At 36.1% G+C, this 576,716-nt stretch overlaps 16 protein-coding genes and 1 long non-coding RNA gene across 35 annotated transcripts; 11 read left to right on the top strand and 6 right to left on the bottom strand.

Moving 5' to 3' along the window:
* Nucleotides 1-2,656: 2,656 nt before the first annotated feature.
* Nucleotides 2,657-33,397, top strand: brinp3a.1 (bone morphogenetic protein/retinoic acid inducible neural-specific 3a, tandem duplicate 1). Of its 2 annotated transcripts, none has more exons than XM_026265590.1 (8): nucleotides 2,657-3,185; nucleotides 3,867-4,138; nucleotides 14,589-14,776; nucleotides 15,483-15,667; nucleotides 22,574-22,679; nucleotides 23,420-23,656; nucleotides 25,258-25,480; nucleotides 31,518-33,397. In XM_026265590.1, the coding sequence occupies exons 2-8, from the start codon at nucleotides 3,909-3,911 to the stop codon at nucleotides 32,632-32,634; spliced, it is 2,286 nt and encodes a 761-aa protein (XP_026121375.1). In that variant the 5' UTR covers nucleotides 2,657-3,185; nucleotides 3,867-3,908; the 3' UTR covers nucleotides 32,635-33,397. The 2 variants fall into 2 exon arrangements, with proteins under 2 accessions (XP_026121375.1, XP_026121374.1); XM_026265589.1 differs by having other exon boundaries at nucleotides 3,864-4,138.
* A 78,687-nt stretch (nucleotides 33,398-112,084) lies between these two features.
* rgs8 (regulator of G protein signaling 8) lies at nucleotides 112,085-129,556 on the top strand. Of its 2 annotated transcripts, XM_026265587.1 has the most exons (6): nucleotides 112,085-112,335; nucleotides 118,040-118,103; nucleotides 118,573-118,677; nucleotides 118,760-118,821; nucleotides 127,784-127,950; nucleotides 128,823-129,556. In XM_026265587.1, the coding sequence occupies exons 3-6, from the start codon at nucleotides 118,577-118,579 to the stop codon at nucleotides 129,015-129,017; spliced, it is 525 nt and encodes a 174-aa protein (XP_026121372.1). In that variant the 5' UTR covers nucleotides 112,085-112,335; nucleotides 118,040-118,103; nucleotides 118,573-118,576; the 3' UTR covers nucleotides 129,018-129,556. The 2 variants fall into 2 exon arrangements, with proteins under 2 accessions (XP_026121372.1, XP_026121373.1); XM_026265588.1 differs by lacking the exons at nucleotides 112,085-112,335; nucleotides 118,040-118,103; nucleotides 118,573-118,677; nucleotides 118,760-118,821 and adding an exon at nucleotides 121,562-121,605.
* Nucleotides 129,557-136,973: 7,417 nt separating this feature from the next.
* Nucleotides 136,974-142,629, bottom strand: LOC113101116 (uncharacterized). The gene is made up of 3 exons (XR_003289930.1): nucleotides 142,594-142,629; nucleotides 137,922-138,004; nucleotides 136,974-137,128 (listed from the first exon to the last, which is right to left on the bottom strand). It is a non-coding gene; the product is annotated as an uncharacterized LOC113101116 (long non-coding RNA).
* Nucleotides 137,149-139,551, top strand: rgs16 (regulator of G protein signaling 16). Its single transcript, XM_026265580.1, has 5 exons — nucleotides 137,149-137,537; nucleotides 137,734-137,814; nucleotides 137,932-137,993; nucleotides 138,567-138,733; nucleotides 138,818-139,551. Exons 1-5 carry the CDS (start codon nucleotides 137,464-137,466, stop codon nucleotides 139,058-139,060), a joined length of 627 nt encoding a protein of 208 aa, XP_026121365.1. The 5' UTR covers nucleotides 137,149-137,463; the 3' UTR covers nucleotides 139,061-139,551.
* Nucleotides 142,630-151,715: 9,086 nt separating the features above from the next.
* Nucleotides 151,716-160,138, top strand: rgs5a (regulator of G protein signaling 5a). Its single transcript, XM_026265572.1, has 5 exons — nucleotides 151,716-151,851; nucleotides 153,060-153,173; nucleotides 154,713-154,774; nucleotides 156,988-157,154; nucleotides 158,355-160,138. Exons 1-5 carry the CDS (start codon nucleotides 151,808-151,810, stop codon nucleotides 158,514-158,516), a joined length of 549 nt encoding a protein of 182 aa, XP_026121357.1. The 5' UTR covers nucleotides 151,716-151,807; the 3' UTR covers nucleotides 158,517-160,138.
* Nucleotides 160,139-168,221: 8,083 nt separating this feature from the next.
* Nucleotides 168,222-171,416, bottom strand: LOC113101090 (regulator of G-protein signaling 4-like). The gene is made up of 5 exons (XM_026265560.1): nucleotides 171,264-171,416; nucleotides 170,843-170,959; nucleotides 170,513-170,574; nucleotides 169,382-169,545; nucleotides 168,222-169,282 (listed from the first exon to the last, which is right to left on the bottom strand). The coding sequence occupies exons 1-5, from the start codon at nucleotides 171,305-171,307 to the stop codon at nucleotides 169,034-169,036; spliced, it is 636 nt and encodes a 211-aa protein (XP_026121345.1). The 5' UTR covers nucleotides 171,308-171,416; the 3' UTR covers nucleotides 168,222-169,033.
* Nucleotides 171,417-187,329: 15,913 nt separating this feature from the next.
* On the top strand, nucleotides 187,330-281,447 carry LOC113101079 (carboxyl-terminal PDZ ligand of neuronal nitric oxide synthase protein-like). Of its 2 annotated transcripts, XM_026265545.1 has the most exons (12): nucleotides 187,335-187,922; nucleotides 188,147-188,218; nucleotides 223,382-223,474; nucleotides 224,941-224,999; nucleotides 243,087-243,195; nucleotides 246,221-246,362; nucleotides 248,708-248,865; nucleotides 261,635-261,796; nucleotides 266,578-266,743; nucleotides 268,486-268,635; nucleotides 277,507-277,798; nucleotides 280,226-281,447. In XM_026265545.1, exons 1-12 carry the CDS (start codon nucleotides 187,818-187,820, stop codon nucleotides 280,785-280,787), a joined length of 2,070 nt encoding a protein of 689 aa, XP_026121330.1. In that variant the 5' UTR covers nucleotides 187,335-187,817; the 3' UTR covers nucleotides 280,788-281,447. The 2 variants fall into 2 exon arrangements, with proteins under 2 accessions (XP_026121336.1, XP_026121330.1); XM_026265551.1 differs by lacking the exons at nucleotides 277,507-277,798; nucleotides 280,226-281,447 and having other exon boundaries at nucleotides 187,330-187,922; nucleotides 268,486-270,111.
* A 10,820-nt stretch (nucleotides 281,448-292,267) lies between these two features.
* LOC113101048 (serine/threonine-protein kinase Kist-like) lies at nucleotides 292,268-302,001 on the bottom strand. Of its 4 annotated transcripts, none has more exons than XM_026265523.1 (9): nucleotides 301,316-302,001; nucleotides 300,409-300,701; nucleotides 299,839-300,030; nucleotides 299,565-299,659; nucleotides 299,408-299,484; nucleotides 299,220-299,318; nucleotides 299,040-299,128; nucleotides 296,706-296,778; nucleotides 292,268-295,886 (listed from the first exon to the last, which is right to left on the bottom strand). In XM_026265523.1, exons 1-9 carry the CDS (start codon nucleotides 301,614-301,616, stop codon nucleotides 295,789-295,791), a joined length of 1,317 nt encoding a protein of 438 aa, XP_026121308.1. In that variant the 5' UTR covers nucleotides 301,617-302,001; the 3' UTR covers nucleotides 292,268-295,788. The 4 variants fall into 4 exon arrangements, with proteins under 4 accessions (XP_026121308.1, XP_026121319.1, XP_026121313.1 ...); XM_026265534.1 differs by having other exon boundaries at nucleotides 299,051-299,128; XM_026265528.1 differs by having other exon boundaries at nucleotides 292,268-296,778; nucleotides 299,051-299,128.
* A 491-nt stretch (nucleotides 302,002-302,492) lies between these two features.
* LOC113101026 (UDP-N-acetylhexosamine pyrophosphorylase-like) lies at nucleotides 302,493-313,209 on the top strand. 3 transcript variants are annotated; one of them, XM_026265520.1, is made up of 11 exons: nucleotides 302,493-302,629; nucleotides 303,267-303,559; nucleotides 304,528-304,732; nucleotides 305,629-305,804; nucleotides 306,072-306,244; nucleotides 309,290-309,483; nucleotides 309,966-310,106; nucleotides 311,084-311,272; nucleotides 311,668-311,709; nucleotides 312,281-312,347; nucleotides 312,494-313,209. In XM_026265520.1, the coding sequence occupies exons 2-11, from the start codon at nucleotides 303,283-303,285 to the stop codon at nucleotides 312,584-312,586; spliced, it is 1,557 nt and encodes a 518-aa protein (XP_026121305.1). In that variant the 5' UTR covers nucleotides 302,493-302,629; nucleotides 303,267-303,282; the 3' UTR covers nucleotides 312,587-313,209. The 3 variants fall into 3 exon arrangements, 2 of the variants coding, with proteins under 2 accessions (XP_026121305.1, XP_026121307.1); XR_003289893.1 differs by lacking the exon at nucleotides 312,494-313,209 and having other exon boundaries at nucleotides 311,668-311,950; nucleotides 312,281-312,319; XM_026265522.1 differs by lacking the exon at nucleotides 311,668-311,709.
* Nucleotides 313,210-314,239: 1,030 nt separating this feature from the next.
* On the top strand, nucleotides 314,240-345,387 carry ddr2a (discoidin domain receptor tyrosine kinase 2a). 3 transcript variants are annotated; one of them, XM_026265514.1, is made up of 17 exons: nucleotides 314,240-315,117; nucleotides 327,417-327,524; nucleotides 333,029-333,131; nucleotides 333,682-333,913; nucleotides 335,419-335,566; nucleotides 336,196-336,298; nucleotides 337,673-337,856; nucleotides 338,079-338,319; nucleotides 338,416-338,481; nucleotides 338,649-338,761; nucleotides 339,608-339,773; nucleotides 339,860-340,086; nucleotides 340,922-341,049; nucleotides 341,182-341,379; nucleotides 341,560-341,794; nucleotides 342,284-342,433; nucleotides 342,719-345,387. In XM_026265514.1, the coding sequence occupies exons 2-17, from the start codon at nucleotides 327,419-327,421 to the stop codon at nucleotides 342,848-342,850; spliced, it is 2,532 nt and encodes an 843-aa protein (XP_026121299.1). In that variant the 5' UTR covers nucleotides 314,240-315,117; nucleotides 327,417-327,418; the 3' UTR covers nucleotides 342,851-345,387. The 3 variants fall into 3 exon arrangements, with proteins under 3 accessions (XP_026121299.1, XP_026121292.1, XP_026121285.1); XM_026265507.1 differs by having other exon boundaries at nucleotides 314,241-315,117; nucleotides 338,625-338,761; XM_026265500.1 differs by having other exon boundaries at nucleotides 314,242-315,117; nucleotides 338,625-338,761; nucleotides 339,557-339,773.
* Nucleotides 345,388-345,533: 146 nt separating this feature from the next.
* Nucleotides 345,534-355,247, top strand: hsd17b7 (hydroxysteroid (17-beta) dehydrogenase 7). Of its 2 annotated transcripts, XM_026265491.1 has the most exons (10): nucleotides 345,534-345,671; nucleotides 346,165-346,368; nucleotides 347,826-347,918; nucleotides 349,589-349,703; nucleotides 352,114-352,308; nucleotides 352,423-352,527; nucleotides 352,611-352,667; nucleotides 352,937-352,983; nucleotides 354,355-354,406; nucleotides 354,623-355,247. In XM_026265491.1, exons 1-10 carry the CDS (start codon nucleotides 345,592-345,594, stop codon nucleotides 354,734-354,736), a joined length of 1,062 nt encoding a protein of 353 aa, XP_026121276.1. In that variant the 5' UTR covers nucleotides 345,534-345,591; the 3' UTR covers nucleotides 354,737-355,247. The 2 variants fall into 2 exon arrangements, with proteins under 2 accessions (XP_026121276.1, XP_026121268.1); XM_026265483.1 differs by lacking the exons at nucleotides 354,355-354,406; nucleotides 354,623-355,247 and adding an exon at nucleotides 353,252-354,124 and having other exon boundaries at nucleotides 352,937-353,035.
* A 2,510-nt stretch (nucleotides 355,248-357,757) lies between these two features.
* Nucleotides 357,758-365,051, top strand: serbp1a (SERPINE1 mRNA binding protein 1a). Of its 2 annotated transcripts, none has more exons than XM_026265477.1 (8): nucleotides 357,758-358,124; nucleotides 359,424-359,607; nucleotides 360,016-360,156; nucleotides 360,245-360,313; nucleotides 360,423-360,497; nucleotides 361,897-362,068; nucleotides 363,491-363,685; nucleotides 363,980-365,051. In XM_026265477.1, exons 1-8 carry the CDS (start codon nucleotides 357,872-357,874, stop codon nucleotides 364,037-364,039), a joined length of 1,149 nt encoding a protein of 382 aa, XP_026121262.1. In that variant the 5' UTR covers nucleotides 357,758-357,871; the 3' UTR covers nucleotides 364,040-365,051. The 2 variants fall into 2 exon arrangements, with proteins under 2 accessions (XP_026121262.1, XP_026121254.1); XM_026265469.1 differs by having other exon boundaries at nucleotides 360,242-360,313.
* Nucleotides 365,052-366,155: 1,104 nt separating this feature from the next.
* Nucleotides 366,156-378,823, bottom strand: LOC113100961 (interleukin-12 receptor subunit beta-2-like). 2 transcript variants are annotated; one of them, XM_026265450.1, is made up of 16 exons: nucleotides 378,684-378,823; nucleotides 378,314-378,423; nucleotides 376,961-377,212; nucleotides 376,458-376,572; nucleotides 376,170-376,342; nucleotides 375,114-375,247; nucleotides 373,889-374,030; nucleotides 373,293-373,378; nucleotides 372,689-372,890; nucleotides 372,396-372,566; nucleotides 372,206-372,304; nucleotides 371,755-371,910; nucleotides 371,440-371,577; nucleotides 371,220-371,319; nucleotides 371,044-371,128; nucleotides 366,156-366,917 (listed from the first exon to the last, which is right to left on the bottom strand). In XM_026265450.1, exons 2-16 carry the CDS (start codon nucleotides 378,381-378,383, stop codon nucleotides 366,558-366,560), a joined length of 2,283 nt encoding a protein of 760 aa, XP_026121235.1. In that variant the 5' UTR covers nucleotides 378,384-378,423; nucleotides 378,684-378,823; the 3' UTR covers nucleotides 366,156-366,557. The 2 variants fall into 2 exon arrangements, with proteins under 2 accessions (XP_026121235.1, XP_026121243.1); XM_026265458.1 differs by lacking the exons at nucleotides 378,314-378,423; nucleotides 378,684-378,823 and having other exon boundaries at nucleotides 376,961-377,240.
* Nucleotides 378,824-381,475: 2,652 nt separating this feature from the next.
* il23r (interleukin 23 receptor) lies at nucleotides 381,476-393,846 on the bottom strand. The gene is made up of 17 exons (XM_026265437.1): nucleotides 393,825-393,846; nucleotides 393,510-393,609; nucleotides 392,806-393,002; nucleotides 392,456-392,728; nucleotides 392,004-392,121; nucleotides 391,694-391,857; nucleotides 391,362-391,498; nucleotides 390,121-390,277; nucleotides 389,955-390,037; nucleotides 388,527-388,725; nucleotides 388,214-388,402; nucleotides 387,939-388,037; nucleotides 387,331-387,486; nucleotides 385,086-385,262; nucleotides 384,371-384,458; nucleotides 384,084-384,174; nucleotides 381,476-382,494 (listed from the first exon to the last, which is right to left on the bottom strand). The coding sequence occupies exons 3-17, from the start codon at nucleotides 392,867-392,869 to the stop codon at nucleotides 381,901-381,903; spliced, it is 2,589 nt and encodes an 862-aa protein (XP_026121222.1). The 5' UTR covers nucleotides 392,870-393,002; nucleotides 393,510-393,609; nucleotides 393,825-393,846; the 3' UTR covers nucleotides 381,476-381,900.
* A 2,463-nt stretch (nucleotides 393,847-396,309) lies between these two features.
* On the top strand, nucleotides 396,310-403,371 carry slc35d1a (solute carrier family 35 member D1a). Of its 2 annotated transcripts, XR_003289859.1 has the most exons (13): nucleotides 396,373-396,518; nucleotides 397,262-397,295; nucleotides 397,407-397,493; nucleotides 397,693-397,760; nucleotides 397,863-397,934; nucleotides 398,034-398,102; nucleotides 398,351-398,453; nucleotides 399,317-399,409; nucleotides 400,611-400,678; nucleotides 401,502-401,580; nucleotides 401,658-401,740; nucleotides 401,833-402,129; nucleotides 402,208-403,371. XR_003289859.1 is itself a non-coding variant. In XM_026265429.1 (12 exons), exons 1-12 carry the CDS (start codon nucleotides 396,373-396,375, stop codon nucleotides 401,939-401,941), a joined length of 1,011 nt encoding a protein of 336 aa, XP_026121214.1. In that variant the 5' UTR covers nucleotides 396,310-396,372; the 3' UTR covers nucleotides 401,942-403,371. The 2 variants fall into 2 exon arrangements, 1 of the variants encoding a protein (XP_026121214.1); XM_026265429.1 differs by having other exon boundaries at nucleotides 396,310-396,518; nucleotides 401,833-403,371.
* A 537-nt stretch (nucleotides 403,372-403,908) lies between these two features.
* On the top strand, nucleotides 403,909-410,931 carry mier1a (mesoderm induction early response 1a, transcriptional regulator). 2 transcript variants are annotated; one of them, XM_026265418.1, is made up of 13 exons: nucleotides 403,909-404,083; nucleotides 404,547-404,574; nucleotides 404,783-404,934; nucleotides 405,038-405,172; nucleotides 405,260-405,383; nucleotides 406,764-406,819; nucleotides 406,897-406,969; nucleotides 407,076-407,227; nucleotides 407,310-407,391; nucleotides 408,721-408,815; nucleotides 408,967-409,094; nucleotides 409,218-409,339; nucleotides 409,546-410,931. In XM_026265418.1, the coding sequence occupies exons 1-13, from the start codon at nucleotides 404,075-404,077 to the stop codon at nucleotides 409,812-409,814; spliced, it is 1,425 nt and encodes a 474-aa protein (XP_026121203.1). In that variant the 5' UTR covers nucleotides 403,909-404,074; the 3' UTR covers nucleotides 409,815-410,931. The 2 variants fall into 2 exon arrangements, with proteins under 2 accessions (XP_026121203.1, XP_026121209.1); XM_026265424.1 differs by having other exon boundaries at nucleotides 403,910-404,083; nucleotides 409,048-409,094.
* A 5,317-nt stretch (nucleotides 410,932-416,248) lies between these two features.
* LOC113100892 (low-density lipoprotein receptor-related protein 8-like) lies at nucleotides 416,249-562,801 on the bottom strand. Of its 4 annotated transcripts, none has more exons than XM_026265405.1 (19): nucleotides 562,632-562,801; nucleotides 561,722-561,841; nucleotides 494,550-494,672; nucleotides 473,616-473,744; nucleotides 458,744-459,127; nucleotides 455,087-455,212; nucleotides 453,584-453,706; nucleotides 450,140-450,259; nucleotides 449,764-449,889; nucleotides 440,782-440,953; nucleotides 437,832-438,059; nucleotides 436,530-436,648; nucleotides 435,556-435,695; nucleotides 431,993-432,134; nucleotides 429,962-430,114; nucleotides 429,418-429,798; nucleotides 425,708-425,782; nucleotides 422,786-422,973; nucleotides 416,249-420,909 (listed from the first exon to the last, which is right to left on the bottom strand). In XM_026265405.1, exons 1-19 carry the CDS (start codon nucleotides 562,696-562,698, stop codon nucleotides 420,871-420,873), a joined length of 2,955 nt encoding a protein of 984 aa, XP_026121190.1. In that variant the 5' UTR covers nucleotides 562,699-562,801; the 3' UTR covers nucleotides 416,249-420,870. The 4 variants fall into 4 exon arrangements, with proteins under 4 accessions (XP_026121190.1, XP_026121195.1, XP_026121188.1 ...); XM_026265410.1 differs by having other exon boundaries at nucleotides 422,786-422,955; XM_026265403.1 differs by having other exon boundaries at nucleotides 416,249-422,973.
* Nucleotides 562,802-576,716: the final 13,915 nt, after the last annotated feature.

Genomic DNA, 576,716 nt, shown 5'->3' with positions numbered 1-576,716 from the left:
ATATCATCTTAATTATGAATTAATATATATATATATATATATATATATATATATGGATTAAATTAAGCATTTTGCTCTTTGACCTCATTTGGATAAAAGCGTCTGCCAAATGACTAAATGTAAATGTAATTATGAGAGAGATTTTTGGGGTTCTTATTCTGACGGCACCCATTCACTTCAAATGATCCATTGGTGAGCAAGTGATGCACTGTTAAATTACTCCAAATCTGTTCCAATGAAGAAACAAACTCTTCTACATCTTTGATAGCCTGGGGGTGAATACATTTCATGTTCATGTGTGGATGAACTGTTCCTTTAACACAAAGAACAGAAAAAAAGTTGAAAATATTAGAATAATAACTCATATGTTTGGCTTTTATTGTGTGCAATGTTTTGCACAAGGAGCAAGGAAAATGAAGCTTTTATGATTTTCACCCATTTTTTTGAGCCATATTGGCAGTTAAATACTCATTGTATCTTTATAGGAATGGGATGTTGCAAGGAAGCTTTTAAACAAAGCCACTTACAAACCCGATGCATTCTAGATTGATTTATGGGCCTACACATTGACCACGTAGCATCGAGAAGGGAGGGTTAATGTTTTTTTCAGACATCATCATTAGACATTTCTAGCTGTAGCAATAGTGCTTGTTACTGTGGAACAAAGCTCATATGTCAGAGTCATTAGGAAAGGAGAGCATGACACTGGCTTGGCCTCATCACTATTCGGGTGATTCATACAGCCAGAAGAGAGTCTGACACTTCAGCTACACATGGCTGAGACTAAAGAATCCCACACTGCTTATGACAATTAATAGCCAGTGAAACCTCTGGTGTCAACATGCTACATTGATAAACATCACATTTACCTGGTTGCACACAGTTAGTTAATATGTGATGGGCGTCTTCGAGCTAATTATGCAAGCAAGTGCCGAACTGTTTGCAGGAGTGAATTTCTCTAGCCTGCAATTATATTGTCCAAAGACTTCTTATGTTTTCACAGTCTAACCTATTTGCAGAAGCCATTGTAGGGAGAGTGAGGGAAGGAGAGAGAAATGAGGAAAAAAGCGAATAAGCATAATGCATCCAATGAGATATGCAAAAATACCTTGCCTCAGCTGTCAAGATGGTAGCTAATTAAAATATTATCTTTACTTTGCTTTCTTGATTACTCTTCATCGAGACAACACATCACTGACTCCATCAAGGCTGCATTTTAAGTGAATATTTACCTGTTTTAATGACTTCCTGTCTTTGCATTGATAAATGTTCCTGCTTTGGGATCTCGCTCACTACAATGATCTAGATCTCAACTCCGCCTTCAGCAGTCGACTGGCTTTAAAGAGTGCTGTCTCAGCTTTGTCAAACAGCTGTTTTCTGCACTATCCACCGATCTGCCGCCGGTCCTGTGGATGTCTTTTCACTATCTGCATCATCTGAAAACATCTCGGCAAAAAATGGTGCTAATATTTCTCTCACCCGCTCACTGTGAGGACTTGATTTGATTTTGTCTTTGATTTCTTTCCCTTCCTTTCCTCCCAAGATTGCTCATTTCCTCTCACGGTCGATCACTGTGAATCAATTGGAAGCCAATGGCTGACTGTTTCTGCACATTCTTGTGTTTAAAACAACTGTTAGCATGTACAGTCCAGTGCACTCCTTTGATTTTTTATTTTTTATTTATTTATTTATTTATTTATTTTTTATGGTAAACATCTTATTAAGAACATAATCATGTACACTGTTTGAGATAATATAATATGGCAGCCTTATTCATCTGTCTGGGTAGAGGTTATTTTATTTTATTTTAAATAACAAGTGCAACCTTAATTCATAATTAAGTATGAAGTTTTGAAGAAAAACAAACTGTAAAAATTGCAATTAATTATGTTAGAAATGTTGATTTCTGTACAAAAATCCAATAGAGTCATTTTATGATTCCTGTTATGCAGTACATTTTCCCTTGAAATGTGTTTCAGATAAAATATTCAGATAAAATATGAAACCCACACATCTTACGGAAATCATGTTGCTTATTATTATTATCATTATTTGCAATATCACAATAAAGTGAACATATAATCAAAACAAATAGAAATAAAAGCAATATGTGATCAATATTTAGATGACGCAGATTTTTCCATGTTCCTATAACATGAAATTTCATAATCAATGTTCTTATTTTCCATCCTGCCAAACATCCTGTTTTATTATTATTATAATTATTATTATTAGGCTATTATTATTATTTATTTTATTTTATTTTTTTTGCAATCCTTTTAAATTATATAAAAAATTGAAAGTATATATTAAATATGTTTGTATTTTTGAGCTCAGAAGGCATAAGGCATAACAGAAATGCAACAATAAGGCCAATACATCTCAATTTAAACCTATTAAGCCATGTTCTAATGTAGTTTTGAGCCTGTTAACGACTTGACTGAATATAATGTCAATCCTGCAGCCAGAACAGTCAATTATATTGTATCATAAATATCCCATTCATAAATAAGTATAATATTATTTTCATAACAAGCACATAATGTTCAAACTCTTTGTGACCCTGATAAAGTACATTCTCTCGGCGCCGAAACCCCGCCCCTCTCGCCCGCTCGCAGCCAATGAGGAGTAGAGGAGGCTTGTCTCTGAAATAAATTGGATATTTTCATGGTGTGTACGGGAAGCGTCGGGTTTGAGCATCCGACATACGCGCAGCTCCATAGAGTGGACCTCCGGAGTCTACATTTCTTTAGTGCTTCTCGGACACCGGGTAAAGTTAATGTGTTGACCGAGGGAAACAGTAGACTTTAATCGCGTCAGTCGTTAATGGTTATGGGATTGCTTCACCGTAACTTCCAATTCATAAGAGACCTGTCAACCTGGAGAGAGAAGAGTGAAGACAGAGCGACCGCTTCTCCTCGCGATAGTTTTTCTTCTCTTCACCCGGATTATACGACACAAGACGTTGGAAATATACTCGATTTCGGAAGCAGAGAGTGGGATGCTGGGTTTCCAGGACTCTTCTCGCTTCGCGATGATATTTAAAACAAGTTGAACTGAGCCAGATTTTCAAAGGTCACCCTCAGCAATCTCCCTATGCTTTGCTTTTACAATCACTTGCTTTTAACTGTAGAACTGTAGAGGTTTTTGACTTCAGTGGTTGAAACATCGGACACCTGGAGAAGGTAAACTTATAATAAATATGATTCAATTAACGTAAACTGTTAAAATGTTAAATTTTAATACAATATTTAAAATTAGATTTCATTTTAAACCTAATTATAACCACCAGCATGATCTTTACATAATCCTTTTTATTTGAGTTAGAGAAATGCATGTTACTTATTTTTACTGTATTGATGAGAAGAATGTTTCTGAAACACAGTAGCCTATGACATGAAAAGGACAATAATATATATTATGCTTATGTATGGAAATATATTTAATAGCTTAAGTTTATTTTTATACTTTGTATTGAGAGATTTTAATTTTTAAAGACCCTGGGACCATCAGCCAAACTCTCAGACGACCCAGCTATCTCCATATAAAAGATGCTAGCAATTTTTTTTTTCTCCCCCTCTGTAACATGTTATAATAACTTTCATTAAGACCAAAAATTATTAATGCTACATTATATAGTCCTTAACAAAAATTAGTTAAGAATTAGAAATTATCAAGTATATAATTATATGTCGTCTCCACTCCTAGCCCTTAGGAACCCCAGATTGAAAACCTTTGAAAAAATGCCATTAGCCTGGAAAAAAAAAAAATTTGAAAATATCTTTACAGCTGCATTAGAAAAAAGGAGGTGTCAGTAAAACTTATACACACTTGAATTTACTGTACTGTCTTTGTTGTTTCAGAAGGCGAGGAAAGTTTGGAGAGAATGTCGAGTCGCAGGGTGAAGCATGAGCTGCCAGTGTACTGATTTTAGACTGGCGTATCTGATGAGTCTATGGGTGTGTGTTGTACTAAGCCTTCACTGCTGGGTTCTAGCCCCTGTGGCAGCCTCCCATGATGCCGCTGGTCCATTTGGGTGGCTCCTTTCAGATAAAGGGCCTTTTCATCACTCACAGGAATTTGCTGAATTTGTGGAGCGTTATCAGCAGGGCTTCACAACCAAATATAAGATTTACAGGTGAGTTGGATAATTACTTCTGTCATTTATTGCCACTGGAGTGTAGAATGTGTTGGAATTATTCATGGTATGCAGAATTATATGGTGCTTTTCATTTATTTGTACACATATTACCATATAACAAAGTTAACAAGAGACTTTGATAGAGGCAGGCTTGTTTTGTTTACCTGGTGTGTAGAAATAGAATAGAAAAGAAACTTCCATATGCAAATTGCAGATTACTGATGAAAAATGTTGGGGTATTTTTGGTTATTAAATAAGACTATATATATATATATATATATATATATATATATATATATATGTATGTATGTATGTATGTATGTATGTGTGTGTTATTTTGGTATACATATATACGGTAAACATGTATGGATGATATGGCCTGGGGGAAAGTAGTGATTAGGTAGTAATTAAATATTTCCAAAAATGCTAAAATGTTACTGACGAATGTTAAAATATTTACGGATAATATGAAAATGATAAAAAATTATGTTTCTGATATGCTGGGTGAACAATGTGTTTCATGAGGAGACACTTTAAGAGTTTTTTTTTTTTTTTTTAAGTTTAAGTGTCAAAGTGTGGTTCGAAACTTTTAATACCAGATTATTACTTGCAACTGATGTGAGGTGAGGCGTTGCGGGAACTTGTGCTGAGTTAGAGCTGAGGATTAGATGAAGTGATAAACAGCCCAAAAGGGGAGGAGAAAAAGAGCGGGAAAAGTGTTGGCTGAACTGAACCTGACTGACACGCTCATTTGGCAGAGCTGTTGGACCACACTGCCAGGCGCAGATGGAGATGGCAACATTGGGGTTATTCAGACGTTCTCTCCTCAACATACGTGTGTATCTGTGGATGCTCCACTGACTATTTTTTCATTTATTTTTTTGGTGGAGGCATGCTATAGGAGTCAACAAAAGTACAGTTGTGCTTTCTCAATGTCAGATCTCCCCCTGCTGGTGGAAACCTGCAGCTCGCGTGTGCATGTGTGTGTGTATGCTGGTGTGCGCGAGTCTACCTGATTTTACTTTGCATGCTAGACAGGGCTCCTGTCCCAACATCCCTTGTGCCTGAATGACTTTTAAGTACCTTGCTTTCACACTGGCAGTACAGAGAGGTACAGGTTTGCATCTGCCACAGATCTGAATTGAGAGAGAATCAATTCAGCTTCCTGGCCTCTTAACACTCTTTGTCTTCTATGAGACATTTGAGAAAAGATGATGTGTGACACTGGAACAGTTTTATAAGCGTATATACGTGTGTGCACGTGTCAGGCATTCTATCATCTCTTCTTTGGTCTATTTAGAGTACTTTGAATTCAGTGTTGTATTGGTTTGTACACTGAGAAAAATGCAGAAGCAAGTTTCACTCAGAAATTGCTAGTAATTTTCGCAAATAATTACAAAGAAATGGTAACACACTGAATTAAGTGTGAACTTTAGAATTGGAATGATTGAAATAATGTTTTTTTTATATATTCTTCAATAACTTATTTATAACTTTGAAAACTCTCTCTCTCTCTTTTACGGTCTAGCGCTGCTTTCATATTCAAAACTCGAACCTGTGTGTTCATTACACGATCACAATAAATCTTGAGCAGCTGTCCCACCTGCTTGGTTGTAAAATCTGAAGTCTGGATAATAAATTCTTAAATCCTCGCCTCAAAATTGTACATCAGCATCTGTAGCTTGTTTGTGTTTGCGGTAACACACCTACTGTATTTTGTAAGGGACTTGTGGTAACATAGCTAAGTGTGTGGTGACATAGATTGAAGGTAAATTTGTGTCAAGATGTTATATTCTCATTCTCCCCATTTCCCTTATGCCAAAGGTTGAACAGAGCCCAAGGGTACAGTAAAGAGTCAGTAGTGTCTATCCTTCCTGTCAGATGCATGAAAGGGATCTCATAAAACACCAGACATATGCTTCCTGACAAGTGTGTGATGGGAGGGTTCTGCACGGGAGGATGGGTGGGTGAGGCGGACAACAAGCCAAAGGCAGTGCTAAAGGTTGCCGGAGCAGAAACGTGCTCACTTGTTCCTCCCAAAGATGCTAGCGAAGCTCCATGAGCACAAGGTGACAGCAATTGTCGGCTTAGCCAGAGCTGTGTGAGCAACAATGAGGATAAGCAGTAATTCTCCCACGCAAACACTGTCTTGCTGAAGTTTTCTTGCACTCTGAAATGGGACTTGATGAGTAAAGTCGACAGAGTCTTTTTACATCCGAATTAGACAGGACATGTGTACTTTTGATCTTTTACTGGAATTAAAAGTATTAGGAAGATTTAAATGCGTCTTATTTTTAAAAAAATGTGGTTGTGTTTAAAATATAAATGCTGGTGTTTTCGGATGCGGCAGTAAATGGCCACAGATTTAAATATCTTGAACTATGTATGCAGAGCAGGAGAGCTGAGCTATATGGCTTTAATGTCTGCTTTTATGTGCTTGTGTTGATGATGGTGCTACAGTTTTATTACCTTTTTATTAATTAGTAAGTCATCACTTCAGTATACATGTCTGTATATATAAAATTGTAAACAATAGAAGATATTAAGGGATTTGAAAGGAATTTTGGAAACATGTTGTATGGCTCACATTTTTTTAAAGATTAATGTAATCAATCTTAAAGTAAAATTGTAAAATGCTTAATTAAAAACATTTATAACCATAGCACATACAGTAGCCAGACCTCTGCTTAGATTTGAATAAGGACCGTGTTCAATAAATCAAGATTTCCAATTAGGAAAGCATCTGAAAGGGATTAAGAGGAATAAATATAATTGAATTATTATGCATCCTAAAAAATTTACAAGTCATAAGTGTAATTAATGGCTGAAGAATTAGAGGTCTATTAGCCTCCAGCCATTTCGGCATTCAAATAGATTCGGATGGAAAATGTTTAGCCTAATGACAATAATGTCTGAAGATTTTCCATAAAAGCCTCAGATCATTGATTGCTCAATTAGTGACTCTACTTTGTGCTATTTAAGGGATATTTAACTTAATGCAGTCGTGTGTGTACTGTGTACAGGACATTACTGACAGCTAGGTTCTGTAGAAATTCTTTGAACTGCTCTTATCAAACGGATATATCTTGATGTTGTCCTAGAAATCAAACCGGAGCAAAGACTGTGATGTTCTCCGGTGTGCAATTTCATATTAAACACATGAAGGGCTTCTGGTATGGCATATTTGACAAGTAATTTTTCCATTCATGGAATGAAATGGTTGCATTGCACTCCTCTTCTTTACTGTTGGATTTATTTGTCCTTATTATATTATTTTTCCTGCACCAGTTATATTTTATTCAAGTCAAGGGGAATTTAATTGAAATCCAACAGCACAATATTGCTTTTACAAAGGTTATCTGAACAAGAAGTTAATTTAGAATAACTCACGTTTTACACAAAATATGGTCAGTTATTTTGTTTGTTTTTGCATCGCTAAGGGAAGTAGTTCCAAAAGCAATCAAATATGCTAGCAACTTGGGTGAATTATGGCAATATTGTGCATTCTTTGCATTTTTAACCTTTATACCAACAATTAGGACTTTAACATACAACAACCCAAACAGAATATACAGTAACATTTTATTTGAAGCCTTTAAATGGATTATAAAGGTATTTATGATGCATGCTATAATACATTATATATTTTCATAAATAATTGTGATACCATTTAAAATGCACTGCAATATTTGCAGATTCCGTTTAACATCTGAATTGGTTGTTTGGCATGTGCTTTACTGCTTTACACTTTCTAAAAGTGTAACAATGCATAGATTATGCATTATAACTGTGGTCATAAGTATTCATGAAATCACACAATGCATTATGAGGTGAGTTACAGGACATAATCCATGCAAAAAATGCAAATGTGCATTTATGCTGGCCACATATTATTAAAGCACAGTTTGTGCTGAATATAGTGTAATCAGACTGTAGTCATTAATATTTTATAAGCAGCTTAAATAAATACAAACATCAGGGCATGTCAAAACATCTCCAGCCCCCCAAAAAACACAAAGATGGCTAAAATACTTTTGATGAAAATACTATATGAAAAATGTCAGTAAAGAATTACTAAATTTACTAAAGCTTTACTAAAGCCAGAATACCCTAATTCACACTACAGTATATAAGAGAACAAGAGAAGGTGGGTGGGAGTGTGTGTGAGAGAGAGAAAGAGAGAGAGAGAGATCGACAGAAGGAGAGGGAGAGAGAGATATCAGGCTAGTAGCGTCAGGCCCTAGCTAATCGTCTCATTATTTATGTTTCAAGACATGTATATCCCCTGAGTATGCTTGCACTTGCATTGGAAACACAATCAAGGACAAAACACCTACTGGCTGCTCGGTCATTGCTATGGTAGATTGTTTTCCTAGTTCAGTTTATCAGGGCCAGAGCGAGACTGAGAGAGATGAGCTGTTGGACTTCCCTTATGGGAATTGAATGATGGAAGCTCACAGAGGTGCATATGTTAAGTCATATCTCACCACTGACAGGAGCGATGATGACTGGGGCTTCGATGACTCAATATTTCAGTATGAAGAAATACTCTTTGAATAAATAGCGAATGTCCTTTGTTGACCAATTAGCTCTAAATTTAGGTCCAAAAAAGTTTCTAATGACTTATGGCGTGGAATGAGTGAGGCCTTAATGAGCATGTTTACATCAGATTAATGTTAGCATGAAGAAGTGTTTGATAAACACAACTAATGAGGTGTAGCCTGAGCTCTCAATTTGCCTCAGGTTAGTCTTGAAATAAAAATCAAGTTAAGAGCACAATATAAACACAGCTGGTAGTTGACAGAATAAACCAACCACTATAATAATTTTATATGACTTGAAATTATAGCTGTGAAAAAGGTTTTGTTAGTATTCTCAACATTTTGTGTTAAAACAAGTATATTTTGTTCATAATGGAAGACTATGACACAATATATACATTTTTTAAGGTGAGACACTGCAGGCAAAAACACAGTTTTTTCAAGCACCTGTCAATTTTGAGATTTCGGGCTTTTTGGTTTTTCATAAAGTGCTTTTTCAAATAAGTGGAAGGAAAACATCTAAAAGACACTGTTAAGTGTTTCTTTTATAGCACTTTATCTGTTTGTGTCAATAGATTTCAATTACAAAACATATTTTTAAAGGCCGTTTTCTCAAAATGAGTTTTTTCTTCAACACTGAGCCATAAATCTCCACTTCAGTAGCACTTACACACACCAAACATGACATTTTTATTCCTGTCTATATTCTGAAGGTTTTTACAGAGGGATTTGTTCACATATATTTTCCATGATTATATACAACATGTTATTCCCCCCAAAATTGTGAAAATATATTGTTTTCTGGCTGTTCAAAGTATTTTCTGAATTATTTAGTGACAAAAAAAGATAACCAGAATTCCCTCTGTAAAAACATTTGACTCTAATATGTCAAAAAAATTAAACCAAAAATGTGAAACTGACTTCATCTAGTGTTCAGATTTTTGCACTAGAAATTTATGCAAATAAGCACATATTTCATTAAATAATGCCTAATTTGCATATTTAAACATATCATTTTTGAAAACTTATAATACAAAAAATGTTTGCAATAATCAAGGTAATCAATCAACTGGGTAAGTAAGGTGATAACTATTAGTTTTTTTTTTTTTTTCCTATTCACCTGCAGTGTCTCGCAGGAAAGTTACAAAATATTTCTATTTCAAATAAATGGTGTGCTTTTGAACTTTCTATTCATCGAAAAATACTGAAAAATAAAAATAAAAGGATCACATGACTAGAGATCGACCGATATGGTTTCTTTTTATAGCCGATGCCGATGTTTAGAGGTCAGGGTCAGCAGATGGCCGATATGTGCTGCCGATTTTTAGGGCCGATATCTTGAAGTTTTCCCCTTCATTTGCATGCTAAAATGTCACACTAATAATAAGTGGATGCACAACGTTTCTAAACTTATCATCATTTATTGAGCACAGACAGAAGTCAATCAGAAAGTCAATCAATTACAAAAAAGTTTTAGAGCATTTATCAAGCAGAATTTGTCCTAGCGGAACGCAAAAATTCTAAACTGAATATTTTGCAGAACAGGATCAAACTAAAAAAAGTACTGGTCATAACACTTGCAAAAAATGTTTTATGTGAAAAAGCGGTTCACTGACTGCGCAGCACAACCACAAGCGCCATAGTTACGTTTGAGATCATTTTTATTTTTAATACTATAGTGTCATTTGAAAACATTGCAATTGCATTTTAAAATACAACAATGAGCACCACGAAACCATTTATAGAGATGCATTCAGCAGTCTCCTTGACGGGAAACAGTAAAAAAAAAAGTAACATGATATAAAACGTATGGTGCACTCTCTTAATTTTATCAAATGATCATAATCACATCTATTCATTTTACAGTCCTGCTACTAGCATTTTATTGAGACTAAAACCCCTTTAATTCAGTTGAGAAAGCTTTTTTTTTCAAGTGGCTTTGCACATAATAATAATAATACCACTGCAGACGCATTTTGCAGTATTAAGATTATTAATTGATCGTTAATTTAAATGTTGATCGATCATGGAAATGATCGAATATGATCGAATATCCCTAAATGCAAATGAGTTGGATGGAAACCTTGCTATTGTCTGCATCAAACCATGCTTCCGAACAAGTGTGATTCACGGTTCTGGGCAGCTCCAGGACAGCTGTCTATCCGAGCGCGGTGCTGTCTGTGAGCGGGGCGGAGTAACGGAGCCTTCAATCACGCTGCAGTGTTTGTAAGAGTTGCCAACTTCTCCACCCCATTTACAGAGTGAAATTCTCTGACTACCTTTATCTCCCAGGACTGTTGTTGAATCTTCCAAAAGTTTTCCACCGCACCAATAACATGGGGCTGCCCGCCGACGTGCCTGACTTTAAATTGGCGCTATTAAACACAGATATCGGCCGATGCCGATATATAAAAATGTTTAAATATATTTTGAAAGAATCTTTAAAGGAACAGTTCACTCAAAAATAAACATTTGCAAATATAAACAAATAAAAATAACTACCTCAGGCCATCCAAGGTGTAGATGAGTTCGTTTCTTCATAAGAACAGATTTAGAGAAATGAAACATCCTCTGTAGTGAATGGGTGCCGTCAGAATGAACGTTAAAAAAAAAAAAAAAACATCACATTTATCCACAAGTAAATTATTGCATGTGTGTGTAATGTTGCAGTGTTATGCGTCTACCGTACATGGCTTTCTCCGTGAATGCTGACAGACTAACAGGCTCTCAATCAGTGACTGACACCTTCTGACATGTTTCCGTGCAGCAAGCATTTATTACATGAGAGTTTCTAGATTTATGGACTGTTTGTGGTGCAGCCTGACACAAATGCCATCCATTCTTGCTGTGAGTGCGTTAACCGATTTGTAGGTCAAAATAGTGAAATAACAGCCTCAAATGTTATTAAAAATGCAAAAGAACATGCACATATGTTTTCAATGCAGAGTGCAAATTCAGATCAATTGGCTTTCGCAGATACAAATGATCTATATAATGTATTGCAAGCTTACATAATAAGTGTCACTGCAAAGTTTGAGGTCTGTAAGATTTTTTTATTATTATTATTATAAAATGCTCTTATTCTTACCAAGACTGCACTTATTTGATAAAAAATACAATGAAACTGTAATAATGTGAAATTTTATTAAAAAGTAGGCTATATTCCTGTGCTAAAGCTGAATTTTCAGCAGACAGTCTTTGTCTTTTTTTTATTTCTAAAAAGGTTGGAAACAGTTGTGCTGTTAATAGTTTTGTGGAAACCATGAAACTTCTTTTTTTCAGGATTCTTTGATAATTAGAAAGTTTAAAAGAACAGTCTTTATTTAAAACAGAATCTTTTAACATTATAAAGGTCCTTGCAGAATAAAAATATCACTGACCCCAAACTTTTAAACAGCATTTATTTGCATACAACTGAATCTTGTTGGATGCAGTTATGAATTCTCTCTTTCCACTTTTCTTCCACTTGTATAAAAAATTATAAAACTGGTGAGATGTCATGTTTTAAAAGGATCCAACTTTTAAAGTGGGTCTTGAGACCCTTTGATTTCTGTTCCATTCCATTGCACTTATAGGTCAACTGTTTTTGAACGTGAAAATGTGTTCTGTGTGAACAGCTTTTTACTCATTTTGTACTGTACTTCTTGCTTTCAGTAAATGTGGTTTGGTGAGGCGTGATACCTACAGTAGCATCTGTCTGTGAACTCGCAAAAACATTAATATCATAGTTCGAACTAGATGGATGGAAAATCCTGTATTACTGAAATTACACATGGAACTGAGCATGATTGATAGTTACAATTAAATTTTTTATGTTAATGTTTTAATAATTAATCACATTACATTTTTAGCCAACTTGAAACTAATTACTTTAATTATCGAATGCAATTTAACTTAACACAAAACCTTTTTTCCCTATCCACAAATCTCATTTAGAGCGTGTTGCATAATATTGAAAAAATGTTGCATAAATCCGACTCATTCCTCTTAATGAAGACCGAATGTAAGAGTCATCTGGATGTTTCAAACACAGCACTGCCTCCGACATTATAACAAGCTGGTCTCATTTGCTTGTATTGTGACATTCACAGTCTCCCTTTGGCTTCAGACTGCTTCCTCTGGAGCATGTTCTCACCGTTGACTCCGTGTAGCCGTGGGTCTCTGTGGGGAAGTCTGGCAGGTAGTTCTTCAAAATGCCTTCTCCTGCTGTGAGGCTGCAGCGTGGGCTCCTTGCTGGATTAGCCTCCAGCTCAATCCATAACTGTCCATCAAGAACGTTTGTTCTGACACAGTGTCGATCATACTTTCTCTCTCAATTTCGTCTCTTTCTGTCCCTCTTCCCTTCCATTTGTCTTTCTCTGTCTCATTCTCTTTGCCGCTTTGATTTTCCACTGTCAATAAGTGCCATCTGTTATTATTTAGATACTCACTTAGCAAGCCATATTCTGTAGTATTATATATAGGGTATAATGAGGCAAAATGACCCCTAGGGCATGCAAAATTTTGCCATTTGAGGTTTATTCATCAGATCAGTTTTCAGGTTAGAGATCTGCATAAAATATTTTCAATTTGAGTAAACAAATGCAATTCATTTTAACTTAAATTATTTTGCATTTTAAATTAATACAAATTTAAATGATTGTTAAATGCACATTGTTGTTAAAATGTCTTTCCCCAGCTTCTGTAATCTTGTTAGGGTACAATTTTATATTACAGTCCTGTTCTGCATATACTGTACTTCTTATAGTAATTACCATAGCTAGGTAATAACTAGTACTAACACTGAACCTACCCCTAAACCTAGCCTTAAGGCACGTAGTTACCATATATAACAGTACTTTCTTAGTTAAGTAAACTGCAAGTAATTGCATTTACTGTGGAAAATGAAGTATATTAAATAATAGCTTTATTTTAAAAAGTTGTATTACCTAGAGTATTACCTTTATATCTCCCCAATTTGTGCCAGACCTGAAAAAAAAAAAAGAATGTATAACCAAACAGATGGCGGTAGCTATGGAAGTCAATTTTGAAACAACTTGACACTGAGTAAATTATGAAAAAATTTCATTTTGGGGTGAACTCTCCCTGTAATTCACTAAAATATGAAGGCCAGCACTGACACGTTGTGTTTTGCATTCTGCATTTCTTAGCTAGTATTTTCTTTTATCGTACCAAATTAATAGTAACATAGTGGAAGCAATTCAATATAGTGATGATCATTCTTTTAAAGTTGCAGTGCTAAAAGTTATTTAAGAAACATTTCACTGTGATGTGCTAAGCATCTTTTGCTGTAAATGAAAGACAGAAAAAGGATAGTGGCAGCTGATTTGCTCAAACAAAATTCCAGCTGTTCTCATCAAAAAAGACTCCTCTTACCTTTTATCCGTGAAAGAAAGAAGCTTGCCATTGTTACAGATTAGTCCCAGTGAGCCCATCTTCAGTGCAAAAGTCACAGGGAAAAAAAGTAAATTAAATAAATTGCACCATTATATAGAGGACAACAGCTTTTAAAGTAGTCCAGAGCAATTCCTAAATTTGAAGTTGGAAAAAAAATAAAGAGAATGCATAATGTGATTTGAATTGCAGGCACAGGGGTCATGCAGTCAATGCATTTTCTCCTCAGCAGGTCTTAACTGAATATGCGTTGTACTCAAGCTGCGTGAAGGTTTCTCAGACCTCTCTTTAAACATTTTTTTTTTTTTTTTTTTTGGGGGGAATATACAGGATGGCAATTTCAAGAATGCTTAAACTGTGTGGCTTACACTGAACCAGACATTAAAACAAACTCTCCCAGCTGTTGAAATGTTGATGTTCAGGATTTCTCCCTCCTGTGCCTATTGTGGCTCAAATGAAGGACATTTCCAAATAGGGTGTATGTGTGTGTGTGTTTTTGCGTGACCTTGCAGAGAGTTTGGGCGCTGGAAGGTGAACAGCCTGGCTCTGGAGAGAGAGGACAATGGCGTGGCTCTACCCCTCGATCCAGAGTTCATGCAGACCATCAGACAGTTGGGCCGCAGACCCACCCTCGGTGCCATTACCGAGAACATTATCAGGAAATATGGCACACACTTTCTGCTTTCAGCTACACTCGGAGGTACTTGAACAAAGATGAACGTTAATTTACATTTATGCATTTTGGCAGAGACTTTTATCTGCCTTTTTTATATTTTATTCTTACTTCCTACTTTAACCACACATCCCTTCTTCAAAACCCCCACGATTCAAAAACATTTTAGCCGAATGCAAACACATAAATGCCACAGTTGTAACACATGGTCATTTGCACAAACATTAATTACAAAGTATAAATCTACAGTATGTTCAGTATGTTTTGCTGTCTTAAATATATCAATATTTTCATCTATGTGCATGATCCACACATTCTGCTGAACTCAATACTCCTAAGTGTTATTTGCAATTAAATCCTTCATTAGTTTGACAGCCGTATAAATGAGATTTGATTAAGGACTTTAACATGAAACTTTATCTTTAATTGCTACATTTTCATATACAGTATATAATCATATGCATGAACTATGCATCTGTAGAGCATTATGTAAAGTTTTAACAAGATTTAATGAAATTATTCATTATTCATTATTTATAAGTGCTCTTTATCTTATAAGTGATTTAATCTTTTATTTAATAAAATTACCATTTTCTATTCCCTTCATCTTAGACATTCACTGTATAGATAATTCCCTTGCTTCGCTTTTCCTCACATAAAATTTTTTTTTTTCTTTATGAAGCCATTTTCCTCAGCGTTCCTCACTCTTTTATGTTGCTTTGCCCTGTTGCAGGTGAGGAGGCGTTGACTATATTTGTGGACAAGAGGAGGCTAAGCCGGACGGCGGACCTGACTGACTCAAATGGCACGGCTGTGACTCTGGAGGCCCTGCACCAGCTGGCTGCCTCCTACTTCATAGACAGAGAGAGCACGCTGCGCAAACTGCATCACCTCCAGATTGCTTCTACTGCCATCAAGGTAACCCTGTGGCCTAGATGCGCACAGACCTTGGGACCTGACCCCCTGTTTGAGTGTTTATTTTTGGATAAGAGTTTAACTTGAGCTTGGTTGTTTCTATTGTTTTGCAGCTGCATATATTCGGAGATCAAAAGAAGTGGGTTAAATTAAAGAGAAGCACAGCAGTTTTTCCTTATTTTTGCTCTTGGTTGGAGAAATTAAGAGGTATTAATGAATCACAGGTTTGAACAAAGTGATGTATGTGAGCACAGATTTGAGTAATTTAAACTGTGAAAGGCACTGTTTTTTAAACATATATTCAGGTTTAAGCTCTTTGACACATCATATATCAGTTACTCCAAAACAAGTTACCCGTAACAAGCAATATGTGTCAGGTCAGTGATTGTGCTTGAAACAGCAGTCCACATACTCTGCACTAAATGAGTGAAATGCCTTCTGCACGCTGCATTGATTCTATGCACTCCTAAATACATGTTGGAAAGGTAACGTTAGAATGGTGGTTTGATAAGTCTGTCATATGTTCTTCTTTGTTGACAGAATCCCCTTAATGAATCCATTTTCTTAATGCCTCCATTAAATATTATTTTAATACTATTAAACAAGTGATATTTGGGGGGAACAATTGCACTAATGTTCCAGAGTATTTCTAAAACATTTTGTGTGTGTGTGTGTTTTTTTTCTCCGATTCTCACCGATGCTGCATTTATTTGATCAGTAAAAACTGTAATATTGTGAAACATTACAATGTAAATTCACAATTCAAAAATTAGTCTTTTTAAATAGATTTTCAAATGTATTCCTGTTATCCTATTACATCACTGTCATTTATATCTGTGATCTAATTGTGAAGCCGCCGTTGCACTAGTCTTGTGAAATACTTCTAATATGCTGATTTGGTGCTCAAGAAACATTTGTTCTTATTTTTTATGTTGAAAGCATTTTTGCTGCTTAATATTTTGGTTTAAACTTACTTTATATGACTAACGTTGTACTGTTAGTCACAAGCTCTGTTTGTGTTTGATCTACTAAGAAGAACCGGTTCGTAAGAGTCATTCGTTCAAGAATCAGACTGCACTGGTTGCACTGAGAATGAGAATCATTTATGAGAATGAGTCCTGTTACTGGACTAGCCGTGTTGTGATAGAGCTATTAGTAGTGAGGTAAACACTGTTAGTATGGTATTCAATCAGCATCGGAAGAAGAACGGACAGCATCAGTCGGTTCCGGTATTAAAAAAAAAATGCAACTCTGTTCCCAACCCTACTTTATTGTAGTTGATTTGTATTTACTGGGAGCAAGACACATTGCCTCCTGACAGCAAGTGTCTTAGCTTAAGAGCTTATAAGCTATCTTGATGGAAGTGAGCAGATGGAGATCCTTTTAGATGCCTTTATTTGCCTGGCATTTCAGGTGATTGATGTGAAATATTCTCAGGATCAGCAGTCTTTAATTTAGCCCATGGATTTTTGCCCCACGTGGATGAAGACGGATGTGAATACAAAGGCTCTCTACACCAAACTGGCCATTCTTTCTGTGGCAAACATACAACGTCTGAGCGAGAGTGGTCTGCTCAAATGGAAGAGCTGTTTTCTTGATGGGAGGGTATAGAGGGGATATAGCAAATAAATAAATAAATATGAAGGTGCTGGTGGAATTATGCATCAGTGTGACAAATGAGCTGTTCCATTTCAATAATTTCTTTGAGAGCCCAGCCCATTCGTCAGCCATTTTGAATATAAGCGAGGTGTCAGGCTCTAATGAATAAGAGACTTATGAGGAGGATTTTCTGCACCACCAATAATAAATGAATCTTTAACCTCCACAGTCAGAGACGACGGTGGACAGAAAATGCGGTGAGTGCCAGTTGACATCCATCACAGCGTTTCATTTTGATTTACAGGAAGGAGGAGTGTTAGTTGAGGTTTATAACAATCAGAGCATGTTTAGATACTTAAGGATGGCTGGAGTATTCAGGTCTGTGCATTTTAATGTCCGTTTGCATGATGTCACCTGACATGCCTTCACATGATATACGTGCAAGCCATCATGCCAAGTGGCCAGAATTTATAGGCGTGGATGAACACTAAGAAATGGGTCAAGGACTCATAAGAACTTTGATTTTCTAATGAATGGAGATCAGTAAAAATATACATTTTCTGATTAATCAACTCATTTGAACAATCCAATATTGATTATATAAAGCAGATCTAACAGAGACACTGCGCAGACACACACTCTATTTTTATATTACTCATAAATTCTGTGACTTGTTTGTCGCTCTTATTAGAATTAAATTATGTCCTACTGAGCTCCCTGTGCAATACATTTCACAGTCACCCACTGTATTTATTAATTAATTTTTTTTTTTTGTAATCTGTCCAGAGATATTTGTCAGGTTAATTAAGACTAAACTGTGACCTAATGCTACTCTATAATGATTTGAAATAAATAAAGTAGATTTTCACCGTAGACATTTGGTTTATTTAACATATTAGGATAATAATATAGTATACCCTGATGTGTTAAAGGTGATATATCATGAAAATGTATACTCCTTCCAGGTTTAAGTGCTTTAATCAGATCCCCGATGCAGCTATCAACCCAAAACACGTGAAAAAGAAAGGGCATCTTAATATGATATAACTGCCCCTTAATCTGCAGGCCTCCACCCACGGCGCCACCATTTTTTCGCAAGCAACAACGTTGTACCAGTTCTAACACCATGTCGAATGTTCGAGCAAAGCATGTTAACTGTTCAGTCTTTGGCTGCACCGACGAGCACAGAACAATGTTTAGAGCCACAGACTCGGAGAAAAGAGAGCACTGGATTTATTGATTTATTTACTATATATTACACTGCTGCCACACAGATCTAATATAAAAAAAGAATCTTTCCTAACTGTTTACTTTCACAGACATAACTGATTGTTTTTGTGTTTTTAACAGCACAATAAGATATGAAAGATAACTTAGTTTAGTTCTTGAATGCCATGTGGCAGCCACCTTCTGTGCATGTGCTTCGTATGCGTGTGCTTTAGAAAAACATATATCAGAAGTTTAAACTAATATGGTTTATGATTTCAGCACTATAGACATGATAGTCATAACCAAAAAGGTGTTTTTATTGTATCTGAGGTATGGACTGTAAAGGCAAAGCCCTATTATGGAAAAGTGCATGGGAGCAGAATCTCATTGGATTTAGAAGAGACATGCATGAAAACAGCATGTTTCTGCTTCCACTCAAAATATGCATTTTCAAAATGATCTGTGGGGTATTATGAGCTAAAACTTCACAGACACAATCTGGGGACACCTGAGACTTAAATTACATCTTGTAAAAACAGGCATAACAGAGCATCTGTAAAGGTATAGTCCGTCCAGAAATAAAAATTCTGTCCTCTTCTACTCATCTTCGTGTCATTCCAAACCTGCCAAACACAAAACAGGTTATAAAAAAAAGAAAATTGACAACCAAACAGTTATGTTCCCATTGACTTTCTTTGTATTTTTGTCCAAAGGACATCCCGGTAGGAACCTAAACTGTTTCAAAATCCATAATTTTTTTTACAAAAATGAGTCATAAAGGTTTGGAACAACATAATGGTGAGTATGTGATGACAGAAGTTGTATTTAATACTACTACACATTATTTTTAATACTTCTCAATAATACAGATACAATACAATAAATACATTATTTATTTTTTACTCGTACTTACACTCGTACCACATTTTTCTCTGTTAAGCAATACATTTTTGCATGATATGAATTCTCCCACCAACTCAGTGGCAGAGTATATGAACTGTAGAAAACTTTATGAAAGATTTAAGATTCAGAGAAAGAGCTGGGCATTTTGCCACTGGTAGTGCTTTGACGTTTGCCTGGGTCATCAGTCAAGCATCCCGAGCACAAGCTGGGAGGCATGAAAACTCTGCCAGCACCTCTACACCTCCCCCAGTCTCTCCCTCTTAACTGCCATAAACCAAAGCGAGAACTTCCGAATCCGGCTGCGAGGAAAGAACGCTTGAAAAATCAAAAAGAATTTCCAGCTAATGCACGCAGATGAAGCTCTCTTGTAGAGCATGCCTTTGTGTTTCATTCTAAGATTTCACAAGCTGAAGCTGAGAGCATTAACCACTTCTAGCCTCGCCGAGGATTCCCTGCTGCTTTCAATAAAGTCCTATTTTCTGTAGAGATTGCATTCTAATGCACACTTTCCTCCAATGATAAGCTTCCCCATTGCGCCTACTGAAACGAAGGGTGCGCTAACCCACCGGAAAGGGCCTTTTTATGAAAACAGCTGCTCGAATATCTCAAAGATTGTTTCAATGCAGTGTAAAAACATGCCTGATGCAAATTGGAAAATGCCTATTGACTAATTCTCTCTGATTAAATACAGACCGCATTCTAGCTGGAACTTTGTATAAAGCATTTGTTTAATAAGCTCCAGTGCTTACGAAACATTAATGACATTTCTAGCGTATCAAAAAAGCTGGTATCGGCATCTTAAAATCCATTATTATTCAAATATGTGGCTACGCAGTGATATTTTCCGCAGTCTTTGTTGGATTAATCACAGGTGGGAATTACAGAACTGTCTGGTTTTCCTCATTTACTGTTTGAGAAATGCAATGGATGGCTAATATTTATTTAGCAAATCATTTTAGTCAGTTTTAAAGGATTTTTACCATCTTATTGTCATGTTTTTCTGTGGAACATTTTTCTTTATTTACACACCAGGGTATGCATATATATATATATATATATATATATATATATATATATATATATATATATATATATATATATATATATATATATATATATATATATATATATATATATATATATATGGTGTGTGTATATATGTATATATATATATGGTGTGTATATATGTATATATAATTTTTTTTTTTTCAAGTGAGCTTTAAAAGTTATGTGTATGAGCTGTGATTATTATCCTAAGTTCTATTTACAGTGCAGTGTTTTAATCTCTGAGCATGGCAGCAAGAGACAAAAGAGTGGCACAGTAACTATGTATAGAATGACACGTCTAGGAGCGTGGGTGCCAGGTCTTCTTTAATAAAGACGGAGGGAACAGTCTTATGAACTTCAGAGTGATTGAGAGTGAATATTACAAGTCACAACTGACCCATTTCCTTGAAAACATCCCTTCATTCGCAGCCACACTAAAAAGTGACCCTTATGCCAGTTACTAATCTCATTAAAGCCTGCTGCTAGGAGTTCTGATGTAGTCAGCACAAATAAAACACTGCAGATAATTTGAAAAGAATACACAATTTTCAGTCCACATGGTTTGTACTCAGGATCTAATGAATGGCACATAGTGCACACTCAGGAAAATACAGAATTTCCAATTCAGATGCACTAGCCACAGCAACAGTTCTCCATTTTTCTCTGTTTCATTATAGAAAGCCCAAGTTCTGCACATGCTCCGCTCCATCGGGCCCTTGTTGCGGCCCAGCTCATTGCTATGCATAGAAAAACCCATCTTTATACTTGCAATTGGTCATTTTTCCCTTTAAGTCGGACATCTGTCTTTGTTAGAAATTAATCTGCTGATCCCTGTAGAGGCTCTTTGGATTTTAATTAATTGCGTGAACGCGTCAATAAGAGGAATGGAAATGCCAGCGGTAGGCTTGCTGAACTTGTGCTTTTCCTCCTGATTCGGCTTTCACCACTCTCACTGGCTTGAAAGTTATTTCAACACACTGAATGGAAATTAAATAAAGCTGCTCTCGATAATGGGGATTTGCTGCTTGTGTAACACATTAGAAATGCTTCCTTGGCTTTTCCAGGTCCTCAGTCATTTTCAGTGGTTCACTTGCATGACAACAACTGCGTTCAGCTTGGAGGGTTCGCTATGGTGTTTACTTTGTCTCATTTTATCCTCTTCACCGTTTATCCAGTGACCCTCGAGTAGATGTCGGACAAAGGCAACTTTTCTTCCAACACAAAAGAAGAAAAGTTAGTTTTGCCTGATGGAAATCTCGGGTCACCATTAATCTACAAACACGACATGGAGACTTTTATTCACTCACCGGGGGAAATATTAAAGAAGACAATGTAGAACAGAGAACAATTTGAAAGTGACAGTGAGGGAGGTATATTTGCCCACAGGCAGGGTTTTCTTCCCATGTGTCAGCCGAGCCTTGATATACAGTGACTTATGTCAGGGGAAAAAATGAAGCTTTTGTCAGGAATGATTGAGCTGTGATTGTGCACCATTTTAACACAAATCTTGGATGGGAACGAAGATACCGTGTCGATAGTTTTGTCAGTGAGATGTCAGTGACATGGATATTCTACTCTTACATAAACCTGTTTGTCTGCTCTGGAACATTAATTCGTTTGACTTACAACCATTTCTTCTTACAGTAGCATTTCTTTTCAGTATATACTCTGCTTTTCAATATAATAGATAGTTCCACAACGGCAGCTCTTTTTGACCTGAAATATCTATGTTGATATGTACCAAAGTCAAATTCAGCCACGGGTCCATTAACCTTCACTATTTACGTACACTGAAAGTGCATTACGTTCACTGTGAAATATTGCCCTTTCAATACATTAGTGAATCTGGTCCAAATAATACTATATAGCTTTCTCAATAACATTAATGTCTTTGATGTATCGGTGCAGATGTAACAGGGTTCTGGACAGCTCCTTTACAATATAGTTATTACATAGCAATTCTGTGTAGTTGTATCTAAAACAATATGCCTTTTTTTTTTTTTAGCTTGTAGAAGCGCTGGAGAAATCTATGTTACTTTGATTTCACAGGACCGTCATCTGCCTGCTCTGCATATTTAATGGCCTGAGTGTCATTTCTGTGTCTGTTTTGCACAGAGTATTGTCATGCGCTTTCTCTTGTCTTCCCTTAAGGTGACCGAAACAAGGACAGGCCCTCTTGGATGCAGTAACTATGACAACCTCGATTCTGTCAGTTCCGTTTTGGTTCAGAGTCCTGAAAACAAGATTCATCTACAAGGTAGCGCATGTATTATTTAACTACATCCCAGACTTTCCAGTGATATTATCACTTGTTTAATAGAATTCGTCTATGCTGATAATAAAAAGAGGCAGCAGCGTGTCCACAGAAATATAATTTTGATGTAAAAGCACACTTAAGATTTCAAGGGAATGTAGCTTATGAAAAGATGTTTTGAAAGACAATTATAGATACTTATTAAAAATAGTTTGTAGTATTTTAGCATACAATTCAATAGCTGTAATGTTGATAAGATTATTCATGTTTTTTAAGCAAGTCTCTTATGCTTACCAATGCTGAATTATTTTGTCAAAAATACAGTAAAACTGTAATATTATGACAACATAATTACAATAAAAGAATTAATGATTTGTATTTTATTATATTGTAATTTAATCCTGTGATGGCAAAGCAGAATTTTCAGCAGCCAGTCTTAAATTTCACATGATCCTTCAGAAATTATTCTAATATGCTCATTTAATGCTCATAAAAATTTATTCTTATTATCAATGTTGATTAGAACAATTGTTCTGCTTAATATTTTTGAGAACACTGTGATACTTTTTTATTGTTTTTTGATGATTATAATTAGAAGTCTTCTGTAAGATATATTTTCTCTCTTTTTATTTATTGTAAAAAAAAAAAACAGATTCCAAACTTTTACAAGGTAGAGTGTATACTGGATTCATTTTTTAATGCATATTATGTATTTTTATACCATCAATTGTGTCTTCTTCTAGGGCTTCAGGCCATTCTGCCAGAATACCTAAGGAGCAGATTCGTGGAGGCGGCTCTCAGTTATATTGGCTGCCACTCCGAGGGCGAGTTTGTGTGCCGGGATAATGACTGCTGGTGCAAATGCAGTGTTGATTATCCCCAGTGCAACTGTCCCAGGGAAGACCTGACGGCTATGCAGGACAGTCTGAAACTCATCAGAGAATCATGGATGCAAGCCAACCAAGAGTTTGAAGAGTCTGGTGAGATTCCGCAATATTACATTTTTTAAATGTATTAGTAACTTTTTGAAGGAAAATGGTGAATGATTAAAATCAATTAAAACATTTCTTAATTTCTTCTGTAAACACAAAAGGACACAAGCACGCATGTTCTGTCATGCTCATGGGGGAAGTACAGTAGCAGTATATGAACATATTATTTATTTGATTCAGAACTTAGAATGAATTGATTAAAAAAAATAAAAACGACTGAAAGTTTTTTTGATTCATAACTGATATGGTTCTTGGCAGTTCTCACTAACTTAGTGAATAATGACTTAAATTTCAGTCTTTTGTAACTTAATAACACAGATGGAACATTTTTATGAATCTTTTATTCCTTTTTGAGTTAAATCTCTTAGTCCCCGTGGAGAATAATTGCATGGAAAATTTTCTTTTTATGGATACAATCATATGGGGATAGGCGAATGAGAATCATTTAGGGGTGAAAAACTTTGCATAATTGTCTTGCATGAGATTTTATGGTTAGTGTTTTTTTGGGGGGGGAAATTAGTCGTAAAGCCTGAGGCATGCCAGCATCAAGTTAATTCCACCGTGCCGCTTAGATCTGTGAATATCCCTGACACATAGTGGGGTGACATTACACAGTGATTGTTGTCACCTTGTAACATTTGATGGCTGACAAGGAAGTAGTGGGAAGTGCTTCCTGGGATCTAGTGTCATTGTCATTGTGGTAAAGCAGCGTTTTGGACTTGGCAGGCTTACTCGTCCCTAAGCTAGGCACTGAGCCAGCACAGAGCAGATTTTTGAGTGCATCACAGCCATGCTGGAGCTCTACCTCCTGCGGCAACAGCAGGGAGTGAAAAACCACTGCCTAATGACTGCAAACCAAATAAATAAACAACAATCATCTGCTGGAGCAAGATCATCTAGCAGTCCACCTCTCTGTTCAATCGCTCTATCACAGAGATTTTGTTTTTGTAATGAAATTCCTCATCAAAACAAAACTTGGTGACTGGTACCGATCAATGGATACCTAAAAATGGAACTAGTAATATTTTCAATTACCTAATGTTTGATTGCATGAAAAATCCAATTCTGCACAGACTGGAATTGTCAGGCTATGATGAGGATCTGTGCTGTTAATTATAGCCACTGAGATCATTTCTTGTTAGATGTTAGGTAGCATTGATTGGGGCATTGAGCATCATAACACGGCTATCGATTTTTCTTGCCGCGAATGAAAATGAAGACATTCGTGTGGCCGAGACGATTCTGTTTTGCTTTAACGACTTGCTATACTGTCAGAACTTAATGTTTTTGTTGTTGTTGAAGTCGAACCGCACGTGCTCCTTCAAAATCAGCCAGTCCCTCTCAGAAAAGGCTTAGCGTTTCTTAGCAATTCATTGAAAATACCCTGCTGTCCCCGCCTATCAGTGTTCAATCACACAGGACAATTTTCAATTTTCATCAAAGGAATGAAAATAACGTTCCACCTGCTCCCCTTCCACCCCCAGTTTCACTGTTGACTCATTTTTATCAAACATGACTGATTTCTTTTTCCCCGACATGAGGCAAAGTCATTCCAGTAATTTATTCTCAACACTTGTCTGCCTTTCTAGAGGACTTCCAAAATTTTGTGAGGAGATTACCAACGTTTTATGCTCTGAACACATCTGCTGTGCAGTACTTTTGGAAGATGGACCCTGGCGTTCAGCAACGCTTTCAACTGCTGGAGACTAGCACTCAACAGCTGCTCAGCAAAGCACACCGGATCGTCGGCAAACTCTTCAAACTCTGCAAAAGGTGTCGGACTCAGCCCAAAATATCTGTGCCCAGAGAGAGGTAAGAGATGAGCCATGTTCCTAATGGGTTATAAATGGAAATGTCCCTATTTATAATTGATTGTAAAGTGATGAATGGTGAAAAAAAATAGTTTGTCATTGCTTCCTGAAGGATTCAGGGTTGAACAGACAGTTTTGGGTAACATTTTACAGCACGATTCCATTGTTTAACGTCAGTTAATTAGGTATCATAAACAAACAATTAACAACAGGTTTTACAGCATTATTATTCTGTTGATCCCATTGAAAAAGTTTTTAATCAAATTAAGTTTCAGGAAATCTTTCTTATGCTTATTTTTAGAAAGATGGATCTGTAAAAAGATTGTAAAGTAGTTATCCCAATTTAGTTTAAGAGTTTTTAGGAAAAATTGGCCTGTAAAGGGACTAAAATGTAACAATATTGTCTTCCTGAAGGATTCAGTGACTTTTCTAGTAACATTTTACAATAAAGTTCTGTTTGTTAACAGTAATTAGGTATCATGAACAATCAACTATATATAGATATTTTAGCTTTTTTTTTTTTTAAACTACAGTTCTAGTATAAGATTTGTTTTATTCTGTTGATTTTAAATGTTAATTACTGAAGTTTCTTTTTCACCTTGAAAACAGCAAAGCTGGTATGGCATTAATAAAACAAAACACACATTAAGGCAGTTTATTATTATTGATAAAAATAATATTAATAACATTATTTAATAAATGTTTGTTCATATAACCAATGCTTGCTTATGAGACACCCCATTTTGGTGTCTGCATCAAAAAAAAAATAAAAAATAATAATAATAATAAATAATAATAATAATTTTAAATACATATAAAACATTTTAAATACAAGTAAAGTGTCTACTTTAATGTTCCAAATAACTTTTATGAAAATAAAATATACAAATTTGGGTGAAATAATATACCATCGTCATTCAGCGTAACGGATTTATGTAAAAATGAAACGATGTACATATCCTGACCTCTACTTCATGTAAGAAAAAGTGATCATACTAAATTGTATTACATTTTAAATGATTAAAAAACGTTTTGGTTTAAAGTTGTATTTGTGGAATAGTGGCAAAGATTGGAAAATATTTCAAATGACAATGGATTCGTTTTTGGTGGCTGATTTAACAGTACACTTTCTAATATAAAAATAATACATTATAATAAATGTTTTAAACTTTATTTAAACTTTTACAATTTTGATGCTTGAAAATCCCTTTTTTGACCCTTATAAAACTTTGAATATTAAAAATATATCAATATATGAAAGAATTTACATTACCCAAGGCAGTAAATGTATTGTTTATTATTAGTTCATGATACCTGATGCATTAACTGATTTTAGCAGACCTTACTGTAAAATATTATTATTATTATTTTTTTTTTTTTTTTTTCAAAGATTCACTTAATGTTAGGAAAACCCGAAGGCCAAACCCTGAGTTCTCCTATAACATCTTTATTCATCATGATGTCACATGCATATATTGTGCAGTTGCACTGAATCTTTCTTCTTGATCTTTTTCCAAATGGATGAACTTCTAGGAGATTTAAAATGCATGTCCTCCGAACTAATTAATTAAGAAATGCCTTTAACACACTACTCAGTCCATATCTGAGGGCAATAGTGGCAAACATAATTGTGTTAAGTCTAGTACCTTGGCTGAAGTCCCAGCCTCTCTGAAATGATACAGACTGTCCCATCTAATCATTTCAGGAGTTAGCGGGTGAATAGGTTTTATCTTCCCATCTTTAGGCTAAAGTGCAGGTTGTGTTTTAATGGAAGACACAGGAAACAGGTAATTTATGGGCTCTGCACTGGCATGATAATGCAGTGCCTTTGGTAAGGGCTGGGGAAGGAGAAAGTTCACGACTGAGGTCTGAAACTGAATGTTCAAAAATGGTAGAGGGTCAGGGCTGAAAAAAATGAGAATTATGCAAACCACGCAGCTAGCCAAGTCAAGTGGAAACTGCTTGAGTCAGATGAGGTGAACACAAAGCCTAAAGCGATGATCAGCTTCACAGTTGAAAGTTCTTGGTTCATTAATATTCATATTGACATCTCAAAGACATACTATTCAGATATCCCCATATTATCACTTAGACTGACTGGGTGCTCTGGGACAACATGTAATGCAGGTGCTGCAGATCCAGCAACGTATAGAAATCCTCTGATATATACTTTATTCCATGGAAGAGACTATAAGATTTTCAATTTTGCACAAGAAACATCTAAGATATTGGAAAATGTGTGTTATATTTTCTTGATGCATGGTAATAGTTATATAAATGAAAAATCTAACTAATTGATAACATTTTTGGTCAGCATAAAAAAATTTAATATACATTGGGTTTTTAAAAGTTTTTTTAAGGTTTTTTTTATGACTGCATGCAGTAATATTATGAAATATTGTTTACTTCTATGTTCAATTTTACTGATATGAAAAAAGGAAATCTTAGTTTTTATTACTGAAGTTTATAGAGTATCTCACAATTCTGACTTAATTTCCCAACATTTTGAGATTATATTCAATTCTGACTTACTAAATCACAACTGCAAGTTTATATCAAAAGTTGAGATTTATTTGTATTTTTTTATTTGTTTTAGTATACAAGAAGATTTGTGTAATATTTTCTTAGTGTGTGGCAACAGTACACTTTTATAGATCATATTAGTTGGTAAAAATACTAGAATTAAAAAAAAAAAAAAAATGTACCTTTAAATACCTGAAATATCTTTGTACGTTTTTTAGCATAATATTCTGGAAAATTTGTGTTACATTTTCTTGGAATACAGCACCAGTTTGATATAGATTTTATTCAGCATTAAAATAACAATGGACATTTTTAAATGGCAATAAATAAATAATGATATAGTCTAACTCTAATATTGCTTTTGTCAATGTACAATGTTACGCTTTTGAAAAAAAAAAAATGCTGTTTTAATTACACCAATTGAGTGAATTATAGAGTGAACATTTGAACTTTATTTTAGTGTCTTCATAGAATTAACACATTGCACAAACAATAACAATTTGCAAGTTGCTTCAGGAAATAATTACATGCTTAATTAGTGTATAGGCATGCATAATTAATGATTATTTTAATATTATTCTATCTTATAAACCTGTTAGTTAAAACGTGAAGTAAACAAAGGAAAAGTGATGCACTTGACTTTATCTTGCAGCACTGGTGAAAACAAACATTTCCATATATGAGAATAACATCAGCTCTCAAGTCCAAATGTACAGTACAGTATACTCATACTTTCCAAAGTTTCCTATCTTGGGACTGAGCAGTCTAGGGCATGAGAACAATAACAGCATGCGTTTGAAATGTTTCTACAATCTGCCTTGATCTATCTTCAAGAGCATCCTTCTTCTTTGATAACATATGATTCAAGTTGCAGCAAGAAGAATAAAGCAGACAAATAGAAAAGACATTTTATTAGACTGCTTTTGAGTTTCTGATTTACTGTTTTGTTTTCTCTGTCAGTTCATCATTCACACTTGATTTATTTGATTTTCACACTTCCTTAAAATGACTTTTTTTTTCATTCCTTTTGTCAGGCAGAATTTATCAACAACTTGATAAATTTGTTCATAAAATGCATTCCTATTTATCTGATGGTTTGTTTGGCTTTATGTTTGCAAATTACTTTGTCTTTCACTATTCCTTTAAACCGGATTGGTGCTTTAAATACATCAAATCAAATACATTACCTTGTGAATATGATTGTTGGTTTTAAGTGATTATACTGCCTGACAAATGCATATTCCTTCATGGCTGTAATTTCCGTAAGAAGAGCAAAAATGCTTATTTAAGCTATTGTTGTTCTTCCATCAGATGATTTTAGGGTCTAAAAATATGGAAATTTTGGAGAAATTGTTTTCTCATGGAATGAATGTGCATGCGCATGTTTTGTCTCTGGTGTGAATTTCCGTTTCGCTGTCAGTGAAATATGCTGACAGGCTGCTGAGATTTCCTCCATTGCCAACCACCTGCATACTGACTGTCTCTTAGGCAGCCTGGTGCCATGAATATTTATACATTCTGTTGCCATCACTTATGTTTTAATCCAGAGTAAACTGTTTTTCTCTGCGCAAGTAGAAATTCCATGCAATGAAAATCTTCAGCTATCTCGCAGGATAGCATAACAAAAAGGACTCTGCAATTGCTGAAATAGATTTTCGAACTGTGAAAAGAAGAGCTGCTGCATAAGTCAAGCCTCGAAAATAATGAGTTGTTTATCTAAAAGCCAGTTCAGAGGAGAATTAAAAATATTTTGGGCCTTAAAGGAACACTCCACTATTTTTGAGAGTGGGATCATTTTCCAACTCCCCTTGAGTTAAACAGTTGAGTTTTACCTTTTTAGAATCTATTCAGCCAATCTCCAGTCTGGTGGTAGCACTTTTAGCTTAGCTTACCATAGATCATTGAATCTGATTAGACCGTTAGCATCTCGCTCCAATACGACCAAACAGTTTCTACATTTTTCCTATTTAGAACTTGACTCTTCCGTAGTTACACTGTCTGCTAACTTTTAATTTTCCATTGGTTTTAGTACACAATGTAACTACAAAAAAGTCAAGTTTTAAATAGGAAAAATATCGAAACTCTCTGGTGCTAATGGTCTAATCAGATTCAATGATCTATGCTAAGCTACAGCTAAAGTGCTACTGCTATTCCCAGAGATCAGCTAAATGGATTCGAAAATGGTAAAACTCAACTGTTTAACTCTAGGGGAGTTGGAAAATGAGCCTATTTACAAAAATAGTGGAGTGTTCCTTTAAATATGCAGAAGTGTCATCCTCTTAAGCTTATGATTTATCTTTCAATTAAGATGTTTAACTAGTGACATTAATATGTGTCAAAAATTGCATTCAGTATGGCTTAATTTCATAGAGTTGGTGCAATGACACAGACGTCATTTACTTTTTTAACTTAGACTTTATAAATGCTGCACCAGTTGAATTTGTACTGTTATTGTGCTTGGAAAACAAAGTGAAATGGAAAATGGGAGATTTTAGCTGATGTTTACAATTTGACTCCATGTGACAGATCGTGCTGATCCACTCCACTGAGTTCATTTGCCAGTGGCTTCAGAGAAAATCATTACAGTGTCTGAATATGCATGTTATGTTAATTTTTGGAGGATGGCATTTTTTCATGCTTATAAAATGGATGAAATTATTTGGAAATAATGTAGTGTAAGTATTGAATTTTCCAAATTTTCCTCTAAAACTATCTATTATGAGAGAGAGAAAAAACAAGCTGTATTTTTCAAAGAATAAAGTAATTTCATGTCTCAAGCTTAGGGCATTTTATACAGTATATACTTTACTTTAGTGTTCAGCTGCTTTCCACTTACACACACACACACACACACACACACACACACAGTAACTCCAATCTGGTAAATAATTATCTTTTTGATTTAACTTTTGAAGTGCAAAGAACAAATGCCACACTGGACCACAAAACCAGTCATAGGGGTATTTTTTTTTTTTTTTTTGAAACTGCATTAAAGCATCTGAAAGTTGAATAAATAAGCTTCCAATTGATGTATGGTTTATTAGAATAGGACAATATTTGGCGGAAATACAACTGTTTGAAAATCTATTTGGAATCTAAGTGTGCAAAAAAAATCTAAATATTGAGAAAATCGCCTTTAAAGTTGTCCAAATGAAATTCTTAGCTATCCATATTACTAATCAAAAATTATGTTTTGATATATTTCTTAATGGAACATGATCTTCACTTAATATCCTAATAATCTAAAAGAAAAGAAAATTTTGACCCATACAATGTTTTTTTGGCTATTGCTACAAATATATCTCAGGTACTATTTCATTAGGCTCTAAGGTTCTTGGAGATAGAGCAAAATAAAACATGTTCCCATGAGCTTCAAGTACCCTGATTAATTTTTGTGACATCTTTAATGTTGCTACTTTCAGTACTTAATCTTTACACTTTACCTATGATGAAACTAAGCATAATTTACAAATTTGGAGACAATCTGACTTATCACATTCATTCCTTCACCATAGGCCTCTCAGCTACTGGCTGAGGTATATCCTCTCCATCATGTACTGCAGTGAGAACAATCAGATAGGCTCCTACATGGAGGAAACGCGGACCTGCTCCTGTCATTACGAGCACCCATCCTGCCAGGGTGTTATCCCATGCTCTGTAGGCGACGGCCCTCACTGCGCCTCCTGCTCCTACGAGAACCGCTCTCGCTGTGCCAGCTGCAATCCCGGCTACATGCTGAGCCAAGGGACCTGTAGGAATACCATCCCGGATTCTACCGACAACTACATTGGGTTCGAGACGGACCTTCAGGACATGGAGCTGCGCTATCTGCTGCAAAAGAAGGACGGGCGGATCAGTATTCACGCCATGTTCATAAGCAATGACGTCAGACTCAACAACTGGTTTGATCCCAGCTGGAGGAAGAGGATGCTGTTGACGCTGAAGAGCAACAAGTTCAAATCTAGCCACGTCCACATGCTCCTAGGGATCTCCCTGCAGATATGCCTTACTAAAAACAGCACCCTGGAACCTGTGCTGTCCGTCTACATCAATCCATTCGGAGGTAGTCATTCTGAGAGCTGGATCATGCCAATTGACCAGAACAATTACCCTGACTGGGAAAGGACCAAGTTAGACATCCCGCTTGACTGTTATAACTGGACCCTGACTCTGGGAAACAAGTGGAAGACCTTTTTTGAGACGGTACACATTTACCTTAGGAGCCGCGTCAAAACGGGATCGGCTCAAGGGAACGGCAGCGTCCATTTCGAGCCCTTGGAATACATGGACTCGTCCCGTAATCTAGGCTACATGAAAATCAACAGTATGCAGGTGTTCGGATACAGTATGCACTTTGATCCGGATGCCATTCAGGACTTGATCCTGCAGCTGGACTACCCATACACGCAGGGCTCGCAGGACTCGGCCTTGCTCCAGCTGCTGGAGATCCGAGACCGGGTCAACCGACTCTCTCCACCGGGCCAGCAACCTCTGGATCTGTTCGCCTGCTTATTACGCCACCGTCTCAAACTCTCTACCACTGATGTGGTCCGAATCCAGACTGCTCTTCAGGCCTTCAGTGCCAAGCAGCCCAACTCAAAGGAGTATGAAACTACCAAACTATGTAGCTAAAAAGGCACTACAAGGTAGCAGTATATTTGTAGCTATTTCAGTAACTGTAGTTAAGCGGCCTGATATACAGTACATTCAGAAAAAAAACATTGGACATCTGCTGGGATACAGTGTTGATGGTGATGCCACAGTTCTGGTTTGAAGCACTGATGTAATGGGCCACTTAAGAAGAATGGCCAAACCCTTTGCCTTTTCTTTTCTTAACTGCAATGATGATTTACACTAACTCATAGCGTGATGACCTCATGTCTGTTTCTGCAGAATTTAGCATCAGCCCCTGTCCTGATAAACAATGTGTGCGGTAGGACTCATCCGGGAACAGTCTCTTGACTTTTATTTTCACCTCTTTATTCTCTGCAAGCATAACAGAGAACGTAAACACATGGTGAGCCAAACCTTGTTAGTGTAATCAGGGGTTCCTGCTGTGTCTGGGCAGAATTCCGACTTTATTTTAGTTTTTAGTTTTTTTTTTCGTCTTTTCTATGCTGTCTGTCAACACTGTAACTCTCAAAAATATCAGTATCCTAATCAACAATAGATGGTTTTGTTGATGCTTAAAGTATTTTTATGGTATTGGTTGGAATATGAATGTAGGAGGAAAGCGGTTTAAAAATCTCAACACCGTCAGCAAGGTACTTATTATATATGCTGTTTCATGTACATTTATTTTTATAAAATCTATTATTTGTGACAAGTTACAAAGGTAATGTCCATACAATGTATAGAACATGAAATTGTTAATACTCTAAATAAAAGTCATTTTTATGTGCCGTCTGTAAATGCTTTAATTGTTTGAATTGCACATTGAATTTATGAAATATTTTTAATTAGAGGTATTGTTTAGAATCTGTTAGTCTTAAATTATACACACATGTAACAGTCTTGAGAGTTTAAATAAATAAGTATATATTTATATATATTTAAAATATATTCAAAAATATTTCAGACTCTCTCTTTATAGATGGTTTTTAGTAAATAGAAATAAATCTCCTCACCTATCCATATGCTTTTTAAAAAAGCTGGCAGGCAATTCTTTCTGAGAAGTGATTCATTGAGAGAGCCAATTCATCTATGAGAAAAGCTTTGACAACTTGCATGTCTGGAGAGAAAAAAAACACATTAAAAGCAAAGCCCTTGTAGAAGCAGTTTCGACTGCTTTTTGGCATAAACACCTGATGACTAGTCCCTCAACTTATTTTCTTTAGATCACCTTGAGATGAAGTAAGACACATCATTAAGGAACAAATGATGGAACTGGCGCAAAAGAAAAAAAAGTTAAACTACTTTTTTTCCTTCAGAGATAACCAAAAGTTAAATGAGTTATTGATAAGTCAGCCGTGATATGTCTCAAGAAAAGGCCCGGCAAAAACATCCATTTAAAGGGACGACAGAAGGGGCCAAGTAATTGAGCATTACAGAAAGCAGTTATCAGGAACGCAGTTCACAGATATGATGACGGAAACTTTGTGATGAACAACTGGGACATATTGCACATCAGACACATCTGGAGGGACTTGTTTTCTGCATATCTACAATGACAGGAGAATGATTTCTGCCTAGCCAAATACAAAAATTTTGCATTTACAGTAAACAAATGCATGTTAGCCAGGAGACAGCAGAGATAATTTTCTTTGAGGTTTCTCTTGCAGTCTTCTGCCTTCCTGGAAATGTATGGATTTTACTTGCTCAGGATTCATAAATGCTACTTCCAGCATCCACACTGAAGTGTACCTAAATAATTGAGTCTCATTTTAAAAAGGTCTGGTTTGTATGTTTTACTAACTATGGCTGGCATTACCAGTTCTTGTGGCTTTCTTAAATTAATTTCAATGGGAATCTAATCAATGGCATTCGTGATTTCTTAGAATGATGTTCATAAACAGCAATGACTCGCGATTCTGTAATTTAATTCATTCTTAAAGGATTAGCTCACCCACAGATGAAAATTATGTCACTATTTAACCACTGGTGCAATGTCATTGAAAACATATTGTTTTTTTTTTTTACTTTTTTGTTTATGTTGCACAAAAGGAGAACGTTTGAATAATGTTCTGGTGCAATTGCGGTGAATGAGAACTAAAGCTTAGTGATCCAATCACAATGGTTAACAGCTCACCAGGGTGGAAGATTATCTATGAATAATGACTTACATTTTGGTCTTTTTCTCACTTGGAAAATTTGGAGACAATGACCAATTTTATTTAACTTTTGTGGTAATTTATTTTTTGTTAATATATATATATATATTTTATTTTAGAGCTTGAAAATTCTATATTTGTTCACCATTGTTAAATAGCTAAAACCAGCAAGGACATTTTTTTTTTTTTTTATTTACCTTTTGTGCAGTGGTGTAATGTAACGAAGTAAAAATACTTGGTTAAAGTACTAAAGTATTTTTTGGGAATATCTGTACTTTACTTGAGTTTTTATATTTCAGCCAACTTTTACTCCACTACATTTCCTGATTAAAATGTATACTGTTACTCCAATACATTTCCCGAAGTATATTCGCTACTTACTACGAAACAGTCAGAAGAACACAGACTGCAGGAAAGCAGGTTTGACGATTCAGTGGTCTGGCAATTGCAAGTTAGACTCATAAAAACAAATTTGCTCACGTGAAAACAAGTGCGTGGCTGCGCGCCTCGCACAATTGCAAATTATTTATTTTTTCCACTCAAGTCGAGCCTGGGGTGTGCGACGTACAGCATCGTCTGCAATAATGTGTTAAGTGTTATTGTAATGATGTGCAATATTGACGTTATCAATTAGGCTGTATCACCAAATCACAGCACACACATTAATTTATTAGTCTATTAAATTTAATTTAATGTAGGCATAGTTAACTTAATCTATATCACACAAAGAGTACCGTTTTTTTTCCGCAGATGCATGAACACATAAAATAATGAATTTATACAAGTTCAATAAAGCAATACATTACTTTTAGACATAGTATTGCTTGTTTTTGCTCAATTTTGCCAACAAAAGTAGTTTACTTATTGGATGAATCATCTTTTTGAATGAATCAGCTGAATAAATGATTCAGTGATTCACTCATTGACAAAGTCAAATGCTTCGTTTCTGAATGAATCAGCTGTTTGAATGAATCGGTTAAATCTCAATGACTCATTCGTTAAAGGGTTAGTTCAAACAATTGACTCGTTCCCGAGTCAAGAACCGTTTCTGTCGGACACGTCCGATTCGAGAAGCGAGGAGCTGGTGATACTGCACATGTGTGATTCAGTGTGAAGCAGACTGACACACAGCCGTCTGAACCGAACTGGTTATTTTGGTGATTGATTCTGAACTGATTCTGTGCTAATGTTATGAGCATGGGTAAACCGAAGGCTTGAATCAAGGGCAATCATCACCAATGCTTTGCAAAAGAACCGGTGAACCGTTTTCTTCAACCAGTTTATTGAATCGAAATGTCCGAAAGAACTGGTTCGCAGAAAAGAACCAAACTTCCCATCATTACTGGTGATCCGAAAACTGATGCAACCAGATATTGACTCGAAAACAAGTCAATCTTTCGTTCATTATCTGGCTCGGATCGTGTTCAACTTCAGTTCTCTCTTCACAGCAGTCAGTGTACTGTTTGAGTAAATGAATTACTCCGGGATATTGGTTTATTTTAACTCAGAGGGAGTGTCAGCCACATTAAAAAGTTAACAGCTTAAGTAATTTGTGGATTAATGCTTAATGGAGATTCGTTTCAAACGATTCAGTTCGATTTGGTGAACTGGTTCAAGAAGATCCACTTACATCGAGTGATTTGTTCACGAACCGGATATCACTACACTGCAGTGAATGCGCTCACAACAGACCCGGATGAGAAAACAATGCTGAATAAAGTCGTCGTTTTTGTTATTTTTGGACCAAAATGTATTTTCGATGCTTCAACAAATTCTAACTGACCCTCTGATGTCACATGGACTACTTTGATAATGTTTTTATTACCTTTCTGGACATGGACAGTATACCGTAAACACACTTTCAATGGAGGGACTGAGAGCTCTCGGACTTAATCTAAAATATCTTAAATTGTGTTCCGAAGATGAACGGAGGTCTTACGGGTTTGGAGTTTTTAATTGCATAATTTTTTTTATGGGTGAACTACTTTTTGGGTGAACTAACCCTCTAACATTCACTTGTTGTCACCTACTGGCAGTTTTAATTTAACTTTTCAACTTTTTTTCATGCTTTAAATTACTTCAAACATCAGTATTCACTGTTTTATGTTAAAAACAAAACATTACGCTTATTTATACATATGTAACTGAAGTTTAAATGATCCATGTCCCCTCTGAGATACATAAACTGTGTAAATACATTTCAGATGCAGATTCCAGAAATGTTGTTTTATGTTGGAATGAAATATACTAAGTACCGATTTAAAGATTTAAAAAATACTTTTTGTACTTTGTTCAATAAATATCTCATACTTTAAGACTTTTACTCAAGTAATATTCTAAACGACGACTTCAACTTCTACCAAAGTCATTTTCTGGTAAGATATCTGTACTTTTACTTGAGTATGACTTTCAGGTACTTTATACAACTCTGCTTTTGTGTTCCACACAGGAAAATAATTTTGGTTTGAAATGACATGAGGGTGAACAAATAATGACAGAATTTTTGTTTTGGAGTGAACTAGCCTTTTATTATTCATCCTTGTGTGCACTTTATACAACAAACTGTAATTTTATTTGCAACTATTACTATTTCAACTTTCATTAGAGCTGTTTATTCGAGCACATTTATAAAGGGGTCAGAACAAAGGGTCAGTCTTTCTACATCACTTCTACAGCAAATTGGTGTTAAATTCACAGTTACGAAGTAAGAAAAGCTGCCCTCACAATGGCACAATAATCACCACCTACAATTACTACTCAAGCACGTACAGCTGCAATTAAGGAGACTAAAGTTAGCTAATAGAAGGTTTAATATTTTATAGGTTTTATTAAAATGTATAATATATTTATGGTCTCCTCAGATCTAGCATTTAGTGTATATATACAAAAATAGCACATTTAAAAAGAATACCACATTCATTTCACATTTATGTTAATTTATAAGGTCTCATAATGTTACGTTTTTGCAACAGTCCATTACTGCATACCAAAAAATAAAGCCAATTTTATTTGAAAAGAAACCCCCAAATACAACTTCTCTAAAACATCTATGATCCGTGGACTGTCTATACTGTTTGTTTTTACTCCTTCTATTGAAAACTCAATGTTCCCCAGAAGAGCAATTTTTGCAACCTCATTCTGTGTTCTTCATAGTTCATCACACAAGCACAATCAAGAAAAACTCCCAAAGTGACACCATCTCCTTACTGAACCCCAGCCTATTGGAAAGGAATATGTTCTCCCATATAAATGTAATGGTTGCACTAAAAGATAATATGAAAGTGCAATAGCGTAGGAACAATTTTTTTTTTTTTTTTTTTTTTTTAGGTGAAGGTGACACTGTAACACAAAAAATAAAATCTCCACGAAAATCATTTCCTGTGTAACTTTATCTTATCTCGCACAAGGTGCCCTAGCAGTGTGGGGTCATTTCTAACGTGAATAACTCTCGCCTAACTTGAAATGGTCTAAAGTGCATCCATTTTATATGAGAGCGCTTGCTGCACATGGCAGGTAATTGACATTTGTGTGAGCCGCATATTTGTAGTGCAAATGTTTAGGGGCATAAATTATATTTATGCACATTACATTTTGCTGCCTGAGGGGGTAAGTGAAACTAATTTAGTGGCAATAAAACTAAATTAATGGACTACAAGCATCTGAGCACATAAAGAAGCAATTCTGTTTGAAAGTTATATTAACATCGAGTGTATGTAATTGTGGAAAGGGCCTCATAAAAAGTAATGATTTTATACGCCAAAAATAAATGCGTGTCTCGCTGGAATTATCCAAGTTTCAATCAAAGCTCATCAGCTCCATTTGGATCAAGAAAGACACAGATTTGGCCCAGTATTGAAACCGTTTCAGCATATTTAATGAACTGGAAGCAGGGCATTCAGATGTGGCTAATGATGGTGATACAGGCTCTAGAGAAAAATCGCTCAGGCATGTCGAAAATTAAGAGTGTTCTCATTGATCTGTAGCCCTCCAATATATATATATATATATATATATATATATATATATATATATATATATATATATCAATAAACACTTTCTGACAATTACGTTCTGTACTGTAACTAATTAATCTAAATGAAGTCTGCCTATATACTCTGTTTAACATGCTGAAGATTCCAAGCCTAGAGTTCTAATCTATGAGACAGAGTCATAATAATAGAGAACATAGGGTGTTTGTTTACACTTTGTGCATTTTTGCTATTCTGGTAGCTATCCGTTGATGAAAAGACCAGGTGTAAATGTCTTCCAAGACAAATTCAACAAGAATAAGTGATGGATTGAAACACAAACAAGATGTGAATGCAGTATGTAATACATAAGGCACATGGATGGAGCAACTGGGTCAAAGGGTCCATGAAAGATGACCTTTTCACTGAAGAAAGCAATATTATGGATAAAGAACTAAAAACAAATTTAATGATGAATTAGTTTGTTACAAACACACAGGTTTGTTTTTTTTTTTTTTTTTATGAGCTATTTGGACTGGTCATTCTGACGGCACCCATTCACTGCACTGACTGCAGAGGATCCATTGGTGAGCAAGTGATGTAATAATAACTTTCTCCAAATCCTTTCTTACTGGACACACTGGATGACCTAAGGGTAAATACATTTTAGGCTAATTAACTGTTTGGATGAACAATGTTCCTCTTAGGTAGACAACCTGAATTTTTCAAATAAAAAAAGTGTTATTTTTTTGCCTACACATTCAGATTTAGAGTCTAAAAGTGCTTCATAAGTAATTAGTGCAACTCTCATTTTCCTGTCAGATTGGTGCCTTTCTGTACAACATGCACCAGTTTGCACAGAAGGCAATTAAGACAATCCCCATTAACTTTTTTTAGGAGTGTGAAGAATTATGCACAGACCTCATTTGTATCCAGACGCTTCCCTGCGACATTTTTAACTTTGCGGCTTTAAGGTTTATGTGTACTGCAATAATAAAGCTTATATATTGTGTATCACATTCTGAAGGTAGTAATAATTGGAAAATGTCCTAGTATCTAATTCATTTCAGCGCAGCAGTCTGCACTTTGCAGTCTTTTTTAAATGCCACTTTTATGGATGTCATCCGGAGCCAAGAAACATTTAATTTGAGAGGGGGAAAAAAAGAGTTTGATGTACTTTGTAATTTGCTTTTAAGCTTCATTGCACTAAGTTAGTCAAAGCCTTGAATCCATAATGCATACATAGTATAGCTGCACATCAGTTAAGCAGCTGTACATACCACCTGCGATAACTGCAGTGATTTTACGCACAATCGTCCAACAGAGACACCCTGATGCCATGCAGAGACATCCTTGAAGATACAGAAAATTGCCTTTTTCCCTCCCTAGAGAATGTGTCAGATGAAATCAACAGGGTGGAAAAATAATTGTTTGTATTGCATGTCATCGTTTCTCCATACAGTAAACAAAATGAAAGGGAATTCTGAGGATGAGCGGTGAACGTTATTGACACAAACCGTTCTCCAGTCTTTTGTCCCCAATCTAATTCTGATCATCGACGAGAGTGGCATTATACGCTGATTGGCACATTGCGCTGAAAGGAAAGTCAGCACCGTTTCCAGAGAAAATGAAGGCGCGTGGCTTGTCACTGTGCTCCCCTGCAGTTAGTGCATGTAGGAGTGCTCTCCTGGGCATTTTCTCATTTATGATTGCTTTTCACTCTTGGCACTTCTTGGACTCCCAATCCCCTTCTTTTGCTCTCTTATATATGTAGTTTGACTGGCGGGCAGTTCCTCATTATTTGCATTCTGATACCTGCCAGCACTAATGAGAGAAGGGACCGGTGCTGCCATGACAGAGCTGGTGGATTAATGCCCAAGAAACAGCGAGGGAAGTCGGGGAATAGTTCATTATGGCACATATACGACATATTAACACTGTGGTGCTCTTTCTAGTAATATGGCATAATAACAAACACCCAAGACCACTGAGACCCCACCTGAGGGACCGTTCTGCCTGTGGGGACCACGTTGTTTTTTTTTTAGAGCAATGTGCATTTAAATGTGTTCGGCTTCTGGCTCTTTATTAATAGGTAAAGGAGTGTGTTTGTGGCATCTTCTACTGGAGAATAAAAGATTTAGAGAATGTTTTTTATGGAATACCTGCGACTTTTTTCTTGACTTTAAGATTTGATTTTTACTTCGGGTTTATTGATTTTGCAATGCAAACACGTGGGTTAGTTATGAGGACCTGTTTGAATTGCATTGATCATCGTTGGCCAGCACTATAATTTGGAATAATATTGGACTGTAGGGAGAGGTTATATTTTAGCACAATTGAGTTTCTACCTCAAGAAAGAAAGAAAGAAAGAAAGAAAGAAAGAAAGAAAGAAAGAAAGAAAGAAAGAAAGAAAGAAAGAAAGAAAGAAAGAAGGAAAGAAAGAAAGAGAGGAAAGACATCATCTGGAAATGTATTTGTAAAAGCAAAATATGTTAAATTAAAAAATATATACAATATATATATATATATATATATATATATATATATATATATATATATATATATATATATATATATATATATATACACACACACACACACACACACACACACACATTTTAATTGAATTTACATTTACATTACATTTAGTCATTTAGCAGATTCTTTTATCCACATAGACTTTCTTCCAAGAAAACCATGCCTAAGTAAACAGTAAAATTTGCTAATATAGTGAAAGACTGTATAAATTACTATAAAATTCTGGTTGCACTTTATTTTACAGTACGTGTACGTAATTACTATAGTATGTACATGAGCAACAGGACTGTAACATAAAGTGCTACCAAAATTCTTATTCATATACATAATTTGTCAAAGATTTACAAATATTTCAAGTATCATTCATGTAAAATACTAAATTAAATATTATTAATTGTGTACTGAGAAAAAAAAAGCCATTGTGTTAGTTATGAGAACCTGTTTGAATCAGTTAGCTGGACCAAAATTGGACTGCAGGGAGAAGTTATCACTATTGAGTCTTAAAAAAAGGGAAAAACGAGCAGTCAGCAAAAATCCCTCAACGCTACAAAATGACTTGTGTATTTGGGGATAAAATATACAGCTATTCCACAGAAATATTTATTAAACGTCAAATTGATGATGTCAAGGGTGCCAGCCAGCCTCCCAGTGCCACCGGTGCTGACGACGCATAGCCATCCCTCAAAAAGGGCCCAGTGGTTCTGCACGAAGACAAATGATCCTTTCATTTCAAACGGAGTGTTTCCTTAAATACCTGCTGTGCTAACGAGGCCCTCATGTTGTGTTTGAGTCTCACTCGTCGCTCTATTAGCATCCGGGGCCCGAGCGCAGGGCTGATCTCACTGAGTGATTAACTAAACCTCGAGGCTGACAGGCCTGCGAGCCTCTACGGAGGGAGAAGCCGGACTAATGTGGGGCTCTGTTTAACAAGCCTGGTGCAGATAGGAAAGATAGCAAGGAGAGGACGGAGGTGGGAGGATGGTGATGGTGTGATGGCTGCTCAACCACACAAGAGAGACTCCCGGGCTGACAGGAGTCAGGGAAGCCCCCTAATGAGCGGCTCCTGATGGATGCCTGAAAGCTGGAGGAATGCAGTAGCGCGCTAAAGGTTTGAATGTTCCTGTAACCGGCTCTAAAAGCAAATGGCAGAACATGTCAACACTCTTCACAATCACACTGCCATGACAGCACTGCCTTCTGTCACAAATCTTAATCAATTAGTTAAACGGATTATAGTGGAGTGTGCTGGAATTTAATCCAGAGTTTATATTCTTGTGCACAGTAACACCATTTATCAGTAGGCTATTGTAATTTTTTTTATTTAGTGAATATTTTTACATTGTTACCAAAAATAGCTGTTTTGACCTTTTGATTATCAAAGAATCTTGAAAAATAAAAAAAAAAATATATATAATAATAGTTTCCTGATTTATTTTCAACATTGACAATAATAATAAATATTTATTAAGCAACAAAACAGCATATTAGAATGATTTATCAGGGAAAATTGTGTCATCAAAATTCAGATTTGCCATCTTTGAAAAAAATTACATTATAAAAATTAGATCTTTTTTTATATATATATATATATTTAGTACTATTGATCAAGTAAATTAACATTGTAAAATCTCATTGTAGATTGTAAAAACTTACAAATTAAAACATGTATGTGTGTGTATTTAAACTTTAGGTAAACTTTATATGTGTGTACTATTATTGTAATATATTGTCACTGTTGGAGGCTGTTACTATAAAACAAATAGTGGTTTATGCTATATTTGAACTATTAGCTTATCTATTAACCTCAACCAAAACCAATTTTACTTCATTTGAGTTTTGGAAATTAAACAAGCAAACCTAATAAGAAAAGTGTCGTAAAACAGTCAGAAAGTCAAGTTTTGCTGGAGAAGGAAGTTTCTGGCATCAAATCAAAGCAATATTCCTAACTTCTAGTAAAAAGGCAATTTATCAACTTTCTTTTTGAAAATGGTGGAAGGAGACAGAAAGAAAGATCCTCAAAGAGAGGTTCTGAACAATAGCTACACATGGCGTGATTATAGTCATTATGGTGGACGTAAACTGACAGCTGTGCTGATGTCCTGGAGGTATTGCAAATGTATAGTTGACAGTCTCTCCCGAGGATATCAAATTGTTTGAAAACAGCTTAATTAGCAGCTAGATCCGTTTATCGTTACAGACGAAAGCTCTCTGGTGTGCACTTCATCACAGGTTTCAAAGCATTATGGTCAGGAGAGAAAATGAGTGACACTTTAAATAAAATTTCAATTAGCACACTAAACATAGCATCTAAATAAACACAGTTACAACCTGCAAGTGTAAAAGTCACCATTGTTTACTTCAACTTTCAATGACAAAACTTCATTTGTTTCGGTTTCAAGAAAGCGGGAATAAGGCCAAGGTAGGTTCAGCCTGCTGCTCATTATCTCTCAGAAACATAAAAATACGGCAGAGAAACATATCAGGTGATAAAACCTGTGACAGAGACCAGTTTCCATCAGTCAGCCTAGCACTGCGAAACCACCGCAGCTTCTTTGTGTGCTCAAGTCAGCATTTTATCAGCCTATTAAAACGACTCTGAGCTGTCACTGCAGAGCGCGCCGAGTGCCCATTCCTCCTTTTCTGTGTGACATGTTCTGGAGCTTGCTGGGTATAGTGTTTGTAGGTATGAAGCTATGTCAGGATACTGTAACAATAAGAGAACACTTTGCTCTTAAACATGCCCCAAATCCTCATTATCTGTTGCCAAATTCTGAATTAATCATTTATGGCCAATACCTTCTCTGACACTCTACTGTGAACAGGAGATCTTTTATTTATTTTTACCCTGTCTGAATTCAGTTTCAGGGCTACACTTTCTATTTCTAACACATTAGTTGAAGTTGAGTTGGCTAGATTATATAATTTTCCCTATATTTTTTATTCAATAAAATAAAAAATAAACATGTATTCAGTAGGCAATGCATAGTCGACAGAAGTGTATACAAAGAATATTATTTATTTGATCATTTGGAGATTTTAAGATACATTTAATATCAGATACATTGGATTGATGATTAATGGAAATTTTGCAAGAAAATACTATTTCTGAACACCAAATTTTGTAAGCCGAGTATACAGTATTTGTGTGTGTGTGTGTGTGTGTGTGTGTGTGTGTGTGTGTGTGTGTCATATAATCCCCTCTCTTTATATAGTGAATAAATAAATATCACGCAAAGGTAAAGACAGAATACATGTTTAATTTTCATCATTTACTTTTTAAAAATAAATCTTGACTAAAAAACAAAAATATCAAGTTGCCATGACTGTGAGAAAGGCAGATTTTTATTTCATTTATTTTTATTCAGCCCTGTCTGAATTTTGTTTCAGGGCTACACTTTCTATTTCTAAATCATTAGTTCAACATGAGTTGGCCAGATTATATAATTTTTATAATCATATTTTGACTTTAGTAAAAAATGTGTCAGATCGTTTTAACAAATTAATCCATTTTTTGACATACAAAAAGATTAATTATTTAAAAATTATAGGATTTTTAAGTGACAGTACTACTCTAAACAATTATCACCAAGAGTTAAAGGCAGAATGTGTTTAATTTGCTTCATTTAACAATAAATCTTTACTCAAAAAAACTAAAATATCAAGTTGTCATGGCAATTATCTGTTCTTGATAAATAAGAGACATGTACAAGTCAATTCTAATCCTTTTTTCATGTTGCAGGATGTCACTAACTCTTACAAAAATGTTTTGTTGTCACACTAACATCTCTCCTATTAAACAGAAAAATAAAGTGTTTGTCAGAAAAAAAAAAAGAATTTAAAAAAAAAAAAGAAAAAAAAGTAGCCAGTAGGGATTAAAAATATTGCAACCTGCCACTTTCTTTTGTCAGAACTTTCCGTACCTTGAGCTTTGAAGTCTCTTTAGAAGTGTTAAACCACAGTTAATTAGCATAATAGAAACGTTAACAGAGGAAAGCACACAAATCACATCTCGCAAACAGGGACAGCCACCAGGGGAAAAAGTTGCAGGTGTAGGCGTCTGAAAAAACTAGATTTTTCACCCACATTTCTGCAATATCGCATATCAAGACATTAAATATGGATGCATATTTTATCAACACATTGAAGGTTCAAAAGAGAGTCTTCTTCAATGTCTCTTTCATGTCTTCATGTACATCATCGCCGTATCGCTTATCAGACCTGACACATATACCTTGCACAATGCAGCCAATTATTTCTTCTCCCTTGGAGAAACATGCTGGAATGTTGACGCTAAAGCAGACAAAGACTTTCAGGCTGGCTTTGAAGAGCGCTTACTTTTTCCTGTGAGGAGGACCTAAATTAGCAGTTGCATCCCCAACTTTAGATGAGCGTTTCTAGCGGCAAGAGATATCCCTCTTCCGCTTCTTTTTGATTTTACTTTCTGTGTTCTTTGATAGTGTTTCACCAGAGACCATAGTGCTACTACATTCACTTTGGGAAAAAAATAAAATGACACAATCGATGAGGCCCTCCTAATTTTTCCTTAATCTATCAGCATTCGAAAGGCATAAAGGATAGAATATACATTAATAGACGTTCAAAGATCACTTGAAATCCATGGAATGATAAACGACACTGACAATAATTTGGGTAGGCAAACAGTTCTTGCATAATATTCCTCCATAGGCCTGCACATTGGTTTCTAAAGCAAATGCCTTCTATTACTGAAGTTTTCATCCCCCGCACACCATGTGAAAACATTGCTTTTTGCTTGGTGGAAGAGGTTGTTTGAGAGTTTATTTTTTATTTAATTTCCTGAAAGAAGCTGTATCTTTCAAAAGCTGTCTTCATTAGGTGATTTGCACAAGTTAAGAGACGTCGGTGACACCTCAGGTGGTCTACGCACATCTAAAGGCACTCTTTCTCCTCTCATCTCCTTTGTTGCCCTGCTAGCTTTTGATGAAAATGAGATCATACACAAGGTTGTTTTCACTCAAGGAGCTTTCAGCGACAAACAGATGCCTTGAAATTTATCTTCTATTATACCACTTGCTATATAAATACATATTGGTTTCGGACGTGATGGTACTAGGCTATATATCCATTTGGTGTGGAGGGTGCAATTTAAGAGTCTTGTTTCATTGCATTATACGTTAAAAGGCAACATTCAGCACACTCGTTGTGTGTGTGACTCTAAGCTTGAAGTACCGTAAAGCATAACAGGCAGAATAATTAGAGGGTAAAAATACTTGATAATATCGCTTTGTGTTTTGCCTCACACAGCGTGAATCCTGTAGTAACCGGTTTAGACAGAGGAAATGTAAAATTTATGAGCTCTTAAATGAGCACTTTGGGGAGTGTGGATTTATGCCCTGCTGAGGTGTTTATGAACAAGCAAGCCTTAATCATGACAATGTCCGGGATTTCTTTTTCTCAAAGGAAGTCCTTGAATATTTATGATTTTGTAGGAAAATATAGAAACTCAAATGCACATATGAGTAAATCTCATAAATCCAGTCAAGAACACGTCTAGGTCATATTTGCATCCAAAATAAATCGTTATATGTATACCTATACTGTACATTACAGTGCAGTATATATTTTTTTAATAATGTAAACATAATTTATTCATGTTTACATACATTTATTTATTTATGTGTGTGTGTGTATATATATATATATATATATATATATATATATATATATATATATATATATATATATAATTTTTGTAAAAATGTAAACCACACAATTAAAAAATAAAGTGGTTGCACTTTGTTTTACAGTACGTGCACTTACATGTACGTATAGTGTACTTACAGTGTATTTATCTAATAGAGTTCTGGTAATACAAGGTAACTACATGGGGTAGGGTTAGGTTTAGGGGTAGGTTCAGGTTTAGTACCTAGTAAATACATAGTTATTGTAATTACTATAATAAGTACATAGTATGTACATGGGGAAGAATATTGGGGAATAATAAAATGCATCTGAGTAGGGTGAAAAAAAAGTTTTATTTTCCTTTTGTTTTTGAGGTCAAATGTGACATATTTTTGTAAGATTTGCCCATCCTTGTTTTTAGGTTTTAATTCTTAATCCGTCTCATTTGTCATATAAATAGTTAATCGGCAGTCAGAGGAATTAAAACAGCTAACAAAATCATGTCTGTGTGTAAATAACTAAGTTAGAGACTCAAAATTCTGATTTCTGGAGATTCACAAGGACCCTCATGACAGAACAGTGGGCATGAAAAATTAATTTTGTGCATGTACAAAGTGCAATAACAAAGACTTGGGCTCATACTTATATTATCCTCATGCACTTTCATGTTTCTTTGTGCATGTCAGAGGGTTCTTCTCTCTGATGTAAGGAAGTACAGTGTGACGCTGGCCAGATTGAAAATTCTTGTTTCAAATTTACCATTAATCCAGATGCAATATGCGCTTTCAACTTAAAATGATGTAAAACATCAGCCAAATTAGCCAAAATTGGAAAGCTGCTATTTTTGATAGAGATGTGACTGAATACCCATCTCACCCTGATAGCACACTAGCAATCATATGGCGCAGAGCGTGCCAGCACTATCAGAGGAAGATTTTCGGAGTCTCTGGAGAGTTGGCTACAGACTGTATCACACACCTACTCTCCTGTGACCCGTCACCAGCATAGCCAGAATATCAAGAGAAATAGCACAGATGATTGCAGGAGATTGCAGCGTGCCTACTTTAATGGCTTGGAAGCAATGGCTCTAAACCATTTCTATTTTTCACTTGCAAGTACTTTCCATTGCTTTTGTCATGCGAAAACTTCACTCAGCCTAAGGGAATGGGGGTCTGTATTTATACATATTTATGTGTGTCTGTGTGTGTACTGTGTATACTGTGGTCAAAAAAAAATAAAAATAAAAAAATAAATTATATATAAATATATAATAAATATATATATATGTGTGTGTATATGGAGACTTTTCAACAAACTTAAAAATCTCTGAATATTAATAGTTAACTTTTGATTTTCTTGTTCTTTAAAATACATGCTACTTGGTATAATATTCTCATATAAAATGAAGAAAAAAAAAAATAATAATAATAAATCAATCCATACATTTGTAAATTGTTTCGCTTAAGTGTCCAAGTACTTTGATGATACATAAACATCGACCCAAATGACAAAACTAATTTCATAAACAACAAACATTTCAAATATTCACAAAGTTCCAATTTGACATCCAAGATGGTAAACAAGGGGACAAAATAAATACCAATGTACCATTTACACGCCAGTGCAATTAATTCAGTATTCAGCAGTTGCCATCCAAACTAATTTATTAAATGATCCCCATAGGCTCAGTATATGTTTCGTTTCGCATGAATTTATTTAGCACTAATGTCTAACCAGATTAAATTTTTGTGGAAATTCCCAAATGTCCATTTACTAAATCCTGTTTCTGCAAAGAATGCCTCCAGAGAGTTAACAATGCACATGTACAGTAAAAACGTGATGATATTGATGCGTATCTTTGAGGTGAAGGAATTCAGTGGGCTAATTGCTACACATTCAAAGTTAGGCTTTCATTGAAGCATAAATATGGTATAGCACTCCTAAACAAAGGTACCAAAGGCCATTGTGCTGACGGGTATAAAACACAGTCATCAAACTAATTGCTTTCTTTAAGCTTCTCTGAAAAGGCTGCATTGGAACAAACATATGTCAAAATCCCAGCTATGTGCGAAGTGAAGCTTAATGGCATTTACACCCAAACATGAAAATTCTATAATTTACTCACCCTTATTTAATTCCAGACCTGTCAACAACTTAAAAACATATCTCTCTCTCTCTCTCTCTACAATGAACATCACTGAAATGGAGTGGAGTGTGTTCTTTTGGACCCTACTGATTTTCATTGTGTGATCAAAACAATAACATGAGGGTGGAATAAATGACATAAACAGGTCCCCATATTCTCAAGTTTCCAAGGACAAGTTAAATAAGATATTTGAGGAATCTAATGATGTAAATAGCAATCATTTCATAATGTCCTATTCAAATGTCAACCATTTTGCATTTGATTAATGCAGCTTACCTTTCTTTAAAGACAGATCAATAGAAAGAATCACGTGACCAAAATAAATATAGATTTTCTCTCCTCAGAACTGTTTCTGTCAGCTTGAGGATGTTGACTTTTTATACCTAGTATAGACAGCCAATCTGTCAATTATCCACCGGGGACGAGCACCAGTCTTCGAGAGAGTTCTATTGTTTCAAAGATGGATGAGACGTCTGGATGAGGTGCATATAAGCTTGTAAGCAGAGAGAGGATATTGAATATTTTTCCTGTGCACATGGTGATTTTCTTCCTAAAGTAGCTTGATTTATGTGTACAAACCTTGCATGTGTTTACGTATCTAAGATACTCTCTCCTGGTCGATGAATCTATAGCTGAATGAAAAGGTATGACATGTAAAAACAGGGGGGGTGATGAACTTTGATGAATAAACACGCTGATCAATATAGGCAGCAGAAATGAAATGTTAAACAGTTCAGTCAATCCTAGACCGCCAAAGTCCAAGATGTCGCCATCATTTTCAATGTTCTCTTTTCCTCCATGTGAGGTAATTGATACAGTGCTGTATGAGATTAGTACCACAGGGAAGAGTTGACAGTCAAATAAAATATCTGACAGCTTGTCTCATTTCATTTTTCTTTTTGTTCCATTTGAGTGTAATGAGAATCCCAAAATTCAGGTTAGATTGAAGGAATCAATTTTTTGCCACTGGTGGTGGATGCTGCTACATGGTTACATTGCAACACTGTTAGGCTGAAAACAAGCACGCACCTCAGAATCAGTTAAGCAGACAAAGCTGAGGTAAAACGAAACATTCTCCTTAGTCTCAGATTGCTGTCACTGCCAGTCATATAAAAACGATTTGAACAGTTCATCTATCAATCTTAGAATCAGCTCAGGGATGCATTTACATAGACAACAAACAAAATATGAAAATTCTGCTCAACTCAATAGTGAGAAAAACATTGTTTTGGGGCTTTTCCCTTAGTTTTTGACAACAATACAAGGTCACAAAATACAGAAGCCAAGCTGAATTCTTTAAGACATTTAAAATACATAGGTGTGTGTGTGTGTGTGTGTGTTTCACCAAAAAAAAATACATATAAACAAATAATCATAAATAATAACTATACATTTACATATATTGTGATGTATCATGTGACACTGAAGGCTGGAGTAATGGCTGCTGAAAATCCAGCTTCGCTATTACAGGATTAAATAATGTTTTAAATATTAAAGTAGAAACCAGTTTCTTTAAATAACCAAATATTTCATAATATTACTGTTTTTACTGTTTTTGATCAAATAACTGCAGTCTTGTTAAGTATGAGAGTTCTTTCAAAAACATAAGAAATCTTTTGTCCAGTATGCAGCGTTTTCGAATAACCTTTCAATATTCACAAAAGTTAATTTGCATTTAAATGACTATTTTGTTTTAATGTATTTAAGACAGCTGACTGTTGAGTTAACAAATAAATACACAATTACTGAAAAAAAAGAAACAGGCATAAATTTCTACCCCTCTGAAAGTCAGTTAATTATATTCAAGGTGTCTACTTCTCTATAGCTCCCTTTGCTTTTTTTAAGGAAATATTTTAATAAAGGTGAAATAATGTGAGAGTTTCTGCTTAGAATAGCGGGTGCATGTGTTAGATGAGTTGGAGATGCGTATTGCATGAGTTTGTTTTCAGTGCAGTACTTGTATGTGTGTAATTAGCAGATGTAAGGGCAGTTTTTCAGGGGAAGGTGAAGCTGATGAGGAGGACAGCCAGCAGACACGGCTACAGCACATATCTGGCCACACTGTGAAATCAGGAGGTGACTGCAAAGAGACAAACTCACAAGTCACTAATTTGCTGCAGCCACAGAAGACATACATTGTTGGGAGAAGGTGTGTAAAGCACTGATAAAGTGGAGTCTAGGTAACAATATTCCTATATATTATATATATTCTATTCCATTCTATGTATAAAAAACTAGCTATGTGTACTGTGGTAGATTAACTGAGACTTGTCACAGCACTTGTATACTGCTGCTCTCTCATTGGTCTGATTGGGTTGGTGTAGGGCCATAGAATATACAGCCACACTTAAATGCATGAGTTATTTCCTCAAGGGTTAGCGTAATAACAGGCAAATAGTCTTTTCAGAGCATACACAGTAGTCCAAATGCACTATAATTTAAGGTCAAGGAAGGTCCGACCATAACTAGCCATTAAGATCGTCTGTTCAGAAATGAACTATTTTTTCTACTTTTCTCTAAAAACAAGAGCAATCTAAGATCAGGATATCCATTCCTATGTTGAGGCTTATATTTGTGTTATAATTTTTCTTGCTGCATTTTAAGAACAGTGGTAGTTCGGACAAAGGCAGCTTGTTTTGTTTGAGGCCTACTTATTCCATACATTCTGTTCTCAGTTTGTAACATACGACCACTCACAAGTGCGTTTGGAAACCAGGGCATTGTGCATATTTCCATCTTTTTATGCAATGAAAAAGTGTGGATGAGGCAAAGTGATATTTGCCTGCGCTGGAATCCCAGGAGATCCGTGCTTGGTTGTAATGCCTGTAAAACATTCCCTTCAAGAGAACGAGGTCCCAAGAGGTGTAAGATATAAACTCTGTCTGCTTTTGGAAACTTCCCACTGTTCCAGTAAATGATTCCTTTTGGTTAGCTGAATACATTTATATCTTTTTATATCAAACGGCTTGGCAAACTCACTATAGATTTACTGTTAACTTCTTAGCCTGCTGATACGCTTCATATAAAGAGCAAAAACTCATGATCTGCTTCAAAGGTAAAGAATAACAGCTTTTTTTGAAGGCATACAGGAGCTTTTCCCTCATCCTCTTGCCAATTCATTTTACATACATTTTATGAAGATATATTCCTCACTTCTATATTGTCACTGCCACTTTTGCCCTTTACAGGTAATCTGACAACCACAGTGATTGAAATTCCCTGTCAATTCACCATTTTTTTCAGTGACATGAATGCGATTATTGAATGCTAATGTTAGGAGTGTATTTTGAGGACTATCTTGTTGCCCAGATGGTGACATTGAATTTTAAAGCAATCAAATAACCAATCACAAACATCTGAAGTACATCAGGTGACACTGCAGTCAAACTTATATTTCATTCATCATCATTTAATTAAAGAACCCAATCTTTTGAGTCATGGGAATCATTTTATGGCTACTTCTAACCTTCTTTCTATTCTTCACATATATCTCTCTCTCATCAGAGATCTGCAACTTATTTTCTTGCTTCTCTGGGAATCATATCATAGATTATGGTTCACTAATTTAAATGCATTCAGTTATATGTAACCAGTCTCACTGAAGATGAATGATTTTGTTTAATATTCAATGACTGCATTCATCAAACTTTACACTGACATATAGCTGAGTGCCACTGTCAATTTTTTTTTTTTTTTTTAATGAATTTTTTTTGAGAGGCGGGGCTATCTGTTAACTGAACAATGATTGACGGAGAGCATTCAAGAAACCGGATTAAAAACAGTCATCATGTTTTCAATTCAGTTTGGTAACGCTAGTGGTGCAGAAATGTCATCTTCAGCTTTAAATCTCTCTATCCCCCTTCTCCTCCTACCACATGCACATTTTTCCCTCCTCAGGATGCCAATCAATCATTTCACCATTATACCAATCTATCTCAGAGTTGTCAATATTCCAGCAGACCACGTAGAAGCAGCCAAGTCTCTCATTGTCACGCTGGCTCGTGTCCTCACATGTCCGCACATGCCTTGAGTGCTCTGATACAAGGGCAGAATCTTGCTCTCAGTATTGGAAAAAGCATTCAAAACTAAAGGACGAACATAAATGTGTGTTCTATTTTCAGACAAGGTCTTCAAGCTACAACTGCTTTTTTTTTTGTTTTTTTTTTAACATTGACTGATTTTTCTGCATGTAGGCAGCTTGGTGAGTATATTTCAAGAAATTTATCAAATGGTTTAAATTAGCTGTCTTTTTAATTGCAGTCTTTAAAATGAATGCCCTTATACAGTACTCTGTTGAAAGATGGGTTCACCTAAATGAAGAAGCTCCACTGAAAATATTTGGTCTCTGAGCTATTTATCACATCTGTGCATTTCGGGACTGGTCGAAAAAGTTACCCCCCTCTTACAAGATCAATGTTTGTTTTAATTTAAGCACAAACCCCTGAATACCTGATGAACCGGAGATTAATTTTTGCAGCATATGTTGCTTGTAAACGTTGTGGTTGATGATGTACGCCGATGGCTAATCACCCTGCTGGCTGAAGTACTTATCCACAGGCCTCCCAGCTCTGTGACTCTTTCAGCAGAATTAAAGGAACTTTATGTCCACAAAACAAATGGTGGCTTCACATGGTGACTCCCATGAAAGATGGCAGCTCCAAAGGCATATTTCTTCCGGACTGAATGTGGTGGATGATGAATGTTAGGAGACGGCAGCTTCTGAGCACGCTATTTCCTCGACCGGAGAGATTTTCAGCTGATACTTATCTCAGCCAGCGGGGTGCTACGGCCATCCTCACAGGATGAAGATTCTCACCCTTATGTCACCTTTACATGTCACCTCCGGGCTCAGCGTAATCCATGGACAAAGACGGCGCGCTGCTAACGGCATCTTCGGCTGTGTTGTGCAAATAGAGCAGGATATCAAAACGTGACGCCAGCGGAGCCTTTTCAGCTTCTTCCAATATATTTCAGATGACCTTTTCCTGTTTTGTGACTAGATCAACGGCAAATTATGAAAATGAAAATTGACAGCAGACTTTTAAACCATACCAGATTTATTCTCAATTCTCAATTTTTTTAATTAACTACATGGTTACAGATAATTGCAGTGCTCTGCAAGCAAACCGTGTCGCCAGAGATACATTGACATTTATAACTCGTTTGTATTAATAATAATTTTAAAGTTAACTATCTTCTGCAGTCCAGAGGAACTTTACTTGAGGAGAAAATAATTTGATTTATTTTTTTGCTCATTGACATGTAAGAGTTTTTTTTTTTTTTTTTTTTTTTTGCTCAGTGACATTTGAGAGTATTTTTTTTTTCTTATTGTTATTATTGTATTGTATGTTGGTTGGACCACATGACTTCCCAATATTAATAAGATGTATAGCAGTTTTGTCAAAAAAATGTTTATAAATAAAGTACTGTATATACATATACTCTGCCATTCAAATGTTTGGGATCAGTGTGATTTTTTATGTTTTTTTTTAGTTTTTTTTAAAGAAGTTTATTATGCTCATCAAAGCTGCTGATCAGCAAGGATGTATTACATGGATAAAAAGTGACATAAATACTTTTATTTTGAATAAATGCTGCTCTTTTTAACTTTTTATTCATCAAAGAATCAAAGAAAAAAGTATCACAGGTTCTAAAAATGATAATAAATCTGGATATTAGAATGATTTCTGAAGGATCTTATCACGTGAGTAATGGCTAATAAAAATCCAGCACTGTATTTTCCAGAAATAAATTATATTTTAAAGTATATTAAAGTATATTAAAACCAATATCAGAAATTGCAATAATATTTCAAAATATTACTTTTTTTTTATTTTGATCAAATAAATACAGCCTTGATGAGCCAAACAGTTTCCATTAAAAACACAATACATTTTATAGTGTGTGTGTGTGTGTGTGTGTTTGCGTGCGTGCTCTTGTTTTTGTGACATATCATGACACAACTCTGTATAATGACATGGGAATGACACAGGTATTACAAGGAGAGGGCGACTTATGAGGACATAACCCATGCATGTCCACATTTTTCAAAACGCTTATAAATCATACAGAATGAGTTTTTGTGGAATTTTATTTTATATACACACATAAAAAATACTGGTTTTCCTTCCAATTATGTCATTTTCGTAATGCCCTTTTTTTTATTATGATATCTGACAGTTATATCACCCTGACATTTTTGACTCTCAATAAATAAATACATAAAAATCTTCATTATAGAATAGGAATTTCTTTAAAATAAATACTGCAGTAAAGAAAAAAATATATACCCAATGATCAATTTCATAATAATTCCAATATGTAGAAGGACACTATATTAAAATAAGTCTTATTAAAACAGTGTGGGGCAAGGAAAGGTTTTCTTTCATTCTTTTTTCATATAATGATGAGAAATAATGCCAAAAAAAAAAAATTAAGTAGATCTTTAAGTAATTAATTTTAATTAGTAATTTGATACAGACACAAACATCTTTGGTTTTGAGGTCTGCAGATGAATAAATTGTATTGTAATAGCAGAACCCAGTGGACCTTGGTGCCGAGCTTAATTCTAAAGGGATCTGCAGGCAATGACATGGAAGCAGAGGTCCCCTGCTCATGTTGTCATGACAACTCGACAAAGGTCGATGGGAGAATGGGAGAGTGCTTTTCATGCTGTACTTGTGAAAGCAAGGAAAATAGATTTAAGATCTTGAACTGATAAACTTCTGCTAACAATGTACACCATCTGCACGATACTATAGTTTGCCCCGTGACAAGCTTTCTCAGAACGCCTGGTCATTCACAAAGAAACTTCAATTACTTGACAAGCAGAATGTCAAGCGCTATCTTTTCTACAACTTAGAAATGTAGATGAAATCCCCAGATGAGTACTAAACTCAATTCGTAGAACTCATCTAACATTTCAGCACCAAGTGACGTGTTACAAAAATTTTCCTCATGAAATTTTGACCAGCTTATTTTCACTCGTTTTGTTCTCTTCCGAAACACGTGCGTTGTAGCACATCTCTCATGCAAAGATCAGGTCAAAACGCCTGTCCCCAGTGTTAGAGACAAACACCAGGGACACGCTTCCAGATGGTGGGTTTCACGGCAAACTGGGTTATCCCCATGTTCTTTACACAACACATTAGTCAAGTTACTGCACGCTGAGGCAATGACGGACCAGTTATGTATGTATGCGTTTTTATTCCAAATCTTCAGATTCCAACGTTTTTGTGCTGGCAAGAACTTCATTATGGACTCGTCTTTGCACGGCTTCACATAAATCAAACATCGCAGGGAAGAGGGCCGGAGCACAAACAGCACGTCTAAGGATAGCTTTGGCTTTTAGATTTGGCGACAACGAGAGAAAACTCATCCACGGGTCAAACCCTTAGAGTCTTTTGGGACAATCAGGAAAGCAAAAACCTGCCATTTGATCAGCCAACCCCAGCCTCACTCCCTATTACCGACTGGAAATGGGCCGTTCCCGAGAGGACCAAGGCTCATTGAGCAGCAGAGGTGGATGCAGTAATTATATCTCAGGCTAACCCCCAAATCACTCCTCATTAGTCTGGGCTAGACCTGTGCCTCAAACTCTCGATATGTCACTATTCGCTTGGAAAGGCCTTAATCCTCCTCCTCTTACTCTTATGAGGCCGTATTTTGTCCCTAGCTAATTTATTAATTGCATGTTTTGGTGTTGGCTGGTGTTTAGATGAACGTCAACCTGCCTATTTACAAAAATAGAAGGGTCCACTGGGATTTGCTTTCATTTTCCATCTCAAGTTGTTGTCGACGGCATTGGCAGGCGCTTTATATTCAGTCATCTGCTATGATAGGAAACCAAACTCAAAACCACCCACCAATAGAGCATTAATTGAAAAATACAAATCTTTTTACAGCTCACCAGAACCACACCACCCAAGTTATGTGTAATTATTTGATGAATGCAGCTTAATAGCTATCCCAATTGCACTGGCAAAGAGGAAACGGATAGGGATCCAACATAAATGAGGTTAGAACTGGGTCACAGGAACAGGAGAGGATGGAAGGGTCAGGTGCTTTCTTACATGTAGCGCTGCGGTGCCGGCGTGGCACAGACCTTTTAATCACATCTGCTCTGCGGATGCTACACACCTGCAGACCTCAGGACCGAAGGCCTGAGCTGAACAGGGAAAAAGGGAACTGTAAAACTTGCTAACAAGAAACTTTTGCACAAACCAACCAGGAGCACCCTGCACATCGCCATATGTCACGATTTTACAATGCAGTCTAGTATTAATGTTACCTAATTACAAAAGACCCAAATAAAACAGTCATGGCAAGTTCGGGAATCAGAATGTGCCTGACTACTGTACCTACCAATAGATGAATAGATGGATGGATGGTACAGTATGTATGTCATACAATCTGGGTGCCATTGTGACAGTGAAAAGACAGTATAAATGTAGAACTTCTCTCTCTCGGTAACAGTGAATGGACGCACATCTTAGACTGATGGGTGGTTCTTTGACGAAGCAGTTGTCACACTGCCGTGATGAAAATCAGGAGTATCCTGACAACACATCAGAAATAAAGAGCTTTCCACCTGGTCTAGCACTCTAGAACGGTCTAAAATAATCAGCTGAGAGCTTCCTCCCATGACAACTCCTTCTCAGAGATAACATCTCAGTTTGACATAAAGATATTCATACATCTGCATAGTTTCACATACGCAGTCAATCCGATAAAGTCTGAGCTACACTGCTGAGCTATACTTAAGGCTGAACAATTAGTTCTGCTGAAGGAATGAAAAAAGCCATTTGTTAATTAGAATGACTAATGTAAACGAAAGTTTGTTTGCAGCTTTTAGAACATCAATGCTTGAAAGTAATGTCAAATGCTATCATGTGAGTGTATTTCTTCTGACTTAACACAATACAAATCTGTTTAAAAAGAGAGAAGATCGAGTCAAGGTCATGCTTGTTTGACTTCCATTCTTTTTGCAAGCACAAATAAATCATACATGGCCTATGGGTTCTCCTGATCTCCGAACTGCGTCAGTCCAGAAGAAGAGGACCTGATTAATTGATTCAGCTACTCAGATCAATACAAAGCAAGTCCCGCTCTACGGCAACGCAGTGGGAATCGTCCCTCAGAGATTATTTTGAGATGTAGAATGCCTATTACTCCCTCACTTCATCTTTCTCACTGTCTATCTATCTTCTTCTTTGAGCTTTGTGGAGAATAAACCACTTTCTTGCCCCAAACTGCAATTAGTGCAGACATGTGTCTGGGCAGCTGTGGAGAGCAGTCAGGGCCCCAGCTGTGCTGATGGGACAGCAGGTGTCCTCCTGGCCTGACTGAATTATTCAGAGCTCCGGCACAGTGAGGGCAACCCTACACGGCGTCTCAAAGGAGCACAGTTTTTCAAAGGAAGTGATAATATTGAGCCGCGGTACAGGACGACATACTGTACTCTCTCGTGGAGAAATGAGGCGATCTCCATTTCCGAGCAGATGAACATGGGAAATCTATTGGACAAGAATGTTATTGATGTTTTATTCATGGCAGAACAGTCTGGTGTCACTTGCTAATCTCAGTCCAAGCGTAATGAAGTAGCCGGGAAGTGGGAATTGTGATGAGCAGATGGCAGGCAGAAGCAGTACTAGCACTGTTTTGGGGAAATAGATGACCAAACTAACAACAGCATAAATGAATTGTTGTGTTTACCTTGAAACAAAGGGTTTGCGCAAATGCCTTTTGACAGTCCATGTGTCATTACATCAGACTCAAAATTAGGTAAACAAAGTTAAATATGCAAGCAGATAGTTGTCAGATGACAAACTGCATTTATTTATTTATTTATTTATTTATTATAACTGTGGTACCTTACTCTGAGTCATCTTCCACTTTAATGTACAGAATGTGAGATGTTAAACAGCAAGGTGATAACAGGTTAAAGTGTTAGAATGAAGAGCTGAACAGTTACTCTCAAATGAATTAAAGTAGCCAACTCAAGCCTGAAACAGACTTTTAAAGCCAATTGTATTTTTAACATTTTGTTCTCATTGCTGATGGCATTGGTGCATTTTATTCTCCAGTTTATATTTAAAACGTAATTCAATTGCATGCACACACACAGCTGTTCAAAAGTTTGGGGTCATAAGATTTTCGTCTCTTATAATACTCACCGATTTTAATCAACAAATGCAATAAAAACATTCACTGTAAATAAATAATAATAATAATAGTAATGGTAATAATAATAAATAAAAAAACAAAATGCAACTGCATATTTTCCAATTTTTGAATTATTATTTTCTTGAAACTACTTAAAAACACTTGTCAGGCCAACAAAATTACCCCAAATACTGTTTAAATAAATTCAATACATGCCCCAAATATTGACTAAATAACTAGTGAAACACAGTTATCTGAACAAAGAATTTCATACTGTTGAAATTGTATGGCTTTTTGACTTCCCAGCATGCATTGCAGCATGTATAAATTATGCAGTTACTGATTATTGTTTTGCTGTTTTCTGACTTAACTTAATCTTTTTTGTTGTTGGTTTGTAATTATTGTTAGTTAGTAAGATTTTTCTGCAAACTTTTTCAGCATTCTTCAGTTCTCTTTTCATTGACTCTTTCTGTAGGTTACATCATCAAACCCGGTGGTGGCAACAAGTGTGGCCTATGAGCCAGTATTCAAATAACTCATTCAACCAATTTGTTCAAAAACGTTGATTCATTTAAGAATGAATTGAGCTACTGTCATTATGAGTGAGTCACTGAATCATTCATTCAACTGACTTATTCAACAATGCTGATTCAATAAGGAACAAAACACCATCTACTTTGTGTTGATATGCAACAGTTCAATATAAAGACAAAATATGGATGAGAAACACATTTAAAAAAAAAAAAAACATTTGCACTAACATAAAATCATTTAAACACAACTGATGCTTCTTGAAGTTGAAAGACTGCTCAAAGAAGTCTCATAACTATTCCCTCCATGTTTATGCAAACATTACAAGTTCCATAGAATTTTGTATAAATGTGAGGGTTATGTTTCCCGTTGCCCTTCATTTTAAGTGGCAAGAATGAATGATTTTGAAATGAGACAACTGTGCTGAGGTCAGGTGCTTACAGCTATTTCCTTTAATATGTTGCCTCGTCTTCACATAATTGAAATTCTATTGAAGTGTCATTAACATTGCTCGTTATTTATAAACCTGAAAATTAAATACAGGTCCACAAGTTTATATGATCTTTGTTACTATGGTAACAGAGAGACTAACCAGAGAGTATGTAGGTGGGTGAGTGAGAGACTAAAAACAAAATACTACATATACTGTACATGCAAGATTGTCTCCTTGTCAGAAAAGTAATTAAACAAACATTATAATGGTGTTATGATATGACATCCTATTTAAAAGAAGCACATAAAAGAGGCATCATCAATAGACACTTTCAGAATTTTTTTTTTTTTAATGCTTCATATGGAAGCCCATTTATGCCACTGAATAGAAAATAAAAAAGGTAATTGAACACAAATCATTCACAATTCGGACTTTTTTCTTGCAATTCTGACTTTTTTTCCCGGAATTGTGTGGTATAAACTCGCAGTTGCATGTGTGCAACTCACAATTGAAACAAAAAAAACAAAAAAAACTCAGAATTAAGAGATATAAATTTGCAAATACAAGAAAAAGAAAACTTTTTTTTTCCTTCAGAATTTCAAGTTTATATCTCGCAATTGCAAGTTCAGTTAAGTCAAAATTGTGAGATATAAACATATCAGTCTGCAAGTTTACATCTTATAATACTGATAAAAGAAAAACAAATCAGAATTGCAAGGAAAAATAGACAGAATTGTGAGATACATAATCACTTTTGCAAAGAAAAAAGTCTGAATCTCGCAATTGAGGTTTACTGTACTGTAATATCACACAATTCTGAGAAAAAAGTCAGAACTTTAAGTTTAAATCTCACAATTTTGAGAAAATAAGTCACAAATCTGAGTTTGTATTATGCAGTTTGGAAGAGAAAAACATCAGATTTCTAAGATGTAAACTCGTAATTACCAGCTTTGTGCTGTTTAACTAAGACAAATGAAAAGCTTAGACAGGTCGTTCAAAGCAAATGTCCAATTACGAAATAAAATATTTTTATGCACTATTTAATGCATTTCCCCCCATTCAGCTTCTTCATTATACTATAACTTAAATTTACAGTGTAATAGCACTTAACAAAAATCTGTTTTCTGGAAATGTTTTAAAAAGTTCATAATAGACTTTTCTAAAGCAAGTGCAAGCAAGGGATTTCACAACATTTAGTTTACAGAAGCAGATCACGTTTGTATGCAGGTGCAGATGGTTTAATTTACACTACGCTTGGCAAACTTTGAGCAGATTTCAGATCAGTTCAGAGTGAGATGTCCTGTACCACAAAGAATCTTGTCTTGAGAGCAAAGTGCCCAATAGTTGAACTCTAAGAAAACCTTTTGAAGTACTTTTTTAGCACTTATAATACTTTAATAGCACTTATACAATACGTCTGGCAGTAGTGTTCTCCCTTTGAAGTCCCGTGCGTGGGCATCAATTATGCTGTTTGGAAAGCCCTCCGAATTTTAAACCTCTTGATATAAATACAACAAAAAATAAATACAAAATAAAAAGTTCAGGAAGAAGCATGTCTGTTTTCTAAGTCTACTTGTTTTAGGATTTCATTCACCACCCAACCAGTATTATGCTGTACCTCCGAATACCTCCCTGTACCCACTTTCAAAACTATTCTGTGTTGCAAAATCTAGTTTAAGTATTACATAATCAAAAGGTCATGGATATTTATTTGTAAGGTTAATTTAACAATTAGTATTTCTTCAATCAAGGAGAAATAATCAAAGAAAACACTTTTTAATTTTTTTTTGTTTTCCTGCATAAGCTGACAATAATGAAACGTGAAAGGCAATTTTATCTGAGGCAGCATTTAATAATGTTTCTTATTGCAAGTAAACTACTTCTCTTGGGGAAAGATTAAGCAAAATAAATGAATGAACGAATGCCAGCATGCAAGCATAAATGTACAAGTGTAACTTTTGTGAGAGAACTTTTCTAAATATGTAATAAATGCATAAGACTCTTTGTGTATCTCTCATCAAGAACAGCTGTCAAGATCAAAACAATCCAGGAGATTAATATACATTTCTATTTAATAAAGATGAAAAGCAATATGTTACAACCATCCCATATATGCATTGTAGATTATAGTATTCTAATGCATTTTGTGCAGATGTAAAATAGCTGCAAGGACAATTGGAAAGCACGATAAATGAAATTGAGAACTGTGATGAATGAACCTCACAGGCATATGCCTGGAAAAATCTAAAACAAAACAATTGTGACTGTTGTAGCTCATTCGTTCCACTGCATGAGTGAACACATCGTCTTTCTATTTATATCACCCTATACTATTGTTTCTGGAGGTTTGGAAGAAGAAATTAATTTGTCACAGCAATGTCAACAGTATTTCTAAGTGACAAAATGGTGTCAGAGGTCTCCAATCTGACAACTGACATAAAGTTCAGCAGGGTGTCGACTTGTAATCGTGACCTGTGATGTTGTGCCCTTTCTGCTAGTCTAGCCAGTCAAAGGTTGGACATGATTTATTTGGTTCTAGGGGGACAAAAATCAGCCTGCATAACTGTCACTGTCTCACTGAGAATAAATGCCTGTAGACGAACCAAAGTTATGACGGCTGATGGACTCTTCAGACTGGGTTCACCAGTCACCTAGTCAGCCTGAAAAGCCCATAGCCTTGCCGTTACAACTGTTGGTTTTGACAAAGTGGAGGATGACAAGGAGAGGTAAGGATGCTGATCAAATGCTCAAGGCTCAGGTTCATGCCCCTTCTAGGGTGGAGGAAAAAAGGGGGAGGGGGGCTCTATTTGACTTTGATGGACTGCTTGTTTACGAGTTCCTAGAATATATCTAACAGATGTTTGACCTTTTACTCTGTAAAGGTTTGTGCATTCGTATCTGGATTACATATTCTCTTAATATTAAAATCTGTATTCTGCTTTATTAATATATAGCCTGTTGGGAATAAGAAGAATGGTGAGTTAGCAGGCTTGCAGCATTGTTATATTTAATGAGGAATCATTGGTTTATATTTCTTTATAAGAACAATATATAGATAGACGTGTTAAAGAAGCATTGCATCATTTAAGATGGAAGAAAAAGTCAGTGACAAAAAAGGTAACTAGATTCAGTCTCATCTCTCACGAGGTTCATTTCACTTTTGGCACCTCACTGTGCTGGAGAATTGTAGTAGATGTGTGATTGGTTCCACTATTCTGACAACCTCTACTTTTCTCTGTGGAACACAAAATTTTGACCTTTGGCCCAATACAATCTGAATTTCTTATGAAAATTTCAAGCTGTAATTTTACAATATGATTATATACAGTTCAGTGAAAAGGCCAAACATTTTAAAGTGTATGGACCTTCGTGAAATACAGTAATCGCCTACTAAACTACATCATTTTACAATACATGAGATAAAATTTCAGATGCTAGTTCTGACATCAAAAAACACCTAATGTTTCCTTTCTTTTTTTTCTTTTTTCTTTTTTTTCTGGCTCAAATGAAAATAATAAAAGGTAAAATGTACTTTACTTGAAAATGTGATCTGTTAAGCATCATATCTAACAGACAAGCAGAATACAACAAGCCATCTTTTATCATGCCAGCTGAAGGTTCAATTTTGCTCGTGTGAAATAACAATGTGCTCGTGAGCATGTCTTACACGCTCGTAACTTTTGACTAAAAAATAACGCCATACTAATTGTTTCAGATAGTTACAAACAAAACCAAGTGAATGTTAGCAGTACACGTTAAAATTACAGTTACTTATTGACTGCTCTAAAATGTGAGATACAGATTGAAACCATTATTAAATTATAAAAATATTAATTCAGGGACATTTTGAAAATCTGAAAGCCAGCCTGTTTTAAATGTTTGAAAATGATTAACAGTTGATAACATTCACTAGAAATGTAGAAAAGTAATCCAATGTAATTAGTTACATTAGTAAAGTAACTGAAATTTTAAATAAAGTAACTTGCAATTTGTACCCTATTACATTAACCTTCCCAACACTAATTATTTCTACTAATCTTTACATAATTACAGTACATTGGTTGAACCAGCCAGTTCCATCCTATGTAGCTTCGTCTAAATTTTTTAATCTCAAAAATATACAATGCACTACAAATCATTTGTTAAATGGCAAACTAAAATTTCACCAATAAAATGTTACCTTTTAAACCTGCTCATTGGAGAAATGTCTGTCTGCAAAGGGCTGCACGCTGTTGAATTTAGTTTGTACTCTTTTTCCAGAACAAAATTTTGCATCTCAAGAAATGTGTCAAAGTAGGGTCTGGAAGGCCCTAATTTTTCAGGTTTTCTATAAACGACAAATACGTAGTCAAATATGTTGTTTTGCATACATATGAGCATCTAACCAGCACCGGTGTGTGTGAAGCTTTATTCTGAGTCAGCACTCCTAAACACACTTTGAAGGAGCTTTAACGGAAATCGGATGCCGTCTTCTAAAATGGAGTTTAGGAGGTTTGCAAGCATCTAGTACATTCAAACTGCATGATGGGAGGTTTTCAAGAGGCGGGTCAATGGTTTACCATGCTAAATGTCAAGCATGACTGCTCTTCTAGTGCGGCCTCCACTTTCAGTCAGCAGTCGGCTTTAGGCAGAAAATTAATTCTTGGCAAGCCTTTTTCCGGGGATGAAAAAGGATCTATCTGAGACTGCCAAGTCAGGCTGACTGCAGTCTTCCGCTCAACACAATAAGTGTTTAAGCTGACATAAGCCATTACTTCTCTCAACCACTCAACTGTGCACCAGGCCATGAGGGATTGTGTCACGCACTGTTTTGACAACTGGCACCGGAACTGTCCTGTTTTCTAATGATACTTTATGTTGCTCATTGGATCGGCATAGCCTTGGCTCCATCGTTTTGTCAAAATGAATGTTTACAGTAAGCCGGTGGGATTTCACCCCTGGTAGAAGTGAGACTCATTAAGCACACGACTCCGCTAAAACGACGTGTTTATTAGTCACTCTGTTTCTCCATCAGCTGTACAAAAAAAAGGACTATGCGGGAAAAATTGGTACTTGACTTCTGCTATGACCCTCTTATACTAATAGCTCTGGTTTCAGTTAGCATCTGGAACAGTTAGCAGGAGAGTTATTAAATCAGTTGTTTTCACTCCGTTCATGAAGAAATGCATTGATCCTCAGCTGGGATGGACTCAATACTTTCCTCTCATCATGACCTCAGAAAAAGCCCTGAAGTCATTATCAGATGGTCTAGATAAAAAGTGCTATATTGGTGTAGGCCTGCCATGTATTGATTTTCAGTGTCTAGCATACTGCAAGACTGTAGGACTATAAAGCGATAGCCAATGTAAACGGTGTGCATAATAACTAGCTACATTTGTGCATTTGACCTTTCAATGTATACCAGGTTAAAAATAAGATTTCTCCGCCTCATGTCGATTACTCCAAAGCACAACATTTCTAGAAGAGAGTTTCACACAATTCCAAAGGTCATTGATGTGTTTTACCTTGGGGTATCAGTCAACTTATAGTATATATTTAATAGGACCTATGATTTCCACAATTAATTAATATTTTACAGTAGAATGTACTGTACTGCTACTTCTACTAATATATTTACATTTATTTGTTAAAGAATAAATCACACAATGTTTCTTTCAGGTTTTAGGTTTTTAACAATACATCTCTGTTGCAGGATTTTGCCAACACATAATTGATTACATTTTAAAATATAGATAATAAATTACATTGCTAAAGGTTGTATTGAATTACCCCAGTTTTTGCTAATGAATTTGTATTAAGTCACAAATCCAGACAAAATGAAAACACATGACACAGAATGTCATAAGACCCTACTATAATAAAAAAAACAATAAATTGTTAAGTTGTTACAGTTGTATAAATTCAGTTGAACAGAAATGTTTTTTTTTTTTTTTTTTTTTATGTAATTAAACTTTCAAAATGGAATCCAGAAAAACTCAAATGGAACACAAATAATTTTACATCAATTTAAATATACAGTACATTTAAACGAAATTAATTATTTAGGAATTTGGGAAAATAAAACTGATCTTGATAAAATAAGTATTATACTGTCGACTGGCTTGCATCACTTCAGATTTCCTTCTGGCATTGTGAATCCAACCAGGCAATGACCCCAGGGGTAGATTCATTTTTCAGGGGGACCATCTTGGTGGCTAGTTCCTATAACTAGTCGATGTGAAAGTCCTTATTGGACCCTACTTTTAGTTCTAGTCAATGTACGCTTTTTCCCTTGGACCTTTCAGTCCATAAGAGAAAGACTCTGCTATATATGCTCATAAACTCCTGTTGGGGTTATTGTTAATGTGTTGTCCCCTGGGGCAAGTTTTATGATTCTGCACTTTTTAAATGGTTCAGCCCTTCCACCCTTGCAGTCCTGCCACTGTTCACTTCATGCATATTCTCCCCAAACTAAAATCCAATGGACTATGTCAGTGAGGTAAATCAAGCGGCAGTTTTTATCTCGCTGTCATTACAGATGTGGCAGATGTATAACGAGCCATTCGAATGATAAATTTGATACAATGTCTCAACACCATTACACAAGCATTATCTTACTGGGGAGAAGGTGCTGGTGCAGAAAGCTTTTCCAAAACAATGAAACTGTGGGCGACAGCAAGGAACCGGGGGTGTAATAAAGAATAGATGGCACGGTGTCAGAAGAAAAGAAGATCCATTTGATGTTATGATTCCACTCTCTCATATAAAAAAATTAAATTTTAAAGAGCTTATTGATGTCTTTGACATTTTTAATAAGGTGTAGTTGTGTAAGTAATTCATTTTTACAAGTCTTGTGGATTATGAATGTTTAGCATTCAGTGTACAGTTATATACAGACACACACAAACATATATACTGTAGTGTATTTTAGAAAGTTATTTATTTATTTGACGACAAAGCTGAATTTACCCCAGTCTTTAGTGTCAAATGGTTTTATTATAATTATTCTAATTATTAAGGTTGAAAACAGTTATTTAATATTTTTTTAAGATTGTTTGGTTAATAGAATAGATGTTTATGTGAGATTATTATTTATCTTTACTGTTACTTTTGTTCAAATTAATAAAAGATGCATACAAATGTAATATATATATATATATATATATATATATATATATATATATATATATATATATATATATATATATATATATATATATATATATATGTAATTATTATTATTATTAAACTATTATTTATATTATTATTATTATGAATGCCTTAAGTCTTTTTTTAAATTTCCTTTATGTGTCACTTTTTGATCTGCATTACAGTTAATAATCATACATATTCTTGAATAAGCTTAGTGTCAAAGAAATCGTCTGGCCGTGCAGTGTATGCTAAACATGAATAATCCATAAAATGCAGCGAAATAAACTACATGCATTAATCACAAAGCCAAGGGACATTTAGTTATTCAGAATTTTCAAAGACACAGAGACAAGCTCTTTAGAATCAAAGCCATTTCATGTTACCATTATGTTTCTACTGGCAATATTCATTTCCTTCATGTATAATTTGGTCTCAAACTCTAATCTCTCAGTCTAATCTCAGATTACAGGCCTGGATGATTTGTAGCAGAGATAAACCACATAATCAGATGCTAAAAATGATTTTGCTATGATTCATTCTCATAGGGGTCACTTCTGTCACCTTCAGAGATATTTATAAAATGGCTTCTCTTATCACAGTGACAGATTTATTAGCAGAAGCCATAAAAATGCGAAGCACCGTCACTGGCAACGCCATCAAGTTAAAAATAAAGCAATTTTCTCAACCCAAAAGAGAACGTGTGCATGTATTGGTATTTGCATGAACTGATGCAATTCTGTTAATTAGCATTCAACAATTCAGATTCAAAAATACAGATTCAAACACTAATTGGCAAACAGTGTGTTCAGAACACACTTGTACCAGATGGGCCGCCCATGTCAGCCAATTTCAGGAAACAGGAATTACACATTCATTAGCATTCACATTTTGACCAGCCCCCACTCACCAATACCATCTTGAATGAGGCATATTTTATCTTCATACCACTGGCATCTAAGGACGGTCAAGTCCTTGCTCGTAATTTCAAGCTATTTCCCCCAGGGCAAAAAATGAAATATCCCCAGTGCGGTTCATATAGCAAATTTTAACTGTTTTTTTTATGTAATCGAACTACAAATATTGATAATATCCTCTATGTGTGCCTCAGGGTTTATAGTTATATGTCGTCCGCTCGAGTTTTAATAAAAATCTTGCTCCCTCAGTCACCAGTGATCTTCAATACTAAACACATTTGCCTTTGAGCAATATGTGTACATCTTCAGTAAATGTCATCAGTTCACAAATGTATTCATCATCAAACAATTCATTTGAGCGCTGTAATATATCTCATATCTCTTTAGGCGATGTGGGCACTGGATTCAGGAATTGTCATCATTTCAGTCTGTAAAAATAGATTTTTTACAGATATGTCTTCGTACGAAGGCCAAAATAATATGCTGTTTTTTTTTTTTTTTTGCCATATTGAACAAAGAATAAATCATAACACATTCGTCTCTATCTCAGAATGCAATCCATCCAAAGCACAGAAATTTAAAGGGGACATAACACACACACTTTCACCCTATCTCATGTTGATCTTGAGTACCTATAGAGTAGTATAGCCTCATTCATAGCTCCAAAAAGTCTTTAGTTGTATCATATTTATAAAAGAAAAATACAACTTTCCAGTTCTTTCCAAAAACAGCCGAGGTCCTGGAGGCATGTCATGGGCGGAGCTAAAAAGTGATGAGCACTTGCCCGATTGCCAACAAAACACAGACATTTTATGCCGTTTCACTTACCATCTGCAGTTCTGAATCATGACGGGGATCTTTTATAATCTGGGACCGCTCCATCTTTCAGTATCAATCGATGTGCAAATCCAGCGTCAAGCTGGGCCTATAAAACTTTTGTCAACAAATACATTTGCAAAACTCTGTTGCTCCCCCGGAAAAACAAACTACATCCACTGTTCACGTAATGCTGGGTTCTTTGGAAAGCTGCACAAGGTTATCTTTCCCTTACAGCCAAAAACACACTTCTTTGGAGACATTCTTCTCGAGCAAATCCTGTTCGGTGCAGCCGAATGAAGCATGTTGATGGGCACGTTCTCGCTCTGGGGTGCGTTTACCGTATAACGATATAACTCACTGCTTAACCACCATGTTACGATGCATTGTTGTGGAAACTAACTAGCCAGCAGAGTCGCATCCGTTGTTTGAGCCACATTAGTTCAACAATTTATGGGTTTTGTTAATGATGTCACAAGCATGTGGTGGAGTAATAACTTCTGCTAATTAACTTATTTGAAAATCCTGAGATCCTGATGTTTTGAACATGGCACCTGATGACTAATTTACTGTTTTGTTTCCTGTCAATTTGCTTTAAAATGTGATTCATTGCAGGTTTCCTCTTACATCATACTCCAGGGTTCCCTTAGGCTTTTATGCACATGTGCACTCTTCAAAAACAGCACTTATTGAGGACACGTTCAAATGTATTGATTAAAATGTATATACATTTAAACTGAATGGGAAAAAAAGCATAATTTATTTAAGTATATATGTCTTACTAACAAGAAACTATTGTTCAAGGGACATGGACAAACTCTTCTTTTTTCTTATAAACATTTTATATAAAACATAAATGCTTCTACACTACCAAGAAAGTTTTGAGTTCTGAAACTTTTTATGGCACAATCCCCTCTTATACTGTATGTCAAAAGATCAAGGGAATTTGGAGTTACTTTCAGCTTTTAATGCAGTTGATTAGTGCAGTCAAACAATTAATCACAATTAATCACATCCAAAATAAAAGTTTTTGTTTACATAATATGTGTGTACTGTGTATATTTATTATTTAGAAATACACACACATGCATGTAAATTCTGACAATATTTACATGTATTTACATGTATATATTTAAATTCATATAATTTATATTATATACAAATTAGGGGTGTCCATGGTTAACCGGTTAACCGATTAACCGTTAAAAATTGCGTAACCGAGTGAAACATTTTGCTCGGTTAAGTGACGTCCATGGCGTGCATTGAATTTAGTTGTAATACATTTTTGCACCACCAGAGACCGCCAGAGCGCTCCCAGACATTTGTAATGTCCACAAGAAGAAGTCATTTTTCTAATATGAAGCGGGCAAAAAAAAGTACAGCGTTGGAGCACTTTAAAATTGAGAGTGACAGGGCAAAATGCAAGTATTGCAATACAGTGCTTAGACATACTTCAAGTACAACCTCGTTGTTGTAATCTCAACAGCCAACACCCGGGCATCATTAGGCCGGTCAGGACTCACTGGATGCGTGGCGATGAGCGAAAGCATCTCAGCTGCGTGGCGTGTCTGTTTTTAATTCGGCTCCCATGTTAACAGGTTAGAGCCTGCCGACTGCCTGCGTGAGACGCGCGGCTCAGGCGCAGCTCGACGCGTGCATGCTAGAAATAGAACTGACGCCTTGTTGGAAGCGTTTCCAGGCAAAATATAATAGGAAAATATGTTTATATGTCATTTTGTACACAAATACATATTAATTCATGACATTTTGATATTTGAAAGTCTATAGGTTGACATAAATTCAGATATAAATGTAATTAAAAAAAATAATTATCGATTTTCAAATATTGTACCTGTCAAACATATCATAGTCATAGGCATAGCCTTAGCGAGGCGGCCGCGGAGCCTGCTTGTTACCTTCGCCGAAACACGGAAAGTTACATAACCATTACTAGAGCCTGTTCCTTTATAACATAGCCAAAGGTCGGTGTATATTTGCTTTATACATTTTAGGCTTATTCTCAAATACAGATTGTGTTAGTGGGCGGGATTATTAGGTAGTTTTAATAGGACAGTTTGACCGGTGAGATTAAATTTTGTCGGACATTTTTTTTTTTTTTTGGCCAATGTCTGGAAATTACCGGACAACGGAAACCCTGGCGCACACTATGGTTAACCGATTATTAACCGCTAAGGGCCTCGGTTAACGGTTAATGAAAAACTTGAAAACGTGCAGCCCTAATACAAATATATATATATATATATATATATATATATATATATATATATATATATATATATATATATATATATACATGCATGTGTGTGCATTTAAATATACATGATAAATATAAACAGTAAACAACAAGATGTTATGTTTACAATAACTTTTATTTTGGATGTGATTAATCATTTGCCATCACTACAGCTAATCTATTTAAAATAAAATATATATAATATATAATGCATATGGCTCAATATCACCATATTGGCACATATTGGCCTTTCAACCCTCACAATACTCAAAAATTTTGGTTTTAATTTCCCATTCACTTAATGTCATATCATAAATAAGACACTCAAGTATTATAGAAACATATTAGCTGAGCTCCCACACATTTTAGATAATTATGGGCAATTATTCAAAGCATAAACCATTAGGTATGTCCACCCTTTCATATATTTCTGTTACATACGTTTTCATTGCGAAATTAAGATGCAAAATATATTTTGAAAGGTATGATGTCCCTCTCTTAAACAGGGTTATTTAAAAAATAAAATAATAATATAATTACATCCTCAATCACATTCCTGATGTCATTAAAGTGGATGGCCTTTTCTTAAAGGGGCAGATTTTGCAACACGACAGGGTGGTCAACCGTTCAAGGGACATGGACAAACTTTTCTTTTTTTATTAAATAAAAATATAGTGTTAATTACCAAATGATCAATGCACTAACAAATTAAATTGGAGAGCCAAGTAATAATTTTGTTATGAAAATAAAAACTTAATATTACACAACCATTCATAGTCATTTTGATGTTAAGTTGTCATGGCAAATTAGGTTTTAGTTATATACAAGACACCAAAAGGCACCCTATATACGGACCCATATATAATCATTTTTATCAAATAATTCCTGTTCAAAAGCAATGCATAGTAGAAGTAATTTCTCTGTCAAAACTGACATAATATGTGGAATTTTCGGCCAATCAGATTTCATGGCTCGAGGAGCTTTCATTGTGTGATGCAGCATAAATAAATCCAAGCAAAATATCATTTGTCATGGCTGGACAAATACTCTTATGTACATGAAAGACAATGTCCCTTGTAAGGACTCTGTTTTATGTAGGCTAATAAGTCATGAATAGAGTTGGACTGAGACTTTGGAATTTAAAAATTCCCAGTGAACACAACAATTTCACAGATCACTACACCCTTCAGCCAATTATAACAGTGGAAAAAATAGCTCACAAAGACATCTCATTATTGGACCAAACTAAAGTAAATGAAACTCATGATGTGTATTCACTACTGCAATTGACTGGATGTGAATATCCTCATAAGATCACATGACTGCGTTACAATAGAGTTCTACAGTAAATACTGTATCTTAAACATACTGTATACCATTACTGATCAGGAGTTCTGATATCTGTATATAATTGCTAGTCTGTTCAAGCAAACCATCAAAACATAGGGGTTTATCTAGAGTACATAAACTAGAGTTTACATTCACCGACAACACTTGAACTTAGTCCAACTCCCAGCACTACTTTCCTTTAAAGTTTATTATATAAAGAGTATGTTGTTGGTCGCTGATTTTGGTGACCTGACACTGAATTAGGGTTGTCACGATATTAGATTTTTTTGTATTACGGTTATTGTGGCCATAAGAATTCATGATATTGATATATCGTGATATCTATAGAAGCCTTGGGGGGGGGGGGGGGGGGATATCAGTCAAATTATGTTTTACTTTGTTTATTGAGTTTTTCTTTTTCTCCCAACGAACTTAAAGGGTTAGTTCGCCCAAAAATGAAAATTATGTCATTAATAACTCACCCTTATGCTGTTCCAAACATGTAAGACCTCCTTTTATCTTCGGAACACAGTTAAAGATATTTTAGATTTAGTCCGAGAGCTCTCAGTCCCTCCATTGAAGCTGTGTGTACGGTATACTGTCCATGTCCAGAAAGGTAAGAAAAACATCATCAAAGTAGTCCATGTGACATCAGAGGGTCCATTGGAATTTTTTGAAGCATCGAAAATACATTTTGGTCCAAAAATAGCAAAAACGACGACTTTATTCAGCATTGTCTTCTCTTCCGTGTCTGTGTGAGACAGAGTTCAAATCAAAGCAGCTGGATTTCTGGTTCGCGAACGAATCATTCAGTTCACCAAATCGAACTGAATCGTTTTAAATGGTTTGCATCTCTAATACGCATTAATCCACAAATTACTTAAGCTGTTAACTTTTTTAATGTGGCTGACACTACCTCTGAGTTCAAACAAACCAATATCCCGGAGTAATTCATGTACTCTAAATGCTGTGGAAATATTGTTCATTATTATTTACTTTATTTATATATGTTATCTAATGTAATCAACTAATGTTAACTAATGAACCTTATTGAAGAATGACCACAGATGAGGCATTAAGTGCATGGCACTGTGACCAACTTAACATTTTACAGAGATTAATGTAGTAATGTGGTCGCTCAGTTTTTCAAAATCAGTTTTAAAAGTGTCAGCGTTAAGGCACAATACTGCCACTTGTGAGCTCAACCAGGTACTGGCTCTGGAGTATTTCCATGTGGTGCTATCATAAGAAAACTGTTTTAATTTTAAATATTGCGGTTATCGCTAAGACCAGTATATCATCACACACTAAATTAACACAATATTGATAATTGTTGCTTTGAATATCACAGTTATTGTCAATACCAGTATATCGCAACACCCGGACACTGAATAATTAGCTTTTTTGAGTTTTGTCTATGAAATTCAAACTTTATACAACCCCAATTCATCAATATTAATCCTCACAGAACTTATTACCTGGTATTTTCAGAAAAGTGCTCTTACTTCACCATGACTCTGGCAGAACAACTGTGAACAATTCGCCGTGCTCAGATTTGTGATAGACGTGCAGTAAAATCGATGGGGACATACATTAGGCACCCAAATTAAATTATCTAGAGCAGTTGTTTTTCAACAGTAATGGTTCTTCAAGCTTGAGCCCAATTAATTTCCGAGCGACTATTTACCCAATTCACGCATAATTTCAGTTTCCTTGGGTTACAACCGACTGTAGTGGTCCCAGTTTGTAGGACAACCTTGAGGTAAACATCAGTAGACTTTCTGTACGCGGCACTGACGTAAGGCCAATTACTTCCTTTAACCTTGTTTTTTACTCCCACCACGTCCCGATAATACGTAGCCACAGAGACTGCATGTAGGCGATAGGCACCTGCAGACATGTGAAAGCCAACATCTTTTCATGTGCGCAGTGGCGTGCAGAGGAATGGCATGAGTGCCGGATAGGATCAAAGGCAGTTGAGTGATTGGCAGAGTTTCCACAGGGCAGCGGCTGATTGAGTCTGCTGTACAGCATGCCGGCATGGCGCACAACCCCAGCTGGAGCCTAGGTAAAATAAGCAATCAACAGTACGGGCCCCTTGAGAGCCTCCGGGCTCCGTGCGAGAGAGTTTTTTGTGCGGGTGGAGGGTGAACAAAGGATTGATTTGGTGTTGCTCTCCTAATGAGGAGACATACACAAGCCAACGCCCGTCGTGTCCTTGCCTTTAACCTTTACTCTAAATAGATTATCTGCGGCGTGACAGAGTGGAGCCGAGTGTGAGGTCCCCACCTGGATGTTCGCTCATGTCAAAAGCTCAAGGGTTTGGGTGTTCTGTAAGGACAGCGGGTCCGGCAGGTGCTCAGCGGTGCGTTCAAGAAATGGACCCTGATGCACAAATAGGAATCCTGCGGACAGCTTGCCGCTTCACCATTATTGAGCAGAATTGGTATGCGAGGGACATAGTTCATTACAGTCCTGTCGTTTCTGCGAGGCCCTCTGATAAGAGTGGAGTGCCACCTCTTGGCTGTATGTTTTCAAGCAGCAGGACCCCACGAAGGTTGAGAGAGCACAAACGGGACAAACTAAATAAAGACTGCCTGTATAGTTTTGATCTTTCTGTGAATTCGAGTGTGACTTAAAATCAGCATGCCACATGCTGATGAAGTATATACCACTGGCAGGAAGTTAAAAGTGGTGCCATTCCTTCATGGTGCAGTATATCCTAATTTCTCCAGTGAGAATAAGATATTAAACCTCTCTCATTTCGGCATGCCGCACCACATGAGACACTTCAGTGCACTAATGCCCGCGGGATCCATTCATTCAACCAATGAGAGATTCTGTCATCCCACCCTCATTTGAATAATATTAGAGGATAAATTACTACTATTATGAGGCGAAAGCCTTAATAACATTCTACAATCCAATCACAACTTTGCAGCAGTCATGTTGGCCGAAGGATGGAAGGCTCATTAAAGAGGTTTAAGTTGGGAGCGTTTCCAAGACGCACCGTAACCTCGTAAGCCGGTCTTCCATGTAAATCCCTAAACAAATGGAATCAGGACATTCTGCACCAATTAGAGAAGTCAAACATGTTGTAGCTTTCTCTCCTTCCAACACCCTTAAGGGTTCACAAAACTTCATCAAAGTGCACGAATACACAAGTATAAGCACAGATGGTGTTAAACATGCTGATGATGAGCCAGCTAAATTTCACACTTGTGCTTTTAAAGATGAAGGGGGTAAGTGAGAACTTAACATAGTTTAGCAAAGTTTACAGAAAAGACAGCAGGTCATTAAGCATCTGATGAATTGGGTGAATTGCAAATGGCATTTTGGAGCTCCTGAAGGGAACTGCGGGGAAAGGAATGCTACGCGTAGTGTCATGTAAAAGTTAAAAATGTCAAGGTGATTCAACCGTACTGATAACAAATAAAGAAAAGACCTGATAAAAACAATTATTTGTTTGACATAATATAATTATTTCTTAGGAAAAAAAGCAATGATTCACTGCTAATTAATATTTGAAAGATTATTTCCAAAAATAGGTGGGGCAACCAAAAAGCATGAAGAAATAAGTCGGTTCCGGGCCGCTCCCTTTAAAGTGCTTACTTTGAGTGATCTTCCTTTCAGTGTGGTAGGACACAGCACTGCAAACTTCTGTGTGGAATTTGCCCATCGATTTGTGTATTACATACTATAAAAACAGGTGGAACACTTACTGTTGTTCATCCATTTGAGGAGGAACTCAGCCCTAGAGAGATTTGCAATGCTGCCCTAGCAAGCACTGTCAGATTGCCTGGATATGTAGAGGACCACCACTGCCAAATACTTCAGCCGTGTTAGGAAAATTTAAGACGCCATTAAAAACTTTTACCTATTGAAAACCTATTTATGTTACCACACAATTGTTTTTAAATCTCCTCGATGCTGTGGACAAGTGAAACAGACTGTTCCTCTCATGCCAAGCATAGCAAGGCAATGATTCTCTGGCATTTAAGAGGAGTAAATAAGAAGAGGGAGGGGGAGGTATCAGGCAGGAATGCATGGCCTGCTGGAAATTGGTGTCAGTTCCCCAAATTAGCGACTACGCAGTGAATCCGAATGGAGTCATTTGAGCTTGATCATTCGTGCCACATGATTTTGTCCTTGCATAATTTTCTCTATTCTGAGCATACGGTATAGAGAAGTAATTTGACATTTCTGGGTCAAAGCCTACTGCCAAAGCAAGATTTTCTTCATTTTCCTTTTTTTTCTCTCTCTTCTCCCTAAAATTGGTACAAGGGGGCAGTATGGCTCCTGGAACACAGTGATTTGCTCGCAGTGTGCACATGTGTACGTACAAGCATAGATAAAATACAGAATGGATGCCTCTGTGACTTCCTGTAGTGCCTTCAAATGGCCTAAGTGGATTTCATCCACTAAATCTGGCCGTAACCCAGTGTAAGGGAAACAGGTCAATTTAGCTCAAAGGGAATCATTTAAGATTTTAAAGGGAATTTGAACAGAATCACTGTTTCACGGCTGTTCACGGAGACGCGCCTGCGGTTCAGTGAACGAGCCGTTTAACATCAAATCTGCGCTGGATACTAATATCCAAACTATAGTGAAAACACTATCAATTAGCACAGTAACAAGATCGGCAGTTTAAGACATTAACTTGTAAGCACAAAACACAAGATACTTCTCTTTTCAAAATGAATAAGGCTTTATTAGATAAATCTAAGACATATAAACTAATCTAACATATAAACGCACGCACGCACACATTCACACAAGTTGCAGGAAGGTCGAAAGTTAGGGAAAGATGAGTTTAAGAGAATGGAAATATGGAATCCCAAGTTAACAGCAATACGTTAAATTGCATAAACATGAACAACCATCAATCACGTAATTAGCGCTCGCATTGAGTTCCTCAATGAGGTTAAAATTATATTAGATACACCAGTAAAGGTCACAGTCTGGAGGTAAAGTTACTTGCATCTCCTGTGAAGAAGGAGCCTCGGTGAAAGGGCTATCCCGAGGTCGTTGATTGGCTGGAAGTTCAGTCTCTGAAGTGACGTCTTGGGAAGCCCGTGGTTGTTGGGCGTTGGCTGAAAGTGCAGAGTCGTGTTCGCTGGTTGAAGTTGAATGGACGTTACAAAACTTAACTCAGAACACGAAACTCTCAAACGGAAAAGAAAGGAAATAAAGTTTGACGAGACTAGGTTGTGTTCCTTCTCATAGTAGCAGCAGGCAGGCACGCTGGAACCGCGCTCAAAGAACAATGATGACTACCGCATGGCTAGATGCTACAAGCTAAAGCTAGGTAGCAAAGCTACAAGCTAAAAGCTAAGAGCAGGCATGACTGATAGCAAGAGCAAGGCTGGAACTAAAAGCAGACTAAAAGCCGACATGGCTAATAGCAGCAGGCAGACTAGAACTAAAAGCAGACTAAAAGCAAGGCATGACTAAAAGCATTACATCGTGTCCAAAGTATTTAAAACTTCCTGTTGGCCACCCCTCAAATGTTGCCTTGACCAATCAGATATGTTCTTGAGTCTTGGGTATCATAAATCATTTGTTTATCTTACCAAGCATGTGGTTCTTGCCTCACAGGGTCTAATTTTGGACATGATTCCTATAACATGATTATGATATATTTTACAAATAAATGATTGTCAGGGCAATATCAAGCAAGAAAATGCGATTATTTCAATACTAGACATGACTAGGTATCCTATAGTTATCAAAAGACATACACAATAAGTGATTATACATGATAGTCAAATGTGTGGGTTACACGTAAATGAATATGGAGTTAAGCAATGGAATGATTCATTCATAAGTCTTTTTTTTTGAGTTCATTCTGGTCCATATATAATGGATAAAAAGGGTTTCTTTGCCATTCTCTGGCAAAGGACTTTTCTGTGAGGACAAAGGTTTAAAGCCCTTCCCCCTTAGGAATTTCAGTCTGGTTTCAGTGGCTGGGGGGGGGAAGTCAATGCAAGTATTTAACTTGATCTCCTGGGTTTACATGTGATGTCCAGCGTTGCATTCCAATCACGAACAATAAATTTGACAATCTCTTCTTCGAATTAAAATTGTCAATAATTGTTCTATTGGTGTTAATGTTGAAAGCTGTTGTGTGAACAAGTTGGTTGGTTGGTTGGTTATCTTGCCTGGTTCTTGTGGCACTAGAACTGATTTATGACTTCCTGAGGAATTCAGCTCATGTTTCAATGCACACAGCTCTGATAGACTCTTTGATTTGTCTGATTTGACTCATTTCTGCTACATATATCCCCCTTTCGATCGGCGAGGTGTTTAGGTGAAGACATCGTCGATCGCTGGAGAAACAAAGGCAGAAGAAGCAGACAAACACAGCAAACAGCAAGACAACACCTCCATGACAGTTACTGTACTGGTGCAGGCATCAGGTTATTTAGGTACACGTGGTTAAGTTCAATTAGTCAATGTAGTTTAGCACATTGAGGATAGTTTAGATCGTCTTGGAAATTGTTTTTATTTTGATTCATCAATCAAATTTGTGGTTAACTTTGTTTGGTTCTTCTAGGTCGTCTTACTTTACATGTTTACCATTAGTTTTCTAGTAATTTCATTTTCAATTCAATGAATTGACCTATCATGCATGGAGCTCTCTGGCTTCCATTCAGTTTAGAGTGGCTGGCGGATATTAGGTGTTGCGAGTCAATCCTAATATCAGACCTTCGACCCTCGCAGGGTGTCTAGGCGTTTCACCTACTCAGGAAAGAGGGGAAGGAGAAGGATAGGTAGAAGAAGAACAAAACAAAACAAGGCTGCTGTGGGTTTTCCTAGCATGGGTTACAACTACTATTGAGCTAGGATGTCAGGTGCAGCTAGTGTGTCATGAACCTTAACTTAGTGTCAGGTGTTCTACCTATTGTGAGGATGGCTGCACGTTTCTTCATGGTGGGTATGTGTAACTTTGTTACACTAAAAGTTGGATATTCTACCTGTGGGAAGAATATGTTTGTTGACTGTGTTATCAGTAGATGTGTTTACCTCTGGGTGTAGGTAATGTTGTGTGTTACTGGTGTAGTGCATGTGTGGTCAGATCTGTTCAAGTCTGTGTTGTCTCCCCCTTTTTCTAGCATGTCACTGAAGACTGGCTCTCAGCATCCTTGGCTTTGATGAGGGCGTGTCCATGGTCTAATGAGGGGTCAGTCCAGCAAGGCAGGAGGTTCTTTGGCAGACAGTCGGAGGCAGTTTGGCATGGCTGTGTGAAGCTGAGTTGCAAAACTTGTCTCCTATGTTGCATTCTTCTTGTGATGCCTTCTGGCTGTAGCAGACTTTCTGACCTTCTGTGCTCTGGTGGTTGCTGTTGCACAGACAGGGAATTTGGAACTTGGAGTTGGAGTTCATTTGACAGTTTGTTAGTGACTGAGGTGATGTCCTTTAGTAACTCAGATTTTTCATCAACAGTTGGCCGTGAAAGACTTGTTCGTTCTGGGTCGTTGTTGAACAGGTGCTTGTCATCTCTGATGTGGTGCACCAGGTGATCACCGGCCTTCCGTTCTGTCGCTGGTCACAGCGAGCACGACTCAACTTTGTGGTCATATGCATGTAAATTGTCTTGAAGGAACTCTCTTAGTTGTTCCATGACTTGTTCCGTGTCTTCTAATGGTAAGCGGTTATGTTCTTGTGCATACTCAGCACTGTGCATGTCTGAGTGGTGCTGAGGTGGGTTTTGTTGTCGCTTACCCACACGAGTTGCTTTTGGATGAGTCAGGTGATTACCTTTGGATCTCTGGTTAGGTTTCCAGATGTTATCCTTTTGGTTTCTTGAGAAGCGTGGCTGGTCCCATGGATTTTTCCAGCAGTTGGGCTGAAAGCGGTCGTGGATATGGGCGTCACGTTCTCTGTGCTCTTGATGGAAGACTCTGGTGTTGTGATGCCACTGGGTGTCGTCCAGTGCAAGGCTTGAGTCTTTGTTGACAGAGTTCAAGAGTGTGGAGGTTTTGCTACCTTTCTTTGAGGCCACCTTCTGCTTGTTATAGGCCTTCTGTGTTAGGTCACGCAACTGTTGGATGGTCATGGAGTTCGGACAGGCCATGACACCTAGATGGTGACTGACTCCAGGGTGCAGATTTCTTAGGAAGAGGCTTTTGAAGTTCACATCCTCTTCAAGGTCAGGGCTGTTGTGTGCACCAAAGTAGGCTTGTCGGAGTCGGTTGTAATAAGCTTGTGGAGTCTCTTGACGACCTTGTTTGGTTTCCAAGGCAGTTAACAGTCCATGTTCAGACTCTGGGTCTGTAAACTCTTTAATCAGGACCTCACGAAGTCGCTGGTAGTTTGACTTGGTTTGACTGGGCTGTCGATCTAGAAAGTTTCGTACCTCGGAACTGGACGTGGCTCTAAGGAGGTATAACCAGTCTCTGTCAGTCACATGAGGTCTCACTTCCAGGTGAAATTCGATATCTCGCAGGTAAGCTTGGATGTCGGGGCTCTCTGTGGAGTCTGGGTTGAACCTGCTGATGTTTTCAGACAGCTTGTTGAGGTCTTTGATTGTCATCCCGTGTGCAGCTTCAAGGTCTTGGACGGGAGGTTTTCTTTCGTTGGCAGGAAAGGGTTGTGTGGCGAAGGCAGGTGAGGTTTTGGGTTGTGGCCCTTCGCTCCTTTCGTCATATGCCAGTTCTTGGACGTGGGACTCTGCTCTGCTCAGCAGTGATGAGGCTAAGAGAGGTTTCTCTTTCCTTAGCTCTTGTTTGTGCTTGTAAGCATTTTGGAGTTCTTTTCTGACCATGTAGAGCTCATCGTTGGTATCGTCTAGTTGTTGGGTCAGATTGTCCATTTCAGTTCTGTACCTTTCAAGGTGGTCTTTCAAAGCACTATTTTCAGAATTCTTGTTTCTGATGTCTATCTTGGCTTTCTCTAGTAGCTGTTCGGCATACTGGAGTCTGTTTACCAGGTCTTTCTGAGCAGCCGTTGCATGTTGCTGGTCGAGCTGAGCTGCTGCCAGGGCTGCTTGGAGCTTCATAACTTGTTCTGTTGTATCCTGCTCCCTCTCGCTGGGTGCTTTGAGTTGATCTTGAACTTTCACTTCCAGCTTGTCTATGCGACGTTCAGCACGTGTCAGCTCCTCTTGAAGGTGGGTGATGTGCTTGTCGCTCAGTTTCAGCTGGGTTGTGAAGGCATAGCTTAGTGAGCTCGTGATCTTGACTAGCTCCTCGTGGTTGTTGTTCTGGCTTGAATCTTGTGTCAGGAATCTTCTCAGGATTAGGATTATTATTAAAAATAATAACAGTTCAAATGTCTTTGGAGTGAGGCTGTCTGTTATGCCTGTCAGCCAAATGTTCACATCTTCCCCATGGGAAATGGGGTCTGCAGTCTGCGGCATGTTGGCACGCTGGGAAGAAGAGAGACTGACACAGATCTGTGTGGAGTAAAAGCCTATGTGTGGTGGGACAACTAAGTGTTGTATCAGTGATTGTGAACCACTAGTGAAATGTGGTGATGACTGTGTTGGTCTCAGGGTGTCTAAGTAGACTAGAGATGCGAAGACTTTGTCACTCTAATGAGGAAGAGGAAAAGAGAGACAGAGGTGAAAAACAAATTCAAATGACAAGCAAAATTTCTGTTTTTCAAATGAGGAAAATTATTTTTTCCAATTAAATGTTATCAAAAACGTAAACAATATTATTATATTTCTTGCTTTGGACAAAAGAATACAATAATAATTCTGATATCTCTTTTCTTAGTCTGACAGGATTGACACCGTACACCTTTCAGTTGGACCGCTCACCAGGGAGTCAGCGAGGGCGACAGTTGCTCAACACGTATCTCTATTAAATTGATCTCAACGTTGGATGAGATGCTAAAACTTGGATTGCGTTTCCAAATGTAGGGAGGTTAGGAAGAACAAATGAGAGGATGATTACAATCAAATTCATAAGAATGATTCGTCGTCTTTGGCACGATTGTGTATTTACTTCACTTAGAATTGATTGATGGTTCTTACATGTCCTACAAATGTAAAAAGAGAAGAGGAAAGTAAAGGAGAGAGAGGACGGAGATGGTAAGTCTCAGTAGCGGTTACCTCAACTACAAGGAGAGCGTTGTGTTAGTTGCTGCACAACTAATCAAACAAAATAAACTTTAAGTGAAAGAGAGTTGTCTTTCTAATTTATTTGAACTCGTAGTGAGGGATAACAATGTCTCCTTTTAGGGCTCAGGTTTGTCGTTCCCAGGCTAGGATACACAAAAGAAATGGTAAGAAATAGGAAAATTTAAAAAATTAATAAATGGGCAAAATATGCAAAAATGAAATTAAAAAGAGGAAATCAATACGTAAAACAATAGTGGTTAAGTGTATAACCAAAATAGGAAGAGGGGTAAAACGCATTCAAATAAGTAAAGGTCTGAATAGCATATATTCAGATGGGTAATAAATAAATTAGGAAGAATAAGTTTACTTAACTTCCAAAGTTCAAGGCTTATTCATTCCTAAAATAATTAAGACCAAAAGAGAATACTAGAAATAAAAGATCATATGAAATGATCTGAGAGGGAAATTTTAAATGATTCAAAATAAATTTAATGTTTCAATTAAATTTCAATTTGACAATTAATAATTGTGAGTCAGTATTTCCCTTTCTAGTAAAATGAAAATAAGTGGTCTAGTGAGAAAACAGAGCGATAAAAAGAAAGAGACTAACAAGTGTTAGTTAAGATGTTTAAAATGGTTAAATCACGTCAGCGTTGCCCAAACACACATTATTCTACCACTGGATGGTAATGCTAACGGCTAACCTTTGAGGCTAGTGGCTTTAGTATAGACTTCAATGTAAATGCAATGGTTTCGTTAGCTTAGCGACACCGCAGAGTTTGTGCGCTGCGCGTGCACAGTTCAGAGTTGCTCCGGAAGTACGTTAGTCTTCCTGGTCACGGTCGTCACTATGGCAACCAAAACACATTCTAGTGGATTAGCACATGAATCGTTGCATTGTTGCAAATACAGTTAAGCATGTTACATGAAATGTCGGCTCATTTCAACACTGTACAAATAACAACACCGCCTTTCAGTTGGTTTTGCGATGTGGCACTTAAACTCTCAGTTTGTATAGAGTTAAATTTATCTTAATTCAAATAGCAGCTTCCTGCTGTAGTTATTATATCAATCTCAGCAATTTGATTCTCCGTGCCAGTTTTTCTGGACACAAACATAAAAGTTTTCCTTCGCTGTTGGTACACAGTTAAAATTTACTTGATCAAGCTTTTAAAACACTCCCATTCAAATTACTCTCGGACACACGCAGTGTTACGCGAGATTGCATTCACTTTGTGAACGGATACAAATGGGCAAACATTGTTCTCTAATGTTTAACGTTAACTTAGGGGAGTCGAATATCAAATTTGATTCGGCAGTGGAACACGCACTGGCAATCAAACTATATGAAATATGAATACGGGGACTTTGATAAATAGATTGAGGAACCCGCTCAAAACTATTCTTTATTCACCGATTTATATCCCTTTTTAAACACTAACAGTTTAGCTCCGTTCAGCAAACAGTGACTGAGATAGCGTTTGAGACACTGGAACACGCAGTGAAATCAAATCAGCTATAAAACAAGGCATTACACAAATGAGGAACACGCTCAATTTCTACCTTATTGTACGATCTCAGATGTTTACTTTTAAGTTCACTTACTGCTGATAATAAAGGGGAGACGGACTCGAGTTAAAGTCTCCTCTAGCTCCTTTCATTCAAGCGGGAGGGCGCGCGCTGCTTACGTCACACAAACACAAACACACACTCCAGTCTCGCAAGCTTCTCACCTTTCATTCCTTTAGCAAAATCAAAGATTAAATAACTTGGTTTATGCTCACAATTTAGATTAAACTGCCCGCATTTTCTCCACCATTATAAATGTAAGGGAAACAGGTCAATTTAGCTCAAAGGGAATCATTTAAGATTTTAAAGGGAATTTGAACAGAATCACTGTTTCACGGCTGTTCACGGAGACGCGCCTGCGGTTCAGTGAACGAGCCGTTTAACATCAAATCTGCGCTGGATACTAATATCCAAACTATAGTGAAAACACTATCAATTAGCACAGTAACAAGATCGGCAGTTTAAGACATTAACTTGTAAGCACAAAACACAAGATACTTCTCTTTTCAAAATGAATAAGGCTTTATTAGATAAATCTAAGACATATAAACTAATCTAACATATAAACGCACGCACGCACACATTCACACAAGTTGCAGGAAGGTCGAAAGTTAGGGAAAGATGAGTTTAAGAGAATGGAAATATGGAATCCCAAGTTAACAGCAATACGTTAAATTGCATAAACATGAACAACCATCAATCACGTAATTAGCGCTCGCATTGAGTTCCTCAATGAGGTTAAAATTATATTAGATACACCAGTAAAGGTCACAGTCTGGAGGTAAAGTTACTTGCATCTCCTGTGAAGAAGGAGCCTCGGTGAAAGGGCTATCCCGAGGTCGTTGATTGGCTGGAAGTTCAGTCTCTGAAGTGACGTCTTGGGAAGCCCGTGGTTGTTGGGCGTTGGCTGAAAGTGCAGAGTCGTGTTCGCTGGTTGAAGTTGAATGGACGTTACAAAACTTAACTCAGAACACGAAACTCTCAAACGGAAAAGAAAGGAAATAAAGTTTGACGAGACTAGGTTGTGTTCCTTCTCATAGTAGCAGCAGGCAGGCACGCTGGAACCGCGCTCAAAGAACAATGATGACTACCGCATGGCTAGATGCTACAAGCTAAAGCTAGGTAGCAAAGCTACAAGCTAAAAGCTAAGAGCAGGCATGACTGATAGCAAGAGCAAGGCTGGAACTAAAAGCAGACTAAAAGCCGACATGGCTAATAGCAGCAGGCAGACTAGAACTAAAAGCAGACTAAAAGCAAGGCATGACTAAAAGCATTACATCGTGTCCAAAGTATTTAAAACTTCCTGTTGGCCACCCCTCAAATGTTGCCTTGACCAATCAGATATGTTCTTGAGTCTTGGGTATCATAAATCATTTGTTTATCTTACCAAGCATGTGGTTCTTGCCTCACAGGGTCTAATTTTGGACATGATTCCTATAACATGATTATGATATATTTTACAAATAAATGATTGTCAGGGCAATATCAAGCAAGAAAATGCGATTATTTCAATACTAGACATGACTAGGTATCCTATAGTTATCAAAAGACATACACAATAAGTGATTATACATGATAGTCAAATGTGTGGGTTACACGTAAATGAATATGGAGTTAAGCAATGGAATGATTCATTCATAAGTCTTTTTTTTTGAGTTCATTCTGGTCCATATATAATGGATAAAAAGGGTTTCTTTGCCATTCTCTGGCAAAGGACTTTTCTGTGAGGACAAAGGTTTAAAGCCCTTCCCCCTTAGGAATTTCAGTCTGGTTTCAGTGGCTGGGGGGGGGAAGTCAATGCAAGTATTTAACTTGATCTCCTGGGTTTACATGTGATGTCCAGCGTTGCATTCCAATCACGAACAATAAATTTGACAATCTCTTCTTCGAATTAAAATTGTCAATAATTGTTCTATTGGTGTTAATGTTGAAAGCTGTTGTGTGAACAAGTTGGTTGGTTGGTTGGTTATCTTGCCTGGTTCTTGTGGCACTAGAACTGATTTATGACTTCCTGAGGAATTCAGCTCATGTTTCAATGCACACAGCTCTGATAGACTCTTTGATTTGTCTGATTTGACTCATTTCTGCTACACCAGGATTCACAGAAAAGCCCACTCAGGGCTGAAAGCCCAGCCTGACCTCTGGAGACACACAGAACTGTGTTTCTGCTGCTCTGAGAGTTGAGGAGGGGCTTCCAGCCAGATTTACAGGGGTAGCATGACTAGTCCACAACTGTCAAAGGAGGCTAGGAACCGAGGAAAACAAAGAGAAGAAAAAACTACATTTTCTATTTAATTTCTGCACTGATTTTGAGAAATGCTTAACAAATATAAACGCTGCAATATAAAATTCATCAATGTTTCCATTTTTCTATAAAATTTTAATTTAAACATCAGTCATGTCAGGTTCTATTAGATATTTATAAACCCTGGGTTACTGTAGGTAAATCTGAACTTTTTAAGAATATTTTAGGATGAATAAAAAAAAATATATATATATATCACAATACGACCAAAAAATAGCTTAACTATGGAAATAACTTTTCCTGTACCTTCTGATCACACTGCAAAAACATGATGTTCTTCATTATTTTGTCGTTTTGCAGTAAGATATTTCACTCAAGACACTAAACACAAAATCAGATATCAGTTCTTGTTTTAAGCATAAACTGATTTCTTGGTTCAGTTTTCTCAGAAAACAAGACTTTGGTTACCTTTAGAAATGTATTTTGATTTAAGAATAAATAGATTTTTAAACTGGACAAAAATGCTGAAGAAGACTTTCTATTTATTTCATAATTATTATTGTTATTATTATGAAATGCATGCAATATTTAATGCCAAGTCTTGATGAACGTATGACTTTCTGATACAAATTAAGATCTCTTAGGTCTTCATTTGTAGAAACTGTAAATGATACATAAAAACACTCACTTTAAAGGGATAGTTCAGCCAAAAATGAAAATTCTGACAATAATTACCCACACTTACTGTATGTCGTTCAAAACCCGATGGACATCGTTAAAATGTGACATGTGGTTCAAAAATAACTTTGTGAAACTACAAGAATATTAAATGTGTACAAAGCAAAACAAAAATAATAACTTTTCATTTCAATTTTCATTTTTGGGTGAACTATCCATTTGACCCAATAGTTAAATGGCTAGAGATGAGAAGTATTCAAATCTGCCACAGGTCTTTTACATTTAGCTTATAATCATTCAGAAACAAGATGCTCTCATGTTTATTACAAGAGCTGGAAGTTTTAACCCCAATCTGATCAGATGACCTTCCCTTCACTGCAGTTCAAAAGTTTGGTGATTTTCTGCAGCAGGTCAGTCTAAAGACCTTTCTCCAGCCCTTCTGTTGGGCCTCTGATTCAATGGCAAATAAAAGTACGTCGCCAGCCATTCTAAATCTGTCACTTACAATCACTTTATCAGTGGATGCAGACTGCACCGTTCTCTTCATACAAAGAGGATGAAGGCATTACGCACTTCTATAGAAGTTACTACCTTTTCTATCTACTTTAGATCTATAAAAAAGTATCTCCTGACAAAATTCAGGTTTCTCTTATCAGAAAATTGAGGCTGTATTGCTGGGAGCAGATGCAATTGAAGGAAAAGTGGTACGTTAAAAAGGCTGAGGCAGCACGGGATACAGTGCATCTCTAGTAAAGACAGTCAATGTATGTGCATGAAGCTTGAATGACGGACTGGCACCTATCTCAAAAAAGAGATATGAGAAAATGGGGCAAAGGGCTGCAATTCTTAGAAAAAACACTCACTAGCTTGTACAATAGTAAGTTAGAAGTTCAACTGCATCCATTTAAGAGGAAAAGATATAAAGCAGGACTATTTTATTGAATCAAAAAAAAATAAAATCATTTCTGTTAATTGAAATAAAACATTTTCAGGTTACACCGAAGCACTAAAACTACTAGCTGGAAATAAGAATATGTAATCTAATTCAAAATATGAAACTATAAACTCTAATAAAAATAACTATAATAGTAGCCTAAATCTAAATAAAACTAAATTAACACTTTTATTGTGTGGAAATTTCACTAACATTATCGAAGACATTATTATTGAAGAATAAAATATTAATTACAATTACCTGATCAACGTAAACATACAAGATTTCAATTACTGGAACTTACAACATCAAAAGAGGAGGACAAATTTAAGGCTACATCATTTTACTGCACCAGAAACATTAAATGGCAGAAATTCTGCACATTTGCTGCTCTCTCACGGAGCCTTCTTTGTAGGTTTCCTACAGAGATCAGTGCAAGGTTATTTTGTAGAATCTGCAAGTTACGAATACCGACTGAGTCACAGTCAGAAATAGGCTGATATCTTTAATACACCTGTGTTCATGTGTCAACCATAATATGTTCATGTGTATATATATTAGGGCTGGGCAAGTTATGGCGTTATCACCAACGCATTAATTGATTAATGCCGATAGTTATTTTATTGCGCGCTAAAGCAGTTTTTTTTATTATTGTTATCATTGAAGTCCATTGCTCACTGGCTCTGAATACACATACAGACAAATCATGGGTCACAGAAAGGGATGCTCCCAATCAAATTATTTAGGCTAAGCATCAACATTCACATACAACTGTCCACTGTTATTTTTAACAGAAGAGAATGCAACGAGCTCTTAATCATGACTTCATAAATGAGAAATAAGAAGTTTCCGATAGCACGTGAAGACAGCAGAGAAGCGCTTGCTCAGCACAGTGGAGTGAATCGTTTTGTTAACTTTGTGGTTTATTATTTTGATTCGTATGGGACGCAGAAACAAACGACCCTCTCAAAAAATATTGCTTTACACATCTATCACTTTTGCCGCTCAGAAATATTCATGCAATCATGCACCATGTATCAGAAGATCTGTGCTCACACTCACTGATCTATATCTAACTGAACCGAGCTCTGGCCCACCTCTTCCAACCAAGCCAGGGACTGCTAAATGGAGCATAAATTGTTTTTGTATAACAAACTTTAAAATATTTTATATAAAAACGTAAATGTCCTGGCAGTGAAAAATAGCCTGTTTTATATAAAATTGTATTAAAGTAATGTTATAAGTTAAGATTTAACATAAATATTTTAACTGCTACTATGTAAAAGTAATACTGCTGTAAAAAAGTGCCTTATTTGTTTAAAGTGTATATATACACACACACACACACTCACAAATTTAAGTGCACTTCCTTTTTTGGTGTTGTTTTATGGTAAATAATGGCAAATGGGTTTAGAACAACAGGTGGGTGAATTTGTGCATAAGCAATAAATGAGCAACTGCTCTTTTTTCAAATTTTTCCTTATTTATAGTTCTCTTAAAGTTCTCAACTAACTTACTATTCACAAAATTTGCTACAAATATCTGCAGCTTTCAGATTTGTTAGCATTGAAAAATAAAGTAGTCCACTCCTGATTCTGCAACTTCAAAGTTTTAGTAGAACAAAACTTCCTTACAGTTACTATTTTTATTATGACTTTGAGAAGCACCTCAAGAATAATCTTTCCAGTAGAGATTGGTCTTTGGCTTGTATGCATAGCTATCTATTGCACCCTTGGCTAGCTGTGATAAGGCCTCACATGTGCCTGTTCTATCTCATGTGTCTTTTATTCACAGTGGACAGCAGCACCTGCAGTAGATACGGCAGAAATCACAAGCTCCATCTCTCCTCGATTGGACTGTGCTAGCCAGACCATAACCTCCATTAAAAATAACAAGAGCTGAATAGTAATAGAGCAGAGCATGTTGGTTAGAAATGTTGGAAAACAAATCTTTGCATGATGGCTCAGACTGTTCTTACCTCAACCAACCAAATCATTTATCTTCAGGACCAGACCAGTGATTATGTTCCACAGCATGATGAAATCACAACTTAGATTACAGAAATGGGATGAATATTTTTGAATATATATATATATATATATATATATATATATATATATATATATATATATATATATAAACTTGTAAAACAACTTCTCAGGCTGTACAACACAAATACAGCTAGGTCTGATATTTCTTTTAGATCTATCCATGTCTGTGCTGCTATAGAAGCAATTAAATTCCATCCAGTTCAGAGGCATCAGAAAAAAAAAATCAATAGTGAAATATTCACCATTGAGTTAAGTACCATTAAAAAAAGCAATAAATACTCCACCACTAGATCAATTAGATTCCTCCGACCAAAAATCCCTTTGACTTAGACTTATAAAATGGCAGATAATTGAATTTTGTCATTATTATTTTGTTTTGTGTCAAGTTAATGTTTATCTACACTAAACTTCACTTAAATGTAAGGTAAGTATTATTACAATTTTATACATCGTACAGGTGTTGTTTATTCTTATTAATATCAATGTTTAAAACAGTTGTGTTGTTTAATATTTTGTGAAAACGAAAATAGTTTTTCCAATTTTTTTTTTTTTCAGAATTCGGTGAGGAATATAAAAGTTTCAAAAGAAAAGCATTTTATTTTAAATAAAAAAAATATTTTGTAACTATATAAATGTCTTTGCCATCAGAATCTTTGCAGAATACAAGTATACTTTTTGAAAATCTTCCTGCACCTTAACTTTTGAATGGTAGTGCACATACTTTCATGCATCAATTCACTGGCTTCAGAATGAATTTGGACACATTAGACATACTTTAAATTACATAAACAAACACATTAATTAAACAATTTGAGCACTTTTTAGTTGTCAAACATTACCAAAACAAATCTGTATTATTGTGATGAACTACAGCTTACTTTATACATCCAGAATATGAAAATATTTTAAGTGTGGCATTATTTTCCAAATACATTTTGGGCCCTCTGTAAGATACTGTTGATTTGTGACTTGAAATCTTTTGGTTAAGACATAACTTGTACATTCACATTCTAAAAAATCATGCACCATATGTTTAACCATAGTGTTGTACTCAAGGTATCAGAGGAAATATACTGTATATGAGTGAAAATGATCTGGAAGTTACTGTATACAAGAGATCTCACAAGCATTCTCTAAATGTGTTGTGATTGTGTTAAGCTGTGCAATGTTTTTGAAGAAAGAAAAAAATAGCCTACCAAAATCGTTTAGTACTTGTTAATGCCACAATAGTCTTGTCCTTTTGCGTTTATTGAGTACATTTCTCTCATGAGGATCGCCCTTCATAAGAACAGAAATGCTTTCGTTTTCATTCTTCTTTCTCCTCATTAAACAATAACCTGTTTATTACTCAATTCAATCTCCTCTCCGATGCTTATGATAATTTTGCTGGATTTTATGCGGCCTTGAGAAGTTATATATCAGAGTCGTTGTAACACACCCCTTCATTAGCGTTTACAGCTGTGCTACTATAAATGTGTGGCCCTATTCATCATTGTTATGATGGCATGTCAGCAAGAGAGCTCTGCGGCTGCTGAAAGGCTCTTGTAAAAGAACGTTTGCATTGAATGGCTACCGGTTATGGAACTTTAATTGCCTGATTGTCCATGGTGTGTATAGGCTGCTGTCTTGTGAATGGATGACCAATAAGGCAAAGACGGTTCCCTGGGGCATGAGCCTACCTATTAGCGCCTGTTTTATACCTCAATGCCAGGTCTCGTTGTCCCCTGCCTCTTGAACTCAAACTCAAATAAAAGTTTGGTCACTGCTCAGTGAAAGTAAATGCCATATGGCAGTGATTAAATCATATCAGAACTCTAATTAGTCCCACAATCCCTCACCCTTCCTATGACTGATTTTCCGGCTGAAAGCAAACCAGAGATGTTTACTGAACGGAATCTCTATAGAGGGATTGTGATAAATAGAGATTGGTGGATATAAAGACAACAAGACGTGAAGACTTTTGCATATTTTTTTAGGTCATTGTGGACTAACCATGCCTGACTGGGTGATTCACAAAATTGACTGATTGGCTGATTACAAAATTCACCAGCAGCCTTGTTAACAGATAATGCGCGTTTCCTGTGAAACATTTTAAGCGACTAAATATTGTGCAAAATCATCAGTTGCTTGGAATTAAAATATTTTATTTTATTTTATCTTATTTTTTTAGGCTGGCCACTAATGATAAATACAAAGAAACATTTAAAAATAAATGTACAACTGGAAATTACATAGAAGGTCAAATAATTACTCAATTATAATTACAATAAGAAATCTCTCCTTCAAAAGGTCTGGATGTATAGAAAATATTGCAGCAATAGCAACACAATATTTCTCAACATATTCTTTTAATCTTATAAAGCCCACACAGTCTAAAAGTGAAGTATGACAATGAACTTTGATCCAAAGTGTGATTATGGCATTATGAAGAGGAACTCCCCACCTTCCTCAGTAATTAACTGAGTAATTGCCCTAATGATAAAATCGGTAGGGGGTTAATGTTGGATTATACCTCTGGTCAGCAAATTTGAACTCATCACATTTCCCGAGGGAAACAAAGGACAGACAAGAAAAGGGGGTCTGCTCCAGACAACTTATGTATGCTTCATTCCAAAAATAATGAGACTTCAGCTTGTGGACATTTACAAAAGTCATTGAAAGAGAAAAGCATCTGCATAAAATGATTCTTTAGGGAGAAGGTCAGGCTAAGTTAATATAATTAGCTCTAATTAGCGTGCTGTGCTTTAGCTGTTCGGCAGTTCGCTCCCTCTGAAAGTTGTGTCATTAAATTCCTCCTATTTAAAGCAGCAGTGCAACAGTTAATGACATTCAGACAGACGTCTTTAGCCGTCGTGTTTAGTGTCGAGCGTGACGTGAATGATACAATCATATGATCTCAACATGTCAGCCACTGCAGGGCGACCCACTTCATGGAAAATAAATCAACATTTGTTGGGCTACTATGTGTGACGAGAGTGTATTTTATTATACATTATTTTACACATATCTTTCAAAACAGATGATACAATATTATTAAATAATAGTCTTAAAGGGATAGTTCACCCAAAAATCTAAATTATGTCATTAATAACTCACCCTGGTGTTGTTCCAAACCCATGAGACCTCCGTTTATCTTTGGAACACAGTTTAAGATATTTTAGATTTAGTCTGAGAGCTCTCAGTCCCTCCACTGAAAGTGTATGTACGGTATACTGTCCCATAAGAAAAACATCATCAAAGTAGTCACTGTGACATCAGAGGGTCAGTTATAATTTTTTGAAGCATTGAAAATACATTTTGGTGTAAAAATAGCAAAAACTATGACTTTATTCAGCATTGTCTTCTCTTCCGTGTCTGTTGTGAGAGAGTTCAAAACAAAGCAGTTTGTGATATCCAGTTCGCGAACGAATCATTCGATGTAACCGGATCTTTTTGAACCAGTTCACCAAATCGAACTGAATCATCATTTTAAATGGTTCGCGTCACCAATACGCATTAATGGAGTTCAAACAAACCAATATCCCAGAGTAATTCATGTACTCAAACAGTACACTGACTGAACTGCTATGAAGAGAGAACTGAAGATTAACATCAAGCCGAGCCAGATAACAAACAAAAGATTGACATGTTGCATACTTACTATTATAATAACAACAAGTTATGCATAATTACATGCAAGTAACCTTACACCAAACCCTAATCTTAGTACATATAGTTAATTAATATTAATCAGTACTTAATGTATAATTACACTGTAACAAGGATACCTTAAAATAAAGTGTTACCAAATGTACTAATTAAAAAATAAATTATGTTTTTTATTTACTATACATTCAGAAGTGCAATTTAACCATATTATAAACACAGCAGAAGTAATTATAAAATTACATAAGGCTCAACTTGAGTACAACTATAAAAAGTTAAATTAAGAAAATATAATAAGAAAATAACTAATTGCATTTAATATAAATTTAAACTATAATACATTTTCATTTAACTGTAATTAATATATATATATATATATATATATATATATATATATATATATATATATATATATATATATATATATATATATATATATATTATTTTATGCTAAAGTGCACTTTGTTTTCACAAGAGATACACTATTCATGATGCAGACAATGTTGCAAAATAGACCAAGTGGCACTTTTAAAAAAGATGAATCTTTCAGATGACCCACCCACTTGAAAATATGCCGTTTTAAACATCTCTCCGATTAATCATGTCTAAATAATATCTTAAAATTTCACCCATGACCCACGATATTACAAAAACAATCAGTAATCATCCAAATCACGATTATGTAAGCTCACAATCACGGTGCTCTCTATTCAGTACCATGCATTGCAGGAGATAAAGAGAGACGTGAGCAGTATTCAATGAGGGAAGCAGGCACTGAGACATCGCCCTGTCTCGGAAACGGCTTTGCAGTATTAGGACTGGCATACCAACTGATAGTGTGTGATGTCCCTCAGTCATCATTACAGAAGACAAACGACTACACAGGCTCTCAGGAAGTATCAAGAGAGAAGAGATGTACTAGTATGCACCATCATTTCTGACAATGAAATCAAAGGCACAGAGATGGTATAATTCTATGAAAGTGTGCAGTGGAACCTAAGGGAGATGCATTTGCAATGATTCAATAAATGGTACCACACCTCTTTTTTTTCTTCTTTTTTTAAGCGTGTTATCGCACCCATAGCTCTACATTTTTGAATGGGATTCTGGGATACGGCTCATGATTAATGTTGTCTTCTGCTCTGGGTAAAAGAAAAGCCATGCTCCCCTCTTTCCCCTTCTTACATCAGATTGTGCTCACCCTCCCAAGTTGTTGCCACCCTTACATGCCAATTACAAGGGCCAAAATGATGCCGAAGAACATGTAAATCATGAAGAAGTCTCTTCTTAGTGGTGCTGGCTTTTTGATTTGTTTCACTTCTACAAACTTAGAGCAAAATTATTGACATAAGATGAATACAGGTCTCCACAAGCAGCAGGGATAATAAGGCCCCTTAGGAAAATACACAATGTCCGATGTCTGACTGTGTAGACGAACAAACAAGGGGTACAGCATGATTAAATCACCACACTTTCACTGGAACAGAGACCGAGATAATCACACACTCGCTAAGGGGGAGAAAAAAAAATTAGCACCAACACTTGCCAAAGCATGCAATTATAGAAGATACTCAACATTGTCAGACTGTATCCATCTGGGTTCAGCCAAACCATCCTGATGCCCAATATGGTGCAAGGCTGTAATTAATGAGAGCATCGCTACATGTTTAATGAAATCGACAGTTCTAAAAAAAAAAGATCGAGAACAGAGTGGGTTGATCGAAGAGATTAGCTGCCTGCCTTCGGGAGAGCGTTAGAAAAGAAAGACACGCTTGGACTTCTGATCTAACGAGGTGAGGACACAACAGCTATCGATAGGAATGCTATCGGTGACCTAGCTTTGAAATGTCTCTGATGTAGCGAGAGGTGAGGGAATAGTTTGGAGCGGAGGCAGAGGGGAACAGATGAGGAGGGGGGGAGATAAGGGATAGAGACTGCAATGCAATAAAAGGAGAAAAAGAGGGTCGAGAGAGAGAGAGTAATAGAATAATGGCCAGATAGAGCTAAGTGATAGAGAGGCAGCGATTGACGAATGGAAGAAAAGATGAAGGGCGAAAAGAAAAAGGGGTGTCTGAATGAGGGAAAGCGAACAAGCAAAGGAGCTACTAAAAAGGAGGGATGAAGAGGGCACAGCCGGAAGCTCTGAAGGAAGAGGAGCAAATGGTTTTGGCTAAAGAGAACATACATCAAAGGGGAGAGGAGCAGCCAAGGAGTCAAGCAGGCTCTGAAAGTTAGTTAGATTGTAGGGCGACATGGCAGAGATGGAAGCTGGCAGCTTCGGCTGATGCCTGCCAATGGAGAGTCCTCTGTCCCCCCCACCCCACCCCCCCAGACACCGCTGAGGACAGCAGTTAGAGCCTTGGATTTAATCAGTACATTATGCACTTTCATAAGTCCATAAAATTTTATGCACGCTCCAAGGATTTATGGTCTGGCGCAACATTTTTTCTACATTTTTGCCATCACTTATCCTGGTGTCAAAAGTAACATGGGTCATTTATTAAGAAGAAAATATTTCATCAAAACTTTAAACGTCTGATAATATAGTTCCATAGATTTATTTGATTTAGCAGATGCACTGCTTAATTGTTTACTCGTAAAAAAAAATTCTATATTATCATCATCACTGTATTAATCCATAAAAAGTACATAATGTAATAATATATCATTTAGATATATACAGTATATTAATCATCAATATTGTAAAATAATGTTATCTTACTATCTACAATCTATATGCATCTTTTACACACACACACACACACACACACACACATGTATGTGTATATATATATATATATACACAACATTTTAATCTATATGTAAATATATGTAATTTATTCATATGATGGTGAAGTTGAATTTTCCATATCCATATAATATTCCAGTCTTCAGTGTCATATGGTCCTTCAGAAGTCATTCTAATATGCTGATTTGGTCCTCAAAAAATATTTATTTCCATTAATGTTGAAAATTGTACTGTTTAATATTTTAGTGGAATCCAATATATTATACATGCATGTGTGCATATTCCATATCCGTCGGCGTAACACAAAAAAATTACTTGGAGTACCTGAGTTTTATGCACAAATCAGTGGGAATGACAATGAGCAATGAAAGAACACAGCAATTTTATGAATAAGATGCGATTCCTACGCGATGCTGGTTTCAGTGAATTTATTTTTTGAAACATCTGAAGCCGTAACATGCTCTTCCTTTATTGCTACAAACGCAAATGCATTAAATGGATTGCTGCAGTCATCTCTCCTGAAAAACAGTGCCAAAACAATTTAAAGCCTGAGGTCAAATCTATTGTTGCACAAATAATGCTTTCCACGTCGGTAATGAAGTATTACCAAGCTATTATTCCACGCAGAGTTAGCTCTTGAGGTTGTTTTCGTCCATTGTCAAAATTAACATAATCATATTTTTCAGATCCATAGTTCACATAATGGCAATTATGCTAAGCAAGGAAGACACAACATTATGTCGGTTACTTTTGACAGCCTAAAACAAATAATTCATTGTAAAACACTTTCTAGTCCTCCCCCGCAGCGATGTCCCAATTCAGTGAACATGTGTGATATATTACAGTGTACGCTCAAAACTCTCACATGAAAACCGTTTCAGAACATTTTCACCAGAAATTAGCATGAATGAATCAGCTACATTTTGAATTCTGTATTCTTATTTTAAAATGTAACCACAGAAGCACACTAGGATAATTTGATTTTTATTTTGTAAGATTATCTGCCTTTCCCTCTGATGGTCAGAAACAAAGGATGTGTGCATCTTTTCTTATTACAAGGATTGTAGACCACCGTTCCTATGCAAGGAGACGTATACGCCATCACAGTGTCCTGAGCTAATTTCGGTGTCATATCAACAACAACCTCCTGTGAATTCAAAAGGCTCCTTATGCAGTAAGGTCTTAAAATGCATTATATATGCTCTCGTAGACTTAATTGAAACTGAAAATGTTATGTTCCACTCCAGTACCCTCTTAATAAGCAGGCAATCACCTACCAATGTTGTGGCACTATTACAAGCCCCCTCTGCCCCCCGGCCTCGGTTGGTCGGACAGATAAGACAGCGAGGGGAGGCTCTCATCTCTACCTGGCTGAACCTACATAAGGAGGCTGAAGTCCAGCACTAATTATTGCTGCTTTACCCTCATCCGGCAGGGCAATTCATCAATACACACACAGCCAATCTGGTGTGCACTGTATACAGCCACCGCATTAGGATTCCCTGGCTTTTCTAACCACCAAACAGAGGGCAAGCCGAATGAGGCGAAAAACTGTGTAGTCATCACGAAATGGGATTGTATGATTTTCAGCAGCCGCAAACAGAGAAGCACATCAGTAATTGTCAGATATTTATAAGAGCTGCACCGCCACAAGCAGTGATGTAAAATGCATGAACGCTGGACTCGTTGGAATGTGAATGGTTACAAGAAACCAGCGGACGAGTCGAGCAGACCTGAGAGAGGAAGTGATTTGTGTCATTTAGTCAGCTAATCTAAAATCCTACACCGCTCTGACAGAAAGTATAACAGAGGGGCAAAAGAGTCAATGCAGCGGCAAGGTCAGGAAAGCACGAGTTTCAAATTTAAACCCCTCAAAGAGAGAAATATGATTAATAAATGAATTCCAATTCAAAATTTATCCGCCCTGAGCTTAGTTTGACCTTATGCTATTCACAGAAAGGTCTATTTTAATTACGATAATAAATTTGGCATTCCAAAGCCAATTGGATGTCTCTGAGGATTCTCATGGTCTCTTTGATTGTTTCTCCCCTGTCTCTACTTTCAATTATTGTTTAGTGTAATAATTTCATGTTATGCAGCTGTATTGCCTGGAGCGGCAAATAAATTTTGCTTTCCGGATTGGATTATCACTATTTTCTTTTTTTGCAGTTACTGAAGTCCACCAGGGAATAGTGCCTGTGGAAACAGGAGAACATTTTACAAGTGCTTCTTTAGTAAAAATCCCCAGTTTCTGTGCATGAAAAGCAACTCAAATGTTGTGGAGTTCAAATTAGGTCTTCCCTGGTAGTTAGTGCCCAAGGATTTCTGTGATATTGAAAACGCAGATGGAATAGAGGTGTACTGAAGGAATAGTTCACCTAAGAATGAAAATTTGCTTAAAATGTACTCACCCTCAAGCCATCCAAATTGTAGTTGAGATTGTTTCCTCATAAAAACAAATTTGGAGACATTTAGCATAACATTACTTCCTCAATGATTCCTTTACGGTTAATGGGTGCCAAATAGCTCATAAAAACATGAAAAATATGACTCCAGTCCATCAATTAACAGCTTGTATGTGTTTAAGACAGAGTTTCCATCTTTAAGACTGTCTGATTTAACTTCAAACCGACACTATATAAAAATTAACAAAAGTCAAGAACACTTAGTATGGAAAACAGAGACAACTTGGTTGACAATACTGATTTGAGAGAGATTTGCAAAACTGTACATTTCAGAGTCAGTTTCGCATTTCCACACGAACCTAGATGATTATGAAATGGTGGCTATCTATTCCAACATCGCTCTGAGTAAGGACATCATAACTGTGACCTTGATTGATTAGGCCTGGCTGTTTGCTGCATATTAATGATCCATAATGAGGCTCAATGCGCAACTTTTAATTGATTTTTTTTTTTAAACTGGCAGAAACATCACCATGCAAAATTTATTTTATGATTCATTTGGTGATTAATAAACTTCTAATATCTGGGAACTGTGGCAAATCATGATGATTGTCCATTTGCTTTGAGTAAACAGGACTTCGATGCCGCCTGAGACTGACAGCTTGAAAGAATCATGAGAACTACTAAATTCAAGTGATTTCCATTCAAGCGGGTTAGTGAGACTCTCGCAGCATCTAGACTTGATGTAGTATGAAGCATCTGAAAATCACGTGGAAAAATTTAATCTGAAAAAAAAGAAGAAAATAAAACAGACTAATGTGTGATAAAAAATAATAAAGCACTGAGATCTAGAATGAGATTACCAGGCACTTTGTTGTCTCCAAGGCACTGTATTTTTCTCATTTTATTATTAACGATAGTTTTCGAGCGAGCAAAGCAAAACGAAAAAGCCACGGTGTCTTGAATATTGAATAACTTGTCAATAGCAACAATCCTCTCAAGGTTTACGCCTGGTTGTTTGTACGACATTAGTCAGCGCCTGCCCCTATCCTGCTGTTATTGACGACGATGAAGTCAAGGTTCCAGAGGGAGTCATATCCTTCATGTCCTCCGAATAGTGCACTCGCAGTCGACAAATACCCTGAATAAACCAAAGCTTTGGATATCCAGGTGTTTGTCGGTAAGTGCCACTTACGGCAAATGTTAAGTGACCCAGTGGTACATCAAACAAAATGTCAAAGGAGCTTTGAGGGAATCCCTGGCTGGTGTTGCTTATATGTGTTATTTGCACACATCCCTCGCTTTGCTTTAGGTTGTGGACACTCTAAGCTGCCTTTCATACTTGAAGATTTAGTCAGTATAATAAGATCTGTGTCACTCTGGCACAGGACCACCGACAGAGTAACTTAAAACCAAATTGTTTTTACTCTTCTAATTTAAACACAGATCAGCGGAGCATTTCTGCCACTGAAGTGAAATTAGTCGGCAGATGGCACTAGCAATCTTTGAAGATGCATTGGATTCTAAACAAACGTTTGCAAATGAATCATTTGTTAAGCTATTTTCTAGCATATTGCTAGGTGATCGACAAGTTTCATCTCTCAAATGGAAGCAACGCTAATGTGTCAACAGTGCCCCCTTGTGAACGTGATAGGGAATTGTTAAAGACTGTACCAAAGAAAACAGAACGTGATTTAAGGAAAATTATATCAGAATACTGTATATACAGTCAAATAAGAAGCTAAAATTTTGATTTTAGAATATTGATTTAAGAATTTTAACAAGATGAAAATGCACCATTGAATATATTATATGGATAAATCTATAGAAATATTTGCTAATTAAGTTATTGTACAAAACAAAACAAAAAACAAAAAAAATCAAATGCATGTCTCATTTTTTCTTTTTTTTTTCATTGATATTAAATCAAATATTTGTGTAAACTGAAGTGTTTTGGTAACTCAGTTGAATAAGAGTAAAATAGGCCTAACATGTACGTACATGCATAAACAGAATATTTTGTAGACTTTTTTTCAAACAGATATTTTCAACAGGTTTCTGTAAGTGCTATATATGCCTTTAGGAAACAGCTGCTATATTTACTTCTACTCACTTATAGCTGTTCATTTGTTTCTCAAGTCTGTCTCTAACCAGCTGACAAATGTTTTTGTTCATGTGTTGTTTGCGTGCTCATGTGAGAGACTCTCGAAGTTGCAAGCAGGCTGTCTTCACACAATCTAACACCTGTGCAAAGCCACCTGTCTACTCTGACAGGACTGTGCTAACAGGCTTTTGTAGTGACATATCATCAATTCAAGAAGGGCAACGCAGACTTTCAACGACAACAGGAGCTGACAAAAGCAAGCCGGAGAAGGACAATGTCCTCGCGTGAATTACAAAAGCTAGCACTCACAGTGGGAAGCCTTATTTTCGCTTTTCCAGGATCGAGAAGTGCTGCTCACCTTCTCACCTTCCTGTCACAGTTTGTACCTCAGGCTCCAGAATGTGCGTGAGGACTGGCATATGTCAGAGCCTGACGAAGGTGTCACAGGTCATATATAGCATGGTGTGTAGGATGACATAGTTCCACTGTCGGACAGCTCCTACTGCTGAGAGAAGCATGATATAGATGAGATGTTGTCACAATGCCGCTACTTTATTGATTACTGAATCTAACAAGGGCAAAGGTGCCTGGCACGTCCTGAGGAGATGTAGCCGGGCAATGATTTAAAGTGTTTGAAAATTGAATTTGGAGTATTGCCTCCTGTCTCTAAATGTTGTGGACTGTTTGATATTGTCGTAGAGCTGCAAGACAAATGACTGTTAGTTTGTTCGGCAGCATAAGAAAATCCTTATTCCTATACAATTAATCAAAAATCAAGTAAGACCAAAAATGTTATTAATGGGGTCATATGATGCAATGTAACTTTTTCCTGACTCTGCCACGCCCCCTAAAAATGGCTCTTCAAACCCGCCCCCAACATGTCTACATCACTATGTGGAAATATTTTTGTAATGCCGCCCAAATGTTCATGCGAAGAAAGAAGGCATGGTTTCAGTAACCGCAGGGAGATGCTGTGTGTATCTAGGCAAAAGCACTTTATTTGGCCTTCCGAAAGTAGATGCATTTAGGAATCTTTGAGATTACTTACAACAGAACAGCAATGCATTTTATGGACAACCGTTTCGTGAACCTAGGAGAGGAGGTAATTCTGACTTTGCTACGACAATCTGGTGCTTCTGAATCAGCTACAGTAATTATGTTTTGTTATTAGTTTAAGCATTTGCTATTGAATGCTCAAATGAGGAGTTTTGCGAGACACACACACACACGTGTATATATATATATATATATATATATATATATATATATATATATATATATATATATATATATATATATATATATATATATATATAGCCTTTTTTAATCAAAAATAAGGCTTTGGTCAAATTTTACAATCTGAGGACATGAAATAAGAGCCATAAAATTACAATTCTCGATTCATAGGGTCATTAATTTTTACTCCAGTACAATGACACATTGTATATTTATAGGCAGAGAAAACACTTACTTGGTACCATCTAATTCACAGATTCCCATCCCGCCTCAGTTATAGAGTTATACGATTGCAAGCCCTGGGCAACAATAATTGTCTGGTCATAGGGACAAGAGTGGTGGATGAGCTAAGAATATCTGTAACCCATCAGTTATATTCGAAGGACAGAACAAAATATGTGGCTGCATTTCAATAAAGGGAGTTTTGACTCTCAAACACGACTGATTTTCCTCTCTGGAAGGAAGGGAGAAATCTGGGACGCCAGTTTGCACCACACAGCTGCACCTGAAGTCACGATAACCCTGACACTTCCCAGCACAACAACACCTAACTTTCCTTTCCAGCAGCGGACACCCTTACTTTACTCTCTTGAACAAAATAAACACCCCTCCAGGGATTTTCACTTAAACTTGTGCCTGCCTTCATCAGTCTGCCACAGCAGTGGGAAAAGTTTCAGTAAACAACAAATCATGTCACACAGATTTCTTAAGCCTGATGTTGGACAAGGACAACTTTGCAAATAATTTAGTTTATTGTACCCATATCGTTTGTATTTTTAAACGGAAATTTCCAGAAAACAGAATTTTCTGCATGTTACTTTTAACTGTTCTTGGGAAATGTGCTTTCTCACAGTGATTCGTAACGACAGAGCGATGGGAAGGTTATTTTTGATGATATACATGAATACGTCCATATATGGTCATTATCAAAGCTGAGAAAAGTTTGACTTTATGCAAATGACTCAGTATGCAAATGTCTCAACTCAAATTGGCAACTACCAATAGGAGAGACACAGCGCTCATGAGATCCATATCCTGTGAGATACTGCTGTAGCTGGGTGTAGGCAAGAGGGTTAAAGCCATGATATGTTGTCACATATATCCAAATGGAAAAAAGACAAAAAAGTGACTGTGGGGACATGGTTCAATTCATCTCTTGTTGATTGGATGGATGCAGATTTAAATTCAAGCTTTCCGTTGAAAGAATAAGGGACAAGGTTTAAGTGGATTAAACGGCTGCAGAAATTTCAGTATTTGTCACCAGAGAGAAGTTACATTATTTCACCAGTAGTTATATTATTAGAAATTACAAGGTCAAAAAATACATAAATAAATAAATACTACTTGCAAAGATGTATCGTTCACAATAAGATCATTAAAATGAAAAAGACTGGCAGAAAATAGATAGGGGGGATTTATATTTCATGCTAACTGCAATGTTACTCTGAGTGATTTCATCTATCTCTGCCCACAAACTGTGAATTACTAATCAAAATTATGCATGAAAACTGTATCAGATGTTGTTGCCATTCAGAGTTTGATTTTATGATGTATAATCCACGTCTGCAGTTTATTGTCCCTTACAAAATCTTTCCCCTGTTTTTACTGGCAAGGAAGAACTAGCCTACTTTATTGTAATACAACTGTAAGTTTCTGCTAAATAATACACACAAACAACGATATGCTTTCAAAAGGCCAGTTACATAGTCAATAATAACTTGAGATTGGCAGAGAACTGTACAGTATGAACATCTATTAAAGACCAGCAGCACATTAATTTAATCACTGTGTGGTCAAAATCCCTTCAAGGCAAGTCAGTTCAGTCTGCAGCCATATTCATAACGCCCACAGGCAGCTATTTCTAGAAATGCATTATGCAAGTACAGCTCTCATGTAGGCTACTGGAATGGGGTAAGAGTGAAATCTAAATAACTGTGTTGAAATAACATTTCGATAAGATATTACAAATAAGAAATAAACAATGAAGTGCTTAGATCGCTCTTTTAAAGTAAAAAACGTACTCACCATTATTTCATTCCAAACCTCTTCTTGTGGAACATAATAGAATATATTTTGACAAATGTCACAGTGATTATTGATACAAGGACCTGAATGGTACCCAAAAGTGTTCAGTAACATACATTCTTCAAAATATCTTATATGGTATGAAAATATCTTACTAGAGGGCATGATTAATTGTGTTTCAGAATGAAGTTTTCTTTATAATTAGTTCCCCTGAATTAATGCTTTAAGTTGTCCACCTTAAATCAATTTAATTTTAAAAAGTTTACTTGTTGCTGAGTTTCTGTTTGTCATACATTAGCATATAAATCCTGCACCACACCCCGCAAGGCCTGTCATAATTAATAACCACAAATGTGTCTGTGCTGACTCATTTATTTCATTATCATATTCTCATGAAGATATTAAATCCACTGAAAGATCATTAGCAGCTCAGTCCTCTGACCTACTTCCTGCTTCACCTCTGGTGCTGAATGAGATCATCTCTATTATAGCTCATTATTTTCATCTAGGGCATAAGGATTGATTAAGCGCATACCTCATACAGTGTGTGGTCAGTATTACTTACCGCATGCAATTAGTATTGATCCAGTGGGGTAGGATGAGACCATGAAGGATATGCCTTGCTCCGGACCAATAGCTATATTCCATTAGCTGCATAGACAGCATGGAGGAAATACTATATGGCTTGAGTTTCTTTGCTAATGGGAGCCTTTTTCACTTCCAGCATCGTGGTTCACAGATTGATATTTCACACTGGATGGAGATACAGGAACGATCCGGACTTTAGGGATTGATGACCTGTTGGCCTTTCTGAAACGCTACAGATAGGTCAACCATTGAAGATAAACAGTTGTCAAGAGAGACCCCTGGCGGTTAAGAGTAGAAGCGCTCACTTCAGTAATTCTAGTTGTGTTATTCACAATAATTATTCTAGTTGTGTAACGGACGTAAATACTGCACAATCAAAGTGGGTTTTTTTTACGTTTTTGTGATCATTACATCATAAATATTACATAAACAGAACATAAGCCTATTCATAAATGCAGACAGAACATCTATTGAGACAAAAAAAAAAAAAAAAAGAATGGCATTGCCTCCTGGCTCAAGTATGTAATGAAAGAAGTCAACCCTTTATGGGTTAACAAAATGTATTTTTTATATCAGAATGGGATATATTGGAGCACCTAAAGTGACATCTGCAAATTATTTTAGGGATCTTGTACATTTTCAACATCAAATAATATAATATAATATAATATAATATAATATAATATAATATAATATAATATAATATAATATAATATAATATAATATAATATAATATACATGTAAAACACAGCCTATCATTAGAAAGGGAACAGAACAAAGTTTTAAGTTCCCACCAAGAGTCCTTGTGCCACAAAATAAAATATGCGTGGCAACTTAGACGATAACAGTTGTATATCATAAATGCTCTGGTTTCACCTTAGTTCAAGGATGGTTCAATAAAACAGAAAGAACAAAAATACACTCTGTTATAGAAAGATATTCCTGACTAGTTTCTTAAAGCAATATTTCACCCAAAAATGTAGACTTGTTTAAAGTTAAAACACTTTCAAAGATTTGTTTCTCACAAAACACACAGCTTTTCACTTCACAAAACTGATAGACTGGAGACTGGATTGGAAGTTGTGGGTAACTGTGACACTTTTATCAGCTGTTTGTATTCTCATTCTGACGGCACCCATTCACTGCAGAGGATACCTTGTATATATCCTGTATTTTCATCATATTACAATTTTTGGGGTGAACTATGACTTTAAAATCCTGGACATGGGTGTTACCTCTTGTGTAGGCAAATTATTAAAATGAAATGTACTTAAAAAATTTCCCCAGTCTGGTGCTTTTGACGTCACAGGTCATGCACCAAAAAATGCTCAAGAACCAAGTTGGCAACATGAAGGTCACGTACTGCACATCCAGCGACATGCTAACAGATATCTAACAGATATTTCCAGGTATGTATGGTAAACTTGACTATAAGTTAACCATATACTGTCATTAGGAGGTTGTGCAGTAATATTCCTCTTTGCACACTAGAGGGCAGAGCAACTTCACTAATAAATGTGTAAGTTGATTTTGTGCTGTGGAATCTGTCATGCATAACCTGGTTTTCTAAAGAAACAACTGCAGACGGTTTTCTGTACACCCTTTCAACAATTTATTTAAAAGTCACAAAACTTATAAAAAGATCCCCCGAAATAAAGACTCTTTTGTTTAAGGTTTATGTAACAAGCCATTAATCATTTGCCAACCCATGCTAACAATAGCTGAAATGTCTGCATCAAAGGCTACATTTGTGTTACAAAAATAGTCTCAGCTTCCAGTCTTATGAGTGATAATTTACTTCCAGCCGTAACCACAAGACTACTGATCTTGTTTTTCACTTTGCTGTTTAGGGCAAAAAAAAAAAACACTCAAGACTGAGTTGAACACTTTTTCATAAGAGAATGATGACCCATGACGTATACAGTACAAAAAGATGAAAATCCAGAGCTGGAAAATAATGCTAATTTGTTATTACACTAGTGCTGTTGTTGTCATCCTGTTTCTTAATAGAGCCTAATAGTTTCAAAGACAACATTGCCACAGTTTTATTCAATGGAAAATTCTCTGTACATGATTGAATGGTAAATCCGTAATGGCAAGTGGAGGGAGATTTATGAAAAGTCATGTCTTACATATAATCCTCTATTAACAGCTATGCTAGTTAAGTTGTCTGTGGGTGTGCAAGTAGCTCAATTCATTACAGCAAGAGGCCCTTAGAGACATTTGGATCAGGTGAAAAGCTTTGGGTCGTCATTCACCTCATGCTCTCATTCTCCCCATAAGCCTCAACACACTCCCTCCAAATCAGCTTCTTTTAGATCTGATGCAAGCATGAAATATATCAGTTTATTAATTTAAAATTGTTTATCTATCTATTTATCGGAACAACATTAAACAAGTAGCTTGGAAGCCTGTTATCAGATGAGTCAAGTATGGAGTTGGTACACTGCCTCATTTGATGCTACGTCATGCTGTCATCTCTATTTCCAGTTTCCACTGTGATAAAGACATAAGCCTCTTATGTCATCTACATGCAAATATAACCCAGTTGTCTTGTGTTTACTTACTGCTGAACGGTTATAGTCACTTTGTTTGTACTAACTAAGCGTAATAACCATTACATAAGGACTGTTTGCAGTAGAATGCACACTTCCACGTCTACAAATTAGGACCCTTAAAAAAAAAAAAAAAAACCTACCTTACTACCTGTCAGACAATGCTGTTTGACCACATCAGGAAGTCAGACTAAATATTATTACGTTTTTTATTTTATTTTATATGTTGGAGTTGATTTTTGAAATGCCATTATTTTATGACAATTTCATACTTTTTTTTCTGAACGTGTTCCTGTTATGCGTTTTAATGTCACATTCTGTGTCACCATTATATTGATTGTTCGAAACAATTCATGAAGTAACAGGGTTGTGCATGTGGGGCACAGCTGAAAATAATTTAAAAATAAGTTTAATATAAATTCAGTTTTTAATATAAATTCAAGTTTGACCATATAAAGTCAAACTTGTGACACTTTATGATTTTAATTGCTTAATTTACAGCGCTGGGACATGATCGGTAAGTTGAGACAGGCCAAAAACACCTTCTGAATGAGCTGTATAAAACGAGATCATTGGCATCTGAGATTCTTCATTGCTTTTTATTCTCTTTTATGTTCATTTTATGTTAAATAATAGTTAGAAAATAGTTAATAGTTGGCCTATCACTGCAAAGATTATTGGAGTTGTGCATTAAATGTTTTCCAGAAAGTAATTTGACACCAAATGAACCCTGTTATTCATGGAAAGTGTTACTTTGAAACCATGTACACAGAAAATACTTACACTGTATTTGAGAGAAATGCACATTAATAATTATACTATAGTGTTTTTCTATTGCCATTGTTCAGCATGTTTTAATATCAATTTATATATTTATATATATATATATATAGAGAGAGAGAGAGAGAGAGAGAGAGAGTTTTTTTATCTCACTCTTTGATGTGCAGGTGCAACTTCAGACAAATGATTGACATCTTTTTCCAATTTGGACATCAATAGTGTTAAAAATCAATGTATAGTCTGACAGATAAGGTCACACAAAGCAGAGGCATCTGAAAAGCCTTCTTTTATCTTCTTCTTCTCTCCACCTACAGTGTGTGGGTGTAGAACTGTCTCTTTTCTCCTGTCATCACGTTACAATGAACAAGCCTCCCTGAATGCTGTGCATTCACTAGTGATCTTGTGGGATTTCTGCCAACGTGTCATCAGTGAATGCATGGAAAGCGACACAAGAGGGGAATCTAATGACTGGAAGAGTGGGCTAATTACAGGGGGAGTACATGCTTGCCGCAGGGGGGCAAAAAAGACAGTAGGAGGCATTTAAACTGTCTGATAACTGGAAAGGAACAGTGGAGCAGAGTGAACAGGAGAGCATACTGTATAATAACACAACTGCTGATCTTTTATTGTCTGAGGGCAGCAGGGTTAAGCAGCCCATTGAGTAGACATACCTTTTGTATCTCACCTCCAACAACATGAGTGTCATTGTTGTACTCGCTCTTGATAAAATAATAATGAATTTCATCAAGAGCACATCTGTTTTGGATGCATCACCCCTGAAATAACATTGGCAGGTTGAGTGTGCTTGGCTCTCAATGCTCAACAACTCTCCATTTATATTATTCCCAAACAATATGCTAATTTCTGCATTCTCAGTCATCCTGTTTATAGTATATGTTGCAAAAAAATATATTCCATCAAAATACATGGTTATTTTTAAATAGCCATCAATAGAGAAATGCTCAGGTAAGATAGTAATTACAGCATCTAGGTAAACAGACAACCTGTGACCCTTTGTTACAAAAATCTTTTTTTTTTTATCAACCTTATTTATTTTGTAACACAGATGTGAGCTATTTTCTTTAAATGTGTGAGACTTTCAATTCATTAGCCGCTGCTGTCTGGTTCCCATTGATTTATAACTGATAATTGTTGTTGTCAAGTAGTGGCTTATGCTTTTGTTGAAGTCATTAATTCCCTTATATATTAACTCACCTAAAGGATTATTAGGAACACCTGTTCAGTTTCTCATTAATGCAATTATCTGATCAACCAATCACATGGCAGTTGCTTCAATGCATTTAGGGGTGTGGTCCTGGTCAAGACAATCTCCTGAACTCCAAACTGAATGTCAGAATGGGAAAGAAATGTGATTTTGAGCGTGGCCTGGTTGTCTGTGCCAGACGGCCCAGTCTGGGTATTTCACAATCTGCTCAGTTACTGGGATTTTCAAGCACAACCATTTCTAGGGTTTACAAGAATAGTGTGAAAAGGGAAAAACATCCAGTATGCGGCAGTCCTGTGGGCGAAAATGCCTTGTTGATGCTAGAGGTCAGAGGAGAATGGGTCGATTGATTCAAGCTGATAGAAGAGCAACTTTGACTGAAAAAAACACTCGTTACAACCGAGGTATGCAGCAAAGCATTTTTGTCACAACACGCACAACCTTGAGGCGGATGGGCTACAACAGCAGAAGACCCCACCGGGTACCACTCATCTCCACTACAAATAGGAAAAAGAGGTCACCAAAATTGGTCAGTTGAAGACTGAAAAAATGCTGCCTGGTCTGATGAGTCTTGATTTCTGTTGAGACATTCAGATGGTAGAGTCAGAATTTGGCGTAAACAGAATGAGAACATGGATCCATCATGCCTTGTTACCACTTGGCACACTTTAGGCCCCTTAGTGCCAATTGGGCATCATTTAAATGCCACGGCCTACCTGAGCATTGTTTCTGACCATGTCCATCCTTTTATGACCACCATGTACCCATCCTCTGATGGCTACTTTCAGCAGGATAATGCACCATGTCACAAAGCTCGAATCATTTCAAATTGGTTTCTTGAACATGACAATGAGTTCACTGTACTTAAATGGACCCCACAGTCACCAGATCTCAACCCAATAGATCGTCTTTGGGATGTGGTGGAACGGGAGCTTCGTGCCCTGGATGTGCATCCCACAAATCTTCATCAACTGCAAGATGCTATCCTATCAATATTGGCCAACATTTCAAAAGAATTCTTTCAGCACCTTGTTGAATCAATGCTATGTAGAATTAAGGCAGTTCTGAAGGCGAATGGGGGTCAAGCATATATATATATATAAAATCATGTTAAATTGCACAATTATTGGTGAAACATCATTTTTAATTTGATTATGTCATTCAAAATGTCTCATGGGATTGTAGTACATTCCATAATTTAAGCCATTAAATACATAGTCTTGTACCATTTATTTTTGTTTGATTTTCATATACTTTTTACTTTAAATAAAAGTTTTTAATGCTATGATTCACTTCATAGTTAGTTGGCTTGGTTTAAGGCTTAAAACTTTTTTTTTTTTTTATCCCTATGTAAAAAATTACTGGAAAAAATACTTTCAAAACCTATGCCATTGAAAAGTCAGGCACTAAGGCAATTTATATGTTAATAATAAGAACAAAATGCAGTAAACTGTACAGTAAATATATACATTTTTTATCATAAATTAAAAGAATATGATAGCAAATACAAGTTTGCAATATAAAGCAGTATAAAAGGCTGTTTTTGTACAGGTAAAATAACTGACAAATGGTAAAGTTGCTTCAACACACAGAATACAATGAAATCTCAACATGCAGTTTGATGCTAATGGTAGTAAGACAGAATGAAAAATGAAAAAACAGTAAAAATTAATTACTAGTCAGTCCATTATCTATTGTCATGGACATTTTCTTGACAGTCATCAAGTGAGCATATCTCCTCAGCCCCACAGAATGAGACTAATTCTAACATGCATGAAGAGTTTATCAAACAGCTGCTACACAAAAGGCCCATCGTCCTTGAGAACCCACAGAGTGGATTTCAACACCATGCCCTTTGTGGGGCTATTAATATAGATATTATTAAGTGGAGCATGCTCAGCCTTATGGTGAAAATGCCAGGATGTAGAAGCTTAGTTAGCAGTCTGTATTGGCTTGATGCGACAAAGGCAACTAAAACAGTGATTTGAATATTGTAATCTTTTTTCAGTGGCAGTGCATTCTTTCTTCAGTGAAGGAGCTCTAATGAAGGCTTTGAATAGTTCGACCTCCAATTCATTCAGCATGGCCGCTGTGCATTATACACGTGTGCACAGCGGCTAAGATGATACGACACTATTTTGAGGGCATAATATGCCTCCAGTGGAGAGCTGAGAAGGTTGAGTACTCAAGGAGTTAGTCTTCAGCCCATACTCAGATAAAGAGCTATCAAATGAGGCCAGCATGTCCCCATTTTAAACCCAGCAAGGATTTGCCACGGTGAGCGCGGGATGAAAAGGGGGCTTTGAAGTCTACGCCGGCTTGATTTAGTCTCCTTGTTCCTCTCCTCAAAGAACCCTTTACCTTGGCCAAAACCTGCGTACAAGACCTGAAATTTCCCTCTGGTCTATGACACATCCATGCAGAATAACAATTTGACAGCATGAGAGCTCGCAACACAAACATGACTCTGAAAAGCCTCGATGGGGCAAAACAAGGTGCTATAGTATTGCCCTTTGAATCTCCAGAGAGACCAGTGTGTTGACAAAGCCTCTCCCTCTGCCTAGCTTTCTCCCCTCTCGTCTCATCTCTCTCCCTCCTTTCTCTCTCTCTCTCTCTCTCTCTCTCTCTCTCTCTCTCTCTCTCCCGTTCCTCGCTCCCTCACGCTTTCACACTGATGAACACGCTGTGTGATGATTGCTACATGTGGGCAACAGTAGATATCTCTACACAAGAACAGAGCCACGCTAAACCCGTCGGATAAAGCAGCTTCTCCAGCCTAAATCAAAGAGCTGTCATCTACAACGGCAGTGAACTGTTAAGGTAAAGGCTCCATATTCATATCCCTGATCGATTGTTGCATAAGTTGCTCACACTGGCTTTGTGTGTCTAGGATATTTGCCATAGTGTACAGCTCTCACCATCTGTCCTCCTGTCATGTCTTCTCTTGAGTAGGGAATTGAGTCGCACAAAGCAAAACAGATCATCTATTTGGCTTTTACATTGTAACATTTATGAATGATGGGAAGTGTGCAGTTGTTTATGATATTTTGTTGCTTTGTGAATGCTACTCATCTGTGTTTGCATAAATGCTAGATTCTTTTCCATTATAAAGTGCAGGAAATGAATAAAGAGTTACATTGTTTCAAGCTACAAATAGCATCCCGTTTACATACTGATACTAGGTTGCTTTGTAATCTTAAATTACACATTGTTTTTAATTTTCTGACATGCACAATGAAAACTGTAAAGGGATTTGTTGAAGGGATTTGACAGCTAATCCATCTCTCCAGCAGTAACTAGGGCTTTGTAGGTTTGTAAATGTCAGCGAGGGGAAGTGACAGAGATGAGGAGAGACTTTGAAACACCCACACTCACCACCCACTGCTCTTTTTGAGACACACTGAAGATATGTTTTATTCTGTTGTACAGACTCAGCAACACAATCCTTAGTTAAAGGCACTTTTGCATGGATGTTAAGATTATAACTTTGAAATGGAGAAGAATGCACAGCATCTTAACATTAGTTCAAATGAAATTAGAAGTACAATGCTCATTAAATTCTAAGGGACTCATAATTTTATGCATGATGTGTGATTTAGTAATTCCGATGGGAGTTTTATTAGCAAAAACATTTACATTGTAATAATATGCATCATTAAAATTTTGGCACTGATAGAATAACATTGTTAAATGCTAAACAAAATGCTAAAATATATATTACCATATAAAAACTAATCATTTTTATTATTTTTGATCAGATCGTTCATAATTAATTGTGCATGAGTTACAGATCTGTACACCCACACTGAATCTGCATGCAGAAAAAGCTCTGCAGATTTCCACAGAATTTGAACACCTGTCTCTGACAACTTTTCATTCATGTTGACCGTTTGTTTACATGAAAACAGCATTTTGGAGGCCTGGAAACACAGACTTTTGAAAATGGGTTTCAAAGTTTTCGAAAATGATGCCATCATCTCTGTATACACTACAAACTAAACTAAAACCAAAACACATTTTTTACCTTTGAAAAAATATATATTTATTAGAAAAATAAAAACATATTTTATTTCAGCTTGTTGCAACATTAGGTTGACTCAAACTAAAAATAAAATAATACAAATCAATTGAAAAATCTATAAAGAAATTAAATCTAATCCATTTCACCATTGTGATGTGTTTTAATGTCATTATTGTTAAAGATAGCATGATCTTTGAATAGTACTGACCATTAAAGGCAAGATATTTAAAGTACCCGAAATTTACTTGCAATAGCTCCAATTTAGCACAATCTAATAAGGCCTTCAAAATAACTGCATTAAAAGCAGATCATATACAGTAATGTTATATATAAGGCTTTTTAATAACGACAGACGTAGTCTCATTTAATTATAAAGTGTTACCCATTTATATTTGACTAAACTTTTTCTTTACCCTGAACTAAATTTGGTATCAATTTATTTGGCTTGTTAGCAGCAAGAGTGTAAATATATTAAAACTTCACAGTGGTATTTAGGCCCGTAGCTAGCTATGAGGTCAAAGATGACCAGAACTCTGTACATTTTTCATGTTCAAAAATAAAATTTGTCCTCTGAATGACTCATTTGCTATTAAGCTCCTCATATTAATGTCTGCATGTATAATTCAGTTTAATTCAGAATGCTTAGCGTCCGTGGTAAAAATTATCTCTGCGAGATGCTCGGGAAGTGATCAAGGCTTAAGAGAAATCAAGTTGAGGGCACGGGCGCAGCCTGTGTTTCCAGATCCAGCTAGTATACATGTTTTTTTACTTGTCTTTTTCCACTTAATTTGACACTTTAGAAATTTTAAAAAGTAGAAAGTTTCAGTTTAGGGTCAGCGATATATTTATATTATCTAATTTAAAAAAAAAAAAAATTGCATTAATTTTTGTTTATTTTTATTTATTTATAGGTTTTTGTTTATTTTATTTTTTTATTTAATATTTGGCAACATTGCATAACTGGAATTTAAACTGATCAAAAAAAGTCAATGGACAAGTTATTGGTAACAAGATACTGTACGACATTTAGTAAGAGAAACGCAAAATAATAATTATCATGATATTATCTGTCATAAATATTATCAACACTGTCAGAGATCTGTAAAACAAGTAGATTACAGAATGAAATGAAATACTAAGCACTAGCCATGAAGAAGGCTATGCTTAGTCATTCAGTATAGTTACATTTTCACAAATCATGCTATATACAGTAAACATTCATAAGAGCACTAGACAAATATATCAGCTAGCCTATATAATGGTTATGAATACAAACTAAATCAGCAATATGTATGGTTGCATGAATAATTCACGACTGATCAAATTATCCACCCCATAAATATAGTTTTGATGCAAATTTTGATGCAATAAATGATTTAAAAATGATCATCCCTCCGAAACATCTTTCACAAATAAACATTTAAAGTGTTAATAGTGTATATAATTAGTTGTATTTATAGGGGTTATTATAGCACAATTCTATAATAAGGGGGTTATTATAGAAACCCCCTGTCCTCGCTAACCATGGTGGTATTTGAGAATAAGTGTTCCTCATATAACCAAGCTAATGGCTACTGTTCCTACCATATTCACACAATCGCAGTTCTATCCAATTTGTCTGAATTATGGCCCATTTGGAGGAACAGCCACTATGTGCTAACCTTTTTCAAACAGATGTCTCTCTGTCCCAGATTTAATGAGACCTCACACAGATAAGGAACACTTATTCTCATTTTTCAGCATAATTCACATAATTCACAGCTACTGAAAAGTAAAACCGGGCTTGCTGATTTGCAGATATCTAAATAAAGCAACAGTGACCTTAACTTAACTAGAGTTTTGTTGGACTGAATGTGATTTGACTAGACAGCAGCCATCATGTTACATAGGTGAGGACCTCAAAGAGGACAAAAATAGAAGAGAAAGAAGCGTAGGTGGGCTGCAGCCTGGTGTTACCCTGCAACTGTCAAAAGCAAAGTGTGAAACAGGGTGTAAATGAAGGTAATGTCTCTGGGGGCAAGAAGCACCTTGCTAAAACAGCAGCTAAACCCCTAAGAGATGTGCTTTTGGTGGATTGTACCACACTGAAAAACAGCTTAATTCAACCCACACTCTTTAAAATAAAGCTTCCAAAAGAAGGTTTCACAGTCATGCCACAGAACTATTTTTGGCTTCCCCAAAGAACCTTTCAGTCAACAGTTCTTAAAATATATATATTGTTTACACTTAAAAAAAAAGGTTGCAAAAGCAGGTGTTCACACTGATGCCAATTTAGAACCATCAAACTATGAACAATTTCCACAATAGAAGGATATTTTAATAACCTGAAGAACCTTTATCTTAGAATAAAAGGTTCCAAACATTGATTTAGCAATGATTCGTTAGAAGAAACATTTGAGTTCCCCAAAGAACCTTTTGTTGAGCTTTTCTTAAAAGAACATTTTTCCACTATAAAGAACCTTTTGCACAAAGAAAATGCTGAAGGTTCTTCATGAAGCCATCAATTTCAATAAAGAACCCATATTTGTAAGAATGTAAGGTGGTTAAGAGGACTCCTAGTCTGGCCAGATGATCTGTTTTGATGTTTTTTAATGAATTTTGAGCACTTTTAAAATATTCTGTCTTAGAAATCTACTTGGCCAAGTCAGAAGACCAGTTTATACCAAGACCAGCAAACCGACTCAGACTGGTATACACTGGTGGGATTTCCCACCAACATTTACATTTAATCATTCAGCAGATGTCTTCATCCAAAGTGACTTGACAAATAAGGAACATCACGAGCAATTTATTATACATGAGTCAACATACTGTCTGTAAGCGTTGCTGGAGAACTTTGATGGTTAAGTATTTCAGGCTCTCTCAAGATGAAATATTTAACTTGTCTATTCCAAAACTAATTTAAGGCTGGTAAAAGCAGCTGCATACTTTTTTCAACATGGACAAGTCAAAGAGCCTGATATTCAAAAATAGCGAGAGCGAGGGTAGAAGATCAGATGGCAGAGCACATTGAATGTGGGTAGAGGAGTCTCAGCGGGAAACCTGACATCTCACTGAGCTCCATCAGACCTTCACGTGTTCTACTGAGCACGAGGATGGGCTGCACTAGGAGTTATCTGTATAGGAACCCTCAAATCAATGTACCAGTTTTCACAGTACTGATTTATCATTGAATTATACTATAATTATTTCAATTAAAATATGTATATGTACAGATGATTTTTATTTTATTTTATTTTATTTTTAGTTTAACATTGTGATTACGCTGTCCTGCTATGAACTGTATTTCCAACAATGTACTTACCTAACCAAACTAAAAGTCAGCACTTGAGAGTTTTATTCCAGCCCATTAGCATCGCATTTAAACGTGAGACAGGACCCACAACTATGAAATTATTCTGAGCACAGAAACTCAAATCCCAACATCAAAGACAAATTGTGAATATTAAATCGCCGAACCCTCACAAAAAGGGAAGGAGAAAGTTGGCCATGTTGTTATTTCACTTGGCATCTCATGATGATTTTATGAGGATGAGACATCAGAGTATCTTTCAGTTAGCCAACTCCCTGTAGCTCCATTTGTGCTGCATGGCTGCATAGAACAGGCTTCTCCCTGCCGAGATAGATTTGTCAGTGCATTTTATAAATAGCACGGCACATGTTCTCATCCAGTGAAAGGAAATGAAGAATAAGCTTCAAGCATCCAGTGCATCACCATCTTGAGAGAATTTGGATTGTTTAGACAGTCTGCAATCAGAATACGTTTCAGAATTTCAGAACATTTACTCTATTTTAGTGCATCCTATTAGCAACATGCAGCTTCTAAATAACATAAAGGACCTCCGATATAAAACAATATTTGATTGGTTTATGGAAAAGTGACCCCTTCTTAACAATTTCGAGAACCTTTAACCCTTCATTAGTAATTAGTCACATTATCAAACCACCTTTTATAATAAGAACTTCAAAACCAGTGCTGACTTTAATAAGCAAGCGCACAGATTAAACTGGAATATACCTTCTCTTTAATATCTGTGGTTGACGAAGTTTTTCTGATTCCCATCAAAGTGTACAATAAAACAACGTCCTGTTTTTTATACATTACTTATACATTACTCATGCCTATTCGAGTCTGTGAAGCACTTTACGATCCTTCAGAAAAAGAACAAATGGTCAATTCCATGCAGTGTTCCCCATTAAAAATATCTAAATGTGAAAGCAATAGGTTGCATCAGCCTCATAGGTTGAAATGGTAAGAGAGTGATGTTATTTGGATTGAAATGTTCCTTTAGAAGAACTGAACGTGCCCAGAACTGCAAGTGCAATAACAAGCAAAATAACGTGAGTCTTATGTTGGTCCAAATGTTTTATATCGCATCAAGGGAAAAGGTGGCATCTGGCACGCTAGTAATTGTGAACCATGGGAATTGTGATTAACAAAATATGCTCACTGAGGAGTGGTATATATGTATGTGTGTGTGTAAATCTTTTTCATTTTCACAGGCAAATCAGCTCTTCACTTGTTCCTACAGTGCAACCGACTGAAAGAAACCGCATTGGACATTCAGTGAGTATCCACTTAACTTAATGTGTGTTAATGTGTGTATCTCTGTGTGTATCTCTGTGTCTGTTGCCGTCTCACTCTCGGACCTGATTGATTCTTCTATAATGTAAATATGAGCAGAATCCATAATAATGCCTTATTTGAGGGCCAGGTGCACTGCTGCATTTCAATGATTCACATTTTGAGGGAATATTCATGTTTACAATAGTGAATCCACATCTCCTGATAATTACTGAACATTGCAATGGTGTGATGCATAATGCAGGCTCATGGTAACGTCTGCAAGCATCACTACAATCTCATTACACAGGCTATTATGCACACCTGAGCTGTTATCATTATCAGTAATTTGGTACGTTCTAAAAATAACTCAACGCCGGTCTCTTATGAATACACTAATGTCATTGACGGCTGCTAATCTCTTGTTGTTTAAGATTGCTTTTGTCTTTGTTTTTCTTTTCCTTTTTGTCAGGGCCATGAAAACTAGACTTGGGTGCCTGTCTAACAAATCAGACTCATGCAGCGATTTTTCAGAATTCCTGCCTCCTGCTCAGGAGAGATCTACAAGATACTTGAAGTTAGTGAGATGTTGTTTTTGTAATAAATAAATAAGGATATGTGTTTATTGGCTGTATTATAATCATGTTTGGCTTTCTTAGGTTATCTGCTGATGAAGTGACCAGATGGGCAGATTCATTTGACGCTCTGCTGTCCAATAAATGTAAGTAATTTGACATGATTATGTGTTTGCGTCTGAATTATTGTGCACATTTGGGTGATTGTCAAGTTAAAGACAATTTCGAATTTAAATCCCCCCCAAGTTATTATAAATGCGAGCAGCAGAAGATTAATCTTGCAGCTGCATTTTGGATTAATTGTAGAGGTTTGATCGAACTGGCTGGAAGACCTGCCAAGCGAGCATTGCAATAGTCCAGCCTGGACAGAACAAGAGCTTGAACAAGGACTTATGAAGCATGTTCCAAAAGAAAGGGCTTGATCTTTCTGATGTGGGATAAAGCAAATCTACAGGAACGTTTTAGCAGTGGTTTGAGAAATTCAGCTGATCATCAATCACAACTGCAGGGTTTCTGGCGGTTTTTGTAGGAGTTATGGTTGCCAGGGTGTTGCGTGACTGCAGCAACTGTTGAATGTACTTAAGTGGCCTTTATTTATTATCCCCTTATATTCACCCTAAGGTAAAAGTGAACAGTTTACCTATTTCAAAAACCACTGATTTACAATACAATTCACCAACCACACTCCGATACATTCTTACAGCAGTTTACATTAAAATATTATGAAATGTAGTATTATTATGCTAAATGTTGTCCCAGTACTAATAGACTTGCTTAAAACTTTTGTTCTTGGCTAGTCAGTCAGTTGCATGTCTACAGAGATGTACTGTTGTTCTGCCATGATATGGTTCTCCAGCAACTTATGTAAGAAGCTTTCCATATTAATAAGAAGGACGCCATTTCCATGTGAGTCACGCGTTTGGCTGTGACTTCTCTTGTCGATTGCTCACAAAATGACAGGACTTATTTCCTCAGGCTTAATTCCAGCTTTAATTTATACTGTGTGTGTGTGTGTGTGTTTGTGTGTGTGTCTTTTACTGAATCTAACAGCACTGACACCCCAGACGTGCCACAAATAGTCTCTCTCTGTGCTGTTAACAGGTTCATGCTAAAGACTTCTGAAATCTGTCAAAGTAGTACTCGGAGATGACAGACAACTAATCAATCAGATGTAATTTATTAGCAGAGCTAGCTAAAGCTTAGAGAAACCCCTAATGCTAGGAACTCATCCTACCTGGTTATACCATGAACATGATTGATACCTCAAACCATGCAACTTGTTGAGAAGAGTGTGATGGATAAAAACAAGGAAACAACACACTTACAACTATTCAGTGCATCTAAGCACTTTAATTTTATAAAATGTACTTAAAGTCTTAAGAGTATATTTTCAACAACAACAAAAAATATATATATATGTGCTGATGATATTTAGTACAATATTAGATACATTTAATATTTATAAAGTTTCTTAAAAAAGTATTCTTTAAAGTATGCTAAAGTGTACTACTTTTTCACAAGAAGCCAAAAACTTTCTATTTGTTGAGTATGTTTGACATTGAATGCAGCACAACCTATCAGACACATCTTATCTCATAATGTAGCTAACAAAGCACAAAAACTCATTGTCCTACTGAATAACAAAACTGTTGATATAATGATGATGATATAATGGTAATAAGAGATGTTATGTCTTTTACTGACTGTTATGGCTGTCTTTCTCAGACAGTCAATTGATTACCATTGTATGCTGGGTAAAATCTTCTCTTCAGGTAGCACAATCTGTAAAAGGAATGTCAGATATAAATGAGCCAGATGCATGCTTCATGCAGAAAATCAGTTTTCAAAGAGAGAGAGAAAATCAAGCAATGGCCACGCTAAAGGAGAACAATTTGTTCTCTTGCCAGCAGGAGAACATTTTGCCTCTGTACTGCCTCTTGATTGTCCTTTCATTGGATTTCCAGAGAAGCACTATTGTCTCATTTACCCACACTGCTGTTTATATGGACTTGAACTGTATCCAAGAGGAGTCTACCTTACAGAAAATGGATGTAGGGTAAAAAAATAAAATAAAATTGTGTTGCACTGTGCCTTACAGCGTAAAAGACCATATAATGATCATAAAATATATTTAATAGAACCCAGGCTCACTGGAAAAACATGCCTGTGGCAAAATGTATGCATAATGCATTATATATGCTGCTTCTTGCACATTTCGTGACACGTTCAAAGTGAAATGTGCAGTGAGTCACGCTAAAAGCTTGTTCAGTTTTATCTGGAACCGATTAATGTGAATCTGTCAATGTTTTATTATCACGCCAGTTCAGAAATAAAATGTCCGGTGAGTAGAGCTTAAAGGCTAAGACTCTATTGTGTATAAAAAAATAATGTAGCAACCACTTTAACCCTACCCTAACCTAACCGAGATAAAAAAAAACAAACATCTATTATATATAAATAATTAGATGAATGTGCATTTGCTGAAGCAACCATACCACTTTAGTTTGCTTCTTCCTGTTTTTGAGTTCTTTTATTATGAGTGCAATTCTTTACCATGTGAACTTCAGAGCAAGTTTACTACATCAGAAAAGCCATGCATATGGTAAGAAGCTGGCTGTGTGATGCAAATGTCAAAATGTATTCGTTTTTGATTATCATGCACTATGTTAAAATATTTTAAAATCATAACAGTGTGTGTGCAAGGAACCACATGAAAATAAATGCTGTTTTATAACAAAGTTCGGGAGGAACAGTCGCAGTTCATTAACCTGATTAACACAAGTGGAGACCAATCAGTAATCAACTCATGACAAGGTATAAATAACAGCAGAACCTATCTCTGTTCATTGACAGTTTTCAGCATCCCGGTTCGCGCTGTCTGTCATCTTATCACAGACGAAATCTTCCTTCCAACAAGGAGATCCATACCGGTGATTTTTCAGATATGCTACTTTGCTGACCATGATCATCAAACACGGCCGTTGAGCACCATCAAACGTCATCGCGACAGCTGCTCTTCGTGCCAAGCCACACGTCGTGGCCAATAGACTCCGATCAAGACCGGGCTCTCTTTGAGCGCTGGAATCGCAGCACCAGCAGGCATTCAACCAGCCCGCTCCTCAGTTCTTACTGCAGCAAGCCTCTTTCACTTCCCGCAGCGGCTCAGCCTTTCACCGCGGCTTTTTCCGGCCGAGGCGAAGTTTGAGGCCGCCTCCTGCGTCATAAATCAATACATTTTCAGATGAAGACGCTAAATACAGGTTTGCGGCCAGAAGTAGTGCGAGAGCCGCGTGGAGTTCCGATCACATATGTATGTGGAAATTCAGATCCAAATTGAGCCTCGGATGCGTTCAAATATTTAAACTTCTGCGACCAGGCCGTGTGCAAACGCCCGACCGGATGTGATCTTTCGGTGCGAGGGCAGAATTACCTATATTTTGTTAACCTTGACATTATTCTTCAACATCATTTATGTAAAATGGTGGTTCATAATAATTATGGCAGAAATAATTATTAAACCATTATTTACGTGATTAGCCCCATAAAACCTACTGTTTTTATTTAGGGGGTAATCTGATTTGTGACGATGTATTCATACATTATACATTATATTCATTCAAATTATTAACTTTACCATGGTGAACATGTCAAGGTAACAGTTAGGGCTACTGCACGACCAGTTTGAAAGTTAAGCACGCCTGCCGCGAGAGGGAGAAATGCGACAATCGTGTACAAATGTCGCGTGCTGTGGAAAGGAGGCTTAAAGTTTGTTAAATCAGGCCATGAGGTAGTCATCATCCACACTGAAATGTTCAAAGATATCATCTGCCTTACCGTGCATGTTTAAACCTCACTGAGGTTTTACAGACAAGTTTCATGCAATTATTCTGGCAGGACCAATTTTCTTGGGGACATATTTCACCATCTACTGGCGTGATCATTATACCCTTGTTTTGCCGCAGGACAGCAGTGTGAGTAAATTCTGAGTTTTTCTAGGACCGTAATATGAAAGCATGCAAGTAAATATCGTTAGAACTGCTTGTAAGTGAATAGCACATAACTGCAATTAACGTTATTGCCATAATCATGTCTGTTGGTATGTTTTACAGACATAATGATTTTCATTGCATAATGATTCCCATAGTTTTCAGAAGCCTCTGTTTCCACAGTCTATACTACAACGTGAAACCAGTGTTCCAGATGTATCCATTAGTGCTAGTGATGTGTCGTTCGTAAACGAATCGTTCTTTTGAACGAATCTTTTAGGTGAACGAATCTTTTAGGCGAACAAATCGTTCATGTTATCCACGGACTCATATTTCTCGTTCAGTAAAGTTCCTCCCTTCATAGCAGCGCGGCGCTTTAAGCAGCGCATGCGCAGCTCAGTGAACCGGGTAACAACCGTTTCATCCTGTCAAAGAATTACTCAACATCGAGCCGATAGCCTTCGAGTATGAGATGTGACAGAGTATGTGATTTGTTGAATGTAGTAACGAATACGCCCTTCAATGAACGAGTTTCATATGAGTCTGAACTAGATCTAGAGATCTTATCGTTCGTGAGTGAAATGACTGAACTGGCACACTTGTCATTCGTGAACGAACTGAATGAACGGATACATGTCGTTTGTGAATTAAATGAACTGGCACATAGCTTATCTTGTTCGCGAACAAAATGAATTAGAGTAAACTGGGTTAATCTGCTATTTTAGCATGTCAATCTCGAAAATGCAAAGCGCAGTTATTGGTACAGTACTGTGCACATACGCTCGTTTTGATATTTAGCAACTCCACGTTTAATCCATAGACCGTAAAAGAAAGGTTAATCCCCGATTTATGGATGTGAATATGTAATATACAAACTGTCTGACCAAACAATTAAAATGCTAAATAGGCAAGAAACCCTGTGCTTTGTTCATCTGAACAACTCAATTAGACTTCATATATTGAACGCGATTATACACACATTTTAATAAAGCCAGATCAGTTTTTGTAACAAGTGAATGCGTTCGTTGACGTAAGACATAACACATAATACACTCTTTTGCCACCTGCTGGCATATTCTGTGTAAAACGAAGAAATTATCTCTGAACTAATCATTTTGTTGAATGAACCGAAAATGAACGAATCTCTAGAAAGAATCATCATTTCCACCACTAATTAGTGCTGCAACGACGCGTTGACATCATCGCTTACGTGAAAAAAAAAAAAAAAAAAAAAAAAAAAAAAAAAAAACCGTCGACGCGCGTGCAATGCGTGGACGCGTCACACTGTTTACATCTCGCATAATGGCATACAGTGAATGAAGAAGTTGCATTCTATCACAAACCGAGACCACTGTTATTAAAAGTATGAGAATACTTTAAACAGAGGACAAATAAAACGTCTCTTTGTTCCCTTTGCAAAACCGATATGGTGTACCACGGCAGCACAACTGCGATGAGCGAGCACCTCAGAGGAACATCTAGGCGCTCTCCGGTGTCTCCATGCAATTTAACTGGTTACCCTGTGATCTGGTGACCAACTTCCTGGTTCAGGTCTGATATTCTTGCGCTGCGGCATCCTGAAAGTTGAGATGTTTTCAACTCGATGCGGTGCAGACGCGCCTGAGAAGGAGAAGAGAAAAAAAAAAAAAAGAAAAAAAAAAAAAAAAAAAAAAAAAAAAAAAAAAGACGTGATGGGTGAACGGCCGCTTAAAAGACAGCGCGCCACGAGACAACAGTCACAAACCACCGAGCTACCCAGAATCAGCTCCAGATCTCTGGAAACCATGCTAAACCTTGCAGAGCCATAACTACATTCTATGGTCATGATGCTAAAGAACATTTCACGACGTCTCAGACAACGGTAAATTTATGGCTACCGTGGTTTAATTATAAATGCTGTCATAAACTCATATTTACAATAGTAAAATAATTTTTTGCCTCTTATTTTATACTGTAAAAAACTTCCTCCACATTGGTTGAAAATGAACAAAGGTTGAAAATGTTACTAACCTGCCTACTCTTCCCACAGTCAAGGAGGGGGAACTCAGGGCCCAGTGGTTAGAGAGTGGACTCCTAACCCTAGGAGCAGGGCACCGAACCCCCAGCTGCACCCTGGGCACCGCAGCATAAATGGTTGCCCACTGCTCCGGGCGTGCGTTCACGGTGTGTGCGCGTTCACTGCCGTATGTGCACTTGGATGGGTTAAATGCAGAGCTGCTTCCACAGGAGCCTTTTCCATATCTCCCCATTGCCGCAGCAGTGTCTGCTCCCGCAGGAGCCCCTTTCGTATCTCCTCACTGCCGCAGCAGTGTCTGCTCCCGCAGGAGCCCCTTTTGTATCTCCTCACTGCCACAGCAGTGTCTGCTCCCGCAGGAGCCTTTTCTGTACCTCCCCCAGATATATAAAAAAAAAAAAAAAAAAAAAAAAAAAAAAGTCATCATGTTAAGCCATTTCACTGAAATAAGCTGTTCAGTTTTCACAATAAGCGACGTGAATTTCAACAAGGGTTTATGATCAGCTTTGATGCCCCACATTCCCAGTCGCATTAGCCTCTGCACAATACGCCGTTTTCAAACATAATAAAAATTTTTAATTTAAAAGTCTCTCAGCGGACGCAGTAAATATTTATCCGTTTCCACTGTCCGTCCAGCGAGAACGAGTCTCTCAGCGGACGCAGTAAATATTTATTTGTTTCCACTGCCCGTCCAGCGAGCACCAGTCTCTCAGCGGACGCAGTAAATATTTATCCGTTTCCACTGTCCGTCCAGCGAGCACCAGTCTCTCAGCGGACGCAGTAAATATTTATTCGTTTCCACTGCCCGTCCAGCGAGCACCAGTCTCTCAGCGGACGCAGTAAATATTTATCCGTTTCCACTGTCCGTCCAGCGAGCACCAGTCTCTCAGCGGACGCAGTAAATATTTATTCGTTTCCACTGCCCGTCCAGCGAGCACCAGTCTCTCAGCGGACGCAGTAAATATTTATCCGTTTCCACTGTCCGTCCAGCGAGCACCAGTCTCTCAGCGGACGCAGTAAATATTTATCCGTTTCCACTGTCCGTCCAGCGAGCACCAGTCTCTCAGCGGACGCAGTAAATATTTATTCGTTTCCACTGCCCGTCCAGCGAGCACCAGTCTCTCAGCGGACGCAGTAAATATTTATCCGTTTCCACTGTCCGTCCAGCGAGCACCAGTCTCTCAGCGGACGCAGTAAATATTTATTCGTTTCCACTGCCCGTCCAGCGAGCACCAGTCTCTCAGCGGACGCAGTAAATATTTATCCGTTTCCACTGTCCGTCCAGCGAGCACCAGTCTCTCAGCGGACGCAGTAAATATTTATTCGTTTCCACTGCCCGTCCAGCGAGCACCAGTCTCTCAGCGGACGCAGTAAATATTTATCCGTTTCCACTGCCCGTCCAACGAGCACCAGTCTCTCAGCGGACGCAGTAAATATTTATCCGTTCCACTGTCCGTCCAGCGAGCACTAGTATATTTATCCGTTTCCACTGTCCGTCCAGCGAGCAACAGTCTCTCAGAGGACGCAGTAAATATTTATCCGTTTCCACTGTCCGTCCAGCGAGCACTAGTCTCTCAGCGGACGCAGTAAATATTCATCCGTTTCCACTTTCCGTCCAGTGAGCATGAGTCTCTCAGCGGACGCAGTAAATATTTATTCGTTTCCACTGTCTGTCCAGTGAGCACGAGTCTCTCAGCGGACGCAGTAAATATTTATTTGTTTCCACTGTCCGTCCAGCGAGCACCAGTCTCTCAACGGACGCAGTAAATATTTATTCATTCCACTGTCCGTCCAGCGAGCACGAGTCTCTCAGCGGACGCAGTAAATATTTATTCGTTTCCACTGTCCGTCCAGCGAGCATGAGTCTCTCAGCGGACGCAGTAAATATTTGTTCGTTTCCACTGTCCGTCCAGCGAGCATGAGTCTCTCAGCGGACGCAGTAAATATTTATTCGTTTCCACTGTCCATCCAGCGAGCACCAGTGTCTCAGCGGACGCAGTAAATATTTATTCGTTTCCACTGTCCGTCCAGCGAGCACCAGTGTCTCAGCGGACGCAGTAAATATTTATTCATTCCACTGTCCGTCCAGCGAGCCTCAGCCTCCCAGCGGATACATTACGCATCTAGTCAATATATCATTACACCTCGCAGGCAGACGGTGGAGCCCGTCTTCCCGACATCGTAACCGCTTCTTCCTCAACTATTAACCAACAGGACCTGCCTGCTCCTCTACTTCTGCCAGAGGCAATGCGAGATCTCCTGGTCAAACGACCATACTTCTAAAAACGTCAGCCCGCCAAATCTCTGCGTTTTGGGGGGTTCGTAGTCTGGCGGCTGTCCTTTTGCTCTCTTGTTTTTGGGGGGAGTACTCTGGGTTCGGGCCACATCCCGAGCTCGGAGCCCTCCACCCGGACAGCACGCCAAATACGCATAAACTTACGGTATTAATATACGTAGATGTGAACTCGTGAAATGCTGTTTTATAACAAAGTTCGGGAGGAACAGTCGCAGTTCATTAACCTGATTAACACAAGTGGAGACCAATCAGTAATCAACTCATGACAAGGTATAAATAACAGCAGAACCTATCTCTGTTCATTGACAGTTTTCAGCATCCCTCCTCCACCCCATTTCTCCTCACTTATAGATCCATCTACTCTTACCACAACCGGGGGGAGTACTCTGGGTTCGGGCCACATCCCGAGCTCGGAGCCCTCCACCCGGACAGCACGCCAAATACGCATAAACTTACGGTATTAATATACGTAGATGTGAACTCGTGAAGTCTTTATTTATCAGTAATCATGCCCTTCTAAATCAATATTTGTGTGAAAAATGTATCAAAATTGTTGCTGCCACTGGCTGTAGTTTTGTCACAATGTCGGTAAAGGTACATTTTCCAGTGTTCCTGCGATCTCTCATTTGAAATACGTCACAAATGTGACAAAGAAATGATTTTGATGAATGAAAGCAACTAGCTTGGTGTCCTTGGGAGGCATTTCCTTTATCCAGTGTGGCTTAGATATGGCATATTAGACATGACAAAGATATATTGGTTTTAATATAGTAAGATGCTTATCCATTTTCTTATTCATCTGTATTTCATAGACGGTTTGGCAGCCTTCAGAACCTTCCTCAAAACAGAGTTCAGTGATGAAAACATCGAGTTCTGGTTGGCTTGTGAGGACTATAAAAAGATCAAATCCCCTGCTAAGATGATGTCTAAGGCCAATAAGATCTACAAGGAATTTATTGAAGTCCATTCGCCAAGAGAGGTATGTCGACTCCTTCTATAAAACCATAGCAACTATACCTGAACATATAGTACTCTTGTGGTGTGAGTTAAGAGGAATTCATCACCAGTGCTATACATAATGCTGCTAATAATTACAGAGTGTATTAAAAACACTTCAGTCTTTATATATGCAGCGTTTCCAGACACTACAGCCAAAAATAACTTTAAAGATTGTGCTGTGTTTCCTAGCATTTTTTATTTTAATCAAATCATGTTGATAAGGTGGCAGCTGAACATTTTCTAAAAGTATTAAATAGAAAACAGTTATTTTAAATTGTTTAGTTTTTTACCTAAGGTGTGTGTGTATACAATATTAACATTGACATTTATTAAAACTTTACAGTTTTATAATATAAACTAAACATTTTATAAAACTGTATTGTTTTTAATTGCACATATAATGCACTTCCGAGTTTGAGACCTGTGCTATAAAGACTTTTCCTCCCTCGGAGTTTGTACTGTACTTTAGCATCGCCTACGCTCACTTCAGTTCTTCCCTGGCTTTAAACCTGAAGATCATCTTCTTGTTCAGCATGACCTTCAAATACATTGTGATTCACTGCTGGTTATTTGGGAAGCACAGCCCTGTCCTTAAGCATCCTGACTGTGTGGGTCACAGAAAACACAAATAGCTCCTTTAAGATGGGACGTACCTACCAAATGTAATAATCCTGGTTTCTGTGCTCAGACAATCCACGAACTGAATAAAATTTGTTACAGTTCAGAAGCGTGAAACCTGATCACCAGAGATAATGGTTGTTTTGTGTGAACTGGCTTGGCCAAATCCTATTTTTATTCTAAGAAATGATAAGGAGCCGAATTTAATATTCTCTAACTCTTATATCTCTGAAGGTTAACATAGACCACAGGACCAGAGAGGAAACCAAACAGAGGCTCCTGGAACCAACTCCCAACAGTCTCAATGAAGTCCAAGCTAAAGTGCACAGCCTCATGGAGAAAGACTCCTATCCTCGGTTTATAAGATCCAAGATCTATCAGGACTTACTGAACAGGACACAGATATACTGCCAGAGGAAATCTGTTTAAAACGGAATCTTTATTTGCCTGCCTGGTTAGATTATATTGAGATATTGAGCAGACTTTAAATGCCATATATAGCATAGTCTGTGTGTTTACAAAATAATTAGATAAGGATAATCAAATAAAAAAGGTCAAAAGACGAACTAGTTCCTTGCTAGTTTGTGCATTTAAACTTAAACATGACCCTGTACTGTGCTTCTTTGCCCAGTTATATTTGTAACATGTGGCTATAATCTCTCCCTTCAATTGTGATAGAATGGTCGATGTTTCTTCGGAATGCTGGCAAGCATGTAAATGTAAATCAGTCTCTAAATGGGTAATATGTAAGAGTAGAGTATGGTCATTTATTTTTCGTATCTTCAGTGTAACTTGTGTACACATTAAAACTAATATCTTTCGATAAACAACTTTAGACATGCCTGCTGTTACTGCATGCAGCCTCGGCCTTTGAACATCTCTCATTGATTCCCTTAAAATCTATATTTAAAAATACTTAAATCCCACACACATACGCACACTGAATATATATATATATATATATATATATATATATATATTCATTCTCTGGAGGGGTGATATTTTTAATGTAACAATTATGTTAGTTTATTTTGTTGTTTATTAATTTATTTAAGCTTATTTCACGTGTTGGTGTTCTGATGGTTTACAACGACATGTTGTTGTGATGAAACTAGATCAAGTAAAGCATGTCTCTTCGAACAGTGTCGCTTTGTGGTTTATTTTGGCCTGAAAATGTGTTGTCTGTTTGAATGTGTGTCAAGATTTATTCCTTGAGTCATCTGGGAAATTAAATAATACAAATGAAATATACAAACTGATTTTAAGTCACGCCACCCTAACAAATATTTTCTTCTGCTAAGTTTAATTTGATTTTTATTCTACTAGCAGTGCTTTAAAAAGTGCAATGTTAAACAAATAGTTCACCCCAAAATAAATAAGAATAAAAATGTTCATTGATAGACAGGAGGAAACCTGTGGATTATTATGACTATTTTATCAGCTGTTTGGACTCTCATTCTGACGGCACCCATTCACTGCAGAGGATCCATTGTTAATCAAGTGATATTATGCTAAATTTCTCCAAATCTGTTTTTATAAAAATATAAAATAAAACACACACACTCACACACATCTACACAGTGTAATTTTCAGCAATATTTTTATTTTTGGGGTGAAAGTTCAATTTGATTATCCTACTTAAAAATTTGGCAATTTGTGAATTGGTAAAATGCTCGAGAATTAAATCCATTCCGAAATAAAATCTGCATGCTCCTTCAATCTACAGTGTGGCACAATAGAATACTCTACAAATGCCCACAGACAGACTTCGAATAGCACACAGATGTGATGCCCTTGGCTCATTTGGTTTTTTTCCAAGGACTATAGGCCAGATGCAATAATTAGATTTTCCACCCCTTCAGATCAGTGCTCCCTGAACACAGTTTAAGACAGAGAGAACATCTGCTGGCCTGGGGCAAAGTCCTCCCTGGAGGCATCACAAATAGATTCACGAGTCACCGACACATGCCTCCCTATCCAATCTGTCCTACCTTGAGAGAATGAGGGGAACCATTCTGGTGGGAGCTTGTGTTAATTACATTCTTTTCTCTGTTTAAGAATTCCAGTATTCAAAGTTCCAAAATGAACTTTCTTAATATTACCAATGTCGCATTTTCTCCCTGTATATTAATTTTACACTCGTTTGTCTGAATATGAAAACATAAAAACATAAATTGGATATTCTTTCCAGATTTGAAAATAGGTTGACATTTATATTAAGAAAACTGCATTAATTAGTTAGAATGTTGCATGCATATTTATTTGACTGGTGACAGAAACGGAGCAAAAGAACATCTAGAGTTACTTCTGATATACAAAGGCAGTGCTAAATGAATTACTGTGAGATATTTCTGTCACGATCGCTACTGTGAGGGAGCGTGGAGGGAGGAGAAAACTTCCAATGAACAGACTTTATTAGACATCCAAGGAACACTCAGCAGGGGGAATAGATGTATAAAACAGCAGGTATGATTCAGGAAACACAGGGCTTAAATACACATGGAAGGTAATCTGGGAAAACTGAAACCAGTGGAGTAACAAATCAAAAACAATGGAAACTAATGAGGGAACACCTGGAATCAATAAACAATTGAACACGAGGGAAAACTGAGTCATTGAATGCACGTGGGGGAGGAAAACACGGAACATTAATGTCAAGTGGTTAATTAAATGAATGTAAATTCCCAAATTAAATCAATGTAAATATCTGTTAGTATCAATATGAAATTCAGACTAATAAATTAAAGATAACCTGCATTTTTTATAAGAAATAAAACTGGCGTAAATGATGTGGAGTTTGTACAATAAATTCTTCTCTCAGGTGATGTACAGGTGCATCCCAATAAATTAGAATGTCGTGGAAAAGTTCATTCATTTCAGTAATTCATCTCAAATTGTGAAACTTGTGTATGAAATAAATTCATTGCACACAGACTGAAGTAGTTTAAGTCTTTGGTTATTTTAATTGTGATGATTTTGGCTCACATTTAAAAACGAAAAAAAAAAATACAATTCACAACAAATCTCAACAAATTAGAATAAGGTGACATGCCAATCTGCTAATTAGCTCAAAACACCTGCAAAGATTTCCCGAGCCTTCAAAATGGTCTCTCAGTTTGGTTCACTTGGCTACACAATCATGGGGAAGACTGATGATCTGACAGTTGTCCAGAGGACAATCATTGACACCCTTCACAAGGAGGGTAAGCCATAAACATGCATTGCCAAATAAGCTGGCTGTTCCCAGAGTGCTGTATCCAAGCATGTTAACAAGAATTTGAGTGGAAAGAAAAAGTGTGGAAGAAAAAGATTCACAACCAACCGAGAGAACCGCAGCCTTATGAGGATTGTCAAACAAAATTGATTCAAGAATTTGAGTGAACTTCACAAGGAATGCACTGAGGCTGGGGTCAGGGCATCAAGAGCCACCACACACAGACGTGTGAAGGAATTTGTTGAACCACAGACAATGTCAGAGGCATCTTACCTTGGCTAAGGAAAAGAAGAACTGGACTGTTGCCCAGTGGTCCAAAGTCCTTTTTTCAGATGAGAGCCAGTTTTGTATTTTATTTGGAAACCAAGGTCCAAGAGTCTGGAGGAAGGGTGGAGAAGCTCATAGCCCAATTCGCTTGAAGTCCAGTGTAAAGTTTCCACAGACTGTGATGATTTGTGTTGGAATGTCATCTGCTGGTGTTAGTCCATTTTGTTTTTTGAAAACCAAAGTCACTGCACCCATTTAACAAGAAATTTTGGAGCATTTCATGCTTCCTTCTGCTGACCAGCTTTTTGAAGATGCTGATTTCATTTTCCAGCAGGATTTGGCACCTGCCCATACTGCCAAAAGCACCAAAAGTTGGTTAAAGGACCATGGTGTTGTTGTGCTTGACTGGCCAGCAAACTCCCCAGACCTGAACCCATTGAGAATCTAAGGGGTATTGTCAAGAGGAAAATGAGAAATAAGAGAACAGAAAATGCAGATGAGCTGAAGGCCACTGTCAAAGAAACCTGGGCTTCCATACCACCTCAGCAGTTCCACAAACTGATCACATCCATGCCACGCTGAATTAAACGTAGTTAAAGTAGTAATTAAAGCAAATGGAGCCCTACCAGTATTGAGTGCAGTAAATGAACATAATTTCCAGGAGGCCAGCAATTCACTAAAACATTTATTATTATTATTATTGGTCTTATGAAGTATTTTAATTTGAGATAGTGAATTGGTGGGTTTTTGTTAAAAGTGAGCCAAAATCATTACAATTAAAAGAAAAGACTTAAACTACTTCAGACTGTGTGCATTGAATTTAATACATGACTTTCACAATTTGAGTTGAATTACTGCAATGTATATCTATATATACGAAGACCAACAGCTGACAATTTCTGATAACATATATACTACAAAAAATGAGAATCGACAGAGTATAACAGTTCCACTATTAAACTTTCCTAATACTACTAAGTGTACTATAAGAATTTTGTGAATGATAGCCAATATTCAGGGTTTTCAAAACAGTAATGCCAGGAATTATCACAGGCCTAGTCTTTACCAACAATAACCTGACGTAGGTAGATTCCCAGTCAAAATCCCCACTCATTGAGTCTCAGGGCTAATTCACAGCACTTCAGGATCATTAGAGCTGACAGCAACCTTGAGCGAGAGATTTGCACATCACTGTGAGAGTGTGTTGTTTTTTTCCCCTGTACTGCCAGGAAACTAATTGTATAACAAGCAAGCGGAATATTAGTGGCCTTTCATTCAAGGTTCTGGGTGATCATAATATCCATCAATGGCTATTTTTACAAATTTGACTGCATCGATGTCTGTCATATAAAATTTCACTTAACATTTACTTCAAAAACATTAAGCACATATTCTTATTTTTTTTCATCAGAAGTAGTTTGATAGACTTACTGTAATTTAATCATTTAAACGTTTTAACGGTTTTGTTTTCAAGTTGTTCCAAAGAGCTTTGTGTCTGATTTGAGCTAAGGATTGAAGATCCCTTTTACACTTTTCCAATAGAATGCTCTAATTTAAATGATTACATTAATAATACATGATTGATATATCTCATAAATGAGAATTTACATTACATTTTTATGTTTGAAAGAGTATCAGAATATCCAAAGCAACTTACAATGCATTCAAAAAAGTAAATTTAGTCAGTTGTCTGGGAACCCCTTAACCTTAGATATGTATATACAGTATATGCATTATGGTCTACATGTTGACCTTTTGGAATATTTAAAGCATTCACCTTTCTAATAATACTAAAAATAATAATAATTAAAACATCAAATAATATATACAAAATCTGATTCCAAAACTATAAAAGTATATAAATATCTCAATGATTGTAAAATAACACTCATATTCCCTTGCTCATTAAAAAAAAAAAAAAAAAAAAAAAAAACCTGTTTGGACTTTAATTCATCTCCATTTTAGTATATTATAACACCATTGTAATAACCTCTGGTTAAAATGATGAGCAATGTCTTGCCATCTTTACAAAATGTCTAAAAATAGCAAAACATTGCTCATCATTTAAACCAGAGGTATGCAATATTCTCATCATATTTTACCACTGTTTTGTATTTAAAGATAGGTGAATAATGAACAGGAAGAATTTGTGTGTAAAAATCATTGTTCTGTAATTGTCATGCAAAATTCAGTGCAACAATTGACATCAGCACAATTTTTTGAAGGATTTACCTAATTTGTGTTCCAGTTTAAAACAGCATATTAACAGATGGAAAATTTAAAACTAGGACTAAAAATATGCAACATTCCAGAAAACAAGTATCCTTTGTATAAGGATGAATCATTCTTATCATGATAATTCTGTCATTTGGAGGACACCGACGTCATGGTCTGAAAAAGGAGGCTTACATATGTGAAAAAGTTGGTTACAGCTGCCAGTATGGCCTACTTTACCAATGTCTTTAACTCTTATCATGTTAAAACCAACAGGATTGTGTTGTCCATCCTGGAATCCTGAAATAGTTTCAGAATCAAACAGCAATATTCATGTGATGAATGTACTTTGATCATTGTGTCGTGTGAAGACTTATCTTTTCATTAACATAAAAAAATGTTAGCGGTGCCCTGAGGTAAGACATCCTCTGGATTGCACCTTTTCTATTTCCCGTCCTCATGGTGCAGCAGTGGGACACCCACTATCATCTCTATGAAGAGACCCAGTAAAAGGGTTTCATCCTGCTGGGACATCTCTGGTGGTATAATTACCCTTATGCAAGGCATATTATCTATACAAAGGAAAAAGAAGCTGTCAACAACAAGCTTATTTTCCCCTCTGCATGTCTTCCACATCTCTGAGAAATTGCTTCCAGGCAGTGGGGTGAAAGTGAATGTCATCTATCCAAGCAGACACAGAGATCTCAAGGTCGACTGATGCGGAAGATCCCTTGTCCTCATACAACCATATTTTTGGTCTTTTATATCCAGAGTGTCATGTTGAGTGAGATAAAGACCTTTGTGTCTGCTGACATCATAACTTATTGATCTGAGGTGGGATTCCCTCAGGTACTATATCTTTCTGGGATATTAAACCTAATCAAATGTCCCTTGTTCTGTGCACAGCTTGAACAAGGTACAAGTTGGTAAAGTTAGGCACAGCTGTCCTGATTCGACGTTTAGATCAATGTGGACCTATGATGAAAGTCATAAACATAAAATATTTTCTGTAACGGTGCACCGAATTCTGTCATTAATTACGCACCCTTGTGTCATCCCAAACCCGCTATCTGACCCTCCGTAGACAGCAATCAACTTATGTTCCCAGGTCAATAAACATAACAAGGATATTGGTAAAACAGTCCATGTGACATCAGTGGCTCAACTTCAGTTTTGCTAAAACTACGAGAATACTTTCAGAGCACTATGTAAACAAAAATAACATTTTATTCATTTTATTCAAGGCCAAAGGGAAGTACTCGATATTTGTACGCTTCGCCCCCGAAAGCAAACCTCAGAAACTTCCTGTGTAGGGGAAGGATGGAGATATGGAAATATCGAGCACCAACCTCCCGCTCTCTCTCATGATGCCAATAAGGAAGTGACTAAAACTGCAATTCATCGACTGGCGGCTTGAGGCTGGATGCAAAAGGGAGTCAGTCACATAGACTCCCCATGTTAAAATGGCCAACTTTACAGCAGAAAAAAAATGTTTACAGCCTGGTGCAAAAGATGATTTTGGTCTACATAGCTAATTTTGCCCTTCATGACAACTGTGAGGAGGGTGATTGTTTTATAGCTCATCCATTTAAATTATATTAAGACTTAAAGTTCTGCATAATTAAGGGCATGGCCACTTGAGTGACAGGTGGATTGCCGCTGCTGACACTGGCGTCGCGCTAGGTGGGCGTGGCTTCAGCAAGTAGCTCCCACCTTTTTGCCCATTTTTCAGAGTCATAAGGTGATGCGCTGCCAAGATGGCGACGGCCCGCTCTGCACACTTTAGGCTTCAAAAACACACTTCAGGAGTCTACAGGTTACGTCATGGACACTACGTACATGTTTTTAAACAGTTTATGGGAAATATGCATCTTTTAAATCTATCGTGACAAACCAGTCCTCGGACCTGATCTGAGACATGACCTGTTTGAGTGTGAGCATCCTGAACTTCAGTCGCTTGACTGATCGGTTCACTAGACGCAGATCTAAAATAGGACCCCCCATTCTTCTTTGGAACAATGAAGTACCGGCTGTAGAACCCGGACTCTCTGTCATGAGGAGGGACCACCCTGATGGCCTCCTTCCTCAGGAGAGCGTGCACTTCCTATTCCATAACCAGAGCCTTAATTATTATTATTATTATTATTTAATTATATATATATATATATATATATCATACCTTTAGCTAACTGCTAGTTTAATATAATATTAGAATTAATTAATTATATTTCTTGATCGAGTACGGTACATTGGCTCACAACTCCTAGTTTAATCAGTAAGTATACCCACCTGTAGAGTAACAAACATTACAATGCCCAAAGAAAAATTCCATGTATTTTGAGAACATTTGTGAGCAAATGACTGTCATGCCCATGTTCAGTGAAGTTGACGCCGGAGGCAGTGAAATATTTTTGATTCACAGATAATACTGGAAATGACTTTTAGACATTCTTGTAAGTTGTTTGTTGTTCAAAGTTTGAAACTCATGTTTATATTATATATAGAGAGATAGAGAGCGAGAGAGCGAGAGAGAGAATCTTAAATTGATCCTCTACATGTTGCCATAGTTTTTAGTTAAGCACTCATTTAAAACTGTATCAATAAATAAATTAATTATTTTCTGTGTTTTTGGCAAAACGAGACAGAATTGAATAAATATGCAACTCCAAGTTGGCATACGTATTGTTGCATATTGCTTGCATTTATTTATTTACAATATGAAGGCTTTCAGAACAAGTTACAGAAACTGTGAAAATCATGATCAGTGACCACCAAGATCATCCACAGGAAAATAATTTTCTGGTAAGTCACGAACTGTGCTTCTCCTGACATTTGACCAGCAGCCCTGCAAAGATTCAGAGTTGCGGAGGTTGTTTTCATTTATGCTTTTAAAATAATCATATATCTGGAACAGTGTGTCAGCAGTGTAAAAGAACATTAAAATGACCCGAATTAGGGCACTTACAATAACCACACTTGTGAGCATTACCAGCACTGTGGACTCTCCTGCCTTTTCACATACACATGAATGCACAGTACACAGTACATGAGCAGAGAGTGAACTGGATGGCGATTGGCCGAGAGGAGAGATGATGCTCTGCTTCCTGCTCTATATAAACTCCCTGTTCTCTCACTGCAGACACACTGCCGATAAATTTCACCTGGAGATCACACTGCGCAATGGATATTTATTTCCCTTCTGGCTTTCCGGTGTGTAGAGGAATAACAGGGCTCTCAAACAATTGCCTAGAAAGGTACGATCCTCATATTGACATTTTTAAGGGTTTTATGTGTTTTTTTATATTTTCTATAGATCATCCGAAGGCTTAAATGTAAACCTCTAGTCTTTTGTATAACATCAGTAATCAGGGCTTTTAATCTTATAAGAACTGTGTATATTTCAAAAGTGTACATATGTTGTGTAATAAATAAATGCTTTTCTAACATCAGGGCCAAAAGATTAAAGGCGTGCGTGGGTGGATTTCTGCAGAGACAAGACTTGAGCAGCCTATGTAAATATAGAAAACCAAGGTAAGTACAGTACTGAATACACTGGTTTTTGCCTTTTTCATAACATGTTTCTTTTTGCATGATAAAGCATGTTTAGTTTTATATGGTTTCTTCTCTGACTGGCTTACATCTTTGCAGGTTGACCTTGGAGGAATGTCTGTTGTGGAAACAGTCTCTTGAGAAGCTTCTGTCCAGCAAACGTAAGTCCACGCTGAAGAAAAACACAGAAATAGCTAATAATTTCACAAATATGTACAAAGATTTAACAAGTAATATATTGTAATTATGACATTTTGAAGCAGAAAGACTGTAATAGTTTTTTTCCAACAATCAACGTAGAAATATATGTTGTTGTTTTTTTGTTTTTGTTTTTTTGTAATAAAGATATGCCTCAGTAATGATGTACATTAAAAAATAAAACATTTGGAGTACAATTTAATTTGAAAAAATTCCCTTCCACTGCTAGCAAATTTCAAATTCAAATAACTATAAAAAAATGGCAATTAATGTGAAATATTGAGGTAGAAAGATTTAAATAGTTTTCTTATAAAACATACTCCAATACATTTTACTGACAACTTTGAAAAAACATTTTTTACAGCGTATGATAATACAAATCCATGAGACTATGGTTTAAATTTTGATGCTAGAAATAGGACTGCAGTGCACAGATGTGTCTGTCCTGCTGTCTGATCTGTGTGGGGGGCTTTAATCTGATGAGACACGTTACACAACTAATCTCTTCTCTAACCCCATTTTTCTCTCTCTATCAGATGGACTATATGCCTTCAGATCTTTTCTGGTATCTGAGTTTAGTGAAGAAAACATTGCTTTCTACCTGGCCTGTGAGGACTACAAAAATACAAAGTCTGCAGCTAAGATGCCATCCAAAGCCAAGAGGATCTACGAGGAGTTTATTGGAAGTGAAGCTCCTAGAGAGGTAAATATACATAATAAATCACCATTTCCTGTGGTATCTTTCCTAGATTGCAGATGTTTGAACTCACTTCCTGTTTGTCTACAGGTTAACATCGATTATGAGACCCGAGACATTACTCAAGCCAACCTGAAAAGCCCTACTGCATCCTGCTTCGATATGGCCCAGTACCGCATCTATATTCTCATGGAAAAGGACTGTTACCCACGATTCCTCCGCTCCACTGCCTACCGAAATCTAGTCAACCAGCTCACAGTGAAGAGCGCTAAGGCAAGAAGCAAAAAGGCCATTGCGGCCAGACCACCAATTGAAGTTGAAGAACCAAAATGAAACACATAGGTGCATTTTGGTTCTGCAAAAGATGAAAGCTCGGGCAAGAAGTGGGAAGGACCGGTGCAGGCCCTAAAAAGGCTGCTTGAGGTGGTCGGAGTGCCATGAAGAGATGAAGAGAACTGCATAACGGAATCAGTCACTGCATTCCCAGATCCCCTTAATAGTGTCCATGAGAGGGAACATCAGAGCTGCTGGTGGAGAGAGATGCATCTGCACACCTGTACACCTGTACTCAACACAAAGGAGATACAGACTTTACTGAGGCACGCATAGACTTAAAAGCACATAGCATGCTTTCAAAAAGCAAGTCATGTTTTTTGTAAAGTTTATAAAATGGAGACAAGTGTTTTATGTATGCAAGTGTTTTATGCATTAATTTATTTATCTTTCTTATTTTTAAATAACCCCTTAGAACAAATTGTGTGATGGTACCATGGTAAAGTGGTGGGATCTTATTTTTAAAAAAAGAAAAAAACAAAAAAAAACAATATAATATTAGCAAACTCATCATGAAAAAGAATGGTTAAAAAAATAAAAATAATTATATATTATTATTTATATATTTAACCATTCTTTTTCATGATGATTTTGCTAATTTTAAACCATTATTTTTCATGATGATTTTGCTAATATTATATTGTTTATTTTTTTATTATTATTATTATTTTTTTTAAATAAGATCATATTTAAATGATAAACATATTTATATATAAATAAAAGACACTGACAATCTGTCTGGACTGCTATAAGGCTTAAGAATGTAAAAAGTTGGTGAACTAGTATTTATTTTAAATAATATTTATAAATAATTGTATTAACTCAATTTTAAATTAAAGTGAATACAATTTTGTATTAAAGTGATAATGTGCTTTCATATCTTGTGTGTGTGTGTGTTTTTTTTTTTTTTTTTTTTTTTTTTTTTTTTGACTTACAGGTCAAACTAAAAGAAAAAAAACTGATATAGGTTATATATATTAGTTTAGATTTTAGTTATAATGTTAAAATACATTTTCACATTTTATTTAAATGATATGATAAGTTTCAGTTGTAGTAAAATATGAGGCAACCAGCTGAAATAAAAAGGCTTCTTTTTTTAGATTTTATTTTCAATTTTACTTTAGTTACTTTCTTAATAACCCTGGATTGTTCCTATTTTTATTTAATGTGAACAGAATGAAAATGTAAAGGCCAGATTTACATTTGCACAGATGCTTCACTATGAGATAAACAGGCTTGTTATGCACATGACTGGCCAGGCCGAGCTTGTGTTTCATATTTAACCATCAATGCCCACAAGCAACGAACAGCTTCAAGTGTAGGTTTACACAGTTGCCAAGGCAACGGTTTGGAGCCAGTTGCCGAAGCTGTCCACATGATTCTGTCAGCTCAAGATTAACCACATCATTCCTGCTGACAGTAATGAGAAAGTTCATCACCCAGTTTGAAAATCAAATACTGGAGTTCAGAAAGAGGAAATACGTTTCATAACGTCTTTGCACGAGCAGCCATAAAGATTTGTTAGCTTTTGTATTAGTTTACACATGTAATGACATAAAGGGCCGTTGTTTAGTTTGTAAAATATGCCATTGATCGCTTTCACACTAGACTGTGCAATTAAACTATATTGCACTGCCTAGACAATAATCGCATGAATATTCTCATTAATCCACAAAAGCAATCACAATTTGTCCACGGAGTATGATGCTACAAGGATACACTGGCAATGGCTGAATATGTTCATTTCATCAGCCAAATGGGGGCTAAAAGATGGTCCAGCAGATATACAGCATATAGTCAACACAACATTAGAAGCGAGTATCTCATGCTTCTTGTCAGATGAAGGTCCCGTTGATTAAAGAGGGGCTGCATGGACTTGAGTGATCTAGTAGTAATTTGATCTCAGACTTTGATTATAAAAAGATTAATGGACTAAAATGTTATGCAAGAGTGGAGCAACAGTGGGGTTTACATTCCCAAAAAAAAAAAAAAAAAAAAAAAAAACCATGGAAATCAATTTCAACATGGTAATCATATTAAATTCATCACTTTATAATGAATAAATCACCTCATCATTATTTTGATTTATTATTTTAATAATTATTTTATATTTAATTGAACATATTTTGTATAAGGGTTATTTTAATTAACTAAAACTATGTACAAACACTTTATAACTGGAATTAAAATGAACATTAACTTAAATTAAATAAGATTATTTCAGTTAGTGGCAAAGGAAATTTCGCTAAAAATAAAAATAAAAAATAAAATTTAAAATGTATATAGACATTTTTTTTTATAAAAATTTACTAAACTTAGTAAAACTTAAGATAAACTTGAAATGAAAACAAACCAATTTTACCAAATAAAGTTAGAAATATTAACAAAAATTATAGGATAGTGCATACATTATATTAAAATGATTGTGTGTGTCAATGTATTGCTTTAGGTAAAAGTATTTGTCAAATGAGAAAAGTAAATACACGCACACTTAACTGTTTTAGTTTTAATGTACATATATATATATATATATATATATATATATATATATATATATATATATATATATATATATATATATATATATATATATACATATATAAATATATATACATATACATACAGTATACACAAATAAAACAATTAAGCATATGTGTGTATATTGATATGTGCATACATAACCTATACATATAAATAAAAGTATTTACTCAATTATATATATTAATGATTTTTTTAAGTATGTATTTTTATAAATGTGTGTGCATATCTACGCATATATTTATACAAAAAAAACATAATAAAGCTTATATTATAATGAATGAAACTTATCAGAGGTTTGCATTCAATGTTTATATTAAACCCTCACATAATCTTTATGATTGCTAGACAAGTCTGTAAAAATAACACATTTCACAGCTGAATCCCTTCACTTTAATCTTGAAGTTAATGCCAAATGCATAAATGTAAAATGCATTCATGAGGTTAAAGCATTCAGATATGGCAATTTCCTCCTTTGATTTTTCCAGCTGCACTTCATCATATTTGTCCTTTATAAGCATTGCTGAAGGTGTGATAGTCCGATCTACAAACGTAAGAGCCAAGAATTCACTCTAAATGACTGTACTTAATTCAATCCATAAACCTACCACTTCATTCGTCAGAAGTGAGAGCCAGCGTTAGCAAGTCCATTCACAGACTTACAGTTCATCTGACCTCAAAGCAAATTTTATCATGTTTGTTGGCCCACGTCTTCAGAAATCTTCAATAAAACAGTGCGCATGATGAGTCAGACAGCAGCATCAAGGTCAGTGCATGCATCCCCCACAACCATCACATAAACAGGCTGATGCAGCGAGGCCTCAATGCTAGGCCCTCGTGAACACTGACACACTAGCAGCAGCTAGTGACTAGATATTTCACCCTGAAGAAACCTTTCCCACGTATTTCTCAATAAATGGATTGCATGTCAATATTGCACACTCCAAAGTAAGCATTTGGATTAAATATCTACATTTGTATGCATTTGTACTTACCGGAAGTATAGAGGAATTTGAATCCGCTTTATTTCCTGTTTGTAATTATTTATGAAACATTGCCTCCTAGTGGGAGATAAGCATCAAGACACCAACAGAATTGTTGGGTCAATTCCTGCAGTTTTGGATAAAATACATAATTATGTTTAAAACAGTATATATGAAACAGAGCATTCACATTATCATCATCATCATCATCATTAATATTTATTAGTGTTACTAAAAATCTGGCATTTATTTAATTATTAGGGTTCGTACTGTTTTTGTTGTTGTTTGTTTGTTTGTTTGTTTGTTTTTTCTTTGGTTCAATAACTTACCAGTGCATAAATAAACATTTTTAGATAAATTATGTTTGAGATAAACAATTTTATCTGAAAGCTACAAAAATCACATCATACTATAATTATTATTAGTTATTGCACTTAAAAGTGTGAAATTTACTTATATTATAGTTATATTCATATTATATTCATTGATCTTATTTAATTTAATTTAATTTAATTTAATTTAATTTAATTTAATTTAATTTAATTTAATTTAATTTAATTTAATTTAATTTAATTTAATTTATCCATCTATCTTATCTTTCTATCTGTCTATCTATCTATCTATCTATCTATCTATCTATCTATCTATCTATCTATCTATCTATCTTTATTTTATTAATGTATTTATTCGTTTGTGCTTTCTCTTTTTATCTATCTTTATTTTATTCATGTATTTATTCGTTCGTGCTTTCTCTTTTTATCTATCTATCTATCTTTATTTTATTTATGTATTTATTCATTTTTGCTAGCACTTTCATTATAGTTATAATAATAGCTACATATAATTAAACACACACACAATGAGGGAATTTTCCATATTGATTCTCTGAGGTGTTTTACCTGCATTTTCAATTCCCTTTCTCATTTTATTTTAGATAACTTTTATTTTGCATGTCCTGCATCTCATTCTAAGGAATCGTTTTTTAAATGTGTGTCAGCAGAGGGCAGCATCTTCCAAAGAAAGACCACAGGATCACAGCACGACGGTTAATTTCATTATAATTAGGGGGCACTCGTGAGCCAACATACCATGAACACAAAATGCTGTAAGCATATTCAAAAGCTGCTGAAGATCTGCAACCCTTTATTGATATTTGATCAGAATTTTTCTCTTTTGTTCTTTTTTTTTATAACCTTTACTTGTCTCTGCTCCATAATCACATCTGAAATATAAACTGACAGCATGAAAGAATTGATTGAACATGCCTATGACACTCGCTATGAATCTTGTCAAAGGAATGCAATCACTCTTTTGATACATCCTCAGATGACCCTTTGAGAGCAGGATATAGAGGGACACTGTGAACACACGCTGAGAAACACATTCCCTTGGTGCTGATAAAAATGAGAAGCTATTCCAGGAAGATGTTACATATCAGGCACTGTTCGTCCCATCATGACACTTGTGTTTATGGCAGAGACGTTCAGCCACTGGATCTGAGTCATTTGTTCCTTCTATCCTGTCTGCATCATCTAAAATATTCAGGCTGGTTGAGAATAAACTGAGCATTTTATTGCAGGCTAAATCTAAACTCTATATTTATTACCAGCTCACTTTTTTAATTCATTCACAGTTAATTTATATTTTAATCAAACTAATATTTAAGGGTCGTCCCTCATGCTTTGCACTCCAAGCGTGGGAAAAGGCTCGCTGCTGTTCCCTTGTGAAAAGGAAAAAGGGTTCTGTCCACTGACCTTGTTCCTCAGGGCTTTGGAGCGTCTGTCTCCTGCGAATTGGAGCTTTCACAGTCAGCCCTGTGCATCAGCTGCCATTTCTCATTTCTGTTGTGTCATCATCAGGTCCTCACTGTTGTCATGGGAATTTTAAATATCTGAAATAATATTTTTAATATATATATATATGTATAAATATAAATTTGTGGATTCTTATGTGTTTTATTTGGGCTGGGATTTCTTTATTTCCAAAAATAGTTCAGCATGGGTATTCCCTCTTTACCCTGCTGGACTTCCCAGCATGGGACAGTACTGTCCTGATGCCCCAAACAGGCCTTTTGGTCCACCATCAATAAGAAGCACATGGAAATGCATCCTGATCAGTAAGATTTTCAATAGTGATGGCAGGGGGAATTAAATGGAACATTACTTTTGTACCCATCCACTTGTGAAATAACAGATTTCATGCTGCGCTTGGGAATTGTGCCCAAAAGTGGAAAAAAGGCCTAAAATTTGAAACGGTATACAGATGCATTCAAGATGTTGGTAGCCTTTCAAACCCTGAGGGGTGCAGTTCTGTCTCCATTACTAAATGCAACTTAAATAATGTCATTCTAGGCTGCCATTTCCACCCTTAAGCATAGCACGTAGTATTTATTACATCACCTTAGTTCTTACCTAAAAAAACAACACTCAGATGACCACACAGTACAACACACAACACACCATATTTGAACTAAAAGAGCATGCCGATCTGTTCATCAGAGCTTATCCATAAACTTTTGACAACAAGGAATGTTCAACCTGTTTTGGCCTCAGGCAGCATAATTGAGAACATATGCTGTTTGAAAAACAACGGCTTAAAAGACCTGCTTCATCATTATAATGGTAGCATGAAACACTTTGTTTTTTGAAGTGGAGCTTTACGAGTAGAGGGTGAGATCTCACGTATGCGAGAGAAATCACATCTTAAACTCATCATTAGGCTTTAGACTGCATGATTATAATCGGGAAAAAAAGTCATCAAAGCATAGTATTTCTCTAGCATTAACAGCGGTAGCTTTGTCATTTAAAGGAATAGTTCACCCAAAATTAAACTGATGGAAGTTTACTCTTAGGCCAAACGAGATGTAGATGGGTTGGTTTCTTCAACAGACTGGATTTGGAGAAGTTTAGCTTTACATCACTTGCTCATCAATGGATCCTCTGAAGTGAATGGGTCAGAATGTTAGTTCAAAACGCTGGTAAGAATTCAGAATCTACACTTCAGACCATTGCTTCCAGCTAAAATAAGTCCTCTATCCATAATATTACTTCCTCCAGTGAAATAGTTGTCTCATCAGAAATATGCACAGACCAAGCACTGTTTACAAGCCAGAACAGTCCAAAACAGTTCTAAACAAGGATTTCTGTGGCTTTTGGTGTGATAGGACAACAGTGGATAAACGGGGTTAAGTTAGAATGCCTAAATTAAGTTATATATATTTTTTGAAACAGCTTTTCACTTTTTTTTACTGTAGATGATACATTGGTGAGCAAGTGATGGAATGATAAATTTCCCCATATCTGTACTGATGAAGAAACCGACTCCTTTACATCTTGGATGGCTTAAGAGTAAGGACATTTTAAGCAAATGTTAATTTCTTTGGGTGAAAAATTCCATTAAAATTGGACATTGCACAAATCACTTTTAAATTATTCATTAAATTTCTCTGATGGTCGTGTAATTAATGCACAAATTCCTGGATGTACTTATGTGCATATTCTTCTCTTGATATTAATAATAAGGTCATATGTGATCGCCACAATGCCATTATACAAATAAAAATGTCTGGCTAAATTAGTCTATTCCCCATTTCCTTCCCATTTCAGCCAAAGATCGTAGATTAGGAAGGCCCATAGGGTGGGATATATTTATGGTTCCCACAGTGAGGTTCTTGCGCAAACATAAGCCTTCCGTTTGCTGGCTATCATTTGATGATCTAAGAAGTGCTAAACCAGACAGCACAGATTTTCCATGATGGATTAGCTTCAGCATCAAGTTTGATTTGGCATCTCTTTATCATGCAAATTTAAGACTTATCTGGCATTTAGTCACCTTATCAAAAAAACATGCACTGTGAGTCTTTCATTTAAAAAGCGTTTCTTTTTATCTTCATATACTCTACATCAGACTTATTCAAATCTTGTCCTGGAGGGCCAATGCACTGCAGAGTTTAGCTCCAACCCTGATCGAACTCACCTGCCTGTGATTTTCTAATGATGCTGAAGACACTGATTAGCATGCTCAGGTGTGTGTGAAACTCTGCAACGCATTGGCCCTCCAGGACAAGATTTGAATAACCCTTCTCTACATGCATACATAAATTAGAGCTTTGAAATGTTTAAAACATACATATTTGCAAATGTATACTAGCAATATTAAAATAAAAGTAAAGAGTTCATTATAAGCACTACACTAAATAAATGAGCCTGTTTCATGCAGACCTTTTTTGTCTTTTTTACCAAAAGTTATATAAACGATTAGTTTCCAGGCCATCTTTACACAATTCTTCTCAGTTGTAAGTGATTTGTTTCTCTAAGGAGGGGATTGGGTTTAAGGCCATGTTATTTGTCCTTTTTCCACTCAATCTGCCATTATGTAATGTCTCATATTAATTCAAAGCAAATAATTTATGCACAGAACTCTTCCCTTGTTAAGCCAGGGTCCTCCGGAAAAGCCTTCGCAAATAAACGATTCAATGTAATCAATTTATGCTGCTGTGGGAACATTATTTTAATTTCCTCTCGAGTGCTTGTGCGCTGTGTGAAGGCAAACTCTCCGCCTGTGCCCTGCACCATGTCAAGTTTATGATGATGGAAGCTGCCATAAAGATGACAGCAAATCTGTTTGGATGGTGTGCATGTGACGGCCCTTATAGCTATCTGTCGAAGCATGTTCTGTTTTCCATGCTGAATACAAACCAGAACATGCTTTTCAAAAGGACTCGTTTGATTCTTTTTCAGAAGGTTTTCCATTGATTTTCAGTCTGATGTGGCCCATCACTACAGAGCATGAAAGAGTCGGTCGTATCAGCCATGCAATATCTGACACCATGCCTCTGAAATGTTTTCGACCCTGATGCTTTCCAGGCACAATCAGCACCAATGATCTTGGCTGACCAAGTGCACTCAGTGCACTTGCACAGCATGACAGATGTGGCTTCATTACTTGTCCTTGTTCTGCAGCATCTGTATCACAGAGAATGAGCTTACATGCTTTGTGAGACAGGATAATGGATGTGGACCTTTGTAAAATACAGCACCCACTAACCTAGTTTACATTCACTGTGTGTTACAGTGGACATGATAATACTTTCAAAGTTATGAATTCACTCAACAGATTTACCACTTTTAATATGACATCATTCTTTTTATATGAAAATTGTACTGAGAGATTGCACCTTATGTTTGCAGTAGTGTGTCTTATTATGCTGGCTGTAACCCAAATTAAATCAAATGATAATCAAATAACAAACGAGCATTATAACCAGCAAATATCTGCAACAATGAGGTTATTGCGCAAACATTTACCGGCTATCACTTGATTGAAGAAGATCTAAACTAGATAAGATGGATTAACTTCAACGTCACATTGGGTTTGGCAACATTGTGAAATATTATTACAATTTCAAATAACGTTTGAATATATTTTAAAAAGTCAATTATTTCTTTGATTGCGAAGGTGCATTTTCAGCAGCCGTTACTCCAGTTTTCAGTGTCACGTGATCCTTCAGAAATCATTCTAATATGCTGATCTGATACTCAAGAAACATTTGTGACTATTATTATATGCTGAAAAACATATTTTATAATTGCGAAGCTTAATATTTTTGTAGAAATCGTGATGCATTTTTTCCCAGGAACCTGTGATAAACAGAAAATTTTAAAGGACAGCTTTTTCACTGATACAGAAATCTTTTGTAACATTATAAATATTTCCATAGATAGATAGATAGATAGATAGATAGATAGATAGATAGATAGATAGATAGATAGACAGACAGACAGACAGACAGACAGACAGACAGATAGATAGATAGATAGACAGATAGACAGATAGATAGATACAAACCACACAATGTTGAGAAAACTTCCACATATATTATTACTAGTACTTTTGGTGTTATATAGTATCTTATATTATGTCCTTTTGTGACTTTATTTGCAATAAAGTGGCTTAAAATGGCTCTTTCTCATATTCATGAATTAATAATGAATTCACTGGCAATTTGGAGTACCATGGTACTAATGAGTCCTCAAAAAGGCAATTTTATGGAGATTATGTAACAGGGTTTGTGGCTTTATTAAAACAGTAGTGTAAAGTGGTTCAACCATAATCATAAAATCATCGAACACCAGGCCCTAGAACAATGATATGAATTAATCAGTTCCTTCCGTGGTGTGATTTTGAAGGAAATGACTTGCCAAAACATTGGCTGCAAGTCTGAACAAACCGTTTGGTCTGTGAAAAAAAAAAAAAAAGAAAAAACCCTGCGATTAGATGATAATAGGGTTTGCAGAAATTCCTGCTGGCACATCAGAGAAAGTTTTGCTTGCTTTCCTGTCTGGAAAGGATGTCTATTAGATTAAAATTGTTTTATTTAGCTGAAAACAAGAGCAATTGTTGTACACATGCCCAATCATTGGACATAAATGGTATCCAAACATGATGCAAGTTGAGTTTTTGATATGAGCTTTGCACGGGGAGAGAGCCGTATATGGAGTTTTGATCAGTATAATGATTACCCAATATAGACACATTAGACGTGTATTCTAGAAGTTATCTCTATACTTAATGCATATAATATGAGAGCATGTTTCTGCCATGTAACATAAGTAACTCTAATAAAATAAAAAGGTAATTGTAACATTTTCTCTGACAATTTGGCAATTTTTCGAGTTTATATCTTACAATTCATACTTTTTTTTTTCAAAATTCCGATATAAACTCGGTATAGAATTGCAACTTTTCCGCCTCAGAATTTTGGGTTTGCATAATTCTGACTTTTTCCTCTGAGTTCTGAGTTTACTTTTGCAATTCTGTTTGTTAAGAAATTGTATTTGCCGTGTTCTTTTTCATCTCACAATTTAGTTCTATAAGTTGCGAGTTAATATCTCACAATATTGAACACGTAGATTGTTTAATATGCACCCTTTTTTTTAAATGCTTAATTCTGATTGGTCAGCCTCGGAGGTGCGATATTTCCTAGTTGTTCTCTGTTGTCAATGGTAACACTGTATGTCCACTCATCCAGATAAACAGACGGTGCTGATGTCTCTATTGTGTGGAAACTAAAGGATAATATAAAGGTTATATTATACAATTCAAATCATTATTCATGTCCACTGCGACAATAAAGTCATCAGCTCAGCGTTGGTGGGTTTATTTTATACATGTTTCTAACACGTCTGGCTCTCCAAACTGACATTTTTATATTACCTTGTATTCCATGACGATCCTATTTGATTGCAGTGCTTGGAAGAAAGACAACACTATTTTCTGCTTGTAGTGATGAGAATGCCTGTGATGAACAACAGACATACATACAATAGACCAGAAGTTCAATCTTTAACTAACTATACAAGCATGTCGCCTACCAACTGCTCCATGTTTGTCCAATCCATGAATATTGCCACAGGCCACATTTGCATTATTTAGCATAGACTATTTTAATAATGACATCAATTTCACACTAAATATGTCTGGAAATAAAGAGAAAACGTTTAAACGTTGCTGTAGCGTGATGCTCCTATTCTCACACTTTGTTTATATTTTGTAAAAATAGATTGTGTGGGTTGTTATGCAAGTCATATGCAGACCATATGCTACCCAGATTAAAAAAAAAATGCTTCAATGCATAGCCTGCTTTAGTAATAACCCATGTATTGTAGCATGGCAACTTGCTGTATGCTTTCATTCTGATGAAAACTGCATTCTTGAGTTGACAGTAAATTACACCAAGTCAGGTGGATGGGTTGATGTAAAAAAAATAAAATAAAAATAAAAACATGCATTGCATTACAATGAGTGTTTAAACAAGTGCAATGCCCTTCTGGTCAAATGTCATTATGTCATTTTAGTTAAACACTAACTCAAATTATAGTTGGATGCAGTTGATTTATGATAAGGGTGGTGTTTATGAAAAACAACAAAACTCCTTTATAAATCTTACCTAAAACTTTTTGTAAAAGCAACTGATCATATTGTACCTCCATTATAAAAAGTACTCAGATTATTTTTTATTGGGATTGGTTTTCTTTTTTCAGCACCCTTAATTTCATTTCCTTCTTTTTTTTTTAACTGCGCAAAGAATGTTCTAGCAGATCCGTGTAAATGAAAGTTTGTTTAGTTGTCCAAAGAAAAGACAATACTGTGTCCATGTTTACCATTATCATTGAATGTGAATGTGAATAACACAGAATGTGAAAAGAAATAAGTTAAATGCAAATAATGAGAATTTTGCATTTCATGCATGATCTTTCTAAATATGACAATGACCATTATTTATATATATATATATATATATATATATATATATATATATATATATATGCACAAAAATGCACAAAGTTTCCTGTGAGGGTTAGGTTTAGTTGTAGGGTTGGGGTAGGGCAAAAGAAAATACAGTTTGTACAGAATAAAACCCATTACGCCTATGGAGAGTCCCAATAAACCACATATACCAACATGTGTGTGTGTGTGTGTTTATACTTCTGCTATTCATCTGTTTAATAGATAACCAGTATTAGTTATTATGGTTAGATTGACTTTGTTAGAAGAAGATCATAGTTCATCTTTAAAAATAAAATATAACAAATCAAAGTGTCAGTGTGTCAACCTTGGTTACAATGAAAGTTGTTTAATGTAACTACTATTCAACATTTGTTTTATAAGTGTATGGTAACACATCAGTTTAAGGTGTCCTTGTTAAACATTACAAGTAATTACCATTATAATAACAATTAATGATACATAATTACATGCAAGTAACCCAAAACCAAACCCTAATCCTAACCCTAACCACATAGTAAATATAGTAATTAATTAATATTACTCAGTACTTAAATGTTTAATTTCATTGTAACAATGACACCTTAAAATAAAGTGTTACTAAATATACTTTTTACTTCTATAGTACTTCTATAGTAATAACTGGTTGAATTGTCTGTAACTAGGCATAGATATAGATCTAAAGTGCTATCTACTTATGTTTCAGTGTTTTGGCAAGTTTAAAATTTCCTCTCTTGTGTTGATTATCTCCAGAGCTCTCTCAGCTCCGACTGTAATTGCAAGACACGACTTGATTGGCTCTTCGGTTGTTGGCTTTGGGCCAGCAGACTTTCTCCATATAATAGAGGGAAGCAGGACGACAGCTTCTAAAAGAGAGAGAGCAGACAACAACTCATGGTGGTGGACTAACTGTTCAAACCTAAAGTGAACAGCTCAGAAAATGTGTAAGGGATTAGCTGCCCTGCCCCAGACATGTCTGGAAAGGTAAGATCTTCAAAGCATCTTAGCATCATGGATCGCCTTAAAATTTACCCCATGATATGTTATCTAGATAAGTCCGTTGGCAGCCTCCTTTGGGAATCAGTGCTTTGTTCTGGAGCAGCTGGGAATTCTCAAAATATTGTTTCGAGAAAGTCTGTATGGTGTTTTGTATGAGGTTTAGGTGTGAGTATTGATCACTGTAGATGGGAAGACTTTATTCATTATATGGCGATTAAAAGTTGTTAAACATTTTCATTTATCCGATGTCAGTTTTATAGAACCTAAATGATTGTATCTGCTTTATTGTTTTGTATTGTAGATTTCACGTTTATATTATTTTTTTAAATCTAGTTTTTCCTCTGAAAACTTCAAGATTCTTTAATATTACCAAAAGAATAATATTACCAGAACACCCTTAACATTGTTTAGTCCTCTGTTCTTAACAAGATTTTGGAGCAGAATTCCTGAGAGTAGACATTAAGTATAGTAATGAGGACATTCATTGTCACTATTGAGCCATTTTCTGATTAAACAATTGGATCATATGCAAACATAATGTTTATTGCTGTTCTTTGGTCTTAATGTTTGACCCAGGGCCTGGAGTACTTCTGGAAAGTATATTTGAATATCAGAAAGACAGTTTTAAGATGGCAACATGAGGTGGTTTATAATGTAGCATTATATTTTTGAACAATAAAACCATAATTTTAATAAATGGGATAAATGTGTGCAGTGACGTCAGTATTTTTGGACCAGTTGATCTGTCTGTGGCAGCAAGATGTTCAAATTGTCAAATTGTGAACTTCACTTCATCCATAGTCATCTGGAAGCAATATTTTGATTTATTTTTTGTCAACCTTCAACGTGTTGTTTAATTGTATCGTCTGGACAAATGTGGTTATTACTGTACTGATGACAGCTGTACAGGTCAATAATAAACGCTTTTTATAGCTGACGTGCAAAAGGATAAAAAAAGATTGCTAAAAAAAAAAATCGAAATTCTCTGAAAAACAACATGTGTACTTTGAGAGAAGAAAATAAATGACACTAGGCTGATATTATGTAATCTGTTGACAGGTATGTTGTATACTTTGGAAATATCCTCGGCATTTATTTTGAAATTCAATTCCTACATAACATGAATCATTTATTGGTGCATGTTAAAAGTGCTAATGGACATCTGTATGGATTTGTGTTTGTGCTGTCTTCAGGGCTAAGGAGATCAAGACTAAATTGGGAACTCTGCTTCAGAAGCCAGAGAATTCCATCGACCTTATTATCCCCTACCAAGAAAAGCCTGAGAAGAAACCAGAGAAGCTTCAGAAGTGAGTTCCTGTTGGCTCCGTCAACGTTTCCTCTGATGTTATACTTCCTCTCTCTTTTTCTTTTCCTCACTGATGAGGGCTTCAGCTCTGCATGTGTCTGATTTAGACCAGAAAGTCTAAGTATACAAAATGCTCCCTTAAATGCATGTCTCCATTCATAAGTTTCACGAGCTAAACTGACCTTTTTAGAAATTGTTCTGTTTGCACTTAAAGGTGGAAATCTCCGGATTATTGCCTTATGTTTTCAGGTGGAAACTGTCCACCTAAAACGGTGGAAATCATCAACCATGATGTTTAAAGGTGGAAATCACTTCAGGATGTTTGTCTGGTGTTTTCAGGTGGAAATCATTCACCTGAAATGGTGGAAATCATCCAGCATGATGTTTAAAGTAGGATGGTTTGATGCTTTTAAATAGTCATCCTAAGATGCTTTCCACCTTTAAGGGCAAACAGAACATTTCGGAAGCTCAGTTGAGCTCTATTTTGAAGTGTCTCAAGGGTTTACAAATTGGTAGCCTCTGGTCCTTACTGGACAAAGCGGTAAATCCAAGTAACTCATGTTGTCGGGATAAAAAAAAGTCTTTATTCCACAGGCCACTGAGTACCTAATGTCATTTTCCAAGCACATTTCAACTAACAAACCTTCTTCAGGGTGCATTACTAAAATCCCTGTAATTTATTTTATGTTTTTGTAGTCAAGTGCAAACAGCAGTTCACCATGTTTTAACAAATAAAACATCTCTTAGCATAAGATGTCACTAATTACCCCCATCAATTAGAAGCTTGTATTGTAGCTATCTATTTTTATGTATTCTGTTCTATTCAAGTATTCTAACTTCTTCTTACTTGGGAAGCTTCAGTAAAGAAGCAAAGTTCAATGTGATGTGCATGAGAATAGAGCACATTAACTACCTATTCATCTATTAATGCCCATAATTACACAGATTTATCAGACATCGCGAAAAGGTGGACGTGTAGGGAAAAGGGCTGAAGAGTAGAGAGCAAGGGAGTCAGAGAGAAAAAATTGAGGAAGGCCATGTTAGTACATCCTGTAATGGAAAACTGCAAGAGTCTGTTTATAATGAAAATTGTGTACAAATTGACCGTAAAAACATTTGCAGACCACTTCTGCTCCTTTTTTCCTTACATAATGCCTTATGCAAGTGTGTTAATTGGGTTGTATTTTTTCCGGCAGAATAAAAAAAACTAAATGAAATATCCCAATCATGAGATGAGACATGTGCATAGAAAACACAGGTACATTAGTAATCAAGTTAGGATGAAAGACTTGGATAATACCTGTTTATACAAGAGATGTGGAAATAAAATAAAATTAGAATAATTTCTTTAGCAGATCATTAACTTTTTTGGCTATAATGAACAGTAAAATGCCCCTAAAAATGCCCTTATTTCATATATCATATTTCTGGACCACATTGCATGCAAAATGTTATACCAGTCATTGTGTATGGATACAGCTTGTTGGCCATATACAAAGGATAATACAACTCAGTGAAGAAATCTGCTTGTTTTGTTCAGACCCACACCTGAAGAAGCTGCCCAATGGCGCGAGTCCCTTGATAAGGTCCTTTCCAACAGCTGTAAGTATGATGTTTATCTTAAAGGCCATTCGGTTGCAGTTTGCATCTCGAAAGTTCTTCCAGACATGAAGGTTTAGTTTATCAGTTGAGTAAAACACATTTTAAAACTTTGTTTATATTTGTAAGTTTAGAACCTCTGGAAGTCTATTAGTTGCACTGATGCACTTGATTCGGTATGCGTAAACAGTTTGTGCTTGAACAGACACATTAACCTTTCCAAGCTACACATCTACGAGAATGTTCCTAACAGTAGTTTATATCTATATAAAAAAAGATTCTTTCTGACACACATACATAAACATTTTCTGACTTATAGACTTCTAAAGTTTTCATGTAGAGCTAATAATAGCTACTAGAACACTTATTTTAGCTTATTCTAAGTATAGAAATGTGCAAAGCTAATTCTGTGAAATTAAAGCTGCACTACATAACTTTGGCCTCTCTATCATCACCTGTGGTTGAAACTAAAATTGCAAGTTCGATCTTCTCCATGGATGAATCTAATGCAAGACTGCAAAAGAAAAGAAAAAAAAATCCTATAAGAGGAATATATATATATATATATATATATTAGGGATGCACGATAATATCGGCACAACATCGGTATCGGCCGATAAAAGCTTAAAATGACAATTATCGGTATCGGCCGATATTAATATTTCTGCCGATGAGCCAAACCGATATTCTCCAAGTGAAATAATTGACCTGTTTTTCAGATGTGGATGTCTGTCTACATTTGTAAAATAATAAATTGATGGTAGAATCAGTACAGAAGAGATACATGGATTTCTCTTCAGTAAAATTAAAGTTTAAATATATCAGTATATATTTGTATATATATCGATATCGGTATCGGCATCGGCCAAAATTATTTAGAAAATATCGGCATATCGAATATCGGCCAAAATCCAATATCGTGCATCCCTAATATATATATATATATATATATATATATATATATATATATATTATAACAGAAGAATAACTTTAAAGAGTTTGAGCATTCAAAGCAGCAGTCAGCAAAACAAGAATGTTATCATCTGTTGCTGTGAACACTAACATATTTATTATTATAGTGATCATTATTGGATTAAATGGGCCTTTGATTTGTGAATCTGCATAAGTACAGAAGAGTACAGTCGTTACAATGTTTATTTCTGTAGTCCGGCTTTAAAGGAACACTCCACTTTTTTTGAAAATGGGCTAATTTTCCAACTCCCGTAGAGTTAAAGAGTTGAGTTTTACTGTTTTACAATCCATTCAGCTGATCTCTGGGTTTGGCGGTAGCACTTTTAGCTTAGCTTAACATAGATCATTGGTTATGATTAGACTGTAAGCATTTTGCTTAAAAATGACCAAAGGAAAAATATTGAAACTCTTCGGTCATTTATGAGCGAGATGGTCAACTCAGTTGTTTAACTCTAGCGGAGGTGAAAAAAAGAGCCTATATATTTATTTATTTATTTATTCTTTAAGTGGATTGTTCCTTTAAAGTGCATTCAGTAAATGATCGAACTCTTCTTTATCATTGTAAAACCCATTTTCTGATTCGTTGTTGGTTCTTTACAAAAAAACAAGCAACCCTATAAATAAATAAATAAAATGTCAAAAGATCCTTTGTCTGCACAGAAGGGCGAATTAGTAGTGAAGAAAAAAAAATCTTTTTTATCAGTTCCATTATTTATTTCAAGGCCAGTTTGTTATGTTTAATTATAACGATTTGCCTTGGAAAATTAGTCCATATTTGCGCTAATCAGTCCATACTGCATTTTATATATATTTATTTATTTACTTATTCAAATATAATAGCATTTATTTTGTTGACACTAAAACACCTCTATTATGTGCTTTGAAATGAATTTAGCCTTTGTGCTAAATTCTTTTTACCACTGTTTGTTAAAATCACTCCCACAGAAACAATTGCAGTTGCAATTTAACTCTGCACTGAATAGTGAATAATTCCACTGAATGATCCACAGAGGTGAATCATGTAGCACTTGAATACCACATGCTGTTATACAACATGAACTGGTGAGGGATTGCATTAAGGGCTGTGTGCCCTAGGCGTGCACAGCGGTAATGTTTGGATAAGGATGTTAAGAGTGGGTGAGACGGGGGTCTCCGGTGGCAGCGTGTCGCCAACGCATTAGCACAAAAAGAACACACAGAGCTGTACTCACTCTAATAGCTTTTCCACATTTTTAATTCCACAGATGGTCTGGCCACCTTCAAGAGCTTCCTCAGATCTGAGTTCAGCGAGGAGAATATTGAATTCTGGGAGGCTTGTGAGGACTTCAAGAAGACCAAGTCCCCCCTGAAAATGGCCATCAAAGCTAAGAAGATTTATGAGGACTTCATTCAGACCGGTGGGCCCAAAGAGGTTTGTTTGTTTTGCCATTGAATTTTTTTTTTTCGTGGTAATCACACTTAGATTTACAGTTCAGATAAAAGGCACAGTGCTTCAGAGGTAGAAGGAAGCAGTTCTCCAACAGACCCGTTATTCATCTCCTGTGAAAATGTTTCATATCAGCTGTTTAGATTACTGTATAAACGCTGAGACCAATGTTCACCCCCCTAAATTGTCCCCAAGGAGATATAAAAAACTCGAAAAATGATGGAGTATCTGTGAGTTTTTTGTTTGTTTGTTTGTTTTTTAGTTAAATTAACTTTGATTAAAATAAACTGAACTTTAGGACATTTAGAAAGGTTATCAAAGCTCCACATTACAATACATTTCCACTGAGGGATCGGTCCTTCAATTTATCTTTAGATCAACACAAGCTTGTGTATATTTCATTTTAGGCATATTGTTTTAACTACATGATTGCCGGTTATTTATATTTGGTATTTCAACACCATAGGCTAGATATAACCTAATGAAGAGTATTTGCCAGGTCAGTTCATAGAATTTTTCTAATAGCCAAAAGGTTGCAGGTTCTAACCCTGTGCAAATAAACCCCCTTTTAAACCAAAGTTAAAAAAAAAAAAAAGTATCTTGTATTTTATATTTAAAAAAAAAATCTAATTCTGAGATTGTTTCTAATTCTGAGATCCGCATCAATAATTGTAGTTTTGTAATTTTTTTTTTGCTCTCTTCATTCAATAGTATGATCAAACACTTTGATTGCACATACTATATTACAATAAAACAAACCAAAATCTAAATCGTATTGTGGCTACATTTAAACATAAAACAGTAATAATAAAAACAAATATTCAAAACAAATGAAAAAAGTTCAAATGTAATTAATTACACAACTCAAAGACTTCTAGGGCATTTTTCTATATCAGGTAATGTAAGGAAATTCATATGGTCATGAGGATATTTTGGGGAAAAAAAGAAAAAAGAAAAAAGAATACAATTCTCTAGATCAGGCCTGTATTTGTAAAAACTGCAGGGAATCAGTAAAATTGGATGACTTCGTTCCGGAAGACTGTCTGCTCCTCAGCCCCCCTAGAGTGCTGAGAAACTGTCAGAGTTGAAATAATGTGTTTCTTACTCATTATTTTTGGCCGATTTGAAGCATTTTGTCACTGACTTTTACACACTTCCTCCTTATCACCGATATCATGCTTTTAGGTGAACATCGACCACTTCACCAAAGATGTGACTCTGAGGAACCTGGTGGATCTTTCTGCCTCCACCTTCGAGCTGGCTCAGAGCCGGATCTACACCCTGATGGAGAAAGACTCCTTCGGTCGGTTCCTGCGGTCAGAGCAGTACCAGGAACTCCTCAAGTAAACTGACTTGTCCAGCTGCAGGGAGACTCATCACTTTGGTCACAAATTTTTGTCACAGAAATCCTTTTTACTCAAAGTCTTTAATGTACTCTTTTTAACAAATCTCTAAAGCGATTAAACGATACCACAGTTGGTGGAAGTGGAAAAGATCGGGAACGGTTGCAGTGTCTCCCTGCAGCTGACTGAACTGGCCCACTGCTAACAAGAACATCTTAACAATGTGATTCCTGCCCAGTGCTCTGAATGTCAAAGCTAAGAACTTCAAGAAAAGAAGTTGATTAGGGTTTAAGACACAGTATTGCTCCTTATAAAAGTCTGATTTGTCATTAGCAAACATTTAATTTGTACAAGAGCAAAATGGCAAGGATTTGAAGTGCCTCTTAAAATCTTGTATGTCCTATTAATTGGAGTCACACTCTTTTCTGACCCCTGTAGACTAAATAAAGACTCAAACTGATCCCCACTTGTAATTTATGGCTTTTCGGATAAGGGCAGAAGTGTTTCATGCACTTTTTAATGAGAACGTTCTGACCTGTGCATCTAAGCAACATGTTCATCAAGGGGAAGAAGAGGCTTGGGGAATGGGAACGGGAGAGTGTGGGCTTTTTCTTGGAGATGTCTGTGTTAACATTAAAATGCCCAAATGGTAAACCAATGGAAATCATGGGGAAACAACCAACTTGGTATTGAAACGTTCGCTATAAATCAAAGAAAAAAAAAGTGACATGTTGAGATGCACTCCAGTCTCTGGGAACTTGTTGTTTGGGTTACCGCTATTGAAAGTTGCTAAGATGGAAACATCAAGTAGGAGGGAATCTCTATAAAGCACTGGGCATATTGTTTTTTATTCTAAAGGCAATGTTTATTCCCATGCCACTTTAAAAGCAGAACACATTTAGATTAAGTCATGGAAACCCAAAACATCCAAGTGTGTTTTCCGACTTTCTACAGCAACCATTCATCACTATACCATAAATATATACACACTGTAAGACCTATAAACTATTATACTCTAAACAAGAATGATTGCTGCAAAATGTTATTGTAAGTTAACATCTATTATTTGCTCTAAGCATGTGCAGCCAGTTGTGAGACGTAAGGAAAGTTATTGCAGACAGAAAGGTGTATCAAATATATGTAACCCACATGTGTGATATTCAGTGGGATTTTCTTTTTTTTTTTTTGCATGTTTTTATTTAAAGTGTGTTTCACAGACACATATACTCTTGCATGTTTCTTTATTATACTGTGTATAGCTATGTCACTAAATCTTATAACATTCATTCATAAATGAGCAGTGGTAGGTGCTTCCAGAAGTCCTTTCTGATGTTCCAAAAGCAAATATTTAGTTCTCTGCAGGACAGGTTTAGTTAAATATTGTTATTAATTACCAGGCATCACCAACATATGATAAATTAAAGAGAAATTGAATGATTTCAAGGATTAGTATTTAGTTACTTTTTTAAAATAATCTTTAAAAATTATTACATTGGCTTAAAAAAATTCAATCATTTTGTCAAAATTGTCAGTAAGGACTGATGGAGTACCTTGCATATACAAGAAATCTGCATAAAACTATATGCATGTATGTTTGTAGTTGATTATATAAAATCCATAATCACATTCAAGTTCTGAAGATGTATTTATTTATTTATTAGATGTACATATCAGCCATTTATGAATTATTTTATTTTTTTATCTTTAAAATTGCTTTTCTGTATGTTTTATCTTCAAGGTAAAAAGTACTAAGATAAGAGTGTGTCCTTTCTTTTATTTCTATAATATATAATTTGTTTCCTGACTTCCTACGGCAAGCTCTCTCGTCTATTTCATTTAGCCTCTCGGCCAAAGTGTTTTATTTACACAACCATGATATGGTGAGTGGAACAGTGTGAAGAATTGAAAGATATAAGAAGAAAGACAGAGGAAGATGGAAAATTGAGATGAAGCAGATGGGCGATGAGAGGTTGCCAAAATAAACAATGTCAGACGCAAACACGTTCACATTCATTACCACTCACATTCCTAGAAATAGACGTATGACTCATGACTGGGGGTTAAACCCCCCGTGTACTGACGGAACGGAAAAGACATTTCTTCAACCATTATTGAGTTGCATCAAAAAGGCACCCTTTTGATAAATGCCAAACAAAAGAGCATCTCCATTTTGCTTTGTCCAGACGATAGGTCAGGACCAGCAAAACTGTTCTTAATTAAATTGTTTTTGTTGTGCTGCTCCTATCAAAGACATACAAGAACAGAACTCATTTCATTTAAACAGCAAATGCGTGCATCCAATTAATCTCCACTTAAACAAGGTTAAACCCTTTCGAACATTCTGTTATGACAAGGCGGCGAATCAGAATATTAAATTAAGCCAGTGAAAAAGTACAAAATCACATACAGTGGACCAAAATAGTATTTGGACACTCTGAGCCACATTTAAAATGCATTTATATTTACAAGACAAAAGCACTAAAAACAGAAATGTTCCCTTTGCATTTTTGTTTCACTTATAGATGGCAATGTTGTCTAAACAATCGACAAAACACAGATCCACGAAAACAGCTAAAACACTGTATTATGCATGAAAGGTCGGTAATTGGTCTCTTTGAAAATAAATATCATGCACATACTGTTACGCTGTGTCGAAGGAAGGCAGACGAAGGCAAAAGGCGCTATTCCAAAAATCTTGATTTAATAAATACAAGCAGGAAAATAGCAAGAAAACACAAACTAAACTTAACTTTTACTTTTAAACTAAACTTAAGTAGAATTAAAAAAAAAAAAAAAAAAAAGTCTAATGGAGAACTGAAGGTTTAAGTAGGGGAGCAAACAAACAAACTGATTAGTTAATTTATCAGACACAGGTTAAAAGAATGACAGTTAGGAGACTAGGTCACAGAGGACAGACTAACTGAAAACACAAGGAAAACTGGGACAAAAGCTAAACATAACCCCAACATCCCGGAAGGTGTGTCCCGTGCCATAACAGTATTATCGGGGTGGGTTGGGGGGCTTGGCACCCTGGAGGCTGGTGCAGGACTTGAACTGGGCAGAGTCAAGGAGAGCACTCTAGGGCAGATCAGGGAGTTCAGAGGGCCATGGCAGAGCAGGCTGTTCAGGGCGCCATGGCAGAACAGGCAGTTTGGGGCACCATGGAAGATTAGGCAGACCAGGAGGCCATGGCGGAGCAGGGGTCTCAGAAGACCTTTACAGATCAGAGGACTCAGAAGACCATGGTGGATCAGGGAACTCAGGAATCCTTCGTGATTTTAGCTGGCCTGGTTGACACAGGCACATGGCCCCCCTCAAACATTTTCTTGGGTAAAAATTCGGAATTCTGGGGGGTGCTCTGGAGAAACGGGTACTTTAGGACGCTCTGGAGGAGCTGGCTAGCACGGGGGCTCAGGTGACGAAGGAAGGCTGAAGGAGGTAGTGGATGCGAAGGAGGACCAGCGGATGCGAAGGAGGCTCAGGAAATGAAGGAGAGCTGGACTGGACCAGTGGAGACAAAGGAGACTCAGGAGAGCATTGCAGAGCAGATTCTGGGGTGAGGATAAGAGCTGAGAACTCTGGGGGTAGCTCCATGTCCAGAAGCACTTAGAGGCATGCTGGAGCGGAATCAAGAGCAGGAGCTTTGGATAACTGCCTTCTTCTCTTCAGCCTCTTCCCTTGGGATTAGGTTTGAAAGAGTGAAGTGGCCAGCGGGCTTGAGTGAGGGGCGACCGGCAGGCTTGACGAAGGAGCAGCCGGTGGGCTTGCGAAGCCACATGTGACAACCATGGGCTGGACTCTGCTTCGTACAAGGTGAGAGCTGATCAGGCGATCCACAGTGTGAAGTTGATGTAGTTCTTCAGGGACCAGCACGGATCAGATCTAGGCATTATGAAGCGGATGTCTTCCTCCAGCCCGCACCAGAATTAAGGTGAGGTCATCACATGTGGCGAGATGGCAATAGTCCACAAACTCCAAAACAAATCCTCCAGGTCTCTTTTGTCCTGGAAGATGAAAATTGTGGCCCCTAAAGGGCTATGAACACCGCCTTTCAGGGCCCCATTAATAGATGACAGCTTGAGCCTCATCCTGTGTTACGTCCGTTCTTCTGTTACACTGTGTCGAAGGAAGGCAGATGAAGGCAAAAGGCACTATTCCAATAATCTTGATTTAATAAATACAAACAGGAAAACAGCAAGAAAACGCACAACTAAACTTAAGTATAAAGGACAGAGGCTAAGGGAAAACTGCAAAAATGGAGCAAACAAAGGAACTGATTAGTTAATCAAACACAGGTGAACAGAATGACAATTAGGAGACTTTTAGGAAAACTAGGTCACAGGGGAACAGACTAACTGAAAACACAATGAAAACTAAGACAAAAACTGAATATAACCCTAACATATACCTTGGGACTGAACACAAATTCATGTTTTGTAGTTAACACAGAAATCATTATGGTATTGTTTACAAAAAAATGACACTTTGAAACATTTTCTGAAGTTTGCATTTTCAGACCCCTCCAATGCTGTTGTTATGTAAATGAATGGCCAAAACACAATTTCGTTAAATATGGTGCCCCATAAAAATAAATACAATAAAATCACACCAACAAAAAATATCACATTTACAAACAAATTATGCTTTTCCCTCTGCTAAATTTACTTTTCTGCAATATCTTTGCAATTATGTTTAATTTATTGACTGATGTGATAATGGATGTAATCTATTAAAAAGTTGTTGTTGTTGTTGTCTCTTATGCAGATCAAAGCAGCAATTATTTCTGTAAAAACAGTATAAAAGTAATATTGTGAAATATAATTACAGTAAAAAATTATTTTTATGTAATTTTTTTTTTAATACATTTGATTTACATTTACTATTTTTATGATGGCAAATCTGAATGTTTGGCAGTCATCACTCCATCACTATCACTTCAGTAAGGAATAAAACTATTAATACAATTTTGTTTAGTTTAAAAAGTAATCATTTTTTAAAAACAATTAAAAGTGCTTAATGATTTCAAAGATTTGCACAGCTGGAGTGTCAAATAGTCAAATTAACTAAGAACATTTTCTTCAGAAAAAGTGCAAATACTTTCATCTTCATTTTTAACAATATATTGTTTATAATTTCAAATAACTTGCTAATGTGAAATGTTTAGTTTGAGTGTTTGTGCTACTGTATGTCTCTTTAAAATAAATTCAACAGGGTTTGAAATGTTTGCAATAACATGCAAACATATTCATACATTATGTGTTCAAAAACTTTTTATGGCCACTGTATATCTGTATATGCGTTCACAAATAGTCTATCCATTCACATGCCAAATTTCTTTTTATGGCAGTGTTCATTCGACACAACTGCTGTGTGTTACCTCAGTGCTGAAACTATGTACAGTCACGTTTCTTTCCATACCATTGCCAAACAGTTTTAAATCTTATCCAGGTGTAAACACCAGTCTTATGACTGCTTGAGCTGCAGCTATGACAAGGCACAAGTGTGTGTGTGTATGTGTGTGTGTGTGTGTGTGGGTGTGTGTGTGCGCGCGTGTGTGTGTGTGTGGATCAGGATGCTAATCATGCCCTTATGGCACAATAATGCTGTTCCTGATATTTGGCATACTCACAAATGGAAACAAATGTGGCTCATACGCAAAAACAAAACAAAACCAGAAAGCAAATAATGACTGCGCAGGGTTCAGATGGAAGGAGAGATAATGGTCTCTAAATACTCACTTCATATGGTCATTTGTGTAGTAAAACCAGACCGCTCTCGTTACAGAGACAGCTGTGAATTTGCAGTGTTTTGAAGGCTACCAAGATTTACAATAGGTGAATGCAAATTCTAGGAAATCTAAATACTGAACTGGTAAGTTTGGGTTCTAAAACAGTTGTATTTTCTTTCAGCAAACACCCAAAAATCAAAAACAATGTTATTATATTTATGCAGCTATTTCCTTTATGCATTTCAGATGCTCTCAGAGAAAAAGTACAAAGCTGTCCATACAGTGCCCCAAGGTAAATAGCTACATCTTTTCACTTTATTTACCCCTAAATGGTACTTCTCAGTACTATAAAGCAACTGTATGTAAGTTTTTTCCTTGAAATATCAGTTTCAGAATAATTATGTTGGTACACTGACTTCTGTTTTGTGAGTGTGTAAGGTAAGCATGTACGAATTTCCGCATAATATTGCAGATTGCTTTACAGTAGCAACAAAAACGTGTGTACAGCAGTCCACTGTAATTACCACAGATCTTTATGACGGTGAGTTCCAATGACTTATCTGTAGGGGGCTTCAAAGTCACGTAAATATATGCAACTACATACAGTTGTTTTAAAAGTACATTAAGGTTAACAACTATTAAAGAGATGTTTTGACAAAGTTACATTAAAGTGTTGCAGCGCTGTCATAAAAAGCGTGCTACATGTAATGTCAAAACCGGAAATACTAAAAGTACATATTAGTACCTAAAGTAGGCTATTCTTTTGAAATGGTATTGCCCAATTGAAGTTTTAGATTTTTATTCTGACATTGTATGTCTATAATTTGATATAGTTTCATGCACCAGAAATTTCTATGAAGCAATCATGAATCACAAAATGACAATGGTTGTGTCTGTATTCTGATTCCCTGTGTAGTAGATGGCAACATGGGTTGCACACTGCTTAGTGGTGCACTATGGGATTTGGTTTTGGGCACTACTACATACATGCATAAACATTACTGTGACTTTATCTCACAGTTTAGACTTTTTTCCCTCGCAGTTCAGTTTTTTTTATCTCAGATATTCTCAGATCTTGCATTCTTTCTTTCTTTCTCTATTTCTTACACAGCTTATAACTTAATTTAAATATCCTTGGAAAGCACTATTCCAGCACCAATAGCGCCTGGGTAAACTGGTCTGGAGTTGTTTAGTCAGTGCACTGAAAATGAACTCGGTTAATTCGGCCTCTAGTGTTATCTGATAAATGCTTTTTCAGATGCAGAATACATATGTCTTATTCTTTTTTGGTTCAAGCAGGTTCGTTGCTGTTCTGTGTGTATGTGTCTGCCATTTCAAAAGGTGCCCACTTCAATAACAATGATCAAACAGGCTCTGCAGCACCTGAAGCGCCAGAGCAGAGTGTAATTACATCAAGCCCTGCGCTGAGCCATAATGAGCAGCCTGCTGTCCTGCAGCAAGATCCTGCCTCGAAACAGAGAGCACAGAACAGAGAACACAGAGAGAAAGAGATAAATTGGTCAAAAACAGCCTGTTCTCTGCTCTAGCAGGCGCTCATTTGCTCCTCTGTAACTGCAGGCAAAGACAAAACATGTCAAGTGTAGACGAGGGGCGCTGAGAAGTCTCACATTTCTTGAATGTAAAACAGCTATGTGGATGGTTGTTGAATTGTTTTTTTTTAGCAAATGTGAGCACATAATACGATTTTAGTAACTTGTGAAATGTTGGTAATGGCAACCTCCATAATGACCTTCACGCAAAGTCATTAGCAACATTTACATTTTACTAGTATTTTCCTTTGTGCTGAGTTTAATTGAACAGAAAGCACAGGGTCCAAAGGGGATGAAAGCTCCTTAGGGCACAAAGGCCCTTTTGAATTTTTTTTTTCTCTCCAAAACACCAAATTAAAACAAGCACCACCACAACATTTTCCTAAACAACAGTTTTTTGCTATGCTATGCAAAACATGACTTATCCATGTGGTCACTAAATTTTCCTTTTTAACATTTTATAATAATAATGTACCTCAAAATCGATGCAATTGTAATAAAAAAAAATGAATTGTAAACGTTTATGTAAACGGAATTATTGTGTGTGTGTGTGTGTGAGTGTGTGTGCGTGAGTGCATGCGTGTGTGTGTGTGTGTTATATTATTGTTATAAATCGAGGCTTGTTGTTTTCATCGTTGATCAAAAGAAAAAAAAAATCTTTGGTTTTTCAATAATCAATCAAATATTTTGAAGTGGGACACTGATTCAACACAAGATCCAATCTGCTTAAAAGTGCCACTAGGAATTCTATATAGTTGACAGGGGAGGAAGATGGAGGATGCCGGTTCTAAAACAAATTGTTTTCCATAAGTGAGATAAAACAGATTTGTTTTAAAGCATATGCAAAGTGAGCTCAGTGACTGTGACAAACACAATCAAGAGTCATTTCGGAAACATGCCTTCAGCATTGTAGCTGTTGAATACACATTGTTTGGTTACTAAAAGCAGGAAAATGTTTTTTTGTTCAGAGAAAGAATGTTCAGAATGCACTGTGCATGGTTTATCATTTGCTGAAGTTGTTATTTCCCATATATCTTTTATTAATTTATTCAGAAATCTTGTCCTGTGTTAATTTTGTCTCTGTAATAACATTTATACCACTCTTTCCCTGGGGTCCAGATTTTTTTTTAATATCTTGAATATGGGGGTAAAAGCCCCCTTCATTGTCTTTATTTTGAAATGATTTTTAAAGCTTCTTTGATCATTTCTTTTCACAGTTGCTTCATAAATCATGTTTTCAATCATCATACACTTCAAAAACTTTTCCTTTGTACCCAGCTCTGCGTGAGATATACGTAATAATTTTTCACTCATTACTCATCACTCATTAGTGATTTCATTTGAATGTAATACGCTTTTGAAGTGGCACATCATTTGTTTACATCTCTAGATTTTCTCTGTTTCCTACTTCAAAAGAGTTGAATGTTCCCATCCTGTCTTCATATTGCACTGAATCCACTCCAGCTCAGCCTCTTTGTGCACTTTTTACAAAATCTTTCTGCATTGTTTTAAACATGATGAGAAATGAGATGAGACTGAATAATATATTCCATATATTCAAAAAGAGTATTGACTGTTCTCTCGCAATATTTCAAACATCTTAAAAGCACTCCTAATTAAAACCGTGTGCTTGCATGTGTGCTAGGTCATATCGACTTTGCCATTGTAATCATTTCCTCTACTGTGCCTCTGTTTTTAAATCATTCTTTATCAGTGGAGAAATATTGAACCAACTGTTTCTGGTGTAGCTTCGAATAGGATACTTGATGAATGTGTCAATATAAAGAGTTAATAAGTAATCTTAGTGAAGTGGAGAGTCTAGCTACATGATTTCTAATGGTCTCTGTCATTTTAGGAATCTTTGAGAAATACCCATGAGAGAACTTATAGTTTTGAGATAACTGAACTTCCTGTATTCTTTCACTCAGTGTTCTAAACATCCACATACAACGTTCTGCAATCCTCCTTTACGTCACACTCAAGCTACATGGCTGCTCATTATCGTGCTTTGAGATAATGGTTATTGACATGAAGCTTAAAAAAAAAACGTAAAAAAAAAACTACGATTCTGCAATCAGTAACTCAGAATAAAGAGAGTTACCAAATGCACTTCTTCATTTAAATACAAAACAAACAAAAAAAAGTATTTAATGGTTTTAAGAAATCATTTTATTTATTTACTTTAATAATTAATTATTTTCTGAAGATATATGAATGGTTGACTTCCCAGTTTTGAATTTAGGTTTTGAATAGTATCATAAATAACTCTTTTTGTTCTCTCTCTATATATGAATATATAGGCTTTTATATATAAACTCTTCACATATATATAAATGGGTATTTAAAAAAAAATCTTAAGAATAAATCTTCAAATGCATTTTGTTTTAAAAAGTAAAATTAGCAGTTGGATCTACTATTATAAGACCATTTGGATTTTATGATGTCATTTTATTCATAAATACGACAAAAAATACACATGGAACCAGTAAACAAATATGTAAACAACTCACATTTGGCCGTTTATTCAAACAGGAGCATTTGTGGTTTGATATGTAATGTCTGCCTTAAAGCCAAGACACGGTTTCACTGTGGAACGCACTGTAAATCGTTGGCAGTGACAGGTAGCATATTGCACATGCACATTTATCACATTCACTTGTCATTTTGTGGATTATGAAGAGTGGCCAATACAAAAAGAAAATCGTGGAAATTTCACATTTTAAGTAGAAAGAACATACAGCACCTATGAAGATAAGAGAGCTTATACATAAACAGATATAAATATATACGGATTACATAACATTACAAGTGTGAAGAGAATACAGTTGGTTATTAGTGGTGTTATTAATGGGCCTATTCTCATAAGAGCTCAAATAAAAATCCAAGCAAAAATCTGTTTCTGTCTGTAACAGTCATTTAGTTAGTAGTAAACTACATCACAGGTGTATTGTTTTCCCAAAGCCAATTCAATGGAATTTCAAAGCTGAAGAGTAGATGCAGGATATTTCTGTTGATGGTAAAAACATTGCCTGCACAAAACCCGTTCAGAACATGACCGTCGTGCTCAAGCAGTGATTAACTACCCACTTGCGATGCTGCTGCAAAGCTAAAAGTGTTACAATCACAATGACTGAACCATCTAATGAACGCCACCTTTTTACTCTTAATCGTGAACAAGCTTTACAAAGCCAAATGAGTGGAAGTTCCTCATATTCTTTGTTCATCTAGGAGGAGATGGTTTGGTTAGGCACAACTAGGCAAGCACTGACTTAGGTCACAAACATGACGTTTTCCTTTCTTCTCTAAACTGCAGGGCTTGTTGTCCAACAGAGGTGGAGACAGGTCCAGGAACAGTTTGGATTTCAGGAAGCGTCTGTACGAGTCCTTTTCCATAAGCGTGAAGATTTTACTCTGAGCTTCCTCAAAACAGGATGCGTCGCACCTTTCCAGATTCTTTCTAGTGAGCTCTCTGGTGGCCGAATCCAAATTCACCTAAAAAATACATAAATAAATAATAATAATGGAGATTTATGAGGATATTTTAGATATGGATAAAGCAATACATTCGCTCCAATCAAGCAGTGCTCTCACCTCACTAGGGGAATCGGCTTCAACATATCGCTCAAATATCTTTTTAGCTTTCACGTTCATCTTGTCCACTGATGTCTGCTTGAAATCCTCACAGGCTTCCCAGAATTCAATGTTCTCTTGACTGTACTCAGACTGTAAAAAGGAAGTGAAAGCCTTCCGACCATCTGAAAGGAAAGAATTTCAGTGAGACTCAATATACTGGGAAAAAAATATATATATAATATAATATAATATAATATAATATAATATAATATAATATAATATAATATAATATAATATAATATAATATAATATAATATAATGTCTGATTTACTATCAGAAACAGTGTCATTTTAGTACCATTGAGATACTACAATAGTTCTTGAATTAAATTTATATATATTCTGTTTTCGATGTTAATTTTGGTTGATTTGAGTGATTTTGTCGTGTTTTTGTCATTTTTATATTAGTTTTAGTTTTGTTGTTGCCTATTTTTTTTTTCTGTTTAATTTTACATTTTTTTAGTGCTTCAAGTTAAACTAAATGAATATGAGAAATGGAGACTAGCTGAAATAAGTTTAAATTTGCAATATTTTATTTCCGTTAACATTTATTGTGAATTTTTTTGGTGACTATAATAACTCCGGTCCGAAGGCAGTCAAATCTCCATTTGAATTTAATATTCCTAGGGAGCGGATGCTGAGGAGGTTTTGGAATGAAGAGGCCAGGACTTTGAGTCTGGAGGGATTCTCTTATGACTGTCCTAGTGGTTGATGACCCTTGTAGCCCACCAGAGCAGAACACTCAAGCTCTTCAGGGGCCACCAGTGCAGTCTGCGGACACGTAGCATACACTCTGGGGCGTGAGAAAAATACGGTCTTGGCCTATCAGACTGACTGAATCATAGTCTCTTTTAACAGAGACGTTAATGAGGCCAAGGGCTCTTTGACAGCAAATACAAGGCCGAATAAACAAGGGTCTGTGCAGAAGTCTCCGGCTTTCTCATTAAATCATTACAATGCTGCAGCCTGCTGATCATCAACACATGCTGGTTTCTGAGATTTGATCAGAATGGTTGATATTTTTTTTATTGATTTATTATTTCTTTTCTTTTTTTTATTTTTTATTTTTTTTAAATAGATTTTTTCTTACCTTCATTTTTGATCAGGTCGTTAAAAGATGTTTTCCATTTCTCAATTTCAGCAAGAGGGACTCTAAAATCAGAGGAAAGAATTAATAAACAAAAAAATATAAATGCTACTGTAAATGTAAATAATATCAGATTAGCTTTGATAATGTTTAAATACAGTAATATCTAAATATGAAAAAAATGAAATAAAAATTGTGTATTAATATAAATTATAAAAATAAATATAATATAATATAATATAATATAATATAATATAATATAATATAATATAATATAATATAATATAATATAATATAATATAATATAATAAGCTTTGTTTGGTCCAAGCTTACCTGTTCACCGCAGTGACCTTTGGTTTCTCCTTCTCTTTCTCCTTCAGAGTCTTCTGCTCTTGAGGTGGATCTGGCTTTTGAAGCAGGAAGCCGATCTTATGTTTTATGTCTTTGGCGCTGTTGGAGAAAACATAAAATTGAATGAATCTTTTGGCTTTAGAGAATCAGTTATGTAACCAATTATGAAAAACAAAAGCTGGTTTTGAGGAACTTTCATTCTTATTTTCTGTTAAACAACTAAACCAATATGTCACAGGCATTAAAAAACGTACTCAAAGCAAATTGTAATATCTTGATACTCAAACAACTTCTTTGCTCTCAGTCTACTTCAGATTATACAGAGTATGAAAACATATATCATCTTGAACCCTGAACTAAAAATAAGAATATCACCAATAATTTCTAGTAAGGAAGTTCATACCTTTTTAAGCATGTTGCTGGGAGGGCAGCAAGCCCTTTACACATGGTGCTGGTGCGTAATACAAATCCAACGCTAGAGAAAAGAGTATTGAGTGTCGCAACACTGGTCCTCACAATCTCAATGCAGTCTCCTCCTACAACTGTGCTTTTATGCAGCCCCAGCCCTCACAACACAACAGCTAGCCAATCACAGCAGAGGCACAAACAAAGCAGATGCCAAACCAAGGTAACTTCCAAAGTTATTAAAGGAAAGAAGTTTGTTGAACCTACAGTAGATCAATTAGGGATGTATACTAAACATGTGATGGCGTTTTTGTGGTGTACTATACTTTTCCTGCACGTCTTACATGCTTTATTTGCTTTTGGACTTTTTATATTCGTGTGAGCAATAAAATAAATTATTAAATTAAATTAAATTAAATTAAATTAAATTAAATTAAATTAAATTAAATTAAATTAAATTAAATTAAATTAAATTAAATTAAATTAAATTAAATTAAAAATTTTAAAGGGACTTGAAAGGTATGATTTGCCAAAATTCATACAATTTTAAATGTAGTAGAATTTCTAGCGGTTAACAGTAATTTATGTAGCTATAAATGTAAATGTGTGTGTTTTTTACCCATGTAGTTACACAAGCCTGAATATATATTTCCACTTTATTTTTGTAGTTTTTATTTTTCAATGCAAATCATTTGATCTTCAAATGTCATGTTTTTCATGTCTGACTGAAACTGTCATAATATTGTCTTCATTCAGCGAAGCGTTCTGAACAAACAATGAAACCATGCTGCCCCTAAGGTCACAAAAGCAACATCCTCTAAGTTGTCAAATATTTGTGGTCTCCATGCCAAGATTAATTTGTTCGTACCCCCCAGTGTCCCAAAGAAAGGAATCTGTTGCAAGAAATAAATGTTACACATTAAAACTGCTACAAATGAAATAAGCTCTGCTCAAACCAACTGAACATTTAGTTCTGTCCAAGTTAGAAATCTCAATAAAACCTTAAAGAAATACTTCCTTCATGTCAAGGACACTTTGTTATTTTTAACTGATCAAATAAATCAAGGTAAATCTCCTAAAAAAACAAAGAATTTACTACAGTCTAAAAGGAAAAGGCAAAAGGCCAAATTCTGTAATGCTTTGGAGACAGGAACAGACTCATAATCCCCGGCTGTAATATAATAGCTGTCATTACCCTGATTTACATATCAGATCATGTCAGGTCTATATTTAACAGAGTGTAAGATCATAAATTATCCTCTTCCAAAGGAAATGCACTTCGTGTTGAATTTATGGGGCATCGAAATCCTGCTAGCAATGATTTCATGAAAGAAACACTGCAATGCAGTAATATAAGTAACATTTCACAATTACATTTGGAATAAGTTAAACACTGCATATTACAAAACATATCTTCATGAAAAATGCAGAAAGATCACAATAAACTCCACCAGTTTGCATCATTTTCATCTCACTCCTCACATACTACTAACTTCAACCACAAAACTTGTTCAAAAACACATCTCTTCTCACCCTATCCATTTCAATCTGTTGAAACATGCAAAGAATTGAACCAATCCTATCAATAGTTCAGGTTAGTCAGATGACTGTAGAGATCTAAATACAAACTTCTGATATCAGAATTAAAAAAACTAAACCAAAAACAGAGCAGTAAGTCTATCAGTTCCAGTTCATTCACCTGCAGCAGCTATAGGTCATGTAAGGTGCGTATGAATGAACTATGGTTTAATCCAGGCCAAAGTCAGAATGTGATAACTAAGCTCATATGAGGTCACATTCAGGGGAAAAGTCACCTCCACCTTATATTAGCCCACATTTTTCTTCTTATCATAAGTTACCTGGTCCCAGATGTGAGGCTGTGACTCAAAGCATGTGTGTCTTTCAGCTCCACTAAACTTTAACTAGATATTGGAAACTTCAGAGGTTTTGCTGATTGCACATTCAGTGCAGATTCCGGCAGATAAATGATTACTAGATTGCTAGATTAATCTGCAAACAGAAACAGAAACCATCTGACCACAAAATAAGTAAAATACTACTACTAGCACTACTAAATAATCAGCTGTTTGTTTGTTTGTTTAATCCTTTATGTATGTATATAAAATAACAATTATTATTATTATTATTATGATCAAATAATTCTAATAATAATTAAGCAAGAAAACAAAACAATAATTAAGCAATATAACTGCATGTATATTAGTAGTAGTAGTAGTAGTAGTAGTAGTAGTATTCCCACAGAATTATATATTTTTTTGTTTTTTTCATTTCAAAGCATATTACCATTATTTGGAGTTTTGACATCTCCCGTCCTATACCTGCCAAAAAAAGTCCGACTGAATTGCTGTTTTTGATTAGCATGCTGGAAAATATCTAATGTTACATACCTTTGACTATGTCTTGAGGCTGCATGTGTAGATGTTTAAAACCTGGACATGTGCCTAGTACAGAATGTGCAAGAGCAATGCTACAAAATAGGGCAATTTCTGAAAATTGTCATTTGATGTTACCATTGCGTTTATGCCTCAAAGTGGAAGTTCAGGCCAATTACAAGCAGACTTTCTAAGATTGTAGCCCTGACTTCTATTGATTTTGTTCTCTGCCAATTAATTTGTCCAGGTCTGACCAGTTCTTGTTGTGACTGTCACCTCAATATTCCAGGTTCAATAGAAGGTTCAGTAAATAAGGTGAATAGTCAAAGAGGGCAAGTTTTGGGATTAACAAAAGGCAGAAATGTGACAATTATACATTTTTAAAAAGCACTTATTAATTTGTATGTAAAAATGTGTGTATTGCTTAAGCTTTTAAATCTTTACAGTGTTGTGATAGTCATTTTTGGGTTTATGGTGCCCTCTTGTCTAATTAGATATAATTTTATACAGAAAAGTTTAGTAAATTATTCTTTTCTCACACTAAAATTTAGTCAATATGCTTTTTCTGGGGCTATACTTTTGAAACATTGAATATTTTAGTGTTTTCAAATTGTCCTTATTCACTTAAATTGTAACAGCCTTATGTAACCTAGACTTATTTTTTTTTTCAAGAATTATTTTAATCTAATCAAGATAACCAACACTATGCCCACAAGTGCTGGCAACTGACCTTATCACGTACTGAAGGCAGAAAATTAATTTAAAAAGTGAACCACTGAACACTTATTGTGTGCAGTGTTTACACTCAATTTGAAATGCTGCAGGTTCAGTTCATAGCGAGTGGTTTGACCGTGGCTCATTTCACATGAAGGAACTAGAATCCTTCAAGCTCGATATGTTAACTTATACATCACCTCACAACCCTTCTGAGTTCATGCTTCAGTTGATGCAGACCGGGCGCATTGATCAAAGATCCAGACTCCAGATGAGAAACAAGCCTGTGAGGTGAGATCACCCCTCTTGGCTTCACAGTGTTTAATGTCGCTCTATATCTCAGTCCTTCAAATCATGGGTAAAAAAACAGAATGGTTCAACTTAGAGTAATCTCATATCCAATCAGTTCCAGCTGCTATGTTTACACAGGAAATTGAGTCATGGTGGCCTTAGATTGTCCAGGTTATTTTTCACCATAAAACATAAAAAGAGGAAACGGGATTGTGGTTCATCAGGGCCAATGAGGCAAACCACACACACAAAAATTCTATTCTATTCTATATAGTTGGTAAAGTAACAAAAAAAAGAAGAAGAAGAATTGTTCACTTGCTCCACTTCGAAAAATAGTGAACTACCCTTGGATGATTTAGAGTGTATGAAGACATCCAGAAAGTTAACTATCTTATTCAAGTCACAATCGAATATAACTAATTAGAAAAAAATTGCAACATATTGTGCGATAAGATTCCAGACACAAGCAATTTGTCTGTGCACATGAGACTTGACACGACTGCAAGAACTGACACAATCTATCAAATATCCCAGCCAATCAGAAGAGCTAGTGGGCGAGGCTCTTTCTGCAATCATACTGTACTCACAATTCAAGCATTCATTTCTGTTTCTTTATTTGAAGAATCTGACGTCTTTTCTTAATTGTAGCTTTCAATTTGACTGTAAAGGTCAGGCAAAATTATATTCAAATTCATACCGGACCCTTTTAACATGAAACGAAGCATCTAATCACTACTTGAGATCATCAGGGTCTTAGTTTGCATGCTGTTGTTCCAGTCGTGACATCCCAGAATTAGAAACTGTTTCCTCTGACGCTTGTCACGTATCATGGCTGATTAGGCCAAAAACTAATTAACATGTTTTTTTTTATTTGTGGATTGGGGCTGGTTAGGACAAGTCAGCATCACATGGACAGCATCATGCAGAAGGCAATAGCAGTGGGAAAAAAAATACATTTAAACTGGTAGATATAATTTTGTGTAGACAATATAATATAAACAATATAAATAAAACAGCTCTGTAAAATTTCACTTAAACGTGAAATTAGTTTTTGTGTGGAATAATATGTATTTACTCTTACAGTATCATGTCACTAGCTTAGCAACATGCTAACAGCAATGTTTCTGCCTGTGTAGAGTGTTCTAGATTCTTACTTCCATGATGATGGCTTAAAGGTGCAGTCACAATTATCATTGTGCATACATTTTCACAAGCAAAATTGAGTCGTTTCAGTAAGTTGAATACTCAATTCATTTTGAGTATTTGATTTATTAACTTGTATAGCGAATGCTCTGAAAGTGACTTCTGTGTAAGCTATGCTTCATACATCGCTATATTAACAATAGACAATGGATCCTTTTGCCCACAAAATATACTCCACCTTTACAAGGCACCTGCCTTTGTATGAAGTGTACTTTCTAGCTTTTAAAAGGAGTTTAACAGTGCAACACACTGAGTTCTTGCCTTCACTTGAATCACAGCCTCCTTTTTTACGCTAGTCCATCAGCACTGCTTTTATGCACTACCTTCAGTACACATTTCTGCTTGAATGAGAGACAGGTGCTATTCGGGAGTTTAGTATTATCGGCCCCAGATAAACTGTGAGAGAAAAAAACACAGCGCCCAACACTCAATCAAAGTCCGACTGAAAACGCTCAATAAAACGCTGCCATGGCCAGACAGACATCTTAATAACAGTCTTGTCAGTCCAGAAATTTAATTGAGCAGTCAATGAAGAGCTACAGTGAAGCAACATGTGTAGCAAATGTTCAGACTTTTCAGATTGTTCTGTATTTGTCCAAACCACAGTTTTGATCACGTCTGTAGTAGTTCAGAGATTTTTGTTGCAAAAGTAACTTTATAAAAACTTTATAAAGCTCATTCATTCTTCTTCTTCTTCATTCTTCATTCATTCATTCATTCATTCATTCATTCATTCATTCTTCATTCTTTAGAACTATTTCCAGTAATACAGAAAACTGTATTCATTTTTCCTATCACTTATCAGATGTTAATACCATATTACATTACACACACACTCATACGAAAACACAAAAACCAGCAAAGTCATTCTATTCTTACGCTAAGAGCTTATTTTTATATGACTCATTGTTTTATGAAAACAGACATTGTTAATAGTACAACATTCAGTCATTGTTGTCCTAAACCCACATGACAGACTTTCTTCTTGGAACACTAAAGGTGGGTTTTTAAAGAATATCTTGGACACTCTTTTAATACTACAAAAATAAATGAGGCCTGGGACTGTCAGGCTCAAGTGTATCAGATAAGCACCGTAAAAATGACTCATATGAATTTTGCAAGTTATACGATAGCTTCATGGGAGAAAAAGACTGAGATTTAAGTACTACTTGAACTGAGTGTTCATGACAGAATTAGTAATATCCAGTTCACTCACAAACCTTTATTTTCAGTGAATCAGTTCATTGAATTTATAAAATCAATGTTAATGATTCAATCGTGAATCTGAGTGATTTGATTCTCACGTGATTCACTGATCCGATTGCGTAACAATATTCCATAATTGGAGTGGAAGATTGTCAGCGAATAACGACTTGGACATGAGTCATAGAGACTCATTTTATTATATTCATGATGCGTAGTGATTTGGTGTGCTTTTTATAACTTGACAGCCTCATTCACCTAAATAAATAAATAAATATCATTATTCAAAATGCATTTTTTGTTCCATGCAAGAAAGGTTTAAATGACATGAGGATGAGTAAATGACAATTTATTTTGCAATGCACTATCCTTTTAAAGACAGCCACATCTTAAGCATATAACTGATAAGACACATCCCATATGAGCGTATACGAGTCTAAAGTTCAGCTGCTGGTTATCTATTGCATTTCAAAGACTGATGCCGTAACTCAAGACAGAAGATAAATGTATTATAAAACTGGTGCCATTAAGCTTTCTCTATATCACTCCCAGGACGAGTGATGTTTATGGCTATGTACAACCCTGTTTCTGAATGGAAAATGGATTGTAATGTGAAGGGTGACAGGAAGGTGACCTCTATTCATTTTCTTTTTCTTTTCAAATCTTGACTTGATATTGATGTAAAGGCGTTTTCAGACTGAAATTCTGAGTCAAACTGTTACTGTAAGTTGTTTAATACTGTTAATGTGAATGGACTGTGTAGTGTACTATTCCAGTAAGCATTTTGTCAGATGCTTCATGAAACACTTAAATAATGACAAACAAACAAACCTCTTTGTCCCCCACCCGTCTGAGAGAGTGGGAAAGTGTTTGACCCATGCAAAGGGAGCATGTGTGAGGAATTAATGTGGCCGTGTCTGTTAGCGCTAACATAAATAAACGTGGGAGCTACGTGCCAGGCAGCACAAAGAGAGCTGGATATTTGGCCAGATGGTGTTTAAGGGCTCATTGGTCCTTTCATCACAGACCTGGACTGTTTATGCATGTGTGTTTGGAAACATTTGCACTGAAGAGATTGTTCCCTTAAATCAGTACATCTTCAGCACACTTTAAAGCACTGAGAGAGAGTGAGGTTACGACAGCTTCAGTTTTCATCACGGCGTGATGCTGATTAGGCCCGTTAACAGACTGAACTTCAACCCCAGAGTTACGAAATCATAGGATGCAAGGTTTCTCCACACTTTGTCTCATCAACGGACTGAAAAGTTAAATTTGGTGTAAACGTCTCTGATTAATGTTCTCGCTGAACAAGCATCTGTTGTGAAATCAAGACTGACAAGATAATGGAATTGTTTTTGCACAATGAGATGGTCCATTTGATGAAACAGTCCATTTCTAGAGGTTACAGAGGTGTGAATACATTTATTGGTTCGAAATGATCAGAGGCTCCCTGTTTTGTGGCATGTATTTTAGAGCGTCATTTTTCTGGCCCCTGGCAGTCATTCCCTCCATTTCAGGTCACGTCTCGTCTGCGCTATTAGCCGAGTGAATTGAAATGGCAGTAATGCATCAGATAGTGAATAATATCGAGACTGGAATGACTCCCTTTTATACTTGTCCATTATTTTCACTGGTGTCATCCTGAAATTTCTATAGGACATACATTAGAGTGACAATAATCTAAAAGTTTATTTTAGCTAGTAAGTCATTAGCCATCTGTTAAGTGTTAAGTAATGTGCAGTTGTATAATATAATGCCTTTACTGATCCAATCAGCCTTCAAATTGGTAAACAGAAGTGTTGGAGAAACTGTGGGTTTTAGTTAATCTGGTTATAGTTGATATTTTAACATTCTATTGCATTATGTAACTGTCAGCATCAATATATTTAAGAAATCTATTCTACTTACACATAAGTTATTTCATAGCACAAAGAGTGTATTTTAAATGTGTAAACAGGTATTCAGGAACTGTATCTAAGATTAATCAGGATAATCATCATGCCTATTATGATAAACTATGCAGTTATGAAAACTGAGCTGTAAAGCAGCTCTGAAAGATAATAGTGTCGTTATTTACCTCAAGTCAGTTCAGATCAATAATGGTGTGAAGGTAATCAAATCAACTCAGGCAGTTCTACAATAGGCAGTAATGTTGTTATTCAACTTGAGTCAATGTTGATTCAGTTCAATTCAAAGCCAGTGTTGCCAATGTTACAAGGCGCAATTCGGTTGTAAAGCATCTCTACGGATTGCAATGCTGCCATCATCAAGCTTAATTCAGTATAAATTATGTTCTCATCTGATGGGGTCAGTCAATATGGTCCACTGATAAATTGTGGTCATATCAATAAAGTTAAGTGTGTTTCAGACCTCAGCTAAGCAAGCCAGAAGGCAACAGTAGCAAGGAACACAAACTCCATCAGTTGGCAGAAATGGAGAAGAAGAAAAAAGTACCGGGAGAAACTAGACTTAGTTGGGGGACCAGTTCTCCTCTGGCTTAAATTAACACACGCAGTGAGATATTGATCAAGGTTATTCAAACTAGTGTTAGGTTGGAAAAGGATGAGTTGAGGTCTGTCCAGCAGACAGGAAAAACACAACCTTGAACTCAAAAAGGATAAAACCAATGGTTTAGATGGGTTCTGTGCTCAACAGCTGCTAAAGGTTGACATTATACAAATATGAACAAATTTTAAAATGCTAGGCATCATACACTTACCAAGTTTGTAAAATTAGAAAAACTGGCCAACATACACTTAACAGCTAAGGATCACACACTACCAGATTTTCTAGTTGATCATATGTCGACAATCTAATGCAGAAACAGGAGATGCATGAAAAATGAAAAAAAAAAAAAAAACCGTGTTTTAAAATCAAATCTGTGACAATCAAGCACATGATTTTCTATGAAATCTGACAACTTAAATCTGCAGACTGCCTCTGACTTTCGGCAACTAGCATCAACTTCTCCAACAAGGGAAAAAAATCTGGGCAAACATTCTGTAGCATATTCCAAGTTCTTTATTCTTACAGTGTGTTCTCTTTATGTAAATGAGCTTAAATGTCAAAACCATTGTATAAAGTATTGTAAAAGACTAAAGAAAAGTCACACGAAACACGAGCTCAGTGATGTAATCCAGTCAGTCTGCCATTTTATTCCAAATGTTACTTCTGGTTGGAGGCTCCTGTAAATATTTAGTTTAAATGTAACTATGTATAATGGAAACGCTCAAATATTTAGTGGATCTACTGTAAATCGGCTGCAACTTACAACTGGTGAAAATAAATCAGAAATATGAAATTTGTGCTGAAAGTATTTCAGGCTCTCACACTAAATGCCTTTTCCACTCATTAACCGCCAATCTTTCACAGTCAATGGATTCTTCAAGCATGCGTATTCTTTAAGCAATTTAACCCAGTTATATAACAAGAGCATTGCAGCTACTGTACATGTCACGTTCCATATGGAACGGAGTTATTTGACACAGGGAGCACTAGATTCCTGACCCTCAGTGGAGGTCTTTGGGGGATCTGCAGTCCAAAAAATCAAGCCTCGGCTGTGGGAGAGGAGACTGGGAAAGCTCTCTGGATACAAAGAGGAACATCAGGCCGGAGCATGCACATTTACATCATGCAACCTTCGGATGACGCCACGGCTACTATCATTCTGTAAATGGCAAAAAGACATTTGTAGCCTCAGGTCATCAGCCAGGTTATTTTAAGCAAACAAGGTTGTATGGCAAAGATGTGTCATGGTTTACGTAAAAATTGCGAGATTGATGTGCATCAGGGAACCAAAGATGAGCTCCATTACCTAAAACACTGCCTTATTTACAGCCTGGTGAACACCTGAGAAGAGATGATGCCAACCCCTCAGAGGACCTCAGATGATGCGAACCCTGAAACAACATACAGAACTAACAAATATTGTTATAATTGTGATTGCATCATATAATAATTGCTATTAATCATCGTCTGGTTGACTACGTCTTGTCTTAATTTTTCGGAAAATTCCTGTCATATGCTTATAAACCGACAGTCACCACTTATAAGCTACTTCTAAATATTGTAGAAACTTAATTTTCGGTAAAGTTGCTTTGCAAAGATTTGTATAGTAAGAAGCGCTATACAAATAAACTTGAATTGAATTGGTGGCTAAGCTTTCTGAGACAGAACAAAGGAATAGAGTAAAGATTAATAAAGATTTGTCACGTGGATACATTCATAGGCTTTAAAGGCAATGAATGCACTCAATGAATGAACAATTTTTTTTTTCTTTTTACATAAATATTTACCTCAGCCAGTACTGCTGGTAATTTAGGTGAACCATGAGAGAATTTGTCACGAATCCAACCTTGTCAAACAGCCAGTGTTTGTTCCTGCACGCTTAGTGTTCATGTAAACAGAGACACTAACGTGCACAGTTTAACAACATTACACTCGTTTATACCAGTAAGGCTGTTATTCCAGGTAATGCTGATGTGTTGTAGAAACAGTCATTACATCACTGTAAATATGTTTTCGTCATTTTATTCATTTAACTTTAATCCCTTTACATTTGTAACTTCTACTCAATTTTGGGCGATTTCAAGGTTTCGTTCAATTCTCTTCAATTTAGCAATTTAAACCACTTTAAATAGAATAACTGGTGAGGAAAATTGAATGAAACCTTGAAAACGCCTAAGATTTAGTAGAAATTACAAATCTATCCAATTGTGGGATATTAAAGTATGTATTTATGGAACTGTTTAGCCTTCAAAAAGACTCTTTCAGAACGTAAATTAAATTAAACAACAAGACAACAGTGACACTTAGTGGCTAAACAGACAGAAACAGCCTTTCTGTTCAGCTCGAGATTACCTAACCAAAACACCCCAGTAAATCTTGAAGACTGTTTAGACATTTGTGTCCTTGGCTACAATAAAGCATCTGGTTTATTAAGTTCAAGTTGATAAAGCATGTCATTGCAATGAATACTGCTCTGCTCCAATGAAACCAAGCTATCAGCGCAATGAAATTTGATATCAAGGTCAATGTGTCAAAATCTGACAGCTGAATATGGTTTATAGGCCAAATTAGCCTTGATATGTCCAGCCACAGATTAATGATAGTTATTGTGGTGTTTGACAGCTTTCTTATAAAACAAAAATCTGTTTAACCACATTTGCCTTGAGCTTGACCTTTTACCAATTCACAGAGAAGCCTTCAGCACACAGAACGAACACAGAAAGCTTAATAGCCAGAAAGTGACTTCAAAGCTGACTATTATCAGTGATGAGTTGCATCACATATTTTGACATAACCTTGGCAGCTGATCCAATTGATTACCATCTGACATACTTATTGTAGTGTAGGTAAAGGGCACACAAAAAAACAAAGAACTGTTTATGTTTTTATGGTCTTCACTAACAGGTTATCACTAACAGACTCATTATTTCCAGACAGGATTGATAAAAATAAATAAAATGTATGTAAGTGTTCATTGTTGATGTCTAAGCACTTACAATACAATCAACGATATTTCAAGAAATAATTATTTTCTATAGAGGGGAAGTTATTTATATAGAGGGGAATGTTAACAAAGATTAAAAGTCATTTACAGATATTCTAAACATTCCCATGTTGACTGACTAGAGAGTTCAAATCTAAATTCTTTTAAGAATTGTGCGATAACACAGCATTACTGTTTGAAAAGTTTATCTGAAACTGAATGTTTAAACAAGACTGTTAATGTTGTCCCACATTTTACCTCTATAGTTGCTTACATCTTGCACTGCAGTGCCCCTCTGTGGATTTCTGTTGTATTGGCATTACTTTAGAAGTACTATACTTAAAATTTCGTAATATAAGTTTTTTCCATTTTCATTTATTTCAGCATCAGTAGGATTTTTTTATTATTATTATTTGTTTAATTTATATGCAGAATGAATGCAGCATTGTGTTTCCTGCTGCAGAATACCGTCACCAGAGCACATAATTAATCAATGGCCTACATAAAATGTTATTCTAGCCTTGTAAAAGCAACATTGTGAACAACCAAAAGACATGAAGAAACAATTATGTTCTTAGCCGCTTTGTTGTTTGTACAAGAGTGAGTTTATAGTCATTATGTGTAGAATCCTCACATCCTGTTTCAGCTGTTCCTGTGCCCCATATTTTGGGCGAATCTGCATTGTTAATTCAGGTTGAGCAGATTGTCTTTTGATGAATGGGGTTATGCTCAATTCTTTTAAGATTTCAACACCCGGGTAAGAGCCAACTTACCTTACCCCCTTGACAGCTAGTGACTTGGCCACAGATTTCCACTGACTTTATAAAGCGGCACCGTTGTTTTGGGATTACACAGTAGCATATCAAATCTTTGGATCATCTACAATCACATTGTATATATTTTCTAGTATCAGTTAGGGCAATTTTGTTTAGCTGAACAAATGAATTGCCTTCTGCTGCAAATGCCTCAAGCTCCCCTCCATGAATTCACACCCCATCTTTTAACTCTAAATCAGATTCAAGGTGTTCAGGTATTAAAAGTCCAGACTCAACAGCAACCATTCATTCACTCTGACATTTCTTAAACATCTCTGTAAGTAATGACTGAAAAAGTGACACTTAGTAAGGTGCTTCTTTATGACACCTTTCTAATTGTTCAAAAGTGGGTGTCTCCAACACAGACAGCAGCTTGAATGGAGCTAAATATATTCCTTCCTTTGGTCTCCCTTTTTGCCTTTATCACTCTCAGCACCTTCCCACCTTTTCTCCCTTACATAAATCACTCTCCCAAAACTCAGACTTTTTCGATCAACATGCACCAACATTGCACACAAAAACTCTTAAAATCACTTAAAATCAACTGACAAAAATAAATATTTGCATTTGCATGAGCTGGGAGATCAAATGCATGAGAACATCGCTTCCTAGAGCTCCTCACAATCTAAATTGTCAGTCTCTTTTATTAAACAAACATATCATACTCGGGAAGTGTATGAGTCAGTAGTTTCTGCCTACACATCTCCCCAGTGGTTACTTCCAACTTATTCCCTCTACCCTAAGCAATCAAACATTTTAAAAATAGAAAGATTCTTCCTTTATAAACTTCATGGTCATGTACAGAGTTTGATATAGTTGAAATGTTACATTTATTGCTGAATTTGAAAAAAAGCATACTGTGAATTATGTTCATGTGCATAATATGCATTTAGCAGTGATATTAAATGTGGGAAATATCCCTGGCAGAAAGTGTATCTTATCTAAATAGCAAAAAATAATGATTTGGCCTGAAGCACTACCAAATTTTCCTTAGAGTTTTCCTCATTCAGCGTTGGAGAGGCATGTATCCAGATATTAGCACTGCAATGCTTATATTGGCCGAAGGAAACCAAGTAAACTCAAGTAGAGTTAAACAAATATCACAATGATTCCCATAAGAGATCAATCATATTAAGAAAGAATAAGTATTATTAAACAACATAATAAAAACATATTAAACAAAGATTCACCAGCTTCATATTGTCCCATTTATGTTCTGTGTTTCTGTCTCCCTGCCTTGACCTGTTTTTCCTTTGTTGCTTGATTAGTTCATAGTTTCCACCTGTGTTCATTAATTATCTTATTAATCCATTGTTTGGTTAAGTACTTATAGCCCTGCCTTTCCTCAGTTTCTTTGTCTTGTCTGCTGTTGAAAGTGGTGGTTTTTTCCATTTCTTCAACGTGGATTTATTAAAGACTGTTCATTTGATTACCTGCCTCCTTTGATCTCCTTTCCCCCAAACTGCCTCCTTTCTCCTTTTCCCCCAACTTTTACTGTGACGCATGTCAGTAGACCAATATTAATAAATGTGTTGTTCTCATGTATTATGTCTGTTTAGTGTCAATCTATGCACATAAAAAGGAAGATTTTTTTTAAACTAGACTGTATGCATTCAGTTTTACCCTGAACAATCTGTGAATGCAGTCCATTAAAACTAAACGTCAATAAAAGCAGAACTACAGTGTGGGCTATTCAGAACAAAGAGGAGACATTTCAACAGCAGCCTCTTCAAGGTTACTGGATTGGGCTTCATAAAATTGATGGATTGAGTTGGAACATTAACATTATTTACAGTTTCTTTCGCAATGTCTACCCATTTGTTTGCAGTTCAGTTTTCAGAGCTGACAGGACCAATAGGGCACATAATCTGAAGGGCAACTTCTCCTACCAATCCACCTGTGAGGGCCTTAATGGGCTGAATGACACTGGACTTTTATTTATTTATTAATTTATTTAGCCAATGGTAGGTGGGCCTATATATTTTATTCTAATACATTTCTAATATATTTATAAATCGATTTGCTCTGATGTATCCTATAGTATATACACAAACACACACAGTCATTTTGGAGGTGATCAGGATGGAAAAAGTGAAAATGTGTTTATGTCAAAAAAGTTGTTACAGGCAGAGAAGACTTGAATAAAAGCAGAATAAAAAGAGACTGGACTTACTGGTATATATATACAGTATAGTCTACTATTTCCAGCTAACATGCTGTCACACCCTCGTGGTAAGGAAATAAAAGTACATTTGCCTGTGTGGCCTAATTCAACATTAACCAAACACAGGTCCTGGTAATGACTACTTTATATCGATCTGGGGAGCATTTTCGAAAAGCACTTTAGCTAATAGTCTCAAATAGGCCTACCGCAGAACATGGTTCACCGAAAAATGAAAATCATGTCATCAATAACTCACCCTCATGTCATTCCAAACCCGTAAGACCTCTGTTCATCTTCGGGACACAGTTAAGATATTTTAGATTTAGTCCGAGAGCTTTCAGTCCCTCCATTGAAACTGTGTGCACGGTAAACTGTCCATGTAAGAAAAACATCATCAAAGTAGTCCATGTGACATCAGAGGGTCAGTTAGAATTTTTTGAAGCATCGAACGAGTCAATCTTTTGTTCGTTATCTGGCCTCGGCTCTGGTTCAAAAAGATCCGGTTACATCGAATGATTCGTTCGCGAACCGGTTATCACTACACTGCAGGGTTTTGAACCCTCTCTCACAACAGACCCGGAAGAGAAGACAATGATGAATAAAGTCATAGTTTTTGCTATTTTTGGACCAAAATGTATTTTCAATGCTTCAAAAAAATTTTTACTGACCCTCTGATGTCACAGGGACTACTTTGATGATGTTTTTCTTACCTTTCTGGACATGGACAGTATACCGTACACACAGTTTCAATGGAGAGACTGCGAGCTCTCGAACTAAATCTAAAATATCTTAAACTGTGTCCCTAAGATGAACGGAGGTCTCACGGGTTTGGAACGACATGAGGGTGAGTTATTAATGACATAATTTTCATTTTTCGGTGAACTAACCATTTAACACTGAATCATTTGATCTGTTGAGCAGCTGCATTGTTCACCCCACATACCAATTAAAACCTCAAGGTAGGCTATATATATGTATGTATGTATGTATATATATATATATATATATATATATATATATATATATATACACACACACACACACACACACACATCTATATAAAAAAGTACAACAAGGTCAAATGAGTTGGTGTGAAATGAGAAATTAGAGTGAATAGAAGTTTAATATATTTTTACACAATGTGGTTGTCAGATTGATGACACCAATAGGAACGAGCAAACTTGACGATGAAGGAAGTACGCTGTATTTTACGCAAACTGGCAACTCGGGTGCCGAAATAAAATTGGGTAAACTGTCAATGTTTCACAACTGGCACCGGCCAGAACGCAGTGCACATTTTCAAAGTAGAATGACTGAAAATCATTATTTTTCTGATAAACAAGTATATTAGCATGTTTCTTAAATATCTTCAAACATATTATGGTATTTATATGCTTTAGTAGAGTCAAAAACTTACATGCAGCGTATTTAACTTGATTTAATATATATATATATATATATATATATATATATATATATATATATATATATATATATATATATATATATATATATATATATATATATATGTGTATATGTATATGTATATGTATAATATATATAGGCTGATTACATCATGGTTAACTAGTCTATTAGTTGGTCAAACTAATAATGTCTTAACATAGTGTCTATGTTTATGCAGCTAGCTACTTTAGTAGCCTTTGTTTTCTAATTTCCTTAGGGAATCAGCATCTGATAGAAATAAAATGAGTTGCTAACTCGCCTCGACTCAATCCACGGTGTACCGAAGTCTGCCACTAGGTGCCATTCTCCGCTCTCCTTGAACACCATTGTTGAGTGTTGAATGTGAAGTGAGGTGTTTTTCTCCTCCTCCAAACCTGTGATGAAGCCGTGTTCCAATGAAAGCAGGTGGAATTCCCCACTTCAACCAATGGCGCTCTGCCCTCGCAACAATCCTTTCGAAAAAGATGTGTGGGCTCGGTTATGGCGCTGGCGTGAAGTTGTTGGAAACGGACAGGAAGCAGGATTTTGGAACTACTACGCCAGCTAAAGCTTAGGGCTGCCCGCTTGAATGGGAACAAATGAGCAGACCATTCATATTTGCTCAAACGTACTCATTGGAAGCCACTTACTAGGCGACGTCGGATTGAAGATAGTAATTTCTACAAAAGTTGCTCTGTCAAAAGCGAGCACGCAAGAGAATTAAGAGTAACCTCGGGGTAAAAAAAAAGGCATGGATCGCAAGAGTTAGACCGAGTTCTGACTCCCCTCGAGCTGTTTGTGTTTTTAACTGAAGAGAAGGACTTAAACAGTCACCATGCCTGCAAAAACAAAGTACAATTTAGTCGATGATGGACACGATTTGCGGATTCCTTTACATAACGAGGAAGCATTTCAACATGGGATAAATTTCGAAGCAAAGGTAAGTTTCTTTTGACATGAAGTTATGTTTTTAAGCTGCATGTTTTGTTTACACCCTGCTGTGAATCCTGTCTCCAGTCCCAGGAAACATTTAAAGTTGTTGTGGCCACTTGTTTACATTCCGTATTGCCAATTTAATTGAGCACGTCAATTCTGATACCACACTAAGCCCAACTTGTCGACAGGAGATCTAATACATTTCATCTCGTTGGCTTTGATTTCCAGTATATCGGTAGTCTGGATGTGGCTCGACCCAACAGCCGTGTGGAGATTGTTGCGGCCATGCGGCGCATAAGGGTGAGTTTTTATGGAACCAGTTTACTTTTACTGCTTCCTAAGGTCGAGTTAGCTTACAAAGTTTACAAATGGCAGTATTTAGTCCTGTATTAATTGGTATGCTAATAAAACGCCACGACGTGACTATTCCACACGGGGGGTCTCTTCATGCCTCGAGCAACAATCAAAATACAAAAGGAGGAGAGATCAATGAGCAAATTGCTTACAAAATAAAAGGGTTGGATATTGATAGCCCTGTCAAAGCAGCTTTGATACACATACACCGGTTCTGTACGTTATGTCGCCTTTGGCAACCGCAGTGTTTGTGGATTTTCATGTGTGTAAACAGAAGAGCTCTTTGAAGAGGGGGTCTTCTGTGTAAAGCACTTAAAGGGCCAGTTTTGGCGCCCACCATTTGTACTGCTGAGAATGCACTGGCTTCCTGTGTGGCTAGCTAGACCCCCTTGATAAAGATATCCTACATTGCTATCATGTTTTGTTTAAAGACACTTCCCTGTTGGAGAAAAAAATCCTAATTTGTAGAAAGCTGGTGTTTACTGCTCCCTACTATAAAAGTTCACTTTTGCAGGTACATTTTGTACATCACATTTGAAAGCCCAAAACGCAGTGCTTCTTTCCTTCATAGTTTTCCTATTTCACTTAATGACACTAATGCCCTCAGTACCCTTACATAAATGTAGTAACCATGGTTTTTTGGTGTATTGATTACCATTTGTATAACCACAGTTTTACCACAAATGCCATGGTTAAACTATGGTTAGTGTAGCAAAAACCATGGTCCGTTTCTGGCTGTTGGAATTTACAGTGAAACCTATTTCAGGGAAGTGTGATTTAAGAGGTGGTTAACTTTGAATGTAACAATTGAAAGGCTTTTTTTTTTCTCCCAACATCCTGGATTCCTGCATGGCAGCAGACACCAGGTGCAAATGATCCTTTTAACCTTTCCAGTGTACTGGACCCCCAGCTATGGTCAGTTGGCTAGCGGGCAACTATACATGCCTTTAAAGCAGGGAATTAGTGTGTGGTAAAGCTCAAACACAAAAGCTACATAAAACCAATAGTGCAGTTAAGCAGGTTTAAGTTTGAGCAGTGACGGCACAGTTTGAAGTGAACTTGTTTGAGCTTGCAGTATACTGCCCTACTAGATACATCCAATAACTATGACAACACCGAAACTGAGGATTTGTTTTTTGTTTTTATTTTTGGATTGATTTCGTATATATCTTTATATTCTCTACAAATGTAAGAATAGTTAAGCCAAACCTATCCTTTAAAGGACAGATTTTGTCATACTATTGATTTATATCTTTGTTTTTGCACAGAACATTGTGAGTAATAATTGCTTAAATATTACCTAAAAACCATAAATATACATATTTTTCTATTTAGAAAATGAGTAATGTTTAACCGTTGCATTTTGATGGTCAATTTTATGCAACTATGTTGACAAAAGAGATCCTACTTGTTTGGTCTCAAGTCCCATTCACTGTAGTTTATTTGGCAAGCAGTTTGGCAAGCATCTTCTCTGTATTGTTACTATCTATTGTTTATTGCTCACTGTTTGTTGCTTTTGTGTACTACTTCTAAAAATGTACATCATGGCATATGATAATTTGTTCCAACATGGGACATTTCCATCAGTCTGACGAGTCATGTAACATCTCTAGAATGCAGTTTGCAACTTTAGACTGGCAATGTCGATGTGAAGGCTTCATGCAAAGAGTGAAGTGCATAAAGTATAGTGTTAAATATAATTCTGGTATCAGTGCTTTCTGTTCTCAGGTATTTGACTTTGTAGGATCATGTGATGTGATATCTGTAAATGAAAGTAGAACCTTTCAGTGGCTGTCAGAAATCATTTCTGCCTTTGATCTTAATTGCTATCAACCGAGAAAGCAACGTGGGATGAAGAGATCCGATGATATGTAATGTAGAAGTGAAAATATTGAGGTGAAATCGGGTGCCTCAGACATTTTGGTCAATAGTTATGTTAAGCACACACACGCACACACAGACAATCTATTTGTGCAGGAAGGGGTGATTTAGAGTCCATGGGGAATTAAAAGCTTGAAGCCTACAATCACTGGCAATTTTCACCACACCCAGGTTCCATTTACAGAGTATAATAAGCTGGAGTTTTAAATGTTTATATCCTGTTTTCATGTTTTATTTGGTGCAAAGAATGTTTGTTATTTTAATCATCTAATAATAACTATTCCTGTAGCTCAACTGGTTGAGCACTGAGCTAGCAAGCAAGCAAGCGCTAGGTTGGGGGTTCGATTCCCCGGGAACACATGATATGTAAAAACTGATAGCCTGAATACACTGTAAGTCACTTTGGATAAAAGCGTCTGCTAAATGCATACATTTAATTTTTAATTTAAATTTAAATTTAATAATAGAGATATAGGTGTAAACATGTGTAGATTACTTATATCAGCTTCCCTTATGTCCTGAACAACAATTTAGTTTTATAGTGGTTTGTCATTACAATGCCAGTTTCTTAGCTTTTTATCTTTATTTCCACATGAAGCTTTCTTGATTTGCTGTCTTTTTTATTCTTGAGCATCACAATGAATGGCTTTAAAATCAACCTGGGGCCCCAAGCCTTCCTTGACTTTTTAAGCCTTTGTAGCATCAAAGATGGAGATTCACTTATGCAGCATTTGCAGTTTGTTTTACACCAATGTGCCTTCAAGTGCCTTCATTGAAGACTAAATTATAGGCCTACTTGAATGTTTACTCTAGCTTCATTGATTTACGAGAAACCTAACAGACACCTCGTAAGAAAGAGCCTGATCGTGGCGTTATCTCTGTGGAGATGATTAGCATTGAGTTGATGTTGCTGTCAGATTTGGAAAGGGGAATATTTACGGTTTTGCAGTCCTCCTGTAAAAGCTTTCAGACTCGTAGCCCAGCACACTTTGCTCTTATTGCTGTGCCTCAAATTTATTGCATTATATATTGTTAGCTTCAAGGTGGTCAAGCCTCACTGCAAAAATTGATGACCTGCACTTTAAAACGGCACCTTAATTAACTGACTGATTAAGTGATGTTATGAATGAGTTCTTTTGGGCTGAGATCCTTCCTCCAACTTTGTGAAAGTGGAAACGTTGACTTCTAATATATAGTTATGAATGGCGTTTTTTATTTTTAAGGCTTTTTCTTCATTGATACAAGCTAAAATTAAGTGATCTTGCCTTGCTGTGATTTACTGCTGTTATATCTGGTGGATACCAGTCCCAGCTGAACCCTGTCTGCAAAATGAATTGCCTTATGTTTATATGGCAGCATAATTTTAAAGACATTCCCTGAATCTGAACATGACCATTGTCTCATTTCCCCCGGTTGTGCAGTTTTACCAAAGCCATATTCTCTTTAAAATAAAGGTAACATGCAATTGGAGAATCATTCTGGCTTCCCCAAAGAACCTTTTTCAGTGAATAGTTCTTACAATAACCATTTTTTTGGTGTGTGTGAGAAATGTTTTAATAATCTGAAGAACCTACAAAGAACCTTTTGTGCAGTGGAAAGGTTCCATGGATGTTAAAGGTTCTTAAAGGCCAATAAAGAAATGCTGTTTTTATTTAAAGTGTACTGTTAGTGGTTTCACAACGGATTTTTTACTCTAGAGGGTTAGGTAGAGGTCTAAGGGTAACATTTGGGACAGGGCCAGTAACTCTGAAGTTGTCACTGAATAGATGTTTTTCTGTTCTCCTTCAGTTATCTCTGTTGAAGCAGAAAGGTCACAAAGAGTGTTCCAGTGACCATTATTGATTCTCCCTTTCTGTTACCCTCCATCAAACACCTTTTGGAGGGAAGCTTGGAGTTTTATTTTAACTGTGGCTGCTGGTTAATGTGTAACTTTGTTGTTTGAATTCAAATTCACAATAAAACCAAAGTAACAGAGTCCTGCATTCATCACCGGAAAGGGGCCGGTTATGATATTTCGATTAATCATTACATGCTTAATTGATAGTGGGGAAAAATGCATGAATAAATCATTCTCAATAAGATCTATAACATTTATAAAATAGGGTGAATTTAAAATTTATGGCAACTTTTAAAAATGACATTGTAACAATAGCTACAGTAAGTATTTGCCAATTTTCCTTGCTTTTGTATTCACCGTTTTTGTCCATCTGACTTAAACTGGATGACATTTTGACTGCACCGTACAGGATCCAGCCATAAGAGAGGCTGTTGGCCAGGATCCATTCGGTTGACGTGCCTCATTTTGTCTTCAAAGGGCCTCTTTGGATTTAGAAAAGCTCTCTATCCTCTCAAGAACTGAACATCCTCTGTGTAACATTGACTAGCATCAAAACAACAAAGCCATAGGATACTCAAGCCCGTCCCCTTCTTAACCATAGAAACGGAGAACAGTAAATTGACTCATAACTCTCTTCCTTTCTCCTTGGAGTGTCTTTGCCTTGCAGTCTCTTAGACGGATTGTGTTCACCCCTATCAGCCGCACAGACAAAATTCATCTTAAAAACATGTTTTGTTTTTTTCCTTCTTAAATGCATCTCCCTTACTGAGATCTTTCATTGTAACAAATTAATATTCTGGTCTAATTTGATTCTCCTTTTTAATTAACGTCTCCAGTGGCTCAGAAGTATAACTCATTCCTTGTGATTTTCTTTTTCTTTTTTTTCTTACTGTGAGGGTCAAAAGTCATTAAGCATTTCTGAGTTTTTTTTTTTTTTTTTTTTTAGTTTTTTAGCCGAGGTCAGCTTGATTAATAATGTCCTTGATGCTAAGAAATCACTTGATAAATTAAAAAGCTTCAAGAAAACACCTTCACTTGATGTGGTTTATTCAAGTTTAATGGCTACGGCGCAGCGCCTGCTGTAAATTAATCAATAAACTCCACAGCTATTGATCTTTTTAGTTTAATAGTAAAATTAGTTTTTGTTTGTTTGTTTTTACATTTTGTGTGAAAAATCGTTCTTCAGCATAATGTATGCCCCACATTAAGACAGCTCTCTGGAGTGGTTCAGTCACTACGAATGTCTTTGAATTATTAAGTGCTTTGATACAACTTGCTTCTTTCTTTCTTTCTTTCTTTCTTTCTGAATTTGAATTTAGATTAGATTTTGATGATTAAAGTAATATTTTATTAACTTAAATGCTCAAAAATCATCCTGTTGAGGAGCACTGGCCTGTACTATTTTGTATATTAATTTAAGCAAGGATTACATCAGATCTATAAGTTGGTGCTGAACCCAATCATTAATGTAATGGACAATGAATATTCTACTGCATAACTGTATTAATCATTGCTTAATTAACTAGGAATGTTATTGGAGTCAGTTTGCTGTTGTTGAATTAGGTTGGCTGCATGCTCTAGAATTTCAAAGTGGAAAAGATATCTCATGTTACAATCATTTTGCCAAGAAGTTTTGCCATGTGAATTATTGACCAAATGGACAATTGTGGCATAAAGCGTTCATGCCAGTTAACGGTCAGTGGACCAGTGGTAACAAATCAGTGCTCACAATGATGTGAATTTTCTCAGCCTATTGGTTGGTGCTGCTTCTCAAAAATAGAAAACTAAAAAAGCTGTTTAGAGGCCAATTTTGGTTACCTTCATAGGAAAAACCAACATAGTGTTGGCTATGGGAATACTGCATTAATATGCATATTACAAAAAGGCAAATAAACTGCCTTACTTGACTTGATGGATGAAGATTAATTAAACATAATCAGAAATTTTCCATATATATATTTGCCAAGTGTTCATTGGAATCATTACACTTTATTCTGAATGAATGAAGTGCTGACAATGTCATTTAAATCAGGGGAAAGCCTTCTTTATTCTGCCACAGTAATGAGCTGATAGTGAATATGTGAACGCAATCATACCAGTGCACATTGACTTCTGTCTAAAGACTTTCCAGGCCGGTTATGTCATAGTCTCTGGAGATTCAAATTAGATGCACTTGCTTTTACAATAGTGAAGCATTAATTGTCTGCATTGCTAGAAATCTAACGGTTTTAATAATTAGCCTGTATATATTTTTGTTTTTCCAATTCTTTGAGTCCTTCTTTCACATTCACAACTTGAGTCATTACTTTGTTCCACATACCTTTGATTATTCTCCTAACAAACCTCCATCTCCACTATTGATTTACAGACGCTATCATCAACAAATCTAAAATCGTTGTCTTTTCTTTTGGTCTGCAGACTCAATGCCTTCTTTCTAAGGGGGTGGTTTGCTCTAATATCTTTCAGTACCTACAAGTCAGACTTTCTCACTTTTTCAGACATTTCTCACTATCTTTCTTGGCAGCATGATATTTTTTATTTATGTGCTGGTTTTATTTGAGGAAATCATAGCTTTTGTGCAATGTTTAACTGTTAAACTAAGACAATTGATTTGATGGTTGTTCATCATCTGAATAATGTTGCATATTATTGTTAACAGGGCAATTGTGGAGTTATGCAGTGCTGAGATTGTGTGCAGTTTATGCTAGAGTAGAGTTATGGAGTGGAGTGGGTTTTCTGCATTCAGGCCAGTTGGTGAAATTAGCTTTTTGACTTATTTCAACTTAATTTCAACAATCTGTTATACTAAATGATATTCTCTTATGATCAAACAGCAAACAGTTGAATTTTTGATGCACCTACTCATTTTGTTTCCCAGACTTTACAAAAACGGTAAGTCATCAAAAATAAAAATAGCATGCATAAAACAATGTCACTTTTTAAATCTCGAGAATTATTTATTCTTGCTTGTTTTAAGATAATGAAAGAAACATTGAAGCGGACCTCCCATCCAATAAATCACAATACGCTTTGTTACTTTGTTGCTGGACAAACCAAGTAATTGCTCAATTTCAAGCATTTTATCTGCATTATATGTTCTGTAAAAAAAAATTATAATAATTCCATATATCGGTGAAAGGCTCATATCGACCGATAATATCGGCAAAAAGATGTGAATTCAAACAGTAAATGCCCTTTTGGTGCTGTTTAATGTGGAGTGACCGATCACTATGGTGCCTCAGTTCAAGAGAAGAGGCAGAGCGAAGCATGTTCAAACTGATCATCTCCTCCACATTAATACCAGTTTCATCATGAAATAAACATGAACGAACATCAAATTTATGTTAAAAATGTTAAAAGAGTATACTTACACAAATCCCATATCCTTTCTCATGTAATCACACAATCATTGTAGGGATGTCAAAAGGGCCACAAGAGAGCGCAACGAGCAAAATATTACTAATGCACATTTATTCAAAGCATAAGAAAACATGACTGAAAAAAAAGTGCATAATATTTAAAATATAATGTTTATAAACCAATTGTAATTTAATGAAGTTGCTTATTAACAAAACAGCATCATGTATGCATGCATAGTTTATTACAAAGGTCGGAAAGCCAATTACACAGAGTAAATTTTTTCATTTAAAAACATGATATAGAGTGGGATGGTGAAAAAAATCCACCATAAAAGTCTCAAGATGTGTTTTTAAAAAGTTGAACTTTCATTCATTTTACATGGCTTTCTAAACGTGGCTCTCGTGCCATTGCGAGTGCAACGGAGATGGAAGATGTCCCTCTAGAAACTGCGCAAAATATGCATTATGTGTGAACAGCTTGTTTTCAGTTTTGATGTAAACAAGATCTTTTCCACATTGACGTTCTCTTTTTCCACAATATTTTGAATTAACAACGCAGCAGCACTGCATATAGTGGCTTCAACTGGATAGGCTAACAAAAACATAATGCAGTGACACAACGGCATCGCATCTAGTGCACCAATGATAAAGAAGTACTTCGGTTGTCACCATCCGCATTGTAATTTTCATCATCAAGAGGGCTCGCAAACAGCCTACAACAGGTGAATGATGAGACAGAAGTGGTGCTGTGTGTCAAGCTCGTCCACCTTTGAAAGCTGCACGGATGCGGCTGTGCATGGAACGGAATGTGGAATGTGAAGTAGGCGTATACCAGTCATAGCGTATATAATTTTAGCATACAAATGTGTATTTTTATCTTAAATTCAAAGAATATTTAAAAAAAAAATTTTTTTGACCGCCCTAAATCATTGTAAATTTACGCAAAGACCCCAATATAACAGCTTGTAAACGTCATGTTGCGTTACATTTACCACAGAAGAAAAAACCTATTCAGTGGCCAAAAAATAATTTTTTGGGGGTGAAATGCTATTTCATGCATACTGAGTTTTTTACACTGTTAAAGAGTTGCATTCCCATGCTAAACATGGACAAAGTTAAAAAAATTAAGTTGTACGTTTGAAGGAGTATTTTTGGAAAGGTTTGTCACAAGTTTTGGAAAGTTTTTTTCGAGTATGGCTCTGTGTGACGTTAGATGGAGCGGAATTTCCTTATATGGGTCCTAAGGGCATTTCTGCCGGAAGAGCGTGCGCTCCCGTATAGCAGAGCACTGAGAGCACAGACATTCACTGATCAGAGCTAAAGCGTCGCGAAATGTCACAAAAGAAGTGTGTTTTTGGTTGCCAGGGCGCGTAAGCACATCAATTAAACAACATGTGATGTTGTCATCAAACTGCACTTTCCACATGTACAGCTTAAAAAAAAAAAAAAAGACGACATAAAGTGGAACTTAGTCATTTTCCAAAACCGCTAAGCAAATATATACAGTTTCAGTACATACCACATAGAGACGTCGTTGCTGATGCTGCTCTTGTTAAATTTCAGCCTCTGGATCTGATTCTGGATCATAAATATACGCTGAATCTGACTGTTAGCCATGGTTTGTTTTTTGATGTTTTTTTCCTCACGGTAATGTCACCGCTTCCAAACGCTCTCAACACAAAAGCCTACTCGTGCTGGTGATTCTATAGCTCCGCCAACATGTTACGCCTCCAGTCGGTCGTGTTTTTCTGGGAAAAATCGGTACAGACTATCTTTCTCTTATGAATATAATAAAACTAAAGACTTTTTGGAGTTATGAAGGATGCATTACTACTCCATAGGTACTCAAGATTAACAGGATATTGAGTGAAAATGAGCATTTCACCCCCCCTTTAAGGTAGACTCTTGATAGGAACGTTTTGCTAAAAATATGTACCATCTAACATCCATTATCATTTTAGTTTCATTTAATCAGTTTAATTTATGTATAAACAGCCACCATAAATGTTTATATTCATAAAAAGATTTGGAGTAGACACACAATTGTTACTGTAACTTTGTTATTAAACTTAATTGAGTGTAATTCAAGTGTTCGTACAAATCAGTTAATTTTAACGTTCAATATTGTAGTAATGTAGTCCCAATTGACTCCTATGTATATATTTCCTTTTTTTTTTTTTTGAGAAAATTTGGCATGCACTCTACCTAATATATATCCAAAATATATTCTATATTGAATTGAATCGGAAATCAAATCAAATCGGAAGCTTGTGAATCAGAATCGAATTGTGAAATTTGTGTCAAATCCCAGCCCTACTTATTAGTACTTAAATCCACTTTTCAGATATGGTAACTTGTCATACGTATGTTGAGGTATTTGTTATTTATTAATTCATTATTCCATTTTAGTAGTTGTCCGAGCCTTCAGTTCAACCTAAAATTAACATTTTCATTTTTACTCACCGTCATGTTGTTCCAAACCTGCATGACTTCTCCACAACTAAAAAAAGATATTTTTAGGCAGTGTATAGCCATTGCATTTCTCAAAATATATTTTATTTTAAGTAAAAAAAAGTGAAGATGAGAAAATGTACATTTTGGGGTAAACTTTGAAGAAGAAAAATGTCAATTCCTCCCAGTCTAGTTTGTAATTTTTATTGTTATTTTTAATTTCTTCCCTGTCTAGCTTGTACTAATTCTGAACAATGTCTAAAACTTTACATTACAAGCACTACTTATGTTTACTTTCCTCTATGATGAATTGCTTGTTGTATTCCTCCAATTGTAAGTCATTTTGGATGAAAGTGTCTGCTAAATGAATAAATGTAAGAACTGTCCCTTTAAAAAATGTCTCATTATTATAACACTTTTATTAAGCTTAAGTAATACACTTTGATGTCCACTGAAGCCAGAACAGTAGCATAAACGGCCTTTGTGTTTTAACAGGTAATGACATTGGCAGATGCTCTGTGATTTATCACATACTGGTGTGGCATGAAACTGTGACCACCCTCCATTCACATAGCCCAGCCCCCAAACCATATGCTCCTATAGCTCTTGTATAGGCCTGGGGTATATAAGCCATGACGGGAAAGCTTGACAGGAGAAAGGAAGTTAAAGAACAATGAGACAAATTACCCTGAGATGAGGGATGGGGTGTACATGTATGCACAACAGTGGCCTGGGATGGTTATCAGTGCTTCAGCCAAAAAATCAGGCTTGTCAGGAAGGAAGGAAGGAAGGAAGGGGATCCACAGTTGGTCAATGCTTTGCTTGTGTGGATACAACAACAATAGCAACGTTTGTTGCATTTACGGGACCAAGCACCACACCTATGACAAATACCAGGCATTAGAAAGTGGTTTGGATGGTATACATAAGATTATAATGTTGATCCTTACCATATGCAATTATTGAGGTATATCACTTCTTGTATAACCTTTTATATGTGTCCATAATGTACATTCCAGAAATGTCTAAAGGCTGTGTCTTTTCCTCCAGTAATGTACTATAACTCGGTGCTCACTGAAGTTGAAATAATTTGCCCTCTCAGAGTAATTGGTTGAAATGAGGGATTACTGTCCTGCCAGAACTTATTGCACGTCATCTGGAAAGGTAGACAGCCTTGCTGACCCTTCAGGGCATGTGTCCACATTTAGGCGGCTCAGTAGGCAGGGAAATCACAGGCAGCTCTGCCAGTTCAGGAAATAACGCGACCTATACATTTTAATGATGGGAAGCTCCTCAGTTTTGTGACACTCTGAGGGCCACTGGTTAGCCAGTAATTGGTGTCATTTGCATAGCTTTAAATAAAAAAATGTAAAAAAAAAATAAAATAAAAAAAAAGATTTTACCCTCATGCAATTCCAACATATTTTTACTTGAAACATCAAGTGTTTCAGCTGCTAGTTTCAGTATGATAGATGGTAGTATCACTACACATATTTTATACACCAACGTTAAGGTTATATATATATATATATATATATATATATATATATATATATATATATATAATATTTCTCCAAAGCTGAATATTATTAGTTTTACATTTTAAAATGTAATTTATTCCTGTCATGGCAAAGCTGAATTTTATTAGCCATTATTCCAGTCTTCAGTGTCAGATAGTCTTTAAGAAATCATTCTGATATGCTGATTTGCCACTCAAAATTTTTTATTTTATTTCATTTGATTAGAACGTTCAATAGTGTGACATTTCGTTGCCTCGGAATTATATAATATCTGACATTTTTGTCAAAATGGAGTTATTCACATTCTTATTCTGTTACAGCTTACATTTGTGATGTTTCTTTTGTAAGCGGAGTACATTTTGGGACTTTTTTTAGAAAACAAAATGGGTTCTATCTACAGAAGTCTATGGAATGCTAATCGTTGAAGCTCAATATCACAAAACTGCTCACAATGCAGATAGAAGCTTATAATTCCAAGGCGGCGATTTATTGTTTTAAAACAGATTTTCTTTTTGTAACAATGTAAACAATGTTTATTCACTTTTTTGGGTGGATTAATTTAATGCATTCTGGCTTAAGAAAAGTTAATTTCTTAAAAAAAATGACACCACTGGATTATGTTGTATAAGGTTCCAGAAAAGACCAAAAGCTTATGACTAATATTCCTCACAAAAAGATATTGTCAGAAGACATTGACTATTGCACATTTTATTGTAAAAGAGCAGCTTGGTTATTCTGCCTTACATCTCCGTTCGTGTTTAAAAATGAAAAAGTAATAGGCCTATGTGGATGGAGTGAATTGAGGATAAGTAAATGTTAACAGCTTTGTGAGCACTGCAGTTCCTTTGGTAATCTGAAATAATGGCCCTATCTCATTCCTGTCATTCCAGAGTTTTTTGTGATATAGCACTGCCCTTAATATTTTCACATAATGTAAGCGAACAGAGGAGGCCATTTTTACAAGCAATGTTACTAAACGAGCACAAGTCACATAGGCTCTTTTATTGCCATGGCAGATGCAGCCCTACACGCTCCTGGTGGCCCTCCAATACTTATTGATTATATGCACCAATGAAAGTCTCTAAGCCACAATAACTTCCAGTGTAATCCCTTACTGAAGCCACAGTTATTGTAATGATGAGGGCTAGGTGTTTAACATTGATCATATGTTAATTGGGAGAATGACTATAGCTAATGCCTATGGCTTTGAACTATCGATACGATTAATGGCACCATATTCTCCAGCGTACACTTTCTGCACCAAAGCCTCTCATTTACGTATAATTATGTACACTTACCTCATGCTTGATTAACTTATAATCAGATCAGTGAACCACATCTTGACACAGTTTTAAAAATGACACTGATGTCGTATATGTTTCTTGTTTCTTTATACTTGTTTCAGAGCTCGAAGGTCTCTAACTAGATTTCAGAGCTACACAATTAAGGTTAATAAAAATAATGTGCAAATGATTCCTGCTCTGAGAAGAGACAAACCTTTTGCATCTGGTAGAAATAAGTTTTTTTTTTTTCTCTTCACATGTTGGCATAAATTAGTTTTGGAGAGACTTTGAGGGGACCATTTGTTTTTTGGTTAACAAATATGCGTAACAAAGCCAAACTTGCAAAAAAAAAAAAAAAAAAAAAAAAGTCAAGATCAGAACTTGATTTTTTTTTAATTGGATTTAGCAGTTTGTTTTTTCATTACAAACTTCATACACATCGAACTACAATCTAAAACGTCATTTTGTCTCTCGTGACTATGTAACACATTTACCCAGCCACTGTTTTGGTTATCAGTCTCTCTCTCTTTGCCTAAAGTACTTTAACAGTGTATTTGAAAAGTTGCAGAAAAGAGAAGCATGTTTTTGAACTTGGGCCACTATATCAGTTTATTTCCAGCTCATGCTGAGCCTCTGTAGGATCTGCAACCAAATGTTTGCAGTCCAAAGGGTTGCAATTGGATGGTCACTTAGCCTTTGCTGAGTTCAAAGCATTGACAGGACAGTGTGTCTAACAAACTAGCCTGGAACACAACATTGACTTTTTTTTATTTTTTTATTGATCTGTCAAATTTGTGGTACGAATCTGTGACCGTGTGAGGCATATTAAAACTTATTTGTTTTTTAATTTATTATTGCGGAATGTTTTAATTAATTGATTTTTTTGTGTGTTTTATTTATCATCTTGCCAATATTATTATAATTTTTTGTTGTTGCAATTTCATTATTAATTGGTCCATTTTACTTGGTAGAAGAAGAGAATTGCAGTAGTCCTGTTATTTCTCTTTTAAAAACAATTATTTCATATCATTGTTATTTTAGTGTCATTGATGTACTATTTTTAGTTTTATTAATATTTTTACGTTTTATTTATTATTTATTTAAAGGGTTAGTTCATCCATAAAATTATGTCATTAATGGCTCACCCTCATGTCTTTCCAAACCCGCGAGACCTCTGTTCATCTTCAAAACACATTTTAAGATATTTTAGATTTAGTCCGAGAGCTTTCTGTCCCTCCATTGAAAATGTATGTACGGTAACCTGTCCATGTCCAGAAAGGTAATAAAAACATCATTGAAGAAGTCCATGTGACATCAGAGGGTCAGTTAGAATTTGTTGAAGCATCAAAAATAAATTTTGGTCCAAAAATAACAAAAATTACTCAACAGACCCGGAAGAGAAGATTTTGTCAACAAAATAAACAAATCTTAAGCAAAATAACATAAGTGGACTTTGAGCCAATAATTGTCGCTTTGAACGATTATGTAATTGTGGCATCCATAATTGTAATCGCGATTAGAAATTGTGCATCTATGTACAGATTAATTTTGCACCCCTAGTAAGTCCTGAGTAAGATATTGTACATAAAAGATGTTTACATTTAGTCCACAACAAAAAAAATTGCTGAGATTATTCAAATAACCCCACTCAAAAGTTTGGGAACCCTTTGGTTCTTAGTACTGTTTTCTGTTACCTGATGATCCACGACTGTCTTTCTGTTTTGTGATGGCTGTGCTTGAATCCCTTGTTTGTTCTGAACAGTTAAACTGAGAACTGTTCTTCAGAAAAATCTTTAGGGTCCTGCAGATTCTTCAGTTTTCCAGCATCTTTGCATATTTGAACCCTTTCCAGCAGGGACTTTATGATTTTGAGATGCACATTATCACACTGAGGACAATTGAGTCACTCAAACACAACTATTTAAAAAGATTAAAACATTCACTGATGCTCCAGAAGGAAACCAGATGCATTAAGAGTTGGGGGTGAAAACTTTTGGAATATGATGATCAAGGTAAATTGTACTTAAATTGTGTTCCGGGAAACATACAAGTATCTTCTGTTGCTTAGGAAGGGACAGAACTAAATGAAAAAATATATATATATTTCAACAAAAAAAAAATTGGCCATTTTCATTGTGTTCAAAAGTCTTGATGCATCTTGTTTTCTTCTGGAGCATCAGTGAATTGTTGTGGACTAAATGTATTAAACATATTTTATGTACAATATCTTACTCAGGACAGCACTAAATAAAAAATAACATGCATTTAGTAGGATCTCTCTTATTTTTTGAAAAATTATTCACATTTTCACAGATTCTGCAAGGGGTGCCCAACTTTCGAGCCCCACTGTTAATACAAATTTCTCTGGTTTCTCGGTTTGATATTTTCAGACTACAAGGTTCAGTAGGTACTGAAATCTAGATGATTATAATGGTAAATGGGTAGTAACCATGGAAACCTCACAGTAGTCTGTAGAATAACAGTAGTTCTAGAGAACAGTGTGGAACAGCTCAAACCTCTTTTGATTAACTTTCAAGGCAGAAACATCATGCCCCTTGAGTAGAGCATTTATTCAGCAAATCTGTATGGTTTCCTCTGAAAAGGACCTCTATTCAGCCGCACATAAAATACTCTCTCATTCCAGAGTCACGGCGAAGTCTCTTGAACTTGAATTACATTTAGCAAAATTAGGTTTTCAATTAATGCTTCTCACATGTTACAGATGCAAGTTTAGTATCTGTATCACTGAAACTTATCTTGGTGACTTTTACTCATTTCATATAATGGCTTTGCTTGTGTTTTTGTAATTGACTGTTTCAGTGCCTTTTGAAGGAAACCGAGCTGAACGCTTAGCCTTACAGAAAATGTGTGTATATTGTACATTGAGATAGCGGTGGCTTTTAACACTGCTGAGTGTCAAGAGAGCTGCTTCATCCGTTTGCAGCAGGGTAAATCCTGCCTGCTGACTTCTTTGATACATTACTCACTCACAGCAACGGGGGCTTTGAAAACGCTCCAATTACATGGATTCCGTTCAAAGGCTTGCATATCTTAATGCTTCGTCTGTTGTGCACTGTCAGGGCTCCGTTTAGGGGAGAAGTAGGACGAGGGAGATGAGGATGACTGGATGATAGTCTAACACCATTTTGTCAATAAAAGTTTGTCCCTTTTAAAATCAATATAATAAAGTCCAGTTAAGTGAAATAGTGTGAGCCAATGTTCACATTAAATACATTTGTTTAATTAAGCTAGGGTTGCAAAGTAGTAGAACATTTCTGGAAATTTTTCACCTTTTTGCAAACCATAAATTAAGCTAAGATTTAGAAATCTTACACACACACACACACACATGTATTTGACCCTATAAGTCTTAATACTTTCTTTTTTGTTGTCTGAAGTAAAAATGGTACTTAAATATCATAAGAACAAAACATCAAAGTAGGCACACCACATCTCCAGAGATAGAGATGTATTTAATTATGTTCTCACCACAAGTGAGGTTTCGAGCTTAAACGCTCTTTATCAGACTTATAAATCATTAGAATAATGTATTATAATAAATCATCTTTTGTATTATCTTATAATATCTTATCTTATCAAACACATCATATTTAAATATTTTTGCTTTACCCAAATAGTACAATTTTGTCATTTATGCATTTTCATGACAAAACCCACAAGACATTGATTCATCTTTGGAAAACCGAAAATGTATAAAATGTATTCTATCCAGTGAAAGTCCAAATATCCATATAAATAGTACAAAAATAGATAAAGCTATAAATTCATGTACATATTCACCTTACCGTACATCCTTGTCTGTTTGCACACAAGATGCATACACAAATTGGAATCTCTGTGAATGAGGTTCTTATCTATTACGTTCTTTCTTCTCTCTTAACTCCGTATCGGCAGCTTTATTCAAGTAGAGTGAAGGAGGCCAGTCTCCAATCACTCCTTCTCAATTACAAAGCAATAAAATTATCTTGACAGTGTGTTTTTGATGAGGTTTTCAATCTGCTATTACTGGCCTGCGAGAAGAGCTTTAATTGAGTGATACTTGAAAATTAAGTGCGCCAAGATAGAGTGATTAAATTGTTTATTTGGAGAGAATTATTATCATTTTAGCTTTTTTTCCAAGTCAATAAAATTAAACAACAGCTGGTTACTACAATTAATGACACTGCTTTAAGTTCAGATGTTTTTTAGAATTGGTATATAGCATTCATATAGCATTCAAAGCATTTGCACCAACCGCACAATCTGTTCGCAATGTGAAATGAAGTTTTATATGCAAAGCATCACCTTGTGTCATCCAAATATTTGTAGTCCGCAAACCACATGATGATGACACCTGAATGTTAGATGCTCTTCATACAAATCTGTTTATATTCCATACAGAAATGAACCCTCTGGTTTTTCCTCTTTGACAGATGTTTGTTGCTGACACTTTACTAAAATATTTAACAAGGCACTTATAAGAGATCACTCTCCATCCATTCTAAATGACACCATTTTGATGTTGGTTCACATATCCAGGAGTGCTCTGTGGAGAAAAAAAAAAGTTGCTTTTTTCAAAAAAACAACCTGGTATCTGGAGATTTTTTACATGAAGAAAAGTTATTTGATTTGACTTAGACTTTTTTCCTCTTTTCTATGTTTTGGCTTCATTCCATTATTGATTTTGAAATGATGTATAATTAACTTATTTTCCGGTTACTCTTCATCCTTTCAGCCCCAATTTGCACAGATTTTGTCAGTTTTTTTAGTCGTTTTACATAATTCAGTTGTTAAATGAAGAATTCTATTAACAAAATATGCGTTATGTGATTCATTCACACAATGATGGCTGGCACATAATGGATAAGACTGTCTGCCTGTAGCTTTTGCACATTATTGACAGCTCAAAGGAAATCTAAAAAATAAATTTGTACACAAACCAAAGTATTTCTCGGTTTCCATTGTCAGTTTGTATTTTAATAGCCAAACCCTTAACATGAGAAAGAAAGATTTCTTTCAAGATTTTGTCCTGCCTTTGTGTTTCCTATGAGACCCTTTTTCTATATCTCTCTTAAAAACAGATAAGCTTGCAAGTTAGGTCAGTCAGCTTCAATAATAAAAACGCCAGTTTCTCTGAACCTAGAGGGACGGGGAATGCTGTGGTCATCAGTTTCATCCCCACAGCAGATCCCACTGGTTTTCGTGGTTTTAAGTGTTAGATTTGATTTCTCAGCAGAAATGTGGAGCTGTGGCGTTGACGGGCCCTTGCTAACTTTATGAATTGCAGTAAGCAGATTGCCAATAGCCATCTGGACTCCAAACTAAAAATGGCTGTGGAGACACTCACAGCCTTTCTGCTGAAGGCCAGATTTATTTATTCTGCCTTATACCACTTAGTGATCATACAGCTGTTGTCACCAATACCAATATTTCAGTATTTGACACAAAAACATTGAATTGGAAAACATACTAGGAATAATAGACAGCTGCATGTCTATTTTGAGACATAATATATGTTGTTCTGTCTATATGGGACTGCTGTTATTGTTTAATTAAAATAATAATGGTAATAAAGAACATATATATAATTTTATATATATGATAGAGCATTATCATAACAAGAAGACAATTACATTTAGGAAGGAATATGCCACTAGATTATTGGTTGCACAATATAAAGCCGAAAGTGGGCACTTTCCTGAAGTGATCTCATCTGCTTTATTACATAGCAATTTTAAAATGCATAACAAAAGAATCATATGTGTTTCGTCTCCCAAATAACACTCCCTTTCAGTGAAAATTGAAGGCACTATATATTCATGGATGCTCAAATTGAGAACTCATTCAGCTGAGGAGGCTATCTGAAGGAAGGATGATGGCCATTCTGTTTATATAGATAGCAGATGTGAGAGCAAGGTCAGCGGGAAAAAAATGGTAAGATTTCATAATTTTTAAGGCAGAGAGCATTTAAGAGATTATGCCTAGAGCGAGACTGTTTGTTCTGCACAACCATGGTCAGAATCTGTTGTGCATTACGACTCCCACACAAGGAGAAATCCCTCCGGCTCTCAAGCAGCTTTTGATTGGCTATGCAATGAAGGGCTGTTATGCTGATCTAGGGCCCATTTAAACAATAAAAGGTCGGGTTTTGTTCATAAGAGGGATTTCATTCATATGGGTCTCATTTAAAAATCTGCTAAATTATCAGGAGCGGCAAGCCACTTATGAATTTATGTTTAGCCTGTTATGAATGTGAGATGTAAGCGGAAGTCGTGCACTCAATTTTGTTGCATTGCACATTGAACAGAAAAGTTAATTATCATTGGCGTATTGTCATGATTAGGGTTGGAGCGATGTCTTCAAATTTGGCATCGGATGATGTCTACAGAGAAACATCAGGGAGGACAATGACATCTGTGCGAGCAGGTAGGGGCGGTATTGTGGGAGTTGTGCCCAAATTGTGAATCCTTATAAAGGAAAACGACTAATGATTCTGAACACGGTCTCTTAACCAGATGCGAGCGGTGCAGCGCGAAAAAATACTATAGAACCAATGCTCTATAATAGGGTGTCATTATATATAGATCAGTCAATAGAACTCTGTATAATCAGTGATGCTGTCTACACTGAATACGGCGTGACACCACAAATCCCTGACCGTATCCACTGCAGTGTTCTATTAATGACGTGCTGACACAAATGTCAAGTGATTCTTCAAGTCCCTTTGTCGAGTCCAGTGTAGACAGCCTTTGGCTGATGTGGCGCAATGCCACTTGATAACTTTCGCATCCGTTGTAATTTTGTAAAATGTGTGGTAAGTACTGCGGCTTCATAGTATAACAGAGTACATGTGATCACGAATTTCAAAAGTGATCGTGAAACTAAAAAGTGAGTGCATTCAAAAAGGGGCAATGGGGTTGGGGTCATCACGATGCCGGCGCAACATCGTGATGTCTATCAGCCATCGGCGATGGATGGTGGCATTGTCTGTTGGCTCAACCCTAGTCATGATATGCCTTTTTGTATGCTGTTGTCCTAGTTGTTTTGTTGCTGATTCCGAACTGAGTTTATTTGGTCTTTTGTTATTCTCTATTTCTGAAATTCTGAAAACTGAAATTAAGGTTATATTTGACTTGTTTTCTGATGCATTGACAAATCTGAATTTATAATACAGATAAACTGGAAATTATTTTCATGTTCTGTCCATTAACTGTAAACAAACCGTTATTAAAGGTAAAGCTTATACGTTTGAGCTTCTGTTTACTATTTTTACATTGATATATGTTTATATGTGAATAAAATAGGGGTGTCACGATTTCGATTTTAAATCGAAATCGATCGAAATTAAGTCGCAGTCTCAAACTTCGAATTAAAAAATGGAATCGTCGATGCTGCCACGCCCCCATGTTGTATGATGGCAAATCAATGACAAAAATAATCGAGCATACAACTGATGCTGGCGCGCGTGCTATATGGCTTCCGCGAGAGGAAAACTGAATCGGATGCGAAGAAACGGGAGCCCGCGAGCTCATTTCAAACATTTCAAAACGCGACATGTACTCTGCGCGCAATAGAAGCCCGCGCGCGCATGCTCATTCCCCACATCCTCGCGCTCGATCATCTCACCTCTGCTTGCGCGAACAATTTTTTTTCAGTCAGTCGTGGGGCGGGGCTTGCTGTTTTAGTTGTTATCTCAAATGTCATTGGTCATTCCCCTTTTCCTAAAGTCAGTATTCGACGCCTGTTAGAAAATGATTAATAATTCACTTGACTTGACCCATGACTTCATCAGTGGACCAGATACATTTGAGTAATCATTTCTTTTGCTTGTTTAATTTATTTTTGTCTTTAATGTAATTTAATGCATTGTTTATAGAGTAGATCTTTTGTAGATACTTGATTAACTGGAATTCTTCTGATTACTAGTGATTGCAGTCTTGTAATAAGAGATACACATATTTTACAGACTGTAATGATATGCACACACACACACACACACACACACATATATATATATATATATATATATATATATATATATATATAGTATCTCTATATATATAGTGTTTAACAAGTGTTTTATCTTTAATCTTTTAAATAGATACATCGTAATATTTGAAGGTTAGTTTAATCATTTTTTATTGTTTTTGTTTGTTTTGTTGTGAACTTGAATGTCATCTTTTGTGAAGAAGACTGCACTTACAAAAGAGAAACTGGATGGCAGTTTATTTTAAGTTTTCAATTGACTAAAGATATAAGTTATTGTTACATTATGTTGTTAATAAAAGTTTTAAATTTGACAATGTAGTGTGGTACATTGCAAACAAAGGTCAGATATTATATTGCATAAAAGTCTAGTTTGAAAAATGACAATCTGTGCTTTAAAAATAATAAATGTAAAAATCGAGAATCGAATCGAACCGTGAGCTTAGAATCGAAAATGCAATCGAATCAAGGATTTGGAGAATCGTGACACCCCTAGAATAAAAGTGTCAAAGTTTTGGTGGAATGGACTTTCACTTTTGGTGGAGGGACAGAAGTCTTAAGATAAAGTTCAAAATTAGATATTTGTTTTATAAAAGAATAAAAATTAAAATGAGCCTTTTTAAATGCTATGAGTTTATGCATTGCAGCTTTATGTATAATTATTAGTGGTGGGCATAGATTAAATTTTTAAATCAAGATTAATCTCACTGTAATATTGGAATTAATCTAGATTAAAATGGCTCATTTGAATTATGCCAAAGGCATTCAGAATATATGTGCTACTCAAATAAAATGATGACTAAAAGTAAGTCTTTGAAGCGGGTTTCTCAAGCCAGGTGGTGCATTAGACCAGGGGCTCATCTCATGTTTCCAAGATGCAAGACAAAGTGCTTGAGAAAGCTGTAAATTAATTCCACCATGCACAAGGTGCAAACAACCTTAATCCTGTTTCACACATACTCCGTCTGCAGTGCGTATTTTTTTCTTTTTTTTTTTTTTTTACGCACCCATGTTAACGTATTCCAGCGTTCACGCGCTTGCGGTCCGTCAGTGCTTTCTAGGAGCGTTGCATCTGCAGCAATGCAGCGATCGTTTACGTACCGAGTAGCAGACTGCAAATGCATCCTGTGTGAAAGCACAATGATTATGAGTCCGTGCTGCTTCAGCACCACATACGAAACACACATGGACTGCATACGCACTGAAGTATGTGTGAAACAGGTGTGCGTCTTGTCGAGGTTTCCATTGGGAAGGGTCTTAAATTTTTTAAAATTCCCTGAAGCAAACCCGGCGGCTTCAGTTGCATCCATGTTAGCACGTCACGTTTGATGGGGTAATTTCACAGTAGGCATACACACAGGTTCGAAGACTCGTTCTCGCCCCCTACAGTGCAATTCGGTTAGGCATACATCCGCGCTAAAATATCAAGGTGAAAGTCATCATAGCACGCCTAGTATAGACCCAGCTCCCAACCCAACTTTGAGAATAGATTAACGGTGATTTATTTATTTATTTTTTTTATCGCCCGATAAGAGTCTCCCGTTAATGCAGCACGTTAACACCAATAACGGCCCACCACTAATAATTATAAAAAAATAAAAATAAAATATAAAATAAAGGAAATCTATATGCACAATTAAATATTCATTATTAGCCTATATGATTTAAAAGAAAAAAAATCAATAAACACAAATAACCCTGCACACCTGCAGGATGATCGATGGGTGCATGGGTCTAGGAAAAAACTAAAATTAACATGAAAAAAAAAAAAACTAAAAATCTTGCACACCATCCCCATAAAAAGTATGAAAAATTAATTATTTTTTAAGCCAGGAAAGGGCCAATATCTCTTATAGTGCAGAGTATATTGTGCAGTCCTACTAATTTTGCTTTCTGCTTTGTAACATTTATTGGTCTTGCTGTTTGTTTTGAGACCCTTGCTTGTGCGTCATTATTTCTTATTCAGAATCAAGAAATAGTGGGGAACTTGATTCACTCATAGCTCATTATACAGTCATTTCAGTTTCCTGTGGTCTTAGAAGATTCATCTTGTTTTTCTCACAGAAGTAGTGAATCACAGCACTGCGGCTAAATCTCATCTCTGCCTACCTGTCAGAGACTGTTTCTCTGATTTTCCTTACAGGAAGGCATGTGAGGGCTGCGGTACTTCCTCTTGCCACGTATATTCAACTTTCCACAGGTTTATTCAAGGCTTTGCCAGCCCTTTGTTTTCAGCAGTGACAGCAATCAATTTTTCCAGCACAAAATGATGCACAAAGGTGCCCTTAAATTACTGCATTCTGTTTAGTTTATTTGTACACAATGCTTCTCTGCATTTTTGGCTTGTTTCACTAAAGACAGAACCCTCATGATGCCAAAATATTTGTGTGCCTGTGTAACAGACTGGCAGTTAGTGTTTGCTTTCAACCAATGTTCATTATGAGAATTGTTTACTCAATAATAACATCCCCACCACGCAAATACACATTTACTCTGTTCTTTATTTTTCTGTTAATTACCACAGTTGACTCACTGCTATATTGAAAGAAATGGTAGCAAATGCTTCCTTCAAAGAGTATGGAAAGCATTGGTGCTTTTAAAGGAGATACAGTAAATTAAGAGACAAAACTTGAACTCTGAAATCTGAACTCTCTGAGAAGCTGCTTCTCAAAAACATATTTGACTTACCAGCCTGTGTAATTGGCTAGTCAGTTACTGTGCCTGCCGTAAAATGGCCACAGCAGGCGCAGTGATATTACCCAGTCCCTGAAAATAGTCCCCAGCAACTCTGCTATTGCTGCAACTACAAACTAGCTGGGGACTATTTTCAGGAGCTGCTTGATATAACTGCGCCTGCTGCGGCCATGTTATGGCAGCCAGTTCCTTAAATATTACGCCAGGATTAAAGCATAGTTCCTAATCATATCGGAACTTGAAATGTTTTCTGTTGGTCTTAGTACATGATATAACTACAGAAGAGTCAAGTTTTAAATTGGAAGAATATTGAAACTCTTTGGTCATGTTTAAATGCGGTGCTTCTAGTCTAATAGGATTCAATGATGTATGCTAAGCTATGCTAAAAGTGCTATCCCCAGACCCGGAGATCAGAAGAATGGTAAAACTCAATTTATTAACTCTGAGTTGTAGAATGAGCCTATTTCCAAAAAAGTTATAGTGTATATGTATAAATAGTATTTTCTTGTAAAATAGACTCGAATAAGTTTTTATTTACAAATTAATAAAAGTATTTTTTATGGTGTTGACTATGCTGACCCAATCCTAGTTTATATAACCACTGAGATAAAATTTAATTAGAGCTTAAAAAAAAAAAATAGAAAATATAAATGTTTAAAAAAAAAAAATAACTGATGCACTAAAATTAATTACTAATGAAAAATTCCAAAGCAAAAGGAAAAATTAATTAATTAAATTTCAGCCATACAAAAACTGATTTGGCCAAAATCTAATTCGTTTCTCTTTTCCTTGCGGTTTTGATCAAATATTTCCCATTGCCAAATTCTATTGCATCATTGTATTCCAACTACCAATAATACATTTTATTAAATGTAAATAGGATGTGGCTCTCTGGTGCTTTGAGAACATTATTTGTTTGAGCATCTCAGTGCAGCAATGTTGGCTTGACCAATGGTGAGCTCGGCTTGCTTGGCCAATGGCAGACAATGAGTAGTGCTGGTAAGCTGAATATAACTTGCATGATTTCATTAATGCTAGTATTGCAGAATTACTCACTTTGAGCTTTAAATTGAAGTCCTGCTTTGTAAATTCCAGAATGTGTGCATGAGGATAATTTTAATACGTAAAAAACCCTCTGTAGTTTAGTAGTGCAGTTTCTTAATAGTAAGGCCAAACTGATTTGTTTGATTATGTTTGGATCTTAGCTCTCAAGCACAGATTCATCTTAGATGTTTTGGATTGCTTCTTAAATGCCATTTGTCTACAGTGATGAAATGGGCAAAATGAAATGAGAGTGAGGTGTTTTCCGCCCGTTAAGCTTTGAGAAATGGGCTTTTGTTTGTTGGTCAGCCTGTCATTGCTCCTGTAATGAAACAAGCATTTACCTGTAAGTTCCAGCTGTGGAGCAAGCCTGTTCTTGATTTTATCTCCGTGTCATCTCCGTGAGTCTCTGACAGTGGTGAGAGGGAGAGAAAGAGAAAAGTATGGATGTGAAGAGGCTGTATTCCCCAGTGGGTTTTTATACTGAGAGCCTCTTCACAGTCGGTCTAATTATAATGTTCAGACTCATTGTGTCATTGTGCCCCATTCCGCTCGCTTTCAGAGCCAGAAGCCCTCAAATCCAAAAATATTTTTTTGGTAGCATAGAAAGTTAAATTTAGTATCATGTAATTTATTTTTGAAGTGTTTCAGTGTATCAATTTCTGCTTTTCATTTTACTTAGATGTTATTGTCTCTTCATTTCAGAATGAAATGAAATCAGATCTTTTGTGACGTTCAGAACTGAATCTTTTCAAATCCATGAAACTTGGTTTACTCCAGATGAAATAAACTGATTTTGTTTCCCATATCTCACTGGAAGTTAATGCTAGAGTAAAGGTTGGTTACTCTGGGATAATATTTCAAGATCAGTTTGTCAGAACACATCAATTTATTTTAAACGATTTACTGTCCTTCTGGACGCCTTGAGGATATCTTTATCGGTTGCTATGGGAACGCCATCCTTGATAGTATCTTGTGTAGCCATGGACACAGAATGAATCTAAATGTTGATTCGAAGCATATCCGTGTCTTTTGATATCATGGAAAAAATGCTTGTTGATAAAGTCAAAGTTTTTCCTCAGCACTGGCAGTGAAGTGTAGGTGTCGTTTATCATCTGGATATTGATTCAAGATTAGATTTGTGACAGATTTATTTTTTTTGTCTGCGTAAACTTCCAAGATGGATGTGCTTCTCTCCAGCAGGGTCTGTCTGTTCCGAGACTTTTTTTTTTTACTTCTCTCTTGAGCCTCTACTTTTTGATAAGCTGCAGAAATTGTCACCAAGATCCACCATGTCTGATGATTAATGCTGACACATTGTCTGTCCCATTGTGCTGCTGGAGGATTGTAGATACGGACGGCCCTGTGACTCACTCGCTCTCTAGAATGCAAAACTCTATCAAAAGAGGTGTGGTAAAGAGCCTCGAGATAGAACGTTGTGACTTTTGTAACCCTGGAAAGTACAGAGTACATTGATTTCTCTTCTTTCCTTCCAGGAACTGCAAGAGTGACATTGGTGGAAATGTTGTTATAATGTAGCCTGTCTGAATTAGCCTTTACATCACACAATAGCACACATTTTTTTAGGCATCTGTAACATCCTTGACCATCTGTTATAATGAATAGATTGAAGCCCTTAATACAAAGTATTCTCATTGACATTCGCATATTTCTTTCTGCATTTTTTTGGATAATACACACATTATTTACCTAATATAATATTCTGGACTTAATTTATATTTACAGTGTTGTATAATTTTATGGTTTTGTTCATTTATTACAAAATTGGAAGTTTCAATGGTTTTTAGGGAATTTAAAATTACTTGGCACACCTTAAATTAGTAAATATTAATAAGTGTAGTTACTAATAATATTACATGTTCATTTCTTGTTTGTTTCATGTTTATACTCATTTGACAGTAAAGCACTAAGCTTTAGTTGGGATAGCTTACAAAATATATTTTATTAAAGGCCCCATGGCATGAAAATTTCACTTTGAGGTTTTTTAACATTAATATGAGTTCCCCTAGCCTGTATATGGTCCCCCAGTGGCTAGAAATTTCGATAGGTGTAAACCGAGCCCTGGGTGTCCTGCTCTGCCTTTGAGAAAACGAGAGCTCAAACGGGCTGATCTGGAATCTTCCCCATATGTTGTCATATGGGGAAAGGTTACCTGAAAGCATTTTGTGAGATAAAACATGTTGCAATGGCGAGATCACTGCATTTATGCGTAAACAGACTCCGTATACTCAGTGCTCATCACTTCAGCCTTTCATGTGATGAGAAAAGATCTAAAAAATAATGCTATAATCAACACTTCCACGATTTGTTAATCTCGACAGCTGTAATAGTAAAAAAAATAATAATTTGAGAGGGGTTCCACATGTAATACGCATTTTGAATGCAAAGACGTCAGCCAATCACAACAGTTAGTGTTTACTATGAGTCTCACAGCAGACACGCCCCTTCAAACAGAGCATTCAAGCCAGAGGGCTAAAATCAGGATATAAAAATGCCTTTTATTTTTACATTTTAAATGTAAAAATCATACTAACAATATAAGTACACCTCAGGAAACATTTAAAAAAGCATTTATAAAAAAGAAAATAATCCACGTCATGGGACCTTTATCAACAGTAATGTGCAAAATCATTTATTTTCATTCTTTTGTAGAAGATGTATATATTGTACTATTATAAATGTACTATTACTCTCCTAGTCTTATGAAATTTACCAACAAGTGATTCTCAGTGACAAGTAAAAACAAGTGACCATTTTGTTGCAGTCTGTAGCCCTTAAAGGGGGGGTGAAATGCTATTTCATGCATACTGAGTTTTTTACACTGTTAAAGAGTTGGATTCCCATGCTAAACATGGACAAAGTTTCAAAAATTAAGTTGTACGTTTGAAGGAGTATTTTTGTTCCCAAAATACTCCTTCCGGTTTGTCACAAGTTTCGGAAAGTTTTTTTTCGAGTATGGCTCTGTGTGACGTCAGATGGAGCGGAATTTCCTTATTTGGGTCCTAAGGGCATTTCTGCCGGAAGAGCGCGCGCTCCCGTATAGCAGAGCACTGAGAGGCTGAGCACAGACAATTACTGATCAGAGCGAGAGCGTCGCGAAATGTCACAAAAGGAGTGTGTTTTTGGTTGCCACGGCAAGACAACCCTGCACAGATTACCAAAAAAAAAACAGCATTAAGGGACCAGTGGATAGAGTTTATTTTTACAGAGCATCAGCGGAGTTGTGCAAGTGTTTTTGTTTGTTCCCTGCATTTCGAAGATGCTTGTTCACAAGGCCCAGTTTGACGACGGATTTGCGTATCGTTTATTTCTTAAGGATGATACAATCCCAACGAAAAAGGGTCACGATCGTGTGTTGGAACCGCAGGCGGTGAGTAAAACTGCTTAAAATATCTCTGCCTCCTTGTTAGTGCGTCCCCTCCCATGCCGGAGACCCTGGTTCGAGCCCCGCTCGGAGCGAGTCATTGCTGCTGCTGCTCTCGTTCAGTTTCAGCCTCGGGATCTGATTCTGGATCATAAATAAACGGCTGAATCTGACTGTAAGCCATGGTTTGTTTTGGATGATGGTTTTTTCCTCACGGTAATGTCACAGCTTCCACATGCTCTCAACGCAAAAACGTACTGGTGCTCGTGATTCTTTAGCTCCGCCCACACGTCACGCCTCCAGCCGGTCGTGTTTTCTGGGAAAAATCGGTACAGACTATCTTTCTCTTATGAATATAATAAAACTAAAGACTTTTTGGAGTTATGAAGGATGCAGTACTACTCTATAGGTACTCAAGATTAACAGGATATTGAGTGAAAACGAGCATTTCACCCCCCCCCCCCTTTAAACTGATCAAACTTACAGTAAAGACCAGAGTTTTCTATTCACAACCTTGAAAAAGATATATCATGGTTTCCACAAAAAAAAAAAAAAATTATGCAGCTGTTGACATTGATAGAAATTGTACTTGAGCACCAAATCATCATATTAGAATGATTTCTGTAAAGTGATGTGAAACTGTTTTTAAATTTTAGACACGTCATTTCATAACAGACGTAACTGGAAGTATTGACAACCTGTGAGTCAGATGTTGTTTCACAAGATGCTCTAAAGGATTCAATGAATTCAGTGAAGGATTCGTCAGACTGGTTTAAACCAGTAACAATTGAGTTTGTGAGTCATTTTGAATTGTTTATTAAAAGAATCAACTCCTAAAAGTAATTTCCTTTGAAAATTAGATCAAACTGATCATGCTGTAAAATATGATTCTTCCTGCTGTAGATTTTTGCAGTTTTATGAACTAGAGCAAAACTTTTCTTTGTAAATAGTATTTAAAAAATAATTTCTACGGAAATTGATTCGACTGCAGCAATTTATGCACATTGATTGATGAAGGAGGAGTTGTGCGCCTGCTGATCAACTGCCATTGAGATGAACCGAAATGTCAAAGATTGGCCTTCACCAGATGTGATTCCCATGCATGGTGCAAAAACGAATAGTTTATCAAATTCATTATTGACTTGAAGTTCAAATTTTAGTGATTAGTTGATGATGCATTGTCTGGCCGCAAGACAGAAATAAAGTGCCGCCTATGATGAAGGGTGTCATTTATGATGGATCACCCTACCTCTCAGGGTGGCTCAATAATCAACCCATAATCTTACATGTTAAGACAGAAAGAAAGAATGAATGAATGTGTCAGATTTAGTAGTGTAATAAAGGAAGTCTTTGCCCCAGCCTGTGTACGTTCATGTAGCTGTCACAAGTAACCCAGGATTTGTAGATTGCTGCCAGTGTATCCCACTGAATCCCCTGATCCCAGGAGGGTTACTAAAATCCTAATCTAGCCTCAACAGCGCGTGAATGTCTTTCTGTTGAAAGATGCCATTTCTCAAAGGCGACCAACATAGGATATTGTGAATGCTGTTGCATTGAGCAAAACGAGCCTGACATTTTAAAGGTGCGTTGTAGATCAAATGAATGGCTTCTGAACTGTAAGTTGTGCATTATTTTCATCACCCCATAGCTGAAGAATCGCGTCCTTGGTGTCTGTGAAGTATATAATAGATAATAGCAACTATGATCCCTTACTTTTTATAGCAGAATCAGCTTAACTTCAGGGATACAGGCCTAATGGGATCTGTAGTGTGCTTGGCATATCATTTAGTCAATCTGTAAGTGTAAGCCATAATAAACATCAACGTTTTTGTCTGAGGAGCAATTCTTTATTCTAAAGATAAGATTTTTTTGTGAAGCCCATTTCACAAGTCAGACTTTTGCAGTGCGATGAGTAATTAGAGATGGCTCATTAAAGAATTTAGTCCTCAGACCTATTCATTCTGTGATTAACACTAGTGTTTCCCAGAAAAATCCTGAGAAAAATGTGTCATGGGATCCACAGCTGTTGATGATGATAAGGGATGATTCTGACTAAATTTGCATATTAGAGTGATTTCTGAAGGATCGTGTGACACTGAAGACTGAAGTGGCTGCAAATGTACACACCTCAAAGTAATAAACAGATTTTTTTTAAATACTAAACTCACAGTAATAATACACGACAATTACCATTTTACTGCAATTTTGATTAAATTAATGCAAAAATGGTGAGCTTGAGATTCCTTTCAAAAACCAAAAAAAAGTCGTGTACAATATATCAGTTCACACAATCACTGAAATACATATTATGAAATGTTAATTTATTTTACCAGGCCTAAAAGTCACGTAAAGTCTTTCTGGTTTCACAAAAATTCACAAAAATTATCAATCTAATACCAGTTGCAAACAGGCTGTCGTTATGTCCAATTTATTTTACAAATGTGTCTAATAATCCCTCAGTGAACAATCTTTAAAAAATAATAACAAGTGTCTAGGAAGGTGTATCTGTATATGTGGGACTGTGTATCTTTTAAACTTCATGTTGTCATATCAACAAACTGCTTCATTTTGTAAAGTCGCAGAGGTTACTCTGGTTATATCAGGTCAATTCAGTTCTTTTAGTGAAGGATTCGTTGTTTGTGCATTTGAACAATTTATTAAAAGTATATGTTCATAAATCATACTACTGGTGGTGCTGTGCTTATATTTAATCTCAAATGATTTAGGATTCGTGTTCTTGCCTGTTGCATTTTTGGTTCATTGATGGTTCAGTACAGGGATCACTGGCATATTTGATTAAATTTTGTATGATATAGATTTTTTTTGTCTCAGTTCTCCTAGTAAAACATTCGGGTTTGGCTCTGAAGGCCTTCTGTAAGCATGGTTCGATTTTCTCATTTGGTTGTTTGAACTTTTCTGTGACCTTGTAGGTTCCGCTTAGAAAGGAATTCAAGACAAGCTCAATGCTCCTCATTGTTTGACTTTGAGTATGCACATTTTTTTAACTTCATTCTGTTTTCAACACCGGTGTAAAGTTTTTGCCATGCCTAATATGCACATCTAGAGCAAATTTAGTTCTTTCATCGGTATTTAGGCTTAGTACACAAGATTATTTTCAAATAAACACTAAACACCAGTCATATTTTTTTTTTTGCTCTGTTTGTTTGTATGGTCAGAACTTGAAACGGAAAGTAGAATCACAAAAGTTGTTTTAGGCAGGGTCTAGTGAAATGGTTTTATCTTTTGGTTTAATCTTTAATCCATACATCTCTTACAGACAGCAGTGTCTGTATCTTCTTTGACCTCGGTGTGTATCAAGATAAAATTTCACTCAGCACCTGCTGAGAGACGAGAAATGGGCTCCAGGTGGCTGAAAGAAACTCAATTAAAATGAGACAAACAGGAAGGCATTACTGCAGAGTGGGAGTAAAAATGGAAAAGAGCGATAAATGTGCCGTCACCTGCTTAGTATTAACACCTAGGTGCATGTGGCAGGCTTTACAGCTTGTTTTATTTTAGTTTTATTTTTGTATTATGTTGTGCTGAGCATTAAATTATCGAATAACAATAATTAAGTAAGGGTGGGGAATTCTACCTACATCATGACATTGCAGCTTTTGCTTGTTTACTGCTAATAATCATCCTCGCTCTTGTACATATTTTTAACTGGGCAGGATGCTCTCGATTTACACAGTGGTAAAAGTTCAACAGGATGGCTGAAGACAGCTGGTTTGTCTTCAGTGTCCTGTAGAAGAAGGGGCGCTGGTGAGCCTTCTAGAACAGGCTGGATGTGTTTGTGGTCCAGGACAGGTCCTCCATGATGGTGGTTCCCAGGAACTTGAAGCTGGAGACATGTTCAACAACCGTCCCGTTTAAAATTTAACATTTATGTGTCATTTAGCTGACGCTTTTATCCAAAGCGACTTACAATTGTCAAACTTACAAATATATATGTCAGAGGTCGCACGCCACTAGGTGTTAAGTGTCTTGCTCAGGGACACATTGGTGTCTCATAGTGGATTCGAACCCAGGTCTCTCACACCAAAGGCATGTGTCTTATCCACTGCGCCAACACCACCTCGTTAACCCTTTCGAGTCGATTAACGCATATATGCGTTTTGAGTCATTTTCACCTGATAACCCCGAAAAGAACTTAAATTACACTCTCAGTTTTAATCGTACAGATAAGAGCAATACATCAATCGAATCTGTAAAGGGTCTAGTTTTTTTTGGATACAAACATAATAACAAAAAACCTTTGTGCACTTATAAAATAAAGATAACAAACAAGGTGCGCTGTCTACAGTCTTTGTCTCCGCTGATCGTCATGTACAAACATTTCATTAAAATGAACTATAACTCCGTGAATACTCAACGAAGAGACATGAGAGATATATCTATAGAAAGCCTGGAATGTCTACTTTTAAACTAAACAAGTGCTGCCGAAAACAGATATTCTGAGATAAAGTAATCCATATGAAAACAACGCGATGTCTATTTTTCATATCTCCGCTCATTATATTTAATGTGACCACGCCCCCGCGCTGAACACGCTATTCAGATTCAAACTGAAGCGCGCGGCTTGAATACGCCCACACAGAAGAAAAAGCAGCCAGACTATTCTTCAAGTTTTTATTTTATTTTACTGTTTGCTTCGCGATGAGAGGACTAAGACATAATTCACCCCAAAAAGATGTGATGTGGTTGAGGATTTGAGAAATGGATTTCCTCAGAAAAAAGAATGAAGCACTTTATTCAGCAGAGATCATAAACAGAGTAAGTCTCTCTTTATTTATTTGTACTAGTTTTCACATAACGTGTAAACATTTTACTAGTTAGACTTTTTCCAAATACTTTTTCCAAACTATAATTCCTGACTAAATGTATAATCAAGTGAAACATTATGAAGTTTCAATAACAATATACAATACTATACCATTCAAAAGCTTGATGTAAATAATATAAATGTGACAAATAGAGATAACTCTAACAAATGTAAAAACAATGCAGTTCTTTCGATTTATTCCCCCTAAAAAAAACCTGAAAAATATTATCAGCTCTTTTCAACATTAATAATAATAATAATAATAATAATGATGATGATAATAAATGGGGTTTATTTGGTAGAAAATAAGATTGTTAAAAGGATTTCTGAAGGATTGTGTGACTAGAGAAAGGATGCCAAAAAATTTGAAAGTCAGCTTTGATTGTTCCTAATAAACTGTTTAACTGCTCCCCCAAGTGGATATTAAATTATGTTGTGGGATAATTAAATATATTCTTAATAAACTACAAACATAAAATTATATACTTTTATTTTGTTCTCTTTCTTGTAAGTCCTCACTCACAGTAGCACAGTTGAATGAGAGGCTCATTATGCAGCTCATTATGCAGGCCTTTGTCTTCTCAGGTGTAAATCACAATGATATTCATGATAGTTGACGCCTACTCGCATATGACTTTTACCAACAAAAAGTGTTTTAGAAAATTTAAATCAATATATTGTTTTCTGTGAGTGAGTAAACAAGATGATTTTCACATCATTCAGAAAGAAAAATTCTAGGCTACAAGCTCCAGTTCTCAACTTTTCCGGCAACCAATTTTATGTATGTGTTTTATTCCCTTATTCAAGTGATTTAACATTTTTAGTTTTTCACTAACCATGCATAACATTTTTTTTCTCAAAAATACAATCATGTACATGCATGGGTTTCACATATTATTATAGCCCAGTTTGTGCTGATTACAGTGATATTAGACTTTACCCATTTAGATATTTATAAGAAACTGAAAAAAGCACAAATGTCAGAGCATGACAAAACTTCTCAAGGCCCCAAAAATACCCTTAGACTCCAGAGGGTTAATGTCAAAGGGGTCATGCGTGCTTCCTATGTTCTTCCTGAAATCCACAATGAGCTCCTTTGTCTCGCTAATGTTAAGGAGCAAGTTGATGTCTGCACACCATGCGGCCAGGTGCTGTACCTCCTCCCTGTAGGCAGTATCATCATTGTCTCTGATGAGGCCAATCACTGTGGTGTCATCTGCAAACTTAATGATGGAGTTGGATCCATGCACAGGCTTGCAGTCGTGGGTGTAGAGGGAGTAGAGGAATGGGCTCAGCACACAGCCCTGTGGTACGCTGGTGTTGAGTATGATGGTGGTGGAGCAGGTGTGGCCTGGCCTAACATGCTGAGGTCTGTTGGTCAGAAAGTCCATAATCCAGTTGCAGAGGGAGGTATTAATATCCATGTCTTCAAGTTTTGTGGTCAGCTTGGAGGGAATGACCATGTTAAATGCTGAGCTGAAGTCAACAAACAACATCTGTACATATGTGTTGTTATTTTCCAAGTGTGTGGGTACAGAGTGTAGTACTGTGCATACTGCATTCTCTGTGTTCCTCTTGCTATGGTAGGAAAATTGGTGTGGGTGGGAGGCATTTCTTGAGGTGTGCTAGGACCAGTCGCTCAAAGCACTTCATAACGATGGGTGTGAGTGCTACGGGGCAGTAGTCTTTCAGGCACATCAGGGAGGAGTGTTTTGGCACTGGCACAATGGATGTGGACTTAAAGCATGTTAGCACAGTTGCTTGGGTGAGGGACAGGTTGAAAATGTCTGTGAAGACCCCTGCAAGCTGTGCTGCACATGCCCTAAGCACACAACCAGGAATGCCATCCGGGCAGCAGCCCTGGGTGCATTGATCCGGCTCAATCCAGTGTGGACATCTGTGTAGGTGATATTGTATTTGATCTAATTTAATACTGAATCTTGCATCTTGGTTTAAACATTTTGCATCTTTGTGTCAACAGTGGCTGGTCTGAATTGTGGTTTGCCAAAACATCCCAAAATGGGTCATAGAATCCACTTTTTCCTTATGTCTTTAGGCATGGAGATGCATAAAAAGAAAACTTTCTCCTTATTTTTCAACATAAGCTAGTGAACAAACAAGATGCAGAGCAGCTAGAAGGACTATGCTGTGGTGGTATTAATGGTGTAATGGTGTAAAGATTTCAGCATGTTGTTTTGATGGATGTTCGGCTCGAATTTGACGTTATGTGTATTAATTAAGGCCCAATGGCAACTTGGTGTACTTTTTACCGATATTGTGTGTCCCTATGAATTTGTATACTGTTCATGAGTAGGAATGAAAAATGAGAAGGCTCTGCTCTGGAGACTCTTGTTTACTTGTATAAGAGTGTTTGCTCACAGTTGTTTGTACTGAAACCCTCATCCATACATCTCTAAGCAGGCTGATGCCTCTCTGAATAGCGCAAGAGCGCTGCATACATCACAAAGTTAACTCAGAGCTGGGAGAAAGCCATTTACTAGAGAACTCGATTCTATCCAAATGCACTTCAAAGGCTTTGGTGTTCCCTTTCCGATTTCCACACTGTTGATAAGCGCTTGGCTCATTTTAAAGTTCCAATCTTGCATTTCATTTGTCGAAATGTTAATGGCATTTGAGCTCGTTCTCTGCAAGGGCATATACGCCAATTTAAAAAAGGGTGAAGTTATTGATGTTTGCAGAGGTTGGACCACATGATTTCTATTTAAATGAGGTCTTGGACTGAATTTAATTAATAGAAGTATCCTTGGGTGTCTTGGAAGGGTGGAAAAATAATTACTCTGATATTTCCTCCCATAATGATCTCTATCTTTTCTCCTCTCTTTACAGTATGAATTTAAAGTGAAGAATATCAAAAAGAAGAAAGTCAACATCATTGTGTCTGTGGACGGGGTGAAAGTAGCGATGCGGAAGAAGAAAAAGGTAAACGAAAATGTTCTAGTTTAAAGCTGACATATCATGAAAATTGGACTTTTCCAGGTTTTAAGTGCTATAATCAGGTCCCCTGGAAAGCCTTTTTCTGAGAGATTTGTCGTCTGAAAATTTTTTTTCGTGACATTCCAAAGGGATCTCATTATAATATTACTGCCCCTTAATCCTCTGGGGTCGATTAACGTGTATGTGTGCATTATGAGGCATTTTCTCCTGATAACCCCGAAAAGAACTTAAATTACACTTTCAGTTTTGATCGTACAGATAAGAGCAATACATCAATCGAATCTGTAAAGGGTCTCCTTTTTTTATACAGAAATAATAAAAACCAAAACTTTGTGCATTTATAAAACAATGATAACAAACAAGGTGTGCTGTCTGCAGCCTTTGTCTGCGCTGATCTTCATTTAGACACGCGTCATTAAAATGAACTGTAACTGTAACAGCAAATTTAGACCTGTTAAACTGGCAAATGGAGGTTTCAAAAAGTAATGAATAAAAGGGGGCAATAAATTGTGGCCAATGTGTATTAGAGAAAAATATATTTATTTCATAATGATATTTCCCCCCATTTTGAATTCTTATCTAATTAATAAATCTTATTTATTAATTATTTTTTATTTATTAATTAATGTATTCATTAATTTTATTTCTTTATTACTTCAACACAAATGTTCCCATTTAAAAGCACAAAAATGCTACAAAATTCAGTTATTACAGGCAGAAACATTTTCTGTATGAAGTATATTGTTTGCAATAGTTTGCAAAACTGAAAGTTTGTGTTATGCTGCATTAAGCTTTATGCAATAAAATACTTTATTAATGCACAAACGTTTTGCACATAAAATGCACTATGAAATTTATATCAGTATTTTCTTGTGTTTGAGACTATAGAGAAATTTTTTGTGATCTATAATTGGCTTTTATGAATGAAAATACTGTCATAAATTGTTTTATTGGGCCGTAGTAGAAATTGATTCATTTTAAGTGTTAACTTCCAGTATGAGCATATTACATAACGTATCTAGAGGCATGTTGATTCAGTGTCCGTTTTCCATGGTTGGTCTGCTAGATTCTAGCTTGTTTTTAGTAACAAAAACTGCAGGTCATAGTTCAGATAAGAATTGTAAAAAATCACAGCACTGCTCTGTTGTGTTCACCCTTTGGCAAGACACTTTGACTTAAGGTGGTTTACAGGATGGTTTGTCCTTTAGCAAGATGCTTAGTTCAAAGTTAATGGATACAGTAAGTCCCTGCAATTTCTGCATCTTAAGTTGCCTCGTGCTGTTCATTTAAACATAAATTATTGATTTACACAGGTGCTTTATCTCTTGGTTTAATTTGGAGCTGGAACTTACATGAGAAAATTGATAGAGCAAGCTTCTGCCTCGGATATATTATCATATATTAAAGCCTGGCTTGTGGTGGACTGAAGTGATCACTTTTATTTCCTGCAGAAAAAAGAATGGACCTGGGATGAAAGCAAGATGATGGTAATGCAAGACCCAATATACAGGTGAGGAGCTTCATAAAACACCTCTTTTATTTTAACTGCATTCAGCACTTGACCAATGTAGCTGTCAGTCCTGAAAGTAAGTGAGTAATGCTCTGAGTCAGCTCTCAATGGGAGGCTTTCAGTGGGAAAGGAGAACAAAATGATCGTGTCATGTTTGCCCCTAAACTGTGTACCTAAATATATCACCTTCACACTCAGCGTTCACAGACAGCGTTTAAGGCTGACAACCATTTTAGTAGCGAATATGTGTCTCAGATTGTCTGTACAACAGCCTGTTATGATCAAATTATGTCTGAATGGATGGGTAACTGAAGTCAATCCCCTCTAACTTGAAAGTAATGACCATAATAATAGTAGGGATGGGTATTTTGATTCTTTTAGTGTTGGTGTTTTTTCCCCTATTTTGAGTTTTTATGTACATACAGATTCATGTCAGACAGAGTTGTTGCACCTAATCTTAGTTTTTTTCCCCCTGCATTTTACACCATAATCACACTGTAAAAATCTGTGAATATTTAAATAGTCATGAGTAATTTCATATTTAGTTTAGATTGCATCTATAAAATATCTGTATCTAAAATATCTATTTGTAAAATTAAGATCTCTTTTCTTGTGTAGCACCCCAAAACAAGGTAGAAACCCCTATTTTCAATTTAAACATGGCCATGTGTAATTCCTTAAACTTAAAATATCTATCATAAATATCTGTATCTAAAATATCTGTAAAATAAAGATCTCAAATTGTGACCTTTACATAACAAAAGTTGTTTTCTCCACCTTTCGTCTTGTTTTTGCTATTTTGCTTGGATTCCCTTCTCAGCCCAAGCAAAATTTTGTCTTGCTCTACAAACCCATAAAAATCCTATTCTCTTTCATCTCATAACATAAGAGAGATGGCTTCCTTAAAAGGATAGATCACCCAGCAGTGAAAATTGTCATAATTGTCAATTTCATCTTCAAAACTGAAATTACGGTATTGTTTATATTGTTTCTGTCCCTCCAGTTTAAATCCAGGTTACCAAAATATTCAAGCTTATAAAGCCACTGTAAAACAAATGTAAATTATTTGAGTGGTTGAGTTCAAGTCTCAGGAAGAGATATTATTATTTTTTTAATGGTGCACTTTATAAGATGAACAAATTGAATGATTTTATTTACATCTCAATAATGATGAAAATAAATGACATCTTTAACTCTGAACATAGACCACAAGAAAACAACCCACAAAGCAAACAAAACTCTCTCACGAAATTTGATTGTGACCGCTGAGTCATTTGAGTTACAAAAAATGTGGTTTCATAACTGAGCTCTATATGAACATAATTAGTTTAGCGCTCCAAACGGTACAGAAAAAACATATTTTGCTGCTGTGTGAATGTGGCCAATGTGATTTTGTGGTTACTAATGTTTTGTTTTCAGGCTATAATTCTCCATTGAACTCAGACTAGTTTGCAGCAACCTATGTCACCCCGCACAGCTGAGTCCTTCTTGAAGTCTGTGATTATCTTCGGTATTTCTCTACAATATGAGACATGCAATGACTGGCTCTCAAATGCCACACATGCCTAACCACTGTCCATGTGCAACATTTCATATAATAATACGAGAAGTCAAACAAACACCCAAACGACATGCAAAGTCAGATCAACATACAGTATGTGACTTCAAATTGTAAAAAGGCTTCAGTTGCTGACCAGAACAATTTAATAAATGAGACCGAGAGATTTAATTGCACTCTATTTCATTTAACTAATTACACAGTGGGAGGCTCAATTAACACTGGGATTAGTCTTGTCATTATGCAAATTAGGACATGCAGTGTTTTGCAGTTTGGAAAAAATCTATGAACATTGCACAAACTACTCATTGTAATGCAGCGCATTGAATGCAATCTTATAGTAATGCATTCAGGAGTCTCTCAAGGAGAATCTAAGTGATTTTTGCAGCGCAGATCAGTGTGCGTGCTGTTTGCCAACTATGACTGTCAAAGCCTGGATCATGAGATGTTGTGGTTAGAGTTCAAATCTTTGGATTAGTCAAAAGAAAGCAATGGTCTGAGACTGCAGACAAGGTCACTGTTACCTTACAGCCATTTCATAAATATCCATTGACTCTGTTCCTCTAAGTCTAGATGAGGAGGATACGGGACCCAATTTACCAGTCGCTGACAGACTTAATGAAAAATGTCATCAGTATTAATCTTCGCTTGCACTTACGCCCCGGTACTAAGCATCCGGCTGATTCAAAGCTGGTGGGAACAACTGCATTGTCACAAAAACTACACCCAATGCTAACCACAGGACCTTAGATTTGAAGTGAAAAGATGATGCGGAGCATGTTATATATCTCTAAACTGCTTTGAACATGACTGGTCCACAACCCATGACCTGATGGCTGAGATACAATCTTTTTTTTTTTTGTATCCACAATACTGCAGCCACCTGCCCTACAAGTATTTTATCTAGGATTTTTACTTTTGACTTTTTTGGTAATTACTTTTCTGCATTTGGCAGATGAGCAACTTTATAATGCTTATTCATTCCCTGGGAATCAAGCCCATGTCTTTAGTGTTGCTATCACAAGTCTCTACTTCTTGAGCTACAAGAATGCCTGTTGGTTTTGCATCACAAAGTCTGCTTAATGAGCAGATGTAAAAAATCAGTCTGGAATATTAAGACATGCAATATTTTTGTTCATCAACGCTTCATCTTTCCTGGATCACAGTGTTGGGTTTGGTCCAGTACAATAGCCAACATCTACATCAGCACTGCTGCAAAAGCCCCAGAATGCTTCATCTCCCAGGCAACATGGGAGCACATCGTCTCCATTAGAATATGAAAAGCTTTCTCCATCGTCCTTGCTCAAGGGTAAGCGTGTGAGCACATGTGCAATGTGTTTGTGTTTGTTTGTGTGTTGAGGGCACACAAACCATTAGTGGTGTTTTATGAATACACTCCCATTAGTGCCAGAGTATCCACACAAGCAGCCGGTAATACATGATGCCGTGATTAAAACTAACTCGATCATGATGGATACCTCACATACTGGCATCTTCAAGGTTTCCAGAATTGGCAGGCATGCATTACTCCCAAGTGCATCTCTCTTACTGCTGATTGCTTTCAGGCTCTCTTATTGTGTAGAAATATGGTTTTAGGAGATGTTTGGCAAGATAGATATGATTGTTCGTCCAGATCCTCACATTCTCTTTACAAATATCATTGGTGGAATACTTTGCACAGAGTCCCCATAAGATGCGAAATACATTACTGAATGTACTAGACTGAAAGCACATAATCTCAAGATAATAAATAATGAGTGGCTGCTTTTTGTACCTACAGGCTCTGATCAATGTGTTTATGAGTCTACCGCTTTGAAATATTCACCTAATCCATATAGTGTGTGTGTGTGTGTGTGTTGCTAATTGCTGGCTGAAAGAATAGACCAGCATATGAATCAGGTCACCCATCTTAATCATACATAAGAATCTGGCTGATCAGAACAAAAAGGACTACATTCACTGTTTTTATAGCAAACACTGAGGACTGAATGGAGAGTGCAGCAGGATTTTATGTGATGTCAAGGTTTTTGTCAAGTTTGCATTCCTTTGGAGTTGCAGATGGAAATTTCATATCTTGCTCCATGTACAATTTAACCAACCCTCAATATAATTCAGGTCTCAACATAGCAAAAATGTTAAACCATTGTTTGCCTTTATACTATACTATATACTATTCTATACACAGCTATCACTCTCATTTACTTATTAAATAGTACAATAAACCATGATTTTGTTTTTATAACTATTCAAAGAAGTTGAATTGTTAATTTATTACTTGACTGTCACTCAAGATCAATTTAATATATACTTGCTGAATAAAAGTATTAATCACATCTCATTTATATAAATTGTTATTATTAGTAATATTTTGAAAATATTATGCCATGGTAAGGGAAAATAGTCTTAACAATAAGTATGTTTTTTTGAATAGCCTTACCACCAAAGTAGTGATCAGTAAAAAAAAGAAAATCTGATTTATGCTGTAGAATTTGGGAATAATCCAGTTTTCTTAGCACACACTTTGACAAACAGCCCTGTGGAACAACCTTTGTGGTCCTAAAACACACACTTGGCCACATAACCTGTCTGTATATTCACCCTTTGAGGCCTGAATTGGCCTAGCAGTTTCAGAATGTACAGTAGACCACCAAAGTAGCTGATTCCTCAGATCCTCCCACTGTAGCATCAGCTAAAATAGCCTATGAAAATACAAAAGAACTAATTCTAAATGCCATCTCATGCCTTCTTCATAATACCTTTTTTATTAGCTTCTCATTCTCATGCTGTAGCCATGGACCATAATTGGGTGGGTGTTGGAGAAAATCTTATCATGTAAGCCATACCTCTACTTCTTGACTTCCTTTGTTACAAAGCAGAGACTATTAATTGCATTCCTTTAATGAGTGTTGCTGTGGAGATGCAGTTTCACTTTATTATTTGTTTAATTTAATGTCCCTCACACATTAACCTGATTAAGCAGTGTTTTAGTGTTTATGCTCTGTTCCAAGTTCGCGTGTGTTAATAACATCCGTTATAGATCATCTGATGACGGTTGTTTACACCTGGTACTGACATGCATCTCAAAAGTGGTTGCTTGTGATTGGGTTTTAATGCAAGGGCCCATGGACAAAATGCATACCAGGTGTAAACCGTGATATCTGACAGTATCCGACCATTTTGTGTTTAGTTTGAGTCACTGGGGAAAGGATGTGAAGAACAGGTTATGGGTGGTGGCAGTTTTATGTTAGTGAAAATGCAGTTAGGCAGTCACACTCTTCTGTGTGTACTAGTGCATTTCATGTTATTTCTTTTTGAGCGCCCATGGGATTGCTGTCAAATGTTGTTCTTAGCACACCCTGATAACTGTTATGTTATCCAAATTGTTTCCTATGCTGTACAACCAGTGAAAGCTTTGATCACTATTAGTCGATGCTACTGCAACTTCAGTTCAAAGAGAGAAAATTTCCTTTGTTTTCCCCTTTATTTGCATTTTTCGACTGCTGAAATGGGAGCTTGTGAATTTTTTGTTTAATGTTATTTAATGTGTTTTCCACTTTTTAGTAAGTAACTACCGTTCAAAAGCTTGGGGTCATTTATTTACTAAGGAAGCACATTTCTTCCACTGAATAAAATGTAAAAAAAAAAAAAAAAAAAAAAAGGAAGCTAGTTGTGACTTTTTATCTTGCAATTCTGACTTTTCTTCTTGCAATTGCAAGTTATAAAGTCAGATTTGTGAAAAACTCGTAATTCAGAATTTTCTCTGAATGCATGATATTAGCTCGCATTTCAAACTTTATTTTCTCAGAATTAAAAGATATAAAATCGCCATTGTGACTTTTTTTTTCTCACAATTGCTGGATATAAATGCAATATAGTGTTGGTAAAGACATGTATACAAAATTTAGATATTATTATACAATATTTCTATAAAAAAAAAGTTTATATTTATTTAAAGAATACATTTGTAAAAATTCTTGAGCACTAAATCAGTTTCTGAAGGATTGTTACGTTATTTTATTGTTAGAATTAGCGATTATTTACTTTTTATGTAGTTGATAAAAAAAAATCGTATATAATTATTTTATGAAGCACATGGTTACAAGTCTGATTGGATGAGCCATGTCTGAATTTGTTGTACAAAAAGTGATGTTTGCATACCGATGAATGTACATCTTAAATTGAATTCTGTAGTAGTGTGCCAAGTTGCTATATTGCTTGGCAACAATACAAAGCTAATGAACTGAATTACTTTGCAGAGGAATTGTTTTTAAGAATAATTATTTTTTATTAATTTACATATTAACTTTATATTGGTTAATTATTTGAAATATAAGCCAGTCAAGGCTGTGCATTACAGTGCTTCTTCCATGTTGTGCTACCTTAACCATGGTAAAATGTACTGCACAGTCTCAAGTGGGTGAGGTTGTTTTTTCTTTTTTCCTCTGTTGATGAACATCTCTGTCTAGACTGACATCCAGTTTCCCGTTTTGATAGTAAGATGTACCGATGTGAATGTGTACTCACAGTAAGTGTACACATTTGCAAAGAACAAAGCGTCTGCATACTGTCAGGAACGGTGGGAAGCATTGTGTTTGTATTCTGTACAGTGATGCATAACCCAGCATGAGCTGTTGAAGAGTCAGCAGTGTAGCATTTCCCAAAAGCTTCCTTTTATTTAGTTTAGTTTCCCCATTTTTCCCCCTGCTATACTGCTACCCTTTATCAGTTAAGTGTGCAGGAAAGATTGAGAGGCCTTCTGGGAAATCTTTTCCATACTGACACAAGTGTCTAGTTGTCTGTGTCTTATTAAAGTTCTGACTTGTTTCCATCTAGAAGTTGATCATTTAATCATTTCCTTCGGTGATTTCTGCCTCTTCTCAAACTTTCGCTAACTAGAAAAGTGTAGACCCCCCTCCCTTCCCCACCCCAAAGTAACTTTCTGTAGCTAGGTCTTTCCTATACTTTTAATTATTTTTTAATTACATATTTCACATGTACGAATAAATATTTGATTGCTGCAATGATGTGCATTCAGGTTTATCAAAGCGTTCATTGGATTGCAGTTTTAGTAGTTTAGTACATGAATGTCAGATGAGTTCAGTTATCTTCCTGCGTGTTTTCACAAAGTCGAAGACCGCATTGCAAAGCTTTTATTTGATGGTTTGCAAATGTATTTGATTAATTTATGATAAAAATAATTAGGGGTGTAACGATACGCGTATTCGTATTGAACCGTTCGGTACGACGCTTTCGGTTCGGTACGCGGTACGCATTATGTATACCGAACGGTTCGTTGGACTAATTCATTATATAAAAAAAAAAAAAAAAAAGAGAAATATAATGATATGCGTTCAACAAGGTAGCCCAATAACCCAAAACAACGTAACAGGCAACGCCCCTGACACTCCCGAAGAAGAAAAAAACACCATCTTATATGTTTATGTTAGGCTACTCAGCAGGCGCTCGCTCACTCAGTACGCGCTGAAGGCTCGTTGCAAAATGGCCAATGTGTTTAACAGACTAGAAATGAGAAGGTCTGTTAAATGCATTAGACATTTTGCAACGAGCCTTCAGCGCGTACTGAGTGAGCGAGCGCCTTAGGGGCCGTTCACATATCACGCCTAAAAACGCGTGGAAAACGCTAAGCACGTCTTTCGCTCATGAGGCGTCTGTCTTTGCTAAGCAACAATGACGTGCTCTCTCCATGAGACGCGGAAATTTCAGCGAATGATAAATGGATTTGCAAGCTCTAAAAATCGCTTGCAGTAGCTCTGCTACTAAATTTATTTCAAAATTGCAATCCATATACAACTGTGAACAGCTGATCCTTCATCTTGGCTGAGCTCTCAACGTTGTTACGGGAAAGGATGAAGCTGATTGGTTAGTTCTTGTCACATGACCCACGGTGCGCTTGCAGCATTCTGAAAAGTTGAGATGTTTTTACATTTTGCTGTATCTAAAACGTACCGAACCGAACCGAACCGTGACATCAGTGTATCGTATCGAACCGAACCGTGAATTTTGTGAACCGTTACACCCCTAAAAATAATAGTGGTTGTGAATAATACAGAAGTAAATATTTAAATTTCTCCACTATAACTAGTTAAACCAGAAAATATTTTTAATTGACTTACAAATGAGGACAATAGAAGCAATCAAAACCAAAAAAAGAGCAATATGTGAGTGCTGTGACAAGTCTCTGTTAGCTTAACGCAGTATACTTAGCAGGGTTTTTTAATATAATAAAAATAAAACAAGTAGATAAAATAGAAAAAATAGAGTGTTAGAGGGTCATTATTTGTAATAAAAAGAAAATAAGTAGATTGAGTAGACAAATATTGGAGAATCGAAGACATTTTAGCATTAATTATTATTTTTATCTACCAGATGGCAGCATTTATTAGCAAGCCCGTTATATGAACTGATTTAGTGTAAGAGTGTGGATATCTACAAAAATATGACTAATATTAGTTTCTAATTATGAATATAATGAACACAATAATCAAATAATAAACTGCACAGATAATTTTGTATGTTTTCTCTAAAAGACAGAGAATGACTGTAATGAAAGTTACAGTAGATCTGAATTGCAGATTTCTCTTGTGGAATGACCTTGGTGCTCTTTAAAACTCTGAACTTATTCAGCAGACATTTTCATCAGCAGAGTAGACAAGGGAAGGCCAGCAGGAAAACTGCTGACACATTGGCTGATTGGAATTGATACTGGATGGCATACTTTTTGCCATGCGGCCTTTCTTATACCACTGATGAAAATAATATGGCTTTAAGAATGCAACATATTTAGGACTGTTATTGTTATTAAGCTTTCAGGTTTATTCGTAGAGTAGACTATGCTATCCTTTCCATAATGATTATTTTGGGTTTACCTATTCCTTTCTAAAAAAAACTTGCTTTTTGGAAATCGTGCGTGAGATTAGTCCTGAACGGCTCTTGTTATTGCATGTGTTCCTTGAAGAAAGTCACAGATGAATGCCATCAATTTATGTGCCAGACGGATACGTAATTTCCCTAGCTCTGCACCCGAACTTCCATTTGCGTAAAGCTCATCGCACAGCACATTTAGCTTGTAGCGCTGCATCCGGTATTCCATGAATACATAAAAGGTCCAGCACATTGGTCTTCTAAATGAGCCTCCGGAGGCCATGCGAGGTGTGAGGTGTGTGGCTAATGAAATGTGCCGAGCACGTCTTCTGTTTGTGTGTGATTACTGTCAGAATGCTCTGAATGGCTGTTGATAAAGCAGAAGCGGAGGCAGATTTGCCCTCGGCAAGGCTTACTGCATAGACAGAGGGTTGTCTATTTTCCTCTGTTTAGTGTTAAACTCAATTACAAGAGACTTGGAAAGTCATAAGCTATAACTTTAGTGGAGATGGTCTGTGAGAACCCAGCATACACCTCCAGAACATCCGTATTTGAGACTTTGCTGGTTTAAGCCTAACCTGGAGGGATGCACATAAAACTTCCACATATCCCACACAGTTTGATCCTTAGCCAACCCTGAAGAAGTTTAACTGAGCAGCTCGTACAGTACATGGCATTGGCTGCATCGTCTTCGCTTCGGGGGAATTTAGTAATGTGAGCAATGAACTTTGGGAAGGCACCTTAAGCACAATGTAGTTAAGTCTTGAGGCTCTCATTTTTATTTGCATAGTTATTTTTTTTTTTCCTGAAGCATGTTTTGATGGACTGAAGTGTTGAACTCTTCTTCTTGCAGCTAAATGTATTTATTTATTTAACCCAAATTGTTCTGGTGATTTAATTTTCTTTCTTTCTATTAGAATTTGAAGCATTCTTAGATTTTTAAACTCCACAGCATTTCTTTATATGATCCAAACTTCAGATTGGCACAGCTGTTGGAGTCCCTTTTTATTGTGCTTTATGCATATCTCTGTTTTTCTTTGTTTTTGCGGTGAGATGTTTGAAGTGGGTGACACCATTTGTCTTTGGAAGGAGACAGTTGTGTGTGCTTGCAGATTTCCAAGAGTAGAGAGAGGTCTCATTAGATGTGTCAGTGGGAGCTCAGAGGAATGGACGGATGGCTCTTAATTATTGACCCGCTTGGCAGCTTACGACGCTGAGATTGAGATTCCTCTCGCCTTCCTCTCTCTTTACTGCCCTGTCACTGCGTACCAGACACATCCATTCAGAGTCCGTCAAAGCTGCTGAAGGAAATACAAAATTGATTACTGTACAAACTCATCTATTCCTCTTAAAGAATGGACATTTAAAGGTGATCTGTTTATACAGTGAAAAGATATCCTGATAAAATCGGGTTCCATTTTTTTTGTTTGTTTGTTTTAAAGACCATATCCCATGCCCAACAGGGTTTCAGCTTCATTTCCATTAGTTATTTGTCTTAGTTTGATTGATTAGTGTAGTTGTGTTATTTTCATCAATGAAGTTAAATGTCTGTTGTCTTATTATTATTATTATTATTATTATTATTTTATTAATTTTTTTGCACTTTTGCATTTTTGGTAATCAAAGGAATTCCATTTTCTTATTTAAAATTAAAATATTATTATTTTTATTTTTTTTATTGATACATTTTTTTGTGTGTATACAGGTATATAGTACATGTATAGATTCAATAAATTCACCCAGTTTTTTCACCAATAACAGATGCTATACAAGATGAAAATAAAGTATTATAATTCAAAATTTGTGATGAAAATATGATTGTTGTTAACTGTTGTACAGTTTACATGCACTTATTAAATGGTGACTAAACTTGATGCAATTTTGTTGAATTATGAGCTTAAGAATTTACAATCTTATACTTATTTGGACCATGGAATGGAATTATAATGGAAGTATACTATACTAATGGAAGTATAATGTGTAATGTGTTCTGTTGCTTCGTTAATATTAAGAAGAAAGTTGAAAATATCTACTGTTCATGCCAAGTTACCACTGTTTGTCTAAGAAATACATGCTGATGTTTTAATGCTTATCAAAATAAATGATCTAATATGTTAAAACCTAGACTAACGCATTACATTTTAAATTGACACGTTCAAGATTTCAGTATTAAGTAACAGTTTAGATTTAACTTTAGTTTAGTCTGGTGTGACTGAAGTAAATGTTTTTATTCACAACAGATTCGAACTCATGTCGCCCATCGCGTTGGGGCAAACGCATTTCACGTCTCTGACCTGTCCTTTTGTTATATTGTGGCCATCTGCTCACCCTCTTCTCTCCTGTTTCTTGTGCATGCGTGTGTGTGTGTGTGTGTGCACGCCAGGGACAGCGCAGTTTTATTGGATGCAGGAGGGCTATAAGTGAATGTCAGTCAATAGAATTTTCATTTCTTATCTTTCATTGTACCTGCATTAATGTTTGCAATATTTTGAATATGTAAATCATGCAATAAAAGGCCTTTTCTTTTTTTCATTTTATAGTTCTACTGATGGCAGAGAGAGAATAGGAAATGTTGACAAGAATTGAAGGGAACGGGATCAGGAAATGACGCAAGTCGAATCTGAACTCCCAATGGAACTTGTGCTAACTGCTAAGACCTCCGCAAAATTTAACGAAAACATTTTCTAAGTCAGCTAGAGAGTTTAAAGCAGTGTGCTGGAAAGGCTTGTGATGTTGTTATGCTTTCCTAATGAAAAGTTGAAATGGCTGCGTCAGCGCAAGACCTCTTTTCCTCCTCCACTGTCAGGAACGTCTCTCTCCCTTTCATTGTTTTACTTTCTTCCACATTTCTGTAGAAGAGCCAAGTCAGGAAAGTCAGTCTAAGTTTAAATTCTCTCATCTGTTTAATAGCACTTGTAAAAAGCACAGTTAGAAAATAAAAGAATAAGTGATGGTTTTTGGAAGTAATGAAGTGGTGAGCTACTGTTTTTATGTTAATGAACAATTGTGTATTTAAATACTGCGTTTGTTAGTTCTTCAGTTGATTGAAATTCAGGAGAGAAGGTGTATTCCTCAGCTTTTCAAATGTAACATGTCAGCGGTATGCTGATATTCAACATAAACCCTCCTTTTGCTTTCAGCCTCTTCCATTTCTACATTTCTTGTCATTTTTTTTCCTCCCTGTCACTGCTATTTTATCTCCTCATTCATCTTTTTCATCTACAAATGTATAACAGAGGTCTGCTATGTGATCCAAGTCTGAAGGGACCCAACAGTTCAGGATTTTCTTAGATTTGTTTTGAGAATGCTCTTGTTTTTTTTTTATGGAAGTCTCTTATGCTCTATGAGCAACAAATCAGCATATTAGAATATTTTCTGAAGGATTATGTGACACTGGCTGAAAGTTCAGCTGTAATCACAGCAATCAATTACATTTTAATCCCATAATACTCACTATAGGGCTGAATTTATTTGATAAAAAAAATGCAGTAAAACACTGTTGAAAATATGAATACAATTTAAAACTTTTTTTCTGTTTTATATATTTTAAACAGTAATTTATTCCTGCGATGGTAAAGCTTTAAGAGGTCAATGTGTTGAATTATCAGTCTTTTGTAGCACTATAACTTTATTGTTTGATCAATCTACCCTTGCTGATTAAAAGCTCATTTATTAATAAAAATTACTACATCAGTTTTAGTCTTAAAATTGCCAGTGCCTAACATTTTGCATTTCAGGATCTTACATGTTTGAGCTTTTTTTGAACTTTTAATGTGTGTGTAGACCTTTGTCTCAAAACACTCCTGTGGTAAGCTTTTGTGGTGAAGATTGGATTTTTAAACTTTTTTTTAAAATGATGGAATGTCTCAAGTAGACACAAAATACATTTAGACTAATTCATTTCAGAAGTACTTAAGACCAATAATCATATATTCTTACCACATAGTAGAGAAATGACTCATTCAAGAAGCTGTTATGTGCTGCTCGATAAACCATAACTTCTAATCAACTACAATCATGCCAATGTGTGCAATTTTATATTCATGAGCTCATTTTGTGCAATCATAGGAATTAGGCAGTAGACCCAACATTCACTTTGTATTTGCAAGAACATGGTGACATTTCATGTAGAGATACTCTAATAGCAATTGTGTGCCTTCACCTATTAACTAGAGAAAATTAATCAGCTTGGATGCCGTGTAATTTAGGCTTTTTTAAAGTCACAGTGCAAAATGAGTTCAGTCAGCATGTGGCCAAGGGACACGATGCTTGTTGTTGTGAAAATGAAAAGAAGCGCCTAACACGTTCTTCTGTGCTTTTCATTTCTGTAGCTCTGCAGAAAATGCAAATATTGTATGATAATCAGAGTGGCAGCAAATAAGCTAGAGGAGAAAGTGCTTCGAAGTGTTTGTTCTTTACAAAGCCTTTTAGCAACGCAGTTGTCCCTTATGTAACCACTGCTGATGGTAACAGTATAAATGTGCAGTTTAAAATCCTGTTTGGCTGTGTGTCCGCTGCAAATGCAGAATCGCATTAAAGCCTAATCAAAACACATAAATCATCTTCAGCAAAATTTGCTGCTTGAACTTGACAACATGCCCATGCAATCCCCTGACTCACTGGATGAGGCAGCTGACATGTCACAACAATATTTATTCTTTTTATCTGGCAGACCTGAAACCAGTAAGAGACTGGGGTCTGTTGGCCCTCTTGAATGGAGGCATTTAGTTTTAAAACATTTTGAGTTGTTTTAAGCACAATGAATGAATAAACGGTCACATCCTAAATCATTTCCATGAAAATAACACTTGAGTTTGAGTTTAATTTGTGCCTAGTTAAGTGATTACAATGATTTTTGCTATCAAACAGCTTGATAAATCAGGAGCAGCAACCCCAGGAGGCATTTGAGAGTCTGTTTGATTGCAGGCTGAAGAGACTGAATCGTGTGTATTGGGACTCTCTTCGGATGATGGGATTGGGGCCATGTCAGCTCTGAAGGTGTGAGAATGCCTGCTGTTGCCCCCCTTCTGAAGAGCAATGGTGGCATTTGTGCGTCTTTATTGTCACCCAGAGCATAAACTTCGCACCAGGAACAGGGAGAACTGGCCTTCTGTTATTAACAGAGATATAATACGAGGCATCAATAATTCAGATCTCTCATTTGCAGTAAAGTGCAGAGAAATCATGGCTCTGTCTATACAGTCCTCATGACTGCAGTTGCCCGTGTAGAAAAATATATTGAAAAGTTCTTAATGGGGAAGTTTGGAAGTGATGTAGGTATAGGGCAGATTTGTTACTTCAAAACATGCTGAATGGAGTAACATTATGAAGAATTGGTCCAGTTTATTTGTTTTATGACCTTATTTTACATTTCGTTGCAAAACTTGCAAAATTAGAGTGTTGAAGGTGGTTGTTACTTGTTAGGTTATTCTGGGTGGTTTTTAGGTGGTTGCCATGCCACGTTGTGATATTTGGATGTTATTGCTCGCGTCTCATTCAGCACAGATCCAAATGTTTCCTTATTCGCAATGTATTTAAATGTTAAATTATTATTTATAATGTAAACTACTAGGCTTGTACTTTACATGCATTCGCATATATACTGTAGCCTATGGAAAAGATCATCCTCTTCACATGATCAAAAACGTGGATAAAAAAAATAGTGTATCGCTATACTAAGGTCTATCTAAACTGACCAGTGTAACGTTTTATATGTTTGGTGGACTATTTTATTTTGATAGTGAACCGACTGCGATGTATGTTTGAATTGCTAGAATATGAGGGGTGTGCGCGCACAAGGCACCAGCGCAATCGAACATCTTAGACATTAAAAAAAAGATTTAAAAAAATATTTTTTTTTTGGAGTAAGATAGATTTTGCAAAAGTCTTTAATTTTATTTGTGCACACTCAAAATAAAAACAAGATTTTTGCTCTTGTAAAATAAAGCAAACAAACAGAATGAACTTTTTCATCCTTTCCATGAACTTGTTCATGGAGCGCCGTAACACACTTCTGTTTTAAATCCGTTATCTTAAGTGAGATATATTTAACATAAATGTATGTATTTATTTATTTATGAAAACAATTTATTTTTATTTTAGACCTATTACTTTTTCCTTAAAGCATCCCATTTTTTCATGAATTCCTTAAAGCATTTTTTTTTTTTTTTATGAATTAAGAATTATTTCGATGTATCAGTTTGTTCCCTCAATTCAGTTAAATCATGGGTTAAAGAGCAAAACTAATTAAACATGAACAGTTGCCACAAATTAATAAATCATAGGAACGAATTAACAAGGTGTATGAATGAATAGCTGATGTGTCCTGCAGACCTGCAAAGCACACGATATGAAACAATTATCTGGGGAAATGTTTTATAATAAAAATCATTTAGTTCCGTCACTAGAACAGAACAGACACTACAATAAAAACTGAATGTGGCGGCAGATTGAACGTTTTCATTCATTCCAGACAAATTACAAATCATGCAAATCATTTTCTCAAAACAACGTGCAATGGGAATCTGCTTTCCAAGATATCTGCATCGGCTGTCAAAAAAAAACAATATCAGTCGACCACTAGTAAGTATGAGTAATACCTGAAAAAAAATAATAATAATTGTTCAATGTCCTGTAAAGGACTTATTTTAGGGATTTTAGCTAAGCCTGGCATCCCTAAAAGTCATCACTATTGATTTTTCCATTAAATCAGGATGAATGCTTTGAAATCTTAATGCTAATCTATCATCACTTTAGCCTATTCTGTTTGTGTTAAATGGGCATGCTTGCTTAGGATATAGAAATAGCATTATTTAGTCATTGGCATCTTATATATCTCAGAATGAGCAAAGCAACACTTTGCCTTCTAGTAGATATGCTCATTATATTCTTAATCAGACATTTCTCAAGCAGAGCAACCCGTTAAATAAGGCTATGTAATGGTTGTGGAGTAAAATTACTCTTTCTATGATGATGGGCGGAGTGGTGTGCATTACATATACTCAGCAGATATTTCAGCTCCTCATTTTGCTTTCAGACTTGATGAATTAAAGTGACGGGGTGGGGGGGAGCTCTTAAACAGCATGTGTCATCTGTGCAAATCGCTGATGCGGCATGGCTCCCTGAAGTGTCAAAAGCAGCGAAGAAAATTCAATTAATGAGTGGGGTTTCTCTTTACCCGTCTGTCCAGCACTGTGTGTCAGAATGTACCCCTGAGAGGACTGGTGTTTAGGTACGTCTTCCTAACAGGGTGTATTCGATCCCTTTAGCATCACTGCAATCTTGAATCGGCAAGCTCTGACATGTAACATGCTGACATTCTACGTAGTCACAAGTCTGCACTGGTCCAACTGAAGACTGTAGTGATCGTAAATAAATAGTTCCCAGGCTAAAACAACAATAGCTCAGGATGTTTGTGAGCTTTAGATAAAGATTTCCTCACTGTCAGTCCTAATCCCAAAAGGTCAACTTGCTCTTGCTCTTCAGTGGCAAGATTAATATAGTAATTGATTTCTAATGTCTCAGATAATTAGAGGGATGTGTTGTATATCATGACTGATATATTTACAGATAGTTGGGAGAAGTATAATGATATCAATGATGGTGATGAAATTACAACCTATAATTGTTATCAGTAATATAATATACATTGGCCTTACCTTTTCTTCTGTCTGACCCTGCAATATAGTGAAAGTGAAGTGACATTCAGCCAAGTATGGTGAATTCGTGCTCAGTATTTAACCCATCCAAAGTGCACACACACACACACACACACCGTGAAAACACCCGGAGCAGTGGGCAGCCATTTTTGCTGCTGTACCCTGGGAACAGTTGGGGGTTCAGTGCCTTGCTCAAGGGCACCTCAGTCGTGGTATTGTCGCCCAAGACTCGAACCCACAACCCTAGGGTTAGGAGTCAAGCTCTCTAACCACTAGGGCACGACAGAGACGATGTTACCCTTAATTATTACTTTTCTGTACCTAAATACTGCCCTTATTTTATTTGTAACTGTCATATTGTATTTAATCTGTGCTTGTCATTTGTGTATTCATTCTTATTTACTGACTGTTCACTTGCACATGCTTGAACTTTCTTAAGATAGTAGTTTTTGCTGTGGAATTAAAGAAGTTCTTAAATTGTACTTTAAAAAATAAACAGAAAACAACGTTACATTGATATAAAATAAGTGGCATTTTAGGTATCGCATACTGTATTTTTCTTTAATATTGCACATTCCTACCCTGTATTATATTTGGGGTCATTTTAACTTGGATCATCTACTATGAAAACAATGTAATTTTCAAGTTACCAGTAAAAAAGCTAGATGGAAAAAAAAACTTGGGGACCATTTTCCACTTTGTTGATCTATCTGCAGAACTGTGTACACACACGCACAAGCTTCTGGTGAGTGTTTTTGGACACTGTCACACATCTGTGATTTTTATTGTTTCAATGAGAATTATTTTTTTAAGATGCAGCGTCAAGTTTTAGAAACACATCTATTGAGCTGTTGGTTATGTGATGGCTATGTAAATTTCAGCCTGATGATCAGTTTTTGTATGATTTTTGTTGTGTGTAAGTTTCAAATTACCACACGTCCATTTAAGAAGTGTATTATATATACACAGAAGGATGCACTCTGTTTTCATATGCAACATCATTTTATGATACACGTCACATGATCTTCCAATCTGTTAGATGACTTTGTCACGTTCTCCGCTCTTAATTGTTCGAGTGCACAAATGAATCTTTGTAATTAGAGCAAATAAAGAGTCTCTGGGTACTATTATGTTTTTCATATCCGTAGTGTGGTGATTTGAATATCTCTGCTTCCTGCTGCCAGTTATTCACTCTCTGACAAACCCACTGAAACTGATTTTTCTTTCCTTTTTTTCTGTCTATCAAGGTTTAGTGAATAGCAAAAATACAAAGTACCCCCGCCGAGCTAGCAGGCACCAAACCAGCTTGATTTTTCTAAGTGAATGTGTCATGTTGTCTAGCAATCTAGCTATTTGTCTATCATTTCTTTGGCAGTTTAAGGTTATCTGTGAGGTCTGATGAAAGTTGTTGCAATTGACAAAGATGCATTTTATTCATCTTATTCAACAAGGTTTCTGCTCAGGATTTTCCTCAGTGCCTTGCGATTTTATTAAGCTCAGAAGAATTTCCACTACTCTGTTTTGGAGGAAATTTATTTGGATTTGCATGGTGTCAGTTATATATCTTTTGGTTTATGTAGTGTTTTACACTTTTATCTGCATTGCTACTTGTTCCTTGCTACAAGTGTTCTCTGCTGTGGGTTAAATGCGCTCACACAGTGTCACAATAGAGCTGAATGTGCTTCATTGACTCATGTTGCTTTGTTTGCTACACTTCAAGCACAGTTTTTGTTCAGATGCCCAACAAAACAACTCAACCAATGGTCATTTCTAAACACAACATTAATAAATTCCTGAAAAAAGGGTGCACTGTGGTGGTTTGGACCAAAATATATCAAGAAAAATAGCACAAATGCAGGAATAAAAGCTTTCACCAGTAACCAGAAATGTTCTTGTAAATACTTTTCTCCTTTTTACTCCAACTCAATCTACTGTCCATGACAGTACTGCACGTTAGATTACATTGAATTTTTTTTTTTTTTTTTACAGGATATTCTACGTATCACACGACTCTCAAGATCTGAAGATCTTCAGTTACATAGCAAGAGATGGACAGAGCAACGTGTTTCGATGTAACGTCTTCAAATCAAAGAAAAAGGTAGGCATCCCTTGAGCGTGTCTTCTAGTCAGGACATTGAGTGCTGATGGTTTCCTTGGACAATAGAATCGTTTCATCGACGCGCCAAGAGAATGAAGGCTACTGACAGTTCTTTCCCTCTTCAGTACACTTGTTTCATTTTACTTCAGGGCATATTTAAAAAAACGCCATCAAAAAAAAAAAAAGGGAACAGCAGCCGTTGGGCATGAAGCTCAAGTGCACTTTTCAGAATGGCTATATTTTTCTTCTCTGTCGGTCTAGCATGCAGAGCAGTACAGTGATCCAGCAGTGGTGCATGTAGATGATATACTGACAGGGCATGCTTTTAGTTCTTAAAGCTGTCGAATTCTGATCCCTTTCATGCTTTTGCAGTGGATTTGAATCAGAGGCAAATATGAAAGCTAAATAGCTGTTTAAAGACGCCCACCACCTCTAGAAAAGAAAGATTTGACATCTGAATGGGTTTTTCTCTGCTTGACTGGTTTAAATATTTATTTTTAATATTGCCAATTAATCTACAATGACACAAGAATAAAAATAAGATTTTTCAGAGGGAAAATAATTATTTTTTTCTCTCCAGAGCTGGTGCCACTGCCTACACAGTCTATAAATATATAGAGGAATTCATGCTAGGCAATAGTTGTCACTATGACACATCACATCGCATTATCACAGAAGTTTGAATACATACACAAGGATCTCAGAGTGCTAAGAACTTGAGAACAGACTGTACAAGAAGTCTATTTGAAAATACAAGATGTCAAATATAATAGGCGTAGGCTATTGGACAAATACAGTATGACTGCAGCCCAGTTTGTGCTGATTACAGTGTTATTAGAATTTAGCCATTAATATGTTTATAAGCAACTGAAAAAAAGCCCAAATGTTGGGGCATGTTAAGTCACCACATCATTTCTGTCAATGTAAAAAAAAAAAAAAAAATTCATGTAAAACTTACATTAAAGGAAAAAACGGCAGCTCCTCGAGAAATTCATTGTAAAGTAGTGACAATGTTTCAAGTATTACAGGTGATGGCAGAAATGTTGTTTTACTTGAAAATGTACTGATAATCACCCTAATAATACAAGTGGATGCATATGGGAAATCCTACCAAAACAAAATATCATCAGGGTAATGTGCAATATACTAAACAGTTTTGTTTATTCTTATTTTTTATTTTTGTGATGTATTACACTTTTTTGTTAACGCTTTAAAGTGGTCATATAATGTGATTTGTTTCAAGCTCTTGGTGAATAAAGAAGATGTGTAAAGCTGCAAAGACTAAAGTTTCAAGAGATTCTTTTTAAAAGTTAAGACTCAACCACGCCTACCTACAACGGCTCAATCTGACATGCCCCCACATGTTGTGGAGACACTGTTTGTTTCCTTGTGAAAGCAAAACTTCTTTGTTTGGCCTTCCAAAAGAGGACCCAACTAGAACTCAAATATTCAGATGTGTGCAAGTGCATTTTATAGAGGACTGTTTCCTGATCCTGGGAGAGTAGACTACAATTCTGGCTGTTCTGACCCACAGTCTGTAAGTACGTTTAAATATTTAAAGGATTTGCCACTGATGATTCAAACTTGAGTTTTCCGCAGTGTAGAGTAGCGCTTGTTTGAATTATGTGCCCACTGGATGCATCAAATGCATCGGTTATAATGAGTTTTAATATATTTGGCCAATCACAATGCACTGGATAGCTGGCCAATCAGAGTACACCTCACTTTTCAAACTGATGAGATTTGTAAAAATCGATGCGTTTCAGAAAGGCAGGGCATAGAGGAGAAACAACAATGTACAGTTTGTGGAAAATTATTTTTATTTTTTTTATTAAACCACCTAAACACATTTTATTATACCAAATACACAAAATAATGTTCTTTGTAGCATAATCATATGACCCCTTTAAAATAATGTGCCCTTAATTAACTGTATTTAATGCATTGACTAACATTAACTAACAATGAGCAATACATTGTTACAGTATTAATTTTGCTTTGTTAACATTAGTTAATATCAGTCAGTTCATGTTAGCTCTGATGCTATGAATAACATTAATAGATACAACTTTTTCTAATATTAGTAAATGTTGGATTCAATTTTGGTTAATAAATTCTTTAGAAGTATTTTGGTATATGTTAACTTATTTAGTTAACAAATGAAACCTTATTATTACAGTTATTAAATGCAGCTTGAATTTTATTTTAACACTTAATGGATTGTCACAACTAACAATTACATAATACATAATACACTCAATGCTTTAGAGCATTATTAAGTTTGAATATAAGATTTAAACTTTGAAGTTCCTAGAGTCTTTTGATTTCTTACATGGTTGGCTGCATTCCTGTTTTCCACATTTGCTGGCTAACAGCATACCATCTGAAATTAAAAGTGTGGGAAGGAACTCAAAAGCTGACATGATTAATCAAATTAACAGGTATGAGTCATATCAAAGAATTTCTCTTTTGTTTGAGTCGCTTTTGTTTTTGTTCCCTGGCTGAACTGAGACTTCAGAGCCCTGTTAATGACCTCCGTTATTGTCAGATTTTGACTTTAACTTTAACTTTCAGTTGCTAAAAAGATCAACACACCGCTGAGAAGCAGTGCTTTGCTCTTGAAACCTATTGAATATTTACCATTTCAGCAACATGTTTTTTTATTTACTTGATGAATGTCTGTCTATCTATCTGTATATACACTTTGTATCCTATATATACACAATCTGTCCGCCTGTCTTTCATTCATTAATTTGCTTAGTTATTTGTTTATTCATTATTTGCTTATACACTGTCTTTCTGTCTGTAGCATATACACTATATATTATATACACAAACTGTCCATATATCCAACTATAACATATATATGCAATATATGAAGAGTTCATTTGCAAAAACATAATTTTTTTCATTGTGCATTCCAATTAATCTACATCAAACTGCAGTCAGGTTATTTTGACTAGATTATAAGGTGCTTTGATTTCAGTGCATTAATAATACTAAGCTCTCTTTCATTTCTCTGTAGAGCCAAGCCATGCGGATAGTGCGGACGGTGGGCCAGGCATTTGAGGTCTGTCATAAACTTAGCCTGCAACACACCCAGCAAAACGCAGATGGCCAGGAAGATGGTGACGCTGACAAGACATGCACAGATTCTGGACTAGCAGGTACTTTAATGAACTGTATCCTCTTTTCTTTCCACTTCTTTGTCATACTTGAAGTCAGTGTAGTCATCTTTCAGAACAAGACTCCCTTTAATTGATTGTCTCTTTTTGCCCCTTGAACTTGGTGTGATGGGATTACAGATGAGTGATGTTCTTGCTGATTCCTGACACACTTTGAGTTAGCAAAGGGAAAATCCATGCGGTTGTTTGAGGTATTTTAGTGCGATCCAGCGCAGTGCGTTAGAGTAATTCTTTGTGAGCTGGGAGCTTTGATAGGCAGCATGGAACAGCACCTATGATTGCTTGTGTCTGAGGGGCAGATCTTATTGTGCATGGGCCAGGGGTTCAGGCTGATCATCCTCCCACAGCTCCCTCTGGACAGGTTTTCTTTTCAAATGCAAATGAGCTCTCATTCACCCACGCGCTGCATCTAATCCGCACAGGATTCCCCAGCACCAACACGCTGCAGTGTCACATGGATGGGGCTCACTGTGTTTAACAGCTCCACTGCTGTCCCACTGATAGGACCGGGAGACCTTAATAACCCCTTTCCATAGGGAAACCGCAAACCGGTCTGAGAGCTGACACTTCAGAGCCAAACAACTGCGTAACTGCTTAAATTACTGCAAAAGCTGCCAACAAATAAGTATAGTGCTTTATAGCCTTTATGAAGTAAAAAAAAATGTCATTCCCACTTTATATAAGGTAGTTTTGAATACTGTGTACTTGCATAAAAAAAATAAGTGCAATGCACCTATTGTTTTCTTTTTGTATTGCAAAGCACTTTTCCTGCTGTTGAGTGGGATACAGGTAAGGTTAGGGACCGGTTTGGTGGTACAGTATGTGTAGGTTTAAGGCTGGGTTAAATTGTAAGGGATGGGTCAACATTGTAATTATAAATGTAGTTACAGAAACTAATTACAGATGTAGATACATGCCGTAATGTACAATGTAAAAACAAGTACAGTATATACTCAATAAGCACTAACAAACTATTAATTTGAATGTAAGTACATGGTAGTCCACTTAATATAAAGTTGCTTGAGTGTATTTATGCCAGCATGAGATGTTTTTGATGCAGCTAAGATACAAAAAAGAAATTCAAAGTAAACAAGTTTTCTATTGATTTTAACTTTATTGTAGATGTGCAAGAGAAAAATAAAGTGGTTGGAGATTTAAACACATTTTAGCAACTTTTTGCCATGTCAAGTTACCTAATGATCAAGTATATTCTGTAATTGAATATACTATAAACTAACTTAAATATTCACATGACATTGTTAGTTAAAATTTGATATTAGACAAATGGGGAAAAATAAAACGTCTAGGTCAATTTGCAATATACTCTACATAGGAATATGAATTGTTTTTTTTTTTTGTTGTTGTTTTATTTATTTTTTGCATCTTGCCAGATGCGAACAATTCATCGTCCTTTTAGCCAGTAGATCTGTGAAGGTTTGTGTGAACTCTTTACTGTACATGTGTTTTAAGTGTAGAGTAAATTCCTCTGACCTCAGTCTATTTCCTTTTTTAACTCTGTAACACAATACAGAGTTTATGATCTGGATCAAACTGTCAGACTAAAATAAATATAGTTCCTCCAAATTGTATTTGAATTTAATGACAATAAAGTTATTGATTTGATTTTAATTATCTAATTTATATATATATATATATATATATATATATATATATATATATATATATATATATATATATATATATATATATATATATATATATATATATATATATATATATAAAATTTGTTTATCTTTATTTATTTTATATATATTTTTTGCAATTTATTACTGTGAGACATTCATTTTTCTAAATATAAATATTCCATTAAGTCGCTGAATTATTTAATAAATCCGATGCATGATCTCTAATTACAGTACAAGAATGTTGTTCAGAATAGTTTTACATGTAGTATAGCATGTCGCACCACAGGACACGGCTGTCGCTGCTTTCCATGTCATGTCAACTATCCATTTCCAGAAATACAGAACTGCTGTACAGACCAAGTGAAGGTGTGGTCAAAACATACATGGGGCCCCATATCAGTAGCACCACTGTCCCACACGGGATCCACAGTTAACACAGTCAACGTCAGTGTTTGGTCAGAATAAATCCATTTGTGTATATACCTGTGTGTGAATAAAGGCAACACTAACAAAAAGTTAGTCCCTTTACACTCTAGTTTCCATGTTCATGCATGATGGCATAAACCTATAAAAAGGCTCATGCTTAATTTTTTATTTGTATAAATTTTTCCTTTAATCCTTATATCATGCTTTCCATCTCTAAAATAAATATTTAGCGAGATGAATTGTTTCTCTTCAAAGGGCGGGAGCTCACAGGGGCCGAAAAGCCGGCTGCAGATGAGACAGACATTGATGCAGAGGAGCTTCCCCTCCCCGACAGCACAATGGACGAGTTCAACCGCGGAGTCACTGACCTGGATGCAGCCAAGAAAGAGGAAGATGTCACCAAGGACAAAAAGGTATCCAGCTGCAGCTCGCTTGCCCACCACTTAATTATTCAATCCATATCAATAATTAACCACAATCTTCTATAATGTCGAGCTCTTGAATTGGTTTGCTAAAATGCTGTGTATCAGCTTTTACACACACATATTTGCGCTCTATCTTCTAATTATCTTGAGTAATCAAGGGTTATTCAGCATGTATTTATTGTTTTTGCAGATTAGGTTTGTTTTATGCTCGCGGCTGTGTTCAGCCCGGGGTCCAGATGTAGCTGTAAGACCATTAGCATAATCTTGCAGTGTGAAATCCGCTGTGCTGCAAAGGATTAGGTAACGATACTGTGACCCTGACTAGATGAGACATTCTTCAAGAGAATCATCATGGTAATGACAGTTTAGTGCTGAGGAGAGGAAAGTAACAAACAAGGTACTGGAGTATCGGTTGCATTGCATCGGATTCATTTCTATGGATAAGTTTCACCATCTGGATCATCCAAATGACATGCATTCTAATAGAGTTGGCCTTAGGATTTGAGTCATCCTAAAATAGCAATACGAGTATTCATTCCATTGAATGCAGGCTTTCTGTTGTCCATATAGCTTATTTGTTCTACCTCACTGATGCCTGTTTATCTTTCCGCTCTGGCATAATTTTGTGGGTTTGTTGCATCAGTGTCTGGGGCGATGAGCCTGGAATCATGTCTGAGACTGATAAGACAGTCCTGTCCTCAGGAAATTACAATGTCAGAAATGTTTGGGTTGTCTCAGATGATTGTTCCATGATTTATATGCCAGTCAGAAACTTTTAGTCTGTGCCAGAGAAAAGCGTCCATGCCAGCCTCAGAGGTACCGTGTCCTTATTTAATTTGGTTTCAAAGTTTTTGACCCAAATGGAAATTTTGCAATGAGGTTTGGTGGTAGTGTGGTTAACAAAAGTGTGGCTCCTAGATAAACTCGGATCTCATTGTTTCCATGAGCGTCAGCTGCTACTCATATTTTTAAAAGAGTCCCATAATGATTTCTTCCTTTTTAAGACTATATTCCAGATACTGAAATCTTAAGGTTTTCTTCGGTTTGGGCTTTATATTTGAGAAATTCATACCCGTCTTGATTCCATATAAAAAGACTATGGCTAAAAGTGAAAGTGAAAAAAGTGAAAGTTGTGACATTTGCCAAGTATGGTAACCCAAATTCGGAATTGGTGCTCTGCATTTAACCCATCCAAGTGCACACACACAGCAGTGAGAAGTGAACACACCGTGAACACACACCCGGAGCAGTGGGCAGCTATAGATCCAGCATCCGGGGAGCCATGGGTGTTGAGGGAGGAAGAGAGTGCTGTTTTAGACCGAGACTCGAACCTGCGACCTTCGGGTTACAGGTCCAACTCTCTAACCATTAGACCACGCTTGTCTTGTTTGTTTAATATATTCAGTTGAACACTGTATGTTTTTTTAAAATCATTATTATATTTTATTTATTTAAATTGATATTTTTTTTTGTTGATCGATTGATTGTTTTTTTTTTTTTCATTTATACATTTACCTTTGCTGTCATGTAGCACTTCAGTTTTTTTTATTTATATAAATTAACTATTTCGTAAAATTGTTCAGTTCCATCTCTAGCAAATCTCAATGCATGTTAATTTTTCATTCTGTAGCCTACATTTTATAATGCTATGATGCCTCAAAAACATTTATTGATTTGTATTTTCAGTATTTTTATTTGTAGGCAAAATAGTATAAATGTAGAATTGTATTCTTTTATGTAAAATAGTTATTTGCCAGCTTTTTTACAACTATTTCTGACTAGCTTAAATTGACCGGAGTCACAAACAAACTTTATTCACAAGTTTAGGTGATATGTGTGGTATGACACCCACTGACATTTTCTGTTGACATCTGTTACTGCTACCATGGTAACAGACATTATTCAAGTCACTGACTTTGGTTTCTTGATCATACAGGCAGTATTTTATCCTTTTCTGCCTGTTGTTGCGTGAATGGGACAGTATAATATTACCAGTAAATACGGTTGCCAGTTCCAGACGCCAACGTTGTGAATGTAATCGAAGAGGTTGTTTGATCTTAAAAAAAAAAAAAATTCTTGTCTCACTCTGGTTTTCAAAGAAATGTCATTTGTATAACTGAATCATACATGTGTACATTTAGCACTTTTGGCAGGAGATTTAAATTTATCATTTCAGCAAATGTCTTCCTGAAAAAAGCCTCTGAGAGCATGCTGTCATACTCCTACATAAGCAGATCATTTTAGATTCTTGTACTCTGCAGAACAGGGATACCCATGCCATCCTCAAGGACTTGTGGAGCGGAAATTGACTGATTGTGTAGGAGCTCATGCTGTTTTTGTAGGGCTGGTACAAGTGTCAGAGCTGTTTGGTAGGCCTGCAGTCAATTGTGCTTGTGCTCTGTCAACTCCATGTGCCTTTCGAGTCCACCGATAAACCGACATCAGCTTATAATGGAATAACATTTTTTTTAACCTAGCTAATTATTAGATTATGTTCATTTCTTTTCAGTAGTTGAATTGTTTTAAAATCCCAGTGCATGCTTTCAAGAGAAACCTTACCTGATTCATGGTTGGAGATCTATTTGTAGAATTGATAAGTCAGTCAAATATGAGGGAATGTTTGTAATGGCTTTCTGAAAGGCTCTTGGTCTATATTGAGGTCATGCGCCCCAAGTCTGAGTCAATGGATATTAGTTAGTGAGCAGAATACTAATCTTTTTGTCCCTTCTAAAATTATATTCATCCACGTACAGATTTTATTTTGGCTGGTGTTTTCACTTAGGAATGTGACCTTATCATTTTAAAGTGCATTTTTAATCCACATTTTGAACATGACCTTGTCACTTTATTATAACTGCTAATACAAATTGGAAGACGGAGAAATTAGTTTTTTTATTTATTTATTTATATATTAATGTTTTTTATTTTATTTTGTTAATATCATTATCTAATTGTATTTAATTGATTCATTTTAGAACCATTTTGAAAATCATATTTTCCCCCCTCTTTTTCTTTTGCCATAATCAACCTAACTAATTAATATAATAGCTTGATCTTTTATGTATTATACCCATTAAATGTGGGATGGTTGGCTTTACATCAGTTTAAACTAACATTTACAAATAGGAATTCTGTTGTATGTTTGTGTGCTTGCTTGTTTAATATGCAGAGTAGAACAAATTACCATGTTTATTGTGTTTCCTATCCTGCAGGCAGTTAATTAGAGCAGCAAATCTCGGTCTCACCCCACCATATTGTTTTTGGAAATTGGCAGATGCTTTCTAATAAAATTAGAAGTTTGGAGTTTCTGTGGCTGTTTGAGTGGTGTTCCTCTCTGAGCTTTAGTAATGAATGGTTCACGGACTCTTGGTGTGCACAAGTGGTTGCATCCCGTTTTATAAGAGACTGCAGTGTGCTTTAGAGGATTTCTGCACAAAACGGTCACTGAATAACTAATGAAAGCAATTAGTCCTCCTCAACTTCTGAACTTTACCCAATGTCAGACCTCAGTACCACAGTCTGGAAACTCTGTGGCAGCCTACTGCTGTGGGAATTTCATAGCAGAGGCTGAAATATAGAGAAATGAGGTGCTGTGTAGCTCTGACCATATCAGACAATCTGCCAGGCAAACAGCCAAGTTTCTACTACAAATTAGTTCCCTTTAGTTACAGGGCCCATATATCTCCAGGATGCAGGTAGAATAACTCTAAAACCAGCCAGACCCCCGAGGAGCTGGACAACTCGGACTAAAAGTGCGAAGACTGTGTGTAAATATAGCCCTGTTTCTTCATTTTTGGGGAAGTAGTGTCTATCCAGAGTAGACAGTTCATGTGAAAAGTGTTTGGAGATGGGATTTTGGGGAATGGTGGTATGGAGACGCGCTCTCAATAGCCCTCAGGCCTGAAATGCTAGCCCAAAATGTGTTTCAAAGCAATGTCAGTTTCTCTGGATAATTCACGATGAACTGAGTTCAGCCCATGTATCCGTGTAAGAGGCAGCTTTACTTTTGCCCTAGTGCTTAATTTTAGAAAATCCTCCCCAATGTATAGCTGTTTGCACCAGGTTGGTGGTTAGGCACTTTAGAGCAGCCAGAGCGATGTTTGATGTGCTTCTTCATGTCTGTGCTCGTTGGGACTAGAGATTGGAGGATTTGCAGAGTACATGATATGAAAACAGTTCTCTATTTAGGTTTGTGTATTAGCAGGGACTCACTAACACTTACAAACTATTGTTAGCTAGTTTTAGCCAGAGATACCTTGCTGAAGCTCAAGATGACATTAACATTCTGCTTGAGCAGATGAAAAGAGTAACTTAATGAGAGTATGACAACCAGAAAATTAAAGACTTTGTCTTCATTGTGATTTGGGTTGAAAGCTTAGGGACATTTTGCTCTATTTTGCTCTGGTTGTATTTAGGAAATGGAATAAAATAAATTACATTGCCTCTTCCATTTTTGTAGCATAAACACCATTAAACCAGTGAAAGCTTCGGCTCTTCCAGTGTTTCTCTATGGCGCTGAAACCTAAACATGAGAGAGTTCTGCTCCCTGTGAAACTGATACTCAACTGTCATTGGCTCATTTCGAGGGGAGGGGCTTACCGATAGGTCAGCTGGATTCAGGCCCTGTTTACACTAGTGCATTTTTGTTTTAAAACGCTTCACTTTTGCTACGGTTACGCCAATCGTTTACACTATTCCGGCATTTTCAACCCTCAAAAACGGACATTTTAGGTTGTGTAGTGTAAATGGAGATAGTTTCTGAAACACAGCGGAAACGCCAGTGTAGACTAGGATCGTTTTCATTCTAAAACGCTGTTTTAAAATCAAAACACACTATTGTAAACGGGGCCTCAGCTAATGTCTAGACACTTGGTCAGAAAGCAGAATCTTTGTACAAAGTCAATCAGATAATGCAGATTTATAAGAAGCTTTTTCTAAAAACAGCCATGCTGGACTGTAAGAAGGGTTAAACTCGGTACAACATACATTTTATATTAGAAGCCTAATAGTATTGTTGAAAATTTGGGAGAGACAGTCCACCTCGTGAATCATGTCTTTGCAGTATATATTTACGCATCCAAGGTGTTTTCCTATTCCAGATAAAATCTGAAAATAAGGGTCTGTTCATAAAAAAAGATTTTGTTAAAAAAAGGGGAGAAATTGTTATACTTTTTAACTGCAAATACTTGTCTTGCACTCTTTTTACTCGTCTTTTTTTCTGTTTTTGTTATTAATAACTTTTGTTTAGTAACTGAATAAGTAACTTTTATTTAGGGTTTTATGCTCAATGTTGCTACCAGTCTTCCTCTTCCATCATATTTGAATCAGACAGCAAGTTCACAGCTCTTAGACACAATTTATTTTGCCGTGGTGCTGTAGATTGTAGATTTGCCTTACTTTGCCTTAATTAGCATCATTTTCCTTTGTTTTCCCTCTAAACACATTCATGTCATCGCAGATGAGAGGAGACATAAAAGAACAGACTCGGAAAAGGAAAAGCTTTCTGCGTCAAGAGCCTTTGCAGCCAGTTTAGTTTTATCACTTTGATGTTTGCAATGCATGAGTTCTTGGGAGATGAACTCATATACCTAGAAAAGTTAGTTCCTTTTTAAGTGTTTAAACACAAATCTTATAGAATAATATTTATTTGTCCAGTTTGTGTTTATTATTTTTAAATGTCATCTTTGAAATGATTGTATTCTGGCACGCCATAAAATGCTTTTTCTCCAGCAAACAATGAATGAAATAGAAAAGAAGAGATGGACAGTTAGAAAGAAAATAAACACCTTTCTTACTGTTGATTTAGTCTTCATACAGAAAACAGCCTTTGCACTTTCTGTGCCAACACTGTTAACCGTATGGAACCAAACAGATATTAAATCGTCTCTGCTAGTTAACAATGGATGCCTAAAAAACTACAAATGAATTTCAACTGAGCAACTTCGATTATGCTGAGATGTGTAGTCTAAATGCTGATAAAGCTTTGACATTTCACTCTCAGTGAACTTTCAGAGATCATAACAAAGCCCTTTTGTCTTTATAATTCATTCAGTCATAAATTTAGGTCGTGTTTCCAAAGGATGCACAATTATTCAATGCATGATTAGTTCATTCACTTCTATCCATATGCTAATGTGTTACAGTGACATTTAACATTAGTTTGAATGCGTGGAAGACAATAAAAGCCAACAGCTTTATGGTGGCACTTAATCATCTTTAGTGTTAGTTAGCTATTTAACAGCTTGGACCTCTTTTGATTCTCCTTCAGACTGTGTATGACAGCCATCCCAGCCCATGATATTTAATGCCATTCTGTATTTCTCAAGGTGCTGAATAAACCTTCACAGTGGGAATAGGATCCTTTATAAACTTGCTGTAAAAAGTGGTTATTTGAGATTGTTTGATGTTTAAGGTCATTGTTCTATACTCTTTAAATCCTGACATCTCAATGGAGGAAATCCATGTGGACTGTGTTTTAATAGACACACACTAGTTTTGTCTGATCTTTTTGAAGCTGTATTATTGTCTAGGGTGTGCCTGTACCTTCAGGCAACTTTTAGTGTTATAACTATAACAATGCAAACGGTTTTCTCTTCTGACTTTTCAGACATTATTGTCTCAAGACTGTCATGTTAGTGAGAAAGGTATCCGTGCTCACTTACATCCTCACTGTGTTTGTTAAAATCCTTCAGCATTGTATTCTAGTCCCCAATGTCATGTTCCTGTCCTCAGGGCTACTCAACTTTGAAAAGCTTGAGGGAAACAAATCCTCAAGAAAGATTAAAGAGCTGCACTTTTGATTTTTCTTATTAATAAGGCGGGTAGACTACAAGTGAAATCTACTTTAATTTTATATCATAGTAAGGGTGTTTTATCACATTTTAAGCATTTCTTAAGAGTAGGCTATGGTGTCATGTATTTATTTATTTTTTCCTTCATATTGAGAAGCACTGACTCTGGTTGTTAAGTGTTTAATGTTTAATTCAACAAGAGCTGTCCAAGCCTCTCTATGTATTATATGCGTGTTGTTTTGTAAACCTCCCATTTTTATCCTTCTGGTTCACTGAGTTTAAGAAGAAGAGAGTTGTTGTGAGTTTGGTGAACAATGGCAGGTTCCAGTAAATGAAAAAATGTGGTATAATCCAAGCAGAGATAAAACAAAATTATTATTAAATCTTTCTTTATTTCTTTTCCTTATTAAGAGTGAGGCACCCATTTTATCAAACAAAATTAATAATGAATAGATTAATTCTAATTATTTAATGCGTTCCTGTAGCTCAATTGGTAGAGCATTGCGTTATCAAGTGCAAGGTTGGGGGTTCGATTCCCTGTGAACACATGATAGGTAAAAATTGATAGCCTCAATGCACTGTAAATCACTTTGGATTAAAGCATCTGCTAAATGCATAAATTTAATTTTTAATTGTGGAATTATCTTTCGAATTCTATTTGGGCGATGAAATGAGAAATGAGTGATAGCTCATCTGTTAAGTTATTAACTTCTGACTTAATGATACACTTCTAATCTTTGAATATTTCTTAAATCCCTCCGTTCTAGCTTGTAGTATTCTAGACTATTTTTGAAATTAGTTCTTGCGAGCACTTCTTGAGTTATTGCCTTGTTATTCATCATTTGTAAGCTGCTTTGCATAAAAGTAGCTGCTGAATAAATGTAAATGATTCTTAGTTTTAAACCTTAGTTTTATTTGTCTGTTTTTAAAGGGTGAGACCTTTTTATCAAACAAAATTAATAAATTGTTCTTACATTTAGACTTTTGTTTTATTTTAATTTCAGATTATTTGTTTAATTAAAATTCAGAGGTAGCCAATATGTGCCACCTCTTTTGTTTGTAAAATATATATGAAATAAAAATGTTTTTGCATTTGCTGTGAAAGTACCGTAGTTACTTTTGCAATCCAATTATCATTTTTACATTTCATAATGTGCTTCTCGATGCTGTCACAAAAAAGTTCTTGTCTGAGAAACCCAGCAGCAAGAAAGCAAATTTGTAACATTGCAATGACTCCCTCTATACGTCTCTAACACTGTCAAGGACGTCTCCGAAAAAAGAAAAAAAAAAGTCAATAAACAGGAGGCAGCAATCTGCCTTGCAGAAAGCCCTGAGCAGAAAAGCAATGAGGGCATTTGTGTGGCCGCTAGCAAATCTCAGTCAGCCCAGCTGTGAGCTGAACATTGCTCTTTTACCTTCGTTTACCCTCAAGGGCTCAGTGCTCTCACTAGAATACAACTGACACTTCTCATATTCAGAAAGCTGGACATACTGCACAGGTTCGGGAGAGGCAATGTGTCTAGTCTACAGACATGAGTTACAGCATTTTGCTCCCGAGCTGCTTGTATTTCACATGCTGCTGAGTGTGTTTTGATGTGTGTCGTTCTGTGTCTGACTGGAATATCAAACAAACAATCCTTATTTACATTCAGGTCTTTACGTTTGTTCCTTGTGTAATGAATATGCAGCGCTGTTAGACTCCTGAATTGTTTCACCAATTATCAAAAAGACCAGCATAGTAACCGTGTGCTTGAAAGAAAGACTTGCATTGTACTATTCAGCATATTTAATTTTTTATGCAAGATGTGCAGACTTTCTCAGGCCGAGGTGGATTAGTTTGTTGTTAGATGTAATCCACTTTCAAATGCATTGCTTTCAAGTGTAGAACATCCATCCTGGACTATCAGACACCTCAGACCTCAGCACATTTTCATCTTCGCTTGACGTTCCAGATAAGAAGTTTTTGGATGTTTAGAAAGGATACATGTAGGAATCAACTTTTCTCAAAGTTTCTGCTCAGGATGACAGTCAGCTTATCTGCTTTGTAAAGTCGATGCACACTTTGAGACTATGCAAACTTTCTGGTGATGTGTTTCTTGACTAGTAGGCGTCTTGATCATCTCAGCCTCAGATTTCCAACTCGCCTTGTTCATTGACTGTCTGATGCGTTTTGTACATGAAAATAGTAAGAGCTGGCTGTTCCAGTTTGATTGGCTCACTTTTTCACAATTTGTTGCCTTGAAACTACTTTTGAGTATAAACTAATTACTGGGTTTGAAATACATTCAGTCATACATTCATTTGTGAGCATGAGAGATTTCTTTCAAAAACAAAGCAAAGAAACCCCAAACTTGAACAGTTGTGGGGAAAAAAGGTGTACTTTTATATGTGGATGGACAGAAAAGTCTAGGTTGGAAGTTTGCATGTGCAGAGGAAGCTGTAAAGTGGAAAAGGCTTTCTACTGGTTGTCAAAAGTCTGGCAATGCAACACAAATCTGTGTGACACATAAATCTCATAGAATCATTTCTCATAGAAGTTTCTTACAGTTAGTGTTATATACCTACCCTCTGTATGAACTCTCAGATGAAAAACATTTGGCAGCCACCATAACAATGGATTAACACTGGCATAGAGAAAGAGAATAAGAGCAAAACCTTTTCTGATATTGTTATTCCCCACAATGAAGTAGGAAAAAAATCTGAACTGAAGACAGCTGTTGTATAAAATCCAAGGCATCTGCTGTGACATTTCAGAAAATATGGAGATCTGTATTTTAGCTGTAGCACCTGTATAATTATAAGGTTATTTAATAACCATCCTCCACCAGTAGTCTTATATTCCACAGGCATGCTGTAATCCAATGAAATATAATAAGGTTATCTGTACTATAATAGCAGTGTACGTTATAGATTGCTGTATTATTTGTTCACATATAGACTCTGCTTCTTAGTCTCTCAATTTCTTCCCATTTTTGCCTATTTAGAAAATTTGTGGTACTATTTTATTTTTTCCCCATTGCGATGTTATTCTTTGACATTAGAGATCGTTGTCATTGGATTGGATTGAAAGTCTTCATAAAGAATCTCCTGGGGAACATCAACCCCTAACCACCACATGAGAACTGCCAACTACAGAAACAAAGGAACATGTGTGGAGATTTTACCCATCCCGTGTGAGTTGAGTGTGTGAAGCATGACAGACGTTTCCATGTTCTTCCTTACTGACCTTTTTCTGCCCACGGTAGGTTTATATTTGACCCAGTCCGAATCCTCAGGTGTTCATGGGTCCTGGAGGTGACCGCTAAAGCAGCGCTACAGGCTTTTAGTAGCGGCTGTTGATTACACATACATCACATTATCACAGATGAACTCATTGGGTTTTTCTCCAGCGGTTAATTGAAAGCACTCAAATGAACGCTATTTCCCTCGATACTTTTTAACAGATGTGTTTTCTTCAACCATTTACCAAAGACGGATCTGCATTATATTTCTTGTGACACAGCGAAAAAAAGAAAGCATACAGATTTCAGAACAGATGATAGTGTAATTATTCCCTGTGGGGGGATGGAAATATTCCAATAACCATCATAGATGAACTATATTTGGTGCTTGCTTAGCAGCAAAAGCTTTAGCTCTGCATAAATGGAATATCAAATTAAAGCAGTCATAAACTTTGTCGCTGTCATAATGGCTCTTGTCTTGTTTTCTGTCGGCTGTGCATGATAATCCATTTTTGCAGTGTAAACCGTTTTAGATGAATAACATGGATAGACAACAGATCTCAATTTAGTATGGAAATAAATGCAATAAAGACCAGTTGTACTGTAAATATGATATCTTTGCTTTTGGTTAGGTTCTAAATAGCAAACTTAATATTGTATATACTTGTGCCTATGCTAACTCCATTACCCATAATGTAAAGAAATTGAATGGTTTCATTTAATAAACTGTAGCTAATTTGCCTCATTTGAAGTATATCTCCAGTAAAATGGTTATTGCATTTAATTTGAATGTTTGTTTCTGACACCATAAGCTAAAACCATAAGATTTGTTTTGTATCTATCAGTGGTGGTTTGTTTCGGCAGCATTTACATGTACAATTTGAAGTCTGTCAAATATATTCAGCAATGAATAATTGATTAAGAGTGTGCTAATTCATTAAGAAAATATTCATTAAGCTCGTCAGAACTTCTTCCCGTGCTTGTTTTCAGACAGTTGCAGTGTGCTCAGTCCAGACACTCTGTTCATAACATGATTTTGTTCGTTTATGCTTCATGATAAGATGACTTCAAACTTGCACAGCACAAAGTAGCAAATATTTTATCAGCAGAGTCACGGTTATCTTCAGTTTTTCCGTTTGTATCATTATCATAAGATGGGCAGTAATATAATTCGCAGAATATTTTCCCCAGACGCACCATGCAGATTTTTCAAGCTATGAATTCAGTGGATGTCTCCGGCTGAGGTGGATTCACTGTGAGGCGTCTGTGAGAGCAGGTGTTGTTTACAGCACGCCATTCTGCAGCACTGCTCACATAAACAGCTGTCAGTAGACACACACAGAAGGAAGTCCTCATCAGGCGACCTGAACCACCACTCCAAGCCAATATGTGAGAAATGAAAAACACCTCTTCCCCAATATACTGCCTGGAGTGTTATTTGACATCAGTCTTAAATAAAAGCCTCCTTCGCTGGATGCATGGTTTTCTGGGAATATAAAAAAAAAAGTAATTTTTGCTATTTGATCAAATACAGGAAAGTCACAAATATGATGAACTATTACTTCAATTCAACTATTATAAATGTTAATTTATTTTAAAGTGTCATTTATTTCTGTGATGGCAAAGCTGAATTTTCCAAAGCCATTACTTAACTATTCAGTGTCTCATTCTGATTTGGTGCTCAAGAAACATTTATATTTATTATTATTATTAATGTTGAAAATGTGATGGCTACATTTTTATTTGTGGAAACTGTGATTCATTTTTTTTTTTGTTTTCTTTAATGAATGGAAAGTTCACAAGAACAGTTTATTTTTGTGTAACAATGTAAAAGTATAGACCACTCCAAAAGCAGTGCTTTGAAGCACAACCAAATCAGGTTCCGAACAGCATTCTTGTCACATTAAATTGCGGGAACATTTTAAGTTTGGTGTGGGAAAAGAAAGAAAGAAAATATAATGACCCTTGAAATGCTTTAGGAGGTTCATATCAGTTTTATGTCTACTAGATGCTCATGTTAGATTTTTCAAAAGACTGAGGTCTGGTTTGGTGTGTCTAGCCATCCGTTTAGTGATTCAGCACCAGGCAATGCCTGAATATTTCAAAGGGCTCTTTGCGGCGCATCAATCTCAGCCCAAATCAGTCTTATCTCTGGCCGCTGCTGCTGCGGCTTTCATACTCCGTCCCTCATTCTGAACGTGGGAGGTCAATATCTGACAACTGGCATTACCATACTTTCATCCCGACTGGGGTATAAATAAGTTGGCCGTATAGGGTAAAACTAATAATTTGTCACAGTTGACTGCCTCCCATCCTTCTGAGCTCTGTTTGTTTGCGCAGCTACACAAGCTGCAAGTGCTACTGTAATTAATATCTGAGCCTCAGTAGGGGCCGACCACAGAGCTGGTCAGAGCACTGCCTTGTATCCTAATGGCAAGCATGCAGTTGTTTTTAAGATGAAGACATTGGCATAAAGCACAGGGGATGAAAATAAGTTTTTTGTTCTCTAATGACTGCTAAACTGGTTTGTATTGTGATTTTCCTGATTATTAATGGCTCTTGCTAATTCTGCATTGTCGGTTTTAATGCCTTTTAAACTTATTCTGCTTGTACATGTCATTCCTTATCCTCACACAAAGTTATCAAATGGCTTCAGAAGAATTTTTTATACTCTAATAATAATGATGAACATGTAGATTAATTACAGATCTTGACAAAAGGACTGTTCTCTCTCTTTTTCTCCAGCCCTCAGAAGAGCCCAGCATCCTGCTGGCTTCCCCGAAGTTGCTGCTTCCTTCAGGCAGTCAGCTGCCGGCCAGCACTCCTCTGTCTGTGCACCACCAGCTCCAGCTGCTCCAGCAGCAGCTCACCCAGCAGCAGCAGCAGACACAGGTGGCCGTGGCCCAGGTGAGACGGAGGAAATGCAATACTGCACTTTAAATGGACATTAAATAGACCTGTAGAAGCTGTGGATTTAGGATTTTGGTTGTTGTGTGCATTTTGAACTTGGTATAAATATTCACACCAAAAGTTTGACTGCATTTAATTGATCAAAAATGGTAATAGTGTGAATTATTCTTACAAATTAAAGCAGCTTTTCTATTTTAATTATTTTTTTCCTGTGATGGCAAAGCTGAGTTTTTTTTAGTAGTCAATTCAGTGTATAATAGCAGGGGGGTGTATAATTAAAAAGAGCAGCTAGCTCATCTAATTAGCCTCTGTAATTACATGTATTATTCTTTTGAAGAGGGTTTTTGTAATGTGCTTTGTGCATTATGCTAATTATGTTTTTTATGGGTAAGGTGAGTTAGTGATTCATTTATTTATTTATTTTCCCTCGAACAAATAAACATGAAACAAACAATAAGTGTTCCTCCAGAAATTTGAGCAGGAAAATTGGGTAAAATGTTTCTGGATTGACAATCTTGCCATTTTTATCAGGTCTTAACTAGTGCCTTGTAAAGTAATTGAGCAGTTTTGTCTCAATATATTAATGAAATCCGAAATATTTTTTCTTAATTGTGAATTGAGATGTGGGTGTTCACCAAACATTGTTATTCTGTAAAGAAAATCTGTTTCTGGTCTCAATGTGAACCCCAACATTAGAACTGGCTGTGAATGGCTTGGAGTGCTAAAACAGCTGTAGTCTTGTGTGTCTGAAGCATTTTCGTTCTTTCCGGCACTAGACTGGTTTGTGTATTCAGCCTTTGAGAGCATGCGGTTAGCTTGTTTAGCCACAGTTCTACACCAAGTGTTTGGCAGGAGGAGAAAGCCATGTTTTTTAGAGATATTTTGCTGCTACTCTCTAGAAAGTGCTTTTTTTATTTTGTTTTGTTTTGTTTATGTGTGTGTGTGAAAGACACTTGAACACTTCACAGATCTGAGAATGGTGTTACAGAGGGTGGAATTTAGTTCCACGCTCCTTTGAACCACATCTTTGTGTCTGCCTGTCGCTTTGAGGTGTGTTGAGGATAGTCAGGGATGTCCATCCTGTCATAACTCTGATAAGCAAAGCCAGCCAGTTGAAAACGTTCCCAGATTCGCTTCACAACACACTCAAAGAGAAACAAGCTGTTGCTTTGCTCTTGGCTGCTGTGACGTCTTCAGTCACTGAAGAAGAGTAGACGCTTTGAAGCACGCTATCAAAGCGGCACACACAAGTCAATCGTTGCTTATTAATTTATTTCTCCATTTGTTTTGCAGTGGCTCTCATCCTTAGGGAAAATGATCGGCAGATGAAACGATATTTGCTTTTCTGAAGTCTGGATTAGTGGTGGAGTGGGTTATTTGTGGAGGAAGGTTTTTGTGTGTTTTGTTTCTTTTAATCATATTCTGGTGGAAGATACAGATAAAATTAGTCAAACACATCTGGCTTCTATCGAAAACGATACCCCCGTCAAGTCTCCCAAAAATCAGTTTTCCATGTTTGTATGAGAGCAATTCAGGCAAAATTTCTTGTGGATCAAGAAATGGGGTTTCTCTTAAATGAAAGCCTTGTTACAGTTGCTTTTTAGTAAAAAAAAAAAAAAAAAAAATATATATATATATATATATATATATATATATATATATATATATATAATATAAATGTGTATATGTATGTATATATGTATACAAAGGGTTCATAGAAAATAGCCTTTCTAAATGCTTCGCATTTCAGATCGGCTTGTTTTCCACTTATTTTTTTCATGCCCTATTGCAGCTTTCAGTGTGCTGTTTAAAGGAAAATCAGTCCTGAAATATTTGATGTAATTTCTTTGCGCCATTTGAGGGCAGCAACAATGGAATAAACAGCACCATAAAAACCTTGTAATGACTACAGTGCAGTGGAAGAAAAAACAAGATTACATCTGTGCTTTGAAATTACTATGGTCATGAAAGCCTCCACTTTAAATATATGTGATTTAAATAGATTGTTAGAATATGAATCACACAAATTACATTTTTTAGAGCTTTCTAGTTTATGTCAGTGTAATTGAATCATTTGTTGGCATGCTAGTGCCATTAAATCAGTTATCTTAAGAAAACATGGAAAAGGGTTTAGAAAACTGTAAATGTGAGGTTTAGGGGTGTTTTACATAAGACTAGTGCATGCAGACTGAGCATTGATCATTCCTTACCAATGAACTTTTCTATTCTGTTCTGTTTTGTGGTTTGTGGTTTGGTTTAGTTTTTAAAAGGATGGTTCTCCCAGAAATGAAAATACTGTTATTAATTACTCACCCTCATGTCACAAGACCTTCATTCATCTTCAGAACACAAATACATTTTTTTTATGAAATCCGAGAGCTTTCTGACACTGCATAGACAGCATCACAGTGACATATTCAAGGCTACACTTGTTTTCTTTTTGCACATAAAGTATTTCTCGTATCTTCTTAACATTATGGTTGAACCACTGATGGCACAGGGACTATTTTAACAATGTCCTTACTAATTTTCTGGACCTGAACGTGTCAGTTTTCCTGTCCCTTTATGGCACATTTTGTTTTTAAAGGCCAATTTGGGATTTAAAACGTAACTGCAACTTGCCAATAAAGAAAAATTAAGTTAATTTCAAACTGTTCTGCAATAAATTCAATACAATACCATGATAATACCATAACATAAGATAAGGAGGAGTAATCAGGATAAAAACAGTTGATACCTGCACTTGCCTACTTGGACTTCACCTTAGAGACTTTAAACCTGCTAATGTTGTTGAAATTCATGTTCTTCATGTTGAAACAGACTCTGCTCTATTTACTTTTTAAACGCCTTGTTTTTTACAACAGCACTATAAATTATATTCCTCATGATATATGCTAACATTACTGCCAGAAAATATTGTTAATCTTTTCTGCCATACAGTCAATATAACTGTTCTCCTTTCATTTTGTCGCCATAATTGGACAGTGAACTTTTAATCGCTTAATTAGTAGATGTGAAAATGAAACGAAGAATAACTGATTGCGATGGCGATGTGTTGATGTTAAACAGTTCTTCATTTCTGCTTTGGTTGTTTACTTTTTTAAAGACAAGGAAACGAAATACTGCTTCTGTATGTGATCAGAGAAAATGATGGACTCCAACATTTACCCTGACTTGCCTTGCTGATGAATGTACCCCACTAAGATTGAGATATAAAATCATGACAGCATGAAATATGAGGCTTGTATACATTTACATCCAATACCCTTTTGAAAACAACATCTTTTGTCATGGTAGGCAGCTCTTCTCCCAAAAACAATCGCTCTTTGTCAGAAAACACACACGTATATACATACGCACTACACTCGAGAACTGATGGCAAGCGGCTCAACCTGATCAGTCTACATTTACAGTATGGTCGTTTTTTTTTTTTTTTCTCAAATTTTTGCTCTACTCCCTGCTGGCCTGATCTTGATGACTCATTGGCTTTGTCTGGAGAATGTATTGTTCTTAAGGGCAGGCAGCACGAACAGGCACGCTGTTTAAGCTGGGTCATAAATCACCCCGGACCCCTTGGAGGGTGGCCACGGTGGCTTTAGAAGCAAACAGACACTTAGACTGTGCCCAGGATAAGCCACTGGTGGAAATGGATTCACCCGTCTATCGCTAGATAGAATCGTAGTACTTATGAAGGACACTCAAGTGCATCATAATCGCTTTGGAAATCTTTATAGCTGGCCATTTGTCTTTAGCCGGACAAACCAAGCAGTAATTCATAACAATATGTGTGGAGGACCTTTTCTGATACTTCTGGAAATGGAGGCTTGTTAGAGTATTCCAGATAATTCCTTTATCTAGAATTATGTTAATTAATACTTGACTAAAGCTGTGTAAATTGAATACTCCTAAGTATTCAGTGATAATATTTATCTGTAATATTTAATGGCTTATTTGTTCATTATTTTTAATATATTTATGTATACTTTTTTGCTATACTACATATATAATTTTTTACAGATAAAACAAAAAAGGCATTTGTCCTTCCACTGTTGCTCTTCATATTTCATCATTACTCATTACATCATTAAAATACAGCTGATATCAGAAACCTAAAATATATATTTTTTAAAGTTATTTTATGATGTGGTGTTAAAGAAGCTTTTCATTTGAAAGCACTCTTTACTTTTGAATGAATGCCACTACCTACACAGTAATTGAGATGACCTTCATAGTAAGACTTTATAAAGTTTGCCATTCATTTTTTCATATTCAATATAAATGCATTCAAAATAAATTCAATAGAACCGCATACCAAATTGTATAATGAGGTGATTGTAGTTAAAAATCTTTTAAAGATGTTTAACCTTAAATAAACACATAAATTCAAGTAGGACTTTGAAATTCTCAGAATAACAATAAAATATTTATTTTCATTTCCTTGAACTCTTGAAACCTAGACAGGATCCCAGTGTGTTCAGACATATTCTTCCGAAGCTGAACAAAGGCAAATTCTGGTATTAATTATGAAATAATGGCCTAAAAGTTTAATCAAATGAAACACTAAAACTTTTTCTTCTTTAATTTTTTTAAAGCATCACTTTAAATTTTGCATAATGCTTTTGAGTTGGAGTTGAAAAGTACACTGAGCCGGTTGGAGTTCTTGTTCTTAGTAGAGGCGACTCTAGGATAATACAGCATATTAACTGCTGGAGGTCTCTGTGTTGGCTGGTAGAAAATTCTGCTGTAGTTAAGCATGCATACTTTGGTTTGTTCCTCAGGTTCATCTGCTGAAGGATCAGCTCTCTGCAGAAGCTGCAGCGAGGATTGAGGCCCAGGCTCGAGTTCACCAGCTGCTGCTGCAGAATAAGGACCTACTGCAGCATATTTCTCTCCTGGTCAAACAGATTCAGGAGCTGGAGCTCAAGCTGGCTGGGAATGGCTCTAGTGAGTATGATTTCCTGTATTCATCACTGTTAGGGAGTAACTTTAAAAACCTCCATTGTTTTTGTAGCAGATTTTCACTCACACTAGGAATGGTTGCCTTGAACCAAGCTTCTCACTCCCTTAGTGACCTGGACTCACATTGCACTTTAAATTTCGGGCCGGACTTTTCATGCAATCATGCTGCATGTATCAGAAATTCCTGTGTCTGTGTTTCAGTAAAGCATTTTTTGTTGACCTTCTGCATCCATTAAAATATTTTTTACAAGGTGACTTAAATGTGGCTGTTGGGACAGTCATGGATGAAAACGCTTTATCATACGGGCTAATGTGAAAAACAGCTCATCTCCAGGTGCTGCTGGTCTAAATGAAAGTGTACTTTAAACTAAGCATGAAATTAACCCCTGTGGAGTGCCACGATGGTTGAGAAGTTAAAAGGCAAAGAGAAATTGTATGTGATGGGGAGAGAGGTGGAACAGATGGGAGGGTCTGAGTGAAAAGGCAAGAGTGAAAGAAAGCTGCTGAAACACATCAGATCTATTCAGAGAGGGCAGGTGAGGATATGTTGCAGAGGTAGGAGCACTGTTATAAACCCACTGGAGCAGAAGAAAAGGGAAAAAAGTGGAGCAGGAGTGACATTATGAAGCGTTATATAATATGAAGGAAGGCAGATGACATCCACGGAGAAAAGAGAGTGAAAAGACTGAACCCCAGTTTTTTTTTTTATAGAGTACTAAGGTACTTTGAAAAAGTAGTTTAGAAAAGAATTAAAAAGTTTTAACACTGAGAATGCATGATGGTTGATTATTTCAGTAGTTATCTAGTGGTCAGCCAACAGCTTGCTGTTGATGGTTCAATTCTGTTGCACTGTTTTTGAATGTAAGAGGCTGTGACGTCATTTCAGGGTTTACTTATTATTCATACTTATTAATACCGAGATTCTTTAGGCAGCCCCCCACCTAGTTGATTTTGAAAAAATGTAGTATTATATGTAATGCCTTTTTTTAAATCTCTTAAGCTCATCAAGGGTGTATTCATATGATCAAAAATACAGATTTTTTTCCCTAATAATTGGCCATTATTACACTCTACAGTGTCAAATGATTCTTGGGAAATCATTCCAATATTCTTATTTATTATAACTGTTTAAACTGTTGTGCTGCTTAATATTTTTTGGAACCTGTGGTTAAGTTTTTTATTTGTTTGTTTGTTTTACTTTTTATCAAATAATCCAGTAAAAAGTATCACAGTTCCCAAAAATATGACGCAGCACATCAGTGTCCAACACTGTTTATAAATCAACATATTAGAATGATTTCTGGAGGATCATGTGACACTGAATGCAGGAATAAATAATATTTTTAAGTATATATTAAGTGTGGGGGTGTGTGTGTGTGTATATATATATTTTTATTATTATTATTATTATTATTATTATTATTATATATATATTTAATTTTTTATTTTTTTTTAATTTTCATTTATTTAGTTTTTATTATTATTATTATATTTTTTTTTTAATAAATAAATGCAGCCTTGATGAACATAAGAAACTTTCATTTTCATTTTCCTGCATTCATTAAAATATATTTTTTGTCCATAGATGAAAAGAGAATATAGATGCATTGAAACATTGAAATATGTTGTGATATGAATTTTTTTTTTTTATATATAGGCAGTTTTGTTAGATTAGTATAATTAGAAAAAGTTGAATCAATTTTCGGTCTCCTCCTTTCTCTTAACAGTGGGATCCCAAGACAGTCTCCTGGAAATCACCTTCCGTGCGAACGTTCCCCCCGTCCTATGCGACCCCACCACCCCCAGCCCAGAGGACGCCATCCTTCCTCCACTCAACGATGGGACACAGCTATCCTTGCCGCTGGGCAGTCCAATAGGTAGGGACCAGTGCTTGATCAAGTTTGAGTGTTTCCGCTTTCTTCCGGGACCACCCCAACAGGAGGAGAGTCCCGACACACCATCCCAAGGTGTCTCGCCCTCATCACGGGATGAGCTTCTGGGTAGCCTCGAGCTGCTAAAATTCCGCGAGTCGGGAATCGCATCCGAGTATGAATCAAACACAGATGAGAGTGATGAAAGCTGGGGACAGCAGGACGAGAGCACCCTGCGTCTGCTCAATGTGCTCAACAAACACGGCCCCTCTGACTGCTTGGAGGATGAAATTGCTGTTTAATGTGATTTTGCGCTCTTAGAAAAACACTGCTTGATGCTTTGCTTAGAAGATTCAAGTCAATCAGTGTCAATATTGTCAAACCGTCTACTGCTGTTTGTACTGCTGATGAATCTGGGAGACCAAGGTAACATTAACGTTTGGTGGCCGTTTAGTTTGTCACATTTAATTAAAGCATAGTAAATACTATTGTCTCCATTCTAAAGTTTATGGACACACATCAAATGCCAGAATCCTGTATCTCTAATGGAACGTTCACACACAGTGATGGAGGTCGCCAGGTGTCTTATATAGTTGGTCTTAATGGCCATCCCTTCTTCTGAATGATTGATAGAATTGTTTTTAACAGATTGAAAAATATTGTAAAACCATAATATTTCATATCCTTGCATGTGGACAGGGACTGATAGAAAAAAACACAAAAAAGACAAATATAGAAAAATTCATTCACAGTAGGCAGATCACGTGTTCACCAGCATCTTCTCTCCTATTGGTAGCTGCCACATCGCATAAATACTCATTTGCATAAACTCTGTTGCATCCCTGGACACTCCCACTTTCTAATGCCACCATTGGCTTTGACGTCGGAAACCGCTGTATGTGTTAACGCTCTTTAAGAGTCTACAAACAAATGCTGGTTATTCACAAGCAAGTATTTGTTTTAAACTGCAAGGTATACAAGTGAAAAAAAAAGAAAAAAATGTATACATGAGCCTGTGATGTTGTATCTATGACATCAGTTGTACAAGTCGCGGGTTTGTTCCTGGGCGGTATTAGGCATGTTTGCACTGATATGCTCTGCCACTTAGATCACCTTTCATCAGAAGTGCTCAGAAGGAAGACAATTACGCAGCTACATCTGTTTTAGCATGCACGACAGAACAGACTCTTAATTGAATGACTGTGGACTGAGGACGCTACGCTAATTATACCCTAAGGGTAACGAGGCGTCTAAACCGGTCAGATCTTTACCAACAGGAACCCCAATTAGAGTGTCAGAGTTTTCACAACCCACGTCCCTTATTCATTATTTTCATACTCAGAAGAGCTTGTCGTGTCTGACTGCTTCACAAATTAACTTTTGTACACGTTTTGCTTTCTTGTGTTTAGTTTTTCTGTGCTTCTAAAAAGTGCTATTTCGTTGTCTTACCTGTATCTCTCTGATAAACTGCTGACTCTTTAACCTCTCTGTTTATATTTTCCAGTTTTTCCCCCTCTCGCTCTCTCTGTTTCTCTCTGTGTGTCATTTAAAGAGGCAGACAAGTGCACACAATTAGACTGGTAATAATAGAGTGGTGAGCAATTCTTCCCACACATAAAGCACATTGAAAGCACTTTCTGTTGTTGGTTTAGTCTTAAATGTCTGTATTTTCCTCCATTTATGCACTAATATCTTTTTTTATTTCTTTCCACCAAGAAAACTAAATTTAAGAATTTTTCTTCTTTAAATTTCCTTTAGGCTTGTAACAATCTTCCCACAGATTCTTCGCTACGTCTATAATGAGGGTCCTGATCAATCTGATCAGTCCTGATCTGGAGGCCAAGACCCTGCTGTGAGCTGGGGTCTAAATTGTCATTGTCATATTTTTTTTTTTTTTATAAGAAAAGTAATTTGCTTAGAACCGCCCTGGCAAATGCATGGCAATGGCATGAAAACCAGGCAAAACACTAGTACTTTGGCAGTGAATTTATTTTCATATGATACTGATGCCCGTGGAAGCATCATTGATCTTGTCCTTGAATCCTGGCCACCGTTAGTTTTCGAGAAATAAATAATTCAATAATTATTCCACAGAAAACAGCCTTTGGTGTCACGAATAATAAACCTCGAATTGCCCCTCCTGAAGGTAACTGCAAGTTTTCAAAGTATATGACTCATTTTAAAGCCATTTTAATTGAGTTGTGTAATTTTCAAGAGATTTGCAATGACACTGTTAGACTGTGTTCATTCATTGTGAGAGTCATTCTCAATGAATGTTGGGTAACATGCATTGTGCTGAATTAACAGATCAAGGAGTTATTTGAACTAGCTTTTTAAAGTGCCTACACAATCTGGCATTTCTTTAGCAGTGCACACTAGTTAAGTTACACATATATCTATATGAATACATTTGATTGACTTTCCTACTTAAACTGTAGTTCAGGTGGTTCTGCAATTCCAAGAATCGCTGGCAGGCGAATGGAAACGCTTCAGACGCCATATGCACGCACAGCTGCTTCAAGAAATAGAAATAACCACTAAAACGTGTATGCGCTCACTAAACCAGCAAGTGCAGAGAACACCATCTGAATCGCTGTGTAATTTAAAGGATGTTCTGGAGCGTCCCGGTCTCATCTTTGCTCGCTCAGGGAAATGAGCGGCTGTCGGATTGATCCTTCTCCCTGCGGCGTAATTGAAATTGCATAATAATATCACATCTCATTTTAGTACAGCTCCCGCTTCTGAGAGAAGCTTTTGGAAACTCGGATGCCTCTGAATTAGAGGCTCATGCCCGTGCCCACCTGCTTGCTCTGAAGGCTTTTGAGAACATTCTTTCTCCTGAAGTTGCCACGGTACTTTAGTTTGAAGTGTTGAGCTCCAACTATTGTAGAGACTATAAACCTTTATTTACAGTGGCCCAGTATATTGTGCACAACACAATGGAAAAAAGCCACAACCCATGAAATTAGCAAAACACAAGTGGAACAAACCCCCACACAACAGAAATAAGCCATAACACAACGAAATTAGCACAATGCAACAGAAATAAGCCGCAACACGACAAAATTAGCACAACACAATGGAAACAAGCTCCAACACAAATGCAAACTATGAAAACACAATGGAAACAAGCCACAATATAGAAGTTAGCACAAAACAACAGAAACAAGCTGCAACAATTAAATTAGCACAACACACCAGGAATAAGCCACAACACAATTAAATTAGCACAAAGTAACGTAAACAAGCCACTACACAAAGAAATTAGCGCAACACGAGAAACAAGCTGCAACACAAATGCAAACATCACAACACAACGGAAAACAAGCCGCAATGCAATGAAATTAGCACAACACAACAAACAAGCTGAAACACAACAAAATTAGCACAACACAACAAACAAGCGGTAACACAACAAGATTAACAAAACACAATGGAAACAAGCCGCAAACCAATGGAATTAGCTCAACACAACTGAAATCAGCACAATACAACAGAAAATTAGCACAGCACAACAAAATTAGTCCTGTGCATTGTGTTGTGATTTTGTGTGCGTGCGTGCGTGCGTGTGAGTGTTGTGCACTACTGGGCCACCATATTTATTCTATTTCCTGTCAGGATTACAAAATTTGACATTACTATCTACAAGGATGCCCAAGGAGATCTAGGGCACTTCGCTGTACTTGGGTGGAAAAAATCCTTCATGTTAAAAAGGGAACTCCAACATAATTCAATTGATTTCGACTCCTTTATGTCCCACAAGGGTGACACATCAGCTATATTCGTAGAATGCACCGTTACGAGCCGTTAGTCCAATCGGGTTCTAATGAATTCTTCAAAGACACATGACCGTCAATCAAGTAAAAAAGCTGTCATTATCTGGCATCACCGTCTACTTGCTCCATATTCCTTTATTTCATCAGTGCTTAACTTGCAGATAGTTGCATTGCATGCATGTTACTGCTTGACATTGATGTGTCGGAACCTTTGATTAATTATTGATCTGAGATTTGAAGTCGAATGAAAATGGGGGCATTGTCTCCTGTTATGTTCATGGTTATTTTTTCTCTCCAGTAGCAGAACATTGCCATAATAACATTTCAAAAGTAGATGTGGAGGTGTTTTGTGCTGCTGTTTGGTCTCACCTTAATTGTAAGACTGTTCTGACATTTTTTGAGATTTATGGTCTTTCAAAATCCATTTCTTAACAATGCATTTTCCAAAGTGCTTCTGTAGTTTTCAGCACGCTGCTTAACATACAAATAGCTATTGACCAGAAAAGTTTCCATGCCATCTACGGTTTTGGGTGGGGTTGTTTTTGTTGCTCTTTTGGGGATTTTTATTCATTTACTTCCTTTCTACCCCTATATGTGCTACAGTATATCTACAGTACCAAGGAGACTAGTCAGCCAGCAGTGCTGTTCAACAGAGATAAAACTAATGGATAGTCCTAACAGTGCAGGTCACTTGTGAAGTTCTCTGCCCTTTTCATTTAGGAGTCCTGAAATTGATGCTTATATTCTGGGCCGCTGTGACAGTGCCATTATGGTGCTCCACCTAATTTGTGTTAATGATTGAGTTTATAATAGGGAGTCAGTTAGTGCAAGTGCATTTTGAGTTAGTCCACCTTAACCCTCTCATCATGATTTATCCAGGGTTCCAGAACTCTATTTTCCCATCCCCCTGCCCTTGTATTTAAAGATTCATGCTAGAAAGGGTGTTCAAATGAAATATTGATGTTTGACCCATCTTCTGCTGACCTGAACATCTAGGTCATCTAACTTGGAGATAATGGGTTAAATTGCTTTATTTATTCATTGTTATTCTCCAGTTTGTCCATGTAGAGGTAATAGGCTTTTGACTTATCTTCATCAATTCATTTTTGATTCTTATTATATGATGGAGCGCATCATTACATACAAAAATAATCATACCTAAAAGTGACCAGGTTTTATATGGTTTATAAATATAGAAATATGTCTTCATATATTTCCATTTATTTATACATCAATATGATGTCTTTTCTAAGACTTAAAAATATAAAACTAAATATTTAGAAATATTTGAGATGTATGTATATTTATTTATATATACATTTCTGAAATTATGATTTGTATATATTTGAATTTTATATTTTTATGTAATTTTATATTATATTATATAACACTAAAATAATTAATCAGTAAAAAATTTAAATGCATGCTATTATAATTTCTAAAACAATTATATTTTCGAAGATTTTATATAAACGCTAAAATATTTAATAATAAAAAAAAAATGTAAGTGCATGTTGTAAAATGATTTTTAATGTCTTCATGCACTAAACTCAAACAGCTGGAAATGTCATGGAAATTCTTGGTCAAAAAGAGCCGCAGCCCTGTACCATGTGGCCCCGTGGATGTGTGTGCTGGACAGCGTTTGGTCCAGAGGTTTCCTGCTGGGACACATCAGGAGCTCATAAACCAGCCCAGAATAGCAGCGTGTCAGATGCCCTCCTAACATTAGCTACTGTGGCGGAGTCTCAGTGAGGTATTTTAAACTGCAGCCTAGAGCTACACAATAATGGCCAGCCCTGTGGAGAAGGATCAAAACCAATGATCACTGTGTCACGCTCAAAATTGCAAGCTGATGATTTGCTATATATCCTCCTTTCGGTCTTCCTCACTCAAAATTTTGTCTCACTAAACCATACTTGAGATTTTCAGCATAAAGACTGGTCCTGTTTCCATGTATTCTGACTGAAAACTACCCTCTTGGACAGGATGAGGTTAAATAACATATAACCCAACCAACCACTCTTTGTTTTAGTTGCATTTTTGGGACAGATAAATCTGAAATGGATTATACTGAAATGGAATAATAGACTGTACAAAAATACTCTTTAGGAGTTCAAGAGCATATTGCTGAAACCCTATTGTAAAGTTAGAATGCCCAAGGATCAGCATTCTCCAGCTAAAGCAGACCGGGACACCAAACCATTAGTCGATGAGACTTGAAAATTGGAGGGACAATAGGACTCTTGCCGTCTAAAACATTACCAAGGCTCAACCCAATCAGCCTGATAAGGGCGCTACAGTGATCAAAAGTATGACATTTCTCATAACTAAACAGGCTCAAGTTTGTTGGAATATTTGGCTAATGACCCACAAAACCCATAGATCATGAAATGTTGGGTATTTTGAACTTTTTAAAAGCCAGCTTTTTGTGAGCTTATCCTAGTTTTTTGCCCAATTGGAATGCCTATAACTCTTGAAAGGAAAGAGATGTATAGGAGGGTAAAAGCCAGGGTAACACTAATTTTACATACAGAACTCAGTGAAAATGACATGAATATGACAGTGGGCAAATGCATAAAGCACAGCATAATTTGAAATCACGAGGTGAAAGTTTAAAACATTAAATTAACATGGACTGACCATCACGCAGAGAACACGCAATCATGCTGGATACACATGCACACTTCACAAGATCTCACAGCTGGATTCGACCAAGTTTGCAAGGTTTGTGAAATTAAATGTCCATTAGCCATTCAAAGATTTGTTTAAATTATATAAATGCGTATTTGCTTAATGCTGATGGAAAATGAGAAAGTTTTTTAATGTTTGCCTTTCTATTACTAATAATTTAAAAGCAACCATTATAAAACTTGTAGTATCTGATTATTAGACTGGCTTTTATCCATGTTAGACAGAACCGTTAACAACGAAGCCAACAAGAGAGAGAATGTGAGCTGTGCGCACTCAGGCACTGCCATTCCAGTAACGAATACATCTGACAAGCAGAAAAACGTATCGGCTGATAACGATATTTGGAAAATTCCAAATATCGGCTGATATATCAGGAGATATATCGGTCAGCCACTAGTAAAAACCATGCTGTTACTCTCAAAATTGTGTGTGTGTGTGTGTGTTTGTGTGTGATATGCATCAGGCGGTCAGTGAAGGAAATGTGGGTGGGCTGTGGGTGGCCTGTCTGAGGCTGATACTTCTCACAAACATAGCTGAACTAGTCTGAGTATTGTATCATTAGCAGATGAAATATCATGTCAGTCAGTGAAGTGCTTAGTAGCATGGGCATCAATTATTTCATTCAGACGTCAGATGGCCCTATTGGTGTGCTACCACTGATAAATATATGCAATGATACAATCACAAAAAAACACAGATGAGAATGTTCTTTTCTCCTGCTCATTTCTCTCTAGTCCTTAATATACAGAAGCAGCATGTTGTGCTAGTTTCAGCTTCATAGTCGAATTAATTCAGTGTGATGACTCGCATTTTGAAGATCAATCCTGTGAATGATTTTAGCTGGTCTTGTTACCCAGTGGCATATCTGGAAAAGAAAAGCAGACCCGTCGCAAATGGTAAGTTGTGGGGTTTTTTTGTTGTCATTTTCTTCCCCTGATTACCATGACAACAACATGCTGTTTTTGGCACACAAATTTCCCTCATTTATCTGTTTGCCTTGCCTGCAGAGCCAAGACATTGTCAGCATCAAAATAACTTCTCTTTGTCAAATATTTGTGTGGAAAAGCCTCTCTAGTCTCGTATGTGGCCCGGGCTTGTTGTCGCTGAGAGACTGTCAGAAGCTAATGAAAATTCGTACTCTTCCATGAGCAAGTGTTGAAACTGTTTGAGTTTAACAAGCTGAAAATAAATATGCCACATCAAATGCCTTCAAGCGTTTCTTAAAATCACATTTGGTTAGAGCCAGACTAATATACAGCTTTTATTGTGAACCGATTTGAATGGCCTAAATTGAAGCTGAAGTTGAAGTGTCAGGGCTGCCTTTGTTGGCAAATTGCAAATATTTCCATCTTTGTCATTGTCAGTCTCCCTATCTTCAGTCACCTTTTAAAAGGTAAAAGCTCGGTGTTATTTTTTTTATTTTTTAACATTTGTGATGTCCACTGGCCTATGAATACTATTCTAGTTGCATGTATGAGCATTAATATACTGTTTTGTTGGCTGTAAACAATAAATTATGTTCTCTTTGCACTCAAATGCCAACCATGAAATAATGGTTCTGAGGTAAGAAACATGAATTTTTGTGACCTGACAAATGCTGTTTTTAATTTCATTTTATATTGATGGCCATTTTCTGCCAATGTTGGTGTCATTGGGTTTTTGTTGTTGTTGTTGTTGTTTTGTTTGTTTTTTGCATGAACTTGTCTATTGTTCAACTTCTTTTCTTTCTTTTTTTTATTAAAATGAGTATCCAGTTGTCATGTATTTCAGATGGTTGTGATGCTTAAACCCACTTGTAGCATTTAGAATGATTATTATGACTTTATTGGTTGCACTTTACAATGAGGTTCCATTTGTTTACTATATCTAATGCATTAATTAACATTAAGCAATGTATTTGTTACAGTATTCATTTTTGTTAACATTAGTTAAAAAAAGATACACTTGTTCTTTGTTACTCCATGTTAGCTTAAATCTATTCATAGATAAAACTTTTCATTTTAAAAATGAATGAATAAATGTTGGAATCAACATTAAGATTAATAAATGCTTTAGAAGTATTTTTCATTGTTAGTTTGTTAACTAATGGAAGCTTATTGTAAAGTGTTACCAATGTATTTTTATTTAAAAAGTTAATCAGCTATCAGCCAAAAGATGAAAATGCATCCCTACATTTAATCTTACAGATCTGAGAAAACATAAAGCATAAAAAAAAAATGAGTCAGTTGAACATATTGGTTAAATGAAAACTCTTCAGTTTTCAGTTTGAAACAATCATGTATTTAAGTCTGTACAAAAGCTTCTGAAGTCTCAGCTCACCTTTAAATGTTAATGTGATGTGTATGTTTTCATTAAAAGTTCCCCAGTGCCTCCCTTTGTCTGAAAACCGTTTTGTTATTTTGTTTCTTAGTGGACCAAAGCATGTTTGAGAACTGCAACGCTGCGGAGCAGCCGAAGCTGAGCTTTCGTCTGGCCAGCAGCAGCACCTCCACAGACACATCTGCAGGATCAAAGACAGGAGGCAGCCAGCACCTAAAAAATGCCCTGAACTTGGGCAAAGCCATGGGAGCCAAGGTAAACGACCTGCTCCGCCGAAAAGATCCCAGCAGCCTCGGAGACATCGGGGTCACAGAGGTGAATAAGAACGTGGAGCCAGTGTGGTCCAGCCTGGCTGAGATGGGCCACAGTACAGCAAGAAACAGGTAAAGATTTCATCCTCACAGCTGCAAACACCAGTGACCTCAATACAGTCACTATATTCAATTGACTTCACGCTTAGAATAAAATTGCTAGGAAGTTGTCAGCCGTGGTACTTGCTCTTGACATTTAAGGCCCGTAGTGCCTCTTCAGAGAAGTATTCGGGATTGGACTGTGTCATGTCCCAATCCGATACCCTCTTCACTGTCCTGTCTAATAAATGTCAAAAAACAAGGAAGATATTCCAACACCATATTCCTCTAAACGTGGGCTGATCTGGTTCTAGTACACTTTCACTAATGCTGAAGGAATGCATTTCATCCAAAGAAACAAAATGTATTATTGTAATTTAAAAGAATTGTTTTCTATTTAAATATATGTAATATTTATATTTTATTTATTTCTGTATGGCTCTTTACATGATCCTTCTGGAAGTGTTTTTTGGGTTAATGAAATGAATACTTTTTTTCAGCAAGGATGCATAAATTGATCAAAAGTGACTAAAAATATTTGTTACTTTGTTATAAGATTTCTATTGCAAATTATTCATCAAAGAATACCATAAAAGTATCACTGTTTCCACAAAACTATTAAGCAGCAGCAAATCAGCATATTGATTTCTGAAGGATTGTGTGATGCTGAAGACTAATTTTGCAGAAAATTCAGCTTTGCCATCACAGGAAATATTTAAATAGAAAACGTTTTTTTTTTCCTGTTATAATGTTATTTTTCAGTTATAATCTTTTGTAGAATAATGTAGAAAATTTTAATGTTTTTAATGCCATTGTATTTTTGATCAAACAAATGCTGACTTGCTGAGCATGAGAGACTTTCTTTTTAAAACAAAACATTTGTTATTACAAGATACATCATGGTATTTGTTGATCAATTCATTCAGCCCTTTACAGACTGTCATTCATCATGGCAGATGGCCATGGTTCATATTTCTCTATGGCAGTTCATATCTCTTTCAGCAGTGAATGTGAAAACAGGACAAATGTGCTCTATTATATGTGAACTCCATGCATTACAGCAGAGATCTGACTGACATCTCTTTGAGGGGGGGGGGTGCATCTGCCATCATTATCAGCAGACTTCAAGAGAATGTACTGTACATGTGTCTGTTTGTGTGAGTCCATGTGCATGTGTTGCATCAGGCAAACTCTGACTCAAGGGCTTTGCCTTAATTGGCTGGATTCTTACCAGTTGTGTAACATCTAGTATATGCATTCTTTTTTTATTATAGCTGCTCATAAATTGTATAGGATACAAGAGATTGAACCTTTGTTCATAATTATAAAGCTTGCTGAGACAATCATTGAAAGACTTACTACTTACAAACGTTAGGTAGTGAACTTGTTACCCACTCTTCACGATTTGTGGAAAAGCACCCAAAATTCAGGGGCCTGATGAGGAGAGATTTTTTTTTATAATATTAGACTTTATGGCTTTTATCAACATTCTTACCTTCACAAGACCAAGTGCAAATTCCACGGTCATAAAATGATAAATGATGCATTTACAAGAAACCAACTTCTTATCATTTCCAGTAAGGCTATTATTGTACAGATACAGTGTGTGGCATTACTGAGGGAACTGGGTTGTCATCATGGGATATTTATGGAAAGTTCAGTACAGGAATGTGTCACTAAAGGACTGTGGACTTGAGACAGCAATGATATCATTTAATTTACTATTGTCCACTGACCTTTTTCAATATGTTTTAACATATTTATTTTACACTTCTGCTCAAAATTTTGTTTTTTTAAAAGAAGTCTCTTATTTTCACTGAGGCTGTATTTATTTGATCGAAAATACAGTAAAAACTGTAATATTTTTACCATTTTAAAATAGCTTTTAATACAGAGTTCTGGCATGAAACTCTAGATGGCGCAGTCCAATAGGTCTAACTCAAACTGACCTAATGACATCATTATCACATGGTACAGCTGATTGGTTTTCTCCTATATCAGTAGCCAATGAGCTCGCATTCTAAGCGCACTTTCATCAATCCAAAGTTCAATCAAATTTCTTTTAACTTTCCTCCATTGGAAATACGGCGAAGCTGTCCAGCTGTTTTTTTTTTTTTTCTTTTTTTAATCCTGCCCAAAAATGGTCCTCTGCATTCAACCGAAAGCCCGTTCTGCTGTTTACTTTCCCCCTTTCCCTCTAGGCTCAATCGGTTCATTAAAATGTACCTTTAATAAGATTTATTCAAATGAAGTGTGATCTTGTATTACAGAGGGAAATATCTGGAATATCAGAACGAGTTGCTGGTAGTCTTTGAAATCTTTACTTTTTAAAAGTATCATTTCGGGTCACCGTGTTAGAGAATAAAGAAATTCAGGCCACATATTTGCTCTGATCTTTTGTGGTCCATTCTTATCTTGCATGATCACTTTGTGTCTTTGCTTTTTCTTTCTCTCACACAGTCATATCTCCCTGGATTCCTTCCCTCGGCTAGATCCCCCACCTCCCACCGGCAAAAAGCGTCTCCCACGAGCCCTGAAGACCACCCAGGACATGATGATATCCTCTGACCCCGTGGTAGCCTCCCCAGAATCCTCCTTCGTCTCGTCACCTGATAAGATCCCCAAAGATAAAGCTGAGCTTCAGCCTGAATCAAGGCCTGAAGAGTCCAGCCTTGAGAAACCTTCAGAACCTGGCAACCGTGTCGAGAGCCAGATGGAGAAGGCGACGGGTTTAGAACTGAAAAACGAGCCCACAGCTGTGGTGACGGATCAGAAAGATTCGGAGGGGGTTGATCAGTCACAGCTGCTGCTCTCGGTTCCAGATCTCATTCACAAAGACAATCTGGACCCAAAGAAACTGGCCAGCTCAGAAACTAGAATGGCTTCCACCCCGTGTCCAGGGAAAGGGGGCTGCCGCATCAGCGTCACTGAGGGGGAATTGTTGGGGAATGGCACAGCGGATTACCGGACCCTCAGCTTGGAGAACGAAGAATCCCACCCTGACCTGCTTTCATTTGAATAACAGGCTTGAGACCCTTAAGATCATTTATTCTTTCATTTAAACTGCTTTCATTCTACATTTCATAGTTTGCCTTTAAGTACCACTGACTGTACTTAGTTATTTCGTAGATATAATTATTAAAAAAATCGCTATTGTTTTCTGTTTAATCGTAGCACCATAATCAATTTAAAAGATTGTATTTTAAAGTATTTGTGGACCTGTATTCAAAAAACCATGATGAATCAATTAACAAAAAACCAAAGTGTATACTACACTGCAAAAAAGAGTTTTGAATTAGTATTTCTTGGCTTTTTTCCAGTCAAATATTCCAGTAGAACTTCCAGATAAATGTACTTGAAGCAACACTACTGCATAAGAATGCAGTTCTCATATCATAAATATTAGTGAATTTTGTATTTCTTACTGCATTGGAAGATTGTTTCGCTTGTTTTAACTAGATAAAAGACTAATAATGATACAAAAGATTTCAAATTCATAAAAATGCTGTTCTTACGAACTTCAAATCAACAAATCCTGAAACAAATGTATTCGGAATCAGCTTATTAGAATGATTTCTGAAGGATCATGAAAAATAAGCTTTGTCATCCTAGGAATAAATTACAGTTTAAAATATATAAAAATAGAAAAGAGTTATTACAAATTTGAACGACATTTCACAATATTGCAGTCTTTAACTATTTGTTAAAAAAAAATTTACAATTAAATGCAGCATTGGTGAGCATAAGAGGCTTCTTTAAAAGAAAATGTAAGAACATCTTACAGACCCCAAATTTATATTATTGAAAACAATTCTTTATGTAGTTTTAAATTGTATATGTACTGTACGTGTATTTTGTTTGAAGGATTTTTAGACTATTTTACTGGAAAATTAGACAAAAATACTCGTCAAGAACAGAAGTTTTGCAGCGTTACTGTTATACCTCCAAAGCTGTCTTTGCAGTTTCTTAAGTGGGCAGCATTGCATGTCTTATGTATGTATGTTTTGTTGTTGTTGTTGGTTTCATATCAATTCTTCATCAGTGGCTAGCTGACCACATTTCTGAGCTTGTGCTCAGTGTAATATTTAGTGGCAATATGAGCAGACGCACATGAATATAAAGCCTTATGCACCTAACGGCAGCAGTATGTGCTGCTTCCATGCTGTTTTTGACACTATGTGACCTCTAGATCAACTCTCCCAGTCTCATGGAGAAAGTCTAGGATCCTACCTTTTTAGCAGTGTCATAGTAATAATAGCCAAGGTGATGATGGCTCGAGGAATGTCAGTAATGAGGCTCAGTCAACATGAAGGTATGCAGAAGGGTTCTGAAATTCCCTGGAATGCTATAATTCAACACTAATCTCGATTCTCGTCCTCTTGTTTGTGTAGACAGCCTGACTCCCATGACATTCTCTCAGGCCTGTTCTTTATCCCACACAGTGGCTCCTCTGGAGAGATTTTGGGCTATTCCGATGCTAACAATGCAGCTATGTACGCTCCTGAGATGGTCAGAGATATACTGTAATTCTGCATATGTAAAGTTGTACTGACATGTTGATGGTCAAGTCAAAGCTGGGATGAAATTGCTGATATGCATTAATGAAAGATGGCTTAAAGGTTTTGAGTTGTCTAGATGTATTGGCAATGTAGCATTAATTAATATATGTGAGCTTTCGTACCAAGGTTTGGTTACACTACCTTTGTGATACCAATTGTGCAATGATGCATAATAATTCATAATAGTGTAAACACTACAATGAGAGCAGAGAGTAAAGCAAATTCATGCAGATACGTTTGCAGTTGATTAATTAATATGGACCACTGATACTGTTACTGGACCGTCAGATATGAAGTGTTTTATGAAATGCCTGTGTACATGGGCTGGTGAGACTACAGCTGAATGAATGAATGAATGAAAGAAAAGCATATTTATCTTATTGTTTTAGACACTGTTTAGAGTTCAGAAGATTCTTGGAGGGGACTTAAAGGAATAGTAGACCTAAAAATGAAAATCGGATGAAATTCCACTCACCCTCAGGCCATTCAAGATTTAAAGGAGTTTCATCAGAACAGTCCAAAGAGCTGATTAAAAACAAGAAAATATTTGTTAAGAAGTGCTTTATTAAACAGTGCTTGATCTGTGCATATTTCTCCTCTGAGTCAGACCGGTTGACTTTTTTTAATGGAGCAAGCAATAATATATGGATAGAGGACTCTGTCAGGTGGGATCCTCTATTAGAGTATTTTAGCCAAAAGAAACCGTTTGAAGTTAGTTTTTGAACTATAGTTGTGTGGATTATTAATGTTTTTATCAGCTGTTTGGACTCTCCTTCAGACGGCACCCATTCACTGCAGAGCAAATGATGTAATGCTGAATTTCTTTCAATCTGTTTCAATATAGAAACATACTCCTCTTCATCTTAGATGACCTGGGGGTGAGTACTTTTTCAGCACATTTTCATTTTTGGGTGAACGATTCCTTTAACATGACTGGAATGTTATTATTTTATTTCTGTGATTCATGTATATTAATTTCGATCAAAGTGGTCCCATCATTGTCACAGTTAGTTTGAATGAAGAAAAAAGAATGTTGAAGGAGAAACGCATGTATATGAAGGTTTTATGAGTGCACTGAAATGTATTTTGAGAAGCTAGGTATATTAAAGTGATTTCCCATTAAGCTAAATGTCTATTAATGATGAAGTTTGGGTCTGGGTGCCTTTATTTTCAGTAAATGGATTTTATGCAACTTCGTTTTCATTCAAGGCAGTTCATAAAGCAGAATTTTCAGGTTCTGCGCCAGTGGAATTAAACGGGCTGCTTTATGACATAGCAACAGTAAAGTAGGTCTTGCTGAGTTCTACATGAGATTGAACCTGCAGGTTTTGGTTTACCAGAACTGATTCCTAACCATGAGGTTACCATCACCCCAAAGATTCATGCATGGACACTTCATAGCATTTTCTGATCACCACAATATCATGTGATTTTAAAGCTGCTCTATTCGTTGTACTACTTTTTATTAGCTGCAAAGTTAACAGTTATGACCTACCTTTTGATTTTTTGGATCTGATTAGTCTACTACTTTACAAGCAATGCACCTTTTTATTTTCAAACACCTAAATGTTTCATTTCATTCATGAATCCAAAAGCCTCAAAATATGATATATTGAGAATTAAGTTAACCTGTTAACTGTCACTCACGTTTTTGAAGATAGACATGAATGTGCATGATACAAACCTAAATTTTTATAATTCTTGACTGAAAACATTTTGTAACATGATTTTGATGTACCATTTACATGGTAATGCAATGTCTGATTTTAAAATGGGTTTTGAAGGATGAATTTTGAGATTTTATGTTTTCAAGTGATATATAACTTCTGATGATTTCTAAAAAGTGATAGGGAAAAAGGCAACGAGGAAGTCTTTTTTTTTTTAAACAAAGGTAAAAGCTCCTTTTGTAATGTAGATTTCTGAGGGTGCACTCTTGTCATAAATTCATCTATTACTTTTCCTACATAATTTTTAACAAAAAATATTGGTAAAATATATATTTGGGAGTCTTAGACCTTTCCAACGATATATAGTTTGTCAAGATTAGATTAGATTTGATTGTAATATAGTATAGTCAATGTAGGCGTCCCGTATACGGGACAGGGTGACATTTAACAGGTTAAGACCGTATTCTGGTGCTCTACACAGTTTTATCTTCAATTCAGCCTTTGCTGAACTCAGTAAATGAGTTAGAAGTAAATTCTGAAAAGTGAATTGGGGCAGTGGGTGTGATCTTCATCCTCTATCACGTTTCAGTGTTTATTGTAGTCATATCCTTTTTTACAGTTTCCTAAAATATAACTTTGTGTCCTATTTATCACCGCCAGCCAGACATTTTGTTTAGACTACTTTAAGCACAAGGGTAGCTTTTAATCCGAAGAAAAGATTTTGTCATATGGGTAGAATAATGGATGACAATGGAATACTGAAATGAGTTTTGGAGTTAAATTCTGTCAGTCAGTATAATATATGGGGTGTGAAATTGAACTCATGATCATTGTTACATCAGCCCACTTTGCTCGGAACATTTCTCACCTGTTCCTGTGCAATTCAATCTGTTTTTCATTGCAATTGTGACTGGTGTTTTACATCCAAATGTACTTGTGATTCAGTACATTATTGAAATAAATTGTGATAAAGGCAAAAGCCATTCTGTTGCATTTGATTCATTTGGACTACATTGTCTACTGTTCAATATTTTTTGAGATTTTATAGTATGTATATACAAGATATTTTTGTAGTGTATTTATATATAGTAAATTACATTTCTAAATATATTAAAACCGAAAACAGTTTTTTAAATTGTATATTTCACAATATTACTGATTTCACTGTTTAAAATCAAATAAATATAGCCTTGGTCATACTGGTACTTGCTCATATTTTTATATAAAAAGTCCTTTTGGATAAAATCTCACTACAAAGGATTGCTGGTGTTAAGAGTTAATGAGACATTTTTTTAGACTGGACGGATCTGCTGCAACAAGAAGTCTTGGGGAAGCGAGAGATACTCTAATTTAGTGCTGATTTCCTGCAGGACATGAAGAATGCATTGTCAGAATTCATTTGTTGTCCTTGTATGTCTCTCTGCAAGGTTTGAACTATTTGTCTGATCTTTTTTTTTTTCATCTCTTTTTCACTCCTTTATTTACCCTTGAATATTTAACCTTGTGTAAGACTCCAATGTTTATGAGTTAGACTTATATAATTGAATACTATTGTTAAAGATTGTGTTAAATAATACTGAAATCTATAGTCACTTGTTTCACTTTTCTCATTTAAATATTAAGGTGGTTGAGGCATTAGGAAATAATTATTAGCTGCACGTTAAAATAAAGGTTCCTATAAACGATGACTTTTTGTTGTTGTTCTCAAGCACATTTTATTCGGTGGGAAAGTGTTTTGTATTTGGATGTTGTTATTGTGCTGTAAAATACACAAACGAGAGCTGGAACTTCAAGTCCCCCAGTATAGTCACTCAGCAGGGTCCCAGGAGATGAGAAAGGGAGCGGAAATCCCACAGTTGCCATATTGGCTAAAAGAGCCAATTTTGCAAGGTGAGAGAAACTTTCCAACGGCAAGATTCATTATGAGAACAATACAGATGAGGAGCTACTACGTCACCCACCTGGAGCTTCTGGCAGTTCTGCAGGCATTGTTCCACTTCAAGTGCTTCCTGTTGCACACAGACAACATATTTTTGTCAATACAGAGAGCAGACTCTATTTGATGTGATATGGTGATGAACCACATTCATTTTATATGTAGCTTACAACTTACAGGTCAGCAGCAGTTAAAAACTGCAAGCGCAGGAGGTTGGTCTGAAAAAGTGAAAAAAGAACAATTCTAAAATGATGCTTTGTAGTCTGTATGCTAATGTGATCATTTTGAATTTACATGACAATGAATATCCGAATAACAGAGGCTCATGTAGCCATCTAACTGCAATAAATTGATTATTTATTCTTAACAGTGTTGAATATTAATTCAAAAATAAATCTTTGAACCACAATCGTTTATACAGTTGAATGCATACATGCATGAATAAATCAGTGAATCAATGAATATAGTTAACAAAGGACATTGCATTTGTGCCTCGTCTTCTGTCATGTATTGTTTTATATTTAAGATGTTAATGAACCGTGGTGGTATTTGTGGACTGGCACTAACCTGGTTTATAGATTCTACTTGACAGATTTCTAATATCTTGTTTGTGCACATCTGAGCTAACAATGGCAAAATACAGTGTGCCATCTTTGTTGTTCTTTCTGGGTGATATTATTAGCAAGCATGGCATTAGCATTTGAAGGCCTCTTTTGTCTCTCATTCACAACGGCGTTTTTCGACCTCATAAATTTACGTTTCAAAATCTCTATTCAAGATGCAGAAAAGCTCAAGACTTGATTATTGTAATGCACTTTTGGCTGGATGCCCCAGCGTTTCCATAAATAAGCTGTGGCTTGTTCGAAATGCAGCAGCAGCGATCAACCAAATCCAGAAAATATGATCATATCAGTCCAATATTCACACACAGACTCTTAGTTTAGTCTAAACTGAACACTTATGTATTTAGTCAGTTAAATTCCTATAGTCTGTTTTTAACCTGCTGAACTCGCTGCCTAGAAGCTATTGTTTCTTCCACTATTACTTTTAAACATTCTTTCCTTGTTAGAAGTATTAAAGCATAGATTTAGAGGTCGTGAATTAGAGGCTAATATACAACAGACATAGATAGTGGCTCCTCTTTTAGCCCAAAGGACACTACTAGTTTTTAAATAATATAATATTAACTGTTAAAACAGGATCCAGTTACACGGGAAACATAAACGTATTTTAGTACGTAAGCACTTGCACCAAAGATAAAACCATTTCTAGTACTTCCTTCCTGATCTAACAGTTGGTGAATTAAGAGGATTTCCTTGTTATAGCAGTAGAGGCAGGATTTGAGTAATTTGGCATTTGTGCAGAAAAAACGGCTCGCATCAACTTCCCCTAGAAGAAACAAATAAAGTAATTTGGCTTCTTGGGTATTATTATTATATATTTGCTCCGATGATTCATATCAACCTTTGGCAATAGTAAGTGCTGTATGCATTTGATTAAAAGGCCCTTCCATTATGAGTGTTTATCTGTTTCCATTATTAACATAAGTCTCTTTTATGCATCATAGGCATATAAAATAAGAACATTATTACATGATTATACAATAGATCATTGAAATAAATAAAAACATTCTTTATACATATACGTTTTTATAACTAGAAACTCTAAAACACGTCCAGTGTATTTTTGCTGTACCATAATTTATTTCCCTAGATGTCCAAGAGAGTCTTCAGCTTGCACGACTCTTTATTTAATAATAATACTCAGCTAGAAGTCCAGTTTGAACCTGGAGGGTTATATAGTGAAAAGTGGAAAAATAATCATGTCACCGGCAGGGTGCTAAAGAAAGATGACATGCTGCGTGTTCACAAATCTGCCTGCAGTTTACATTCCAGCTCCCGTTCATCTGTCTGCCAAGAGAAGACCCAGAATGCTGTTTGTGTAAAGAGACTCTGCAGGCACAACACTGAGAACAGAGTTGGGATTGTTATTGTGTTACTATGGTGACAGAAGGTCACGGCTGTGCCTTTGTACAGCCATGCTGAGCCGTAACCCATGCATTTTTGGCATGCAAGAATTACCACTTGCCTAAAAAGCAATGTGAAAATAACTGCAATGTTTATGACAAGAATCGTCCAGTGAAGAATAAGATTGAACAACCATGCACTCTTGTGATGGAGCACAAAAGAAGAAATATTAAATCGCACTAGTAATGTTTTTTTCCCTCCATATAATTGAATGGGGAATAAAGCTTTCAAGCTTTAAAAAGGACACACAATTATTATAAAGTGTTCCATGTGATTCATGCACTATATTACAAATAGTCTGAACTCATATAAACTTTATACGGAGAAACTTAAGAAATATGATAACTATAATATACATTTAAAATTATTTAACCAAATTGTCATTTACTCACCTGCATGTCATTCCAGACCAATGTGATTTTCTTTTAAGAGAAAAGATTGTCCTAGTGGCTCTTTTGCATGCAGTTACATTGAACAAACACTAAACCTTTCAATTTCAAACATCAAAAAGGACTCAAAAGCACCACAAAGTATCATAAAAGTGGTCTATTGACATCTGCACTATATATCTGAAATCTTCTAAAAGCCATACTGTATATAGCTTTGTGTAAGGAACAGGCTGAAATTCAACTGAGTCATTGAATTAAATTCAAAGCATTAAATCAATAATCCAATTGCAGTAGTAGAAACATCAGGGAATAATGACTTAAATTTGTTATGTTTCAAACAACAAAGATGGCTTTGAGAAATATGGACCACTTTATGACACTTGGAGAGTGCTTTTGCATCCTTTCTGGAGCTTAAATCTTCAGTAACTGTATATAAAAACCGATAGTGCCATTTCTGTGTTTATGCTCCACTGCAGAAAGAAAGTCCTTTGGGAATAAGATGAGGCTGACAGAATGACAGAGCATTGATCGGTGGCTACCATATCCCTTTAAACTACAGACGCACTGTTCAGACCACTTACTGGCTCTTCAGCAGAATGTCAAGCCTGGAACCTGACGGACAGTTAGATAAATGTTCCTGAGATCTGGAGACAGCGACGCTGATAACAATCAGCCATCAACTGAAGGCGGTGTGCTAAACCGCATAAGACTCCAGGCCACGAGGATATGGTCATCTTCACCGCTGGCCTCCAGTCACACCAATCATTGATGTTTGGGTCTCACACAGATCCCCATCAGTGATATCCTGGCCTCCGAGGCTAGAAGAGAACACAATGAGACTGTATGAGTCAGTTTTTAACCCACTGGGTTATCATTTATCTGTCTTACCGATCGTCACAGTACAGCACACGTGTGAGTATGCTTGTTTCAGATAAGGAGCAATGTTTAGTGAAGAGCTTTTCCTCCAGTAGGTTCCTGATTTATCTCCAGGTTTATAGTCAGGCTATGTCTGAGTGACAGGGTGGGAGAGTTGAACGAAGAGAGAGAGGGTCTCTGTTCTATTTTTAACGTGTTTGAAATCAGCAGCACAATGAATAATGGCTGGCATTAGTAAAGAATGGGCAGTACAGCGGCAAAGTAAAAACGCTCTTCTGGCTGTCACAGACCTGTGCTCTGTGGTCCACACTGCTTACGATACCATCCACTGTAACTGAAGGCAATGTTTTACATTTTTGCTGTTCAGTCAAGTGTGGTAAGGCATGAAGCATCACTATTTCATTCTGCTCTGGGTCCAGTTCTGAGTTTTAAGAGCAGATCTCTGAAGGACGGCATTAACAAAAAAAGCACCAAAACATACTATATAGATGTTTGTTCTGTAAAGGTTTTAAACATAATGTATAATAACATTGTAAACATTTCTTTCTGCAGTTTCTTTATTCGTATAGTTGTAATATAAAAAATCAAGTGTTTAGTTAGTCAGAAGAAAATGCCAAACTCTGATTCAGAAGTTCGAAAGGACACAAAACCACCAGTATTATATTATTGTATATTAAGTATTTTTCAAACATCATATAATACAACATAAATCTATGCAAAACTAAAAGTTTACTTTCTAAAAAGATTATACTTTGTTTACATGTGTATATATAAGTAATGCTTGCACATGCAGATCTCACTATTCAGATGTTTAAACGCAAAGCACAGTACAATATAATGAAAGGGATCCATATGACTCCTAAATATATTTATAAAAATATAAATATCTAGAAATTTTAGAAAAATTATTCATTTTACAACAATAACTTAATATAAAAAGTGGAGTATATGACTATGACGACAAATTTGTATATAAATATATACTTCAGTGTATAATAATATAATATAATATAAAAACAAAAATATAAAAACATATAAAAACCTCGTCTCAAAAAGCTCCATATGTTGAGGTGCCACGCTATGGCATAAGTGTTTTGCGATATGAATGTGCTGAAAATTATTCATGGGGTTAGGGGTTAAATGAAATCCCTAACTATAAGAACTATAGGAATACTGATGGTTGCCTTAACAAACCGTACTAAAATGTACGGGCTTGGACTCCATGAGCACGGTGAAGAAAGACTTTATGGTATGAATTTTAAATTGGATAGTCCTTCTCTCAAACACATAATTCATTTAACAAAAACATAGCCAAGTGCTGTACAGCTTTAATTCCTGAGTGGAAAAAAAGTAAGGGAAGCATGCTTTCTTGTGTGTTCTGATGCAGAACTCAGGGAAACACACTAACTGTGCAATAAGCCACATGTGCTGTGTGGGTGCATGTGCATATCATCAGTACGGAGATAAGCTCTTGGGTACCCAGAAGGCAGTGATCCTGAACCATAACATCCCCTGGATTCCTCTGTCATTCTGCCATACATATGCTGAAACAAGATTGTGCATCCGTGCATGGGTATTCCGCAAATTCAAGCGGCAAAGGCTGGAATGCAGGTTAACATTCACTCTCACAACATATTTGTCACTTTGCCTGATTGTGAACAAGCCCTGTTATTTCAGAGAATCCTGCACTAATTAATACCCCCTCATTAAAGCGGTTCCTCTTTTGTAATTCATTGAGTTGACAATGTTGGGAAACTACCCACCTCAATGAGAGCCCTATACAAGGCCTCTTTAATTAGATTGCAGTAAATTGCTGAACCTTTAAACTGGCAGGGATGTGGAGCTATAGAGGACCGCAGGAAACTGAAGATACAGACGTGCCATGGGGGTCTTAGGAATGTAGCTGCCAGGAGGGGATAGCTATTTGCTGTCCCAAATCCTAAAAGATAAAGACAACAAAACCTGAAAGACTGAAATGTTTTTCCTACATTGTTTTATGAATTCTTAGTACAAGACAGAACCTGTGGACGTTTTTACAATTTTATTTATTTATTGTCGATTTTATTTAAAGAATTGAATGTATTTTTTACGACTTTAGAGCCCCCTACAGTTGAGCTCGTGTAATTGCATTTGTTGCTACCGTAAAGCAATCCGCCCTTTTCGCAGAATTTCTTTCGCTTATAATGGGAGTGTGGGAAAGAAACAGAAGCCATTTAACTTAAGTCACCATCAGAATGATTTTGATTCTTATATTACAGGGTTAAAAATATCTTACATACAACCGCTTTAAACATGGTAAATAATATATCTGTGGTAGCCGATGACAAATAAATGAGCTAAAATATTTAATAAACATGCAAAGGGTGAGGAACCTGTAGAGCTTTTGGTTGAGTTCTTATTGGACAGATATTTACACTAATAAATTATTAGGTAACACTTTGCTAAAAGCCTTTATGTATAATGCATTTTAAAAGTATAGGCTAGTTTTAATATATTAATTATGCCTTATAATGCATTGTACAATCTCGTGAATAATTGTCACCACAGTTAATACATTATAACAACTATATATTCATTGTTACACAATGCATTTTACATTCGGATATAATTGTTTACGACAAGATAAAATGTATCATAACGCACATTGTGAATAATTCTAATGCATTATACCCTGTAATAACCCTTTAGTATGCATTATACACAAAGGCTTTAAGTGTTACCTGTTGTTCTTACATGTCTTTACAGCCGTGCATAAATTTAGTGGCAAATTTGCTTAACTTTCATTAATGATATCCGTTTCCACAATAACCTTGCTCATTTTTAAGGCAGTTGCAATACACTAGAACAGTCTGAAAGGCAGAGCTGCCATCTAGTGGTCTGTAGCCTGTGTGTATGTTGTTTCCTATAGTCACTTTCATTATAACATTATTTCTCATTTGAATTTAAATACAACTATTCTGTCATGAAGCAGCTCTGCTTCATATGTTGAAATCCAATCAGAGAAAGAGAGAGAGGGGGGGAAAAAAAACATGAAATAAAGCCACAAGGTCGTGATACAGACATGAACATTTTATTGTGAGAAGCATGAATATTATTCATTCCATCCAGAGCTCTTAATGTCACAGTCATTTTACAAATGGCATCTACCAGCATCTTTTTACTCTAATACGGAAAACACTCAATCCTCACATTGAATATTAGATCATTTTATATATTTTGTAGCATGTTCAAATTCAAGTTTAGGTTTGTTTTCCCTGCCACATATATTGTGGACTTTAAGGCTGAGCTTCACAAAGAATGATCTTTCGCCCAATCACATCTCAGCCACAGGGATAATGAAACAGAAACTAGGAACGTTTAACAAGAACACAGGATAGTCTGAATATGGAGCAACATAATGGTAATGCAAGCCACCAGCACCACACCTCCGATGTATAATTCAATTATTATTTATTGACCTTAACTATTAAATGTTCTCCTTTTAATATCCTGTTACCAAAGTCATAGTGAGGTTTAGTCTTTAAACTCTACACTAACAGATTAGCTAAATATATATTTAAATATCAGACTGTAAGACTTCTTTAATGCTTTGAAGGGAATTCTCACTGCTGAAAATCCATAGTTTCAGTAACAATAAAATCACTGGCAAAGATGAAAACACACAAACATATTTTAAAGGGAAGAATCATAAATAGAATCTACATACAAAACATTTCATCAGAATTTTCATCATTATCCAAACTGCTTTGATCCTATAAACCCTGCACTTCAACCACTGTAATGCACTTATGTACCACAAATGTACTGTAAACACTATTTCTACAAACCTTTTGATCATATTACTATATGCATTGTGACGTCAGCATGTTACCATGACTTCACTGCAAACAGCAGATCACGCATAAACTTGCTTCTGTTGCGTTTACTCAGCTTTCCAATTAACAAGTGATTTGAAGAAACATCTAAACATCTGATCCTTTAATGCATTGCCAGAAAAAAACGCTGATTCCTATTATACAAGACTTTCTTGATTGTTTTTCACCTTAGCAAAGCCACATATTTAGTCTGTGACCTATACCCTTATATTTTATTATCTGATTCTACACGATTCATGTCACCTTGTCACCTTACTTGCCTTAAACGTTCACACTTCCCCATTAAATGACTGTACTGTCAGGTGAGCTCTTGCCCTTTTCATTCAAAGGTCATATGCATGACAGAAGATGTATGTGATATGACTTTACTTTCTTGCAATATTGAAAGCAATATAGCAGCCAATAAATTTTTAAAGAGGGTTACAAAAGAAATTGTGATCATAAATAACATGGTAGAAGACAAGGACGTTCACGTACATTTTCTCTATTCCCTATTAGAACTTTAATATGTCTGTTCTATTAGTCACAAACTCAAAATCTTTCTCACCGTTCAAGCTGCCATTTAGTTCTCCGACCTTTCTTGAGTTATTAAGGCCCAAAGAGCTCTCATGTCTATCTGTGGTTACACCCTGCAATGTTTTCTCTTGGGAAGGTTCATTATTCACTACACAAACACAAAGGCCAGCCTAACTCCAGCACTGTGCTTTACTGTTCAAATGATCTCTGGCATCCAACTGGAACACATTTTCATGTTTCTGGACACATCTAAAAGTCATTTAAATGCAATTCAAGATAAAGGTATATATATGGTTTCCCTGCAGTCTTGGGGATTTCTCCAGGGTTGCTGGTGGCAGGGAAAAAAAGGAAGGCTTTGAAACAATTTTGGCACTTTTCTCACGGTCTACCATTTACTGACTGTGATATTATTACAGCATACAAAAAAATTAAGGCAGCATGAAATGATCCCTGACAGACACCCATCTCAGGTTCTATGCAGTAGTTAATTATGGAAAGAAATCTTCTTTTCAGAAGTGCTTTTTGAAAGTGTTAGAAGGGGCTTCAGGGCTCTATTTGCTTGAACAAAAAGTAATTGATCAGTTTTGAACATTTTTATATTAATAACAGGCTGGATTAAAGTAATGATGGCTCACAGGAACAATATGCACTTAAACTGACTATTGCTTTTGTCACATTTATGTCAAATCCACTAATATTTACTTCTATGAATTTGAATCTTTTCATCATCCATTTAAGAAGACTTCACTTCAACATCACGCTAAACTGTCAAACTGGAATCTTCCCATTTGTTAAAACGACAGAAAATCCCTTTCTCTTTAATGTTCTGTTGCATGTAAGAAATTTCCCTCGATTAACACTAGACCTACACAGTATGTGCATAATAATAATAACAAAAAGAACAAAAAAACGGTTTCATCATAATACATTTTGTAATTAATATGAGAAGTTCTTGTTTATATAAATATATATATATTCTAAAATCCGATTATTTGTTCACTGCATGTTTTCTCTGGCTCAAACAGGAAGAGAAATAAAACAAGACAGCCTAGGATACTTCATTCATTCATTTGAACTCATACAGGTTCTCTCTTTGTACTAAGGACGTTTATCCAAACATCTCACACCACAATTAGTAGCGAAACCCAACGCCTAGTGCATTTAAAGACAGACAAGTGCAAATGTTTTAGCAACTGAATCTTTCTTTCCAAGAGTCACATTTACCAATGGCAGCAGTCCAGATTCATATGGGCAGGATACTAAAAGATCTCTTGCTCACCATTCCCAAAATGTCTTTCGAATGTCATCACCATTAACATGCAAGTGTGAAAGAGAGAGAGATATGAGTGTATAAAATCTAGATCAATCACAATTTCTTTAGTTAATAGCCCAGATCTGGAATGACTCACACTCTGAACAACATACATTACCAAAGTGCCCTTTTCCTACAATAACACTCCTAAACACTCCCAACAAAAAGAATGTGAATAAAAATAATAACTATTGGCCATAATGCCATCTAATCCACAAAAAAGTCGAAACCTTCTTTTAAAATCTAAATCTAGAAAACCAGCATTGCACACTTATCATATTGGAGCTCACTGCCCTGGAAGTCAATGTCATATTTCTAGACTGCAGGACAGAGAAAACTGACTTTATGGCATTTGTTGGACGATAGAAAGAAAAACAATCAACCTGGGTGACTGAAAAAACCATCAGGCGATATTCATGAAGTAACTTCTTACACTTACGAAGAAATGCTTGTGTCAGAAAGCTCTGTATCAATGATACCAGGAACACTATACCTATCACAACTGGAAAAGCTTTTAAATAATGTTACGATTTTAAAATTACTCATCATTATGGTACAGATAGCAAAATCCATTCAAACAGCAGATACAATTGACTTGAACTTGTGTTACTGTATCTTTGATAGTAATATGAGTTTTACAACAGCATTATTTATCAATGTGCTAATGAAGATACGGAGTAGATTATTTGCTCCTGAATCTTCACATACAGTATGTGTGCCATGAAGGTACGAGTTGCGTTGCTTTGCACAACATACCACACATTTTAATACTCGAGTATTTCCCAAAGAAGTCCACTTGAAATGTTTTTGATGAGTTTTCAGACACAATTTATACTTCAACTAATATTATACTTTGGAATTCTAGTTCAAAATGTTATAACGTTCAATAAACATATCCAGAGAGGTTTTGGATGAGACGGATTGTGGCTTTTGTGTTGGACATGGAGTCTCATTCCAGTCAACCCTGAATAAAAAAAAAAAAAACAGTCACTTAAGAATGATCTATAGCATAAGGCTACCCGCTCTTTCGTATTTGTGCTCTCTCTGCAGATTTCCATCTTCAGTTTCAATGCGGTTAAACAGCTTTCACGGTCTAGTTGAACATAAATGTTAACCACGCCACAGTGCATGCAGGCCAGTGTATTTTGCCAGTAGTTTATAGATAATGTGCATAATTACTGGAAATGCCTACATACCTTCACTAAAATTAACAACGAGAAAAAAAAAAAAAACGGTAGAAAACAGACCACATAAAATACACATTTTTGGAATAGTAGACATTTAGAAAGCATGTAAACCTAGTCTCTGAAGTGATCTGTTGTTTAAAAGGCAGTGTAAACCAAAGCAGTGCAACAACCCCACTGCAAAAAAACATACATACATATATATATATATACAATAAGCAAAATGAAAAAGTATGGAAGCATACTTATTGAATGTCTGGCAACCAGCTATCCCACGGTAAAAATAATAGTCTTATTATGGTGTGATCATTTAGTAAAAAAGGGAAGTAGCAAGCAGGCACTAAAACTGTTCTCCTTGTTCCACCCAAGTTAAATTGCATGTGTGCCTATATTCACAACAATGTTGATCTTAGTGACACAAGTAGGTATTAAAGGTCGTACAACAGAATAATACACAGATCAAGGTTTTAAAAGCAGTCACATGATTGTGATTTACATGTTTTGTATGGAGGTGTGTGTGCAGCTTTACTGCACAGTTTGGTATAAGTAACCTCTCTTATAGGCACTCAGTGGATAAAACGTAGTGACCACGAACTTGCCATCAAAAGTTCGGCCTGTCAGCAATCTCTGGGCTTCTTTGGAGTCTCCAGCATTTGCATACTCCACAAACACCTGCCAAGACAAGATATATAATAAATCTTCCAAACTGAATAAAGTATCTTGCACACTCCAATCTGAATCAGAATGGCAAAACAAACTGTATTTTGTGAGCTTCCAAACAGAAATAAATGTGAAGTTGATAAGTTGATGGTCATGGTATGATAGTATATAAAACAGATAATTACAGATAATTTTCATTTGTAAATATGATAAATGTATAATAAATTACAGTAATAAAATAATTGTAATATTTTTAATTTAATTATATTAACAATTATGTAATGTAGTTAAAACTGCAAATAATAAAATACAAAAACAAATAGATAAGTATTTCTATTGCATTGTTGTGTCCATACAGTGTAAACAGTGTTGTCTAATTAAAAGAATAAACTCTTATAAATGAATGAATGTGTCAAGTCAAGTCAAAGTCTGCTTTATTGTCAATTCATCCACATGTACAGCCCATACATACAGATAATTAAAACTGCCTTACTCTCAGACCCTTGGTGCTTACAAATAACAGTAGACCAACAGTAGAGCATAAAATACAGATACACACATATACATACATTATATATATATATATATATATATATATATATATATATATATATATATATATATATACACAACTATACAAATAGGGGCATGTAAAAAATAAACAAAGTTAAATAAAGCAGTACACGACAGATAGAGTGCAAACCAGTGAAGTAATCAAACAGATAAAGTGATTGTAGTGCAAAAGAGCTTATTCGGTCTGATTAAATTGACAGACAAGTTCTTTTTTTTTTTGTAGTGAGTAGACCAATAATGCACAAACTGTCTGGTGCAGGTCACAGTTTGTTAGTGGGAGGGGGAAGTGGAAGGACCTGGGCATGTAGGAGCTGGGGTGGGGTTCAGAGTTCAATGGTGCCTGGGGCAAAAGAAGAGAAGGGGGGCAAGGTCTGAGGGAGTTCAGATTCCTGACAGCCTGATGAATGAAGCTGTCCTTCACTCTGATGGCAGAAGACTGAAGAAGCTGTATGACAGGTGGGTGGGATCACCTGCAATGCAGAGGGCTTTGCGTTTGAGACTGGTTCCGTAAATGTCGCGGAAGGAGGGGAGAGAGACACCAACGATCTTCTCAGCTACTCTCACTATGCGTTGAAGTGTTTTGCGGTAGGACGCGTTTCAGGTGCCATACCACACTGTGATGCAGCTAGTCAGGGTCCTCTCTATAGTGCCTCTGTAGAAGGTGCACATGATGGGGGCCAGGGCTCTGGCTCCTCTCACTTTGCGGAGGAAGTAGAGATGCGGCTGTGATTTCTTGCCCAGTGCTGCTGTGTTTTCAGTCTAGGAGAGGTCCTCTGTGATGTGCACATCCAGTTGTGTCATCCAAAAACTTAATGAAGAGGTTGGAGTTGTGTGATGGTGTGCAGTCATGGGTCAGCAGAGTGAAAAGGAGGGGGCTCAGCACACATCCTTGTGGGGCCCCAGTGTTCAGTGTGATGGTACTGGATGTGTTGTTGCCGACTCGTACTGCCTGAGGTCTTCCAGTCAGACAGTCTAACAGCCAGTTGCACAGTTAAGTGTTGAGCCCCAGCTGGAACAGTTTGTGAATGAGCTGTTGAGGGATGATTGTGTTGAATGCTGAACTAAACTCTATGAAAAGCATTATGACTTATGAGTCTTTTTTGTCAAGATGTGTGAGTGCTGAGTGGAGCGCAGTGACGATGGTTTCATCGGTCGAGCAGTTGGACCGATATGCAAACTGGAAGGGGTCAAGGGAGAGGGGGGGAGGGCAGACTTGATATGGTGCATGACTAGCCGTTCAAAGCAGTTCATGAGAATAGGAGTAAGTGCAATAGGACGGTAGTCATTGAACTAGGATGGAGATGGCTTCTTCGGGGCTGGAATGATGGTGGTAGCTTTGAAGCATATGGGGACAACAGCCTGTAAGACATCAGTGAGTTCAACTGCACAGTCTCTAAGTAAGCGCCCAGGAAGGTTGTCAGGACCCAGAGTTTTGCGTGCATTAATCCAAAATACGCATGTCAAAACGACTCACAAGTTATCGGTCTGAATCAATTTAATGAATCTTTCTCAGAGTCTGAACTGTTGTCGAATGTACATCAGACTCACTAACGGAACTGCAAGGTATCATTACTTTTCAATCGTGTCAGTCTTTCAAATAATGAACACTTTCTATATATTGAAATTATTAGGTGAAAATTCATGTTAAAATTTATTCTGAAATATGATATATATTGATACTGAAATTCCATTTTGCTCACCTGTCCCTTACCGGGATTCTCTTTTGGGATCAATAAGGATACAACTGTGCCATACTTCTGACATTCTTCTTTCATATCTTCTATTATATCTAAGAAAACCAAGAAATAAATGTCACTGTGGGATGGAAAGCATGGAGAAAATATATTTATTATAAAGAAAACACAAAGACAAAGACCCACCCTCATACTCATCCTCGTTATACAGGTGGCTGTCGTCTATTACGTTTAGTAGTCTCAAGACAGGTGTAGGCAAAAGAACCAAATCTTCAATATGAGGTGCTAAAACCCAAAGCAGTTCCTCACTCACAAAGTGTTAACACCAAATACTGGGCAATGTAGCATTGTTTCAGATGTGGATTAATACAAACCAAAGGGAATGCTGAAGAAAGGGTTGATTAATGCTGCCTCAGCTGTGCTTCTCAGTTTAGGGTCATTGTGAAGCATACTGGGAATATAAAGACACATATAACTTATTTTAATCATGTTTAAAGAACACACTGGTACACTGCTTAGGTTACTTGCTACCTTTTGATCAGATCCCTCAAATGAAAAACAGGGATAGCCGGGTAAACCACAGCATTGCTTGAAAAGATATGGTCTACTACTGCAGAACTGTTATCCTGGAGAGACACAACACAATGTTGTCTTAGCAAGCATAAGAGGTCGAAACAGCATGAACAAAAGTAGACTCTAGAGAAAACTGACACAAATTCAAGATTTACAGTTCACATAACATTAAAGATTTAAGGTCATATTCATGGTGGAGTACTGCTTCACAGCTGCTTGGGTATCACCTGACCTTCCATCCCTGAGACTTCACAGTTCCTTTCAGTTTGATTCCTGAGAACATCTCTAGAAGAATGATTCCCAGACTCCACAGGTCCACAGCAGTTGTGCAGCCAGAGCCGCTCTCCAGACCTGCCTGGGCCAGTGAGTTCTGCAACTCAGCTTCAGGTGCCCGGTAGCCATCCGTCTGGATGTACTTCACATCCTGTAAGAGACAGACAAGAACCCTCAGGCTCACTGCCAACCTGTTTCTAAATACTGAGGCACATTAATACTACACTACCATTTAAAAGTTTGAGGTCAGCATATTGTAATGATTTATATATAACAGCCATATTAATGGTTTATAAGGATCATAGTTTATAATGAAAAGGCTGAAAATTCAGATTTGACTTCACAGGAATTAAATACATTTTAATATTACTGTTCAACTATTTTTGATCAAATAAACGAACACTTGGTGAACTTAGGAGAGTTCATTTTTTTATTATACAGAACCCAAATTTTTTGAATGGTAGTGTATGTCAATAAATTCAGACAGCTAATGATTGGGTGTCTGAGGCAAAACATATCAAGTCCTCACCTGGTGTCCCTCTTTAAAGCTAAGGCCGAAGTCAATGAGCTTAAAGCACTCGTCATCAGCACTCCAGAGAATGTTGCGGGGTTTGAGGTCAGCATGTACATAACCTTCCCTGTGCAGGAAGTTAAGGGCCTCCAAAACATCACGGGCACAGTGCTGAATCAACCACATGGAATGCCCCTGATTACTCACCCTGGCCAGCAATTCTGACACACTCACATCCAAAAGCTCCAACAACAGGCAATGAGTGGCCACACCAAATGGGTTGTGATTGGTGAACATTCCAAACAGTGTCACTAGAGAGAAAATGCCAACGTTTACGTTATAATACTGAAACAGCATTTGGATCTCCAGGACTCATGAGCACTATGGCAAACAAATGAAATAACACAAATGGAACCGGGAAATTTGAAAATCTAGATTACAGCTCTGTGTCAAAGAATAGAGTAAAAACTGAAAACATGCACTACTAATTTCGGTCGCAGTGTAGAAAGGACCCAAATAATGTTAGTCCAGAATTTTTTGAAAGTTGTTTCTGTGTCATGCAGTAATTGACTACAATGAAATGAACATCAGTTTAAAAGAAATTTACTTTTGGGCATGATTTTAAAAAAGCAAAACAAAAAAGGGCAGAGTTATTTAAATCAGTGGTTCTCTACTTTTCTGACTCCATTTATCCCCATATCTAAGCTGATATGTACCTTTGATACTAATGTTGTAAATAAAATCAACTATATGATGTCAGTTTTATGTCGTACGTTTCTATTTTTATGGAATTTAATTGAGATTATGCTAATATAAATAAATAATTTTAAGACATAATGGGCCCCTCAAGAAAGTCTGCAGTGGTTCTTGGCCACCTGGTTTAATTCTGTATTTGTCAGCTTGTCTTGATCCCTGTGTGGTTTACCGATATTTTTATGCCCCTGAATCTTCTCCAGCACAGAGCTTTCCTTGAGGTACCCGTAATCTCCGCACTGTGCGTCCAGCTGGAACTCCTTGACTGCAGAGCTCGCCTGGCCGGAGTTCACCCGGTACACCGAGGCCGAGACGCCCTGGCCCAAACGAGCCTGCACGTTCCAGATCTTTCCGTAAATCTCAAAAACCAGCGGACACGTCTTCTGATCCACGGTGTCTGCTGTCACCGCCATCGACGGTGTGCTGACATTTATACTGGACATGTTTGCACTGGAGCCAGAACTACAAGCCATGAGTAATATCAGTAATAATCGGAGCTAAATACTATCAGGTTTATAATAAGTAGTGTTCGTTCCATTAGTTGCCCTTTGCAGAAACGTTTTTTTTTCTTTCTTTTTTTTTTTTTTTTGCTAAACTTATCTTTGCATAGTGATTTTCTAAATGCCAAACTTTACAGCTAACTACCAACTGCTGACAAACATGGATTCAAATGCCATATTTCAAAGCAAAAGCTCAAGTTGGTGAGAAGTACGGCACCATAGTTGCATCTTAAAGATCCGAAAAGCCGAGATGGGGCCTCAAAGATACAGCGGATCCATAAAACCCAATTTTGGACCGACTTGACAAATTCCTATCACTGTTTTGGTGGCCATGGTACCGGAAATGACGACATAGTTAGTCAAAGTCGTGTTTTTTTTTTTTTTTTTTTTTTTTTTTTACCGTAAAGCAAATTAAGTATGTAGATGGAATGTATAATATGCTTATCCCATGTTTAGTTTTGTTTTAAATACTCTATTAAATTAAGTACATATTACTTAATTAATTATTACTTTTCGTTTCATTTGGCTCTCAAGGAGCCCCTTAAAATAAAAACCCCAACAAGAAAAACGTAGGTTAATTCATCCCAGGTTCTGTTGGAAAAGGCTGAATGAATAAAAACTGAAGAAGAAAAAAATAGTATTTTGCCGTTGCCTTTTTCCTTCTTGTTCAGCAAGTCCCGCGCTCGGCCTGATCTCTGTTTCACAATTGGCTACGACTATATGAATGACAGCTCGACTGTCTATTCACGGACTGCAGGGAGCCAGTTTGGACCCGCCCATTGTCCGATGGAGGTGGAGCTTGCTGGAAAATGGGTGTGGAAAGAAGCGCGTTTCCGTGTGTCTTGCCACGTCAGTTTGTGACGGATGTCGGAGGAGGATCCTGGGCACAGTGGGCAGTGAAGGCGGTGCTCTCAATAGATTGAGCCGTGTCTTTAGTCCTACTGATGTAAGAGGGAAGTACTAAGTGGTCAGCACTTGCTCGAAAGGTAAGAATGTTATGATGTTGTAAAATTTTCCATCAGAAAACATTTCGCTGTACGTTACTGTTGTCAAGGATGGGGTTCATGCGACAGTCCCGCCACGCAATTCGAATCAAAGACAGTTTTATCAGACAGTCGATTTGTGTTTGAAGGCAAATGTGGGCTAGATATGGGTAATTCTTACGGGCTTTTACATCTAAAGACAGTATGATTATTTTGATGAATGGCTATGATAAACATTGATTCCTTGTTGTCAATATACCAGGTGTTTTCATTGATTAGTGTTGAACAAGTAGGCACGAGATGAAGCGTATAAGAATTTTTGCAGCAGTTGTGATCTTTCGTCAGGAATGGGGGGAGTGTAAGACTTTTATCAAACTTGATTACGGTCCAGTAGGCCTTCGATTGATTAGAAATGGTTTATGTTGTCTTCCAGCCAATTAAAAATTATATTGATCTTTGTAGAGAGGTAAAGATCACACCTGACCTTAGACTTAGCCAACCTCGTGTTTATTCGACTGAGCACGTACACAGAGTAGTTATCAATTTATGGGTGGGGTAAGACAGGTAGATCTGTTTGCGAGACTCATGGATAATCAGTGTCACTTTGCTTCTGCCTCTCGTCCATCTCTGACTGATCCAGATCTAAAGGAAAGAGCATGGACACCAGCAAACTGGCTGAGAGACTCGCTGAAGCCGGCCAGTCTCATGTTCTCCAATATTGGGACCAGCTAAGCCCTGAGGAACAAGCTGAAATGATTGTTGATTTGGAGAGCCTGAACTTCATGGAGATCAATAACTTCTTTAAAACTGCCATGAAGACATCTGGGCAGAACTCACAGGAGAAGGTGGATGCCAGAATGGAGCCGGTGCCCCGAGAAGTTTTGGGAAGCGTAACACGTGACCGGGAACGTCTCAAAGAATGGGAAGAAGAGGGTGAGTTGGGATATTTTAATGTTTCACAGCACTCCTAGTCCATCTCATGCATTATTTTGTGTTCTGTGCCATCCCAAGCTGGAGTTTAGCTGGTCAGTCAGTTGGTTTCCCAGTCTGACCAAGCGGACAGGCAGAGGAATTTATATAAAAGGCTGTTTTAAACAACTTCAAATACTTAACAGCATATGTTTAATTTAGGATTATAACTTACATGTGATCTAGTAATTCTTTTAAGTCTTTAAGCAGACAAAAAAGTTGGTAAGAAAATATTGCACAACAAAACATGAGTGATGCAATGTCTTCTCCACCCAAATGGACCCCAGAAAACCATTCTTAGACAAATCATGATCCCCAAGACATAAGAAATCAACAGCCTAGGATTTCTACCCAGAGTCTGTCTGAAAAGGCGCTTGGTTATTGAAATAACAATAGGTTTCAGATTTGAACAAACATTGTTTTGTCCCAGAACTCCAGTTTTTGGGTGAGGATGCTTCAAAACAGAATAAAAACATCTGGTCCTGGTTAGATTTGACGTAATTGCTTTGCTAAAGTCATGCTGAGCTCATTTAGAGCCACATCATCTTTAATCAGACCACATGAAAAAAAATTTGGTGTGTGTGTGTGTGTGTATATATATATATATATATCACATAAAAGTCATATTTTAGCATGTTCAGTTCATCAACATTTAGCATAACAGTAATTTATCGTAGATAAACCAGGCCCCTTGTTCTCTGCAAATAATTAAACACAAGATTCCTGAATTCTTAAGAATTCAGACATTTTAAACCTACAGCATCCGTCTGTTTTCTCACCATAGTTAATTTTCATTTGTACATTAATGTAGCATATTTTACTTTAAGGATGTTATGGGATTAATGACCGATGTTTGTTTATTCCCTGAATTGTATGACATGGTTTTAACACCTGTTTGCTAAAGAGACCTAACCTCCCATCATTCCACACAGGCCTTCGCTGTATATCAGAGAACAAAGTGGGGGTTCTTCTATTGGCTGGAGGGCAAGGGACTCGGCTGGGTGTATCATATCCAAAAGGCATGTATGACGTGTACCTCCCCTCTCACAAAACCCTCTTTCAGATCCAGGCGGAGCGCATCAGAAGACTGGAACAGCTCGCTGAAAAACAGCACTCAAGGAAGTGTTGTATTCCATGGTAAGATGATCATTAAGCACAATTCAAATGTATTCTGTTACTGTGCACTTAACTCGACTTTTGAAGCCATAGACAACCATTTCAAATTCCCAAGGAAGTAGTTTGAGTCAATGATTGTTCAGTCTAATTGCTTGGATTACCAGATTTGTTTTGATCTAAAGGAAGTTTCTCCCCACTTACCGTAATGCAAGTGACCTCCCCGCTATGAATGTCATTACATGGTTTAGTCAGTGTGAAATCAGGCTGACATAACAGCATGATTTCCTGAGGAACTAGGTCAGACCTCAAGAGAAAGAGAATTTTAGAGCCAATCTCTGCCCAGCAGAATTGACCTTTGACTCATGACACATGATGCCCCAATGATCAGCTCTAATCATAGCTCATTATTCAAAGACAGATAATAACTGTGTCCATGTATGATCGCCATGTTCATATGACAATATACTTTAAAGAACACCATAATTTTACCATTATCTTAGCATCCAGAAAAAAAACATGCTAATACTGTCATTTTTGTTTTTTGAGGAAAAAAAAATTATGCATTAATTTAATTGTTGCAGTAGAAACTTTATAAATTTGTATTTCATCTTGATAAATGATGTATCATGGTTTTACAAAAATAATAAGCATGTGATAATGTTAAGAAATTAAATTACGAATAAAAATATTGAGCACCCATATCAGCATTTTAGAATGATTTCTGATCATGTGACACTTAAGACTGGAGTAATGGCTGTCGGAAATTCAGATCACAGGAGTAAATTACATTTGAAAATAGATCAAATAAATCGGCAGCCTTGGTGAGCAAGACTCCTTTCAAAAACATTAGACTTTAAGCTAAGATTCTGTCAAGAGATTGGTCTTGCAATGACATGATCAATGTTTTGATTCATCAGGTACATTATGACAAGTGGCAGGACAATGGACATGACCAAAGATTTTTTCATGCAACACAAATACTTCGGCCTGAAGGAAGAGAATGTGTTTTTCTTTCAGCAAGGCATGCTTCCAGCTGTGGACTTTAATGGGAAAATTATTCTAGAGGGCAAAGGCAAACTGTCCATGGCACCAGGTATGTTTTTAGCGCAAGGTTAGTATCTCTAGTTGTATAGACAACTTTAAGTAACTTCACATATGAGGAATGCCTATAAATAATGCGTGTTGCTGAACAAAACATCAAAGCCTCTTCAAGTCATCTGAACCACTGACCTTATTTAATCAAAAAACACTTTTCTAAAACCCATTAAAAATATCCCAAAGAAAGCCTTAAAGTTAGCTTGCTAAGATACATAATTAGAAATTCATAACTAGTATATTTTCTGTGAATCTTCATATTCAGATGGAAACGGGGGCCTGTACAGAGCTCTGGGGACACAGAATATTGTGCAGGACATGGAGACGAGAGGAATCTCCTACATCCACGTCTACTGTGTAGACAACATTCTTGTGAAAGTGGCCGACCCTGCTTTCATTGGCTTCTGTACACTGAAAAAAGCTGATTGCGGTGCAAAGGTCAGTCCTTAACATGCCCAGCCCTAAACCTTGCAAGTATTTCCTCTTCTATACATAATGCAAAACGCTTTATGCAAATATAGTTCTATTTTGAATTTGTTCATAAATCCACAAACTTAGTTATGTTTCATCAGTGCCATCATTAAGCTTGTGCACCTTATCTAAACACATTTATTTTACATATATATATATTTGTGGTAGATTCCCTGGCTCGGCTATTTTCTTGTGTATTTCTATTTGAATTTATTATATTATGTAATTTATTATTATTATTATTAATATATAATTATTAATTCAGAAGTGCTTTGTCACATATTTAAAACAAAGCCTTTTGTGTTAGTCCACTAGATGGAGCAGCTGCTCAGGATAACAACAGTATATGCAGGAATTTACACTATGGGGGTTTTTCGCAACAGCCTTCCATATTCTGTAAAACAGGTCTCGTCAAGTGTTTTGCATATACTTTGTTAAATATGGAGCTGTTTTACTCAATATGTTCGATGAGACCTTTTTCAGGGTTTAGTCAGGTGACTTTCGACGTATACCCCATTCAAAGAATGGAATCAAGAAATTAGATTACATTTTATTTGGCAAGGACACATTCAGTTGATCAAAAGTGACAGTAATGACCTAATGTCACAAAAGATTCCTGTATGAAATGAATGCTGTTCTTTTGAACATTATATTCATCAAAAAATCCTGTGGGGAAGAAAAAACTGAATTTAACATTGATGATAATAAGGAACATTTCTTGGGCACCACATCACTAGAGACTGAAATGGCTGATGAAAATTCAAGATTTACTTATTGCAGGAATAAATGATTTTTTACATAAAGTAAAATAGTTGTAAATGGTTTTAGTATTTCACACTATTACTGTTTTAACTGTATTTTTAATCAATTAAATTAAAAATTTAGACCACAAGCTTTTTTTTTTCTTTCTTTTTTTTTTTTTTTTAAGAGAATGGTTTTTGTTTAATGATGTTTACTTTAGGAATGTTTTGATGGGACCCTGCACTTAGCCGCACATCCTACAGCAGTTCATTGGGGTTTCTTTTAGTGTGAATTCAGGTAACTTGTTCACATGTACTTTTGCAGTCTGCGTACACAACAGCAAGAAAATAGGAAAAATACTTTTACAAGGAACAGTGGTTATTCTGGACCTTTTAAATGGTCTCCAGTCAGGAGCTAAATTGCCTTTAAAACTCTTATATAAGCAGCCTGGTGATGCAGGATCCCAATTAATTTAGCCATGTGTAGCCTCAGTTTTGACGTATCATAGTGGTTATTATGATGCTATGGAAAGCAGATTACCAGGTCGAACCTACTCGCATACATTCCTGTTTACATTTTCAGGAATGAAGAGGTTCGTAACAATGCAGATATCCAATGCAATATGCTAAAAATGTATCTGACTATAATTATGAAATGATGCACACAAGAGTGAAACTCAACATGTTTTTCTTGTGTGACCGTTAGTGATGTCATGACAATAGTATTTAATGAAATCTGGAAGTGCTTGTTTTATGTCTGGACCAATATTTCCCATTTATCTCATTTTTGAGAGTAATCTCATGTTCTGCTTTTGATTCTGATTCTTTCTCGCTGTTCTTTCTACTTTTGTTTTGTTTTTAAAGCGAGGTCTTGGTCTTCTAATTCACAGTGTAAACAGAAAGCTTCCTCTCAAACTGAATCGTTAGCAAACAAAAAAGTGATTCACGAAAGTGTTTGCATGTGACTTTTGGTTCAGACAGAAATACTCAACAGCTGCTTTTGAATACTGAGCTCTCTGAAGCTGCTAGCAATTAAACAGTTCCTGCGTGACAGGGGAACGATGGTAAGAATATTTGGACCCACCCACCCCTCATAATTTCTGAAGCATGCACTTCAAGTGGCTTGAGCTCGATGCCTCCCTCCAGTGCTAACCCGTCATCAACCCAGAAGTTTATAATTTGTTACTCAGATGAATGGAAAGGGTTTTCTGCTTTTGCCTCTGCTGTAATTTAGCACAGACCTCAGGCAAACACAGCAGCTAGTTTAGTACTTGCACAGAAATGACATTTCAGTATCGATTTGTCTTTCCAACATAAATTCCTTTAAATGTTAAAAAGACTTCTTTATCAAATGGTTTTAGACTTGGGCTTAGTAGTTGATGTGCTTGCAAATTGTTATCAGTTGATGTGATACAATTTTTATGACATCTGATAAACTCAGCACAAATTAAATCATTAACGAGTTTACAGGGTTTGTTTCAGTAAATTGTTTTTTTTAAGATATCTTGTAATGCTAACTGATTTAACTACCATCATTCATATATATATATATATATATATATACATACATAGACACACACACATACACATAAGGTTTATACTTTATTCATATTACAACCATAAATGATAAATGTCTATAAAAGTAAATCGCAATAAATGAGAAAAGTGAATTTAAACATCAAAACACTCACTAAGGCTGATTTAAATGTATAATAAATGCAGTAGAAACAGTAACATTTGGAAATATTATTGCATTTAAAAAAAAATGTATGTATTACATTTTAAAATGTAATTTATTCCTGTAATGGCGAAGCTATATTTTCAGCAGCCATTACTCCAGTCTTCAGTGTCATTGCAAATTGATTATTTAAAAAATGATTCTTTAGAAATAAAACTAATATAGTGATTTGGTGTCAAAAAAAAATCCTGTTATTATTATCTATGGTTGTACTTCTTAATATTTTTGTGAAAACTGTTTTTCTTTTTTTTTTCTCCATTATTCTTTGATGAATATTAAGTGCTTTTAGATTACATTTAGATTATATTTAACTGTAATGTTATTATTATTGTAAGTAAAGTGATCATTACTACAGATTTTACAGTGAGCAGCACTAGATGATCTAAAAAGAAGTTCTCAAAAATAAAATGAGGGAAATGACCTAAGTGAATCTGCATGGTATTGCCTGTGCAGGAAAGTTTTGAATGCATTGATACTGACAAAAATGAATGTTGTGCTGTTTTCAATCATTCATCCACTGATTCTGATTGGCAGGTTGTGGAGAAGACCAATCCAACAGAGGCAGTGGGTGTGGTCTGTAAGGTGGATGGGCGTTATCAAGTAGTGGAGTACAGCGAGATCACCTTGGCAACAGCAGAGAAGCGAAGCGCTGATGGACGACTACTGTTCAACGCCGGCAACATAGCTAATCACTTCTTCACCCTCACGTTCCTCAAAGAGATCGTGAGGTTAGTCCATCTTCAGAGAGGGCTTCATGCATTGTACGAGTCCGCTTTTAATGACACCGTAGTTTTCAAAAAATATTTTTAATTAGTTTTTGGCGAAGTATGTAGGTTAGTTTTTGGTGAATCATCTCTGAATCACAGCTTTAGGAGCTGTTTAATGATATTTAGTCGCTAGGCAGGGATCTCCGTTACATATTAAACAGTACAGCTATTTCTATGAGCTATTTCCAATGAGGTTTGCCATCTTGTAAATACTAGACAGGATGGAGCTGACTTTAATGTGCGCTGAGAATGAGGTAAAGTCAGAAGAGGAACATCTGCAGTTTTTGAGTGTCTGGTATTTTAAACACAGATGACTTTGCCAGACGTGTTCCCTTATTGTCATTTTTATGAAATTTTAACTGAAAGAACATGCTTCACTTTTCTGTCTGTTACTGTCTGCCTGTCCATCGCTCTGTTTTTATACCTCTATATCTTACTTTTAGGACTCACGAGCCACAGTTGCAACACCATGTGGCACAGAAAAAAATCCCCTTTGTGAACACACAAGGACAGCTAATCAAACCTGACAAACCCAACGGGATTAAGATGGAAAAATTTGTCTTCGACATATTCCAGTTTGCCAAGTTAGTCTCCAGACTTTTTTTCCATTCCTGTTTTTAGTATGTGTGCCTTTGGCAGGAAGGGTCCTCATTTACACCTGTTTCATAGGTGTTTTAGGTATTTTACAAGTTTTATACAATATGCACAGTGTGTAGACAGTGCTGTGTACTCATGTCACTCTAAAATTCCTCTTAAAATGAAAAAAGCCTCCAAATGTCAAAGCTTTTGAATGACACCCTTGCTAATCCTATACAAAACAAGAATATAATTCATAACATCTGTTCTGTATGCTGAATAGTTTAAAATGATATTGCGTAAACTGGCTTAAAGGGATAGTTCACCCAAAAATGACATTTCTGTCATTAATTACTAACCCTCATGACGTTCCAAACCTGTAAGAGCTTCGTTCATCTTCGGAACACAAATTAAGATATTTTTGATGAAATCCGAGAGCTTTCTGACCCTGTATAGACAGTAATGCAGCTGAGACGTTAAAGGCCTAGAACACTAGTAAGGACATCATTAAAATAGTCCGTGTGACATCAGTGGTTCAACCTTGTGTGGAGCTACGTTGACTGACACAGAAGAGAAGGAATTGATGAATAAACTCATTATTTTGGTTTTCTTTGCACACAAAAAGTATTCTCATAGCTTCCTAAAATGAAGATTGGATCGCTGTTTTCACATGGACCATTTTAACAATGCTCTTACAACATTTCGTTGCCGTTTATGCAGGGTCAGAAAGTTCTTGGATTTCATCAAAAATATCTTCATTTGTTTTTTGAAGATGAACTAAGGTCTTGACAGGTTTCATTGTTGGGTGAGCTGTCCCTTTAAAATTATCCAAAGCAAATCAAAATTTCAAGCACTTCCATCTTTTATTTATTTTTTTGGATACAAATGAAACTATTATTGGAAAACCTAAATATTTGTTTCAAACTTTGCTTCAGTCCTGTTCTAGAAGCTATAACTTATTGAAAAAATTTTTTGTGTATGGCAGAACATTTGTGGTGTATGAAGTTCTGAGAGAAGACGAGTTTTCTCCATTGAAAAATGCAGACAGTCAGGATGGGAAGGACAACCCCACTACAGCCCGTCAGGCCCTCATGTCCCTGCATCACCGCTGGATCTTAAATGCAGGAGGACATTTCGTTGATGAGAATGGAACCCCTATACCTGCTATACCCAGGTAAGACATGTACACAAAAAAGAAAATTCTGTCATCAGTTACTCACCCTGGTGCCTTGCCAAAACTGTAGGATGTTATCTTTGCAGTATAACACAAATACAAAAATTCTATAGAATCATCACACAGCTCTTTATTTGATAATTTTTGCATCTTAACAGTAATCACCTCATGTATGGAAAAGAGCTCTGTGAAGATTCTCATTTTGTGTTCTGCTGCAAAAATAATAGCATACAGGTGTGGAACAACACAAAGGTATGTAAATGACAACAGAATTTTCATTTCCAGATGAAGTCTCTCTTTAATCCCAAATTTCCTTCCCACCTGTGTTCAGTTCAACTCCCCTTTATCTTCAGTTATAGTGTAACCACACTATATTTCCTGTGTAACATTTCTAGACCTGGACCAGCAGGGACAGTCACTCCTGAAGTCAGCCAGAAGTAACTATTCTCACTGTCGTATGTAGTGCATGGTGATGGGGCTTTGCTCTTAGTAGATTCCGTGTAGCTGTTAGAGCTCAGTTGGAGGAGGTGTCCAATCCCAGATGGCCGTGGTAAAGGTTGGCGACTGACCCAAACAGCAGCTACTAATGGGCAGAATAATATGCATGATGGGAAATGGGAATCAGGCATGCTAAATGGAACAAGGCTTCTCATCATTATAACACATAATCTGGTTTAGGTGCTTATAATCAAGTTTTCCTCATCTACAAAATGACAGAATTTTGTAGCATGAATATTTAAATGGATAGTTTAATAGTTTGCATTGTGCTTGCATTGATTGTGGTGATCTAAACAGCAACTAAAGGGTGAATCATTTGTAGTTGAATTAGTTTGATTTTCTGAAGCAAAAATATCTTATTATTATTATTATTATTATTTGTAAGTTTAAACTAAAGTTTTATGTTTACTTGATTTGATCTCTAAAGTAATTTAATATCATATGTCATGATTAATGCTTGATCTGGCAACGCAATGCATATAAAATCTATAACTCTTTTTGGTGCCACAGCCTGAAGGATGGAACAGACCTGCCAATCAAATGTGAGATCTCTCCTCTTGTGTCTTATGGTGGTGAGGTAAGAGTCACAAATGCCTCTTTTAATTTAAAATATTTTGATCTAATATATTGTTCAGGTGCAAGGAGAAAAGAAAACATTTTAAGCCTCATATTATACTTGCTAGTTCCTGTTTCATAAAATGAATAGCCTGTCTTATTTCCAAGGGGTTGGAGCATCTTGTAAATGGAAAAGCTTTCCAGCCCACTCTGGTCATCGATGAGAACGGCGTCCGCGAGCTTGTGAAGAACGGCCTGTGAACCTCGAGCCAGTTGCTGCACTTGAAACCAAAATGAAGGCTCTTTATCTCTTCATCTTCATCTCACTTCCTGCCAGGGTGGAGGAAACCGTGCCATTCTTGTGCAATAAAATGAATGAAGGGTGCCAGTAGGCTAATCACAATCAAATCATTTTAAAAATCTATTTATTTTGCAAAGACTTATTTTTATATCAGTGTGCAGAGCTTTTTTTTTTTTGGAATTTGAACTTATGAGTTCAACCATTCAGTTTCTATATGGATGTATTAAATGATAAACAGAGATTTTAGCCATTTCTGCTTAATCTGTTCCACTCTGAAAATGTAGATACATGTAAAATCAAAGTTTGGTCTACTCTCTGGATGTCTGTTTTTGACAGGTATGTTTTCGACGAGAAAAAGTGAGTGGGAATGTGACATTGCATCAGATTTTCCAGCACAGGGTTTATGAGAGATTCTGATTGGCTGGAATCTGTTGCTGCCAATAACAGTGCTTCAGAAAGTGTGCACTTTGAGTCACCTTCTCTCTTTCACAGTCTACCATTCCACTTTTCTGATTAGCCTTTGTCTGCACCATCTATGTTTGATTGTGCACATCCATGTATAAAACAATTTATCACAACGGATAATTCATTGTTTGTTTACTTTAATTTCTGTATACTTACTTTCCTCAGTTACCATTTATAGGAATGTCTTGACTTACATTTGCACAAGATGCATGGAAATTGGAAAATTGCATTACATATAATTTGGCATTTGAGAAAATTGCTGCAATTTTCGCATTCACATTAAAGCAGAGACAAATGCTTCCTGGTTTCAAGCATGTGATTACTATAAACAGACATATTTCAAAATCTTTTTTTAAGCGTGGTATTTTTTGCCTTTTGGATACATTGAAAACATTTTCTCGGAATTCTTGGATACGTGTTGCCTTCAACTGCCAATAAAAGTATCAGTTCCTGCCACCTAATTTGGTTCTCAAGGAATTCTGAAATGGTTTCATTGTACCCTAATACAAAAATAAGCTGAATAGAGAAAGGTTTTAAAACATTTTGAAGTGTATCTGTTTACACTAATCACATGGTTGAATTTGGACAGCCTTTGTCTCATTGCTGTAGTGAAGAAATGAATAGAAATATGCCTTGACCTACTGTAGGCCCATCAATCTCAATCCCTGTATAAACAAAGCTCAGAAATTAGAGAATAATTTCTTGGAAAAGTAATGTGCAGTGTTGCAATCATGAGGATATATTTAATGGAAGGCCTCTAAGATTTAAAACTAGGTTGCCTGCACAAAAGTTCATTGTTCAAATATAGACGATCCACATTCTGGATCTCTTTGTATCTGTCACTTTTCTGTACTTGAGGAAGGTAAATAATCCCAGGCCGAGGGTTAGTGCAAATAATGTACTGTTGGTGGTTTTGGATAATGACAAGCTGCTCAGGAGCCGTTCTTTAGGCTTTTAATTTTGGGAAACTGTTTGATTTTTAGTGGTAATCAAATTAGGCCGTGTTTCTTCAGATCAGTGGAGAAGTTTTGAATTTGTATTGCTTTTTCTTCACTATAACAATAGTTCTGTATCAGTTTTCCATCTATAAATTATAATTGAATATCCTGCCTCTAGCCAAAGCTAATGGTGAAAGAAAAGGAGAGAAAAGGCTGGGACTGCTTTTCTCATTATCTTGCAGAATGATTTTCCTGTATAGAGATGGAGGAGGGATTTAAAGGGAAAGCAAACTAAATTCACACAAGTCTTTGAAAACTACCTAACAATCACTTAAATCACTTTTTGAAGGTAAAAAATGGGTATTTTAATCACACTTTGTATGGATGAACAGTTACAGCTACAACAGTTACGACAACCGTTACAACTAGATCTAGCTGTGGTTACAGCTCCCACCCTATCCATACTTTTCCAAGAATTAATTAATACTTTTTATAAGCAAAATACAGGACAATAAATGCAAAGAAACGTACACAGGGGAAGAAAAATTCACTGCGCCTTCAATAAATGTTAAATCACTACCAGTAGTGAGGGCCAACACATGGCAAAAGAAAATAACTAAGATCATATGCACATAAAATATTCAGGACATTCTGAAAACATTAAAGTTAATACTTGCTGTCCTGGATTTAGAATTTTTTTTATGATGTTGGACTGTAAAAAATAAATAAATAAATAGAAAGAAAGAATATTCCAAATCTTCTCCGATTGGCCACAGGAGTCTGACTTAATTGAAACCTTCTGTATGGCACGAAGAATTCTGGGACTTTTGGCATTTTCCCCAAGAATCCTCAGAATGTTAGTTTTTTTCGTCTCTCTCTCTCTCTGTCTCCGTCTCTCTCCCCCGCTCTTGCTCTTTTTTTCCCCTCATCCAGCGGTGTCTTACATCAGCTTACTGTGCCTGAATGTGAGATCTGAAAGAGAGGTTCGGAGTGAAAGAAAAAGCCTTGTTTTTATCCTCCTGATTGCCACACATTACTTGGAATTAAGAAATCCTTGGACAAATGGTTTGAAAACAGCAGCCCAAGCAGTAAGTTTGCATAATGTCTCTTTTCTTTCTTTTCTTATCTTCTTTTTTTTTCTCTTTCGATCATTTCCTTTGTTTGATTCAAGCGAATATGTATATGACTGATTATAATGGCGTTAGAACTACGTGTATTAGTGCTGTTCCGTTGTCTTTTTGTTAAAAACTTGCATAGGACAGCCACTGTTTGCATGGCAGACTAAAATAGCGGATAGCAGAGCGACTTGATCCAGAGAACCAGCTGTTCTGAATTGACTTTTTTTAACAAGGTAGTTATCGTATGTTCTAGCTTGTTAAATTTCAAGAAGGTGTAATCAAAATACTGGATTTTGCTCGGAAATTATGCATTACTGTAACCTATTTGTTCCTCCTGTTGTCCCTCAGGACTGTATCCCTCTTGTTTCCTTTTCCTTTTCTAACCAGCTTTGTAAAATAAAAAAATGAGCCCCTTTCATAGTTGTCAGATTAAGAATAACATTTTGCATTAAAAAACCTTCTGTAAGTTAACTTGAGGTACGCTAATAACTATTAATTCTAATTAAGTTTGAATGGTGGCTGTGATACACACACGCACACAAATAGATGTACAATGACTTAAATATCTGTAAAAAGTATTTGGAAAGTTAAAAAGATTTTTTTTTTTTTGTCAATATTTTGATAAACACACATTTTAAGCAAAATGTGAATTGTTTATGAAACACACTGTTCCAAATTATGACGCCAATTATTTAGACTTTTTTTCAAACTTAGTATAATCATCATAAATTATGAATTTACACCTGTTGTTGGTTGATAGGACCACCTGTGTGAACTTGAGGTGAACTGACTTCATACATCTTCTAAAAATCACCTCGATAAGATTGGTTTATGAGAAAACCTGATTTGTTTGTTACTTGTTATGACATTTTTAAATGTAACGTAAGTAATTTTGAGGTATTGTATATCCTTCCACTGTACGACTGAACCTGGTGTGTGTAGGTGTCATTGCCGGTGTTACACAGTGATGACCTTTACAAGACATCAACATATGGTTCATCTGAACTGCGTATGGGCAGTTTATATATCCTTAATTTATGTAAGCATTTAAGAATCCAAAGCTTTAATTTAAGCCCAAGCTGTTTTTAATGTTTTTTGATTTCAGCGAACGGCTGATCAGTGTAATCAGGATACTGAATACAATGAACATTTGAAGTAATATTGCTTTAAAACGTTTGCTTCGTATTCACAGTATGTAATTCAACTATTGATGTCAATGAAGAATTTTAAGCCTGAATGAGGGATAAATGATGTGTAATTCAGCTTAGTGCTCACATATATTTTGGGTGCAAGCACGGTAAGGAGTAATAGAAATCCTGTATGCCGATATCTTCAATGTCTTTCAGACCACTTACTGGATAGAGAGACGGCACAGAGACTCCTGATACATAATGAATAACTCTGAATAGTTCATTTTAAGACAGGCCTTTAGTACTAATATGTATAGTACTGCATTCATGCATTTACATATTTTTGTGATGCTTAAATTGCAAAGCTATTAATAATTAGTATTGAGTCATTGTACATTACATCATAATTTTACTTGGAGTTTAATATGGGACTGTGAAACCATTCATCCATTCAACCATTCGTTTTAACTTTAGATTTGGTTGCAGGTAATTTAGTTCTCTATTTCTTACTAAAAAAGATTAAAAAAGACTTCACTTTTCTCACTTGTAACACTAATGTAAGAATTTGAATAGGTAACAGAATATGTTTGTATAACTTATCATTTTTTCGTGGTTTCTCCTTAACCTGAGTCTGAATATACAAAGAGATGCATTTGCTTTTTTGTATGTAATGAAAATGTTTGTGAAAACGATCTGTATTACATGGCATATTACATTTTTATCGCATAATATAAAAGCATCGCTCTTAATCATAAAATATATATAAGCATTCAACTATATGAGTATTACACTTTTTAACCTTAAATCTGCACTTTTGGAAATATGTTTCATTGAGTTTCAGGAAGAAAGCACCCACTGCTTGTTTTGAGACTTGTATGATTCATGCAACGCTTCGTAAACAAACTGTTGCTTTCAGAAAGGAAATGGAAAAGGTTTTTTCCACTAGTGTAATTTAAGTCAGAAAGCTCAGGAGAGAATATATGTTACATTCCAGTGTGTTTTGCGCAGGTGCACACTCCAATGAAGTTCACCGTAAATTTTGTTCATACAATTTTGCTCACTTTTGTTTAAAAATACAAAATGATGTTTTTCGGTCACCTGTGCTACCCCAAATGGGTTAGGAGAAAAGTAGAAAACATCTACTCATCACAAAACCTCATGACACTGTAACATGTGTCGTTGCACTTGCATCTGTTTTTGCGATCACCTGGCTCTAATTTAGCTGGAACTGCCATTTGATTTGGATTTATGCATTTCCATGAAAGTAAAATATCTGCAGTGCTATATGACCATTGCTTTAGGGAGGAATGAAAGAGGTTTCAAATGAAAAACACATGTTTTCTTCATACCTAAATTTACAGGTGTGTGAATATCTGCCTGGCAAATAAGATCCATTCACTCCAGTGGTACATAGTATGCCAAATAAAGTGCACTATTGTAGTTGTGCTCATTTCAGATCTGTATTACACTTAGATGCACTCTCATTCTGAATTATATTAAGCTTTGAAAAAAAAAAAACGTGTAGAAATTGCTAGTAAATTTCAGGAAAAAATGGCTAACAAAACAGTGAAGTAAACATGAAATTTAGAAGTAGAAAAACTGAAATGGTATTTAGTTTCAAAACATACTCCAATAATCTTTTCTTTTTTTTTTTTTCTTTTTTTTTACATTTTGTAGAAATGTTTTGAGAAAGTTAGTGTCATCTTATCCTGAAGTAAATCATCTAAAAACTGTGAAGGATTTTGAAATGCATGATTGTGAAGTTCTCACTGCCATCATTTTTAAAGCCTATGATAAAACCCCGACAGTTAATTGCAGTGAGCAGTGGAGGGAGGCTCTACAGCATAACCAAAAGTGCATATAGTTGTCTTGAAAGGTGGCGTTTGAAGAGACCGTCACTGTCATTTTTGGGTTATTTGGTTGGTTAAGTGACGATCTCAGATCTTGGAACGCTCTCACGTACAGGGCCACAAATTGAAACCAGATTTTGACACTGATGTGCAATGAGGTTTAATTGAGGCCTTTAGATAAAGTATGACCTATCTGTCTTCCAATCCATATGAAACTTTCATTAGATTATGTCCTCTATTCTAGAATGAGAGTCTGGTTAGAGTTAGGATTTGTTTATGTTCAGAACAAAGTTTATAGGAAAGCTATTAATTATTTTATAACCTGCATATACGCTTACTGTAAATTGTTAATCTTTGGAATATAAGCATAATATAGAATAACATTTATCTCTGTCCATCCTAAAACAAAACAAAAAAGCTGACCCCTTTAAATATTAAAACGTGGCTCAATTATCCTTGATGTGGCACAGGAAAAAGTGCAGGACAATAAAAGCTTTGCATATAAAGTGCCATTTCTCTTTATTGCTGTGGTTTTCACAGCACATTAAGAAAACACTTACCTGTAAAATCCAGCATTTATCCCAAATGTTAATTTAACAGTAAAAATGGGGTAGCTTTTGCAGACATACCTAGCTATGCGCTCCTCTATTTAAATTCAAAGAGCACACTGTGTCCCCATTGCAAAATCACTGACACTATTTTTGACTTTCATTTCCTTTTTCCTGATATGGGCCTCATGCTGTTTATGAGGTAGACAGGCTCTGTGCGAGGCCGAGCTTTTACTTTTAAAGCGATCTTCACCTATTGCATGTGAATGATGTTGACTAAAGCACCTAGAAGACGTCGTGTAATGTGTTACACTGAAGAGCCAGTATTGTGCTGTGGGATCAGTTAAATCCTACTATATTTATTCTTCCAGGTCTCACCAGGGCCACGGCCTTCGTGTGCACTATTGGCCCTCTGTACTTTGGGGTGTTGTGTTTAATAAGGTCCTTCAATCCACTAATGGTTTCTCTTTAAATACTGTTATCAGATAAAAAATGTTTTAGTGTGATTTTCTCAAATGATATTTTCTCAATAATATTATTTTAGCTTGTTACTGAGAGTCTGTTTATGGTTAGAATCTTGGGGATATTTGGAAAACTGATTTCCCACCACCAAACTATACTATTAAACAGACAAAATTATTTTTTCCTCCTTTCTTATTTTAAATTTTTTTTCTAACTAGTATACTAATTGCCCCAATGGGAATTATACCTTTTTATATACTTGCTAAATATTATTAACATGAAAAAATATATATATATTAATAATCAAACTGGCTTCTAAGATGTTTAAAAGCTTTACTATTCACAGTACAATTTTTTTCTGAAAAAAAAAAAAAAAAAACGCTTGTTGTGCACATTAATCTGTATAATTAATTTAAATAAATATTTATAATGACAGTTGTTGGTTTTTCTAAATCCCACCAAATTAGTTCATACATTTTTTTGTATTTGTTTTCGCTTGATTAATTAACTATCTTTTAAAAAATTAAGTTTTCTTGTGAGATTATTTATTCATATTACTTTTGATATATCGCACTGCATATTTTTCCCATTCAACCATTATGAGTGAAATTTCAAGAAACTATTATTAATACACGTATTATTATACACTCATGCATATGTCAGACACTTTTACCAGACACTAGTATATGAAGAGTTAATTAGCAAAAACAGATAACTTTCAGATAATTTGCAAAAATCATGATTTTTCATTTTTCATTTCAATTAATCTCAATCAAACTGCAGTTGGTTATTTTGATTAGGTTAAAAAAATAACAAAAAATACAGCTAACTAACACAATTAAAACATGATAACAACAAAAAAAAAAACATGATTTTTTTTATTTTTAAAAAGGATTTATGTTTTTTTTTATGCAGATAAACTTTTCATATGTATACGTAAATTAAACTAGTCCATGCATTTCCTGGGAATTTACCTTTTGACCTTTAAAAGGCGCCATTCTGTTCCAGGTATGCTTTTGTAATATGCATACTAATGTATCAAATATAAGATTAGAGAATTATTTTGTTTAGTCTGCATCTTAAAGTCAAGAGAACTTAAAGGTTCTAGTAACACTTTTCTTTCCCTCATTAGTGTTAATGCATTAACTACCCTAAACTAACAACGAGTAATTCAAAGCTTTTTATTTTATTTATCAAATTACAACATTTGTAATTTGAAATTAATATGAGTACATTTGTTCATTGTTTGTTTTAGTTCTGAGTTTATTCATTAATATTAAGTGATGCATCTTTTGATTTAAAAATGACTGATTATTTTAAAATTAACATAAAAGAGGTAAATGCTGTAGAAGTATGGTTCATTGTGAGTTCATGTCAACAAATTAAATCCTTAAAGGTAATGTGTTAAAAAGTTTCCATTAATAAACACTGTGTGCAACACTTCACCTTTTTTTCAGAATTCCATGTGGAATATTCCTCGCATTAAGCCATTAAAACAAATATACTTGGAAAAAATCATGATGGATCTTCTTTGCGTTGATGTGGCAAACGCACTTTTTTCAGTGAAACAGAGACTAGATCATGCGGCAGATCTGAATGTGTCCTGATTTCATTCCACTTTTCTAAGGCTTATGTTTTTAAGTATTAACTGAATCTCAGGTAACCGGTCCAAACCCCTTCAGGAAAACTCTCAAAAAAAAGTATCATTAAAAGAAGTTTCTAAATGATAATAAAGACAAATATTAAATTAATAAGATAATAATATTAAATAAGATTAAAAATACTGAAAGACATTTTATACAATTTATACAACATTTTAAATGTAATTTATTCCTTTGACCTGTGGTTCTGTGTCCCATGATCCATCAGAAATCATTTTAATATGCTGATTTGGCACGCAAGAAAAATTTCTTATGGTCAGCGTTGAAAACATTTGGACTGCTTAATATTTACTGACCCCATTTTTTTTTTTATTGTTGTATGTTCCTTATACTAATTGACTACTTTTAATGCAGACTATTTAAGCTCTAATGTCTTCTTTGAAGTGTATGAAGCATGGCCGAGGATTTAGCAAGCTGCTGCATGAGCTTTCCTTTGTAATTCCTTCGAGTCGCTGGGAAAATGATTTTAAACATTCCAAAGTACTTGGGTGACACAAATGAGAAACTTTAACAGCTGCTAAATATAACGTGCCAGTCTTGAAATGGTCCTGTCTGAAAGTCTGAAGTGTCTGAAATGTAAAAAAACCATCCATATTCTGAAATGTTTGCCTACTTTGTCTTCTCAAGTTATGTGTTAAAGTTACAACGACAGCTTCATAATGCAGTATGCTCCTAGCATACTGGCTGGTTTTAGAGACAAATCTTTTATTACTTGCCCCGTCTGCCCATGTCCCCTTAAGTTATTCTCATCTGCCTCCTTGCAGGATCACTCAATGTGAACACCATGATTGGTGACATTTGAGGAATGGCCTTGTAGGGCTGGTACAAATTTCAAACACAGAAGGCTGTGTAATCATATATCATGCTGTAAATGTGTAGAGCACATATGAATGCTTCAGAGGCAACCGTCCAGTGATTCCATATGTTGACTACAGTCTCTGTGTGACCTAGATCATCTGCTCCATTCACACTCCGCCTGAAATGTTATGTTTTAGCATAAACTGAGGGACCTAAACTACCACGTTTCAGTGCAGTTACTTGAAACTCCCAACATACACTGAGAGAAGGGCTGAGAGAATTAAAAATGATTATTTTTGTTGTTATTGTATTTGTTGTTTTGTTCATTTTTACATAGACCATTAAGTTATTGTACTCTAGAATTTTTTATTTTTTATAAAAGTTTGATAATTAAGAGGGGTTTTTTCTGTTTTTGAAAGTCTTGTATGCCCACCAAGGCTGTATTTATTTCATAATAAATACAGTAAAAACAGTAATATTATTATTTATTCCTAGGATGGCAAAATTATCTGAATTTTCAGAAGCTATTACTCAATACTTCAGTGTCACATGATCTTTCAGAAATAATTTCATTTTGCTGATTTGGTGCTCAAAAAACATAACTAAATATTTTTGTGGAAATCATGATACACTAAAATGATGTGATGCACAAAACTTTGGGGTTAATGAGATTCATAAACAAACAAATAAATAATTTTATTCAGCAAAAAGTGTGTTAAAATGATTGAAAGTGATGTGAATAATATTACAAAGGATTTTTTGTAAAGAGTAAAAATAACTTTGCATTTCAATAGCAAATACTTAAACTATTATGAAAACATACTTACCTGTAAAGTAGCATATTCGGAATAAGGGCCAGATTGTAGCAAAGTCGGAATTTACCCTTTTTTTTTTTTTTTTTTGCTTTTTTTTTTTTAAATAGCCTTTGCACAGAAAGCTTTGTATTTGCTAGTCTCCTAGGTTCACAAAAATGTTGCCCATAAAATACGTTGCATAAATTTGAACATCTGAGTTGTGCTGTTCGGTTGTAAATAAAGCTTAACCAATGATTCCTCAGTGCATCTACTTCCAGAAGGCCTAAAAAAGTGCTTTTGCTTTCGTGTCTCCCTGACATGGGACCGCATCAATACTACTGCGGTTCCTGAAACCATGCCTACTCTCTTTGCACGAACATTTGGGTGGCCTTACACAAATATTTCCACATCGTGATGTAAACATGTGGGGGCGTGTTTGGATGAGGCGTTTTAGCCCGGTCTGGATCAGCCTTCTCTTTTAGATAGAATAATTCTGCAGATCTCATACATGCACAAATAGCCACATAGCACACTAAAGAAAAGAAAAAACTGAAATCGCATCATATGACCCCTTTAAAGACAATACACAATAAACTTAATAATAAATACAATAATGCTATACAATATAATATTGTATTTGCAGTGGCATTAACCGACAATCTTCTGATATGTCTAAGTGTTTGACTCTTGGGAATGTGACTTTGGGAAATGCTGGCAAAATAACACACCAAAGAATCCCTCCCCTCTGAGCTGTAACCCCTGTATGCACTGTAGCAAATAATTGAGGGTCCTTGTAACCCAGCTCTTTCCCGTGTGTGTGGTATCCCCTCTGCTTGGAAGTTCACACAGAGGTTTGCAGAGTCACACGTGTTAACCAAACAGGGTTGTCCCTGGGGAGACAAAGCACATTTGTAAGAGCCACCGTAAAAATGGAAGAACTGAGTTGTTTATCATTATTGAGCTCTTAGAGCCCTGCCGCTTTCAAAATCACTTTGCAGTGAACTGTTCTTTTGTTTTGTTTTTGTTTTGTTTCATTTGTTTCATTTGTTTAGTGTTTTGTTTTTATTTTGTTTGTTTTGTTGAGTTTTGTTTTATTTTTTTTATTTGTTAAATGTTTTGTTTAATTGAATTGGTGTTGTTTGTTTCATTTCTTGGTTATTGTTTATATTTAATTGAAGTTTTGTTTAGTTTATTTTGTTTTGTTTCAAAAGGGCCCAATAAGCTGTCTGGCCATAATGTGAAGCCTGCATATACATACACCGCAATGATTTTAACAATTATTCAATAATTCTGCTAAGCAATGTGGTTGTTCAGGCAAAATGGCTTTGAACGCATCTCAGCCAATCATAATCAAAGATCGAAACTATCTATTAAACGAAATACAATGAAATCCATGCATTCTTAGTGTGTCAGAAATGTCCAAATACTTTATAATATACATGAAGTACAAATGCTGGTGGTCGACCAAAGTCACATTAAACTTTATTATCATACACTTCAGTTCCTTTGATTAGTGTGCATTATTATTATAGTGAATGTTCAAAGATGTGTTGTATGTTGAGTCTATAAGGCTTTTGTTGTTGTTTTAAAACCTCTTTGAAATGCTCAAACTTAAATGAGGCAGAAGAGGCAGAAATCTGCCTGATGATCACACACGTTCTTGTTATATAGGGCACTCCTACTTCAGTCCTGTGAGCAGGGTTTTGTTTGGCTCATGATGAAGACTTTTCTTGGCTTCTTAAGGTCTCCAGCAGAGATCCAAAGTCACTTTTTTCCCAACCTTAAAGACTTTAAACTGAACTTGAAGAACTTTGATAAATGTGCATGCTGCTGTTTCAATTATAAAATGAAATGCATGTTTAGTTTCTAGTGATATAACAAAGATTGATTACTGAAGACATCATTATTAGAAGTGATGGTTTTACAGGATTGGTTGTGTGTAGTAATAGACATTGTGTATCGTAATAAAAAATCACTCGTTTCCATTCAATTATACAATGACTTTGCTCCAAGGATATAGTACACATGTAATATGGACCAACTTTTATATATAGTGTATATAAGGTTTTTATATATAGTTATTCAGCATATAGACTGTCTAATAATCTAATTGACTAATAAATCTGGCATTGTGTAATACATTGTGTGTAATGTTGCTGACTAATTGGACAAATTACATTGTCCTTTTTTGGATAAAAGCGTTTACTACATGCATAAATGTAAATTTAGAAAATAACAGATGGGTTTTGAATGAAATGACAGTGAGTTCATATGATGATTTTTTTTTATGTTACATAACTCGTCATGAATCATGTGTTGAGAAATTTTCAATAGTCCAGGACAGTCATGCACAGTCAAAAGCAGTGAGTAATCCTGCGCTTGTTTACGGTCCAGCATGTGCGTTTCATTTTCTCCATTATAATTAAAGCAAAGCCTGCAGCATCTGTCTTTATAAGACTAAGTATAGTTTACTGAATGAAATTGGCATGTAAAATTGGAGTTTTGTGCAATATATCCTGACATTATAGCTCCCCTAATTATGTGTCATAAGCAATTCTGTTGTTCATTGGTTCTTGAGAACATACATGTTGTGTAATAATAATGTAGTAAGCCAGTACTATTTCATATTATGATCAGTAAAGGTGGGAGTGATATTTTGACTGAACTGGTCATCCGTATTGGCTCTAACACACTCTCTGAGGTAACGTCTGACCCACAGGCAGACACTCCACATCCCCTGGTCAGTTTCTTTTTATAATTTTTTTTTTTTTTTTATGTTAAGGCCAGAAACATCTCTATGCAAGAAGACAAATGCAGACATGAATGCTCGGCCAATGCACTGCAATTGTGCATTTCATGAAAATATTATTAAATATAAGTAAGGGCTCTTGTGTTCCTCTGGCGGTCACAAAAAAACGCTTTTCAAGAGGCGATGGTTACATTCAGATATTTGCGACATTTAATCGATTGCTATCATTCAGGTTTTTGTTTAATGCTAAGAACGTCCCACATATACTGTATGGTGATGAGTTGCTGTCTGAGTGATTTACAAAAGAAAACAAGCATGAAATCATTTAATTTAAATTTAATTGAATTAAAATTGTTTAAAATGCATTTACATTATTTTGTGTGTTTTAACGTTAAATCAGTTTACTTGTTAATAGCTCTCACTGTTGCTGTGTTTTGTTCAAATTTTACAAAACCGTATCTTTTCTTGATGCTCCAGTTAAAATGAAAATGACACTTTCTTAAAACTTTGCCAATAGAACAAAATACACATACATCCTATATAAGATATATTCACACATTGCAGTCATGTACTGTATAGTGTTTGGCAAGACTGTGTAGTTAACTAAATTACTAACTACTCTAGAGAGGAATTAGCTAAGCTAAGCTGAATGCTACTCTTACATAAAGAAGCTCGTAATGGTAGAAGACAAGACCTCAGATGATGCTCTGAAACAACATACAAAACTACCAAACTTTGCTATAAGTTTGATCACAACATATTATCATGATTGCTGTTAATAATGTTAATAGTAAAATAGAAACTTACATTATGTTTTGAAATGATTTGTATTGAGAAAAACGCTCTACAAATAAACTTGAATTGAATTGAAAGGTATTTTGAGCTACATTTAAGCTACTTCATACTGTCTATAAATATAAAATACTTAAATATGAACTATTACAAGGTCACCTGTGAAAACAAAATTGGACTTTTGCCTAAATATAATATAATGACATTATTGACATTATTGCAATTGAATGAAAATGTGTTAAACTGTAGATTAAATTGATAATAAAGGCACTTTGCACTTTTGGCCAACTTAAGAAGGACTTAAGTTCATATTTATATGTAATTTCAGTTACGCTTTAGAATAAGGAACACATATTCACTGTTAATTAGGAGTTTTCCCTCAATAAACTTCTAGTTTGCTGCATATCAATAGATAATAAGACAGTTGTTAAGTTTAGGTATATGCTAGGTAAAATGTACCGTAGAATGTACCGGAAAACATTTGGGGTGACCTATTTGTAATAATGAAGTAAAAAAAAAAAAAGTAATGAAAATGTTTGCGGTGTTCCATTTTTTCTAACCTTTTTATAGCATACATAAAACTAAGACATCTGCATAATATATCAGTGTAAATATGAATATTAAAAAGTGCCGGCTAGTTTTATTGTGTATCTGTGTTTGCTCAAAATTCAGACTTTCATAAAAGACTCTGTTGATGGCCAGTAGTTAGTGAAGTAAACCCAGAGAGCTTGTATTTTCTCTTTGAATTCTTTGTCAAGTTTTTCTCTCCTAGCCACAATGCCTCATGAAGTTTTCCCATAGTTGTTGCTGTTCTCACGTCAGTATAATGAATATGGAAATTCCATTATGCTCCGCAGGCAATTATTGCAGCTTTACAGACCAAATTAATACCATGGCCTCAAAATAACAACAACGTGTTTTCCCATTAAATTTGTGTCATGCCTCAGTGCCTTTTCATAACTGGAGAATAAAAACTAAAAGGATGAAGACAGTTCTCAAGCCAACAGATTTTCAGAATATGGAATGTAAATGAGATTATTAGCTTTTCAGACACTCTTTTTCAAGGTGTGGGTGGTAGATGAACCTGAATTATGTTCAAACATGAATTATGTTCTTTCTTGTGTGGAACACAAAAAAAAGATATTTTGAAGAATGTTTCTGCCGATACAATAAAAGTTAATGGAGTATAAAACATCACTGTGCCCCACTGGCTGCCATTGTATGGATGGAAAATTTTTTTTTCAAAATATCTTTGACAGTTTAAAATGCCATAATGACATGATGCTGAATACTGACATTGTTGTTTTAATGTATAAAAACTGACGCCATTTAAACCTGGGCTGAAACTTGCTTGAGGATTGTTAGGATACAGTTGATTCCTCTTTTAGTTTTATTAAGGAGAAATCATGTTAGAGAGCAGTTCCTGGATGTCTGTGGTGAAATGAAGTCATACGTTTTTTTTTAACCATGTGTCTCATTCTCCAGGAATGAACGTTCCGTCTCCGCCTGAGATGAAGCAGCTTTGGAAGATGCTCTTTCCGCTCCTTATCCTCCTTTACCTATCGGGTGCTGTCAAGTCTCAAGTAAATCCAGGTAGATATATATATATTCTTTTTATACTGTAGATTAAATGGCTTAAACTGTAACTAAATATACTAAATTTAATAATTAAGCTGATACTTTTATCCAAAGCGACTCTAGCCTAGGGTTTAATGGCTTACTCAACAGCACAATAACAGTGGTTTCAGACTTTGTAGTAAATTTTAACTACTAGTCTACAATATTATACTAATTGAACAGCTATAGTGGTGTGGGAAAATTTTTTAATTTGCTCAAAAGCTGTGTTTCAGAAAGTCACTATGGAAATCAGTTGTTGTGGCAATGTGGTCACCATCTCTGATTTTATAGTGCATGAATTAAAGTTTTTCTAAAGGTCAGGATGCTGCATGCTGCATTGTTATTTTTTGACTAGCTTTGAAACTGGCAGCCTTGTGGTTGTGATCAATCTACGTTTGAGGTCTGAATAAGCTCTGGAAGATGCCCCAGATTCCATTCTGGTTCGCATGGCTTCTTCTCTTTTATCTGTGTCTTTCAACTTGAGCTTTCTCTCTCTAGCATGGGTGGTTTGTGGGGAGGAAAGTGTGATGTCAATGTGAGGTTCAATTATATTTTACAAGGAAACCAGAAGCCAGCTCACGGTGAGCAGCCGTACAGTAGAGACTAAAGCATAAGTCTGGAAAGCAGCTAATACCACCACGGCTAGAGGCAGTTTCTTCTGGGATCCCCCAGGATGAAAACCACACTGTGCTCTTGTACTATATTGGGCTGTGTTTCTTTATGAAGCAGATGAATTTGATTACTCAAGGTGACATTGCTTCCTTCCCCCGATCATGTGTCAGTTTCCTCTGCCATATTTAAAAAAATTAAGACCGTAGGCTGACATTAAAGGCTTAATTGATAATGCATTGAGTTTTAAAACATTTTTGTATTTGTAGTGCAGTTTAAGGTTTAGAAGCATGCCAATGTAATACGAAGAGGAATGCATAATGTTCTTTAATGTGTTTTTTTTTATAGCCATATTGTGTTTAATGTATTCAAGAGGAGGATATGGCAGTCAATCCAAACTGTTTAATTGTCGAACTGCAAAGTAGTGTCTGGCCTGTTTCAAAGTAAACATGGAATATGTAAAATGCTTTGTTAAAAACCCCTCTGTGTGGTTTATGTGAAGGGAGTCTGAATTGTTTAAAAGTTTTTGGATGGCTTGTGGTACAAGCAAAAATAACAGAATTACACTCAGCTGTTCTGTTGCTGCCTCAATGTTCTGGATTGTTACTTTCCGGTCTGAAAGTATCTGAGAAAAGTGGGTGAAGGAATCCTGCCAAGCATTTTTACCCCAAACACAAAATAAAGAAGAAATTACATTTTGGAAAAGGAAAACGAATTATTAGGACCATTTAAGTTTTTAATTGTTTGTAGACATTTAGACAGACATAATAGTAATAAGAGGAATATGATGGAATAAGAGGAATCATCGAGATTTTTTTTGACAATATTTATTTCATTTTTATTCATTTTTTACCACACACACACATTCTTGAGAAATTACACTTTTCAAAAGGTTCCTGTACATTTCATATCAAAATACAGATTTAATAGGACATAGTCACAACTGAAAAACTAGTTTCACAGGCTTAAATTAACATTTTTTTAAGTAATTGTATAATATTTAATGCTATATATATACATATACATATATATATATATATATATATATATAATTTTTTTTTTTGTACTTCAGCATCTGTTTATTGTGTAGGGGGGCGGGACACTTCAGATTCTAGAGTGCATTTGATTGGACAGAAAGTCTGATGAGAAGCTAAAGTGCAGAGTGATGTCATCAAAACCGTTGATCTATGTCGGAAGTGAGAGACAATAAGCTTTGAATGCTTATATATTGTAAATGCAATTTTTTTTGGAGCATACTAGCTTATAGATGACCTAAAGGCTAACATATTCATACAAAAAGCTAAAAAACTTCAATTTCATGGGGACTTTAACATATATAACATGTTCTTGAGAAATTACAAGTTTCATTAGATTCATGAAGGGTTCCTGTGCACTTAATTCTGAAAATACAGATTTAAAATGATATGGAGGAAACTACGCTCTCAACAAGCTCAATATTCATTACAATCTGCGTGTGCTGTGCTTTACAGTTTGGATCAATACACTACAGTGCTTTGAACCATTTCCTTAGTAATATATCATGGTATCCCATAATTGCTGCTGAATATTATTACTTCTCATCACAGACACTTAAAAAATCTTCAGTTTAGAATTTCTTTTTCGCAGGCTGGCAGTAAGAAAGGAAAGAACACCATGCTAAAGGAGTGGTGAAATGTAACGGGATAGAGTCCATCACTCAAACCTCATTGAACTGCGTGTGAGCTCTGTGTGAGGATGTGACCTTGCTTTGAGTTTATTATTGAATGTAGCAGGGGCGCAAGCATGATTGTTTACAATGGATTCAACAATCAGACTGGAGTCTGTGGCTTGTACATACCAGACATTTTGACAACAGTAAAGTATATTGAAACAGCTTCTATTTCTTACTTTTCCCCTTTTTTTTTGCTCCAGAGGCTCTGTGTGTTTTTCAGATATTTGTTTCTGCAGCTCATAAGTCATGGCAGAAGACTTTCTCATGTTTACAGTTTGGTATTCGACTAATTCAATTAAGTGACAGAAGATAATGACAGTGTTTCAGAAAAAGTGTATAAATGGTTGCTTTCCATGGAAGGTGGTGAATTTCCGTTCTTTCCAGGAGAGAGAAGCTGTAACCTCTTTAAATATCAGTTTTGCTCCTTCATATTTCCGCTGGAAAAAAGCTGAATTTTTTTCCTACTTCTGGAAAAGTGTGTTGCTGAACTCAGTAGCTATGGGATCTACTCTGCCAACTTTCCTCTGCTTAAAATTCCCAAAGACTGTAGTTATACCATCCTACTCCCTGCTTTTTTCCACTTTGAGAAATAGATTCTTACGTTTTTTCTACTGTAGAGAAAAGAAGAAAAGAAAAATGCAAGTGCCTGTCTTAGCAGTTTACATGTGAACAATTAAAAGTGTGTGTATATTAGTATACTTATGTGTGTGCAAGGTTTTGGACCCTGCAGTTAGACAGCAAACATGGTGGAACAAATGTGCCATTCACAAGGATTGAAGATGGAAAAAACTGGTTGGCGAGAGGGGGAAGTAAGCGCCACTCGGACCAATGAATTACTGCACAGGACCAGAGTGGCCCATAAGAGAAAGAGAGAGAGGAAAGACCAAAAGCCACAGTTTCTTCACACAACTTGAGTATTTTTCCACCTTTCTAAAGTGGGGATATTTTTAGACCCCGTAACTGAATGTTTACTCCATCTGATAGTGAGGCTGTAACCATCCACTCTTGGAGAGTAGAAAAACATACACATAGCTGTGAATGTACGATTCTTTACAAATCTCTTGTGGGCTGCATTTCAGGTCAGAGCCTGTAAATCTGAGCAAGCACTTTGTTTTCTTTTGTTAGTTTCATTTTATTAAACTGTTAATTAGTATTCATCACAAATTCAATTTGTTGATTTCATCATTGCGTGTACATTGCCTTATGTTCATATTTGCATATTAATCGAGTAATTTTTAAATCAAATATTGGACTGCTTTTTTTTTTTTTTTTTTTTTGCATATGGCCCTGTGTCTCCAGCCGAATAGGACGGGGCATTCCTATTCGGGGGCGCTCTCGTGTCAATTGTCTAACACTGCTTTGCCTGTGTTCACAAAGCTATGAAAGCTCTGCTCTGAGTTACAAAAGCACATACATTTTCTCACTTTGTGCCTGAATATTAGAGCCGAGTGATACAACAATGTGTGTATGACATATGTAATGTATGACATTTCTGAAAGAAAAATATTATTTCTAATATACATTATACATACATTAGTATTTTTCAGTCTTTTGATTTTGTGTAAACAACTTAAAGTGTTTTTTTTTCAATCAGAATATTTAAATCATCTGTCACTGTTAGCATGTAAGTTACAGTACAACTCAGTACAAATTACATTGTAATTATTATTTAAATTTATTTACTCCTATTACTTACATATCCAACATTCAAAAGAAACATTTTAGTACAATAATTTTTTGTACTTTTATCATTTGATATAGTAAAATTTACAAATAAGTATGAGAATATTGTGAGTAGTGCTGTCAAAAGATTAATCGCGATTAATCACACCCAGAATAAAGGCTTTTGTTTACATAATATATGCATGTCTACTGTATTCATTTATTATGCATAAATATAAATATACACACACTCAGTATATATTAAAAAAATAGATATATAATACACATATTGTATATTATGTTAACAAAAACTTTTATTTTGGATGCGATTAATCGCGATTAATCGTTTGACAGCACTAATTGTGAGTATTTGATATATATCGCCCAGAGTTAGCTTTTATAAATATGTCTCTATACTATAGCATGAGTGCATATGTGTGTTAAGGAAACAGTCAGAGAGAGAGAGAGAAAGAGTGAGTGATGGGGGAGGAGGATGCTGTTCTGTTACATCTGGAAGAGCTTTTTGTTGGGGGATTCAGCTAGTTTTGGATTATATCAGCTTGTCATTGCCAAAACCAAGCCTCTGAGGTTTCCCCCATCTTGACTTTTAAGCAAACATTTGGAGGAGAGACAGAAAAAAAAAATGAAAAGAGAGACAAAAAGTCCTTCACCACTATCCTTGCTATTGCTGGCAGGATCACAAAGGCTATTTTGTTGAAATGGAGGGGCCACTTGGAATAGGAGTGTCCTTGTACACCTTTTTTTTTTTTTTACATGTCCGGATCTTCACACAGACACTCAAAGAAAAAAAAAGATATTACAAGAGATTAACAGAGTTCATATAAATATTCTCTCTTGCTCTGGCAGTGTTATGTGATATTGCAATTAAAATATGAAATACTGATTCTAAAATATACTGTTCAATCAAAATGAATAAATTGTGCCAGTCATCAGCTGGTGGTATGGTGGTCTAAAGCCCTATATTCTTGTTTGTCCAAGAGTTCTTCAAAACCGATTTCCTCTCACAGGCCAAATCTAACTATAAATCAGTTTTTAAAAAATCGACTTAATTTATTCTTGTCCACCTTCTGACTTTAAAACTTTCAACCAACCAGCCACTGTTGCCATGTACTGTAGATTCTAAATATTTAATTCAAGTAAAATGTGGGGGAAAAGTAATAGAAACCATGATGACATGGTTTATATGCTGTTCTCCATTAAATTAACACAAAGAAAAATATTTATGACTATATGCTTTTTACAGTTTATAATGATGAAATCTAAAAGTGTTTACATTTTAGTAACTATCATATCTATTGTTCATTAAGTCAAATAAAGCGAAAGCACTGAAATGCAAATGAAGTAGGAATGGAAATGCTTTATGAAAATTATGTGTTAATATTAAATATTGCCTGCATGTTTATAAGTTGCTTAGATTTATATCTGCAAGATGGATGGGATTTAAAAAAAAGTCATAAAAGCACTATTTTTTTTACAGGTGTGTGTCGGTCTCCGTTAGGAATGTCCAGAGGCCAGATCTTAGATGAAGATATTTCAGCTTCCAGTCAGTGGTCTGACTCCACAGCAGCAAAATATGGCAGGTATGAGCACAAACACACACACACACACACACACACACACATACACACACACACACAGTATTTTCCATGAGCTGTAGTGCAGGTTATCTTGGTGGGATCAAACCACATCTGGGGAAATATGGGTGGCCTCATTAAAATGATGTTATTATGCTTCTTCCTTATATTAATTCTGCATTTTCACTGATTCCTAGTGTTCCCAACACATTCCTCTTCATCAAACTAACTATTTTAGACTAAGTACTAAGTTATAGACCTTAGTCAAGGTAGTACCATATTAAATTTTTTACATAAAACAAGGCTTTGAGGGATAGAAGTACAGTATGTTAAACTGATTGTGCTGACGTTTAACAACATACTGATTGTTCAGCTGATGAAATGTGTTTCTGAGTAAAAAATTAAATAAAATCAGTAGACTACAACCTCCGTAAAACAGTTTTGAAAGTTGTGAAGGCTGTAAGTTGTGAAAACTACAGCCTACAGTCTCTGTGGTGCAGCCCAGAGAGATGCTTGCATGTATTTTATTCTCTTCTGAATGTTCTTTGTGTCTTAGGCTGGACTGCGAGGAAGGAGATGGTGCGTGGTGTCCTGAGATAGCAGGAGAACCTGAGAATATGAACGAGTTCCTGCAGATAGACCTTCGTTCTCTGCACTTCATCACTCTGGTGGGCACTCAGGGACGTCACGCGGGGGGCATTGGGAATGAGTTTGCCCAGACATACAAGATCAAATACAGCCGTGATGGAAGCCGCTGGATCTCATGGCGCAACAGACAGGGCAAAGAGGTACACGCTGCAACACTGGCCTATGTGCTATCATAGAAAACACAGCATCTTGCTGCATGCATGTCATCAACTGATTATATATTCATATTAATTACGTTTTTATCAAAGGAGACACAAGAAGAAAAAAGAGATTGACCGACTAACCAATTACCTTTTTGACTGGTTTAAGAATATTGTTGTTTTTTTATTGACTCGTGTAATTATTTTTATAATAATACTAATAATACTAATAATTTAAATGTTCAGTTTAATTCATTTATAATTATAATTAATTCATGTATAATTATATTATATTTTATTTTATTATTAGGAATTTATAAAAATTCATACTTTTTTATAAAACGGAGGGTTTCGGTCCTTGATCCTTATTGGTTGAGCCACATTCTAAGCTGTTGTAAATTACTGTGTTGCCCGGCACCACTTTGTTGGAACCACAACTGTTTCTGAGGAACTACATTGTTTGGTGGAAGAATACTGTTTTAATTAATATCATTACACTTAATTTGCCTAGTTTTAGTCTGTGAAACCTTACTACATATAACTTCTGTATTAAAGCAGTAAGCCCCGTTCTTGTGTATTATCTTATATTTCAAATAAATACTGTTCTTGTGGACTTTTTCTTTATCATAGAAAAGCATCCACAAAAATATTAATCAGTAGCACTTTTTTAATAACGTTGACATTTTTCTTGTGCACCAAAGCAGAATGTTATGACTTATAATGATTTCTGAAGCATCATGTGTCACCGAAGTCTAAATAAATTCCATTTGAAATATAGAAAATATTTCTATATATTTCTATTCAAATAGAAAACAGTTGTTATATTATATTATATTATAAATTATTATCATGTTATGAATGTCTTAATAATAGTAATGTTTATTATTATTATATTTATAATATCATTTATGCAGATTTGTTTTGCAAGCTGAATGGTTGCTAATTAGTCTAGATAACACAATATAAAAACTCAAAATATAAAAAACACATTTGAATGTGATATAGCTCATATATGCCAGTAGTGAATGTGTTGCAGCAGATGTGCTGCGTGCTGCGTGGTCAAAAGTTTGTGGACCCCTATCACTGTGTTTGACTATTTCACATACATCCATTACTAACAGGTGAATAAAATCAAACATACACCCATACCCTGATCAATCTCTGTAGACAAACCTCAGGATGGGACATAACTTTCCCACTCCACCATGAGTGCCTCTGTACACAGCCAAGTCCAGAAAGAAGTGATTTACTGGATCTGGTGTGCACATCTGAACTAAATCAAACATTTCTGGGATTAATTGAAACAGCAGCTGTGAGCCAGACCTCATCGTCTGTGCCTGACGTCAATGACACTTCTGATCCCAGCAAAGCTCTCCTAGAAGTGCAACTGTTAATGCGCATGATTTTGATGAAATGTTAACTGTTCATCAAGCACATGTGAGTTGTTTAGGTGTCCACATATATTTGAAAATCTAAATGCATTTTTTTTTTCTTCTGTTGTGTAGGTGATCGAGGGAAACAGGAATGCCTATGACATTGTGCTGAAGGACTTGGAGCCCCCCATCATTGCACGTTTCGTCCGCTTCATGCCAGTCATCGATCACTCCATGAACGTCTGTATGCGTGTGGAACTGTACGGCTGTGAGTGGCTAGGTAAGTCCGACAACTAATGAACTAAATAAAGTGGAGTTAAATGCTTCAAATCATTCTTTTTTTAGTCTTCTTTGGTGTTCCATGAAAGAGAAATTAAAAACCGGTTAATTATTTGTGTAAACTATCCCTTTGAGGACACCGCCAATGAAATCACTTGACACAATTTTCAGATCTATGTTAAATGTATTTTCTAAAGAAACCAGAAGTTTGGGTAATGCAAGATGAGTCATTCGTTTTTTTTTTTTTTTTTTTTCTGGTCTATTTTCCCAGAAGAGCACAATTGTAAATTGTAAATTTTACATTTCATGTGGTCTTTGTGACACCGCAGCATTTTCATTGTATTTACTACACTGAATTATATGATACTGAGGAGGACACAGTCTTCACAAGCCTTGCAAACTCTCACTCTCTCTGTGACATTAGAAAAATATTGCAGTGATATGATATATGTTGCTCTGGAAATTGTAAATGCAGATGAGATTTTTATCATTTTGTAATGACAACTTTAATGTCCTTCAGTTGGATGAATCAGCATTATGTCATAGCGCAGAACCTCCTCTAACATTTCCACCTGAAGGAAAAAAAACAAACTAAAAGTTTTGACAGTGTTCTCCTGTGTCTGTTTCTAGATGGCTTGGTTTCATATAATTCTCCACTTGGCCAGCAGATGACTCTAAATGGACAGCATATTTATCTCAATGATTCAGTGTATGATGGAGCAATGAGTTACAGGTCAGTACAAGCTTGAGAATGAATGAGGAAATTACACCTTTAACATTACACCAATCTAAGTCTGAGTGTGTAGCAGTTTAGCTTTGACATAATATAGTCTTATCCCACATCTACAAAATATGATGTACAATGTTAAATCTACGACTAAATGTCAATATATCTCGACTGACAACTGATTCAGAATCAGAATGGTTTCAACTGACCTGTTTGCCCGATGCCTGGCACATGAAACAACTGATCCCAGATCAGTCACACAATGCAGACAGGCCAGTTTGTTGTTGTCTTGTTGCTATGACGACAGGTGCTAAGCCCCAAGAGAGTCACAGTGGTTTCAGTGTCCACGGGAGAACTTGACTCATTGCTTCCTGAACAATACCTTCCATGACACCGTGCAAAGCGTGTTTACCTTCCTGATAGAGCTGGCAGGAAAGTGCAAAGTAAAAATCCACAGATTCATAGTCATTAAACAATCACAAGAGAAACCTGTGTCATTGCTGGCGGGGGACAAACGATAAATGTTTAAATGGCTCCATCTAGTGGCCATATGGTGTGAAGAACAGAACAACATTTTAAGTAGTCAGGGTATTAAATACATGTGAGAGGCTTGATTTAAAAAAAAAAAAAAAAAAATATATATATATATATATATATATATATATATATATATATATATATATATATATATATATATATATATATATATATTTTTTTTTTTTTTTTTTTTTTTTTTTTTTTTTTTTAAATATATATAAATACACACACAACGAAAAGTAGCAACTCATATATAAACATGCAATACCATTTACAAGTTTGTGGTCAGTAAGAATTTTTTATGTCTTTGAAATAGGATATTTTTATGATCACCAAGTCTGCATTGGTCTATAAACAATTCTGTAAAAACAGTAAATTCAGTAAAATTAATTTAATTGAAAATAACTCTTCTCTGCCTCAATATATTGGAAATTTATTTATGGGATTGCAAAGCTGAATTTTCAGCAGCTATTTTTTTTCAGTATCACATGGTCCTTCAGAAATCAACTGATTTGGTGCTCAAGAATTGCGAGTATTTTTTAATAATTCGTATTTTCATTGTTATTGAAAACATTTGTAATGCTTAATATGTTTGTGGAAACGTTGATACAGTTTTTCCCAAGATTCTTTGATTAATATAAAGAACAGAATTTATTCCAAATAGATCTTTTGTTCGTAAACTGATCAAATGTGAATAATTTATTGTCACATTTGACCAATTAATGCATCCTTGCTGAATTAAAGTTTTAATTTCTTAAAAATAAATATCTTACCTACCCCAAAATTTGAAACCTTTGTATATATATGCAAAAAGATATATGCTGGCTTTATTTTCCCCCGTAGTATGACAGAAGGACTTGGACAGCTGACGGATGGCATGTGTGGCCTCGATGATTTCACACACAGTCACGTCTACAACGTATGGCCTGGTTATGACTATGTGGGCTGGACCAACGAGAGCTTTCCCAACGGTTATGTTGAGATCATGTTTGAGTTTGACCGCACCCGCAACTTCACCACCATGAAGGTAGAAATGTCTGTCAAGTCCTACGCTGATGATTCTCTTTTCTCAAGTCATTTTAAATTCATAGGGTGTGTTGTTAAAAGTGCAGTCTAATTGCTGGAACTACATGATTTAGTGATCGCAAATTGTTGGGTGACTTAAAGGTTCACATGACGCAACTCTCTTTTATTTACACCCGCCATAATGCTTTGTATTCTGTCTCCCTTTTAATCCAAATTGATTTAGGTGCACTGCAACAACATGTTCTCCCAAAGAGTGAAGACCTTTCAGAAGGTGGTGTGTTACTTTCGCTCGGAGTTGGACTGGGAAGCTACACCCGTATCATTCAGCCCCGTGATGGATGATGTCAACCCCAGCGCCCGCTTCGTCACCGTCTCACTCTACAATCACATGGCCAGTGCTATTAAGTGCCAGTACTACTTTTCTGACATCTGGATGATGTTTAGTGAAATCACCTTCCAGTCAGGTTTGTCAATGTCCATGCATAGACCACGACGCTGTCCAAATTGATTCCTTATGGCACAGTCATCGTATAATGGCTGGTTTAATGCACTAATTTCAGATACAGCCATGTACAACACAACCTTGGCTCCCCCCAAAACCGGTCCTCCCATCAGCATACAGCCAGGTCAGATTTTTCGCTGTTCCTGAATCAGTCATATGTCGAGAACCAGCGGTTTCTGCGTTATAATCCATTTGAATAGACTTCACTGACCGTTTCTGGAGTGTAATTTCAGCATCAAGTTATCTTTCTTTTTATCCCCTTCTTAGGGGATGACCCCACCCACAAAGTAGATGACAGCAACACCCGGATCCTAATTGGCTGCTTGGTTGCCATCATTTTCATCCTAGTGGCCATTATTGTTATTATACTATGGAGACAAGTGTGGCAGAAGATGCTTGAGAAGGTGAGAAGCTTGTGTCTGGCAGAAGCTTTCATAGCTTTAAAATATATATATATATATATATATATATATATATATATATATATATATATATATATATTTTTATTTTTTTTTTTTTTTTTTTTTTTTTTTTAAATAAAATTAATACATTAATTTAGCAAAGACTCAATAAACTGATAAAAAGTGAGAGTAAAAACAATTATAACAATACAAACTATTTCTGTTTCAAATAAATTATTTCCTTTTGAGCTTTCCATTCATCAAATAAACTTTAAAAATAAAAAGAATCACGGTTCTGAATGACCGTGTAACACTGAGGAGTAGCATAATGCCTTCTGAATATTCAACTTTTCCATCACAGCAATAAATTACATTATAAGATAAATTAAGATGGGAAATAGTTATTTTAAAATGTAATATTAAATGATATTACTATATTACTTATTATATTACTTTTTAATTTTTACAATTTTTAATTTTGCCCAATTATGTGTACAGTCAAGACGTTATATGATGTCTTTAATTCAGAATGTTCACACATGAACTTCTTGCATAAAATGTTCATCCTGCATCTGACCTTAACATATAAAACAAGGGTGATTATGAAAAGCTTTTACTGTAGTCAGACTGCAAGACCCCTAAACAGACAAGTTTGAAGCTATTTTGCATATAAATGAAAAAAAAACAGTAATGCATAAGCGGATTGTAAATATGATTTCATAGATGTATATCACTTTGAACTACCTGTTAATATTTTAGCCTTTTTTAGCGTTTTTCACTAAACATCCTTCATTCCAGGTGTCTCGGAGGATGCTGGATGATGAACTAACTGCTAGTCTGTCAATACAGAGTGAGACCTTCACCTATAACAACAACAACAGCCCGTCTTCAGTGCCCAGCGAGCAAGAGTCCAACTCCACTTATGAGCGCATATTCCCTCTGGGACCCGACTACCAAGAGCCATCCCGCCTGGTTCGCAAACTGCCAGAGTTTTCCCAAACATCAGAAGACACCAGTGAGTTCTAGAATAATGTATAGACTATATATGGATATTCCCTATAGATTATGCAATCGTATATATTTATTTTTGTTTTTCTGCAGCTTCAACAAATACAGCTTCCAAGTCGGCTTCAGCCAGTGTACAAGAGGGAGTCCCACATTACGCAGAAGCAGACATCGTCAACCTGCAGGGGGTAACTGGGGGCAACACTTACGCAGTGTCTGCCCTTACCATGGACCTGCTGTCAGGGAAGGATGTCGCTGTGGAAGAATTTCCTCGGAAGCTGCTCACCTTTAAAGAAAAGTTGGGAGAAGGGCAGTTTGGAGAGGTCAGTTCTCAAATAACAAACTAGAATCTTCATTTAGGAAAAAAATCCTATTCCATAAACTGTACTGTTCAAAAGTTTTCAAATGTAATTTATTCCAGTGATGGCAAAGCTGAATTTTCAGCAGCATCTTCAGTGTCACATGATCCTTAAGAAATATTTCTAATATGCTAATTTGGTGCTCAAGAAACTTTTATTATTGCTATTATTAATAATATTGGGGAAACCATGATACATTTTTTAGGAATATTTGGCGAATTGAAAGTATTGAAAGTATATTTATTAAAATTAAAATCTTCTGTAACATTATAAATGTCACCTTTGATCAATGTAAAGTGTCATTGGTGAATTAAAATATTAATTTCTTTAAAATACATACTGACCCCAGACTTTCTGAATAGAGCATGTTCAATGATATTAAATCATATCTGCCCTAGTGTAAAACAAATGTGCTAAAACGTATTTAATTGTCTGGAGTAGTGCTGAAGATTAACTAAAGATATACTGAAGTATATTTGGTTGAGCTTAAGTGGAGCCATTGCAAGTAAACGTTTGGTACACTTTAAATATCTTACATTTAAAGATTGATATTATTCAAGAATCATATAATCCTCATCAATAAAAAAAAGCATGTTTTAGGTTCAATATTATGAAAAATGCATTGTGCACAAGTAGTACACCAAATAAAGTTTAATTGTGATTTTTATATCAGTAAGTCTCGAGCAATATATCAGTAAATATGTTAACAGATTTGAACTGTTCTTGAGATAAAAGTATTTGATATGTTACTCTTTTACTAGGGTGAATATGCTAAATGACTGTTTTTGAGTGTCACCAGGTGCATTTGTGTGAAGCAGAAGGCATGCAAGATTTCATGGATGAGGACTTCTCCTTCGATGTCATTGAAAACCAAACAGTGCTTGTGGCTGTCAAAATGCTTCGAGCGGATGCAAATAAAAACGCTAGGTTTGCAAGCCCAAATGTCACAATCGTGTACAACGCTGTCACTACATCCTAATGGAAATCAAATGCATCCTGTTGCTTTAATATTCATGAATTTCAATTCTTATTCACAGCTCCTTTGTTCAATTCTTACAGGAATGATTTCTTGAAGGAGATTAAGATCATGTCACGATTGAAAGACCCTAACATCATCAGGCTGCTGGCGGTGTGTATGAGCTCTGACCCTCTGTGTATGATCACGGAGTACATGGAGAACGGAGACCTTAATCAGTTCCTGTCCCGCCATGAGCCTGAGGGCATGATTGCTCTCCTCAGCAACGCTCCCACAGTCAGGTAGATAACAATACAGTGGTGGACTGTGACTCTAAATCCCTAAGAAAGATGGACTCGTCGTCATTACTTCGAACAGAAATCTGACGAATCAACATGCAACATGTTATTGCTAAACTGAATTTTTGGTAATGTTCTTAAGCACACCAGGTTATGACTCACATCCTGCTTTAACTGTTTCAGTTACAGTAACCTTCACCACATGGCCACACAGATTGCTTCAGGCATGAAGTATCTCTCATCACTCAACTTTGTGCATCGAGACTTGGCCACACGCAACTGCCTAGTAGGAAAGAACTACACCATCAAGATTGCAGACTTCGGAATGAGTAGGAACCTGTATAGCGGAGACTACTACCGTATCCAGGGTAGAGCGGTGCTGCCCATCCGCTGGATGTCCTGGGAGAGCATTCTTCTGGTCAGACACATCCACAACCTAAAAAAATTATCTACCGTATTTTCCGGACTATAAGTCACACTTTTTTTCATATTTTGGCTGGTCCTGCGACTTATAGTCAGGTGCGACTTATTTATTAAAATTAATTTGACATGAACCAAGAGAAATAAACCAAGAGAAAACATTACCGTCTCCAGCCGCGAGAGGGCGCTCTATGCTGCTCAGTGCTCCTGTAGTCTACCCCTGAGCAGCATAGAGCGCCCCCTCGCGGCTGTAGATGGTAATGTTTTCTCTTGGTTCTTGGTTCTAAATAAATGCGACTTATAGTCCAGTGCGACTTATATATGTTTTTTTCCTCATCGTGACGTAATTTTGGACTGAGGCGACTTATAGTCCGAATAATTCGGTGCTCTGAATTGGCTTCAAATGAATCTCTAGTGATCTTTCGGTGTGTAAAGACAGATTCTGTGTCTATAAAAGTCTGACACAGGATGATTTTTATCCTTACAGGGGAAATTCACCACATCCAGTGATGTGTGGGCTTTTGGTGTAACCCTTTGGGAGATGCTTACCTTCTGCAAAGAGCAGCCTTACTCCCAGCTGTCAGATGAGCAGGTCATTGAAAACACAGGAGAGTTCTTTCGGGATCAAAGGAGACAGGTACAAGTATATCTACTCTTCTGCTTTTGTGTAGAGGTTGATGAGATCTGATTAAACTGATCTTATTTATCCATACATTAATCCATTAAGGTTCTGTATTGACATATATGGTTCAATGAAGAACTTTTAACATCCATTGAAACTTTCCATTGTACTGAAGTTTCTTCTTAGTCAAAAACTTTGTTTGGATTGCTCTTCACATTAAAAAAAACAGTTCTTTTAACCCTCCTGATGTGTTTAAATATAATTATTAACCTTAAATAGTGTACCACTTCTTCTTTTCAGATATACCTGCCTCAGCCACCAATGTGTCCTGACCCTGTCTACAAGCTCATGTTGAGCTGCTGGAACAGGAACACCAAAGAGCGTCCTTCCTTCCAGGAGATTCATCACACGTTACTGGATTGCAAGCCGTAGTGTCCACTTATGTGCCCACCTTGGCACTTCCAGAGACATTTCAGTGCGCCCACAGGACTCCAGTCAACTATACACCGTAAAACATACTTATATGTTTCCATATATGAGTGAGATCAGAATTTATCATTTTTCTGTAGCAATTTTCACTGTGAGTGTGCAAAGGCAAACTGATATATATTGTAACTACACCCCCATAACTAAGTGCCTTCAGCTGGCTTACAATACCTGTGCAGCACTAGGACAATGAAAATGTAGCAATAAATTTAGGCACCTTTATCACAGACGAATTGGATTTAACACACTGTGTATTTTCTCCAAATAATGCAAAATATTCTAAAATATCGATAAGAAGATTTTTTAATATAAAGAGGAAATGCAAAAAAAAACAAGGTATCCGCTACTAATGCGCCTTTTATTATTTCCAATTTAATGTTGTTTTCAGTATTTTTAAGGCCGAAGACAGCTTGAATGTAAATAAGAATCATTAATTGACATTCAGATTCACATTTGGTTTTATCTTGATGTCTCTTGACGTTTGTGTATATTTTCATCTCATTTATCGAAAATGCTAAAATATTTTATTATTTTACTTCATTTTTTTTTTTTTTTTTGTCTTTGTAGTAAACTGCAAAGACCACTTGCACTCAAGTGGATTAACAGAAAGCCAATTGATCTGGTTGTCACAGAATTTCAAATTCAAATCATAAAAATTCAATTAAATTTGTACATTTAAAACTATACATTTAGTGTTTTCCTGCAACTACCTATATTGTGTCATATATTTAAGTGTACTGCATTATGTTAGTGTTTTGCTTTTCTTGTAGTTTTATTGTCTAAAGAATCTTGAGAGGGTGATAATGGTTATTATTTAAGTCCATTTCATTTGTGATCTTTTATTTCTTCGCTCAAAACAACTTTTGCATTACAGCATAATGAGCTATGAATAGACATAATTCTTTACAGAAATGTCTTACAACATCTGCATGAAGTTGGATGAAATCAGATATAGTACTTAGTTCATTGCATTTGTCCTATATTTTCAACTAATCTCACATTAGGCCAAATGGGGCAGTAAGTTCATTTGTTATTAAGAGCTAATTTTGTTTATGTGTATTAAAAAAAAAAAGAAACAAAGAGAAAAAAAAAAGTATTTTAAAGCTGTTTGTCTTCTATGTCAGAGTATATTCTGGTGCTGGATTGTTATAGTGTGGGATAAATACTGGATTTGTATTGAACAGATGCACTATGATGGTTTACAGTAAGTTGTGATATGTTTTGGCATGTGAAAAGTGCTGCAAATGGGACACTCGGAAATTGGTTTTGTAATTAACTTGTATACATGTAAATCATTTTTGTAAGGTCATTTTATATGACCATATTTTTAGAAAAATGTGTGCACCTTTTGTGGTTGGTTGAGATATCTGCCAGTCTATAATAAGTGTTTTGGTTGTGGGTTTGAAAATCATTTATCTTTAATTTTAGCGTTCTTGACATGACTGATGAAGTTGCATTATAGATATGCTTTAATTCTGCACTGTTTAAATGTTTATTAAATGTTCTATTAAAAGTTCTTCCTTTAAACCATAACCACATGAAACAGTAATAAGCCCTTCTGAGGTTTTGAGTTTGTTTACAAAAACATTCCACTTTATAAAACATATTTGTGAGCAGAGGAAATTAAAAAATGTCATATTCTCTATTGACAACATCTTATCACAATGCATGGAAAAACTGGATTTTTGTATTTTTTATTATTATTATTATTTTATTCATAGCAAAATTTCCTTTAGGTGATGCTTATTCTTTCTAATCTATGCTTTGTACTGTATTTTTTATTAGCAGTCCTCTAACCATTTTTCTCTAACAACCTATTGTATATGTTAGGAAACTGTACATAAGATAATAAATTGATGCGCCTTTAAACTTGTTGTGTAGACATTTTATAATTATAAAATCATGGATTTCATACATTTACAGTACTAAAACGTGTATTTGTATGTATACTTAAGTGAATTTGACATTTGTGTACAGCCTGGAATGTATCAAGATATTCATTTTAACATTGTGTGTACTCAAATATGTGACCCTGGACCACAAAACCAGTCATAAGGGTCACTTTTATGAAATTGATATTTATACATCATCAGAATATATATAAATAAGCTTTCCATTGGTGTATGGTTTGTTATGATAGGACAATATTTGGCCAAGATACTACTATTTGAAAATCTGGAATCTGAGAGTGCAAAAAATAAAAAGTTCTTAGCAATACATACTACTAAACACAAATTAAGTTGTGATATATTAACGAGAGACAATTTCCCAAATATCTTCATGGAACATGAACTTTACTTAATATTCTAATGATTTTTAAAATAAAAATCTATAATTTTGACCTATATAACGTATTTATTCGCTATTGCTACAAATATACCGAGGCTACTTATGACTGGTTTTGTGCTCCAGTGTCACATATTCACTTTTTAAATGCTTTTTTTCGTGCGTTGGTTACCTGTCAAATAAATCTGATTGCAACATTCAGTTTCTGATAATTTTCTGCTATCGAAGTAACTGGCCAGTCTGGTCTGACAGTGGCTAAATCTGGATTGGTCAGGGTAGATGTCACGTCACAGAAAAGAAACAGCTGATTGGCCGATAGAAGTGTGACCTCCAATCACACCATGGCGGCTGTGCAAACCCCGTCCATACACAGACGCTGGTGAAAGACCACGTTACGATTAATGTACACAGGTAGCATAGTCATATTGTATCAATGTAAGGGTAGGATGAAGAAAGTAGTGTTGGTAACCGGTGCAAACAGGTAACGAAACTGTGTGTCTAATTGTTTACTTAGTAGTTTAACATCACTGTTATATTTATATTAGTCAGACATCACCGTTGTTAATGACGATGGTAAAGTTTGTTTGATGTTTGACTACCGCCGTACTGTAACAAACTTAATTCGGTTATTATTGTACTGATAACTTTTACGCTACATTCAATTAACATTCTTGATTTAAAAAAATAAAATAAAAGAGACCGATATTAGGAATAATTTTATTTTTAAAGTGTATTATTCCGCAGTTAAGTTCTCATATAGCTAATACTTGAGAAAACATGTTGGATATTGTCTCTTTTTCTCTGCATGTTAATGTTCACTACATTAAGCCCTGTTTACATACATGTGTATGTTTACACCATATAACCCTGTTTGCATAAATATGTATGTTCAGTCCATATAACCCTGTTTGCATAAATGTGTACGTTCAATACATATGAACCTGTTTTCATGCATGTGTTTATTGTGTGTTCAGTGGTATTGGCCTTGCTCTGTGTGAGCGTCTGTTAAGCCAGGATGCCCAGCTGCAGCTCTGTCTGGCCTGCAGGAACATGCAGAGAGCCGAGGCCGCCCGACAGGCTCTTCTAGTGTCTCACCCTCAAGCTCAGGTTACTCTGCTGCACTTAGATGTGGGCAACATGCGCTCTGTGCTCAGGGCTGCTGAGGAGTTCAAGCAGAAGTAAGACATCCCAGTACCTGTTTGCCAAAATACACTAATTTTGATAGACTTAATGCTTTTTATACAGTTTTGTGACCGTGGGGGGTGTCAGGTCCTAAAAACACCATAATAGTAACCCATTGACTCATCCACTATATTCCAAGTCATCTCAGCTATATGTTAGAAACAGACTAAAATGAAGTTGCACAGCACTGTAGTTTTTAAATCTCATTTGTGCTCATTAAAATGTTGTGCACTACAATTAGTAAGCATGAATCAATACTGTCTGAACAGTTTGGGCACTTTTGAATTCATGCAAAGTTAAGCAGATGAGGTGTCACTTTTGAAGCCTCCAGTCTGATTAAAGTATAACATTAAATGATTAAAGGGGGGGCGAAATGCTATTTCATGCATACTGAGTTTTTTACACTGTTAAAGAGTTGGATTCCCATTCTAAACATGGACAAAGTTTCAAAAATTAAGTTGTACGTTTGAAGGAGTATTTTTGTTCCCAAAATACTCCTTCCAGTTTGTCACAAGTTACGGAAAGTTTTTTCCGAGTATGGCTCTGTGTGACGTTAGATGGAGCGAAATTTCCTTATATGGGTCCTAAGGGCAAGTCTGCAGGAAGAGCGCGCGCTCCCGTATAGCACAGCACTGAGAGCACAGACATTCACTGATCAGAGCGAGAGCGTCGCGAAAAGTCACAAAAGAAGTGTGTTTTTGGTTGCCAGGGCAAGACAACCCTGCACAGATTACCAAAGAAAAAAACAGCATTAAGGGACCAGTGGATGGAGTTTATTTTTACAGAGCATCAACGGAGTTGTGCAAGTGTTTTTGTTTGTTCCCTGCATTTCGAAGATGCTTGTTTTACAAACAAGGCCCAGTTTGCGTATCGTTTATTTCTTAAGGATGATGCAATCAAAACGAAAAAGGGTCACGATCGTGTGTTGGAACCGCAGGCGTTGAGTAAAACTGCTTCAAATATCTCTGCCTCCTCCCATGCCGGAGACCCGGGTTCGAGCCCCACTCAGAGCGAGTCGTTGCTGCTGCTGCTCTCGTTCAGTTTCAGCCTCGGGATCTGATTCTGGATCGTAAATAAACAGCTGAACTGTTAGCCATGGTTTGTTTTGGATGATGTTTTTTTTTTTCTCACGGTAATGTCACAACTTCCAAACGCTCTCAACGCAAAAGCCTACTAGCGCTCGTGATTCTTTAGCTCCGCCCACACGTCACGCCTCCAGCCGGTCGTGTTTTTCCGGGAAAAATTGGTACAGACTATCTTTCTCTTATGAATATAATAAAACTAAAGACTTTTTGGAGTTATGAAGGATGCAGTACTACTCTATAGGTACTCAAGATTAACAGGATATTGAGTGAAAACGAGCATTTCAACTGTATAACTGTAAAATAAATAAATAAATTTAAAGCCTAATTTACCTTAAACTTGTTTAAATCGTCTTGTTTTTCCTCAACAGGTACAACAGATTGGACTATCTGTATCTCAATGCTGGTATCATGCCTAATCCCAGGGTAGATCACAAAGCCTTTTATAAAGGCCTGTTTTCTAGGTACAGTATTTATTTCTTTAACACTGCCAATTTTTGGGTAACTAATTTTTTTTTACTTTTTAAACTTTTTTAAACTAACTAGTTTTTAAATTAGTAATTTTATTCAGCAAAGATGGATTAAATGAATTAAAAGTGACAGCGGAGACGGAATTATTATTAGTAGTTGTAGAATGTTTTATGTTTTCAAAATTAATAATAATAATAATAATAATAAATGTTTCTTGAGCACAAAATCAGCATGTTGAATTAAATTAAATTTAAATTTAAAATTTATATTAGAATTCTTAAAGATCATGTGACACTGAACACTGGAGTAATGGCTGCAGAAAATTCAGCTTTGCCAATAAATTGCATTTTAAAATATACTGAAAAAGAAAATATAATTTTAAATTGTGATAATATATCACAATATGATGCATGGTGGCCATTAGAGACCTTCAGAAAAAATGTTAAAAATCTTCCTGTCCCAAAATTTTTGAACAGTGGTTCATAGTTTCTAAATATATTCTATAAAGCAAGTTTGTGTTCCAACATTACATCCCTCAACTATAAATCTGATTTTACTGTCATTTTATTTACTATATTACTATATTATTTGAACATAATAATACAATGCAGTACATAAACTGTGCATAATAAAAAAAAAAAATTTTATACTTGTAGTACTCGCATAACCAGATTAACCCAAAATTAGCTTATAATGCATCCGTCATGCATCATGCAGTGATTCAGTATTATACTTTTTATAGCATTAATTGTTGCATACCTTATATATGTATTTTAAGTTGGTATAAATTAGCCTAGTTATTATTATATATGCCTGTGTGTGTGCGCGTGTGTGTGTGTGAAAGTGAAAGTGATGTGACATACGGCCAAGTATGGTGACCCATACTCAGAATTCGTGCTCTGCTTTTTAACCCATCCAAAGTGCACACACACAGCAGTGAACACACACACACCGTGAACACACACCCCCGGAGCAGTGGGCAGCCATTTATCCTGTGGCACCCAGGGAGCAGTTGGGGGTTCGATACCTTGCTCAAGGGCACCTAAGTCGTGGTATTGAAGGTGGAGAGAGGACTGTACATGCACTCCCCCGACCCACAATTCCTGCCGGCCCGAGACTCGAACTCCCAACCCTTTGATTGCGAGTCTGACTCTCTAACCATTAGACTTCCCCCATGTATATGTATAGAAAAAAGAAAAATTATGTTGATTAATTATTTATTTCAAACTCTTTTTCTGTGAAGGGCTTATATCAGAACAAATTTCCACACTTCACAATGACCCCCTACACATTTACATTACATACAGGATATACAGGTCCACTGGACACGGGGATAATAAAAATGTGAAAACTTTAGGTGCTGTGTACCTTCCCTCTGTCCTCCTACTCTCTGGGCTTGCTGTCAGTATGTGTGTGCGTATGTGTGAATGAAAGTGTGAGTTTTGTGTTTCTGCCCCTGCCGTTCCTGCACAAGGATGTAGCACTTTGTTACATAAATGTTATCTAACAAAGGTAACGGGAAAATATTAAACATATATGCTGTTTATATTGGTTGTAATTGGGATAAATGAATGGATGAATTAAACACCCAAAAATGCACCTGTCCCACCAGACCCACAAACACTGGCTGAATAATTGATTGTTTTATTTTTCTTCCCATCAGTAATGTGGTTCGCATGTTTGCCACGGGGGAGGGTCTTCTGACCCAGGAAGATAAGGTCACACCCAATGGTTTGCAGGAGGTGTTTGCCACTAATCTTTTTGGTCATTTCCTTCTGGTAAGTTGATGGATTAGAAATGAGTGTGTTTATGTGACCATACATACATTTAACTAGATGTAATCACAAATATAGATTATAATTACCGGTATATAGTATATAATATGTATAATATAGTTATATTCATAGGAGCATAGCTGCGATAGAGCACAAACTAATCATCTTCCTCAAAAAGATCTCCTGGAACAATATTTCAGCCATAAATGCCACAGGATTCATTACACTGTTGCCAACCACTTGTTCCCTGGCAGCTGTCCCGATCAATAATTCATTCGAAAGTCTCTAGTGCTGAAGTTATTTTGAGTCCTCAAACTGCAGCCCTGTGCTTCTTTGTGAAGTGTTGCTGTGTGCTTACTGAAGAGCTCACTCATTTGCTCGAAGGCATCTGGTCACCAGGGCTGGAAGTCAGGCAGCAGTATTCTTTCCTCGTGCTTCTTTATACAGTTGTGTTATTGTGCCTCAGACATTAAAGTTGCAGTAGATATGACACTCCATGTCCTCGAAGGCCAGACAAGACGTATCGATTTTCTGCCGGGACGGCACCGAGTGAGGAGGAGTGAGGCTTGTATTTCTAGTCAAGTTGCCCTCTGGTTCTTTCTCACCCCACACACTGAAATTCATTTAGAGTTTTGATTTTATATACTCTACTGTACAAAAGTTTGGGTAAGACTTGTGCTCATCAAGGCTGTATTTATTTGTTCAAAAATACAGAAAAAGCCCTGTTATTTTGTGAAGTATTATTACAATTTAAAATAACACATTTTATTTTAATATACTTTCAAATATAATTTATTCCTGTGATGCAAAGCTGAATAATTCCAGTCTTCAGTGGAATTCTTATATGCTGATTTATTATCCATTTTGAAAACAGTTGTGGTGCTTCATGATTTGTTTGGAAACTGTGATACTTTTTTTCAGGATTATTTTATGAATATAAAATAAAAAAACAGCATTTATTCGAAATGGAAATCTTGTGTTACAATATACACTGCCGTTTAAAAGTTTGGAGTAAGTACATTTTTTTCTTTCTTTTTATGAAAGTAATGAATACTTTTTTTTTTCAGCAAGGATGTATTAAATGGATGAAAAGTAATAGACTCTCCATTGTGAGTAAAGACTCGCATTGTTAGAAAATATTTTAATTTTAAATAAATGATTTTCTTTTTTACATTTATTCATAAAAGTATCCAGAAAAAATATCAGTTTCCAAAAATGAATGAATAAAATATTAAGCAGCAAAAGCACTGATAACAAATCAACATATTAGAATGATTTCAGAAGATCATGTGACACTGATTAATGAAAATTCAGGTTTGATCACAGAAATAAATTATATTTTAAAGTATATTAAACAAAGAAAAACCAATATTAGAAATAATATCTCCCATTACAGTTTTTTTTAATGTATTTTGAATCAAATAAATAGAGCCTTGATGTGAACAAGAGACAAAACCTATGGATCAAGGTAAGTTCCCCGAAGGGTGGATTTTATTGAGGTGGTGTAGGGAAAAATAGCCAACATGAGGGGTTTCCGGAGCTCAGTGCTCTGCCTTCATTGACGTTCATTGACGCTGCCCGGTTCTGATGTACTGCAGGTGTGACCGCTCAGCCCGTAATGAGCAGGTGCAGGTGTGCCTGCTCTGTTTCCAAGACCACGCGTGTAATAATTTCAGTTTATAAGATATAAAGATACTTAAATGTTACAAAAAGAATGTTGTTCAGCAAATTCAATTTCAAGTAAATGTTGTTCTTTTTAACTTTCTATTTCTCAAAGAATCCACAAAATGGTAACTTAGGCAATAAAACTGTTTTCAATATTGATAATAAAATGATTTCTTCTTGAGCACTAAATCAGAATATTAGAATAATGTCTGAATAATCTTGTGACGTGACTGTCTGGAGTATCGGCTGCTGAAAATTCAGCTTGATATAAATTACATTTTAAAATATGTAAATAGATTTACATTTTTTTATAATATTATAATATTATTTTCACTTATAAAATATTTCACTTTTACAATCTTTTCGATTAAATAAACGCAGCCTTTGTGAGCACAAGAGACTAAAAACATAAAAAGAGTAGTGTATAGTTTTATTTTTTTAATTCCTAATTTATATACAAGTCTTTTTTATGGCTCAACTAATAGTGATAGTTTATGCACTGTTAAAAATCTAAACTTTCTGTGGTATAATGTGAATACAACAAGTTGAGAAAATCTCCTGAAGCTGGTTCCCCTAAACTTTTAAGTTCTCTCAAATTTAGATTTTTTTACAGTATGAGAGGATTACCAGTGTGGCCAAACACTGGAGAGGGCTTTTTTTTTTAAGCAATTCTGTTTAGCACTTTAAATGGTGCTGAAATTAAGCAGTACAATCCATGATGCAACTGCATTTTTTGCTTCTGTGACAGGTGAGAGAACTGGAGTCATTATTGTGTCAGATGGACCACAATTCTCTAGTGACCTGGACATCCTCCAGTAATGCCCAGCGATCAGCTTTTAGTCTAGATGACATACAGCATCAGAAAGGCCGTGAGCCCTACAGCTCCTCCAAATATGCATCTGATCTACTTAGTTTAGCCCTAAACCGTCACTACAACAACCGTGTAAGTTCACAGTTCCCTACAGAAAATGGTTTATTGCATGATGTTTTATACTGTAATTATTAATGATTGTTAAAAATTGTGATTTAGTCATGAATACCAGTGATCTGTTCACAGGGTTTGTACTCATCAGTGATCTGTCCTGGTCTGGTCATGACTAACCTCACCTATGGCATTCTACCATCATTCTTCTGGACTCTCATCATGCCCATAATGTGGCTTGTAGGTCCTCAATTTACTTAATTTTGAATATCAATACTAATAGTACAGTTACACAAATTAACATTATGTTCATGTCTCATCAGATAAGGATTTTTACCAACACTTTTACCCTCTCACCTTACAATGGAGCAGAGGCTTTGGTAAGTACCAGCACCATCACAAACATTCATATAGCATCATCAAGTTTAACCCTGAATTGTACTTCATGAATTTTGAACATCTGAATTCTTCAACAGTGAAATTGTAAATGTTTCATAGTACAAAGAGTGGAAAAAAATAAGTCAAGATGTGAAACTGCTCTGATTCTAATAGTTTTTGATGACTCCACACAATCTGTTCATTCACGGTTGTCTGGGCCTCACTGCTTTCTCCCAGTCTCAGTTTTCATCTGTTGTTTTTTATTACACAGTTTTGGCTGTTCATGCAGAAACCTGAGTCACTGGACCCGATGGCCAAATACCACAGCTTGACCTCTGGGCTTGGAAACAATTACACCCAACCGCACAAGGTCAGAACTGACAAAAAGGTTATCTATTTGTGTGCCATTTTAGTCTATTTTAAATCCAGTTTTAAGAAGCAAATCGTAGTAGGGTTTATATGCCTTGTGATTTGGTTAATTGCGAAAAGGACTCCATGGACTTTCATGTTTCTCAGCTGTTGACTTTGTTCATACCATTCATTACCGATACTGTCCATAATTTAATTTATTTTTGTGTGTTTTCAGATGGATATTGATGAAAACGTGTCAGAGGCCCTCTATGTGAAGCTATTAGAACTTGAGGATACAGTGCGGAAGAAACTGAGAGACGAGGATATAGATATCAAAGCAAAAAACTAAATATGGATACAAAACCTCATGCATTCTATCGCTTAATAAACCATTTCCATCTTGAAATATTATTTAAGGAATGGATAAACACCTCATGAATATTCATTTTTCTTAAAGACCTTTAGAAACATTTAATATAAAATGATTATGATAATCTAGCATGGCTATAATCCACATCACGTACTTCACTTATGTATTTACAAAAAATTACTTTTATGCAATTGGCAGACACTTTTATCCTAAATTGACTTAGATTGTATTTAAGGTGCACATCAGTTATTGCTTTCCTTGGCAATCGAATATCACCATGCTCTCATGTATGCGCTACTTAGAAGTATTGTGCAATTTATACTGGTTTTGTGCAGTGCATTCCAAGTTGAATGGTTTTTACCATTGTAGTCACTCTGTGGCTGATGAAAATGGGACCACAAATCTGTCATGTATTTTTAGCTGATTTTAATGTCCATTTTATTGTGCCCCCAAACCAAGATGTTCTGATGAATACAAAAAGAAAAAACTAGTATGGTGTCTCTGCTGAGTGATTTGGGCCAAAATCAGCACAGGCTGTGAAAAAAAGAAACTAAATCTGCTATTTCCAGTGAATAACAATGTACGTCTGGAACTTTATGTGTACATTTTATAATTAATTCATCCAAAAAGTATAAACTCTTTATAGTGTTTGTTTTAAGATTTCAAACAAGATTCAAGATTTTACAGACATGCTCTTCCTACAAACAAACAGATACATAAAGATACATATGTGCAACTGAGACTTTCTTTTACAATCTATTCTCTTTTTTTCTGTGTTAGCTCTCAAAGTGCAAAGCAAATGCAACAAAGTAGAATTAAGTACCTTGTAACAATTTATTTAACTACATAGCATTAAATTAATATACATCTGGATGAGAGTTGGCAATGTAGGGAGATTTCAGGCATTGATGGGTCGCCATGGTGAAGATGATCATAAAGATGCACTTCCCTGTGGACCCGATGGCCAAATACCACAGCTTGACCTCTGGGCTTGGAAACAATTACACCCAACCGCACAAGGTCAGAACTGACAAAAAGGTTATCTATTTGTGTGCCATTTTAGTCTATTTTAAATCCAGTTTTAAGAAGCAAATCGTAGTAGGGTTTATATGCCTTGTGATTTGGTTAATTGCGAAAAGGACTCCATGGACTTTCATGTTTCTCAGCTGTTGACTTTGTTCATACCATTCATTACCGATACTGTCCATAATTTAATTTATTTTTGTGTGTTTTCAGATGGATATTGATGAAAACGTGTCAGAGGCCCTCTATGTGAAGCTATTAAAACTTGAGGATACAGTGCGGAAGAAACTGAGAGACGAGGATATAGATATCAAAGCAAAAAACTAAATATGGATACAAAACCTCATGCATTCTATCGCTTAATAAACCATTTCCATCTTGAAATATTATTTAAGGAATGGATAAACACCTCATGAATATTCATTTTTCTTAAAGACCTTTAGAAACATTTAATATAAAATGATTATGATAATCTAGCATGGCTATAATCCACATCACGTACTTCACTTATGTATTTACAAAAAATTACTTTTATGCAATTGGCAGACACTTTTATCCTAAATTGACTTAGATTGTATTTAAGGTGCACATCAGTTATTGCTTTCCTTGGCAATCGAATATCACCATGCTCTCATGTATGCGCTACTTAGAAGTATTGTGCAATTTATACTGGTTTTGTGCAGTGCATTCCAAGTTGAATGGTTTTTACCATTGTAGTCACTCTGTGGCTGATGAAAATGGGACCACAAATCTGTCATGTATTTTTAGCTGATTTTAATGTCCATTTTATTGTGCCCCCAAACCAAGATGTTCTGATGAATACAAAAAGAAAAAACTAGTATGGTGTCTCTGCTGAGTGATTTGGGCCAAAATCAGCACAGGCTGTGAAAAAAGGAAACTAAATCTGCTATTTCCAGTGAATAACAATGTACGTCTGGAACTTTATGTGTACATTTTATAATTAATTCATCCAAAAAGTATAAACTCTTTATAGTGTTTGTTTTAAGATTTCAAACAAGATTCAAGATTTTACAGACATGCTCTTCCTACAAACAAACAGATACATAAAGATACATATGTGCAACTGAGACTTTCTTTTACAATCTATTCTCTTTTTTTCTGTGTTAGCTCTCAAAGTGCAAAGCAAATGCAACAAAGTAGAATTAAGTACCTTGTAACAATTTATTTAACTACATAGCATTAAATTAATATACATCTGGATGAGAGTTGGCAATGTAGGGAGATTTCAGGCATTGATGGGTCGCCATGGTGAAGATGATCATAAAGATGCACTTCCCTGTGTTAATAAAGAAACGTACATGCTGAAACCAATTTGACTTTGAATGCTTTGTAAATAAGATTTTTGAGTCTTACCTTTGTCTTGACGCTGGAGTCACACGTGCAGATTTTTAGGTAAATTACTATGAATATAACTCTAATTGAGATGGAGCATATTTGTGCTGTTTTCTTTCAGCTTCACAGTATTAATCCACAATATAGGATGGGGCGATGTAAATGCGCGTCGGTTGATCCAGCAATTCGTGGCTGGTTAAATGTCGTGTATGTAGCGGCTGGGCTGCTTCCACATCTTCAGGATCCGCAAAGATTTGTTGCAGAGGGACTTGTGAAAAACTGCTCGTGTCGCACTCTGTTTCTTCTTCAACGAAGCCGCTGAGTTTAGGGTTGCAGAACGCCCAGACCATGCCACAAAAGTACACAAAAAAAGCTGACATCACCAAAAACATGAGCGCATAAGACTCAATAATCGCCTCCGTCACCACATTCGGCATCGTTGCGCGCCGAACAACGCTTTCTAAAAATCCATAAACCGTGAACTGTCTGAAGTCAAAGTCCATTTAGCCGAATGTCCATGAATCACGGTCCTTCAGTCCTCCTGTGCGCTGGAGCATCACAATCGCTTCTGTCTTCATGACAGTTCAAGGAAAGTTTTGCACTTCAATATGAAGCTTTGTCAATACTAAAGAGAAATAGGATAGGCTACACTGATGTTAACGGTATGAGACGGCACGTGGAGAAAAAACATTGTTTAAAACTAGTATTTATTTTGACACCTAGACGTGTTACTTTTAGAAAATATGAGCATTAACAGTATAATTTCTAACAAAGAAAGTGTTTGTGCTGGAAATTGTGATAGTAAATTAACATTTTTGGTAGCCTACCAGTTGACCTGCTTGTTTTGTTTTGATGAATTTCATTAAGTAAGTACAATTAAATACAATTTTTGCACTTAAAAAAAAAACCTGGATGACACACAATATATTATTCTGCTCACAAGTGGTTTACTTTGATTTACCCCCACACATCAGGGATTATTATAGACAAACATTTTCTTTATTAATTTTTTCTGTATTCCATTGTTTCAGGCAAGTTAATTTAGAAAATTGTTTGGTGCATACCAAGGTTTCTTCACACTTAAACTGCGCTAACAGCGTAATTGCACCAATGTTTTATTTGAATCAAACCTGCCAAGTGTGAACACATCCTTACACAACCCCCCACCAGTATGATTTCTGAGTAAAAGAGATATATTCCATACAATGGAAGTCAATGTTAACCAAAACAGCTTTATAATGATGACATAAGTGTGGTTAATGATGATTGAATTTTTGGTAAACATCTGGGACAAGGGTAAAACAATAAAAATGCATGCCTTAACATCATTTTCAAGAAGTAACAAAAAAAGATGAAAGCAATGAAAACAGTTTTCAAGATCATTTTATGTGATCATTGTAAAATTGGTCTACTTTGTTCACCTGGTCCTGCATAATAACATCATCAACTTATCCTATTTTAGCCTATTTAGATATTTCTAGGTCTATAATTAAAGTGATGACTTTTCATACATTGCACACCCAATAATCAACTTGTGACATTGCACATTTTTGTCACGAAGATTGCTGAATGACTGCTTTTACTCCAGTAGTCCAAAGCTGATTTGAGCTTTTTAGAAGGCCAGTCATGGTGTCATATGACTGGACATTTGACCTCGCAAAGGGTATTAGGGGTCTGTGTCAATGAGTAAAATACTTTTTTTATATTCTTTATGTTAAAAAGGGTGCTTTACTCTTCTATTTTAAGTTAATTCATTGACAGTTAGCCTATGCCTTTAACACTAAGAAAAAATGAATTGAAATGTTTAGATTTATAGATCTTTGCGTAATCTTCTATCTACCAATCGTCTATCTACACAGTAATAGATAATTATAATACTATGATAATACAAAAGCCAATTTAGCCAATTAAAACTATGTTGAGTAATTTCTGTCGCTGGAGTATATTGTGCGACTACATGTCCCATACGACTTCGCGGTCAGAGCCCCGGATGTCTTTACACCGGAAGAGAAGCGTGAGTCTTTTACAGCCATCTTGTGGCATCTCACAGCGAAGTTCTCGCTCAATCCCCGTAGAATCGGAGGAGCATCCTGCTGAAAGGGGGCCATCATGCCCGGTCAACTGCAAGAAGGTTTTGGCTGTGTCGTAACCAATCGGTTCGACCAGCTATTTGATGATGAAGAGGATCCGTTTGAGCTGTTAAAGCAGGCAGAAAAGAAGAAGGATGCGACCGCTCCTGGTGCCGCCAAGACCGCGGCGCAGGCTGCAAAGCAGTCCAAAAAGGAGTCACAGAAAGAAAGGAGAAACCCAGTTCCCGAGAAGAAGGAAGAGAAACCCGCTCCCGTTCCTCTCAAGAAAGATGGTAAAGAACGCTTGCATTGAACTCGTCATTTGCTCACACTGTTCCTAAGTGAGTAGTCTGCAGAAGGCGCTACTTAAGCCCATGAGGTCACGCACATCACTATTGTTGATGAACTAACGTTACATGACAACTCAAAAACTTCCAGCGCTTTCAGCAAATGTGCATTTTCGCGCCGTCTAATGTTTTGTGTGACGCACGTTAGTGGAACCTGTTGCTGCTTAATTATTTTCTAGATTCTTCACGAACTGCAGGCCTAATGATAATCACCCGTGTGTTTGTTAAATGTCCGGTATATTTGTGCATTTAATTCAACATGCAAGTAAAAATCTGCCATTCAGTGCTATAAAAAACCTTTATCGATAGTCTGCGAATGCACAGTCCGTTATCGCATGGCTTTTTATTAACGTCGAGCAGCAGAGCAGCTCCAACCTCGTGTTTGAGGCAACAGAGACCGTCCTCTCATACACGACACTCCCAGTGAAAACCCTCCTATTGTTATTCGCCCAACGCCGGTTTTTAATTTCATTACGTGCTTTAAAATTGCGGTCTGAACTATTCTGAAGGTAGGGCTGTCAAAAGTTTTTTTTTCGGGTGTCAAAGTGACTGATCTGGATGAGAGGAGGCACCGGTTCGTGAACAGGTGCGCGCGGGCGGGACGAGCGGCGCGTGATCAGCTGTTGGGTCGCGCGAGAGCGTCTATTTCTGTAGGTGGAGGGGTGGTATCAGCCAGGAGGCGCAAACCATTATTATCGATACCCACAGTGTGGGGTTTATGGCTCTGCTGGTATGAAAACGAAGTACATTACAAAACAGAAAAATACCCTTCCTCCGGCGCAAGTAAATAATAAAAAAAAACCGTTTTAGGAAGTAATAGAATAATAGTGTGTATTTCCATCGTAATTCCCTTTCAGAGAATTTTAGTAAAATCATGGTCAGTTTTCATAAGTGGCTATGAAATTAGCTTATTTATATATATATATATATATATATATATATATATATATATATATATATATATATATATATATATATATATATATATATATATATATATATTGGTGGCAGATTATCCTCTAGAGTTACTCTAATGAAATGAGTTACACTGTTGTGGAGCAATTTTGAGGGTGAGTGAATAATGAAAATTTTTGTAGTTATCAAGAACATTAATAGAAGTAAATTTAATATGATTTAGATCAAGATAATGCCTAGTGTGTCTCAGCCTCCCCCCTTTCATTCATTGTTTTCTGTGATGCTTGTTATCATCAGTGGAGTTGAATCATTACTGTGTCTGTTTTGCAGGCATGAGGAAAGTGGGCCGCCGACCGGAGCAGCAGGGTCAGCCAGGATCCCAGCCGCAGGGAGGTCAGGGGGAGGGTCGTCCACCAGCCGACAGGCGGCCTGACAGGAGGCCACCACGTGAACGACGATTTGACAAACCTGCTGATGAAAAACCTGCTGAGGGTGGAGAATTCTCAGTGGAGAAGTGAGTCAATTGACCTTTGTTTGTGTCGTAATGCATAGTTGATCCTTGAAGTTGATGTTAAGTTCAAACTGATTGATGCATTTGTTTTTAATGCTGTATATATATATATATATATATATATATATATATATTTATTTATTTATTTATTTATTTATTTATTTATGATAATGTGAAGTCTACATGAAATGAAAATTCACCCTATTTGGAAAAAACGCATGTTGTAGATCTTAATGTGAACAATTCTTGTTTCATTTTGAAAATAAATTTTCTGGCAATCCGCTTAAATCTTTAAAGGATCTTAAACCATTCTTTTTCCTGCATAAAGTTGTCCTGTAGTTAATATTCAAATTTAGGTAATTTTATCAGAAACCACTGACATCTAACTGTTTTATTAACTCTCCTCTTCAGGTCTGTCAGTGACAGGCCGTTCCGGGGTCGTGGCGGTCCCAGAGGAGGGCGCGGAGGCCGGGGCAGAGGTTTTGGCAGGACTGACGGCTTTGACTCTCGCGGTAAACGTGAGTTTGACAGACACAGCGGCAGCGACCGAACGTAAGTCATTTGCATCCACACGTTAACTCCAAATGTAATGCCACCTGTGTGACATATCAAAGCTAAGTGTTAGTTTTTGTTTCAGCAGCCTAAGAGGAGAGGAAAAACGTGGAGGAAGTGGATCTCATAACTGGGGCAATGTTAAGGATGAGCTAAGGTCAGTGGAGCAACAGATCCTGTGAATTTGAGTCACAGACTGGTCAGTTGGAGGTATTTTGGTTCATTGTTAGTTTTGTGAAATTGGATGCATTCCTTTCCATTTACAGCGAGCTGGACCAGTCAAACGTCACTGAGGACACCCCCGAAGGAGAGGAACACCCACCTGCTGACTCGGAGAACAAGTGTGTACACTTCAGCTCTAGATTAGTGCTGGGCTGCATGAAATTGGGAAAAACTTGCGTTGTGATATTTTGTTTTTCTGCGATATGAAAAAAATATTAATAATTCACCAGATGACTTGAATAACTCTAAATAATCAATGATTGGGGTGATATTGTAGGTGAGTAAATCAGCATAGAAAATAAATTACAAGCATAGATAAACATAATAGAACAAAGATGCAAACAGTGCTTTATATTTTTTAGGTGAGTCTAACAGTATTCAGGTACAGAAATTGAATAATTAAATGTAAAATAACACGGGATAGTCTTCACTTTATACATTAAATCCAGTAAATCTGTGTTAAAGCTACAAGAGGGATTTTTCTCTTGTGTTTTTGTTTGATCAACATGATGACACAGAAAGCAACAGGAGAATTAAACTGCTGTGAACCAGTAAACTGTTACACATTCATTTTCTTTCACAATTATCTTCACCTAAAGGCTGATTTATACTGTGTCTAACCTACACCGTAGTCTACGCATATACTCACACCCTAAACCGTAGCCTACGCCGTAACACTAGCGGTCTGCATGTGTACAGCACCTCGATGCAGAAGTATAAATGAAAACTGACGCATAGCCTATAGCGTAGGTCCGACGTAGAAGTATAAATCAGCCTTAAGCCATAATCAACTGTGTTTACAAGGATACTTGCAGAAACATGCATTTTGGTGCGCATGTGTCATTTCTGGCACAAATAGACGTGGAAGTGAATGGAATTCAGTGTCTCTCACGTTGTCTACACCGGGTGGGAGTGGCGTGGCACGGCATGACGAAATACTATGGGCTAGAACCCATTATAATCAGTGATGTGGTCTACATTGCGCAGGGACACAATCAATCCCCGACAGTAAACTGATGCTGTGTCCTGTTTATGATGTACTGACACAAAGTTCAAATGTTTGGCAAAGTTCGCTTTGTCGCGTCCAGCGTAGACACAGTGTCTGTGTGTGAGCAAAAAAAAACTGCACGTTTGATGGCTAAACTGCAATTAATCCAACAATCAACTGCGTTTCGATCCCTGTAATTGGGTCCAATGGAATAACGATTAGTATACTAAATAGCACATCCTGCAATGTGATTTCAATGCTTACAACGATATATCATGCAGCCCTAGCAGAGTCATTGCTGCCCATATGCTGCTGGCACTATTAGCATAAGTTTCCACCTATAATTAAACATAAATGTAGTGTGTAACATTAGGATTGATTCAAGAACAATGGCTCTATTAAAAGCTCAACATGTTCTCAATCTTTAACAGTTACTGAAGGTCCCTTCTTAATTGTAGTGCTTCTTAATTATGATTGAACTAATTGTATGCAGCACTTTTAGCTCAGTTTTGATATTGATGTTTCCTTAGGGAGAATGAGGTTGAGGAGGTTAAAGAAGAAGGTGCTAAGGAGATGACTCTGGATGAATGGAAAGCCCAGCAGAATAAAGAGAGAGCCAAAGTGGAATTCAACATTCGTAAAGCCAATGAGGGAGCCGACTGGAAGAAAGGATATGTCCTGCACAAGTCTAAGGCTGAGGATGTAAGTAAAATGACAGTGTTTGAGCTTTTTGTGTTTCATGGTGTTTATTTGTTGTTTCATGCTAAATGTAAAACTTTGCTGCATCCCTGCCATTCTACAAGTCAAGGTTTGTTATTTTTTTTATGTACTTGTCCGTAGCCTGGAAGTGTGCTTGAGGAACCTGGTTGCTCTCCGTTTAGTGTGACGTCATCACTCTGAAAGCACACCCCCAGTGTTTCTTTACAAACACACAATCCTTCAGGCTGTATTATTGAGAATCTGTTTCATCACATTCGTTGCCTTTTGTTGCTTCAGTTTTCTTCCCAATTGGGTTAATAGTTCTAGATGTTTGGATGTTAACCTAAAGGCTCAGTTTCATATAAAAGGACAATATTATATCATAGAGCTGCACAATTCTGGTTTAATTGAGAGAACACGATTCTCTCACTATTCTGAACTAAACAAAATAATGTGCTAAAACATTATTGCTGCTGTCTATTTAAGTGTTTAATTAATTTGAATGATTTATTAAACCTTTTAATATGTATTTCATTTTTTTTATATTAAAATGATGAAAAAGTGGTATGAATGAATGATTCAGTGACTTATAATACTTGTTTCATTACTGGATGAATCGAGTGTTTTTGAACAAATCTTTTGAATGAATATTGGATACAATGACAATTTTTTTTTACAATGCTTTCGACACAGATTTTATTTGAAGTGCCAGTTACTTTTGAAAGCGGATTTGAGCTTTTGAATTTTTATATCTAAAAAATAAAATTTCATCCATGTATTTTTGTGATATGAATGAATCAATGAATGAAAGACATAATACTATGTAACATATTTTTTGGACTATAAGTCGCGCCTCAGTATAAGTCACATCAGTCCAAAAATAAGTCAAGATGAGGAAAAAAAAACATAAGTCGCACTGGACTATACGTCGCATTTATTTAGAACCAAGAACCCAGAGAAAACATTAACGTCTCCAGCCGCGAGAGGGCGCTCTGTTTTCAGTGTAGACTACAGGAGCACTGAGCAGCATAGAGCGCCCTCTCGCGGCTGGAGACAGTAATGCTTTCTCTTGGTTAATTCCTCTTAGTTCATTTCTCTTGGTTCATGTCAAATTAATTTTGATAAATAAGTCGCAGGACCAGCCAAACTATGAAAAAGTATAGTCCGGAAAATACGGTTGTTGAAAAGAGAAGCTGTTTCTGACCTAAATGTGGTAAATATCTGCGTGGTAGCATGAACACAGATTTGAATGTTCCGGTATGATTTTTTTTTTTTCAAAACGTACACGGACTGATCATTGTCATTTAAAAATGGGATTGCATGGGTGTTTGAATTGAGATTGTAATCTTTTAATGATTATTCATTCAGCTCTTATATCTCTTAGATGTACTCTTTATTATTATCATAATTTTTTCCTTCCTGCAGGCCTCTGTTGATGATGCCTCTGGGGATCACCACTTCCGTAAATCAGCTAATGACATTACATCCAAGCTGGAGATTAACTTTGGGGACCTGGGCCGCACAGGACGTGGTCGTGGAGGACCACGAGGTGGCAGAGGAGGCCGTGGAGCTGCTGCTGCTGCTGCTACCAGGCCACCTCGTGAACGCAGGCCAGAAAAGGTACAGTTTGTTTTGTGCATTTCATCTGCAGGCATGCATATATATTTGTACAACTGATGGATCTTGTCATAACCTTATTTATGGATTAACACTCACCTGATTCAATTATGATCACTGATTTTGCATTGTTCTTTGATCAAATGACCTTTCTGAGCAAATCAAGACTTGTTCAAGAACATTTAAAAAGATGAAGTACATAAGTTTTTCTAGATAATCTCAGAAATGAACAATAACTCCTAAAGTTTCAGTTGTTTGACTCCAATGGGCTGTTTTTCTTGTATCCGCTTCTTTTAGGTTGGTGGAGTGTCTGTCCCTAACGTGGACGACCCAGAGGCTTTCCCAGCCCTGGCTTAAGCTGCCCAGACGGCACGCTCCGCTCACCCACGAGGATCACTCCTCCACGGGTCCTTGTCTACGAGGCTTGCATGCTAATGGATGGAAGACTGTCATCCATGCCATTCACCCCTGAGGACTGATTTTACCTGTTTTAGAAAAAAAGAAGGAGAGAAAAAAAGAAAAAAAAAAAGGACGGACTTCTTGCTATTCCGAAGCAAATTATTGGTTGAGGTTTTGTATTTAGAAATAATGTAGCAGGGATGTTTTCATACAGTGTTTCTTTTGCTGTTGTTTCTTTTTTTTTCTTAGAAATTATGCATTGTTCATGGATACTTTTTGTACTGCTGCTTGAAAATATGCATTTCCAAAAATAGGTGTGAAGAGCACACCGCTTTATCTTAAGGTGGTCCCGTAGCTTGCTTTTTTTTTTACACAGAAAAGCCTCATAACAAGGCTTCCATTTCATGGGCAAGATCTACGAGTTAGTCTTAATTTGTAAAGGTTACTGCATTTCTAAGGGAAATTATAGAGCATTTTGGTTCTGCTCATTGTGGAATTAAACACCTCGGTTCCCTGAAGGCGGGCCTTGAAACACAATCTGAAGTCATTTCGGTTAAATGTACAATTTATGATTCATAAATTAATGCCAACATGTAGTTCTGGTGATTCAGTTGCACTCGCCACAAAAAGTGTCTTTTTATCAAATGACCACTGTTAAGTTCAAAATGGTGTCTTTATGCCATTGACTCTGGTAACTCAGGATAGTATCATTCTTGTTACGCAAAGTTTCAGTTTAAATACAAGAAGCAAGTTTACACCTCACTCCTGTTTACTGACAAATTTGAGCCAGGTTATGGATAAATCCTGTTAGATATTACTTTCTTTCTGCCCCATTGTTTTGCAACAGCTTTACTACATAACTGATCTGAAAGAAACACCATCCTGTTCAGTGAGGAACAGCTGATGTGATGTGTGAATTCCTACCCTGCTATTAGACCTCTGTCAATAATTAAAAGATGGTCGATTCATACAGAGTTGTTGTGTGATTTAACTTCAAAGATGAAGCCGCCTCAAACTTGCTTGTCTGATGCTGGTTAGTTGCATTTTAGCAGCAACACTATAGTACTAGTGGTCCTATTAGTAACTGTATTGGGTCTCTTGTGCTATGGTCTATCTAGTATTGGTTAAAATGGTGTCAGAGATGGATTTTTGCTTAGAAATAATAATAAGGTCCCATTTGTTAACAGTTAATGCATTAGCCAAAAATAATGGGCCATTTATTTTTTGCAGCATGTTTAAAATGCAGTTGTCAACATCCATGCTAGTGCATGTTGCGTTTGTGTTGACATTCTAGTTTTAATAAAAAAAAAGTTACATTGGTTTGAATCCATATATGCTCTAGAAATACTAATTGTATTCAGGTTAATGAATGGGATCGTATTGCAGATGTGGCAGTTTGCATCTACAGTGGATTTACACTTGCACTTACAAGTCCATATTTAGCAAAAAGCATTTGGCAGCTCGCATTTCCTTTAGAAAATGTTTTAATCTAGTTTATTATTGAGGTTTAGTTTGTAGAATACGCAGGAACAGCTATTTGTGGCTGACTGTTAAAATGTCTACAGGCCAAAATCATGTGTTACCATCTCTCCACAGACCCATTATCCATTTCATTTTAAAGTTGTTGTGACAGTAAACCACACAAATATCCTAAAAAAAATAATAATTTTATTTGATGCTTTGACTTGCAAAAAAAAAAAAAAAACACTTTACATCTGGACAGTATTCAGCTGAGCTGATGAAAAACGAATGTGCTGAGGATGTATTTGTGTCAAACATCTTGCATTAGAGTCAATAAGAGTACTGAGTCTGCCTTGATATTAAAACTTGTGCAATTTTTTTCTTGATTGATGTGAAAGTTGAAAATTTACAGTTTTAGTTAGTGTTGGACAGCTGCTGAGTGTTTTAGTGGATAGAAGTAGAATATTTCTGTAGAATATGGCCTAAAACCTTTACAATTTACATTCTGTAAGTATCCGTACTCTTGATGTGCTGTTAACAGTCCGTTAGATCATCTGTATTTCAGAGATAAGTAGTTGAGGCAGGATGTGTACTTTTTGACCTTATATATACATTTTTTTTATTATTAAAAAATATTTTGATCTCTTGGTGAATCATCAGACTTCAATGTTAGACTTCTCCAAACATTTGGTCTGCCTCAACCAACCACTTAAAATCTTGCTTCCAGTCAGATCTGCTTCCATCCAATCAACGACAGACAGAAGCAAGTCCCTGTCATACATTGTATCCATTTCATTTGGATGTTCATCACAATATGCAAAAAGAAAATATTTCGCTATTTGCGTTACATTGCGAAAATGTCCAACATTAGCTTGAGATGCCCACGTATGGCTGGGTTTCAGAGCAAGGAGAAAAAGTTTCTCCTTCTGACTGACTATTCTTGGGATGTCCATTGTTATTTTTCAGCATCCGTGGTATAGTTACTGTCAGGTCCAATTTTAATGCCTCTTGAGAATCATGTGCGATCCAGAAACTCGCTGCAGTCTATCTTCACTGCATCTAGCGTCAGCTTCCCTCCAGTTAAAACCAGGGGCTCCAGAAAAGGGCTGTGCATGCTAGGGAAGAATTCAAAACCCGTCTCCTCTTCTTCTTCATCTTCCTCTTCTCCTCCACTTATTGCGCCATGAGTGGAGATGTAGTCCTCCGTCATGTCTGTGATCCTGGTGACCTGGGTGGCATCAGAGGAGCTGGACTCCTGAGAGAAACTTTTGATGTAGGTGCAGATGGAGGGATAGGGAACTTCTTCCACATCCACGTTATCAGGATCCTCGTTCACGCTGGAGGTACATTGGTCCAGGTAGAATTTGATTTCACTCTGTGTGGGAAGGTGAACAGGTGTGTATTGGTTAATAAATTACATTTAGAATTCATATTTACATCATTTTGGCCAACAAATCCAATTCTATTTTTAAGCCAAAATACAATACCCCAGTAGGTTTGGGGAAAACGTGTTTAATGTGTGTTCAACTTTGCTACTTTTATATATATATATATATATATATATATATATATATACACACATATAAACATACAGTAGAGAGACATCTTTGACCACCGCACAATGTGAAGGTTTTTTTAGCATTAGTAGCATTTATCTAATGATTTCTGGATCTTTAAAACCGTAACTTGAGACTGCCTTCCCCTGTGTACAAATATATCTACCTCTCTACTATATAGGAGGTAAAAAGGCAAAAAGCAGTACACGAAAAGAGTAGTATGTCTGAATACATAGAATTAAAAAAACTTGCTGAAATACTTTGCTAGTGCTACTACTTGTAGTGGTACTACTTGATGTTCTAAAACAGTGGTTCCCAAATCTGTCTTAGAGGCACCCTGCCCTGCACCTTTTGTATGTCTCCTTTATCTAACATACTGGATTCCATTGCAAGAACTAAACTGGGTGTGTCTGATTAGGGAGACATACAAAAGGTGCAGGGCAGGGGTGCCTCTAGGACAGATTTGGGAACCACTGTTCTAAAACAAATTCTTCTGTACTGCTTTTATACACCAGTTATACAAAATGTTAATATTGCGTAACTTACATTTTAGTCACAACATTGCCAATTACTTACAAAATAAAATTTTTGTTTCCGCTTTCAAAAAAGTTCCAAATGAAGTTATTTACTTTTTTTGCATAATAACATTAGAATTGCATAATATATATTGAAAATAAATCATGACATTGCATTATTTAGTCATACCATTTGACTGGTAGTCATGTTAGCACCTATTAAAAATCAAAACTATATTTTGTTTGTGGTATGTTTACGGAATTATATTTGCTTCAAAAAAATTCACGTAACTTTATAAAACTTAACGTAACTTTTTCAGTAACTATAAAAAATATGCCATTACAAAAGAAGAAAAATACAATGAAAATGAAAAAATAATTAACTCAGTCGCACATATTTAACAGGCTTTTCAAATATGCTTCATTCGTGGTTAATGGTTTTCAAAGATTTGTTTTCGCTAATCGTGGATTCTGAATTATTTTAAAGTAAAAAGTATTTTGTATCATGAGATAAAGTCTGTAAATGTAAATAAAGTTCCATCATTATTAAATAACTGACTCACTAATAACAACTCATTACTAAACCAATTGTGAAAAAATAAAGACTTTTTCTATACAAAATATTGGCATTATTCCAGATAAGAAAACTTTGAGGGGATTTGTATGCAATACATCGTGCTTTGTATTACTAAATATGTAAATAATATTTGACCTTCAGTCGTCTCAGTCTGTAAAATGAGCTCGTCCTTCAAGGCAGCTTGAAGTAAGCTTGTGTTACTGAAGGACAATAATAACCCACAACGAACTGTTGCACACTGTAACACGAATAAAACTTGTATCGATGTTATTGTTTACTTTAGTAACACAAGCTTACGTCAAGCTGCCTTGAAGGACAAGCGGAGGATGAAGACGATGCTGGTCCATATCTCCTGAGAGCTCAAATTTACAGACTGAGACGATCGAAGGTCAAATATTATTTACATATCTAGAAATACAAATCACAGTGAGAGCTTTCCAATATGCGCGCCACTGAGTGACGTCTGTACTTCCAAGTCAGAGAGCACATGCCCATCAAAATCTCACTATCCAATCACAGTAGATCACTATTTAGCCCCCCCCCCCCCACGAGAGGTTTGTGTCAAAACATCTAACGAAAAACTGCAAAGCATAAGCGAAAACTGTGGCAATGCATTCAGAAAACAAATCTTTGAAAAACATTAACAAAGAATGAAGCATATTTGAAGAGCCTGTTAAATTTGTGAGACTAAGTTATTTTAGTTTTTCTTCTCTTGTAATAGCATATTTTTGATAGTTTCTGAAAAAGTTACATTCAGTTTTATAAAGTTATGTTAATTTTTTGGAAGCAAATATAATTCCATATATGTGTGAGGTGCTGGACAAATGTGTGTCTATTAGGTCTGTAATCTTTTGATACGCATGTGACTTGTGCATTTTATCTTTACAAATATATCCTTTCACAGGACATTTAAATTAAGAAAATAAATAAATAAATATGGATCATGGAGCTTGGACAGAGTTGGCTAGCTGGATGCGATGTAAGTCATGACTTTTATTGTTTTCCCTATAGATAGCAACACAACTATCACATTCAAGGCCCAGAAAGGTTGTAAAGACATCATAAAAATAGTCCATATGGCATCAGTAAGACTGGGCAAAAAATGACAAGTCACATGTTTTTGAAAACAAGGCGCAGAGTGTCTGGGGCCTCATTTATAAAGTGTGATTTATAAATTTCATATAAGAGTGTGCTTACGCTTAAATCCACGGCAGCATTTATAAAACCTGGCTTTGACGTGGAAAAGTGCTTTGCATCATGTCAGTGTTTGAGCAGATGTACGCACTCTTTCTTGTTGGAGTACTGCAGGTTTTTGGAGATTTTAGCTGTTCTTGTAGCTCGCTATTCTAAATTAAAGAATTGGACGATGACTGGTGATCTTTTATATGTTAATGACATTAATTAGAAGACGTTTACAAAGCAGAGACCTGAAACCATTCAGTTTCGCGCGCAAGTTCAAGATCATTTGTGATTTATAGATTTCACATCTGAAGGAGGCATATGAGCGTTTTCTGTGCGTATGCTCATTCTGCACATACGCATACGCATTTCTGAGATATGATCGCAAGATCAAATTTAGGATGGTTTCTGCGCAATATTTTATAAATGAGGCCCCTGGGTTCTACATTAGAATGCCAGTTCCTGCGTCAGCAGAACCACATGTATGCCGCGGTACTCTAGTGAACGCACATCGAAGACTAGCATGGAAGTCAATATTTTTGTTTTCTCTTTGCACAAAAAGTATTCTTGTAGCTTCATTAAATTACAGTTGAACCACTGATGTCACATGGACTATTTTATCGATGTCCTTACAACATTTCTTGGCATTGAATGTGGTAGATCCCTTGCTGTCTATGGAGGGTCAGAAAGCTCTCTCATTTAGTCAAAAATATCTTAATCTGTGTTTCGAAATTAATAAAGGTCTTACTGGTGTGGAACGACATTATGGTGTGTAATTAATGACATAATCTAAATTTTTGAGTGATCTATACATTAAAGTAATCGATTCAACAACTCACTCATAGCAAGTCACTCAATAGTGATGTAACCTGAAGAAAGGGCCACTGAAAAATTCCCACCACTGCACCAAGTAAGTGCAATGATACAAAGAATGAAAAGTTTCAATGCTATTTGACTGTATATCGGGGGCCAGTTGCATAAACAAACCAATTTTGTTAAGCATTTGGGTTGGTCACACTACACTTTTCATTCCATTCATGTATATGAGAATACTGGAGACTGGAAATACAAGTTCATGCAAAGAAGTTTTGCATTTCAAAGCATTTTAAAGTGCAGGTTGGGTGAACTCTGACCAGCAAATTAGTTTAATGTGTGGCTAATAGAATTCTGATCCATCATAGCATGACCTTTTAAAAGAACGAGCTTTAACGCTGCAAGCTTGTAGCATTGCAGGAGAGTGGAGAAGGGTGTGTTATTTTGGACTAGCAATTAGACAAGGGGTAATCAGTCTTACATTTTGTCATCAAATTAGACATTATGTAGCTAACTTAAATGATGACTAACTTGTAAGACTAGTCTGGAAAGTTCATGCAACTGGCTCCAAAACTCTTGCAAGAACACTCAGCCAATCAAACTAAAGGACTAAAATTTATGAATTCACATGAATGAGATTTTTTTAGCTCCGGTTTGTGGAAGGGATTATAATTATTCTACTGTCCTCTTGTGTTCCGCAGAAAAAAAGTCTTAGTGAATGAGTCAATTATGATATAATTTTATAATTTTGGAACTAGATGTTAAACTAACCCTTAACCTAGACGCTAAAGCTTGCATTGATGCCCATAAATGCAGTTATAGTGCACTTGTTTTGAAAATACAGTCTGGGTGTGCATTTACCTGGTCATCAGTGTATGTCTTTGCACATTTGCTGTTTGCTGGATCTGGAATAATAGGCAGCAGACCCTGGCAACAGCATATGAATCTATCGAGCAAGAACAGACGTGGCAGTGTTTAAAATCACAAAAACAGCCTTTTTGTTTCTGTAGTATTGGAAGCATTTCGTCGATTCTTACATTTTCTGGACGGAGGTGAACTGACAGAGGCACAGGAGCATAAGACAGGCCAAAAGTACTGCTCCACCAGTCAAGATCACAAGGGACAGCGTTCGCTCAGCTGAAATAGGACAAGGTCTTTTTTACACAAAAGTACTTTTTAAAGATTAAAAATGATTAAAACCCAGCATATGATTACTAATATTGTTTTTAGTGTTATAATCTACATATATATACATACAGTCTGATGGTGTGCAGACTGGGAGATCACTTCCTTTGGGTCCCTCCCCAGCATCAGTCCAGGCAGTAACCCACAGGTTGTAACACTGTCCTGGTGACAGACTTCTGATGACATACTGTCTGTTTGGATGCTCTACACCTGCAGCCAAAGTGTAGCACCACATCAGAAAACTCATAATATCTCAGTTTATTGAGAACTGTTAAGTAGCTGTTTTTTTTTTCTTTATATCTTAGGAGCCAACAGAATATTGTAGCTGTAAACATTTATCCACCAATTAATGGTTGTTTAATGGCCTTAAAATAAAATAGGCCTTACTGAAATTGTGAATATCTCCCTTCGACTTGTCCATCAAGTAGACAGTGTATTTTTTCAAACAGCCTCTTCTCTTCCTTTGAGGGATTTCAGACCACGTCACATTCAAGCTCTCGCTGTTCTTTGAGAAAAGATTAGGAACTGGACCCTCTTCTGGAGCTGTGAAATACAAGACACAGTGATTATGATAAGGAAAATTATATTCTCACCAGAGCTACATTTTTTTTAATTAAATTTACATTTAAAAATAATAGTAATATTTCATTGATATGCATTTTTATGTTTTCTATTGTAATATATTTAAAAAAAAATGCTATTTATTCCCAATGGAAAAGCAGCTATTACTCTATTTATCAGTGTCACATGGTCCCTCAGAAACCATTCTAATATGCTGATTTGTCATCAAGAAACACTTGAACTTGAATTGAATGCAGAACGAGCAGTAAGAATTAACCTGATTGCCATGTGGAGATGCCTTTAATGGATGCCATTTTGGGACCAGTTGATCGCAGAGCAGTAACTGCAACTTCATAGCATTCTTGAGGCTGCAGACCTGGATAGACAGCAGATAAACTACTTTCATTGCAGTCTGGAAACCAAACCATTTTGATTGTTCTTAACTCATTCCATCCAATTAATCTTGCCTGTAATGTGAGCTGTGGAATCCACCACTCTTATCCACTGAATCGCCTCTATATTTCCAACTGGATACCAGTGCACCACACATTCAGTGTCTGCAATTGCAGGCTTGTGCCAGGAGAGGGCAACACTATGATTATTCAATGGCCTGTGTGACAGGAAACCTGAAACCAGACCTGTAAACACAAAAAGCACACTTAACTTGCTGTATTGACCACATATGCATCGAGTTTAGCGTCTTTTTTAAACCACAGTTATTTGGCTCAGCATTGCTAACACTTCAAAACCACAGGCTTACCTGGAAAATGCAGATGAATAAATTTGACAGGAGACTGTCCCACTGAGTTAATTGCCGACACCGACACAGAACAATGAGAACAGCATATTCTCTTATTTCTGCTGGATGGGACTGTGATGATAGGGTTCCTCATTCCTGTTTGCCCCCGAACACTTATATTATACATCAGAATTTCACCCTTGGCATCTGATATATTCAGTTCCTAAAACAAAGAGAACATGAATATAAAAGCTTTTTTTTTTAAGTCTTTATTATGTTGTTTAATTTGTCTGAATGCATGCATCTGACCATAATCTTTGACAGAGTCAACCATTAATGACATGAGGCACAAACATGACTCTAAAAAAGAGAATTCTCAAATCCATCATTTCCTCTAAGCCCCCACTCGGTTTTTTGTAAACTGAAACTGACTGTCATCTAACTTTTGGTTTCAGACTAACAGTGTGTTTAGGAAGATGCAATTCACACAAGCAAACCATCACTAAGTGGTGGTTTGACCTTTAAGGGCCTGTTTGAAAAGTAAAGTACAGGGGGAGGGGATCATGTAGGGACCCGTCCGTAGCATGTATAAAAAATTTATTTTAATTTGTGAAGGGTTACGTACCTTCCAAAATATGTGAAAACACTCGCTGTTAGATTGTGGATGTTTCGGTTCATGAAGGTACCAGACGTCAAGCACCTTATCAGGAGCTAAAGAGAGAGAGAATAAGAAAAAAGGTTGATTATCTTCATGGGGTGTATTTCTCCAAAATAATCTCCACAATTTTTTTTAAGTTACCGGTACACCAAAAGTCAGTGCTTTCCATCAAATTTGAAAGTTTCCAAATGTACTTTTCCATAGTCGCTTCCATCTAAGTCAAGTAACACTAAAAAGGTTATCAAAAGTGAATTTAATCGGTCACCACTCAAGTTTGCTCTAACTAGCCATAGTAGCTCAAGCACCTGAGAACATGCTGACAAAAAAAGTGACTGTCCTACGTCAGTACAGTCTGTTTATCTAACACCATCATACTTATGAAGTACTCTTTCCAGAACACACACGACTACCTACTTGCATTTGATCCCTCTTACGCTTTCTGATGACTTTAAAAGAGAGAAGATAAGCAGCTCACAATAACTACAAAAAGAAAACCGCCTTCCGAATTCTATAATTAAAAAATGTGACTCAATGAAGGTCCTTACAAATGATATATTTCATACCTTCTTCTTTGGTTTTTTCAGCCTTTGGTTGACTCCAGTCACTCCACAGACCTACACTCTGGTTGATTTTCCTCCTGATCTGGAACTCGTACATGGTATATGGCTGCAGTGAGGATATGTTCAATCTGCTCTTAGCATTAATCTGCAGAGACAATATAATATAATGTGTTGTTTTCTCACCAGATATAATATCTTAACTATGAAGATTTATCTGGTTTACTGTTAAAATGTCTGTTCAAATTAAAATGTTATGACATTAGATGTTATTGTAATGTGATCTGGTTAAATGAGTGTTTGAACACTTTGACATTCCAATTGTATTTAATTGTACTAAAAGGTAAAGTTTTCCTTCTTTAGTGAAATGCAGAAAGAGAACATGTATAAAATGCAAGCATCTATTTTCCATTTCTAAGAAATGGAATGGAGTAATGGAGCAATTTAAAACAAAAGTAATGTTTTAAAATGTTAAATGGTTGCGCTGCTTAATATTTGTATAGAAACTGATACATTTTTTCAGGACTCTTTGATGAAATCAAAAGTTTAAAAGAACACTTTTGATTATATGTACGTCTTCATTCACAGTCAAACACAACATGCCATCTATGAATGAATCACACACTGTTTGATGTCAACTGATGCCAAACAGCATTCAGAATTTCCCCGTTTATGTTCCAAGGACTCAAGAGTGAGTAAATGATGACAAACGTTCATTGTGTTTGAACTATCCCTTTACGCACGCAAATGGCAGAAGCACTTTCACCAGTGGAAAGCATCGACCATTTTTGGATCTCTAAATATATTTCTTCATTACAATGACAATATTTACTGCATAGCTGGTTGTCCTGTGCTGTATGGTATAGTTACTGAAACCATGTTATTGATAAAGACACATCAAGACGTTCTTTGTGGGAACAGCAGCAGTCAGCGGTTCAATTTCCTAACGATAAGGATTGAGAAAAACCCCTTTCTTGACATTTCGTATTCCAGGTTTGAGTCATCACGGAGGGCTTGTGGTTTGACGACCGAACTAATCTATGAGGTTTTGTGGGTTTTGTCTGTGTCATCATGAATCGACTATGCAATTCTGCATTTTTATTTATCCGCTTTACTAAGACAGATGACTGATAGGTCTGCAGGTACAGATAAGTGTTTTTGGGTCTGTATACCACTTCAATCTGATTGTAACTGAACAATTCAACCACAATTTTTCAATCAGAAGCTTTACCTGGAGGGTGTTCCAGGTCCCATTTACTGCTCCGTATTTAATTTCAACCACATCCAAGCTGTGATTGTCTGTGTGTAGGTTGCACCATCGAGCAGAGCAGCTCACATTAACGATTTCAGGATTTGAGGGTTTTACTGTAAATAAACAGAGAAGAAATGCATAGTTTTCAGTCCACATTATTCTACAGCTGAAATGATATCCAATTCTTTTGGGTTTTAGATTAAATCAAGACAAGATATTTTGCTGCAGCTTTCCCTTCTAATAACGTCAACAAGTTGGATGGTGTAAAAACCACCAATTCTATCAAACTGACCTTATTTTTATTCTTTGGAATGCCCCTACACACACAACACTTTTTGCTAACCAAGCACAACATATAGAAGCTATATACATCTTCAGTGTGGATAGTTTTTGTCATAAATAGCAAAACAATTTGTCTATCTTATTTTATTAGATTTTTTCTGTAACATGGACAGCGAAAGGTGATAAACTGAGTTTTTGATCTCGTTTTGGTGCAGTGGCTCTCAAGAGGAGTTTTTTTTTTAAAATAAGACATTTCATGATTTTCATGGTCTTGGAAAGCCTGGATATGTGAGGGAGCCTCATTTAAAAAATGTGGTATCCCCAGACCTAGAAGTAAAAATTTGTAAAAAATCATAAGCAATTTTATAATTTTTATAATTTATAATATATATATATTAGTCATGCATAGCTCTTAAATAATTGAGCAGGTATAAATAGTTTTAAATGGTTAAGAACCACTTCTTTGGTATTTTGCAAGAACGAAATCTCGCCTACACACTTTACTGATTGGCTTTGATTTGCATCATGCAGTATTTCTGCTTTTGGCATGGACAGAAAAACTGCTTGTCATATAAGTTTTCTTTTTTAAGGATGCAGCAAATGCAGAGTGCACTAAAAAAGAAACAGCAAAAAGACTTTGCGAACATCAATTCAGTCATCCATATTAAGCATAACTTATCCCAAACAGTGGATTCAACTGAACGGCTTCACTCTTTTAGATGTTTGAAACGATGAGTTCTGAAATGTATTTACCTATGTTGCTGAGGATGATGGTGTGGGGGCCTGAGGTTTTTGAGCCCAGGCTATTAGAGACATTAAGTGATACGATGAGCTGTGACATTAAGTTTTTGATGGGGAAGCTGGAGTGACAAAATCCTGTAGAGTTCATAGTACTCTCATAGGCTAGATGCAGGCCATTTTTAACCCTATAAAAGCACAGGGAAAACATCAAGTGACACAATTAATGAGACGTTTACATATGTCTCTGCATTGGGTTACATCATGTGACCTGTAAACGAAAAGAAAGCTGATTTGACTAACCGTAACTGACATGTGGTGTTGATTATGGTCCCCTTTCCTGTTGTCCAAATGCAACTGACATTGCCAGATTTCATTTTCTGAACACAGGTCAGATTTTGTGGAACATCTGGAGGGTCTGAAAAAGAAGCACATGACTGTGTCATGCATGAAATTTCACTTCTTCAAAGTCTCTGCAAAGAAACTATGTAATTAGTTTCATTTAATTAGTTTCAGCCATTTTATTTGACACTAAAACTAGTTGTCTTTATTTTGCATCTCTAAAAGCCATATTTCTAGCTAGGTTGAATAATGTGGCATGATATAAGACAGGGTTAGCACACCTTTGAAACAGTAAACCTCCAAGACTTATCCAATTATTTAAAATGAGGATATCATCTTTATATAAAGACTGCATTTCAGTTGATTTCGGAACTGAGAATAACTTGGAAAATGCAAAGTCACCATAGAAATTTAGTGTGGGAACCCTGAAAAAAAGACATGTTATAGAAAGTTAACAATCTTACATCCCGTTTTGATGTCAATTCCACATGGTTCTGAGCGCTCCTCCTTACAATTGCAGCTGAAGGTGCCTGGCGCTGTTAAATTTTCAACATCCGCGGACACTTCACTTGAATTGTGGAATTGTTTATATTTAATTTGTGTCCTGTTCCAAAACATTAGTTTGGTGCATTGTTTTTTAAAGATGCAGGAGAAGGTGAAACTGGATCCTAAGAGGACATTTTCACCTTTGCTTGACTTTACAGTGCACACTGTTCCTGCAAGAAGCATAAATACAGAGGAAGCAACAAAGAAATGTCATTACAGGATAGCGCAGGATATGAGCATATACTCATGAAAATACATTTTAATGGCACTATTTGTTTTGTATTTTATGTGCTATTTATATGCAGAAACTGTCTTTAGCATGCATACAATATGCATGTATTGATGTGCATATAATTTGCAGTTTTTGTGTGCATTTGACACACACTTGGTTGGTGTGCATATCATACGCATTTTGGTGTACATATAATATGCACCTACCCCACAACCCTAAACCTACCAACTGAGTATAAAATGCATGCCAATTGAAACGCACATTCATGAGATCAGGTTAGATATTTGCACCAGGGTCGTAACCATCATAGACATTCCATCTTATGCCCCAATATTTACAACAGTCAATCATTATGTTTATTAATGGTCATTTCTTCAATTATTACATTTTGTCTACCACAATACTAGCAATATGTTTACTTCCTTAGTTTTTAATGGTGCTGTGTAAAAACGAAATTAAAACAGTGTTAAATTCAAATACAAATTTGAACACAGAAGCCAGATGTTCCACACAATTTAGCATGTCCAGTTTCAGATCCACATTCTCACACTGTTCTAAATAATATGTTATACATATTTAGACCAAATAAAATCTAATGTACAGGTGTTTCTTTAACTATAGACAGTTTTAAGGACTCTCTTTTAGGCCTATTTTATTTGTACAATAACATTATCCAACATTCAATAAACATACAAACCACACAATTCTGGCATTTTCTTTTAAGAGTCATGGTATCAGGGTATCACGTGTCATTTACACCACATCGTCAAATGATGTAGACTACGTTTTTTTCTTTAATAACAATCAAGAAATTACAATGACGCAGATAACTTGAATTTTTTTGCAACAGGACTTAATCTTGCTGAGCCTAATTTTGATCACTAGCATTAAATAATATTAACAAAACTTTACATTCATGCTTTTTAACGTTTCCAAGACATTCAAATAATAGGAAAAGTGGTTTGTTGGAAGTCAAATCAAATCCTAGCCCGTAAAACTGCCTAAAGAAAATCCCGTAAATTGAAAAATTATGTCATACCTCCTTGTGCACCTGTAGCCAGGATGATGCACAACATGACGAGGACCGACCACGTACATTCAGAAGACATCGAGCTCAGTCCTGAAGATCACACAAACTCACAAGACCCTCTGTGGACAACCATTAGATTTTAAGCGTTGCCTTCCAATTTTACTTCCTTATTAAGAAATTCAAGTAAATCTATAGACAGGTGGAAAAGAACGTGTACTACAACAAACGAAGCTAGGCTATATATTAAACACGTATTATACTACAATAACGGAGCGTTTGTCACGTCGCGTGGTTTTTAGAGACTTTAAGACCTGAATGGTTCATCGTTAAGATATCACTTTTAAAGATTTGGTAGTGTATTTCGTAGCTGTATACTTACCCCTGCCCATGGGACAAAACTGTTCGGTGTGGTCATTTGTCCTGTTTGTGTGTTTTAATGTGGCAGTAGAGCCATCACGCGCATCTCCTCCCTCTCCCGTTGAAGAAGTGAGAGCGCGCGACTTCTTTGTGTGATTTGCCTGAACTCGAATGAGTAACGAGCGCTCGTGACATCAGTAACTTGTGAACTTTCTATAGCCTACTGGAGCACACAATTAGTCAGGAATTATTTTATTAATGTATGTAATCTGACGTACAGATGACGGTAAACATAACGGTCATTGCATTTTGAAGTCTGTATAAACGTTATAACTTGATTATTGACACATTACTAATATAACTGAACCTCATAGAATGATTTTTTTTTGCTATTATTTTAGCCATTTAAAAATCTGTTTATGAGATTGAAACATTTCAACTAGAAGAATAAAAATTAAGTAAACCTTACATTTATATATATAGCCTCTCTCTCTCTCTCTCTCTCTCTCTCTCTCTCTCTCTCTCTCTGTAAAAATAAATGCATTTCTAGGCTACAGTTCATTGTACACGTGCGTTTGTTTTTCAAAGGAAGCCTTAGGTCAGTTTAATTAATATTAATGTTTGACGGGTAGAAAAATCTATTAATGCATTACAGAAATTATCCGTGATGCTTGAAGTGCTGACTTAAAATCAACTGAACAACCAAACCAAATAACAATCATTTGCACTTTAACAATTAAATAAAGTAACATATAATCCACAAGCAATGTATACACAAACATTTCATCAATACAATAACAGAAATCAAGGAAAACAATAAACTATACCTGTTTCTGCATATACAATTTATTATTATTTTAACATCTAAGTTTTTGTCTCTTTTTGTCTCTCTGTTTTGGATTATCCTTCATGTTCTGCTTGGGAAATTTAATAGCACTATCTTTAAATAATACTGATGTAAATAAATAATTTTTTAATGAGGTCCCTGGGGCCCCACAACAGAACATAAGGTATATGTCTTCCAAATGTAAAGGATGAAGAGGCTTGGAAATCGTAAAAAACAAAAACAAACAAAAAAACACCTTTCCCAACCTTGCATATTGGATGTCTTCTCTTATCCAAAGCATCTGATATTAGGTGCAATTATTGGCAGCACTACATTATTTCATGTTACAGTACATGGATGATCATAATCATAAAGGGACAAAATAGGTGCTTTTGTAAGGTCAGACTGCCCACCCACCCTTAAAGTTCCAACACATCATCTCGAAAGGTATAATTCAGTGCCACAATAATAGAGTGGAATGTTTGTGCAGAGAAGTACTATACAAATGAGTTGATGACGTCTCCTCACGTGTGAGATGTTGAGCTGTATTATTAAGGGTGACATGAGAACTTTCTCAGGAAGTTTTAAAAGCAGCTTTGCGGTGCAGTCTCAGCAGGATGGTGTGTAACTCAGAACCAAAATGAACCTCATGAGACTTACTGCATGGGTAATGGTATAAATAACATGTTAACAATGTTATACATGTCAAACTCAGTTTTGCATGCTTTTAAAATGTTTTATCATGCATCTGACAGTGTCAAACATTCCCACTGCAAGAATGTATATACTTTAGATTTTATTCATTGGTTGGTTAAAACATTGATAAGGTAATTTGTAAAGTGATTTGTATTTTAAACAAGAAAATCTTCCTCTACAATGTATAAACACTCCAAACGTACCACAATTTCTGTAAACTAGTACTGAAAAGGTGTGGATCCTGTTCACTGAGCTTTGAAACACCTGTAGTTGCGGTGTAAGAAACGTATTAGTTCCTTTAAAATGTCATACTTTTCTCCTAAAATCTATATTTAGTGGACCAGCATACATTCAGGAAGTCCCTTTTGAGCATGAGCAGAATGATATGCACGCACGAGATCACTCAAACTTAGATACATACATATAGACATACACACACATACACACACACACACACACGCACATAGATACATACACACATACACACAGATACAAACATACATACATACAAACATACACACACACACAGAATATACAGTGTGTATGTATATATATATATATATAATTTTTTTTTCATATCTAATGGTTTTTATACTGTATTTTCAATCCCCTTACCCTAATCCTAAAACCTACTTCCCACAAACAAACTGATTTAGAAGCTTGTTTCCTCATGGGAAACAAAATGTACATTACTATCCTTGTGGGGACATTTGGTCTCCCTAACCTAGGGAATATCAGGTACCTACACACACTTAACTAAAACTAGTCTTCAGTATTGTTATTTGATCTGATGACCTTTCATCTTAATTTTCCTTGAAAAGAAGTACACATTAGCTTAATTTTACTGAAAATAAATATTTTCAAATAATATACTTAAGTGCGATATGAATGCAATGTTTTGGGGCACTTAATTGCATTTTAATCACAAATTAAACTGTATTAGGGTTTAAATTGAATTTTTATGTAATTAGTTGAATGTAAGAGTGCTTTTGTCACCCACTTAAGTAGGATATTGTATGCACTTTATTTTTTTGTTTTGACTGTACTTTGTACTTAAGTGTGTTAAGAAACATAATTGTTTAATTTTATAGTTAATTGACTACTTTACGAGACACTGAACTTGCTGAAATTTGTCTTGACAATTAATGTTAGCTCAAGTTTTTGCAGCAAATATTAACTCTTTAATTTCAAGTAGCAGATAATTTCTAACATACTGTAAAGATAAGTATAATCTTAAAGTAATTTGCAAAGGTTTTTCAAAAATATGCTACATACGTCACCTTTAAGTGGCCTTTTATTAAGTTAAAATCATCTCCAAGTATATTTTTTTCAAATACACTTTTAAGATTTGAAGTACACTACAAGTGCACATTCAGTACAATTAAGCAGAAAAAAGTGCAGTGTGTCATGTGTCTTTTCTTTTGTGTCAAAACAGAAGAAGTTACTATGAATAAATCGGTCAGCAACATACAGTACAAACTTTAGACACTATCCTCAGAGTGTGCGGAAACCACACAGTGAATTAGATCTGACTAAAGCCACACTATATATCCAGACAATGTAAAGAAAATAGTCCATCATCACTGTTAATTCACTGAAAAAACGTAATGCTTTATGTACAAGATGTTGTCATATAAGATCCTGTATATGTTTGTGGCCAAATCACATTCATGCGAATATAGTTCAGATGTACTCTTGTCGCATGATATTTGTGTATCTAACCCTCTTCTGGAACTGAAAAACTATGGCAAAGCTCTTGTGGGGAGTATGGGCTGGAATTAAAGACAGGCCCTCTGAGACAGCTCTCCAGATCATTGGGTAGTACAGTTTGACCTGTGAAAGTGCTCTGGTCTATATCTCCTGTTTCCACAATCTTCTCATCCTCTTCCACTTCTCCATCCTTATTGGAAGCTGTCTTAGGGGGAGCAAGGAGATCTTCAAGAATGCCCAAAGAGCCCAGCGCTCCATCCATAGCTAAGAAGCTATTAAGACGTCCATGTATCATGGGAATACAGGATGAATCCCAACAGAAGTCATCATGTGATGGCGGCGCCAAGAAAGGGAATTGGTCCTCGTCCTTTAGCTCCTCATCTGTAATCTCAGAGAAGTCTTCATTTCTCTGTGAAGCTGTCAGTAGCTGAGGTTTATAAGGAGAATCAATACAAAATAGATTCGTTGTGGGTGTTTCAGTGACATGAAGCACAGTTGGATAAGAATCTTTTCTCTCCAAAGATAAACTGACTTCCTCAATGGGAGTTAAGGGAGGATCATTGTCTCCAGGAAGAGCTTCCCAAGGGACATGACTGTCATCCTGAGAGCAAAAAAATGGTATCAAGGCAAGGCAAGTTTATTTATATAGCACATTTCGTACACAATGGTAATTCAAAAAGTGCTGTACATAAAAGAAAGTAAAATAATTATGAAGAAAAATAATAAAAATAAAACAAGCAATTTTAAAACTTTTAAAATGATAAAAATAAACAATAACATATATAAATAAAAATAACAAAAACTACAACTTTATTCACCGTTGTCTTCTTTTCCGTGTCTGTTGTGAGCGCGTTCACTGGGCTGGTTGAAGAAGATCCGGTTACATCAAGTGATTCGTTCGTGAACCGAATATCACTACACTGCAGTGAACGTGCTCACAACAGACACGGAAGAGAAGACAATGCTGAATAAAGTTGAGTTTTTGCTATTTTTAGACCAAAATGAATTTTCGATGCTTCAAAATCTTCTAATGGACCCTCTGATGTCACATGGACTACTTTGATGATGTTTTTCTTACCTTTCTGGACATGGACAGTATACCGTACATACACTTTCAATGGAGGGACAGAAAGCTCTCGAACTAAATCATTAATGACATAATTTTTATTTTTCGATGAACTAACCTTTTAATTACTCACCCTCATGCAATTCCAAACCTATAAGTCCTTTGTCCATTTTCGGAAAACAAAAGTTAAGATATTTTTGATGAAATCAGAGAGCTTTCTGATCCCCAGACAGCAATGCACCTGAAATGATCACAGGCCCAGAAAGGCAGCAAGGACGTCGGGAAAATAGTCCATGTGACATTAGTCATTCAACCGTAATTTTACGAAGCTACAAGAATGCTTTTTGTGCGCAAAGAAAACTAAAATAACAACTTGACTCAACAATTCTTCCTTGAATGCGTTGGTTCAATTGCTGCCTATACATGGTCAGAAAGCTCTCGGATTTCATCAAAAGTATCTTAATTTAATTTAATTTGATTACATTTAATTAAAAATGTAAGTACAATTAAGATTATTAGGGGTTGTTCACAAAGTTTTCGCATTTCTGCTCTCTACTTTTTCCATTCCACTGTTTGGGTGAATCAAATCATTGATGGTTTAAGCTTGTGTCGTCTGCTTTTTCACTCTTTTCTTAACTATTTTTTACAACCCCGGATACTGAGGACATGTATAACCCTGACATTTCTGCTACTGTGTTTCATAGTGGGGGAAATTCTGGCGGAATTTTTTCTCAGAAATATGAAATGTTTTGTATTTTTTGAAAGGTTGCATTTTCAGGCCTCCTGCCCACATGCCAAACAGGATACAGCTTCAGTATGCTTGTCCAGTCGCTGCTTTTCTCAAATACAATTGATGCCAGCAGAAATTCAGCTGTTATGTTGAGCTTCTGTGGCCTCCTGAAGTTCAGTATGCTTCAGAGGAGTGGAAATAGAGTACTTCTATTTAAACACAACATGTCTGACCTTTGAATTAGAACCCCCTCCAACTTTGTGAGCTACTAACAAAACCACATAACAAGATCACCTGTTTTGCATGGGTTTTAGAGAAGGCCTCCAAACCGATAATACTGCATGTCGATTGTAACACTAAACTAAAATGAGCCTGCATAAATAAACACCATTACCTTTAGTAGTTTTATAGCATTGCTGTTATCAAATTTTGGTAGATTTTCGAAAATCCAAGAGACTCCAATGGACATGCACATTTTCATCATTCTGTAAAAGAAAGTTTTTGAGAAATAAGTGAAACAGTTACACACTAAGTCACACATATCTTACACAATTTTATTTCATTCACATTGACTGTAACATTATGAAAGACTGTAGGAATGAGCCACATTGTGAAACTACTTTGCACAAATGAAAGTGCAGACACTTAGTAAAATCAAAACCCCCCAGTTCAGCACGTCACCTTTGCCGCACACATTTGAGGTACATCAGGTTGGCCAGGATCACCATAGGAACAGCAGCAGCCAAACAAATCCCAGCTATCATTCCACCTGGAAATACATTAAGCACATTAAGATTAACACATGATACTATACTGTTGGAACAATTATGCATCAACTGTTCCTAATATCTTTGAAATGACTTCATAAGTGCATACTCTATGAATAATGCATGGATGTTATTCAGTGCTTGTATGTATGCATGCTATGCGACTGTAACCCATACCCTACAAAATGAGTAATATTTTAGTCAGAATGTGCACCGAACCTCATGCTGATTCTCTTAAAAGGACAGCATGGTTTTCTTTCATCAGTAGAACACAAAAAACATTAAACATGTCTCAGGTTATTTTTATTCATACAATGAAAGTGCTGTTTTGGATCTCAATGCAAGCGAAATCTTTGAAATATCTTCTTTTGTGTTCCACGGACAAAGAACATTTAACAGTTTTGGAACATGAGGATGAGTAAATGAAGATGGAAGAATTCACATTTTGTAGTATAGCAACATCAAATCAGTACTTTTCTTTTTTTGTCCAATATTGTACTTCCAAACACTCTTCCCCACTTATTGATCATTTTTGCAGAGACTTTATGGAAATATCCATGTTTGTCATTCCAACACTACTTTTTTCAGTTATCTTTGATCTTTCTCATTTATTTCAGAAGGAAAGGCACCTGTTTTCTTGTCTGAACCAGTGTTGTATGATACTTTGCTGTGACAGCAGCAAGTGGTAGGTTTTCCTTTGGGCCCTTCACCAGCAGAATTCCAAGCAGAGACAAGGATATCGACACACTCCTGCAGGCCTTGCAGCTCCCAACTCAAACGTCTAGGAAATGCGTTAGGCATAGTTTCTGCAAGAACAGATGAAACATGAAGAAACCAAGAGTGTTTGCAGGATGTTTCTTTTAGCAGAAAATCATCAAACATTCATCTGTATCACTCAGACGCTACTTTAGCAATGACTAGTTAGCTGACTGACGATTTGTATTTGACCCAGGTTTCATGGTTAAGGGTCAGAGATCTAAGGTAACTCTGTAGAATGAAACATCAAAGTTAAACTGCTCATGTAACGGTTCAGCAGCGTAGAGATATTTAACACTGACAAAAAGCCGTTATGTACGTTTTTATCTGTTCTGCGTTTTTTGACAACACCGTTATTCCCCTGGATAATAACAGACATTTTTTTTATTACTGTTGTCTGTCTAACAGCTTGGCTAGAGTCGCTTATGTTGGAGACAGAAACATTTGCACACAGCCACATGCCTTCCGCTGTTGTCTCTACTTCCTGTCATGCCTAAAGCCACATGTTAAGAATAGCTGCTGGGTCTCATTCGCATCAGCCGGAGCTGTTACTTTGAACATACAGAAATGAGACTGAAGACAGAGGCCCTCGAGAGATTCTAGTGAAACTCTAGAGAATATGTGAATACACTGATGCCCAGCAAGATCAGGCAAGGCATACGAACGCCCACTAACATATAAACCACACTTTACTCTCTAATAATTTTGCGTCACCACATGGATTTTATAATGTTAGAAATTGAAAGTAATCTTAAGCATATGAAGCCCCATCCATGAATAGTTTTCAGTTTCAGTTCAAACTAATAGGTGGGCCTGTCCCTTTAAAAGTGACATCTTTTTTCCAACACCTCTACATTTTTTATTTCACTTGGAAAATATTACCTCGACACAACAATAAACAACAACAACAACAATCTTAGACAACCTGCCATAGATCAAGTTTAACTAAATTTTTAAAACAGCACAACAGCCCTAAATAAAATTACAGCACAACTAATCTCTCTTTTTTTTCTAATAAATGTTGCTCTTTTGAAAGAATCCTGGAAAAAATTATCATGGTTTCCTCAAAAATATTAAGCAGCACAACATTTTCAATACTGATAATAATAAAACATGTTTCTTGAGCACTAAATTAACATCTTAGACAAATTTCTGAAGGATCATGTGACACTGAAGACTGGTTTAATGATGGTTTAACATTTCAAATACTGTAAATGCAGCCTTGGTGAGTTTAAGATAAGAGTTTAAAAATAAAAAACGCTGGTTGCTGGCTGGTTAGAAAAACATAAGAGGTTTTTTTTTTCAGATTGTTGTAGCAGGTTTATGCTTCTCTCTCAAGCTGGCAAAGCTTGCTTTATACTCAGTTTCATATGTTGCTGCATCAGGGTATGACAGCCCAAAAAAAATAAAAAAATAAAAAAGCTGGTTTGAGCTGGTCTGTTGGTTGGTTTTATATGGGGTTTTCAAGTGTTGAAGCTAGTAGATTATTTGGCTTCCCATTTTAAACCAGTTAAACATAAGCTTGGCCAGGCAAGTCCAGCTAAAACCAGCAGCTTAGGCTTATGCTGGTATAGAATTTATTTAAAACATGGATATTGGTTATGGATTTTAAATAATCCACCAGTGCAACAAGATACAAAACCTTTTTAAACACTGGTTCCCATGTTAGTTGCTACCAAAATCCTTAACTTATTTACACTAAATGTTTCGCGGTCATAGTTGTGCAACATGCAGAACATCAGTTTTAGTCCATTTATGTAGAAGTGTAGGGGAGTGGGGTTACTGGAAGAGGATGTGAACTCTTTCAGTAAATGGTGGAAAACCCTGCTGTCAAACTGTGGGTGTGTGACGAGTGATGAATCTCAAACCAAAGACAGGTAAAGTCTTTCCACTATGCTAAACCCACAAAGGTGCACAGCATCACTTATGGTATGAGGTTATAGACACCTGGGTGGCTGTTAAAAAACAACAACAAAAAAGCATTGGTTTTTATGTTGAGACGGTGTTAAGGAACAAACTAAAGTTCTGATTCTGTGTGACAAACCATTAGACTCCTCCCCTCGGGCACACTGACACAAACCACAGCTCATCACACCCACAGACAGCTGTTTTACTCACGATTCTGAAGAAGTATCTTGTCTTTATGTCTCTGGACGTAAATGGTGTAGTTTGTAATAAATCCCCTTTGTTTATCTTGATTAAGCTCTTCCCATTGAATCAATATCTTTTTTCCCCCTGTATTAGTAATTGACACATCTGGACCAGCTAGAGGCTCTGAAAAAGAAAACAACATTAAGAGGGTAGATTAAGAGATCAAGTGACCCTTCAGTCACTAAACAGCATTTAATAATAATAATATTAATAAAAAATGAAAAACTTTAACTTTTTTAAATGCTATTGTATTTAATAAACTCATAAACTGACTTTTTTTTCTGACAAATTGTCTGTCACTGCCCTCTTGTGGCAATTTAGAGGGAGCGCACTATGACATTACTAATCATAATAATGTTCATTAAATTTATAGTTTAAATGAGTCAGATATAATTAAACTTCACCTCATCAGAATTTATATGAAGTGTAACACGTAAACATGAGGTTCGAAACTATCTATTCATCAAAAAAAAACAAAAAAAAAAAAAAAACGGAATAAATTACGTTTTCAAAATGTGTTACAATAGAAAGCAAGCAAGAGAGAGAAACTGCAAATATAGTAAACATGTACTTACTCTCTTCCTTTGCGTAAACCTGAACAAATGCAGGGTCTGAAACTCCACTGGCTTCTTCAGTATATAAAGAAATGTTATACAGGACACCGGCTCGCATACCTGCAAGAACAAGTTCAGAATTGTCTGAGGACTTTATAGGTTAATGAAATTTAAATAATAATCGCCATTAAAGCTACATTAATCTGCATAACGTGTTATGCTGCGTTTTTAATTATTTTAATCCTTATATGTTAGCTATATGTTATTAACAGCACTAGATTTAAAAAAACTCTTACCTTGTAGCAATGTAAAATTGTGGTCTTTTCCTAATCTCTTCCATCCTAAGTGCATCGGGCTCTGTTGCCACTGCACTACAAATCCCAGAATGCCCTTCACCTCCTCACTGTGATGAGACACGTCCCACGCTAGAAGCACACTGCCCCCTGCTGCTGGAACTAAACGTGTTATCATGGGGGCTGGTTTACCTGTGACACACGCACACAGAAAACAATATAACGTTTTCATTTAGATGTCTTGTAAATGAACACGTTCTGTGTGTCCTGCAAAACTGCAAAACTAAACTAAATGAAATAAGAAACAGGCTCTCACCTGTGTATATCAAGCTGACAGACGCAGGTGGGGAGGAGCCTGCTGTCGTCACAGCACTGACGTTAACTTCTTCTGCGTTCAGCTGAAGAGATTGATGAGTGACGTGAGCTGGGCAATTCAGTTCATGGATCTCGCCTTGTTCTTTATAAGATAACTTATAGTGTAACAAATCTCCACTGTAATACTTTGGTGTATAGCGCTGTAAGAAGAAGGAGAAATAAATAATCAAGTGAGTTCATGTTGAGGGCAAAGGCCTGTGATAGTGACCCCCCCCCCCCCCCATATGACATATTTCATTCTTTTTAGTCAGTCCTTTCAATGAACTGAAATGTGCTTCACAAACTAAACCATGTGATTCATTCTCAGACTGGGCTGATCTAGTTCACAAACAAAAAGAAAAAGTAAAATATCTTTTTTTTCTTACACTCAACTATCATTTCGCTTCAGCAGACACTGATTCAACAAATGTGTTACCGTCAAGGTTTTTTTTAGCATCAACTATGACCACTTGGCATATTATGGATGCTTTTATAAAAATCTCAATTTGTGTTCCACAGAAGAAAGAAAGTCAGCTTAAGCGGAAGTAATTGGTGAGAGAATTTTCCCTTTATTATTCTGTCCGTTCCTCCCATAAATCTATCATGACTCTCCAAAACACCTGGAATACAGACTAATATTTAATGCTCCACAGAAAGAAAGTGATATGCACTTTTTATTCAATTATGGTTCCAATGGTTTTGGAAGTAATGCCATAAAAGAACCATTGTAGGTTCCCCAAACAATCATTCAGTAATTGTTTCCTAAAATAACCATTTTCTAGGACATTTTGATAATCTAAAGAACCTTTTTCCACCTTTGTCCACTGGAAAGATTTCATAGATGTTAAAGGTTCTTCATAGAACCATTTATTCAAATATAGAAGCTTTATTTTAGGACAACATGAAGGTGAATAAATAATGAATTTTATATGACAGATAGTACTTGGAGTGCATGAATTAATGTGGGCTGCTAAACCAAGAAACAAGTAGAAGAACCGTGAGAGATCACACATCTGGACAGTGTACACGGGACTGTCCTATAGATTTAATGAGTAAGTACTTGCTAAAGTAATCTTTTATGCTATTGTGTCATATCAATGAATGCTAAGTATTTTTATCACTCACAGAATAGATGCATTCAAAAGACTGATTAAAAGAAAGCTATACTTCTGTGAATGGCACTAATATTTCAGACCAGAAAAGTGTCTGTTTATTTTTTAATGATACTAACAATAATCAGCTGCTCGAGTGCCAAATTATTTAAAAAACATATAAAACTCGTACCAACCCCAAACTGTTTTAAAGTGATTTATGTTAAGTATACTATGTGTATAGTTTCTCCTTTGTTTGAAATCTTTGCTTTATTTTGTCTAGTAGGTGGTGCTCTTACCTTCCACAACACTGTGACATTCAGAGCTCCCTGAGTACTAGTCCTGCTGATGACTCTCCACACATCAAGCTTGTGTGAGGGTACTACAACATATTAAACAACATTTGTCAAAACAATATGCTGATAAAACACATCAACTAAACTAATGTGAATAAAAAGGAATTACCAATTCCTGGGCTGGTTATATTGAAGGGCTGACTCCACATGCTACAGTTCGTTGAAGTAACACACACTCTCAGCTCAAACTGATAGCGTGTCAATGGTTCTAAGGCTTCCTGCATCAAAATACATCCAGCTTGGAGCTTCTTCACACTTCCCTGGCCCTGATCAAAAACGACAGCAAAAATATCTCAGGACACTCAAGATATAGATCAGTTTTTTCTTCATCAGAACAGATTTAGGGATTTGGAGCATTGCATCACTGACCAACGGATGCTCTGCAGTGAATGGGTGCCGTCAGAATGAGAGTTCATTAATTCATTAATGTCATGTGAAGTAAAAAGCTGCATATTTGTAAGAAACATATCCATCATCAAGATGCTTTTAACTTTAAGCCATTGCTTCTAGCTAAAATATGAGTCTTCTATCTATAGTATTTCCTCTCATCTTGTCTGAATCAATGGAGAAATATACACAACACAGTCCAAAACTAGTTTTAAACAAATATTTTGGTAGATTTTGATGTGAGAGAACAACACTGAATGAACTTTTTCACAGCAGGAAGTGTTTTTATGTATTATGGGAATGGCGGTTTAAGATTATACTGCTTTAATGATGAATTTGTTTCTTACAAACACACAGCTTTTCACTTCACAAGGCAATAATTCAATTCATTCAAAATTGATTGACTAAAGTCGAAGTATTGTTGGATTATTGTGATTTTATCAGCTGTATGAACTCTCATTCTGACCTCACCTATTCTATGCAGAAGAGCAAGTTACACTCTTAAAAATAAAGGTGCTTAAAAGGTTAATCACAGCGATGCCATAGAAAAACAATTTTTGGTTCCACAAAGACTTATTCAATCAAAGGTTCTTTAAAGAACCATCTCTTTCTTACCTTTTCATAATCTGAAGAACCTTATTTTGCCACAAATAACCTTTTGTGAAACAGAAAGTTTCTTAATCAGATATTAAAGGTTCTTTATGGAACCATTTAGACAAAAACACAGGATCGTGAAGTACCTTTATTTTTTAGAGTGTGTGTAATGTTAGTCTTTTCCAAACCTAATGTTCCTATGAAGAAACAAACTCATCTCCATCTTGGATAGCCTGAGGGTGTGTAAATTCTCAGCAAATATTCATTTTTGGATCAGCTATTAACCTAAACTATTTATTCAACTATTTAACCAGAATACATTTTTTCACAAATCATTTTATATTTAAGAAATCAGTATTTGACTCTCACCCAGTCCTGGTTATCACGTGCTACTCTGAACCTCAAAATTGGTTTCGAAATATCTTCTGAGTCATTCCAGCATATTTTAGGAGAGAGAGTTCCATTTTCAAACACAACTCGTGTTATATCTGGAGTGCTTGGAATTACTGAACAAAAACAATGTCAAAAAATAAACACACGATTCAGCTGAACACACACATCTATGCACATTTTGGTACGTCAAAATTCATACCACTTTCACTTAGTGACAGAATAAGATTAAAAAAATCAAGAGCTTGTGATATGAGCAAAATGAAAAGGTGCTTCAGAAATGAGTAAGTGTGTGTCATTTAGTCTCCTACCAATGTCCCAGATGGAGAAGTTGAAAGTAGAGTGTGACTCTCCTAATGCATTGTGACCTCTCACATGAACTTCATATGTCATGTTCTCAACAAACAGCGATCGGGCAATAGAGACCTGGCCGTCCTTGTTCATGACATACTGGAGAATCTGGGATGTGCTATTGCTTTTCATGTAAGAAAGACATTAATGAAAGATTAAACACAAGAAAGTCTATTTTGATCTTTAACTCTAAATTTGAAAAAATAGGATATATGATACAGCACCTTGATGTTATCAAACTGTTAAAATAAGAAAATTTGACAAACTTACCGAAATGTCACTATAAAATTGGTAAGTAAATATGTCTCAGTTGTAGCCGCTAAAGAGCAGTTGACATACTCTGAATCTTGGTATGTGACGCAGCTGAATTTCGGTTTACCTGGAGGGTCTAAAGCAGAAAAGTAATTAATAGCTGGATATTTGTAATCAAAATCTGGTTAACTTATTAGTATTGTTTACCAAACAAGAAACATGTGGGGTATTAACGGTATCACAAATATCAGAGAAATTTGATTCATACATTTTATATGTATTAATATTTCATGTACATGATCTGTTAATCATGAACAAATGTGCAGATGTCTCTTTCTTAAGCTATTTATCCCTTCAAATTGAGTCAGATTGAGTTTTACCTGAATAAGACCAGAGATTTTAACATGGTAATATATTGTTCTTGCATCTATGAAGCAAAGCGTTGGAATACAGGTAACATATGAACTTACAGCCAGCCTTGAAATCTTGGCCGCAAACAGTGTGCCATGTGTCTCCTTCCTTCACCTTGCAGAGTAGCCAAAAACTGGGCTGAGTGATGACTATCTCTGTTTTTATTACAGAGCAATTAATAGTTTGGAAAATGGTCTCTCCATTGAAGACTATGGCAAAGTGTCTCCCACAGTGCTCTGTGTTTGACTGGCAGCCTACAGTCAGGTTGGAGCCCAGGTGGATAACATCTGAATCTACTATCAGCTTTCCAACACAACTGACTCTGTAGCAGTCTAAACAGAAAGAGAAACACTTTTCATTTAAAAACATTCTAATGTCAAACAAATATAATCACAATGACTTTACTCACCGCTGAATTTGCCGCTGAAAAGGAGAAGAAAGACCACCTGCCAGACTCTGATGTAAAAATCCATTTCATGCCGCTCTTGTTCTGTGTCTCTGTGATGATCAGTGAATATTTTTCTCCACACTTCATGCCTAGTCCTTAAGCCTCTTCTCCTGTCTTCTCTGTTCTCTCAAATGCATTTGCATGAAGCAAACCAGCATCTAGTCAGAACAAAAAGTGGGTTGCCTTCCCTACCATCATCCCTCCTTAAAGGTGTCACAGAAAACAGGTCACACTTCTGCACGCATATCAAAGGCATTAAAAAACCACCAAGGTAGAATGTTACCAGAAAATGATAAGCTTGCGAACTGTGCAAATAGTCAGCATTCTCATGAGCGATACTTAATGGTACAAGCCCAATCTTTTCTATGTCAGCTCTGTTTTCTCAGAGTTGCCTTGCTCTTTTGAGGGGCAATGACCTAGATCTGTGGTATTTATGCCTGTTATGAAACTCTGAAGTGTGTTTCTATGTGCATATTAAACCACCTTTTTAGTCATCAACAGTCAATAACTGTGATCACACTTACACTACTAGCACAGCATATATAAAATTAAATATGCTGATGTCACATTAACTTTAAAGTCATGAATTAAAGAATGATTCACCTATAAAACTGAAAAATATATAGAAGTAGATGTGTCACAGAAAAACAGAAAACCAGACAAACCTTTCCTTATGCACTTCTTAAACAGCGATTTCTCCTTAGTTTGAGCTCCTCTCCTGTTTCCATCATAGGTTTTCACTAGCTTGATCCACAGTGCGGACAACTTCACATAACAAAGGCACGTTTGATATTAGAGGGATGTGAAAACCAGTGGAGAAAAAAGAGAACAACGCTCATTAACTCAGTAAATCTTTCTCATGAAGCCCTCTCATTAAACATACATTTTACACCCAAACAAGATCGGTTGTTATAAAAAATATATACTTATTCATAGCTAAAAATGTGAGGCTCTGGAACAACGAAACAAGACTGAATTACCCATGTTCTCCTCACACGATCCCTGTTACATGTGCTTAGCGTGTGAAAATAACACCACAGAACAGCCTTCCTGTCTGCCCCAGATTTTTGATCTCATTTAAACTTTCTTTCCATCTTCATCTTCAAAGTGTTTCTGGGGAAAACCCACTGACATAGATAAGATGAATCTGAGATGCAGAGTAATACAAAGAATAAACTAATAACAGTAAATTAATAAGCAGAGGCGTTTATAATAATTATAATAATAATAAAGACTAAAAGCAAACTCTTCACCAACAGCGAGATGGAGTTATTTACCGTAAAGGTGTGGAAACTGAAAAACGAACAATACAAAAGAAAACAATGAGGTTAGTGTCAGTCCCACAATTACAGTTTGTGTGAAACTGGCACACTAAACCACAAAGACAGACCGCAAGTATTTAATAAATACAGAAAGGAGGAAAGAAAGAAAGACTTTTTAAAATATCTCATTATTTTGTGTGTTAAACTTTATAAATATACCTTAATAACTTTTTTCTTTTGTGAATATGTAAGGAGACACATTTTTGTGTGTTATATTTGCAAAAATCACCTTATATTATCCTTTGTCATTTCAAAACATTTGATTGCACAGTTGCTGACCTATGATATGACTTCATTTCAGGAGTCTTCTGTCTTTAATGTGCCTCTGTTAGACTACTTTAGGATCACGTGAAGTGATGAGAAAGATTCATATATACAAAATGCATATTATTAAATGGATGATTTATCGGATATCACTTTAAAAATAACATCAAAGAGAAAGTTTAAAAGAAACAATCATATGTCTGTCCTCATTTTGTATGATAAAAATATCAAGCGTGCACAAAATGTGGTCTTGTGACCTCAATTCATTTTTTTTTTTCAAACAGTCAGCACCTTTGAACTTCTGTGAACTGTTAATCTACTTTGAAAATGAATGCCTGTTTAAAATTATTATTTGGTGGTATCAAATGTGGGCTAAAAATCGTTGTTTTATATTTTCACAATTTTAATGAAACTACGCCTATAATATTTTTAGCCTGTGTGTGTGTTTTTGTTTTTGTTTTTATTTAATTTCCACACTACACAAAACAAAACAAAATCAAATAAATGTAATAACAGCACTATAAACATAGCCTAATAACCCAAAGATAAGAAGTATAGGCTATATATGAACCTGGACCACAAAATAAGGGTCATTTTATTATTATTTATTGAGATTTATGCATAATCTGAAAGAGTAAATAAGCCTTCCATTGATGTATTCGTTAGGATAGGACAATATTTGGCTGAGATACAACTATTTGGAATCTGAGGGTGCAAAAAATGATTAAAAAAAATGTAAAAAATAAATAAAATATTGATAAAATCGCCTTTAAAGTTGTCCAAATGAAGTTCTTAGAAATGCATATTATTAATAAAAAAATCTAGCTTTGATAGCCTATAGGCTAGCCTATTTACGGTAAGACATTTAAAAAATGAATATTCATGAACATGATCATGGAACATGATCTTTATTTAATATCCTAATGATTTTTGGCGTTCAATGTAATGTTGGCTATTGTTACAAATATACTTGTGTAACTTATCGTATTGGTCACATACAGTAGCAATGCTTAACTTTGCTATTTGAGTCTGAAAGGGGGCGTGGTCTTCCAAGGTGCTATTTTAGTTAATCAAATTCGATTGGGGCTAATATTCCAATACAGCAAAACATGAAAGGAATCTAGTTATGGCTCCTAATGCGGCAACCGTTGATGTTCTACAGTGCTTGTTTTACATTAAGATGAAAAAAAAAATTACATTTCTGAAACTATTTCCTTCTTTCAATAACTTCATCATAACGCCATGTTAATTTTTTTCATTCGTGGGAAATCTTAGGCTGTGTCATCATACAATCATTAACTTTTTTTATTATTATTATTGCATTCAGCTGTGATACAAAGAAATGGTAAGGGTTTGTTCCCATCACTTACAAACTCTTCAGTTTATTGCACCCATCTCATCTTCCATCCGAGGAGCAGCACTTGTCCTCCAGGACAAAATAAAAGCACCCGTGGGAGCACTGCAGGTTCTCCACAACAGAATGAAGGGAGGAAGGAATGAAGCAAGAGATGAATGAATAAATGAACAACTTACAGGGAGATTCTGCTGTATTTCATTTAACTGGATCTGCTATGCTATCCCTTACGAAAATTAACCATGGCTTGTAGTAAAAGCCCTAACCATTTTTTCCTGGCGTATTGATTACCATTTGTATAACCACAGTTTTACTACAAATACCATGGTAACGGTTAGTGTAGCAAAATCATGCTAATGGACAATGTTAAAGAAGTGAATTAAAGGTAAAACAATATTCTGTATGGTATGGTGTTATGTCTATCTGTGGATAAATATCTTGCAGTCCGATGCCGCAAGGTGGCGACAGAGAGCACCGCACTGACGTATGTAAATTAGATCCTTTGTCGTCACAGCATACGTAGCTCTGTAAACATGGCGGACGTTCAGAGGCGTCAACGTCGGGAGGAAGAAAGGCGCTGCGTTCAGAATGAAGCAATGTGAGCCAAGGAATGAAGCGGCTGGGATGGCGGACCAAACGTTAACGGTACTCCTCAAACTTTTAGCAGCGGCCTTTTATGGAGTCAGCTCTTTCCTTATAATTGTAGTGAACAAGAGTGTCCTGACCAATTACAGGTAAGAATACTTTTTACTGGAGTTACATACTCTGTGTTTTCCAAGCGCTTGACTGTCTCTAGATGCAGAATACTTGGCGTAGTTGGAAACTTAATTATTGCAGACGTATCAGTCTGGTGCAGAAGGACACTGATCTCCATTGAGATCACAACAAGGCTGATTTAAACATGCAATGTGAGACCGAAGCTAGTTGTTTTAAAAACAAAACGTGCAATGTTATTGCAATGCATTTAGGGACTTATCGTGCTAAAACCATGGTTTATAGATATGTGTCATATTGATACTAGTATTTTTTAAAGTTCCTTGCAGTAACGTTATAATGTAAATACAATGGTACATAAATATTGTATTCATTCATTACTACGGTTTATATCAAGTATAATGTTGTTACCCTTTCTGTAAAGTTTCTTTGGTACCACCACACCCCATTTTTTGTAAACCTAGTGAGTCACTACCTGGTTCAAACTATTTAAAATGATGATGATCCAGAATTTGCCTTTTTTTCTTTCTTTTAAATGCAAGAAGTCTAAAAATTGTCATGTAATAAGTGTAATTGTAAAATAAATGAGTTTTGTATGGACTGAAGTGAGTCACTGATTTAGAATAATAATTCACAATCAACACTTCATTGCATATGACGGTTTATTTTATGATCGCTTTCAAATGTAATTATAATGGAAGCAGCATGCAAACAAAACATTGTTCTTTCAGTCTTTGCTAAAAAAAGCAGTCTTCCCAAACAGGTTCCCCTCTTCGATATGTGTTGGCATTGGTCAGGTCAGTTTTATTTTGTCAGATAAAAATATAATTTTTTCATTTTCCATACTTTGGGCTCTACACATTATGATACAGAGCAGAGCATGTGCATATCTTGACTTTGCTTTGCAGATGCTGGCAACAGTTGTTGTGTTACGGGTGGGAAAGGCTCTCCGGGTGATCACCTTTCCAGAATTTGATGGTAGCATACCTAGAAAGGTGAGGAATGCTGGCTCTTTAAACTAGTGCGTGTTTTCACGTGTTCTTTCCCCAAAGAATACATGTGCAAGTCTTTTTTTTGTTGTTGACATGGGCAAAAAGATACCCACATGGGCCTGCAAAACAATGCAGCTTTGTAAGTGTTGCTTACAACTTTCTTGTTATGCCTTGTTAATACCTACCTACCTTGAAATTTCAGACATTTCCGCTACCTCTTCTATATGTTGGAAATCAAATAACAGGACTCTTTGGGACAAAAAGACTTAAGTATGATCCAGCACATAACATCTTTAAATATTACATATAATCCATCTGCCTTGTTTTGTATTTTATGTATTTGTCTAATTATGTGCTTTTTGCTTCCTTCAGCCTGCCAATGTTTACAGTATTGAGGAGGTTTTCTATTCTCTTCACAATGCTGGCGGAGGGTTTCTTGTTAAAGTGAGTGAAAGTTCTCCAATTACTACAGTGTCTCTGATAGCTTATATCTAATTAATAATATTATGATAAAAATGTCACTGGTTATGTCCCCCATTCCAGGAAGAAATTCTCCCGGCCAGTTCAGCTGACAGTATTTACTATGATTCTAGGGGCCTTTGTTGCCGCAAGGTAAACATTTTCAATGACTCATTGTTTGATAGAATTCAAAGTCCAATAAATTTCAGCCTTATCTTGCTTGAAGAACATGCCAATTATTCACTGCTTTATAGAGTCTTTCAACATAGAGTTTAATTGCACATTACAAATCACTATCTTACTCGTAGAGTATGAGAAAAAGACTCCAACCGTGTCTGCAAACATACAATCTCACATGTTTTTTACAGTGTTTGATCAGCTCCCTTATATTTCTTGTGCAGCGCTGACTTGGCTTTTGACCTGCAAGGGTATTTGTTCATTTTAATGAACGATGTCTTAACTGCTGCCAATGGAGCTTTTGTGAAACAGAAACTTGACTCTAAGGTAAGGAAAGAAACACATTCATGATCGAGATTGCTCAAAATACCTTGAATGCTCCCTTAAGCAGCAGCTGTTCTCTGAAGTCATTAATTGAGATATACTGCTTTCCTATGCTTGCACAAAAATGAAGCAACTCCCCCTGGATCACTAAGTTTTGCGAATTCCTAGATATGGTTTTTGTTTAATGAAAATGTCATGGAATAATTCATAACATAAATTTCGCTTTGCATCGTTTTGTTCATAAGGATGAGGATTTTACTTGGAAACCTGTCCATGCTGGCTTAATTTGTTGTTCAGAGTTATTTTGTCCGCCTTTGAGTTAAAAAGCCTTTTTATCTTGCCAACCCACTCACTATTTTTGACAACTGATGTTTTACGTAACTGTTTTTTTTTTTTTTTTGGGTGCTTTCACATCTTCATTTTTACTGCAGCCAGTCTGAGCAAAAGTTGTTCACATATGCATGTTCTAACATTTCAAGGACCGCTTCAGTTTCAATATATTTAGAAGATATGCCTGTGCTTGTATTTGATGAAACAGAGAGTGCTGGCAACATGAGCCGTGTTTATTGCATTACACCACTGGCTTGGATTGAAAAAAGAAGTCATGTGTGTTCTATTTGAGGCCTCCAGAGAGAGCAGTTTTATAGCTGCTTCAGTTTTCATTGAAGAATGTGGACTATGTGTACAGATTTATCTAAAGCACTGACAACGTCAACATTTACAGCCTGTTAAAGCCTATGCTCACTTCAGATTTTTGGATACCATCTGTTTCTCTGTTAGAAAAAGAGCAGCTAGTGTAGAGGGTGCGAGAGAAGAAGAAATCATGACATGGCTTTACTGTCTCTTTTTATTTTTTTGTCTTATAGGAGCTGGGAAAGTATGGCCTGCTCTATTACAATGCTTTATTTATGATTCTTCCAACACTGCTATTAGCACATGTCACAGGAGATATGGATAAGGTAAGTGTTTTTTTTTTTTTTTTTTTTATTATTATTTATTTTATTGTATTTTTCTTTTGTTTCTCAGAATGCATATACATATTTATAATTTTTTAAATAGTTTTCACTAATTTATTTTAAACATTTTAATTTATATATAGTGTTCTCTAATGATTGAGATGGCTTTGGATTGATCCTTTGTATATTACATCTTATATTTATTTGTAAACATTTTAAACATGTTTATTTTTTCTATTGATGGATATTGGTTCATTAATAAAAATGTGTTTCTTGAATAACAATAAAAGCAGTTGCACACATACAGCAGATAGTTTGTTAATGCCCAGTTATATATAATATATTGTGTTTACATGCCAGACCTTAAATAACCCCAGCATTCTAGTCACTTCTAAGAGTCCATCTCTCAACAAGACCTCATACCCACCGATGATCTGGCAACCACAAACACACCATCTGCTCGGCTGCAGTGAGCTCACATTGCCAGAGAACACACACCATTAGCCGATTGGAAGGACTGCGCGCTTGTCATAAATTCTCTTGAAATCATAGCAAGCTGATTGACACCCATTTCAGCATGTCTGTTCCTGCCTGAACGATTTTCCCATAAAAAAAATAACTGCCTTTTCTTAGTCAAAAAGTGTGCTGCATCCTGGTCTTTTTGAAAAAGCAGCGTGAGCACAAGGCTCAGTTGTTTGGGAGGTTAGGATGACAGGGCCCTGCTCCATGAATGCCTCATTTTATTTAGCTCAGTGTGTTCACAGGGAGGCCCAGTTTATTTGGCAGGCGCTGCCTCAGGAAGGAGAGAGGACAGGAGGCAGTGTGTTTCTTGCACAAAGGTGCCATTATACCAGTCAGCGTAACTAGCAGAGTGAATGTAGTAGCTTACGGAGTTAGGTATATTCCTTTTAGGTGAGCTCTTCACCTTTTTTTTTAGACTGGTTGAAGGGATTTGTTGTTTTTTACTCACCATGCGAGTAATTCTTTGCAGTTTCAACCTATGAAAACATGTAGAAAGTCCTCTGTTATGTGTGACTTTTTATAAGAGCTTGACCTACAAATTCACTTATAAACAGTTCCATAACTGAAGTTTAATGATTAACTAAGCTAATTTCTCCTTTGTGTTATTGAAGGATCTCTAGTCAATTATTTCCTTTAAGTTTGTCCTTCCATTCATCACTAAATATTTTTTTCTTCCCTTTAGGCTTTTGAATATGAAGGCTGGACAGATGCGCTTTTTATAGGTCAATTCATTCTCTCTTGTCTAATGGGGTAAGTTAAAATAGAAACTTTGTATTTGGTTAATACTAGGGTGGTCAAAGTTAATGCAATTTAAATACGCTTAGTGGCATTCATGTGTTTATTTAGTTTTGTTAGTTTGTAATTTAATTGTCATAAAAACTGAATAAATGATATCACCAAAAGATAAGACTCCATCAATCATAGAAATGCAAACGCTAGCAGACGACTACAGACAGTGCCTGTGTTCTGCACAGATGCAAGATCACATTTAAATGCTTAGGGAATTTTTTTTATTATATTTAATTTGATTTCAGAAATACTTTGAGCTCCTGATCGTATATTTTAATTGATTGGCTAGTGAATGCACAACAAGTTAATGTTAATGTTCTTTGTGTATAGTTTACTCTTGCATAGTGATATGAAGAATGAAGGTGTCCAGAGTTCGAAATTTTGCCAGTGATGGCTCAACTTTACACACGCAAAATAAATTAAAAAAAACATAATTTTTTCAATGGTAAAAAAAACCCCATAAGAATGCTACAGTAGAAGCGTGTTCATTGGTTATTGATGAATTCCACATACTTTCTATGTAAATTAATTTACCTATGATAGGTAAAAATGTATTGCATGAATGCACTGTAAGTTGCTTTGGATAAAAGCGTCTGCTAAATGCATAAATTTATTTTATATTTATTTACCTCTTAGTGGACAAGCTTAGTGTGATGAACTTTACATTTTACATGTAGAAGTACTTCAGTAGGTTCATATAATAACCTTAAATAAGAGAATAATTTTTTTTTTAATGTAAGTTGCTGCCGTATTTTTGAATATTTCTGACAATCTTCATTTTCAGGTTCGTTTTAATGTACTCCACTGTACTTTGCACTCAGTATAATTCTGCGCTAACTACTACTATCGTCGGCTGCCTAAAAGTAAGAGTGTTTTTATCTTAAGCATACAAAGATATAGTTTCTCCTGCTTTTTGTTAACGACTTGTGTGTTTCTGCAGAATATATTAGTGACGTATATTGGAATGGTGTTTGGAGGAGATTACATTTTCTCATGGACTAACTTCATTGGTCTGAACATCAGGTAAGAAGTGAGCTTTTCCCAGGAGGAAACAGATGGGATGCATGGATTTAGTGTGCTGCTGATGATCTGATTGCCTGTACTTGTCTTCTCAGTATTGCTGGCAGTCTGGTGTATTCCTACATTACCTTCACAGAGGAGCAGACCACCAAACAGAGCGAGAATGCCATCAAACTAGAGGTCAAAGGGAAAGTGTCTGTATGAGCAGTGGTTTGATGTTCGTTTATAATCCAGAAAGGCTTTATTTTTGAGTTCTTGTATTTCTTGCAAGAGTAAGAAGTCACTCCTTTTGTTTTTATTATTTCATGAAGAAGATCTTGACTGTAAAAGGACATCATCTCAAATGAAAGATTAGGTCAAGTTTCAAACCTACTGGAATGCGTCATTCCAGAGTAAATATTTGCCTGTTCATTTTCACTTCTGTTTAGAAGTGGTGTCTGTGTTACTAACTGATGGTTTGTGTCCTGCAGTGTTGGACGCTTGCCACAAATTGGGAATGAGGACTGTCATTAGTGTTGAAACATCTGTTGTATTGTCTATTGAAGAGTACTTTTAAAAGTCAGTAAGGCTATTTATTTTTATGTGCGTTTTTGTTTTTTATTGCTAGGATTGTAGATTGGGTTTTATTGTGGGGAAAGGTTTATTCTAGCTATAAATAGGAAGATAAGTATAAATTGTTTAACTAACAACGAGTTTTACGGGAACGTTCCTTCAAGCCCTGAATGATGAATGGAAAGTTAATGTTTGAGTGTGTAAAATAAGGTACATGTCAAGTAGATGTTTTATTTGAGTTTTGATAACAAGCTTTAAAGATCAATATTTTGTGTTAAGCATTCACAGTGTTACTCAGTGTTAAACTGGACGAATAAAAAAAAAAACTGCTTTTTAATTTTTTTGTATTTGAGAATGGGATGCAGTAACTGTTTTGTATTGATGGAATCATGGTACAGGAAAAATGGTGTAGTAATTGCACTTTAATAGTTTACAGGCTTTCTCATTTGTCAGTGGCTTCAAATGGATATTAGTTTTTGGAAGAACATTGTAATCCAATATTCACAAGCATTTCAGTATTTCGATTTGTCTTGTTTAAAGTTGCTGCCTTTGGGTGAATCAGAAAGAGAAATGAGAATGTTTCCTACATTTATGTCTGATGTATTTTTGACAATTGCAAAAGGCTAGTCTGAAAATATCACACATTTCTCAGTTATTTCATGTGCTATACTTGTACATCTGTAAAATCTGATGCATTCTGTGGTTACTGAATGAAAGTCTGTTTTCATTCATGTATGCCACTTTCTGGAACACTTTTGTTTATTGCTTAGGGATTCAAGTTTTATGGATGATGTCCATTTTTGTGCTTTATTTTTCAGCACTGATGATGACATGTTGCTGCAGAAGTATTTCATGTGTTTTCAACATTTTCAACTTGTATTTTTTATTGTATTATATCCATGTTTCTATTGATTTCACTTAAAGAAGCATTTCTTTATCAAATTCATATCTGCAAATTCTCAGTGATTGTATCAGTGAGAAACGGGAAGTGTATAACATTTAAAATACCTCAGCTCAAAGAATATGTATTTTATTTCATTTTCCGATGCTAACCAAAATAAAATCTCCTTTTTAATTTTTCACTTTGCCCATTGATTCTATGTGACTGCTCAATGGAAAATACAACATGAGCCATTGTTTCTTATTGAGTTTAAATTATTTTAAACCTATATATATATATATATATATATATATATATATATAATTTATTATTATTTTTTTTTTATTTTATTTTTTTTCTAACGTAGAATCATTTCTATATGGATCAAAACCTTTTTAATGATGGAAAAAGTTCTGACTGCATATGAAACTGTCACAGTGAGTCTTAAGTGGAACACAGCTCTAACAGATTTTCATAGTAGATTTGCAATTGTTGTATTTTGGTCATTTCAATAACAATCATAAAATGTCTTCCTTTAGTAAATAGACACTTCTGATTTAATTTTTTTGTAAATCTTATGGTTTCCAAATGAAGAGTTAATTTGCAGAAACAGATCATTCATTTTCAAAAATATTTTTTTTCTTTGTGCATTCCAATTAATCTCTCTTTCAAACTGCAGTTATTTTGATTAAGCAAAAATACAGCTAACACAATAAAAAACATGCTATATATATATAAAGGAATTATCTGCTTTTGCAAATAAACTCAAATATTCCAGTTGTGCTTTTCACCTTTACGCAGTGCTTGGGTCGTGACATGACTTTTATTTTGTAGGATTCACTACAGTAGCGTAGCTCTACTGATTTTAACACATTATCGCTGGCTTCACAGAACCTAGAACAACTATGGCGGAGGTAAGAGAAACATTACAAATTGCAGAAAATAATGCGCTTAAGCTTTGTGCAACCTTTTAATAAAAGTTACTTAATTTTAAATTGTAAAGATTGCAACGTTGACCTACTTCTTAACATTCAGCCCTGAATAATTAGCAAACAGTTTAGGGCGCCCAATTTGAATGTGTTAGCAGCTAGCAGCTAACTTGTTGCCTGAGCGCCAAACTCACATCCAGTTTATCCCTCAGTGTTTATATTAAAGAACACCAACAGTTCGTGATAAATTATTACCCGGTGCACTGTTATTTCGAGTCTCATCCATTAACATGAGCTTACTCGTTGTTTATCAGCTTTGGCTCTGGCTGTAGATTATAATTCATAATTAGATTTAGGTCATATATTACATGTTCTCTTTTGGTTTTTGTTCTTAAAGTTGGATTTATAATTGAATTCTTAGGATAAGAATGTCTTGTTTTCTTTCCAGCCCTCCTTAAGTGGTTCAGGCTCTGAAGGTAAATATCCCAGTTATTTTTATTTTCCTACCAATAACAAAATTAAAGTAGGCTCCATCAAAGCCCACTTTTATATTAATATGTAATATTACGTTATATAATTTGTGTACATTTAATATAGTGTGTGTGTGTTGATATTATTAGTATGTATCTCTCTCTGTATATACATTTTATAATTATATCAATAAAAATTCTGTCTGTTTAATAGGAGCACATCCATTGGTCCAGAATGAGGACAGAGACTTTGATCCTTCAGCAGACATGCTCGTACATGACTTTGATGATGAGCGGACATTAGAAGAAGAGGAAAAGCTGGAGGGAGAGACCAACTTCAATGCCGAAATTGATGACCTCACTCGAGTATGGACCATCACCATCAAGTTTTTATTTATTTAATATATACATTTATTAAATAACCTTCATAGGTCTTGATTCATCATTGTACTACTGTCTGGTTTGGTAGGAGGGTGAGATGCCCATTGGGGATCTTCTGAAATTGTATGGCTACGGCACTGGTGGGTCTCCAGAGGAAGAGGATGGAGATGTTCAAGAGGAGGATTCTTCAGAGAATAATTGCAGCAGCCATAGTAAACCCAAAGTAAAGATCTACATGAAAACCAAAAATCTATTTGTTGTTGTGTGCATAAACATAATAAATCCATCCAATCATTGTTGTGGCTTCCAGGACGATGATCAAGAGAATCAAGAGGATGAGGATGTGCAGTCTTCTGGTGAGGAGCCTCCGTCCTGCAGTGTTTCTCACAGCACAGTTCAACTCCTCTACCCTCGGCCATCCAATTACTTGGAAGGTATGATTATAAAAATGTTACACATCTATAAAAGCCTGTTTCCTCCATGTTTCTTCTCCATGTTTCGCAAGTCATTTGTGATATGTAACCTTGAAATGTAGAGAAAAAAAATCTGGATTGCGAGATGTAAACTAAAAACGATTATATCTCAAAATTATCAGAATTATATGAACTCAGAATCGGTAGGGAAATGTATATATATATATAGCGGTATATATATATCTTTTAACAATTTATTTTTTATCCCATGCACACCAAGCCTGCATTTATTTAATCCAAAATACAGAAAAAATAGTAATATTGTTAAATATTTTTCCTATTTAAAATAACGATATATATGAATATATTATCAAATGGAATTTATTCCTGTGATCAAAGCTGTATTTTCAGCATCATCACTCCAGTCACATGATCCTTCAGAAATCATTCTTATATGCTGATTTGCTGTTTAAGAAACATTTATTTGTATTATTATTAATATTAATATTTAAATCAACTGAGTAATTTTTTTTTCAGGATTCTTTGATGAATAGAAAGATCCAAAGATCAGCATTTATCAGAAATAAAAAGCTTTTGTAACATTATACACTATACCTTTCAAAAGCTTGGAGTCAGTATTATTTTTGGAAAAAATAAATGATAGAAATTAATAATTGTATTTAGCAAGGATGCTTTAAATTGATCAAAAGTGATCAGTTTATAATGGTACAAAAGATTGATATGTTCTTCTGAAGTGTCTATTCATCAAAGAGACCTGAAAATATTCTACTTTTCAACAATACTTTTCAGTATTTTTTTGAGCATCAAATCAGAATATTAGAATCATTTCTGAAAGATCATCTAATGTTGCTAAAAATTCAGCGCTGAAATCACAGGAATAAATAACATTTGATAATATATTCACATAGATTAGAAGACGGTTAAAGAAGACAAAATATTTTAATGTTTTTGCTGTACTTTGGTTCAAATAAATGCAGGCTTGGTGAACAGAAGAAGCTTCTTCAAAAACATAAATACGGTTCAAAAACTTTTGACTAGTGTATACACACACACACTACCAATCACAGTAAAAGGGACCGCAGAGATGCTTCATATAACAAAAAATCCTGAAAAATGTATCACCATTTCCACAAAAATAGTAAGCAGCACAACTGTTTCACTATATTAAGATCTATTGTTTCAAATGTAACAAATGTTATTAACATCTATTGTTTCAAATGTAACAAATGTTATTAACATCTATTGTTTCAAATGTAACACATTTGCACTTGCATGTTTTTCATTCATTGTACCATCTAGTAGATGCCTGGTAGGACCAGCAGATGGTGATGTAGATTCAGAGTCTAACCTGATGGGGCTTCATGTGATTTTGTTTTAAAGGGGATGAGGAAGAATCTGAAGATGATGATTATATTCCATCTGAAGATTGGAAGAAGGTAGACTTTAGATAATTTTCTCTCAAATGTTTTTCTTATGAGTTCAGACATTAATTTTTTTCTTCTGTCGTTCATAGGAAATCATGGTTGGTTCAATGTATCAAGCAGAGACTCCTGCTGGCCTTTGCAAGTATAAGGATAATGAAAAAGGTGAAAGAACTGAACATGATTATTTAGATGTAATGTGTATATATTTAATACATATTTTATTCATGCACATTTTTGTTCTACATCTGCTTGTCTCGTATAAATGTAGTGTATGAGAATGAAGATCAGCTATTGTGGAATCCAGAGTTAATTCCCGAGGACAAGGTTGTCGAGTTTTTGGCCGAGGCCTCTAAATCCAGCGGAGAAGAGACTGGTGTCCATGCAATTCCTGAAGGATCTCACATCAAAGACAATGAACAGGCAGGTCACCTTCCAGTGGCATATTGATGTCATGTTGTAATGTAATAGTAATGTGAATCTAATTCCTTTGCTTACATTTCAGGCTCTTTATGAATTGTTTAAATGCAACTTTAATTCAGAAGAAGCTTTAAGAAGAATGAAATTCAATGTGAAGCCAGCCAAAGGTGAGTGTTTGTGTGTGTACAAAATGACGTTAGTGTAATACTGCAGGGTTTCTGCAGGTCTTCAACAAACTGAAAATTATCTCAATAAGAGCAGAAAATCATAAATAATAAAGTTTCGGTATTAAATTCAAATTCCATTGCGAAAAAAGATCTTCCTCAATATTTTTGTTTTCCAATACAAATATCCTTAAATCAAGATAGATTTACTTGAGATGCACATTTGAAGTCTTAACAAATGAAACAAAAATAAGTGAGTTTATGCTTAAAACAAGAACAAATATCTGTTGGTTCAATATGAAAACTTGTTTTCTCTTATAACTAAGTTCTGAGCCTATTGGCAAATATTTTCTTATTTTAATAATGAACTCTCATTTTGCTAAAAATCTTTGCTTTAGAGTCTTTACATATTTGCACTGGAAAACAAGAAGAAAAATAAATGAAGAAGAACATGCAGGGTTTTTGCAGTGTAATCAGAATGTAGAGTAAAAGTTATTTCCATATTTTAGTGTTTGGGAGAAGAGTTATTCAAGCCTTAAGCTGTAAAACAAATAAAAAAATAATGGAGATTAGTTGAAAGTTGCATTTTCAAACTCTGAAGTGTTGCTAATACAGCTCATTGTGTTCCTTTCATGGATTTAGGCCTTAATTTTTTGGTAACACTTTAGTTTGGGGACCAATTCTCACTATTATCTATGACTTATGCCTTAATAAGATACTAATTTGCTGCTTACTAATATAGTTAGTTAGTAAAGTTTAGATGTGGGGAAGGATTAAGGGATCTAAAATATTCTCATGGAGAATAAGGCATTAATACATGCTTTATGAGTATTAGTAAACAGCTACTATGCTAGTGCTAGATACTTTCTGTTTTAATCCCCTGACTTTTATGTAAGTGAAATGTACCTTAGATTGCAAAATGAAATGTTGTGGAAATAAACAATATGTTGACTTCTGAAGTACTGTACTCGATATTCATTGCAAATAATGTTCCTGAATTATCTTTGCTTGGGGGGCTTTATGCGGCGAATTTTGGTATGATTGATTTGACTAATTAACCAACATATGATTAATCAGATTACAAATTTATTTACAGCTTTAGTAAAACACAGTGTGGCTTCTGCATGAAGTTTATAATAGCAGCATGTGCTTCTCAGAACTCTTGACTTGTATGAAGTAATGTTTTTCACTTATGTTATTTTAGGAAGTATGAAAAGCTCCCAGCTTAAGCACAAGCATCCAAGCCTGTGATGAAGTAGCTCTCAGCACGTCAGTCAACATTCTCTCAATGTGTCACCTGAACTAAAATCTCTCTCTCTCTCTCTCTCTCAGAGGAACTGTCAGTTTGGACGGAAGAGGAGTGTCGAGGTTTTGAGCAAGGACTCAACTCTTACGGAAAAGATTTCAGCTCAATACAAGCGAATAAGGTTAGCGTTTAATCACATTCCTCATTCCTGCTGCTGTTTTACAATTTGTACGGTTCAAATTCTGAATAATTTAGAGTAATCAGTTGGTGAACATGACTGCTGTTTTTTTTGCTTTCACAAAGGTAATTGATACCTAATTAAACTTTTTCAGGTGAGAACTAGATCTGTAGGGGAATGTGTGGCCTTTTATTACATGTGGAAGAAATCTGAGCGTTATGATTTCTTTGCACAGCAAACCAAGCTCGGAAAAAGAAAATACAGTCTTCGCCCTGGAGTTTTGTAAGTCAGTCATCAATACCATGTGGCACATTAAAAGGCTTATTCCTTTAATTACTGTGTCTATAGAATCAGATCTTAGCAGTGTGAGGTCATATCCTGTCTGGTGTTTGTTTGGCATCACAGAGATTATATGGAGTGTATTTTGGAGAGCTCTGAGTCCAGTGGATCTTCGTCTTCACTTCCAAACATTTCAAACAACAGCAAACATCCATCCGACCCAGAGAGTGACCCAAATGCCCAGAACGGTCAGCCTCATGAGACTCACACACTTTTTTTTTTACTAATATAAAATAAATAATAACTACAATTATTTTATAGTATTTTTTCTTTTCTTCATTAAGTGACACTTTGTGGCGTTAATCTACAAAAACATTTTTCTGATTTATTATTAAATGTTAAATGTATTTTTGTGTCTTTTATATATAATAAATGTGTTCTTCTGATTTCACAGGTGTAGGAAGTCATTCCTCCATGCCGCCTCTCTGTGCCACAGATGAGACATCTCAGACAAACGGCTCTGCCACGTGTCCAGATATTTCCACAGCAAACACACCGCCCCGCTCTAACCCTGACGCCAGCAGCCCGAGCACACAAGTCATGGAGATCACAGTCAAACAGGAGGAGGAAGAACTCTGTGAAAAACCTCTCAAAAGGCTTCGGACTGACACCGAGCCCAGCAATGAGGGGTCTGTCCCCCACAACAAAACAGAAACCGTCTGACTCACCAGCAGAAACCCAGAACTCCTGGCCTCAGATAAGGGGTTGATACAGGCCCTGTTTTTAGCATGAAGGTAGCTGAGATGTGTGTGTGAATTTCAGGGATGCAAATGAAGCACATTTCTGTCCTCTCACATTACTGCCGCTGAGCTCAGTTCATATCTCAAACACTCATGATAGACTGTCACATCAGACAGTCAACTCTGTAGCACTATTTATTAATATTGGTTAAGATGATCAGTGTAATTCTGTTTGCTCTAGGTTGTTTGAAAGAAACATCTGACAGATTGTAATTTATTGCAAAACTTCTGTCATTTGGTGTGCATAACGTAGCTCAAGCTGTACATGCACACCGTGGAAAAGCCCTCCTGATTTTTTATGAAGCGTAATACTGTAAATATTCCAAATCTGTAATGATAAAAAAAAAAATAGACTTTTGTATTTGGAACATTTTGAATATTTCAGGCGGTTGTAAAAATGACTTTCTAACGTTGCAACATTCCATCCTTTTCATTTCTGAATTTCCTATTTGACCAAAGTGAATGGTTGATATTGATCTTTTAACAACAAAGGATTTTTTTGAAAATATTTCCTCTTTATATGAAATATTGTCTTATTTTTGTATTTGATAGCTATTTATTTTTTTTAATCAGATATTGGTGATGCATGAGGCCAGTATACAGAGTATATTTGTATAGGCTGGAACGAGTAGTCTTGAATTAAAAAGGCAGAGCAGAAATGAATGGTGCTATTTATTCATTTTCTCACTGTGAGAATGTCAACCCATCCTTAAGATAACTTTTTTTTTTTTTTTTTTTAATGTTTTCTAGGACCTCTGTTATTCCTGTAAGTAATGGTAGAGGAGAATGGAATCAACAGTTTCTGTTAATTGGTTGTCATTCATGTCTGCATAGCTCAGGAAAACAAGTACAGAAACATTATAGGGTGTGTCAAATAGTTGTCAGTTTCAATTAGTGGACTACTCAATCATTAAACTCAGACTATTTACCCCAATCCATATTGTCTCTCCTGTGATTACTGAAGTGAATCGGATCTTGTCACCTCATTACAACATTTCAATGGAGTGGATTGTATGCTGAATAAAGATATTAAGCAGTTCTTAATTCAGAGAAACTTTTGTAGTGTTATATATATATATATATATATATATATATATATATGTGTGTGTGTGTGTGTGTGTATATTAATCATTATGTCTTTCATAAGGTCTGACTAGATTTGCACCTATTGAACTGGTGCAAATCTAGGGGATACTAGATTTGCACCAATTCAAGACCAATAGCTTTTCTTTGTCCATACATACTCCTGTACAGCAGATGTCAGTGTTGCTCTTATTATAACGAAACGATACAACACAGTCATTGCTTTTAATTCGAAGCACGTTATTTGACATGGTAACAAGGGGTTAAACAACCTAAGGGCTAAATGGTCATATATTTTATGGGACCACTTACAATGCAATCTTGGCATTACCAGCCAAAGACTGAATATGGAGGGAAAAAAAGAATAGTGTCAAGTTGTGCAGTTTACGACTGAAGATTCGGTCTCCGAGTATCAAAAGCGGAACAGAGGCAGAACATAAGTGCGCATAAGTGTATGACCCGAGCGCTGCTGAAATGTTCCTGGAATACTAAACAGAGTTTAACGTTTAGCTTCTCACAAGCATTGCAGCTCTTTGTTCTACAGACGTGTCTGGTTGCCGCTCTCTGGGGAACACTTGTTGTTGAAGATCCCTCAGCTGCTGGCTCCATTCACAGTGGACGAGTGTTATTCACAATGTAAAACAGGAGAGAAACATAACACACGAAATGACAAAGGAGACAATATGAGGCGATGAGAGATTAGGTTAGGGAGGAAAAATACATTACATATTGGAGCAGGATGGCTCAAGTATACTGAATTTTACAAATTTATTATAATAACAAATGAGAGATGTGATTTAAAATGCAAAATCACATATAAACGGAGTAGATTCAACTTATATAAATTATTTTCTCTCGAAGGACAAAACAATGAGTTATTAATAATGTACTTGTACAGTCATGACATGTCAGGTGCTTTATGATTAAATTAGAATAGCATGACAAAGTTCTTTTTGGTAACTCATTAAAAAAAATGAAACTACCATGTAATGAATCTTGAATATATGGAAAAGTAAAACATTCAACAGTTTTATTTTATTTTTATGATTAGAGCTTACAACTCATGAAGGTCAAAAATCCAGTATCTCAAAAAAGAATATTTCCTAAGATCAATAATAAAAAAAGGATTTCCAAAACAGAAAAGCTCCGTTTTTTTAAAGCATGTTCATTTATGGCCTCAATACTTGGTTGGGGCTCCTTTAGCACAAAAGACAGCATCAGTGAGGCATGAAGTGATCAGCCTGTGGCAATGCTGAGGCAGTTATTAAAGGTCCCCTTCTTCGTGATGCCATGTTTTAAACTTTAGTTAGTGTGTAATGTTCTTGTTAGAGTATAAATAATGTAAAATTCTAAAGCTCAAAGTTCAATGCCAAGCGAGATTATTTTATTTAAGAGAATTCACCTACAAAAAACGACCCGTTTGGACTACAGCCCTCTAGTTCCTGCAGTAATGACGTCACTAAAACAGTTTTTTGACTAACCTCCGCCCACATGAATTCACAAAAAGGGGGGCGTGGTCTTGTTGTGCTCCGACAGAGAAGAGGGAAGAGCTGCGTTTGTTTTTGCCATGTCGTTGAAACGCTGTTATTTTCATCTCAGAGTCCAATCACCTTTGTTTGGGCTTCCCAGGGACACTGTACTTGGAGATTAATGGTTACAATTCATGTTTAACTCGGTTCCTGAAAATTATAATCCACATGTAAAACTATGTGCAGCACATTTTGCTGAGGACAGCTTGCTTAGGACAACTTCCTCAATCTCAATCAGTTTAATGCGTGATTCGCACAATGATTATTCGTGAAAGATGGAGCAGTTCCCTCTTTGTCTGGAGAAGGTTTGTTGTTTATGGTCCGAGTGTGAACGTCCAGCTTTAGTCCACTCCTTGTGAAGCTCTCCCAAGTGTTTGAATCGGCTGTGCTTGACCATATTCTCAAGCTTGCGGTATCCCTGTTGCTTGTAGAGCTTTTCCTACCCAGTTCCTTCCTTCCAGTCAACTTTGCATTTAATATGCTTTGATACAGCACTCTGTGAAAAGCCACTCCTTCAGTAATGACCTTATGTGACTTACCCTCTTTATGGAGGGTGTCAATGATCGTCTTCTGGACTTTTGCCAATTTAGCAGTCTTTCCCAAAAATAGTGGTTTCAAAGAACAAGAGATACCCAGAATTTATAATGTAGGTATGTTATATTATTTCTATCAATTTAAATCCATAAAGTTAAAGTCAGAACAGTGGACAAATTCAGACCAATTTTGTAATATACTGATTTTCCAAATATACAGTGAAAAGATTATAAAAGAATAAGAACTTTAACAATTTATTCACAAATTTGACCACTATTTCTGTCATGAATGCACCAATCAAAGCTAAGATAGATGATGTTAATCAATAAACTTTAAGTGAGTTAGTCTAAGGCCCTGTCGAAATGGCACACTTCACATGCACTTGCGCACTTACAATGGCTGCCACATGTACATGTCTATTAAATCCTTGAGATCATAGGACGTCGCATTCATCAATTTAGCATTCAGAAGGGTGTCTTACATCATGAAAGTGTGAGCTCAGAGGAAGACTGCAAGCGTTTAGGATGTGATTTGGGGCAGGGCCTTAATAGTACAAGTAGTGTGTTTTTGGAAAAATTCCAAAAAACAAAAGTGCACTTAATGTATCCAGATGATGCACTTATAAAATGAAAGTGTGGAAAGTTGGACATTTCATGCACTCTGAGGTCCCAAAAATTTATTAAAATAAATTAAATCAGCATCATCGGCCATTTGGTTGCCCTGATTTCTAAATATCGGCATCGGCCAGAGAAAACCCCTTATCGGTCGACCTCTATTTCTGACACTTAAATTAATTGTTTTGCCACTTTTGCACTTATGTATCTTGAATGCAAAGGGCACTTTATTTTTTTAACAAATTATTATTTATTTGTTATTCACGCCATGTGTTTATTAAAAACAAGTTTTGTAATAACCGATTGTTCCAGTCTGGATCTTTGGCACTGATGAAAATTCTGATTTGGACCTTTCAGTGTAGACTTTGAGAACCCCTGGGCTATAAGTCTCAAATGTACATTAATTGAGTACATAGTGTAGAGTGTATAGTGCGCCATGTGGGACGAAATTTAAAGTTGCTATGAAATGGAAAGAAGCAACTGATTTTTATTGTGATGCAGATCCAAGTGTAACTTGTTATAAAAACAAAAGAAAAACTGACTAAAAGATTGGAGAAATCTTTCATATGTTAAGCATACATTTTTTTAATATTTGTGCATAACACACATTTAAAACGTTACATTTTTTATTTTGGGATTTGGAACACATTTAGTCAGATTTTAAACTTGAAAGCTCTTTTTCAAATTTACAGTAACTGCATAGTAGCATTTCTTCTTACAGGTCTCTAATGACATTGAGTCTAAATACAATTTTGGGTGCACTATCCCTTTAACAAAAAAGCAGGAAGGAGGGAAACAGGAACATATTGGGTTTTAATCCCAAATGCTACTTTTCATTTTCCCATCCTAATCAGTATTACCCTCATGCTTTCCATGCCTCTTTTCCAGCTCCTTGTTTATTTGCAAACAACACACTCCCTGGTAGAAGAATGAATTTTTTTAGCAGTAATTAAGTCTTAATAGCTTTTAGCGAATGCTCTGTCTCCCTTTCACCTAGACAGATGACACAGACAAACCCAGCTCCTTTTGCCACAGTGGGACCAGCTGCATAGTAATTGGATGTTCGCACAGTAGGAGAGCGTGCTAAATGTCATCTGCTGTGCTAAAATAAAGCTGAAAAAAAGAGGAAGAGGAAATAACTGTACTTGTGATAATTTATTGAGGGACAGGACAGTAACGATTAAGGATTTGGGGAAAAAATCTTTAATGGATCTTCATAGATTCTCTTTGAGGACTGTTTTCAGAGAGTGCTACAATGGGCAAAGTAATTGAACCAATAAAAGAGAATCATAAATAGGGTTGTCTATATAGAAATTAATCAGAGTGCCCTCACAACTGTTGGTCCTCTAGCGCAGGCCATATCCACACATTCAGATAAACGTCATTGACTATTTTTAAGATTTTTTCCCCCCAAATGGCCGCAGGCCATTTTTCCACCACAGGATATTTGGTCCCCACAAAGTAACAAAGCGCGCGCACACACACACACACACACACACTTTTGGTGTGATTGCTCACAGTCATTCTCTGATTGGTAGACATTCTTTCTAGAATCATGGGTAGTGTTGTTTTTCCACTAACAATTCTGCTGTCAAGAATGATTATAAAAAAATAAAATAAAAAAACGTTTTCAAATAATGTAATTCATCAAAAGAATCAATGAACATCTTTAAAGGTAAAAAAAAAAAGTCAAAGATTATTTTTATTTCCAGAGCCCAGACCATTATGCACTATAGTGGTTTTTTTTTTCTCTTGAAATAATAGTTTTTGCCTTTGTTATGATCATGTAGAACAGACAGAAAACAAAGTGGGAGTGGGATTACACTCTCAGAAAAAAAGGTTCAAAAGCTGTCCCTTGGTCGGTACCTTTTCAAAAGACACACCTTTGTACTTACCATATTGATACCTTAAAGATACATATAAGTACCTAAAGCGTATAAATTAGTACCTAAAAGGTATAAAACCGTACCGCCCCAGTTTCCGCTTTTGTTAAAAAAAATTCTGAGAGTGTAGGAAAGGTCCTCGAGCGGGATGTCCTTAGCGCAGTATGTTGGTTTACTTACCCACTTGAGTGGATATTTGACCAAAAAAAAAAAAAAAGATTACCCTTGTGTCTTTCCAAACCTACATTTCTAGAAGATATCTACTTTTGTGCTTTGCAGAGAAAAGGAAGCCATATGGGTTTGGAACCACATAAGGGTGAGTAAATGATTACAGAATCTAGATTTTCAGGTGAACACCATGGCAACTTAGTAAAAATCACATTCATTAAATCTGTCTGTTGTCTGGGGCTGTCGCTGGGAGTTCAAGCAGTTTCCCCATTTTATTTAGGTCTCCCTGGAGGCTAATACTCACCGCAGACATTAGCAAAATCACAGTGTGACACCTGGTGGGGGAGTTCCTCTTTCCATTACCAGGCACAGAGCCACGGTCTCCTCTGGGGAGCCAGGCATAACCGCAATGTCGGCATACTGACAAGAATCATGAGCTGGTATGCAGGAAAGGGACATTTAAAAGCAGAACAACAGAACCACAAACAACTGTTTTCATTTAACTAATAAAAATGTTTAAGAGGGAGACAAAGAGTGACAAATGAGCCGTTTTTAACAATTTAATATATCAATATATAGATATTTATCAACAACTTGAATTTCATAGAAACGTGAGTGAGACCATTTTGGCATACAGTACAGATATTCCATGTAAGTATAGTTTTACTAACGTTAAAACCCCCTCCCTATCCCCACCACCTCTGACCCACTGACACAGACACCAGAAAAGCAAAAAAAAACATAACATTATTGGAAAAATATACATGAACACATACAAGGCACCAATAAATTAAACTGTAACCCTCTCTTTCAACACTGAGTGTAACCTATTAAATAGAATTACAATTTAATTTATCTATTAAATAAATGTACATATACAAATTAAACACTATTTCTGCAATGTTTACGGTTAAAAAGCAAAAATAAAATTAAGACCAGGAGGAAGAAGAAACGAACTGAAAACACTTTGGCAGATTATTAATTTTAGTTACAATCAAGTAGTAAAGAAATCCAGTGCTCTTGAGTACAAAGAAATCCATGTATGGTCTACACTCTTTTTCGTCCAGGAGACTTATATACACATCTGCTTTTTACAAGAAATGTTTAAAACCTTATCAAAAGTTTTGCTGTATGAAAACATATTTACAAATCATGACTCGGACTCATTGGACTGCAACGGTCACCCTTCCCCCCATCCTATGTAATCATATACACAGTGCAGAAGGCTTCTTGAAAAAGTTTGTGCAACAAACAGCGTACAAAATGTCTCCGAACCGCTATGGAATAACCGGGACGCATGTTTCCTAAAATGACAGGAATGACAGGCCCTCCTTCCTCCCCCTCTTCTGAAATTAACACCTACAAACCATACAGAAAATGAACAGTTCTTCAAGTAATATACATCATGTCAACATGATCTCACAGAGGGAAACCAAAATAAAGGTCACAAAGAGAACAAACAGGAATGTTATCATGTGTGTGGAGGACCTGACTCGTGCATTTAGAGTCGGCTGATCAGCTCTACAAGTCCACCAAACTAAGGAGCACTGTTCCAGGAGAGGTTCCAGCTTATCGTCCAGTGTATCGTCCATTTTCAAAGAATTGTAGCCCTTTCGAAAGCAATGTCCTACTTGTTGGGCTGATGGGGACGACAGGGAGACAGTGATGAGGAGGAGTTACGGACATCACGAATGTTAGTCACAGTGGAGTGGGGTGAAGGAGCAGCGTGGCGAGTCCCTGCAGTGCTATAGGAAGGCAGGACTCGCCGGTACATATGCATAGAGTAGGAATGATGGACAGTGGTCACAAAGAACGGTGTGTTATCTACTGTACAGAGAGGCAGAAAATCCAAGGACTAAAAGTCTGTTCTAGAACCTTCTGTGTGCAGACCGTACATGTGTTTATTGAATATGTGTCGCACACATACTAAATTATAATACGCTAAGAGATCTGTTTGTAGAAACCTTGACAGCTAGAGAGCTCAATGGAACAAAGTTTCCCATAAAAACATTTTGAGCCAACTCTAGAGCAGCACCTGATAATAACGATGAGTTTGGGGTCAGGGAAAAAAATGTGCATGATACCCTTTCTGATAAAAAAATAAATAAAAATAATTATAATATAAAAAAAAAATGATTAAACCAACCTAAGCTTATTTGCTGGTCTTAATTGGTCTTCCAGTCTGGCACCGCTGTTTTTAAATAGGTTTAGCTTGGTTTAGATCTCCGAGCCAACCAATTGTCAAATGCCCAAAACCATTTAAAACTAGTTTAGTTTACTTTTTTTTGTCTTAGTTTGGTGTCCAATTGGTTCAGATTGTCAACAAGTTTGTCTTCCAGTCTAAATCAGCCGTTAAATGCCCAAAACCAATATAAAACCAATTTAGACTTTTTTTCTGGTCTTAGTTGGTCTCCTAGTCTGGCGTCCAGGTAGTTCAGCTGGTCAACAAGCTTGTCTTCCAGTCTAATTCAGCCGATAAGTGCCCAAAATACATTGTAAACTTGTTTAAGCGGTTGATTTTTCTGGTCTTTGTTGTTCTCATAGTCTGGTGTCTAGGTGGTTAGTTAGTTTACAATCATGTCTTTCAATCTAAACCAGATGATAATTACCCAAAACCCATCTAAAACCAGCAAACCAGATTTAATAAACCAGCAAACTAGATAAGGATGGTTTAAGCATTTTTTTTCCACCAAGGTGCATCTGAAGAAACCACTGATAATGATCAAACAATAATTTATGACATTACAGTTCTGAAAAAGCACATGAAGCAGTTTGTTTACCCTGTATTGCTAGTCTGAGATTTTCAAATCAAAAACTAAAGTTTCACATTTTCAGAACTTATATATTCTGAAAGTATACGAAGCATCTAAAACGTTACTGCTTCAGTTTCAAAATTCTAGAAAATCGATTTATCCATTATACTTTCAATACCGTATACACAATTTGATGTGAGAATTGGTTAGGGATGAAGATTCAAACTAACTATACTATCGAAGACAAAAGACCTGTTTTCTCCAAACCATGTCTTCATGTCAAACCCATCTGATCAGAAAACCAACTACAAGCGGCAGCTTCTTTAATCCACACAAACAAAAGCCTGAGCATCGAAACTCCCACACGGTCTCTCTTTCTAATGGAAAACAAACAGTGACCTAATGGAGGATTCTTTGAAATGAAGAGGGATGTTTTACAAGAGTTGCACACAAGATGCCTCATCACAGCAGAGAAGAGCAAAGGTGGCAGGAGTAAAGAACCACTCCAGATACGAGACCACCCACATGCGGGCCAGAACCAAACAAACGGGTCTCAGGGACTTTTCGGTAGTCTCCAACAGCAGGGCAACTAACATGACTAGTTCTTCATAACCATCTGATCTAACAACACACCCCACTACACAGACATACTGCCAACTGCAAAGTTTTAATCAATGCTGGAAAATCTTAAACCAGCCTAAGGTTTTTTGTTGGTTTAGACGGCCTCTAAGATCTGTAAATCAGTGGTTCTCAAACAGGCCAAATGGAAAACTATCAGGGGTCCCCCAATAATACTTAAATTAAGTTATGAATTACAGTCTATATTAGAGGGCCTTTGATTATTGTCTTGGACAAAGGGGATTCTAAAGGTGATAACCACTGTTATATCAAAATATATCAAACCCTTCAAACAATCGATTCAGACTATTCTAAAACCAGCAAAAAATAAATAAAATAAAAAATACTTTGGCTGGTTTGAGATTTTTTTTGTTTTTATCAGCAGGCATATCCAGGTAGATCAAAATCTGATTTTTACTTTTATACACCAGTTCAATCAGTCAGGGCCCTCGCTGACAGCGATACAGAAATAACCAAGCGCTCATTCATCAAATGGAGAGAGTTGGAGAGTTGATATGTACAGGAAGCCTATATTCAGGCACTCCACATTTCCTGAACAGATGACTGTTCAGAGGAGCAAAGCTTTGATCTATGACTCTAATCTATCACGCCATTAAGCCACCCAATATGGCAGGGCGGTGTCTTGTTGTCAGCATGCTAAATGCTAAAGAGTTTTACCCGAGGCATGACGAATGTAGGGCCGGAAGAGACGCAGTTTGTGCGAGAGTGTGTGTTTTTGCCTGTCTGAGAGGGAGCGATCTAGACTGTAGATATGAACAAACAGCATTTTAGCCATTATCAAACCCTGACTACCGTATCTATTAGCGTGTTTGTGATAACAAACCACACAGATTTTTGCGATAACTGATACGATTTTAGAAAAACTGATGTCCTGAGCTAAAGTTTTGGGGTTATAAATGTGCCTGGGCAGGAAGAATTAACTTGGTCCTAGAAACTTGAGAAAAATGGAAGCCTCAGTGCTGGTGAAATAAATAAAAATGGAAAATATATATATATATATTGCCTCTCAAAGTTGGGAGGTGAAACCCTTCATCTCCAGATAGTGGCTGCAGAACTTTAAGAAGGGTCAAATCTGACTGGAGTGACTATGGAAGACATGAAAGTATACTAGTTTTGTCATTGGAAGTATGGACAGAAAAGTACAGATTCTGATTTATTTACAAGGTAAATCTTATTGTTTGCGATACATTATTTGTTTGTGAGATTATATGAATGCATAACAGCCACAAGGTGGAATTTGTGTTTAGTATGTCTGCAAATATGAATTTTCCACATCGCGTCTCCATCCTATTTCATATTTTCCTTCTATGTATCTCGAATGCTCACAGGATGGATTGTTCTCAATTCTCTCCCAACAATCGAAATGGCCATAGATCAACTCAAACCAGCTTGAAATGCTATTTCTAATTAAAAAACTACAGCACGAGTGCAGCAGGAGAGTGTTAGCGACTACTAATGTGACAAGCTATGAAGTTAGTCATCATTAAACAACACTATCTACTTCTACTGACACAGAGCAGGAATGATGCTAATAGTTAATTTAAGAACTAATGATTATTGCCTGACTGAGGGTTTATGGTTTGAAAACGACACTACGAGAAGACAAACCCAGTTTGTAGCTCTCGGCTGTGGAGAGCAAGTACTCTTGTGTCCTTTTGGCTCTGTGCGCCTTGCTGCATTGTCTCGTGCGACCTCCTCGATGGAAGGAGAGATGGAGGACTAAAGGACGCATGGATTCAGGGATGGATAAGGAGAGAGCGAGTGCAAGAATCGCCCTCAGGGGAACCCGTCATCATCCTGACTGAGCGCCACGCGCTGTGGAGAGCAGATAAAAAAAACAGTTACACGTGTTGAGAGAAAAGAAGGTGAGAAATATACACATTGGAAAGAAATAGAAGTCCTTTGGAGAAGGAGACGGATACAGAAACATCTGATATGCAGATCCTCCACACACAGACACACAGTGAGGAGCGACATGTGGGGCGCTTGAGAGAATCTTGTTATGCCACTGGAGCGGCCCGCCCCGTTTCTGCTGCGCGACTGATGTCTTTATCTCCGCTTGTGCTTGACATGCCGTCTGTAGCACAGGAAGTTCAAATCACACTGTTTAATCCCTCCATCTGACTAACAGCTCTCAACAGCGCCATGTTAACTATTTCAGCCCAGGCCAACGCTTATGCAAATATATGAATAAATCATTACATCACCCAAATAAATTACCAGCAAAACACCTACATAAATAAATAAACTAGAATATATTAAACGATTGTCCAGTCATTTAAGGTGCTCGTTGCTCATCCCTAAAACAGTTATAATGAATTCATAAAAAAAAAAAAAAAAACTGTTATGGGATAATGGGAGAGCACAATTTCAAAGCTTTCAAACATGGAAAGCATTTAAAGCTTCACACACACACACACATCACGAGAAACCGAAGACTGCGGCTGCATCCAAAATTGCATAATATCCTAGTATATAGTAGTAGTAGACAGGAGTAGTATGTGTGAATTCTTAGTAGTCATAAAACAATAGGTGAAACGTTCCTGGGTGCTTTACTATCGCATTATGCCAAGGTAAAGAGTTGATTATATTATTCAGTTGTCTTGCACCTGCATCCTATTTGGATGTTTGGGATGTGCACACCACTTGTGTGTTAAAGAGTTGATAGGTCTCATGACATAAGCACCTTTCACACATAGACTTTTACTGCTAAATTACCGGTAAATTACCGTTAAGAGATCATGTGTAAACAGGACATTTTCAAAATTCTGGTAAATTCGTTTTTTTAATTTACCAGTATGAGAAGTTGTAACATTACCAGTAATCTTCTCTGTGTGAATGCAGAACGAGATTACCAGTATTAGCCATAAAAGTTGAGAAAGCACTGATGGGCCAATCCATAAACGTTTAAATTCAAAATTTGCAGAGGACGCATTTACTCCTCGCTGTTTAGTTTAGTTTGAAGTTGACTAATATGATGTCTCTTGGCCAAAAGCAGCAGCATGAATGTGAAAGTTTTATGCTAAAATGAAAACATAAAAAAAAAAAAAAAAAAAAAAAAAAGAGGCACAGCCATTAAGAGGTAACTTCTGATTCTGAATTTACAGGTAATTTGAAACTGACGTGGGAATGGTGCTTTACTGGTAAAAAGACGGAATGTCATTGCCTGTGTGAACAGCACATTTTTGTATTCACCAGTAAAGTTGTTAAGGTAATTTTACGCCAATTTACTGCTATTACTGTGTGATGGGGCTAATGGCAACACACGGTACATCTGGATTAAATTCATATTACACACATTCATACTATATACTACAATATTATCAATTATTTATTCAAAAGAAGTACCTACTTAGAGAAAATGCAATTTTGGACTCAGCCTATGGTAAACACATACAAACTAATGAAACCTCACATGGTAATCCATACACTAATTAAACATACATTTGAATGAAAATGTGTGGTGAATTATGAATATAAAAATGTGTTTGGGAAGAGGCAGCATAATGCCCTCTCTTAGGGAACACTGTCTTAGCCTCGCCCACATTTTAACACTATCCAACTGCCTTCCTCCCTTTGTTCACTTTGCGCTGGACAGCATAGGTGCCCCTGAGTACCAGTGAGCTGCCGGGTCTGGGATACCGCCCCCCAGTGGCAGTGCTAGGTATGGCTGTCTGGCACTGCCACTCACTGCAGGGTAGACGTGGCCAATCTGCTCGCTGCGGCCGATGTGGATTTCGTCGTCGTCATCCTCTGTGGTCTTGCGGTAAACAGGGTTGTCGAAGTTCATGCTCTTGGTGTTCCGTCTCCTCCAGTTGCGCCACACCAGGTAGCCTCCGGTACACATCAGGCCGATGACCACTGTGGCAAGGATAGGAACTGCATGCATTTAACACACAGTCAACACATATGGCAGGGGGGTTAACACAGCCAGGGGACACAAAGCGGCAAATGACACACACACACACATCCATACATACATACAAGCTCATACAAGCTCATATACTCAAACCTTAAGGTGTATCATGGCAGTCCTGGGCTAAATGGTTTCATAAAATGTGTTTCATTATTAAAATTATGTATCAAAGCAAATCTCATTTCATTTCATGCAGTTGTTGGAACCCACTTAACAAAATTACAGACATACTTAAGGATTAAAAAAAATTTAAACCCTTTTTTGAGCGATTTTATAGCCATATTAACAAACATCTAAACAGACAAAACTCATATAAAATATAATTTATAAAATGAATAACAGCATGGGTACATTTAGCATAAATATAAATTGAATAAAAAAAATGTAAAATAAATAAATAAATAAATAAATTCTGTTTTGCAGTTACTGATAAACTGAAAGTAAATTAACAATAACTAAAAAATATATGTTTTACCAGTTTAATTGGAAAAGTTATTTTTTATTTGATTTGAAGTTATGGGAATGGGTTTTTTATTTTTTATGGTAACTTGCTGAATTAACTGTAATGCTGCAAGGTTGTGTGACAATGATGCATACTGTTTCCCATCAAATTTTTAAATCATAAGCAATAAACAGTGTATAATAAATAGTGTGCAGCACTCTATAAATCCATTCTAAACAGCTTTTATATTTGGGGTTAGTGAGATTTAAATCATAAATTTTTAGTCAGAATGCATTAAACTTATGGTTATGATTGAATCATTATAATATTACAAAAGCCTTCTTTTTCAAATAAATGATGTTCTTATGGATCAAAGTAAACTGATATTTTTTTTAAATAAAAATATTAAAATCAGCATATTAAAATTATTTCTCAAGAAGGCTGGAATAATGGCTGTTGAAAATGGCTTTGCCAACAAAGGAATACATTATTACAATTTTTTAAACTAGCAATAATATTTCACAATATTGTTTTTACTGTATATTCGATCAAACAAATGCAGCCCTGGTGAACATAAGCGACTTCTTTTAAAAAAATGTACCAGCCCCCATCTTTTGAATGGTACTGTACATAATTTAAGGAGAGCCTGTCATATTACTACAAAAAGGGCTACTTAAAAAGCAGGTGTAAAAATAGCAGATATAAATATTTTAAAACTAGGGCTGCCAAAGACACACCTTTCCCTTTTGCTTCATCTCTCTCTCACACGCACACACACACACGCAGTGGCTTAGTGAAATATGTGAAGGGGGTGCTCGCATGCTGCTCAGTGAGAAAGAAGGGGTCTAAGGGGACCAGGAGAAATCGAATTGGATCGTGTGTATGCTCACACACGTCTACTTGTTAATGGTTGGGGGGAGCACATTGCTATTCAGGATGAATTGATAACCATGTGTGGCTTTCCTGCAGTGACTGGCTAACCCATTCCCTAATTTAAAAGATCAGCCGTGGCTGCTCTGGTCCCCTGGAAGTTCTCTCTAATTGCTCTATTGTCTGTAGGGGAGGGGGGGGGGGGGTACAGAGACCTCCTCATGATGTGTTTTTCTACATCACTCAGGTTCTTTTGTCTCGCTATAAACACTTGAGATGCATTCTTAGAATCACATTCGATTTTTAACCAAACTACAATAAAAGAAAGCATTTAGAAAAATGCTACAATTTTAAGATAAGAGGAGTGACCATGAAGGGACTGCAATTACAAAGAGCTATTTAAACAGTTTTTAGAGGAAGGTATTTCACTTAGTATTTTTCAATTCAATCCCACTAAGCCACTCTCTAGACACAGTTCAGACAACCAATGAAGCCCATCAGGTCCTTTTGACAGAGACTTTCTATAGAGATACATACATTTACATATACTGTACTTTCTATATACACATGTGCTATTGTTTATTTCCATCAAAAGGATGATGTGTAGAAACTGAGAGAATGATCACAAAATCCAAATGCATGAGCGACACTTCTTTTTGTAGGATCAAAAATAACCATTTATAAAGCGCTAATTTCATAATGAGCACAAATATAATTAAAAACTTGCTGTAGTCTGCTGTCATATAAACTTTTGTAACAGACTTTTAATTTATAAAGAATATTCTAGATTTAATACAATTCAAGCTCAATCAACAGCATCTGTGGATAATCTAATGTGTACAGTAAAAGCTTACAAAAAAAAATTACATTTAAAATCTGAAAATATCACACTGTGACCAAAGTATAACCATATTCAGAGTAGTCTGAAGCATGTAATAAACTCATCTGTGAAAAGTTATAGAAACAAATATATAAATATAATACAAATTATAATTGTATAAATATAGTTAAATACAAATGCATATATACACACAGTACGTTTTTATAGTGACAGCCATAAAGACTTTCATTCGAAGAGCTGTACTGTACATGTTTCTGTAATTTTAACAAACTCAAAATTGAGTTTAAATTATTTCTATATTCTGTTATTCAATTATCTCAATAAGAAATAGCATGCTGCCGACATCCCTTAAATTGCATCTAACCTGGAATATTAAGCTAAACGGAGCAGCAGCAAGTTTATAAATGGCTACTTAGGACCACCATAAGTGTCTCCAAAGCAGGCAGTGCACATAAAGCTCAAGGGCAAAAGCTGTTCATCTACTCGGTGAACAAGTCTGAATTCAAAATGCAGGATAAAATGCTTAGTTAACTTTAATACTCACCTATTGGAATGACTATACCCAGAACTGCAACGGTTATATTGCTACCAAGGAGAAAGTGGTCATTTCCACTGCCAGCTGAAACAAAGATGAAGAAACTTGTATTAACTTTATATTTAAATCACAAGATCATAACAGATTTAGTAAACAGCACTGTATTGTCCACAACTACTGAGAACAGATTTTTCTAAATAAACACAGACTGAGGTGGCAGCATGTAACAGGTGTGTTTTTACTGCCATTTTCATTTAAATGAACCTTCTCCAGTATGTATGGTGAAGTGTCCATTTAAGGCCATATATTGCTATTCATACAGCTCTTTGCTTTGTGCTGTTGCTTTCCTTTTTAAGGTTTCTGCTGAGCAGTTTTTTCCACCATATAAATCCCACCTCAATCTCACAATTAGCACGTGGCCCTCCATTAGCTACAGCATAATTAGTGTCTGATAATAGAGCCTGAGCTGGGAGATTAAGAGGACTAGATGGTACAGCATTAGCATACAGATACAGACAAGACAGCCTGAGGGCTTGTCTGTACGAAACAAAAGAAATGCAGTGCATGTAGTAACAACTACATCAGTATTATCGGTAAGGGGATCCTCTTTAAGCTACAGTGAGTGTGTTATTTATGTGATACCAGTGACGTGGGTTTCCATGGCAATACTTCATTTGCATCATCTGCTTCTGTTTCCATACGCTCTCAGAACAAAAAAGTATAAAAGCGGTCACTGGGGTGGTACTTTTTCAAAAGGTACACCTTTGCACCTAAAGAGTCCATATTGGTAACTTAAAGGTACATATTAGTAACAAAAGTGTACTTGTTAGTACCTAAAAGGCACAAAAGTGTTCTTTTTAAAAAGATACCACCTTTTTTTCTGAGAGTGTATAGTGTGTAGTTCCTGTTTTAAATGGGTTTTTACATTTTCTATTAAAAGAGCATTGAACGATTTATTACATCCAGAAAATCATTATGCACAGAGCCTTATGTCTGTAAAAACAAAACAAAAAGGAGTGTATCCAAACTCATTAATGTGGAAATGCTTTTAGTAAAAAACAATTGGCCTGTAACAGGTGATGCTGACAAACTCCATTATGAGCAATGAAAATTGCTAACACGCTTCAGAAATTCACGACCCATGGTTTTATGATCATTTTGCACAATATGTGATATATTTTACAAATCTACAGGTACATTCACAGCTGGTGTGCCTGGCATTGAAATAGCTACATACACCAACGTTCAAAAAGGTTGGTACAATTTCTTAATGTTTTATGTGTTAATGAAAGATGAGTCTTATGCTGACCAAGGCAGCATTTGTTTGAATAAAAATACAGTAAAAATATTAATATTATTTAATTTAAATAACTGTTTTCTATTTTAATTCAATAGCCATCACTCCAGTCTTCAGTGTCACATGATCCTTCAGAAATTATTCTAATATGTGACCATGGACTACAAAACCAGTAATTAGTAGAACATGTATATTTGCAGCAATAGTCAAAATACATTGCATGGGTCAGAATTATTGATTTTTCTTGTATGCCAAACATCTTAAATTTGAGATTAGTAATATGCATTGCTAAGGACTTAATTTGAAAACTTTAAAGGCGATTTTCTCAACATTTAGAATTTTTTTTTGCACCCTCAGATTCCTGATTTAATATAGCTGTATCTCAGCCAAATATTGTCCTATCATAACAAACCGTACATCAATGGAAAGCTTATTTATTTAGCTTTTAGATGTTAAATGAACCCTTATCTCAGTTTTTTGGTCCAGGGTCCCATATTTTGATTTGGTGCTCAAGAAACACTTCTTATTATCAATGTTGAAAACCGATAATAAGACTTCTTAATATTTCTTTTTCAAGTTTAAAAGAATATTAGCAATGTAAAGTCCTTAATGTCACTTTTGATCAATTGAATCGTTTCTTGCTGGAAAAATCATCTTCTTTAAAATAAATAAACTAAATGAATCTTAGTCATCCAACAGCAGTGTTTAAGAAAAGAGCCACATTTGTAGTTTTTGTCTTCATTAGCAAGCAGCCATAAAAGGCAGAAAGGGTGCTGGTGTAATTCATCACTATCCTCAGTGCAGCAATTTACAGGTTTCATCTAATGGAGACTTTCACCATGTCTACAGTGTAATATGCTGGCAATCATAAAATATTCAAGAACCCAAATTTACAGTTAGCATCAAGAATGAGCACTTCTGTGCTTTGATTATGGGCTGAGAGGTATAAAGGCTACTAAAATGTTGGTTGTTTTTCCATATTTTAAAGACTTTTAGAGGGATTTCATGGATGTATATCCTATTACTGAAGTCACTAATGCCTTTTTTCCTGCTGTGTCCAGGTGGCCATGTACCTGAGTGTCCCCAGTCAAAGCCCAGAAGCCTGAGAGTTGGAGGGGGGAGTTTAGAGTGAACAATGCTGAGGGCAATGTTCATCAGTCAGGGCTGGCTGCTCCTCTGTCTTCACTGGCTGCTTTAATTCAGCACAGATACACTCTGGGACCCCGGGTGACCACTGCAAGCCTCATCTATCACTCTCAAGTGGCCCAGTGATGCTCGGCAAGCAAATTCCACCACACATTAACTTTCACAGACTCTGAGGACTACTGTATGAGTACTGTAGGAGAGCAATTATATAAGCTACAGCTGAATATCAGTGGTGATGGAATTCAGTAAAACTACAAGCTCAATAAAAGCAAAACAACGCAATATCACATGATATTTCTCTTATACAACAGTCCTATGAATATTTACATAAAGCTCAATGACATCAAACGTTGGTAAGATTTTTTTATATTTTTGAAAAAGGTCTTCAATGCTCACCAAGGCTGCATTTATTTAACCATAAATACAGTAAAAACAGTAATATTGTGAGATTTTACCATTTCAAATGAGTGTTTTCCATTTAAATATATTTTAAAATTGTTATTTATTTTTGTGATGACAAAGCAGAATTTTCGGCAGCCATGAAGATTTTTCATAATTTTTTAATTAAGACTTTTATGCTCACCAAGGCTGCATTTATTAGATCAAAATACAGTAAAAACAGTAATATCGTGAGACTTTATTGCAACTTAAAATAAGTGTTTTCTATTTTTACTTTTTAAAATGTAATTTATTTTTGTGACGGCAAAGAATAATTTTTATTTCATGAATGATCCTTAATCATTCAGATTTAGTGCTCAAGAAACATTTATTATTATTATTAATGTTGAAAACAGTTCTGCATAATATTTTTCTAAAAACAGTGATGCATTTTATTTATTTATTTATTTTTGGATTTTGTGCTGAACAGAAAGTTCAAAATATATAAATTTTTAAAAATATAATTTTAATTGACTTAACTTTTGAATGTCTGTAATAAAAAAAACTACCCTTTGTATTCATGTTGGTTTTTTAATATGGCTTATATTTTACAAATACAAATACTGATTAATTGAAAGGATTAATTGAAAGTCTTAAAAATATTTTTTAAAGAGCTGTTTTTAAAGCATACTCCTCAGAGAAAAGTTGTATTGGAGTTATTGCATTAAACTGTATAGTGCATTGTAATACAAGTTTGAATAAAAAAGAAGCAGACAAAAAAAAAAAAAAAGACCATGATAACACAAAAACAGAAAGGGAAACATTTAACATTTATGCTTATCCAAATCGTCTTACAGTGCATTCAGGCTATACATAATTTTTTTTTGCAGAAACTCACCGCGATGAGAGAGATTGCCATTGGCCCCTTGTAAGCTGTTGCCGTGGATGGTTGTAGACGTCTGTCTATGATCTGCTGTTGTCTGGGTGGAGGTTGGCCGCTTCCCTGGTGCTGTAGTGCTGGACTGAGTGGTCACTGTGGTTGAAGTGGCTCTGGAGTGTGTGGTGGTGGAACTCTGCGAGCTGGAGTGAGTGGTTGTGGTGGGGCTGGTGGTGGTTGTACTTGATACTGTCGCTGTAGGTGTAGTTATAGAGATTGTTCTGATTGTTGTTGGTCTATCTGTGTTTATAGCTGGAGTAGTGGTTGTAGGAGTCACAATAGTAGAAGGTTCTGGTGTTGTAGTAGTGGTTGTACTTGCAGAAGTTGTTGTTTTGGGTTTGACTACAACAAACAAAACAGATATATCGAGTCAGCTGACTTCCTGTAATCTCTTGAGTTTGTCTAAAAAACATAAATTCCACTTCCAAACCTGAATCAGGTGAGGTTTGTTTCTTTAAAGAGCATAGTATGAGTAAACTTGACCTATGGCTCTGTAGTTTGTTACCTGTCACACAGCGGCGCATGTCCGGGCCCAGTTCCATGTTGTCGGGACAGGCACACGTGTACTTGGGCGAGTGGTCTGTGATCTGAGGAGCTCTGAGGCACAGGTACTCACAGCCGCCATTGGGCAGACTTCCCATGTTGCATGTGTCTGGAGCTATAGGGGAAGTCACGGTTTAATTCAGATGAATTAGACTCTGGATTGGTTGCACAGTAGTATATATGAGATCATACATTAAAATAATGATCTATTAAGATGCAGTCACAGTGACAGTGACCAAACACTGGAGCTCATTCATTTTCAGAGAAAGCTGTTTTTTATTCATTTTTAACATTTTTATTCACCTCAAAATTGTTTTCTATGCAGCTGCTCATGGGTATGAAGTGCATACAGTAAGATATATTAACCAGTTAAGAAAACACATTTGAATAAATTAACCAAAGCAAAATGTTGTTTATATTAAATGTTACAGAAGTCATTTATAAATTAATTGATGTGGTTTCGAGGATGAAAAATTATGTAAATTTAAACATACACTACCATTTATAAGTCTGGGTGCAAAAGTGACAGTAAAGACCTTTATAATATTAAAAAAAATTATATTTCTGGGGGAAAAAAGAAATTAATCATGATCTCCATAAAAAAATATTACTGTTTTCACCATTTATAATAATCAGAAATGTTTCTTGAGCACCAAATCAGTTTATTAGAATGATTTTTGAAGGATCGAGTAACAATGAAGACTAAATTAATTACTGCTTTGCCATCGCAGGAATAAATAACAAATATATTAAATGTAATTGCATAAATTGTTATACATTTTTTTTTTTTACAATATTACAGTTTTTATTACAATATTATAATCACGCTTGTCTATTGAACTGTGTATGGAATCCTAGAGTATATGTAAAAATGCATCAAAAAGCATCAATTATTTGGCTTGACGAATAGTTATATTTATACTTAAACATAATAGATTTAATACATATATGCATTATGAGCGGAAATGGATTGAGCTTGAACAACTAGAATCATTTTCTCATGTTATTGTCAGTTGAACAATATAGCAATGTCCCATAAAATCATGTTTTGCAGGGATGCATAACTGATTAATATTTCACTCAGAGGCACTTGAGATATAAAAAGCGGATGGATTCCATTCTCATCATTTCTCGTTCAGCACAAGTGTGTTTTCCCGCTTTCGTTTGCATTTACAGAGCAACATGTTTAATTCTTTGATTTAGATTTAAATAGCACTTCTCATTTATGAATGTGAGGAGGCTGTAAATTGGTTCTTCTGCTGGCATGCTGCACGTGGTCTGTTTGTGATAAAAGGATGAAAACAAGGAATCGAAATCTGCACACACATACGCACACTGCTTCTTTCATTTTCTCTGCCTGTCTCTAGAATAAAAATTCACCATAAATATGCTATTCACTAATAGGACTGCTATTACTGGGGAAAAACAGTTTAGCCTTTAAGAGATTTTCTAACATATATAAAAAAATCTGAGCCGAAACAAAAACAATGAGGTAAATCAGTAAAACGTTTCAGTTCAGTGAAATAATTCAGTTGAATAAATCAAAAGTACTGGACCAACATTACCTGGATGAGAGAACCTATATGAGCATCTATATGACATAGCGGCAGTGGCAACAACAATACTACAACAAGAATAAAAGGTACGCCTTCCTCCTTTGCATGAACATCAGGGCAGCATTGTGCAACTCTTCGCACACAGTGATGTAGCGATGTGAGGGTGTGTTAGAACGAGCCGTTTTAGGGGGTGTGGAAAAGTCTCAACTTTTATAAAGAATATCTCTTCGGATTTGAGACGTCAGTCTTTGAAACTTTACAGATCTTTATCATGCACGAAGAACTAGTAAAACTCCAATGAGAAAGGAAAAATTGAAATCGCACCATGTGACCCCTTTAAGTAAACCGCTACATTTACCTGCTTACTCTCTGACACTGGCCAGTCTATACACAAGTGATGTACAGTGGTCTCTATCTGTACTACACTTGTTTCTCACCTTGAGGCTGCCGGAGCTCGTGGAACACCACCACATCCAGTGGGTTGTTGAGATCTTGAGCCAGCATTGACACATTATTCCCTGTCAGCCGGTTTACACTGTAGATGGCTTCATCCTCCAAGTCGGTCCAGTAAACTCGGTCCTGTAGAAACATATAAAATGTGAATTCTACAAAAGCAGGAGCTATTGCACACCTGAGGTTCAGACATTACAATTGCCACTTGCAATGAAAACACAAACTGATAATTTGTAATTCTCCAAACTGGTATAGCTAATTGAATACAAGTAGCTTTGTATAAAAGTGTGGAAACAAGAATAAATGCAAATTTTTTACAAGTGTCTTAATAGTTTTATGCCCAGCTTATACTATTATTCAAAAGTTTGGGGTCTGTAACATTAACATTAATGTTTTTGAAAGTGCATGCTCACCAAGACTGCATTTATTTGCTAAAACACACAGTAAAACATTAACACTGTGAGATATTATATTCTTTTCAGTTCAATATATTTTAAAATGTAATGAAAATGAATTTTCAGCAACCATTACAGTCTGAAGATCCTACAGAAATCATTCTGATTTGGTGCTCAAGCAACATTTCTTATTATTATCAATGTTGAAAACAGTTGTGCTGCTTAACATTTTCTTTAGAAACTGATAATTTTTTTAGGAGTTTGAATAGGTTGAATAGAAAGCTGAAAAGAACAGCATTTATTTGAAACAGAATTTTCATTACTGCCACATTTAATCAAACTAAGGCAACCTTGCTAAAAGGATATATTACTTCTTTAGAAAAAAATCAGTATTGAGCCCAAACAATAGTATATATAAAGGATGAATAAGAAGTTAAATACATCTTTATGTATGTTTTATACTTAAATCACATCCTGTCTCATGTATGTCAATAAGTGACTACCATTCACATTATTCTTGGGTCTTTAATTGTCATTCACTGAAAAATAGAGAATGATAAATAGGAGAAAAAAAAAAGATACTTGAATAGGAAAAAAATCTCAACCAAGAAGGTATTATTCTGTAGGGCATGTTTTTTCTTCTCACTGCATGATGCAAGACAACAAAACGGGGGGGAAAAAAAACAGGAGGAAGATGACAATGAAGATAAAGGCTTCTGTCTTTTGGACCACAAAGGTTTTTCATCAGACTAATTAAAGCTTGCACCTCTATCTCTCCTTTGTATCTTCACCTCCACGAGCATGAAAGCACACGCGCCACTGTCTGAAAATACCACTTTCAACATTCTCCGTCTGACTCCCTCCTCTGATCAGGCCTTATCAGCCACTATAGAAATATTGCAAATGTGCATGGTGAGATGGTCTGTTACTATGACAACCTGAGATTCATCTTCTTTTCAAACGGATGCGGAAATGGATGAGGACGTTTGGGAGGGGGTGCTTTTGGGGTAACAAAAGAAAAGGACTTGGGGGAGGGCTCAAAAATAAAATAATATTGAGAAGACGGAGCATGCCTAAGTGGGCGGCTGGCTCTGAGTATCAGAGGATGTTTACAGAGCTGTGCTTTTTAGGAAAGGTCAGGCTGCTGGATCCCAGTGGAGCTCCGTCAGGTGCTCCTGCTGGTGGCTGTTGATCAGTGGGACTCCTTAACCTGCACTAGACAGCATTCAAGTTCTGCCGCATTGCAGCTCTCATCTAACGCACGGGCCACGAAGGCACCATTTCTCATATAGATAACTGCTTTAATCTATGACACAAAAAGCTGGCTTCTAACATCCAAGTCTGAAATGTGTACTCCTTGAGTGAGGGGAGCATCTTTATTAAAACCTTTCATCAAAGTCTTCGCTTCATTTGGGAAGGAGCAAGTGTCCCTGTGGAACTGGATTGGTCTTGACATTTTCAGTGCTTCCTACTAACCAATAAATTATGTGAAAGCTGGTGTGGAGATATTGGTCTGGTTTATGAGACAGGGCGATGTAAAGGTCACACATCGTCTGAAAAGGTGACAGGAAAATGGAGTAATTTTCTAATATGTAATTTGAGGTCCGCTGCGTTGGAAGCTAATATGTGGTGTACAGTGCTGTCTTCTTTAAGACACTAAAATAATTCCCAAGCTCTCTGCCATACCATGTTTATTTACAGTAAAGCAGTGGAATATTCTTTCAATTGAAAAGTTTTCTATTTTAATATACTTTAAAATGTCATTTATTTCTGTGATGGTACAGCTGAACTTTACTCAAGTCTTCAGTGGCACATGATTCTTCAGAAATCGTTCTAATATGCTGATTTGATGCTTAAGAACAATTTCTTCTTAAAAGCAATTTTGAATAAGGTTTAACATTTTTGTGAAATCCATGATACATGTTTTAAAGAATTCTTTATTGAAAAGTCACTTATATGTACAGTCACTTACATGAGCTGGTCTCTGCCCCTCTACCCCATAACTTGCACCATATGTCCTAAAGCATATTCTATATTTATTTATTTACATTGTTATTTGCACTTCTGGTTAGATGCTGATAACTGCATTTCATTGGCTCTGTACTTGTACACTGCACAGTGACTATAATCTTGAATCTAATCTATAAATAATACTATTTAATACAATTATTATACTAGTATTATTATCTCATTAACGCTTGGTTCTTCAGATAAGTGTATGTCCCTTGAAGATGTGGAGTATAAGGCACAAGCTGTACTGATGACTTTCATGGTGTTTCACTGAAAAATGAATGCCATATGGGTTTGGAATGACATAAAAGGTAAGATAATTATTAAAAAAAAGATATAGAAAAAAGGGAAATGGTAAAAAAAAATATTTAGTAGTTTTGATTTTCGTTACTTAATGTTTTTTGTTCACAGCTGTCAACTGCCATTAGGAAAAGTGTACTTGCAGAAAACTACATTTAATTTAATTTTGAGAAATTATCCAATTAAAAATAATGAACCAAAATAATGAGCTTACTGGAATTGACTCCTCCACCATATAATGCACAAAAGTTTCATACAGAAAGATTTGTATTCTTCTTTAAGCACATCTACAAAACATCCCTAAAGTTAGAGGGCAGTTTTTGGCTGCAGCTGTCCCCTACTGTTTTGCAACTTCTTCAGCAAAGTGGAGAACTTAAGGAATACTTTAGAACCAGCCTTAAGGATACTGCAGCAAAGTAGAGGTTAAATTCACATGTTCCCTGGACAAAAGTAAAAGAATGAAGAAAACACTGTTTCTAGGGTTTGGTCCCAGGGTTCCCTCTCACTGAGCTTGCTCTTCAACTGGCCTGAAGAAGGCCATTAGGTGATCTATTGTTTGGGCTGGGTGCTGTCTCAAGCTCAAAGCTGCCAAAGGCTTTTTAAAAAGGCTTTTTAATTTGGTTTGTGTCGTTGGCTAGTGTCAGATCCATACATCTCTTGGCAAGTGTTACTATCTCACAGTGAGACCCCTGTTCTCCAACTACACCCTGTGAGCAGAAACATGTTTATTTGTGCATTATGAAGCCAAATTGAGCGTAGGAAGTTCTTGCCAATGCAGATCCAACTGTGCCTGCATGAATGTGAATGGGTACCTCAGTAAATTATTTGATGAATTGGCTTACCTCAAAAAGAGTCAGGGCAAAGGGATGTCCAAGATGATCCATGGAGGACAGCAAAACTCTACGGTTGTCTCCATTTAGGTCCACGCTGGAGATCAGATGAAGCTTGGAATCCACCCAGTAGAGTCGTCTACTAGACAGATCTGGAAGAGGAAAGAACTTTTAATGGAAAATATAAGTAGCACTTTAATAATACAACAAATGCTTTTAATTTAACATGAGTGGTCAAAGGAAATGTAAAATAGTGGGAAGTACCTGACAGGATAATTTATATTTTATAGTGTATGATTTTTCATATTTCAAGTAAAAAAGTCAGTTGGAAATGAAATGGAAGGCACAATTGAAAAAAACAATCATTGACAAAAAAATGTAATAAAAATGTAACAACGCACTTCTAAATCTCACTGCTCTGCAAGGTTGCTTTTCCCATTATAAAAGTATTTTGCTTCTAAACAGACTTAGCAATTCTCAAATCCACCTTTTTTGTCAATATCTTTTTTTTTTTTTAATCCATCTATCATAACTGCTTTTTCAAATGGTTTTCATGTTAAGCAAGCCAGAGAAATGATGGTGATATTGACAGCGTTACTTGAGCAATTCCATTTAGTTTTTCCCAAACTGACGGTTGATTGATGAGAAACAATGAAGGTGAATGATTCAAAGCCCTGTTGGCCACAGGAGGCTGCTCTTCATTATTAACACTCTTTCTTCTCCTCCTGCCTCACTTTTTCTGTTTTTTTTTCTCCTCTAGTATTTTGGTGGATGTCTCTTGTAATGATGGCAAACGCAGATCTCGTGTGTCTTGCTTTTCGGTATGATATGCTTTGTTTTGCTGTCTGCTGTTTCTCTTTTATCTTTTGTTGTCTTTTTTGCTATTCTCCAGTGTGTTTTTCTCTATTTTGTCTGTATTTGAAGACGTGAATACTTTTGATTTGAAGGGAAAAACTGTACTGCAAAACGTTCAAATGGTGTTTTACCGAGCGCAATCCCATTGGGCCACTCTATCCTCTCCGAAACCAGAACTTGTCGATCCACTCCGTTCATTCCAGCTTTTTCGATCTTAGCCAGCGTTCCCCAATCTGACCAGTACATGAACCTGAGGGGACCAAAACAAACAAAATGTTAAGCATAGAGAGATCTAGTGGTTCTCAACCTTTTTGAATCCATCATTTTTCCAGTTTGCTATTTACTGGACAAGGATTAAAGGGGTAGTTCACCCAGAATTGAAAATTCTGTCATCATTTACTCATCCTCATGTCATTCAAAACCTGTATGAGCTGCTTTTTTATGTTTAACATAAAAGAAGATATTTTGAAGATAGCTGGTAATCAAATATTTGGTGGTTGCCATTGACTTTCATAGTATTTTTTTTTTCCTATTTTAGAAGTCAGTGGCAACCACCAAATGTTCAACATAAGAAAGCAACTCATACAGGTTTGAAACGACATGAGGTTGAGTAAATGATGACAACAAAATTTTTGGGGGGAACTATCCCTTTAAAAATAAGTGTTATTTTATTATATTTTACTCCATTTCTACCCTGTAAAATATTTCAAAGATTCGTCCACTTTAAGTCATCTTTGAAGCTGAAAATCTGTGGAATACTGCATTTAATGTACTGCATTCAAGTACTTTAATTATCCAAAATTCCTATTAAATGTAGGGGCGGGTGATATAAAATTTTGTGAATGACTTTTTTACAATTCTGCACAAATTTGCGGAGCTCTTGGGAGTTCCCTTTGTTTGGGCCTCAAAAGCTTCATGTTAACAAATAAAGCAGATGCAGTTAAGAGGAAAATTAGAAGGCTCCTATGGCCTTGAAACTTCAATGCTCATCACCTGTCAAAAATCAAGATGAATAAGTGAGAGTATGCTCATTAAAAAAATGTCAGTATATAGCTCTGGTTCAATAAGAGTGAAGTGGGCACTTTACCCACAGGCAACAATTAGCTGGTATGCCGACCAGCTTGAGACTCATTTGCATGTTTTTCATGCTCTTCTACTTCTGTAATATGGTGAAAAGACCCCTGAGGGGAAAGATTCATCATGATGAATGCCAGTAAAAGAAAATGATACATACAAAGTGAAGGAAACTTTGACAAGGCTTTCAAAAATCTTGGGGTGTTGACACATATCATGCAACGTACATCATATTTATGTTATTCATTATTATTTAATGCAATAGAGGGTTTAAAAAAAGACTGGATGGAGGAGGCTTAATACTTTCCCCAGGGTGTTGAGAACCATTTTTGGCTTGATTATAAATATTATCTCATTACCCTTGTCTTGGGTCAAGAGCGATGGCACGTGGTTCCCCGAGCTCTGTGTCGATCAACACCTTCCTTTTCTTGCCATCACCAGTCGCGACTGAGATCGTTTTGTCTCCAGAGTCAGTCCAGTAGATGTTCTTATGGACCCAGTCCACTGCTAAGCCCTCTGGGGAATGTAGCGCAGTGTCTATGAGCGTGATCTGCTGAGAAGCATCGCTGGCTTTGTTGATGTATGCACTGAAGAGGAACAAACACACTGTTTATCTACATCCAAAGCATTTAAGCAGATGTATCTATCTATTCATAAACAATCACTATATACTAGATGCATCCACCAGATTCATGGAGAATAAGCACAATATAAATAGCTGACACTCCCAGCTGCTGTTTACGTGCAAAGTAAGGCAACATCTGTATATTTCTCAGAGAACAATTATTGGACAAAATGGCTGTGACTTTTCCTGTCTCTTGAAAGATATAATGACATACAGTGAAGTAGATCTGATTGCTCTTTGAAGCCTGGTGAAATCTGATGCGACTGATCTTATGATCTAACTCTATACATGTGCAAACAATAACTTTGACAAGTAGCTAATGCCAAAAAATGTTGCCACAGACATTGTTGCAAATACAAACAAAAATCCAGTAACAATATTTTGTGTCTTTGGCTCATCTCTACCCCACGGTTTCATACTTCTTGAAATACTAACAAATTATGAACATAAAATATAGAAATAAAAGATAACATTTTATATGTAATCTTCGTAGATAGACTACTATTCAAAAGTTTGGGTCAGAATTTTTTGTTAAAGACATAAATACATGAAATTGATCAAAAAAGACAGTAAAGCATTTATAATGTTACAAATGTTATTTGCTTTTAACCGGTTGTTATCTAGGGATAACATACCTCAGAATGTCGCGACTGACCAATCAGAATCATGTATTCCACAGAGCCGTGTAATAAAACCTGGTAATTTTCCATTTGCAGTTACCTAGTGCCTTTAACAGATGCTGCTTCAACAGCCAACAACATGGGCCCATCTCTACTTTGAGACATTCATTTCAGAGAGGATCTTAAGTGAATCGCAAGGACACAGGCAATAGCAGTCATGGAACATTTCTCTTATGCTTTCATTGGCTTGAATAGGAGCTCTATTAATAGGAACAGGTCTCCTGGATCATTTCAAACACTGATGATTCACAAATGATACAAAATAAGGATAAAAAATAAAGAGCTCTCCACTTAAACAGAAGTGACTAAACATGATGAGGTTTGCAATATAATGTGACATCATCAGTACAGTGGCATTGGTTTTTATATTCATTATACTGATAATACAAAATAAACACATGACTACAGTCAGTTATAGACCGAGCCCATCAGCTACATGGCATGCATAAATTATAACATCATGACATCCCTGCATTTCAGCAAAAAATTCAGAAAAATGCTGAATGATGCGACACAATCACTGCCAATCACATGTTTCACTGAATTAATGTCTCTGTAGACAGGGCTATTTAAAGCAAAGCAACTAAATTAATATAATAATAATAATATATAATAGTAGTATTGATAAAATCTCCGGTTGCTTATCAATTGCTAAATCATGTCGAGTTACAACACTGTATTACAAGTTAAAGGGAGTCAAACATCTATCAAAGCCAAAACCGCATGGTGCTTTGTTCACACACCAGGATCAAACAATGATGTATTTGATCAACAAGAGCAACAAACTGTCTGTTTAATTGGCTGGGTTTGGGTTCCCTCTGACATCTTAATTACAGCAGAAGCCTCGCATCAAATTAACCCAAAATGATGTTAATTGAAATTAATCAAAGCAATAAACCCAACATTAATCTATAAACCTTTACGCTGAAAGAGAGGTTTTGACCTCTCATGCTAGAGAACCACTATGTAAACAAAACAGATCTATAACCACTCAACACTTACAATACAGACATGCCAGTTTCAAGCAAACCTAAGTGTAGATAACCCAATAATGGCCCTTAAAAAATGATATAGAGGTTTCAGCTGTCACCTGACATCTACACCGACTTCACTCTCTCTGTCAGGGAGCACACACGTAAATTAAACTCCCTCCAGACAAGCAGAAGTATTTCCATTCTTCTGAGTGCTCATCTGAGGGGTTTATAAAGTGATAATGAACTGTCGTACGTCGTTCTAACACAAGCCCTCCTGAGGGGAGTGGGCATGAGTAATGGGACGCATTATTATTGGAGGTAAATTATGGGAAGCATATGGTGCGGTTGAAATGATTTAGAGATGGTCCTAGAGGCTGATGTGACTCAGAGTGATTCAGGAAGTGAGGTGTAGACCATCGCATGACGGGCCAGCACGCACACTGGGACAGTAAAGGACAAACGTTGGTCAAGTTTTCCAGCTGCTAATGTTACACAGGCAGGCTATGCGACAAGCTGCTGTCCGACTGATTACTTTGTTAATCGGCTGGTAGCGCTTATTCAAGACAAATGTCCTGAAATGAGGACAAAAATATCTAAGAAAGTCTCTTGGTAGGCATGGAGTGATGGGTGGGGAAACTGAAGGAATTCAAGATATATTCCTTTCAAAATGAGTTTTATCAATTTTTCACATGTTGTGAGGATGTCTATGTCAGTCTATCAACCCTCTATCACTTATTAGACCAAGTAAACCCGAGAAAAATCTGTGAAATATGCATGGAAGTAATTTCCTTCACATCTCTCAATCTGTGATGCTTGTTGCTGTGAGAACATTTCCAGCAGGTCTATGGCAGCTGTTCTCATGCATTTAATATCTGAGAGGAGGCAGGAGAGGTTCTCAAAAGAGGGTCTCAACACTGCACCGTCTCCTCCTACCAAAGCGTTGAGCACTAATTGAAAATGATCCTTCTTAAACAAAGATTAAATAGCTGTCAAGTTGGAGAAATGGAACATGCTGTAATGTTGTGTATACCTGAAGATCTTGCGATGGTAGAGGTCACACCAGTACATCTTGTTGGTGCTCACGTCCACATCTAGTGCCACAGCGTTCTTCAGGGTGGGCACTACCTGCGTATAGTCCTTCTTCACCAGGTTAATGCGCAGAATCTCATGTCGGTTAGTAAACATAAGATATGGGCTTTTACCTAGGAGGAGAAAAGAAAAAGTTCATCAGCTCACTAGTTATCTTGGGATCCAATCAATATTAGTCCATTTTGAGATAATCAACATCAGAAAAATCATTAAAAACAGGACAAAGAAGTCCAAATGAGATTTCTTCAACTTTGTTTTATAAAATTGTTTTAATTCACCTTCATTCAAAAACAGACCCCAGAATCTCACATGCATCTCCCTCGGTTTGAGAAATCACATTTATGGGATATAATTATTTAAGGTAAATAAATAAATGTAGACCTGAAAAAAAAAAAAAAATACAAATATAAACTTTTGGGACCAGATTTATTAACATCTTAGAAAATCTTAAGCGTTAAAATAGTAGTGCAGTTTATTCGCACCATGAAGAATTAGTGCAGAAAATGCATGGACAGTTATTATTGCACCTGATCTTACTGAATATGAATTTGTAAGTGTTTTGCTTTCAGATGGAATATTTATGGGAGAAGAGTTTTAAAATTAATCACGCAACGCAATTTACTAATGTTTGCTCTTGTCAATTTACTGGTATTTTAGCCATTTGCTAATTTGCCCTGTTTAGTGAATCTGGCTCTAAATAAAATAAAAATGCTTCTCACACTCGTAAAACTAAATTATCTGTAGTATGCCATTCATGTTCATTTCATAGCTCTATACTCTTACTGTATGCTAACAATTGTTTAATTTGTTTTTGTTTTTCTTCTAAGGAATTTGATTATGAACCTCTAGGACAAAGTTGAAATGAAAATAAATTATTGCTGAGAATAATTTCAGTCCAACACGCAATCTACCAACACACCAGCTGACAACACGACTGTGTTTGTGTTGGATTCCACTGTTACTTATAAGTGCGTATATGTGCTACCGGGCAAAGGTAAAAAAAACAAAAAAAAAAAAAACACACTAAACCTCAAATGATTAAAATGCTCCCAGAGGAGAGGAATATTTTATCATTTAAATGATTACACTTGCCTGAATGCAAATGTTGTGAGAAAGTAGCTAAAGAGAGCTGGCACTTCAAGTACTGCCATAAAAAAACTGCAGCCTTCTCAGATGAGTAAACAAATTAGTGCATATTTTATTTAAACAAGCATAGTGGCTGATTTACTGCACTCATACTATTTATTAATTAGAAAGGCACAAAAAAATAACCATATGACTCGCACAAGTGAACCCATTTGTGTGCATAAAATCACTGACTTAATTTTTCTTATTGCTTATTTAATTTGCAGAACAGAAGCACTTATTTGTGTGCCTAAATATAAACTGCAGCATTCATTTACACACAAATGCTGTGTGTAAAGTGCACCTGCAGACCATGTGATTCAGGTTTCCGGGTTAGTGACATGTGGCTGAAGTGGGTTTGAGAGTTTCCAGCTATTTACCCTGCACTGAGGCGTGTATGGAGATGAGTGTGTGTACTGTTGGGGAGCTTAGTCACTGCCATTTGGTGCTCAGTCATGCCAACACAGAATATCACTGACCCTATTAGTTTATCCTCTATGTAGCAGCAAGGGCACTCTCCCTATTTCTGAGTCACTTGGTCCCCTCCAGCTCCCCCTTCAAACCTACTTGATATGGGTGTAATTCATTTTCATCTCGTCACCTGCTCACATCACATTAACGCTACGATCCTGAGGAAAAATCTGTTCTCCCAACCCTCATTGTACCCTTCCTATGCCCTCTATTATACTTTCATTCAGCTTTTCATCTTTAATAAGCTCGTCGCATCCAGACATCGCACGATTTGTATTGCTGTAGAGGATATAATGTGATTGTCCCACAATCTGGCTTCTTCTCAACAGTGATAGTGAGTTGCATGCCAGAAGCAACTAGAAGTAATTTTTTAAAGGTATTATATAAAAAAAAAAAAGTGAACACTTGTTTTTATTAAATTCATGCAACATACAGAACAACACAGCTAGAAAAATAAATCTTATCTTTATACAGATGAGTTTTGATGAAATGTAGCAACTACCAATGAGAATGCAGAGTGTAATTGTGGAATGTGCTACAGACCCGGCCTGGTTGTTAGATGGACTATAATCTGGTAAGGTCATGGTTAATTTGGTAGACTATCTTGGTCAACTTGGCTGGAGCTGGAAGACTATTATGACAAAGCTGGGGAGAATATATGGTCTAAGCATTTCCAAAACTATGTAACTTACCACCTTGGGCAGGTTTTTTTCCCCTTATTAATATTAAATGATAGTATAATATAATATAATATAATATAATATAATATAATATAATATAATATAATATAATATAATATAATATAATATAATATAATATAATATAATATAATATAATATAATATAATATAATATAATATAATATAATATAATATAATATAAATACATTTTGTGCTCAGATGTTTGGGGTCAGTAAAATGTTTTTAAATGTTTTAAAAGTAGGCGAACAAGGACTGCATCTTTTTGAAATAACTGTTCTCTATTTAAATATATTTTAAAATGTAATTCATTTCTCTGATGGCAAAGCTTAATTTTCTGCATCCATTACTCCAGTCTCGTCACACGATCCTCTTCAAAACATTTCAATTTGGTCATTTTGTCATCAAGAAAAAAATATGATCAATGTTGATATCACAAATTCAGCTTTTATATAAGATATTACTTTTTTGTAACATTATGAATGCATTTACCTCCACTTTCAATCAATTCAATAATGTTTCCTTTCTGAATTAAAGAGTTAACTTTAAAAAAAGAATAATAATAATACAAATACTGACCTCAACACTTTCAACAGTAATTGTAAAGAAACAAATACCGGAGTTCATAGAGAATTATTGTTTTTTTTAACTGTCCTATCAGAAAAAGCTTCCTTCATAAGACTGTATGATCTACGGATGCCAAGTGTTAAAGACAAATAAATTACAAAAAGAGTGCAAAAATATATAAAAGTGCAGGGGGTGAAGCAGAGAGAGATATTGAGCGAGCATAATGAGGATCAGGTGCTGCGTGGTCAGGTTTGGCCGGGATATAGAGAAGATGAGTGGAGCTAATGGATGAGATCTCTTTTCTCTTCCTTCCTGCCTCCCTCTTTCATACTTGATCTGGTCTAAGCCAAATACTGGTATTGCTGAGGCACTGAGCAATGCTTGTGAGTTGGAAAGGTGGGTGGAGAGCCCGTCCAGATTGTGTAGGAGAGAGAGAGAGAGCACTTCCTGCTGCACTTCAGAAAGCCCTCATGGACCACTGTATCGTCAGCAAATATTTTTCATTTCCAACAAGAGTCCGGATTCAATCATTCTTACCCATCTGCTGGAATTATCAATCTTAGAAAGAGAGGGTGAGAAAGAGAGAGAGATACAGAGAGAGCAATGTCACTTCCAGCTTCAGCTGAGCTGCATTACATTTACATAAAGTAGCATGCTGACCATCTTTGGTGTCATGACAACTACTTTTGAGAAACGCATAAATCAGCATTTTCTCAGATGGCCATATGTTCTCGAAGCATCTTCATCCTGAAGGTGAAGCATCGCTGACTAAAGGGTTTTTTAAGCAAAAGGACAGGATCTCTTAAACTGCCTTGATCCTTTATTACAAAGAACTTACAAAACATGTTACTGTACTCCTTAAAACATGCTGAAGTGTCAAGAATCAAGTATATCCTGTGTCCTAACTACAGTACATAAATTAATTGTAAAAAAAAAATTCAATTTATTGAATTACTGTGCCACTAGCTGTATCAAACAGAACTACAACAAATCATGTTACTTAAAAGTAACAATGAATATTAACATTATGTATATTAACTGAACTAACTTGTTTTTGTTAATACTGTAATAATAATAATAATAATATATATTATAATTATTATATACAATATAATTAACCATGCATGCATTGCTGTTTTTCATATTAGTACTACTACTTAAAATAACTAATATTATTTTATACAATATAACACAAAATTAACCATGTGAATTATACATATTTATTGTTCTTTGTTTTGTTATTAATAATAATAAAAATAATAACAACAACAACTACTACTAGTATTACTATTCTTTATTACAATAAATATTCAAAATGCACATGGATTTTTAATTGTTGCTAATAATTAAATAATCCAGTGTATTTATTATTGTGTCAAAATGTAGAAAATGAAATGAATAAGTTCTTAATATCAGTTATCAGAAAATAATCTGCATTGCCATCGGTCATAAAAAATCATACTGGTTAAACTGGTCACAAAAATGAATTCTGCAGATACTGGCAGAGTTTCTGTTCTAATCAAGGCATTTCCTGTCATGTTTTTACTTTAATAATAAAATAAGTATTATAACATAAAAAAGGCAACCTCAAAAACAGTTGCCTTACAATATGTTTTTCCCAAGGCCACAGTGGCGACAATAAGTCGAGGACTGTCCAGTTTATGGTTCAAACTTATTGAAGATCCACAATTATCCTTTTATGATGTACCATCATATCATTCATGCTTTTGATGAACAGCTGGTCTCAGCCCTCCAAACACACTGTGCTTCTTCCAAGACATCAAGACCGTTGCCGCTGCCTTTGAGCTTCCCACTCGATGATTACTGCAATTCTCCACTGTGCTTCACTTCTGCAACCATTTCATCCAATAATATCCCTCAGCCGCTCACAATGGCAGCTCAGAAAATAAACGCAAGCCATCAGTCCCAAAGACACACAACACAACACATCCAAACACGTATTTGATTTCCTCCACAAGCTGTTCCACACCGCAGACTGGCTGTCTGTCCCAGTGTGCAGAGCACAGACAGCATGACACCGTTTCATCAATTCCTAGAGTCTTATATAGGAAGCGAGGTGACGGAAAACAGTTGGGAGTGAAAGCATGAAGATAATTAAATGATGCATGTGGGGGTGCTACATCTTGACTGACAAGTAACAGTGAAAAAAAAGGAGACAGACATACATTTTTTTTTTAAGTGTCTGCGGTTATGCCAGTGCCACTCATTTCCCATAACCCCCTCGATCATGTCACTCAGCTGAGTCTCACATTAAGGCCAAATTACACGGCTCAGATTTACTCTCAACAGGTGAGTGACCTCACACTTATAATGACAGTATGTGACAGGCCTATCAGAGAGCTGGAAGCACATAACACAGGGTTCCCACACTTTCTCTATCACTTCTCCTGTCATTCAAATTTTACAGATATGGATTCAAACAGCCAATATTTTAGAGCTGCAAATAGTTAGAAAAAAAGCTATTTGTTACAGTAATTTTTATGACTTTAAGATTTTAATCAATTCCATGCCTTTTCCAGCATCCCTAATTTCAAAAGCTAATAACATGTATTAATAACATGTACCGTATTTTTTGGACTATAAGTCGCACCTGAGTATAGGTCGCATCAGTCCAAAAAAACGTCATGATGAGGAAAAAAACATATATAAGTTGCACTGGACTATAAGTCACATTTATTTAGAACCAAGAGAAAACATTAACGTCTCCAGCCACGAGAGGGCGCTCTATGTTTTCAGTGTAGACTACAGGAGCACTGAGCAGCATAGAGCGCCCTCTCGTGGCTGGAGACGGTAATGTTTCCTATTGGTTAATTTCTCTTGGTTCATTTCTTTCAGTTCATGTCAAATTAATTTTGATAAATAAGTCACACCTGACTATAAGTTGCAGGACCAGCAAGACTATGAAAAAAAGTGCGACTTATAGTCCGGAAAATACGGTATTTTAAAAAAAGATCAACCACAATAAACAGGTCTTGTAATAGGAACATCAGTAGATTTTTCTTTTTTATTAATGTGCAAAGTTGCTTAATTGCCTGATAACTGTAAACATACAGGTATAGTACTGTAAAAAGCCCCCCCCCCCTTTCATATTTGTCACACTTAAAAGATTCTGATCATTAAACAACATTTTAATATTACACAGACAATGCAAGTCAATACAAAATGTGGTTTTGAAGTGATGATTTCATTTATTAAGGGAAAACTGTCCAAAACTACCTGGCCCTATGTGGAAAATTAATTGACCCCTCCTGTTAAATTATGAAAGAACCATGTATTAAATTTCACTAGTCACACCCAGGCAGGTGATTACTGCCTGAACTCTTGAATCAAGAAATCACTTAAATAGAACCTGTCTGACAAAGTGAAGCAACACCATGCCCGCAATCTAAAGGAAATCAAGAACAGATGAGAATAAAATAGCTGACATGTATTAGTCTGGAAAGGCTTATAAAGCCTTTTCTAAGGCTTTGGGACTGCAGCGAGCCAAGGTCAGAGCCATTATCCATACATGGAGAAAACTTGGAACAGTGGTGAACCTTCCCAGGAGTGGCTGGCCAACCAAAATTACTCAACGGTCATAAAAGAACCCAGAACAACATCTAGGTCAGTGTTCATGATTCAACAATAAGAAAGAGATCGGGCAAAAACAGAATCCGGTGGAGAGCTCCAAGGTAAAAGCCACTGCTGACCTCAAAGTACACAAAGGCTCGTCTCACATTTGCCAAAAAATATCTTGATTATACCCAAGACTTTTGGGAAAATACTCTATGGACTGATGAGACAAAAGCTTTTTGTAAGGTGTGTGTCCCATTACATCTGGCATAAAACCGACACAGCATTTCATAAAAAGAACATCATACCAACAGTCAAACATGGTGGTGCTAGTGTGATGGTCTTCAGGACCTGGATGACCTGCCATAATTGATGGAACCATGCATTCTGCACTCATTGAGAAAATCCTCAAGGAGAATGTCCGACTGTCAGTTTGTGACCTCAAGCTCAAGTGCACTTGGGTTCTGCAGCAGGACAATGATCCCAAACACACCAGCAAGTCCACCTCTGAATGGCTCAAGAAAAACAAAATTAAGGTTTTGAAGTGGCCAAGTCAAAGTCTGGACTTAAATCCAATTGAAATGCTGTGGCATGACCTTAAACAGTCCTTTCATGCTCGAAAACCCTCCAATGTGGCTGAATTAAAACAACTCTGCAAAGAGTGGGCCAAAATTCCTCCGCAGCGATGTGAAAGACTCATTGCCAGCTATTGCAAATAAAGTTCACTCAAATTTAATTCGCATCATCCTTGACTTTTCATTAAAAACCTTATGACTTCCTTTTCTTCGAAACATAAAAGATGATATTTTGAATATTTTTATTTGTCCTTTCAGAGGAAGTCAAAACATCTATTATTACCAGTATTCCTCAAAATGTGTAGATGACTCATGAATAGAAGAATAAATGGCAGAATTATTTAATTTGGTGCTGAGGCTGACACGTACACAAATAATGAGTGGCCTGTGTCTCTACTGCATTCATCGGATTTGCCTTTCATTTATAATATCGGTCTCCTCTAATCTAAACACACTGATTATGCTAATTCAGATGTAACAGAATATTTAATTGAAACATTGCATGCAGTATTAAGCAACGATGCTCACATACGAAAGGTGCTTTATGTGTTGTTCTGTTTGTTTTTGGCTGAATAAATGTAAACCCCCCCGAATGTGAAGTCTTACTAACAGGGTCACTGAACACTCTCTGGAATCTCTATTCATATCACAAGTCATTATAGCTCATACTGGCACCCAAAGGTCATATTTGCAGTTACTGTTGTGTCTGAAAAATGGTTGTCATGCCCAGAAAACCAGTCTGTGAACACAGCATAGGAAAACGCACCTCCCTCTTATCTTTAATGTGCCTCGGCCTGATATGCTTATGAAATGGAACAAAAAAAGTTATTTATTTTACATTTTAAAAGATAGACCTGTGGCAATAACATCAAGCTATTAAAATGATTTAATTGCTTTTTCTTTTCTTTTTTCTCTTATGATTTTAGTGTGAAAAACCATACAAAGATAGAAACTATCTATTTTTTTTTTTTTTTACCTCGGATAAAAACACACACAATGCACTATATAGAGTACACTATCTTGCTTTGCACTAAGATTCAATCAATCTTGAAACGGACCACACAAACTTAAAAAGCTATATCAGACCTGAACACAATACCAACAGAATGCAATTTCCTGAAGAGTGAAATCGCTAAGTTTTCAGTATGCTCTTTAGCCCGAGGGAACGGTTTTGTTCGCCAGCTTTACACACTGCACTTAATGACAGTGTTTCTCCAGCTGTCATCCAGCCTATCGGGAGTGCTGGAAATGCACTCAAGTTTTATGCAGGCTGGTCAGGCAAATGAAGGACAATAAAGATGAGCATCATTAGGTACACAAAACCCTCACGATTCCAAAGCATGCGATGCCGCAGCAATCCCAATCTTCTTCATTAAACAAACAAGTAGCCAGCAGAAAAAAAAACCCTCACGGTCTCCCTCACTTGTCAAATACAAAGAATCTTCAAGAAAAATACTGTCCTCCAATACCACTCTAGTGAATAGATGATGCAATTTTTGACAGCATTTTATTTCGCTTTTTTTTTTTTTTTTTTTTAAAGGTCTGTGTTGTATTTATTTGTATTTATCTATCTGTATTTATTATAAAAAAATGTTTTATCATAAATAAAATATTATAATTTAATATTATTAATTGAATTATTATTATTATTATTTTTTTTTACTTTTTAAATGGTACCACTATTTGTTTTATTGGTTTTGGAAATATTTGTAACTTCAAGATAAGAAACAACGAATTGACAAAAAAAATTATAATAATAATAAAAAATAATAAATGCTTAACTCTATTATGGAGAGTCTCTGAATTGTTATTATTTTTTAATCACTGGTGTGATGTCCCCCACCATTAGTATGTACAACAAAAAAGGTACATTTTGAACAGTGATGGATGGAGATGCTGGTGTGGCGTATCTTACCCACTGCTTTACACGTCTTGGTAACCGGGTCCATCTCGTAACCCTCGTAGCATTCACATTTGTAGTCGCCTTTGAGGTTGACACATATTTGACTGCAGACATCAGGGTTCTCGCATTCGTCTATGTCTGGAGAGGACCATCAGAAAAGCATTAGAAACAGAGCAGGGATACACAGAGAGCAGAGGCTTTTGTAGCGCAGTGTCCACAGACAAGATAAATGATGCTTGCAACACCATCTGGGGATTTGTCCACTATCAATTTCAAAGCGATGGTGCTGAGAGTAAACAAATCATAGATGTTCACAATGCCCGTACAACAGTGGGTACAATATAGCATTGCATCAAAATGTTTGTATATGACATAATATATGTGTTACCTCCACAAGTCTTCTTGTCAAGGAGCTTGTAGCCCGAGGGACATTCACACTCATAGCCGATCTGACGGTCTTTACATATGTGAGAGCAGCCGCCATTGTTGATGGCACATTCATTCAGACCTATGACAGAAAAAAATAACAAGAAAGGTGGTGTCAAAGGTCAACGTGCCCAGCAGGAATTGGACGGTAAGTGCCCACTGCAACCTTACACCAGCTGACAACATACTGCTTCTTTCTCATTTTCTAGGTTCAGCCTCAAGACTTTATGAGAAATTGATGAGGTGAGTGCCGTCAAACTGAAAGACCTGCCTTAAATGCTTGAAAAAAATGCAGTGGATCATGGGAGGAAACTGCTTGTGTGTGGCACGCTGTGAGAGAGAGAGAGTGTCACCAGCATTGCGTTCGATAAATCTCTGAGTAACTAAAACATTTTGGCATTGGCCGATGGCTCCCTCAATTACAGATGACAGTCAGAATACACATACATCACTCTTTTATATAATCTCTACAGTATGTCTGCTCTTCCTGACCCTAATAAAAAGCAACAAAATATTGTCATTAGCACAATTACCACAGCAGAAGAAAAGATGGAACACTCACTCTTATAGAATATTTTATTGAACTTTATTTGTGTAAAACTAGTAACATTTCAGCCATTGTTATGGCCTTCATTTTTCAATTTTTTCTTCAAGAGTGAGAGTTGCACCTTTTCTTCCAACTGAGATGAACTCTTTACTTGGTTTAAACAACTCTTTTTAACGTTTATTACAATAATTACCACAGGAAAACTTGACCATCTTGTGTCATTAACCCATTAAGGACTAACAGAGACTTTCAGCTTGAAACTTTCAAAACATAGTCCACAAATGTCATTCAGACATTTGTCACGTTCAGTTACAAATTGTGGCTATCAATGATTATGAATAAGGATTATCACTTGGGATACAATGGCATTCATGTGACACAGGTTTGAATCTTAAATCAATACTGTATAATACCATTAAGTATAATTAACTAACAATAACACTGATAATAACATTATTATTAATAATAATAATAATAATGCTAAATAATATAAATATAAAGCAAAAAAAACTATTATTTCATTTATTATTATAGACTATTATTAATGTATTAATTACTATAATTTTGAAAGCTAATAATAATACTAATAATAATATTAACAAGCTGTAAAATGAATGAATGAATGAATGAAAAAATAAGAAAGAAAGTTTGTGGATGTCAGTGTGTGTCTTGGTGTACATGTAGAACACAACAGACATATAAACCAGCCTGAAAAAAAAGGACAAAGAAAAAGAAAAAAAGGTGGACATGTGGAGGAAATAAGAAAAGGAGAAAGAGAAGAATAGGTGATGCCGATGCTGAGCAACAGCTGACAGCAGGAGATAGACAGAAGACAGACACACCACAGGAAGTTCAAGTAAAACACAGGAAAGAAAAGAAAAAGTAGAATGAAAGGAGACAGGCTGAGAGAAGCGGCAGGGGAAACACCTGGACTGTGATTAAGAGAAATGCACACTCAAAAAGTGAGTGAGATGCGATCCGACAAACAAGAAAGTAAATATTTTCTCCAGGCCACATATGAATCATGTATAACAAGTAAAAGATGCACTAGTGAATATGGTAGAGGCGTAATCCCTGGCACCAGTCCTAGTGATTTAGCATGCATAGCTGCAGTGGCCCACTTGGAGCCGGTCCAGAGTGCACTGGGCTCAGAGGGGGGCGTCTGCCGTGCGTCAGGTGCCTGCACTAATCTCATCTGCTGAGTGGAGCGACCCACAAGGAAATTACCACCATCCTGAAGAGCCACTGTGGGACCATGTATTTTACATTAAGGATTGATACAAGAGTGAACATAGCCAGGAGGACAGGGAGAAAGAGAGAGAGAGAGGGAGAGTTGAGCAAGGAGCTGGCATTTCCTAAATACCATCTCGAGCAAATTAACATACTCCTGCAAGGTGTTGGGGAAACAATCCAAACATTTAGTTAATAAGATATTTTTCTTATAAAGGTGAAGTGTGCAATATCTATGTGACAAGTGATGCCACATGGATCTGTTCGTGAGAGCCGGAATGTCCTGGTTTTATGTGACAGCAGCAACTCTGGACATGGGTCTAAAAGCACAAATTCTAGTAGTTGGGCATTTTTTCTTTGCAGTGCGATGGAAAAGAGTAGTCCAACTATCTATAAAAAAAAAAAAAATGCCACATTGTTGCCATGCGAATGTTTGGGTCAGGTCACTCATTTTAAAAGGTAAATTTGACTACTTAGAAAAGTATGCAAAACTTTAAAACACGGTTATTATCATTAGCTAAAGTTAAACTATTAAAAACTGTTTTGGTTAATTCAAATATTAAGATGAAAAAGTGAAAACATTGAGCAAAACTTAAAAATGTTTTCTTGGCTAAAATGAAGCACTAAAATTACTAGCTGGAAATAAATAAAAAACAAAAATGCAAACGGAAACGGAAACTGAAATACATGTAAATTCTATCTTAATAAATATTTAATAAAGTGACAAAAGCACAAAGACTATTATAATTCAGATTAAAATGAAAACTGAATAAATACAAATAAATGCCATTCAAAATTCAAAATAGTAATAAAACTATAAATACTAAAATAACATGGCTTTGCAATAAGATTCAATACTGTATAATACCATTAGGTATAATTAACTAATAATAAAGAGTTTTTACAGTATTTGTATATATCTCCTTATGTTTCATCTGCCATTACTTGGTAAAATATGCAATCCTGCTTCAAATCAGCACTACTGGTTGAGATATTGAGCTGCTCAAACTCCCACGAGTGTTAATATTCTTCATGAAGCTGATCAATTAATGATTTACCTACAGTTGTCTCTATACATTAAACTTGGAGAGAGGAAAGTATTTTAACATAAAAAAAAAAAATAATAAAAAAAAAAATTACCCCCCCCCCCCCAAATCTGGCATTTTCAGTTTAAGCTGACCGCTGAAGAAAATTTTCAATTCCACGATATGATGAAAGACAAGAACAGAGAGAAAGACTGATCTATGGAAACCGGCATTCTCTCTGGAGAGCAGGAAAACATGCTGGACACGTTCTCCTTGTATGATAGCACCCGAGGGAAGACTCACACTTTGATCTTAATGATCGCTCTGTGGGTTGTTGGCCCTTGATCAAGTGAAGCCCTTAATAAACCAACACTGCCTATAAGCTTAAATGCTGGACTAGGTTTAGTTTTCCATCTCCAAATTTAAAGTTACTAGAGAGAAGGAAAAAGCTGATCCAAGATCACTTTTGCAATTTAATCTTGACTTCCCACACTAAAATATTCTTATATAATACCTTATTTAAAAATAAAGACCCAAATATATGTTTGTACCAGTAAACATTTATATAAAATCTGTGTAATTGTGCAAAAGTGTCTGAACTCACCGCACTCCTTCACAGGCTCGTCAGACCAGTCCTTGCAGTCCTTGATACTGTCGCACACTTTACCGCTATGGATACATTCCCCGCTCTTACACATGAACTTCAGCGGGCCTTCACATTTGGTGGCTGTCAAGGACACAATAAAGAGTTCTTATCTTTGAGGAGTACCACATAAATAAAACTAAATTGTGTAGAGTACAAAACATTACACAAAACATATTTCAATCGACACTCTGTGCAATGACAATAGATAGTGACAAGTGGCTGTCAAGCTCAAAACAAGTACATAAAAGCTCCATAAAAGTAGTATTTAAATCCTGTAAAGCCAATAAAATAGGTCTGTGTGAGAAACAGACTGAAATATATGGCTTAAGAAGATCTGGAATATAGAACATGAGTCATACTTTAATGGGCCGTTCACACAGAATGTGATTTTCCATTTCAATACTCAACTTTTCAATTGTTTTTCTACATAAATGTGTACTAGACATAAATGTTTGACCTTTTATATGCGTCTCTCATTTTATTTTATGGCAACATAGCAGAGGAGGCATTCTGCACTGCACTAGATTGCTGCGTCTCACATTTTAAACTTGTGTTTAAAGATGCGTTCTGTATGAACGGCCCCTAATGGTGTTTTTTGACAGCCCCCTGGGTCACTGTACTGTGTGTTGTATTTAAAGCCTATATGTTTTTGAAAGAACTCTCTTACCAAGGCTGCATATATATGGTTAAAAATACCATGAAACGGTAATATTGTGAACATTTTTGAAATTTTAAAATAACAGTTTTCTGGTTTTATATACAGTTGTCAACATTTGAAGTGGATCAAAAATGTTCATCAAAGTTGTCCTGAGACAAGAACGCATTTTGGTTTTAGGACAACACTGACGAAAGTTTTGATCCACTTCAAATGTTGACTAGTGCATTTGAAAGTGTAATTTATTCCTGTGATGCAAAGCTGAAAGTCTTCAGTGTCACATGATTTATTAGAAATCATTCTAATATGGGGAATTAACATTCCTTATTATTTTCCATGTTGAAATTATCCATGATTTTGTTTTCAGGATTCTTTGATGAATGAAGTAAAATATAAATATTTTGTAACATTATTTATGTCTTGACTGGTATTTTTGATCATTTTAATACATTTTTGTATACTGAACATAAATTGTTTTTGGACCAACAAAGAATGCTGATATCTTTGTTCTTCTTAAATCATGTAGTGCATCACTAATCAGATACAGCCCCATGGCATAATTAATCTTTTGAGGTAAATTTGATTGAAGTTGCCATATGGGAAGTGTGCCATGAAACCCTGGAATCGTGTAGGGGTACATCTGTTTGGTCTTGTAGTGCTTCGTGTGAATGTTAACTTGATTGGGGCTACATGATTGGGTGCACTCTACTCTTTCATCTTCACTGAAAATGCTGTCAAAAGAGGGGAGAGATGAAGAGGCTGATCAAATGAGAGATGGCGAAAGGGAGATTGTTGAAGTTACTCACTTTTGTTGACGCAGCCAGCCTCGTCGCTGAAATCTGGACAGTCGTGCACTTTGTTACACTGTTTTGTGCCGTGAATGCAGGAGCCATCGCCACACTGGAACTCATCAGGACGGCAGGTCAGCACAGCTGTTGGACAGAAACACACCTTTATGTAGGATAATAATTCCTGCATCTACATATATCAGACTGGCCAATGAATAGATCAATATTTGGTCATTTTGAGATAAACAGAATAATAAACAGAAGAACAGAACAGAATAAAACAGAAAGAATAAACAGAAAGCTGCAGAGCAGATGTGGCCATTCCACCTGTCCAAAATCTACTGACATACTTGTTAATGGATAATGTGCACATGCTCTGTTTTTAAACATGTGTACTATATTTCAAATTATTTCAGTAAATTATGATACAATAAATTAAAAAGATGTATTAGAATCATATGAATATTGAGGGCCCTATAATACACCCGGAGCAATGCGACGCAAGGCACAGCGCAAGTGTGTTTGCTAGTTTCAGTCCGGCGCCGTTTGCATTTTCCCGTCCAGCCCCACGTTGTTTAATTAGCAAATGCATTTGCGCTCATTTTTGCGCCCATGGGCATGCTGGTCTAAAAAAGAGGTGTGTTCAGGCGCATTGCTATTTTAAGGAGCTGAAAATAGACTCAGCCATAGACCAACTCAAACCTGGTCTAAAGTCTGGCGCAATGTTTTTTCTTTATTATTTAAATCGCGTACAAGCTGCTTATTAAACACAGGGACACACAGCAGCACACAAACATGCCACATATTAAAAATTAAAGGATTGCAATGCATAAGATATATATATAAATGCCTACATGTCATAATGGATAGTCATCACATGTATCAGAATTAGGCTATCTATTTGCTCGCACACGAACAAATCCGTTTCATCTCGGAGACGCGTTCTGTCTTTGTGCTTGCCAAATTCTGCCGTGTAAATAGCAAATCCATCATGGCACGAGTGCAACTGACTCTTTAAGGGAATGGAAGATGAGACTCTGATTGGTTTATTGCACGTTACGCCCAAAAAACACCCATTACTCAGTAAGAGTATATGGACAACCCATTTAGAACATGCACCTGGGCCCGCCAAACGTTTTTCCATCGTTAAAATAGCAAAAGTGTATTTGGACACGCCCTGAGTTCACCTGCACCTTGCGCTTTACTTTGCATTTAGATCGATAAAATAGGGCCCTATATAATATTACAAAATTATATTACAAAAAATATTACAAAAAATTATTTATTACCCAGCTCTCTAGAAATCAGTATTTAGGTTTAAACACATGTCGGTTTATCGCAAATGTATAATTTAAATGTCACTTTGAATAAGAGATTCTGCCAAGTTTATGACTAAGATAAAGTCATGAGTTGTTAAAGCTGTTAAAAACATGCATACTAAAGCACCATCATGCTTTTATAATAATCACCCATTGCACTACTGTGTGTGAGCCTTAGCTCTGAAACAGCTAAAGTTTTGGTCTTTTTCCTCCTGTCAGATCTCAAGGTAATAGCTTATTTGCAATAGAGTTTCCTCAGAAAAAAGCTCTGAACATTAAAAACAATCAGTCACTTACTCTGGGGCATAAGGTAGCACACAGAAAAAAGAAAAATATGCTGTTCGGCAAAGAAAGGTTTTAATTTTTCACATTCATCTTTTAAAAAACCTTTAATCTTTCATACGGTGTACTTAAGAGGAGATGCGGAGAGAGAACATTCACCGTGATCAATTTGACCTATTTCTTTGCCCTGTTTTCCAGTAAAAATAAATATCCCAAACTAAATATATTCACGTGAGAGGCAAAATTGCATGTAATATTAGTTTATTAGTTAAATTATATATGAATGCATCAATTATATCTGTATTATCACCTCCATTCTGGCTTTTGAACTGTACTTGGTGGAAACATAGTTTGTTATTATTCATATATGTAATAATTTATTATTCATATATGTAATAAAAAGTGTTTGAGCATATTGCCGTTGCTGTAATTTTATTAAAACAGTAAGCATGCATGCAGTGCTGTTATCATTAACTAAAACTAATACAATTAAAAATGTTGCTCGCCGAAATAAAGCTGAAATAAAATATTAGATGCAATACCTAAGCCATGCTAAAATTTGAAATTAAGTTGAACTGAAGGACTGAAATAAGACTGAAAATGAACATGAATTGAATTTTAAATAAATGAAAATGAAAACAAATGTGAAAACTAAAAACAAAAGCTGATTCAAAAATATGACTATGGAACAGATTTACTAAACAGTTGAAATTACTGTTAAATAATGACGCAATTATCAGTAATTTGATGAGCACAAACGTTAGTAAATCGCGTTGCACAATTCATTTTAACACTCTCCTGCCATAAATTCTGTTTCTAAAAGGGTAACAATGCAAATCTGGCCCTATGTAGGGGTCTTATTTATAGTCAAATAAAATACAATGCAAAATTAGCTAAATTGATTTGAACAGATACAAGTATTTTGAGGACGGTGCACAATCCCCTTCAAGAACCCCACAGTGTGAAAACACTCACCGAGCGCTTACTCAAGGGCACTCTGCCATACCTCAAAACACACTTGTTGCCTAGCAACCACCAAGACCCAAGCGCATTATCATGCCGCTACCACAATAGTTTGTGAAGATTTACATGTCATAAACTCATGACAAAAAAAAAAAAAAAACATCATCTCAATAAACACACACATGCTAGAACAAACTGCACACATGTGCACACAACAACGCAGAAGCCAACAATGAGTTTTCAGCTTGAGGTTTTGTTTTTTCTGGATTACGTGCTAAAACAAATACATGCTTGTTTTCCTATGCCGCATGGAGAAACAAATCCTTGAAATGTAAAATTAATAAACATTCATGGCTCACTGAGTCTGATTCTATCGTACTGTATATAAATCAATGTAAATTACATGCTAATTAATCACATCAATATTTGTTGAAAACAAATACATTAAATCAAGATTTTTCAAAAACAATTAATCAAATTATTGTGGCAGACAAACCTTAGAGTTTTTTTTTTTCAATAAATTATATAAAATTTACATTAAAATTAGACAACTCTAATTATATATACGGTAACAGATTAAAATCAAATGAATTTTAATGGTTTTTTAAATATATTGTATTTTATTTGTATTTTTGATTCTGCATCAGAATACATTTTGTATTCAGAGTATATTTTTTTCTAGTATTTTGAATATGTTTTTTTTATGTTATAGTTGTAAGCAAAATCGATACGCTAACCTTGTAAGACTGCAGATCAACAAAACCAAGTTAATTTATGTTGATGTGTGCAAAGCATTTGTGTTAACAGAATTAGCAGGAGAAAACAATAGGGGACTGATTCTAAATGAACAACCATGTGTTTCACTGCTTTACTAGATCGTGACAGTCATTTAGAAAGAGTGTAATGACAAGAACAGCATGCATGCAGCATTAAGAAGGGCATATAATGCAGCCAAGTGATAAAACTAATTATTAATTAATTTAAATCAACTAAATTAATCAATTAAATCACTACACAGCAAGCCTCTCCAATGTAAATACCTTAGGAAACACATGCTTGAGAATGAGAACTGTTATCAGTATATTAAGAATATTTAGTCTGGTACACTTACGACAGTTGGCCTCATCAGACTTGTCCTTGCAGTCGACATCTCCGTCGCATTTCCAGTTGAGGTGAATACACTCTCCACTCCTGCACCGGAACTCCCCCTCCAGGCAGTGGGGCTTTTGAGGCTCCGTCCTGCGACTGCAGCGCTGCAGAGATTCATCCGACTTGTCTTTGCAGTCGGGGTCTCCGTCGCAGCTCCATGGTGCTGGAATACACTCCGAGTCGTTACAGCGAAACTCGTGCGGCCCGCAGGTGCTGGCGGTGGCTGCCGTGCACTTCTCCTCATCGCTGCCGTCGCCGCAATCATCATCCCCGTCGCATACGGATGCGGAAGCCACGCACAGCCGGTTACGGCACTGGAACGCTTTAGCAGAGCAAGCCTTGGCATCTGGAAAAAAGGAGGATGTACTTTATCAGTCTTACAGTCCCTCAAATACATATATAGCATGTAAAAGAATACTTGACAGTCAACAGGTGATAGCTGAACCTTTTTTTTTATTTTATTTTTATTAATCACCACAAGCTTTTTTGTCTCCTGTGTTTACAACTTTTTATTAATATTATTATTATTATTATTCAACAAGGATTTTCTTTGTCTCCTGTGATTCTAACTTTTTTGTGCACTTTTTAACATAAAAATAGCATTTTATCAAAGTTATTAAGATAGGCATCAACTCTCTTCCTACTATGTTTTAGTATGTAACACCAACTCCAATTTATTCGTAATATACTTTAAAATGTAATGTAGAATATATACTGCACTTTTTAAATTGTTATAATTGTAATGGTTATAATTTAGTAATGTTAAATTTATTTTCAAATGTTGCATGAGCTCTGAGCTATTCTGTGCTGATGTGAGCTCCGTGACCTCACTGATTCAACTGTGCTGCGGATGACCTGAGGTTTACACTACAGCCCCACACCGGCGGCAGACACTAAATGGGCCGAACTGTGCTGTAGTAAATGCCTGTCCATTCTTTAATGGGGTCACCCACCCCACTGGAATAACCGTCCTGAAGAGCTGCAAGGCGATTGGGTATTACATTCACAGAGGCTAGTTTTGTAAAAGGATCTGAAATGGCTTATGAGCAAGTGATCGGGTATGAACACGTCTGAGCAGATGGGATATGAAAGAAATTGATCCTGACTTTTTGTGACTGTGTGTCGATAAACCTGTAAATATGCAAACTATTTGCAAAGAGCAGCTGGGGCTCATAAAACACTTTCACCGTCAAAACGGTGACATTATCAAAATTGTATTGCCGGACTCGAAATCAATGTTATTTGTGCTGCTCACAGAAAGGTCATTCTTGTTGTTCATTGCACTTTAGCTGATTTGCATTTCATATTTCTGCCACCTACGCTGGTTGCTTTTGAAGCCAATTACAATAATGCTCAATGAGATATGATGCTAATTGTGTTTTTGCAAAGCTGATTAGCCAACAAGGATCTTAAAAAAAAAAAAACTAATCAACAAGGTCCATTAGGAAAGCAACCTCTGCAACTGCTGTCTGCAACTCAGAGGTATCTTCAATGACTATCGAATAGCTGAGTGGAAAGGGTGGAACAACATCTTTTGGAATAATCTTCTGACAAATTTAACATTGGGCTAAAATTTGTAGATATTAAATCACAACTACATTTCTCCACCCTCAAGGTTAAGGCAGCCAACAAACGTAGCATGTTGTTAAAAGAAAGTAACGCAATTGGATCTTTTTGTGTGCATACAGCATATTGCAGGAAGGTTGTGTTTGCTCTAAGCAGGGGGAGATTGGATTGGCTGAACCTTCTCTTGTGGGGCAAGAAGAGCAGTAGTGAAAATGAAAAGGTGCTCGGCCTGCAATGTAGACAGCAGCTTAAAACAACATCCTCTCAGAGAGGAACAGAACAAACATGGACCTCCAGTAAACTCACACTGACTGTCACATTCCTGCTGGAATGAAAATCAAATCATCCAGCTCTGTACACTTGCAGAAGGTATATTTATCAAATAAATTTACCCTAAACATTGATTAGCTTGCTAAGTGTTACAGTACATTGAAGGAACTCCACCCATTCCATCCCAAAAAACATCTTGCAATGCTCTAACAATCAACCAGAACATCCTAAAAACTGCAACTCACGTGCCAAAAATACCCAGAACTTCTTCCTTTGTGAAAATAAACCATGGTTTTACTACAAATAAAGCCAAAAAACATGGCTATTATAGCTCTTGGTAACCACAAATAAGCCATATAGTTTGGCTACACTAGTTAAACCATGGTATTTGTAGGACCATACTACGTTAACACAAATATTACAACAGAAATATACTGTTATAAAACGGATTGCAAGCTACAATGATAAGCTTCAGGCTATTCTTTTTTTACTAATGTCTTCGGACCCACCAAATGCCTGAAATAATAAAAGAGACAAACAAATCGATCTGGTTCTTTACACACAGTTTAGATTAGGTGGATTTCCACCTTTCCCAATGTTACAGAAGCATGAAAGAGTAGCAAAAACATGCGGCTCTGAGCCTGATTGACTTCGTCATTCAAAGGCTGCTGATATATCTCTGCTGTGTGGATTTTGATGCTATCTTGTTTAGAGGTCAGACACAACAGTGAATGGATTTGAAAAGAGAGGAAAGGAAAAACTCAAAGCGGGTCAATTGAATTCCACTGACCAATGTCAAATACTCATTCCCAGGACCAACAACAGACAGGGCTTCACATTAACAAGATCTCTGTGACCTTGAAGTAAACAACAGAGAGCTGAAAAATATATAGCAGAACCAAATGTGAAAGGAAAACCATGGAGCTTTTCTGTCTTTGTTTTAATTGAAAGACTACACTGAATATTTGACAAGAACAAACTGCTATAATGCATTATATAACATGTATATTACATTATTTTTGTTTCTAATTTGATTGGAATTCTTTTCATTAGACAAATAAAAACAGACAACTGATATTTCAATTTAAATGACCACCACATATCTGTGCCACAAGGGGCAGCTTTAGCGCTGAGGCTCATGCTATGCTCAGTAAATGGCCCGAGGTACTAAGTCAGCAGAGAGTTAATGGTGCATTCACCACTGTCCTCCATCAGCCCATAATATTATCCCATATCACAGAGAAAGACTAGCCTCCTCTGGGGAGAAGGACTGTAACCATGATGCACTGAGCTGAGGGGACGAGGTGCCACAGACATACTGAGGCAGCTAAAGACTGCAGTGTTTTGGATGAGATCCCCTTCATGAAGCTTTCCCATTGCTGACAACAGCACCTGCAGGTACAACGTAAGGAAAAGAGAATATACTAGCAAGAAAGGAAAACTGAAGAGGACAGGGAATTAGTTTAGGCTGGTAATCCTGTAAGCCCTCAGTGTGGTTTCATTAGTCAGTTAGTTACGAGTTTAGAAGGAATAAGACATTTTGTTTGGCAACTCTGGTATATGACTCTTCTTGTGTGAGGAAAATAAACCAGTGATAGGACTCTGGCAGTGAACTACTTTTTCATTAAAACTCTAAGAAATTTTTACTGGATACACTGAAGGAACGGTCTCTTTTTTAAATAGCCAATAAGCATTAGTTACGCCACAGCTGTGAACCACACTAGTTTGCAGATGATATAAGTGGGAGGGACATTCTCTAGAAAACATATGATTGGACAAAAACCTGTAAAGTGCAATATGAGTCATCATATTGCTTCATTTTCCAAGAAAGAGAGTCTATCTACCTAGTTCTGATCTAAAAAGCAAGCATCTTTTTGAATAATTAAGTTAAAAAAGCAGAAATAAAGTGCCTTATGGGTATTTAATAGTGAAGTAAAGTGTTTAAAATGTATTTACGGTAATAGGCTTACAATTGTGTAAACAACTGATTTGCACAATAAAATGTAAACAGCACCGTTATACTTATTTGCTTAACATATATTTAGCATCTGCCAAATTTGAAAAGCACATGACCTGCTAAAAGAGAATTTAGAGTTTTAAAGGGGTATACAAATAAAAAAATAAAAAAAAACTTTCATTTAATCTAAAATGTGGTTAATGTATTAGCATATACTCAGTTTTTCCCAACTCAATGAGTTAATAAATGAGTTAATTTGATCGAATCGACCTAAATAAATTGGTTAATACTAATTAAGTTCATTAATTGGTCAGATAACCCATCCTGGCTCAAGAAAATCATAAAGCGCTCCACAAGTTAACAAGTGCAAGTTCCTTTTTATAGTGCAGAAATGACTGAGAAAGCAGCTGAAATGGTCTAAATCTCTATTATACAGTTTGGAAAATGATTGACCCCTATGTGCAACAAATTCATTTAGAGCAGAGAGCTCTGGACAAACCTCTCTGAACCAGGCCTTCAGCTGTTTACGGTGAAAGGAAAGACATTTTCACACCTGCTGAAGTGTGGCTATATGTTGACCAGGGGTAGGGGTGCATTATCTCTGGGTGGATTAGAAAATGGCAGTGCAGATGAAAGAGAAATATCAGGCTATTGTCAGGGGATAGAAGAGGCTGAGCATAACACTTGGCATTACACGGGTGCAAACACCTCAGCCTATGCAACTGTTTGCAGAGTACAGCCAATATTCCCACCCACATAAAGCACAAAAGGGCAAAAGCTTCCCTGTATAGATGGTATAGTAAATATTCCAGAGCAGAATAAAACGCATCAGATTTGTTGATATTAAATGAACCAAGCATTCATTCTGGCATAATCTAAAAGCAAATGTTCATTAATTTCAGTAGGAATCATGTTCAGTTCCTGCTTTCTTCAATCAGGGGACTAACACATATCAGACAGCACATCTCAGAATTCATTAGCTTCAATGTCACCAAGGAAATAAATGAACACCATGAACAACATCACATGGATAAATATCTAAAACAGTGCGGCTTACACTTTTCTGCCAGTGCTGTAATTAGAATTTTACATGGATGCATGAAAACTGATTTAATATTTGCCGTAATCACATTAGCTGTCAGTAATAATCCTGCGGATACTGATATAATCAGATTAATAGATATTCTTGGGTAGCATCTAGCCGCTGTCAATCTCCCTTGAGGAAATGCTTCAGCAGATATTGTAATACTTCATTATTATGACCCTCCTCTGTGGTACACAAGAGGCTGAGTGTTGTAGGTAGGAGAGTGCAATATGACTATTTTTATATTTTGGACAATAACAATGTCTCCACGATCTGATTTTGAAGAAATATCAAATATAGTAGTTCTGGCGCCTCCATCATAAACTGTACAACACCACATGCATTCACAGCAGTATAAACTCAATGGTAGAGCTACTCTCTCATTATTTGCATGTGCTTTTAAATGTTTCATTTGTGTGCAGGTCTGAACTGTGCTTTTTCTGAGCGCCACATACACACGAAGAGCACGCGCTGAAGCCTGTCAAATACTGTCAAAAAACACAAGGTTTACATGTAGACTCCGTTGGTTATGTCTAAAATGAAAGTAAACAGTAACGTTTATGTATACGTGCCTGTATATTAGATGTGTGCAGGTCTTAAAGGGACAGCAGGCATATTAAACATACAGCCTACTGTCATTATTGTCAAGGGATAGATCACCCTAAAATTTCATTTTTGTCATCATTTACTTAATGTCACGTTGTCCCAAACCAAAGAAAGAAACTCATTCAGGTTTAAAACCACTTTTCAGTCAGTGGTGGTATAAAAAAAATAATAAAAATAAACACTATGACAGGCAGCTGACAGAATTTTTATTTTTGGATGAACTATTCCGCCCTGCTCTTGACTGGAGAAATTTAATAAAGTTGTATTGTAAAATTTTGTTTATTCATGCAATTTCTTGAATGCTTCTGCTTAATACACATATTGTACCTGAAAATAAAGTTTGTTTTATTTGTATATTATGTGTAGTATCTTTGTCATTAAAAAAAAAGTACAAAGATTTTCATCTTCGCTCTCTTTGGCCTAAATACAGTATTGTTCAAAATAATAGCAGTACAATGTGACTAACCAGAATAATCAAGGTTTTTAGTATATTTTTTATTGCTACGTGGCAAACAAGTTACCAGTAGGTTCAGTAGATTGTCAGAAAACAAACAAGACCCAGCATTCATGATATGCACGCTCTTAAGGCTGTGCAATTGGGCAATTAGTTGAAAGGGGTGTGTTCAAAAAAATAGCAGTGTCTACCTTTGACTGTACAAACTCAAAACTATTTTGTACAAAAAAAAATTTTTCTGGGATTTAGCAATCCTGTGAATCACTAAACTAATATTTAGTTGTATGACCACAGTTTTTTAAAACTGCTTGACATCTGTGTGGCATGGAGTCAACCAACTTGTGGCACCTCTCAGCTGTTACTCCACTCCATGATTCTTTAACAACATTCCACAATTCATTCACATTTCTTGGTTTTGCTTCAGAAACAGCATTTTTGATATCACCCCACAAATTCTCAATTGGATTAAGGTCTGGAGATTGGGCTGGCCACTCCATAACATTAATTTTGTTGGTTTGGAACCAAGACTTTGCTAGTGTGTTTTGGGTCATTGTCTTGTTGAAACAACCATTTCAAGGGCATGTCCTCTTCAGCATAGGGCAACATGACCTCTTCAAGTATTTTAACATATGCAAACTGATCCATGATCCCTGGTATGCGATAAATAGGCCCAACACCATAGTAGGAGAAACATGCCCATATCATGATGCTTGCACCTCCATGCTTCACTGTCTTCACTGTGTACTGTGGCTTGAATTCAGAGTTTGGGGGTCATCTCACAAACTGCCTGTGGCCCTTGGACCCAAAAAGAACAATTTTACTCTCATCAGTCCACAAAATGTTCCTCCATTTCTCTTTAGGCCAGTTGATGTGTTCTTTGGCAAATTGTAACCTCTTCTGCACATGCCTTTTTTTTAACAGAGGGACTTTGCGGAGGATTCTTGAAAATAGATTAGCTTCACACAGACGTCTTCTAACTGTCACAGTACTTACAGGTAACTCCAGACTGTCTTTGATCATCCTGGAGGTGATCATTGGCTGAGCCTTTGCCATTCTGGTTATTCTTCTATCCATTTTGATGATTGTCTTCCGTTTTCTTCCACGTCTCTCTGGTTTTGCTCTCCATTTTAAGGCATTGGAGATCATTTTAGCTGAACAGCCTATCATTTTTTGCACCTCTTTATAGGTTTTCCCCTCCCTAATCAACTTTTTAATCAAAGTACGCTGTTCTTCTGAACAATGTCTTGAACGACCCATTTTCCTCAGCTTTCAAATGCATGTTCAACAAGTGTTGGCTTCATCCTTAAATAGGGGCCACCTGATTCACACCTGTTTCTTCACAAAATTGATGACCTCAGTGATTGAATGCCACACTGCTATTTTTTTGAACACACCCCTTTCAACTAATTCAACGAATTGCCCAATTGCACAGCCTTAAGAGCGTGCATATCATGAATGCTGGGTCTCATTTGTTTTCTGAGAATCTACTGAACCTACTGGTAACTTGTTTGCCACGTAGCAATAAAAAAATATACGAAAAACCTTGATTATTCTGGTTAGTCACATTGTACTGCTATTATTTTGAACAATACTGTATCTGCCATTCTTTTTTTTTTTTTTTTTTTTCCTTGAAAGGCTTTGTCTTTATAATAGGGAAATTATTTTGCCTGTAATGCTCAGACAACTTGCAAAATAGTAAAACCAACATGACAAAGAATTTTGATAAAACTGAATCGTGACATTTCTAAAAAAAAAAAAATCGTGATATGACATTTTTTTCCATATCGCCCACCCCTAGTGGTAGGTGGTGACAGCTTGTGTTTTTCAGTGATGAGAATTTTCACAGCACCCAGAGAAGCACTAAAGCCTGGGGATGGAAATAGAAAGAAAAGCAAAGAATTGAGAAAAACAGAAGCTCCCAAATCTGCCTAAAAATACATCCTTAATAAATATAGATTAAATGATACATGTTAAAAATTCTGGGGTCGGGTCAGTAAGATTTTTTTTTATACTGTTGCATCAAAGCAAAATGAATGAATCCAACACACTGTCAGTACTTGCAAAAGTATTAAAAAAAAAAGTATTTACAGTGTTCTTGTCCCATGACTTTTATCTGGCATATTTTCATTGTAACAAAAAGTTCCTTGAATTGAATAAATGCTGTTCATTTGAATTTCCTATTCAAAAAAAGAATCTTGAAAAAGATCCTTTTGAAAATAACATTACCTGAATAAATGGCAATAAAATATATATAAACTAAATAATAATAATAATAGTAATAAAAATGACAGACAGAGAGACTTTTACAAGTGTTAACAATATTTTTGTCATAATTATAATAGGTCACAGAGAAGACTGTTTGCTTGCAGTCTTACCAAGCACAGCAAAAATAACGGGCACACAAACTCTAACAACCATGCATATTGTACATACTCCCACATATAACCTCTTTCACCACACTAACTAACAGACTGGTTCACGTGTTTCTCTTTTCCATCTTTTCTGGTATTTTATCCTTCCATTTCAATATTTTTATCTGTATCTATGCACTTCAAATCCTCCCACATTAGGATCTACTGGGTGTCAGCAGCTTCCCTTGCTTCTCTTATCTGATCTCAGTCATCTCAAGGCAATGATCGACACTACACGCCTCAGTGCTTGACTGCAATTTCCATTCGATCTTAATTGATTGAAAAGGCTCTGGTGTGTAGCCAAACTAGCTACACGAGAATGAGCACAGAGTCGAGTACCTATCATAGTCAACATGCTCACGTTTCTATGCACACAACAAATGTGACCTACCCTGAGTGAGCTGCAAATGCAACTTCATATTTATGTTTGATTTTCATGAGCAGTTTGGTTTTAGATATTGAATGTAGGTAGATATTGAATGTAGGTGAAATTTACAGAGTGCATTGCTGTTCAAAAGTTAGGGGTCAGTAAGATACAATATACAATAACTGAAATATTACAATTTAAAATAACATTTCCATTTAAATATTTTTTTAAAAATGGGATTTATTCTAAAGTTGCTTTTAATACCATCAGATCATAAAGTTCTCAAAACATAGCACCATATATCGAAAGTGACAGTTACATTTCCCACACAACTATCATGACTTCACAATGCATAAAAGTCGTATGTGAATATATTTAGAGCAAGCGAATAATGAAGACCCTGGTGAAAATAGTAAGAAGTGGAAGAAGACAAAGAAGAGATGTGTGGATCAGATAGAGGAAGAGGAAGAGGAAGAGGAGAGGGAATAGAAATCTATTTCTGCATCCAGTTCTGGAGTTCATCTCTTCCTGGAGAGGAGAACTGTTCGACCGCAAGCTTTAACAAAGCAACTCTTCTCCAAGCAATAAAAGGGCCTGCAGAGATATTGAGTCAAGCGCATGCCAGGTGTAAATTTAGCATTAGCATTTCACATCGTTCAGAGCTTCAGAAAATATATGTGAAAGAACTTCTCTGGACGGATATATGAGGTGTGTATTTACAGAAAATAAGGAAATGCATAAAAAAGGATCTTCAGTTCAATAGTTCAGCTTTCACTATGGTCTTTTAATTTTAATTATAAAGTAAAATTAGAAATATTTAGCTAAATTAGTCTGTTTGGAGACCATTCATTCGTTTGGAGAAATATGTAAATTTCTCATAATGGTTCAAATTTCAATATGCTCTAGAGTTTCATATTGTAATCTCTTTTTTATTGCTTTAGAATGTTTTAGTATTTTGCCTAATTAGGGTCTGCTGGAATCAAGTGGGTGTCTGTGCGGTACATTAATCTCTATGGATGTACAATGGGGGACATTGAATGAGATAAAGAGAGAGAGTCAGAGATCTCAAAGGTAATATCACACAAAGCGTGACACAAATCTATGATAATTAAAATCCAATTATATTACATCATAAAACATAAACACTCCAGGCACTAATAAAAATGATCTGTATTCTAACAAAAAGCATATATATAACTTAGACATGTTAACACATTTGCAGTGAAAAAGTGACTGGAAATCATTAATTGCCATGTACACACTGAAGATAAATAGTTTTCACTCTTCTGTTTGAGAATGACAATCACACTCTGTAACCCTTAACTCGGTGCAGTAGTTACCAAAATGAACATTTAGTGGCACTTTTTGGAAACTGACAAGCTTGTGAGATATCTCCTTTTCTTGTCCAGGTGCAGTGCTAGCAAATCAACTGAGGGACACCTGAAAATGAAATTACCCCATGATTTACTCTTACCCTGAAGCTAGGTGTATACGACTTTCTTCTTTCAGACTGTTCATTTTAATCGGTTAACCGTTTACCGACCATTTAGAATTTTTACCAATAAATACAATCAGTTAAAAGGTTTAAAAATTCATTTATTTATTTATTTTCAGTAATTTCTCAAAATATTTAAAAAGGTTTACTGCATAGTTAAAATACACTACGTAAATGAACAAATTGTTATTTTTATTTTTTTTGGAGAGAGAGAGGAAAAAACATATGTCGAGTATAAGTCTCACTTTAATATTTAATTCAGAAATATGCCAAATTGAAATATTTACAAACATTAAAATAAACACTGTAAACATAGCTAGGCTATTTTAGTTCACCTCACTCTACAACCAATCCTTTTAATTAACAGTATTTAGAAAAGATCAATAATTAAAAATATAAGAAGCTATAGCAATATAAACGACTAGCCAAAACTAATTAATTTAGGTTAATTATGCCAAATTATTATTTATTATTTAGGCTACTTCTCTCGCATTCCAATATCCACGTAAAACAAAATGTTTTGCATAACATCATGCCGGTACGGTGATAACACTTAACGCCACAGATTTTACTAGCCTACAGATTTAAACTGAGAATTGTGTTTTTTTTTTCTATCCATATGTTTGACTGTCTGTATTTTATTATGATAATGTACAGACTATATTGTCATGGTAAAAAAGCTAAACTGTGCGTGTGCATGCGGCGCAAGTGCAATCACAGGAATTTTTCCTTCTAACAGTGGAAGCAACTACTCCTTTTAGTCAAAGATAATTGGAATTGTAAAAGATTTACCTTTATTTGTGTACATTCACATTAAAAACAAATCTTTGTGCTTTTGTAATATAAGCCATAAGAAAAATTGGATGCAGTTTTCTGCCATCCACAGCACAAAAATTAATCAAAACTCTGCATACTAGGTTACTTGTTACATTTGTTACAGTTACATTTGTTAAATTTATATTATTTACATCAATCTTTTGAATGGTATAGTATTGTATATTTTTATTTAAACTTCATAATGTTTCACTTGATTATACATTTATTCAGGAATTATAGTTTGGAAAAATTCTTTGGAAAAAGTCTAATTAGTAACATTTTTACACGTTATGTGAAAACTATAGTAGAAGTATATAAATGAATAAAAAGAGACTTACTCATATTTATGATCTCTGCTGAATAAAGAGCTTCATTCTTTTTTTCTGAGGAAATACATTTTTCAAATCCTCAACCACATCACATCTTTTTGGGGTGAATTATGTCTTATTCCTCTCATCGCGAAGCAAAAAGTAAAAAAAAAGGACTTGAAGAACAGTCTCGCTGTGTTGTCTTCTGTTGTGTGGGTGTATTCAAGCCGTGCGCTTTAGTGAAACATTAGAATCTGAATAAAGCGTTCAGTGCGGGCATAATGTCACATTAGAAGATAATGAAGGGAGACATGAAAAACGGACATTGCGTTGTTTTCATATAGATTACTTGATCACAGAATATTTGTTTTTTCGGGCGGCACTTGTTTAGTTTAAAAGTAGACATGTCAGGCTTTCTATAGATATCTCTCTCATGTCTCTTAGCTGAGTTACAGTTCATTTTAATGATGCATGTCTAAATGAAGAACAGCGCAGGCAAAGGCTGCAGACATCACACTTTATTTTATAAATTATCTCTATTTTATAAATGCACAAAGTTTTGTTGTTATGTCTGTATACAAAAAAGTAAACCCTTTACAGATTCGATTGATGTATTGCGCTTATCTGTACGATCAAACCTGAAAGTGTAATTTAAGTTCTTTTCTGGGTTATCAGGAGAAAATTACTCATAACATGTATACGCGTTAATCGACTCCAGAGGGTTAAACTTCCTTCATAGGGCTTCCACAAGAGCAAAGGGCATTTTGATTGTGCATTTTTAATGCAGGTTATTGATAATAATTTATATTTAAAAGTTCCTTCGCAGTGTATCTGGAGATTAAGGTAATAGAGGGGAAAAGAGCGAGAGAGAGAGAGATTAGAGAGCAAAAGGACACAACTGAGTTTGAGGGCAAATAGTGCCTTTCTTCTACAAAAATGGGAATGTGATGTTAGGAGGTATATTATTCATGTCTGTGACTCCCCAAGAAATGTTTTATGTAAAACTTCCAACCTTTGGTACACCGGAAAGGGCTTTGTGGGTGCAGCAGATTTGAGATGTATGTGTGGAGTCTGGTAAACCCACTAAAAGTGCACTGTTGCCCCATTCAGCAAATGAAAGCATATCATGTTTTCATATTATGTTTTTAACATTATGTATAATGCTCTGTAAAAAGACTATTAGCTTTTGAAGTAGCATTCATAAATTATGCTGTTAATGTTTTTACTGTTGTAGTTGTTGTGCAGTGATCTTAAAAACATCTTATTACATAATAATGCTTGTTGATTGTCACCATTACACACTGTTTTGCTGAGGATAATTATTAATTATTAAAAACCAATGCCTTAATAAAAAGTTTGTGTAAAAATTTAAGTAGAAATGTTTACATTACTGTTATTTTAGGTTTTTGAACCATAATTTTATTTATAACAACTTAAATTTAATTCATATATTTATTTACACTACACTTAATTACAAGAATTAACTTTATTTAGCAAAGATCCATTAAATCAAGATTGACAGTTGTTCTGACTTGAAAAGTTGCTTCATCGTTTCCACAAAAATATTAAGGTTTTCAAAATGTAGTGATAAAAACAGCAGAGGTAAAGAAATGGTAATACATGTATTTACAATAAATCAAATGTATCATTTTAAAGAAGCAAAAGCGCCAAGGCAAATATTTTTCATAATAAATTAGCAAAATTCAAAAAGTACTACACTACAATTTTCCCTGTTCTATCACCTGTGTCACACCAGACTGATGAGCTTCTGGTTCACTTAGAGGTGACTGATTTGAAAAGGATTTGAAATGTAATTTTTTGTGAAACATGATTCTTCAAAAGTTATGGGGCTGTACAGCATTAAGAGTAATATGTATTCATAGACCGTGCCTTAACATCTTCAATTATAAATCAAAAGGAGCAGTCCTGCAGGTTATTCTATAATAAAAAATAGAAGTCTCAGAACAGACATCAAGCAGGAAATCAATTATAATCAGCAGCACGGTGAAATATTACACTGATGTTAATGCTCTTATTTTCCAGTTCAGCACAGGACCATACGACACGCAAATCACAGCTATAAATCCACAGAGATAAACAAACGCTGTCACAGTGCTAATCATAGAGCTAATAGTCAGAAAATGAAAAACCATAAAAGAACGAGGTAGAGTTGAAAGACGTGTCCTGTATTTCATTATTACATGATTAAGTAGAAGAGAAAGTGTAAGCCCATAGTGACACAAGGACAAGAGATTTCACTTGGCTGTGTTCGGAGATATAAAAAAAAGCAGACGTGTCAAGGCTGAATAATAGGCAGGATAATTACATATTATGAACACAACAGGGCAATTCAATTGTGAAATATGCATTTTGTAGATAACGGTCAACACAGAAACACAATAATCTCTTTACATCCTTTAGGGTGTGATCTCATATATTTATGTTTTAAAATGTAAAGTAACACATATACAGTTACATTTGAACTGACAATGTAACACCAACCTACAGAGAGCTTATGATGTAACTAATTTTAGATGCACAAATCTTTAATATAAAAAAAAATCATGAAGTAAATTTAAACTATGCAATTAACTGATTTAATTGGAATTATAAAAAACTGATATTATTTAATGCATTTAAAACACCCTTAAATGTTTCACACTAAAATCATCAAATTATAACTTCTTCATTTTGTTCTGACTTGATGATAATTATACACACATACAATATAGACATGAATCATGGAAAAGGGGCAAAAACCGCAATATACCTACTGTTATATTAATGATCAACAGGTGACTAAGTCTGCAGTAAAGAAACTATTTAAACATATTAAACAAACCAGCAAATTCTCAGCTACTCTATTGTGGATTTAAATGCTGAGTTTGCTTTTATCCATGAGCCCTTAAGCAGTACATCAGGAGTTTGTTATAATGATAAAGATCCTGACGGGCTTTAAAAGCCAAATGCATAATACATAATCTTTTCATAAAAGAGGTAGCTGGAGAATCAATGCTTGTATAGGTTGCATGTCAAAGAGCAAAGTCAAATCAATACTGGTTTATAATCTAAAAGTAAATTGAAATACCTGTTTTTGGCAGCTGGATTATTGTGTGTGTGAGAGCAAGAGGAAAGTGCGTGTGTAAGCAGAATTTCTATTTTATTTATAGTCATAACACACTTTCTCGTTCTCACCCACTGTGACAATCCATCAATGCAAGAACTAACTGTTGGGTGTCCGAACACAAAAACCAGTCCACTCTTTTAAGATCCAGAGATTTCTGTAATATCTACCCTGTGTATCAGGAGGACATGATGAAAGCACCATCAGCTACAATAACATCAAACATCGGTGTGTTTCATGTGCTTCACACACATCACTACCTCCACTCCACTCCATTAAGTTCACACACACCTCACTGAAGCCTGACTGTGCATTATCCCGACAGGACCTATTTTTAGCCATTTCCTCTTTCTTTTGCCTTCCTCCCTGGACTCACCTGCAGCACACTGCTCCTCATCTGCTCCATTTTCACAGTCCTGTTCTCCATCGCAGCGCCATGACAATGACACACATTTGCTCGTCGTGCCGCCACAGTCAAACTTCTCTGGTGGACACGCCTGTCGACCTATGAGTGAAAGCAACACAGAGAAATCGCTGAGAAATAAAATACCATGATGATAAAAAAGGAAAAAAGGCGTATTCCGGGATGCTGATTGCTCAGTACAGTTTTCCAACCTTATCAACACAATGACAAATTTTCACAGAAAATCACATTTCTAAGATGATGTCAATATCATCTGTTCAAACAATAATATTAAAAGTTTGGGTTGTGAAGATTTTTATTGTGAAATGTTATAGTTTAAAATAAAATGTATTTCTGTGATGTTAAAGCTACATTTTCTGTAGCCTTTACCCCAGTCTTCAAAGTCACATGACCTTTCAGGAATCATCAAAAGGCACTAGTAAAAATATATTTGTGGAAACCGTGATATATTTTTCATGATTCTTTGGTGAATAGAAAGTTATCAGAAAACTACAATAAATATATAAATATATTATAAAATGATGTGGTTAGAAAACAGAGCATTTTTATGTAATACTGTAAATGATCAATTTAAAATCTTGAATAAAAAGTTATTTCTTTCAAACAAAAACTAAATAAAACAAACAAAAAAATAAGTATGTTTTTATAATTTATAATTATTATTAATGTAAATCTTTTACACAAATATTTTACCAATGCCATATTAAACAAACCATATGAAACAAAACTTCTACATGGAGTTGCTTTCTTTTTTCTTGTCAAGCTCCATCACACAAACACACATTCAATAAGACATCTCCACTGGCCTTATTGTTAACCAAAACCGAAGCCCATTGAAACAATTTTAAGTTGCATCCCAGATCACACAGCATTCTGAAGACAGCTCCATAAATTATACATCTCTAAATGTCTGGGAACCCAACTACAAATCAATAGTAGCCAGACTGATTTCTCTCACTCCCATTCGTCAGTCTTTTAAGTAATTTTCAGAGTATAAAATAAGATTTATGAAGACCTTCTCACCGTATCTGACACCTCGATGCCCATTGTTGCCTGAACCCTATCTATAATCATAAGAGTGAATGCCATGTCTCTCAATGGATTCCACTACCGTATGGCCTTCTCTGAAGAAATGGGAAAAAGACAGCTGTGAACGTCATTTGCGATATCTCTCCATCAGTATACAGCCATTGTAACTCTGCAAATTGAGGCCTAGTCCTCATCTGTGGAAGCCATATTGGATCTGAGACTGCCAGAGGAAGAAAAAAAAGTCCTATTTAAGGCCAGAGCTTAACCCAACACCGCAAGGCTTGTTGGTGTATGACTAGGGAAATGTATGTGACAGAGTGGGTTTGTTTGAACAGTGTTCTGTGTGAGCATGCGAGCGTGTGTTTCTGGCTTTGTCAGCATGTGTCTGAATAAACTGAATGACCCATTCTAACTGTCTGGCTGACTGCTAGAGAAAGCACAGCCTCATGGGAAACGCAGTCTGTCTTATCTCTTCTCTCTCCTCACTGCCCCTGAAGACTACTGTGCCCACAGGGCTTTTCATTCACTGCTCATAAAGCCCTGGCTTCCTCTTGTTCACACAGCTAAATTCTCACAGAGGTTTGGAAAAAGCAAAACAACCAGTGTAAAATAAACAACACACTGGGAATATCATGATTATTTTAATGCACTCTAATCTGCTCATTACAATCATTAGGCTAGTTTAGTGATCCATCCTTATGAAAATATATTAAGGCATATGTTTTAGTAGTGCATTTTAGTAGAGTCACTAAAATTCACTTTTGTGAATAATTCAAACAATGAACTGATACATAACAATTCAAAGATTTGTCTGCATCAAACGCAACCATTTGGAGTTAATGCATATATATATATATATATATATATATATATATATATATATATATATATTGTAATGATAAAACTCCATACTCATCGGGAAGGAGGAGGCGGGAACTGGCGCACAATCGAAATGAAACTTTAATGACAAAAATAAAAACAAAACAGCGCACCAGCCCCTCACGGACGACTGGTGCGCATAAATAAAAAGCAAAACATAAAATAATGGCCCAGGCCTGGTCCTCTCTCGTCCATCACTATAGTCGCTCCAGTTTTATATCCTTCCATCTCCTACGTGGGACTCGATACCGGCGGTGGGGCGCAGGTGCAGCTCATCTCCAATCACTACACCTGGCCTCACTCCTCGTTCCCACACCTCTCGGCCCCGCCCCACTCGCCACATATATATCACAACTTTTGATTAGGTGCTTTATAACACCGGTAATAACAAATGTTTCAAAAGCACCAAATCGGTATATTAGAATGATTTCTGAAAGATCACATGCCTGAAGACTGGAGTAATGGCTGCTGAAAATTTAGGAATTGTAATATTTTACAATATTATTTTTTTACAGAAGTGGTGCTTGATGGCTGTAGCTGTGAAGAGGAAGAATTCAGAAACAGAACCTTCATAAAAAAATATCACCTGCATCTTCAAAGAGTTTAAGCACACTGACAGCATAAATCCTCAGGTTAAGAATATAAAATTTAATAACTAATAAATTTATATTATAATAGAACTGCCACCAGCAAATATTACCTTAAGACCTCTCTGGCTCTGATTGTTCTATAACTCTAAGTTGCATCAGAATAACACCCACACTGCTCTGATAGATGAATTTAACTGTAAGAAAGAGATGGACTCAAGACGTTCTCTTATGAGCCAAACGTCAGCACAGACTCAAAAGATGATGATGCACTCCCTGACGATCAGAGACGCTCTCAGGCAACCTTGGAGCCTGTGGCCCTAAACTCAGCAAATAATAGTAAACTGACTGACAGTGGGATAAACTACAACAACAAAGCATAGATGCACACAGTCACCATCAAGCTTAATTTGAAGAGCAAAGCTGAGGGGTCTCAGAGCACAAATTCATGTTTATTTCTTTATGAAGACAAAATAACTTATACTCCGTGATCAGTTCAACTCATTCTGACTGCAATGCAATTCCTCCTGGGAAAATGAAGTTATGGAAGAACCACAGGGAGCGGATGAGATTAGATTAGCATATTTATCTAATAATGTAAATCATTTTCTTGGTGCGGGTGTAACATTGTTAATCTAAGCTGGAGAAATTAAATTTTCTCAGATGCGCATCAGCACGCTCAAAGAAATAATCATTAGCTTTGCACAAACCACATTATATAAGGGAGCCAGTTTCAGTCAATAGTGTCCGAGTGATGAGTTTCACAGTCAACTAAGTTCAGATGTTCTTGTGAGTGGTGAGAATATGCGTGTCTAAGTGGGCATTGAAGCATCTTCCATTACGCCTCTCTCCTTTACCTAAAAGCATCATAAGCCTTTATGACTAAAAGTATCTGGACACCCCACATATAATGGTTTGGCTATTAAAAATACAGTATATCCATCAACATAAATGCTTTTAAAAGTATATTCAAAACATTCAAGGTAAATATAAAAAGGTAAGCTAAGAATTACAAAAAAAAATAGTTTTATGAAAACTAACAGAAAATAATAAATTCCCTACTGAACATCTCATAACACTGCTTTCTGGTAAACACTTTTGGGATGAACTGGAATGCTGACTTATATAACATGTGCCTGAACTTGACTTCTCAGCAGCAGTATAGCATTAAACCTTAAGATGTGAGTCTGGTTTGGAACAGTTTGGGTAAGTTAGCCATAAAAGTTGTGTTAGTCCTTGGAAAGGTCATTTCTAATCAGAGTTTGAGCCTCCAGGACTTTTAGTGGACATACCTTTATCACAAATGCTGACGGCTGCACACTCACATGCCGCTCAACAAGAAGAGGCAGCGATATCGACATGCTTATCGACAGCTTTCTGGAGAACCCTTTTGATCCACAGATACAACTCTGTCCAGCACAATCCCAGAGTTTCAAGAGGGTTATAGCAGTTGCAAGTGCACAATTGTTTTTTTCTGATGCTAAAATACTTTCTTATAACCCAGCTTAATATGAAGAGACAAGTATAACAATATATGGACACATCCATTATAAACATCCATTACTTTGTACAATTCTTCATAGTTAAAGGGCTAGTTCACCCAAAATTGAAAATGAGTCCATAAATTACTCCCCTTGAAGTCATCCTAGGGGGATATGACTTTCTTCTTTCAGATGAATCCAGTCAGAGTTATTTTAAAAATGGTCTTTATATATATGAAGTATAAGAATATATAAGAAGTTTCTGTCACTCCACAAAGTACAGGTAACTAAAACTTAAAAGGCCATAAAGGCCTTAATGAATCCACATGAATCAAGCTGTTCAATCTTGGTCATGTGAAGAGATATAATCGCATAATATGATGACTTAATTATTTACCTAAAAAATTATTGTCACAAATACTGTACATACATAGAGCACATCACATATGGTAAACATGGAACATTAAAAATGTGAGCGTGATGTACATATTCCAGTATTTTTCATTTCTAATGAGCTACATGTCTGTTTATTTGTGAGTAGAAGCCCAATTTAAATCTGTTTAAATCTATTCATAAGTCAAATTAAACCACTCAATTACGATGGATTTGATTGCATTTCAAAGATGACTTTGTATGTGTTTGGAATGAAATAATGACAGAATTCTTTATTTTTGGGTGAACTATTCTTTTAACAACCCAATGTAAAGAAATCACATGTGCTAACAGGCTAATATTGACAGTCCTAGTTGTCCCCAGCACTCTCAGAGGTAAACAGATGTCAGTGAAACCTGTCAATCCGACGGTGCCATACACAAAGCTTGAATAACCGATCTGTGGGGAATCAGGATGGTCTTAACGGTCACACTCCATTGATCCACTTTGTCTTCATTTTATTGACACATTTGCCACTGAACAAGGAAACATAATTCTGATTTATGCTACAAAAATGCACTTTAACAACCTGATGGAGACGTGTTTGTGTGTGTGTGTGCCTATGTGGGTATAACGACCAGCTTAGTTTTGACCTGAATCCACCTAAAACCCAAACGTCCTGATCCCATTAGCAGGAACGCTGGGATCTCTTCAGCATTCTGTCCACGCTGCTCCTGCAGGGTTGGGGCTACTATAATCTAAGGGTGCCTGTACTATATGCTAATGTGATTTTGATTAACTGCCTCGCTAATGTCCCTTCACTGAGAGGTGGGGAGAGGGGGAGAAATTTAAGAGTTTATCATGGTGAAACCTCCCAGTCATATTTAGCTTTGTATGGTATGAGGGAGCCTGATTAATTCTGATGTCCTAACCTGACAGGAAATTGCTATGCTAATCAATTTGTCTGGCGACTCTTTAACATTTAAAGAGGGACTGAATGGAGCTAAGGGGAGATGCTACATTTCTCTTACATACTATACAAACTGTACATCATTGTCGATAAAAAAGACATGAGAATTCAGAATGCACTGCAACCCTTGGGAAAAAGAAGTATACTTCTGCATACTTATTAAAACTTGTACAAACTTGTACATTAACTGCAATTAAAAGCAAATATGGTAACAATTCAATACTTACTACCACAATAACAAATAATTAAGCATAATTGCATGCAGCTAACTAACCCTAAATCAAACCCTCATCCCAACCCTAACCATATAGTAAGTACATGCAGTTAATTAAAATTACACGGTTCTTAAATGTATAACAAGGACACCTTAAAATAAAGTGTAACTGAAAATATATTATAGTTTAATAAATGTATATCAAATGCAGTTAGCTGAAATTTTGTCTTAAGTAGAACGTAAGTACATCTTTATTGTCTTAACTGTCAGTTATTGTCTCTGCAGTACAATATGGTTTAAGTTTACTGTGGAATGTTGTGATACACATTAACTGTAAACTAAAATATACATGTAATTTATATTGAAACTTATATGTCATGTATTTAATGTATTTTTTATGAAGTTGCATTTTAGTATATTAAATATTAATAAAAATTAAAATTTACAGTTAAATCATCATCATCTCCATATACTGTAAGCAACACATCTAAGTATGTACATCTTTAAAGCATAGATCAATATAAATAAATTATTTAAAATGTACTTTTTGAAGTAAAACATTTAATTTAACATTACAAGGTTTTAAGTGTAAGTCTTTAAGTACACTTTGGTGGTCTTGCATTTATTTAATATTATATCCTCAAGTACAGTTTTTTTTTTAACTGACTTCCTGTAAGATTTGAAATACAAGTACACATTGAATACGATTAAGTATACTTAATTTTCACAATGAAATGCTGTTGCAACTGAGGAAAAATGTCACTGTTCTAATGACTCATAATTCAGCAAATTTTTATCTAAATAATGAAATATCATCGTCACACAATTGAACAATCAAACTTATTAACTCAATGTTAAAATAGCTTGAAATCAAATGTAAAATCAAATAATATGAAAACAAACATAGAAAAGGGTTTCAGCACATCTTGAGCTCCATTCAAATTAACAGGCAATCAAAAATTCATAACAAATAATGTACAACATTACCAGAAGTCGCGCTTATGGACAAAGAGAAATAAACGTGGTAGATTGAAACGCAGTTGTCAAAAATCTATAAACAGGATTTTTTCCCCCCTACAGCAGTACAGCAGAATGGGGGAAAATAATTAAAACATGCTGAAAACCGGTGTGGACCACAGCTAAGCTAGTAATATGTCTCTATGGTGCTTTGCACCAATTAAGCTAATAACACCAAATCAATACACACTCAATACTATTTGGGTGAGGGAAAAGACTTGATGTCATCCGCAGTAACCCATTTTGGACAGAAGTGTAAAAGGTATTTAAACAGCTCTTACAGCTTTGAATTTTTAGTGCATGATTTGAATTATTCAAACAGTTTATCATTCAATTATTTTTTTTTTTGAACCAAAGTGATAAGGTGAGCAGTTGATTAAAATTATGACATCAATTATAGAATTATATAGAATTATATAAAAGTAAAGAAATGATGAGACGTAGAAAATTACAACAGTTAAATTCATTCAGGCAGGGGAAGAAGATTAAAGTGGAAGGTGAGTCCACTGTGTGAGTGTTTCATATTCCATGGGAGACAGCTGCTCTGTAAGGCATGAGGAGAGAGCTGCAATTTATATCAATAAAACTCCCCTGTGTCTCCACTTCACTTCACCACTCAACCCATAAGGGAATAAATCTGATACAAATCAGAGTGAGATGGATAGAAATGAACAGTGATCAACAGAGCGTTGGGGCAAGATGAAGAAATATGGCAGAATGAAGGGATGAAAATGAAGACAACAAAAGAAAGAGAGAGTAAGCACCACAGACTCATGACAGTAGGAAAATAAGCTGGCGGGAAGGTTATACACACTTTGATGGCAATACAGTATAATACATTCAGAAACAATACTACACCACACAATCTCACTAAGAGGAGGTAATAAAAGCATGGGTACTTTAACATTGACATAAAAAAAAAAAACTCTCAAATCACCATTGAGGAAGTTTGTGAGAAGGTGAAATTTACTCTATAGCACATTTGAATATTTTTATTCTACCAAAATCCTCCTAACTCAGAATGACCTAAGAATACATCTTAATGTAAATTATAAATAAAGAATACAACTGCAGATCAAATAAAAAGCAAGTGAGTATGGTATTACCATTTGCTACCATAACTGTACCATTGTACCAAAAAATGCGACAGAAAAACAGAAAGATGCTGATGAAAAAGCGCTGTGCCCGGCTGTGACTGAATAGATTTGAGACTGGGAGGGCTTAAGCTACTAACACACACAAGCCAGCGATCTAACAAAACAGCACGTTGTGATCGGCTACCCTTGTCTGTGCACACATAAGCACGCCCCTAAATTGATGTCTAGGGCAAACACATGACAGGAATCCTATAAGCTGTAAATCGATAGTCTCGGTCTTGCTTTAATTACACATTCTCAGGCTCTCAAGTGGGTCTCTACAGATTTGGCCCACTGGAGGTATAATCTTAACAATGAGAGGGGAAATATACAGTGGATTATTGCACTGGGGGGACGTTTCTGAACAAGCTGACATTTAAACGACACATTTAAAAGAAATTAGAAATCATAATGTGAGAAGAAAAAAAAAAAGACTGGAGGAAAATTTGCAAAAGAAATAGCACAGTGCCCTATGGATGTATTCAATAATTCATGACTAAATATTGCTTCACTAGGACAAAAACACCATTCTTACATGCAAATAAAGCTGATCTGAATACAGATCGCTGTGGTCTCCCAAAATAATGTTTTTCTTTCTAAATTCTTAAATTATCTTTAGCACAAAAACATTTGAATCACCAATCAACTTTTTAGAATAAATGCCTGCTTGTTAAATTTGTGTTGCCCTCGTTTTTGATTTACAAACTGAAGAACCTGTTTTCAAAGATTTTGGATTGTGATGTAGCAGCACTTCAAGCCACATGCATGGAAAACAAGTCAATCCTTCCTCTGTTGCAATCACGGCTGTGATTCATACTACACTCCCATGAATCATTAATGAGGCAGACCAGTTTTGAAAGTCAAATGGCATCACTTCAAATATTTGGCACTCATCTCGAGTTTATAAGCAATGGACGGTTCCCCAATTAATGGGTTTGTAGGCAGTCTCACTTCTGGCTGTCTGCTCAGGTCAAGCGCTGCAGACCGCTCTCCAATGGCCATTGCGGATAAAGCATTTTATGAAATGAGCCAGACGTGAACGATTCCCATCTACTATCTTTTCATAATAAATGTATCCTGTTGTCCTGTGCCAGAAGGCATGTAGAAAGGATTCCACATTTGATGGATCACCAATGAATTTGGATTGAAAGAGTGCAGATGCAAAGATGTAAACAGTGGAGAAATTTCTGCTTTACCAAAGAATGAATTAGCAATAAATCAATATTTATTTTATTGCAGAACTAAAGCAATACTATTGTTCTGTAATACTCTTAAAAATAAAGGTGCTTTAAATGAGCCTAAAAGGTGCCACAGAAGAAAAACATTTTGGTTCCACAAAGAACCATTCAGTCAAAGGGTTTTAAAAGAACCATCTCTTTCTTACCTTTTTTATAATCTGAAGAACCATTCTTTAGCCACAAAGAACCTTTTGTTCAACAGAAGGCTATTTTAGATGTTAAAGGTCCTTTATGGAACAATTTCGACAAAAAGGTTATTCTATGGCATCGTGAAGCACCTTTATTTTTAAAAGTGTACTCTTCAAGGACACTGCACCTTAAAATGAAGAAATAGTTTTCACAAAAAAACTGTCACACTTCACATCAATTATAGAGTTTTATTACTCACATGTAAGGTGTGTGGACGCAATTACTCAATATTATATAGCCACAAGTGTTGTTTTCTTAATAAAGGTAAATCAAAGCATCCTTCCTGTCTTTTATGAAACATTCAGTGGGTGACTCAACTGAAAACAAAGGCTAAACTAATAAAAGCTTCTGACTCTTTAAGAGTGCTAATTTGCTGCATGTGTTATGGAACATTTGTCTGCCTGGTCACTGAGGTGAGCCAAGATCTTCTGCAACACTGATACTGACGTACACAATATATGAAGGTGGTTCTGAATCGCTTTAATTCATCTGCAACACAATACGGTTTGTTTATTTTACACATTTTTTTTACAAACAAGGATGAAGAATAACATTAATAAGAATAAGAAACAGAGAGATGAGCACATTATTCCTGTCTTCAAATCTTTCAAAGACAATTTGACTTTTTGTACCTTTTTTTTTCTTCTTCAATTAAAAAGTCTTTATGCTTACACAAGAAGGACATGCTTGTTGGCTATGGAGAACGGTCTTAAAGCATTTTTCTCCCAGCAAATTATGGTCCACATTTTAAACCATACAAATTATTAGTGTAACGTAAATTACTGTAACACAAATGTGCCGGGAAGAAACAATGTACAACAATGGAATGGATTTAATTTATTCATATGAATGCAGTACAATGAATGTAGCCGCTAGAGCGAATATTACAGTTATCATGCTGTTTATGTTTTTTATTAGCATTATCCATTATTAATGTGTAACATTCATATTACCTATTCAATTAATAATAAGAAAGAAAGAACCTAAAATAATGACCATTTTATTCAAGAAAGCTGGATCAAATACCTTTTTTAAACACTGCTTTTCTAATGTATGCCATTGAACATTGATATTAGTTAATTAGCATAAATAATTAATATTGCACTATAATGTGATACTTTAAGGACAATGTGCAATCTTCTGTATGATGTAAGAATGAGTAAATATTGGTATTATGCTCATATCCTTTCATATTAAACAGTAAGCATCATTTTACAATAGCCCACAATACGATTTTGTGCTAATACAAAGAAATATGACGCAGTTTAGAAGACCTTAATCCAAAAATAATCCAAAGCAACAACTCTCGCTTTCATAAAATGTATATTTTGTGATTTAAAGAGTCCGATTATCCATCCTATAATGAGTTTACGTCATTCTTAAACCGCAATGACATTATTCCAGACCATTTAGCAGTTTTATAAGGTGAAATGTCAATGAGTATCGCAGTATACACTGATCTTTTTCTTAGAAAGATTTGAAAGAAATCCAGCCACATACTGTACAGCAAAATGCAACCACACCATAGTGCTGATTCAATGGAAACCCTGGGCAAGGTGGTCATTAAGACCTAAAGAGACTGGCCCTAGACTCATGGAGGATCAATAGGGAGCGGGTGAGATCAAGGGTCACTAATTACTAGTAAAAATGAAATTGATGGAATCACACAAAGCATGTTCAGAGAGGATTTTTAGTAAGGCAGATGTCTAAAGCTGATCTTTTTTCTGCAGATCGTGTCCAGTGGGGCACAATTAAGCAAGCTATCCATCCATCATCTTGATCAATCCAGGAGTGATCGGTGTTGAGGTAAATACAGCAGATGTTTGTTTTCTTGAGATTACAAGGGAAGTCGACAGCTTCCTGCTCCTTCTGACCTCTGCTGGCATCCGTAAACTTGTAATGGTGACATGTTTAATTATTTATGATCTTCCCCTACAAGAAGATGCATGCATACAAAGGACATTTGAACTCATTGCACACCCACAAACGCACTCATGCCTGTCAAACTGACCATGTAAGTAAGTACAGAACCCTTATGTCCATGTTTCCACATCTTCTACCAATTAAATGTGCCTGCAGGGAATAAAGCCTCTTGACCCAATCCAACCTGTCCTTTGGACAGTCTGAGCAGCCCACTTTAAAATCCCTGAGTGCTTCACAGCCAGTTAAAGTCACTTTGACATAACCTGCTCTCATGAGACGCCTCAGTCTTTGATAGGTTTCGTTCAACACTAATTAGTCTGACAGTCTGGGAAAACATAAACAAAAGCAATGCTGATTTGTTAATTATAAGATATAAGAGAGTTCGAAGAGCTATTCTAATATGTAATTGTGCCTTTGTTTTAGGCAAAGCAGATTTCTAAATTGGTTGCTGAATTGGTTTATTCCTCTATACAAGAAGCCCATACAAATTTGCATGTGCCTTTTCATATTTATAAGCCAAGTGGATTTTGAACAGAGCTTAAAAAAAATAAAAAATAAATAAAAGAAAAAAAATCTTTGCATACACATATACACTAAGATTTTTTATATTTTTAAAGAAGTCTCTTTTGCTCAACAAGCCTGCATTTATTTGATCTAAAGCACAGCAAAAACAGTAATATTATGAAATACTTTTACTATTTAAATATATTGTAAAATGCCATTTATTCCTGTGATCATAGCTGAATTTAGTCTTCAGTGTCACATGATCCTTCAGAAATCATTCTAACATGCTGATTTGCAATTTGCAGTGTTCAATAAACATTTTTATTATTGATGATAAAGACATTTGCAAATGCTGACAAATGCTGTTCTTCTGAACTTTCTATTCATCAAAGAAACCTGAAAGATTCTACTCCGCTGTTTTCAACATAATAATAATAATAATAATAATAATAATAATAATAATAATAATAATAATATTTTGAGCAGCAAATCAGAATATTAGAATGATTTCTGAAGGATCATATGCCTGAAATAATCATGCTAAAAAAAAATCAGCTTCGAAATCACAGGAATAAATTACATTTTAAAATCTATTCAAATAGAAAAGTTATTTTAAATGGTAAAATGTTTTCAAAATTGTAGCGTTTTTGCTTTGAATCAAATAAATGCAGGCTTGGTGAGCAGAAGAGAATTCTTTAAAAAAACATACAAAAAAATCTTAAGGTCCAAAATCTTCCAAATGGTAGTGTCCCTTAAGTTACAGTCTTATTATTTGACCTGCGCATGTTCTCGAAAACACTGAGCTGCATTCACAGCCGTTTGATACTGGGCTGTGTCATCTCCTGATCCCATCCTCCTCTATTCTACCAACTGTTTTGTCCTCACTAATATACTATAAATAAAGTGGAGAAATAATTCAAAAACAACTTGGCTCAACAGCTTCACCTTTTGTAGTCAGCAGTTGATTCCTGGCGCTTGAGCGCAGTCTGTGAGAAAAATCAGCACTGATGGGCACTAAATTAAAACGCCAGCACAAACCGAGTGACTAAGAAGTAATCAGGCAGTGCTGATGCCCCGCTCTGGCAGCTGGGAACGGAGCGCGTGGCCGGGAAACAGGGGCTTGCTCTTGGGCTGCAGCAGTGCTCCTGGAGTGCGGCCACATGGGAAATTACTTCAGGGAACCGCTGCCTGAAGCATGAAATTGAACCCATCCGGTGCATCTGACTGGATCCTTCTCCGTAATATTTAAAATAATTATGTAGCAAAACTCCTGCGCAAGGTTATAATAGGCCCAGGCCTTTGTCTCCTGGTTCAACTTGTCACCTATCAATATCAAAGCAACACTGATAAGAGTCTTGTGAACGAAAAAATGTCAGAATGATCAAATCAAATCACCTTTATTGAAACCTCTCCAACAGCACATGTGGTGAGTGAAAAACTCACAGTGCAGAATAGAATTGAAACGCTTAACATATAACATTATACACATTTAGACAATTTATAAATTACAGTATACTTTCACAGTATACCTTAATCTAAGGGAAAAGCTGTCCCTTGTGTGTGATGACAATGCAAACTGACAAAAAAACCTATACAGATATAAAATATATAACATAGCATAACTGATTATTTTATAGAGGGAGTTCTCCGAATTTCATGTTGAAATAAGACAATTCCACTGTAATGTCTATTCAGGGCTTTACTCATCTGCCACAAATGTTGTTTTATTAACCACGCTTTGTACTTACAAAGTCGAGCGAGTTTAATTAGTGTGAAATGTATTACATTTATTAAACTACTCTGAACAAGCTTAATGCGAATGACCTTTGTTATGTCATGAAGAGGTCTGTGATAAAGCCAAAAATTGAATAAAATCCCATTTCAAGCTGTAACATTTACATGAAGACGAGGAGACCAAAACTGAAAACAGACAGTATCTTCTCCATTACCATGTTTAAGATTTAAGAGATCCATTGTGTGGATTTAAGTTATGTTGTACTATTGTAGTTTCCCTTACTTTAACTTAATAAAAAAAATATATACATTATAAGAGCATTTAATGCAATGTCTATCTATTTTTTCTTAGTTTAAATCCAGCAGTATTTGCGGGATTTCTTAGGAATAATGAATCCAATCTGTTTCATGATGTTGTTAACATGAGATCATGCATGAGATATCATGAGATCTTGTTGGAGATGGACATTTCAGAAAGCAACATCAAGGACAGAAGTAAAAAAAAAAAGTTGAATGTGAGAATGTTATATAGGGAGAGGTTATATAAAATACACAGAAGATTAAATGTTGGAGTGTAACTGAAGAGAAACATTGCCACACATTGATTGAGGAGATTGTTCTCAGAAGCAAAGGTCTTTAAAGCATATTGAATGTTTTTTTAATACTTGTGTGTTTCTTGGAAAAAAGGTTTAAAGATAAATTTTTATTTGCTCACCTGGAAGCCAATTACAGTCCAATGTCAATGCCTAAGGCGGCCAGTCTTTTTTTTTTCCTCCTGATTTAATCAATACTGAATGTGCAGCACTCAGCTTCTGAGTTGTGTAGAAGTGTAACTTGTTTGAATGTCCAACCATTTTAAAACTTAGGAAGAAATCAACTAATTTTTTTTATTTTCTCACTGAAATATGAATTATGACTTAACATGTTGTTACGTGGTTGCAAAGGGTGGTTTAAAGGGCAATGTTAGGTGGCTGATTTACAAAAATATAACACAAACAAACATAAACAACAAAAACAAAACAAAAGACAACAACACCAAACACTAAAAACTAAACAGATATTTCACAGTACGCTTAAAAAAACTGGGGTAATTTGGGGTTCTTACGAAAACATTTAGTAGCATAATTGTGAATTTTCATTGGATGACTTCATCTGGATCAACATGTCTGTCATTTAAAGAGCCAGTAAGATGAAAATTCTAAGCTTCCTATCACTGTTTATAAGTCCTGTACAACAGGATTCAGATTCTGTTTCCTTAAACCCCACCTTTCGGTAGCATACTGTGTTCTGATTGGTCAACTGACATAGTTTTGATTGGTTGTTCCGCACACAACTTCACGGTAAACAATGCGTTAGCATCTTTTTGGGGTCAATTATGTCTTATTCCTCTCATCGCGAAGCAAACAGTAAAATAAAAAACTTGAAGATCAGTCACGCTGATTTTTCTTCTGTGTGGGCATATTCAAGCCGCGCACTTCAGTTTGAATCTGAATAGAGCGGGGGCATAGTCACATTAGATATAATGAACGGAGACGTGAAAAACAGACATCGCCTTGTTTTCATATGGATTATCATAGAATATCTGTTTTCGGCAGCACTTGTTTAGTTTTAAAGTAGACATGTCAAGCTTTCTATTGAGAGTGAGGAGTCACATGCCGATTTGGGTTGATTTGGGAGGGGTCTGAGCCGGTCGGCAATGATGGCAGGATACGCTATCGGTTGCCAGGGGCAATGCCTTCAGAACTTCAGAGGCGCGACTAAACATTTTAGAGATCTTTAATTTTGCGCATTTATTTTGTCAGCGGAACAGATCGAGACGGATCTACGAATACGAGAAAGAAAAGGAAGAAAGTAAAGCAATGCAAAAACATAAGGCGAAAGAAAGGGGACCTTACAGGAACAAACTCACACCAAGCGCAAAACAGCGGTGTTTGGGGAAGCTCTCAGGCATCCAAAATATCGACCCATACGAGCTCCCTGCAGCGGCACAGAGACCTGAACAATTTACCTCTGTGCACACATATGGACATTGGGAATTATATTGTTTACGATGTAAGTCACCTTGCATTCACGCTGTTAATGGCTTTAATCTAACCAGGACATTTACATCTTGCAATCACACATTTAACTACCCTAGCTAACCCAGAACTGGTTTGTCCACTTTGCAGCCCCCAACACAAAAACCTGGTACAGTATGTGTCACTGGGCTAAAATCAAATAATAACTAAACATACACAGCTTTAGCCTACATCAAAACATGTTGGAAACGTTTGTATACATTGAAAATCTCGTTACAATCTAGTGTTTACGAAACAGTCGCAGTTAATTACTTTGTCATTTTGGTCAAGAAGTGCATTCTAAATGCAATGTAATTACAATACACTAAAACGCATGTGAATAAACTTACTTTGGCCAGTACAACACTGTTTTCATCACCTGCTGTAGATGGACCCAGCCACAGCAGAAAGCCTCGTAACTTGTGGCTTTTAAACTCCGGCATTGTGTAGTAACAAACCAAAAACAATATAATTCCCAATGTCCATATGTGTGCATGGAGGTAAATGGTCCAGGTCTCTGTGCTGCTGCAGGTAGCTCGTATGGGTATATTTTGGATGCTTGAGAGCTTTTCCAAATACCGCTGTTTTGCACTTGGTGTAACCTAAAAGAAAAAACTGTATTCCATTGTTCCTATGTTTTCCATATGTATCGTGAGAGGTACTGGAGCAGTTTTTAACGCAGCAGTAACTTCCAGGCATGGTAAAACAGTGCAGAATTGCAAGAACCTCCTCTACTACTGAGTTAACAACACATGTAAACAATCCTGTGTCGCCATCGGTATCCTGCTAACATGGCGGAGACTGTGACATCAAGGGAGGGGCTTTGTGCTATGACGACAACTCCTCATTCTCAATAGATATCGCTCTCATGTCTCTTCGTTGACTGTTCACGGAGTTACACTTCATTTTAATGACTGGTTTGTAAATGAAGATCAGCGCAGACAAAGGCTGCAGACAGCACACCTTGTTTGTTTTCTTTATTTTATAAATGCACAAAGTTATGTCTGTATCCAAAAAAAAAGTAGACCCTTTACAGATTCGATTGATGTATTGCTCTTATCTGTACGATTAAAACTGAAAGTGTAATTTAAGTTCTTTTCTGGGTTAATCAGGGTAAAATGACTCATAACACGTGTCCACGTTAATCAACTCCAGAGTTAACATATAGTGCTAGGGCGACATACTGATAAGACAAACACATAACTTCATAATCATACTTGCAGGTTGTGATTCGGAGACGTTTGTTGGTCCAAATAAAGTTGGTAATGAACCCTCTTTTATGACCAAACGCTTTGAAAATCCCGCCTTGAACTCACCGAGATTAGAAAAGCAGTCATCAGTGAAATGTTGTGAACACAACAAAAGGGATTTGTTGTACTGCTCTGGTATTGTGGTAAAAATTAATTTTAGTCATTGGTTCTTCTGATCTTCATTCTTTGTCAGTGAATATAAAACAAACTTGCCTTTACAATTAAAAACACACTGTCTCCTCGACATGATGCTCTCACACCAACCAGAGCGTCTGTGTGGGGGGGTGGGGCAGGTCAGAGTTCCGTTTCTCCCAGGACGGTAGGCGGAGATTATTATGCAAAGTGTTCCTAGTGACATACATAGAGATGGGCAAAAGATTTGAAATCTATAACGACTGGTTTCAGCGATTCAGAGTCGACTCCTTACTTAAGAAGCCAATAACTTTATAAATCGTGTACTTTTTGGTTTAATTACTTTGCACATTATTTACACTGATGGACAGCTACATCATACACTGTAATACAGGTAATTTTTGATTTCCCATCTGTGTGGCTCTTTAAGTAAATGTAATCTATAATGTAATCTCAAATTAATGTAAATTATTTTTCACTTTTTTTTCTCCACAATTATAATGTGATTCCTACAGTAAACTGACTTGTAGCATTTACAAGGATAAAAAAATAAAACATTTAAATGTGTGGCATTAGCAAGGACCACTAATTAACCTCCTCACAGTCTATCATAATTCACCATAATATCTCTTGTCCAGGTCTGTATGAAGACATAAAGCTTTAACAATAAACGGCAAACAGTTTGACCATAGACCAGTACTGTATATGCAAATCCATCCTGCAAAAGCTGGAGGGGCCAAGAAATGACCCTTCATCCACCCCTAATTTTCACACACAGCACTGCAAATGTGCCTTTCAAATACACATAAGCACACACTTTATCAAGCTGATTAATAACCACCCAATCAAGGCAAGGTACCCACCTCATTTTTCATAATCATTCCAGCATATGATCCCAGATTTGGTTTTGTACAAGTACCTGAGTCATGTCCGCATGCGTCGGTTTATTACTTTTTAATGCAACCATAATGACTGCAATGTTCCCATTGATCAAGATATCCCAATCCTGAAAAACCACAGAGCCCGGTCCGTTTTTCAGGTTTACTCACTTAATATTAGTCTGCTGTAATGGCATGCCAGTACTTATATGCTGCATTACCAGAGGGAGGCTAATGTTTGGGGACTATTTGAGGAAAAAAGAGTTGTTTGTGTGAACAAGCCACGAAGAACTATGATCCATGTGACTTTGTTCAAAGGCCTCTACATAGTTTCTCCTTCTATCAGAGAAAAGCTGAAAGCAATTCTGAAAAGCAATCTAACACAGGTAAAGGGATACTGGGAGAATGTGTGTGGATACCATTACTAGCTTTGACCTTGGAGTCTGGACTAATGGGAATACATAAATGTATGTGTGTGTGTGTGTGTGTGTGTGTGTGTGTACTGTATGTCTCCAAGCTATACGAGCGCCTTTACCTAAATGCATTTGATCAGCATATAGACATGTATGTGGGGTGATTGTGATGGACATTAACAAGCAAATCGAGCTAAAGTTTCTGTGATTCGGTGGTAGAATCCACATCGTACTTTAGACAAATTGCAGTAACAGAATTTCACACCTGTCCATCATATGATGATGGTCTCCGTGGGTGGGAGATTTGAAACTAGCACAACCTGCATCCATTTATAGCACAGTTGTCATTACCAGTCCATTTCATTTTTAAAGATATGCAAAATAAGAACATGCTGAAGGAGAGAGGCAGCATGAAGGACGTAACTTAATAATGAATACAGAATAATGATAGTATATTATTGATATATGTAGTGAATGATAGTATGAACAAAAATTATAGTATTCTACTTTTGTCATTTACATTATAATTAATATCAGACATTTACAACCCCCCCAATATAAATAAATATAAAATGTCTGATATTAAAATTCAGCAATTCTATAAATAAAAATATTATATAAAATGAAAAATGACAATCATACAAATGCAAACTAAGAGTTTATTTGCAAGAACAGATAACTTGATTATTAAAAATGTAAATTATCCTGCATTCCAATTAATATCATTGAAACTGCAGTTGGGTTGTTTTGAATAAATGATAATAATAATAAAAACTAAACAATAAAACAACAAAAACATGATTTATGAAAATTTATAAAAACCGAGTTGCAAAAAAAACTCTTCAAATATTAATATCTAAAAACAATTATTTAAAATGATGTAAGTGAATTTAGGCATCACATTATAATGTAGACTGAAAAGTTGATATATATTTTGCATTCAACAGTGGTGATACATTTACAGCAATTTTAAGATAACTTTAAGTGAATGTAAGATGATGGCAAAGGTTATATAAATGTAAAAATTGGGGGGAATTAGCATTAACATTGAAATATCCAATTGCCATCAATACCAAAAAATCTTTTAAAATCAGTGTTAGCTAATAACCAATTTGGTATATTTACTGTATTGTGTATCCTTAACAATCATTGAAATTGAAACTGTTATTTACTATTTTGAATTCCAATTTGTGCAAATAAGTCAAGTTTTGGCAAAGAAAGAAAGAAAGAAATTGAATATTAAACATATAGGCAATGTAAAGTCAGTTGGAAAGTCAAATTTACATAATGTTCCAAATAAGCAAACAATATAGCATGGTAGTATATATCTCCAAACATAGCCTAGGTCTCCTTCATTCTTTCCTGGCCACGATGCTATAGCCTGAGGAAAAACACAGCCAAAACATAGCTGATCATGTTTTTTTTTTCTCAATCTGATCTTACGATCACTGAACTAGAATGTCCACTTTCTTTCGGATGTCCAGTAGCAAAGGAAAGTGAGACAGAAACTGCTCCTGACTCTAAAATTAAGTTACAACCAAATCAGAGCACAAGGAATGTGTGTAAAAATGTGATTTTTCTCGTGATCTGAGCAGACAATATCAATTACTAGTACACAAGAGAGTGAGTATGCCAGAGGGTGTGAGCATTACTGCCGCCAATTAGCAGCTGGAGCTTAATTCAGCCAACAGCGAAATCACATCACATGGCCAGTGAGAAAGGCTCAGTCCACAGCTTAAAATAACAATTACTGAGACTGCCAAACACCCACAGGCAATCCTTCACAGAAAAACAAACTAAAAAGAACTGGATGCATTGCAAATAAACATTATCTCAGTTCATCCAGTTTACTACAGAACAGAAGAATATCTAATGTCTAAATATATGGATATGCGGTTTTTACACAGCCTTTGAAAGTTGAATCCTATAGGGTCAATTCCAAATAGTGTTATTATAATAATCCAATTTGAAATAAATGAGCAATAACGATGCAGAAACATATGCCCAAAACACATTATTTTAACTGCTATAAATATGAAAAAAAATCAAGATAAAGCAATCATTTGAAAAAGTGTCAAAATATCAGATCTGCTGACTGGGCCTTGCAGTACGAATGCACCCTGATAGACCCTCTGCTGTCTATTATGTTGGTGAAATTAATCAAATAACAATAGCAACAAGAATCGAAAGCAACTTGCTGCTTTTAATTTATTTGTTTTTAATTACTGACCGTTTACTTGAATAACTACTTGGAAAACCTTGATGCAATGCTTGATAAATTAAGAAATAATTCAAAGCTACATAACACTGCTTTAATTTAATTAGTTAATATTTATATTTACACCACCGTTCAAATGTTTCAGGCAATATTTTTTTCGCAGTTTTTGAAAGAAGTCTCTTATGCTCACCAAGGATGTTTATTTGATCAAAGATGCAGTTAAAAACAGTTATATTGTGAAATATTATTACAGTTATTACAATTTTAAAATTTAATTTAATTCATTATAATTTTCAGAAGCCATTAGTACACATTATTATTCTGAAATAATTCAAATATGCTGATTTGGTGCTTTATATCATCAACGTTGTGCCGTTTTCTTTACAAGATTTTTTTTCAAGATTTTTTGATGAATAGAAATTTCAAAAGAATGGCATTTATTTAAGTGTTTTGGAAGATTAGAAATCTCTGTACTGTGGATTTTTATCAGTTTAATGCAACCTGAAATATGCCACTGAAATCATATTCAAGATATGGTGATGCTCAAGTTTTACATGCTTTTATTTGGATAAAATGATCAGAATCAGTCAACAGAACAACACACACACACACACACACACACACACACACACACACACACACACTCATGCACTCGGGTTACTCACTGCAGGTGGAGTCTGCTTCATCCGAACCATCTGGACACTCAGGTTCTCCATCACACCTCCATCGGGCAGGGACACACTGCCCATTCTTACATGCAAAGTCTGTTGTGGCACATGTCTTTTTTGCTGTTGAAGAAGAGAGAGAAAGCTAAGTTTAAAATATACATTAATGCTGTTCACACAAGCAGTCTATTTGAGGTCAAAGGTCAGTTTGGATGTACTGTACTGTGTCTAGCTCAAGTAGAAGGTGAAATGACTTTTTTCCAACAACAGTGAAACAAACCACACTGCTAACTCTAGTCTGCAGGAGATGCCATGACAAATTTAGATCACTTGATAAACAATAGTAGACGTGCACTTGACAACAACTGTTCTAGTGCAGAAATAGACAAACTTGAGCAGAAAAAGCCTCACGCTTCAGATTTAAACAACAAAACAGCAAGCAATACGAGGCTAAGTGCACCGTGCGTCTCTGTTTGTTTCTTCTTGTTGCTTTTATAGTTTAATTGGGAAGAGAGTTTGAATGAATTGAACACACAGCTCCAGCGGGAGCGATTACAAAGTTCCCAGATACACATCACTGTGAATTTATGAACCCTTACTTTTGTTTCCGCATGTGTGTGGATAAAGACTGCTTTGCTTTAAGTCCAGTAAATTTGTAGCTGGGGTGGAAGAGCCTGAAGGGAGAGCGATTGATGATGTTGTCAGCTCTCTGGGAGGGAGACCAATAAGAGCTTTATCAGTCAGAGAGGACACAGTGATTTAACACTGTTCACACGTTCGACTTTTATCATGTGCATCAGCTGAGCACATGCAGTATCTGGTCTGGGTGGCTGTGCTGCTCTCCCATGCCAAATATTAGTTCTGCTTTCTTTCCTTCATTCGAAATGTAAAATCAATCATCAGAAACAACATACCTTATTTGATTTTAATGTTAAAGGTAACATGAACATTCCAAACCTATGTTATTTCCATAATCTTATGTAATTCTAGAGAATAATAGGACAACATCAAGAATAGACAACCAAAACATGTTTATGAATAAATAAAAGACTGGATGAGAGAAGGTATTGTCATCAGATGTAAAAAAAAAAAAGATTAGGAGATGTTTTTTTTTAGAGGCTGAACAAGCTATTATATCCTGATAGAAATGTAATCTGATATTTGGACTTTGTGTTGAATCAGAAAGTAATTTTGATAAAGTATGCAAAATAGGGCCATGAAAGTGCATTAACAATTTAACTATATACACTGACAACGGTACAGTACAATTACTTTTCAAATGTTCAAAAGGACACTCTCCAATCAAAATCTAGTTTAAAACATTTAATCAAAACTACCAAAACATTTTCTTTAATTGAATTAATATTAATGAATATTAATAAATATTACACACACACACATAAACACTGATATAAAATCTAGGAACCCTTTTAAAAAAGTCAAACAGATAAGAGGTGAAAATCATGAAACCAAACTAAAAGACAGCGGAAAATTGTCAAACCATCAGTGAGTTGCAATAGACAAGACCGAAGGAGAGATTCTGTGAAATACTTCTCTGGAACAGTGAGCAAATCCCAGGCCCTTGCCTCCCATCAGAACAAGAGGATTTCATCCAAGTCTTCTCTAGCTCCCCAGCCAAGCTACCTTACACTGAAACAAGCCCAGAGATTTAGCAACTCATTCCCCTGACTCTTATCTTCCTCTAGAACCAGAGGCAGTATGTTCTGGGTTGAGCACCTCCAAAGACTACAAAGAGAAGTGGTTAGTGAGCTCTGAGCAGCACTTAATTACCAAAGATCCTGCACTAGCCTTATCTCAAGGACAAAGCTTGACCTTGTCACAACCTTCATTCCTTTCAAGCTGAACACAATATTCATTTTTTTCAAGGTGAAGTATGTAACATTAAAGTATGCTGTTCGTAGGTTGATTCCACAAAATATCAAAAACCACAAATTATACAGTGTTTGTCATAATTTGAACTGAAAAAATAAAAAAATCTAAAATATTTGTAATTAATTGCAACTAACTTTAAAAATAAACATTTTTGTTTTTTCCACCGAACCTCATGTAGATCTATGAAGAAACAACATAAAGACAGTGTATTTTAAATGGTTTAAATGTCAAATAGAGTATCACAGATACCAGTTATGTAACTGCTCCATATAAGGAGTAATCATTAAAAGTATTATAACTTTTACTTTAAATTAACTAAAAACAATCTTTATATAAATCATTTTTATCACATTTACAAGACTTTTTATATGCTGTATATAGAATATATTGTGACAGAAGTTTCTCTCTCTTTCAAATTTTCCTACAATTTGTTTATTTTGCACATTTTCACGATTAGTAAGAAAATGACTAGTTAAATATTTAATATAATATGAGGATTAATCGCATCAGTATCGCAAGTATTTACACATTCTCAACAGCCCTAAAACATATATATGAATTATATACATATCATTTCTTAGATTTTTCTTGTTCATTTTTCTTATAAAAACAAAATACATTATTTAGTGAAAAACAAATTACTTGCCAGATGTTGCTGACTTAAAATCTGGAAGATAGCTGATGTTGTAAACTGGTGGGGATGTTGCGTTGGTTTGAGAAATCATGCAAGTGTTGGTTTTACTAACTTTCCTGTAGGACTGCCAATGCAGGCAGGCAGCTTCAAGCAGTCATGGGATGTGCAAATTAAAAGATGTTGTGTATTACAAGCAGAAAATACTTCATTATGCAGATACTCACACAAGGCACACATAGATAAATCAAAGACTGCATGTACACTGCAATGATTTGTGAGCCATACAAAAATCATAAATCACGCACAAGGCTTCGCAAACAATAAGTGCACACACTCTGACATACAACAATCATCACGAGTCATTTATAAACATCAGGCCTGTCGCTGTGCAAATGTTATTATTTTTTTTCTATTTTCCTAGGACGTCCAGGAATTGAGTGTGTATTAGTGTGCAGAAACGAAGCAAGAGGTGTCTGTGTGTGAGTTTTTCTGCACATGTAGACAAAGCCATGACATTCCCAAGGTCCCGTGCCTGAGAGATCACACTGATTACTGACAGACTGCTGATCTGTGATGGTTAGCGGTAGGTGACCTCTTTGTGCCTGCTGCCAGCGTCCCACAGAATGGGCAGTTTGTAAGGGACACAACTGCAGCTCAAGGTCAGCATCATTCAATTTTCACAAACCATTTCCTCTAAGACTTCACAGAGAACTAAGACCTCGGTCTAAACATGCTTGACACCTTCAGCTTCCTGAAAACTGCCGAATTACCAATGCAATTTTAAAAAGCAATGGAGCAGATGGGAAATTGCCATTCAATCTACTTCAGCATAGTCTAAAGAGCTACTTAAAAACTACCAACTATGCACTTCATTGCTTTATTTGCTTACTTTGAACAGCTTTTTGGAGCAGTCGTCATTTATAAGATTCTAGGCACTCTTTGCTGGTCTATTGCTTGTTAAGTTTGATGTAAAATTCAATAGTGTAAGCAGCTGGAAAAAATAAATCAGTGATACCAGATCAGAGGTCAATAGCATGCTGCTTGGGGAGGTGCTGTGATTGGCTGTGGTTCATGTGGATCTGAGTCCTCGTGTGAGATAAGAGAGCCCACCTATTATAGGATAAGGCAATTGCAGAGCCATCTTGAGCAGGGCTATAAACATGGACAGGTCATAATCGTAAATGGTGTCACAGAGAGGTGCCTCAGTAGGTCAACTTTTTCTGGTAGGATCCCTTTCTTTCTGTACTTGTCCATTTCAGTCTCTCTGTCACTATAGAGAGAATCGTATAACATTTTAAGCACAATGGTGCCATGAAGGCTGAGTGATATACGGAATATCTAGAATATATTGATGAATTTGTTCGCAACACACACACACACACACACACACACACACACATATATATTGTATGATTATCTTAATTAAAGCTATGGTCATTAAGAAATTTAAAAGAAAACACACAAACTAAGGTATGAATATAAACAAAAAAATCTTCCTCCTATTATTATAAATGGAAAACATGATTTAAAGGGGGGGTGAAATGCTCGTTTTCACCTATAGAGTAGTACTGCATCCTTCATAACTCCAAAAAGTCTTTATTTTTATTATATTTATAAGAGAAAGATAGTCTGTACCGATTTTTCCCGGAAAAACACGAGCGTCTAGAGGCGTGACGTGTGGGCGGAGCTAAAGAATCACGAGCGCCAGTAGGATTTTGAGTTGAGAGCATGTGTAAGCTGTGACACAGATCCAGAGGCTGAAATTTAACAAGAGCAGCATCAGCAAAGGCGGTATGCTATGTGGTATGTACTGAAACTGTATATATTTGCTTAGCGGTTTTGGAAAATGACTAAGTTCCACCTTATGTCGTCTTTTTTTTTTTTTTTTTTTTTTTTTAAGCTGTACATGTGGAAAGTGCAGTTTGATGACAACATCGCATGTTGTTTACTTGATGTGCTAAGGCGCTGATAGCTAAGTTAACAACACAGAGATATTTGAAGCAGTTTTACTCACCGCCTGCGGTTCCAACACACAATCGTGACCCTTTTCCGTTGGGACTGCATTATCCTTAAGAAATAAACGATGTGCAATCCGAAATGCAGGGAACAAACAAAAACACTTGCACAACTCAGTTGATGCTCTGTAAAAATAAACTCCATCCACTGGTCCCTTAATGCTGTTTCTCTTTTGGTAATCTGTGCAGGGTTGTCTTGCCCTGGCAACCAAAAACACACTTCTTTTGTGACTTTTTGCGACGCTCTCGCTCTGATCAGGCTGTGCTCAGCCTCTCTCTGCTCTGCTATAAGGGAGCGCGCGCTCTTCCGGCAGAAGAGCGCGCACTTAGGACCCATATAAGGAAATTCCGCTCCATCTAACGTCACACAGAGCCATACTCGAAAAAAACTTTCCGAAACTTGTGACAAACCGGAAGAGGTTTTTTTGGAACAGAAATACTCCTTCAAACGTACAACTTAATTATTGAAACTTTGTCCATGTTTAGCATAGGAATCCAACTCTTTAACAGTGTAAAAAACCCAGTATGCATGAAATAGCATTTCACCCCCCTTTAATACTGTATGAAATTGTTTTTATTATATTATTGCATTTCATTAGTTAAAATTTTAATTTAATAAGCATCAATCGCTATCATTTGAAAGTCAAATTGATTATGAGAATAGCATTTTCATGCTTAAAATTTAGTTATTTTTAATAAAAGAAAAATAATGATCAAATCAGCTTTATAAATCAAAGAATAACATGAAACAAATATATAGCTTGTTATAAAATGTTTGTGTACAGGGCTGAAAGACAATAATACACAGAACCATGTACAATTCATATGCTACTAAATTTCCTCCCACTACAGTTCTGTAAGATTTACTGCCTGTATGAGACTCTATACTTATGTAGCACACACAAACTGTGAAAGGTGAAAAGCATTGTGCAGGTCTCTGTGCGTGCTGAGACCTACATGCGAGCATGTGTGGGAAAGAGGAGGGGGAGGATAAAGCAAGTCAAGGGGATCTTTCGAAACAGTACAGTGACAGAGAAATATGGCAAAGGTGAAAGAAAACACCATTCCATAAGAAACTGCATGTAAGACGCCTGGTTACATGTACTGTTTGTATGTGAAGGTGTCTGTGCATTGACTGGTCAGTTCATGTGCTGCCAATGATCTACAAAGGTGCAGATGTGAGGAGACCTACACAAGAACACCTGACACCCTAAAGAGAAAAAAGGCTTTAACACACACACACACACACACACACACACACAGAGCGAGAGAGAGAGAGAGAGAGAGAGAGAGAGAGAATAAAACATCAAATGCGAACCAACACATCCAAAAAACACCAAGGAAAGTGATGGCCATAGAATTCATTTATAGCTATACATGTTGGAAACAGATCTAGCAATACAATATTAATAGGTATGATCATGCTAATTGCCCTGAACTGCCTTGAATATTATGTAGGTTACAATAATATTTTTGTATTTAAATGTTATTTTGCAAATGTTTTATTGTTTCCATATACCGGCAAAAACATATTTTTACACACCATTCATATTGCCATACATCTGTTAATTTGACAATACGTATACTTAGGCCTATATGCCATGTAAAGGAGCAAGTTACAACCTGCTGCTAGACATTTGGCATCCTTAAAATTTTAAGCTGAAATGCAATTCGTATAAACTAATTATTTACTGGCCGCTCCGACCAGGAAGCTTATTAACAGAACAGCATCAATGAGCTCATGTTTTACTTAAATTAAGTACTTTAAATAGAAATGTCTTGTTTTGTGACAACACTACTTATGACCTATTAATTTCGTATTGCCTTAAAAACAAACAGTGCAGCCGAATTAAGTGCAGAATTAGTTACAAACTAGATTTAAGTTTGAACTTACGACAGGCTGGTGCAATCCTACCAAGACTCTGCCTCAAGTAAAAGTCTAGCAAGACTAGCGTCCTAATGTCACAGTACATTTCATCTTCTTGCATACTATGCGTAGTGGTCACTCTCTTTCCCCCATAGAGATTACATTAAAAAATTAATTATTGATTCCTGCCGTACGAATATCAACACGGTATCATGAAGTAAAATACTGCAATACTTTGAAATATTGTCGTTTTCCCCCCTACTTCCAATGCTTGCACCTAGAAACTCGGGTATCAACTGAGTGCAAAGATAATAAAAAAAGAAGAAAATAATAAGCAAACAGCCTGGAAAGGTAACAACAAGATTAAGGCTGAAACCCAGGTGGATTTCAAAGGGCACAATTGAACTCCTTTGAGGAAGTGAGCAGATAAAGCCATGTGAGCACAGCTTTACACTGACGCTTCACAGCTCAATACCACACACTAATCTGCCTCCGCTGCTTCTGTATGCAGATTGTGTGAAAGCGCCTTCATCAGACACCTCTTTCGCCTTTTTATTTAACACTTCAAGGAATTCGAGTATCTCTGTGAAAGAGGTAAGACGGAGGAAGGCAGTTTTGACAGCACACATGCACTCAAACACTCCCGAGTCAATAAACTCCCACACGTGAAAAGCTTAAATCGAACATTTTGTCTGGTTGGAGTTTGTTCTGGATTCACAAAATTGTCTTCTTAAAGAGGAAAAATGATAAATGCAGTGTGAAACTAGGACCGTTTGAAAGAACAAGTGGCACGGGTTGTCCCACTGAATGGAGCATTAGGAAGTTGGAGGTAAGATGTAGTGCTACTGCTGCTGTCAGCAATTTGGATTGACATAAAAGTTTTCCAGAAGTGCTGATCCAGGACCAACTTCCTTCAACTAAATACAGCTAATCCATGCAGAAATATGCAAACCTGGGCATAGATCCTTACAGCAGCAGTTCAGAATGTCAGCCACAAGCCCAGCGGCGTTATATATAAGTGGAGTACATTTTGGGGGTTTTTGGAAGAAGGCACTTATGCTTACCAAGGTTGCATTTCTTAACATTATCATAGTTGAAAACAGTTGTGCTGCTTAATATTTTATGTTTTTTTCTTTGATGAATAGAAATCATTTATTTAGAAAAATAAAAAATAATAATACTATCGGACAGCATTTGTTTTAACTCTGTGCCACATTTAGAGTATGTTTAAACAACTATATTAAATTTATTTCTGATTTGTAATATCTGCTCTGAAATGTTAAATAATGTGACGTTTGAGGCCAATAAATACAATGAGATTTTAGGTCTTATTTTCAAATATTTCTTCTTGAAAGTATAAAAATAATCAAAATCATTCAATTCTTTAAGATTCCCATTCCTGGAGCAGACTCTCAAGGGATGGAGTGTAACTGATATGACCTGAGAGAACAGAGAGAGACCTATTGATGGGAAAAAACAAAGGGAACAAGGGGTGAAGGAGAAAGCAGTTCCCATTAGCCTGTTTTATGTGTTAGCCAATTCCTCTCTGGCTGTCCTTTCTTTCTCTCTCGCTCTATTTATCTCCATTGATTTCTGCACTGTTGATGTTTCACCTCAAACAAACAGGAGCATATCAAGCATAATCACATAGTAGCCATTAGTACATAAATATTTACACTGGAACTGGTCCTTTCACTGCATGATTTGAAATGATCTCTCATTTCACTTGGTCTTCATACATTCATTTTTTTTTTTTTTTTTTTATCAAATCACAGGAATAAAGATGGGATTGGTTATGTTGTTGCCACCAAAACCATCTTCAGTGTCATTCTTAGTTTTGAAGAATACTGCCTGAAGGCACATATGGTTGATGCAAAGACACACAGTTATTGTGGTTTTCGCCATTGAGGCAAGCTGAATATAATCAAACAGATCAGAGTCTGATCTGTCAGAGTCTGTCAAAGCAGAAGCAGTCGAAACAGTCGAAAGCTCTCAGTAATTACAAGACAAAGATGCTTTTTTTGTGAGAATGCATGTGAGAATGGGCGGCATGAGGGTGAAATGATGGAGCAGTCAACTTTCAGTAATGTAAAGTGAAAATTACTGCACTGTTTCATTTGGACCAGAGATATGTGTGATGACATTAACATAATCTTGGGAAAATTTTGCAAGCAAAAAACAAACAAACAAAAAATGTCAATACGTATGAATCATAGCTTACACAAAAGCTACTTTCAAACCAAGCAGCTTTCTTTCCATCAAAACTTTGTGAAATTCCAGTTCACATGCATTCCTACTGACCTGACTCAACTGCAAAATTTGCTGAACAATTGTAAACAACCACACTTTTTATTTTAAGGGTTTTCCTCAACTTAGGGGACTTTTAAGACCAACAGGATGATTATTATTAAAACATGAGGTATCATTCAGCTTTTAAATTTGCCTTACGTTGATAAAAGAGCACTATTGTATGCAAAACAAATTCAAAATGTAATTTCCATCAATCTCATTTTCACCACAGAATGCAATAGTGAGAATGCTAGAGAGAGTGTGAGATGATTTTCTAAAAATCCACAGGACAAAACGTTCCCATAGTTGAAGAAACGCAATTAAGCACAGCTTAACTAGCAGGAGACATCGTAATCAATAACTAACCCACAGATTTCTGTATACCAGTAATTCGAACACCCTTAATTTATACAATATTTATACATATCCCCCTCCTCTTGTGTGCTCTTTGTGCCTTTTTAGTATTTTAATGCCTTATTAGTTTTAAAGGACGGTCACTTTTATTTATGTAACATGGTCATGTTTTAGCATTGAAAGCCTGGTGATGCAGTATAAGTCTGTTTAACATATGTGATCAAACTGCCACACAGGTGTTTAAGCACGTAATGGAGCAGGTGTGTGAGAACATTATTTGGGTAGATGAGGCCATACACTGTATGCCAAAGAGAGAATACATGCACGCACAGAGCCGAGGGACATCCCAGAGTGTCCTCATTCCCTTTTCCTCTTGTAATGTCTAACACTCACACACATATAAACACATTTGCTACCCACCCGCGGAGACTCGGTCTCCTTGATAGGTCAATGTTCTAATCACATCCATCAAGCTCTCCAGCTCCTTCTACCTCTCGTTCTTTTTCCCCATTGAAATGACTAGCCCTCTAGCAGTCTGTCAGTCAAAACAACTTACCCTTCTATTTTTCCTCACCCTGTCTTTCTGTCCTGCTGTCTGTCTTTCTCACTTTGCCACTCTTGCCCTCAAAGTCTACCTTTGCGTCTTCAATATCGCAACTGTTTCTGTTCAAGAGAATTTAAAGATCAATAATAATTTCAGCTTTAACTTAAACAGTTCTCATCAACTTCTAAGACCATTTTTCAACTCTCAAACAAACATCTCAACTAACACAGTTTACAATAACAAAAACTGGTGCGTATCAAATAGCAGGAACAAAACCCATTTTATACACTTGCTTAATGAAAAGAGTGCAAACACTAAATTACTGTGTTTCTGCATCTGCAAAAATATGAAAAAAATCTGTGAAAAAAAAAGAATAACAACGAGCCAGAGATGATTATAAACTTGTTGTGATTGATGCACTCGACGGGGGTTTACAAGGCAACAATAATACAATACTAGAGACGACATGCTGATAAACTACATCCGATCTCAGTGTGAAACCCGTGCGCGTTTGTTCTCGTGTGTGTGATCGAGTTCTGCGCTGCTTCATCTGGTTCAGTGCCCAGTCATATCCTATCATCACAGTCTGTGCTCAACCAATGAACACACTGGCTTTTGCTTTATTAATACAAATGTATGTATGTCAGTCTGTTTGCCTTTGGAGGACCAAGGGGGGAGCCTTGACAAAGAGGCAAGCTCTGAGACAAAAGATGAAGGCAAATCTGCCCTGCCAACATGGAAGTGAATTCATTTCAATTACAAATGTCCTCCACCACTCGGCAAAGACAAAACGCAACAGCCCTCCACCAAATGGAGTGCTGGAAAGGAAGGAGGGTGCAGTACATTGAGCGAACAAGACACAAAAACAGCAACCTGCTGCTTTGATTTCCTTGAGGTTGTGGTAATGATGTGGTGACATTATTTCCTTCGTGACAGATTCTCTGACGGTTCGTTCACAGAACATGATGCAATGAGAATCCAACCTTTGTTCCTCCAAGACACAATTCTTCTTTTTTTTCTATTTATCAGTATACTTAGGAATTAATGATTAGGAAACAAATAACATATTTTATTTTTATTAATGTAATATTTTCATTAATACATTTTACACTAAAATATCTGAGAAAAATCTAAATAAAAAATAATCTCCTTTATGTAGGCTACACCAAACAGAAACAATTTAAACCAACTCACATTCATGGTATGAAAAAAAATACTTTTATTTTCTTAAATATCTTTATTTCTCTCTTTAAGCCGAACATTCTTTTATTATTTTGGGTTTGCACTTCAATTGGATTTCTCTGGACTAGTGTTCGTCAATAAAGATAACTAAATATCGTCATCAACGAACCTTTATCACATGACGAAAACAAGATTAAACACAACGTAAATGCTGGTCGTGTGACAATTACTTTCATTAAATGTATAAAATTGCACATTGTTGCCGAAAAAAAAAAACTAGACTAAATGTGGTTTACAAAATAAAAACTATGCTAAAATGTCTCTTCATTTTCGTTGACCAAAACGAGACTAAACTAAATGTAATAACGTTTTATTTTTATTTTTTATCTCATTTAGTCGCGTTATTATTTTGCAGTATTTCTGTTTCCTGTGTCTCACTTCAGGGGCTGCATCAGGTCGCACTGCGGAGATTTATGCATCAGGATCTGCGCAGGAGATTTATACTTTCGCCTGGCTCTGCTTCACAAGCCTCCACTGACTGCGAGCACACAAAAATGGTGGTCTGGGGTACGCTTCATGTGAACTCTGGTACGGTTCGCTGCTTATGTGAACGCAATCGTACCAAATTGCGGAAGTGAACCGCTTTTAAATGACAAATTATTTGATGAAAATGTGTGTTTGTGTGTGTGTTTCACTCACTTTCCTGATGAACGTGCAAGCAGAGAGCTGTACATCTCATTTATGTTCGCATACAGCGTTCTTTAGAGCATTTTCAGTACATTCGTAAGACAGGCGCAAGTGCCGTTATGTATCGAAGCTTTATCAACATAATGAACAGTTCAAAAACTTAATACATAAAAGTGCAGAGAGTAATGTTATGCATTTGCTGCCTTCTCCTGCACTGTCGTTACCAAGCAACGGGGTAAACAGCTGCTGGCTTGATGACGCAAGCGAACCGTGGTACGGACTCAAATATTATAATATGAACACAGTCCAGCAGGGGCAGGGGGAGGGGGGAGCAACCGAACTTGGGTTCGGACCAGGCAAGTGAACCAAGTGTGAAAGCACCCTAAAACTAATAAAAACTAAAATCGTCCCCTTGGAATTATAAGGTTCTATCTGACATTTTTGTAAAAATCAAGTTACTCACATATTCTTATTCTGTGACAATTTATTTACATTATGTGATGTTTTATTTTAAGTTGTGTACATTTTGGGATTTTTTATTGAAAAAACAAAAAGGTTCTATCTACAGAAGTCTATGGAACACAAAAAATTTAAAGCTCAATATCTCAAAACTACTCAGAACGCAGATAGAACCTTATAATTCCAAGGGGACAAAATGACAGCTTCACACAAAGACTAGACTAAAATTAAAACAGGTTACAAAAAAACAACACTCTGGACCAATAGTATGTAAATCAAACATTAAGACATTCTGTCTAATATGGTCAGTGTCTGAAGGTTCTAGTGTCAAAATTTCTTACAATTTAATTTTCTGCACACTACTTGCATGCAGCCTCTTTCTCCCTCCTTCTTTGTTACTCATTGCTTTGTGTGTGTTTGCCTGAGCCTAGCTTTTCTGCAGCAATGGCAATATTGTGGTAGCCCCACCATCACTCATTGTAGGCCAGTGTGTGTGTGCGCGTGTCGGTGTTTGTTTTTGGGGGGGGGGGGGGGGGATTGGGGCTGCACCCTTCTGTGAATGTGTGATTGTGGATGATGTTTATGTTTGTGTTTGTGCGAGGGCTGCACAATTAATCAAATTTCTAATCGAGATTACAATTATGGAAGCCACAATTACGTAATCGTTCAAAGCGGCAACTAATCATTCAAAATCCACTGTTATTCTGAATGCTTAAGATGTGTTTTTTTTTCTTTCTACATGTTGTCCAAAGGTTTTTCCATTGTTTTAGTAGAACATTATAATACCATTCATATTTTTACTTTTTTATAATTTAAAGAAGAAATCAATCCAATGTATAATTGACATTTGAGACCTAATACACTTAATAAAAGTACAAAGTTATTTCGATCAATTGTTATCTGCTTGTTTATTTTCATATAAAAATATAGCATGCAGTTGCATCAAATGATGGTTTAATCATTCAATGTAAATTGTGATAATCGTCTTTAATAAATTGCAATTACAATTTCAAGGGAATAATCAACAATTATGATTTTTGTCATAATCGTGCAGCCCTAGTGTGTTTTGTTTATTTATTCATAGCACACACTAAACATTAATTGATTAATAATTTCATGGATTAAGTTTATTGACTGTCTGAGGTATTGATCAATGCCAGGGCTCCACACACACAATACAGGAAAACATTGTTTACTGGCATCCGTTTTAGAATGAGCTGTAGCTTGCACAAATCTGTGACACTTACATGCATCCACATATACCATTAATATGATGGTCCCTCAAAAGCATGAAGTGGACTCGATGTAAACAGGTGTGGCACCATTGGAATATATGAACAAAAGCATTTAAAAAAAATAACATGATAGTCAGTAAGAAAAAAAAAACATGTCAACATTTCATCTACCCGACAGGGTCCGATGCATCATGTTGGTGTGTTCAAAAATACAAAATTTACTTTAAAGGGGTCATATGATGCAATTTAAATTATTCCTTTCTCTTTGGAGTGTTTCAAGCTCTCGGTTCATAAAGATCTGTAAAGTTGCAAAGACTAAAGTCTCAAATCCAAAGAGATAGTCTTTATCAAAGTTAAGACTTGTCCACCCCCTCCTAAAATAGCTCGTATAAACACCCCCCCCAAATGTCTAAATCAAAATGTGTGAAGATTTGCATAACACCGCCGAAATGTTCAAAGGTGGCGGCGTACCTTTTATTCACGCTGTTGCCACTGGCGCCATGTTGTGGAGATGCTGTGTTTTCATGAAAGCGACACTACACTGTTTCCAAAAAATTGGTACAATATCTACTTCATCATGTCTAGAGCTGATCCTTGTAAGTCGGTGAGGAAATACATCAACTTCACGCTGTGAATCGCAGGATTGGCTATCACCTTGGACGAAGCGGAGTTCAATGTGTTGAATCCAATGTTCCTCTTTTGTGTCACTATGATCAGTAATTAAGCCCCCACTGAATGCAACAAATGCCTCATTTGTAATGGGTTTTATTGTTTTTGTCCTGTGTTCTGGTGTTGACCAAGACACACCATAACATAATAGGTGAGGGGCGTATCATTTTGGTCACACGTTTGCGGCATTCAGCCAATCACAACAAACTGGATAGCTGGCCAATCAGAGCACACCTCGCTTTTCATAACGATGAGCTTTGTAAAAAAAAAAAAAACTACTTGTTTCTGAAAGGCGGGTGAGAAATAATAATGTACAGTATGTGGAAAATAATGTGTTTTTTTTACCTTAAACCGCATAAAATATAATATTACACAAAAAAATATCAACAAATGACCCCTTCAATAATACAACATATTGTTTTACTTAATGTATGTTGTTAATTTTAAAGTTTAATACACCAACAATGTTCATAACATCAATATGTGTATAAAAATAAAGTGATGAAGTAAAAAAAAAAAAAAAAAACAAACAAACAAAGCAGCTGGCTCATTTTTATTGTTAGATCAGAGTTATATAATAAACAAAAAATGCAATGAGCAACAGCAATCTGAAAATGGTTAATAGAGAAAAATACTTTAACATTTCTTATTCAGATTTGGCTATATGCCTGTTGTACACGGATTCCTGCGCGTGCATTCTGCAGTTTTTAAATTTATGCTCACCAATTATTTCAATGTTCATTTAAATGATAATCCATTATACAATATCCTGAAGAAAAATATGGACATTCCAAATATATACAGTCCACAGTCATCTCCATCATAAAGCCCTATAATAAAGCACAGCCTAGGCCAACATTATTCTGTTCATTGTTCCAAACAATACTGATAGTGGGACTCAAATCTAACAAGTGCAAGTAAAAAAAAAAAAAATCCTGCCATTATACCCAACAATCATCTCCTCACCAGCGATCCAGACTGACATTTAGTGTCTCACATTAGAGCTGTAATTTGCAGCATATGGCTCCAGAATCATAGCAAAGGGGGTTAATGGACTGGGCTTTAATGAAGCGCACCGGCGTACGTACAGTAAGTGCTCCAATCAAACACTCCTCAAATTCTGCCTCTCGTTAGTATTCACAGCACATAAGATGCACATGATCAGCACCTTTACTAGCAGATTCAGAGTTTACATGTATGGACTTTCACACATTTTCTGTAGAGCTCTTCTCAGATCCTTCAACTGTTGCGATAATCATGTCTCTTTAGCCAATCTCTCTCATGCTCTGATGAAAATCATTATGGCATGTGGGAGGGACATGCACAATGACTAAGCTCCTCTGTTGCACTACAAATCTGGATGTTTGGTTGGGAACCCAGAAAGCGAGGTTGACATGGCTTTTTGTTGACGCCTCTGAATCACACGAAGAACCTGTATAATGCATAAACATCTGAAGGCGAAAAATAACAAGCACATCTCACATTGACAGGTATTTAAAAGCACACTGTACATAAATAACGTGCAATCACAACGTAACATTTTACCACGGAACTAATGACATTTTAATCTGCATGAAACATCTGCAGACACAATGCTAGATTGTTGCCAGAGCATTATTATGCAGTTGCTAAGATGTATTGTGTGGCTATTAGCATGTTGCTATGCGGTTGCTAAGATGTTCTTCGTTTCTAGGTGGTTAAGTTGGCCTAAATCCAAAAAGGCCACCCCCAACTCTCTACAATAGTGTTCTGGTGCAATATGGATCGGGTCCCTCTTCAAAGGCTATGAAATATTTTGGCATGTTTTATCCAGAGGAATTACGTATAGCAGCCGCCATACCTTTGATGCCAAATAAAGTGAATTAATGTACTTAAAAATGTAAACAATAATAAAAAATAAAAAAATAGTTTCCACTGAAATTAATTTGGTACAGAAATTATTTTCAATCAGAAACAGAAAAAACTAACAATTACAAAGAGAAGGCAAGTAATAGTGAAATAAATGTCAAATTCTGAAGTAGCAAGACTGAAGTAGTATTTTCTTATAACATGAATTTGAATTATCTTTGTTTTATACTCTAACACTCCATTAATTATTTATAGCAATCTGAACAGTATATTATTACAAGCATTAAACTAGATGGTAGTATTTTATCATATAATATCTATATGATTTAGGGCTGCACGATGTGTCGTTTAAGCATCAATATCGCGATGTACGAATCCACGATAGTCACATCGCAGGATGTGCGATGTAGGCTGTCTTAGCTGTACGGGCCAGCTGCTCCTCAGCCCTTGACGAATGTGATTCGCAGATTAATTGCACAGCTTAACCATCATAGAGTAAAAGTTTATCATTTGCATGTGCTTTTAAGTCCTGATAGTTTAACAGGGCAGAGAGAGAGAGAGCGCGCGAGAGAGAGAGAGAGAGAGCGCAAGAGAGATAGCACGAGAGAGAGAGTGCGTGAGAGAGAGAGACCGCACGCTCACCGTCTTCAAACAACAGGAGCGCTGTCTTGCTCTCTCTCCCTCGCGCATATTAATCAATTGACACGGTGGTGTCAAGGTTTAAATCATTTAAAATGAGAATGTTAGTGTGCTCACCCAATTTTTGTTTGTAAGAAAAACATTTATTAGATTTCATATCACAATATATATCGCAGAAAAATAAAATATCGCAATGTAATTTTTTTCCAAAATCGTGCAGCCCTAATATGATTTATATAATATGTTAAAAAAGGCACATTAAGCCTACAAGGATTGTTTTAATAGATTTTTTGAAAATACTAAACCCATATTGTACTACTCTAATTCAGTAAAATATTGATAAGCTTCAACGAATGACACATCTACTGTTAAACTATTCAAAAGGAATTTAATCATTAACAATTATTATAATATAATATCTATATAATTTATATATTGACAATGCTGACTGCAATTTCATCAGTTTGAATGATTTCATCAGCACAGATCATATGTTTAGATACAAAGTAAAATAACAACACATTAAACCAGCAAGGATTGTTTTATTAGGTTTATGATTTTCTTAAAAAAAAAAAAAATACTAAACCCACTTCACTAATTTAGTAAAATACTGATAAACTTCAATACATAACAGAATATGTAAATCTATTGTTAAAATATTCAAAAGGACTTTAATCTTTATCAATTATTAAAGAAGAAAAGGGCACTTCCCCGAGGGAAAACAGCAATCGTCTGGAATTAGGAGCTAGTGAACCTCACGTTTCAATTTAATACTCTATTATTTTCACCAGAGCAATCCCATCAGCCCCTTTTTTGATGTGCACTGAATAACCAACTGCTCTGATCTATTGCATGCATGCTAGAGGAGTGGATATATCAGCATATGTGAGGTCTGGAGTGTTTCCTGTTGTTGCAAGTCTCACACAGAGCACATTATCGCTTTCCATTGAGCCTGTAAGCAAATTCATTCCAGTCTACAAAGCAAAGACTTAGAAAGTCCATGGGAAATATACATGTTTGCTTTTTGAAAAGTCCAGCCCTTTTTTTCCATCCGCGGGGATAACCGAGAGTTACCTTTCAATCCGCGTCGTTATACAAGCGCACCCACCAAATCCAAGTCCGCTCACTTCCTCTTGTTGAATGTTTTCCAGTCACCTAAGCGTATCCAGGGCTACCCCCCCCCCCATTAGAATATAAATGAATCCCTGCCCGACTGCCGCGGTTGTCACAATGTCACCCACCTCCCTATACCCACTGACTTCTCCTTCATTTGGTTTCACGGCGACTGACATGGGGGTAAACATGGTGCTGGTCTGCAGCGGTGTGAGAGAACTCCTGATGGGCCCATGTGTGCGGATTTCTGAGGGAACAGAGGGAGACGTGTTCTGCCCTGTTTTATTCTGTAGGGAGCTATGAAAGCGTGAGCTGCGGGAAACCCTTTTGACATGACGGGAGCAGGGAGCAGGACGCAGCCTAGCGGTGGGGTGAGGGTGGAGGCTGGGGTTTGACAGGAACAAAAGGCATCTCTTCATAGACTTCGGAATTGCGCTGAGAGTTTTCACGGCTGAACACCAGTGAATTAAGGCAAAATAAGTTTGCTTAGTGATATCACTCTTTCTCAGAGCTAAAAACGCAATTACTTCACAGCAATTCAAAGGGCACTGACATTCGTGCACACATGCGAATGCGCACACGTATAACGTAAAACATTATTCATGTGTGTCCGCAAACCCACAGGCTTTTGATCTTCTGGCAGCGAGTCTGAGAGTATTTTGATGTTGTGGACCAGCATGAGTCCTGCTCAATAGGACTGAGGATCTATCAAAGGTGTCCAGCAATGGGAGGGAACCTCTCTGATCAATGGCTGCCCCTGGCTGGAGAGCCATCTTTAATATTTCAACTGTCTAGGCCTCACAGCTCTGTTGAGACGGCTTTACAGAGGCCAGACATTTGCTGCAATCCAATAACCCGCTGAACAGTATATTTTTAAGCTTTTATCTAAAACAAAGGTTTTTAATTTCCAACCAATAGAGGTACCACACCATTCAAATGTCAGAATAAAAATAAGAAATTCATACTTTTAAAGGGACAATAAGTAACTTTTTAGGTATTTTATTATCTAAAATCAATATTTTTATTCATAAATATGCCCTCAATGGTGTACAAATACCTATGCCAATGTTTAAACTAATCCTCGTAAATGAAGAATTTATTATCTTTATATACATGGGACGGGTAGGTCGACGGAGGCTTCCATGTAGTTCTGCCATCTTGCAAAACTATAATAGCAGAGAGGGACAAAAAGTACTAAGCCAACGCGCTTCCACAACGCGTTTTCGGTCAGAGCCAGAAACGCAGGTGCAGAGCAGTGAGAGGCGCTTGAAATTGCACCGGCAAGTTTAAAAGTCTGGATTGCATTCTTATTATGGACCATACATATGCCGCGCCACAGGAGAAGAAAACGTCGCCAAAACAGTCAAAAATAGAACGTAAAAGGAAACGTGACCGTAGATTACAGAAAACAAGAGTTAATGTCGGGGAAGCTTTTTCTAGGTGGAAAGAGCTAATGCTGGATAAAGATTTCAAAAGAGACGCTGAAGTGGCCAGTTTTCTTCTCGACAGGTAAGTCAGTGTTACAATCTATATTACAATATTTTTTTTATATCTAACAATGCACATTATTCAGAAAATATAACGAATAAAGAAGACATAACTACTAATTACAATATTTCATGTTTTCCACAGTCAGTAATTCATACTGTAACATTCGTTTGTTAGTTGTCATGTTGCAGTTTGTTTGAAATAACACACCTGTTCACCTGAAGGAAAACTCGATGAAGTGCTATTAGAAGACATCCCGTCAAAGCTTTTTGGTACATATCGCCTACCGTAGATGCAACGCGCATTTGAAAAAGCGAGGCGCTGGAGAGCAAAATTAGTTTGAATGCAAAATACAATTTCACCACTAGATGGGAGTAATTCCTACTTACTGTCCCTTTAATGAAGCAAGTACGCATTAAAGGGTTTTATAATGTCCTGAAAATCTTGAAAAAAAAAGGATGTTTCCAAAAAAAATCATAAAGCACAGCTATTTTCAACATTGAAAATATGAAATTTTCAACTGAGGATTGTGAAAGTCTATCTACAAGGGGCAACTTCCCATTCTTCATGTTGGAGAGAATTTTTCGAATTGTTGGAAACATTATACATATACATATATCTGAAGTTTTTGGAAAGATATAAATAATGTATTACAAAAGATTTTAAACACTTCGGTTGATTTTAGTTTTGAGGTACTTTGGTGTCAATGGTTTCCCGGGAAAGGAAAAAACAAATATATGTATAGAATAATTCTTCCTGCAAAGTAAAAAAGCCATTACTAGATGCTGATATAAACCTAATACACCACAAGTAAGATTGGACTGATGTTGTAAAAAGTATATTTACTATGGACAAAATTACATTCAGAGTGAATCACCAAAATATAAATTTGTTGACTTGGTCCAAATATATTGAGTATATAACTCCAAATGAATTATGTATTTTTTTTTTGTTATAGAACCTGTTTAATGTTTATTTGTAAACATTGCATCCACATTCCATTTCTCTTGTAAATAGTTTTTGTATAAATGGAAGATAATTGAAAGAGATATACTGATCTGTTTTTATCATGAAATTGTCATTTGAGAGATTTTTTCCCCCCGAAGGAATATATCTGTAATATGGAAATTATGTTAAAGTGACATTCACATTTAGTCATTTAGCAGACGCTTTTATCCAATTTTATTTTTCAAGTTAATGTCATAAACCGATGTTGTTTCATGAGCTGATTCTATTGACTCTCAATATTTAGTTGCACACATAAATGTACTCAATATTAGGCCATAAATTATATTTAAGGTTGACAAGGAATATTTAACACTGTAAGTTCAGCACTGTGACGTTCTAAAAGCCACTAACCCTCTACTCCAGCCCTACAGCATCAACACATGCAGCAGCTTCAACATTCAGCATAACATTTCTCATTGTTCCACGTGGAATTCTTAAAGCATATAGTGGTGTCATTAGTATTCCTTTGAGCTAATGCCGTTTCCCCTCTGTGGGCCCTCCAGAGCAAGGTTAGTACAGAAGCGGGGAGAAAAACAAAACCTGCCACTTGTGACATGAATGTGTAGCACTGCTTTATAAAATCAGTGCTTAGAATTGCATTTTGTCTTTAAACCTTTAAGATCTTTAGAGGTACGCTTATGAAAGCTAATTCCTTCTATATTTGATCAGAGTAAATTGAATGCACGCAAAAAAATGTGCTTAAATCTCCTTAAACCTCATTTTTGGAGGTAAATACTCAGAGCAGTTAGTGCTGTCCCACTGAGCGATAACAACAGGTACCAAAAAGGGAAATTAAGAGGAAAAGAGAAGCTCCATGGAAGGAGGAAAATAAAGGGAAGAGTGAAGAGGAGAGAAAACCGAGACGAACAGACCAGTCTTGAACAATTCTGTCAGTTTGGGCCTCGGTCCCAGCCTCTAGATGGGAACACAATGTGTCTGTGCTTGGCTCTGTGAATAACTCTGTGAAGAAGAACATGGATTGTGGAGCAAGATGTTAACAGCACATTTGCTAAATGTTTAGCCATTGTATCACAAAATTCATTTTCCTTAACTGTTGGATAATGTGCACTAGAAAATGCTAATATGATTAGTGAAAACATTTTAAAATACATTCATACTGTAAAAAGTGCAACAAATGTATAAGAACACATGAAAAACAAATGTGGTCTGAAAGCTATTTCACCTGCTGTGAAAAATTATTTTCATTTATGTAACACTGATAAAGCCAATTCAATAATGTTTTATTTAATTTAATTTGAGTTCTTTTTTATTTTTACCAAAATGAATGCTCTTTATGATAGGATGGTGTTTCTGTTTTAATATGGCCTTAACATAGCCAGTTTAGAGCTGATATTAAGCTCATTTATTTTAATGAATGAATGTTGTACCTGGCCTGGGCAGATACCCTACTCGGCCAGTTTCACAAAATTATGTAACTGAAAATAATATATTTTGAGCCACTCAACACTGAAGAAAGTGCATCTGTTAGAGAAATCAAAAGCATAACAAAGAAGAGAACAAAAAAGAGAAGACGAGACAAGAGTGATTATGCATTAGGCAAGAAATACTGAGATCATTAAAGTAAAAATAAACGTGTTATATAGATAAAAAAGGAAATGATACACAGAGAGAGAACGATAGATAAAGACATTTTTATAAATACAATAAGTTCACTTAATCTTAATTGTATGGAAAGCAAATATAAAATGTGAAGGAAGACCAATAAAAATCCTGCAAATAATTATCTCTTAAAAAAAAAAAGACTCTTGATACTGAAAATGATCACTTAGTGAAAAATAAAGAAAATGATTTCTTTATTTACTAAGAAAACTTGTATTAAGACTTGTTTTCAGAGAATTTATCATGAATTAAGTAGATTTTTTAATAACCCAAATGCAAAAATGTTCTTGTTTTAAGCATGCTGTAAACCTAAACAATTTTGTTATTCAGTATTCATTCTCTGAAAACGAGACTAAATCTTATGCAATATTAATATCTTGTGCACTTTTGCTTCTCAAATCGATTTTTTGCAGTGATAAGGGCCTCATTAACATTAATATTATTACAGAGTATGGATGGCTACTAGAAAGTTAAGCAATATCATGGTGATATAAAAAACAGACTCATATGACGACTGCTAAACACTGATCTGCCAAATGCATATTTGCACTAAACATGAAATGTTATCTTTGTAGACTTCCAGACAGTTCAAGAAACACTCATAAAACTTCAATTAAGTTATTATAGGGACAAAAAAAAAAAAAAAAAACTAATTCAGTCTGGACTTCTTTATTTACAGTGGTATAAGATTAAAGCTATTATGATTCATGGCTTTTTCTCACAGTGGAAATAGAGAGCCGGGGCATGTTTCTGCTGACCTTAAAATGAGCTACAATGCAAAAGAGGCAGGTGCTTTGAGGGCCTCCACATCTCTGTCGTTGTCTTTCTGTCTCATGAACAGAGCTTCACAGTAGCCTAATTTCTTTTCAATTAAACAAACCTCTGCAGTCTAATAGCTCAAATGTGTGCTATGTTCTTTGAGCTTCTGTATGCACTTGCCTCATGCTGCTATCACAGTTGGAGGAACTCATTGTGAAAACTAAATGGATAGCAACAAGGCCTGCATTTTTAACAAACAACAACTAAAGGTTTCGAACCTATTCACTAATATCCAGTTGGCTCCAAATGAACAAATATCAAGACTCAATTAAAGAAACCGTGCACTGCAGTTAAACACTCAACCTATTGCAGTAATAACAGGTGGTGGCCTTGAGTGGCCACTCTCTTCCTTCCCAAAAGTACCCAGGCATAAAGGGTTGACTAGAGGAGGGCGAGGGGTCAGTGCATTGACATTCCCCCAATGTCCAATTTGGAACAAAGAGCAGACGGCTTTCCCTCCCTTAGGGAGGTGTGGAACAATTCCTTCCTTTCTAGCCCCTTATTTGGGACTGAAACTTATGGATCTTAATTGTATTACTCTGATCCGTATGGAGGGAGTGTAAAGGATGGGTGAGAAAGCAGAATAGAAATGGAATTTTGATTTAATGAAAGACTGTAATCCCAAAGCTCTCTGGAGATAATTCGCTTTAAGAGGGAACATTATGCAAGTGCGTGGCTAAGAGGATCATGCCTGTTACGCAGAGAGAAGAGAGGGAAGGGGTCAGTTGTGAAGGAGAGGGGAAAGTGGGGAGAAATGGAAGATGAAAAGGAAAAGGATGAAAGGAGACAATAATCAGGCATAGTTTACACCTAGGATTACCATCTCAAAAGTAGAGAAAAAAACACTTTCGTAGAATACTATAAATTACTGATTAATACTACTTATAATCATTAAATAAACAAAATAGGTGTGAAAATAAAACAAATATACTCTAACTAAATATTATTTTAAAATAAGTGTTAAAGAAGAGGCAAACAAATTTTAACTAACCAGCAATAGAACCATTTTAAATAAACAAGAGAAGTTCAATTGAATTTGTAGTAAAATTGTTGCAGTTTCTACTACAGAGAAATTTATAATCAGGGGTGACCATGTTCACAATAGAAAATATTGAGAATAGAGTGAGAGAGAGAGAGAGAGAGAGAGAGAGAGAGAGAAATATGTGGTATTGCCAAGATAGAAATCTGTGAATGATAACCCAAAGATTTAAGAGAAGTAGACAACAGACTGCAGCGTTTACAAAGTCATAGAAAGAAATTTTTCAAATGACTCAAGAACTCACCGTTTTTTGGACTGAATCAGTCTGAGAAATCTTTCAATGAAAGAACTCAAAAGTCAGTTATTGAAAGAACTATACTTCCAGCTCTTTGTGATTTGTAAACTACTTTTAGTCGAATCCAATTCAAGTTAAGCAAGAATTGCAATTGAACTGCAAGAATGACATTTTAATTACATTTAAAAATATAGTAAAGTTATAAGTAAAAAATTTGAGAAGAATTTAAGCAGAAGATCAGTAAAGTAAGAAAATAGAAGCCAGATACAAAAAACTCAGATGGTGTCTTAGGAAGATAGCAAAGAGGAAAAAGTGAACAGACATAATAAATGAACTGAAAGACTTGAACAGGAATTTAACGTGCTGGATAAAAGTAATCCCTTCTATTAACTAGCCATGGCTCAATTCTGAACTTGCTCACCCCATTGAAACACTGTCACATTGTGCAATGGACTATTGTGTAAGACTCTTTTAGCCCCTTTAAGGAAAGATGTGACAACTATAGGCTCAAAAACTAAGATTAATGCTTCCTAGTGTCTAAATACCAAACACACACTCCATAAAGACCTCCCCGTCACTTAACTAACAGCCTTCCCTCCCACTCTTGTTTTTGGCATAGCATTCACTGTGCCCGGCGCATCATTACTCAGGCTACGGGTAATTCAACCAATGTGCTAAAGGCAATAACCCTATTCAGCGCTTAGTGTCTGCTCTCCATGTCTGTGGTGATGAGTACACGGGCAAAGCCTACAGCATATGCCATTATTTTACCTCTGAGTTCCTATCGTAGGACCACCATAAAATATAACTGTTTATGCTTCAGTAAAAATGATCAGAGATACAGTAACAAGCATAGCTACTTGAGGGCTGTAACAAATATTTACTTTAACCAATACTATTACTAAATAGTTGAAACACTTTACTGTGGCAGTACCATGTTATACAGTATAACAATCTGAAATAAACACTGTACAGTACAAGCACAAAATCTGATTAATAATTTTAGATGTTAAATATATAATGTAATATACCAAGTATCCATGACTGTTATGCAAACTGATTTAAAAAAAAAAAAAATACAGAGTACATTTTAAATATGAACTACCATTCAAAAGTTTGCGGTCAGAAAGATTATTTTAAGAAATTAGTACATTTTAGTGTTGTCAAAAGACCCAGTACTTCGGTACCAAATCGGTAGAAAAATAAATAAAAATGTTATGGTTAAAATAACTTAGTTGTTTTTCTTGGCTTTAAAATTAAAAAGCCCTTTAAATTAAATGTACAGAGTTTGGATTAAATGAAAGTAAAGTCAATTTTTTTAATTGTTTTTGTGTTTTGCTTTGGTACTGAAAAGCGTGGATTTTTTGGTACCGTGACAACACTAGTACTTTTATTTAGAAAGGATAAACAGATTAATAAAAAACAATAAAAGACATTTTAGTCACAAAAAAATGACTGTCAAATAAATTTTCTTTTGAACTTACTATTTATCAGTGATGCCTGCAAAATAAATTCATTAGTTTTACAAATCAAAATATTAAAAAGATTTCTAAAGGATCTCAAATCTGAACATTTAGCTTTGCCATCATCAATTAAGAAAAAATAAAATAAAATCACAATATGACAGTTTTTTACTGATCCAATAAATGTACCCTGGGTAAAAAACAAATAAAAATAAATATTTTCGAACATTTTAAAAAAACCAACTCCAAACTGTTCAACTGTATATATACACACTGTAGCTTACACTGCTAATATGTACCTGTAGATTTGTGAGGTGCCTTAATGTGTGAAAAAACTCTCCAATTCCAAATTGAGTCTATTTTCATTTCTAGTTCACTTCCAAAGCACAACACAAACAAATATTTTCACAGATTTTACGATCTGACTGTGGGCACTTTTGCACTTTGGAAAGGTATTAATGACAATGCTGTCCTCACTAATAGATAAGGTGTTAATGCCAGTAGAAAGAGGTTTCCCTTGTACCACAAGAGTGATTGTCTCATTATATCTCAATAAGCCTGTGAAATGTATCTTATATGCAACAAAAGTGTGTCTCCTGAGAAGAAACCAAGCAGTGATTGGCTTCCCATTCCCCAAGGGAACTCTCCCTTCCTTGTAGACCGTCATCACCAAAACATCTCTATGCAATTACCCTGAATGTAAGGCTCATAATAACAATGCTATGCGAATTTCAAGATGACAACAAACTGAGAGGAAAGGCTTCGAGCAAATTCATTCACACAGGCACTTGGAGTTTATTGTATATGCAGATTGCAGGGGCCAGATGGGGGTGGTTTGGTTTAGGGAAGGCGCTTTATCTCGGGGAATACAAGTGAAGCACCAGTGACCTGAGGGATGAAGAAGCAGACAGCCAGTCGCCCGAGGATACAAGATTTCCTTTGCCAAGCAGCACTGACTTTCATCGCTTTCACCCAACAAATATCAAAGTCACTGAATCACCGCAAGCTACACAAGGGTATCTTCCCAATGTCATTGTCAATATCACATCAAGTGCTTTGAGTTTTTTGAGCTGAACTTTCTGTGAAAAAACTTGACTATTTGCATACTACAACCTACAAATTCTGATCTAAAGGTCTTCGCTTGAACAATTACAGCTGAAAACAAGAGTTCTTTGAACTTCTTTAGCTATAGTTAAAAATAAACATGGACCAAAGAATATACGTTCACCCAAAAAGCATCTCCAATATGAAAGAGACAATAGCCCAAGGGGGATGTGTTTGAAGATGTTATTCTTGAAAAACTCAGAGGTGTCTCTATTTTATAATTCATACCAGTCCAGTTTTAGTCTTTGGAGTCAGTGTTTGATGATGCGCACAGCTTGTTCACATTGGTATTAATATTTATTGATGGTTTGCCAATCTCTTCTCTTATTAGAGAGATCTCCTTCAGGCTAGGACGGTCCATATGGACTAATTCACACTCGCCAGGTATGAAGAGAACGAAACTTCAAAGAGAATAGACGGAGAAATGATCATGAAATCAAGGAACTTGTTTTTCGATGTTAAATGATTTAACATCTTCAGAAATAGTTCTGCCAAAGAGGAGAATTCATGACATTATTGACATTAATTACTCACACTCATGTTGTTCTAAAACAGTTTGACGACAACTTTGTTTTTAGGCTGAGCACAGAAGTGCAGTTCTTTTCCATGCCCAAGCTGTTTATATTGACCACGTGAGAAAATAAGGTACCATAACAATATAGATAGGCATAACTATAGCAAAAATTATGCATTTTAAAATGAAAATGCATTAGTGTAAACGGGGCCCTAGTCATTATGAATTGCGGCTATATGGAAAAAGATTTACAAGGAGACTCTAAAAAAAACTCTTAATGTGGGACAAAACAACAGCATGAGGATTTTAAAAGTTAATAATGATGACAGTTTTTTTTATCTCTGGATAAACTCACCTTTAGATTTATTGAAATGCAATGGAAATGTACAAAAAGTAATTAGTTTTACCCCTGGACACAAGTACAAAAATTTTCAGCATGAAAAGCAAAATTTAATATGGGTCAGTAGACCGCCTTAAAAAGCTGCTACGTGTCAAGCATATTAAAACATGCAGATTATCCACAACATGTTGTTCTTCTATGTTAATAGCAGTTTAGTCGTAACCCTTTAAAATCATAAATATGCAAGAACATAATTTTGCCAGAATCTGAGTGTGATTATGCGGCGTTATCTCCATGAGTCTCATTATCATCATTCTGGGGATGAGAGCAGTGAAGGGGCAGCTGGGTGAGACAAGCAGCAGGGTGGCAGATCCGGCAACCTGGATCTAAGCCCCACAAAAGCAGCGGGACAATGCCGTCTCACTGGTGCCCTCTAAATACATGAAACTAATTTACTGTGGCAGCAAGGCAAGGACAAACAGTGGGAAGGAAAGAGCTACATGGCTGAACCAAGACCTATGGTGAAATGTCCAATGGGAAATACAGGTAACTGTTGTAAACACACAAATCTTTTCTAACGGACCATGAAACATGAGTCCAATCTGAAGATAAACACATGGTATCCTGTGTTGTCTGACAATTACATGGACAAAAATGTGAATAACAACTGCTTGACTAAATATATTTGTTGACTGATAATATTTTTGGGGGCTTTCTGATGAAACATGGTGCTTTGATCAAGAGCACTGAAATCTACGCTTCCAGTCACATATCAGCAGGACTTTTCAAAAGAGGCAGCTGGGTCTTTGAAGTCAAACATGGCCTATGGCGAAGCTCAGCTATGTATCATATCATTCAATGTTAAAAGAAGAAGAAGAAAAAAAAACTAATTTTTAATAATAATCTTTTGCTAGGAATATATATTTTTCAAATGATTTCAGTCACTTCTCCAATCAAACCGCATGGTAATTTGGTCATCACAATTTTAGCCACAATCTAAAATTTTGTGCTCTATTACATAATTCATGTATATAGACGAAGTATGCCTTCGATATAGTTCATAGCTCTAGTTACTTGGCTGAATGTTTGAATATGCAGATTCAAATTGCTTCTAAACAACTTGCTCTCTGTAATGACAGATTCAAAAATAATTATTTTACAATTAAAATCACTAACAATAGAATCAATTTCAGACCTAAAGTACTATCCTTTATATTCAATTTACAAAGGCATAATCAGTGCTCAAGGACTAAAAATGACCCTGGTATATGAGATAAAGATTCGTCTGCACTGTCAAATCAAAGGAAGTTCAATTGACCCAGACCACCCCAAGAGCGATTTCCACAGGGTAAAAATTAATTCATTCTTATGGGTTGTTCTACTTCAGAGCTCTTTACAGATCAAAGGCTTTGCTGCAAACATATGTAAACACAGTTTAGCTGAGCTAATCGCTATTTGCATCACTTAGTTAAATCATCGCCCGTTTCGTGCCTTCAGAGGTGCATTTTAATTGCATAATTTCTCTCCTGTATCTGTGCTTTACGACACTCCTGGCTTTACCTCATTGATCTGTCCTTCTGATTGTTAGAAATAGTGAGTTTAGTTTTTTTTAGGCCGAGCAGTCAGACATTGATAGCGCTGAAATCTCATTTCACGACTCACTGCCATGTTTGCAAAGCCTGAGGCAATGATGCAACTTGGGGAAAGGTTCAGCTTTTGATACGCATACAGGTTGTCCAGGTGGACGTCAAAAGGCAGGGAGATAAGAACGTTAACAAATGACACCGGGGGCTAGTGTCACACTATACTGAGCTCAGGCTTCCCAGGTCTGCTCATTTGGGTGCTAATGGCTTATTGATCTAGAGCATTTCACCCAAAGCAAGGCCGCGTAAACCCCAACACTCAGCGGGCATCAGGCGAGCTGGACTTCTGCAGACACAGTTGTTCCTTCCAGTCCATTTTGTAGGATGTCGATCAATATGGCTCCTTAAACTGCTTTAAAACGCTCATACATCTTATATTGGGATTACTTTAAGAGCCTTTAAGGAACCAGACAAAAACAGCACTTTCCTAAACGTCAGGGTTTTTCAAAAGCGAGTTTGAGCTAAGGCAAAGTCAGACTCAAGAGGTTTCGAAAGAGACTTAAACGTCTGCATCAAAAAGCAATCAGGCTATTGAGTCCATTTGTGCTGCAACACAATTGTTTCCACTTAAAATTGGCATAAATCAAGGATGCTTCCTAACCACATTAGTCAGCAAAACCTAAGAGCATAAATATGAACTCTAGTAGCAACAGCAGCAGCAGCAAGGAGATTAATGGGCCTCAACTTCTCAGTCCTGTAGTGCTGCTAATACAAAACTGTGGTGCTAAATTAGATGGAGGAACAACTGGAACTATTACTCGAGGATAATTGCTCATTACATCATCAGAACTGTATCACCCGCCAGGCAAAAATCATATTGACAGAAAGCCATTTGTGGCGGTGTGTTGATTTACCAAGTCTCTTGTCAGTGGATTTCATTTTAACACCGCTCATTCATATTATTAATGGCCATGAAATGTTCTTTGTAATTGCGCCTTTAATGTCTTTGTTTTACCTTCTCTTGTGAGCTCACTGGGGTTGTCAGCCGTTGTGTAATATCTCTCATATTGTGGCCTTCCACCATGCTTTATGGATCAGTGTCAGAAATGTTTTTTATTATTATTATTAGGGGGCAATATTTGTTTATTAGATTTTTTGGGTCACCCATTATTTAAGGTCCATATTTTATGGTAACTGTTATTATGTTAGTAGTTATGTTTCAGTATGGGGTAGGATTTAGGGATCTTAAATATGGCCATGCAGAATAAAGCATTAATATGTGCTTTATAAGTACAAATAAACTGCAAATTTGTCAGGAATATGAATACTCGTTAAAAGTGAGAACTGGTCCTAAAGTGCTAGAATTTTTTTTTTCAAAACAATTCTCATTACATTATAATTATTCTTTATATTCGTTTTAAAGGGCACCGTATTTTTGCTTTTCCTTCTGTTAATAAAAAAACTTAATAAAGTAATCTTAAGAACTTGAATATGATATACTACATCACATATTATATATCACATAGTTTTAAAATAATGAAAAAATTATTTAGAAAAAACTCTGCTCTGCTGTCGTGACCACATTACAACCTCAGGTGTGCATTATTTTTTATAGAGCATATGTTTTACGTTCATATTAAAAATGTAATTTTGTGGCAAAAAAAAGAGGGGAACAATCTGTTGTTTTTATCTTATTGTTTACTGTATTTATTTGTTTGGTCAGTGTTGTTGTGGGTTTTATTCATTTTTTATGTTTTAGGCTGTTAGAACCTTTTAACTATAATCAGTTGGCAAAGCAATATGGAAACTTCGTAATATTGTCAAAACCTGCCTGGAACTATGTTTTTCATGAGTTTCCCTCAATTCAAACATTCAACAGCATCATAGTGTAAAATAATATATAATGTGTTGCCAAGCAAAAGGTGGAATTATACAGTTTTTTTTTTTTTTTACTGTTATTGATAGTCTATTATGGTCACAAAGGGTGCATTTACTTTATCAATACAGTAATCAGTACATTAAAATAAGTTTTTTTTTTTTTATGTAATTTATTCCTGTGATGGCAAAACTGATCTAATGAACAGCATTTATTTCAAATATACAAATATATCTTGTGCCTGTATTCGTTAATGTGATATATTGCGGTGATTAATATGCATGATATTGTTATCCTGGGCACTTCTTAATACCTCAAATAAATATACGTTACAAATTATTCCGAATTTGGAATGCATTTTAAGAATAGTATTCCCATCAGCTGCTTTAAATGCACAACATCACTATTTGCGCTTGAAAGAACGCATGCGCTCTGATGTAAACAAGCACGCATGAGAAGCACATGGAGGAACACGTGAGAAACACGCTTAAATGAAAGCACATTCACTCTCTGACAGCAGATGGCACTTAAATGCAGCCCTTACCCTGTAAACATAGTAAATAAAGCAGCTGTTACTTTCTAAACCATATTTAAATAATTGTAAATAATCATTCAGATTTTTGTTTTCCCTATGGTGTTTATTACAGAGCCAACTACTGAAATATTTAGACTTAATACACTATTTATCTTCAAACATTCATTTTCTTTTATTTATCTGGACTACAAATGCCCTAGATATTGTTTGAAAGTGTTTTGATCTTTTATTGTTCATTCACACTTTACATTATGGCTCCATTAGTTAACATAAACAATGAAAAAATTACTCTGAACATTCATTAATCTTAGGTATTCCAATATTGAATAACACATTGTTAAAATTTAAAGTTGCAACTGTGCTATTTAATGAGCTAACATGAACTAAGACTTGTATTTTTTTTAACAAAGATTAATAACTTCTATAGTAAATGTAGCTATTGCTCATTGTTTAGCTGTACATTTATTGAATGAGCACTTTGCGATGTCCGAACTGATTGCACTGTATTTTATGTAAAATTATTTTCTATTTTCAATCTGTCTTAAATTCATTTTAAGTCAATTTTTAAATCATTTTCATTTTCAAGTTCTTAAATTGCTTGTTTTATTTTTGAGATTATTTTTTTTTCATGACTTTTTTTTTACTTTCTTTTTGAATTAACATTGTGTACGAAATGTGCTTTATAAATAAACTTGCCTTGCCTTGAATGTTAATGCATTAACTAAGGTTAACTAATGAGGTCTTATTGTGAAGTAATCCTATTGGTCTTTATAGTTCTTTTGCACTTTAATGTGTAAAACATTTAACTTTTATATATTTTTCTGTATTGCTTTATTGTTTTAAATGTTTAGTTATTTTTTTATAAGAAAAAAAGTTATTTAACCTGTTACACTGTATTATGTATTATGATAAAAGCATCATCTATATATCTATATCTTTTTTTTATGCAATATTATAAATGACTTTACTGTCAAATTTGATCAATTTTATGGATCAAAGCTGAACAAATTTACTTGTAAAAAAAAATCTAACCCTAAAGGTAGTATAGCACCGTTTTCATGCTTTCATACAATTCTAAAATTTTTCATTTAATTATATGCAATAAATTCTCAATATGTCAAATCAACATTAAAAACAGAAAATGCTAAAAAATAATTCATATTTTAAATATCTGGGGCAATATTCAACACTGAAATGATGATGGGTGTGTGCAGCCTTTTAAATCACCGCATTAAGACGCATTGCAAAAGCTCTCTAAAGGAATTAATTGTATTTTTTTTATGAGGATATCATGCATACAGCACCGCTAAACAAAAACTGATCACTCATCTGCAGAAAGTTCTTATGAATTTTTGGCCTCTGACAATAGTGCCTCAACACAAATTTACATTTATTAATTTAGCAGATGAGCATCACATGCATGATAACACCCGGAGATATTCGGTGAATGTAAAGAGCACACAATAAGTGCCATATTGCAGCTGTGGGAGGCAGGAGGAAATAAACAGGCAAGATGTTATCAAGTGTCCATCCAATAACAAATTGCTTGTGCACACACTTTATTTTTCTCTCCATATTTGTGGAAAAGGTGGGCGAGGTGTGCCCAACAAGAGTGGGCTTCCTGGTGTCTACCATTTGCTCACTGATTACATTGGTGGGGGAGGATGGGTGGAGGACAACAATCTGTGCACAAATCTCGGTACTGCCAAAAACGAGACACCGGTGGAATGAAGTCTATTCACATGTCCATTCGTCTCCTTTCATCTCCCGTGGTACTCAGCAGGTGGACATCTCTGGCAACAGTGCAGAGAGACTAATGTCATAAATGGAGCACTGCATGTTCTAATTTAAAGATGAAGTATTACATACACCTTGTTCCGCTTGAAAGGTAGACAGATCGCAATTAACTAACATCTATTAACAAAAGAATATTTATAGGAGAAAACAACAGGAAAGAATGCTATGTATAACAACAAAGAAAGAACGACAGAGATAGAATGATATAAAACAATAAATACAATTATACTTTACATAAAAGTACAGATAGATAGGATATATAGACCAATAAACATATTCTAGATAACAGTCTAGACTTTTATTTAGTCAGTTTTATATAGAGTTGTCTCACATAGACCTTCAGACTGATGGCAGAGGGTCTGGGAACCTTAGCCACAATCAATGGCCAAGGATAAAGCAACGGATCACATTTCGTTTAGAGCCGTGTCATTTTTAGGGGCATGGAAATGTCCCCACAATAACAGAATAGTAGGTTAAACTTTTTGATGCAGTGAACTTTAAATACTTCACATACCTTTAAAAATCCAGCATTTAGTTGATCCTTATAAGCGCTCATTGTAGCAACTAATAATAGGGGTGGGACAGTTCGCAGAAAAAATCTAAACGTACGGTTCTCCACGCATGGTTCAGCAAGCGCTAGGACCGTGGTGCAACTTAAATCTTAATTAACATGTAAAAAAAAAAAAAAAACATTTGGCTAATTGTTTCTGTTGATGGATTTCTCATTCTAGCTTCCCAGACATTACAACAACAGCGACGAAAAAAAAAAAAAAAGTATAATAATTAACCTGGACAAACCATTAATTCTTGTTCAATGCGAATGTTGTATGCTGGAATATGAGCACAGTCATTTATTCCATCAACTAGGTGCTGAGAGCACACGCACAGGTGAAACCTGAACAGCACATGTTGATATCTGTGTTTAAACTAAACTCATTTAAGCTTTGCCAGTTTAAACATTTAAGAGCCAGAGGGTGCGAGCAGTGAGAAGATTTGTGAATGTGCTCATCTGAAGCTGCAAACTCAGAACATGCGCTAATATATAGCTTTCTCTGAAGTATTGTGTTTGAATGAACAAATTCACACAAAAATTATGTCAAAATGCCCATCTTGGTAAGTATCCTACAGCAGACTTAGCCGGCTGAATGTACTGTATTAGTGCACTGAATAAGTGCATTCTCTTAAAGTCTTAACATTAATAAAACAGCAACAACAAATAAATCACTCACTGCTCTAACTTTAACTTTAAAAAAGATGAATCTTTAATTTATAGTCAAATATGAAATGCTGTATTACATTTTATTACTTTTTAAAATTTCTGTACCTAAAAACTTATGCTAGACCTACCTAAAAAAAACTGAAAAATAACTTATATTTGCATTTTTACTCTTTTGTATTTATTTGTGCTGTTGCTTGTAGTTAGATAGAATATTCTTTTTTTCTTTATTTTTAAAGTATAGTTTTTCCAAAAAAATAACACCTACCAAACCATGATACAAACCAAACAGTGATACAAATCGAACCGTGAAAGTTGAACCATTCCACCCCCTAACTAATAATCAATTAATCTAACAATTATTAGAATGATTATTCAAAAAATCCCTAAATATTTCTTGGATCATTCCATGATCAATCCATCAATCCAGGCTTTGTTCTATCCAGCTTTTACAATTAGTAAAAATACTGAGTTATACATCTTCTAATTAATAAATAAAACAAGGCAATCACTTCAGGTTTTGAAAATATCAACGTATATATTACTGTAATACACCTATTATACCATTAATTGTAGTATTGTATTATTAACTGATGAGTGGCAGTTGTGGCCTAATGGATAGACAGTCGGACTTGTAACCCGATGGTTGCGGGTTCGAGTCTCAGATCCGACATGGATTGTAGGTGGGGGGAAGTGTATGTCCAGTGCTCTCTCCATCCTCAATACTATGACTGAGGTGAGACCCTTGAGCAAGGTACCGAACCCCCAACTGCTCCGGAGTACATCTTCATCGATTACAATAGAAAAATGTTTCAATATAGTGCACAATATAGGTGTGGATGTGTGACAAGCAGACAGAATACACAAACACATGCTGAAGAAAGGTTTAAATTGTATTTTGTGTTTGACTGTTAAAGAGCCAGTAAGATGAAAATTCTAAGCTTCCTATCACTGTTTATAAGTCCTGAACATTAGGTTTAATGTACAGGACTCCAAGGTTAAAAAACATTGTCATTTTGTCAAAATATCATTTTAAAATTATCTCAATTCTCAGAGACCTGTCTCAGACGCACGAAGCTGTTCAAAAGATTCAGTTTCCTTAAACACCACCTTTCGGTAGCATACGGTGTTCTGATTGGTCAACTAACATAAGCAGTTTGAATTGGTTGTTCCGCACACACCTCCACGGTAAACTATGCGTTAGCATCTGTTTGGGGTGAATTAGGTCTTATTCCTCTCACTGCGAAGCAAACAGTAAAATAAAAAACTAGAACAGTCTCGCTGCTTTTTCTTCTGTGAGGGCGTATTTCAAGCCGCGCGCTTCAGTTTGAATCTGAATAGCGTGCTCAGCGCGGGGGCGTGGTCACATAACGAAGGGAGACATGAAAAACAGACATCGAGTTGTTTTCATATGGATTACTTTATCACAGAATATCTGTTTTCGGCAGCACTTGTTTAGTTTTAAAGTAGACATGTCAAGCTTTCTATAGATATCTCTCTCATGTCTCTTCGTTGAGTATTCACGGAGTTAAGGCTGGTTCACACGGCAGGATAATTAGGCCGATTGTAGCCCCGATTCACGCCTTCCGACAATCTTAGGATGCTCCGATTATCGTAAAATAATCTGAACAAATATTCCTGCCGTGTGTGGTGTGTTAAGACTGCTCTCCTATGCTCGGAAGAATGTCGGGACCGCTCCGATCTCAAATCGGGGATATCCAACATGTTGGATTTATCTGGCCCGATTTCTTCTCGTGTGTGGTGTCCCCCGAGGACAAACAATCACGCAGCCTGTGGACTGTGGCGTGTAGCCAATCAGAAAGCGAGGTGACGAGGCGGTGAGAAAGTACCGGGAAACAAAATCAAAACAGCCAGCGTATATAATATAACAAATACAAATAAAGTTGATGGGCATAACTACATCCACAACTGCAGTCCACCAGAGTACATGGAAACGAATATATGAACGGTTATTTCAACGGTTATTAATCTGTGTAGTAGGTAACAACATTTCTATGAGATAAAACAACAACTTATCTTATGACCTGGGAATGCTCGGGAGTCAAATCGGTTCGTGTGTGATGTGTTGATATTGCCGTGTGGCTACACACCACACACGGAACGACCAAAACTGTTAGACCAGTGATTTTTTATCGCCGTGTGTGGGGTCTCTCAGGTTTGGAAAATCGGCCGACAATTTTTAAATCGTTCCATGTGAACCAGGCCTTACACTTCATTTTAATGACGTGTTTGTACATGACGATTAGCGCAGACAGGCTGCAGACAGCACTGATAAGACGCTCGGGAGAAAACAGACACATAACTTCATAATCATACTTCGCTTTGTGATTTGGAGATGCTCGTTGTTCTAAATAAAGTTGGTAATGAACCATCTTTTATGGCCAAACGCTTTGAAAATCCCGCTGTACTCACCGAGATTAGAAAAGCAGTCATCAGTGAAAAAAGGATTTGTTGTACTGCTCTGGTATTGTGGTGAAAATGAATTTTAGCCATTGGTTCTTCTGATTTTCATTCTTTGGCAGTGAAAATAAAACAAACTTGCCTTTACAATTAAAAACACACTGTTTCCTCGACATGATGCTATCACTCCAACCAGAGCGTCTGTGTGGGGGGTGGGGCAGGTCAGAGTTCTGTTTCTCCAAACACGGTAGGCGGAGTTTATTATGCAAAGTGTTCTAGTGACGTACATAGAGATGGGCAAAAGATTTGAAATCTATAACGACTCGTTTCAGCGATTCAGAGTCGACTCCTTATTTTAGAAGCCAATAAATTTAGAAATCGTGTACTTTTTGGTTTAATTATTTGCACATTGTTTACACTGATGTACAGCTACATCATACACTGTAATACAGGTCATTTTTGATTCCCATCTGTGTGGCTCTTTAAAACAAAATAAAACATCATATAATTGATACACTTTTTAGCTATATCACCCAGCCCTAGTGCTATATAAATAAAAGTGATGTGACTAGAGTGCTGATTGCAGAGCTATTGCAAACAGATCAGATGCTTTCTTAAATGCTGTTTTCCAAATGCTGTCATTTTTGTTGTGCTGAGGAAATCTCTAAGCACATATTTATATATTCATCTAAACTGCGCTCTCAGAAGTGTCTCGTTCAACTATGTTTACTGGCTCTGTATGTCATCTCTTGAACTGCATCCATGAGAGCTGGATTACAGTATTGCGCAACAACACCATAAACACTGGACAAGCCACGATATTACAGGCCTTTACATTAGGTCAAATTAAATCAAACAACTACTAAACTACAAAAATATTTGTCTACAATACAAAAAAATATTTTTATTGTCAACGTTGATAATATCAACTGATCGTTTCAGCCCCAGGTTTTCTAGATATTGTAGAAATGTTTTAGATCAGAAGATATTTTCCATCTGGGTTAGAGCTAACATTAATCTGCACCCATGAGTCTCTCTGATTGTCCATATATAAGGAATGCCCCAGTATGCTCCTTTATTCCAGTGGGGTGTTAATCCCCCCACCTCTGATGTATGAATAGTGGGTAATTTATTTAAACCAGGCTGGATCCAATAGTTAAGCCAAAGTAACCAAGCAACAATGACTGAACTTCTCTTTGAGGACACAGACCTCTGGAGCACATAGTTGGTGGTCTGGTGGAAACTAATGGGACCCTTTAAATGCAGTCAGAGTCATGTGGTGCTGATTGAAAGTAGCAGAAAAGATGGCAAGCATTTGATGAAGGATAAAGCCACAGCACATGACACAAATGACAGGGATTGGAAAAGATTCCACTCATTATCCTGCTACAACATATGGAAATTCTGCAACTTTCTTTACAATTGCTGTAGTTTATTATGTTTATTTCAATATGCTCAAGAAGCCTTGTGCCCTTTAGTGTACGAGTTTGCAATGGTCTGGCCATACAGATTTCACATTTTCTAAGACTTGATACTTATTTGCGTCACATCTTCATAGACTGTTGTAAGCTCACAACAAGCCTGGCACTTGCTCCCGCCGGCCTCCTCATGCTCCTGGCTAGCAGCATGTCTCTAGCCTGGCCACATGTGCCATGTCAGGACTGCAAACACAATTGCAGGGTGCAGAGTGACCGAGCCAGGCTGTTCAGCCCAGACTGATCTTTCTACTGTGCAAGCCCAGGGGGCTTCTGGCAAAGGACAGTCGTCTTGTTTATCCAAGTCTGACAGCACCGAAAAGCTGTCAGCCCAAGGAGGTCTGAGAGCATAGAAAGTCACAAAGGTCAAAAATTCTGGGTTAATCCCAGCTCCAAGAGTTCTGATAAAGAATAGAGCAATACGTTGGAGTACAAACTAAAGTGCTTTATCAGTAGGCAGTAGGCTAACGCATATAACATGGCTGTTTGGGTGTTTACCACCGAGCTGTGGGCTAAGTAATGGTGATGGGCATACCGTTATTGACATGGGCTGCATGCAGTAGACCAGTCAAACCAGACTGGGTCATCAGACCATTCACTGCAGTTAAGCATCACGCAAAGGAAGGGTTTGGAAAAATTAATCATTGAGTGAACCGTATGGGAGTCATGCAAAAAAGGAAAAAAATAAATGGATATTATAAGACAATGAAAGTGATTTTTGACCTTGCATGCATGTCAACCTGTTGTTGGGGACTCCCAAATCTAAAATGTGAACCTTTGTAACCCATAATAGAGGTACTTTAACTTTAGTAATAACTTGTAGTAATCAAAAAAAAAAAAAGTAATAAAAAAAACAAACATGTAAAACAAAAAATTACTGTTGTTGTTGTAATTATTAGGTAAAAATGTTTTAGGGCCTTGTAGAAAGCAGCACAAACTAGACATCTCTTGCTTAATTTCCACCTCAGAAACTGGAATTGAAATACCATCTGGACAGATTTGATGATGTAAAAAATGAAATGTTTGTGATTACATTGGTAAGCAGATCAAGCTCACCTCATTTTGTAAACTAGTCCTTCAATATAATGAAGAGATTACAACAGCAGAGACACGTTTATCTGACTCTTTGATTACTATTTCACTTAGCCATATTAGACATATTATAATAGTTTGTGCCTCTTTAATAACTTTTTTCTATTTTAGAGTGCCGAAAAGTTGATTGACATTATTTCAGTAATCCAATCTTGACTCCTGACAGAAACTTCCCATTCACTGTACATGTACACTGTAGTTTAAAAGTTTGATGTGGGTATACATAAATTTATTTTTATTTTACTCTACTTTATATCTCTTATATTACATTTTTTTGTTGTTGTTTTAGAAAGTGTCCTATGGTCACCAAGTCTGCATTCAATTGGTGATGAAAATACATTAATATAATGAAATATTATACAAATTAAAATAACGTATCTATTTTAATATAATTCAAGTTTCAATTTATTCCTGAAAAACTGAATTAATTATTATGAATTATTATTATTATTATTATCATCATCATCATCATTGCAGTCAAAAGACTTGCTACTCAATGTACTCTTTTTTTTTTTTAGGATTATTTAATGAATAGAAAGTTCTTTACTTTTTACTTTCATTCTGCTCCTATTTGTAGAACTGTCACTTCTACTAACTACTAACTGTCACTTCTACTAACATGAGCAACTGGTCAAGCTGAAACGAAATAATGGATGATCCTCCATCTCAAATATTCCCAAACCCCTAGTTACTTACTCCGTGGTGGTCAAGTATTAAGGTGAATGGCAGTCTCTACATGACTAATCTCAGTATCTCTAAAGATAAAGCATTCCCCTTCATTAATTATCCCTCATCTAATTATGATAAACCCCAAAAGCTGCTCAGTCCATATGTCCCTGATGAAGCAGAGGAGATCATTAAACATGATGACAAGTGACCTTAAGGACAGACAAAAAGGTAAATTATAAAACAAACATCTACAGTTACTCGTTATAAAAGAAACTTCTCACATTTAAATTAAAGACAACCTGTGGTGTTGTGTGCCTCTAAATCTGTGGCTGTGGAATCTGGCTCAGGTTGACTGCTTCCAACAACATCCAGATCAACAATAATTAAGGATGCACGTCACGGATTGGAAAGCCTGTTTAACATGTGCCTGAGCACGGATCAGAAGTCCAAAGCTGGCGTATTGGGCTCAGCTGAGACAGCTAAGGAGATCACATCTTGAAGATGGGTTCCAGGAGCTGTGGGCCAAAGAAAAGTAAGGCAAATAGGATTGGCCAACGCAGCCAGGCAGTAAGCAATCGGATCAGATCAGGGAAACCAGCATTTTCTGCACAAGCTGTCTGGTGAACTGGAGCGACAGACAAACATCTGTCACGTGTCGACATTTCGCCTTTCCTTTTGGTCTGTGGTCCGCTTGAGATATCTAACACAAGCAAATATGACAGAGCGGAGGGGGGTCTCAACAACACTTTTCATTCACACTTCACCACGTCCACCCTCCCCCACCTTCCCTTTTCCCTTATTTCATAGGCAATAACTCATTACGGCAGGCTGTGCTTCCATAATTGGAGCGGAAAGAGAAGGAATAGGGGTTTGACACTTAATTTGACCTGCTTTGTATTTCCCCCTTATCTTCCGAAATTTCCATAGCTTTCATTATGGATCTATTCAGGTCTCGTAGACGAGATCATTACAGATCCTGAGCTGCCAGTTAAGGTGGCCAACATTGAGAGAAGGTTGCTGTACCCATCATGGCGCCTTTGGAGCGTGTTCCTTCACTAGGCTGGATGTCCAGTTAGTTCTGGGCTTCATGGATATATTTTTTAAGCTGAAACTCACAGTGCTGGCTCAACCAAACCAGCTCTGCCGAGACCTCACTTAGGAAAGCTTTTTCCTGCTCTTTGTAGGTCGGTCAGAGAGTCATTGGGTTGCCCCTAGTAATGGAACACATTATAACACAGGCAGTGGTAACAAAAACAGATAAACGCATAGATAATTCTTGATTTAATCAATTTAAACAAAAGTAAGAGAAATATAATGGAATAATTAAGGATGTACAATATATATTAGATCAATTACTGTTATTACCTTTTTTATTTATCATTTAAGACATTGGATATATATCAGGATACTGGATATATTTAGAAAATAAAATATATATATATATATATATATATATATATATATATATATATATATATATATATATATATATATATATATATATATTAGAAAATAACAAATATATATTTAAGTATATATATTTAAAAATATATATTTAGAAAATAAAATAATAATAATTTAATATTGTTAAATGTAATGTCTGTTTTGCATTTAATAATTGCTGATTTTAGTTTGTAATGTTTCAGTTTATTTAGATAAATTAAATTTAAATTAAATAAAAAAATTAAATTAAATTAATGCATTTTACAGACGCTTTTATCCAAAGCGACTTACAGTGCATTCAGGCTATCGATTTTTTCCTATCATGTGTTCCCGGGGAATCAAACCCCCAACGCCAAAAATCAAAAACTAAAGCCAACTAAAAACAAAGCCAAAAACAAAACGCATCCTGCATCTGCATTAACATTCCTCTCACCAGTTGTAATTAATAAAAATATATATTTTTCAGCTTCCTGTATTATGGGTCCTCCAATTTGTGTAAGCTATTTAGTAACATAAATGCTATAATGTAATTATTGCTGTTATCTATGAAAGAAAGGAAGGAAAAAAATGTGGTCAAGCGCTTTATAGTTTTTTTTTTTCCACAAACCCAATTACAGTCATTTACAGCTGTTTACATAAACTATGCCAGCAAGAATGTAAGCTGTTATAAAAGGCATAAAAGTCAATTTTTTTATGTGAATAAATATTAACTTGTTTCTTTTTGTTATATGCCCCCGAAAAAAAATTATTTAAATTTCTTTTGATAGATTCCTAAAATATTTGTATTTTTTCTTTATGATGTCAGCGGGTATAATAAATTGTTAAAGCATTGTATATTTTCAATGAATTCAGTTGGCACAGTTGTTTAAAGGAGATTGGGAAAAATTTGGAATTTGTGTGCTTTTTGTCAATAAAAGAAAAATAAAAAATAAAGAGAAAATGAAAATGACAAGAGAGAAATGGAGGTCGAAGCTACTGTCTTTTCTACTGGCAGTGTCAGTATGCCAGCTGCAATTGGCTGTCAGTTGGTTGGGGGGTCTAACAGTGAGACAGCTGGTGCAGTCCCATGTAATGACATTTCCACAGTGAGACAAATGTCACTCCAGCCTGTTTCTGTGAGCCCCACAAGTCGTAATGACTGTCTACTCATCCCACAAAACCCTTCCCTTCTCCATCCACCGTTAAACACCCCCACATATCTCATACAATCTTGACAGAAGCGACACCAAGGAAAGGGAGATGCTGAGGTCACAAGGAAGCTTGGGAGGCACATAGGAAGCTGACAAGACTGCCAACCTCATCCACATGCAACAAGCTGCTCAAGCACACAATATGACCCTAGGGAGAAAATTACCAACCTAATCCAAGACACATAGCTCCACATTCTTTTTAAACCAAACAGATCTACCAAACTGCAGCCAGACTAAGATTTACATTTTGACAAAGACATTTGAAATGTTGTTTTTAATTTACAAACTGGGAGAGAAAGATTTGCTCATTACCCAAATTGAAAGTAGCTGCCAGAGGCATTACCAAGATGGCCAACAAGTAAACTTATTTACTGTAGATGGAGCATAGAATTACTTCAATATGAAACGGTAATGAAATCTATTGTTTAAAACAAATTTTAGCTCAAGGTGATTAGGTTTAATCAAACTACCGCAAAAAGGCACCACATATTTTCCAGGATTACGGTACGAATCCCAGAGAACTTTGGCCAAATGTGTATAAAGGCCTCCACTTGACCGTGTGTACACTGGCATGTAAATTAGCAACAAAGGTAAGAGGCTTTAGAGCTGGTCTTTCTTTGCCGTAGCTCCTTTGTTCTAGGCCTTTCATAAAGAGAAACGCTAAACCTTTAATGGAGAGTCTTCTATAAAGATGATCCAGACTTAATTAAAAGATCCACTGCTCCGAGTCTGTTGGACAGTGTATAACTACAGTTGTTTTCTTGTCATTCTTCTTCCTCTGGCATTTCAGAATACACTTACCATACAGACCAAAGTACTCACTGAAATAACACGGTCTCTCCTTTGCAACCCATTCATTACAGATTCAAAAAATTTGCTGTCCTGTGGTCCACGACTAATAAGACCTAATGGTGTTGCGTGTATTAGGATGCAGCAGGAACACACCGCTTCGGTCTTTGAATAATCACCCTTTGTGGAACAACAAAAGCCTGTAGCTCTTCTGGAAAAACAAATAGGCCTCATCAAAAACCACACAGAAGGCTTCTGAGGCACTGGGGCAATGTTAATAGATAAACTGTCAAAGAATCTGCTGTGGCGCATAAAGCCTGCTCAGCTGAAGTCAGTGGCAGGTATTTATCTGAGACTCAGAAATCTGTTCATGTTGGTCACAAGAACTTCAAGTAGAAAATGCTTTTTAAAGAAGAAATAATAGTTTTTATTTGGGCTTCCAAAAGAACTGAGGTGCACAAAGCCTGCTAATTTAAAAGACTTTTGCAGTTTCACATAAGAGTTGAACTGGCTCAAATGATTGTGACCTTTTTCCACAAGCACCCAAAGCCACAGATATCAGTAATCTATAATGAGAAAGCTTGGCCATAAATCTAGGGATTCACAGGCTAAATTGTATTGCAGTTGTGCAACAATGGAAACCCAGTGGGCGATACACAGATAGAACCAAGCATATTGTACATTAGAGCCCCCCATTAAAGTGGTCCACACTGAACATGAATTAAACTCAACTTATGCAGGCAACAGGGGGTAAGTTTCTCAGTAATTGCTTCCCTTGAATAAAAAGAGGATATTTACATTGTTAAAAAATAATAATATCCCACTATAAACATTCAGATGAACTTGGTAATCCAAACTTCCACTGTGCTAATTTGTGAGTTTCTGAATCTTTTCGAAAGACTCCTTAAAAAGATTCAACTCCGATTCAACTGTCCGTGAATCAGACTACATGGAATGGCTATAAAAAACATGGCACAAATAGTAAGAATATATGCTAATCCTGTTTTTGATTTATTAAAAAGAATCATCTAACAACAGTCACGAGACTGTCCATAATTTGGACTGAGTTTATGATGAACAAAAGCTAACCATCTTCATTATATTCTGGCAACCTGGTTCATATTTTAAAGAGGAATGTTTATAACATTTGTTTATACAAGTATGAACAACTACTTCAACAGAGAGAATGGTTTATCACATCATTATAGTAACAAAGCACTGTGGCAGAATACATTCAAATAATAAAATAGAAAATATGTAGAAATAAGTCTGATAGTCCACATTGCCTCTACAGATTTAAGTTAGATGTCCTAAGTGAAATAATGTAACAAAATTATTCCTCTGCCTCAAGTCATCCTCTGGTCTATCATTAGTTTTTTTCATTATCATTATCCTTTCTCTGCTTAGTCATGCAAAATAAATATGGCAGAGTAGCTATCCTTTATTAATGTGCCATGACTGAACATGAAATTGAAAGTCGCTGCCCTCGGGAGTAAATGGTGAGGGCTAAACGGTGCTAAAAAGCAGCTCTATTGCTACTGCCATCAAACTATGCTTTGCTATCCGTGCTAACACTTCTGTGATCTAGCCTAAGGCATGGACTTTATTAATGTCTGTTAATGATCTGCGACAAACTTTCAGCCAGAGGGTTGAACAGTGGCACCAGTCAGTGCAGAGAGAGTCACTGAGTATGAATGAGGACGTCCTGACTTTGGGATTTTGGAAGGCTGTGTACATGTCTCATGGGACAGGTTTGCTAGAATTGCACTGAGGAGAGAACACCACATCATCTTCTGTTTCTCTATGCACATTAGTGTTGTCACGTTACCAAATTTTCAGTTTTCGGTACCGATACCAGTGGAAATCCATGGTTCTCATTACCAATTTCGGTACCAAAGCAAAACATAAAAATATGCTAATAAAAAAAAATGCAATTCTTTATACTTATTTACAATTGTGTTTAAAGTTTTTCTACAAGTAATATAATTATGAAAAACAGTAAACAAGTTTACACAAATTAACAAATTTAACAAATTTAATTTGTCTGTTATTTAATGAAATTTAAACACATTTTATTTTTTGGTAAATAAAGGGGATTTGCTATTAAAATTAAAACATGGAGAAAAAAAGTTGTTTATGTATTTATGTCCTCATTGAGACGACAGATGCTGAAATTACTGCAAGCGTCACGCGCTTCAGTCTATGTAGTAAACAAACCCACACATCTCTGCCATTCATTCATTCACACATTTTCAGAACATGCAGGATTCATATTTCAACCAACTTTTGCATCTTAACCTTTACAGATACTGGTGCAAATGGATATTTGATTTGATTAATTTATGCTATGACAAATTCCTTGACTGTCCATATTAAAATGTAATTTTCATTTTCATGACTGGATTTTGAGATTCCGTCTGCGTTTTCTGCTTCGCGGAAATCATAGCGCTGTATGCATCAAGAACCGGGTTGACCGGGTACTCTGTACCACCGGTACTTAAAGAAATCTGGTACAGTCACATTTCCATTTTTTAGTACCGATTTGGTACCGAAGTACCGGTCTTTTGATAACACTAATGCACATAAATAAATCTCACACAGCTGCTGTATGCAGCTATGCCATAACACATCTATGACTGACACAGACAATTACATGGAAAGATAGATAGACAGAACAAGAGACCAAACAAATAATGAAAAAAGAACAGGACAGAAAGAAACAAAAACGGACAAACAATAGAAACAATAAAACCCAACAAACAAACACAGACAGACAGACAAAACAATAGCAAACAGATTGACTAAACAACAGACAGAACGCAGATATACAGACATTCTACCAAACGAATGGTAGAAAGACAGACAGATTGAACACTAATCAAAGAGAACAAACAAAACAGAGACAAGAGACAAAGTGAACAAACGATATAGATAGATAGATAGATAGATAGATAGATAGATAGATAGATAGATAGATAGATAGATAGATAGATAGATAGATAGATAGATAGATAGATAGATAGATGCAATATGCAGTGAGACAGAACAAAGAAAATGAAAGAGAGAACAAGAAAAATAGCAAACAACGGAAACACAGACAGGTACTTTGTCAATTTAAAGCTAAACTCAAACCCTCAATTTCACACTGATCACACGCAGACACACAACATAAATAAATTAACCTTAAAGACTAGGGACGTTCATGAACTCAGGATTCATTCAGCTGATGACACGGGGGCTGAGGAGACATTAGGCTGTTCGTGACACATCGATCTAGCACAATGAGGCAAGGATGGAACAAAGATGCCTCTGCACTATTATGACGTAATGAGTGAATGATCAAACTGAGAGAGACAAAGAGGGAAGGAAAGTCAGAGCTGAGAGGATAACAGCTGAGGTGGTTCAGGAGGTTGGCTGTTTGTCTTGTCTGGTTATGGTGACATGCATGGATGAGTCAAACACAATCTTCTAAGCGAGGAAGCCACAGGTTCAGCCTCCGCTTTGTCTGGCAGTGTTCACACCTACATGTGCCAAGCGCTGGAATGAGAGGGTGAGCGAGCCAGTGAGGAGTGAGCAGAGAAAGTATAAGTCTGAAAGCAAACTGGACTGGAAAAAGAATGCTTGGAACTGATCTGGCAATAAGACTTTGTATGAAATTTGCATATATATATATATATAGAACATAAAATAGTATTAATCAACAGTGACAGTTTTGTTATAATATAATATAATATAATATAATATAATATAATATAATATAATATAATATAATATAATATAATATAATGCTCGTACTTCCAAAAAACTAAACAAATTTCCATTTTAAGATACCAGGATAGTTGTATCATTGTATGTATTGATTGTATTGTTACAAATTAATTTACTATTATTATTAATATAATAAATATACAAATTAATAGATGGGACAAAAAATAAGGGTCAAGTCATTGACCCATCAGTGTCAGTGGATGTCTGTTAAATTGGAAAAACAACTAATCATCATTTGCATTCTCCTCCTCTATGAATAATTAAACTCTGGGCATCTTCCCAGAGTCTTGTCCTTTACCTCGTCTACAGACTCCACCCAGAGCAGAAACCGCAGCCAAATGATCGGCTAATTCTCTCAATCCTCCAAGAGAGACAAGACAAGACATTGAGTATAAATGGGTAATTGGCCACTGATCACTATGGAACCGGGATTACTGGGCATTACATGTTGGACACGAGCCTTTGCTTCAAATATGTGTGTGTGGTTATGGATATACACAGAAATCCACAAAGCTGAATACATAATTGCAGTATTTGTATACCTGCATCGCTGTGATGACTATTGTTAAATCTCTTGTTTTACAACTCTCCTGAAGCATATAGCCTTTGCTTGTGTTGGTAAACCAGTAGTGTGAGTCTGAAAAGTAATTCTATGCTACATTTCTCTGCTGTGGTCAGCAGTGCAGTACCTCTCAACTGAAAGCAGCAGGAGATCAGGCCTGAGATGTGTGATCTCACTGGATGCCACTCGCACATAATCACACTCACACACACACACAGTCTCTTGAGGTGGAGAAATAGCTGATTAAACCAACTGTGTGCTGAATCTAAATGTTTCTGTCTCTTCTTCACAGTATGACAGATGGGAAGGCAAGGAAAGAAGGAAAAGGAGATGGTGTGGGCAGTGCGTGCAATAAAGTCTCAGTACAGCTTGCCAAAAACACACTATGTCTGCCAATATCTCAATACAATGTGCTTTCCATATCTGAATAATGTTCTTTTTATTTAGCTTTTTTCATTAAGAAAGAAAGAAAGAAAAAAAAGAAAAAGAAATAAAGAGTTAGAAAACAATAAAAGTAGTGCTACCAGTGACAAACTAGTAGTCGTAGTAGTAGTAATAATGATGATAATAATAATAATTTGTAATATATCTGTTAATATCAGTAATGTTTATTAATAAATGTGCTTTCAAACATAAATCAATAAATAATGACATGTGTTTTGGAATATCTATAATTGTATATAATTAACTGTTATAATAACAACAACAACTTATTTTAAATTGAGGTCCTAAGCATTCAGGTAATGTTTGTGAAGTAGTGAGATATCAAGGTAAACATACATAATCTATGATTTAAACTTTTGATTGGAATGCCTATCATTTATATAATTAACTGAAAGGAGAAAAATTACTTCATGTTGGCCGCAACACACACACACACACACACACACACAAACTTACAGCCAAGATAAATACTTACACACACACATCAGAAATCAAACAGATGGAAAGACAGAAGGTACGGATGAGAGTAGGCTTTTCCATGCTCCAAGCATTTGCATACAAGCGGGTGTGCGTAGGCAGACACAATCACACACACACACAAAAAAATAATAATTCTCTGGTCTGGCCCAGAGCATCATACAAGCATATACACTAGGGAAATGCATGAGTAATAGATGAGTGCTTGTTTTGCAACTAATTAGTTGACTAGTAAAACACTAATATTGCAAATTGATTTTGTTTTGCCTACCAAAGGCAGCAATGAAAGGCTTTGCACATTGATCTCTGAAATGGATTCACTGGACAGTGATGTGGATGTGTGACACTGAGGTGATGTGAGATACATTCACATGCTGCGATTTTCATTCTTACTTTATTCTTGTGTCATGAATACCGCCAAGATGAGGATCTGTTTTTATTGTGAAAAGAAAATGTAATGGGCGGCAAGAAACTTGGTCACTTATCAAACCAGTATCTTTGTCCCTGTGACCTCTGTGCTGTGCTGGCAGAGTGCATTCTCTCAACAGCAGGCACTGCTGCTAAAAGGCGACTGTTGTGCCAATATATGGTGTACATTGAGTCTTTTTTTTTTCTTTTTTTGAGTTGCACACACACACACACACACACACACACACACACACACACACACGTGCATAAATACATGCATGCATGCATACATTACATACAATAAACTAATATAAGTATATATATTAGTGCTTAGTGCTGTCAAATGATTAATCGATATCAATCACATCACATCATTATATACACACACACACACACAGGTCATAAAATTTGAATATCATCAAAAAGTTGATTTATTTCACTAATTCCATTCAAAAAGTGAAACTTGTATATTATATTCATTCATTACACACAGACTGGTATATTTCAAGTGTTAAGTGAAAATTTGAATATTACTTAAGACCAATGCAAAGAAAGCATTAGTATATACATATATACATGTATATACATATATATACACACACACACACTCACACACGCAGTATAATTTTACAACTATTTACACTTATAAATTTATATAATTTATAACTTTCACCACTTCCTTCTCTGAAAAGGAACTTGTGAAATATATACTTAAATATTGATGCTTTTATTAATGCACAGTTTATTTGAAGTTAGAAGAGCATGAGATGTAGAAGTTGTTGAAGCATGGATCATAGAATTTGATTAGACCGTTAGTATTTCGCTCAAAAATGACCAAAGAGTTTCAATATTTTTCCTATTTAGAACTTGACTCTTCTGTAGTTACATCGTGTATGAAGACCAATTGAAAACTTAAATTTTCTAGGCTGATATTCTGCCGTGCAAAGGCAAAAGACCGTAACTTCAAATATGGTAATAAAGACTTTTACACTGTAATAAAAAGTATAATTTTTAAGATATAAAAATAATTGTATAAAAAGGCAAAAATTCTATGAAAAAACACATTTTTTTATTTTTATTTACAGTAATTGCTGACCTGTTTTTAAGCTATTGGAGTAATCAGATACAAAATTCCTGAACAAAATGCTCCTCACTCATTCACAATATTGTTTCTAGAATTCAAATCCTTTTTTTTTTCCCTCTGCTTTGACTGGCTAAAGCTGTCAGGATAGTGGGATGGGGAAAGTGTATCTGGGTCACTAGAAGCCATGCATCCCAAGTCTGCCACCAGCAAAGAGAAAAGAGTTCCTTTTTTCCCTCGCTTTCTTTAATCCATACTTTTTTTCCCCCCTCACATGCTCCTTTTTTTGACAGGAGCATCTGAATTTTGGCCCTTTACCCCCAGAATGTAGCGTAAGCTGTTACCAAAGAGAGAGACAGATGTGCACAGCAGGTGGAGTAGGAAGAAGCGATGCAGAGAGAGGAAAAGAAGAAAAACTCATGCAGGAACAAGGCTGGAAAAACCCCACAAAGGTAAACAAGAAGAGAGAGATCTTCTTTTGCTTGTCACTTTTCTTTCACATCCCTCTCCTTTCATCTCTGCCTGTAGCAGGTGTGTTATGTTGATTAGTGAGTAAGCATCATACACACCCTGAGAGCACTCTACGTTTAAAGTAGCTCTGACTGGAAAACATGAACACACTTAAAACATTCTCCTCAAAAAGGCACCTGCACCTCCCACGAGCGACCCCGATGCGTTTCCACTCTCAACCCACCTCCTGCACATTTGCTCCTTTCCCACTCTGTTCTTTTTTCAGTCCCTCTCATTTGTTTAAAGCCACTTATTTCTCTGCGGGAACACGACGAGGATGAGAGAAAGAAAGAAAGCACAGAGCAATCGCAAAATATCACTATAATAACCATACTTTGAATATTGACACTGCTATCCAGCAAAACGAATCAAATGGTCCATCTCTCCCTAGCGAGGCATGTCTCAGAGGGCTTTTTAACATCGAGATTACAGCATAAAGTGTGTAACAGTAGACAAACACGCACCTGCCATACTTCACGCATGCACAAACACACACACTCGGCAGATTGAACATTAGCATGTCACTAATCAATACTTTGCTGAAAAATCTGCTGCATATGAGCTACTAATCGTCTTCCGTCCATAGGTGGATTATCCAGCAAGGATTAGAAGTAAAAGTATGTTTTATAAGAATAAGTACTTGTAAACTTTTTTTTTTCTAAAACATTCATATTGGTGTTTTGAAGCATATATTTTAGCTGGGAAATCTTTGCCATACTTTGTATTAAAATACTGAATACACACACACACAAAGGGGTGGGGAATATACTGCTAGACACGATTAACCAGTAGAAAGTTATCAAATTAGTTTCTAATGTGGTTATGCATTTGCATCATTGCTGTGGTCAAGAAAATGATTAGTTTACACACATTTTTACACATTGCGATATAAAAACAAGATTTTAAGCCATTAAAATGCAGACATAAGCACTATATGCACACGCTGTCTGAGAAACCGTTTCTGTTCATGTCTGAGATGGGCGCAGAGGTCGCGCACATGAATCCGCTGCTCATAGAGCGTCAGAGTATTTCTGTTGCTTTATAGGCCTTGAATGGTTAAATACACATATGTGTCTAAATGTCCATCTTTGCAAGTATCCTCACAAAAAACCCAGTCATTTAAGTCTTAAATTAAAGTTAACAGCTGAGAAAGAAAACTAATTTGTAACAGAATATTGGGTCTGGATGTTTGGTCTTAAAGGAGAAGCTTCCTAATATTCCTCTTGTCCGCTATTCATGTTAATAAAAAAAAACAGTGAAAGAAAATCTCTGCTGTTGACAATCTCTTTTGTAACTTTAATCAGAACATACATCTATTTGATTTACATGGTGAAGTTGAATACTATGCAGTGTTTTTGATTAATTTATGCAATGTATGCAGTATTTTTATTTATTGTAGTTTTTTCCCCCTATTGATTATAATTGGATTCTTAATCTTACTGGAGTCAGCAAGATTTGATAAGATTGATCAAAAGTGACAGGACAATGAGGACCTTTATATAAATGCTTACGAAAACATGTAGTTGTATTCAGCACAACTTACCCTTCAGGCAATGCTTTGGGTCCAATACATCTCTTTCGGATGTGAACCACTGAACCATGACTACAGCGACAGTATTGAGCAGTAGGTCAATACAACAACAAATCTTAGGGAAACATCTGGTTAAAGTATCTATAAGTCAAGTCACCTTTATTTATATGAGGCTTTTAACAATACAGATTGTGTCAGAGCATCTTTACAGTATTAAAAAGGAAAATAGTGTGTAATAATGCCAAAGGACAACAGTAAACACTCAATTTTCAGTTAAAGTCTACATCCAAACGAAGCCAGAGCTTTCCCCATCCATTTTTTTTTCCTCGTCAAGAAATATCTGTGTCCACACAAAACAATGTAGTAATATGCCAGACCAGTATTTGGCGCTGTAATTGTGCCACAGAGAATTCTGAAGGATCATGCAACACTGAAGACTGGAGTATATATAGGTTTTTAATTTTTTCCACCATACAGTGGAAATCACGCAATCCAGCCCTGCTGTATCTGTAATATTCCTCACTATTATCATCACATCCGAAAACCCTTTAGCTACTATCTCAGTGTTGGGAACAGTTGAGTTTACAGTACACATGGCAGGTGGTCTGAGAAAATGAACAGGACATCGAGTCCACCATGCTTTGTGTCAGTCTGTACGCGACAGTCTCAATCACAGCCCTTACAGACTGACTCTCCACAGTGCGTAATCAATGATGTATTGAAGCAGTCCAGTGAAATAAAGGGCTCTCTAGATTCGTGTCCATAAGGTCACTGCATTTAAGAACACCTCTGAGAACAATTGGGAAGTTGTTAACCGAATCGTATTCTCTTAAAAAGCCACTTGCTAATTTACTTTGTCTCACGGCTACTGTCGCTGATGTGCTTTGTCTTGCTCTCAGACACTTTAGGCTTTTCTGCTCTCTAAAGAATTTACTCACACTTCAGTTGTTAAATCACACTCACAAATAAATCACACACAAATGCACATGCCCCTGCCTCCTGCACCCAAAGGCACATTTTGACAGTTTAATATGTCAGAAGGAGCCGTTCCTGGCCCGCAACCGTGATTTCTCACAAACTAAATTCATTCAAGCTCTTGTGTCCTGAAAATGCAATTCCCAGAATTCTTAGCCTCTCTCTCTCTCACAGTCTTTTTGTTTAAAAATGTTTACAAAAAGTAAATCATGTGATCCGACAGTTCTTTAGACCTTTTCGACCTACACATTCTGGTCCAGTCTGGTCCACCTCCTGCAACAGTTAAAGGATCTGAGTGGTACTACATCATCATTTGTCATCTTTAGAACCATCACTTATTCCAGCATTTCACCGACATCCTATTTGCATCGACGCATGAACATAAATGCCTAGATTCACATAAACACACATTCAGTCGTTTCAGTGTTTACCATCTGGGTGGAGACAGTAAACAGAATCAATCTCATTAGAAAAGCATTGACGGAAGAGATAGCAGAGCCGCCATCATGAGTATGGCTTCCCCGAATAGTAATTCAATAAGTGGTTTGTAAGCCCCCACATTAATTTAATTAATTCAGGCAATTTTGTCTCTTGATATCTCTGGTCCCATTTTGCAGGGAGAAAGGATTACCCTTCAGGCAATGCTTTGGGTCCACTACATCTCTTTAGGATGTGGAAGCCACTGAACCATGACTACAGCGACAGTATTGAGCAGTAGGTCAATACAACAACAAATCTGAGGGAAACATCTGGTTAAAGTTTCTACATGTCAAGTCACCTTTATTTATATGAGGCTTTTAACAATACAGATTGTGTCAAAGCAGCTTTACAGTATTGAATAGGAAAATAATGTGTAATAATGCAATAGGACAACGGTAAACACTCAATTTTCAGTTAAAGTCTACATCCACACGAAGCCAGAGCTTTCCCCATCCAATTTTTTCTTCCTCGTCAAGAAATATCTGCATCCACACAAAACATCAAAACAATGTAGTATACATGCCAGACCAGTATTTGGCACTGTTATTCTGCCACAGAGATACACTAAAAATAGTGAAGAGTTGGACTATGTGCATAAACATTGCGCGCGGTATACAAATTAACATGGAACAACACATTCATTAATCTGTGTTAATGTTAAAAGTCAATCGTTTAGTGTTTCTTCAGGTTTTAGTTTGTTTCGTTTCTGTTACGTGATGTAGCGGTGTCTGACAAGGGGAGATGTGGGCTGATAACATAACACTTCAGAAAATATACGGATTCGCTGTCCACACAAAAATGCAAGGGCAGCGTTTTCAGACTTATTCACTCTGGGACCCGGGTTTCAAAAAATGTCTGTTTCATGCTCCCAAAACGCCGGATCCTTGTGCACTAAATGCCTATATGATTCAAAATGAATGCGTAGGTCTATACAGCTAAACGCGTCTGCATGTGGACCGGGCCAAAGTCAGTTCATCCTTAACCTTGATTCAGTGCGGTCATCGTCCAGCTCAGTTCAGTTCAAATAGTATCTGTGCATTTAAGTTGATGATATCGCTGGAAGTTTCCCCAACTTAACTTCAATCTACAGGCTTGTGCGTTGAGTTAGTCAGCAATCCTTTTTAAAGCTAAAGCTTTTCAACTAATAGTGAAAGGTATTTCTACCTCACAATTGCAACTTTCCTTTTTCCAATTGCAACTCTCATAATATGACTTTGTTTGTCATAGTGCGACTGTGACTTTGTTTGCTGTAACTCCTATGTTGACCATGAATGCTCTCTCGTGAAGCTCTCTTTGTGACTTAAACTGTATTTTCTTAACTGACCACCAGAGGCTGGCTGCAAAAGGGAATCAGACCCATAGACTCCCCATGTTAAAATGCACAACTTCACAGCAGTAAAAAAAAAAAAAAAACGTTTACATCCTGGTTCAAAAAATTATTTTGGTCTATATAGTTAATTTTGCCCTTCATGACAACTGTGAGGTGGGTGAATTTTTTTTATAACTCGGTTTAAATTATATTAAAGCTGCAGTAGGGAACTTTTGACGCTCTAGCGGTTAATAAACAGAACTGCTTGTGTCTTGCGGAAGAACATTGTAGCCGGAGCTACTTCTCTCTGTTTATGTCTATGAAGAATCACAAAGGTACTGGGTTACTCCGCCGCGATACCCCCGAAGCAATCTGAAATAGTCAGAATATAAACACTTATTATAGGTGCACCCTAGTGATTCAGGACAAGCTAAAAGCACGTTTTGGAAAATGGATTCATGGTGTACTTGCTTATTATGTTCATTTTTCTACATTTTGAACACAAACAAAGTTACGGATCGCAGCTCTGATTGGTTGTTTTTTACCAGGAGCGCTTGCCTTTCTGCAAATGGCAATAGGACCACTGGGAGGAGCCAGAGGAGCTTGATTTTTTTCACAGATTATCTGTCTCATATTCTACTGTCAGGACATAATGACAGGTTTAATAAATATGTACAAAATATATTTTTACACAAGTTCCCTACAGCACCTTTAAGCCTTAAAGTTCTGCATAATTAAGGGCACGGCCACTTGAGTGACAGGTGGATTGCTGCTACTGTCACTGCTGTCAAGCTGGGTGGGCATGGTTTCAACAACCAGCTCCCACCTTTTTGCCCATTTTCGGTTGATGAAAGATGACGACAGCCAACTCCACCCACTTTTGGCTTTCAAAAACACTCTTTGGAAACCTATGGGCGATGTCACGAACACCATGTCCATGTTTTTATACAGTCTATGGTTATGTAACTTTATACCTTACGAGGCAACACTATATCATGCAAAACTGCTTCTTTGTTTCTTGTAACTGTTACTTCAGATCTCAAAACATGACTAGGTCTTTAGATTTAACTTTGCATCCCACAACTGCACCTTTTTATTAACTGCTACTTTGCATCTCATAATGTGACTTTATCTTGCAACTGCCACAATTACCCATTATTTCTCACTCCTCGGTATAAAATGGGCTTCCATCCAATCCAGTCCACTAACTTCCCAATTACACATACAAATTGAAAGTCCATGACACCGAATCAAGATTCAGTCTTCACCTATCCTGTATTTACCTCGTTTGCTCCAATTTGCAGCCAGTTTCATCTGTCATATGCTTCATCACCCTCCAAACCAGTACTAAATTCACTGGGGAATGAAGTGAATCAATCTGGTTGATAAACCTGCATTTAAATTCTCCTCTGCTGGACAGATGAAAGAGAATCTTTTATAAGGGTCGTTAAGCTCATTTTCTGAAATTAGTGTTACTTTGCAAAGAAGGCCGAACAGACGTTTGGCACATTTCTGCAGAGAGATGAAGGCCTTGCCTCTGTCCATTCCATTTGCTTTCCAAACAGCATCCTTGCACTCTTTTCATGCCCTAAACTTCAAGCTCTTTTCTTCTTCCCCTTCTCATTTCTGAAACTACAAAGTAAGCAGCTGAGATATTAGTGGAAACGATATATAGCAGGTGAGCAGAACTGTTGAAAGGGCAAGTTACTAGAGAAATATATATAGCAAACTTACAAATCAAGAAAGAACTGAAACACAGGTGTTTACAAATGAATTCACCATTGTTAGACAGTTTGCTATCTGACAGGAAAATAACGTGCAATGGTTAGGGAGTAAAAGTGAAAATAATTAATCAGGGTAACAGAGATTAATTTTAATTACAGCAGAATCTCGTGCTCATTTGCGAAGTTTAAATTTTTTTTATACATATAGACATCGATAAAGAACTGATAGACCTAGTCTATTCTTTAAACTTTAAGCCCACCTGGCATTCAGATCAGTGTGCTCTCACCTCAGTAAAGATCAGACAGGCTGTAATCTAATTAGTGAAGCAGTGCAGCCTACATTACTGACTAGCTGTAGCTGTGAAGTTTGTTCTGCAGTCGTGCTGAGGGGTCCGGCTGGAGTGGACAGACCTGCTCTGCACTCATTAAAGCAGCTAAGCACCACCTGGGCTCTGCTCTCAAAGCTCACTAGACTGGACATGCAATTAAAGTATTAATTCAACCACAGATTGAAATTATTTTCACTTACATTCATGCTTTTCCAATCCTGTTATTTTGCAGAATGTCTGAGCGGGTCTTTTCAATACTGAATGGGAATTGGACTCAATTGGGACAGGACTCATTTCTTGCCCAAACATATATGCCTTATTCTCTAGTGTGATGCACATGTGAGCACAGTCCACAGACACAAACACAAAACCTAAAAAAGAAAACACCATGTTTCTCAACAGTAAGAACTGTTGTCAAATATTTCTGAAATGTCCAGACAAATTATTCAAACTACTTCCTGTGGTTCAAATGGTGTTACAGTTTTGGCAGGGCGATATCATTAAAAACGTTGTACTATTATCATCTTTTAATTAGTATTATTGTCATATTACATAATTATGTATCTATGTATGTATGTATCCCACGGTGGTTAACAGGAAAGCTGCATTTTTAGAAAACTTAGTCAAATAGAAAGTGCATTAAAATCACTGCAATATTGACTGCTCTCAAGTTTTTTTGTTTATTGTGAATAAAATCATCACAGATTTACTAGGAATATTCAATATGTCGCTCAGCTATACTTATGCAGTATGAAATCCTTGTATAAAATCTGTCTTAGTCAAACTATAGCAGTGTGCTTAGCTAAAGAACCTTAAGAAATGAACTTTGCAGTTTAACCAGATCAACAACTGTGTAAGCCTTTCAACTTCAGTTTTGAAAGCATATTCCACCATAAAAAAAAAAATTAACCAGCTCTGTGTGGGTGCATTATTCAGAACTAAACAGAAAACGTAACACAGTATAAACATTTCGAATAGCATTATTACTGGTGTGGCCTGAGCTGGAGACTTGGGGCCTCACACTAATCTTGCATGGAGACAGGCCTATTGGGGAAGTGTCAGGCTGCTTGCAAACAGGAGGAATGCTTACACGGACATGAAAATAAAGAAGCGACGGAAAGGAGGTGATGGGTCCAACAGACCATGCTGTGCTGGCAAGAAGAGAGAGAGAGGAGACATGGGAAACATTGAGCACAGTCTCCTGGAAGTGCTGGCAAGTCAAAGAGACACTGAGGAACTACTGAGGGCTTTGAAAAATGGGAGGATGGGTAGCAAAAGATACAGGAGGAGAAAAAAGGGGAAAGAGACTTTGAACAGTCTTTTGAGGTCCTTCTCATCCTTAAAAGCTGATTGGCTAAACATTGGTGCTGGACGATAGAGTGAATACTAATGATAGATTTACTATGATATTGCTAGTAATATAAAAATCAACCAACACTGTGCATGCTTCAAAGTTTTTTATGCATCTTTTTGCCTTTCCCTAAGACCATTATATGAATAAATGTGTTTAACTGAACTGATTCAGTGAACTGATTCAAATCTGATCTAATTATTTGTGTGATATTTTCAAATATTAATATGTATATCACAGGTGTATGCGTGTGCATAAATATTGCTTATATTATAGGTTTATAAATGAAACGAATTAATTAATTAACTAATTTTCCCCAGTTCACTACAATGCCTTTTTTTCCCCTTCTATGTATTTCCCCCCTTTTCCCCCTTCTATGTACTTTTCACTTTCATCATGACATTCTCATTTCACCATCTTATCTCCTGTAAACCACTGCAACTTCCACATTTTCTGACCAGGTGGTCTGTGTGTGAGAAAGTTGAATTGCTCCCCATTGACTGAATGACAATCAGGAAACACCATTAAAAAAAGATGCCACGCTGTGCCACACAAGGCAGAATAAATCATGCATGCACACACAAATAGATCTCAGCAAACCGTCTTAATGGTCTTGGCCAGAATCGCAACCCCTGTAGCATCCCCAATTGCAAACAGCCTAAGCAACCTGATAAAAAAAGATCTGACCTTGTGTGTATATAAGTGTACAGTATGTAGAAAGCCTCACCCTTTGCTCACGTATGTGAGATTTGCATCTATTCAGATGACTGTTAGGCAGGCTGCAAAAGTTCCAAAGCACCAATAAAAGAGGACAAGAGAGTTCTCTCACTCCTTCTCTCTCAGAGAGCATTAAAAAAAAAATTGTAATCTATCCCTCAGCAAGGAGAGCGCCATACAATATACCAACTCTCCATGTCGTAAATACAATCGTGGGAGTCGTTTAACATCCTCATCTCAACAGAGGATCATAGCTACTTAGAGCAGATATCACTCCCTGCTGCACTGCTGTGATTTAGGACACTTTTCAGCTCGATTTCCACTGCTGACACAGTACAGAAAAACCATGGAGAAAGGTAAGGACTCATGTGAATAAATGAGACTGAGAAAAGTCTGGCCAAGTCGTAGACAAGCTCAAGAAGAATAATCATCTCTGAAGCTGTGTGACACAAAACCACACTCACAAACACAGATTCCGGCTTACACATTGGGAGAACGTCAATCACTGCACAGATGGGTATTAGCCAAAATGATTTATTCATGAATAACAGGTATTGAAATATTCTTTGGATTCCACTCCAGGCCAAAATTGGGAAAGTGACAGGCGAGCGCGAGCATGAATAACAGGAATGGAAATAAAGCTGAGTCATGGTGAAATATTGTACTAATCCTGGCAGGGATTAGATGGTCATAGACGTACGGTATGCTGTCAGGTGCAAGGAGCGATCAAACAGGAACTGGGATTTTGGGAGTTTGTAGCACCATGACAAACAGTACATACATACACACTAGGATCTTGTGTTTTATAGCATGCGTGAAAAAGCAAAGGACTGGACACTTTCTGTTGTGTTGTTACTCTCTTAAACACAATTATTCATTAGATAGAGAATCAGAATCATTGCAGTTAAGCAAATCAGTCAGAAAAGAACACGAGTCAACAGACTGAATTGGTCAGACAACTTTTCATAGAATCATTTTGGATTGATTTAAAATTGGATTGATTTTTTTTTTATATATATACTTAAAAATTGACCATTCCCCTGGTTATTGTTGCTCACTCAGACCATGTCACTCAGTCAAACATGCTCATAAAATGGTAAAAATGGAAAGCATATCACTCATACATGGTCTTGAATGAAGTGTGACGAAACTGTAAAGACTGCAAATCGAAATCCGAGGGAAACGCTTATCATACTGCCTGAAAAGAAAGAAGCCTCATTTGAAAATGATTACAAGTGATAACATTAGTGTAAGTGAAAAGAACTGTTCCTAGCGTTTCTACAACACATTCACAGTTGTAACGCTTTATTAACTTTCGACACTACGATGACCAGAAAGAATAATTAAATATAACATTATGTTGTTTATTTTAGAATGTTGGCTGACAATAGTTTAACGCACAGCATGAATCTCAAGATTTATTTGCGACAACACAACACACAGTATCACATTTTTCAATAAAATAAAATTAAATTAAAATTAATTAATTAGAGCGTCGAGAGCGTCAAAAATCGCTTTTGCCGCTCTGCTCACGACGCTGCAGAAAGATTTGTGAGCGCTCAGGCGCTCTGACGTAGACCGAATGCTTATTTTGTATTTAAAGTGGCTGCAAAGCAAACAAGCTTGTTGATCGTGCAGACTAAACACAAGGAGGGTAACGTTATAAGTTAACCTTATTAAATTTTGTTGTGGACGAAATATTAAGATCCTTTACTTAAAATGAACAATCTCAGGCACCTTGGTCCACGTATCACTTTTAATTTATTTTTTATATCCCTGTACACAAACAGGGACACATCATAGATTATTGCAAACATGAAACGGCAATAATCAACCTGTCCTATATTGTGCTCTGAGCTGCGTTCTCTGGAATCCTCTCAAGCGGTGGACTTCTACGTTCTGATTGGTTGCTGCCAAAAAACACTTTTTAAACTATTCAAGCTCACATTTTCTGGGAAAAAGTTAGTGCAGGAATAAAACCAATTTAAAAACCCTATTGGGAACCAGGATGATGCTAACTTCTGGGTTAGTGATGAGGATGAAAATCTATCATCACTGCAGCACCTTATCCACTGCAAAACCAAAATCCTGTAAGAACCATGTGTGAGAAGAAGCTTTTTCTACATCCTCTCTTCTCTACTACCACCCTGCCAAACCAATCACTGGCCTGTGGATCATTGTACCGCACATCTTGATGAGCAAAAACCACCTGGAATATATCTACCACGAGAATACAATGTGGGAAAAAAATAGATAAATGAAACAAAAAGCGTTATTACCACTTCAGCTGCCCTTCACCAACAGCTACGGAGTGTGCTGGAGGAAGTGTCTTTGTTCACCTCTCCCTTTATTCAGTTTGTCACATTCCCCACCCCCACTTGCAGAGAACAAACAGAGCCCTAAGATTTCATATCAGTGAGTAGCTCATGAAACTCACCCAAAAGCTTATCCACAATATCCAGGCAATATCCACAATATGCAGGCGAAAACACGTACGTCGCCCTCTCTTTGTTTCGGTCTCGCTCACTCTCCTCGGCTCTATTACATTTCCTTAATGAATATATTTTCACATTATATCAGCAGCACAACAGAAGAAATGCAAGTCAAAAATGTCCCATATGCTCTCTAAAGTTTTTGAGATGCGCATATATGCACAAGTGTTGAAAGCGTGACAGTTTTGAGAGGACACAGACTGAAAGCTTCATGCTAATAAAGGTTTGCACATTCAAACAAGATGCCATCATTTGGATATAAGTGCTACTTGGGTAAAAACAAGCATCTGTTTTGGTATTTTTAAGATTTTGTGTTTTTGCACAAGCAGGAACTTCTTGCCCTTGACCCCACTGATATGGCATAATCACTCTCTCTTACACATACACACAATCCGCACATAGTGAGACTAATTGGATTAATATAATGCACATCGACAGTTCATGGTCACCCAGGTCTTTGTTTCACAATAGGGCCTTTCGCACTGCAGGAACCTTTTCATAGTACCAGAACTAATTGTGGAACTACCCACTTTTGGGTGTTTTTGCACCACAGGAACTGGGTGCGATTTTAGTACCGGACAGCCTTTTTCAAGAAGCAAATTAGCTCCTACTCCAGAGCAGGGTCTAACCAGTTCAACTGGCACTAACCGTGACATAAGTATGCATTGATTGGCCAGATGTGTTCACAAATGCCCTCACCCGCCATAATTTAAAACGCTGCTTAAACATACTAACATTGTGTCAACTTATTTCGCAAGTATGATGAACAGCGATAGATGGACAGACACTGAAGTACAGGCACTTTTAGCAAATGTAGCACTGCCAGTTGTCGTTGGAGAACCTTAGTCCTCCTTTCCGTTCTTTCAGTTGCTTTATGTATACGTCTACATTCTATGTCCACTATTTTGAAACACGTGAGACACAACAAAAACACAGCGCCGATCACGGCGTCCTCCATCCTGTTGTTAATGTTATACTTCTTTGTTGTTAACGTTGTTGAACGCCATGCACAAATTACATTGCTGTCTACCAGCTTACGTCACTTACTAGTACACACTGTCACTGATAATGCAACCCTTTAAATGGTACTGGGAAATAGTTTGTGCAAAATCGTCCCAGTACTGTAGTACTGTACATTTAATTCTGGAACTAAAGCGGTGCGAAAGGCCTTAATAACTTCACTCCCACCATCAAAATCACATCTCAAAAGCTCTAACGCATGTTTTCTGATCATATTGACTGAACAACAAAACCCGTGGGCAATAACAAAGCCAGCAATAATTACCACAGCAGTAACAGTTTTCCACACATGGTTACAACTCAACTTCGTACACAACACATGCTTCACAATTTCAAACAAAGAAAAGTCACTCAAGATTATCTTTTTTTTTTTTTTGTAAGACAAATTCATGAAGAATATCCTGAGGGCTCTTAAGGTCCAAAATGACAGAATAAAAGAAATGGTCAATATGGCAAATTTGACTATAAATCATTATTCATTTAACATCTTGACATGAACACTACTAGTTACACCGTGCACCGGTGCAGGGGTTGCACCAACTAATCGATTAGTCGACTTCAATGGTCTGCCATTACGCTTTAAGTTTGATGTTGACTAGTCGCCGGTCCTATAGACGGCGCAACAGGAAAAATCTTTGAAGGTCTTCCACATTTACGCTCAATTTCCAAACAGTTAAAATAACAAATACACACATACAATAAAAGCACTTCACATGCATGTGTGATTATATTACTGGACGCTCGAAATTGAACGGGAGAATGCACGTTTTAAACCACTTATTATACAGGTAAGTTAATCGCTGTTCTAATCTAATGGACTGCTGCACTGTAACACACACACATAGGCTACAGACAGTAGCTCGTACGTCATGTGCAGATCGCTCGCGCACAGAATCATTCAGCGTGGAAAAGTACTGTCAACACTGTTCTGTGATTTCTCAATAAAATAGCTTGGAAACTGAAAAGTTCTATAACTTATTTCTTAACTAAATCCCACAGCTTCACTAGTAGAGGGACGCTGCCAGGTATAATTAATACACACAAAAAAAATCTTTACTGTGCTACTTTATCTGTATCGGATTTAAAACCAGCAGAAATCTGTGAGAAATATAACGACCCAAAGACAAAAGAACTGATAGATACGAGCTGTTATAGGAGCAATAGCCATGTATGCAGCGCTGTGTCATATGCCATAGCTGTACACAAGGTGCTTTTTACAGCTCCAAGCTTATGTTCATTAAAGACGTCATCAGTGACTAGTCGACTTCGACTCGACTTTCATCACATAAAAGTATAAAAGTCAACTTTATAAAAATCATTAGCCCCTACAGACTAGTTTGGTGGATTTGAGAGTTCATGAGGAAAGTAGCACAGCCCAATTTAAGAATTTATCGTTTTGAAATTGTAAATGAATCAGTTGATCCAGATGACATAACTAGTCTGAATGATCAATTCAAGAAATTAGTTGATCCAGTTTGCAACAGTTAACTGCCAGTGATGAATAAATTATGACATAAACAGTCTGCTTAACTTTCAAAGATATCATACAGCTTGAAAAAAAACTTTATGATATTTTATTAGGGCTTTTAAGACACTTGCATTATGCTTTTCCCATCCGTTTTGAAGCCTGAAAGCTGTGGTAATCATTAATTGTAATTGTGTAAGAAAGTCATAAAAGTGTGTGAGTAAACAATGACCAAAAATTATTTAATGTGTAAATGCAAGAAGTAGCCCTATAAACCTGCTGATCCTGTTTAATAAAAATCCTAAAATCGTTGTGGTTTGCTTCCTTTTTCCCAGAAATGACTCAGAGCACTGTACAAGAAAAGGTACATAACACTAAAAAAAATAAAAAAGAAGTTGGTAGTGATTCAGCACAGTGATATCTGCACTGCAATTACGCAGGTCAGACCATACGGCATCAAGAATGTACACATCATAAAAAATTTATTTCTCACTAAAACTCCTTTCTTCCTGTTAACAAGCCCTATTTCTCACTAAAACTCCTTTCTTCCTTTTAACAGGCCCTGAACTTTGTGGGCTATTTTTTTCCTACTTATTATTAAACCTGCACCAAAAAAAAAACAAAAAAACAATTCCTTCCCATGAGGAATCCTCCTACCTCAAAGTAAACAAATGATATCCTCCTCGATAGGTGCAGCAGTACCAGGAAATGATTATACTAGTGTTTACTCACTCATTTGGCTCCGCTTCACTCTGTGTGTACTATGTGTGTTTGGATTGAATAAGAAAGGAGTGCATTTTTACACGTAATACAAGAGCTCAGTCTAATAGCTACACATAATACTGTAAATAGCCTAACCCTTCTAACACAGACCAGCTTTATTAGTTGTAACCTTGCACAGTCATTTAATATAAAAACGAGATATCATTCCCACAGGCATATCTCATTACTCTTAAACATGCAATGCTTGTGATACACTCGGTTAGGTTCATTATCTCAACAGATTCGATAAACATTCCACCGCAGACGGGATACCGGATTATGTCTGTGACCGGTGACCTTGTACAGTACACCCTATTTGAACTCTTTTTTAGAGACTGAGAAAAAAAAAAAAGAAAAAAAAAAGAAATGGTCATTGGCACTTTGTTATATTTGTAAAACACAGGGTAGTGAAAAACAGCCATGAAACTGATGTCTGAGAGTGGCAACTCCAACACAATACATGTATCCGAGCCAAAAAAAAAATAGCTCTGTCACCCTGTCAATGTCACTGTGCAATAACCAATGAAAAAAAAAAAAAGAGAAAAAAACTGTGAAAAAAAAGAGAAAAAAAATAAAAGATTTTATTCAGCATGGTATTACATTGATCAAAAGACATTTAGAATGTTACAAAAGATTTATTTTAAGGGTAAGGTACCACTGAAGATTGGAGAAATGGCTGCTGAAAATTCAGCAGATTTCAGATTCAGGAAAAAAAAATTACATTTTAAAATAAATTACAAGAGAAAACCATTCTCTTTGATTTTAATAATATTTCCCAATAATGGTGTTGTACTCTATCTTTGATCAAATAAATGCAGCCTTCATGAGCTTAAGAGGTTTCTTTCTAAAATATTTAAAACACCAAATTTTTTGAAGTAGTGTACAAGCAAATTATGAAACACTCTTTCAGGGCTTTTATCTCAAAATTTACAATCATTACAATCACTTGTTTTGGTCATCATCACACTCAGATTCTCTTATTCTCTTCTTGTTTTCATCAAAGCCCAAAACTAACCACGGTTTTAAAAAGTACTATGACAGCATTTTATCAATGTTGATTCATCTTGTAATAATAAACGTCCATGTGACATTCATCATTTAAGATTAAAGGCCATCCTGACACATAAATAGTCACTAAGCCAGTCTCTAACGAATAGCCCACTTCATCTTCAGACACAAAGCCCTGTGATTAGAATTTGGTACTGAAAAAGAGACACAGAAAGAGAGGGAGAGGGAGCAGTATGTGTCGTGAAGTGTTGCGATTACCGTCTCCATGGGCAACTAAAGAGGAATCCTGCCAATTCTGTGAGTAGGTTGTGTCTGGGAGGGGAGCGCAGAGCACAATCCTTAAGGTATTATTCTAATTCAATGTCTGTCCAAGTCTGCGGCAAAAAACATGCAGAGGAGAGACAGGAGCATTCAGCCTGTTGACAGCCCAAGAGAGCGCTTCTACCTGGGGAGAAACCTCACAGACACCCTGCCTGCTGGAGATACCACGTGTAATAGGGCACCTTAGCATGAATGCGTTTAAACGAGCACAACCGACGCGAGGAAAACACCAGGTGCATGCAACAAACCTGAACCTGGGGGGAAATGAAAGTTGGCAATGACAGGAAAAATTCTGAGTGCAATAATTTCATTATTTCTCTCAAATCAAAATCAGGTGGTTTCATATAACATAATAATTAATAAAAAATGGGTCATCTAAATAAGCAAAAATCCAAAGACTACAGGTTTTGTTGTGCAGAAAGTGATTAAGGCACATATTCAAGTTGCGGATGTATCTTTCTCTTACTTGATAAATGTAGCTAAACAATCCTACCTCACATACTAGTTTTGTGCAAAGCTGAGAAAGCTTAGTAGGAAGCACAGGCCACCCATAATCATGGAACGAGAGCAACAAGTATGACCTTTATAATCCTACATGACTAAAACTCTGGGATTCTATATTGGATCAACATGCCAAGAGTGCAGTGCAGATTTGAGCGACTGCCAATTTATAGCAAGACCGTAAAGTAACTCCAGGACTTTTAAGTTAAAAAATAAATAGTTTTTAAGAAAGTAAAAAATATTCTCTCCACCATGCCTCCACTTCACCATATTAATCAGTTGACCAAGATAATTACTGCACTTGCAATTAATACCGTGACCAATACATCTGGATAATTACATTTTGTGCCAGTTGCGCCTTTCTCCCCTCTGCTGTAGCCTACATCTCAATTAAGACATTCGTCTTGCTGAATACGATTTTTATGTTTGCCTTTTATTAGCAAGTCCTGAAAAAACAACCCTGACAGTCAACCTTCCTCCAAAGTCCTACTTCCATTTCTAGCTAATAACTGGATGTCTAGATCTAATACGCTTCGAATATGCCCATTTAAAATCCCATGCAAACTCAGAACATGATCACACTCTCACTTATTCATGTGACCATTATTAATTAAATAAGGTGCAATTAAAAGTCTCAAGTGTGAAGTTACCTAAAGCCACATCTCGTGACAGATGGGAGTCTTTCCAAAGAAACAGCAAGGTAAGTTTATTCATGCGTTTCAAAACCTAGTAAGTCATAAGACACCTAAACATACATAAAACACCTGGTAAAAAGAGGGTTCAGATTACTCACGACAATTCTCCTCATCGCTGTTGTCCGAGCAGTCATCGTCATCATCACATCTCCATGGAGTCGGGATACACCTGCCGTTACTGCATTGAAACTGACCGCTTTCACAGTCCGGCTTATTTCCTACCACACAAGAAGATCGGAGTAAATGCAGGGTCCAAACTTTGGGAAGGATCAAGTTTTTAAACTGAGGAACAACCTTAAATATTTGGTTACATCTTTACTCTGCCCCAATGTCAAAACAAACTGTTCAGTGACAAAGTACAAGTTGCATATACTTTTATTATAGATTCACACACTGTACATCACAAGTTGTTGAAAGCTTGAAAAACCTACAAATTCTTAAAAGTTCAGGAAATGAGGGGCAATGTGAAGACATTAGAAAAACATTTAGCACATTCTTAGAAACTGCAGACAAGTTTACACTTAGATCTGTTAACAGCTGTTAGGCAGTAGGCTACTGTCACAGGAAAATCGATGTGCACGTGTGCAATGAAAGGATGCAGAAAATATGATGACCAGTTATAATTGTAGTCTATGAGAAATGACAAACAATGACCTAGCTGAATGATGCACTAGACACACTCATTTGGGAGTAATGTTGCATTTGTATGTTACTTTCAGTACACTACTATTTTCGAAGTAACGTTATAGACTACAATAATTACATTTTAAAAATCGTTTTTTTTTTTTTTTAAAACCCGCAGTAACGACGGCAGGACTAGAACAACATGATATACTTGACCAGTTTACAATACTTTACAATGCAAGCTGCCTAAAGAGAGTTACGTTATAACGGGCTCTAATAATGTCTCGTCATAGTAAGTAGATGCACGCGGCTGCGCCGGTGTTTCTACAGCATCATTCATTTACATTCATAACAGTGGACTGACAGCGTAAAACAGACACTTACCGTTTACCAGCAAAAACCCCACGAGTATCATATGTACAAGCAGCAGTTGCCCTAAAGCCGTCCACATCTTCACAAATCAAGGTGTTGTGCTCATACGAAATATAAAAGGCCGTGCAGTACGGTCTGTACCTCCCTTCTCGGCGCAGCCTGAGCTCTGAGCTTCAGTCTGCTTTCGAAACCAGTTTGAATGGATGACGCCAACGCTGATGGGCGGGGCCTTGCGTGATGACTTGTTTGTATGGGCGGAGTTCATGTTGAAAAATTATACAAGGCGTTACGTGTCATCAGCTGAAGAACAGAGTCGTGGACAGGGTGGAGTAGAAATGGTCTTTAAAATGCCTAGTGGAAAGTTTTGGCCTCATGCTAATGTAATAATGAAGACGTATTAACTTTACATTTTTATTAAGTTGAAATTATATATATTGTAAACATTGGGGGATTCCTAAATTTAAAATTATTCATTTTATGTAGAGGTCATTTATAGAAATCCCTGAAATCCATTTCTTTATATTAAGCTATCTGAAACGTTATATACGTCTCTTCCACCTTTATTTGACACTCTGACTCTAGCATTTTCTATTCGAATTATATTATTTTAAAAAGAAAAAAAAAACGTGCCCCTTTTAGACTTGCACTCTATTCATTTAGCCTACTAACTGCTTGTTTTCTTAAAAAAAATAATAGCACTAGCTTCTTTATTATTTTTGTATTCTATCTGTTTTCTTATTTATTATACAATTAACAAAAAGCAAAAAAGGCCTCACACTAGCTTGCTCTATTCTATTTCTATTCCATCTGTTTTCCTTTTATTTATTATATACTGTAATTAAAAAAAATACTGATTTTGATTGCCTCCATTGTCCTCATTCGCAAGTCGCTTTGAATAAAAGCATCTGCTAAATGACTAAATGTACATGTAAAATGGTAAATGTTATGTCTCTTCCTTTTTAACTATTAATTAAGTTCATTTGAGTGTTTTGTGCTACATTTTATGTTATTTAATTAATGTTTATTGCATTATTTTAGATTCTAGTCATCTTTAAGGTAGCTGCAGGAACTGGCTGGCATTATAAACAAGAAGCTGTCGGAATTGGAGCGCTATGATAAATGGTTCCCTCTTCTTAAGTGTAAAAAAAGAGAATGGAAGAAGGAGAGAGATGGAGAGAGAGAAAAAGAAGCTGAATGTTTTTCTCAGTTGAGAAGGCATCACCATCAGTCAGTTGTCCTCTTTTCTCACACGCATTGAATTGACTCTTAGAAACAGCTTCCTCTGCTTGGGTTCTTTCACTCCGTATCTAGCTTCAATTTCTGCAACATAAAATGCTAAGTTAACCATAAAAAGCTCTGTAGCTCAATTTCTGTTGTGAAAATAATCATCAACCATAACTTAAAGGAAAATTTAACCCACAAACCTAATTTATATATTTTCTGTAACCTATATACACATTATCACCTATTATTAGTTCAACTTCAGAACACTACAATTTTAATTATACTTGACCCCATGAAGTCACAATAGGAATTGGCTATTGACCTCCTGCTTCAATAGGAAATGTGTTTACAAGGGAAAAGAAAACTGAGAGTAAACATTAAATATAGATATCAACATACTTCACTATCTTTAAAGGCAACTTTCTCAAAATGAGTTTTTCCTCATGCACTGAGCCAGAAATATCTACTTTGCACTTACATGCACCAAACTCCAAGATTCTGAATATTTTAAAAGAGGAGGTTGTTCATTTATCATTATTACATTTTATTCCTAAAACGTGTTGCTTTATTTATTTTATTTTTTTCTTATTTATTTTTGGCTCCTGACAGGTTTTTTTTTTTTTTTTTTTTTTTTATGTCTTCTGAACGGTTGACAACAAACACCCACTTACCCCCATTGAAATGCTTGGAAGACCAAGGACATTTTTTAATATAACTTTGACTGGATTATTCTGAAAGAGGAAAGTCACATACACCCAGGATGCTTCGAGGGTGAGTAGAAGATGGACAAATTTTAATTCTCGGATAAACTAACCCTTTAACTCCAATGTCAACAAAATGAAAAAAAAAATGAAAATTGAATCTGGTTTTATCCAGTCTTCAGATTTCTGTTAAAATGTATGTAAATTGTGCATTTAATTAGATAATGTCATATTTGTATTTGTACAAACTGTTTTAATGCAGTGATTAATGAACTACATTCGTGATGATATCCATCCTATTAATCGAGTGTCTGCAGTTGCTTTAAATTAAATGTTAAATGTAAAATAATAATAATAATAAATAAATAAAAAATCTTTGCCAACATCAAAATTAGAATTTTTGGTGTCAATGACATTTTGACTGGTCTATGAGTAAAAAGAGAAAAAAACAACTGATAAATTGTGTGAGAGAATCAGAACATAAGAGTGGAGGTCAGCTGATCAGCATTTTTCTCTTTCAGTAGCAGAACTCGCCTAAACTGCCAGAACTGCTCGCTGCCAAGCTGCTGACCCAAAAAACAGAGAGATGTTTAGTCGATAACTGGCCAGCAGCCCACCAGCCATTCAGGTGAGAAACAGGTTTTAAACATCATGCGCATCAAAAGATACGACACTGGAGAACTAGTGCACTGCAATAACTTATGAGAAGCAATGGGACATGCCTGAACAGTGGTTCCCTGCCCTCTTTTGAAACACAGGTCGACTTTAATAAAAACCCATTATTTGAGGAAGCATATTGTTAACGTGGTGTGCTTAGCTTTTCTATTTTGCTGTGGTTTGGAAGTTTGATTCCAGTCGCTGATGTTTGAATAGTCTAACAATTAGAGTGTAATGAGGCATTTTATACAAATCACCTCACTGGGTAAGAGAATGTGAAACGGGAACCTTGGAGATATGCATGAATTCATTCCTTTTGCCAATCAGACTGGAAAGTGTGAGTGCCCTTATTATCCCTCAGACCCGAATCAGGTTTTTTCCTCTATGAATTCTCTTTGTTACCCAAGCATGAAAAGATGTGCTATTTCTGACATAGTAAATCATTGTGATTCCAAGTTAGAGGGGATAGTTCACAAAAAAGTTATAATTCCAAACCCATAAGACCTTCTTTTTGGACAAAACAGAACAAACTTTAAAGAACTAAATAACACATAGTAGCATCATAAATGTGGTCCATATGTTTTAACACTTTTTTTGAGGAACAGGCTGAAATTGTCATTCATTATTTACTGAAAATACTGGGTTACTTACAGATGTATTGAATACATGGAACGTGGAACATCATATGGACCATTTTAATGATTCTTTTAAGGTTTTCATCACATTGAGTGCTTTTTGAAGCTTGAAAGTCTCCATTCATTGTCATGCATGAATAACAGTGAGTGCTGTTATTTACAGAAAGTATGAAATAATATGAAAATGCTAGAATATTATGTTGTTTTTGCAACCTCAAGGATGAGACGATATGATGCTTTGTGGTAATCAACAGCACTTGCTGATTACCCCAGGTTTCAAAAAGATTTTAAATTATACTGAACCTGAAATAATAATGGAAATTATTATGGAATTATGGAACTGCACCATCTGCTAATATTTCATTATATTACAGTATATACCAGTTTTTGGAGGCTCTTAAAAGCTTGATATAGATTGTTCTCCCATTTGCTGCATCACAGATCAGGATAGTCGCTAATGAACGTTTTAGGACTGTGAATATTCTTGAGGTGCCATCAGCCAATGACATTTGTGATAATATCATTTTCCTGTGGTTCCAAAGTAATAACATAGTTGGCTCAAAAAAAGCTGAAAAAATGGTACAATACTACAAATGACATTTCTGCACAAATATAAAGAATTATATGACCAAAAATGAATGCATCTAAATATAACAGTACTCTGTTAGATACTGTAGACTTTATGATTTATTAAACTTCTTTCACACCTTCTATCTGTGCCCAAATGGTAAATTGACTTGAAAAAAAGAGAAGACTCTCAAAGGTGGGTAAGCGCAGTCACTTTTCTGGATAACTGTCCTCAACTGAGAGATTAAAGGAAAACACCACTGATTTTCCATATTCCACTATGTTCTTCACTCCTCTTAGATGCGTTGATATGTACCTCTCCTGTCTCAGTGCGTGCACTTAATTGCTGTGCTGTAACGCGTGGTGCCACTATTTTAGCGTTTAGCTTAGCACCATTCATACCTTAGGATCCAAACAGGGATGAATTTAGAAGCCACCAAACACTTCCATTTTTTCCCTTCTTTGAAAGAGCATCAGTAATGCATTAGTAAAGTATATAACATGTTTAATTAATCATTTTATGTCATATCAGTAAACACTTCCATCCCAAATAGCAAACAAGCATTGTAACAATGTTGTCATCATTAACATGTTATTTAAACGTACGTTGCAATCCGATGTTTGTTTTACATCACATCTGTGTTCTGCACCCTCAGTTAACGATAAAACAACATTACATTTAAATCTCAACCAAGCTGATGAAGCTGGTGACAATGAATTCATTATTGTCACCATTTGTCATCATTTTGATTACCTTGAATCTGACACAGCGACAATGTTACAACTTCCTTTCTAAAGTAAATGTCATATTCATGTGATCTTTGTCACTCATGCACTTCTTCACGCTGTTTAACATGAGTATGCTGTCTGTTCCTACAGTAACTGCTCTATCATCACAAGGGTGCATACAGTAATAATAATCAACTCGTCTAAATGCAAATCATAAGACGTATTTTGATGGTGTCTGAAGCATACGGGATATAATTCCCCATCATACTTCCAAGGTTTAACTGTTTAGAAGAAAAGACCTGAGTATTGTCATCTTAAGAAAAAACATGCAGTGGAAATAACTGAAGCTGGAAATGAAATATTAAAACCAGTTCCTCAGTAACAAAAAAGGAGGAATAAAGTTATTAAAACTGGGAGGATTTTAATATTTGATTGTTTGTATTTCTTTCTTCTATGGAAAACAAAACATTTTCTGAAATATTTCATTTATTTTACCTTACAATGAAATCCAATGGGGTCCAATTTCGTTTTGAATGCTGCTGACTTTTATCGTAAAGTAAAAAAGTCGAAACATTCAAGTTTTTATTTTTAGAAAGGAAATAGGTTTGGGTAAACCATCACTTTTAGCATTCAAAATTCAGCATGAGTGCTCTTGCTGCATGGCTATTTATTTGTGTTTTTTCAAGAATAGTCACTTTAGTTTACAGTATGTGAAATCAAGGTTATAGAGCCAAAGAGGTCTGTCTGACCCCAGATATTCACTCATGTGTAATGATGCATTTACAGTTTCACCCAGAGAAGGAATCTAACTTGACAACGGCGAAAGAACGAGAGGGCAGAGGGTGAAGAAATGGACAGAGAGAGAAGGAGAGAAAAGAGCTGACTCTCTGTAAGAATGAATGACGTCTTGCTTAACTTACATCTGAACTTCAAAGGAAGGTCTAGAACAGAGAGGTGGAGAAAGAAATAGAGGTTAGGGGTGAATGTTTGGTGGTGAGATGGCAGTTCAGTGGCCACATCACATTGTGTGCTGAGAGTCACAGGCAAGAAAGGTGACTCAAAAGTAAAACAGAAGCTTACAAAGCAGTCTACAATACGGAGCCCTGCACATGACATGCACGAAAAAATAAATAAATTGTGTGCACGATTTAGTAATTAGTTCCCTCCCTAAATCGAGTGAACGAAAAAGTAAATCGATGGAACACAATAGTAATCGTGTGCATGTTTTAGTATAGTGAGGGAACGAATTAGTAAATCGTTCAAATGATTCAGCCTACAATTTTTTCCTGCATGTTATGTGCGGGGCTCCGTACTACAAAGAGAGAAAAGCTGACTAATTATACTCCACATACATATAAGGTGTTCTCAAAGGTTTTTAGTGTTACTATTGAGTTCTAGATGTTGGTTGCCAGTGTGTGGTTGCTTTCTGGCCCCTTGAACCGGTGCTAGAGGCAAACCAGTGACATGATGAGAGATGCCATTGCATGCAATGCTGTCAGATTTCCTCTGTGGTGGACCAGAAAACGTGAAAAAATAAATAAATAAAAAGAAATACAGTAATTTTATATGGTTAGGCCTTTCTCTGCAAGCTTGTGAAAAAAAAGAGCCATTCAGATCTCACTACCGCCTTGATGTAGCAAGGGTATCTTGTTATGTCGAAAGTTCGAGCAAAGCATGCTAACTGTTCTGTTGTTAGCTGCACTGATGAGCACAGAACACTATTTAGAGTCCAGCCCCAGAGGAGACAGGAGAGCACTGCATTTATTGATTTATTTACTGTATATTACTCTGCTGCCAGACACAGATCTAATATAAACATGCAATTTTCCCCAGGTGTTTACCTTAACAGACATAACCAACTGTTTTTGTAACTCGTGTGTTTTTTTATATAAACTTGTGTGTATTTGACAGTTTAAGCACAGTAAGACATGAAAGAGAACTCTGTTTAGTACTCACAAGCCATGTGACAGCCTCTTTCTGAGTGCATGGTTCTATTTAGAAAACCTTATATAAGAAACTTAAACCAATATGAATTAAAACTTATGATTTCACCATGACAGAAATTATAATCAAAACTAGATGTTTTTTGGACATCTGAGACTGAGAAAATTACATATTGTAAATACGGGCACAGTAGGTCTCCTTTAATTCTTGAACCCCCATCAAGCCATTTGCTGCAAAAAAACACTACATTTACACACAACTGCACATAGAAACCTTCTTATAAACTTCTTAGTTAGATTATCCCATTAAGGTTTTAATTAATTTGCCCCCAGCTGGTTCCTAGATATGGCTCAGGACAATGTGTTTTACTTGTTTTATCATTAATTAGGCAAAATTCATAAATGTAATAGCTTTATAGGCACATTATTTGTGGTATCAAATATGTATCTAGCATAAACAGTAAAGGATGAATTATACACTGAAGTTTAATGCTTATGGGTGTGTTCAGATCAGTAGCTCATATGAGCACACTAATAGTGATACTCCACTGAGACACAATTGGAAGATAAAGACCAAGGGGGGACGAGAAAAAGGATAAAGAGAGGGTCACTGAGGAGTCCATCTTTAAAAGCTATTCTGTAATACTGCACACAAACAGAAAGGATTAAAGCGCAGCTTAGAAAGCGAGAGATGGGGTCAATTACACACTGCGCTTCTCCTTACGTCCATGTTAAGATGGCTAACACATGGTGCAAAATGGGGATCAAGATGTTGAAATTGGGGTCAACAGAGGATTGTCACTGATATTACTTCTCAAGGATTGTAAACAATGTGTAAGAGTATTAAAAGAGACCTTTAGCAAGATGACAGCGGTTGTTTAAAGGAGAAAATGTGTTGTGTGCCTTCACATCTCACAATGACAAGTTAACCCTGTTGCTATTGGAAACCTCTCATTCATGGTGAAAATGAATATGTTCAGTAGTGTGGACTATACGGATTATACGTTCAATAATCCCTGGGAAATATCTTAAATACTATAGTCAAGGGTACATATTTAGGTTACATTTCAAATCAAAAGAATGGCCCAGAAATAAAACAAGCTTCCTGTGTGACAAAGATTTAATGCCAACAGGGCAAGCTTTGATACATTATATTTTATGTGTATTCATGAACTTGTGTGTCATGAGGCTTCAAATGGTAAGTGGTGGCATAATAATAAACTCTGTTATTGTGACAAATGATTTATCTTATGTCCTGTTAATAATGTGCATTACCATACACACTGAGAAACCTGGCTGGTTTAAAAATGCATTATATGTAATTTACAGTTTATTAAAACTTATGTTTTTTTTTTGTTTGTTTTTTTTTTTTTTTTTACAATGTATTATGGGGGGGGGGGTCATGATTTTTAAATAAATAACCTTGTTTCTTCTATTTGTTATCAGTGATTTATATTACAGTAGGTGCATTAGTTCATATTGATTGCATTATTATTATTATTATTACTATTATTATGTTTCAAGCAGACTGGTAAATTGACATTATATGACCTAATGAAATATATAGTTTTAAGTTATAAAAGATAATACTACTACATAATAATAATAATTATATATATATGACATATACATGTACAAACACACACTAAGAAATAATAACACACTGATAATACACTAAAATGTACCTCGTGTAATACCTGAAACACTAAGATTGTATTTTATTCATATATATATATATATATATATATATAAATTTAACATTATATTGTTTACAGTTTACAATACCAGGTTAAAAAAAAAATTTAATATCCATCGAAGCAAATCTTAAGCAGACCTTAATCAAGACTGTGATGAAATATACTCAAGTGTGAGTTTGCATCCATGCTGTGAGCGATTGCCCTCCTTCACCTTCCTTGGACAGTCATATGCAGTGTAACATATCAGTAATCGATAGTAAACTAAGCTTTAGTGTCTCCTGCTGTGACAACATGGGTAGCTTCAGTGCCTGGAAACAGCATGCGCTATTGATTTACGATGCACGTGTCATGCGAAAATAGTCTTCTTCTTTTTTTCTTTTTTTGCAGTGTCATCTCAAAAGTTTGTCCCTGTACATACTACTGCAGGGGTGACATAGTTTTGTAGGCCAAAACCCAGAATTAAGAAACAAGTCGCAACACAATGAAATTCGTCCTATGTGTTTTGTTGTAGCGATTTGGTTGTGGAGATTTTGTTGCGTTCTGCAATGCTTAGTCCCCGTATAAACTATCTACTGACTAGTCAACTTTTAAAGTCTCATTGTATTTAAAATCGCACTCTTGCAAACTATCCTAACTCAAACTTTGAGGTAATATGTTTTGAAAAGTGAAAAAGTTGTTATAAGCTTGGTGGTGGTGACATTGATGTCATGTGACCATGGCGTAGTTTGTTTATAGCCTACATTTAGCTTTTTACTTCTGGTAACTGAATTTAGGCTTTAAAATGAATAAAAATCTGTGTTCTGCTGTCAGTCACAAGAGCTTATTTTCTGCAGTAATCCAAAAGCCACTGGAAAAATCCTGCTGTTTTGTTTTGTTTTTCGAGGGAACCAGGGTTAATGTTAACTTCTGGATTGGCCCACAAAACTACATCATCACTGCAGTGCTCTATTACATTCTAGGGAATAAAATGAGACAGTAACCATGGATATGAGGAGGGACCTATGAGTATTTTTTGATGCTAGCCACAAGATTTGATTTACTTTCCTTCATGCGATTTTGCACCTTAAGTCTTTCCGGATGTATCCTAGGAAGCTTCAGCGCTGTCTCTTTGTATCACCAAGAAGCTGATTACCTTTCTGTCACGGGTGACAACCATCAGACTTATCTACAAATAAATGGCACATCATAGCAGAATGATTTATTTTACTACTCATGCTCCACTGCACACCTATGCTCCACTGCATACATATAGAATACTGTTTGCACAGAAAAACAACGCGAATGTGTGAGTTTCTCTCCCGATACTCCATTTCGCCCACCTTCCTTGACCCTCTCCCTTCATCCTTGCTGCAATCATTATTTTTAACATATACACACACTGTTACTGTATCAGCCTCCAGTCCACTTCACCATTTACACTTGATATGCTCTTTAGGTTTTAAGTGAAAAACATTAATATAATACAGCCTGAATGTGAATAGTGTGTACCATGTGATAAATGTTAAAACCTATATATGTATAATGTTCCCTCAAATCCTTTTTTTTCCAGGTTATATATATATATATATATATATATATATATATATATATATATATATATATATATATATATATATATATATATATATATTTATATATAGTATATGTGTGTGTTTTTTCACAAACTGTATGAGCAAAAAATATGATTGACTGTTGTAACTAGTAAGTCTATTACGTCAGGAAGGTGAACTGAATATCTCCTGCCTTACTCTATTTTTCATTCGTGGTTGATAAATAAATGGATGGTAAAGCACTTAGAATCATTAAGAACACAAACAGCAAACAGTTTAGTAGATTAGATCCCAGGTGACTAACGATTGGCTACAGAAAAAGGATATCCGGTTCCTTTTCCTCCAAACATAGGATAACCACTCATTAATCTGTCAGAGCCGTAAATCGTGTCATTGGCCACACGACAAAATAAATCTGATTTGACAGATAAAGTCTAAATTTCTCTCTGCGAATCCCTCTCTCTCTCTCTCTCTCTCTATCTCTCTCTCTGAGGGAGGAATGTGCAAACTGGTACAGTAGAGGTTTGATCTAACAGCTGGCAAACCATTATGTGGCTATATAATGTAAAGAAACTTCTTAATCTTCTCAGCATATAATATCCTCACATTGTTCTCTCTATAAAAATCCCTAAGCTTTGAGATTGTTCGGATTTGACGTTTAATTATGACTTACTGTAATGCGAGGACGAGCAGGCTTTAGATTTCAGTGGGAAAACAACCAAGCACTATATGATAGCAGAACATCTCATAATGGCGAGAGGAAAACAGTAGTCCTGTGGAGCTGAAATTATAGCCTGCACATGAATTATCAACAGAAAACACAGCAAGGAGCAGAAGAGCAGAGCTTTGGGAGGGAATGGAGAGGATATACTGACAATGACGAATTGTTTTCAGTGGTTTAGGTGTGCGTGCCAGGTAATAAAGAGCGTAGCAATAAGCATTGCACTGCATGTTCTATGTGAATGAATTCACACATTCAGAATGCTGACATAGGCTATATAGTAGCATGGATGTTTCACATTCAGCTCTGCTCGACCCTACACTAGCAGGAGATAAATGCCATCAGGCTGATCACCAGATAAACTTTCCACATGTGGATTTATCATCCAGTCCATAATCCCAACCTTTGATTTGCTCTAAATGCAGGCCTACGACTGCCTGCCAAAAAGTGAAATCCTTTGAGATAAAAAATTGTATACATCACTAATTCTGCATATACATATATACTGTTTACGTTTTTTTTAAGACCTTTAAAAATTAAAAATAAACTGACCATTACCCTACTTTCTGAATATGGGAAAGTTTTTCTCCTCAGTTATGCCAATAAAATGTACATTCTTTTTTAATTTGCAACATTATCATGCAAATATGTCATCATAACTAAAAACATCCTATTGTTGACTAGTGTTTTTTTTTTTTTTGGTTCATACATTTTGCTTGATACCAAATCTAAACAAGACATCACAATAGCAGATCTCCCCACAGTTTCTGTGCAAGTACACAGTGCCTAATCCTATTCTTAATCAGTATCTTCATTCTCTTTGCTTGAAAAAATTCATTTTGTCAGGTTAGTGAATAAAACATGCACACAATCTGCCAGAACAAGTCTGAACAGCACTGTTACTAAAATAAACAACAAAAAAACAACTAAACTAAACAACTAACAACAAAAGCAACCATAAAACAGTGTACATTTTTAATTATTCATGCCCCATTGCATGATGGGAAATATGGGTCATAACTTTGATATTTACTTAAAGAATCCTTTTAAACATAACAAACGGTTCCAAGTAAAATATACGTATTTAATTTCTACTTAGGCAGTTCCATTTGAAATTACTTATGTATTTAAATAAAATATGTTTGTAAAATGTACTTAACTGATGCCATCTTTATTATATAAGTTCAAAAAAATCACTTTTTACAGTGAAGACAAAATACACATTCTCTGAAAATAGGTTAATATTTCATACAGTTTTGCTAGTTTCTCAAATTTATCTGGTTTTAAGGATGGTTAGATATTTTTTACTGAGAAATGAGACAGATATTGATTAAGAACAGAGTTTTCCTGCAGTCTAAACCATTTCAAAGGACTGGTGTCAGGAGAATGTGTGATCAAGCAGTGCATAAACCAAATGGAGTATGCATCTAATAATGCCAGGCCAATACATACCAACATGAAAAATGGTCAAAATGGCATGCATGAACTATTATTTCAAAATTGTTTATTATTTCAAGTGCATATACATTACCACTGAACAAATGGAAATTTAGGTTGGGTTGAAATTTAACATCAAAAGGCTGGGGGGAAATGGGGAAATGGTAATGGGCTGTGGTAGAACAAATAATTACTATTTCATAATCATTTAAATCCTGAGAAACTCTAGAGACTGAGAAAGACATTAAAGATTCAGTACAACTGTATACAGAAAAATCTTTCCAGTGCACACTAATATCTCCCATTAGCTTCCATTAACAGAATTAATATTACTTGCAAATTTGCTTTGTAACAGGGTTTCATGTTCAGCAGCAGAAATTAGATTTTAAGTGTTTAGTTCCAGGTCATATTTAAGAAATGTATGAGCACACAAATATCTGACTCTTAAACGAATAATTTTTTTGCTCCATCCTCATTTACTTGCTGATAGACATTTGAAAGTAGATGTTTCTAGCTCTATGACTTTGCAGGGAAGTGCTTTGCCAGAGAAGATCATGTTCACTTTATTTGTAAAAGTAACATCTTAATAGGAAAGGCATGACATGGATGGGAAGAAGTTACTGAGAAATCTCTCCAGGGAACGTGGATAAAACCAGCAGGCTGCAGTTGGCAGATGAAAAAGTATACTTTCATATAGTTCAGAGTCTGACATAGCAAAGGTTAGAAAGTGAAATGGATCGCAACTAGGCAAATAACATCCAATTGTAAAACAAAACTTAGCTTTCAGTATTCCATCCTACATAAGGGATCAGCGTAGTTTTCCCATGCTCTCACTCACCCCCCCAAGAACATGTTATTGTTGGCAAAAATCACATGAAATGCAGAGATGGAAAAAGGGAAGATTTAGGAGGATTAGCACTACCTGCAGGGTTGAAGAAAGCAAGGTTTCTGGGTAAATTTAAGTAGATTTCATCAAGCAAACAAACAGGTTTCTGGATTGTGGATAGAATGGTCTTTTCACAGGGGAGAGGGAGCATAGCACACAAACAAAGAAGATTAGGACAGGGGCCAAGGGTAGGACAGGAAGGTGAAACAAAGTAAAAAATCTACCGGGGAAGCACGGAAAAAGGATTACAAGAAACAGCTTAAAGATGATGGGCTTTATGTCAGATCCAAGATCTGCTGTAATTGAAAATGTTAAGATGTGGTTCAGACACAGCTCACACATGAGTAGTAGTCCATGCATTAGTGGAGATTCCACAGCGACTGTTTCTGTAGGTTACATTATTAAGGCAATAAGTTAAATGAAATTCATTCACTCAACTGACTGTCTAGAAAGTAACTAATGGCGGTCTATATGAGTGAGTCACTGAGTCCTTGACTTAACTGATTTGTTAAAAAACCCTAATTCATTCATGAACGAAACAAATGACTCGTTTTACAAGGGAGTCATTGAAGCATTTAAGCAAATGATACATTAAAAAATACAGATCCTTTCAGGTAAAAAATAGAGTGAGTCATTAAATTATTCACTCAATGTATACATACAAAAACACAGATTCTCTCAAGAACAAAACTCAAGTTACTAAATTTTTCACTCGAGCAATTAATTAAAAAACACAGATTCACAAATAATGTGTTGTGCTTGAAGACACAGTGCATTCAGCATTTGCTTTATTTGGAACTGTTTTCATTGGTAGACCAAAATAGACAAAACAACTGTCTTTATTGTGCCTAAAATTTATGAATGTCTTGCTTATTGAACTGTTGTATAAAAGGCTAATTTAAAGAATGTGCCTTCAAGGTGTTTTTTTTTTTTTTTTTTTGCAAAAAAAAAACTACTTAGTGATACATTTTACTGCAATGTCAGTAAAACAGACAACTTTACCTTTACAAACAAATTATGATTAATGTGGCAGGTCATCGATTAATAAAGACTTTACTATAGTGCATGGTTTGTAAAGTAGTGGTAATAATAATTATAATTTTTATTTATATATTTCCAACTCCCAAAGTCACTTTACAAAGTCAGGTTTATGGAACAGAACCCAAATAAACGTCAAAGCACAGAGCACATAACAAGGGCAGAAAGTAATATAGAGGAGTTGCTTACAAAGTTAGGTTAGAAACAAACTGATGTGTGCATCACAACCAGCTTCATATGTATGGCTTTTCTGACATAGTAAACTTGCTTAGTAGCACACCTGGTATAGCATTGCATTTGTGATGCAGAGTG

This window comes from Carassius auratus, chromosome 6 (assembly GCF_003368295.1).
Source record: "Carassius auratus strain Wakin chromosome 6, ASM336829v1, whole genome shotgun sequence".
NCBI classification, from domain to species: Eukaryota; Metazoa; Chordata; class Actinopteri; order Cypriniformes; family Cyprinidae; genus Carassius; species Carassius auratus.
Note: the sequence above shows the minus strand (reverse complement) of the source record. Positions and strands in the feature narration are given on the sequence as shown.

Coding starts and splice junctions, on each gene's coding strand:
- LOC113101090 (XM_026265560.1), bottom strand. CDS start 171,307: ATGTGTAAAGGGCTTGCTGCCCTCCCAGCAACATGCTTAAAAAG. Junction 170,960..171,263: donor CCAGCAACATGCTTAAAAAG/GTATGAACTTCC, acceptor TTTCTCCAACAG/CGCCAAAGACATAAAACATA. Junction 169,546..170,512: donor CGACCTGATCAAAAATGAAG/GTAAGAAAAAAT, acceptor CTTTCCTTTCAG/ATGGTCGGAAGGCTTTCACT.
- LOC113100892 (XM_026265403.1), bottom strand. CDS start 562,698: ATGTGGACGGCTTTAGGGCAACTGCTGCTTGTACATATGATACTCGTG. Junction 455,213..458,743: donor GTCTGATGAGGCCAACTGTC/GTAAGTGTACCA, acceptor TCTGTCCAACAG/CTGTGCTGACCTGCCGTCCT. Junction 435,696..436,529: donor GCCCAATGGGATTGCGCTCG/GTAAAACACCAT, acceptor TTCCTCTTCCAG/ATCTGTCTAGTAGACGACTC.
- brinp3a.1 (XM_026265590.1), top strand. CDS start 3,909: ATGAGCTGCCAGTGTACTGATTTTAGACTGGCGTATCTGATGAGTCTA. Junction 15,668..22,573: donor TTGCTTCTACTGCCATCAAG/GTAACCCTGTGG, acceptor TCTTCCCTTAAG/GTGACCGAAACAAGGACAGG. Junction 22,680..23,419: donor AAACAAGATTCATCTACAAG/GTAGCGCATGTA, acceptor GTCTTCTTCTAG/GGCTTCAGGCCATTCTGCCA.
- slc35d1a (XM_026265429.1), top strand. CDS start 396,373: ATGAAGCAATGTGAGCCAAGGAATGAAGCGGCTGGGATGGCGGACCAA. Junction 396,519..397,261: donor AGTGTCCTGACCAATTACAG/GTAAGAATACTT, acceptor CTTCCCAAACAG/GTTCCCCTCTTCGATATGTG. Junction 397,935..398,033: donor GCGGAGGGTTTCTTGTTAAA/GTGAGTGAAAGT, acceptor CCCCCATTCCAG/GAAGAAATTCTCCCGGCCAG.
- ddr2a (XM_026265500.1), top strand. CDS start 327,419: ATGAACGTTCCGTCTCCGCCTGAGATGAAGCAGCTTTGGAAGATGCTC. Junction 327,525..333,028: donor CAAGTCTCAAGTAAATCCAG/GTAGATATATAT, acceptor TTTTTTTTACAG/GTGTGTGTCGGTCTCCGTTA. Junction 341,795..342,283: donor CCTGGGAGAGCATTCTTCTG/GTCAGACACATC, acceptor TTATCCTTACAG/GGGAAATTCACCACATCCAG.
- serbp1a (XM_026265469.1), top strand. CDS start 357,872: ATGCCCGGTCAACTGCAAGAAGGTTTTGGCTGTGTCGTAACCAATCGG. Junction 358,125..359,423: donor CGTTCCTCTCAAGAAAGATG/GTAAAGAACGCT, acceptor TCTGTTTTGCAG/GCATGAGGAAAGTGGGCCGC. Junction 363,686..363,979: donor GTGAACGCAGGCCAGAAAAG/GTACAGTTTGTT, acceptor CGCTTCTTTTAG/GTTGGTGGAGTGTCTGTCCC.
- mier1a (XM_026265418.1), top strand. Junction 404,935..405,037: donor AAATTGATGACCTCACTCGA/GTATGGACCATC, acceptor CTGGTTTGGTAG/GAGGGTGAGATGCCCATTGG. Junction 409,095..409,217: donor AGTCTTCGCCCTGGAGTTTT/GTAAGTCAGTCA, acceptor TTGGCATCACAG/AGATTATATGGAGTGTATTT.
- rgs8 (XM_026265587.1), top strand. CDS start 118,577: ATGAAAACTAGACTTGGGTGCCTGTCTAACAAATCAGACTCATGCAGC. Junction 118,822..127,783: donor CGCTCTGCTGTCCAATAAAT/GTAAGTAATTTG, acceptor TGTATTTCATAG/ACGGTTTGGCAGCCTTCAGA. Junction 127,951..128,822: donor AAGTCCATTCGCCAAGAGAG/GTATGTCGACTC, acceptor ATATCTCTGAAG/GTTAACATAGACCACAGGAC.
- LOC113101048 (XM_026265523.1), bottom strand. CDS start 301,616: ATGGCTTGTAGTTCTGGCTCCAGTGCAAACATGTCCAGTATAAATGTC. Junction 300,702..301,315: donor TCAGGGGCATAAAAATATCG/GTAAACCACACA, acceptor TTTTCTCTCTAG/TGACACTGTTTGGAATGTTC. Junction 296,779..299,039: donor AGAATCCCGGTAAGGGACAG/GTGAGCAAAATG, acceptor TTGTCTTGGCAG/GTGTTTGTGGAGTATGCAAA.
- LOC113101026 (XM_026265520.1), top strand. CDS start 303,283: ATGGACACCAGCAAACTGGCTGAGAGACTCGCTGAAGCCGGCCAGTCT. Junction 303,560..304,527: donor CAAAGAATGGGAAGAAGAGG/GTGAGTTGGGAT, acceptor CATTCCACACAG/GCCTTCGCTGTATATCAGAG. Junction 304,733..305,628: donor AGGAAGTGTTGTATTCCATG/GTAAGATGATCA, acceptor TTGATTCATCAG/GTACATTATGACAAGTGGCA.
- LOC113101079 (XM_026265545.1), top strand. CDS start 187,818: ATGCCTGCAAAAACAAAGTACAATTTAGTCGATGATGGACACGATTTG. Junction 223,475..224,940: donor CGATGCGGAAGAAGAAAAAG/GTAAACGAAAAT, acceptor TATTTCCTGCAG/AAAAAAGAATGGACCTGGGA. Junction 268,636..277,506: donor GCCGCTGGGCAGTCCAATAG/GTAGGGACCAGT, acceptor TTTGTTTCTTAG/TGGACCAAAGCATGTTTGAG.
- LOC113100961 (XM_026265450.1), bottom strand. CDS start 378,383: ATGTCTTCTGAATGTACGTGGTCGGTCCTCGTCATGTTGTGCATCATC. Junction 373,379..373,888: donor TGAAAAAACCAAAGAAGAAG/GTATGAAATATA, acceptor CTCTCTCTTTAG/CTCCTGATAAGGTGCTTGAC. Junction 371,911..372,205: donor CATCTCCACATGGCAATCAG/GTTAATTCTTAC, acceptor TGTATTTCACAG/CTCCAGAAGAGGGTCCAGTT.
- il23r (XM_026265437.1), bottom strand. CDS start 392,869: ATGGATTTTTACATCAGAGTCTGGCAGGTGGTCTTTCTTCTCCTTTTC. Junction 391,858..392,003: donor AATTTTATAGTGACATTTCG/GTAAGTTTGTCA, acceptor TTACATGAAAAG/CAATAGCACATCCCAGATTC. Junction 390,038..390,120: donor TATAACCAGCCCAGGAATTG/GTAATTCCTTTT, acceptor AATATGTTGTAG/TACCCTCACACAAGCTTGAT.
- rgs16 (XM_026265580.1), top strand. CDS start 137,464: ATGGATATTTATTTCCCTTCTGGCTTTCCGGTGTGTAGAGGAATAACA. Junction 137,815..137,931: donor TGTAAATATAGAAAACCAAG/GTAAGTACAGTA, acceptor ACATCTTTGCAG/GTTGACCTTGGAGGAATGTC. Junction 138,734..138,817: donor GAAGTGAAGCTCCTAGAGAG/GTAAATATACAT, acceptor GTTTGTCTACAG/GTTAACATCGATTATGAGAC.
- rgs5a (XM_026265572.1), top strand. CDS start 151,808: ATGTGTAAGGGATTAGCTGCCCTGCCCCAGACATGTCTGGAAAG. Junction 151,852..153,059: donor CCCCAGACATGTCTGGAAAG/GTAAGATCTTCA, acceptor TGCTGTCTTCAG/GGCTAAGGAGATCAAGACTA. Junction 157,155..158,354: donor AGACCGGTGGGCCCAAAGAG/GTTTGTTTGTTT, acceptor TCATGCTTTTAG/GTGAACATCGACCACTTCAC.
- hsd17b7 (XM_026265491.1), top strand. CDS start 345,592: ATGTACACAGGTAGCATAGTCATATTGTATCAATGTAAGGGTAGGATG. Junction 352,309..352,422: donor ACCGTCACTACAACAACCGT/GTAAGTTCACAG, acceptor ATCTGTTCACAG/GGTTTGTACTCATCAGTGAT. Junction 352,668..352,936: donor ACAATGGAGCAGAGGCTTTG/GTAAGTACCAGC, acceptor TTTATTACACAG/TTTTGGCTGTTCATGCAGAA.